General features: G+C 39.6%; 5 protein-coding genes, 5 long non-coding RNA genes, 1 other non-coding gene and 1 pseudogene across 23 annotated transcripts; 7 read left to right on the top strand and 5 right to left on the bottom strand.

The window, feature by feature from the left end:
• Positions 1–17,152: 17,152 nt before the first annotated feature.
• Positions 17,153–19,458, top strand: LOC112650990 (olfactory receptor 2A1/2A42). The gene has a single exon (XM_025433892.3). The coding sequence runs from the start codon at positions 17,153–17,155 to the stop codon at positions 18,092–18,094; it is 942 nt and encodes a 313-aa protein (XP_025289677.3). The 3' UTR covers positions 18,095–19,458.
• An 18,406-nt stretch (positions 19,459–37,864) lies between these two features.
• Positions 37,865–62,407, top strand: ARHGEF5 (Rho guanine nucleotide exchange factor 5). The gene is made up of 16 exons (XM_049094929.1): positions 37,865–37,977; positions 44,520–46,268; positions 46,307–47,705; positions 48,261–48,318; positions 48,746–48,810; positions 49,019–49,272; positions 51,836–51,996; positions 52,514–52,666; positions 52,873–53,002; positions 53,260–53,334; positions 54,192–54,281; positions 55,429–55,586; positions 55,846–56,007; positions 57,663–57,733; positions 59,899–60,003; positions 60,687–62,407. Exons 2-16 carry the CDS (start codon positions 44,532–44,534, stop codon positions 60,842–60,844), a joined length of 4,776 nt encoding a protein of 1,591 aa, XP_048950886.1. The 5' UTR covers positions 37,865–37,977; positions 44,520–44,531; the 3' UTR covers positions 60,845–62,407.
• Positions 62,408–73,227: 10,820 nt separating this feature from the next.
• On the bottom strand, positions 73,228–79,552 carry NOBOX (NOBOX oogenesis homeobox). Its single transcript, XM_035700211.2, has 9 exons — positions 79,516–79,552; positions 79,209–79,396; positions 76,894–77,719; positions 76,374–76,480; positions 75,932–76,035; positions 75,565–75,650; positions 75,125–75,356; positions 74,494–74,798; positions 73,228–73,818 (listed from the first exon to the last, which is right to left on the bottom strand). The coding sequence occupies exons 1-9, from the start codon at positions 79,550–79,552 to the stop codon at positions 73,514–73,516; spliced, it is 2,190 nt and encodes a 729-aa protein (XP_035556104.1). The 3' UTR covers positions 73,228–73,513.
• A 27,089-nt stretch (positions 79,553–106,641) lies between these two features.
• On the bottom strand, positions 106,642–117,703 carry LOC125752670 (uncharacterized). The gene is made up of 2 exons (XR_007402745.1): positions 112,615–117,703; positions 106,642–108,730 (listed from the first exon to the last, which is right to left on the bottom strand). It is a non-coding gene; the product is annotated as an uncharacterized LOC125752670 (long non-coding RNA).
• Positions 117,704–126,392: 8,689 nt separating this feature from the next.
• On the bottom strand, positions 126,393–458,610 carry TPK1 (thiamin pyrophosphokinase 1). 5 transcript variants are annotated; one of them, XM_035699733.2, is made up of 8 exons: positions 458,377–458,578; positions 396,361–396,432; positions 340,730–340,799; positions 308,215–308,287; positions 289,792–289,887; positions 264,533–264,679; positions 223,537–223,648; positions 126,393–127,921 (listed from the first exon to the last, which is right to left on the bottom strand). In XM_035699733.2, exons 1-8 carry the CDS (start codon positions 458,417–458,419, stop codon positions 127,803–127,805), a joined length of 732 nt encoding a protein of 243 aa, XP_035555626.1. In that variant the 5' UTR covers positions 458,420–458,578; the 3' UTR covers positions 126,393–127,802. The 5 variants fall into 5 exon arrangements, with proteins under 5 accessions (XP_035555626.1, XP_035555627.1, XP_025289789.1 ...); XM_035699734.2 differs by lacking the exon at positions 126,393–127,921 and adding an exon at positions 193,880–193,923 and having other exon boundaries at positions 458,377–458,585; XM_025434004.3 differs by lacking the exons at positions 126,393–127,921; positions 340,730–340,799 and adding exons at positions 215,327–218,742; positions 444,009–444,211 and having other exon boundaries at positions 458,377–458,610.
• Positions 182,752–183,832, top strand: LOC112651070 (uncharacterized). Its single transcript, XR_003130586.3, has 3 exons — positions 182,752–182,849; positions 183,442–183,557; positions 183,735–183,832. It is a non-coding gene; the product is annotated as an uncharacterized LOC112651070 (long non-coding RNA).
• LOC112651065 (small nuclear ribonucleoprotein-associated protein N-like) lies at positions 246,752–248,137 on the top strand (annotated as a pseudogene).
• On the top strand, positions 311,250–343,559 carry LOC112651069 (uncharacterized). Of its 2 annotated transcripts, none has more exons than XR_003130584.3 (4): positions 311,250–311,469; positions 337,800–337,888; positions 342,146–342,339; positions 343,440–343,559. It is a non-coding gene; the product is annotated as an uncharacterized LOC112651069 (long non-coding RNA). The 2 variants fall into 2 exon arrangements; XR_003130585.3 differs by lacking the exon at positions 311,250–311,469 and adding an exon at positions 335,177–335,263.
• On the bottom strand, positions 346,197–346,540 carry LOC112651067 (NADH dehydrogenase [ubiquinone] 1 alpha subcomplex subunit 3-like; the record flags this gene model as incomplete). The annotated part of the gene is made up of 1 exon (XM_035699736.2): positions 346,197–346,540. A coding segment is annotated over one exon (270 nt), but the record flags the coding sequence as incomplete, so codon positions are not given.
• Positions 455,122–455,251, top strand: LOC112651086 (U6atac minor spliceosomal RNA). The gene has a single exon (XR_003130597.1). It is a non-coding gene; the product is annotated as a U6atac minor spliceosomal RNA (small nuclear RNA).
• Positions 458,611–458,936: 326 nt separating the features above from the next.
• LOC112650939 (uncharacterized) lies at positions 458,937–574,562 on the top strand. 8 transcript variants are annotated; one of them, XR_004805706.2, is made up of 4 exons: positions 458,945–459,958; positions 491,989–492,098; positions 573,931–574,029; positions 574,358–574,562. It is a non-coding gene; the product is annotated as an uncharacterized LOC112650939 (long non-coding RNA). The 8 variants fall into 8 exon arrangements; XR_007402819.1 differs by lacking the exon at positions 491,989–492,098 and adding an exon at positions 573,574–573,631 and having other exon boundaries at positions 458,946–459,958; XR_003130528.3 differs by lacking the exons at positions 573,931–574,029; positions 574,358–574,562 and adding an exon at positions 506,410–506,764 and having other exon boundaries at positions 458,937–459,958.
• LOC125752698 (uncharacterized) lies at positions 518,637–531,387 on the bottom strand. Its single transcript, XR_007402820.1, has 3 exons — positions 531,340–531,387; positions 529,973–530,029; positions 518,637–518,850 (listed from the first exon to the last, which is right to left on the bottom strand). It is a non-coding gene; the product is annotated as an uncharacterized LOC125752698 (long non-coding RNA).
• Positions 574,563–576,716: the final 2,154 nt, after the last annotated feature.

Here is a 576,716-nt window from a genome sequence, read left to right as displayed (position 1 = left end):
ACTCCTAAGGCAGAGTCATAAAAATATTTGGACTTTTAGGGAAACAGAGAACATAAAGCAAATGAGAACCAAGGCCGTTCTTAGTGAGATTGGTGATTAGTTGAGCTAAGACCCAGAACCAAGATAACAACACCATAATATATGCCCCCACACACCTCTCGGCTAGTCAATGCACTTCACATATCTTATTAATCTTCAAAACAGTCCTTTGGGGCAAAAAAACAATATCCCTCACTTTACTTATAGGGAAACTGAGGCACAGGGATGTCAAGTAACTTGCCCAGTATCAAAATGCTGACTGTCTAGTCCCGGATTAAACTGAGGCAATCAGATCCTTGACCTTATAGTCATAACCACATGGCCTCTTTGGAACTATCTGTGAATAATGATCAGAGAAATGGAGGTAGTGAAACAAAACCAGTGACAAAGACCAAGCGATGGGCATTAGACTTCTGACAGAAGCTTTTGTTTGCTAGAGGAAGCACCTTAACTGTAAACTGATATGTAAACAGTGGGTGTGGCAACAAGGAAGAATTTGACTCCAAGGGTCAGAGACCAAGAAAGGCTAGCTTGGGCCATAAACTGTGCAGGGAAGCAGGAAAGGGGAAGACAGATGATTCAGTGTCACACTGATGAAGTAGTGTTGGAGTAGAATTAGAATGGATGCTTGATAGTAGTTTATCTAAAGGTGCCCTTTCCCAAGACAAAGGAATTTAGATTTCATTTTTGGTGTTGAATATTGTTATGATCTTTCAGGTGGCATTTATGGAACACTGCTCAGCTAGGTATCAAGTTTCACAGGTTAAGATGGGAGCTCCCCAAGGGTAGGAACTAGAATCTGTTCATCACTTTTTCATCCACACTAACACACTGCTTAGCACATAGGAGGCACTCAAGCATTGGTCGGGTACATTCATGAGCCTTTATCAATTAGCTATACACAATTTTCAATGTTAAACTATCTTATGATTTCTACATTTTTTAAAATTCTTCTATTTGCAAAACAGAGTATGATAGAAAACAATTGCAGCTAAAATTTATTTAGTAATGTCTGTGTACCAGACACCATGTTATATTCTTTAGATGTAGTCCTCACATCAGAGCTGTGAAGTATTAATGGTACTTTCATTTATAGAAGGTAAGCTGAGGTTTAGAGAATTAAGTAACATACTCAATGTCATAGTAGAATCAGAATTCAGATCTAGTCAATCCAATCTAGATTAACTGTGAATGACCCTTTTGTAAAGGACCTTCTGATACTTACATCTTCAATGGCTAGGTGAAGGCTCATGTCATAGTAGTCAACAAATGCTGAAGAATGAAATTAGACCACTCTCTTGCACGATACACAAAGATAAACTCAAAATGGATGAAAGATCTAAATGTGAGACAAGATTCCATCAAAATCCTAGAGGAGAACACAGGCAACAACACCCTTTTTGAACTTGGCCACAGTAACTTCTTGCAAGATACATCCACGAAGGCAAGAGAAACAAAAGCAAAAATGAGCGATTGGGACTTCATCAAGATAAGAAGCTTTTGCACAGCAAAGGATACAGTCAACAAAACTAAAAGACAACCTACAGAATGGGAGAAGATATTTGCAAATGACGTATCAGATAAAGGGCTAGTTTCCAAGATCTATAAAGAACTTATTAAACTCAACAGCAAAGAGACAAACAATCCAATCATGAAATGGGCAAAAGACATGAAGAGAAATCTCACAGAGGAAGACCTAGACGTGGCCAACATGCACATGAGAAAATGCTCTGCATCACTTGCCATCAGGGAAATACAAATCAAAACCACAATGAGATCCCACCTCACACCAGTGAGAATGGGGAAAATTAACAAGGCAGGAAACCACAAATGTTGGAGAGGATGCGGAGAAAAGAGAACCCTCTTCACTGTTGGTGGGAATGTGAACTGGGGCAGCCACTCTGGAAAAGTGTGTGGAGGTTCCTCAAAGAGTTAAAAATAGACCTGCCCTACGACCCAGCAATTGCACTGTTGGGAATTTACCCCAAAGATACAGATGCAGGGAAACGCCGGGACACCTGCACCCCGATGTTTCTAGCAGCAATGTCCACAGCAGCCAAACTGTGGAAGGAGCCTCGGTGTCCATCGAAAGATGAATGGATAAAGAAGATGTGGTTTATGTATACAATGGAATATTCCTCAGCCATTAGAAACGACAAATACCCACCATTTGCTTCGTTTCCACGTGGATGGAACTGGAGGGTATTATGCTGAGTGAAGTAAGTCAATCAGAGAAGGACAAACATTACATGGTCTCATTCATTTGGGGAATATAAATAATAGTGAAAGGGAATAAAGGGAAAAGGAGAAAAAATGAGTGGGAAATATCAGAAAGGGAGACAGAACTTGAGAGACTCCTAACTCTGGGAAACGAAATAGGGGGGGGGGGGTGGAAGGGGAGGAGGGCGGGGGGTGGGGGTGACTGGGTGGCGGGGACTGAGGTGGGCACTTGACAGGATGAGCACTGGGTGTTATTCTGTATGTTGACAAATTGAATACCAATAAAAAATAAATTTATTATTAAAAAATAAACAAATGCTGACTCATACACAGTCATTTAGCCTAGACTCCTATCCAAAAAAACTCCATATATATATGGTTTTATAAATATAAAATATGTAGCTTCATCAAATATGTAACTTAAATATAGTAGCTATTGTTATCCTTACAAAGTTAGCCATCTTGTCCATCAGTCACTTTAGTTTCAAATGCACTCAGTTCTTGCAAAAATTTTCTAATAGGGTGAATATTAATGATTAATTATGTCTCATTTGCCAGTGATTACAGGAGAATTACAAACATATTAGAAGGTATTTACTTCTTAATATAAAAAAAAGAGCTATGTATATTTGTTTCTAATATGTAGAAGTGAAGATATGAGCCTTTTTTTTTTTAAGGATATGAGCCTTTTGAAAAAGAGCATGCCAATTTGTGAAAGCTTCTGATTACAGTATGCCAGGAGGTGCTTGTACTAGCAAGATGGTGGAGAATTAGGGGTTGTAACTACTGAAAATGATCGGGTGGGATGCTGTAGGTGGGAGCTAGTTCACAAGCCATTTGAAATTGGATTCCCGGGTGTCTTTGGCATGTGGAGTGGGCACTGACAACCACTGACCTGTAGGTTGATTGTTTATTCTTTTTTAGACGGCGTAGACCAGAGCTTCTCTGGTGTGCATACAAATCATCAAAGATCTTGCAGAAATACAGGTTATGATTCAGCAGCCCTGAATGGGATGGGCAGAGATTTGCATTTCTAACAATCTCTTCTATCTTGCTGATGATGCTGAGCCACAGTCCATACTTTGAATGTTCATGCAGTGGAGAAGCATGGTTAAATCTATGGTTCTTAGGGAGGAAAAAGGGAGGAGATTTCTAATGGGGTCTCACAAGATGTCACAGTTGTGATATCTTTTCCGAGACCACAGGGAAGTGTCTGCTTTCCCTCCTTCCTAATGAAATTTGATTAGAGCACTACTTCAACTTCATCTGGTTTTTTGTTTTGCTTATTCTCTGCTATTTGTTTGCTTTTCACTTGTGTAACACCATTGAGTCAAGAGAAGAAGTGTGTTTGTGAGCATAGTCTGGTTTTGTCCTGGGAGGGCTGGCTGGCACAGAGGCAGGACTTCTGAGTTCCTACCTTAAGTCTAACAATTCCATCAGGTTTCTGTGTGACTTTAGAAAAGTCACTTGATTCTTCCGGGCATTGGTTTTCCCACCTGTAAAATGAAATGTCAGACTAGATGATCTGTAAATACCTCTAATTCTATGCGTCTCTGCTAAGTTCCTAGCATTTCAATTTTTTTCTCTTACTAGGAGACAAAATTAGATGGATTATTTTGAGAATAATTGAATGCAATGAATTCTTAAAACTTGCACGTGGTAGGAATTCAAAAGTAAACACCAAATTAGTAAAGAGGTTGCACATGTTATTATCTTAGAAGTATAGATGGCATAAGATGTAGAGAATAAGACATATTCCATATGAACTGTCCCTCTTAAAAAACAAACAGTTCTGTTATCCTGTTTGGAAAGGGTTAAGAATATTGTTCTTTTGCAAAGGGTCCCAGATCTCTGGTGTTGCATAACTGGCATAATAATATTAAGAGTTTGCATATATTGACTGCTTATTTCACACCAAGTACTATTCTATGAGGACATATCCATTAATATCAATCTAATCTTTACAACAATTCCCAATAGTAAGTTTTACCATTAGATTTCATTCATCATGAAAAAAATCAAGGCACAGAGATGTTAAGGACCCCTCAAGGGTCATGGAACTAGTGAGTGGCACAGCAGGACTCTCACCTAAGTCTTCCAAGACCATGGCTGAAGACTGTGTCTATAACTTCTAAGTTACACAGTCCCCCATACACAGCCCGACCTATGGCACCCTGCTTATCTATGATACACTAAAGCTCAAGAAGAGTAAGACTGAATTTTTCACTGGCCTGAAAATTCATCCTAAGAAAGAGGATGATAATATACCTAATATATTTCAACATATATAAAACTGAAGGGTAATATGCAAATCCATGAAAAAAGTGAACAAAAATATGTAGATACAGATTATTCACAACACAAATCACAATAAACACAAATCACAAAAACACAAATCAAGAATAAATATGAAGATGCTTTCATCCTTAATCAGAAAAATCTACTTTAAAATGAGAACTTACGTTTTGATCAACAGATTGTGAAGGGAGAAAAAAAAGCCAATACTATATACTAGCGCTGAGTATGTGGGTCAAAATAAACATTCACACACTTTTGGTGGCAGTATAAATAGGCACAGATTTTGATGCTAAAAAAAAAAAATGGAAATATCAGAGCACCTGGGTGGCTCAGTGATTGAGCCTCTGCCTTTGGCTCAGGTTTTGATCCTGGGGTCCTGGGATCGAGTCCCACATCAGGCTCCCTACAGGGAGCCTGCTTCTCCCTCTACCTATATCTCTGCCTCTCTGTGTGTGTCTTTCATGAATAAATAAAATCTTAAAAAAAATGGAAATCTCTATTCAACACTAAAAAATAGAAATACCAATCCTAAGAACCTAGAGAAGTATGCAACATATGCATTGTACAAAGAAATGTGTACAAGTAATTTGAATTGAAATTTATCATAAAAGGTTCCAAATAATCTGAAATTTATTCATTTTGGACTTAGTAAATTATAAGAAGTACATATGCAGCATATCAAAAAGAACAAGTACTCTCTATAGTGGGCTATAATAGAATTGCTCCTCAAATAGCTAAATGAAGAAAATAAGTCACACTGAAAAAAGTTTTAATTTTGTAGGAGAAACTTCTAGCTCTTCATGAAGTCATATAGATGTAGGTATACACATGGGTGCACATATGTGTGTTTATAAATGTAAAGATGAATGTAAGGATGATACGCACTGAGCACTCAACAGAAGTTGCTTTTAGAAATATATACTTCTGTGTTTTTTGATAATCTTACAGTGAACATGTATTGACATTATAATTTTTAAAAAAAACCTTCTTTCAAGGTATCTCTGGTCCTTTGAGTCCTCAAATATTTATCAGAACACATTTTTCACATATCTTAGTGAAAGCCAAAATTAAGCAACTAAAAGCAATTTAGAATCTTCTTGGACTGCTAAATCATACCAAGGTGTCTCTTTGAAAATATCCTTTTATAGCTATTTACTTTATTATTCCATACTTTGCTGTAATGTTTAGATAAGGTGACTTATGTTATTAACTGAAATAATTTGAATGAGAAACCAAGTAAGATGCAGGGGCACCTGGGTGGCTCAGTGGTCGAGCATCTGGCTTTGGCTCAGGTCGTGATCCCGGGGTCCTGGGGTCAAGTCCCACATCGGGCTCCTCACAGGGAGCCTGCTTCTCCCTCTTCCTGTGTCTCTGCCTCTCTTTCTCTCTGTGTCCCTCATGAAGGAATGAATGAAGGAAGGAAGGAATAAATAAGAAACTAAACAAGATCCAAAGTAACCTATGATTCCCCAGACTCTAAAGCAACTACAAAAAGCAATGACATAAATAAAAGCCCAGTTTATTGCGCTGTAAAGAGATGATGTTTACCATGTGAATTGATCGTGGAAGCTACTAATATTTTAGTTTTAGAGTTACCAGCCTTTCCTCATTCCTTTTATCTCCATAAAAATGTTGAGTAATGCATTTGTGGGCTAAAGGGTAACATAAAAGCCCCAAACCAAAGTGATTTTACAGAACAAAAGTATACTTCTTGCTCATGTGAGGTCCTATGCAGGCAAGTGGCACAGTCTTTCATGTGGTGATGCAGGGACCTTCTACCTCACGGGGCCACCATCCTCCTGGCCTTGGAGACCTTCACTTCCAGCCAGTGATGGGAAGAGCAATGGTGCAGGAGGCATACTCGCCTCATACCCACTGCAGCCTTAGAAGTGGCACAAATCTGCATCTATTGAGAGGACCATATGGTTCTTGTTTTTTTCTCTTGCTGATATGATGAATCACCTTGATTGCTTTACGAGTGTTGAACCAGCCTTGTATCCCGGGGTTAAATCCCACTTGGTCATGGTGAATTATCTTCTTAATGTGTTGTTGGATCCTATTGGCTAGTATCTTGTTGAGAATTTTTGCATTTGTGTTCATCAGGGATATTGGTCTATAATTCTCCTTTTTGGTGGGGTCTTTGATTTTGGAATTAAGGTGATGCTGGCGTCATAGAACGAGTTTGGAAGTACTCCATCTCTTTCTATCTTTCTGAACAGCTTTAGTAGAATAGGTATGGTTTCTTCTTTAAGTGTTTGATAGAATTCCCCAGGGAAGCCATCTGGCCCTGGACTCTTGTGTCTTGGGAGGTTTTTGATGATGACTCCTTCAATTTCCTCCCTGGTTATTTGCCCTCTTCAGGTTTTCTATTTCTTCCTGGTCCAGTTTTGGTAGTTTGTGGTTTTCCAGAAATGCGTCCATTTCTTCTAGATTGCCTAATTTATTGGCATATAGCTGCTCATAATAAGTTTTTAAAATCGTTTGTATTTCCTTGGTATTGGTGGTGATGTCTCCTTTCTCATTCATGATTTTATTAGTTTGAGTCTTTTCTCTCTTCTTTCTTTTTTAAATTTTTATTTATTTATGATAGTCAGAGAGAGAGAGAGAGAGAGAGGCAGAGACACAGGCAGAGGGAGAAGCAGGCTCCGTGCAGGGAGCCTGACGTGGGACTCGATCCCAGGTCTCCAGGATCGCGCCCTGGGCCAAAGGCAGGCGCCAAACCGCTGTGCCACCCAGGGATCCCTTCTCTCTTCTTTTTACTAAGGCTGGCTAATGGTTTATCTATCTTATTAGTTCTTTCAAAAATCCAACTCCTGGTTTTGTTGATCTGTTCTACAGTTCCTCTGGTCTCTACTCCATTGAGTTCTGCTCGAATCTTTATTAACTCTCTTCTTCTGCTGGGTGAAGGTTTTATTTGCTGTTCTTTCTCCAGCTCCTTTAAGTGCAAGGTTAGCTTTTGTATTTGAGTTCTTTTCAATTTTTTGATGGATGCTTGTATTGTGATGTATTTCCCCTTCACCTGCACCCCAATGTTTATAGCATTAATGTCCCCAGTAGCCAAACTGTGTAAGGAGCCTCGGTGTCCATCGAAAGATGAATGGATGAAGAAGATGTGGTCTATGTATACAATGGAATATTACTCAGCCATTAGAAACAACAAATACCCACCATTTGCTTCGTTTCCACGTGGATGGAACTGGAGGGTATTATGCTGAGTGAAGTAAGTCAATCGGAGAAGGACAAACATTCTATGGTCTCATTCATTTGGGGAATATAAAAATAGTGAAAGGGAATAAAGAGGAAAGGAGAGAAAATGAGTGAAAATATCAGTGAGGATGACAGAACTTGAGAGACTCCTAACTCTGGGAAACGAATAAGGGGTAGTGGTGGGCGGGGTGACAGGGTGACTTGGTGGTGGGTATTGAGGGGGGCACTTGACAGGATGAGCTCTGGGTGTTACATGTTGGCAAATTGAACTCCAATAAAAAATAAATAATAAATAATAAAAAGAAGTGGCACAAATCTTTTCTGCCTATGTTCCTTTTGTAAGAATTTGACACCACCTCATACCACCACCAACGTGAGAGATCTGGGAAGTACAGTCACATGCTGGCAGGTGCAGCCCAGAGACAACCAGGTGTAAGGAAGAGAAGAGCACATCTTTTAAGGAGCTATGTCTTCCTTAAGGTAACACTAGCAACTGACACAAATAATCTCTAAAAATTGCCCTTTTAAATTCTGTCTCTTTCTCCCCTGTTGTTAAGGATTCCAAACAAATTTCTGTCCTTTTAACTCATAATTACTTACGAAGTACAAATGAGATTACTTGAGAAATACAACATGCCTGCATGGTTCAGTTGGTTAAATGTCCAACTCTTGGTTTCGATTCAGGTCATGATCTCAAGGTCCTAAGATTGATCACTACTTCCAGGTCCTCGCTCAGTGGGGAGTCTGCTTAAGACTCTTCCTCTCTTTCTTTGTCCCCGCTACTCTGTCAAATAAATCTTTTAAAAAAATTAAATTTTTTTTTAAAAAAAGAAATACATTTGAGAACATTACCATTTGCATTCTCTACCAATACATTTTTGTCATGCCATCCTAAAAATGCATTCACTCATGTCTTGTGCATTTCTCACAACCTTATTTTCTGCTTTTTGTTCAAAATATCTGTTATGGTAATTTACTTTGAGAGATGTTTATATGCACCTGTTTTATGCTGATTTTTATCTTTGTTACAATTAAATGAACTCTATGGTCAAATTCTAGCAGTACTTGACTTTATGCATAAAAGGTAGAAATGTGTGAAATCAAATGCCTGATGCTAGTAGATAATGTTCTTGTTTCAACTAATCCTGTGTTTTTCTATATGCTAGTTCTTTTGTGTATTTATGTCATTGTTACTCTCTTTAAATAGTAAGTACTATCAAGATAAAAGTTATTTCAGTTTGATTTTAACAGAATTTTGACAGATTTGAGTTTATAAATGTTGACACTTAAGTTCTTGAAGGATTTTCCTAAATTTAGTTTGGGTGATAATCCCAAATGTTATACCTAATTACTGATTAACTTTTAATTTTTCATTTTGGTCAAAATATGTATCTGTAATCAATATTCCTAATGTGCTATTAATAGAAATATAATCTCTAAAACCATTCTTTACACAGGTTTTCACTTTAGTGCTTGCTCTTGAAAGGCAGTTTTCTGATTTCCACTTGCTGGCATATAAGGTAAATACTTGAGAGAATATTAATATCAAATAGGATCTGTCTGTTCTCTGTGTGTTACTTTTCTTTGTATATATTTATATTTTAAATATATTCCTGTCTCCTCTGACACTTTTAGAAGATGGGCCCAGGTTAAAAGTTGCATCAATTTGATATATAATAGAAAACGTGTTATTTTGAAGTGATGCATTTCCTACATTTTATTTTGTTTTGTATCATAAAATTTTATATTTAAGTTCTTCTGATGTCTTTGTTAAAATTTTCTATTTTTATACCCTAAAATGACTTTTTTTAAAAAAAGATTTTATTTTCAATTTTTAAAAAAATTTTATTTATTCATGAGAGACACAGAGAGAGAGAGAGGCAGAAACATAGGCAGAGGGAGAAGCAGGCTCCCTGCAGGGAGCTGGACATGGGACTCAACCCCAAGACCCCAGGATCACACCCTGAGCCTAAGGCAGACACTCAACCCCTGAGCCACCCAGGTGCCCCCCAAAAAGATTTTATTTATATGAGAGAGAGATCATAAGGAGCCTGACATGGAGCTTGATCCCAGAACTCTGGGATCATGACCCGAGCTGAAGCCCAATGCTTAACCAAGTGAGCCACCCAGGCTTCCCTAAAATGACTTTTTATAACTGATATTTTTATAGTGTTGAATATAGAAAAGCATATCCAATTTTTTTCACATGATTTTTGTTGTTTACATGAGTTTTCTACTTTCCACATTTTCTATAGTTTACCTGAGTGAGAGAAGGGAGAGAAGAAAGGATTTTAGTGTTTTTTGTGGGGGTTTTTTGGTTTGTTTTTCCTTTTTTAAAGATTTTATTTATTTATTTATTTATTTATTTATTTATTTATTTATTTATTTATTTATTCATGAGAGACACAGTGAGAGAGAGAGACACAGGCAGAAGGAGAAGCAGGCTCCATGCAGGGACCCCGATGCAGAGCTTGATCCCAGGACCCGGGGATCACCACTGAGCCACACAGGCATCCCAAGGATTTCATTATTTATGGATTGCCTACTACACACTAGCCTTTTTCTATAATTAGGAGCAAAATCTTGTGACCCTGGATGAATATGTAGTTCTTCTCACAATGGACATGTACAGTTGGAACACAGTTAATCATGTTCTTAAAATGTGATAACCTGCGCAAGATTTTCCTCAAGTTTCTGCCATAACCCCAGCAGGCTGTGGATCACACTATAACAAACTCATTAATCTGTAAATTGCACAGTTGCTTGATGTGAAATGCCTAGCCCTCCTTTGCCTACTAAATAGAGAAATAAACATGAGAACACTTTAGGCAGCAAATATCTCCACCCTCCTGGGAGAGGTAGTGGCTTAGAGGAGAAGCTGCTGTGGAGAGGGTTCTCTCCTCCCCTGCCCTGAGGGATGGATGGGACCTAGAATCTCCTCACTTCAGAATAGTTAGAAAACTTGGAAGACTTCCAAGGTTGACCTACTTGGGTGGCTGGTGCCCTAGAAAACCCCTCCGCAGGCATGTTGTAATAAGCCCCACTGGGACACCTTGGCTCTCCTTGGACTCCCCATTCTGCTTCCTGCCTCCAGCACCTTGCCTCCACACCTTGAGCTGTTGCTTGGCATCAGCTGATTTTCAGGGTCCTTTCTTCTCACCTCTGCTGCTACACAAGGGGCCCAGACTACAGTGGGGGAGAAGCTGAAGGACAGAGGGGAATGCCGGGAGCTTCTTCACCATGACACTGGTTCTGCTTCCTTAGAGGTTCCCCTGAAGTGTCTGCAGGTTTGGGAATTAGGGCAGTGCTGGGATTCATGAGATCCAAATCATGCTGAGTATTCAGGGACTGTAATGACTGATGTTGCCTCAGAGGCGTGCTCTGGGGCTGGCTGTGTTTTCTCATCACGGGTCCTGCTTGGGGATGAGGGCAGAAAGAGAGAAGTGCTTTGTGTCTCCTTCCCAGCGGAGGTGGGTGTGCAGTGCATGTCACAGCCCACCTGTCCAGTGAGCCCTTGGGTGCTGCCAATTTGGCTGAGGCCATCAGAGGATAAAAGCTCTTTTCTGGGGATTTGGCCCCATTTTCCATCAGGCACAAAAGTGAGGGTTGTGCAGCTCCCACAGAAGCTCCCAGAGAGCAGGATCCTGCCCAACTTCCAGGTACTTTTCCCTTCTGAGATCCCTAAGTCCAAATGTGGGAGCAAACCTGGTTACCTTATTTTCTTTATCATTAATTCCTGTTAGACGGCGGGTAGCATCTATCCTTTTGTGGACTATAACTCTGTTAACTACTGTTCTTTTTAAGCACAGCTAAGGAAATTCAGTCTTGTCTATATATGGGCTGATTATTATTCTGTGATGGGGCTAGTTTGAGGAAAAATCAATGCTTATTTGAATGTATTGCTCACAAATAAAGTATGTATAGAATTTGGTTCATTTCATTTTATACAGCGGTAAGTAGCTGCAGGAAAGCAATAACCTGGTGTACGGTGATGCTGGGTAAAGAAAAGTAATTTCTGTGTGATGGATTTAGGTTAAATATGTGAAATAATGTTCTTAAGCCAAAGACTTTCCACTGGGATATATTACAAGTGGTTTCACATTTCAGGAAAACTGACATTAGTGTAGTTATTGTGTTTATGTCAACAAGACCACCAAATACAATCTATGCTGCCCGTACGCAGCTCTTCCATTGCCTATAACTGGGAGAAGAATGTCAGGCACACAGAAAGTACTCAACTTTTAAATTAGACTTTCCCAAGCTTGGAATATATATGAGTGTGTGTGTGTGTGTGTGTGTGTGTATGTGTGTCTGTCTGTCTGTCTATGGTGCCTTTAAATATTTGGGGAATTTTTTGTGTACGTTTTGGGATTTTGCCTTGAGAATCTGGCTCAAGGGAGAATGTGGCAGGCTCATTAGTGTTTTGTTTTCTTGTATTTAATCAAATTGATATCCAGTTAGTCAATAAATATTTATTTAACACCTACAATGTTCTGGGCACAATGCATGGTCCAATATATGATTTTTTTACTGATTAGATTAAAAAGATTTCTTCAATCCCTCAAGGTATATTTTAAGTGTAAGTTCTTGTTAAATTAATTCTGAAATAGAAGTGGAGCCTTTATTGGTCATTTTGGTAACAAGACATAATATTTCGATATCCCAGATGAATGTTGACAGATATTATTGTTACTGTGAATTGTAAGATTGTATTTCCCAAGGTTATAAATATATATGCTTTATAAGAGAATTAACCCAAATAGAAATAATTAACCTGAATATAGGCTTTCTATGTGATCAAAATCTTCTAAGAAAACCACTCAAATATGGAACTATTGATAAGTCTCTAGAAATACTGCGGAGAAGGAAACAAGAAAGATTTTGAGATTGGGGAATTACAAAAGAGATATAAGGAAAATTGGAAATAGAATGTCATAAAGGGCACCAGGAGAGGAAGGAGATCGGAATACAGACAATGATATAGTGAGGCAGAGGAACAGGGACAGGGCGACATAACCAACACGAGAGAGATTCAGAGCAAGGAAATTATCAGGGATAAGGAGGAACATTACATAATGATAAGGGTCAGTTCTCTAAGAAGACATAATCCTTAGCATGTATGCACCTAACAACAGGGCATCAAAATATAGAGGCAAAACCAGTAGAACTGAAAGGAGAAATAGATGGGCCTTCTATTAGAGTTGGAGACGTCAACATCCCTTCATCAGAAATAGACCCAGAACACAGAAAATCAATAAGGATATAGCTGGACTCAACCATATCATCAACCAACTGGATAGAATGAACATGTATAGACTACTTCATCCAACAACAAGGAGCAAAATATACATTCTTCTCAAGCTCACGTGGAACACTCACCCTGGTAGATCATATCCTGGGATATAAAACACACCCAAACAAATTCAAAAGAATAGAAGGGCACACAATGTGTGCTTTCAGACCACAGTGGAATTGAAGTAGAAATCAGAAGCAGAGGGTGAGCTGGAAAATCCCCAAATACTTGGAGATTAAACCACATTCTTCTAAGCAACATATGGGTCAGGGAGGAAAAAAAAAATCTCAGAAACTTTCAATATATTGAATTAAAAGAGAAACAGAGAAGGGTTCTATTGAATACATTAGTAGTAACAATTATTTTTTGTATTACTTGGAATTAAACCATCCAATACTTCAGTTTAACTTGAGGATTTAGAAATAGTTTTCATTTCAGGAATGCTGGGTGACTCATGCCTACAGCATTAGAAAAGTTTGTCAGCTCACCAGATCTTAAACCTTACTTTTGAAACCTAGGCCCCGTCTAGTACTGGCAGGTTTGTTCCTGTGTAAAGAAATGATTTCAATCTTAGATATTTACTTTGAAACCATGAAGAACACTGGATAATTTATTAGTCATCAGTCTGCCAATTCTTAAATTGCTAACTGGTATATACACCTAAGACACATCATTTATAGCACAAAACAACGTCTGAATGTTACATTAGCAACTGAGATGTATTTAATTTCTTTTTTATTTCCTCCTTTTACTTCCACCAGTCCTTTAGCAAATTTAATCCACTGATTCAGATGAAATGCTTTCAATTATCATGTAGAATAAAATAAAAGATGGGGAAAAAAAGAAAATAGAAGTGTCTTTCAACTGGCCGATGCTTAAACATTTGAGATTCTAGTTTAGAATCTCAATTTTTTTGCCTTGGGAAAAGAGTCCTTACTTGGACAAGCAAGATTTAAACAAGGCAGAAATTCCAGACTCAGTGCAAAGACAGTCCAAAAATTCAATATTTAGACATTCACTTATTCTCGTATATGCATTCATTCATTTGTTCACTCAACAAATATTTTGTAAGTTCCAGAATTACAAAAATGAGTACACTTGTTCCTGTTCAAAAGCATATATTATGACTCCTATAAAAGAAATCAGACTTCCAGCTCACATGGCAACCGTTCTTTTTTTTTTTTTTTTGATAAAAGATTTGTTTATTTGAGAGAGAGAGCATGCAAGAGAGAGAGTGCGCGAGAGCGTGTGAGTGTGAGCAGGAGGGAAGGGTAGAGAGAGACTCTCCAGCAGACTCTACTGAGTACGGATCTAGAGGCAGAGCTCGATCTCATGGCCCTAAGCTCATGACCTGAAGCCAAAATCTGAAGCCAAAATCAAGAGTTGGATGCACATGCTTAATAGACTGAGCCACCCAGGCACCCCATGGCAACTGTTCTTAAAGTATTCATGAGGCCCTCCTGTCTCTTAAGTTTCAAAGAGATTCAGACTTTGCAAGTAATTTTTTTTCTTTATGTGACCATTTGGAAGTTGCAAGGAATTAAGGAAGGATGGAATAAAGAGATTACGCTTTTATAAGATGTGGGTTCACAAATGTATTTTCACAACTAAATGTTTTCATATGCTTTGTATGTTTTCCAAATAAATTTAAAGGGCTGTTCTAACACAGTAATTTTTTTTTATATAATTCTAAACAAAACAATCAAGCTCTGGTCCTGTGTTAGGAGTCTGTAGTATAATCATTAGATCCATTTGTGACTTGATGATATAAATTGATAATGGTTATTCAAAAAATGTCATTTGTTGCTTCTAGAAAGGGATCTAATGGGGATGTCCTCCAGGTCCCAATTAATTGCTCAGAAAAACTTTCTTTGGGTTGTATTTAAGTGGGGTTATCTCTGTCCTGGGCCTGGTCCTACTTTTGTAGATCTAGCTTTGGAAATTTTGCTAAGGCTATACATTTCCATGTGTATCATATTATCAAAACTGAAAAGAAAAAAAAAAAAGAACTGTGAATAAACCTGAATGGAATTATTTATTATAAAAATATTGGCAAGAGCTTTGCTTAGTAGCACATTCCCTCTTTGTCAAAATAGCTGCCTAGGAAGGCAAATTAACACCTTGTGGTTAATTGGTGAGCATGGGCCCTGAGTAAAGGGGATTCACTGGAGATCAGACAGCTGGGGTTACAGATCGCTGATCACTCAGGCCACCTGGACTGTGGATACAGACCCGTCAGGAGAACAGCTCTCCCATATAAGCAGGCCAGAAGTCCCTGGACAGTGCTGACAATGAGCTAGCAAATACCGGGCCTCATGGGTCACCTCCTTCTCCATTCCTCAACCTTTCTGTGGACACGCATCCCACACAACTGTTGCATTTGAGTCTCCTATTTACTGTCCAATCCTCCTACCCTGGGTCCATGAGTTCATCAAAGCACTGTGAGTGGAGTTGGTGATGGACTCACAACTCCCCACCTGCATGTTGACCCGGGTTGTCTTGTCTTGTTTCCTCCTCCAGTTCTTCTCATCCATTATGAGTGGATTTTACAAGTTGTATTTTTCAAGAAGCAGTGTTATTTCTCTCATTCTCAAGTTCCCAGGGAGCATCTCATTAACTTCTCCTTTGAAATTAATGACATCTGGACCAATGTCTTAAAACTGTGTGTGAATCTTTCCTTGTGTGAATCCTGGAGAGACTTTTCTTTGGAGGCAACCGGGCACAACTTCAATAGTTCAGCCTCAGGTCACTTTTGCCTCATAAAGGCACTAAAAAATTGGGTGCACTAGAAAGATGCTGATTTCTACATGGTATGTTGGGGAAGCTGTTACTAAGGACTTAAGCCAACTAGTATCTGGCACATCACCAATTCATAGAAGCCTCAGATACCTGACCACCAGGGTGTTGCTATAGCAATCCGTAAAATGACAAATTCGCTGAATCATCACTTTGCCAAAAATTTTTAAATTAGCTATCTATAAAGCATTTAGCAATTCTTATATTATCAAGCTAAGACAGAGTTCGTTTTTTAATAAATGGTTGTTTCTTGTGGTTTCACACAGGGTATGTGATGCAAATGCCAAGCCATCACACAGATGAGTCCTCCAACACTGCGTCATTCCAACATGTGTCCTCCAACACATGGCCTTTCCTAGTTATAGCAATACCTGGATTTGCTCTTTTTTTAAATTTTTTATTTATTTTTATTTTTTTATTTTTTTATTTTTTTGGATTTGCTCTTTTAATAGAAGAAGAGATGAGTGCACAGGGGACGGCATCTTGAAATGTCTTCACATGGATCCATACACACCACTGCCTCCAAGTCAAGCATGAACACCTAACCTCATACTTGTTTACACGCCTGCACACAAAGTCTAGACTCACGACACATAAACACTGGGCGGCCTGCCAAAAACCAATTCCTACAAAGTTTATGGCTTGTTACTCAGAACCACTTTTTGGTAAATCAGTAACTGGGAATCAATCAGTAGATTGCTAAATGGCCAATTGTCAGTTTGTGTTTGTCACCCACTATAAAATATAGTCAATAGAGCCCATATGTATGTAGCATATCCACTAATTTCCTTCTTAGCGACCTAAACAATCACAAAAGATGCTCCTTCTTTCATCACATAAGCTCCTCTCAAGTGCAAAGGTGGATTTGTGTTGTTGGGAACAGCACAGTTGATATTTCTATTAAGAAACTGAATTTTCACATTTCTTTCCTAGGCTACTCTAATTCTCATATCTGGAGTCCTTCCATTACTGATTACCTCTACACTCCAGCAATTCTCTTAATCCTGGCATGTGTAGCTCCGAGATAATCCGTATTTCATGGTTGCTTTATTTCCTCTTTGGCTTGACATTCTTCCTCCCCATTACAGTGTCATTGGCTCTAGGTAATCTGTCCTTGGTGACACAGTCCCCTTCTGTAAAACTGGTTGTCAGATTAAGTGATTAATTTAATGTGTAACTGGATTGTTAATTTTCAAAGTTTGTCTTCTAAAACTGACAAAATGTATAATATAGCATCTAGCTGGGGTTTTTTTTGACAATTCTGTCCCAAGCATTCCATTTTATATTTTTCACAGTGAAATGGGAGAAAATCAGACCGTGGTCACAGAGTTTATTCTACTAGGATTTTGTCTTGGCCCAAGAATTCAGATGGTTCTCTTTGGGCTCTTTACCCTGTTCTACACCCTCACCCTGCTGGGAAATGGGCTCATCCTGGGGCTCATTTCACTGGACCTCAGACTGCACACCCCCATGTACTTCTTCCTCTCCCACCTGGCCATCGTCGACATAGCCTATGCCTGCAACACAGTGCCCCAGATGCTGGTGAACCTCCTGAGGCCAGACAAGCCCATCTCCTTTGCTGGCTGCCTGACGCAGACCTTTCTTTTCTTGAGTTTTGCTCATACTGAATGTCTTCTCCTGGTGGTGATGTCCTATGACCGGCATGTGGCCATCTGCCACCCCCTCCACTATTGTGTCATCATGAGCTGGAGAGTCTGCATCACCCTGGTGGTGGCTTCTTGGGCATGTGGCTTCCTGCTGGCTCTGGTCCATGTGAGCCTCATCCTGAGGCTGCCCTTCTGTGGGCCTCATGAAATCAACCACTTCTTCTGTGAAATCCTGTCTATCCTCAAGCTGGCCTGTGCTGACACCCGGCTTAACCAAGTGGTCATCTTTGTTGCCTGCATGTTTATCTTAGTGGTGCCCCTCTGTTTGGTGCTGGTGTCCTACTCGCGAATCCTGTTGGCCATCCTGAGGATCCAGTCTGGGGAGGGCCGCAGAAAGGCCTTCTCCACCTGCTCCTCCCACCTCTGTGTGGTGGGGCTCTTCTTTGGCAGCGCCATTGTCATGTACATGGTCCCCAAATCCCGCCACCCTGAAGAACAGCAGAAGATCCTCTTCTTATTTTACAGTTTTTTCAACCCTATGCTGAACCCACTGATCTACAGCCTGAGAAATGCAGAGGTCAAGGGTGCCCTGAAGAGAGTGCTATACAAGGAGAGTCATTCCCAATTGGAGTGACATTGGAATCCCTGGGGCCTTGGGTACCGTGTACCTCCTAAGCTTCTCTTTTTATATCTGAGACTGAATAATCCAAGAGACTCTGTAATGTACTCTCTTTTTCTGTTCAGAAAATATTTGGGTTTTATTGTATTCATTATATTTAATTCTATCAAATTTATTCTTTCATTGAACTGGATAGTCAGTTAAGAACACCTACAGGAATAAATTGATTTCATCTACTGCTGTGGATCCCAAAAGGGTAAAATAGACCCTCTTCCTCTGACTCTATCAGATGTACTCAATAATACCAGAAAGTGCACTTTACCATATGTAGCCGTGTCAGTGATCATTTTTTAAAATTTTGCAGCCACAGAGACTTAGGACTCTTTGATACTTTTCTCCCTTTTAACCCTACATTAGGATGTTTCACCTTAACTGTACTTCCTCTAATAGTGAATGTACCTCAATGCCTACTCAGGCTTAGGGGGAAACACTGATTTTGTTGATTAAACCTTGCAATCTGTCTTGGAATTACTGTGCTCAGAAAGGAGGTCTGCATACATTCAGCTGGCATCCCAGGGAATTACCCAATGAAATCCACTTTCCAGACTGCCCTGGGCTTCCGATGGCCACTTGTTTATAAACTCTTCTCACCTGCTTAAGAAGAGTATCTGTGATTCTTTCTGAGTAAACACACACTCTTCACTAGAAGGAGTTAGCAAGTGCTACAACCCAACTCTCAATGATCAGGTAGTGATGGAATGTCCTGAGCAGAGTCAACTGGGGGGAGAAAAAAGATTGTAACAGTAATAATAGTAGTTAACATTATTATTATGTACTTACTTCACACCATCCACTGCACGTAGATAGCTAATTTACAGAGATTACCTTATTTTTATCATAAAAACCCATTTCTCATGACTCTCCCATTTTATGGATGCAAATGGCAAATGCTAGACCCATGCCCCAACGATGACTCCCAAACCTTCTCTATTGAACACTACAGTGTAGTACATCATTATTGGTTTTATCAAATTAAGAATAAGGCTAACCTACCCCACCCTAGGATATGTTAAGCAAATGTGGGTTTCTTTTCAGTCTAAAACCAGCAACAATGAGGCTGCAAGAGCCAGAGATTATTTATGGAAGGCTTCTTGTCTGGGTTGGTGAGTCCTATGGTCATAGTTACTAAGAATATTAGGACTTCCAGAGCACAGAGCAGAGAGTAGGGATGGCGGCTGTTCTCATTAAGGTGTTGGTTTACAACTCAGCATGGTGGCAAGACAGAGAAACAAGGCATCTCTAGTTTCACACACACCACTCACATGTTCATGTACAAACTCGCGCATTGGTGCACACACACCTATGGAGTCCTTACTGTGGTGACGCACTCTGTTCTAAGTAGCTTGTAAGTATTATCTTTTTTAATCCTCATAACAACCATATGAGATAGGGACTATTAACTACTCTTTGGGTGAGAAAACAGACACAAAGAGATCAGGTAACTTAACCAAAGACTCACGGCTCATAAGTATCTAGTCCACGATCAAACTTAGGTGATCTGACTGTCAAACCCATAGGCATAACCACTAATTAAAAGTCAGAGAGATTGTGAAGTTCCAGAAGCAGGAAATGGAGAGGGAGGAAGAGAGTAGGAAACTTTCAACCTCCAGCCAGAGAGAGGCATTGGGAGGGAAGGTACTTATGTTTGGGATGAACTCAGCTTGAGCTCCCTTCCCGGGTGGAGGACAGGTGGAGGGGGGGGTGGGGGTTGCAGTCAGAAGATCCTCCACACTGCAGTCATCTTTGGATGCAAGGAGACGGCCACAGCCCAGAGCACTGAAAACCGGGCAGCACCTGGAAGTGATGGGACAAGTGATGGGAACCTGTTCTGTGCAAGAAGTGATTTGCCAGGCAGGACATCTGAGTCCAATAGGTGGTGGCAATGTGGCCCAGGTTGGTGCGATCTGCTGGTCCATCTCCAAAGCCCTGCTTGCCTGTTGTCAGAAATACCAGGATGAGGTTTCCAAGAAGGCGATCCTTATCCAGTATGACCCGACCCTGCTGGAAGTAGATCCCCAGCACTGAATTCAAAAAGTTTGGCAGTCTTGGTGCCCATGCTCAAGACCAGAAATCCTGCCTATAAACCCATCATGAGGATCAGAGTTAGTTACCTTTATAATAAGTCTCAAAGGACTGAAAGGTTAAAACACAACAACTTGACTTTATACTAGAATGGAAATAAGGGTGAGGTAGTAAAAGGGGTTGTGACTCCAGAGGCCAGGGAAAAGGGGCCCCTTCACAGTCTGGACCATAAAACAAAACAATGGAAGAAAGAGGTCAACAATGCAGTTTTAAATTAATGATTCACCAAACTAAAACCTTTCAAAAGTGTTCTTGTAATTTATCTGTAATTTAAACTGGATATATTTTGTAATTCAGATATTGCCTAACACAGTCTAATCTATTGTCTTATGACAGGTGTTGGGCCCTGCAGGGCCGCATTTGGTGGGATGCATGCAGTGCTACAGCAGGACAAATGGTGAAGAGCTGTAACACCAAGGATGTGTCTCCAAGGAAAAAGCTCTCCTGGTACAAGGTGGAGCAGCAGACAAGTGTGGGGCCCAGAAACCACCCCCAGGGAGCTACCTGCATGGCCTTCTGACTCTGTACAGTGCTCTCCTAAGGTTGGCCTGAGCATTCCAGAAGCCTAAGATGCTGCCTGGAATCTTAAACATGCAAGATTTGTGGCTAGAGACCTGGGTTCTAGTCCCAGCTCTACCATTTGCTAGCTGTGCTCTTTCCAGGGAAATCCTTTAAGACTGTCTGACTCTCTCTCCCTCACCCATCAGTTATGCAGAATGAGAGCTACCTAGGCAGCCCCACAGGACTGCTGGAGGCCTCAACCAAGAAGGGTACAAATGGAAACATTCTGAAGACTCAAAGTGCTATGCAAACATAAGACTATGCTATTACTATAGTTAGTATTAGGTCAGACTGACTTAGCCTATCCACTAAGAAAACATGGAACACTTTCCCTAAATCTAAAGGAATTTAGATTTCAGTTGGGGTTTTCCTTTGCAGACTTTATTTCCAACATGTACCATCTTTAACCTGGAATTTATGATACAATTATTTATCATCTCTGTACAGGAAGGACAAGAATCTGTTCATCTCTTCATCCCCAATATCTTAACACACTCACTAAACATTTGTGAAGTAAATAAAGGACCCTTTATCCACTAGCCTCATTTCTGAATTTTCAATGTTGAACTATCTTCTGATTTCTAACCTTTTCTACATCCTTCAAATGGCAGATTATCGTATAGTAGAAATATAATTGTAGCTGATAATTATTGAGCACTTACTGTATGGTAGACAGTACATAGAATGCTTTACAGCAAATCTGTGGAGTGGACACTATTACTATCATTATACAATGATGAGGAAATAAACTTTAGAGAAGTTAATTTACCCAAGGTCACAGAATTATTCACTCGTGGAAAGATAATTCAAAACTAGGCAATATGGCTTTAAATTAACTCTGAATTGCTCTTTTGCAGAGGATCTACGGCTGTTCATAACCTGAATGGCTGGCATTAGGACTATTCATAGTCCTTGGTAAACTTCAACTGAATGAACAAATAAATATTCATTATATTTACATTTCCACCCATAATTTATGGACCCAGGGCTAAGTGACCTTTCATTCCTTTAGGTTAGGGCATCTTATTGTCCATTAGATTTATCCAATTCTTGCTTTTAGTATGTTCTTATGTGATGGATATTAATAACTAAGAATATGTTATTGCTCTAAGTTCACAGAGAACAATGGAAAAAAACTAGGGCAGAAATATACAATAAACTATATATGATTTAAAACCCTAAATATTAAAAAAATCCTGAGGATGTTTATTCATTTCTACCCTAGGAAGCAGTGGTCACTGACTTCTCAAAGAAGGGTGAGAATTGCTGAGGCTCTGATTCTGGAAGGCCGGACGATGCTGGAGCCAGATGGGAAGCCATGTTAGGGTGTTGCCCTTGAAAACTGGCAAGAGGGTGTAGACAATTACGGGCAGTAACTACTGGAAATGATAGGGGTGGGAATCTGTGTGTGGTAGCTCGTTCACTTGCCACCTGAAATTAGCACCTGCAGCATTGCTGGCATGTGGACCAGGGATTGCCAACCACCAACCTACAGGATTGTTGTTTACTATTTGCTGTGAATGTAAAGTATCATCGTTAAATACGGGTTGTTGAGGACAGACAAAAACGAAAGGAGGTTGGAATGTAGTCCCACTGGATGACAGCAGGAACTGGGTTTCCCCACCAGCAAGGAAGTGTCTTATGCTCCCTGCTTTTTTGACAAACTTTGTTGGCTCATTTTGATTTGTCTTTTTTTGTAACCCGTGTGTCTCTTTTATTATTATTATTATTTATGTTTTGAAATCATGTTTGATCAAAAGAAGAGGTGGATCTTTGAACAGACTTGGATTTAGTCCACAGAGTGCTGGTTCAGAGTTGGGATATCTGGGTCCTCATCTCAGTTCCCCTACTAACTCACTATGTGACCTTAGAAAAGTTGCTTAACTCTTCTAGCTTTCAGTTTCCTCACCGATAAAATGAAAAGTGGAACGAAACAATATTTAAGATTCTTTCTTATTTTCTCATTTTCTGTCTCTGTTGATTTCCTCACATTTCTTTGGAATTTGGATTTTCACTTTGTCAAAGGAATAAAGATTAAGTTCCATGCAGAGAAAACGAAGTGGACTCAAAGATAATTGAATATCCTGGGCCTTTAACATAGGAGGAACTCAAGAGTACCTGCTGAGTCAACGAGTGAGTTGAATATTTTGGTGCTCTGTTGAAAGTGCATACAGCTGGCTTAAATACGAAATGAAATGCCTACTCTTAGAAAAGTCAGTTTTATTAGCCTCCTGGGATCTTATTAAATATAACTTTCATTGGGAAAGGTTCTAGGACCAGAAACCAAACTTTATGTCTAATTTGGTATCTCGGTTGCCCACATTGTAAATAATAATTTTCATATCCAGTACTTACTGAGCACCTACTGGGTATTAGGCATTGTGCTGAGATATATGCATTATTATCTCATCTAAATTTATGACAATTCTATGAGTTAATTAGTTTAGTGCTTTCATTGCACAAATGGAAAAAGAAAGAAGGAAGGAAAAAGGAAGAAAGCAAGCACACAAACAGTAAGAACTTTGCTGTGATTACAAGTGTGTGACAGCCTGGGCTCTAATCCAGGTCAGCCTGACTCCAAAAACCACACCCATAACCAGTAAGCACACTGCCTCTCTATAGCCTAGGCCTGTAGAATCTTTTCCTATCATTAAGTAGCATTCAAGAAAATAAGCCTGAATGTTCTGAAAACACATTTTTAAAAAAGATAGAAATACATCTAAGAGTTTTTAATACATATATAATGAGCAAAATAGTAATATACACATCAGTTTTTTTTTAACTGGGCAAAAATTATATAGATATAAACAGAGACAAACCACTCATGAATATATGAGATGTACAGGCTCTCTAGTAATTAGGGAAATAAACTTTAAAGCATGAGATACCATTTTCTGCCCATCAAATGGGACAAAAATAAAAAGATTGATATTTTCTAGTGTTGCTGACTGTATGGGCAATAGTCTAGGTGGCAATATAATTTGATTTGGTACTAATTTGGGGATGTAGCTTCAAAACTTAAAGTTTGTACTCCTTTTAATGCAAGAACTCCAATTCTAGGAACATATCCTGCAGAAATATTCATATATGTGTGCAAAATATATACATGTACATTTATTTTAATTGAAGATTATTTATAATGGCAAAATGTTGCAGATGAGCTAATGTCCTTCAATGGCGGGTTTGTTAAATAAAATATCATAAATTTATACCACAAAACAGTATGCAACTATTAAAATAAGTTTTCTTTCTCTAGTGGGAAGAGAAGGGAAGATTCTCCTAAAATAAGTAAGTAAATGAAGTCATATTGATCTAGTACTTTCTCATTCATGTAGGGAAAAAGCTATTTGTGTGTGTGTGTGTGTGTTCAGGCATATTAAGGGACAGAAAAATGTTCAAAATGATAAACATTAAAAGGTTAAAGATGACTCTAAAATAGGAAGTGTACTATGGAAAATAATACTATACCATTAGAAAATTTTATTTATTTTTTATTTTTTTAAAAATAAATTTATTTTTTATTGGTGTTCAATTTACCAACATACAGAATAACACCCAGCGCTCATCCCGTCAAGTGCCCCCTTCAGTGCCCGTCACCCATTCACCCCCACCCCCCGCCCTCCTCCCCTTCCACCACCCCTAGTTCGTTTCCCAGAGTTAGCAGTCTTTATGTTCTGTCTCCCTTTCTGATATTTCCCACACATTTCTTCTCCCTTCCCTTATACTCCCTTTCACTATTATTTATATTCCCCAAATGAATGAGACCATATAATGTTTGTCCTTCTCTGATTGACTTATTTCACTCAGCATAATACCCTCCAGTTCCATCCACGTTGAAGCAAATGGTGGGTATTTGTCGTTTCTAATGGCTGAGGAATATTCCATTGTATACATAGACCACAGCTTCTTTATCCATTCATCTTTTGATGGACACCGAGGCTCCTTCCACAGTTTGGCTGCTGTGGACATTGCTGCTATAAACCTCGGGGTGCAGGTGTCCCGGCGTTTCCCTGCATCTGTATCTTTGGGGTAAATCCCCAGCAGTGCAATTGCTGGGTCGTAGGGCAGGTCTATTTTTAACTCTTTGAGGAACCTCCACACACTTTTCCAGAGTGGCTGCACCAGTTCACATTCCCACCAACAGTGTAAGAGGGTTCCCTTTTCTCCGCATCCTCTCCAACGTTTGTGGTTTCCTGCCTTGTTAATTTGCCCCATTCTCACTGGTGTGAGGTGGTATCTCATTGTGGTTTTCATTTGTATTTCCCTGATGGCAAGTGATGCAGAGCATTTTCTCATGTGCGTGTTGACCATGTCTATGTCTTCCTCTGTGAGATTTCTGTTCATGTCTTTTGTCCATTTCATGATTGGATTGTTTGTTTCTTTGGTGTTGAGTTTAATAAGTTCTTTATAGATCTTGAAAACTAGCCCTTTATCTGATATGTCATTTGCAAATATCTTCTCCCATTCTGTAGGTTGTCTTTAGAAAATTTTAAAGTAATCGAGTGTTAGCCTTGCAATTTTTAAAAACAGAAAAGCAACTCTTAGACCTTAGGAAAGAAGCCATCCTCATTTCCATATGGCTCCCAAGCTTGTCCTGTATGTTGGAAGAAGCAGCATGGCGGCTTTAGTGGCCTGACCTAAAAGTGGACCGGGCATTTTTGCTCACATCCCATTGGCTAAAACTTGATCATATATAGTTTTTGGAATATTGGTGTGTTTGGTGGGGTCCAGAGCCAAAGGCCAAGAAAGAATTCTTGAGATGTCTTTGGTACAAAAGATGGTTGTGTTAAAGCACAGGGACAGGACTCATGGACAGAAAGGGCTGCTGCTCTGACACCTACTGCTCTCTGCTGCCCCGGATTGTGAGAAGCAACTGATTATATGCCTTGGGTTTGGGAGAAGTAAAGATAAGGGAAATTCTAAAAGGACTTTCATATGTCAAAGAAGACTTGAGATCCTGGAGGAATGTTATAATCTGCTTATCTCAAGTATTTGTCAGTGGGCTGCAGGTTATAAGGAGACTTAATTTTCTCTGCCTTTCCTTCTGCTTTGTTTCCCACATCATTGCCCGTGAACAATTTTGGCCCTTAAATCTTTAAGGTTGCTGAGAGCGGAAGGTCTCATTTTCTGTAACTTCTTCCTGCTGAACAGAGGCATAGAGATGTCCCTACCTATGGGTCAACATTGATCAGTTGGGGAATTTATATATAGGAGTTACTAAAGGCAGAGAGGCAGCCAATCCAAGGTAGACAACATGTATGAACCTCCTTGAGTAGAAAGGGTCATCTATCAGCTGGAAGCTATGGCAGTGAGGGAGTCTTGGTACCAGGCAGGGAGACACCAGAAAAAGCAAATTAAAGTTAATATTACAATGAGAAAGAGAAGCCTGATAAAAAGACCGTGATAGTGAATTAAAATTTTCCTCTAGTCCTTTAATTGTGCTTTGAAGAGAAATTTGAGATCTTCTACTGGTTCACAGGAATAAGAAGTTATGTTAGTTTGCTCATTGGTTTCTTGTGAAGGAGGTACAGGTTTTATTCTAGATATGAGCCCTTGAAGGATGTCCCTCTAATTTTATTGCAGTGAGAGTACATAATATGAGTTGGTAGAGGTCCTTCCATTTAAGTTAAATCCTGTATTTCAATCAGTCTTAATTACATTTAGCAGAATTTTGACTCTTAGAAACCTTAGTCTCCAGTGAGAAGTAGTAACAAAGTGAGAACTGTTACATCAGAATTCTTTGGAAGGCAGAGTTATGAATCTACTAAGTACAAGGCAGGTTTACTAATAGACTCAAATATCCTTAGTTTCTTTGCAGTAAGAAGTCAAAATTTTGCACAAACCTACATTCAGCAATCAATGTTCATTTGGAAAAGGCCTAGAGCCCAGTGAATTCAATTCCATTTATTATCTAAGCAAAACTTTAAAGTTTCAGGTTACAAAGATGTTGAAAGCCATCTTCACAATTACCCATGAGAGCTTGAGACAATTAACCATCATTTAAGTCATGTTCCCTCTATTTGCCCTGTTTCCCACAGAAGAGATCCAATAGATCCTACTGAGGCCATGTAGTACCTTTCTTAAATTTTGTTTCCAGTGGGTTAAAAGGCATCCCAAGGGAGAGTCCTTGGGGACTGAAGAGAGAGCATTGATTACCAAGGAAATTCCCCTGACATCCAGCTGGTGTCCCCCACACAGAATATGTCATAGGTTCCTGGTATCAAAGTGACTCGAGGCATCCCTCAAATGAAATTGGTAGGATCACTGCCTGCCACAAAAGCCCTATAGGAGGGAGGCCTGCCCTCCTCCCCGTTCCCCATCACATTCTAGACTACGATGGGTGCCGGCATATGGACCAACTATGCCTTGCCATCAAGGCCCCACTGTGAAGGCCACAAAGAACCTGCCATTTTTAACCTATGGAAAATACTAGAAGTTTTACAAGAGGAAAGTACCCAATTTTGTAACTTAAGTAGTTAGTAGAGGACATTGACAGAAAAAATAAAGATAGAAATCCATCATGATCTAAGCAACATTCCAACACATGTAGTCTTTACAGCCAACTTCTTTAGGAAACAATCCCTGGTTGGATTTTAATTCAATTGAATACTGGTTTTGGCCAACTCTGGGTGGAGTTCTTGTGGCCAGAAGCAACCAGACCAAGATGTGAAGAGGATCACATTAGACCAATGAGGAGGAAACCTCACAGAGGAGTCTTAAGATTGGCAGCCATCCGGGTGACAGGTGGCTGTCTCATGCCCAAGACAGACAACTCTGTGTAAGGACAGGAATAAAGAGAGGGCACCAAGTGTCTGGGTCTTATTACCATCCCAGCCAGGGTACTAACTTCCAGCCAAATATCAGGCTTTCTCCTCCTCATAGAGTACCCATGGGCTAGAGGATTGCAGCCTGAGCAATCAACATGAAAGTGTTCCAATAAGCCCGTACTCCTTGAAGAACCCTTGGGATGAGAGCAAAGGAAGAGGAGTGAAAGTACTCAGCAAGTTTGCACCAAAGCTTAGAGTCCAGATGAAAAGACTCAAACCCCACGTTGGGCCCCAAATGATGTAGTTGTTGAATGTCGGTGTGTCCATGGGGTCCAGAGCCCATGGCCAAGAAAGAATTCTTGAGATGTCTTCAGTGCAAAATGGCAGTTTTGTTAAAGTATGGAGACAGTACCCATGGGCAGAAAGGGACTGCGGCCTGCTCTCCCTGCTGCCCTGGGATTGTGAGGAGCAACTGATTATATACCTTGGGCTTGGGAGAAGTAAAGATAAGGGGAACTGCAAAAGGATTTTCATATGTCAAAGAAGCCTTGAGATCCTGGAGGAATGTTATAATCTGCCTATCTCAAGTACTTGTCAATGGGCTGCAGGTTACAAGGAGATTTGGTTTTATCTACCTTTCCTTCTGCCTTTGTTCCCCACATCAGTATAGTCACACAAAAATGCAGGGCAATCTGGGAGATATGGAGATATACACCCAGGAATAAGAGGAAACTGTTCTGGTAAACATCTACCGGTCTCTGCCACAAGTACTCAGTCTGTGGCTCTTTAGGACAACAGCAAAAACTCTACGGAGTACTGAGAGAAGAAAGAGAGACATGTGAGCCTCCTCCACAGATCTTCAACAGCGGCACTCTCACTGGTATATACAACTGATTTTTTTTATTTTCAATTTTATGTGAAATACCACTCAAAGCTTCAAGACAAAGCCTGGAGGCCCTACTCCAGTACAGAAATTTTAAATGGCAACAGCTCTCTGGGTCACTTCTTGAGAGACTCAGCCAGTATCAGTCCTGAACTATGACACTGCAATATAGTGGGTAATCCTGTAAAGCCAGGTTCAGATAGGCCACAATCAATTGTATCCTTGTTTTGCTTCCCCATCTAGACAATGGTGATAAGATCCCACCCACCCTGGCTGTTCCAAGGGGACCTTGTGAGCTTCAGATAAGGTAATATACCTGTCAATATTTTTTAAATGGAAAAGAAGTACTAAACATTGTTCTTGGGAAGCCTGGGTGGCTCAGCAGTTCAGCATCTGCCTTTAGCCATGGTCATGACCCTGGGGTCCTGGGATCAAGTCCCATATTGGGCTCCCGGCAGGGAGGCTGCTTCTCCCTCTGCCTGTGTCTCTGCCTCTCTCTCTGTGTCTCTCATGAATAAATAAAATCGAAAGAAAAGAAAAGAAGAAAAGAAAGAAAAAAAGAAAAGAAAAGAAAAGAAAAGAAAAGAAAAGAAAAGAAAAAGAAAAGAAAGAAGAAAGAAAGAAAGAAAGAAAGAAGAAAAGAAAGAAAGAAAGAAGAAAGAAAGGAAAGAAGAAAGAAAGAAAGAAAGAAAGAAAGAAAGAAAGAAAGAAAGAAAGAAAGAAAGAAGAAAGGGAGGGAGGGAGGGAGGGAGGAAGGAAGGGAGGAAGGGAGGAAGAAAGGGAAGAAAGCTGCTAGAAATTTGAGTCATTTTTACCTGTTCAAGAAACTAAATGATTAAGAAATCAGTGTTTTATCAATGTAGCTTTGGAGAAAGAGAATTGATTAGGTGACAGAGCCCTGTGAAAAATTTGAGTTCATATGCTCAGATTCATAACAAGATAATTACAAAAACTACCATAGTAACTATCTGAAATATTGCTATTTCATCTCTCAGGTTGGCAGAGATCAAAAAGTTTTAAAAACAAGTAGTGAGTGTGTCATACATTTTCTTAATTTGGTCTGAGTGACCTCCACGGAGAAAGACTTGCCAATGCCTCCCACGATTACAGATGCACATACCATTTGACCCAGTGATTCCGCTTCCAGGAATATATCCTACAGGTAGACTGACACGTGTGCAAAGCAACGGATGCCAAGGTTAGTCACTATTGTGTGTTCTGCCAAATTACTGGAACTACCTCAGTAGGAGACTGGCGTGATCAATCATGCTACCTCCACTCAATATTGCACAGCTGAAAAATAAACCAGGAAGCTTTTTTTGTTGTTGTTCTACTATAGAAAAATCTTTCTATATTTAAGCAAAACAAAACAAATAAAACAAACCCAGGTTTGCAAAATATATTGTGGACTATCATGGATAGTTATAATAATGTATTTACTAACAGCAGAGAATGTTTTTGGAAGCATTTCATGCACAACTTGCAATATCGGAGTGACCAGGGAAGGGAAGTGGCTAGCTGGGAACATGTGTGAAAGGGCAACTTTTGTACTTTCAAACTCTGAAACATGTCAATGTGCAATTTTTTTTTAATCTGATTTTTGAAAAAGCTAAAGCAGATTTTTTAAATTCTGCAAATCTACTTTTAATGAAGCTTGAGGCTGGTCAAGGACAGCCTGGTGAAGTCTCAAACCTTTGCAGGGAGGTCAGTGCCACATGGATGTAGACCAACCCAGGGCAAAGAAGGATTTGAGAAGACTGAGCATTGTTTCCTCTCCACTGGAGGGTAGAGCACTCGTATTTAGAAGTTCCATTAGTTACTCAATGGGCCAATGAATTTACAATCTGAAATTAAACATATTCCTGGGGCTTATTTTTCTGATGGACCCAATTAAATTTCTGGGAAATTATTCTGTAAGTCCGTGGCAGCTACGCATTCTTCTCTGAGCTCCCCACTGTGGTGTGTTCGCTCTCTCAAGATGAAGGGCCATCCTCTTCCCAACTCCTGGAGGAGACAGAAAATGGCCATAGGAGCTGGTGTTTCTTCCTTTATTTTCTTTTATTCTCATTGGGGATTTAGAGTTGCTTTGCTGAAATCAAAGAAGACAGGATCCCTTGGGGCATGGTTAAAAGCCAAACCTGGGGACACAGCCTAAAAGAAACAAGTCTGAGATGGGGAAAATACTGGATCTTAAGTATTTTCATTATTCTGAAAATAAGAAAGCTGTCACTGATGGAGAGCTGCTAACACAGCCATCAAAGATTGAAAATATAGGAGATACCTTTTGTTACTCATAAATTGCGTATTCCAAGAATGATGTAGAGCCAAGAATGAGTGTCAAGATTGGTATTTTTTTTTCTTTTTTTTTATAATTTATTTTTTATTGGTGTTCAATTTACTAACATACAGAATAACCCCCAGTGCCCGTCACCCATTCACTCCCACCCCCCGCCCTCCTCCCCTTCTACCACCCCTAGTTCGTTTCCCAGAGTTAGCAGTCTTTAAGAAATGTGTGGGAAATATCAGAAAGGGAGACAGAACAGAAAGATTGGTATTTTTAAAGACTAAGATTTCCAGAACAAAAAGGCTTGTGATCTAAAGCATTTATTTCCACAAGATGGTGCTATAGCTTCTGCCAAAGAGGACACTCATTTGCTTCAGGAGCTAGAAATCCAAAATACACTTTTGATGGGAACCAGATCTCTGTGTTGTCTGATGAATCTGCCAGAGAAGCACATTGTGAAAAAAAACGTTCTGGTGGGAATTGATTCGGATCAAAAGGGTGAATGAAGGTTGTTCAGGTAGGAACACCTCCCACCACCTCCACACATCCCCAAGTGGATGTCATAAGGCTTTGTGCTCACCTTCAGCCCCTCCTTTTCCAAAGGGCTGCTTTTACCACTGTTGGGCGTGAATGTGTGTCAGGAATGGAACCTGGGAATGACCCAGTCAGGGAAATATCTCTCCCACACCTACCCATAGTGTGCACCCAGGGGCGGCTCTTCAGTAGAACTTTCCCTACCGCTCTGGCCCACGTTAGTCATACTTTCCTTTGAATTTCCCTGGCATTTGGAATATTATTTTACTATTTCTGTGTGAATTCTCCACGTTCTTTTGAGACAGAGTCCGTGTCATAATTGCCTCTGCATATCCCCTATATAACGACAAGCATTCTACCTTGAATCTGTGCATAGCACTGAGACTGTGAACACAGGCAATCTAAGTGTTCAATGACCTTGGTTCGTAGCCTAAGTAATTGGGAAGATGGCTCAGCCCCAGCTGGCCACTGCCTAGGAGTGAGGAGTGTGATCTCATAAGTCACAACTTCTCCAAAGTTATTTGATCATCTCTAAAGGGAAAGGATTAAACAGCCCTCCTAACTGTGTTTTTCTTTTTAATGTTTCTGTGCCTCTTTGCCTCGAAATCAGAAGTGTGACACAGTGATACATGGCTCTCGTTTGTTATCAGAACCTCTTTACCCCCCCGGGGAAGAAAGAGCAGGTAAGTGGGAACCTAGGGGCAGAGCAACAACAGGATACCCTGGGCCCACTCTTATAAACAAATATGTCTATGTGGTTTACAAATAAATGAAACACTTGTATGTTGGGGATACCTGTTGAATTTTTTTTTTTTTTTAATAGAAGGTAGGATAAAAGATGTCTTAAAACCACTGCTATAGATCAGAGGGTCTCCATTATCATTAGGCACCCAAATCAGCGAGGAGCTATTTTTTCAATATTTCTGCTTGACCCCACACCTACAGAATTTTGAGCAAAGGCAAATTCATAAAGCTCAGCAGGTGACTGTGATGGAAGCCTCTGGTAAAGAACCACTGCTCATGTCACAGTTCCCAGATCTGGACTCTCAAAGTCTTAATCACATGGGGCACTTAAAAGCAAACAACAGCCAACAACAACAAAATCTTTCCTGGAGATTGTGCTAATTTGCCAGGTTTGAGAACCATGGATATAAAGCCAGAACTCCTCTAAGTGGATGCCATCAGTTTTAGTCTCTTTATAAAAGGGGATCATCCCCAGCCCCATCCTTATTGTCCAAAAATCTTTGGTGGAAAACTTCTGAAACATCCTGAAACTAAATACACACCAAAAAGCAAGACAATTTGAATAATGGCACTTCTGGGAACTGCCTACTGCAGCGCAAGATAGGATCCTGCCCTTTCCATGACCGGTGGCACTCTACATTGCTGTGACCATTCTGTGGAAACACCGGGTCATTCTCAGACAGTATTTACCAGATATTTTAGAGATTCAATTGAATAAGGTGCAGAAGCATCTATATTTTCCTCTGATATCTGCACCCAAGTTAAAAAATATACCTACAGGAGAAATTTCAAAAACTACGAGTCTCCAGAGACCACGGGAGAGTGTGGAGTCACATAACTGGATGATGAAGGGGCTCATGAACCATGCATGCTACTGAGTTTTAGACTTTATAGTTTCAGAGATGGGGCTCCTCTAAAGGATTTTGTTCAATTTTACTGAGGTATAATTGACAAATAAACATGATATATATACATATATTTTAAAAAAACATGATATATATTGAAGGTGTACAACTAGATGTTGCAATAGGTGTGGACATTTTGAAATGGTCACCAAAATCAAGCTGCATAACATATCCATCACCCTACATAGTTAACATTTTCTTCTCTTCCTTCTCTACCATTTCTTCCCCATACCTCATGTTAAATCCACACCATTTGCCCTTCCCTGCATAGAATGTTTTCAGGATTCTATTTTCACACATCCCATTTCTGATGTTGGTATATCTTTCCTCAATTCCCCTCTCCACCAGGTACAGAGTAGTTTTTTAGGACAAGTCAACTCTAACAACACCTTATGCATTAAGATTTCTCTTATTCCCCAAGCAGTGCTCTGTCCTTTATGCCCGCTGTTGCACTGTGTGTATATCTCCACACTTATCACACTCTGATATCATTATTTGCTACTTTTTTCTCTCCTTGATTAGACTGAGGGCTCCTTGGGGCAGAGACTTGGTCTTTGTATATATCTGGTTTCCAAAAAAATGCATATTGAGTAAATGCGTTTTTTAAAATGAATTTCTACCTTGAGCCACTCTAAATTTAGGCTAGGGCCAAGTGCAAAGGCGAAGAAAGGAAATAAAGGGAAGACCAAGGATGGGAAAGGAAAAATGTGTTCATCAGAATAGAACAGGATAGCTATGCACCACAGCATCCATGTCAGGGTGAATTTAAAGAAGGATGGAGAGACCATGGTCAGCCAACTTAAGAACTGAGTTCAAAGTCATTTCTAAAAGGTCCAAAGGGGGTCATGGGATCAGGCAAAAAGCAGAGTCAGAAAAGCCAGAGCAGTATTCAAAGAACTAGCACAGGATCAGCTGAGAGTCAGAGTCAACCAAGTGAGAAACCATGTAGCCAGTAACACCGGATGATGTCTGGTCAGTGTAGCGAGAACCCAGGCATAACTCAGTGAGTTCCTGCTTTGAAAAAGGTCATTGTAATTCCTTTAGCCCTGCTACCCAGAACTACACAGGACAGTACCCTGTCCTCATCTCCATGGCTGGATCTCAAAGGCACTGTCTCCAATGAAAATGTCTAGAACCTACACTTTTTCTTCTCCCTTCTAATATAGCTCTTGTTTTAAAATAACTTTATGTTGAATATGCTCACCTTTCCCAACTCTTATCACCTTGTTATTGTAAATCTATTCATTCAACATGCATAACTATCAGGCAGTGCTAGGAAAGGAAACTAACCCATATCAATCACCTTCTACACTTGCGGTAAGGTGACCTCTATAGGATCCCATACTGAAGCGCCGCAGCTGCCCAGTGAGGCAGGTATTGTTAAATAGTATCATCCCCATTTAGGACATTAGGGAGATGAAGCACAGGAAAGTTAGACACCACATTTTGCATGAAGTGAATGGTGAAGGCTGGATTCAAATCCACCCCAGCCTGAATCTAAATTCCCATTCTTTTTCCATTGTATCATTCTCTCTCCTCCCTAGAGCTTCACAGAAGAAATATAAGCCCAAATGAAATATCAAAATCTTAGGGTAGGATGAAAGGCTTGATCAGGAAGCCAAGGCACCATGAGCAGCATCAAGAAATGGAAAAGAAGAATAAAATGAGAACCATGGTTTGCAAAGTCAAGGGAAGAGGAGCCTAGAGGGATGGATCAGTCCCCAAAGGTGTACACCCTGCAGACAGAGAGGCCCCCTGGAAGAAGCCAACCCCCTAAGGGAGACATTTTAACTTTCCTACATCTCACCACTACCTGAAGAGTCAGGGCCAGCCTTATATCCTTAACTTTCTGGACAAGAGCCCAGAGGTTATTGAATCAAGGGTGGTGACCTAAAAAAAAAAAAAAAAAAAAAAAATGCTGATAGGTCAGAGCCAGTAGAACAAGAGGAGTCTGTTCTGTGAGACCTGACATTCAGGGGAAACTAAGGCACAGAGAGTGTCACTGGGGAGAACCACGTCAGGATGGAGGGGAGTAGAAAGAATAGCCAGGCTGGTTTCCCAGGCAGCTCCAGCACCTTGGGGCGCGTCGCCCACACCCAGGAGGCAGCATGGAATAGCAGGGATCCCCCTGCTTTGCTCCCCCACCAGAAATCAAGGGCTCCCTGGTGCCCCCTGGACTGAGTTTTCTCTCCTAGGCCAGAAAGAGTTTTAGGGTAAACTCTGACTTCCTGCACTCCCTGTTCTCAGCCTCTCGCTGAGCTTCTGACACTTGCTAGGCCTGCCCTTACAGACCTGAATGCCTAATCGTGCTTTCCTCATTGCTTCCCACACCTTAATGCAGTAAGCTTTGAGTAGGCTGGAGGATGGTGAACTGTTTAGGGCTTAACCCTTCTGGGTAGCAGTGACCAAAGCAGCACATTGTTTGAACACAGAGATGCTTCAGGACTTTATTGGAGAAAACACCATTCTACCTTAATGGTGATCTACCTTAAAGTCTTCAAAAATGTGGGTAGGCGTGGTCAGCAGGATCAGTGGGGCAGTCCACAGCACGGTAATCTGGAAATGGTCTAACCCACTAGATATTTGGGCTTACAGATCATGGCATTCCCAAGGACAAAACAGAGAGCCTATGAAGATCGTACTTGGCTTATGTCACCATGGAAATCCCTGGAGTAACGAATGGAGCGGAGAAGGGCATTCTAGGTCTGCCTAGAATAAACATATGGAGAATCTCTGTCCCCGTAGGTGAGGGATTGTGTGTGTGTGTGTGTGTGTGTATGGCCACCCCACAGATCACTGTGGCATTCTTTGAAGTCTATGGAGAGGCATAAAGTTAGACCCCCTCAAGCGTGGCCTACAGAATATAAGGTTTCCCTGGAAGAATCAGTAAAAAAAAAAAAAAAGGACAAGCATGAGAAAACCTGAGACATAGGTACTTGACTACACACCCACGTCCTGGGAAGAATACAGAAGGAATACATGCGCCCATGATATATAATCGACCTGAAACGAACTTTAAAAGCACAGAAGCAAGCAGGTAGAACTCAGAGGAAAGACACTAGGCCCCGAGAGCTGGAGACAGGTGGACCTCCAGGGAGGTAAAGCGCTCGGACCCCAAACCTCAGACGTTCGGAGACATGCATCAGCCAATAGCTAAAGCGGCGTGAGCGGGGATCCAGGGCGGGCTTCGGGGGCGACCTGGACAAGACACAGAAGAGACACCCGGGGGGATCGCAGGGGCCCGCGCCCCCGCCCCGGGCAGCCCCCCCACCCGTGTGCGCCCCCGCCCGCGGCCTCCGAGCGCCCTGACCCTCGGGCGGCCCCTCGTGCCCCCCGCGACCCACTCCTGCGCCCCCCGCGCCCCCACCCGCGACCTCCGAGCGCCCTGACCGCCCCCTCCCGGCGGACCCCCGTGTGCGCCCCGCGACCCCTCCTGCGCCCCCTGCGCCCCCGCCCGCGACCTCCGAGCGCTCTGACCCCCGGGCGGCCCCCTGCGTGCGCCCCGCGCCCCCTCCTGCGCCCCCCAGGAGGCCCCGTGCGCCCCCTGCGCCCCCGCCCGCGACCTCCGAGCGCCCTGACCCCCGGGCGGCCCCCTGTGTGCGCCCCGCGACCCTTCCTGCGCCCCCCGGGAGGCCCCCGTGCGCCCCCTGCGCCCCCGCCCGCGGCCTCCGAGCGCTCTGACCCCCGGGCTGCCCCCCGTGTGCGCCCCGCGCCCCCTCCTGCGCCCCCCGGGAGGCCCCCCGCGCCCCCGCCCGCGACCTCCGAGCGCCCTGACCTCCGGGCTGCCCCCCGTGTGCGCCCCGCGACCCTTCCTGCGCCCCCCGGGAGGCCCCCTGCGCCCCCGCCCGCGGCCTCCGAGCGCTCTGACCCCCGGGCTGCCCCCCGTGTGCGCCCCGCGCCCCCTCCTGCGCCCCCCGGGAGGCCCCCCGCGCCCCCGCCCGCGACCTCCGAGCGCCCTGACCCCCGGGCTGCCCCCCGTGTGCGCCCCGCGACCCTTCCTGCGCCCCCCGGGAGGCCCCCTGCGCCCCCGCCCGCGGCCTCCGAGCGCTCTGACCCCCGGGCTGCCCCCCGTGTGCGCCCCGCGCCCCCTCCTGCGCCCCCCGGGAGGCCCCCCGCGCCCCCGCCCGCGACCTCCGAGCGCTCTGACCCCCGGGCGGCCCCCTGCGTGCGCCCCGCGCCCCCTCCTGCGCCCCCCAGGAGGCCCCCGTGCGCCCCCTGCGCCCCCGCCCGCGACCTCCGAGCGCCCTGACCCCCGGGCGGCCCCCCGTGTGCGCCCCGCGACCCTTCCTGCGCCCCCCGGGAGGCCCCCTGCGCCCCCGCCCGCGGCCTCCGAGCGCTCTGACCCCCGGGCTGCCCCCCGTGTGCGCCCCGCGCCCCCTCCTGCGCCCCCCGGGAGGCCCCCCGCGCCCCCGCCCGCGACCTCCGAGCGCCCTGACCCCGGGCTGCCCCCCGTGTGCGCCCCGCGACCCTTCCTGCGCCCCCCGGGAGGCCCCCTGCGCCCCCGCCCGCGGCCTCCGAGCGCTCTGACCCCCGGGCTGCCCCCCGTGTGCGCCCCGCGCCCCCTCCTGCGCCCCCCGGGAGGCCCCCCCGCGCCCCCGCCCGCGACCTCCGAGCGCTCTGACCCCCGGGCTGCCCCCCGTGTGCGCCCCGCGCCCCCTCCCGCACCCCCCGGGAGGCCCCCGTGTGCGCCCCGCGCCCCCGCCCGCGACCTCCGAGCGCCCTGACCCCCGGACGGCCCCCCGCGTGCGCCCCGCGCCCCCGCCCGCGCCCCCGCGCCCCGCGCCCCGCGCCCCGGGCTCCCCTCGCGGCCGCCCGCCCGCCCGCCACTTCCCAGCGGTGACGCGGGAGCCGCCGGCTCACCAATGGGGCTCGAGCGCGGCCGGCCCCGCCCCCCCGGGAAGGTGTGTCCCCCTTCCCACACCTGAAACTTCCGAGGAGCGCAGCGGCCTCCTCCCGTCCGGCGAGGGCGGGCCGCGGGGGGCGGGCGGCGGGCGGCGGCGGGGCCTGCGCGGGGACGGCGGCCGGCGCCGGGCACCCGGAGGGGCCTCTCGGCCGAGACAGCATGTGACGCTGCCCAGGTGGGTGCCTCCTCCGTCGCCGCTCGGGCCGGGCCGGCGGCTGTTCGAGCCCCGGCGGGGGGGGGAGGGCCCGGGAAGCGCGGGGAAGCAGGGCCTGCGCCCCGGGCCCGGCCGGCCGGCTCGCGGGGCACCCGCTCCGGAAATGGGGGGCTGGGCAGATGGGCAGAGCTGGGGGTGTGACCGCGTCCCCAGGCTGCGGGGAGGGAAGCTGGAGGAAACGCTCCTGCCTGGAAACTTGCTTCCGGCCTGGCCCCCGCCTTGGAAGCGCGCACCCTGCCCCCAGATGTTCCCTGGGCCCGTGAGCAGGGCCCTTCCTTCAAAGGCTCCGGCTCTGGGGAAACCTACCCCCGGAGGAAGAAGTCACTGAGCCTCCCTTCGTGGCCCTATTCCCAATCCAGACGTGTTTTATTGTCTCCTTTTTCTTACCCAGGCCTGGGCCCTTCCTTCGTGAATCTTCCTACGGATTCGCACACTGCGTGTGTCTAAGTGCACGCCTCTCCCCTGTTGGCCCAGGCGCCCGAACCCGCAAAGGTGACTCCAGTCCTGCCCCCACCCTATTTCTTCCATATATGCGAAGAACTCCCAAAGCTTCGTGTTAACGGTGACTTTGCATTCTGAGGTTGGGGAGTGCGAAGGGAGCTCCTTGAATTGGGGGTGGGGGGGGTCCGGGGGGTGGGGTGTGCGTGTGCTAGAACAGGGCCGGTTCTGAGCATCCTTTACAGTTGCCTTCCCCGCAGGACTGTCCTGGGAGACCTAGTCCTGATGCCAGTGGATTTCCAGACCTCAGGTGCTCTCCCTTTCCTGGATCTTGGATTCCCAAGACAGATTTGCCCTCCTGTCTACCTAAGAAGTGAACTCTGGCCAGGACTCTTGTCAGATTGAGGGGGAAGGGTGTGTCAGACAGACCAGGGAGAGAACTTTCTTTTCCACTTTCTTGCCTGCTTTGCTCCCCGATTTGACCATTCCCCGGTCTTGCATCCTTGGCCCACTCCAGAAACCCCAACTCCCAGCTAAACAACCCCGGATGTGGCCTCTTTCACAGACTTCCTGTTTTATCTACACCTGGACTGTGAAGAGGCTCTGGGTCTAGGCCCTGGCAAAGTGGGGAATTATTGGTTAACCAACTTGGGTTAACAGAAACCCAAGCCGTGTCTATTGGGGGCATTCCTGGGGGCTGAGGAGGAAGGTTTCTAAGAGAGACTGTTTGGCAAGAGGATTGCCTGTTAGTACCTAGTGGAGAAGAGTGGGAAGTCAGGAGGTTTGCAGAGAAATCCCTCTTATTAAAAGAAAATAGTAATTCTAAGTATAGTCAAGAGTTGTCATGTATTAGGGGTCCCCAGTGTCTATGGCTTCCCCTAACATAGTTAGTCTGAGGTTGTCTGTGGCCTATGGTGTCTGTAGGATAGGCAGGAACATGTCATTCGTGGTGTCTGTCACTACGTGGTATGGACAAGAATGGGGTCACACACAGGATCATGGGTTGAACAGGAGCAGTGTTGCTCAAGTGTCACTGCTGTAGACTCAAACAGGCGACGTACAGCATCTGGTGTAGACAGGGATGAGTCTGCTGTCTGTGGAATGAACAGGAGCTGGTCATTTATAGGACCGAACAAGGTCACCCTCAGGGTCTACGGTAAGGACACAAAGAGGTTGCTCACATTCACTTTCTCTCTGTGGATGGCACCAGGGCCACAGATGGATTTGTGGGGCGACGTCAGCGTCGCCGCTAATGATGTTCGGAGTCAGCCCATGGGGTCTACAAGACAGTGGATAATGTATTTTCAGACATTAGGGAACAGATAAGAGATGTTTATTTCAGTCTTCATTGGGATGGAGGAGCTTTCCTCACGTGGATAGAACACAGGTGTTAGCAGTCAGTGGCCCAGAAGGCTACTCTGATTTTCATATCTTTGTCAATTGGGGACATTTATGTCAAACAGTGAATAATGACATACAGCTCTATGGTGGTCTAATTTTTCTGAATCAGAATGAGATTATTTTGATTTGGGAGGTGTTTTCCTAACGCGAGCAACAGTATAGGCACTAGTGTAAACTCAGTAGTGTTGTAAGCTCAAGAGTACTGCAGTGATTTGTGGTATAAGTCAGGATATTTGAGCCTGGCACGGCTACCAAATCCAGGAAGCACGATCCTCAAAAAAACAAAAACAAAAAAACACATGCACTCAACACCGGTTTGAAGAACAAGCAGCATGATAGGGAGGAGACGATATCTTTGAAATACAATTCTCTGGTGAGTAGACATGGACAAGGCTCAGGTGTTGGGGGGGCCCCAAAGGACACACTGAGCCCTCTCACTCACTAGGGACTTGGGGCTTGGTCTTGAAAGAAGTTGCATGTGGACAGGGTCAGCAGGTGCAAAAGGTGTCTGGTCCGGAGGAAGGCCAGATGACCGTGATGCCATGCCCCATCTTTGCCTGTGCGCAGACAAATAGCGGTTACTCACCCCTGGTGGAGAAGGGGATGAGGAGGGAACCTCAAATGGGCGATGCAGAAAGGCTCTCCCCTGATGGCTTTGTGCGGGCGGAACCATGTTTTGCAGATTTCCTTCAGCTTTCTCACATTGTCGCTTTGTCTTACCTTGCAATCAGATTACTAGGACAGGATCAGGTACAGGGGACATAGGATACGTTCTTCCTTTGTGGTAAATGGTGGCTGATCTGGTGACTACCAGTATTTCCAAATGGATAAAGGCGGTGCTAGAAATAGTGTCAGCGGGCTTGTGGGAGACAGACACGCGTCACGTAACTCGAATGGAACTGAAGGTGTCCATGGACCCCAGGGCGCATGGGGATGCAGCCTGAATAGAGAGGGCAGACAGACGTGTATCTAGAAGCTTCTTGTTTGGGGGACATGAGCATGCCCATGGGTACAGGGCAAGGACAATACAGGTGTGGGTGAGGGGAGACCTCAGGTGTATGCACAGCCTCCTTCCCTCCTTAGCCAAGTTTCAGAAAGTGTTTGCGGTGAGCAACTCTAGTATTTAATGTGTGGTTGAGAGAATAGGGTCACGTCACGGTATCATCTCGTGATTATAGTATTTTGTACTTCGGTCTAGAAACGGGGAGCAAATCACACACTGTGTCAGTTAACTGGAAAGGGACATGAAAGCCCTTCTCACAAGTGTGCTTATGTTGGACATGGCTCTTTGCCCCATATAGATGGTATCTGCGTCTCTGGGGTGGCCAGGAACTTGTCACACACAACATCTCCAGGGTGGCTAGGGACCTGTCTGTTTGGTTATGTCAGGCTCTATTGCATAGGAACTGCAAGGGCGGCCTATTGCGTGTGTGCGCGCGTGTGGATGGGTGCTCGCGCAAGGGTGCTTGTGAAAGCGTGTGTGCTTGTGCAGTCTCTTGGCAGGACAGCAGGCATTCTGGGCGGTGGGCTTTGGCTTGAAGCCTGGAGGAGGCAGGAGATGCGCGGCTCCAGGGACAGCTGTGGGTTCCATAGCCCCCTGCCCCCGGGTCTTCTCTAGGCCAGGACCTGCCAGCTTCTTACAGCTGGGCTTCCGGTTGCCTACAGTAGACGTAAGGTTGGACACTTTGGTTTGAGGTCACCTGTACCATTTACTTAAGAAGTTTGAGCAAGTGTCCAGGTTTGTGACCTTCAGCTTGCCCATCTGCAAGTGAAGCGGAGCTTCTTGTGTGTCTCTAAAGGTTCTCCCAACTCATAAAATCCTGCATTTCTCTTTTATACTTTCTCTCTCCTCCACAGTAATTAACAATCCCCGACACTCCTGTGACTCTTGAAGTTAACAGGGTACTTTTTAACGTTACTTAACCTTTGTTAGAAATCCTTACAAAGAAAGAGTTCAAACCCTTTCGTAAAATGAGAAAACGGGTGTTCACATAAATGATTTCTACGATTGTCTAAAAAGACACTGAGCAACATTAGCGAGAGACACACAAGGCAGATATAAGAACTGAGCAACCTGCCTTTAACTCCGTCGTCTTCCTTTCTTCACTCATGCGATAAATCTTTGCTGAGGGCAAGCGAAGCTGCAGGCAATGAGACAGAGGATGAATATGGCAGCGTCTGTGCCCTTACGAAGCTCACGCTCTAGCCCGGAAAATAGACATTAAATGTGTAATTACAAGTGCAGTGAGTGTGAGAGTAGCAAAGGGTTCGCTGGGGCAGAAGAGGATTCCAGGCAGAGGAGCAGCACATGTGGAGGCAGGGGGTGGGGGTGCCCACAGCTGTTGAGGCCCCTGCAGGGGAAGCAGAGGTGAGGCGAGGAGGGCACATAACCCAGGCTGAATATTTGGGTTTCGTCCCGGTGACAGTCAGAGGCTGCTGGAGATTTTACACTAGAAGTGGGGCATTTAAAGATCACTGCCCTGCGGAGTAGAGAATGTCTTGGCCATAGTGCAAGAGGAGCTGTGTGGATGCCAGTGGCCAGGCTGTGCCCCGGGTACAGTGGCCTGGGTGAGAGAGGACAGGAGAGGGCACCAGGGTCTAGCGGTGCCGATGGAGAGAAGTGGACAGGCTCCAGGGATAAGGAGGAGGTGGGCTCAACAGGACTTGGCCGCAGATTCCATCTGGGGAAGGCGGGCCAGGAGGGAAACAAGAATTTTGTTCTGTAATGGAGAAGCACGTATTGAGGGGCACCTGAGCGTCTGCCTTTGGCCCAAGGCGTGATCTCGGGGTCCTGGGGTCGAGTCCCGCATCAGGCTCCCTGCAAGGAGCCTGCTTCTCCCTCTGTCTGTGTCTCTGTCTCTCTCATGAATAAATAATTTTTTTTTTTTTTAAAGAAAAGCACGTATTGAGCACTCATTATGGGCCAGGTATTATGCTAGATGTAGACAGCCGAGCAAGATGGACATAGCTCTTTATCTCGTGGAGCTCACCACCTCTTGTTCGGGACAGATGGTAAATCAAAATGCACATGCGATTGTATAAATGCTCAGAGGAGGAGTGATGTGCGTGATAGCTGGTACGTCTACAGAGAGGAGGGCAGGCCCCTGGTTGGAGGACTGGGTTAAACCAGGAATGTGTGGTCTCCTGAATGACAAGAAAGTATTTCCGATGGCAGTAGTGGCAGACACCGACAAGGACCACCGCACTGAGTGTCCCTTGGTGTTAACATTGACGGTCGGTCGTGGGGGAGGTGGGCGGAGTGCTGCTTAGTGGAGGACATGGAGTGGGAGGAGATGAGGACCTCAGGGTTGAACAGTTCCTTTCACAGCTTAGATAAGAAGGCCATGACCATGCTTCAGTTGTGGGATGGTTACCACAGAGCGGGGGGAAGGTGCGGGAAGAAGAGAAAATCCATCGCATAAGGTGACCGAGAAGGCAGGCTTGAGAACATGGCCAGCAAGGGGACGGCCACCTGTTGGGCTGTCTGAGCAGGAAGGAGGAAAAGCGCGAAACTCCGGGCGCTCTGAATTGCCAGGAACCCAAGCAGTTCCTCTCTGGGTTTCTAAATTCTTTGCAAGGTGGGGGATGATGTTTTCTGCTGGAAGTGAGAAGATAGGTGGAAAGGACAAACTTCCAAGAGGTGGCGGAAGGAGTTCCGGGGATGCTGGAAGCAGGGGGACGTAGGGTAGCCCAGTGTCACGGACCTGACTGAGCGGGTAACCGCTGTGTCTCCTACGGTTCCAATCTAGTAAGTCATTACCATACTACTTTCTAAAAGCTGCTTTTTAAAAAATCTTTTTTAAAGATTCCATTTATTTATTTGAGAGAGAGAGAAAGAGAGAGAGAGAGCGCGTGCACGAGCCAGGGGAGGGCCAGAAAGAGAAGGAGAAGCCAGCTCCCCGCTGAGCAGGGAGCCCAACACGGGGCTCCATCCCAGGACCCGGGGAATCACGCCCTGAGCCGAAGGCAGACGCTTGACCCCACTGAGCCACCCAGTGTGGTGCCCCTACGACAGCTGCTTCTATAAGGGAATAGAGAATTGCTAAGTAGTTACGAGGCTCTGCTAGATCCTGTGGAAGCTAAGGTGAGTGAACTCCAGAGGGTGCACAGGGAGATCACGCTACACTGGCTGCCGTGGCCACAGACCTATTTAATCCCATCAGGAGCTTTGGAGGAAGATCTCCCTCCCTCTCTTCGCTGGGTTGTTGGATTCAGGGTGTGTCACTCACTGTGTCTGCGAGTTATAGAGGACTGAGTCATGCTTGGTGTCCAGAGCATAGACTGGGAGACAGTATGACATAATACAATCTAGAGAGTAATGACCACTGGGAGTGCTTGGTGCTCTTTGACAACGGTCTTATACTCTAATTTAATCATTTATGATCTGTCTCCTCCACCAGACTGCAGGCTCCATGAGGACACAGTCGGTCTGTCTTGTTTACCACTGAATGCCCTGCCCTGAGGGAGGTCACTGGGTAAATATTTATTAGATGAACAAATCAGTGGTACATTTCATAGAGGCCGTTGCTTACGTTGCTGAGTACGTTTTGTCACCAAGAGGGACTCTAAATGGAACCGAAGAAATGTCCCACTCTTGCTCTCTGTTCCTTTGATAGGTAGAAGCAGAAAGGGTGATGAGAACTTTGTGTTTTATTCCTCTTTAGGGCTCAGCCCTGATGGAGGCTGAGGAGCCCCAACACGGGGCCTTGACCCCCATCCCTGCCTTAGCAGAGCTCAGCATTATCCCGGAACCTCTCAGGAGAAGCAGTCAGACTGCCACCTTGGGGCCCGAAGCTCAAGAAGGCTGGGAGCCATCGTCCACATGGGCAGAGGGACGAGGACTCTTGGAGCCCCAGCAGGGAGGCCTAAAGGATGTGAAGAGCTGTGCAACTGAGAGCATGACCTCCTTCCCCGAGGAAGCCCCTGCAGGTGTGGAGACCGACCAGGAAGACACCGTGGGTGACACGTGGGACACCCCGGAGCGCCAGGAGCCGGTGCCTCAGAGCCTGGCAGACGGTCGGGCAAGGACACCAGCTCACGCAGAGCGCGGGGCCTGCCCTTTTCAGGGTGAACATCTAGACACGGTCCCAGTGTCCAGAGAGCGGGGTGGCGGGGTGGAGATGGAGCTTAGACCAGAGCTCACTTCCTTGCCTGGGGGAACTGGACATGCAGAAGAGGAGGAGGTTTCTCCAGACACCTCCGCTCAGCCCCGATCTGGGCCTCCCTGTGAAGAGCACCCTGCAGAGCCCGAGCTCCCGGGGGACTCTGTCAAGCAGGGGGAAGAGCTGCGGGCTGCGGGGGCCGAAGAAAGTCCAGGGAGAGGGGGACTCATGTGCCTTCTGGATGCCTGGGGGCTGGAGGAGCAGGGACTGGCCGAAGCGGCCTTCCGGGAGGAAGCAGCGGCGGGGGGCGATGGGCGTTTAGGGGGACAGGAACAGGGCGGGGAGCAGGCGGACGGTACAGGAGAGCAAGAGCAGAAACAGGAGCAGAGACGAGGCCGTGCGATGTGTGCAAAGCACGGAGAGAGAACGGGGCTTTCTGGGGAATTGGAAGGTCTGCGCTGCAGTGAGCAGGGGATGGAGCCTCGGCGCCAGCCGGGTCTACAGCAGGGAGAGGAGGGGAACAGGGAGACAGGGGGGCCAGAGGAGGGGAGCGGGGCTGCTCAGAATGAGGAGAAGTGGAGTGTGGTGGGCAAATCAGGGCAAGTAACTGGAAGGCCAGAAGGTCGAGGTCTTCGAGGTCTTCGGGGGAAGGTGGCCTCGGTGGAGGGGCGGGAGGCGGAGGCAGTGGGGTCAGGGGAGGAGGAGCCGGAGAATTGGGATGGGGACCCGCTTCGGGGAGAGGGCAGAGAGGGGCCTACAGAAGAGGGGGAAGCACGTGATGGTCCTTCCACACTGGCTCTGGTAGCCTCTGAGGTCTCTTCTCCCTGTGACTTGTTTCCAGACACCTGTTATCCCATGACCGGTACTCCTGGGCCTCGGGAGGAGCCTAGGGCTGAGGAACCATCCCCTGTAGCTCTGCCTCCTCCACTGGAGTCCGGAGGGTGGTCGGGCCGGCCTGCTTCTTTACCTGGTTCCTTTCCTGCTGGGGGGTCGCCCGCCCAAGAAGCAGCTCAGGACAGCCAGCAGGAGGGACCCGAGCTGGGGAAGAGGGCAGTGTTCGGCCAGGGGACCCAGATGGTCTCTGCCGGTACCCCTGCAACTCCTCCGAGGACTCCCCATCCACCTCCTTCCGGTCCTGCTGAAGTCTCCTCCCGGACGACTACATCATTGTCTGCCAGCCCCCCAGTTGGCTCTCCCAGGAGGGAGCCCTTTCTTGCTGCGCATTCTCCAGAAACCTCCAGAGCAACTCTTCGGACCACCCACGCACATCACTGTGGGGCTTCCGAGACTCCCCCAGCTGCCCTCCCTGGCGCTTCCTCTGCAGAGGCCACCGTGGAAACACCCACCAGCTCCATCTGGGCCCACCCCCAGGGCCCCCCAGGCCACCCTGCAGGGCTGTCCAGCACCTAAGGAGCAACTCCTTCCCAGGCTCTCATAGGACAGAGCCAACTCCGGACCTGCTGGGACTCTCACTTTCCTTTTCTCATTCAGAGTTGCCCCAAAGGGCCCCCAAACCTGCCATCTATGGCTCTGTGATCCCAAGAAGGGACAGGAAAAGTGGTAGGGACTGTAGGATCATTCCCGAATCCCCTAGTTCATTATCTACTCTGGGGTGGGACTCTCAAGAATTCACTTCAAATCTGGAAAGATCCAGTAGTCCCTGTAGCACCCAGCCATGTGGCTCCCCACACACTTCAGCCTCTGCCCCAGAGTCTCCTGCCTATGGCTCTTCCCCACCCTTTATCTCTGTAGATGGGAGGATCCCTGAACCTCTGCCCCCTCCTCCCCCAGAGAAGAGGCATGTCCACCCCTCCGTGGTAGAGAGAGACAGCCACCTCCATGCAGGAGTTGCCACGTTGAAGAGGTGTGGCCATGCTCTTCCATTGGCCCCAGGTTCGGGGCTACATGGTCCCCCCAAAGGCCCACTTCCCCCATTTCCTGACCCCCTCGTGGCAAGGCAGCATCGACCTCTGCCCTCTACCCCGGACACTCCCACCCCTACTCTGACCTCTTTCTCCCGTAGGCTGAGATACAATAAGCCATTGCCCCCAACTCCTGATTTGTCCCAGCCCCACCATTCTGTTTCTTTTAGTAATCCAAGGATCTACAGGCCTCTCCCCCCTGTCCCTATTATGGATCCTCCCATTGAACCACCTCCGTTACCCCCCAAGTCCAAGGGGAGGAGTAGGAGCACTCAGGGAGAACTCATGAATTCAGGGGGTCGGGGTAAGCCAAGGCCTGTTTGTCAAGAGCGGACAGTCTCTGCTCCCCATTCTGTTGGACGTACCTCCTGGCCCCCAGCCATGGGCCGATCAACAGACTCTTTGGCTTCTACCAGCAGGAGTAAGAGTGAAGTGTCCCCTGGCATGGCTTTCAGCAATGTGGCAACCCTTCTCAGTCCGTCTTCCCCAACCACACACTGGAGTCTGGAGCTCCAGGGACCCACCTGTGAACCAGGACCCTCCGAAGAGTCTGAGGCCCCTGCCAGAGGATCTTTGAGAAGATCAGCCCCTCCGGAAGGAGCCAATGGCCTGAGGAGGTTGGATGTAGGCCAAGCAAGGCAGTCGGAAAAGCTCAGCCATCCCCACCTGGAGAAGGCATCCAGCTGGCCCCACAGGCGGGACACAGGGAGACCGCTGGAGAGCGTCAGTGGGCGGGTCGCAGATCCCGGTGAGGGGTCCAGTAAGCACAAGGGCTGGAACCGGCAAGGCCTGCGCAGACCTTCCATCTTGCCTGAGGGCTCTTCCGGTAAGCGAGGGGCAAGAGGGGCAAGATCACGGTGACACTCAAGCCTTCTCCAGCTCTTACCACCTCACCCATCTTCTGTCCCCGGGGCTTCTCATCCACCTGCTCATCCGCCTACCCAATGTCAACACAGAGGGAAGCCCTCGAGAGTCTCTCTGAGCTCGCTGTAGGACTTTCCTTCTCCTTCCACTCTTCCACCTGGCCATGGTGGTGTTTGACTGTGTACCTGTTTTTCCCAACTTTGTTATGGATGTTTCCTCTCTCCCCCCGACACACATGTTTTCCAGCTACCAGCACCTGTTCAATGTCCTCCCAGTGGTACAGAAGACATCCTCTTCTTGTCCAATTCACGTCTGATACCAGGATTCCAGGGCTGGGGACACACCTGCTAATCGTGTCCTCAAATGCTTTCTACTTTGGCACTGCTCTCCTGCACAGACTCCCGGCTGAGCCCTTCTGTTCCCTCAGAGGCCTGCATCTCCTACATTAAGTTTTGCCTTCTTGGCCACCCTGAATGTCCCTCCAAAATCTCAGTGACTTCACCATTTCTGTTTCCAGATACAAGAGGTCCAGGCGTAGAAAAGGCCCCTGGCCCTTCAGACACCATTGTGTTTCGGTGAGTCCCCTTCTCTCCTGACAGACACACTTAGACTGTCCTTTCTTAGGACACTGAGAGTTCCATGATCTGACAAGGGTTCTGGGACCCTGTGTCTTCCAGGGGTAGGGAAGGGAAGAGACGTACACCAGGATTCCAGGGTAAGGGCATCTCTTGCCTACCCGGCTGTCAGCTGGGTCCGACTCTCCCGTCCTCCTAGGTTCTGTAGCCATGAACTAACCCCCCTGTAAACGTCCAACATGACATCCAAAAAAGCTCTGAACTACCTAAACGTGGGTCAGGGCCACAGCTTGCCTCTTGAGGGGATTCGGCCCTGACATCCCAGCACGCGTCCCAGAGGTTAGAGACTATCTCATCTATGGTCACCTGGGGCTTCTCTGCGTCAGTGGCCAGCAAGCACCCAGAGCCCTCCTCCTTGTCTCCATAGGGAGAAGAAACCAAAGGAGGTGATGGGAGGCTTTTCAAGACGCCGCTCGAAGCTCATCAACTCCTGTGAGTCCCTTGAAACAGAAGTATAGCCCCACGTGGCATTTTGCCCGAGACTGGAGCCCATAGCCACCCTCGGTGGGGCAGTCCGTGATCTCTCCAAGGAGAGAGAATTGCCAGGACAGCCAGAAGCAGTTTGGTGGCTTCTGTCTTTATGCCTCCCCATCCCTGTCTCCCTAATTCTCTCCCTCTGTCATCTTCTTTGCCCTTGCAGCTCAGCTGCTTTACCAGGAATACAGCGATGTGGTTTTGAACAAGGAGATTCAGAGCCAGCAGCGGCTGGACAGCCTGGGAGAGGCCACGGGGCCCGCCTCCCCCCGGCAGCCCCGGAAGGCTCTGGTCTCCTCCGAATCCTACCTGCAGCGCCTGTCCATGGCCTCCAGTGGCTCCCTCTGGCAGGAAATCCCTGTGGTGCGCAACAGCACCGTGCTGCTCTCCATGACCCATGAAGATCAAAAACTGCAAGAGGTACCCAGCGGGGCAGGGTTGGGGCAGGGGGTGGCGGTGCAGGAGGGAGAGCAAAGTCTTATGCCCATTTCTTGCTCACCGCCACCACCACTCATCACATGCTCTATGCACGCCATGGCTGTCCCTGGTCTCCACGCTGATGCATCTGAATTGCTTTCTGGATGTTACCACCGGCCCTGCTCCCCACTTCTGCAGGGCGTGGGGCCGCTTCCTCCTACCTGTTGTTGGTCGGGCTTCATACCAAGTGACCATGCCCCTGACTTTGTTGGGAGGGATGTGCAATTACTCCCTTCGCTGCTGGCTCAGGCTAGACTAAAACTTCCCTCTTCAATCAGGGTTCCACACTACACTGAAGTTTCTCTCTTCAACTGAGGCACCTGAGTGGCTTTTGGCCCTTGCTGCTGTCTTGTGGCCCATTGGTCTCATAGAGGCTTTGAAATGACCATCAGGCTCGGCTCGGTCCTAACACCCAATGGCAAGACTCTAGTAGAGGCTGTTTGTTGTTACGTTATTACCATTAACGGGTTTCACATGGAAGAGCTTGTCTTAATAATCAGTCTAAAATAGGGCCTGGAACCTCTCTTCCCAGGAAGACAATAGGGCACCATGGAAAGGCACCATGGAATCCTGTATACGTATTTGGGTTCTGGAGTAAATGACCTGGTCGTGAAGCCCACTTTGCTGTTTGCTGGCTATTCAACTTTGGCCAGAAAACCTTCTGTTTTCTCATTTGTAACACTGGGTCTCAAATAGTGGGAGAACCAAAAAGGAGAAGTGCCTGGTACATAGCAATCACTCAAAAAACGTTTACCACTGTACTTTAATTTCAAGTCAGGCCAACCGGGGTTGGAATCCTGGCTTCGCCATTTGCTAGCTGTGTAATCTTAGGCAAGTTTTATAACTTCACCAAATCTCAGTTTCCTTGTCTAAGACTTAAAGATAATGTCTACCTTTCAGGGTTGCTGTATGGTTTAAGTAAAGTACCCATATGTAGCTTTTAGCGTGATGTCTGGTACATGGTTTGATACATATTAGTGCCATACTCTCCCCTCTTCAGAGGTGGGAAGGAGTCAGATGTTGGCCAGAAGGACTTATGGATAAACAAATCAAACAGAGGCAGCTATAAATGTGTAGGTTTTTTGAAGCTCAGACTTGGGGGCCTTATTCTGACCTCAACTTCTAAAGCACATGGAGGATATATAAAAAATCCGTGATCTGCCCAATACTTATGGACCAAACAACAGGAGATGATATGAACCCCAGCTCTCTTTCACCCACTCGAGCGTACTGGGAAGTCCACTGGGGGTCCCGGGCTAGCCCTGGCCTCCTATTTCTAGGAAGAGGAGCCTCTATGCTTATAGGCACATAGTCCTTCCATAAAATAGCCCTCTGGGGTCTACGAGGTGTTTACACCGATCCCATTTCTTTTGACTGTCATAACATCTTTGTGACATGGGGTCACTGTACCTGCACAGAAAGACAAAAACCCGGAGATTCTGTGAGGTTGAATGGGCCCCACAAAGTCATATGGTCAGTGAATGTTGGAACCAGTACTCAGATGTACCTCAGCGCCCCCAGTTCAGTATTGCTGTGGGGGAGGGTCATCACCCAGGTGTGTGTCGTCTTGGTCTCCTCTGTCCCTCTCTGCGTGTACCTTGAAGAGACGTGCTTAGATGAGCATGGGGCAGCCCGGCCGGAGGAGGACAGGGCCATGAGCCATTACGCCCCCTGCTGGAACCTCCAAATGAGTTCTCAAGCGCTGGCCCATCTCCATTAAACCACAACAGCACCATCTGGTTCTCAAATGTCCTGCTTCCTCCCATTTCTCCTCAGACCCCAAATCACCTTCATCCCCTCAGTCTGTTCCTCTTTCAAAGTTCTCTGGCTCAGTGAGTGAGTCCGCCATTCACTCAGTTACTAAATTCAACAAATGAGCCATTAAATTGTGACTGTCTGCTGTTTCAGCCCTCATTTCTAGCAAAGAACCAAGTCCTTTCAAATCTCCCTCCTAGGTGATTCGAAGGTGGCCTACCTCTCCCCATCCCGTGGCTCTTCTGACCTCCCTCTGTTGCCTTGGGATGACTATGGCAGTTTCCTAACGTGGCTCCTCTGCCCGGTTAGGGGCATGCCATGCTCAGAAATAACCTTTATAAAAGCCAAATCTGATCAAGTGATTTCCCTACATAAAGCCTCTTTCAGTCTTCCCATATGTCCAAACTGTTTTACCTCATTCACGCAATCCTCCTGACCTCCCTCTATTTGCCCTCTGAGCTTCATCTCTTGCCACTACTTTAGTACAGATACTCGGTTCAAAAGATGCTCAGTTTATTAAGCTTCTTGAAAGTACCCTTTTCTCTTATACCTATAGGGGCTTGTACGTTCTTCCCACAGGCTCCAGTGCTCTTTCTCTCTCCTGATCCCAGGTTAGGCTCTGACGTGACTGTGAGCTATGAGAGGATCCGCCTTGTCCTCTGCTCTGCCCGTAGAATGTCGTCACGCACTGGCTAGCATACACTGGGCACTCCATAACTATTTTAAATTAATCTCCTCTCCAACCTCCCAGGCCAAATTTGAGCTGATCGTGTCAGAGGCCTCATACCTACGCAGTCTGCATGTAGCTGTGGATCATTTCCAGCTCTCAGCCCCACTGCGGGCCACCCTTTCCAACCAGGAATACCAGTGGCTCTTCTCTCGTTTACAGGACGTGCGTGAAGTCAGCACCACGTGAGATTCCTCTTCTCCCAAACACCATTCACTCAGCCTCAGTATCTTTAGCCTATAAACCATCGGGTGTTTCCTCCTCACCCCCTTTTCAGAAGCCTTCTCATTGCTCCTTTCATGATTCCCAATGCTGTCGGAGTAGGGAGGGAGAGCAAAGAAGAGGAGAGGGTGTGTGGGTGCACAGATCCATTAACGGGTCAACACACGAATGGGAAACGCTTCCCTGGTTGAGGAAGGGACGTACTGTGGGTAGGCGCTGCCCTGGAGGTGGGCTCTGGGAAACAGGGAAAGCTCAGAAAGCCAGGACAGAAGCAAAAGAAGAACAGGAAATGGAAAATAGGGATCAGAGGGTTATATGAGGGGCAAACTAGAGATTGCCTTGCAGGGAACCCTAGAGCATAGAGGGGCGCAGAGCTGAGAAGTCAGTCGAAGTTACCGGCTAATAGTCACAAACTCAGGGTATGGCGGGGGTCAGCCAGCTGCTCGCAGGTCTCAGGAGACTCATGCGGATACCGTGCAGGTTCCTTTCCGACCTGGAGGAGAACTTCGAGAGCAACATCTTCACCTTCCAAGTGTGTGACGTAGTCCTGAACCACGCTCCCGACTTTCGCCGGGTCTACCTGCCGTATGTCACCAACCAGACCTACCAGGAGCGCACCTTCCAAGTCCTGCTGTAAGCCCTGACCCCCCTGCGGTCCCCCTGCGGGCCCTGCAGGGACCCTGCCCGGAAACCCCCAAACCCCAACCCCAACCCCAAACGGTATCCACACGATGCGTGTTCTTGTCCCCGCTCTCTCTTGTGCCATCTCCACGCCCTGCACCCCACCCCCGTCCCCCGCGCCCCCTACGTCCCTTCTCACTTGAGGCTCGCCCACGCAGGAACAGCAACAGCAGTTTCCGAGAGGTCCTGGAGAAGCTGGAGAGCGACCCCGTCTGCCAGCGCCTCTCCCTGAAGTCCTTTCTGATCCTGCCCTTCCAGCGCATCACGCGTCTCAAACTGCTGCTCCAGGTACAGGGGTCCCTCCTCGGGCCTCCCCCCTCCCCCCAAGAGGGGTGATCTGCGGGAGCCCCAAGGTTCTGTCACCCTTCTTCCGCACCCTGTGGATGATGGAGCCGACTCCCCGCTGCCCACACCCTTCTTCCTCAGGGGGGATCTGCTGCAAAAATGGTGTTTCTGGACCGCCTTAGCCGACCCTCCATAACTCCTTCTTCCTGTGTTCCCATCCTTTCCTTCCACCTGGCGCCTGCCTACGGTTTGTTCTACAGAACATTCTGAAGAGAACACAGCCTGGATCTCCAGAGGAAGCAGAGGCCACAAAGGCACATCATGCGCTGGAGGAGGTAGGCGGCCACCACCCCCACTCACACCCCTCGATTGGCCTTCACAGAGAATTCTTCTTCTGCCAAGGTGCATGACTCCAGAGAGCGCAGGACCCTGCTAAGGGGATTGCTCACCTTCCTCAGCGTCCCAGCCAAACCTGTGAACACCCTCCTTACCCACCCTCCACCCCACCTGGCCTCCTTCCCGCACTGAGGATGTTCCACACCCAAGGGGCTTTGCTCTCACTACCACCATCCCCAAATTAAATCTTAGGTTCACCCCACCCAGGAATATCCTCTCAGGTCATACAAGGTATACCAGAGGCCTAGAACTTCAATTCAATTCTACCCTCATGCAATCCCAGCCTGCCAGAAAAAATGGAGGCTGTCACAACCAACCTCCAGATTGATTGGTTGATTGATGGATTTCTTTCTTTTTCTTTCTTTCTTTCTTTCTTTCTTTCTTTCTTTCTTTCTTTCTTTCTTTCTTTCTTTCTTTCTTTATCTTTCTTTCTTCTTTCTTTTCTTTTCTTTTCTTTTTTTCTTTTCTTTTCTTTTTCTTTTCTTTTCTTTTTTGATTCTATTTATTTATTTAAGAGAGAGGCAGAGCACCTGAGCATGACATCAAGGGCAGGTCAGGGGTAGGGGGGTGCAGCATGGGAGAGGAGCAAAGGGAGAGGGAGAAGCAGACTCCCCGCTATGCAAGGAGCTTGACATGGGGCTCAATCCTAGGACATCAGGATCATGACCTGAGCCAGAGTCACTTAACCAACTGAGCCCCCCAGGGGCCCCTTAACTTCCAAATTTCTTGCAGGAGACCAAGGTCAAAACCTCTAACACAGTGTTCTTCCTCTCTCCTCACTCTATTCTATGTTCAGCTGATCCGAGACTGCAATAACAATGTCCAGAGGATGCGACGGACAGAGGAGCTCATCTACCTGAGCCAGAAGATTGAGTTCGAGTGTAAAGTGAGTAGGTCTCTTGCACCCTGACCCCACCTGTGAATCTTCACTTTAGCATAACCCACAGGTCACCGTCTAACGTAGAACCATCTTGCTCGTACTATCTCGGTCTCTGCCCTTAACGTCTGCACGCCTTCTCTTCTGTCCTGTTTCTGGGACACCCACATGCCTGCCCCAATCTCCATGATATATTATTAAGTGAAAAAGGGTAAATACAGAGCTGTGTGTATTATAGGATATTATCTTTGGTGAAAAGTAGGAAGATACAAATCTGTGTTCACTGGTGTAGACATAGAGAAACTCTGGAAGGATACATGGGAAATAAAGGACAGTGGTCACCTAAGCGGGTTACCTGAGGGGTTAATATGCATTTGGGAAGTGGGCAGGTGAGGGAGAACTTATCAATGTAAAAACCTTTGTAAAGATACGTTTTGTGTTTAAACCATTCAGTATTTTCTCGTTTTCATCTAGTCTAACCAAAGCATTATGAAATTGACTTCAAATACAAGACCAAAATCTCCTATCCCTATACAAACATAAATAAACATTCTGCATTCAAATTCTACCTCAGAACAGACACCGTCCTTACCTCCCTCAAAGAGAAGGAAAATCTGATCCACATGATAATTGTGGTCCAGTACCCTTACCTTTACCCAACTTCCAACTCCAAGCAGACCCCACCAACTTCTCTTTATTCTCATTCCCACATATGCCCCCACATTCTCTTCCCACATCTCTGGTTATTGTCGGAGAAAGCACAGATGTCATTACTGCCCAGATCTTTCACTTCTAAGATACGCAGCGTACCGTCCCCTACCTTAGTCCCTCACATCAGGGTCTGCTGATTCTCCTCCAGTTCAGGCTTCTGGGGCTGAGCTTTCTCGTGTCATCAGTATCCTGGGTTGGACCATAGGCACCTTCCATTTGCAGGAGCCATGGATGTGGGAGCTCCAGAGTGGTAGACGGTGGTAGGTGGGGGGCTCTGAGAGAAACAGTCTAAGTAGATGGGTTATGAGCAGGGAGGACCTGGGGAGGAGGTGAGGGTCAGTGGTGGAACTCATGAAGAAGAGGCATGGGAGGGAGGGCAGGACCGAGGAAGCCTCACACCTGCCCTGCCTATGACACTGCCTTTTCTGCCTTCCCTATGCTACAGATATTCCCGCTCATTTCGCAGTCGCGCTGGCTGGTGAAGAGTGGAGAGGTGACAGCCCTGGAGTTCAGTCTGTCCCCAGGGCTGCGAAGGAAGCTCAACACGCGTCCTGTCCACCTGCATCTCTTCAATGACTGTCTGTTGCTGTCTCGGCCCCGAGAGTCAGTGACTAGAATGGGAGGCCAGGGCACAAGAGGGAAATGGGATAGGGCAGGAGGGCAGGGACGAAAGGGACAGAGGGGGGTCATGTTCCCTAAGGAGCCCTTCTCAGGGGCTCAGCCCAGGGAGTGCAGGTCATGGCCTAGAGAAGAGAAAGAAGGGATCCCACCAAATTATGCCACAAGATCACATAGCGGGACTCATACTGTGTTACAGATATAACAATTGTACAGTCGGGTTAACTAGCCTTGTATTTTGCAGGGGTAGCCGATTCCTGGTATTTGACCATGCTCCCTTCTCCTCCATCCGAGGGGAAAAGTGTGAAATGAAGCTACACGGACCTCACAAAAACCTCTTCCGACTCTTCCTGCTGCACAACGCGCAGGGCACCCAGGCCGAGTTCCTCTTCAGCACAGAGACCCAGTGAGATGCGGCTGGGAGAGGGAGAGAAGGAGGGGGGACTGCCTTGGAAGGAAGTGGGGCTGGGGCAGAAAATGTGTCCAGAAAACAGCCACACACTATTTATCCTATTCTGGACTAAAGAGCATCCATTGGGAAATCCCAACCCAAACCCTTAGAGCTAATGGACACCTTGCAAGAGATGGGGTGGGAAAGGGTACAGAGTTGCTACCAAAGTTGAGCATCTATTTTATGCTCTTTAGTCAAGAGGGACAAAGTTTGTGATATAACAGGATGGAGATGGGCTGGTATAGAGTAACTAAAGAATTCCTAATGTCCTGTCCGTAATGCCCATGTGTGTAAACAGAAACTCTTAAGTGCCAAAGGCTGGTGGACATGTATGTGGATAAGATAAGCCCTGGGGTGTCTTTAGCTTGCCTTCCTCCCACCTTCCAAGCCAGTCTTCTGTTGAACAGAAATCTAGAGTGTTGAGAACTTTGATTTGCTCATCTTTTTAATAATAATAATAATAATAATAATAATAATAAATACATTTGCATAGATAGTGTATGTATAGATACATACACTTTAGAGAATATTAAAGAATAAGACCTATAAAATCTGGTACATATGCCTAAAATAATGAATCAACTACAAGACTATAGCTACTGTTGCTGTTATAAGAGATATAAGAAGGCTCTTCTTTAAAAAATTTGACAGGGGGATCCCTGGGTGGCGCAGCAGTTTAGCGCCTGCCTTTGGCCCAGGGCGCGATCCTGGAGACCCGGGATCGAATCCCACGTCGGGCTCCCAGTGCATGGAGCCTGCTTCTCTCTCTGCCTCTCTCTCTCTCTCTCTCTCTGTGACTATCATAAATAAATAAAAATTAAAAAAAAAAAAATTTGACAGGACCCCAAGTGGTCCAAGAATTCCTGTGTTGCAGGCACTTTTCAGTTTTGTCTCTCAGAAGACAGCTCAGGGTGGGATCAATCATACCTGTCTTCACTTATGGAACAAATGCTGATATAGGGGTTCATATGCAAAACGTCACCAAAGTCAAGTAATCAAATACAGACTCACGTTCTTTGTTTAGTGTTTTGGGCAGCATCTTCCTCAAATAGAAGTAGTGTCGGGTCTCAATTACTCCAGTGTTTTTGGAAGCAGAGGCTAACATAATACAAAATCCTTCAGATAATTACAAAATTAGTTTGGGTTATATTGCATGAGCAAAAAAAAATAGACACATTTCCTTGATCTAATTACGATTACAAAATAATTTTCATCTCTGAGATATCTGATCGAAGGGAGGTGGGCAGTAGAGTATTGAGAATTATGCAAAGTGATAGAGGGAATCTAAACCGAGATGAACATTTTGCTTAGTACAAAATGGAAAATCTCATGTGTCTAGTTGATATTATGCCTCCACTTGAAAGATCTGCCATTAAGAGGTTGAGCTTAGAAAGAAGAGAAAAATAAAGGGTGATAAACACATTAACATACAATTCAAGATCTTATGTTTCCAACCAAGCAAAGTCATTGACTTTCATCCTAGATGTTATTGAACTAGACTTTTTGAACCAGACAAGTCTTTTCCACAGTTATTTCCCTTCCCCATCATTGGCCATCGTCCTCCACCCCAGAGCTGCAGCTGAAGCATTGACCCTGCTTTGTTTTCTCAGAAGTGAAAAGCTTCGATGGATCTCAGCCTTGGCCATGCCCAGAGAGGAGTTGGACCTTCTGGAGTGTTATGGTGAGTGAGGGTATAAAAGGGTATAAAAGGGGGAAATAGGGCTGGAGGTCACCTTTGGATGCAGGAGTTTAGGGGGCTGGATCGTAACCCTGAGAGACTTCCACTTACTGCTTTTATCCAGAATTTGAGAGTGGAAGTCTGGCCACTGGAGCTTAAGCACCTGAGATGATCCACTTAAAACTACTCACCACAATGGTAGTGCCTCGTCCTTCATATACTTTCTCCCTTGGGCAATAATTTACTCTTTTAAAATATTTGTTCCCTTAAGTCTATCCTGCTATTATTTTACCTTAGATTTCACTTGCTAAAGGTCTTGGGGGAAATATGGGGAGAAAGTAGGGCTGGAGTGGGAGTTGTGGGAGAAGAGCAACCTAGTCGATTTGTTTTAACCACACGATCTCCTGTACAGAATGGCCTGAGAACACTGCCCTGAGCCTGGGCTTCCGGGTACCCACATGTAGACACACACACACACACACACACACACCAAATGTGTCTTGCATCCATGTGAAACCTTGATTTCTGGGTCTCCCATAAGCCCCCAGCTGTCCACCAGCAAGAATTCCCTAATTGGTATCCAGGGAGGAACTGAACTCAGAGGAACACTGGTAACTCAAAAGAACAAATACAAGGAATCTTGGAAAAGGAAGTAGGAGAACCAGGCTGTAAACTGAGTTCTAGTAACTGGTTCACTATGTGACCCATCTGCTGGCTTTTGTTTCCCCAGTTGAAAGGAAGGCAAGATGATTCTTCCTCCTTCACTGTGGTCTTGTGAATGGCAGTTGGAGATAAGCTTGAGAAAAAGAACTACAGGGATGCCTGAGTGGCTCAGTAGGCTAGGCATCTACCTTGGGCTCAGGTCATGAGTCCCGGGATCAAGGCCCATGGATCTCCCTCTGCCATCCCCCTGCTCATCCTCTCTCATATGCTCTCTCTCTCAAAGAAAGGAATAAAAAGAAAGAGGAGTAGAGATAATAATATAATAGTGTTCTATTTGTTTTCTGAGGGAACCAGTGAACTGTGGTCACATAGAGCGACGTAAGATGGAATGCTTATGGGTCAGGAGTCCTCTGAGGCTTGTTATCTAGAGCTTCAAAACTATGGAAATTTCCTCTGGTCCACAAAAATACTGAAGTATGGAAAATCCAGAATTTTGCAAGGAATCACCTTGATCAACCCAGTCATTTACAAGTGAGGAAACTAAAGCTAAAGGGGATGAAGAGCGCCTTCCTTAGGTCATACCTGGACCCCCACAGGTTGCATCTCTTCCAATCCCACATCTGGTGCTAGAAAGGAAATGAAGAGTGAGTCACAGAATCAGATTTTACAATCTAGCAGTGGAGACAGATAATATACACAAAGCAACTGGATGAGAGGTAAATGGACAATTAGGTTTCTGTTTTTGTTTTTAAATATTTTATTTATTCATGAGAGACACACAGAGAGAAGCAGAGACACAGGCAGAGGGAGAAGCAGGCTCCATGCAGGGAGCCCGATGTGGGACTGGATCCCGGGACTCCGGGATCACGACCTGAGCCGAAAGTAGATACTCAACTGCTGAGTCACCCAGGTGTCCCTGGACAATTAAATTTTTTTTTTTTTTTTAAAGATTTTATTTATTTATTCATGAGAATACGCAGAGAGGAGAGAGAGAGAGGCAGAGACACAGGCAGAGGGAGAAGCAGGTTCCATGCAGGGAGCCTGATGTGGGACTCGATCCCGGGTCTCCAGGATCATGCCCTGGGCTGAAGTTGGCGCTAAACCGCTCAGCCACCCGGGCTGCCCCTGGACAATTAATTTTAAAGGAGTTCAGAATCCACTGAGGACTAAAGAGTCAGGGAAGGTTACAGAGGGAAGATGGGTCTTTAGCAGAATTGGAATATTTATAATAATGAGTCACTGAAGGCGGTTACAACGTATTTCTCAATTCGTCTTCCCCAGAGAAATAGAATTTTTTGACTCATTTCAATTCCGGTATTTCCATTTCCTTTTCCACCATTTTGTTTCCTGGTAGAGGATGCAGATTTTTCCCATTGTCTCTTGTCTAACTTTCTAAAGCCTGACCTTTATCTCCCCTGAGTCCTCCAACTTCCCCCCTGTAATCCTTACTTTCTGTTCCCATCACTTGCCTTTCTAACCTCTCTTCATGCTCTTGTCTTCCAAAGACTCCCCTCAAGTACAGTGCCTTCGAGCCTACAAACCCCGAGAGAACGACGAGCTGGCACTAGAGAAGGCAGACGTGGTGATGGTGACCCAGCAAAGCAGCGATGGTAAGAGGGAGAATCTGTGAGTAAGCTGGGCGTTGGAGGTGGGATCCTATAGCTGGTATGTATTTGTTTCCTAGGGCTGCATAACAAAGCACCACAAATGGGGGTGTCTAAAACAATAGGAGTTGATTCTCTCCTGGTTCTAGAAGCCAGAAATCCAAAATCAAAGTGTGGGCAGGACCATACTCCCTCTGACACTTCTTGGGGAGGATCCTTCCTTCCCCTCTTCCAGCTTCTGGTAGCTCCAGGTATTCCTTGGCTTGTGGTAGCCTAACTCCAATCTCTACCTCTGTCTTCCGTCTGTGTGTGTGTGTCCAAATTTCCCTCTTCTTATAAGGATACCAGTCGTATGGGATTAAGGTCCACTTTACTCAAGTATGACCTCATCGTAACTTTACTAATTACACCTGGGAACTCCATTCCCAAATAAGGTCACATTCTGAGGCTCTTGTGGTTAGAACTTCAACATATATTTTGGGGGAACACTGTTCAACCCATAAGAGTGGAGAAGGCCCAGGAAGTAGGCAGCTGTAGACCTTGCCAGACCTAGAACAGCCCGGGTTCACACACTAGTCTCTTCAGTCCTTTTAGACTTACTATTCAGAAAAGTTTGGGGGAAGGAGATCCAAAGGGACTTTTTGTGGGCCTGCCCCAGGTAATTCTTCCCACCCACCCTGTGCCCATAGGCTGGCTGGAGGGCATGAGACTCTCAGATGGGGAGCGAGGCTGGTTCCCTATGCAACAAGTGGAGTTCATTTCCAACCGAGAGGTCCGTGCCCGGAACGTGAGTGAAGCCCACCGAGTCAAGACTGCCAAACTACAGCTGGTGGAGCAGCAGACCTAGCAGTTTTCTGGGAGGAATTCCCTGAGCGTAAGGACAAGATGCTCCTGGAAAGGGCTGGCCCCCAGAACCTTGCAACAGAGGCCTTCTGTGGATCAAGAACTAGACCGTCTGAAAACTTGACAAAATGCATCTACCAAAGCTCCTTTTTGTGCTTTGTGCTTATTGGGGGGATTTTTAGACTTTGCACTGGACTCTGAGAACCTTTTCTCATAAGAAAAGGGACAAATAGGGCCTAAGCTAAGGAACTTTACCTCTACTACCGTATAGTACTTAAACATTCTCTGCTTCCAGAGTGCTGCAGATTCAGGGCTGACCAAAGTTTCCATCATGGCTATAAGTTAAACAAAATGTAGCCTCAGTCCGTTGGAGGGAGATGTTTAAGGGGGATTAGCACATCAGATGAGAGGGTCAACTTGGTGGCCTCTTGTCAACTCGAGAGATTTTCCATAATTATTGGTGTGAGGTCAGGGCATGCATCTCTGGGATCTATGTCTGTTGGTGGCGATGTGAGGGTAGCATTCTCTCACTCTAATAAACTTGGCACTTCTCTGAGTGTTTTCTTCTCAGACTCCTGGACACTGAAAAGGGTACAGAACATGGAATCCTGTGAGGATCCCAGGCCATTTGATTTAGGTACCAAGATGGTACCTAGGTCACAGCAGATGCCAACTCTTGCTTCGTGACTTCCAAGAGTTTGGGCAGTTTTCCTGTTTCTTTTGGCCTCAGAGGTTGTATAAGGATTTAGAAGAAATTGATGGGTGATGAAAACCCCATTCAAACCTTCTTTTTTATTGAACCCATAAGTTAAGGCATAGGTTAGTTTCAGTGGATTTGGACATCCTACTCAGACCACTCAGATTTTATGTTTTGACCTGAATTATGGTGAAGGTGTCTTCCCAGCTGTTTTCATTCTCCTTGTGAAAAGTAGCATGTATAATGGAAGAGTCCTAGAACCCAAGTCAAGAGACCACCTCCAGTTACTGCACTGCCATGATTCAGTCTGTCCATGTTTCAGGTTCCTTAAATGTAAGAGACAGGTTTAGACCCAGAAACCTCAAAGTTTATAGTATTATTCTCACCTTTGCACAAAGCTGCAATGCAATTCTACTTCTGAGCATTTCTAGAGATGAAACAGAACAGCAGAATGTCCACGCAAAGACTACAATGATCCAGTTCAAAAGAACACTGTACACTGTCTGAGGGCTCTCTAGAGAAATAATGTCCCGGCGAAAACTATAATGATCCAAGTTAAAAGATGACTGTGCTACTCCTGTCTGAGGGCTCTATATGAGAAATAATGTAGAGTGATGCTCTTCAACTGAGAAAGGCAACCCAGTAAGAGATAGAGAATCCTACATCGCTGTGTTGGCTAGGAATTATGCACAGGCAAATATTTTTTTTAGTTGAATGCTTCTTTTTGTGAAGTTGCTAAGGTTGCCTGAGTGCCTTTCAAATTGACATCTCTAAGACTAAAACTGTCTTTAGATATTTAATATGTATTCATTTAATTGAGTTACTCTCACCTAACCTGGGAAATTAAAAGACAACTGGCTTCTCCCTGTCTTTGGAGCCTTGGATTTATTTATTTATTTATTTATTTATTTATCTATCTATTTATTTATTTATTTATTTATTTAATTTTTGAAGATTTTATTTATTTATTCGTGAGAGACACAGAGAGAGGCAGAGACACAGGCTGAGGGAGAAGCAGGCTCCCGATGTGGGATTCGATTCCAGAACCCTGGGGTCATGATCTGAGCTGAAGGCAGGTGATCAACCACTGAACCACCCAGGCATCCCAGATCCTTGGCTTTAAATACAATAATCAAACAAACAGAAACTTAGATATGAGTCATCTCTACTCAGTTGAATTATTAAGTTTCCTATACTTTGGGTTTTTGAGAATTGGGTATAGATCTACATAATGTTTCCCCTTTCTTCAGATTTCCAGAATTTAACTCAACTTATTCTTTAACTCCGATTGGCATCATTGTCTTATAAACAACAATTTACCAACACTTTTTGGACAGAATTGTATTTGAGACATGTATGAATATTTACTGTTTTGGATTTTTTTTTTTTTTTTTTTGGTTTGGTTTGGTTTGTTTTTTTTCTTTCTTTCTTTTTTTTTTTTTTTTTTTAGCAAAACCATGCACAAGGGTAGTGTCTTCAGGAAACCTCAACAGTAGCTTTTTATAATCCTTTTCTGGATTGTAACAAGCTTAGAGTTTAGCATCATGTACATTTATGCTGAATTACTTCCTTTGTGCCCTTGACCACATTGAATTTCCATCTGTCACTTTTACCACTAATACAGCTTAGCTCTTCTTTACAGTTTATCTTCACCATCACTTCACTTATAGTTAACTATGATCTTAAGATTTTTATCGTGTACTGTTTGTACTGTTTGTCATGGTCATTTATGATGATTTTAGTAATATCAGCCTACATGTGAGTGTGAATATCTGGAAGGTTCACAGTTTGAGATGTATTTGTTTCCCCTAATTTTGTTTTCTTTTTATCTCTTCAACAACTTCTATATCCATGATTCAAAACAAAATGGATTTTGGTCCCATGATGACTGATTTTTTAAATTTTAGTTTAATTTTTTCCCCCTGTCTTTGGGATAGAAGTTGTTTAAAAGTCTAGAAAACAAAATCTAAAAGAAATTATACTCACTGGCTCTCTTTCTTTCACACATTTATTTGCCACTTTGAAATGAGGCCAGTTTCATTTTGGATCCCACATCGCTCTACCCATTACAGACTGTTTTTAAGTATTAAGTGATAACTCCCCTTATCATAACCTCTTCTTGTTAATGAGGTTAAATTAGAAATCCAGTATTTTGGTATAGTGGCCCTTTCTAGACACAACTATTTCTCACCCACCCACCCTAAGACACATCATTAAGACTTGTGCATGTTTGTACATGGTTTTTCAAACCTCTATATCAATGTCTTTTGGTGGTGGTGATTCGGTTCTATCACGAACAGTTAAGTGACCCCAGAGCTGCATTCGCTGTAAACATGACTCAGGAGCTGCATGATTACAGTAACTCCAATGCTGTTGTTTAAGGTTATCTTCTAACTCTGAAATCAGGTGTGCAGAGAGGCCAAAGGTTACAAGCAAATGAGCTAAAGAGGAACAGATGCCAAACTCAGTCACGATTCAAATATACTGAGGACATTCTCTGTACTTAAAACTCTTTGACTTCTTCCAACCCTCTCATTTTAAATGGCAATTACGGAGTGGACATTTCTCTAGCCCACCCCTCAGAAGAGGGTGAAGCAAAGCATCCATCCACCCTGCTGAATTCCCAGGGAGCATTGCAAAAACGAGGCTCCAGGCACAGAGACTGGAATTCAGGTGAGTGGATGAGGGTGTTTATTCTTTCTGGGTGGCCTGTGAACAGGGAGTGCAGGGAGGAAAGGAGCTGAGTTGGTGTGTGCTATCAACTTTTTCCGAGCTGGTGAAGGAGCTCCAAGGGAGGGACTACTGATCCTTGCTGCTTGGTGGATGAGTCATTGGCCTGAGGGCAGAGCCTGCTATAGGGAGGGGCCCGGTCTGGCCCACAAAGTTCCCCAGGAGCACCAATGGGCAGATAAATATTTTCCTGGCAGGTTACCCAGGCCTCTCAGAGCGCAATTATCTCTGAACAATGCAAATGGAAATTCAGAAGGAGAGTGGGAGCGAGTCACTTTATTGCACCGAGTAAGATGGAGGTTCTAAATCTGCTCACAGACCAAGCGGCTCCTGAACACCAGGGAGAAAGTTCATTACTCTGGACTTTGGGGGGAAAGGGGGAAAGAGGGGCTGCGAGCGACAGACCCTGAGTTACTGTGGTAGTGGCCACAAATTCAGCAGGAGTCTTTCACCATCAGAGAAGTAGACAGTCCCAGGAAAAAAAAAAAAAAAAAAAGGAAAATGCAGAAGCCAGAGAAAGGAGGGACCCTTGGATGGGACTCATCCAGCTATTTCTAGAGGGTTTTCTTCTCTTTTTTAAAAAATTGTATTTAAATTCAATTAACATACAATGTATTATTGTTTTCAGAGGTACAGGTCAGTGATTCATCAGTCTTACATAACACCCAGCCCTCATTCCATCACAGGCCCTCCTTGATGCCCACCACCCGGTTACCCTGTCCCCCCACACCCCTTCCCTGCAGCGACCATCAGTTTGTTTCCTATGATTAAGAGTCTTTTATGGTTTGTCTCCCTCTCTGATTTCATCTTGGTTTATTTCTTCCTCTCTTCCCCTATGATCCTCTGTTTTGTTTCTTAAATTCCACACATGAGTGAGATCATACAATAATTGTCTTTCTCTGATTGACTTATTTCCATAATACCCACTACTCAGTCATCAAAAAAAATGCAATCTTGCTATTTGCCATGACGTGGATGGAACTAGAGGATATTATTCTAGAGGGTTTTCTTATTGAGATTGAATTGTGGTGAGGATGAGAGAATCATCCACTGTTGGAGTCAAAAGAACCCTAAAGATCTTTGTGTCTAATGTAAATCTTGTCACAGTGGAGCCTGCAGAGGAGAGATTTATTTGCCTGCTGTCACACAGCCAGTTGGTTACCAACTACGGACTAGAACAGCCGATGTTCACCCCTAGGTTTTGAGCAAGTATCTGCTGAGCTTGTGCTCGTTACAAAAGGTGGAGGGTGACTTGCCATAAAATGCAAGGATTGAGTAAACAGGCTATGTGTGGGGACGGGGGAGGAGGTGGTGGTCAGACTTGTGGAATTGTTAGTAGCTAGATTTGGTGATAGAACTGAGCTTGGCCAGGCAACAGACTAGAACATAGATAAGGTGTGGTTTTCATAACTGTTTATCACCCTAGCACAGCAGAGCCTTAAAGCACTCCAGGGTGTGTGTGTGTGTGTGTGTGTGTGTGTGTGTGTGTGTGTAAAGAGGCTGTTTACCTTTAGGGTAAGAGGTCACAAGAGGATCTTTACTATAGATGGAATACAGAGACACTGGGCTTTCTCCTTGAAATAAAATAAACCTAGCATTCACAAAAGGGAGGAAAAAAGGAGCTTTCCTGTTGAAAATTAAGAAAAATGAATATCTAAGATAATTTTTAAAAACATTTGACAGTAGTCCTTTAAATTGGTGCTGGGGACCGTTTTTGTACACCGGGTAGGGAAATGTCCCTGATTTCACCAGTTCAAATAATCAGGAGTTAAAGGAAGTAACAGAAAAGTCAAATCAAAATGAATAACGAGCAAGAAGGTGAAATAAACAAGTGGACAAATCAGAATGCCTGGAAACATTAGATGCTTATTATCACTGAAAGTTCTAGGCAGGTGCCGAAAAACAGACTGCACCCCTGGCAGGCTACGAGAATATGGATTGGGGCATGGGTGCCAAGCTGGAGAGAGGGATGCCACGGATAGGATTTGATGAAAGGGATGACCTTAGCTACAGTTGGGTGAAAGTACACCAGAAAGGACCATGGGATCTCTGTGGGTGGGAATTCCATTCTCAGATAATAAAACCGTGCAGAGGAATGTACTTGAGGCAACTTGACCAGAATAATGAGACTTAGAGACAAATAAAATGTGAAAGCTCTGAACGAAGACGCAGATCCTACGATGCGGAGGGAGGAACCAGCTCCTCTGGCCTCTGCATCTTGTCAGTCACACTCCCAGGATGCCTGGGCGCTACAACCCGGAGTCAACTTGACATTCTCTCTTCCCTGCCCACCTAGTCAAATTCCATTAATGGATTCATAGCATCACTCACATGGACTGTTTCTCTCTTGTTCTCCTACCACTGTTTTAGTCTCAACACCCAATTCCTGACACTGGAATGACTTTCCCACTGTCCACGCCTTCCACGCCCTCTCACTGCTGCCTCTCCCCCCACCCCTCCTGGCAGGTCTCTATTTCAAATCATACTAAACGCTCCTGAGTCTTTATGGCATTTAAATGCAGATCTAGGATCTATGGAAGGATCTGATTCTAAACCTAATCTAGGTGGCACCCATTGTTTGGGGGTGCTCCCCCCACCTTCTGACCTCCTTGATTGTCTCCCTCTAAAATGATCAAAATACATTTCTTCTTGAAGTTGCGCTCCCCCCCCCCCCCCCCAGGTTTCCCTCCTATCCAAAATGTGTTTGTTTTGCAAGTTTGGGCAAATATTTAAATTTCTCTAAGTCTCAAATTTTTCATCTGTTGAATGAGTAATATCTTCTAGCAGGATCATTGTGAAATGAAATTCCCTATTAGAGAGCTAGGTACATAGTAAGTGTACAGTTACCATCATCATTATTATTTTGTCTGAGGACCAATTTCTGGGCAAAGTAAAGTAAGCCTTTTCAGTTCCTCATGGGATCTCGTAAAGCGTACAAATGCACAGTTATCTATCATTAATAGCCTTTTACCTATAAAGGCTCTTTCAGTTTTTTTAAATGCTATATTGGTGTTTGGGAAGCAAGACTCTCTTATCTGCATTTGGTGAAGTGGAAAATAAACACCTAAGAGTTCTCTCTAGACTTGGTTAAGGCATTCTTAGAAAATCATTCAAACCTCAGTGTCCTCCACTGTGAATTGAGATAATTACACTTATTGTGCACAGTTATTTGTCCAACCTCCTTTCTAGAAATACTGACCCATTGAGCTCTTGATCTTTGCCCCTTCAACACCTCTTCCCGCTCTTTGCACCCCTACTCTTAGGCCATTCCTTATCTACCTCAAAGCCATCTTTTCTTCTGCCCCATACTCCTGCCCTTTCTTGGTGTTTCCGTGAGTCCACCCTGAGACCACTTTTCTCCACGCTTCCTTCTGTGCAATTTTGTGTGGTGTCTTGACCTCAACTTGCATTTTTTATGCTGAGGAGGCCCTGTAGTTGCCACAGGCCCTTTAGTTCTTGTCTCTCATGGACAGACACTAGGTCCATATTTTTCTCCCTGGACACATCCACCCAGATAAACACAGGCACGTTAGCCTCCACATCCCCAAACACCACAGTCATCCCTACTCTTCCAGTGCCCATTATTCCTTTCTCAATTGACATTCCTTAGTTAAAAGGTCTTTGTCCTCTTCCTTTGTACTGTGATTCCTTTTAATGTCTATCGTATGGCACTGATTCCTGCTTTTAAAAATCTCTTGGATTGGGGTGCTTGGGCGGCTCAGGTGGTTGAGCGTCTGCCTTTGGCTTAGGTCCTGATCCTGGGGTCCTGGGATTGAGTTCTGCACTGGGCTCCTTGCTCAGTGGGAAGCCTGCTTCTCACTCTGCCACTCCCCCTGTTCGTGCTCTGTCAAATAAATAAATCTTTAAAAAAATCTCTAGGATTGGACCCTCTTCTATTTTTACACTATTGACTCTCGTTGCTTCTCACTTGGATGCATTCAGTAGCCTCGTCTGTTTTCCCTGCATCTCCCATCTGATCCCCCTCATCTGGTCTTTCTAAAACACAAATCTGGGCAAGTCAGCCTGCCGAGTTAAAACTGCTGATGCCTCTAATGGAGCAAAGAATACAGCTCAAGGGGCTTAGCATTGCACTTGAGGCTTTTCCCTCTCTTCCTCACCAGCCTCCTCCTCCACCATGGCCCCTCTGTTGGCTGCTCCAACATGCACAGCCAGCTTCTCTGAATTTCCATTCTCAGTGGCCTTACACCCACTATATCTTCTTCCTGGCACCCCCTTCTTCTCTGCCTACCCAAATTCTACTCTTCCTTCCTTCCTAAGGCCCTGAACTCTGAAGCTTTCTCTGCCCCAGCAGACGTGGGGACTTGCACCGTACTTGGTCCTCATGGGGGGCTGTGCACAGCACTGGCCTCCTGAATTGTGATGGTGCTCCCCAATCAGAGTGTTTGTTTCTGAAAGCCAGAAAGACATTTCATGTATCTTTGTGTTCACCCAGTACTGTAGGTGCTTGTAAATCCCCACTGAATGATGGATTGGATGTCTCTGCCTTTATTTCTCAGGACTTTGTTATGAAATTCAAAGAAGAGGGTCTTTTTAAAAGAACAATATAAACTAAACACAAATGTAAGAACCCTAAATCTCCCAGACTGTCCCTCTGTACTAAAAGAACACCCCTTCCAGGTGAGTGAAGAAGTTTCATTTCCAGGTAATGAGAGCTATTCTTTCTTTTTTTTTTTTTTTTTAATGAGAGCTATTCTTAAGACCATTGAACACTTGGAATGGAATCACCAAAAGCCAAATTGTCTCTTGTAGCCTATTTTTATGTGTTCTTTTTATGCAAGTGATATTACAATCAATATACAGTCAAAAATAAATTATAATGGACGTTCTAAAAAATATACAAAGAATAGAAAAAAATTAGCTAATAGGAACAGAAGCGAAATAGGACTCCCAAGAGATTTTAGAGTGTTTTTAGACACGTGTGGAGGCTTTATGGAGAGTTATAATGGTGGGCAGGAGGCGGTGCTAAGTGAACTCGGATCCTACCATGAACCCAGACTGCTCAGGAGTCTGAGTTACCAGAAAGCTGAGTAGAGACCTGGAGGCCTCCTGGACAGATTTTCAATTATAGCTTCCATGGACATAGATGTCCTTAGCAAAGCACTGCAACTAGGGCTGCCAAGTTTGATAAATAAAAATACAGAACACCCAAATATTGCAGGAAGCATAATAACACCAAAAAATTATTTTTTATCTGCAATTCAAATTTAACTGGACATCTAATATTTTATCTGGCAAACCAAGCTGCAACCCAAATGACATTAATATCTTTGAACCTGATATTGGTGGCTCTAGGGTATTTTGGAGAAAGAATTAGCACAGGCTTTCGGACTATAAACAACCACAATAGTTTAAGGCCACGATGAAACTGGTGGTAGATTGCCATCTAGTGAAAATTTTGTGACAGTGAAGGCTTAAATTGGAGGGTTAGGTTTTTTTCCTGAAGTCTGCAAGGAAGGATTCTGCTCTGGCCCAGGGCAAAGCCCTGAGGTTGCAGCGCTGAGGATGATGACGTCAAGAGGATGAGGGTGCCCTAGGGGAAGGGGAGGTAGGAGCAATGCTGAGATGTGGCTTGCCCCGTGATCTAAGATCAGGGCTCTCCAGCATGCACCCTTTGCTCCTGCGCTCCGACCAAAACCAAAACAAAAGCTACAGCTAACTGTAAGAAGCACAGCATCTTTCCAGATTAGATGGCTCAGACGGATGTGAACTATTAAAAATAAATTTCTGTGGATGTAATCACAATTATAATGAACTAAAGAAGTCATGCAAAAAGTAATGGAGTGGCTACAAGGTCAGATTTTAAAAGGACTGAAAAAGATGTAAATGTTAAAAGGCAGCACATTCTGGAATTCCAAGGATAATCTAAGTGTGAAGCCCAGAAGCAGCTCAGTGCTGCAAAACATGCTGAAGTCTACTCCTAACAATAACACTGGCAATCATAATAATAAAGCCGAACTGGGAATAGGAAGAGGACAAACATATTCCTTGAGGCAGATGTTATAATGTCAACACATAATACAGAGAACATTTTACTGTATTGCTTACTTTAGCTGCTCTTCTCCAGAAAGGATGGTAGTCTAGAAAGTAAAAAGCTTGGACCAAAAACATAAGATGATCTTCAAACCCAAACACAATCTTCTAGCCAAATTGAAATAATTCTATATTTCTTCCAGAATAGGACAGGGGAGGATCTCGAAGATTTAACAGAGGCAATTATCCTAATTTTTAAAGGCATGATTTGTAGAAACCAAAGAAGAATAAATGTGTAATTGTCATAAATTTCTAGAAGAAATTATCAAAAGATAAAAAATAGTCATGAAAGACAATAGACGTCTCCTAAGAGAAGGCATGCCAGACTCCTCATTTACTATCTTGTTAGGTCTACAAGAATACTAAATCATTAGATTGCTATAAAGAGATGTGTTTAGATTTTAGTGAGCCATACAGCAAAGTGTTTCCCCAAAATGTTTTTTGCAGAATGCTAGAGATAACAAAGGATGGCCCTGGATGATAATATAGTTGAGGATTTTTAGCCAGTTTGAATTTCAGCCCCAAAAGTGTGTTCATTGAGGGAGTATTTTCAAGGAGGGATGTCAAAATTTCTGTAATTACTTATCTTGTTTACTAATGATGATTATAAAATGTAGAAAACGTACTAATCGAATTTGCAGAGAACAAAATTGCAAAAAATGATAATGTTATAGGAGGACCCCAAACCATCTTGACAAACTCAATAACGGGCTAAAATTAACCAAATGAGACTGAACAATGTAAATTTTTGTATATTTAGGTTCAAAAATAACAAGTGTCCAAACATAAAATAAGAGAGAATGATTTTAAAACAGTTTCTATTAAAATGACCCAGGGGTCCCAGCTGACAGTTTGGGACCAAGAATATGAAGTGGCTGGGAAAAAAAAAAATCCATTTCCTCTCCAGACAACATTAATAGAAAAGGGTTCCCTTTTTGATAAAGGGGACAGTCACAGTATACAATGCGGGTGGCCAGACTGCACTAAAGTCAGGCTCAGTTCTGGCACCTCTCCTAAAAGGAACGACCATAAACTCATCTTCTTTTGAAAAGGGGCACACAGGGTGGTCAAGAGCCTGGAGAGCAAGCCACAGGAGGCCAAGGCTTAGAGGAATGACACAGGCTCCTCAGATTTTATGTTACTAGATTTATCCTTTATAGAGCACAAGGAAAGCAAAACTCAGATGAAACAACATTGACTTCTTCCTAGTAGAAGAAAGAACTATAATAATCAAAGCTTTCAAAAATTCTGTGGGCCCTGGTATAGGCGTTAGCCACCTACCTCTGCAGCCTGCAACTGGAAAAGCAAGACTCGGTGATCCGCCATCTGAGGTGGTTTAGAGGAGACTGGCCTTTGTCAAGAGGTTGGACTTCTCAGCTAATCAGTTTTCTTCTGCTTCTAGGATTCTACACTCCTAATAACTGCTCACCATTTTCTCTGTTTGGTCTATCGTTATTTCTGAATTCTCAACCCATTTTACTTTTAGTAGGCCATTAGATCTAGTGTAACGTTTTTTAGCTGAGTGTTGCACACAGGCGTTGACCTTAGAGTCTATCTCCCTCCAGTTCTTGGCTTTCCATGTCTACATTGTTCCATTTGCCCCATTCTACCCCTCCCACACTCCCACACCCCCATCCCACCCCCCTCCCCAGCCCACCCTGCTGCCCCTACCAATCTGAGTAGCAGGAGCCTGAACCAGTTAAGAAGGGGGGGTTTGAAAGTCCCACAGGGCTTTGAAAGCAACAGAACATCCTAGTGGCTGTTAGAAAGAGCAGAACTACCAGTAGCACGTGATGGAACGGTGAGAGCCTTCCGTCTTTCCCCCTTCTGTCTGCTTTTAGGCTGCTCATGATGCCACAGGCCTCATGGGACAGAGTGTGAAGAGACATTTGTAAAATACATACCTTAAAAGACCCAGATATGTATCATAACCCAAGTCCTTTCATATTTCAATGTATACATTCTAATTCCTAAATTAAGGTTGTTGATGCCTGGCTGTTAGGATCCTGGAGTGGCAGGAAGAGATGGTGGCTAAAGCCGCAGAGCAGAGCTACTCAATACTGTTGGCCCAGAAAACCCTGCAGAGATGCATGCATACGTGTTCTCGTGTAACCAGGAAGTTTCCTCTCCATTTCCAAATACTCTGCCTTTTGGGTTCTTAGGAGTCATGACTCTAGAACTATTATGATGAATATAAGTTAACTACTTAAAAAAAGAAACTTGTATTATAAGTGTATTTTCCAATAATCATAGCATTTGGAGGTCCAGAATGGTACCCTCACACACACTCACCAAATGCAGAAATGTAGTTTGATTCAGTGGCCCTCAAATCCTAGGTATTTTGGCACTGTTAGGGCCATCATATGTGGGGTGGCAAGATATTATATATATGTATTATATATCTGTGTGTGTATATATATGTATATATGTGTGTGTGTATACATACACACACACACACACACACACAGGAATATTCTCTTCTCAGTGCTCCCACGTCTTATCCCTACCCTCCCTCCCCACAAAAGAGCTTTGGAAAAACAAGTTATGATTCACAAGGCTAGAGACTTGACCTAAAATATCCTTGTCTCTTGTAATCCTATCCCTACAGAGCCCAAATCCTAGAGAGATATGTCCAGGCTCAGATTTGCTCCGGGTTCAGTCCTGCCTGAGTTTGGGAACAGAACATGATTTAATGCCAGGACTGAAAACGAGGCCCAGGATGCTCGATTTCTGGTCGGGCCAGAGACATGGGCTCAGGGAGGATGCCAACGTGTTCGCACCCAGTGGAGACCTCGCCTGGGACATGTAGGACTGCAGCCAACAGCCGGTCAGCTGAGTGGAAGGGAGTGAAAGAAATGCAGCTCTTAATTAGTGAGTCGGGAGACACAGAATTACTCAGAGAAGCCCAAGAGTAAACTCATTTAATGCTTACAACAGACACTGGCTCCTCTGGCAAGGAAAGGAAACCTAAGCTTGCACAGAGGTCAGAGGTCGCGGACCATCCTGTCTCGGGGCTGCAGAGGGTGGGGCCGACCCGCAGCCTTCTCAGATCAGGTCCAGCAAGGTGAGCCCTTGGAGGGGGAAGCATCTCACTCCCCCCACTACCCCCCACCCCCCAGCCAACAGATTCCACAGTCCCTCCTCACACCACTGTCTCCTCCGAGGCACCCAACCCTCTCCTCCTCGGCCCCCCAACTAGTGGCCACGGCTGTCCTGGTCTTCCTCTCGGACTTCCTGGGGTGCCAAGGGCTCCCCTGCAGAGGTGGCAGGCTGCTCCTCTTGGGATTTGCCCAGGAAGGGCCCTGGCCCCGGTCGGGCCCCTCCGGCCAGCTGGGGGACGCCTGCAGAGGGTTGCCTGCTGCTCACCGCCGGGGCACAGGGGCCTGGGAACAGATCGGGCAAGTAGCCCTCACCTCCAGGGAGGGCACCCAGGGTCTGTGGACAGAAGGGACCGGGGAAAGGCAGTTCTGGCAAGCAAGGGTCATTCCAGGGGACTGCACCTGCGGGATGGATGGTACAGGGGGGTCAGACAGGATCAAGGGCATCCACTGCAGCTGAGCAGATCCGGCGACACCCCCCCCATCCTCCCCCAGAAACACAGCTGAGGCTCCCAGGGCCAGTGGGGGTAGAGTCCTAGCACCAGGAGCTCCCCTGGGGACCCGGCATGGCCCTGCCTCGGGGCTCCGTGGTCTGGTAACATCGAGGCGGGGTGGACGGCCGGGCAGGCCGAGGCCCTCCACGCAGGCAGCAGGGAGACTGCAAACCGCCCACACGGCTTCCTCCCCTTCTACTGGGGTGCAGCCTTAGCACGAGGGGTGCACCGGGTTCCAGAGGTCCAGTGGCTTGTCGGCCTGCTCAGGTCAGGGTCAGCCGCCGTCTACTCGGTCCCCTCCTATTCTTCTCCCCTCCTATTGTTTCTAACCCCCTGCACCCCCCCCCCTCCCTGCAATGGGATTGCTATTCCCATGTCAGAGTCCAGGAGACTGAGACTCGGCAAAGCTGGGAGTGGCTGAGCTGCACCGCCGACTTCAGCCTCCTGACTCCTGAGCGCCCACTCTGCCCCGCGCCCCCAGGGAGCCACAGCCAAGCAGGGGTGCGGGAGAGGGGCTCGCTGGCCGCCGGCCCTGCTCGGCCCGCCCTTCCCACCCCCCTCGCGCCCTCCAGCGCCAACTCACCCACGTTCCCAGCAGGTGGCTGCAGCACCATCTGCCCCGACGGAGGCCCCGGGAAGTAGCCCTGAGATAGGCCCGCGCCCGGGCCGAAGGGCGAGGTGAAGAGCGGGTCCTCGGGCAGTGGGGGCAGCAGGGGGTGGGGGGTGGGCAGCGGGAAGGGGTGCAGGAACGGGAACTGGGCTTGAGGCTGTTGGTAGAGCTGGCCCTGGGGCGCCTGGGAGAAGGGGAACGGCCCCGGCTGGGTGCCCGCTTGGTAGTCCTGGGGTTCCAGCTCTTCCAAGTATGAACAGGCGGGTGGTGGGGTGACGCTGTGGGGGCCAAAGGAGCATTTTGCGAGGCTCGGGGTGGCTTCCTCGTCGTTGCCGCCCCGTAGGTCAGTCCCTCCCCATCTCCAGGACCCCAGACTTGCTGCTTCCTCTCCTTTCTCTTCCTGTTCCTGGCTTCTCACCCTCCTTCCTGCCCTGTTGCGGTGATAGTCTAGATCTTTCCCACTTCAAATCCACTGGTGCTTTCAATCCTCATCGCGATTAGGACTCCTTGCTTCTCTCAGCTAACTCCCCCCTGCCCCTGCCCCAGCTCCATCTATCTTTTCTCCTTCTATACCCCTCCCAGGGTCCCCCATTAGGCTCCGTACCTTGTCCCCCAGGACCCACAGGGGCCTTCTTTGTGGCTGTTGTCACTGCCAGGAGTATCCAGCAGCAGAGGCATCATTTGAGGGGTAGGGACAGGGCCCAGGGGAAAAGGAAGGTTGACTCTTCGAAGAGGTGGGGGGCTGAAGAGTGGCGGGGTCACTGCCACCCTTTGAGTATTCTCAGGCTGTTGGGGTGGGGCCAGAGTCTGGTCAGAGGTCAGCAGTATGGGGGGCTCTAGGAAGCAAAGTCAAAGAGGGATTATACAGGTAAGGAAATGGGGAGGCAGATTGGGAACTAGGGATGATAGAAGTGTGCCATGGCCAGGCCCCCTTGAACAGATGCCCCACTGGACCACTCCACATCTCCCCAGAAAGGACTCTTTCTTTGCTGTCTTTCCAGCTGCCATTTCCCCCACATAACCCTCAGAAGGTGGTCATCCTACCCATGAGAGTATCCAGAGGGGGCTCCTGAGGAAAGGTACCAGGCTCTGGGTCCAGGGTCACAGAAGGTGGCAGCTCAGTTGCAGAGCTGGAGGCAGACAGAATGAAGATTGTAGCCCTGGGGTCCCTGGATTTGCACCAGGGCTACAGTGTGGAGAAAGGGACTCCAGATTCCCGAACACTGCCTTCCTGCAAGACTCTGGCATCTTCTCGACCCCCTCCAACCAAAGTCTCTCTAGGTATCAACCAGCCACTCTAGCCCTCACGGCCAACTTTCCAACACACTCTCCTTCTGGACCCCAGGAGGCCCCCTTAGACCTCACTTCCGACCTATGGGGATGACGATCCAGGAAGAAGAGGGACACTTACCTGCTGGCAGTGGTGGGGACAGGGCCCGCAAGACTATCCTTGTTCTCCTTCCCATTCAGCCTCTCCACTTTTCGCCACTTTGCCCGGCGGTTCTGGAACCACACCTGTAGGCGGGAGAGAGAGACCATCGAAGAGTTTCCACAACCATGCGAGAGACGAAGACTTGGGTTCTGATTGTCGCACCATGAGCTATAGGACTTGGGGAGGTCAGAAGCCTTTCTCTGTGAGAGTGGTTTTATGAAAGGTTCATCTAGGTGGCTCTGAGGGATTTTCCTCTTCGAATCAGAGGTTGTGGCAGCGTGGAAATAGGCAGGACCACAGCCGGATCGAAGACCTGACCTCGGCCCCTACAGGGAGACACTGAGCACTTGCTGTGCTCCTCAAGAGCTCCAGTTGCTGGTTTCTCCTCCACCCTGAGATCTGTGGGGCCAACCCCCTTTACCATGATGCGTTGGGGGGTGACCCCCACCGTCTGGGCAATCTCCCGGCGCTTATCGCTGTCTGGGTAGTGGTCTTCTTGGAAGATCCTTTCTAGCTCCTCCAGCTGGTCTGGAAGAAGAAGAAACTTGCCTGAGGGCAAACAGTGATGCAGCAGCAGAGGAGAAACCGACACCTTCCAGATGAGACCACTGTCCCCAACCCAAGGGTCTTTCCAAAGCCTTGCGACTAAGTTCCCCATTGGGCCGGGGCCTTCTCTCCCTCTCCTGGGCTTTGCGGCAGGGAACTGTGTGGTGTTGACTTTCCTGCTCCTTCTAACCTGGTCCCAATTTCACTTCCCGATGAGGCCACCCAATGTTTGCTTTGAGGGTCAGGGGTTGTGACCCTGCCACCGGTCAAGAGAGAATTCAGAACAAGGGATGTACAGACGACCCACACTGCTGTCTCGGGGGGCTACTGTATTCTCTGCTGAGCCCGCCTTTCACAGGGCTCACCTGGATTTTCCCTCACCTTCAGGGACCTACCTGAGCGGTATAGGGTCCGAGTCTTTTTCCGGACTTGGCACGTCACTTCTGGGGTCCTCTTCTGATCTGTGTTTTGGCTGTTCTGAGCCAACGTGCTGAGGAGGTTGGCCAGATGGCAGGGCCCCCGGCCTGACCCACAAGGCACTGGGTTGTGTGTGGCATGGGCTGAGTTAATGACATCGGCAGAGGATGAAGAGGCCAAACCCCCGGCACTGGACGGTCTCTGCTTACTGGAGGCTGGGGAGTAGGATCTCTTCCCGGGCTTTGCCTCCCTCCCTGGGAAGGAACAGCCTTCCCCAGGAGGCTGGGGTCCGGGTGGGGCCGTAACCGTGTGTTTGTGGAGAGCCCCAGAGCCAGATGGCTGGCTCCCCCTCCCAGGATCTGGGGAGAACCCAGCTGGTTCTCCAGGGGCCTCTGCCGGCGGCTTCTCCCCAGCAGCGTGGATGGGGGGCAGGTCCTCGCTTGGGGCATCCCGAGTGTGGGGGGCTGGGCCCTGCAGCGGTTCCTCCTCTGGCCCAGCAGCCAGGGGCTGGCCTCTACCTTCCTGGCCTGTGGAGAACAGCACCCAGTGACCTTCCAGCTCCAGGAAGAAGGAAGACCCTGGACCTAGAGGATGTGTGGCTTCCTGCTCTGCAGCCGGTTTCCTGCTGGGCCTCACACTTTCATTCCCCCACTCGTCCGAGGGCAGGGATTCTAGGCTCCCGGTTCTCACTTGGCTATTGTAAAGATGAAACGAGATGATCCACTGATTTGAAAAATGCGAGCAAATATATGCACCTAGGAGGGTGAGCCTGAGCTCACATACACAGATGGTAGGAGAGCAATCCTAATTTGGGGGGTGGTTATTTTGGTTATTTCCTGTGAGTTACTGGCCTTCCCCCCCCCGCCCCCCCCAGACACCTGGAACTGAGTCAAGGGATAAGCATCTTGTCTGTTCAAACATTTCTAAGGGACAAACCGTAAATCTGGGAGTGCCCTGGGAGGAGAGAGATTGAGCGCCTGCAGCTTCTAAGACTGGCTTTTGTTCCTGCTGCCCAAACGGGCGTTATTGCTTAGAGTAGGGACAAGGTCCTACTCTGCCTACAAGACTAGGAGTAGAGACGAGGTAGGACAAGGTCCTACTCTACCTACAAGTCCTACAAGACTCTGGTCTCCAGAAGCCCAGGCAAGGACAGCAAGGGAGCTAACGGGGACAACCATCCTCCCCTTCCGCAGAACCCGCTCTGCCCCTGCCAGCCCTGCTCACCCCCCAATGTGCACCCTCCTCCCCCACCCCACAAAGGAGAACCTCATTCTGGCTTTGGGCCCAAGCCAACCCTCCCCTCACAGGTATGGAAGAGTGGTCCAGCGGGCACCAAAAGCCTCTTTCACTCCTCCTCCAAGGCTGTCTGCCTTTAGGCTGGGACTGATTCATCAGGCACTAATCACGTCCCGGACTCTGTCCTAAGCGTCTTTCAAAGATGCGCACCTAATCCCAGAGAGGAAGGCACTATTGACAGCTCAGCCCCATAGATGAAACACGGATCCCACAGCTGAGTGATCTGCCCAAGACCCTATAGCACAGGGCTCTTGATCATTAGGCAGTTCTCCTGTCCCCTTCGCCCCCAGAAACCGTCCCAGGTTCAACACCCCCCTTACTCATAACCCCCAAGATCCGCAGCTCAAAGAGACGCTTTGTCATGTCCTCCAGGTTGTAAGATTTTGAAATGGAGGCTAACTCGTGGCTACGAGCTGCTGTTTTGTTTTGTTTTGTTTTGTTTTGTTTTTTGAGCTGCTGTTATTTTGATGAAAACTGCGGGACATAGAGGCCTTCAGGAACGACGCTCCAACCACCTGGCCCAGAAAGATGGGCCGCCTCGGGGTGAGGGGCTTTGGCAGGTTGGCTCCCAGGGTGCGCAGCAGGCCTGACTATTTTATTTCTACTTTTAAAAACTCTTTGTTTTCCTTAAATTCAATTAATATATGGTGTATTATTAGCGTTAGAGTAAGTCCAGGGACTGGTCAGCTGGATTGGGGGGTGTCTCTAGAGCGTTCCCCGTGCGGCCAGCAGGAGGGGGCCCGGGCTGGTGAAGAGGGCTGGCGGTGGCAGGGGGAAGGATGGGGGGGCGGGGGGTCACCCCGGGTTTCCAGCATCTTAGGCCGGCTAACCTGGTGCGCAGTAGGTGCTCAGTGAACGCGACGTTATCCCAGTGCCACGCCGTGGTGCGCGAGGGGAGGGGGTCGGCACCCAGACGCAGGAGGGGACCTGGGGCTCACGGCCCCGCGCGCAGGGAGACGGGGGCCTCAGGGATGGGGTGAGCGGGGCGGGGGGAGACCTCAAGGATGGGGTGCGCGGGGGACACCTCGGGGATGGGGTGCGCGGGGGACACCTCGGGGATGGGGTGCGCGGGGGAGGCCTCGGGGATGGGGTGCGCGGGGGACACCTCGGGGATGGGGTGCGCGGGGGACACCTCGGGGATGGGGTGTGCGGAGGGGGCCTCGGGGATGGGGTGCGCGGGGGCACCTCGGGGATGGGGTGCACGGGGGGGCCTCGGGGATGGGGTGCGTGGGGGCGGGCCTCCCTCCCTCCCGCCCCAGCCCTGCCAGCCCCCCCAGCCCGCCCCACGCTCCCCCCACGCTCACCCCGCGGCTCGGGGCAGGGCTCCCGCGTGGGCTCCATGGCCCCGATGCGCGCCGCCGACACCTGCCGGGCGGCCCCGCGGCCTAATGAAGCCTCGCGGGCGGGCAGGTGTGCGGGAGTCCCCCCACCCCCGCCCCCGCCCCCGCCCCAGGGCGCGGCCCACCGGGCGGGCGGCGCGTGGGGCAGCTGCGGGGCGGGGCGGCCCTCAGGACCCCTCCCGGCCCAGGTGTGCGGCCGCTCGGCCAGGGCCGCCTGGCCTCCCGGGGCTGGCGACGGGCCCCCCACCCCCGAGCCCCGGGGCTCCCCGGGGCTCGCCCAGGCCTCGGGATGACCCCTGCCTGGGAGGGGCCGGGAGCACAGAGCCCGCCTCGGGGACGGGACGGGAGCAGGTGCACAGAGCCCGCGCCGCCAGGTAGGCCGCCCCGGGTCGGCATAGGGGTCGGGGTCGGGGTCGCGGTGCGCACGGGCCAAGGGGCCCCCACCCCACCCCACCCCCACCCGAGGTCCCAGCTTGAGTCTGGCTCTGCCCGGGAGCCTCGGAAGGGAGCTCCCACATGGGGGCTGTGACTCCACCTCGTACACCAGTTCTTGCCTTTCAGCAAACGCCTACCGCTTTTAAAATGCTCCTTGCCACCCCCCACCCCCAACCCCCCACGCCCAACCCCCCACCTGCTCCCCCACCCCCCAGGTCTGCAGTCTGCCCTCCAGTGGAAAGGCCGGGCCAGGTTGAAACAGGTGCTTGGAGCTGGGGCTAGGGTGGGGTGCCGTGGAGGATGGAGGGGGGGGGGGTGTTCCAGAACAGAATCCAGGTGTTTTGCTTTTAAGACTTAAAAGACTCTGGACAGCACGTGCTTCCCTGCTGTAATCACCATGCACCGCTTTCCCTGTGTCTCCCATCCTCCGCAGGGCTTGGCCTACACGCTGGGGTCTGGGAGAGCTGCCGGAGCTTTAGTCCTTTTAGAATGGTAAAAGCATAAACGGGTTAATTTCATGACAAAACGATCAAAACTTCAGGAATTTGAGGTTTCATCGCGACCCCTGTTAGACTGATATTCTCTGATAAATGAGAGGTTCAGACATAGGGCCCAGTTTCTTAGCTAGAAATGAATCACTGGGGCCCGTGAGCGTGGCATGGGGGGGTGGGGGTGGGCACTGAGGTTGCTCTCTGCACGAGGACTCTCAGATGGTGATATGGTTGCAAATGGATCACAGTAGTCTGCTTGATTAAGCGTTTATGGGACACCTACTGTATGCCAGGCACTGGGCACCAGGCAACGCCTTGCCTGCAGAGGCTTACCGGCGGAGAGAGAACTAGAACCATACTCTGGGTAAATGGACTGTGTCGATACAGTGTGGTCCGTGGCGAGTTAGGACTGTGCCCAGGCTCTCAGCCCAGCGGAGCAGGAATCTCTCCTGGCCTAGGACTCAGGTGGCAGGAAGGGAGGGTGACCCATGAGCTGTGAGCTGACGCTTAAGAGAAGAGGCAAGTTACATGCAAAGCTTACTCCCCCGCCCCCCCAGCCCTGCTTAAAACCCCCCAGTGGTCCCTGCCTGCCCAGGAGGTGAGACCAAGCCCCGAACCGAGGACAGGAGCCTTCCAAACCCCTGCCCCTTTCTCTCCACCTCAGCTCTCCGGCTTCTCACGCCCAGAGTACTCCAGTTTTATTCTCTTTTGACCTACTGTTTCCTCCAAGAGTTTTCCTGACTTTCCCCTAGATCAGAATTTCTCAGGGAATTTGTGCAAAATGTGGCTCCCAGGCCCTATTCCCCGAAATGTAAATGGGGAAGTCTAGAGAGGGACTCAGAAAATAGCCACTGTAACAAGCCCCTCAGGTGATTTTTATTCATGTTAGAATTTGAGACACTCCTAGACCTTTCAGAAAAAAAGTCAATTAAAACCATCCTGGGGATGAGAGTCGGGAGGTGGGTGGTGGGGGGGCCCCCGTGCGAGGTGAGGGTGGGGATTGACCTTTTGACCTTCCCTAAAGCGTCTGCTGCAGTGAGAAGCTGGCACACTTCATTTGTTAATAGATAATCTCGCATTAGATTAAGAATAAATCATTCTTCTCTATCATTTATGTTGTATTTCCTCACACTGTCTGGTTGCCCTCCGCCTGGGAGAAGGTCAGAAAAGCAAAGACTCAAATCACCTTTAAACAGATTGAAAAAAAAAAAAAAAACCAAAATAAAATAAAATAAAAAAATTAAAAAATTAAAAAAATTAAAAAAAAACAGATTGAACACCACCTTGAAGCAATAGTCAAGGTCTAATCGTATAAAAGTGTTTGCATTTTAGGGAATTGAAGAGGTTGCCATTTTCTAAACACACGAATCGTTGAATTTGCTGGGCTTGGACCATGACATTAGGAAAATGTAAGTTTTCTTTTTTTGTTATTCTTGGCTTGCTGTTGTGTGGCCTTTTTTTAAAGAAATGACATACTCTTTGTTTACATGAAAATTTGATTTCATTGCTGTGAGTGCATTTGGCCTCTTATGGCTTAGAAGAACATCTTGAGGTGTTTCCTTGGGAAGGGGTTGTATTGAGGATACATGCTGTCAAAAGTCCTGTCACTTGGACCAGCTGCAAGGGCGGGAGGTAGGGGAGGAGGAACCACTCTTCATAGGGAGGGCAAGAATGTGTCTTTTTAGGAGTGCTTGGGAATAAGTCTTGTTTGGTTAGATTTCATCTTGGTGACCTTCAGATAAGTTCCCTTGCTTAGGGAGAAGGGTTTTCTTATTTTTATTTTGGGGGATTCTTAGTTTTCAGAGTCAAATTATAAACCACCGCTACCACCATCTGACCAAGAATCATGTATTCCAACACCTTTCTCTCCTCATGGGTAGGAGAATAACAGAAACGTGTCTGGTGCTACTAAGCAGCGTAATCAGGCATGTTCCCAGTCTGTGTGCAACGGACCGGACCATTAGGTTAGACAAGGGAAATAAGCATTCTTTGTCCTTCTCTTTCTACACTGAGAAAAATAGCCAGAAGGTGGCCGGTTGAGAAAAATTTCAAGGCAGAAGTAGGGTAATTTGCTCTTGTCCTACAGGCCACACCCAGGCTGAGGCCGCAACAGGTCATTGGAAGGCCTGGGACCAGAGAGGCGAGAATTATGGTTGTGAAAGACCGGAAATGTGGACAGGCCCAGGGCAGGGAGAGAGCAGAGTCACAGCACCCAGGCGGGTGAGGGCCCCGGAACCACCAGGGGAGAGGCACCTGTCCAAGGCAGGGCGTGGGGAGTTGGGGCCAGTCACAGGTTCCAGGACCAGGGCTCCTGAGCCTCAAGAGGGCAAAGGGCCAGACAATCAGTAGACACCGTGGCCCCACGCCCACCAAGCTGCTGGTGCCCAGTGGCTTCCTTTGGGAGTCCCAGGAGGTTGCCTGTGTGGGGCATTGAGAACACCTGGCTGGGGTGGGGGATCTGCCCAGGCAGGGAGAACACAGGTTCTGGCATGAGTTGGCCTGATAACCTCTAATTCCCCATGCCCCAAACACTCAAGATTTCGTGCTCCTACCCAGAGCAGTGCTGTGATGGAGGGAGCACTTTCCCATCTGCTCTGAATCACTCCTCCCTGTGCTCTGGAGGACTGGAGCAGCTTCAGCTCCCTGCCCGTCTCCTCCAGGACTGCAGAGCTCTGGGGGTAACTATTGCGTGGCATCCAAGACACCTCAGAACCTGGCCCCAGCCTTCCCTCAGCCCTCCTCTGAGGCCACGGCCCCTGCCCGCCCGAGCAGCCTCCTCGCGGGCTCCAGTTGAGGCCTTGTCCTCTCTCCGAATGGCTCTTGCCTTCTCCTCCTGCCTCAGGGCCACAGGTCATGTCGTTTTATAGGCATGAAACACCGTCCCTTCCCTTTTATTTCTCTCAAAGTCTTACTCAGACTTCGAAGCCCAACCCAAATCTTCTCTTTTCTGTGAAGCCTGCCTCAGCTTTCCACAGCTGGAGCCAGCAGCTCCCTCCCACGTGCTCCCCCTGCCCTGGGCTTGCACGGATTGTCAACACGGGCTGACCTGGTCAGAGTTCCGTGGGCTCTCTGCTGGATCGTGAGTTCTAGAGAGTTAATGTACATCTCTTCGTGCCGGGCACCTTCTACTTGCTTTACAAATACCAACTCCTTGAATCCTCTTCATAACCCCAGGAGGTACTATTATTAGCCACATTTTATTGAAGAAACGATGGCGTAGAGCTGAGTACTTTGCCGGAGTACACAGCCAGTAAGGGGCACACCCAACATTTGAACCCAGTTCGTCTGGTTCCTGCCTGTCCTCTTAACCACGAGGCTATCCGGCTTATTTTATTTATACTTCTGTCACCGTCCGCCAGGGCTTGGCACAGTGATTTGCACATGGGGGAATCCATGATTGTTCATTGGCCAAAAGTTGATCGCCGCTAACCCTACCTACCTAAGGAGTTGGGGAGCGGGAGAGGGAGGGTGAGCCATGTGGCTGTTCAAGGAGCCACAGTGATGGGAATGTTCTGACGTGTGGTCAGTGACAGTCACGTGAATCCACACATGAGATAAAATCTCATAGAACTGGGTACATAGATACGCACACACAAATTAGCGGGTGTGTAAAACTGGGGACATCTGAGTAAGGTCTGTGGATGTCCGTTTCCTGGCGTGGTCTTATATGGTCACGAATATTACCATTGGGTGGAAATGCGGGCATGGGATCTCTCTGTATCGTTTCTTACAACTGTATGTGAAAATAGGATGATCTCAAAAAAAATTTTTTATCGTTGATCCCAGTGTTCTGATCACAAATTCAGATCTTCTGGACTTAGTTACATTAAATTCACAGAAGAAAAAATTTTGGGTATAGTAGCACTACTAACCTTTTGTTGACAGCAATTTTAAAACATTTAGATTTACATTATATCTATTTCTTTAACCGGGCTGTGGGGAGGAAAGCAGAGGAATTTATGTCTAATTTGTTTTTAAAAAAGTGAAACAATAGGGGCGCCTGGCTGGCTCAGTCCGTAGAGCATGTGACTCTTGATCTCAGGGTCATGAGTCCAAGCTCCCACTGGGCAGGGAGCCTTCTTAAAATAATTTTTGTCTCATTTGATTTTTAAGATTTTATTTAAGTAAGCTCCACGTTCCGACAGAGCCACCCTACTTACAATGAATTTTTTAAAAAATTAAAAAGTAAAACAGGGGCAGCCCGGGTGGCTCAGGTGGTTTAGCTCCACCTTCAGTCCAGGCCTGGAGACCTGGGATCGAGTCCCACATCAGGCTCCCTGCATGGAGCTGCTTCTCCCTCTGCCTCTGTCTCTCTCTGTCTCTCACAAATAAATAAATAAAATCTTAAAAAAAAAATAAAATTCCTCCTATGTATCCTACTACATTGGAAGGAACACCTTAAAAAAAAGTAAAACAATTATAATATCTCTATTGTAATAGGAATGCTAATTTATTAGGAAAATACTGGTAAATACTGAAGGATTAGAGCAGGAAAAGGAAAAACAATTTGGTGTCAAACAACAACCTTTGTTATTGTTTGTATAGTTTCTCGTTGCATTTTTGCCATTATTTTATGTATGTTCTACAAAATTATCATTCTCCATATATAATTTTGAGACTTTTCGTCCCTCAGTTACACAGTCCCGTATTGTGTCAGGCTTCAGAATTTTTTGAGTGATACTGCAACTTAACTATTTTCCACCTGTTGGAAAAAACTTAAAGCCTTACATTTTTCACAACTAAAAAGCAAACATGAAATAAAGCTTCTGATTTTTTTTTCTTACAGCTTTCTTTTTTCTTTTCTTTTCTTTTTTCTTTTTTTTTAAGTGTCTTCCAGCCAGTGATTGATCTGGTCCATGGTTTTTTATAGTCCCAAACCCATGAGGAACTGCAAAGTTGTTCATTGCCCAGAAAGAGCTAGGCAGCCAGGCTGGCAAGGGTTCAGCTGAAGGGTCATCAAGAAGGAGTCAGAGATTCTGAGGTCATAAACTGGACAGGCCAGCAGGGCAGCTTTTATGAGAGTAAAATTCCCCGAACATGGTGTTTTTCCTCCTTTGGTATCCTGGGGCTACCCCTCTGCTGGTGGCTTGACAGATTTTTTTGGTCTTCAGGTGTGGGTCAGCGGCTCCCAGGAGAAAGTGCTCTGCTGGGAGACCTTAGAGTGTGGGAGGAGAGCTCGGTCTTCTGGCCAGAGTGTGGTCCTTATAGTTCTCCTGGTCCTTTCAGGACATGGACATGTGTCTTCCTGGCCTTGGAAGCCTTCCTTGTCGCTCATGACCAAGGTCCCTCCAGGTCTGGTGAATGGAGTGAAAAGGGAGGTCATGTCACGGTCAGCAGGTTCCTCTGCCCTTGGAGGACTCCACATTTTTAGGTCCACTAACATTAGGGTGACAATCATAAGGCTTTGGGATTGCAGATGACCCACCCTTGTCTTTAAATGCCTCCTTGTGCCTGATATCCCTGAAGGGCGAGATCACTAGTGTGGGTTAGCAGCTGGGAGAGGCTTCCTTTGCGTGGAGGGGGGAATGAGGAAATACTGGGCTCACATCAGTGAGGTAGAGAAATGAAATGATAGGAGGTGAGATTGATTACCGGAGAAATGATTAAGCTGCAAAACCTGTTGTTCAGTTTTTGGAAAGACAAGGGAGCAATAGAACCGGGTAGGCTGCTATACCCAGTCTTCAGTTTGTAGGAGGCTTCTGATCGTCTCTATCTTCCCAACCGGGTTGCTGCTTGAGCTCTTGACAAGGGAGCGGGGGCTTTGGGCCTGCCTGGAGTTTAGGCAGCTGCCAGCGAAGGCCCAGGGAGAGGGGAAGAGAGCAACAGAGATGGGAAAAGCCACTTTTGGAATAAGAGATGAACTAGACCTTGTTACCTAAATCTTGCATCCAAGGATCTAATTTCTGATCTGAACTCTTAGAGACACTGCTCCGGACCCCGATTTGTTGGCTTCTCCATCGATTTGGGCTCCTGAGCCGGGGCAAGCACTGATGCCTCTCAGACTTCTCACACTGAACTCCGGCTTCCCACCCCAGAACTCGTGACCCCTCCAGTCCTCTTTACTTTTGCACCACCCACCCAGTCGGAGTCACCCTGGCTTGCCCTCTCTCCTGGCTGATGTATAAACTGTCCAAATAATGCTGCCAGTTCGACGTCCACAAGACCTCTCCACCTCTTGACATCCGCAGGTCACCGTTGTGGTCCCGGCCCTGCTCCTCTCCGGCCTGTCCTGAAGCTACAGCTCCCTAGACTTGTGTCCCCGTTTCCACTCCTCTTGGGCTAGCATCCATTCTCCACAGGCTTGCACGAGAGTCCAAAAACGTACCTTAAGCCCCCATGTGTGTGCTGTAGTGGTTTCCCCCTGTGTGTAGAGGACGGCGCAGACTCTGGCCATGGCCCTGCATGGTCTGGCTCCAGCGCTCGGCTCTGACTTGCTCCCAGGTGACTGCTCTTGTCCTTCCAGCACCGTGAGCATAATATTCAAGTTTTTCATGCTCTGGGGTCTTCCATACTGCTGTTCCTGTGCTTGGAAACTGTTAGAATCCTTCTTGTGGCTAGTTCCTCCTCAGGTCTTAGCTTGAACGTTATCCCTCACTGATGGATCCGTGGCCACGCTGTCTGCTTGACACCTGTGTCCTAATATTTTCTCTTTGTTTCCATTACATCTCTTTTTATTTATTTTTATTTATTTTTTTTTTACATCTCTCTTTAAATTCAACCAAGTTTTTAATTTTAATCCCAGTATAGTTAACATAGAGTGTTATGTTAGTTTCAGGTGTTCAATAGAGTGATTCAGCGCTTCCACACGTCACCCACCGCTCATCACCAGTGCCCTCCTTCATCCCCTATCACGTGTTTCACCCATCCCCTCACCCGCTCACCTCTGGTAACCATCAGTGGGTCCTCCATAGTTAAGAGGGTTTCTTGGTTCGTCTTTCTCTTTTTTTTTTTTCCCCCTTTGCTCGTTTGCTTCCTAAATTCCATTCACACGTGAAGTCGTCTGGTATTTGTCTTTGACTTATTTTACTTAGAGTTATACTCTCTAGCTCTCTCCCTGCCATTACAAAATGGCAAGATTCCATTCTTTTTTATGGCCGAGTGATATTCCACTGTGTACGCGTGTATGTGTTGTTGACTTTAGCCGCTCTGAGAGGTGGTATCTCTGATGATTGCATTAGCCCTGATGATGAGTGATATTGAACATCTTTTCATGTGTCTGTTGGCCTTTTGTTGATCTTTGGAGAAATGCCTGTTTCATGTCTCCTGCTCATTTTTAAATTAGATTACTTGGGTTTTTTTTTTTTTTTTTTTTTTTGGTTGTTGGGTTGTAGAAGTTCTTTATCTATTTCGGATTCTCACCCTTCATCAGATATGTTATTTGAAATTATCTTCTCCCATCAGAAGACTGCCTTTTAATTTTGTTGATTGTTCCTTCATTGTACAGAAACTTTTTATTTTGATGTAGTTCTGATAGTTTATTTGTGCTTTTATTTCCCTTGCTCTGGGAGACATCTCTAGAAAATGTTGCTAGGGCTGATGTCAGAGACAGTACTGCTCTCTTCTAGTATTCACATTTTGGGTCTGACCTTTAGGTCTTTAATCCATTTTGAGTTTATTTTTGTGTATGGTATAATAAAGACCAGTTTTCTCAGTGTCATTTGTTGAAGAAATGGTCTTTTCCCCATCTTATCTTCTTGCTTCCTTTGTCACAGATTAATTGACCATATAATTGTGGGGTTGTTTCTGGGTTTTCTATTATCTTCTACTGATAAATGTATCTATTTTTATGTCAGTACTGTACTGTTTTGATTGCTACAGTTTTTAGTATAACCTGAAGTCCAGAATTCTGATACCTCCAGTTTTTTTTAAAGACTTTATTTATTTATTCATAGAGACACAAAGAGAGAGAGGGAGGCAGAGACACAGACACAGGCGCTAAACCGCTGCGCCACCAGGACTGCCCGATACCTCCAGCTTTGTATTTCTTTTTCAAGATTGTTTGGCTATCCAAGTTTTTCTTGCTGTTGGTGTTTTGACTGGGATTGCATTAAATGTGTAGATTGGGGCTCCCTGGGTGGCTCAGCAGTTTAGCGCCTGCCTTTGGCCCAGGGCACGATCCTGGAGTCCCAGGATTGAGTCCCACGTCGGGCTCCTGGAGTGGAGCCTGCTTCTCTCTCTTCCTGTGTCTCTGCCTCTCTCTCTCTCTCTCTCTCTCTCTGTCTATCATAAATAAATAAATAAATCTAAAAAAAATAAATGTGTAGATTGCTTTGGGTAGTATATACATTTTAACAACATTTGTTCTTGCAATCCTTGGGCATGGAATGTCATTCCATTTCTTTGTGTCATCCTCAGTTTCTTTCATCAGTGTTTTACAATTTTCATAGTATAGATCTTTCATCTCTTTGGCTAAGCTTATTCCTAGATATTTTATTATTTTTGGTGCAATCATAAATGACATTGTCTTCTTAATTTTACTTTAATGATGCTTCATCATTAGTGTATATGAATGCAGCAGATTTCTGCACATTGACTTTGTACCCTGCGACTTTACTGAATTCATTTATCAGTTTTAGCAGATTTTAGGTGGAGTCTTTAGGGTTTTCTATATATAGTATCATGTCATCTGCAAAAAATTTTACTTTTTCCTTACCAATTTGGATGCCTTTTATTTTTTGCCTACATGGCTAGGACTTCTAGTACTATGTTGAATAAATGAGAATTAACATTCTTGTCTTGAACATTCTTTCCTGACCTTATGGGAAATATTTTCAGTTTTGTTCCACTGAGTTTGATGTTAGCTGTGGGTTCCTCATATAAGGCCTTTATGATATTGTGGTATGTGCCCTCTTAAACCCACTTTGTTGAGGGTTTTTATGGTGAATGGATGTTGTACTTTGTCAGATGCTTTAACTGCATCTATTGACATGATCGTATGGTTTTTACCCTTTCCCTTATTGATGATGTATTAGGTTGATTGATTTGTGAATATTGAACCACCCTTGTGTCCCAGGAATAAATTCTACTCGATTGTGGTGAATGATTTTTTTTTTAATGTATTGTTGTATTCAGTTTGCTAGTATTTTTTTGAGAATTTTTGTGTCTGTGTTCATTGGAGATATTGGCCCGTACTTCTCTCTCTCTCTCTCTCTCTCTCTTTTTGTGGTGGCTTTACTGGTTTTGGTATCAGGGTGACACTGGCCTCATAGAATGGACATTTTTCTTTCCTCTTCTATGTTTGGAATAGAATCTTCTCAAACTGAGAAGATTAGGTATTAGCTCTTCTTTAAATGTTTGGTAGAATATGCTTGTGAAGCCATCTGGGCCTGGACTTTTGTTTGTTGGGAGTTTTTTGATGATTGATTCAGTAATTGATCTGTAATTTTCTATTTCTTCCTGTTTCAGTTTTGGTAGGTCATATGTTTTTAGGAATTTATCCATTTCTTCTAAGCTGTTCAATCTGTTGGCATATAGTTTTTCATAATCTCATACAGTTGTTTGTCTTTTTGTGGTGGTGGTTTTTACTTCTTCCATTCATGATTTTGTTTGTTATTTGGATCTTTTTTTTTTTATGAGTCTGGCTAAAGGTTTATCAATTTTGTTGATCTTTTCAAAGAACCAGCACCTGGTTTCATTGATCTGTTCTATTGCTTTTTGAGTTTCTATATCATGTATTTCTGCTCTAATTTTCATTGTTTCCTTTCTTCTGCTGGTTTTGAGTTTGTACTGCTTTTTCTGGCTCCTTTATGTGTAAGATTCAGTTCTTTATTTGAGATTTTTATTTTTATTTTGCTTCTTGAGGCAGGCCTGTATTGCTATAAACTTCCCTCTTAGAACTGCTTTTGCTACATCCTAAAGATTTGGGATCATTGTGTTTTCATTTAATTTGCTTCCATGTACTTTTTGATTTCTCCTTTGATTTCCTGGTTGTCCCATTCATTGTTTAGCAGCATGTTATTTCACCTCCATGTATTTGTACTCTTTCCAGATTTTTCTCTTATGGTTGATCTATAGATTCATAGTGTTGGGGTCAGAAAAGATGCATGGTAGTATTTTGAGCTTCTTGAATTTGGTGAGACTTGTTTTGTGGCCTAATATGTGATCTATTCTGGAGAATATTCTAGGTGCACTTAAAAAGAATGTGTATTCTGCTGTTTTAGGATGGAATGTTCTGAATATATCCATTAAATCCATCTGGTCCAGTGTGTCATACAAGCCATTATTTCCATTCTGATTTTCTGTTCAGATGATCTGTCCATTGATGTAGGTGGGATGTTAATGTCCCCTACTATTATTGCATTACTATTGATTAATTCCTTTATGTTTGTTATTAACTGGGTTTTTTAAAAGATTTTATTATTTATTCATGAAAGACAGAGAGAGAGAGAGAGAGAGCGCGGCAGAGACACAGGCAGAGGGAGAAGCAGGCTCCATGCAGGGAGCCTGACGTGGGACTCAGTCCTAGGTCTCCAGGATCACACCCCGGGCTGAAGGCGGCGCTAAACCGCTGGGCCACAGGGTCTACCCAATTAACTGTTTTATGTATTTGGGTGCTTCCATGTTGGTGCTAAATATTTACAATTGTATCTTCTTATTGAATTGTCCCCTTTTTGTTATGTAATGTCTTTCTTTGTTTCTTGTTACAGTATTTGTTTTAAAGACTATTTTGGGATGCCTGGGTGGCTCAGTGGTTGAGTCTGCCTTTGGCCCAGGGCATGACCCGGGATCAAATTCCACATTGGGTTCCCTGCATGGAGCCTGCTTCTCTCTCTGCCTATGTCTCTGCCTCTCTCTCTGTGTCTCTCATGAATAAATAAAATCTTTAAAAAAATAAAAGGAAAAAGACTATTTCGTCCAATACAATTATTGCTACCCTGACTTTCTTTTGACACCATTTGTGTAATAAATGTATCTATATCCCCTCACTTTCAATCTTCAGGTGTCTTTAGGTCTGAAATAAGTCTTGTAAGTATCATATAGATAAGTCTTGTTTTTGTATCCACTCCGTCACTCTATGTCTTTTTATTATTTAGTCCATTTACATTCAAAGTAATTATTGATAGATGTGTATTTGTTGCTGTTTTGTTTCTTGTTTTGTGGTTGTTTTTATAGTTTTTTCCAGATCCTTCTCTTGCTCTCTTTCATTGTTTGTTGGTGTTCTTTAGTGATTTATTTGCATTCCTTTCTCTTTATTCTTTGCATATCAACTACTGGATTTTGTTGTATGGTTACCATTAGGTTTGTATATGTCATCTGCATTAAGTAGTCTGTATTAAGTTGATGGTTGCTTATGTTTGAACCCATTCTTTATTCCCCTCCTGCCTATGTTTTAGGTAATTGGTGTCCTATTTTACATCCTCTTATTTTATGAAACTTTGAATTATTTTTATAGAAATACTTATTTTTACTGCTTTTGTGTCTTTTACTTTTTATACTCTCACTTACAGTCTTTCTTTTCTACTCAGAAAGTGCCCTTTAGTATTTCTTGTAGGACTGGTTTAGTGCTCATAAACTCCATTATATTTTGTTTGCCCAGGAAACTCTTTATCTTTCCTTTATTCTGAATGATAGCTTTGCTGGATAGAGTATTCCTGACTGTAGATTTTTCTCTTTCAGGACTTTGAATGTATCATGCCACTCCTTTCTGGCCTGCAAAGTTTTTGCTGAAAAATCCACTGATAGCTTTATGAGGCTTCCCTTGTGTGAAACTGACTTCTTTTCTCCTGATGCTTTTACATTTTTTTCTTTATAACTACTTTTTGTCCTTTTAATTACAATGTGCCTTTGTGTGAACCTCCTTAGGTTGATATTTTGGGGGGATCTTTGTACCTCTTGGATCTGGATATCTGTTTCCTTCCCCCAATTCAGGAATTTTTCAGCTATTATTTCTTTAAGTAAATTTCCTGTCCCCTCTTCTCTCTCTTCTTCTTCTGGGATCCCTGTAATGCAAATGTTATTATGCTTGATGGAGTTACTAAGTTCCCTAAGGCTATTCTCAGTTTGTATAAGTTTTTCCTCTCCTTTGCTCAGCTTTATCACTTTACATTACTTTCTCTTCTAGGTCACTACTTCATTCTTCTGCTTCCTCTAGCCTGCTATTTATTCCATCAAGTGTATTTTTTAATTTCATTTATTGTGTTCTTCATCTCTGATTGGTTCCTTTTTATCTGTTTGCTTAGGATCTCACTGATGTCCTCTACTCTTTCCTCAAGTCCAGTGAGTATCTTTGTGATTGTTACTTTAAATTCTCTATCAGGCATATTACTTATATCCATTTCACTTAAGTCTTTTGCTGTGCTTTAGGCCTCTTCCTTCTTTTGAGACATATTCCTCTGTCTCCTCATTTTGTCTGACTCTCCGTGTCTGTTTCTTTGTATTAGGAAAGTCAGCTACATCTCTTGCTGTGGAAGGTAATGGCCTTATAAAGAAGAGGCTCTAGAGTGCTTTGCAATATCCCTGTTTAGTATTTCCTGGCATTTCAGGGTGTGTTTCCTCTGTGTGTTACGTGTGCCCTGCTGTTGAGTCCTGGCCTCTTTTTTCCTTCAGTCCATTTATCTGTAGAGGCTCTCTTTGCCTGTTGTGGAACCATTTTGTCCCTAGCTGGATGGGACATATTTTAACAAGGTATGCACTGGTCTGCTTGTGTAATGAGACCTGCTGCCACAACCACTTCTGGAACTGAGGTCCTGCCAAGTTATGAGTCAGGAGGCACAGTGCTGGTGAGGTTTGTGCCTGTCTTCTGGGGGAGGAGCCCTGCTGTGCTGAGACTGAGGTCCAAGTGGCTGGGAAGGGACAACCACTGCTGGAACTGAGGCCCTGCCAAAGGTGTGAGTCACGAGGCACAGTGCTGGTGAGGTTTGGGCCTGTCTTCTGGGGGAGGAGCCCTGCCGTGTTGAGACTGAGGTACAAGTGGCTGGGAAGGGCAGATCTTCTGAAGTGCAGGGAGAAGAGGACTTGGTGTAAGCAAGTTAGGTAGTGAGTGCTATGCCAGTTCCCCCAGGAGATTGTGTGTTTATGCTGGAGAGCGGGCAAGAGAGATGGCCTGTGACAGCTCCTTTACTCCTGGAGATTCCTGCCTCTCTAGAATGTGCTCTGAGTAGATAACTCTCCCTCCTACTGCCCCCAGGTTTTCCAAACTGCTGCTTCCATAGTGTATCTCTGATGGCTGTTTGTTTTCCTGTCTCTTTTAGGGCATGGACTCTGCTTCCTAATGCTCTCCACGTTCTCCCAGAGCAGAGCCCACTGATTTTTAAAACTCCATGTTTTTGGTCCTGCTGTTTGTAATAACTCAGATTTGGCCCCTCTCACTTTCAAAGCCAAATGTTATGGGGATTCGTGTTCCCTATGTGGGCTCCCAGGTGTGATAGTCTATATTTTGCCCTTCTCCACAGCCCTGGATCCCTTCCAACTGCGGATGGCCACCATCTGTTTTGTTCTCAAACTAAGTCTCTGCCCTTCTTACCTTCTCCAGTATGGTGTCTTCTAACTTTAGTTGTGGAGTTTGTTCTGGTAGTCTTAAAGTCATTTTCTGGGTTGTTTATGCTGATGTGAGTGTTATCTAGTCGTATCTATGGGCTGACATGAGGTTAGGGTCCTCCTACTCCACCTTCTTCCCAGCCTTCTCCATTACCACTCTTAACACAACATGTAATTATTTTTTTGTTGTTTAAAGAGTGCCCCTACTGTATTTTAAGCTCCATGAGTACAGAAACTATGCTGGTCTGTTTCACCAATATATACTGGTATATTCACTGCATTTGGCTTAGTGGCTAACTTGTAAATGTTAATGATTTGTTGAATGAATGAATGAATGAATGAATGAAAATGAATATAGGCCTTTTAGTAGGAAGGGAGAAAAAAAGATTACATGGCATAAATTATAGTTTCTGCTAATTCGCAGTCTTATACATAACACATATCTGGTAAGGCCAGGAGTTGGAATGCTTCCTGAAAGTGTTGGCCCTTTTGACAACTGAAGAATCCAAAAGCTAGGGATAAAATGTAGCTTTTTAGTGCTTGTTGTAGAGAACAGAGTAAGACTTGACATGACTCTTTGGTAAAGTCCACATTTGCTGGAGCCTGTAGCTTTTAAGAGGAGAAGCAAGCGCTACAGCTGCAGTATGTTAAGACTGGTGCAGTCTTCAGAGATGAGTACAAACCACTTTATATTTAAAGTGGGTTTCTGGGGCATCTAGGTGTCTCATCTGTTAAATGTCTGCCTTCAGCTCAGGTCATGATTCCAGGGTCTTGGGATCAAGTCCCACATGAGGCTCCCTGCACTGTGGGGCAGCCTGCTTCTCCCTTTCCCTCTGCCTGCTACTTTTCCTGCTTATACTCCTCTGTCAAATAAATAAATGAAATCTTTTAAAGAAATTTTTTTTAATTTTTAAATTACTTTTTATTTTGGTAAAAATCACATAATATAAAATTTCCCATCCTAAACATTTTTTTATTATAAATTTATTTTTTATTGGTGTTCAATTTGCCAACATATAGAATAACACCCAGTGCTCATCCCGTCAAGTGCCCACCTCAGTGCTGGTCACCCAGTCATCCCCCACCCACCTCCCCTTCCATCACCCCTAGTTTGTTTCCCAGAGTTAGGAGTCTTCCATGTTCTGTCTTCCTTTCTGATGTTTCCCACTTATTTTTTCTCCCTTCCCCTTTATTCCCTTTCACTATTTTTTATATTCCCCAAATGAATGTTTGTCCTTTATTTTTTTTAATTTATTTTTTATTGGTGTTCAATTTACCAACATACAGAAAAACCCCCAGTGCCCGTCACCCATTCACACCCACCCCCCGCCCTCCTCCCCTTCTACCACCCCTAGTTCATTTTCCAGAGTTAGCAGTCTTTATGTTCTGTCTCTCTTTCTGATATTTCCCAGACATTTCTTCTCCCTTCCCTTATATTCCCTTTCACTATTATTTATATTCCCCAAATGAATGAGAACATATAATGTTTGTCCTTCTCCGACTGACTTACTTCACTCAGCATAATACCCTCCGGTTCCATCCACTTTGAAGCAAATGGTGGGTATTTGTCATTTCTAATAGCTGAGTAATATTCCATTGTATACATAAACCACATCTTCTTTATCCATTCATCTTTTGATGGACACCGAGGCTCCTTCCACAGTTTGGCTATTGTGGCCATTGCTGCTATAAACATCAGGGTGCAGGTGTCCCGGCGTTTCATTGCATCTGAATCTTTGGGGTAAATCCCCACCAGTGCAATTGCTGGGTCGTAGGGCAGCTCTATTTTTAACTCTTTGAGGAACCTCCACACACTTTTCCAGAGTGGCTGCACCAGGTCACATTCCCACCAACAGTGTAAGAGGGTTCCCTTTTCTCCGCATCCTCTCCAACATTTGTTGTTTCCTGCCTTGTTAATTTTCCCCATTCTCACTGGTGTGAGGTGGTAACTCGTTGTGGTTTCGATTTGTATTTCCCTGATGGCAAGTGATGCAGAGCATTTTCTCATATGTATGTTGGCCATGTCTATGTCTTCCTCTGTGAGATTTCTCTTAATGTCTTTTGTCCATTTCATGATTGGATTGTTTGTTTCTTTGGTGTTGAGTTTAATAAGTTCTTTATAGATCTTGGAAACTAACCCTTTATCTGATACGTCTTTTGCAAATATCTTCTCCCATTCTGTAGGTTGTCTTTTAGTTTTGTTGACTGTATCCTTTGCTGTGCAAACGCTTCTTATCTTGATGAAGTCCCAATAGTTCATTTTTGCTTTTGTTTCTTTTGCCTTCGTGGATGTATCTTGCAAGAAGTTACTGTGGCCGAGTTCAAAACGGGTGTTGCCTGTGTTCTTCTCTAGGATTTTGATGGAATCTTGTCTCACATTTAGATCTTTCATCCATTTTGAGTTTATCTTTGTGTATGGTGCAAGAGAGTGGTCTAGTTTCATTCTTCTGCATGTGGATGTCCAATTTTCCCAGCACCATTTATTGAAGAGACTGTCTTTCTTCCAATGGATAGTCTTTCCTCCTCTATCAAATATTAGTTGACCATAAAGTTCAGGGTCCACTTCTGGGTTCTCTATTCTGTTCCATTGATCTATGTGTCTGTTTTTGTGCCAGTACCACACTGTCTTGATGACCACAGCTTTGTAGTACAACCTGAAATCTGGCATTGTGATGCCCTTGGATATGGTTTTCTTTTTTTAAATTCCCCTGCTATTCGGGGTCTTTTCTGATTCCACACAAATCTTAAAATAATTTGTTCTAACTCTCTGAAGAAAGTCCATGGTATTTTGATAGGGATTGCCTTAAACGTGTAAATTGCCCTGGGTAACATTGACATTTTCACAATATTAATTCTGCCAATCCATGAGCATGGAATATTTTTCCATCTCTTTGTGTCTTCCTCAATTTCTTTCAGAAGTGTTCTATAGTTTTTAGGGTATAGATCCTTTACATCTTTGGTTAGGTTTATTCCTAGGTATCTTATGCTTTTGGGTGCAATTGTAAATGGGATTGACTCCTTAATTTCTCTTTCTTCAGTTTCATTGTTAGTGTATAGAAATGCCACTGATTTCTGGGCATTGGTTTTGTATCCTGCCACACTGCCAAATTGCTGTATGAGTTCTAGCAATCTTGGGGTGGAGACTTTTGGGTTTTCTATATAGAGTATCATGTCATCGGCGAAGAGGGAGAGTTTGACTTCTTCTTTGCCAATTTGAATGCCTTTAATGTCTTTTTGTTGTCTGATTGCTAAGGCTAGGACTTCCAGTACTATGTTGAATAGCAGTGGTGAGAGTGGACATCCCTGTCTTGTTCCTGATCTTAGGGGAAAGGCTCCCAGTGCTTCCCCATTGAGAATGATATTTGCTGTGGGTTTTTCATAGATGGCTTTAAAGATGTTGAGGAATGTTCCCTCTATCCCTACACTTTGAAGAGTTTTGATCAGAAATGGATGCTGTATTTTGTCAAATGCTTTCTCTGCATCTAATGAGAGGATCATATGGTTCTTGGTTTTTCTCTTGCTGATATGATGAATCACATTGATTGTTTTATGAGTGTTGAACCAGCTTTGTGTCCCAGGGATAAATCCTACTTGGTCATGGTGAATAATTTTCTTAATATACTGTTGGATCCTATTGGCCAGTATCTTGTTGAGAATTTTTGCATCCATGTTCATCAGGGATAGTGGTCTATAATTCTCCTTTTTGGGGGGGTCTTTGTCTGGTTTTGGAATTAAGGTGATGCTGGCCTCATAGAACGAATTTGGAAGTACTCCATCTCTTTCTATCTTTCCAAACAGCTTTAGGAGAATAGGTATGGTTTCTTCTTTAAACGTTTGATAGAATTCCCCTGGGAAGCCATCTGGCCCTGGACTCTTGTGTCTTGGGAGGTTTTTGATGACTGCTTCAATTTCCTCCCTGGTTATTGGCCTGTTCAGGTTTTCTATTTCTTCCTGTTCCAGTTTTGGTAGTTTGTGCCTTTCCAGGAATGCATCCATTTCTTCTAGATTGCCTAATTTATTGGCATATAACTGTTCATAATATGTTTTTAAAATCGTTTGTATTTCCTTGGTGTTGGTAGTGATCTCTCCTTTCTCATTCATGATTTTATTAATTTGAGTCTTCTCTCTCTTCTTTTTAATAAGTCTGGCTAATGGTTTATCTATCTTATCAATTCTTTCAAAGAACCAACTCCTGGTTCTGTTGATCTGTTCCACAGTTCTTCTGGTCTCGATTTCGTTGAGTTCTGCTCGAATCTTTATTAACTCTCTTCTCCTGGGTGTAGGATCTATTTGCTGTTTTGTCTCTAGGTCCTTTATGTGTAAGGTTAGCTTTTGTATTTGAGTTCTTTCCAGTTTTTGAATGGATGCTTGTATTGCGATGTATTTCCCCCTCAGGACTGCTTTTGCTGCATCCCAAAGATTTTGAACGGTTGTATCTTCATTCTCATTAGTTTCCATGAATCTTTTTAATTCTTCCTTAATTTCCTGGTTGACCATTTCATCTTTTAGCAGGATGGTCCTTAACCTCCACGTGTTTGAGGTCCTTCCAAACTTCTTGTTGTGATTTAGTTCTAATTTCAAGGCATTATGGTCTGACAATATGCAGGGGACGATCCCAATCTTTTGGTATCGGTTCAGACCCGATTTGTGACCCAGTATGTGGTCTATTCTGGAGAAAGTTCCATGTGCACTTAAGAAGAATGTGTATTCAGTTGAGTTTGGATGTAAAGTTCTGTAGATATCTGTGAAATCCATCTGGTCTAGTGTATCATTTAAAGCTCTCGTTTCTTTGGAGATGTTGTGCTTAGAAGACCTATCGAGGGTAGAAAGAGCTAGATTGAAGTCACCAAGTATAAGTGTATTATTATCTAAGTATTTCTTCACTTTGGTTATTAATTGATTTATATATTTGGCAGCTCCCACATTCGGGGCATATATATTGAGGATTGTTAAGTCCTCTTGTTGGATAGATCCTTTAAGTATGAGATCGTGTCCCTCTTCATCTCTCACTACAATCTTCGGGGTATATTTTAGTTTATCTGATATGAGGATGGCTACCCCTGCTTTCTTTTGAGGACCATTTGAATGATAAATGGTTCTCCAACCTTTTATTTTCAGGCTGTTGGTGTCCTTCTGTTTAAAATGAGTCTCTTGTAGACAGCAAATAGATGGGTCCTGCTTTTTTATCCAGTCTGAAACCCTGCGCCTTTTGATGGGGTCATTAAGCTCGTTCACGTTCAGGGTTACTATTGAGAGAGATGAGTTTAGTGTCATCATGATATCTATTCAGTCCTTGTTTTTGTGGATTGTTCCACTGAACTTCTTCTTAAAGGGGAATTTTAAGAGTCCCCCTTAAAATTTCTTGCAGAGCTGGTTTGGAGGTCACATATTCTTTCAGTTCCTGCCTGTCTTGGAAGCTCTTTATCTCTCCTTCCATTTTGAATGAGAGCCTTGCTGGATAAAGTATTCTTGGTTGCATGTTCTTCTCATTTAGGACCCTGATTATATCCTGCCGGCCCTTTCCGGCCTGCCAGGTCTCTGTGGAGAGGTCTGCTGTTACTCTAATACTCCTCCCCATAAAAGTCAGGGATTTCTTGTCTCTTGCTGCTTTAAGGATCTTCTCTTTATCTTTGGAATTTGCAAGCTTCACTATTAAATGTCGAGGTGTTGAACGGTTTTTATTGATTTTAGGGGGGGATCTCTCTATTTCCTGGATCTGAATGCCTGTTTCCCTTCCCAGATTAGGAAAGTTTTCAGCTAGAATTTGTTCAAATACATATTCTGGCCCTCTGTCCCTTTCGGCACCCTCGGGAACACCAATTAAACGTAGGTTTTTCTTCCTCAGGCTGTCGTTTATTTCCCTTATTCTATCTTCATGGTCTTTTGATTGTTTGTCTCTTTTTTCCTCAGTCTCCCTCTTTGCCATCAACTTGTCTTCTATGTCACTCACTCGTTCTTCCACCTCGTTAACCCTCATCGTTAGGACTTCTAGTTTGGATTGCATCTCATTCAATTGATTTTTAATTTCTTCCTGATTGGATCTAAATTCTGCAGTCATGAAGTCTCTTGAGTCCTTTATGCTTTTTTCTAGAGCCACCAGTAGCTGTATAATAGTGCTTCTGAATTGGCTTTCTGACATTGAATTGTAATCCAGATTTTGTAACTCTGTGGGAGAGAGGACTGTTTCTGATTCTTTCTTTTGAGGTGAGGTTTTCCTTCTAGTCATTTTGCTCAGTGCAGAGTGGCCAAAAACAAGTTGTATTGGGAAAAGGAGAAAGAGAAAAAAAGGAAAGAAAAGAGAAAAAGAAAAAAGAAAAAAGGAAGAAAAAAAGGAAAAAAGAAGAAAAAAAGAAAGAGAAAGAAAGAAAAAAAGGGGTGGGGGAAGGAAACAAATCAAAAAGAAAAAAAAAAAAAAAACCACGGGGGAGTATCTTCTGATTCTGTGTACTTTAAGTCCCTTGGCTTCCCCTGGAACTTGTCGGTCTCGCTGGTCTTCTTGGGGAGGGGCCTGTTGTGCTGATTTCCAGGTGTTAGCACTTGGGGGAGCTGCTCTGCCCCCCGCCTGGTGCAGGGCTCAGTGGGGGTCGTTTACCCCGTGAGGCCCCGGAGAGACAACCGCAGTGGGGGGGGGGGTGGGCAGCTCTGTAGCCCTGGAGTCAGCCCCCGCAGTAACTACTGAGCTCTCCGTCTGCAGGGCCTGGAGGCTCCGGGCGGGGCCGCTGATCTGCTCACCTGGGGCAGGAGCGTCCTTGCTGTCCTGGGCCCTCCGGGCCTCTGCCTGTCCCGGGGGAGGCTGGATCCTGGGCTGTGTCCTGGCGCCGTGTGCTCCGGGGCCTGCGCTGTTGGATTCGCGCTCCCGCCCCGCAGCCCCCTCCGCGGAGCCGCCCCCGAGCCCCTCCGAGCTGCCCCCGCCCCGCAGCCCCCTCCGCGGAGCCGCCCGAGCCCCCCGAGCTGCTCCGGGTCCCGCCGTGCGCGCTGCAGCCCTTAGGGAGCTCGGCGCCCTCTCCCGGGGCGCAGGTGCCTGTCAGTGTCCCCGGGAGCCCCAGGGCATCCCCGCCCTCCTGGGTCCTGCTCCACCTCCCCGCGAGCCCCTTTCCTGCCCGGGAAGGTCGGTGCAGCTCCTGCGTCCTCCGGGACGGGGCTCTCCTGTCCTGGGGTACACTCGCCCCGGCCTCAGCCCGGCTCCTCGCGGGCCCCTCCCCCTTGGAGGCCTTTTGTGTCTTTATTTCTGTTTCCCCGTCTTCCTACCTTGGAAGCCGAACTCTTCTCACTGTAGCGTTCCAGCTGGTCTCTCTTTAATTCTCAGGCCGAATTCATAGATTTTCAGGAAAATTTGAAGGTTTTCTAGGTAATTTGGTGGGGACAGGTGACTTGGGGACCCTACTCTTCTGCCAACTTGCCCCTCCCCTCCCAATGTTTGTCCTTTAAAAGAAATTTTAAAAATAAAGTAGGTTTCTTTTAGGTGGCATATAGGTTTGCGCATATATATATATATATATATATATGCAAAAGAATTTGCTTTTTAAATGCCATCTGACGATCTCTGCCTTTTGTTTAAGATATTTAGACAATTTACATATAATCTGATCATTGCTATGGTTGGGTTTAAATCTATCCTCTTGCTTTTTGTTTTCTATTCATCATATTTGTTCTTGGTTTCTCTTTTCCTCTTTTTATGTCTTATTTTCAAATAAGTATTTTATGATCCAATTTTATCTCATGTTGGCTTATTAGTAGTAATATTAATTTTTAAATTTTCATTGACTTTTTTAGTGGTTGCTTTGGGACTTATAGGATACATGTTTAACTTATAACAGTGTGACTTCAAATGACATTATATCACTTCAGTGAAATATAAGAACCTTACAATAGTGTGCTTCTATGCCTCCCCTTCTCCTTTGTGCTATTGCTGTCACATATTTTCCTTCTACATATGATATATACCCCATAATACATTGCATTATTTTTGCTTTGGGCAGTTATTCTTTTAAAATAAGAAAAAATAGTATTTCATATTTACTTACAGATTTGTCATTTGTAAATGTTCATTGCTTTAGAAATCTAGATTTCCATCTGGTATTATTTTCCATATTGAAGAAATCCCTTCAACAATTCTTGTGATAAAATCTGGTAATGAACTTATCAGTGTTTATATGCTGAGTGGTCTTAATTTTGCCTTCATTTTTGAAAACTGGGTATAGAATTCTAGGCTGACAGTTTTTTCTTTCTTTTAGTACTTCAAAGATGTTGGACTACTATCTTCTGTCTTGCATTGTTCCTGAAGAGAAGTCTGCCAGAAGTCATAGCTTTGTTCTTATGCACATGTCACTTTTTTGACTACAGTTGATCTTAAGATTTTCGCTTGATCACTGGTTTTAAATAGCTTGATTACAGTGTACCTTAGTGTCTTTTTTCCTTTTTTTAAGATTTATTTATCTATTTTTATTTATGATAGACACAGAGAGAAAAAGGCAGAGACACAGGAGGAGGGAGAAGCAGGCTCCATGCTGGGAGCCCGACATGGGACTCGATCCCAGGACTCCATGATCGCACCCTGGGCCAAAGGCAGGCATCAAACTGCTGAGCCACCCAGCGTTCCCCTTTTTTTCCTTTTTAAAAATTGAAATATAATTAACTGACACTGTTATAATAGATTTATGTGTGCAATATAATGATTCAGCAATTCTGTATATTAGTATTCACCAAGATGTGTACTCTTTTTTAAAAAAATATTTATTTATTAGAGAAAAAGCACAAGTGGGATGAGGGGCAGAGGGAGAAGCAAACTCCCTCCTGAGCAGGGAGCCCGATGTGAGGTTCAATCCTGGGACTCCAGGATCATTAACCAAGCCAAAGGAAGACACTTTACTGACTGAGTCACCCAGGCGCACCCCCCTCCCCCAAGATGTGTACTCTTGATGCCCTTTGTCTCTTTCACTCCTCTCTCATTCATCTCTCATCTGTTACATGGAAAAGAACTGGCAAGCACCAGTTTGTTTTCGTACTTAAGAGTCTTTTTGTTTTTCTGTTTTTCCTTTGTTCCTTCCACATGTAAGTGAAATCATATTATATTTGTCTTTCTCTGTCTGACTTATTTCACTTTAGCATTTTACCCTCTAGGCCCATCCATGTTGTTACATATGACAAGATCTTACTATCTTTTATGGCTCAGTAATATTTCAGTGTGTGTGTGTGTGTGTGTATCACATCATCTTCATCCATTCATCTATCATTAGACACTTAAGTTTCTTCCATGTCTTGGCTAATGTAAATGCTTCAGCAAACAGAAGGGTGCATATATCTTTTTGAATTATGTTTTCATATGTGGGTAAGTACTTGATAGTGGAATTACTGGTTAATATGGTAATTGTTTTTTTGTTTTTTGAGGAGGAACCTCCATACTATTTTCCACAGTGGCTTTGCCAACTTGCATTCCCACCAGTAGTGCGTGAGGGTTCCTTTTCCTCCACATCCTCACCACCGTTTGTTATTTCTTGTGTTTTTTATTTTAGCCATTCTGACACGTGTGAGATAATATCTCATTGTGATTTTAATTTGCATTTTCCTGATGATGAGTGATGTTGGGTGTCTTTTCATGTGTCTGTTGGCCATCTGTATGCTGTCTTGGGAGAAATGTTTGTTCATGCCCTCTGCCCACTTTTTAATTTTTAATTTTTGGTATTGACTTATATACATTCTCTATATATTTTAGATATTAATCAGTTATCAGACCTATCATTTGCAAATAGCTTCTCCTATTCAGTAGAATTTTGCTTCTTCCTTACCAATTTGGATGCCTTTTATTTCTTTTTATTGTCTGATTTCTGTGGTTAGGACTCCCAGTACTATGTAGAAAAAAAGTGGTGAGAGAGGACATCTTTGTCTTTTTCCTGATCTTAGAGGAAAAGCTCTGAGTTTTCACCACTGAGTATGATGTTACCTGTGTTTTTTTATATATGGTCTTTATCATATTGAGGTATGTTCCCTCTAACTCTGTTGAGAATTTTTGTCATGAAGGAATGGTGAACTTTGTCAAATGCTTTTTCTGCATCTATTGAGATGATCATGTGATTTTTTTGCCCTTTCTCTTGTTAGTGTGATGTGGCACCTTGCTTGATCTGTGAATAATAAACCACCCTTGTGTCCCAGGAATAAATCCCACTTGATCATGGTGAATGATTTTTTAAAATGTATTGTTGGATTCTGTGAATATTTTGTTGAGGTGTTTCACATCTATGTTCATCAAAGATATTGGCCTGTGGTTTTCTTTTCTTTTTTCCTTTTTTTCTTTCTTTCTTTTTTTTCTTTTCTTTTTTTTTGTATCAGAGTAATGTTGATCTCATAGAATAAATCTGGAAGCTTTCCTTTTCAACTTTTTGGAATAGTTTGAGAAGAATGGGTATTAACTCTTCTTTAAATGTTTCGTAGAATTCACCTGTGAAGTCATCTGGTTCTGGACTTTATTTATTGCCAGTTCTTTTTTTGATTACTGACTCAACTTAATTGATAGTCTGTTCAAATTTTCTGAACTGGAAGCTTATATGTTTCTAGGAATTTATTCATCTAGGTTGTCTAACTTGTAGGCATATAATTTTTCATAGTATTCTTTTATAATCTTTTATATTTCTCTGGTATTATTATTTCCTATTATTGTTATTTCTTATTTTTATTTATTCATTTGAGAGAGAGAGTGTGTGTGTGTGTGTGTACAAGCAGTGGGGAGGGGCAGAGGGAGAGGGAGAAGGAGGCTCCCTGTTGAGCAGGGTGCTTGACTTGGGGCTCGAGCCCAGGACCCTGGGATCATGAACTGAACCAAAGGCAGATGCTTAACCAATTTAGCCACCCAGGTGCTCCTATAGTTGTTATTTTTTACTGTAGTTTTATTTATGGATCTTGTACTCGGGGTTCCTATAGCTTCTTGGCTTGGTGCATTTGTAGTATCCTCAAATTGTGAGATTTTTTCATCCAGACAGTATGCTGGGATAATTGTAAGTTTCTGCTCATTTGTTTCTTTTTCTTCTCAGGAATGACTGCCCTGCATTGGATGTTGTCCAATGTCTGAAAATCATTGTTGCATATATTTTGTATGGTTTTTGGTTGTTTTAGATGATGATAAATCTGATATCTGTTACTCCCTATTGACTAGAAGTGGAAGCACATAGAAACTACTTTTTAAGTTTCATTTAGCTCTCGACTGCCTGCACTGTGACTTTCAAACTCCTTACTTTAGCATAATCAGATCTTTACAAGCTGACTTCATGACAACCTCCATCACTGTTTTCGCCCACTTAATTTTAAAGTCTGTGAGATCTTCATCATATCCAAATTTCTTCATTTTCAGTGCATTGGACATGCTCTTGTCTCTGCCTAGGAAGACCTTCTTCCAGTGTATCCCCCACCCCTGACCAAATCCTGCTGTTCTGTAAGACCTAATCTGATTGTCAGTTTTTCTGGTAAACTCCTCCACTAGTCGCTATTAGTTGCTACTGCTGTGTTCCTACACCACTCAGAATATGACTCTATTAGGCACCTAGAACACTCTTACAGAGATTCTTATCTTGCTTTTTACACCTGACTGAAGTCTTTTAAACCCCTGGAGGGTAATAACCTCTACATCTTGTGCAGATTTTCATTTCTCAATCTAGCCCAGTACCTTACTCATAGTGGGTTCTTGGCAAATGTTTACTTGGCAAATGAACATCTTGTCACAGTGTATAATCTTGGTTTCTGAAGATAGTTATTGGCTTGCTTATTTGAGAAACTTGGGAATGATAACTAAAACAAACTACATAAAACTTGGGCTGAAATAGCTGCCGCTGGCTAGCAGGTGTTCCAAATTATGTTTATCAGTGAGGATGCTGAGCAGGTGCTGGTACCCTTCTAGAGTATTATTATACCATTAAAATAATTCATAGCCAATCTCTCCCTCTCCCCCTCCTCTTCCCCCCCTCTCTCCCCCCCCTTCCTCTCCCTCTTTCCCCCTCTCTCTCCCTCTCCCCCCTCTCCCTCTCTTCCTCTCCCTCTCTCTCCCTCTCTTCCTCTCCCTCTCTCTCCCCCTCTCTCTCTGTCTCTCCCCCTCTCTCCCTCTCCTTCTCTCTCCCTCTCTCTCCTTCTCTCCCTCTCTCTCCCCCCCCCACACACACAGATGGTGGAGTTCTGTGAGTGATTTCTGTGAGAAGTGCAGGAATAAGTTTTCCTTAGGAGTTCCCTGGAGTTAATATAATACAATCACTTTCAGAGCATCAGCTTCAACTCTAAGAGATCACTGGAATCAGGATACTTCTGGCTTGATGGAAGGTCAGTATCTTAGAGATGTATGACTCACATATTCCCCGAATTACCTTGGATACGTATACCAGAGATTCAAAATTCTTGACTGTTCTTGAAAGCCGACAATTTAGGAAAGGGCAGACATTTTGGATGCCTTTCTCCATAATCAGGATGGAGAAAGGTAATAATATGTGTCACCAAATAAAACAAAGCCTACCAGACTATAAAAGAGAAAAAGAACCTAAAACATGAGTTTATTATTTTGCTTGCCAGGCAAGGGAAGGTCCACTACTGAAGAAATTCACTAAGTAGTTAATAGGGATGGAGTGTGAAAGTAGGGGTTATGGGGCTTTATCCGCTGGAATAGGGGTATCAAGGTGGTTATGCTAAGTAATGATTGAAATCTTCCTTTCTGAATGGAATGGGATGAGTCTCTAAGTCTATATTGGCTTAAGCAAGTTCATTGGTCAGAAAAGAGTCTATATAGTTCAGTCCCCATGAAGTCTGACATTTGAGATCACTCACAATTGCATCTTTTATTATCTTAGCATAGTGGTTTGCTGAAAGCTTGTGGTTGTTTAACAACTTCACCTGGTTGAAAACAGTTTTGGTGAAACTCAGCATTCACTTTTGACTTCTCCTAAGCATGATAGGTGTGATAACTGTGATTTATCCCATGTAGAATATTGAGGGGATACATCTGATTTAGCTTGGGGTAAGGCTACAACATGGGCTCCCTACTGGTAGACGGAAGGGAATGAGGTTACAAGTCTGGGACTCTCAACAGGTAGAATTTATCAAATGGCAAAGGAAAGAACTTGGCTATGGAGTAGAGAAGCCTTGGTTTTGCTTTGCAATTTAGCTTTATAAATTCATCCAAGTCTCAGGTTTTTTGGTGTAAAACCTAGATAACAATATCAGTCTCCTCTCGGTTACTGGGAAGATCCAATGAAACAGTCTATAGAAACTGCCTCCCGCAGTGGCCTTCCTGCTCCTCATGGGGTGAACAGTGGAGAACTAGCTGTCCTCCCCTGTGAACGCCCACCCATGTGCCCCCATGTATCTGAATACGTCAGCTGTCCCTCCACACCCTGCTGGGCCCCTTGCCTCCTGAGCACGGCCCTCGCATGCCTGACCCCCTTTTCCACAGATGACCCCTTTCATTTCTCCCTTCTCTCAATACTTAAAATAATATTTGCACATCCAAAGATGACCTTTATTCACATTCTTCATTCACAAAGTCGATATAACTTCAGCATTCTTAGATTCTAAATGCTTAGCATTGGAAAACCGAGCTGCTTTGGGGAAAAGCAAATAGTCAAATGCAACTCTAAAGGAATTTTAGATTTCGGGACATCAGAGAACCAGTGTCTGAGATGCCCAGAACCAATGAGTATGTCCCATTTTAATCTCCCATCTCAAATATAGGGCTCTATATGACTTATAGCAAATCCTAATTATTCAAACCGCAAAGACCTGGTGTGACAGGGCCCAGAACACTTGGGAGATTTGACACCCACGGAGCGAGACTGGCCTTTCTGGTCATGGGAGAAAATGGTCGAGGTGTGGGGATTCTAGGAGACCAAAGGATTAGTGGGATTATACACTTACAAATACCCAAATTCCTATTCAACAGGGGTGAACTGGGCACCTTGTTTATCCGAAGAAAGTTTATACATTTGAAAAGGTGAGTCTTCTGGATCCCTGGTCCTAAAACCTGAGGGGCTCTATGAATTTTCCCCAACGTTCTCTTGCCAAATGTAGCTTAAATTTCTCCCTCAAGCCACTGGGAGAATTTTTCTAGAGGAGTGACAAGTGCGTGGTAGATAGTGACTTAGAATGACTGCAGTGTTGTTTTGCAACTTCTTTAGGCAGGTTGGAGACGAATGAAGAGTGTTTATACAGAAAGGGCCATCCCCGGAAGATGTGTACAGTACAGACCTTACTGGGGCATGGTGGTGGTGGTGGGAGGATCGCAGAGTGGGTGGGACAGGTCAGGATAGGATCGCTTATGCTGCAAAATAACAATAAAAAATAAAGACCTGGGAATCCCAGGGCTTAGAAATAAGAAGGTTTAGTTGTCGCTCCTACTACATGTCCAGCACTGGTCAGTGCATTGGGCATTCTGCTCCACATGCTCGGGGAAGGAAGGTACCCCCTCGTTGTCCCATAACCTGGGAAGCGCATCCTGTTCCTCAGACCTGCCAGTGGAAGTGAGGACTTTTCAGCTCCCTCACCCCAACCTTTGTGCCCCATGTTGTCCTGTGCAAGTGTCTGACCCCCATGAATTACAAGGGCAGTGGGAAGTGGGGGTGGGGTGGGGAATGGCCTCTTTATGGGAGCACTGTCAGGTCTCATGTAGCCTGCTCTTCTGGTCACCAGGTCTCTATCTGCTTCCTTCTTCCCAATTTCTAGAGACAGTCTCAAAGTTCTGTAGGATCATGGCTTTGGGCGCCAACTCCAGGATCGCTGGGTGCTGTACTGTAGTCAGTCTGTCAGGCTGTGACCTGGAGATCTCAGAAGAAAGAGGACAGGTTATCTGCTGCCCCAATAACTAGCCCACATGGTGGAATGGGAACAGGTGACAGGTAACAGACACGTTTTGTTAACAATGAAGTTTTGTGCGTTCACTCTTCTCACCAGAAAGAGGCGGCCTTCCTTGTACCCTCTGGCCTCTCCCTGCTGTCTGAGAGGAGTCTCATAGTTCCAGATATAATCTCTCCCACGGTGTAGCTCATCTGATTCTTCTATTTTCCCCTAGAATTCTGCCCACCTATTTGGATCCCTAATAACCCCTTTGTCTCCATCAATATCTTCTCTTCCGCTGGAGCGCGTGTAATTGTTACGTGTATTTAGCACATTCTCTGGACGAAGCCTGATGTTGAGGTTGCACACCGGCACAAATGAAGACGACCCTGGGTTCTCAGTGGCGCTCAGATTCTCGTGGAAGTAGGTAGGAAAGAGATGTTGGAAGATCACTTTTGGGGATAGTAATCTGTGTTTTGTTCATCATACTTTTTCCTCTTTCACACATCAGACACGTGAGTAAGCCCTTCTCCTTCCCTGGAGTCTGGAATTTTTGCAGGACAGAGAGCCAAAGAAAGCTGCTTGAAATCAGAGACCTTTCCTGCCTTTCTTAAAAGGGTAAGGGACAGTGAAGATTCTGGTAGGGAGGAGAAAGGCAAGGAGGGGGTGCCTTTGAAAGGAGCCAGCAGGGAAACCACCCAGCTGGGGAGAGGCTGAGGTGGGAGTTCCGGCCAGGGAGGAGGAGGGACCACAAGGGGGCTGGCTTTGTGTCGCAGGAGGACCACGGGTACTAGGATTCCACGTATTCTAAATTCTCCAAGGTTCAGTCTTTCCTTTCTTCCACCTCCCTCATATTTCTGGGGTGCCCGCTGTGGACAGCACTGGGGGATGCCCTGTGGATGCAGGGAATAGGCCAAGGTTCTTACTCTGGTGGCACCAGAGTCTGCTAGGGGGACAATCATTATAACGAGCTGGTTCTTATTTATTTTTTTTATTTTTTTTTATTTTTTTTTTCGAGCTGGTTCTTAAAGTAGGAATACTATCAAAGCAGTCTGAGAGGCAGAGAGGGAAATGGCCAACCTTCCCACATCATTTTCTTCTCTCTCTTCAGCAGACTCTTAATTTCTCCAGAATTATGTTCTCCTGAATCCTTATCTCAAGCAGTTCTTTGACCCTCTGCTTTCTGAGCGTACTTTCTCCGTCTCCTGGCTGTATTTCTTTCTCTCCAGTAGCTGGAGAAGTTTGTCATGGGTTTATTTTTGACCTCTAGTGTTCCAAATCTCAAAAATGTAGGCAAAACATGAACTTATTGAAAAATATTTGGATAGCTCATAGATTCGGGGTGGGGGAGGGAGAGACTGAAAAGTCTTACTTGGAAAATGGCTTTGCAGGAGTTAAGTTCCCACCCCTTGAAGAAGAATCTGGATTTGGCATCTCCATGGGTGTTTTGACACTTGGGAGGCCATTGCTCTGAATCATTTCGTAACTCTTTCTGTGTCTTTGAGTTACTCCTCTAGGACTCAAAGTCCTGAGCAGAAGCATCTAATTGACCTGGTCTTGCATCCTTACACTCCTGCCACTAGAGGGTCGGGGCTGGCAGTTAACGGGCTTCTGGGCTCCCATGTGGAGAAATGAGGCCCTGCTTGTACCAATATCTACAAGTAAGATATTTCTTCCGAAATAGGCAGTTATTTGGTGGCTGAATATGACTGTATATAAAGTCCCTTTTCAAGTATCATTGCCTGCCTGTGTTTTACCAGGAGACTCAGATTCATCCCAGATCCATGACTCTGGTTCTGTCCTGTCTCCCCTTTGGTGTCCTGTCTTTTCAGTTGCATTCAGAGCCTTCCTCTTGGATGCTCCATGGCCCTCCAAGCTGACATAGGCTGGGCCCGTCATCTTCCTTCCCCTTCTCACACTATCTCTTTGTTTCAAGGATCCCTTGGGAAACGAGCTAAAATGCACCCTCGATTCACTCCACCTCCACAATTCTGATGTTTTGCCTCTGGAGTAGGGTCCAGGGATCTTCAAGTTTTAGCAGATGGTACATTTAATTATTTTGATACTAGTAATGGCTGTTCTCTTTGAGAAACAGGGTTCTCATCTGTTACAAACTCTTACCAACTCTTTTCTTTGTCATATCTGCCAAATTTTCCCTTTCTTTTGTTCAAAACAATATGCTTTCACTGTTGCACTGTTTCAAGCTGTCTTTCTCCATTATTGGCTTTTTTTTTTTTTTTTTTTTTTTATCTCTCTGTCCCACCATCGCTATCATAGAACTTCTCATAGGTACCTGTGTTGATAGCATCAGGGGGGTAGAGGGAAACTGCGTTCGGCATTCACTCCCTTGAGATTTGGCCGTACTTCCAGAAGTTGGGTTCTGCGTCCTGCTCTGGGTGATACAGCATGAGATGCCTGGAAAAGCACAGGTGCTGCCCGGTTGGCATGAGAGTGCCCTGTAAACCACAGGTGTGTGATGCAAAACTGTCCTGAATCCTGATAATAGTCAACAGTGAACTCTGCTGGGGCTTCCGTGTCCGCAGCCCAACAGGCCTTCACTAAGGTACATGCCACAAGTCACATTAGTTATCAGAATGACCTTCTGGCTCTGCTTGAGGAGTGTCCTGCAAACTGCACGCTGAGCGTGACCTGCCGTGAATATTTACTCCTTTGTTTGGGCAGATGATGACCAAGCCCTTATGGTATTCTTTAGACATCTTTCTTTTCAAGCTTAATTGTGTGTTTAAAAGTTTGCTTCATACCACGAAGCTATCCGTATAAAATTGTTCTGAGGATCCTGCCATTATTCACTACCCTGGAAGGATCAGTCTCCAGTAAGCAAGGGGTTAGAATAAGGAGGCTGCCTCCTTCTCTGCTGACAGTTTTTTTATTATTATTATTATTATTAAGAGTATTATACAATTTTCCTTTCTCTTGTGCTTTATATATTGCTATGGCTTTCTGTCTCTTCTCACCTTGAAATTTTCTTTATAGATTTTAATTTAAAAGTTGCAGAGGGAGATCTCAATTTCCTTGATTCTTTGACCTCCGAGTTAGAAGACGGTTGTAGTAATAAATCATTAGAGGCAGAGTGGCGAAAAAGCATCATTTGTTCTGGGACAATTCTACGCCATAAATTTGACCTTAGACTTTAAAGAATGCTAACCATCAGAAGAGAAGCATACGTGAGCTCTGTCCCTGACCTTGAGCAAGGAGTAGCGTTGTCTGATGCAACTTGTTAAGAGCCACACGGTATCTCAGCTCTCGCGCTTCCCGATTAGATCAAGAGGTTAGCAGTGTGACCAACAGCTCATGCAAAAGCTGAATGAGTATAGAACCTACACCGAGGGCTACCTGCTTATTTACTAACTGTGGCATGTTGGCATCTATGATGACACACTCATATATGTGAGGAGTGCCACCTTTAAGCTCTCCAAGCCATTCTGATTTTGCTGCTAAATACCCATCTCTGTAGGTTACCGAGAAAGTCCTAGCAAGGGCTTTGAGAGGTTCTGGGTCTTGTACAGGACAGCCCACCTGGTTTCCTGTCATCAGTTCACATGTGTCATCACCAAGAAACTCTTGTCCTTGTCTACGCATTCCTCCATAGGCCCGAGAGCTCTCCCGGGGGGAGAAAGGAATCTTTGGCCAAGGAAGCCTTCCTGCTGCCTCTGTAGCAGTAGCACACTGTCCTCCTCCCCGGGGTCTCGCCGCTTCCCCCCGACACAGCCCGTGCCCCCAGCACAGGACTGCTCTTTCTGTCCCACACCAGGCTCCTTCCTGTTGTCTGCTGCTCCAGTCCACTCTGCTTTTCCCCTCAAACCTGTCCCCAGACTGAATTATTAGCAATCAAAACTTCGTTTACCTTTTCTTGAGAACAGGGCAGACCAGGGCTCGGAAAGTGAGGGGATATGTTTGCATTCCATCCTTCTAGTGTAGCAAAGAAAAAAAAGAAGTCTGATCCTAGAGGTCTTCTCCGCTGACACGTGGGCATTGGTCCAGTTGCTGCTGCGTACAGGATTCAGTACTCATTCCTCCTTCTTGTGAATTGATGCCGACTCTGCCTTAGATGCTCTGCAAAGCACTGAAGGCCTACTGTGGTCCCTGCCAACATCAGGCAGGGCTCTAGGGCACGACCCACGAAAACCAGTTCTTGCCAGTGTCAGTAAAAAGGTCTGGGGGCATCAGGGAGGTTTCCCTCTCCAAAATAAAAGGAGCAAATGAAATGATGTGGACTTGCCCAAGGAGTGAGTTCCAAGAATATGTGGTGAGAGGAGAGGAAATAAGGCGGGGCCAAGCACTGGAGAAGGAGAAAGGAGAACAAAGATGAGTAATGCAAGCTCTGCCCCTAACAGCCTTTGGTGATGAAGTAGACCTCTGTGCCCGTAACGTGAGGAAGTCCGTGGGGTGAGGCAGAGCTTAGTCACAGTTCCTCTTGGAAGCAGCTGGCTTTGGTGTTCCTGGAGCCCTGTGGAGCCTGCCGGTGCTGACACCATGGAAGAGTCGGTGCTCGTCTTCTGGACACAGGGCAGGAGAACAGGCTGCCTCGCACAAACGGTGGAGCATCCTAAATGGAGAAGTCACTTGAAAATTGTCTTCCCTGCCTTGTCAGCGGTAAGATGTCCTGCCTGAATTTGGAAGGAACCGTCAGACGGCATATTATTTTTGTTGTTCGTATTGAACATCTTCCAGAGGGTACCATTTCCATGGGGGTAAAGCCCAAGGGAACAGACCCAGGCACGTCCAGATGCAGTTTGGTCCTAAAGCTATTGGCTTTGCACTGACCAGGGGGGTTATAGTGGCAACATGTATCATCAGTTGTATTGGTAGTGCTGTCGCTTGCTTGGTCGTGGTGAGTACCCTTGCTATTTAGAAACCAGCCATCCCTGATAAATCGGGAAGGATAGTTTATTTTTTTTTTAAGATTTTATGTATTTATTCATGAGAGAGAGAGAGAGAGAGAGGCAGAGACACAGGCAGAGGGAGAAGCAGGCTCCATGCAGGGAGCCCGACATGGGACCCGATCCCGGGACTCCAGGATCACAGCCTGGGCTGAAGGCGGCGCTAAACCGTTGAGCCACCCGGGGCTGCCCGGGAAGGATACTTTATTAAGCCTATTAATCTGTATTTTAGTGTCACTGCTGAAAACAAATCTGAAAGAATGGAAGTATTTTTGATTTGTGGACAATTCCAACTTCCCCATCCCCACACCAACACTGCCTCTACACAGCAAACAGAGATGCAGATTCAAGACCAGGCGTAGGGTGGAGGGTCTGCCTCTAAAGCAGAGTTGAAAGGAATTATTTCTTCTCAAATTACTGAAATCTGGTAACAGGAGGAGAAAGCTTAATTAAGGGCCGTGGAGAGGCCAAACTAGCCAAAACCAGGGGGTAGCTGACTTGTAATGAGTAAGTTCCTCCACCCTTCATTGTGTATGTGTGTCTGTGTGCGCGCGTGCGTGCGTGTATGCACACATGTGTTTGTAATCTGTGAATGGTGAGGAGCCACGCCTCATTGACACGACTTTCAGTTGGTTAATGAAGCTCTGTTGGGTGGTGGTGTGTGGATGCTGGGGTGGGGGGTGGGAGATAAACTCTGCGAGCTTGGCCTCCTTGTTCCATGAAGGATCTCTAGGCCCAGGCCTCCTGGAGTGGCACTGCCCATCTTTGAATGGATGATGTGGGTGTGGACAGTTAGCATCTCAGCCCTGAACCGTACCAAAGCTTCTTGTGCCCCAAACATAGCTGAGTTAGACTTTCTCAGCTTCAGGGCAGGTACAAGCCCTGAATCAGATTTAATTTGATTCAAGTATTATCCTCCCCTATTACAAATAAAGAAAGGAATCTGTAAAGAACTTGTAAAATTCCTGTAAGGCCATGCTAAGATGAACAAAGTTCTGGTGTGAGTTCTGTGAATCCTTAAAGCTTTTTGATATTGCTATGGACTAGACTGGTGCCATCCGGTGCAACTTTCTGTGTGGATGGAAATGTTCTAGAACTATACTGTCCAATCCAGTGGCCACCCACTGTATGTGGCTATGTCAATGAAATTTTAATTATTAAAATAAGCATCAAGATTTAGTCCCTCAGCCATACTAACCATATTTCAGGTGCTTGATACACATACGTGGCTACCATATCGGAAAGTTCTGGAATCAAGAGTCTTGTTTTCTAGGTGTTGTCTCCAGGTGGGATTTGGGAAATAGTTTTCAACTGTTGTGTTAACTTTGCCTGATTAGAAGGGGTTGCTACAAGTATTGTGGAGGGGGAAGGACTGGAGATCCTATTTAGATACACCGGGAAAGAATGTGGTGGATGACAGCATGAGTGTGGAGGAAGAAGCAGTGCTGTGCTGCTCAGTTATTCACCAATTCCTATTTTATTTTTTAAATTATTTTATTTTATTTATTTATTTTTTTTACCATTTCCTATTTTAAATGTTTCTTCCCACTAGAGAGACTATGTGTGTTGAGCGGATGCTTCACACCACTCGGTTCCTACGTAGTCCTGTTTCCCTGTGTCTGGACCAGCTGTCTCTGGGCGACATCTATGTCCGTGTTCCATTAAGGGTGGGAGTATTAAGCCCCGTGCCCCATTCCCCCCAAACCGCACACAGTCTCACACATACCACAATATTGCTGGAGAAAACTCGGGGAGATGGGAGCTGGGCAGGCCAGTTTTAGTTAAAAGAGGTAACAGGGGAAGGAAAGAACCACTAAATTCAATAAATAAATGAATGAATGAATGAATGTGTTTTCTTTCTGAGAGCAATTGGCAGCCTCAGAAGTGATATGGCCACAGGCTATTATCTTCCCCTCTTTGAAGCCACGGATGGTTTGTCTACTGGTCTGATGTCAGGGCTTTTTGGAAGGATTAAATATATCGACTTCTTACTGTCAGTGTTTCCGCAGTTTGCCCCAGGCCCTCGGGGAAGGATAAAGGAGAGGCCTAGTCTGGATTTGCTTTTGAGGAGGGAAGGGACGGTGCCTTTATTCCCCTTGCTGTGAATGAGTCTATTCTGTCCCCAGCAGATGTGCACTTCTCACAGGCAGGATGCAGGCCTTTGCAGAGGAGTGTCCGGCACGCTGGCTGACGAAAGCCGACTCGCCATGCATGGTTTATTGAACTGGACTTAACTAAAAGCCTTGTATTTAAAACTAGCTCCGTGCTCCACTCTCTGACCACGTGAGTGGCTAAATGAAGATTATCAGGGACCTGAAGCCAATTCAGGTTGAACTGCCAATAGCTCCCCCAGAGCAGCTGTTTAAGCCCTCTGTCCTTACAAGTGGTTTTTTTTTTTTTTTTTTTTTTTTTTTTAGATTTTATTTATTCATGAGACACACGGAAAGAGAGAGGCAGAGACGCAGGCAGAGGGAGGAGCAGGCTCCATGCAGGGAGCCCGACTTGGGACTCGATCCTGGGTCTCCAGGATCATACCCTGGGCTGAAGGCAGGTGCTCAACCGCTGAGCCACCCGGGCGTCCCTAAGCCCTCTATCCCGATGATGACATTTGTGCCAGTTCCCCATCGCCTCAGTCCTTCATCGTCAGGACACTCTTCAAACGATATGCGGGCACTTGAACTGAGCTGAAAATCTGGTTGTAAGAGTTTACTGACTATTCAGCCAACATAAAAATGGGACTGTCTGTATATAGTCCACACACACACACAGTGTGTCTATAGTATTTGCAGCATATGTCTAATCTATACCTCTATAGTACGTCCACACGTGTGTGTATGTGTTCATGATATACACGTTTTATGTTTTAGCAAGGCTTGGCTGCCACCTGGTGGAGGACGTTCTCCAATATGTCATTTCATTATTGAACAAATAGCTAATAAAATGCCTATATCATTAGTTAATTGCATGTCGGGATGCCTGGGGAAATGTCCTGAGATAGCTCAGTGGCCTTAAGGGAATTAGAAAGTTTCACGAATCTAACCGCGCTTATGGTATGTCTGTGGAGTTGAGGGCACGTCTGTAGGGCCCTGTCTGCCCCCAGTGGGATTGCTCAGTAGTCAAGTGAGTCTCTGGCACCAGAGCCAGCGTCTTCTAGGGTCCTTCCTGCCATGGGATTGTGCGAACTTTATACCTAGCTCCCGAGAACAACTTGGAGGCTAGAACTGCTGGGCTTCTTACTGCCAGCTGGAGCTAGGGGACAGTCCTGTCAATTCCGGCCAGATGTGACCTCTCCTAGCAGCCACCCACGGGTCGTAGAGCAGATCTCATGGAGCAAATGAGAGCAGGAAAGAAGTCTCCTTTTCCTCTACGGGGTGACTGCCCTGTACGTGAGGAGCACGAGCAAGGCAGCACGGAGAATGGGCAAGACCAGCTGAAGCGGTGCTGGGCGCCCGAGACACTGTCCTCAAGTCGGGGTCACGCCACAGGAGTATGACCTATTTGCCTTTGAGTTCTGGAACCATTCAGGGCACAAGGAAGGCACTTGGATTTTGAGGACGATTGATACAATAATATATCGGGTCACGCTGAGCCGCCTTCCCCGATTCCTTGGCCCCCCTCCCCAGGGAGATCGCCTGTGTCCCCCTTGCTCAGCCCCAGGGGCAAGGCCAGTGCCCGGGGATTTGGTGGCCGGAGCCGATGGGCACAGGGTGGGGGCAGCTGCCGTGCGGTCCGGAGCCCCGAGGGCCCTCTGGCCCCCACTAACCTTGGCTGAGCTGTGGACGCCTCCTGCTGCTCCCCGTGCACACCCGTGAGTTGCAGGTAAAACTTCCCGATTCCGAGTCTTCTTGAGAGAATTAGGAGAACCCGCTTGCTGAGTAAGAGGTGCTTCGGGGGCCCGGCTTGGGTGTCGGGGCGTGAGACTGGCATCGGCACAGCTGTCAAGCCGGTAGGCGCAGCCACCAGCACGTCCCCCCTGCGGCGGGCCCGGCCTTCGTCCCGCCGGGTGGCCACTGACGGACCTGGTCACAGGAGGCGTATCTTGAAATAGCGTCTCCACTGGGCTAAGGACGGAGCCAGAGCTGCTTCTGGGAATAGAAACGTCAACCCCGAGTGGCCGGCAGGGCCCTCGAAACAGCAGCGCGGCGACGGGCCAGCGGGGCGGGCTTGACACTCTGCTCCGCGCGTGTTAAAACGGACTGACCGGGACCCCGGGTGGCTCAGCGGTTCTGGAGTCCCGGGATCGAGTCCCACGTCGGGCTCCCTGCAGGGAGCCTGCTTCTCCCTCTGCCTGTGTCTCTCTCTCGAATAAATAAATAAAATCTTAAAAAAAAATAATAAAACGGACTGACGCACGTTGTGGTTAACCATCCTGGAGTGACGGGATGTTCCTACGGTCAAAACAGGTGATGGATTTCAAATGCAATTTGAACCTAATCATTTGGGTGAGGTTATTTCATAGTTGACTAATTTAGCAAACCATTCTTAAAAAGTGCTAATTAAACGTCGCCCGAGGTTATCTATTTGCTGCCAGAAGTACAGGAAAATGGGTGCAGAAGGGTTTCAGTCCAGCTAATTATTGAATAAGGCAGAAGGCTCGATTACCGCGGCCGAGAATATTCTTGGGTGGGGGGGGGCCCTTCTTGCCCAGCGCGTCTCGCCATGTAGGGGAGTAGCCACGGGACGGCCGGGATGACGGGGCGTCTTAGGTGCTTCATTTTGGGCATCGGCGCATCCAGGCGTCGTCGGGGCCGATCCCCTTCTTGTGTCCTGGCCTGGGGGACGCTCGGGCCCGGTCGGCAGCCTCCTAAGGGCCACACAGCCCGGGTTGTGTCGCCTGCCCCAGCCGCCAGCGTCCGGTGGCCCGGTCAGAGTGCGCCCCGTGCTGGGCCGGAGGCAGCTGCCGATCTTCCTGACGCTTCCCCGACCCTGGAGGAGTGTAGAGACCCGGCGTCTCCAGGAAGCCTCCGTAGAGCTAGGCTGTGGGCTCTGGGGGCCGTGCACCTGCCGGCCTGCCCTCGTCCAGCTGCCAGGGGGCCGGTGCGGAGTCCTCGGCAGGTGCGCGCCGGGTGCTGCTCGGGGGGGGGGGGGCACAGTGAATAAGGATCACGGGGAGGCCAGGAGGCCATCGACTGGGGGGAAAAGGATTTAAAGCAAAGTAGCGGGGACTCAAAGCGCCCGGGATGGGGTGGGCTGGGCTGGGCTGGGGTGGCCGGCAGAGCTCTTTACTCAGTGGCCCGCTCCAGGTGGGTGGCGGCGGCCACGTGGGCATCTGCACAGGAGCAGCCCGGGCGGCGGCGGGCCTGCGTGTGTCTGCGGCATCGTGGGGAGCGGGTGCGGGGGCGGGTAGAGGTTGGTGGTGCGATCGCCCTGGGGACTCCGGAGCCACTGCAGGGCTTTGCGTGGAGAAGCGGAATGACCGGCCGCGGCCACTGTGCCGGGAGTCAGGAGGGGGCCGCAGTAGGAGTGGGGGCCGCTGCGGGCAGTGGCAGTGGCTCCGATGACAGAGTCGCGGCTCGGGCTGGGACGGTAAGGGCAGAGGTGGCGACAATGGTCAGATCCTAAATACATCTTAGGGCTGCCGACCGACAGGGAGGGGAAGAGGAGAAAGGAGGGCCTCGGGGACTGGGGCTGAGCGCCCAGGGATGGGGACGGGGGTCGTGGGGGCTGGCTCTGGGGGGCGCACCCGGGCTAGTGGTGGACGCGCTGGGGGCGAAGGGTCCTGGGTCTCCGAGCCGAGGTGTGGGGCTCCCCGCAGATGCTGTCTGAGGCCGCAGGTACCAGGGCAGATCAGAGGGGCCCGGGTGTGCGGTCGTGCGAGCATCTGGCTCTTGGTGTCAGCTCAGGTCATGCTCTCGGGGCCGTGGGATGGAGCCCCGTGTCGGCTCTGCGCCCGCTGTGGCGGGGCCCCCGCTCGGGGTGCTGTCCCCCTGCGCCCCCTCTGCCGTGTCTGCTCGCCCTCTTTAACGTGAGGCCAGTCCCGATGCTTGTGTGTCTCCCGCTGGCTGTTTGCAGGCGGACGGGAGCCAGGCGTTTGGGGTTCCACGGGGCTTTGGCTCCGCGGGTGAGCCCGGGGAGAGGGTTGAGGGGTTCGGATGGGGTGGCCGTGAGCACCAAGATGGATTCAAGGGGGAGGTGCTCCAAGACGTTGGTTGAGGAAATATCCGATTGAATGGAAAGCTGACATTTCATTTGCAAGAGAGAGAAAAAGTGTGTGTTCTTGAAGAGTGGCCCAGGTGCTTGTCTCAGTGTCTGAGAAACTCTGACTGGGTCAGAGCACTGGGGTCCGCGCGGCCGCCACCTGCCCCTGCGCCCCCGTCTGCTGAGCCTTTGAGGATCTGACTGCGGCTCCCTGGGGCCTGTCTGCTTGGGCAGATGCCTTTGCAGTGTCAGCAAGTGCTTTTTCTTTTTTCCTTAAAGATTCTATTTATTCATGAGACACACAGAGAGAGAGGGGGGGGGGGGGGCATAGGGAAGAGCAGGCTCCATGCAGGGAGCCCAACGCGGACTCGATCCCTGGGCCCCGGGGTCACGCCCTGGGCCGAACGCAGCAGCTCAACCACTGAGCCCCCCAGGCGCCCCTAGAAAGTGTTTTTTATTAAAATGTGACGATTTATTTTTTCCTTACCTATAAAGACTTTAAATTGAGTAATACAATCCTATTTCAAAAAATAAAATGCCATTGAACATGCTGCTTAAAAAAAAAAAAAACACAACAAAAAAAAAACCATGCTGCTTATTTTCTTTAAAAGCGTAGAAAAAAGACAGAAGTAGATAGAAGAAAAAGTCACCCGCACTTTGATTATTCAGAGCTAGCCATGGTAAAAAAAAAGTACATCTGTTCTCCTGTAGTAACGTCTAATATTTATGTAGCTGCGGTCAGACTGTTGGTGCGCGCCGCGTGCGTTGGCCCTGCCCGGCCCGGCCCGCTCCTGCCCGGGGCAGACGAGGCCACCTGCTGCCGTGGGCCCCGCGGGAGCCGCTCAGGTTTGCGCTCGGGGACGGCGGGACGACAACGTGGAAGCTCCCGCTTAACTGGATTTTCTGCTTGATTGAAGCTAACTCGTTATTACACGGACCTGGCACAGGGTTGGGCTCGTCTCCTGGGACCAGGGACCTGGGACCTCTCATCGAGCCCGGCAGTTGCTGTCAATTTTCAACAAGGCCCCAAGAGTACGTTTGTAAGAAACACGAAGTCCAGGTGGCTCTTGATGCCTTTGGTACGCAGCACGATCTAGAAAGCAGATGCATCCCCTCCCTCAGACTTCACGCGGGGCCACACCGGGTCTCCCGGGGAGTTGACCCGGCAGGGATCTTGCAAGTTAATTTAGAGGCTGGGCCCCCGCGAGTGTTTGTTCAGCCTTGGACGGAACCCCCGGGGTGCTCGCCCGGGCCAGAGGGAAAGGGGGGTGCATGCTGTGGTTGTCGGATGGCGGAACTGTCGGGAGGTTCTTCTTCATGTTAAGATGAAGTGTGCCTCCCACGGAGTCTACGAAGGGTCCTGGCGTATGGAATGTTTCGAGAAGACCAGATATGAATAAATGGAAACGACAGTAACGTGGGGCTTCGGTTACTCTGAATTTGTAGTCAATCCATTCATCTCGTCCCTTTTGACTCTAATATCATTTCCTTGATTTTTGTGCTCCGGAGCTTCGGCTCTTAGAAATCACACACCCGCCCAGGAGAAAGGTTAACCTTAGAGCAACTTGTGCAAAGCTATTTGTTCCTGAAGACAGGAATGAGGAACGGTGGCAGGAGGGTGACTAACGCCATTTAGGTATCCACGCAGACGCACAGCCACTAGCAACATCTCATTTAGAAAAGAAATTATGAAAATGAGTTGTGTGTCCACTTAAAACTGAGAGCACGTTTTTCTTTTTGTTGGAAAACATACTCTCTTCCTTAAAAAAAAAAAAAAATCTCTATCCTACCCCCCCCGCCCCCATTTAGCCTTTAAAAGAATGTATTGGCTTCTTCGTGATAATCTGTGACTTCTTCCTCATAAAATCATTGTTCAGTGCCACTGGCATACACATATTCAAACTGACCATGTTGCTCAACCCCTTGCAATGGAATTGAATAAAAACTTGGATTAAAAGGTCAACTTTAAAATATGCATAATAAATTCACCAACAAAAAGCTTCCCAACAACTTTCTGCACCATTTCTCCTCATCTCATTACTCATGTAGGCTCCCCGAATTTTAAGGCCTGCAAATAAAAGAGCAGAACTTGTAGACCACTGGGGCCTAGGAAATTCTCTTTTGTGAATAGGGAATGAAAAGTAGAGTGAGTGAAAGATATTTCTTAAATCAATGACGTTGACACAGTAGAGAGACGATTGTCAGACACTTAATATTTCCATGGTATAAAAAAAAGTAAAACCTATTATTTTAAGAAATCCCTTACTCTATGCCTTTCAAATATTTGTACCACAGCCATACTGAAAGCCTCACTTTTTGAGATGATTATTTCTCTAATTTTATAACCGATGATAGTAAGGTCATTGGGTTTATGCAGCAGGGGCTGGTGGGTCGAACTGTAGGAGTTTCTGTGTGAGGAGAGTGTCTTGCTGTAACATGGAGGGGCTGCTCATGCATTCTACAAATATTTGCTGAGTAACTACATAAATAAGATAGGAAGACAGGTTTTTTTGGATAAGATCATTTGTTTAATGAAAATCAATCCTTTTGTGGCATTTACACTTTTTTAAAGTTAGGGGTGCTACCTATTAATAGAGGACCCTAAATCAGAATCAGAAATAATGAGGTTTAGTTAGTATGGGCAATTCCGGGGGAGATAACATACCATTCTTTTCTTAATGGTTTTAGACTCCTCAGGCTAATTTCTTCTGCATGCGAAAGGTGTGATTTGTGGAACAAGGAGATGTAAACACAAACGATATCGGAATTGGAACCGAATGTCAGGGTCTCCAAGTATTTTGAAATAACATCTATTCTTGCCTGCCGTCTACTTCAATTTAGGACGGCCAGGGTCAGTCCTTGAACCTCCAAAGCTGAAAATAGCTCCAGCTACAAGATTTTTCACTCTGCAAAATTTGTTAATCTCATATTCTTCCTTTTTTTTTTTTTTTCCTATTTGGCCAGTCACACATGCTCTTTACATTAATTTTGATCTCGATTATTATGGTCCAGACGGATTTCCTAAACCTCTGTCATTACTTGCCTCGTGGCTTGCATCTGTCCTTGCCTATCTCAAGAGACTTAAAATTCTTTGGTCTTTTGTTAGTAGCTGGACTTTGCTTCAGATGATGTCTTTAAGCCCAGCCTTGGTGCTTTGAACATCGATTCCTTTTTCAGATACATGAGTGAGCACGTATGTATAACCGGTCTGTCCAATCTGGAATTGGGGATTTTATCTTTAGGACGGAGGAACCTATTTAAGTGGTATCTACTTAAAACTTTAGCATCTCTACTTAAATCTGGGATCATTTCGGGGACTCGGGAAGCCACACACTGTGTCCTGGGGCACGGGTATAGGTGTGGGAGGTTAGTTAATGCACCAGTGATAGCGTGCACAGATTTTTTGCACACCTGCTGCGGACAAGGCCCTATTCTGAGACAGAGGATATAGCAGATAACATGAAACACAGGGTGTGCTCCCAGGGGATTTATATTCTAGCAGAGGATTCACAGTGTTAAGCAGCTAAGCACAAAATTAATTATGCCACTCAGATGGGACTCTGTTCAGTTCTGCAGAGTTTTATATCTCTAATTTCCCATGTTTATTGTTCAAAATACAACCGGCTATTAAATATTCAACTAGTCTTTAGGATCCAAAGGTATTTTTAAGAGAAATAAATATTTAAGGTATGATTTGTCATCTTTTATCAATGCCTTTTATCGTTAGTTAAAAACCTTCTTTGACCTTTGGACTAAGAACACAGTATGGTAGGTCTTGGATTTCCTGGTTCTCAGGGATCAGCTATGGGCTTCTCATGAGAGATTTCTGATTTCTTAACTTTGAGTGATCTCAGGGTCCCGGTTATGTTTTTCATGTCATTTGCAGGGATGGCATTAGTTTTTCTTTTTCTTTTGCCATATATGAAGTCCTTGCTTTCGGGAGTAGAATGAAGTCCACAGTGAACAAGTCCTTTGTAACCTGTGAAGAAAATGACGTGGCCGTGGCCTCTTTCTGGGGTTGTAAGCCTCGCTGTTTCGTGTACAGCGGCAAGATCACACGTTAGCTCGGAGCGTCCAGGGGTGCCAAGCCGATGGAGAACAGTTTTGAGATGGGGCTCAGCCTGGGGCTTATCAAAACAGGAAACTATGATAAGGGAGATCTGCCGTGGGCAAGGAAGGGACTTGTACTGGATGTGCCAGGAATTTCCATTCCCAATATATTGACTCCCTGGGAATGGCCTGACCTTGTGGCTTTGATTTTAATCTCCCTCCAGGTATAAGGAGCATTTATTTTATTCTGCACAGAAATGTTTTAGAAAGGATTTAAATAATCTAGCTCCCCTCCCCATTCCTAATGAAGCTAAATTGATGTTCTTATTCCCAAGTAAGATCCCACGCAGCCTGCTGTCCCTGGTAGGTTAACTGCTCTTAGCACACGTCGAAGAACGAAAACCGTTATTACCAAGTGGGAAGGGTAAGGTGGTCAATTAGACATTGTCTTTGGAAAGCACTTACACATACAGAGTTTTTAGAAGTCCCTTTATGCGTTTTACTCTACCCGTTGGCATGTTTTGTCTTTCTGGGCATTTTTCATTTCAATTTTGAATAAAATTATTTAGAATTTTAATTAGAGGTTAATTTAGAAATACAATTATTAAAGCATACTGCGTATGTGCATGTGTTGTCTAGGCCATACGGTGGAATGTATTTCTAACGGGTTGTGATCAAAAGAATTTGAAAGTCCCCATTCAGACGACACCATCTGTATAGTCCGGGAACCTTGGGGAAGCGGCTAGTTTCTTAAGGCTTACTGACTGGCCCTATTTTGCCGATGTCAATCCTGATCTCAAGCAGTCCATGTGCTGCTTTATTTTGATTGTTCAAATAAAACTTTGGGAGGCATGAATTTGGGCAGGGGCGGTACGCAAGGTCTGTTTAAGATGCATTCTGCACATACGGAAGCAATCACAAATGCTTGCGCACTTCTATTCGTGAATGCTCACGCTGGCACGGCCACCTGCCCTCGCTCGGACGATCCTGTGACTACTGGCATGGCCCTAGCTCCCATCCCTAGGGAACCTTGCTCTGTGTGCCTGGCAGAAGTTCAGGAACGGACACGTATTGCCCTGGCCGTCCTCCATCTGGGACAGTGGTTCTCTTGGAATTCCTTGGACCACACACAGCTTATCACATCTCGGAGTCACTTGTGACGCCCACCGGCGTTGCATGAGCTGTGGCCATTGTCGTTCCCAGCCGCCTGCGCAGAAGAGCAATCAGAGCATGCTTTCCCTAATCAGTGATATAGGTAAGATGCTATTTTTGGGGTGACCATCACTAGATTTACAAAAGCCATACATCCAACCCACGTAATGAGGAAGCAGATTGAAGTCAAAGGAGCCAAGCGGCACACAGGTCACTTGGCCAGCAGGGCCCAGCCTCCAGTATCCCTAATGGCTGTGAGCTGGAGGTCAGGATCCAAACTGAACAGGAAGGTGGGAAGAGGGGCTGCCTGGGGACCTGAGATCTCACTGCGGACTCCTGCTGTTAGTAAAAACATAACAGATACGTGTTTTAGATGATATGGCGAGGAAGCACACCGAGAGGAAACTAGCACTAAGGCAGCCTGAAGGAATGGAACGGGGTCAAATACCTATTGTTCAGGAGCCTGGCAGGAAGTGGGAGAGGTGCCCTGCCCTGGGAGGGAGAGCCCTCCACGGGCCTCCAATGGCTCCAGCATGATTCGCAGGTGGGGGGTGTGGGCTCTCTCAGTGCTCTCCCCCCTTCTGCTTACTGCATTCAGAAACTATATGCTTTTTGTACGTACCCACTTAGTAACACTGGTAAAAGAGTTTCAGGATAAACAGGACATGCGTTTTGTTTTTTTGTAGTCAAATTTTTAAAAATAGTCATTTCTTTTATATGTAAAGAATACGTTTCTAGTAATGAATACACAATGGCCTAGCCTCAACTTCTATGTGAAATAAAAAATACTAACAAGTGTCAAGAATGCTGCCCACTTTATCTACCGCGGTTTTCTGGTTTCTTTCGGGCAGTGGTTCGGAGGTTCTGAGTTAAATGAGCTCGACTGACCTTTCCCCTGGCTTCTTGGCTTCTTTGCAATTGTGTGTGCTGTGAATGGGAAGGTAGGCCGTACAGGGCCGGAAGCTCTGGGATCTGCACTTGGCAGAGAACATGGCAAAGGCTCAGGGCCGCTCCCTGTGCTCTGATCCTTCTCCTCTTCCTTCCCCGGGGCTCTTCCTCCACTGGTTTTCTTCACTTTCTCTATTACGGCAGCTTCTTTTATTCTTTTCTCTCTAGCTTATAAAGATCTCTGAAAGCAATCCACCTGTCCTTCCTAAGGCCTACCAGGTAACCAGTGGCGCCACATCATCCCTGTCTTATAGATGGGCAGCGAGTGGAGAGAGCAGGTGTGAGCACCTGGCACATGTGCTCTAGCGCATGTGCAGGTTAGAGTGTTAGTAATACCGGGCGCTCTCTGGAACCAGATGAGTGAAGTGGGATTGTCATTAACCGTCCTTTGGGCAGCTTTTTCCTTTTTGTACAGAAACATCGGTCGTGAGAGATTGGTGACAGTGAGACACAGTTGAGAAAATGGACTATTTTTTTTTTTAATGGACTATTTTCTTAAAGACCACACACATGCATGTTGGTAACTCAGTTATTTTTTTTTTGACATCGGATTTCAATCTCCTTTATTTGCATACTAGTGAAAACTGACCTCTCACGGTGAACAACTGCATGCTAGCTCAACTGATCCCCCTTTCATTCTTCACTTGAAGTCCAACTCTTGCTTTGTCATAACAGAAGGAAGTAAGTCCAACTCTTGCTTTGCCCCTTGAGAGCAAAATGGGGATGTGTGCACATGGAGGATCGTGGGTGGGTTCTCCTTATGTCATGGTTTGTACGGCAACATTTGGTTTGGTAAATAGGGTAGAAAAGGGTAAGAAGAGGGAAGAGGGTCTCATAAAAGAAATGCGAGTGCATTTCAGTGCCCCAGGTGGTTGGAGCTGCGGAGCTGGTGACCCTGCGCATGCACTGCCGGCCAGGTGTCAGGGTCTAGAATCCGAGGGTGGGAAGGAAGTTCAGGCACCACCCAGCCAGCCCCTCCCAGGGTCTGTCTAAGGAAAGGTGTCGGGAGCTTGGGTGGATGGATGGACGGGCACTCGTGTTTTCAGACCCAGATGCTTAGTACTTGGTGTAAACTCGGGATCTGTGAATCACTGCTTTTTCAGTCTGAGGAGTGTCAGAAGCAATTCCGTTTCATGCGTAAGTTTCCTCTGCACAGCATTTTCAGTCTTGGTTGTAATTACGACGAGGGCAGTTTCCATCTGTCACCCCACCGAAGCCCAGAGCGCTCACTGCACAGCTGGGCTTGGGGTGACTGTGCCAGCAGGGCTCTGGGAGGCGTCACTTACCCTTCATGGCATTTCTTCACCTGTAGGTAAACTACAGGTGATATAGGTGAGACATCAAGACAGTGATGAGGCCAGGGCGAAATGGTGCGCTTGTAACCACCCAATCTGAAAGTCCTCTGTATTATACAGAGAACTCCAGCATAATAGACACTCAGAAGTAGCCTTCAGTGTAAGGATTTAAGGATGGGCAGGAGAAGGTTAGGTGTTGGACACCAAGGACCCTCAACAGAGAACTTTCTCGGCTTCCAAATTAAAAGCAATGCTCTAGGATAAATGGAATGATAACAATAACAGTAATTGATACTTAATTTTATAGCGCAATGAGCCATGTTAGTTTTCCAAGTGAATATAATAGACCTTATTTACTTTCTTAACAAATAGTGGGTTTTCTCCTTCACTGTAAAACTGAGATCTGTCATTTGTGTTACCTCAATTATCAAAACATTAACATCTTTAAAACTAGTGGGCTTCCATGGAGAGGTGTAAATTTCTGTAAACCAAGGTGAACTCTTCTCGAGCAGTAAGTCAGCGGCAAATGAGGTAAGTCAGAGGCATGGCTGTGGATGCCAGCTGCTGGGTTAGTTTTTGATGGCCATGGTCCAGAGCAGCGGATGGTCCGTTTCCACGGTCACGACACCAGATCCATCATAGGTATTGGAAGTACTGACCAGTGTTCCAAAACCAAGCACGTTATTTGCTATAAGAAAACAATAAAACAAAATGTTTACTGAGAGGCAACCTTTTCTCCAGTGTGGAAGAACTTTGTCAACAGTTACCAAAAAGCAGTGAAGCACGCGGAAACACAGGCTGTGGGATTTTAAAACTGAAAGTTTCCATAACTTGCCATAACCACTTTTCAGGGAGTGGGTTATTGGTTTTTAACTATTCTGGGATATATGCCATTCTCATACAAAATTTCATTAAATTTTTTTATTATTTTTTCATTACTGATTGTAAAATCAAAACCCATTTTGTACTGTGCTACTTCCTTGCCTGAGTGAAATTATAATTTTTCTGGGTGATTCAGAATTAACATTTTACATAAGTTATTAAACGCTATAAACATGCAGTTTTAGCTTCAAGTCTGAATGATATGGGGCGGAAAGCTAATTACTCCAAAAAAGTATGGGATTTTGGTTATATTTTTCTCATAAATTAAGAAAAGCCAAAATGAGCAAGGCCTGCTTTCTGTAAAATTAATAGGAACTCAAAGGTCGAAGCAGATTTCCCACTGTGTCATCTGGAGAGATCCATAAGCCCAGCTGTAAAATGAGGGCAACAGATGAGATAGTCTTCTAACTATTTAATTATCAAAATAAAGGCTTAGGAGTTAAGCGATAGAATTTACTTACCAATGACATATATATGTAGGTATGTATATATTCTAACAGGTTAGCTGGAGTTAATGCCAAGGCATTAGGGCAGTAAGTCAGATAACCTCACTTTGCTTGTGTAACTGCAGTTCATCAACATGACTCCAAACTCATGACTGTCCTATAGACATTCCATGAGAACCAATATTATTCTCTTTGCTAAAATTCAGAGAGAAAAATAAACGGAGCGTTTTTCCTTTAAACAAAAAGTCACACTGCTTTGGGGGAAATAACTCAGTTATAATGTTCACTTCCCACTAGAGGGAGCTTGTTATCTTTCTGAGGAAATCTTGAAGAGGCAATTTAAAAATTCAGAAATAGTATTACTGGATACTGTATGATTAGTATTACCAGTTAACACAGTTTATTTATTAAATCTCAAATTACTTATTTTTCAGAGCTGTCCATGCCTTTACTAATGCAAACACAAAGTAATAAGGTAAAACTATACAAAAATACGGAGTGGATCTCATGTGACAATCACCCTGATTATATATATATATATATATGTCAGTCTAAGAAGCTCTTGCCTCTTCAGTAATTTGGCACTTTTTTGAGATGAAGTTTCTAAATGATGCTACTGTGCACATATGTTTATAAATCTAGACATGATGATGTGGAGAGTGGGTTAGGGTGGTGGTCATGGACTCATGACAAAGTCTGTTTGGGATCTGTTGGAGAAAGGCCTTGGCTCCCTGAAGAGCGACCTTGCCTGGAATCAGGTGCACACCAGGTACCTCCAGACCTCGGGCCCAGGCCTAGGGTTTCAAGGCTTTCCCAATGGCCAAAAAGGGAAAAGTTGGGGAACAGTTTGAGCACTGCAAACCATTTTATTCATAAAGACAAGTTTGGATGCTTTAGCGGACCTGCCACCTGTACAGTGGAAATGCCCCAGAGAAGAACAATGTATGCATAACTGCCTGAATTTGACACAATGCATTTTAAGATTCTGGAAACTGATTAGATTAAATCCTGGTTTTTACATAAGCTCAAAGGACAAGGGCACAAAATTATGTCTCTAGTTTGTAGTTGCATATAAATTCCTTTCTGCTTTTCTGAAGGTAGACTATCAATTTCAGATCATTAGGGCTAGACACTTAGGTTTCCCTAAGGCATGAATTCTTTTTTTTTTTTTTTAAGGCATGAATTCTTAATGGAGAAAGAATGAATATAGTTTTTATCTCATCATGAGAGGTTCCCTTCCCATGACCTGGTTCAACCCTAGTTACTTCCCAAAGGCTCCACCTCCCGATACCACCATCTTGGGGGTTACTGCTTCCACATATGACTTCTAGGGGACACATGGAGTCTGTAGCAGTACGGTCAGAAATAATGAAAGGTCACAATTAAATACTTTCTAGTCTCCAACTTTACGGAGATTACAATAGTAAGAAGACTAAGATGAATAAGATGAAATACAAAAATCATAAGTTTTAATTCAGTATGTCACTACAATTATTTTGGAGTATATTCCTTCAAGTCAAAGAATCATGCTTTTCAAGCAAACTGTAAAGTTTTCCTTATAAGAAAAAAATATTTTTTTGAGGAAAATACTTGGAATTATGATTAAACTCCCCCTAACCCAAATGTTGGAGGGTCAATCATGAAGCAAAATAACAAGATTGGCAGACAGACAACTTCCCACAGATTATTTTCTTCCTGTTCTATTGAGCTATATTGATGCACAGCATAATGGCTTGACATACGTATATACTAGGAAATGATTATTTGGTAATGATTATTTAGTAAATTTGGTTAGCATGTATTACAATTTTTTTCCTCCTTGTGATGAGAACTTTTGGAATCTTTTCTTACCAACTTTTGAATATTCCATAAGGCATTGTTAACTACACTTATGTTGTACATGATATGCTCAGTACTTCTATATTTTAGAACCAGATGTTTGTATCCACCTTCACCCAACTCCCCGCTACCCCTGTGCCCCTGGCAACAAACTACCTGAGGTTTTCTGTGAGGTTGTTATTTTTGGATTCTACATATAAGTGAGATCATACAGTATTTGTTTTCTTTTCTGTCTGACTCACTTCACTTACATAATGCCCTAAAAATTCATGTTGCAAATGGCAGGATTTCCTCCTTCCTATGGCAGAATAATACTCCAGTGGGGTGTGCGTGTGTGTGTATGTATGTATATACCCCAACTTCTTTATCAATTCATCCACTGATGGACACTGAGGTTGTTTCCATTTCTTGGCTCCTGTGAATAATGCTTGCTAGGGAACATGGTGTGCAGATATCTCTTCAACATAATGTTTTCATTTCCTTCAGATATGTTCCCAGAAGTGGAATTGCTGGATCATAGTGTTGTTCTAGTTTTATTTTTTTTGGTGGTGGTGGTGGGGGGGACTCCATGCTGTTTTCCAAAGTGGCTGTACCAATTTACATTCCCATCAACAGCATACAAGGTTTCTCTTTTCTCTAAGACCATGCCAGCATCAGTTACCTTTTGTTTTTTTGATGATAGCCATCCTACAAGGCTTAAGGTGAGATAGCTCCTTGTAGTTTTGAATTGCATTTCTCTAATGATGAATGATGTTGAGCACCTTTTCATCACCTGTTGGTTATTTGAATATCTTCTTTGGAAAAATGTCTTCAGGTACTTTGGCCATTTTTCTGCCGGATTATTTGCTTTTTCTTCTTTTCACTAATGAATTTTATGAGTTCTTTATGTATTTTAGATATTAACCCCTTATCAGATGGTATACAGCTTGCAAAGATTTTTTGATCCTTGTCAAAAACAGGTTCATTTTTTTGGTTGTTGCTTTTGTTGTGTTAGTTTGATGCAGTTTCACTTGTTTATTTTTTAATCTGTGGTTTGTGCTTTAGGTGTCCTATCAAAAGGCAATTTTTTCCCTTAGGTTTTTTTTTTTTTTTTTTCTAGGAGTTTCATGGCTTCAGGTTTCATGTTTAAGTCTTTATTCCATTTGGGTTAATTTTTGTGACTGGTTTAACAAAAGAGTCCAGTTTCATTCTTTCACCTGTGGATATCCAATTTTCTCATTACTACTTATTGAAGAGATGGTCTTTTCTCAATTGCATATTTTTGGATCCCTTGTCAAATATTAGTTTATTCCATCAGTGGGGGGTTAATTTGGGCTCTAGATTATGTTTCATTGGCTTAGATGTATAATTTTTATGCCAGTAACATACTATTTTGATTACTACAGCATCATAATATAGTTTTAAATTAGGAACTGTGATGCCTCCAGCTTTGTTCTTTCTCAGAATTACTTTAGCTATTCAGGGTCTTTGGTGGTTCCATACAAATGTTAGGTTTTTTTGTTTTGTTTTGTTTTTTGCTTTTGTAAAAAAAAAAAAAAGCCTTTAGAATCTTGTTAGGGATTGCAATAAATCTATAGATGGATCTGGATAGTTTGATAGTATGGAGATTTAAATAGTATGGACATTTTAATCATTAATTATTCCAATCCATGAACATGGGATATCTTTCTATTTGTGTCTTATTTAATTTCTTTCATTAATATCTTGTAGTTTTCAGTGTAGAGATCTTTGACCTCTGGGTAAATTCATTCCTAATTATTTTATTGTTTTTGGTGTTATTACAAATGGGATCATTTCTTTTTTTTTTTTTTCAGGTAACTTAGTGTTAGTATATAGAAGCACTACTGATTTTTGTATGTTAATTTTGTAACTTGTACCTTTGCTGAATTTGTTGATTTTTCTTTTGGTGGAGGTGTTAGGATTTTCTACATATAAAATCATATCATCTGCAAATAGTTTTGTTTCTTCTCTTCCACTTCTGATGCCTTTTATTTTGCCTAAGTATTCTGGCTAGGACTTCCAGTATGGTGTTGAATAGGAGTGGTGACAGTTGGCACCCCTGTCTCCTTCCTGATCTTATAGGGAAGGCTTTTAGACTTTCATCATAAGGATGATGTTAGCTGTGGGGTTGTTATATATGGCCTTTATTATATGGAGGGGGCATATTCTATGTATTAGTTAGGAGTTTTTATCATGAATAGATTTTGAATTTTGTCAAATACTTTTTCTGCATCTATCGAGATGATCATGATCACTTTTCTTTTATTCTATTAATGTGATGTACCACATTTACAGATTTGTATAAATGTTGAACCATCCTTGCATCCCAGAGATAAATCCTACTTGATTATGGTGAATAATCCTTCTAATATGCTGTTGAGTTTAATTTGCTAGTAACTTTGTTGAAAATGTTTGCATCTGTACTTATCAGGGATATTAGCCTGTAGTTATCTTGTCATGTCCTTATCTAGCTTTGGTATTAGGTTACCACTGGCCTTGTAAAAGGAATTGGGAATGTTTCTATCACCTCGATTTTTTGGAAGAGTCTGAAAAGGATTCGTACTAATTCTTTTTTTTTTTATGATTTTATTTATTTATTCATGAGAGAGAGAGAGAGAGAGAGAGAGACAGGCAGAGACACAGGCAGAGGGAGAAGCAGGCTCCATTCAGGGAGCCCGATGTGGGACTCGATCCCGGGACTCCAGGATCACGCCCTGGGCCAGAGGCAGGCGCTAAACCGTTGAGCCACCCAGGTGTCCCAGTACTAATTCTTCTTTAAATGTTTGGTAAAATGCAGAGTGATGCCATCTGGTACATCACTGGCAGACTTTTCATTACTGATTCAAGCTCCGTATTAGTAATTCACCTGTTCAGATTTTCTACTTCTTCTTGACTCAGCCTTGGTAGGGTATACGTTTCTAAGATTTTTTCCATTTCTTTGCAGTTGTCTGGTTTGTTGGTGTAGTTTTCATAGTAGCTTCATACAATCTTTTGTATTTTGGTGATTTTATAGTTGTAATCTTTTTCATTTATAAATTTTGTTGATTTGAGTACTCTCCTTTATGTTGGTTAGTCTACATAAAGGTGTCAACTTTATCTTTTCATAGAACCAACTCTTAGTTTTTTTTTAAAATGGTCTTTTCTGTATTTCACTTTCTAATCTGTATTTCCTCTGCAAGCTTTGAGCTTAGTTTGTTCTTCTTTTTCTAATTCCATAGGTGTAAAGATAGGTTGTTTATTTGAAATCTGTTTTCTTGATGTGTGCCTTATAGCTATGAACTTCTCTTTTAGAAGTGCTTTTTTTGTATCCTATAAGTTTTGGTATATTGTGTTTCCAGGTACTCTTTCTTTTTTTTTTTTTTTTTTTTTATTGGTGTTCAATTTACTAACATACAGAATAACACCCAGTGCCCGTCACCCATTCACTCCCACCCCCCGCCCTCCTCCCCTTCTACCACCCCTAGTTCGTTTCCCAGAGTTAGCAGTCTTTACGTTCTGTCTCCCTTTCTGATATTTCCCACACATTTCTTCTCCCTTCCCTTATTTTCCCTTTCACTATTATTTATATTCCCCAAATGAATGAGAACATATAATGTTTGTCCTTCTCCGACTGACTTACTTCACTCAGCATAATACCCTCCAGTTCCATCCACGTTGAAGCAAATGGTGGGTATTTGTCATTTCTAATAGCTGAGTAATATTCCATTGTATACATAAACCACATCTTCTTTATCCATTCATCTTTCGTTGGACACCGAGGCTCCTTCCACAGTTTGGCTATCGTGGCCATTGCTGCTAGAAACATCGGGGTGCAGGTGTCCCGGCGTTTCATTGCATTTGTATCTTTGGGGTAAATCCCCAACAGCTATATGCCAATAAATTAGGCAATCTAGAAGAAATGGACGCATTCCTGGAAAGCCACAAACTACCAAAACTGGAACAGGAAGAAATAGAAAACCTGAACAGGCCAATAACCAGGGAGGAAATTGAAGCAGTCATCAAAAACCTCCCAAGACACAAGAGTCCAGGGCCAGATGGCTTCCCAGGAGAATTTTATCAAACGTTTAAAGAAGAAATCATACCTATTCTCCTAAAGCTGTTTGGAAAGATAGAAAGAGATGGAGTACTTCCAAATTCGTTCTATGAAGCCAGCATCACCTTAATTCCAAAGCCAGACAAAGACCCCGCCAAAAAGGAGAATTACAGACCAATATCCCTGATGAACATGGATGCAAAAATTCTCAACAAGATACTGGCCAATAGGATCCAACAGTACATTAAGAAAATTATTCACCATGACCAAGTAGGATTTATCCCTGGGACACAAGGCTGGTTCAACACCCGTAAAACAATCAATGTGATTCATCATATCAGCAAGAGAAAAACCAAGAACCATATGATCCTCTCATTGGATGCAGAGAAAGCATTTGACAAAATACAGCATCCATTCCTGATCAAAACTCTTCAGAGTGTAGGGATAGAGGGAACATTCCTCGACATCTTAAAAGCCATCTATGAAAAGCCCACAGCAAATATCATTCTCAATGGGGAAGCACTGGGAGCCTTTCCCCTAAGATCAGGAACAAGACAGGGATGTCCACTCTCACCACTGCTATTCAACATAGTACTGGAAGTCCTAGCCTCAGCAATCAGACAACAAAAAGACATTAAAGGCATTCAAATTGGCAAAGAAGAAGTCAAACTCTCCCTCTTCGCCGATGACATGATACTCTACATAGAAAACCCAAAAGTCTCCACCCCAAGATTGCTAGAACTCATACAGCAATTCGGTAGCGTGGCAGGATACAAAATCTTTTGAAATTCTTCTCTGATCTACTAGCTATTCAGGAGAATGCTATTTAATTTCTATGTATTCATTAATTTTCCTCCAGTTATTGATCTTTAGTTTTATGCCAGTGTGGGCAGAGAGGATAATTGGTATGATTTCAATATTCTTGAATTTACTAAAACTTTTTTTGTGGCCTAATAGAGGATCCTAAAAAAATGTTCCATGTACTGACTGTGTTGCCTGCCCAGTGCAACTGTAGGATGGCTTCACAGTTGCCTGGATTTGTTGGTCAGGTTTCCTAGACAGTTAGGATTACTACTATTCTCAGAAATAGGCATGGTTATGAATTAGTTTCCCTGATTGGGCAGAGCAGCAGAACAGGGGCTAAGGCCAGCATAGCTTGTTGTTTGGGGACCCAAATCAGGCAGGACTGTGCACCATCTCTGGCCAGATGGAGTCACCAGCTTTGTTCTGCTGATGGGCAGAGCCACAGGCTATGTTCACAGCTCATGTGCCACCGTAAGCAGGGCTGCAGGATGGGCTACCTGGCTTCCCCTGTTAGGTTCCTCGGTTAGGTGGGCAGAGGCTGTATTCAGCAGGGATCAGGGCTACAAGTTAGTTTCCCTGTTTAGGTGGAGTTGCTGTAGAGGCCCCAAGGCTGGCAAGGCTCTTTTCTGGAGGCCAAACAGGCTATGGTCTTGATCCTGCAGATGAGAAGGGGTGCTTGGCTGGGCTCTCCACTCCAGTGCTGCTGTAACTGGGATGGCAGGGTGGGCAATGCAGATTCCTGGGAGCTGTGGTTGGGTTTCCTGGTCAGTAGTGGATGGGACCGTAGATTAGTTTTGCTAAGTTGATTGGGGGCATCGAATAGGCCCCAGGGCCTGCAAGGCTCTTGTTTGGGGGAATTGGGTGGAATCGTGCTCCTTGGCCAAACAGGGTTACCATTCTGGCTCTGCAGACAGCCAGCACTGCTGGCCAAGTTCTTCACGTGAGTGCTACTGGGGTGAACAGCTTCACAGGGGCTCAGGCCAGGCTTCCTGTGCTGGGAGCTACACTCAGCAGTAGACAGTCCTACGAATTAGCTGTCCTGCTCAAGAAGGTCTGGCTCCAAGGCTGGCATGACTCATTATTTATGGTCCCGAACCAGGCAGATCTGGGCCCCACCAAGTTCCTGGTCAGCCTGGGGCACAATCTTGACTCTTTAGAGAAGCACAACCACTGGCTGAGATTTCTACTTCGATGCTGCTCTGAGTGGAAACTCGGTCTTCCAAGATTCAAATGTGGTTGCTATCGACTCTATTCCCCCCCCCTTTTAAAATCATGATCTGACCCCCAGCAATCAAGCTACACACTACCCCCCTGGATGTGAGATCCTGAGAAGTGATTCTCGGTACTGGGGAGCTAGATGTCCACCTCGCGCTCTCTTTCCTGCTGGAGACACTGCAGGCTCAGGGGTCCTCTTGGTGAAGTGTCATACTGCCCTGGGGGGAGCTGCTGCTCTCGGCCTTCTCGTGCAGTCCATCTCGGTCTCTGTGCTTTAGGCTTTAGAACCCTCATGTTCTAGGATTTTTATAGTGGTGTCTCATCCGTGGTAACTGTTGCTTTCTTGTGAAGGGGACTGGACTTTTAGGAATGACCTATTTGCCATCTTGATGCCATCACTCTCTCAAAAATTACTTTTTCAGATCTACCCCCAGAGAACCTGTCCAAAACCTTGGCTGGCTTATCATTTAGATTCAATTCCACATTTAGACAACTGAGATGTGATTCTTCCCCCTCCGCTCTTTGTTGTTAGAGAGTAGAACTAACTATGATTCTTAGATAACCAGTTATTCAAGTCAAGTCTTGTTTTAACTAGAGATAAGAGTAAAAGTTACAGCTTTGTGTGAAATTATAGGAAACCATATCACACGTGGCAAACATAACGTAAAATTGCTTGCTCTGTCTGAATGTGGAAGTGCAGCGTTTGCTTCAAAGCTAGTGTCATCAGTTGTCTTAAGGGCAACTGTGGTCTCACGACAACCGTAGTGGCCAACGAGGGCTGCTTACGTTACCCTTCCTTCCAATGAAATGTAACAGCAGATATATTAGGGAACACAGAAGCACAGCCTAACTTTTGGGTTTTCATATTTTAGAAAATTAGAAGTACTTAAAAAGAAGAGAAACATTAACATAGATTTTATAATTTTCTTCCGTTATCTCACACTGTTTTCTTTCCCAAAGGTAAGGATGAGAGTTAGGCACTCAATATTCTGCTGCTTTTAATGATACCCTACTAGCTTTTGTCTAAAGCTGGAAAGACTGAGGATGCTACAGCAGAAGATGGCAAATTACTAGAATTTAAATTATCCAACCATTTTTTTGTGTGTTACACGAGGGTAGGTCAAGGTTTTCTTTCTCCACATTAATAGTATTTTAAAATGAAAAAGAGAGATTGGCATGGTTTGAATAATTCGCAGATGCCTTAGTTCAAGTGATTAGTTTATGGCCAGCTGGGAGGTACAATGAGATAAATTTTGCCAGGCTAGTAAATCACTTGCTTGATAGGTATTGGCCAAGGCTATCCTCTTTGCTGGACACTGGAGAAAGGACGTACTGACGTACATACAGTCATGCCCAGTGGACTAGACAAGTGTGGCCCAAGGGCTAATAATGATGGGGCCAGGATAGGTTGTATATTCAAGTAGGAAGTGAACTCTTGGGTGAGTGAGGAGCCACACAGATCCCCACAGGCCTGACTCCTATACTGGCTTCCTAAGAATCTGATTATTTCGTAAAATAAATACGTGAATTATAAAGAAGGCAATGCCAACATTTCTTTTTCTTTCCTTTTTTTTTTTTTAAGATTTTATTTATCCACTCATGAGAGACACACAGAGAGGCAGAGACACAGGCAAAGGAGAAGCAGCCCCCCAACGGGGAGCCCAATGTGGGACTCGATCCCAGGACCCCGGGATCATGACCCAAGCTGAAGGCAGATAGATGTTCAACCACTGAGCCACCCAGGCGTCCCAACGCCAACATTTCTTAAATAGATGAAATTGAGGGAGTAAGAGAAGGGAGTAAACGAGCTTTGCCTGGGAGATGCTGTGCAAGGAGGTGATGCTTGAGATGGAGTAATTCTCATTCATCCCAGATGTCACCTGAACACTTACAGTGCACACCACGTGCTCTGAGTATAGCAGGTTTTTATCTGCAATTTACAAATGAGGAAAATGAAATTCAGAGAAGTTAAATCCACAGGCTATGATGATGATAATGAAAGTTGTTAGACACATGTTGCCAAGGGAGGTTACGGCAATTCTTTGAAGAGCTTTGAAAAGAGAATTGAGGTTGCTCTGTTTCCCCTAAAGTCTGGAACTGTCAGCAGCCTGATGGACTAAGTGGGCAAAGCCGTGGAAGTGTGCAAACCACTCTAAGCCTTAAATGAATACCATGTATGCCACACAAATGTTTAATGAACCTACTTTGATGGATCTCAAGAGGTTCCCCAGCATTCTGGAACATTATGTTAAGCCCTGGGAGTGCAGTCAGATGTACTGGACATATCACCAACTATCTCAGACGTAATAGCACCGCCGCATGCTCTACCTTCATCATTTGTTCTCTTAAGATGCTTAGCCAATTTGGAGAAATGCCATATATTACAAAAATATGACATTTCATTAGCAGAAAAAGCAAACTATACTGCCTCTGAAACCAGCTCACTGGATTGGTCTTTACCATTTTAATTATTTGAACTACAGATTTACAACCGGTTTACAGACTTCTATTGGGCAAACCCTCAATTTTTAAAAATTGCTAATTTACCATTTCCTAATAAAAATATCCCTCCCAGAATTCCTATTTTAAAGTTGTTTCCTATAAAACAGCATTGATACTTATGGTGGTTGTTAAAAATTATCAAAGACTTAAGTATCAGTATTGCTTTTTTCACACTTTGTTGATGGCAGAAACTCAAACTAGTCCTAGTAGAGAGCTGCAGAATACATGCCTTTCATGTATATTTATTGGAATCTTAAAAAAAATATGAGTTGGAGAGCATGTGTCACAGAAATGTCCAATTATCTCTGTCAGCACTGTAATATCACAGGATCCACATATCGAAATTTTAATTTTCCAGTAGCCACATTAAAAAAGTAAAAACAGGTAAAATGTTTATATACACACACATTTGTTATTTTTGTTGAGATATAAGTGACAATGGTTTCAGATACACTATGTAAGGATTCAAAATATGTCTATATTGAGGAATGATCACCACAGTGTCAGTATGATGTCCATCACCACAGATGGTTACAAATATTTTTTTAATGTGATGAGAATTTTTAAGATGTACTCTCTTAGCAACCTTCAAATAAACAAGATAGTAACTATAATCAACATGCTGTACATTACATCCTCCTGATGACTTGTTTTATAACTGGAAAATTCTATCTTTTGATCATCTACACCCATTTCTTCCACTCCTAGCCTCTGGCCACCATGAATCTGTTTTCTGTATTGAGGGGTTCTTTTAAGTAGCTACATATAAATGAGATTATAAGGTATTTGTCTTTCTCTGTCTTATTTTTCTTAGCATGATGCCCTCAAGATCTATCCATGTTGCTGCAAATGGCAGTATTTCTTTTCTATGGCTGAATAATATTCCATTGTGTGTATGTATGTACATACACATTTTCTTTATCCATTCATCCACCGATGGACACTTAAGTTCTTTCATTTCTTGGCAAGTATAAATAAGGCTGCAGTGAATATGCAGATGTATATATCTTTTCAAGTTAGTGTTTTTGTTTTCTTTGGATAAAACCCAGAAGTGGCACTGCTGGATCATATGAAGTTCTATTTTTAATTTTTGTAGGAACTCTATAGTGTTTTCCATAGTGGCTGCGCCAATTTGCATTCCCTCCAACAGTGCATAAGGGTTCCCTTTTCTTCACATCCTTGCCAATACCTGTTATTTCTTGTCGGTTTGATAATAGTCATTCTAACAAGTGTGAGGTGATACCTCACTGTGGTTATGATTTACACTCCCCCGATGATGAGGTTGAGCACCTTTTCATGTATCTGTTGGCCATTTGAAGATCTTCTTTGAAAAAGTTTAATCAACATTTTTTGTTATTAAATTTTATGAATATATATTTAGGATGTCCCTTATCCAGCATAGGATTTGCAAATATTTTCTTCCATTCAGTAGGCTGCCTTTTATTTTGTTGATAGTTTGATGCAGACCCACCTGTTTATTTTTAATTTTGTGGCTACCTTTGCTTTTTTGTTTCAAATCCAAAAAATCACTGCCAAGATTGATGGCAAGCTGCTTACCATCTCTGTTTTCTTCTAGATTTCAGATCTTATGTTTAAGTCTTTAATCTATTTTGAGATGATCTTTGTAAATGACACAGAATAGAGGAGGTCTACTTTCCCACTGGCATTTATTGAGGAGACTGTCCTTCTCCCCCTGGATATTCTTGGCTCCTTTATTTTAATGGGCTGTATATGCACAGATTCATTTCTGGGCTCAGAAACTCATCTGGATCCACTGGCCTGTGTCTCTTTTTATGCCAATAAAACACTGTTTGATTAATGTAGCTTGGTGTGATATAGGTTGAAATCAGGAAACAGGATGTCTCCAGGTGTGTTCTTTATCAAGATTGCTTTGGCTATTCAGAGTTGTCTGTGGTTTCATATAGATTTTAGGTTTGTTCTATTTTTGTGAAAAATGCCATTGGAATTTTGGTAGGGATTTCACTGATTTATAGATTGATTTGGGTCATATGGACATTTTAAGACTATTCTTCCAATCCATGACCATAAATATCTTTCCATTTGTGTCTTTTTCATTGTTTTTCATCAAAGTATTATCATTTTCAGTATACAGGTCTTTTATCTCCTTGGTTAAATTTATTTGTATTCTTTTTTTTATTTATTTTTATTTGTATTCTTTTTGATGCAACTGTAAATGGGATTGTTTTTTTAATTTCTCTTTCTGATAGTTCACTATTAATGTATAGAAACCCAGTATATTTTTGGATATTGATTTTTTTTATCCTGCAACTTAACTGAATTCTTTTATTAAACAGTTTAAAAAAAAAAAGTCTTTAGGGTTTTCTCTATATAGTGTTATGTCATCTGCAAATATGACAGTTTTACTTCTTCCTTCCCACCGTAGATGGCTTTTATTTCTTGTTCCTGCCTAATGACTCTGGCTAAGACTTCAGATGTTCTGTTGAAGAAAAGTGGTGAGAGTGGGCCACTTTATATTCATGTAATCTAGTATATCTAAAATATTGTCATTTTAACATGTCATCAATATAAGAAAAATTATTATTGAGATATTTTACATTCCTTTTTTATATACTAAGTTTGAAATCTGGTGTGTATTTACAGCTTCTCTCAGTTTGATCAGATCTATTTTAAGTGTTTAACAGCCACATGTGGCTACTGGTTACCGTATTGATTGAACAGTACAGATCTAGGTTACTGAAGCAGAAACCATACTTAATGAATTAGTTATCTGTTTTTCCAGGGAACATTATCATCAGACTGATTCATCTGCAGATATGTATTCAGAGAGTCTCAGGTTATAAAGGGACTATTAAATTCAAGTGAGCATAACAAGTCATTTCAAATTATTTCAGCTTATGACAGGAATAGATCAACACACACTTGGATATTTGGCATATGCTCAGCAGGAAGAAAGACAGAGTCCTCTGCCCTTAAAGTTGAAGGCTGAAAAGATTACAAAACTAGACAAGACAATAAAAAATGCAGAACCTAAACAAACATAACAAAACTACCAATAGAATACATCCTGTGTTATAAAGGAACTTAATATGACAACTCCTGCCTGGACATACAGCAGATGGTCTTCTTACTCCTAGTCATTGCCTCTCCTCGCACTCCTCTAAATTCCCTAGCTGATCTGGCCATTCCTGCCTGAAAGGATAAATGATGAAAATTCATTGCTCATCACCTTGCTACCTCCTACCCCAAACATTTTGGCCTGGCATTCAAGGCCCTTCCTCAAATGGCTATCTCCTCCCATTTAACCTACTTGCTAGCCACCCCATGCCACTTGCTGTTCCCTTAATAGATCAGGAACTTCCTAGTTCCATGAGAAGTTTTAATGTCTACCCTCCTTCTGGAACATACCCATCTTTTCAGTCTGAAGTCCAATGTCCCCCTCCAGCCTGGATAGCTCTCTCTCATTCCTTACCCCTGGAGGCTGAATTAATAATACACACACCAGGAAGGACATGCAAATGTAGAGAAATGTTAACAGTTCTGAATCTCGAGGGAAAGTATAGAGATTTTGCCGTACTGTTCAATTTTTCTGTAAGTTTGAGGTTTTATTTTTCATTTTTAAAAGATTTTATTTATTTATTCATGAGACACACACACACAGAGGCAGAGACACAGACAGAGGGAGAAACAGGCTCCATGCAGGGAGCCCGACATGGGACTCGATCCCGGGTCTCCAGGTTCATGCCCTGGGCCGAAGGTGGCGCTAAACTGCTGAGCCACCCGGGGCTGCCGGGCTTTTTTTTTTGTTGTTGTTGTTTTTAATATTAAAATTCAATGTTAAAATTTGGGAGGAAAGTTTAAAAAGACGAGAACTCGTGAAGGAAAGCACCTTCTTCTTATTCACATTTGCTTCCTCGAAAGCTGAACTAATGCTGTTAGGAGAATCAAATCAAGACACGCTCCTTGACTTGAAGTGTGTTTAAAATAAACCCAAATTGAAGAAAATGTGTGCCACATTTGGGAAGCAGGCAGCTAGCCTGTGGTATGTGCATGTTCAGCTGCTTGGAAGGGCCCCCAAAGGGACAGCAGGCACACAGCCTGGCACGGGGGGACAGGGTCTTCCTTCATCAACCTAACCAAAGCGCACCCAGGACAGCCTGTAGTTAACACTTCCTGATGGAATTTAAATTATGTCCAGTGCCTAGAAAAGTGGTCAGAGCGGACGTCTTCACTGTGAGAGCACGCCCTCCACTGAGCTTTCTTGTCGGAGGTTCGCTCTCCAAACCCTGACGGGCTGAAGTCTCCTCCCAAGGTGAGCTGTGGTCACCTCTCTGTCCTGACCACCAATCCTTTCTTGAACTCAAGTGTCTAAGGGCTATTCTAATTCTTCTTGAAAGTGGTTGCATTTATCTTCATCTCTCCAAAGTTGCATGTGTCCCTTGCCCTTGGATTCGGGCCGGAAGTCATTAGAAGGCCTCTGATGTTCAATTATTCTTCTGTCTCCACACTGCCTGTGTCTCCACTCAGCCTTCTGTCCCCAAAACAATTAGACCGAGAACATGCCACAGTGTGGAGGAACCAAAGCTAATTATGCCAGTTAGAAAAGGTTTCCCAAGTGCTTTCAAATGTTCAGGCTTTTCTAAAATATGTTATTATTTTTCTTTGTTAACAAGAATTCCCTAATATATCATTATCATGTTCCACTCCCAGGGCCCATGCTGCAGTTAAAGCGCACATCAGAACTGCTTTATGAAAAAAAGAAAAATGGACAGTCCAAATCCATAAAATGTGGCCTATTTCATTATTAATGGTAAAATGAATGATCTGTGTAGGAACGGCCCAAGATTTTCCATATGGAAAGTCCGTATCAGATTTAAATGTGTGTGCAAAGAAGGGAATGTGAGTCTGTCCAGGGCTGTGCTGAGCTGATTTACTTTGCTCAACTTCCTTCAACTCCTGGGGCCCAGCCTTGCCTCCTGTGGACACTGGCCTATCTCCCAAACATGCACACAAGTGTGACAGTTGTGGCTGCATGTGGCAAAGCTGACCATCCCAGACAAAGGTTTCATCCCAATTGGTGGCTGACTGGCAGGAAAACCCTGGGCAAGCCCTTCTGTGCTGCTGGCCTCAGTGTCCTCCCTGAAGATAGAGCTGAGCTTCCCACCACAATATTCTGACTTTTGCTCTAAATTCTTCAGGTGACCTCCATATTTGCCAAATATGGCTGTTTTGGATATGAATGAGTTAATGTCTGTGATGGTCTTTGACTTCTCCATGCAAGTATTGGAAATGTGTATTATTATCATTTCATCTGCACCGAGGAAGCTTTAAAGTGGCATTTGCTTCTATCCTTCAAATGTCAACAGAGATTATTTTAAGTACATCAAACAAATGGAAACGGCATGGAAAAGTGAAGAAAGAGAAGAATATGGGAGGTGGCATCATGTAATCACTGAATATTAATCTCAAACCTGCAGGTGACATCTGCAGAAAATAAGCTAAGGAGACATAATCTGTGCTCTTTTAGAATTTACCAAGTCAAATCAGATAACCCCAAGCAGACAGACATAAACATTATGCTCGAGAAAAGGCACAGCTCTCCTGGGAGGAATAAGGAGCAATGAAGGACTGTTAGCAACCACGGCACCTCTTATTCCTGGAGGAAGAGGCTCAACGAATGGCATGTGTGGGGTTGGAAAAAACCCCTATAACTGCTTTGAAGGACATTACTCATTTAAACAAGATTTGATTAAACCAGCCTATGAAGCAGCTTATTCACATCTCAGGCATAAGACCATAAGGTCATCTGTTACAGGATATATGCTCAACTGGTAAAGGTACCTATTAGCCCAAGTTGGGTAGGGCCTGGATTACAGCTGTCCCCTGGAGTATGGACAGAGGTGGTGGATGCATGGAAATTAGGAAGGGCAAAGACATATCCTGGTTTGTGACGTGAGAGGCCAAACCCAAAGGTGGCTGTGGAAATAAAGCTCTAAAAAGGGATGAATGCCTGGTAAGTCTACTTTACAGTCGACTTGCTGCTCTTGGACGCCAGGTCAGATAAAAACATTGACATATTTAAAAATAAATTTCTTACAATTTTCCAGTGCCACGCTAATTGGTTATAGAATATTGATGAATACGATATAGTCATTAAAGATGAAGACTGTCCAGCATTATAGAAAAATTGCTGAATTTAAAGAAGTAAAAAAAATTGACATATACATTGATCACAACTGGGAAAGTGTTTATGCATATATACTTTTAAAAATTAATGAAATTAAAACAAGAACAGAATAACATGGATTTTCATCCCTGGAGGAGGAACCATATAAATCATATAGAAGGAACATCACCTTAGATCAAAGAGCAGAACCACTTTAAGGAAATATTTCCAAATTTAAACAAGCTACAAATGAGGCTACTAATATGAATGGTTATTTAGGGCTTTTATTAAAAAAAACCCTGTATTATCACATATCTTTATACTTACCCAACACAAAAACACAACAATATATGAAAAAAAAAAAAAAGATCTATTTCCACCTCCTAGGCAAAATTAGAAAAACCATGGCATATATTGATTAATTTCAGGAGTGAAGTTTAAGTATGATTAGAAATTGATTCACCATCTATTTATAGCCGGGAAGATCTAGCCAGATTCATCACAGGACTCTGAGTCCCTGAGTTTACAAAAGCCCTGGAAGTTCTGGAAGACTGGCCATGAAAATTCCTCTGAGAGTCTGGCTCCATCTTGGTTAACTCCGCCTGACCAGCTGTTCCTCTCGGGGGAGGCCTTGCTAGTGAAATGTCCACTTCTCCTGGATGTCATCTTCCCTGCTGCTGTGTCCCCAACTGTCTCCCGCTCTCTGCTTTGGCTCACACACCTGTTCCGCCCTAGATCCGAGGGACGGTGTGGACACGGGAAGTCTCCTCGCTCCACACAGCGTCCTGTGCTTTACCCCCCACCCCGCCATCAGCCTGACTCTGACTCCAGCTCCTTTCATAATGGCTGAGCTTTCTGTTCTCTCTCAGCCTGAAACTGGGACTCCTAAAAATGAAATCCCATGGCCACAGTGGCTTTTCACTGCCTGGTTGAAAAATACTTCTGAAACACAAAGGGTAGATGAATGTTTACTATCAGGCAGGGTCCACTAAATTATGTGGCTGTTTTTAGAACAGAATTTCATTTAGTTAGAGTCTGACCGCTGTCCTTTAGGAAAAACAGCATTTAATTTAGGTCAAATGTTTTAGTATTAACAGATATGATTTCTTATATCAATGGTAATAAAACAGTGTCTCAGACTTTGTCCATAAACCCATAAATACATATGCTTGTTCCTACTATATTTCATCATGACCTATTTTCATTTTTTATTTCTCCTTACTGATATACAATGATAATATTTCATATTAGGAATAGCTGGCATCTTACTATATGAATATTCTAATGAACCTGGAAATATTAGCCATTCTTAAAAAGCAGCCATTTTAATTCATAATTAATATATTTCTCCCTGTTCTAGTTATAATAATCCATTTTTTCAATACTCGTACCACAGATCCTTTCCTAATGACAACCTGAACTCTTTTTGCTGAACTTCCTTTGCATGCAAAGTTACATATTATCCACACCTCAAATTTATAACTTTCTATTTAGCATTTGCTACACCAACTGTGGTGTGGTGGCACTCATATCTATCTTGTACGTTAAATGATGCCTTTTTTTTTCTCCCAATCAGGTACATGACTCGATCTAACTACTTTTATCACAGAATCTCTAATCCGAAAGGGACCTTCCCTATGCTGCTCAGTGATCTGACATAGATAGTAGTGGAGCTGCTCCTACTTCAGCCAGTTCAGGTGCTGGTTTCAGAGATCTGGTCACCTGGCTCTAGGCCACTCTGAAACGAAGGTGGCCTGGGGGAACTTGCTAGGGTCTTAACAACTTCAGAAAATGTGGACCAAGAACCACTGGTTGAATATTCAACCCCTTTATTTCAAGACTGGGAAACCAGTTTAAGATATTTTATCAACTGGAGGATGCAGAGCAGGCAAGTCTTCTGCCTTCTGCTGTCATGGAGTCAAGCTACAGGACCTAACACCTTGGGAGACCTTCCAGAACCCTTTATAGACAGACTAAGCAAAGTTAAATGATTTGAGTTGCATGCCAAATATGTAAAGTGCTTGAAAATGTGGCAATGCCACCTATTTTTTCTAATGTTTAGTTATGGAACAGAAGAAAGGGATTCTGCGGACAGGCCAACATCATGGGCTTCAGACCAACAGCAGAACTGATTCAGAGATTTCTCACCCCTTATGGGGCACAGAGTACTTACTTGAAACTCTCTGTACTGCATTTTCTTATTTAAAAATGCACAGATGCTATTTCTACAACACTATAGGAGGGTTTTTCCTTGATGGTATTAGCCACTATTAAGTAGTAGTAACAGTCTGGACAAGGCATAAAGAGAAAATGATCCAACAGGCTTACTACTTAGGGCATGGTTCCATACTTGCTTTTAGTAAAAACATTTTGCTATATCTACAAAACACATTAGATAAAAATTAGGTGAATCTACCTTTACTTTTAATATGATTATTTCATGGTATAGTCAAAACAAAATACAGACTTTACTTGTAAATCTAGGGGAACTAATCTACAAATTAATTTGTCATTAATCACTGTATTTGCAACTATTAGAAGGAAAACTATGGGGATCTCTGGGTGGCTCAGCAGTTCAGCACCTGCCTTCAGCTCCAGGGCGTGATCCTGCAGACCCGGGATCCAGTCCTGAGTCAGGCTCCCAGCATAGAGCCTGCTTCTCCCTCTGCCTGTGTCTCTGCCTCTGCTTCTCTCTCTCTCTCTCATGAATAAATAATAATCTTTTTTTAAAAAAAGAAGGAAAACTATACCCAAAACAAGGTGACTCTCCACTGTATATTGAAAAAAACTCATTCTTAAAAAACTGAGTTATACAGGGCACCCAGGTAGCTCAGTCAGTTAAGTGTCTGCCTTTGACTCAGGCAGTCCTGGGATCAAGTCCCACGTCAGGTTCCCTACTCCACAGGGAGCCTGCTTCTCCCTCTGCCTCTGCCTCCCTCTCTCTCTCTGTCTCTCAAGAATAAATAAAATATTTTTTAAAAACCCAAGTTATACAGTGTGTAGAAGCTAGATTTATATGAAAGCTGCAAGTTAAGTCCTATTTATTTGGCATGACATAGACAAATTTACAGCTCTCATCTGCTTGGTAAAAACAGTCATTACTAAAATTGAACTAATTTTAAAAAACTTTTAAGTCACAAGTACATGTAGAAATAGCCTGAGAATATCTTTTCTGCATCAGTAATTAAGAAGCAAGCAGATCACCTCATATATTCCCTGCAAGTATGTATACAGACAGTAGATTGATGGCTTCCTCCATTCCTCTGATGCTCTCCAGTGTCTAGCTGGCAGTGGAATGAAAGAGAAGCACATCTGATTCAGCCCCTCATGGTACCTTGTTGATGAGCAGGTTCTAAGCTATTCTTTCGGTCTAGTCAGTAGTAGACCAATAGTTAAAATTGTGACTTCTCTCTTTTCTACTCCTAATCAAAGACATTTTTTAAAGCAGCTATCTGGGGGCAGATGTCTTTCCCCTTACTCTTCCTATAACATCTGAATCATGTGGAAAATGTATTTGATCTGGCTCCTTTGGGCCTCATCAATGAATGCTCTTCCAGATGTCCTCTGGGTATTGGCAAATCCCTTGCTGCAGAGATGATGGACATTGTATGCTCAGTAGTAGAGTTTTGCTAACTCTATGACTATAGATTGACTGCTGCTTGAACACTTGAGGCCACCTGAAGGATCTGGAGTAACAGCTGCCTTGATTTTGGCCTTGGGGCAGCTTTACTTACAAGTAGCAGCCATGAAGCCTCTTGCGCCTCAGTCTCGTAGTGCTAGAGTATCCAGTATCCAGTATCCCACCTTCCACTCTCAGATGCATGACAGCAATGATGCCTGTCCCTCTCCTCAGAATCAAAGGGCCATTTCCTACAGAACATACAGCAGAGCTATGCCTAGATGTTATAGGCATGAATCTGACTGATGAAATCTCTCTGCTCTGGCTCTTATTCCATATAAGTCTTACCCTTCCAAATAAATCCAAAGAGAAAAACCTATCTCATTTCCTGTTTCTCTGTCAAGGGATGAAGAAACCATCTTAGTTGATTGTGTCTTTCCTTCTTCTTTAAGAGACATGTTTAGATTTCTACTGGAGAATAGAGATGAGCATCCTCTGGACCTAGGCATGATTTTAGGCATCTGGATACACATGTGCCTCCTAGCAGTTTCAACTGAGAGAGTGACTGCTGTCTTCTTGATTCATGATTTAAATGTGCTTCAACATTCTTCACTAAATTTGACATTTCAGGAGGTCTTTTTCTCCCAATGGTGCCCTAATATTTTAAATTTTTGAATAAAAAAGGAATAGTTTTTTAAAACCTGGTCCCAAATGTAAACTGCTTTTTAAAACAGTCATTATTCCTTTATGGCTCTTATAATATGCAATACAAGAATGGTGGTGTGTTTTAGGATTAGTTAATGTGTGTTATGTAAGTGATTTTATAGGTCATGAAAAAATATATAAAATCCAAGTAAAAAGACATCCTTTCCTTTTTTCTTTTCTTGTCTTCTTTTTTAATAAAAGACTCCATATTAATCATATTGAACCTTATTAGATATCTACCAGGCTTGGAGATGTAAGCTCATGACCCTCAGACACAGAGGTTTAATGCACCACTAAATTAATACACGGGTATGCTCTGCAGGCAAAGACATTAAATTTTTAACAGTGCAATTGACTGTGTGTAGTTCAACCTCCAAACATACTGCTTATGAAAAACTGCAGAAGACATGCTCTGGCACATGATGTTATGTTACTGGTACTCTAATGCTAAGATAAAAGGATCTACTTCCTGTTTGGATTTAGTCAAAACCCAGGGGTTTATATAGCCTCAGAAACAGGTACACAGCCAGTTAGGACATACAGAGCCAGCAGAATATCTTCTGGTGTAAGATCCTCCTGTGTGGCTAAATTATGACATTTGGAGTTTGAGAGAGAGAGTGGTAATTATAATGGGAAAGAGAAAAAAAAATGCACCATAAAGGTCTTTCTCTTTTTGTAAAGCCTTTAATAAATTTCTGTTGGGTCCACTGAATTACCATTTAAGATGCTTGAAATCTCTGACCCTGTGTATCCCACCCTTTTTTAAAAAAACATTTTGTAAAAATTGTGAAAAAGCTCTAATTACTGTAATGCACATTAGACATTCATATGCTTTGTTATGTACAAGAGTAATTCTGAGGGGTAGAGTGGGAAGTTGAAGGTAGTTTGAAAAAAATTCTTAAAATTGCAATTGTGTTAATCTCTTTTTAAGTACAAAATTACTGTGAAAATCAGACATTAAGGGTGATCTTTTATGTTTATTAAAAAGAGTCATGAGTTTTAAAAAGGCTGGCTTTCAATGAGAATGCTGAGAGGTGCTTCAGCAATCCATTATTTGTGTGGTAATGGACTTGCTATGCTCAATAGTTCGAGACTCTGACATTATAACACACATTGGCAGGGCTGCTGGCTGGAATTAAGGGTTCACTGTATGTGCAAATTTAGAGCCTTTGTGTTATTAGTAAAGAACTTTATTAAAATGAAATGAGGAAAGCTATTTTAGAATTATGCTTAGGGTTATCTCAATTCATAGAATATAGTCTTCCAATTTGAGAAACTCCCAATAAGAACAAGAGATCCCTAAAGGTACCTCTCCCTAATTGTTTATGCAATTATACAAAAGTATTAATATTAAAAATGATATTTCTACAGTTTGCTCACCACTCAGATTCATGTAAGCCCAGGAGAAACCAGGTTTGTTTTGCTGTCCATTATATCTATATACTTAGCACAGTGCCAAGTACATCATGGACTTACTATAAATATTTATTGAATGAATAAATGAATACCTAAATAAAACAACCAACATAAAGACTAAGAACGACTTTGGTACCCATTAAAAAAAAATAACTGATCCGAAACTGGGTGTCTGTTCTACAAACATCTACCCAGGCTGTGGCTCTTGGTGTCAGATAATTTCATCCAGAAAGCCAAGACACAAACCAACCATAACTCTTTGGTATCAACTCTCCCTGAACTTTCAATAAAGTGTCTTTTACTGACTTCAAAAGAGATCCCTTTCCTAGATCTCAGCATCTCCTTAAATGGTTATTACTAACTGAAGCATACCAACCCCAGATTTTCCAGAACCTATCTAATATTGCTTCTAGGCCATCTTCCAGGTGTGTCCAGGAGCACTGGGGTGGGGATAAGGGTGTGGGGAAGAACACTTGCCTCAATAGCGAAACCCTTGCTTCTCATTCTCTCCCTTTACCTTTTGAAATTATTAGCAAGTTCAGATTATCTTTGATCCATAAGGTACCACACATTGATGGATGGAACTCTGAGAAATATTACTATGTTTCTCATAAACCAAGTGTATTGCTAAGCTTTTCATTTTAACATATTGATGTGGAAATCCTGACTCTTCCTCACTGGTATCAAGGTGTTTCCCTCACTGGATGTACAAAGCACTTTCTCTAAGGCTCAGTGGTTTTACTACTGGAGGAAACATACCATTAAATTTTCCTGTCAGGCAGTAAGGAGAAGAGAGATTCATTATGTAAAGAGAGGCAAGGTAAAGGTTTACTATATAATCAATCAATGTTAATACATGCTTGTTTCTCTTATCAGGTAAAGTGCCCCTCAAATATCTCATAGGAACAAAGAAATTTCTGGAAGAGAAACAATAATCCTAAAAGTATGCATAATCAGACATACCATTAATCACAACGTTTATCATGCCATATACTTATACATTTATAAGTTTAAATTCTCCTTAAATTCTCTTAAGCCAAAAGAGCCAGTGTGAATAGTAGGTATTCATAATCGGTTTATTATGGTTCTAGACAGCTCCGTGGAGTAGTGTCTAATGGAATGTCTGGGTCAGTATCCTGCATCATTCAAACTCTGTGATTCTACATTTGAAAAGGAATTTTGCCATGTGCTCGACATTATGGCTAGTTCTCACATCCCTGAAAATGAGAGAACATGGGGTGGAAGTCCAGTGTCAGGTAGCCATGAGAGCCTACCCAAGTCCCTTATCCTCACTGGACCTCGGCATTAAAGGTATAAAGTACAAGGTTTGTGTGAGGTGACTTCCTGAGTCCCCCTCTGCTGGTTGGAGAGGGCCAGCCTGCTGCTCCACTCCACAGCCTGGGTTTACCTTCTGCAAGGTTCAAAATTATGTGATGCAGTTTTAAAAAAAATCATCCCTTTACAGTACAGTATAAACTTCTATTTTCATTCCTGAAATGTATTCCTACAAATTCCCTTATCTCCATTCCATTATTAACTATTTCTTGGGTCTCTTCTCTCACTCGGGTTCCACATTCTTTTAACTAAAGCAACAGGAGATTTTAAATAGAAAGTCATTCTAACTTTAATCCTAGTAAAGTGGTAAGAGACGGAATATGCGGATAGACAATGGTTAGACCATATTTGAAATAGAACTCTGACCCACCACCTGCTGAAACCAGCCCAGGAAGCCAGCCTGCTGTAAGGCAGACTTGTGGAAGTCAGACTGCTCTTCCCATTAGCAATCCAGGAAACCAAATAATACCTTAGTAATAAGTGGCCCCAAGCAGCCAGGACTTGATTAATAACTGATAGCTTCCCTAATTTTTGTCCCTGTTTCCAACTTTAAGACCAACCAAAGAAAGCCAAACATACTCCTCTAACCAAGCACATAGGATACCCCTCTTGTAGTTAGCCGGTCTCGAGCTTCTCCATACACACCCTAATCAGGGCATAACTGAAGCCTTCCATTTTTTCCATTAAAGCTTTACTATTCCTCACCTGCCTTTGTGTCTTTGCCAAAATGAGTTACTCTACGAGTGACTCTGAAGTCTCAGCTTGTTCTCATTTGGTTGGTATTCATTTATTTCCAAAATGATAATTAAAAAGCACATGGAGGAAAGCTCTCAACTTCAACTCGATCCTCAGGTGAAGCGGTCTATGTTTCCTTAGTCAGTTATTAAGTTCTTGATAAAAACTTCCACATATCTAAGACCTCTTATATATCTATATACCTGATACTTGCTAACACCTAACAATAGCTTATCTACTGATGTACTCTGAGCATATGGCTCACCCCAACTTCTCAGGGAACACAGATGCCCATGCAAAGAAAGCTTCCCTTCATCTAGTCATGATAGAAAAGGAAACCTTTTTTTGTCCGATGCTGTGGATTCTTTTGTCCCCTACTTTCCCCAGCTTTGACCTACAGATCATTCACCACTCTCCTGTTTCTTCAAGCACTTCCCCTCCTGCCCTCCCTTCCTTTCTGTGAGCACTTAGATGCATTCAAGGCTCTACCATCTTAAACTCCTTCACCAGCTCCCCTAACACCAAGCCCCTTTAGCTATCACTCTGTCTCTCTTCATAGCTTTAGGGCCTAGATGGGAATGATTTTACTACTCTTCAATTTCCATCCATTCTACAATGGCTGCAATGCAAGTTCTACCTCAGTCAACCCACTGACACTGTGCTAAGATACCAATGACTTTGTTTTTCCCTAATGCAAAAGTGTCCTCAGTGCCTGGTATTGTGACAGATATGTGGTAGGATTTTTTAACTTTATTTTTTTTTTTAACTCTGAGAATAGCTCTGCATTGTTGAACTATGATTTAGCTTTAGCTTTACCTGAACTGACTCTTACAATCCTCATAATAACCAGATAACTTAGGTATTATTACAACTTTGGAAATGAGGGCTCACAGAAGTTAAACCTCTCCATGCAGAACATACACCTGATGCACCACTTCTTCCTCCCCATGGTCCATCCTTGCTTCCTCTGAGATGATAATAGAAGGAGATAAGAAAATACCATGAAAAAAATCCAGATTTTCTGCACATTTTCTGGCACATGAACAAAGGCTCAATATATGTTGAGTATTATTTTTCTGCCACTTAAAACCCATGCCTTACACGTGGAATATACCCAATAAATTTTGACTAATTTAATGTGCCCTGAGAAATCAGAACAGTGACCCTCTAATAATTAATTTGCTAGGAGCTGTGGCCTGCTGGGGTTTAAAGGCAAGCAGGGGCATTCTTCATGACCTGGAAGCCTCCAGAGACCTTTATTTGGTCACACTGATTTTAGAGAGGAGTAAAAAATTTATTTTCCCCTTCTCTTAAGTAGGCACTCATTCATTTCTAAAAAGGCAAAATGATAGATGGTGTTATTTGGTAATCATAGTCATCTTTTTGAGAAAAGTATTTACCTTTATCTCATTATGGCAAATATTAGTTGGTAGGCATGAATAAAGGGAGAGAGCAGTTTAGTCTTTTTCCTATTGTGTACATGTATAAATATTGAAATTCATGAGATTTAACTTTGAAAATCTGCTACTCTAGGAAAATGAAGTGTAATTACAGAGTTGAACAAAACAAAAGAGGACATAAGAGCATAGATTTACTGATTTACTATCGTGCCTTCCCTCCCACTGGAATCAATTTATGGTGGAGAGAGAGAATAAAGACAGCTGGAGGAACAATAGGTCGTTAACACAAATGATAAGGAAAGGAACTCCCTTCACATTTCAGGAACTGAGCCAAGGGAGAAAATTAGAGCAAGATACTGTATTTACACCACACTGTAGCAGTGCTCATGTAACTGTCTCAACTCTTCAGAAGTCCCTACTAAAATAAAACATTAGTATCTGTCATTCTGTCTAAATATTGTTAAATGCTTACAAAAAATCCCCAGAAGATTGTTGCCAGTTGGCAAGAAGTCCTATAAAGAATTGCTTACCAACCAGGAGATGTTTTTCCTTAGTGTGAAGCAAAGAGAGAGGACCAGATGCATGCTGTGAAAGACACTGTGTTACTTTACTGATGCTGCCCTTAAGGAAAAAAAATTATACAAAGGAAAAAAAAACAAAAAACAAAAACAAAACAGAGGAAGCAAATAGTTCACTAGGTGCTGACTTTAAATTTAAACAAAGAATGAATTTCTGGCTCAAAATGCAATATAGGCAAAAATTTGGCACGAAGCCTATACAGTAGATAAAAGAAACTTATATTCAGATACAGAAGGGAAAGGAAACTATCACCCCGATAAGCTGCCCAAAGCAGGGAACGTGGATGGATGTGAGGCTTTCTGGATGCCAGGCTGTGGTCCCGAAGATGTTCTGGAATACTCATGAAAGCTGGCTGGGAGCATTCCTGATGGATTAGATCCTATAGACTGACAGACACCAAACAGCCAACCTCCCCAAGAACAGGACTCTACATTTTATCATCACAGATTTACTATCATTACTTTATAATCCTGTCAGGAAGGGTGAATATTTTTAAAGATGGGAAAATATTTTTAAAGATGGTCTTATGATCCTTATGCAGGATCATAAGACCAAACAGTGGTGCTAAGTTCAGTAACATCAGGGGTCCTCAAAGCTGTGTTGGGAGCAAAGAAAGAAAAGAGTTGACTTCTGCCAGGAGAAGATGATGCAGCATCAGCTACTCAGCGGACACTGGCTTTCATTGCCTCCCCAAGGGCACAGGTCTTCTGTGTTGTCCGAGGGAAGCCTGGGTCCAGTTACGGGATGCTACTGGGATCCACTGCTGCACTCAGGTCTTTGTAAAGAGCGTCCAACAATGACTCCTGAGTAATGGTTTGCTTTTTAGAGACAGGAGTTTTATTTGTGTATATTATCAAGAGGAACATGGTGATGTATGGGCTAAAGGATTATACAGACAGATTAATTCAGATATGTTGAGTATGTTTTCCCAAGAGCACTGATGAGTGGCTCTCTGGGAAGGCCTTGAGTGATACAGGATTCTGTCCTTGGTGCAATCCTGTTCAACTGTGTATCATCGCCTTGGAATAGAGCCACTGACATTAATCTGATCTATAGATGACAAAATACTTGGAGAGGTAAACTTAAAGAATCAAGAGACACAATGATCCTGTAAAGTTAAAGTTACAAGCCAGAAGCAGTGGGAAGATTATATACTTTAAAAGAGGGTGAATTATATGGTGTGTGAATTATGTCTTATTAAAGCTATCCTAAAAGAAACAAAAGCAACAGGAGTATGTTTAACTGGAGAATGTAAAGCCACATATTTGAGTCAGAAAACAAACACACTGGACAGGAAAAGCTTAACTGGTGAGTAGACTCTGAAATCGGTATGGTCAACAGCATGGTCTACTGGCGTCTAAGCTTCCTGAGGTGCAGGCCTATGCCTGAATCCTCCATTCCTAATATGTTTGCAAAGAGGAGATCCATAGTAAATACTTATTAAATAAATATGCTACTTAAAAACACAACAGAATGCAAGAAAAGCTAAAAATCTAACACAGCCTTAAACTATAAGAGCTTAAAGATAGGAGTTTTCTAATTAAAAAATCTAACATAAAGTAAACCCCCAAAATGTTGACAGTGTGTTAGAAGATTATGAGGACATTGTGATATTCCTATTTTATATTTTTGCTATTTTCCTTGTATTCTGCTTTTGTAGGATGAGGGAAAAAAAATCCCTGCTTCCCCCTCCCCAAGGTGGTTTGACATGAAGTTCTGTAGACTGAACATCTGTGTCCCCCTCAAAATTCATGTCAAGATCCCAATTCCCAAGGTGATGTTTTAGGAGGTGAGGCTTTTGGGCGATTAGGTCCTAAGAGTGAAGTCCTCATGAATGGAATTAGTGCCCTTATAAGAGACCCTAGAGACTTGCCTCAGTCCTTCCACCATTTGAGGACAGAGCAAGAAGATCACCTTCTGTGAACCAGGAAATGGGTCCTCACCCAACACCACGCCTGCCAGCAATTTGATCTAGCCAGGCCTCCAGAACTATGAGAAAGAACTGTTTATAGGCCACTTATCCATGGTATTTTGTTACAGCAGCCCAAACTAAGGCACAGAGTATGTCGAGACATTGGTCCTCTTTAAAAAATTATATATGCTACTTTGCATTATTTTCATACTTTAAAAATAATATATTTATGTCTTTTCTCTCCCCCTAAACCATAGACACCTTGACTGTAGAGATGATATTTCATTAGCCTTGTATGTAGTCTGATGGCAAGGACAACAAACAGCACGTTCTCCTATACCCTCTTGCAAATGCTAATCTGACGAAAGGAAGCTGCTCTTCATCCTGATTTAATATACTTGACATACTTCCTGTAAGAAAAGACACTTGACTCAAACTAAAAAGAAAAATGTTAACATTGTGACTTAAAGTTTAGGCAAGGTACAATTCTGCAAGTCTCCTCCTTTTTCTTGGTGGTGGTGGTGAGGAAAAAACATTCTCTCAGAATGCCAGAATGCTGACTTTCCTTTTAGTGCATGTGGTTGGTGATTTATCTGATGTCACCCCACTGCCCTGACGGAGGACTGTCACCTCCGAGTATCAATTCTACTGCACACAATTTCACCATTCTTTCAATTACAAGAATCCCCACGGCAATAAACAGAAGAAAAGCAAAGGCCACCTGCTTAGGTTGGGCACTTGCCAAAGGGCAATGGGAAACATCTTAAGGTCTTTATTCCTGGACTAACTTAGAAGGGAGTTGTCTGTTTATCTTCCATAGTTAGGGGATTTTCTGGGTCAAAGACTGCTAGGCAAAGCATATTCTCGGGGTTTTAGAAATTAGTATTGGTAAGAGATGATATTTCTACCATTGGTCATGAAAGAGAACCGGAAGTTAGCAACTACCACCCCCAGCCTTGAAAACCCTAATTGTTGGCTTATCTAGAAGGGCATTAAAATCAATCACAAAATACAGCAATCCCACAACTTCCTACATCACTTTCCAAGCCACATTTCTTCCAACTTCCCATTTTTAAGACCTGCAGCCAGAAGAGCTTTAATGGGAGAAGGGGAGGTGAATCCAATGCAAAGTGAACCGAACCTCTATCAGCTCCATGTCACTAGCAGACATGTTTTAGTTAAACAAATTTTATTGTGTGGCCAGGTGAACAAACTGGTTTAGATGATCTTGGCAAATCCAACCAAATTAGTCAGAAAAAGTCTAAGGAGTCAAGATAGAGAATTCAGGCTGCACACATTGGCCACAATTTATCTTAGCCCTGGGGTTCATGCAAAATATTCATCATGAAGTTTTGAGGATCCAAAATATTTAGTCAGATATATGTAGTTTAAGATTTAGACACAAAGCAAAATAAATGGATACCAATTTGTGGTAGGAGGAGTTGCAGAAAGGTTTGATGGATGAATTCGAATAATTATAAATGAATTCATTTAAGAAAGTAAATGTACCCTAAAATTCTTTAAAATGATTTGTTTGTCCAAATAGTTTAAGTGACCCATTGTTTACCCTGCTTTGCAAATTCTTTCTCTTTAGGTAATAAAAGGGTTGATGAATAATCACACAATCCAAATTAGTGACATTTAATTTAAAGAATCATTAATCATACCACCTTCAGATGTTGTAATGATAAATATTAGAAGCGACAAAGTCCTTTATCCTATCCAGCCTTCATGACCTATTCTAGACCTATATAACCCTTTGTAATTATGGGTGATAAGCTCTGAATCTACTTTTGAATTTGAGGATTAGCACCAAAGTTTAGGACAAGAAACTGGGTGCTACTCAAGTTTCCCTACATATCTGGCTCTACCCTATTAAATATTCACAATATTTTTCCTGGCTCTGGCTGTTCCAGTCTTTCCCTAAAACCTAATACTCACTGTAAAGCAATTATTATTTACAATGTACCATTCAGTGTGCTTCCTATGCAAAATGTGTATTCTTCAATGCTCAAACGTAGGGAGAAGAGATGGTCTGTAAACTTTTCCCCATTTAAGTAGTTCTCCACAACACACATCCAAATGTCATCACTAATATTCATGATTTGGCAAAGTGGTGCTATCTTTCAAGAGATACCTATATGGGCCTAGAAAGAATCCAATGAAGAAAGAGTTTAGTTCTAGACTATTAAAAGCAGTAGGGAACTACTGTATAATTTTTATAAGGACTGACTGGATGAAAGCAGTATTTTCAGGGACATCTGACAACTATGATAGAGCGTACTGAAGTAGGAACTGGAATAAAATACCTTTGCATTAAACCTCTAATATACTGTTGCTCCACTAAGATGATAACTATGCATCCTTTGTTAGCAGAAAACCCAGGCCTTAAATTATTTTTCTGAAAGCACAAACTATTTTATGTTGATTGATGCCTTGAGAATGTCTAGCTAATGTTAATGGCTCAATCTGGGAGCTCGTGATTAGCAAAGCACTGATCTCCCTTCTTCTGGCTAAGATAACTGCATTCATTCATTTCTTCAACAAATGTTTTCTGTAACGAGTGTTTTCAAGTACCTACAGCTATAAGTGAAAGTTGATCAGTTAAAAAAAATACAAACGATAATCTACAGCTTGATCGTTTCTTGTGTAGTTACGGGATGGAGACATGAAAGCCAAAAACTGCATCTGTGTCATAGGTTAAGATTGTTGATGCATGACTTATTTAAAAAAAAACAAAACAAAACAAAAAAAAACTAAAGTTTTTTTTTTTTTTTTCAAAAAATTCACTTAAAGACATGAATTTTATCTATGTTGTCTTACTATCTGCCACAGAAGCTTTCTTGGGTACAAAATTTGGTACAATTTTGCAGGGATTTTAGAGAGCAGAATACACCTCTGTCCCTTGACATGGGCTTGGCTATGTGACTGTTTTGGCCAATAGCATGCAGATGGAGAGGACAGTGTGCCAGGTCAGCACTCAGGGCTTAAGAGGCTTGGCACACTTCTCCTTGCAGTCTTGCGTGTCTGCCACTGCGCTGACCAGAACCTGCTAACACGAACTCCAAAGAGAGACATGGGCAGCACAGACATCCAGATGTCCCATGGATCTATTTTAAGAGGCAGAGCAGCGACACACCAACTGCTGTGAAACCAGTCCAGTCTTAGATTAGCCAAATCGTACCTGAGACGCAGCTGCAGGAGCAATAGAAATGGTTGTGGCTTTAAAGCACCGAGTTCTGAGGTGGCATGAAACGCAGCATCGTTGTGCCAATAGCCAACAGATACAACGGCAAAATCTCATTGGAACTGAAGTTTGCAAGCTCTTACTGGAACGCAGATTTTCTCTATCACTTTGCCCCTGTTACATACAGTAGGCATGACACTGTCACATAGAGAACTTAGCCTGTGTGATTTCTGTACCTGTTTTATTTATTCCTGTTCTCGGCAATTGGTCGTACCTGCTTTACCTGCCCAGGCTTCCCACCGCCTTTCATGCTTCTTGTTAGTTTGTACATAGTTTCCTGTTTGGGAATAGTTCTTTTCCTACTTTTCTGACATTTTGTTTTCTCGGAAACCTAAAATCTTTCCAATAAATAATGGTCTCTTCCTCTTAACATTTCTTTCAACCTTAGGATCCTTAGCAACTCTGAGGGAAAAAGGAAATAGTGATAATCTGTTATCATTCTTACATTTTGACAATTTAGAGAATATCTGCAGAAACTTGCTGTGCTTTTTTTTTTTTAAATAGAAGTTTATACATCAGAATGCATGAATGAGAAATGCAAAGTTAGAAACATATCCTGTGAAGTGCTTTGGACACTCTGACAGCTGCAATTTATCAACATAAATTACTGTGCTTAGCTGCAAAGCTTTTGTCACCAGGAGACAGGGCACTTCCTAAATTGCCCACTGCCCACTTTCACGATAATCTTGGTTTTTACCAGATATCCCAGGATAAAAGACACCTTGATGCATGAGAGATAGAAAAATTCAGAGGTTATGGACATCACTGGGAGCACCCACCTGCTCCTCTATCCATCTTTAGATTGGTCTTTTCCTGTCTACATGTGGCAATCGATTACTTAGGCCAGGAGAGGAAGCTTAGCAGGAAACAAGTCAGCTTGTCTGCTGCCTCCCTTTTTTTTTTTTTTTTTTTTTTTTTTTTTTTTTTTTTTTAGTGAAATTTATTCTTTATTTATTTTTTTTTTATTTTTTATTTTTTTCCTTTTTTTTTTTTTTTATTGGTGTTCAATTTACTAACATACAGAATAATACCCAGTGCCCGTCACCCATTCACTCCCACCCCCCGCCCTCCTCCCCTTCTACCACCCCTAGTTCGTTTCCCAGAGTTAGCAGTCTTTACGTTCTGTCTCCCTTTCTGATATTTCCCACACATTTCTTCTCCCTTCCCTTATATTCCCTTTCACTATTATTTATATTCCCCAAATGAATGAGAACATATAATGTTTGTCCTTCTCCGACTGACTTACTTCACTCAGCATAATACCCTCCAGTTCCATCCACGTTGAAGCAAATGGTGGGTATTTGTCATTTCTAATAGCTGAGTAATATTCCATTGTATACATAAACCACATCTTCTTTATCCATTCATCTTTCGTTGGACACCGAGGCTCCTTCCACAGTTTGGCTATAGTGGCCATTGCTGCTAGAAACATCGGGGTGCAGGTGTCCCGGCGTTTCATTGCATTTGTATCTTTGGGGTAAATCCCCAACAGTGCAATTGCTGGGTCGTAGGGCAGGTATATTTTTAACTGTTTGAGGAACCTCCACACAGTTTTCCAGAGTGGCTGCACCAGTTCACATTCCCACCAACAGTGTAAGAGGGTTCCCTTTTCTCCGCATCCTCTCCAACATTTGTTGTTTCCTGCCTTGTTAATGTTCCCCATTCTCACTGGTGTGAGGTGGTATCTCATTGTAGTTTTGATTTGTATTTCCCTGATGGCAAGTGATGCAGAGCATTTTCTCATATGCATGTTGGCCATGTCTATGTCTTCCTCTGTGAGATTTCTGTTCATGTCTTTTGCCCATTTCATGATTGGATTGTTTGTTTCTTTGGTGTTGAGTTTAATAAGTTCTTTATAGATCTTGGAAACTAGCCCTTTATCTGATATGTCATTTGCAAATATCTTCTCCCATTCTGTAGGTTGTCTTTGAGTTTTGTTGACTGTATCCTTTGCTGTGCAAAAGCTTCTTATCTTGATGAAGTCCCAATAGTTCATTTTTGCTTTTGTTTCTTTTGCCTTCGTGGATGTATCTTGCAAGAAGTTACTATGGCCGAGTTCAAAAAGGGTGTTGCCTGTGTTCTTCTCTAGGATTTTGATGGAATCTTGTCTCACATTTAGATCTTTCATCCATTTTGAGTTTATCTTTGTGTATGGTGCAAGAGAGTGGTCTAGTTTCATTCTTCTGCATGTGGATGTCCAATTTTCCCAGCACCATTTATTGAAGAGACTGTCTTTCTTCCAATGGATAGTCTTTCCTCCTTTATCGAATATTAGTTGCCCATAAAGTTCAGGGTCCACTTCTGGATTCTCTATTCTGTTCCACTGATCTATGTGTCTGTTTTTGTGCCAGTACCACACTGTCTTGATGACCACAGCTTTGTAGTACAACCTGAAATCTGGCATTGTGATGCCCCCAGATATGGTTTTCTTTTTTAAAATTCCCCTGGCTATTCGGGGTCTTTTCTGATTCCACACAAATCTTAAAATAATTTGTTCTAACTCTCTGAAGAAAGTCCATGGTATTTTGATAGGGATTGCATTAAACGTGTATATTGCCCTGGGTAACATTGACATTTTCACAATATTAATTCTGCCAATCCATGAGCATGGAATATTTTTCCATCTCTTTGTGTCTTCCTCAATTTCTTTCAGAAGTGTTCTATAGTTTTGAGGGTATAGATCCTTTACATCTTTGGTGAGGTTTATTCCTAGGTATCTTATGCTTTTGGGTGCAATTGTAAATGGGATTGACTCCTTAATTTCTCTTTCTTCAGTCTCATTGTTAGTGTATAGAAATGCCACTGACTTCTGGGCATTGATTTTGTATCCTGCCACGCTACCGAATTGCTGTATAAGTTCTAGCAATCTTGGGGTGGAGACTTTTGGGTTTTCTATGTAGAGTATCATGTCATCGGCGAAGAGAGAGAGTTTGACTTCTTCTTTGCCAATTTGAATGCCTTTAATGTCTTTTTGTTGTCTGATTGCTGAGGCTAGGACTTCCAGTACTATGTTGAATAGCAGTGGTGAGAGTGGACATCCCTGTCTTGTTCCTGATCTTAGGGGAAAGGCTCCCAGTGCTTCCCCATTGAGAATGATATTTGCTGTGGGCTTTTCATAGATGGCTTTTAAGATGTCGAGGAATGTTCCCTCTATCCCTACACTCTGAAGAGTTTTGATCAGGAATGGATGCTGTATTTTGTCAAATGCTTTCTCTGCATCCAATGAGAGGATCATATGGTTCTTGGTTTTTCTCTTGCTGATATGATGAATCACATTGATTGTTTTACGGGTGTTGAACCAGCCTTGTGTCCCAGGGATAAATCCTACTTGGTCATGGTGAATAATTTTCTTAATGTACTGTTGGATCCTATTGGCCAGTATCTTGTTGAGAATTTTTGCATCCATGTTCATCAGGGATATTGGTCTGTAATTCTCCTTTTTGGCGGGGTCTTTGTCTGGCTTTGGAATTAAGGTGATGCTGGCTTCATAGAACGAATTTGGAAGTACTCCATCTCTTTCTATCTTTCCAAACAGCTTTAGGAGAATAGGTATGATTTCTTCTTTAAACGTTTGATAAAATTCTCCTGGGAAGCCATCTGGCCCTGGACTCTTGTGTCTTGGGAGGTTTTTGATGACTGCTTCAATTTCCTCCCTGGTTATTGGCCTGTTCAGGTTTTCTATTTCTTCCTGTTCCAGTTTTGGTAGTTTGTGGCTTTCCAGGAATGCGTCCATTTCTTCTAGATTGCCTAATTTATTGGCGTATAGCTGTTCATAATATGTTTTTAAAATCGTTTGTATTTCCTTGGTGTTGGTAGTGATCTCTCCTTTCTCATTCATGATTTTATTAATTTGAGTCTTCTCTCTCTTCTTTTTAATAAGGCTGGCTAATGGTTTATCTATCTTATTAATTCTTTCAAAGAACCAACTCCTGGTTCTGTTGATCTGTTCCACAGTTCTTCTGGTCTCAATTTCGTTGAGTTCTGCTCGAATCTTTATTAACTCCCTTCTTCTCTTGGGTGTAGGATCTATTTGCTGTTTTTTCTCTAGCTCCTTTATGTGTAAGGTTAGCTTTTGTATTTGAGTTCTTTCCAGTTTTTGAATGGATGCTTGTATTGCGATGTATTTCCCCCTTAGGACTGCTTTTGCTGCATCCCAAAGATTTTGAACAGTTGTATCTTCATTCTCATTAGTTTCCATGAATCTTTTTAATTCTTCCTTAATTTCCTGGTTGACCCTTTTATCTTTTAGCAGGATGGTCCTTAACCTCCATGTGTTTGAGGTCCTTCCAAACTTCTTGTTGTGATTTAGTTCTAATTTCAAGGCATTATGGTCCGAGAATATGCAGGGGACAATCCCAATCTTTTGGTATCGGTTCAGACCCGATTTGTGACCCAATATGTGGTCTATTCTGGAGAAAGTTCCATGTGCGCTTGAGAAGAATGTGTATTCAGTTGAGTTTGGATGTAAAGTTCTGTAGATATCTGTGAAATCCATCTGGTCCAGTGTATCATTTAAAGCTCTCGTTTCTTTGGAGATGTTTTGCTTAGAAGACCTATCGAGTATAGAAAGAGCTAGATTGAAGTCACCAAGTATAAGTGTATTATTATCTAAGTATTTCTTCACTTTGCTTAATAATTGATTTATATATTTGGCAGCTCCCACATTCGGAGCATATATATTGAGGATTGTTAAGTCCTCTTGTTGAATAGATCCTTTAAGTATGATATAGTGTCCCTCTTCATCTCTCACTACAGTCTTTGGGGTAAATTTTAGTTTATCTGATATAAGGATGGCTACCCCTGCTTTCTTTTGAGGACCATTCGAATGGTAAATGGTTCTCCAACCTTTTATTTTCAGGCTGTAGGTGTCCTTCTGTCTAAAATGAGTCTCTTGTAGACAGCAAATAGATGGGTCCTGCTTTTTTATCCAGTCTGAAACCCTGCGCCTTTTGATGGGGTCATTAAGCCCGTTCACATTCAGAGTTACTATTGAGAGATATGAGTTTAGTGTCATCATGATATCTATTCAGTCCTTGTTTTTGTGGACTGTTCCACTGAACTTCTTCTTAAAGGGGAATTTTAAGAGGCCCCCTTAAAATTTCTTGCAGAGCTGGTTTGGAGGTCACATATTCTTTTAGTTGCTGCCTGTCTTGGAAGCTCTTTATCTCTCCTTCCATTTTGAATGAGAGCCTTGCTGGATAAAGTATTCTTGGCTGCATGTTCTTCTCATTTAGGACCCTGAATATATCCTGCCAGCCCTTTCTGGCCTGCCAGGTCTCTGTGGAGAGGTCTGCTGTTACCCTAATACTCCTCCCCATAAAAGTCAGGGATTTCTTGTCTCTTGCTGCTTTAAGGATCTTCTCCTTATCTTTGGAATTTGCAAGCTTCACAATTAAATGTCGAGGTGTTGAACGGTTTTTATTGATTTTAGGGGGGGATCTCTCTATTTCCTGGATCTGAATGCCTGTTTCCCTTCCCAGATTAGGAAAGTTTTCAGCTAGAATTTGTTCAAATACATATTCTGGCCCTCTGTCCCTTTCGGCGCCCTCGGGAACCCCAATTAAACGTAGGTTTTTCTTCCTCAGGCTGTCGTTTATTTCCCTTAATCTATCTTCATGGTCTTTTAATTGTTTGTCTCTTTTTTCCTCAGTTTCTCTCTTTGCTATCAACTTGTCTTCTAGGTCACTCACTCGTTCTTCCACCTCGTTAACCCTCGTCGTTAGGACTTCTAGTTTGGATTGCATCTCATTCAATTGATTTTTAATTTCTGCCTGATTAGCTCTAAATTCTGCAGTCATGAAGTCTCTTGAGTCCTTTATACTTTTTTCTAGAGCCACCAGTAGCTGTATAATAGTGCTTCTGAATTGGCTTTCTGACATTGAATTGTAATCCAGATTTTGTAACTCTGTGGGAGAGAGGACTGTTTCTGATTCTTTCTTTTGAGGTGAGGTTTTCCTTCTAGTCATTTTGCTCAGTGCAGAGTGGCCAAAAGCAAGTTGTATTGGGAAAAAGAGAAAAAGAGAGGAGAGAAAGAAGGAAAGAAAAGAGAAAGAGAAAAAAAAAGAAAAAAAAAGGGAAGAAAAAGAAAAAAAAAATGAGAAAAAAAAAAAAAAGAAAAAGAGAAAGAAAAAGAAAGGAGAAAAAAGGGGGTGGGGGAAGGAAACAAATCAAAAAGCAAAACAAAACAAAAACAAAAACAAAAACAAACAAACAAAAAAAGAACCACCGGGGAGTATCTTCTGATTCTGTGTACTTTAAGTCCCTTGGCTTCTCCTGGAAGTTGTCCCTCAGTCTAGCTGGTGTTCTGGGGGAGGGGCCTGTTGTGCTGATTTTCAGGTGTTAGCACTTGGGGGAGCTGCTGTGCCCCTGCCTGGTGCGGGGCTCGGTGGGGGTTGTTTACCCCGCGAGGCCGCAGGAGGAACAGCCCCAGTGGCGGGGCAGCTCTGGAAACCTGGATTCAGCCCCCGCAGTAGCTCCGGAGCTCTCCGTCTGCAGGGCCTGGAGGCTCCGGGGCGGGGCCGCTGATCTGCTCAGCTGGGGCAGGAGCGTCCTTGCTGTCCTGGGCCCTCCCGGCCTCTGCCTGTCCCGGGGGAGGCGGGATCCTGGGCTGTGTCCCGGCGCCCTGTGCTCCGGAGCCTGCGCTGGTGGATTCGCGCTCCCGGGCCGCGCAGCCCCCTCCGCGGAGCCGCCGCCCGAGCCCCTCCGAGCTGCTCCTGGAACCGCGCAGCCCCCTCCGCACGGAGCCTCTTCCTCTGCCCGAGCCCCTCCGAGCTGCTCCCGGGGCCGCGCAGCCCCCTCCGCGGAGCCGCCGCCCGAGCCCCTCCAGCTGCTCCGGGTCCCGCCGGGTCCCGCCGTGCGCGCTGCAGCCCTTAGGGAGCTCGGCGCACTCTCCTGGGCGCGTAGTTGCTCTGTTACTGTCCCGGGGAACCCGAGGGCATCCTCGCCCTCCTGGGTCCTGCTCCAACTCCCCACGAGCCCCTTTCCCCCGGGAAGGTCGGTGCAGCTCCTGCGTCTCCGGGACGGGGCTCTCCTGTCCTGGGGACACTCGCCCCGGCCTCAGCCCGGCTCCTCGCGGGGCCCCTCCCCCTCGGAGGCCTTTGTTTCTTTATTTCTTTTTCCCCGTCTTCCTACCTTGATAGAAGCGCGAACTCTCCTCACTGTTGCATTCCAGCTGGTCTCTCTTTAAATCTCAGGCCGAATTCATAGATTTTCAGGATAATTTGAAGGTTTTCTAGGTAGTTTGGTGGAGACAGGTGATTTGGAGACCCTGCTCTTCCACCATCTTGCTCCTCCCGCCTCCCTTTTTTTTTTTAATAATAAATTTATTTTTTATTGGTGTTCACTTTGCCAACATATAGAATAAAACCCAGTGCTCATCCCCTCAAGTGCCCCCCTCAGTGCCCGTCACCCAGTCACCCCACCCCCCGCCCTCCTCCCCTTCCACCACCCCTAGTTTGTTTCCCAGAGTTAGGAGTCTCTATGTTCTGTCTCCCTTTCTGATATTTCCCTCCCTTTCTTTTTAATCGAAGAAAAGACCTCATGGAATTCACTATGGCTTCCAGCAGCATCAGGTGGGGAGAGTCCCTTTATCACTAGCATCACACCAGCAAAGTGATTTTAAAATGCATACCTTTACCATGTGTCCCTAAAGGCATTATCATTTGCTAAATAAGTGTATTTATCACTTTCTAAATAAGTATATTTAAACTACTTTAGACAATTTAAGCACTATTTTTTCTCATTTTTAAAGAAAGTATCAATCTACCTTTTAGAGATATTTGAGATATGCTATCACACTAACGCAGTTTCATACATATTCAGAAAAATCCAGTTGGTGTTTTTTGGATACAGCTGAATTCCAGTGGACTTTTCTAATAAAGTTGGTGAGGTGAAACCTGGCCCTAAATCCACTTAACTCCAAAGCCTATGCTCTACTGTACCTTGAAGGAAACTCCTGCCCACATAATCCATTTCTAGAAAGCCAGTTTTAAGGTTGCTATCCATAATGCCAAATTTTGAAGCTCCTTTCCTCTAGGATTACAAGAACAGAAACTTCAGGCGCCTGGGTGGCTCTGTGGTTGAGCGTCTGCCTTTGGCTCAGGTTGTGAACCCGGGGTCCCGGGATTAAGTCTCTCATCGGGCTTCCTGCGGGTAACCTGCTTCTCCCTCTGCCTGTGTCTCTGCCTCTCTCTGTGTGTCTCTCATGAATAAATAAAATATTAAAAAAAAAAAAAAGAAGAGAAACTTCTGGTTTAGGAACTGTAAAACAGGCTTATTAAGAATCAATAATCTGCATATTTACAAAGCTTTCTGCCCTTATAACCTGTGCCACAGACCAAAGAGGGTTGTAGAGATAAGACCAGAGTTATTTACAGCCAATTTCTGAGGACTTTGGAATTTCATTAGCCATCAACAGATGTGCTGCGCTGCTGGCTTCAGTAGAGCAAGGTCAGCAGTAAGGGGCTGATACACAGGATTAAGAGCTGTCCCAAGATGTCCATGTCCAGAACCTATGAATATGCCTGCTACATGGCCAATGGGGAAAGAAGGCTGCAGCTGGAATTAAGTTTTCTAATCAGTTGACCTTAAAATAGATGACTGGATCATCTGGGTGAGCTCAGTGTCATCACCAGGGTCCCTTAAAAGTGTAAAAGAGAGGCAGAGGTGGTCGGACATTGTTGGCTTCAAAGACAGAAGAATGCCCAAAGCCACGAAGCACAGGTAGTGTATATTTTACCTTCACTTTAAAAAAATGTTTATTTTTAAATAACTATAGATTTAAGGAATGTTTGTAAAGAGGGGCACCTGGGTGGCTCAGTCAGTTGAATGTTCCACTCTTAGTTTCAGCTTAGGTCATGATGATCCAGCCCTGCAGCCTCGGGCTCCCTGCTCAGCAGATTGCTGCTTGTCCCTCTCCCTCCCCCTGCTTGTGCACACACTCTCTCAAATAAATAAAATCTTTTAAAAAAATGTTGTAAAGAAACAAACAAGGAATTTCCATGCACAGATAATTTTACTGGTAATATTTTTACCCCGATCTATAATGATAAAAATACTAGAATAACTTAATTTTAATTTTGTCTGTAGTAAAAAGTAGAGATTAAGGCCCTTGCTTCTCCGTCAAAAAAATTAAAAAGATCAAATACAGGTTGTGATAAGCGTGTGATATTTTATTACGTTGTCTTAGTAGGTTCAAGGATCTGTGTTGAAAAACCTGATTAATATATTTATCATCTCTTTATGTTTCTTTTAATCTGAGAAGATTCATGTTTCTATTTCACAAAGAGACATTTAACTTCCTCATCAGGTCATTCTCAAGTTATCTTTAAAACATAAGAGCTATGTTCTGCCTCTTAACCAAAGATAAGTCAAACATGTGCAGAATATAGAGGGCTATAGTATCAGTGGAGTACAAAGCCACATGGCTTCTTCCCTTTCCTGCAGAAATGCAAAGATCAAAATGCTAAGCTGGAATGCATGCTCAGATTTTTTAAAGGGACATAAAAATGTGCAGATGATGAACAAGATCTTACTTTTTTACTATGTATCAGCATAGTTGTGAGTATGTGTGTATAAGAATATTAGAAATAAAGTTCTTTAAACTGAAACTATGGTAATAACCCTTGATGGTTTTGACTCATTTTCTCTGCTCATTTATATTTTCTTAAAAGGTTTTCTTTTTTAATCCGTAATTGTGTTATTCACATGAACTAAATGACAACACTTTTCCTGTCTAATATGGAGTGATCTCCTTATCATCTGGGATGCAATGGCAGCCTTAAAGTTTGAGAGATTTTAATTGCATTTATTGGAAAATATTTTGCTATTTATTTAGCACTTGTCTTCTTTGCACTTTTATAGAGAGGGGCCCAAACGATCATGATTAGTTTCACATGTATTCAAAGAGTCTCCCAGTTAGATCACAAGTGCCAAGAACACAGCATTAGCATCTCCTGGGTTCTTGTTAGAAAAGTCAAATTCCTGACCTCCCCCTAGACCTACAGAATCAAAATCTGCATTTTAACAAGACACATGAAAGTGTAAGGACTACTGAGGTAGGCCAATACTTCAGAACCTAACCCCTCCTTTTCACGTGTCATTATTCTCTTCCTTCCCCATGTCCTCTCCCTCCTTCTTGAAACACAAGTTTCTTTTTAAATATTTATTTATTCATTCATTCATTCATTCATTCATTCATTCATTGAGAGAGAGAGAGAGAGAGAGAGAGGGGCAGAGACACAGGCAGAGGGAGAAGCAGGCTCCATGCAGGGAGCCGGATGTGGGACTTGATCCCGGGTCTTCAGGATCACACCCCAGGCTGCAGGCGGCACTAAACCCCTGCGCCACTGGGGCTGCCCGAAACACAAGTTTCTTTATTAAAAAAAGAAACAAAGAAAAACAAAAATAAAACCTTCTCACTAATCCAGTCACTGATATATCTCTTTTAGTGATCAAACTGCCTCATTCTGCTTTTTCTGGTTACCCCATTCGTGGAATGAATTCTATGCCCTTGCACCCTTTACCTTTAACTTATTTGTTTCCTTCTTAAAATTCTGAAATGACTGTACACAAAGAAAGCACATACACACTCAAAGATGGAGATAGTTAACCTGGCTAAGTTTAGATCAACTTGATAGCATCTGGAGTCCCTATGTTGACTGCAAAATGAATTATCTTAGCATTTGGTGCCTGAGGACTTTTGAGTGCCTCTCTTATAATGCCTCCATTTGAGATCACCTACGTATCTGTGTCCTGCATAATTGGACAGATTGGCTTACACCAGGCCAAGTGTACTGAATGCCTCCTACAATATTGTCCCAACCTTGAAAAAATGGAAATTTTATATCTTTGCAGAAATAACCCTCAAGTATACACAAAGAGTTTGTGGCAATGAAACAAAATGAGACCCAACAGTTGAAGCTTATTTAGTTTACATGCTCTTCCTGAGGTGCCGGCCCCCTAAATCCTGGAACGCAAAGGCCCATCTATTGTCTAGTGTTAGAGAAATGAAAAAGCTGTCAACAGGAGCCCCAAGATTCATCACCATTAAGTGTTAAAGAAGCAACTCGTGCTATTAAGGAACCAAACCAAAACCAATTCTCTTCTTAATCTCAGTGATTTTCTTTTTTTCCTTCTTTTTTTATTGTGCCAAGGACACATAACATGAGATCTGCCCTCTTAATGACTTTTTAAGAGCTTGAAACACTGTTGTTAACTTTAGGCATGATGTCGCACAACACATCTCTAAAACTTATTCATCTTGCATAACTGAAACTTTATCCCCATCCACTGGCTTTTTATGCAAAGGTCTGAAGGTTGAGATGCTTTCAAATTTACTGGGTACCACAGTCCATTCACCTTCTAGATTTCGGACAATCTGCTCACTAGTGATTGGATGTTCTGTTATTCATCAGGTCTGCCCCTTATGAAGAAAAATGAAGAGCATAAAAGAAAAGAACCACAGTGAAAATGGGGGTGTACTGGAAGGTTAGTGTGCTCTTCTGCCCTCTTCAGATAGATCACTGAGCAGCCATACAATCTGTTTATCTGATGCACGCAGAAAGAAATGTTACGCTTCACCTTTGGAAATGGGCCATTACTCCTGTTGACAGATTATGAATTGTGGAATCTGGCCGGCACCTGGCCAGACAAGGGAGAGTTCATAAATCAGACTCAAAACAGAAATACCTGACTAAAATTCTTGAGTTCTCGGAAGGCTTGAAAAGGGAAATATAAGGACAGAAGCAGTTAAACCCACATGTGAATGTGCATATGTGAGATGATCTTCTAAAGACCTTTGTTGTTCAAGATCTACAAAGAAGTATTTTTTGCTGTTATTTTTTGGTTGGCCAAAAAATTCTGGTTCTCCATAAAATAGGTTGGGAGTAGGGAGTGCAGGTAGAGTTGGGATAAATATTTTGGTCTTGAACAGGAAATTAGCTTTGGTCACCATATGAAACGAGAAGTGATCAGTTCTCTCAACAAAAAGTCTGAAGAGTAGACAGTCAGGGTCAGTGTTTGTATATTCACAAATATTCTGGAAAACAAGCCCATAATTGTATGGATGTGGACTACAGCTACAAATTGGTAGATGATAGTAGGCAAATTGCTAAGTGGATGAGAATAAGTTAAAAGAAGAGTTCTAATAAAGTATATGAAAACAGAAAAATGTCAACAAAATAAAAGGATGCCATGAATGCCCTTGAAGAAAAATTAACTACTTGTAAGAAGATTGGCTCAGAATAGTATTTTGTGATGTAGGAATGAAACCCAAAAGTGATTTTTAAAATAATTATCTGAAAGTATGCTCTACTGAGCCCCCAAAGCCTTGCAAATACTGTTAACCCTCTAGAAGGGTATGAGTAAGGCAAAAAAGGTAGTATTCCATGGCTGTGTGATCCATTCACAGTTCCTCCTACACTGCTGAGGCGCTCACGACCAAGGACTGTGAGGGAATGTTTGTCCACATGCCCTGCCTTTATTTCAGGCAGCAGCCATGAGGCCAGTAGCAATTCTTCAATACAGCATCGTAAGAGTTTGTACTTTCTTGTGAAGAGGGGGGAAAAAAGTGTAATATATAGAGCATTACTATGTCACTAGCATAATTTTTAAATCACTTTATTTTAAAAATCACCATTTATGGCAAGCTTTAGAATATAGTATATATCATAAAAAGTGATATTTTGGCTGTGATAAAGCACCATCTCTGAGATAACAGACTTCATTATCTAAAGACTTTTCAGAGTTCTGATAAATCAATAAATTATTTCCAGGTAGGAAATACTGCTACTTTTTCCTGTTCCTTATTAATATCAACAACTTCAATTTCTCAAGCTGAGTTTCTCCTGCTCTGGGGGAATGAACTTCTGTACAACCCTTCTAGTCTTTTGGTCCAATTATTACATTGAATAGAATTTTTGCACTAGAAACCAAAGTTTTCCTCAGGCACTAGGTACCAGACTTTAGGCCACATGAGGACTCCCTCTTCAAATGCTGCCTCTGCTTGCTCCTGGCAAGGGAATCCAGTGCCACTGGTAGGGAAGGAGATAGATGGCTTCGTCAGTAAGTGCTAAAAATACCTGATTCTTTTATGAAGACGATTCATTATAACTTTCTATTTTTTTCCCTACTTAAATTTTACCCTCAATCTCTGATTTCTCTAGTGTAAAACTTTGTAAGATGGGTGCATATGTGGCTTCCAATCCTTCTGTACCCCTGCACCCAGATCCAGACCTACATATGTCTGTATCCCAGTCACCACATGGCACAGATACACTGGTGGGTGACTGTGTCCAGCAGGAGAAGCTCCCGACGAATGCAGGCTTTCCCAGATGTTTGTTGAGGCAGCGAAACTGTTGTGTTCATTTTCTGACTCTTAGTTTAAAATGCTCTATTATCTTAATGTTAAAAAGAGAATCTATAGGTTTTCTTTGTCAAGATGTTTTCCTTGGGTCTAAGTTTTTTGTTTCTGTTTAATTGTTCTTTAGTAGGATCCTAGTGTCCTACCCTATTAGCAGCAACATTCATTTCAGTATAAAACACACCAAAACTTTAATTTCATGAGTCCACTTTAGGGTAAATGCCATTACCTATGTGAGGTGACTCACATGTACAACTTTTATGATTCATCACACCTGGTGCCCGTTTAAAGCCTTAGAAAATCAATTCCAGGCACCTTTATATCCAGTGTGTTGAAAAAGAATTATCAGTCTTGCCATGATTTTTCATTTTGATGTTATCTCACTATATCCTTCTAACATTTCTCCAAAGGAAATGTCTGTCAGACATGTATCTCAGAGAAATAGTCAATCAGTAATTAATCATTGGTGAATTGTCAGACCATCTATAAGCTAGCCAAAAACATTATAACCAATGTTTATCCTCAAATATCAATTTCTCTTCCTCAGAGAAATAATTCTATTTTAAGGTTTCTTATGGAAACCTGTCTTTGGGTTCAGGGCCTGATGTATAAAGTGTGTAAGGCCTTATGCCATGCACTATAAAGAAAACTCAAGATACATGAATTGTAGAAAGTGAAATAAGGTTAAACTCCTAAGAAGTTTAGTTAAATTCAATAATGGTTCAATGTAAATATATAAAGAAGGGTGGAAGTTAGTGTTTATTGAGGGAATTGAAGAGAGAATAATTGCTATAACATTTACTATATTGGAATTATGTAGAAAAATTGCATCTAGAAAGACAGAGAAGGGCTACATCTTGAAGGGAATCAGAACACACCACTCCAAATAGGCCACTTTGGTACATTGGCCATTTTGAGCAGGAGGCATGTAAGAAATAGCAGAGGCAGGAAGGGCTCTCTGACCTCCCCCTGTGTATCCAAAGCCAGACATACATTTCCCATGAGTCAGTGCCCTGGAGACAGGGAGTTGATGCCAAGCTGAATCTATATAAACAGACTAAATAAAATAAGCCTTTTTTCCATTCGTTCCCCCCATATATTTCCTAGTCACTCTGCCACAATTTACTGCCCCTAGCCCAAATGCTTTTTTCCTTTATCTTGACAAGTCTCCACAATTTATTGTTATTTGTTAAAATGGTATACGAACTCAGGCCTATGGGTCTTTCTTTGGGTCTTTGTTTCTTATACATGAAGGCTTCCACGTGCACGTAAAAATATTAACATGAACTCAAACTTGTATGCTTTTCTCCTGTTCCTCTGTGTTCTGTCAGCTTGCGTCTCAGGCTCCTACCACAGAACCAAAGCGGGTAGAAGAAAAGTCTTCCCTCAAATGGAAGACTTCCTACCCAGGACTCAAATGGATGGGTAGCATTTGACTGAGAAGAAAGGAGGAAAGCATTTCGTACAGTCGCCATTTGTTAATTTCTCTAAATCTTAAAAAAGAGCCAAATCCTTTTCTTTTGAAGTGAGCTAATACAGTACTAATCCCCAAACCTCAAAAAACCTAGTTATTTAAGATAACTTCAAGACATAGAATATAATTAATGATAAATTTGATAAAAGATTATAAGAGATGTCAACTAAAAATTATGAAACATTGCTGAGAGAAATTAAGTCCTAAAGAAATGGAGAAATACACTGTGTTCTTGGGCCTGAAGAGTCAGTCTTGTTAAAAAGATCCAAGTTAGAGTATTTACATGACGTAATTCTAACTATAATGCTAGGATAACTAGGACACTCTAGTATTGGGATATAGTTAGTCACAGAGATCAGTGGAACAAACTGGTGAGTCCAGAAAAAGACCTATACATGTGGCAATAGATTTCAACAAAAATTTCAAGGCAATTTAATTGGGGAAAAAACTCAACAAATGGTGCTGGAAACATAGGGCAACCTTTGCAAAAATATGAACCTCAAACCTTAACTCATAATTTACAAAAATTAAATCAAGATGGATCATGAATCTAAATATAAGAGCAAAAGCTATGAAACTTATAGACAATGATATAAGAAAACATTTTAATGCCTTTGGGTTAGACAAAGATTTCTTACGTAAGACACACAAAAAAACATGACTTCTAAAATTCATTAAAATTTCATTAAAATTAGATTTCATTAAAATTAGAAACTTTTGTTCTTCAAAAGAAACCGTTAAGGAATTGACAAGGTGGACATAGACTGGGGACAGTTTTTGCAAAAGAGATATCCAAAAAAAGGACTCCTATCTAGAATGAATACATATATATACGTGTGTGTGTGTGTATATCTATATATGTATATCTATCTATGTATATTTATATATGTAACATATATACACACACACAAAGGCTCACTAATATTATTATATGTGTGTGGTTGTTTTTTTTTTTTTTTTTTTGATCCAATCTCTTTATTGTCTGGGTACCCTCCCTGGAACCCTCCCTACTTCAAACCTACAGAAAAACTCCAAGCCTGGGAGTGTTCTCTGAGGGGAGGTAGAGTGTGGGGAAACCTCTGTGCTCTGCTCTCTGGCCTGGGCAGTGCCAACAGGGAGGGCGTATGGGGATGGGAGGCTGATAACTCCACCTATAGAGGATATGGCACTGGCTAGGATGTGTGGGGGAGGAGGTGCCTGCTGCCAGCTCTCCTGGGACCTGTCGGGGGTGGTCTCCAGCAGTGGGTGCCCAGTTTTAGGCCTGGTACAGTGCATGCCCTTCTCCTGCCGGTGGCCATTGCTCCTGTCAGGCTGCTTACTGCAAGGCCCCATCCTCAATGTCTGTGTCCTGGCTGTGCTCCAGTTCTTCCTCACTGTGCGTCAGCAGCCCCTCCTCATACACACACACACACACACACACACACACACACACAAAGCTCACTAATATCAAGACCAACAATCCAATAAAAAAAAATAGGCAAAGACTTGAATCATGGTTTTAACAACTGTGGTATTTCTAGACATTTTGGGTTAGATAATAATCTCTCTGTGGAAGGCTGTCTGGTGCACTGCAGGATTTTAGCCTCTCCTATCTTATCCAACAGATGTCAGTAGGATCCCTAATAGTGACAACCTAAAAGGTCTTAAGACATTGCCACTGGTCCCATGGGAAGCAAAACTGCCCCAGGTGAGAACCACTGATTTCAATTAACACTTTACCAAGCAAGATATACGGATAACAAATAAACCCATAGAACCTATGATAATCATAAAAACTACTGAAAACAATGTATTTGATAAAGTCATATAATGTACAGATATTAAGACAGAAAATATGAAAGAACGAAAGGTAAGATTTTACTCTCAACTGCAACAAAAAAAGTTTCATACATAAGCTTGAAAAGAAATGTACTGAATTTATATGAGAGAAGCTGTAAAATTTTACTGAACGAGCGTGAAAGAAGGTATAAATAAATAGATACGTGCCTGGAGAACAAATTAAAAGTACGAAAAATTCCCCTAATCTTAGTTATAAACTCAATGAAATTGCAATAAAAGTACGATTTCCTTTTAGGAACAAAATAAAGCAATTCTGAAGCTCACTGAAAGCATAAATAGAATACCAAGGAAAGTATGTACAGAAAAAAGCTATCCTTATCAAAAACAGTACAGGGATAAGAAAAATGCACAGAAAAATCACAGAGATCAATCATCTGTACTTGGATATTGTATGTTTGATAAAGGCAGTGTTTTCAATTGGTAAAAACACATGATGAGCTGATGAATGAGCTGTAAGCAAATCAGCCAGCAATTTGGAGGACAAAGTGGCATCAGTTCCCTACCTACATTACTTCTTACCCTCAAATGAATTTCAAATGATCCACATCAAAAGTTGAAATGAGAACAAAAACTAAGAGAGAAAAAAAAAAGAAAATACTTGGGTAGTTTTAGACTTTTGACAAGAGGAAAGGATATTATAGATAAGACCCAGAAGACTACTAAATCTGAGTGCATAAAAATTACACATATTTAGCTAATTTATATATATCTAAATGAATACATCTCACAAATATGCTGTTCAGTAATAAAAGTTGGAATATTACATAAAACTTGCTCTTATTTACAAAAGACATCTTAAGTACAGAAGGCAACATGATATATTGTGTGTAGAAACACATGTAGACATTCAAAAATACATAGAAAGTTTTAGAAGGATGTAGAACATTTTATCACTCAGGAAGATATGTGAGGTTCGGAGTGGTAGTCTGGAAGACTAGCTTCTTGTAATGTTTTAAATGTTTTATTTCTTTAAGTAAAAAAAAAAAAAGAAACAAAAACATAAAGAACTATGAATCCTAGATGATAGAAATGTGAAGGAGAATTATATTATTTTTCTACATTTGTGCATTTCAAAAAAAATTCTTAAAGATTCAAAACTTTCCGGGGTAAAATAAATAAGTATGTATGTGCACCATGTCAGAAGACAAACTACAAATAAATGTGCAATACATATAAGCTCAATAAGCCTAAGAGAAAAAAGTCCTTTCATGCAACTGAGAAGATGAACAATCCAGCAGAGAATGAACAGGCAATTAAAAAACTTTACAAAGTCTATAATTAGAAGAAAAGATGCTCTGTTTCCCTATTAAGTAAGTAATAATTTCACAACTAATTAAAATTACAATTTTTTCCCACTAGATTGGCAAAGAAAATTCATTTTGGCAAGTATGTGAATATATACACACATGTGTATACATATATACACACACGTGTAAATGTGTGTGTGTGTGTATGTATATGTATATATATCCCACGATCCAGCCATCTTACTTCTATTGACTACTCATATAAATATACTTACAGGGGTTTTGGCTACAACATTGTAATAAAAAAAGATAGACATAATCCACATATATATCAAACAGGAGTTGGCTTAATATGTCCTAGTAGCTCTAAACATCATGATGCTATGTGTGCATTAAACAAATATGTTGGCTCTATATTTATAAAGTAGGGCAGTATATTTAAGAATATATAGCATGTTTGCAGTAATAAAACCAATAGAGTGTATTTATTTTGAATGTTTTCTGGCTAAAAATATACATATAGACATGCAAGAAGCTCAAGGGATTCTAGGTAGAATGTAATCAGACCCACAATGAAACCCATCATAATCAAAATGAGGAGAGACAATGCCCAAAGAAAAATCTTAGAAGCTGCAAGAGAGAAATGACCTTTCACAATGGATCATAAATACACACACATAGTAGCAAAGACATAAAGTTCTAGAAAGATAAATACCAAATTTTTGGAAGCAATTACCTATGGCAGATCGGGATGGAACTACATTTTCCATGTTTCATTACTTTGACAACATAGGTTTTTGCAAAGAGGAAATTTTTTTAATGTTGATTTTAAATTTTATTTATTTTGGAGGATCTCATAATCAAAGACATGGATGTTAAATGGTATGGGAAACTGAAGAGAATTTCTGAAGATTTTAAAGGTGGAAGAAGGTAGTAAGGCAGTATGTGATTCTTCAGGTGATGCACTGTAATATGTTATTCTGGATAGAGATTTTGTGTAATTACTAATGGTCTAAATTAATGCAGTGCTGCTTTAAGTTCTTGACTGCCCTTCTAAGTATAAGTAACTGTAGAAATAAAAAAAAAAATCTGTACTTTTCTACCTGAATACAGTATTTGAAATATTTATATATATGCAAAGTAGGTCATATTTCATCCAAGTTGTCATCAATTCATCCAATTTTTGACATGATATATAATTTTTAATGATGTGCAAAAATATTCTGAGTACTCTATCCAAAATCATCTAAGTATTAATAAGACCAAAAGTTATAATGACACACTAAATATAACCAAAACTTAGGGCAATATTTTCTCCCTTTCTATCACAAAATAGATAACTTTCACTCACAAAAACACAGTGTAGGCAGCAAATGAGAATTTTCTGTGGCATCTTCTGAGAAGTAGTACCACTGCCAACCTCAACAAATTCCCCAGACATTTTAAAATGAGCAATTTAGTTGCTAGCTCCAAAATAAATCATTTTATTTATGCAAAGGCTAAGACAGTCTTAGATATATGGTAGAATGTTTGCCTCCTTTCTCTCCATGCCGGAGACTGAGTATCTGACAGTCATCCCAGCTAATCCATTTCAAAGTCCAAGATCAGATTCATTCCCAGTATCTGTCACCTCTAGGGGAGTGCTCTGAGTGCACTTTCAGTCCATTCTACTCCAAGTGCATTCAGTAGAGGACACTGGAATTATTCCACTAGTGAGAGTCTCTTAATTTACTAAGAAATATGCTCTATTTCCCACTAAATATATAAACTGAGTTTGTACTGCAGATTTCTTATATGGATTGCCTTCTGTGAGGCTGAGGACTGCCTTGGTAGTTGGCATTTAAAGAATAACAACCCAAGAGTATGCATTCAACTAAGGAAATGGGAGATTTGGGGTGGCTCATGAAGGAATAATTTGACACCATCCACAATTTGGTAATGTTAGGGAGAATGTACTTTGTCACCTTACTAGGAGAAAGTCTGTAGAACTGTTCAAAATCTGGGCCCATATACAGGTGACACTTTGTTTTGTGCTGCATTTCTGTGATATAAACAGTATTTTGGAAAGGCTGGAAACTAAGAAAAATTAACCATAATCCTATTACTCTAATTAAATATATTTTCCCACGTTCAATCTTTATGCATGTATGTGATTTTTTTTGTTTAGCATAGTCCAATCATAGCATGTGTAATTTTATATTGGTTTTACGTTTTTCTCCCAAATGAAAAATGGGTTTCTCAATGAGCAACTTTTGTCTTCATCATGATAGCGTAGCTATTTCAAGAGGGACGGAAAGAGAAATATTTAAAAATCTAATCAGATGTTTATAAATCTAGTATTCTGTTCTTTTTGGGATATTTTGGAATCTTAGCAGGTGTAGATCTACATTTCCTTCCAGATTCTGCTCTCAACAAATATCTCTGGGTCTACTCCATAGTGCCATATTCTTGCTGGAATGAATACAGCTTCAAATGTATCTAGTAGATGCTTACACAACACTTTTTTCATTTAATCTCTGCTTTGCTTGTCCTTTTATATTTCTGATTTTACTTTTTTGTGCTATTTGTGTTTTTGATGGCCCACTTAAAAAAAATTTATTTGGGGGGGGTATGGGAGAGGAAGACGGAGAGAGAAAAAGAGAATCTCCAGCAGACTCCCCATTGAGCACTGAGCCTCATGCAGCACTAGTTGCAGGTCTTGATCTCATGGCCCTGAGATCATGACCTGAGCCAAAATCAAGAATGGATGCTCAACCAACTGAGCCACTCAGGTGCCCCATCTGATAGTTCATTTCCTAGTTTTTTCTTGCTATTTTTAAGAAACAGCTTTGTGGGGCACCTGGGTGGCTCAGTGGCTGAGTGTTTGCCTTTGGTTCAGGTTGTGATCCCAGGGTCCTGGGATCAAGTTCCACACTGGGCTCCCTGCAGGGAGCCTGCTTTTCTCTGCCTGTCTCTGCCTCTCTCTCCGTATGGCTGTCATGAATAAATAAATAAAATCTTAAAAAAATAATCAGCTTTGTGACTACTTAACAATTTTGTCATTTTTAATTTTTCCTTTTTCTTTCATTTGACTTCCTTAGCTACACTGCATTATTTTCTTTGTAGCTTCTTGAAGTAAAAATGGATTAATTACCCCACTTTTAAACATTTTAAGTTAATTTATTTATTTGTTTGATTTTAGTTCTTATTTTTGGTTTGAAGTTACAATTCATGCAACATACATTCTTACAAAAAATGTCTCCATCCTCTAGATTGAAAATTCTGGATCGGACCACCTTTATTAATTTCTGAATCCTTTACAGTTCTCAGAGCTGTGTATAAAGACTGGATTCAAAATATATGTGTTAACTGACTTGAACTGAAATGTCAGTATGAGTGAATCTCCGGTGGCAGAGTTTGGAAAATAATTGATAACCCGGTGGTGCTAAATTTGGGACAGGAGTCCCCGTGGCCTGCCTAGAAGCACCAAACCCCAGTGACTACAGCCCTCCAGAGTGTGCACCTGCTATTTCTGTACTTGGCATGGACTACTCAGACACACACACCTTGGTCAATAAGAAATCAAGCCCACAGTTCCTTCTCTTTGGCCACCTTGACATCACTACCAATCAATCTAGAGGCAGTTCCACTTTGGAATAAGATTTTAATTGCCCCAACTTGCTTCTCCTAGATCAATGTGATAGCTGAAAACAGCAATAAAAGAATCTGGACAAGTTTAAAATTCAAAGGAACACACGCTTGAAAAAGAACTGCATCCAAGATAACTGCATTTCTTCCTTTTCCTGTTTCACTCAAGCCTCTTGTTATCTCTGCATCCTTCCCAAAGTCACTCTTCATTTCCTTTAAATTGGAAGTTAGTCTTCCTAAATATCCTTTGATAGACCTACTTTTGAATTCTTTAAAACCATCTTGGAAATTAGGCTGTAGTCACTGGATTGTTATTCCTGAGCTGGGCTCAGGTAGACAGAGACTTTACAAAATTGTAAAAAGTGACTATAAGGGTCTATTGGCTCACCTGTCCCACCTGCAATAAATAAAGCACTGCCATCAGATTCCTGAAGGGGATAGGGATGTGGAGGAAACCTGGGTAGGTTTGTTTTTGAGGAAAAATTATTATATTCTTTTAATCAAGGCACTGATGATTAGAAGCTACTTTATTAAGTAATATACTGTGCTCCTAGCTGCAAGCAGAAAATCACAGCTACATACAAACCTGGTGCTGGACAGGGGATGCCCGTGCTCAACGGAGCTGAATAGGTCACTGGAACAGAACTACAGGAATGAAAGGCATGGTCCTTGGTATCTGGGAGAAGTTTTACAAATTCTAAGAAGAGTGTCCATGACCTAGGGAAAGGAAGAGCTCTCCCTTATCTCTCTCTCTCTCTTTTTAGTATTACGTGAGGAGAACTCTCTGAAAGGTGTTAAACATGGTCTCCATGACCACTGCTCTCCATCCCAATTAGTTTTCAAGATTCTTTTTGGAGAATTTCTCACAATAGATTAAACCACACTGTTTTCTGAAATAGGCATCAAACCAGTCAAGTTTTGCATATTCTTTTATGAAGTAATTATGATAATAAACTAAAACAAAAATTAAAGACATAAAAAGGGTGGTAGTGAGGTTAACAAAAAGAGACCAAGGTAGCAGGTGTATGAAAAAATAGAGATATGTAGATGGATTCCTCACTCCACATTTTAAGTGGTTTTACTAGCAACAAATAGAGAAGATAGAAAATGTTCTTTATTTCTAGAACCTAATTAGGTTGTGAATTTTGCTCCAGTAGCTGTGAAACAAAGATCGGAAAGAAATGGAGCAATATGGAGATCCATCCAGCATGATATATACACATATCTGATGGAGACTAAACAAATTCAAATCCAGGTAAATGAACATTTTTTCTTAGTAAGTGTTGAAACAAAATAGCACTTGGTTTCCAATTCATTTATATATTTTGGGTTTATTATTCTTCCCAAATTCAATTTCTAAGCTCTGCAGAGTAGTGTGGTCCGGTTACCCGCCAGTGCACACAAACCCCGCCCCTGGGTGAAAACTGCTGACCAAGTTTCATCTCCTTTGTCTGTTTCATATTCCACCAGAACTGATGTTTTGATTCAAGCAACAAGAGAAACCTGCTCTCAGTCGTTTCTTCATATTTTAATTAAAGGGGAGGGGGGAGGCAAATAAGCAGGGAAAAAAGTGTGAGCAGACATCTGACAGAGACTGAGGTTTCTGAGTAATGAATGCATGACTTAAACTAGCCATTCAGATTATGTCAAATGGGTCAATTTCCTCCTTCCTATCTTTTCTTTACTTTTATAAAACATACTGAAAGCCATGAATCTAATTCAGGTTAACAGGGCTTTATCTGGCTCTCGTGGTTTGGAGAATCATGACTTTTCTACCTTCATCCTGTGCACACAGTAACTCTGTATGAATCCTTTTCTCTTTCTTTCTTTTCTTTCTTAATTCACAGTGCTTCCTAAAACAACCTCCTCTCATTCTACGGTGGTAGACCTCATATGGAACACAATACAGACCCCTGCGTTTCTGCATCTGCACTGTCACAAGTCTGGTCAAAGTTGTTTGACGGTGAGTTATGTCATGTGTGAATTCTAGCAGAGTTTAAGATAGGGGGTGGATTTAGAAATAAGTGGCACAAAGCGGCATAATGAAGGCTGTGACCTGTAGGACAATAATGCTGAGCCAATTTGTAAGTTCAATTCAGCAACTACTCAATAGTCTTTCACACTTTTTGTCTTGACCCAGGTCCTTAGGAAAAGTACCAACTCTTCTTAGATCTGTAAGAGAAGTGAGGTCAGAGGACAAAGTGCTGCCCCCAAACTGAGACCAGCAGGTGAGTGCAGAGAATCACATCTTAGCCAGAGCAGAAAGCCCTGAACCAGAACCTCCATGGAACCAATGCAGGATAAGAAAATCTCAACTACAGTAGATGAACTGCTGGAGGCTTGGTGGGCTCAGGCCTGAGGGATAAGTACTCTAAGGAGACCCAGTCATGGGGAATCTCCACATTTTTGCGGGTTTTACCTCAAGGAGCTTGACTAGATTCCCACGGTAAGTATCAGAGCAAAGTTCCCCCATGCTTCTGGCTGGGGAAAAGGAAAAGGAACATTCTGGAATACAGCTGGGCGCTGTGTCTTCTCTTCAACAAGGCTGGCCCTCAGGGGGAACTGTATTTAACAGGGTCTATAATGCTGGGATTTTATCAGAGCCCAGGTGCCCTGGAGGGAAGGGAGATACCCAGCAACAGCCCACCTCAGCCATCCCCTCCCATCAAAGTGGGGAGATGGGGAGACATCTGAGAGGTGGGTGTGGAGTCCACAGTCCAGAGGCTCAGGCTCACTGACAGACCTAATCACAGGACCACAGGACACTATCTCTTCCCATACCTCCCCACCACCCTACAGGCCTATATACAGCAGCTCTTTTCACCTCAGTGCATCATGTCCAGCTATCAAGAAAAAAAAAAAAAGACAAGGTACATTAAAAGGCAAAAAACAAACAAAAAAAAACAATTTGAAGAGACAAAGCAAGAATCAGAAGCAGGCTCAGATGTGGTAGGGGTGCAGGAATTTGAGACACCTTTGATTAATATTCTAAGAATTCTAATGAGTAAGTCAACAGCATGCAAGAACAGATGGGCAGTGTCAGCAGAGAGATGAAAATTCTAAGAAAGTACTACTGGAAATCAAAACACAGTAGCAGCAGTGATGGACATCTTTGGTGGGCTTATTGCTAGAAATCAGAGCTGAAGAGAAAGTCCTGTAGGAAGGCCGAGGAGACAGCACTTCTTCCACCTTACCCACAGTGGAAGCCAAAGTCTCACAGTCCCTGCAGGGCCATATGGGGGCCAGAGGAGGAGGTAAGAATCTACCAACTTCTAGATAGAAACAGAAACTACAGATTTCCTTATGATTCTTTCCAAACTGCTTCTACCCACTAAAAAGAGAAATGTCCCGGCTTAAGAAAAATTAGGAAGTGTTTAGGAGACAAGGACAGCTGAGTGCATGGCTTCCTTTGGATTTTCACTCAGATCAAAGTCCTATTCTAATGAGGAGGTACTGGTCAATACTTTAAAAAAGCACCACCGACAACAAAAGAAAAAGCTAGGTAAATACGGAGTTTACCTGGCTCCAACCAAGTTCTTGTCCCAAGTAATTATTAAAGTTATTTGCTTTTTGTCTTACATCTCTGGGTCTGATTTTTCACTGGGATTCTGACTTCTTTCTCTATTTTGTCATTTTAGTTTAGATGTCTTCTTGCAAGTTCTGCCAAACTCTTTGTGGAACAGTTGACAGAAAAAAAGAAAAAAAAAAGAGAGAGAGAGATAAATAATAGGACTCTCATGTTAGAAAATCTGGAAATGGAGGGTTCTTCAAGGTCCTATAAACTGCACCAGGCAGATGTGACAAGAGCCTGGTCCTCAGGCTCCAGGACGTTTTCTGCTCTGGCTGTTCTTCCCAAGCCCTGTTTCCTTCCTTCTGCTCAGGATGATGGGCTCCCAGATATGGGGAACCAGCAGGGAAAACAGTGCTGAATAGGAATATGCAGCAGGTCCTCAGTGAGCCTCATTTCATAAATTGGTTTCTTGGCAATCTACATTCTAATTTTTCATCAGTTCATGGTTGTACTCTTGACAGCCTCACTTCAGCTAGAATCTCCAGGGATTGGACAACAGTTCAGAAAGATGGGCCAAATAGATAGGATTCATTCTTTGGATTTAGAAAGGAAAAAGCAAGAAATCTTGGATATGTTTATGAAACTTCTGATGTACCATTTGCATGTCAGTAGGCTTATTTAATTCCTCCTCATGCTTTTGTGTTTCCCACCCCAATATATACGTTGCTTGTGTTTTTGCTTCAGGAAGTCAAATATACTCAATAAAAATGACCAAGATATGTCTGTCTACCCTCAAGCACACACACCCACACCTTTATAGAGATGCCAAGAATTACCATTTTATCTAAATAGCATTAGATGATTTATTAAATATGTTCTAAAACTCAGGAAATGCTGTACTAAATAAATAAATACATGTGTATGTGTATTTACCATTATTATTTAATGTAGGTCAGGCTGCCTGGCTTTCCTGCACCGGGTACTTTTAACTGAGCCATCAGCACTGCAGTACTGGCTAGATTTTCTAAGTCCCCATGCTGAGGCTAGACTCCTCTCTTGGCCCTCTCAATCTCACGGTGATCTGACACACGAAACCATGAAACTGGGGACACACAGAGGCCAGAGAAAACTGCCCCAGCCGTCCCAGGACATGCCACAGCTGCTGCCCTGCCCGACACCCCCCCCCCCGCCCCCCGCCACCTCCCAGCCTGCAACCACTGCCAAGAAAACAAACTAGAGCCTACATTTCGACTAATCATCCTCCAGTTACAGGCAACACTTCTGGGAGGCCAGAGGCTGCTTCCACGGGTGCAGCATGAAACACACACAAAGCCATCATCAATCATTCATCAGTTACAATTACCATTTGCATCCATTTATCTAATCAGAGCCTGCAGCGACTACCACCCGTGAGCAGTTCAAAGTCAGCAACCACAGAGACATTCGGGCGATGAGCACAGGCCGCCTCTGCCTGCGCCTGCTCATGTGGCGGGGACACGACCAGTACGCGCTGTCCCCCCGCGGCATGCGTTTGAGGACAGTGCAGAAATCACTGCACTGAGAGGACAGGGGTCATCCCACGCCCCACGTCCTCAGACCTGCAAAGGAACACGTCTGTGGCATCGGATAACTGGGACTGGGATTTTAAGGATATTCTCTTTTTATCCCTAGAACCACACAAAGTGCATACACGAAGATGCGAGGTTCCTTACATGTCCATTCAGGTTCCCTGGCTCCTCTCCACCACTGCACCCCCTCTCCTCCTCACGTTTCCTTACCGGTTCCCTGCCCGCCCCACCCCCATCCCAGGCTTCATCTACGTGGTTTCTACATCAGGTTCTTTCCAGGATCACAATCGGCCTTGAAGTTTCTGGTATTCACTTCATCCACGCCATCCTTTGGGGGAGCACCATAAATAATACTAGAAGCACTGACGACGCTTCTTTTTTCCCTCTATTTTGGAAATGTCTCCATGCCTCTCTTGTCACAATCGTGTGTTTGTGTGTATGTGTGTGTGTTTTAACTCAGTATCATACATCATTGTTCAGACATATATGAATTGATTTCTGTTCACTTCTTGCTACATCATTAATGTGCTTCTATCCTTCTGACTGTACATAGCAAAGGATCTTAAACTCTCAAACTTCTGTTCTGTAAAACACAATTTCTTTTAGTAAGAAAAGAAATATTTAAATAATATAACACCCAGATGATAGCAAAGTGATGTTACTAAAGGATAAAATCCTAACTCACCTACTTCTGGACTTGCTATTGGATGATGTTAACGTAACTATAAAAACTTGGTGGGGAATTACATTACACTGAGCCTTTGCAATTTTACGATTTTAAACCAAACCCTCTAGACTGAGGGATGAGGTAGGTAGGTGTGTGTGTGTGTGTGTGTGTGTGTGTGTGTGTGTGTGGAGATGGAGTGCAGAGGAGGCACAGAATGTATTAACTGTCAAGCTATCCCAAATGGATCTAACTGAATTTCTCTTGTTATTCAGCTAAAAGGATTAGTTGCTGTTTGCATCTTGGATAAAAACTGTGCTCAAGGAACTGGAAGCCTTGGTCAGGGCTGAATAGTGCTATTTTCAGGTCCATATTCCCACCCCTTCCCCATCCCACACAGAAGTCTATTCCTACCAATGAAGGAGGCTGAACCATTGTACTCCTCAGTTCTCTTCTCTAGGAGGCAGCCCCAGAGTTGCCTTCACCGGGGTCTATGACAGGCCTATCTTTAGCTTCAACACTAGGATAATTAGGTTTCAGGGTATTTTAAGAAGAAGGAGGAAAGGTGGGTTGCTCAGTTGCCACCATGCTCATTCCTGCTTCCACATGTACTTATATATTCTTCCTCCTGTCACGAGTGTTCATATTCTCCTTTCTTATCTCCCTTTATCTCTTTTTTTTCCTTTTTTTTTTTTTTAAATCTATTCCTCTTACCTAACTTTTAAGGCCCAGCTTAACTCAAGCCTGAACTGTGAGGCCTGTCCAGAGCATGACATGATTTCTCCTGTATGTATTTCTTATAGTATGTTTTCTGGAACACATAACAGAATTTCCTATATCCTGCATTCTTTTTTTTTCTTAAAAAGATTTTATTTATTCATGAGAGGCAGAGAGAGAGAGAGAGCGAGGCAGAGACACAGGCAGAGGGAGAAGCAGGCTCCATGCAGGGAGCCTGATGTGGGATCACACAGGATCACACCCTGGGCCAAGGCAGGCGTTAATCCGCTGAGCCACCCAGTGATCCCCTAGCCTGCATTCTTTTTTCTTTTTTTTTTTTAATTTTATTTATTTATTCATAGAGACGCACAGAGAGAGAGGCAGAGACACAGGCAGAAGGACAGCGAGCTCCATGCAGGGAGCCCGACGTGGGACTCGATCCTGGGTCTCCAGGACCACGCCCCGGGCTGCAGGCGGCGTTAAACCGCTGCGACACTGGGGCTGCCCTCTAGCCTGCATTCTTGATGTACATACAAGATCACATATCTTCTGAGGGGCTACAGTGTTCTTGAGATCACAAATCAGTGCTGTGCGAGTTATATGCTTATAAAAATGAATGACATTTAAATGGATGTTTCTCAGAACTTGAATTTTTAAAAATTACTTATTTGGGAGGAAAAGACAATCTCTTATGTCTTAAATGCTTAGAAGTTGGATGTTTTTAGATTTATGAGAAAAAAATGAAACAAATAATAGTAAAGCCAATTAGGATAGAGCTCTGATATGTGTAAGATCCAACCCGAATGGATTTTACTGTTGTACATTAAAAATAATTTTCTTAAGAAACATGTTTTCAAACTTTAAAATACTTTCATACTAGAATCCATTTTAACATATTTTAAGTAATAAAAATAGGTTAATTCATTTATCAGCACTTAAGACTATCTAAAAGAGTAATGGGATTTATGGCACATCAAACCTATAATGTGTGTGAGTGCGCGCACGCGCGCATACACATTTCCTAGAGGTAACATACAAAATTAAGTATGCACAAAAACTTGAAAAAATACCCTTTGTTCACATATTTTGAGATGTGACATTAGAGTGACTTATTCATGAGAATTTCCTAATACATTAGTAAGCACGCTGCAGGATATTTTGGAAAAGTAATGAAGGCTTAGTAATGCTAAATTTTTCTCCAGTTTTCTTTTCCAAGAAATAAATGAGGTGAGATTTTCTTTTCAGTTCAAGACTAGCTCTTTGTATCCATAATCTCATTTATCACTTCATCCTACATATTTGTATAGCTGCTGCTTCTTTGTGGAATCTGCTCCAGCTCCTCTACTAGAGCCCAAGTCCTCTGGAGACAGATCCAGGATTTTCCCATCTGTTTACAAGGCCGACCAGCAGAGTGCCCTGTGTAGAGTACGTGCACATGAGGAGAAGGAACGGGAGTCTGCCAGACAGACCCGGGGGACAAGTGGGAAAGGAAGGAGAAGGCAAGTGAATGATGACCTGGTTAGCAACTGCTGTCTGTGAAGACTGTGCTCCAACGCTAGCTGGGCGCTCAGCCAACGTCTCATTCATTGGCATGGCTGTCTTTGCTCCAAATCTCTACCCTACATTTACAGAAAGCCCCCTGGCTACCAGGCAGATAAGGCCATTAAACAGAAATATGGTACGGTAAGTTCTGGATTGTAGTAAGAGATAGGGGTAAGGAGTACAAGAAGGCTTTTTTTTTTTTTTTTTTAATGAGGAATTAGTCCAAAAGAGCAAGGACAGATGGAAGTATAGGAAGACAGGGAGGTGGGAACAAGCTGGGAGGAACAGGGAACTGTTTCTAAACAAAGTGGGGCCAGGCCATAAAGGCTCCTGAGCTGGTTACTGAGCTTGGACTTCATCTCACATGCACACAAAGGAGACACATCAGATGTTTCAGGGGAGTGACAGGATAGTTTGGATAGTTTGATCTGGCAGTTTTGTGAGGGACACACTGGAAGGGATAGAATTGAAGGCTGAGAGACAATCAGTAGATGGGATGAGAGATGAGGAACTCAGTTCAGACAGGAGTATTAGAATTGGACGTGAGGGGAAGATTCAAAAAATACTTTGGAGGTGTAATGACACCTCTGTGAGTCATCTTTTACAAATGTAGATCATTTGTCAGGACCACTCCCTGATTAAAGCCCTTAGATGGGTTCCTACTGACCTCAGAACAGAATGTACACACCCCCCCCCCCATGGCTGACAAGGCTTCACTGGTGCTTCCCTTTTGATCTCATAGCCATGCCCCATTCAACCACTCTCCCCATCCCAGGCCCCTCTTCTGGCTTTCCAATACACCAAGCCCTCTCCCTTCCACTCTGTCCAGAATTCTTTCCCCTCAGCTTTCTGCATTCCAACTTCTTTCTCAGTCTTTACATCTCACCTCTTCAAAAGGACCTTCCATGGAAACCTAAGCTAGTATGACCTTCCTCAATTACTCTATTTTTAATTTGCTCATCTCCTCCATGCCATTTATCATGGTGTCTACTTATCTTGATTGTTTGTCATACTTGTATTTTACCTGTTCATTATATTATGACCCCCTCCCCAAATGTGTCATGGGAGCCCTTGAATTCTTGGGATTTAATTTATCCTTGACAGTATGGCATAGTGGTGCTTGGTATATGGACACCCTCTCCCCAAAAAGACTATATAAATGAATATATATGAATAACTGATAAGTACATGAGTGTATATAATATTCAGAAAATGAGTTAAAGGAAGATATCTAGAGATAGAGCCAGAATCTGCACCTAAGACCATCTGCTTGCAAATTCCGCTTTTGCCACTATCCAAAGTACTCCGGTTTTGTTTTAAACAACTCATTCATTCATTCATACAATAAGGCTAGTGCTATTGGGTAGATAATGTCACAGCATACAGACATTGTCCTCACAGCAAAACCAAATCTAAAAATGAGTATAAACATGTTTAAGTGGCCTGAGAGATACTTACATGCTATGGAAGCATATATCTATCTATAAATCTATTATCAAAAAAGAAAACCCCGTCTTTTTTTTATTCTTGCATGGTTAATCTGTTCACCTTAAAGATACGATCTTTCCCATTTATTCCTTAAAAAAATGCTGAAGAAAAGAGGATGGCAGAGAAATAACCTTAAGGCTAAGGACTTAACTATTTTTGTAATATGCTAAAACATATTAATATACTGTACAGCATTTTAGCATTTTAGCACACAAATTAACAATGGCATTTCCTAAATAAAATTAAAATTAAAAATCAGTCTTACAAAAGCTTAGATTTGTCCTTTGCTTCCTTTTAAAATTAACAACATTTATATTCTACATTTTGTAAATATATATAAAATTGCTAACAATACTTTTAATGTTTTAAGGGAATCTTTATTTACATATGTCTATATTCAAAATTTTAAGAGGTAGTACACTATACCATAAGCTAAATAATAACGGATCAATTCATTTTTTCTGTATTTTCCTTATAACAAAGAAAGGAAAATACATTTTATCCTTCTACATTTTATCAGAAACAGCTTCCTATCAGGAAGTAATTTTGCAGGGGGGATAATATTAAAGAAGCATTTTTATTTTAGATTCAATTCGATTACCACCTCTTTTCCATGCCAGAAGTTCAGAAATTTTAGTGTGCTTCCGGATCACCTGAATTTTTTACAAAATGACAACTGCCAGGTCCCAACCTACACGGTCTGGGGCCCAGATATGTACATTTTAAAAGTACCTCAGAAAATTATGGGGGATTTAGGGGGTTTTAAATGTTTTACATTTCTAGTAATCTATCAAAAACAAAACAAAAACAATATTTAGGGGAAATGGCTAAATTATATAGTACCTTACTGTGCTTTGCTATTCATTATTTCATTTGCTTTTCATAACAGACTGATGGGAAGAATATTGGATCCTATTTGAAACAGAAGGACCTAAGACTCAAAACAGATAAATGACTTTCCACGTTTGGTATTTGGTCCTCTTCCTAGCAAAGTACAGTGCTACTGATGCCTTCACACACAAGTGTCTGGCTACCTGCTTTTGTGCAAGCATTGTTCTAGGTTCTTGAGAAAAATCAGCAAATAAGGTATGTTCTTCTGGCAGGAAGAGATGGATATAAGCAGTAGACATAATCAATCAATCAATCATGAGACTGATATTAAGTCCCATGCAATCTATCCAAAGTAACCAGAAAGTTAAAATACTACATCTTAGAGATTATTCAAATGGACTTTTGAAACAAAAGGGTGCTCCAGTTAATTAGACAAACAAAACAAACAAACAAAAACAAAAAACAAAAAGCCCCCAAAACTCAATACTCCATTCCCTGAGGAATATGATAGAGACTTAAGCAGGATAACAGCATTTTGCAAACATATAACCTTTTCTTTATGTAGTAACAAAGTCCTCCTGTAAACTCTAAACAGATACACAGCTGAATTCCCTTGTGGCTGCCTTATTTCAAGTGCTTAAGAAGTGGAACCTACATTATTCAATCTGTTCTGTAGATGGCACTGCAGGTCCAACAATGAGGCTTTGCTCATAGGCCTTGTTACCTCTGCCCCACACAGCAAAAGATCATATTGGGTACAGTGAAAACCACCTTTGCTCTAAAAGCAGAAATCACTTTGCAATGGCAAGACACAGCTCTAATTTGTAATTTAATTAAAACATCCTTGTTAAGTATTACGTCCCACAAAGGCTGAACTGCTGAAATAATTCTGTTTCTCTGGCTGTATCTACTTTAGCTTGTTGCCAGGCAGAGTACAACGTCTGTTCTTGAAGTGGACAAGTGATTCATTGATAAAATGATTCATAATAAATCATTCCTGTGGATTCTGGGTCTGACTCAACCAAAAGAATACTTTTTTATGGCACTTGATTTTTTACTTCCCGGCCCAGGAAGTTAAGTAATTTTCTGCAGGGAGGTAGATTTAGTGTCTGCTGAAGGTAGAGGACAAAGGGTTGAAGACAGAGGCGCCGTACCGCAGTCAGACCATAGCGCGAAGAAAGGCGTCTGTCATCTTGGTCTGGAGCAAGGAACTGCTGTAAATCAGCTAAAGCATTTAAGGAGGAGAAAGGTCAAGGCTTCTGGTCCTGAATCCCAGACTTTTATTTTATTTCGCATTGACGGACTGATTGATTAACCTTTTTGCAGGGGTTGCTAATGGCCAATGTAATGTAACTGCAGAAACAGGGGCAAAATAGTTCAAACTCTGCCGTCGTAGGATCAGACTACTCTCTTTCCCGTACACTTGAATTACACTTGTTTGTCCTGGCCCAAGTACCAGGCTAGAAAACAAGTCATAGCTGATCAGATGTTCAATAAGCAGGTTTCATTAGACTGGCTATTTCTTTACAGGTAAATCCTGAAACAAACAGGAGGGATGGGCCAGCCTGGCAGTTGATCATCAGGGCCATTTGACTGTCAAGATAAAGCTTTCCCATGAAGGAAATTCTTTCTCCCATTAGACTGCTAAAAAGACACAGCTGCCCTGCAGTCCTCACCCTCTTGGCTATTTATGCTCTGCACGGAAGGAGATGCCTTGCCAGACTCTTTTGGCTGATGAATGCTAGCTCACCTAGGCCACTGAGGTTGGCAGTCTCTCTGGGCCTTTGTCTGAGACAGTTAGTACTTTAAGGAGCTGACAGTGGAGAGATGCGTTTTTTTTTCCCCCTTGTGTGGAGCTTGTTGCTTCAAGCAGCCTCTCATCCTTCCTGTCCATGCAGCCAATTGAACCTCAGTGACAGAAATAAAGAGTGAAGAATAATACAGAGACAGATGTTTCAGATCCAGAAGCAGTGAGGGTGCTAGAATGACGAGAAAGCAGGATGACAATCTGGACAAAAAAGAGAGAGAAAGGATGTAATCTATCAATCCTGACCTGCAATTCCTCAAGTATACCACAATGATTTTATTTTTCAATTATCTAGAGGTTGAAGTATTAAAAGGAATCCAACAAGGACCCCAGGGCTCTCAGAATCCTGGCTGGGCAACAGCCTGGATCAGAAAACCAACAAATAAACTGCCAAAGCATCACATTACTCTCCTTCCCTATGCGTCAAGGTTTTATTGAACAGCTAGCTGGGAAGTTTGTTTTAGAGAATTCTACACATTTACTATAAGGTCAGTGTATCATTTGATGTAGTAATTTCAATTACTTTAATATTGCACATGACATATTTTAATTGAAAAAAAAAGTTAAGTACAACTCTAGCGATTCCCTGATTCAATACTAATTGTTCTGTGCATTCATAGTCCACAGTTACTAATGGGGGAGCTATCCAAGACAGAATTCTGCTCTTCTGCTCTCTACCGCCAGCGACCGGAAGGCTTTGATTTTGAGCACATTGGTTATTTTTTTCCTCCTCCATTCATATCTTTCCTAGGCAAGTATCTGTCTGCACGCTTCCAAGGATTCTGTTAATCCATGTTCTAACAAAATCCTCAGAAAAAAGAAAACTTATCTACAGGAAATATAAAGTTATATAAAAAATTATCATTTAATCTGAATGCAAAAAGGGAAAAAAGGAGTAAACACAATATAAATTTAAATTAGTGATTTATAAAAGGAACATCCTTAATATCACAGCATAAGTAAACTTACTGGAACTCAACAGCCATGATTTAAAAAAAAAATGAACACACCAAAATTAGTAGGAGTGGAAAGAGGAGTGAATGCATGTTTTGGGGGAGTTGGTGTTCTACTACTAAACAAGTATTTGTTTTCTGAAGTGAAAATCGCTTCATGGCATATAATCTACTTTTAGTTATTTCCGAGAAAACAAATGAATATGTTTAATTACTCTAGATGGAAGCATGATTGCCCGCACATGCAATCACAGAAAAGAGAGCTAATCTATTTGCCCACCCCTTGGCAAAGCATGTAGTGATAGGCATGTAAATCAATCTTCTCTTTTTTTCCCTCCCTTCCCTCCCCATCTCTATGGACCTGTACATGTATGGGTGGATGTATGTACCTGCATGTTGCTAGGGCTACGAGCCCCCACCGCCTGCCCAGACACTAATCATCTGGCTCTGCCATAGTCCTAAGGGCATGCCCTCTAGCTGAAAGCAGCTATGTGGGTCATGAAAGAAATAGTAAGAGACCCATATGAAGAATAGGTTTTTTAGCCACTACTGCTAAATAAACAAACAAGATGCTTCCTTCATGCTGAATGTTAACATTTCCAGGCCTGTGTTCTATTATCCAAAATAGTGCTTGTCCGAACTTGAGATTTTATTGTTTTTCATATCACAAAGGTGTAAAGCTAGGGGGTCATAAAACATATGTACAACGAACAGGACCAACTGAGAGTGTTTTTCAAGAGCTCATTTGAGGATTTTGGGGGAAAACTGGGTTCTGTGGAATTACAGAAGAATAGTCATTTAAAGACTCAGCATTAACAACAATAGCCAAACTATGGAGAGAGCCTAAATGTCCATTGATTGATGAATGGATAAGGAAGATGTGGCATGCACAGAAACACACACACACACAAATATTATTCAGCCATCAAAAAGAAGGAAATCTTGCCATTTGCTATGATATGGATGTAACTACAGGATATTATGCTCAGTGAAATAAGTCAAAGACAAATACCATATGATCTCATATGTGGAACTTAAGAAAGAAAACAGAGAACATATGGGAAGAGGGAAAAGGAAAAAAAAAAAGAAAAGGATGGGCTAGATGGGGGATGGACATTAAGGAGGGCACTTTTGATGAGCACTGGGTGTTGTATGAAAATGATGAATCACTGAATTCTACTCCAGAAACTAATACTGCCCTGTATGTTAACAAAATTTAAATTAAAAAAAAGGAAAAAAATGACTCCATATTCCCAGGTGGTCTATTTGCCCACCACCCTTTGGTAAAACATGTAGTGATAGGCATGGAAAACGTAACCTGGAATGATCTGAGTAGCCCATCCCACTCTCAGGTATACCCATCTCATGTATGCCCTCTGTGAGAACATGATCACAGCAGAAAGGTGGCTTAGCTTTAAATGAGCCCTTTTTAACTTTGTACAGGAAACACTTAGGGAGTTAAAACAAAAAGCAAAAAAATACAACATCCAGGTAACAACGGAGATAGACCAATTAAATCAGACCCTCCACATGTAGAACAGAAGAGTACAGGCTTCAGTACATTTTATAACCTCCCAGGTGATTCCACTGTGCAGCCATGGTTGATACACTCATTTACTTCAAAAATAGTTCAAATGGTAAAAAAGAAGGTACTAAGACAAACCCCCTGGCCTGTGGGCTAATTTATCAGAAAGCTATAAGGCAACTAATTCTCCACAAGATTCTCTTCAAATATGTCTGACAAAAACCTCTCTATAGCAGCCCTGTGAATTCTAAGATCCTAGTGAAGGTTTACTTTTACCTTTAGTAGGAGGTGGTATTTGGAATCAGATGGCCAGAGGTCTGTTCCAACTCTATTGCTTAGAGGCTTCCTGACCCCAGGCAACAAAGTTCATCTCTATACCTTAGTTACTCACCTGCGAAACTTACTTCACATTGCTGGATTATAGAAGACAATTCATAGACGTGCCTCAAAAGAGTTTCTGACACTTCAGGAAGCCTGAAGTATTCACTTTGTATTTATTAGCTATTATTTCTTGCAGAAAAAAATAAAGCAGAGGCCATAACCAAAATAAGAATTGTATGTGCAATGTTATGAATTCATTTCAGTGACTTAAAAAAAAAGTATGTGATAAGTTAGTATCTGTTGTAACAGCAGTATTATACTTCAAACAAAACAGTTGCTTATCTACGTTTATGGTTTACGGTTCTAGGTAAAATTGTGGTTGAGCAAAGGGTTTTGCAATTTAATAAAATGTTTAAAATCACTGTGTTAACATACTTGACCTTATAGGTTTAAAACACATTGTTAGAAATATTCACAGGCAATGGAATCTTTTTCTCTGAAGTCTCTCTGATTTATATTAACTTGATGGATGCCTACCATAAACATGGATAAAACTATGTGGCCAAGCTTTTGGCTTTCAGTGGGGTACAGAGCATTTTTGCTTGGTATATTACCTAGGGAACTGCTGACAGTGATAATGACATGGAGGAGGCTGCTCCTGGTCACAGACTTCCCCTGAATTAAAACCACAGAAAACAGGAGAGGCTTGACCAGTGTAGGCGAAACATGGCCTTGCCATCTTCAGAAACTTCAGAAGTTTTTAATATTAAGGAAAAAAGTTAGATATCCAGTTCTGGTGGAAAGATCCTATCTCAGCTGTCCATCATGATCTCAATGAAGAGAGAAATATAATGTATTATTGTTATTATATTGGCTGGTGATTGGAAACACATTACCAATGTACAAATTAGAACCTCTAATTCTAAAGCAATTATCAGCCAATTTCAGAGCTGTTAACACGATTAAAATTATGAATACATTAGCTGATTCACCCTCACTAATCATATTTTGATTAGATAATACTATATGCTAATAGGTATACTATTCAAATTTCTTAAAGGTTTTTTAGTAGAAAAAGTTTGACAAAATTGTTCAGTAATGTACGCAGACCTGGGAAGGGAATGAATGATTGATGGATTTTTTTTTCCTCATAAACCTTATTAAAGGTCCTGATTTGGTTGGTCTCCAACTGTTTTGGCTCAGAATTAGGAATTCTAGTTTTGATGATGGCTCATGTGCACTGATTAGAAAAACATCTCGCAGAGCTATTAGAAAAGTTAATCACTAGAAAAATAATGGCGATAGAACACTATTTCATACTGAAAGTTCTTAAAAGTGTCCACTTTTCATTTATTATAGGGCATACACTCTTAATGAAGCATCAATGAACAGTTGGTATCTACATAAGTACATCTCTACAGGTAATACTTGAATTCTACCTATAAGTATAATCCTTCTATAAGCAGCAGCAGGTAGTGTGAAATGCAGCAGAGTGGGTGTGTGGTTCTAGGTATAGAATTGTGAAGATTTAAAAAAATTTTTTTAAATTGGAGTTCCACTTGCCAAATTATAGCATAACACCCAGTGCTCATCCCGCCAAGTGCCCCCCTCAGTGCCCAACATCCAGTCATCCCACCCCCCGCCCACCTCCTCTTCCACTACCCCTTGTTCATTTCCCAGAGTTAGGAGTCTCTCACGTTTTGTCACCCTCACTAATATTTTTTTTATAATAAATTTATTTTTTATTGGTGTTCAATTTGCCAACATACAGAATAACACCCAGTGCTCATCCCGTCAAGTGCCCCCTTCAGTGCCTGTCACCCAGTCACCCCCACCCCCCACCCTCCTCCCCTTCCACCACCCCTAGTTCGTTTCCCAGAGTTAGGAGTCTTTATGTTCTGTCTCCCTTTCTGATATTTCCTACCCATTTCTTCTCCCTTCCCTTCTATTCCCTTTCACTATTATTTATATTCCCCAAATGAATGAGAACATATAATGTTTGTCCTTCTCCGATTGACTTATTTCACTGATATTTTCACTCATTTTCTCTCCTTTCCCCTTTATTCCCTTTCACTATTTTTTATATTCCCCAAATGAATGAGACCATAGAATGTTTATCCTTCTCTGATTGACTCACTTCACTCAGCATAATACCCTCCAGGTCCGTCCACATCAAAACAAATGGTGGGCATTTGTTGTTTCTAATGGCTGAGGAATATTCCATTGTATACATAAACCCCATCTTCTTTATCCATTCATCTTTCGATGGACACCGAGGCTCCTTCCACAGTTTGGCTGCTGTGGACATTGCTGCTATAAACCTCGGGGTGCAGGTGTCCCGGCGTTTCATTGCATCTGTATCTTTCACTGCTGGTAAATCCCCAGCAGTGCAATTGCTGGAACTGTGAAGATTTTCTAATGTCCACAGACTTCACTGATAGTATATTTGGTCCTCTAAATTGCATCACCCTGTTTTCTTTTTTTCTTAAAGATTATATTTATTTATTCATGAGAGAGAGAGACAGAGAGAGAGAGAGAGAGAGAGAGGCAGAGACACAGGCAGAGGGAGAAGCAGGGAGCCTGACCCCGGGTCTCCAGGATCACGCCCCAGGCTGAAGGCAGCGCTAAACCGCTGAGCCACCCGGGCTGCCCGCATGACCCTGTTTTAAGCAAGAAACTGGTAGATCATCTGTTTGGGACAGAACACAGGACAGAATAAATTACAGAAACAGATTTGGGACATTTTACAAAGATAAGAGATACTTCCAGGCTTGTTTTTGTTGGAAAGAACCAAGTCATCCCACAAATTATGTGACTAAAGATGAGAATACACTCTTTTATGAGCAGACATGGAGTTGAACTTGGAATTTTATAAATTTTTAAAATATTTATTTGAGTGAGAGAGAGAGAGTGAGCAAGCGCGCACGCAAGCATGCAAGCAGGGGGAGGGGCAAAGGGAGAGAATCTCCAAGCTGATTCCCCTCTGAGCACAGAGCCTGACCACTGATCTCAGGGACCCATGAGATCACGACCTGAGCCACAACCAAGAAATGGAGACTCAACCAACTGAGCCACCTAGGCACCCCTGAACTTGGAATTGTAAAGGTCAATGGTACATACTGAAAAAGATAATATATTAAATGCAGCCATCATTTAAAAAAAAAAAAAGTCACTCAACAGATCTTACCCTTAGAGTAAAAGGAATGCTGTGTTTGAATGCTTAGATAATTGACATAAGGTTCTAGTTTCCTATTTGGACTGATTTTTAAAAAGAAAAAAAATATTTACTATATCTTTCTCTAATCCAATTCATACAATGATTCCAGAGTCATCTTCATTAAACACAAAGGTGATTGTTTCCCTTCTCTGTTCACAATCTTGACCCACTGCCTACAGACAAATCCAGACTTCCTCTCACAGTTCACAACCCCTTCGTGATTTGACCCCACCTACATTTCTAGCAGCATCTCTCATCAGCACCTCTACTGTGCACTTGAGCTACGTCAATACTTCTGACTTATCATGACATATTCTTGCAGATGCTACACCATCTTTTTGGAATGTGCTGTTTCATTTAATAGTTGTTACAAAAGATTTCTCTTCAAATATTGTTTGTAATTGTGACAGATCATAGCTTCCCAAGAGAACAAATTAGCATATAAATGATGAGCCTTTGGCATCAAAGGAAATATTCAACAATAGGGATACACACACACACACACACACACACACACACACACACACCTAAGTTACAAATTATCTAAACCATGTAGAAAAGTATGTTTTTCCAAACTTAAAAAAAAAAAAAAAACAAAAGCTTGATCTGACTTGATCCTATTCATAGCCCTAAGGCAAAATAGAAATTCCTATAATACAGAAACTCCTGTAATACAGAAAAATACATGGATATCATAACAGACTTAGAATAGATTTAATATTTCTCCATGTTCAGAAAATCAAGTTGATGCATTTCATATCCCTACTCCCCTGGTTTTATGGTTCTTGGCAATTCTTTTGATTATTTTTGTTCTCAGGCAGGGCTGCCAATTTATTTTCTAAGCCTTAACCACCCCATCACTCGGGTCTTCTTGGCACCAGCCCTCACTCTGCCGCCAAGCTCCCCTTCACTAGTTGGCATCAAAAATGAAACGCGGCCATAAAAGAAAGCTGCCTTAATAATAGGTGTGTGCTGGGCAAACAGTAACTTCCTTAAAGCCCTCTCCTTTAAAAACATCAGCTAGAATATGGCCTCAAACATTACAGTCCTTTAGCTGATCATTTGCTTCTACTTTTGATGTCTCTGCCTCCTCTTCCTGGCTCCTTTCCTTTACTTATTCAATTATATGACTGTAGAATTTGTTTTTAAGTATGCTAGGACATGAAGCCCCAGCATTTTCATGTCTGTGGTTCCCACGATGAAAATTAAAGGATATGAAAAGTGCTGGAAATAACTGAGTAATAATTCTGACAAATATTCTAAATATACCCTGTAGTCTACAATGGCATAGATTCTTGGAACATAAACTGCTGTGCCATGCAGTATCAGAGAGGTTGATAAAATCTTGGCATGTGTTTCGGGGGAAAGGTTGACAAGTTTCAAACTTTTAAGAAGTTTCTGCAAAATTATGTCAGCCTCCCCAAAGATCTCTTCTAACAATTTAATCTGAATCAGTTCCCATTCCCTTTGAGATCCATCTATCCTTTGCAAAGCCTGCTGTCCACTTTTCCAAATCAATGAGACCAATCTGTACTTTGACTGGAATTTCCTGTTTTATTATCAAAATTGTTTTAAAAACAATTTAAAAAGGTAAAAGGTTCTGGGATTTGTTCTAATCAAAGGTACAGGGCACAAAGCACAAGGCATTATTAATACTTCAGAACACACACAACAAAGGAAATCATTCAGCACCATTTCAGCATATTCCACCACTCAGGAGATTCATGCATATTTAAGTGAATTAATTTATTTTCTGCAATTTGCTCTTTAAGAGCTTAAGTGGCCATTTGCTGTTGCTTATTTCAGGATTCTGTGCCCTCGTTCTCTGAGTCACCAACTTATAGCTTGAGTGCTCCAGGTATATTTATGTTCCCAAAGTATTTTAAATTACCCATTAGGAAATCCAATTTCCTATTTATAAGACTCAGAAGTGATTTTCCACTGTTCACTTTTTTTTCTTAATTAAGGATATAGGCCTGTTTTCTCAGCTGAATTTTTGCTATCATATCTCATTGGCTCTACAACAGTCAATATTTCAGAATGTTATCGATATCAGGATGACAGTCACTTAGGATGGGCCACTCTTGGGTCCTCTTGAGATTGATATTTTGACCACCCATAAAAATCATCACCATAATAATGTCCATTGCTTATTATACTCTGTGTCCAGCACTTTACGTACACTATCTCATGTAACCCTTTCCAAACTTCTAGGACACATCTTCTCTATGACTATGGCGGTTTGGGAGATTAGAAACCCACCACCTCTTCCTTCCAAGCTTTACATTGGTTCACTGATGTCCAAGGGATGTCAATTGTGATTTAGAGGGTTCAAGAATGATCAGGACCCAGTTTCTGCCTTTAAGAAATTTATGATCTAGTTAGGGAAAGGGCAGAGGCAGTTATACAGATATTACAATCCAAGGCTATGAGTGGCTTAAACCGACATGCAAGGTGCTCTGAAGATTCAGGGAAATGAAAGATCACATCTGGTTGGGGGGTATAAATCTTCAAAAGGCAGCTGCTGTCTTGTAGAAGCCCAGAAAAGAAGATGGGATGCAGAGAATGGAAGCCATGGAGGTCAGGTCATCAATAAATGGCCCATTCTAGGGCAGTGGCCTTGAATCAGGGATGACTGACAACAGTGAACTGAAGACTATTTGGTTTTCACTACGGACTGAAAGCCTTTCATCTAGTGGTGGACTCCACACACACGGCAAATTCTTGGATTTAGGGACAGCAGAATTGGATCACAGTGATGAACAGAGTTCCTTAAACTTTTGTTTTGGGATCCCTGGGTGGCGCAGCGGTTTGGCGCCTGCCTTTGGCCCAGGGTGCGATCCTGGAGACCCGGGATCGAATCCCATATCAGGCTCCCGATGCATGGAGCCTGCTTCTCCCTCTGCCTGTGTCTCTGCCTCTCTCTCTCTCTGTGACTATCATAAGTAAATAAATAAAAAAATTAAAAAAAAAAAAACTTTTGTTTTGAGGTAGCTCTCCAAGCATATCTTATTTATAGTCAGACTGTTAAACAGAAACTCACTTGGCAAAATGTTTCATTTTAGATTCACCTCAGGTATTATCTTTGATTCCCTCCTAGGTACTGCCTCTTCCACATCTTCTGTGTGGTTAAAATAAAAAACCCATAAAATTCAATTGTGTAAATTTAAAGATCTAACTGGCTTTTTAAAGGATTCCTGCGTTGGGAAAGCATATCACCCAGCAAGTAAGAAGGAGCTAGAGGAGCTGCACAAATGAAAGGAAGGCTTTTACAGGCTGAAGGTGGTGGAGAGGAAGGAAGAAGTTTCTAACAAAGAGTGGATTGCTTCAGGCGAGGTTACCCCCTTTGAGGATTAGGGTGTGGGGGGGTCCTATCCCGCAGACTAGAGCTGATCAGAGATTCCAGATGGACTGGTTAAAGGTCACATTTCAGGGAGAGGCTGAAAGCACAGTAAAGTCTTAGTTTGCTTAGTTGTGATCAGATCATTGAGCAGATAGAAGGAGACTCAGAAGCAGACCAAGCAGACAAGGGCATTTTCTTAATGAGAAATGAAGTTGGCAAAATACATCAGTTGACTTCCAGGTAACAAATTTGTCTTAAATGTGTTTGGCTGTACTGACTGACAGGACAGTGCTACCCCACCGCTCGCCCAGCCACACGGGAGTTTTCAGATTGTTGAGGTGCAACTATAATAGTTATTGAGGTACTACTAGCATTTTCTTCTTCTATTCCTATCTTCTTCATTAAAAATATGCTCATGGGTAAAATTAAACAGAAAACACAGCTAACTGGAAAATTTCAACTGTGACGCTCTAAATATTTGTGATTGCCATAAGAATTAATGTAAATCAGTAACAGTCCTTCAGACAGCACGAAGCACCAAGAGATGATGGTGTTAAGTACACCCAGGCCCCATAACTATGAACCTATCCCACTGGTGTCCTCTTGATCTTACGAAGCACACTGAATCACCAAGGAGACATTATGTGAAGAGTGACCCTTAACCTGCTTCAGCGAATTTTTTTGGATTGATCAAAATCATTAGTACTTACACATAGTTATGATTATTTGCGGTAGAATTTACAACTGATGGGGACTTCAGAGCTACTGCCCAAGGCTCCATTGCCCTTGTTCAAACCGCACCCCCCCCCCCACCCATCCACACTGTCCCCTGTTCTCTAGAATTCTGCTAGAGAAGAAGTCATAACTGAGGAATCTTCCATAGTTAGTCCTTGCTGTGGTCTAAAATTTGTTCAGAAGTTATTTAGTATCTTAACACCCTCTCCTTCATAGGTATTTTAAACTTTCTAAATCAATCTTATACCCAGTGGCTTACCTACTGATGCTTTCACAGATGTACTGGTAAAGATCCATGCCACTTAAGGTTAGTGCCTTCATCCATAAGTGTCTTCCCACCTTAATGCCTAGTGCCACACCTCTCATTTGATCTTCGTTCCTGGTTTTCAAGGTAGAGCTAAACATACCTCTCTTAAAAGGCTTCACGTCTACTCTGGATTCCACCTTCCAGCCTCCTGAGGGATGGCATCGCACACTGTACGCACCTATCTCCCACATCCCCCACCTCTCTCTGGGTCTCTGCAGCTACATTCCTTTGACTTTCAACATAGACAGATTTCTTTTACACCTTGGACATAAAGGCTGCCTTGATAATAAAACTCTACACCTCTAGTTTTTCCTCAATCACTGATAAACTTCTTTTTTAAAAGTTAATATGTCTACTGCCATTGTGCTCTTGGAATTCACTCAAAACTCCTTTCTAATCACCTTAAGAAGCAGAAATCTGGCTTCCATCCCTACTGTGCTGTTACTGTTCTGCATTTTCAAGAGTGAAATTGGATTTCCTTCAGTGAAATCCAACAATTTCACTCTCTTTTGCCTATTTTCCTACTCATTATTTTCTTTTTAAATGGCAGTGGCTTCTTCAAATGACCTATACAATCTTCCCTCCCTCCCTCCCTTCCTCCCTTCCTTCCTCATTGTTCCTTCTTTGCTTCCCCCCCACCAAGAATCCATATTTCTTACCAACCTATAAATAAGTTTGTTTCCAGGGCTAAGTAACCACTTCATTAGTTACTTCTAGTTGACAATGCTAGAGAAATGTGTAAGGTCTGAATACGAAAAGGATGGAGTGACTTTGATACAGAGTCCTATTATTTTTTAAAAGATTTTATTTATTTATTCATTCATTCATTCATAGAGAGAGAGAGAGAGAGAGAGAGAGAGAGGCAGAGACACAGGCAGAGGGAGAAGCAGGCTCCACGCAGGGAGCTCAACGTGGGACTTGATCCCAGGTCTCCAGGATCATGACCCTGGCTGAAGGCGGCACTAAACCGCTGGGCCACCGGGGCTGCCCCAGAGTCCTATTATAAATCAAGTCATTTAAACATCTCGTGTTAAGGATTTCACTAAATAGGATGGGAACAAAATCTAAGGGGCTCATCAACTAAAAGAAGTATACAACCTAGTTAAGTGGATAAGATAAGGATGCAAAATAATTGCAACAAACATGAATGCACTTTTTACATTTAGGTCATACTGTAAGAACACCCCATAGGACACAGTAAAATAGAACTAGGATTCTTTGTTCTCCCTCTTTCTGCAAAGCAAATCTTAAAAGTTTCATGAATAGACACACAATAAGAGAACCAATTTCATTTCCCTTTGTTTTTATAACACGTTCTCAAATTATAGTTTAATATGATCTTCAACATCTATAAAAAGGGAACAAGGGGCACCTGGGTGACTCTATTGCTTAAGCTGATTTCAGCTTAGGTCAGATCTCAGGCTTGTGAGATCAAACCCTATACTGGGCTCTGCACTAAGCAGAGTCTGCTTGAGATCCCTGTGTGTACTCTCTCTAAAATAAATAAATACATCTTTAAAAGAGGGAGGGAGGACCAAAAAATGAAATGTTTCAGGACCTTGCCTCATGCTCAGAGCAGTGAAGAAATGGGCAAGAGATATGAACTAGGGGAAGAGTAAGTTCCTTTAAAACTCCAAATCCCCAATAAGGTGAGATTCTAGATTCAGGCGTCCCTGGACCATTCCTCGGTAGGGCCCTCTCCAACACACCCTTACACTCAGCAACCATCTCTGCTTATAATCACATCCTGAATGGCATTACTTTAAGCCTCATCAACTTCTGGCAGACTTCACAGCTATTTTCACCAATAAAATTCAACTTATCTTTTGTTATCCTAATTGTTTTAAAGGTTTATGATAAAGAACTCTTGCCTCAGCATCTTTCACTAACATGCAGTTGACTCTGTGACAGAATTCACGTGGGGAAAATGCACGTGCTAATTTAAACAAGAATGCTAATGACATAATACACACAAGGTGTTATTCTAGCCTACTAGGAGGCATCCCAGGTAACAGGCACCAAACCCTTGAGGCAAATGAATTCTAGTGCAGGGAGTAAGAAATCTGCACCAAGGAAAGATGCTAACAGGTAAATACGCAGAAAGGCTGCACAGCCCATTTTTGGAATTGAAAGGAAAGAGAAATCACATTTTGTTAGGAAAGCTTCATGAAGGATATGATTTAAGTGGCCACTGGAAACGACTAAGAGCAGCAGGAGGCTGGGGGAGATGTTAAAGGGAGAAGACATACTGGGATTACTGGGAAATGGGCTCAAGCCTTGGAGGGGAGAAGGCATGTGCGTTGGACCTCAAATGCTCTTCACAGGCATTCAGGAGGAAAAACATAACAGTACAATTCTGCTACTGAGAATAAAGAGGACCAATGCTAGACATGAAAGAGACTGAGATGATTTCATTCAAAGTCACTCATTTTCAACAAAAGAGAACTCAGTACTTGGGGCAGGTGAGAGGAGGGCTCATCGCTGTATTAGAATCACAGCAGAACCAGAACAAGAACAAAGCCAGAATCACTGTCCTTACTTTGTCCTCCAAGCACAAACCAGATTTCCCCCTGTGAGTAATGTATCTATCCCATCCTTCTATAAGGGGTGAAACCTATTTAGGTAATTCACGTAGTAATTAGCATGTACCAGACAAGGCAGTAGGAAATAAAACTTTATCCTTGTCTATACCATATCCTTGTCTGTGCAGGTCAATTACAAACACCACAAGTGTAAATTTTTCTTAATTAACATGTCACATTTAAACTGCCACCAATACATTCTAAATATATTTTTTATTTTTTTTAAAGATTTTATTTTTTTATTCATGAGAGACACACAGAGAGAGGCAGAGACATAGGCAGAGGGAGAAGGAGGCTCCCCGTGGGAAGCCTAATGGGGGACTCAATCCCAGGACCCTGAATCATGACCTGAGCCAAAAGCAGATGCTCAACCAGTGAGCCACCCAGGTGCCCCAATATATTTTTTTAAGTGGCTAAAAATCAAAGTTTATTATCAGTTGTAGTGGGCTAAAAAAAATAATCAGAAAGCCTTCTTGTTTGAGTAATTTTTTTTCTAAGTACATTCTTTGACGCACACACAGACATACATATACACACACACAGAAGGAAAACCAGATTTAGGGATAGATAGTTGAGAGAGAGGGGTTGTTAATTTGCAACTAAATGGGTCCAGAAAACAGATGACTGAAAAAGGCCAATGAGATTTGCCCAAAGTGAACCTTGCAATTAAACTGAGAAGGGAGCCAAAGAGTGACGTTGACACCAGGGCTGCTGAGACACAACAATAGTACTAATGAATCTCCATCAAAGAGCAATTTATTGGATACAGCCAGAGCTTCCACTCTGCCTCAGTGTAAATGAGGGACAGTAATTATTTCCCATTCCTGGCTTCACCTTCAGCAGGAGATTATGAACTGTGGTGATGCCACAGGATGTCCTCTTCCATGGTGTTCAAAGCACTTTCATACGATGAACCACATCATAGGAGACCTCTGCGAGATGGGTCCACACAACACCACGTCAGCCCTGACACAGCTTTCCGACAAACACCCCCTGATTCTGGTCCGACTACTGCTTCTCTTAATTGCCCACACATAGCTAACTGAGGAGACGGAGGTCTCCTTGAAAATCTAAGCTGTTGGCACTTATAATCTGGATTCTTCCATTCTGTGGTGCTAGCAGCCAGTGTTCAAACTGAAAAAAGTCTTGACATCATTTACCAATCCTCGGGTGCAGAGTCTGCAGGGGCTCCCAGTACCATGGAACTCCTTCATTTTAGAGTCAGAATCTAAACCCTACTGTCCTCTTTTGTCCTCGTTACTAACCAAGATAACCCGCAGCATATATTTTTCTGCTGCATTTTGAGGGACACTCAAGGTACAAACTGTTATATGTTATACAGTAATCTCCAGAGACTTGCTTTGTCAAGGGGGTTAAAGCACTGATTTGTCCCATTTTCTGACTGTTTCTAAATCTTACAGCCAGAAAATCTCTACCCTCTCTTCTCTGGAAGAGGAAAGAATTCAGTGTAGTTCCTCGATGAAGAATTACGCTTGAGAACTTACCTCCTCTCTGTGTAATTTGTACACCTTGAGTTTCCCCCCCACCAAAAAAAAAGTAAAAATATCTTCACAAACTTGACCTGGGGTACAGTTATACAGAAAAGCCCTTTTATGTGGATGCTTCTATTTTAATCTATATACTGGATATTTCCCCAGTTTGATCTCCCCTTCTTTTAATTTAAGCCTAGTATTCTCCAAATATTTTCCACTTTTTCACAATTTGGCCTCCAAGCAATCTAGAGGACATAATGGCAGCTCACTGCTGAGAAACCTGCATGCAATCTATACCTTCTGCAACCAAGCCATCCTGCCCTTTCATCACTGTTCTTTCTCTTTCATCCTTGAATCTGCAGACACTCAAAAATTCTATTTTAACCATTTACTCTACTTTGTGAATGCTAAATACATCTTTTTTCCCCCTTGAAGCTTTATTTTATTTTTTTTTTAAAGATTTTATTTATTTATTCATGAGAGACTCAGAGAGAGAGGCAGAGACACAGGCAGCAGAAGAAGCAGGCTCCATGCAGGGAGCCCAACGTGGGACTTGATCCCAGGACCCAGGGATTACACTCTGGGCGGAAGAAAGTGCTGAGCCACCCAGGTGTCCCCCACCTTGAATCTTTATTACAAGTATCCTGAGAACCATAGTGACTGACATTTGGTTTACAGTCACCCCAGAAATCATATCATGGAGAGCATAAATGACACCTGGATTACCCGCTCTACAAAGCTATGTGGATTCTACTGTATGATCTGGGTCCTGCCGAGTAGAAAGGAGTGTCTTGGGTGGGGCTTGCAACATGATTTTCATTGCTAAGGTGTTAATTCTATCTCCTTTGTCTTGATGCTGCCCAAGTTCAAGGAAAATGCCACTTTCTTTTAGATAAAGGATTTTGAGATAGGATATTTCACTCTGTCCAAAGCTTTTACAAATAGTTATGTAAATCACCAGTGATGGATCCGACCTAGGTGCAAAGAGGACTCAGGAAATATGAACTTGAACAATTCATTTAATAACCTATGACTCAAACTTCCTCATTTATAAAATGGGGACAATATCACTCTGTGTTGGTATGGGGGTTGATGTTAAACCTGTATGACAGTGAGAATACAGAAGAGAGGTGGGATACATGAAAGTGCTATGCACAATGCAAAGTAGGATTATCTGGACCCAGTACAAAGTTACACCCAGTGATCTATTCCCACATTAAAAGTTTATTCACCTGCACCCCTCAATATTCTCTACAATTCATGTAATGACCAAAAGTTATTGCTTTCTCGTCTCAATATATTAACCGGACGGTTGAATGCACAGGGGTGCACATCTGAATCAGCACAAAAGTACAACCTGGAGGAGTGGAAAAAGAAGGCGACTCTGGAGCTTACACTAAAGTCATTCTCATCCGTCAACCTGCCCACATAAATACTAGGAAATCAACTCATTTAAAAATTGGGGAGGCCAACCTGAGTTATAATAGTGTTCTTGAATGCAGGTCAGTGAAAAATTGGTCTGCTCACAAATTCCCATTTGTCATATTCCCTACAAATGCACGTTAATTGTTTTCATATTTAAATGCCTAGAATCAACCATAATAAATGTGTGTTGTCAGGTTGTAGGGAGTTTTCTCAAAACAAAACAGGATGATTATGGCATATAGTAAATTATTGTTGGTTCCTTGTGCTCTCAGCAGAATCCAGGAGGGCAAGGCCTTAAGAGAAGAAAAATCATTCATGTCTGGTTCAAATCCTACTACACAGAAACCAGAACTGGAGCTGAGTTAATGAAATATATATTTAATACAAGTTTGTAGTAGGCCATATGTTTGTTACTAGCCTGAAATGTCTGAAAATGTAATATCTGCTTATGAATAGAATATTTGAAAACCTTTCTCAATGACATAGTCTAAAAATAGTCTTGCTCCTCAATATATTCTTCTCTCCAGAGAAATAATATCTACTGTGTCTCAATATCACCGCTAACTTTGCCTTCTTCATCAAAGCTAGGTCCTTGAGTTTCCCATGATTGTCACTTTGTGCAATGATTCCTCAGTGCTAATATTCAGAACTTATCAAAAGTGGCAGTTTTGTGGCCTATTACTCCTGACTGACGAAATCTAGGTACACACTAAGGAAGCCCAAACTTGTAATATCTCATAGTACAGGTATGTGCATGTGGTTTGGGGTGTGCATAAAGGGTAGAAATAACAGCGACAGTGGCATAAACAAACTAGTAGTTTGATAAGAGTATGTGTCCTTTTAATTCATTAATACCTGCTTGGTCTCTAATGACCTTTAGAGCCCTGAGACTAAAAATATGTGGCCATAAAAGCAACTTAAGGAAGAGTCAAATTTTCTGCCTTTTGTTTTTTCACCATCTTAATCAGACATCAGACTGTTGCCTGTTTTTTTTTTTTTAATATTTATTATTTGTTTTATGGGGAGAGGGGCAGAGGGAGAGGGAATCTGAAGCAGATTCTGTGCTAAGCACAGAGCCCAATGTGGGATTAATCTCATGACCCTGAGATCTATGACCTGAGCCAAAATCAAGAGTTAGACACTCAACCAACTGGGCCACCCAGGCGACCCTTTTGACTGTTTTGGATAGAAGCTATCAGTTTCTCATGTAAGTACAGCTTCAAAAGTTAAACAAGTTAAGAAGTATAAAAAGGATTAAAATAAAAGGAGTATGTCTAATAAGAGACTGCTTTAGAACTCTACAGCTGAATGGAGCTTTTGGCTCTGGCCTGTGTAAACCTGACTTTCCACATGATTCCACAGATCAGGATATATGCTTAGCTAAACCTGACAGCAATCTTTGAAGAAGACAAACCAGATGGGTGGAAACTGGTACCCTTGTTCTCTTTGTGGACACCAAATAAATTGTGCTCACACAATTTGTTTTTATTTTGCCTTGAGTCTTTATCACAAGTTGTCAGAGGCCAGATGAACGACAATACTTTAAATTCAGTTTCTCATTGGCAATGTAAACAAGTCTTCACACGTTAGTTTTCAGGGTAACTGCACAGATTCAATGATCTAATAATTGTATTCAATAAGTATTATTTAAGAAAATTATTTAATTCATAGATTACAGTCCTGACATGGGAGGCTGAATAATGCCCCACCACCACCAAATGTCTACATTGTAATCCCTAGAACCTGTGAATGAATCACATATGGCAGGAGGAGTTTTGCAAGATGTGATTAAATCAAAATTCTGAGATGGAGTTATTCTGGATTCTTCAGATGGTCCCAGTGTAATCACAAATCCCTTAAAAGCAGGAAGCTATACAGTCAGAGCTGGAGGAAGAGATGTAACAATGACAGAAGTCAGAGAGAGAGATTTGATGATGCTATGCTGCTAGCCTTGAAGATAGTGGAAGGAATCACGGTCGAGAAATGTGGGCAGCCTCCGGAAGCTGGAAATGGTGAGAGGAGGATTCTCCAACTGGAGCTTCCTCCTGGAAGCAGATCTGTTAATACCCTACAGCTCTTCAATACCCTGATTTTAATTTTTTAAGACCAACTTGGGATTCCAGCTTCCAGAACTCTAGGATAATAGATGCACTGCTTCAGGCCACCAGTTGGTGGTAATTTGTTACTGCAGCAATTTGAAACTGATACACCTGAAAAGTTACATCATGAAAAGTGATACAAACATGCTTATTTTTTAATCTAGCAAACATCACACATTTTAAGTTTATCTATCTTTATATATACTTAGATCTATTATCAAACATCAAAATTTCCTGCAGTGCTAGTAGTGAAGGAGATCAGGAGGAGAATGTTCTGTGCTAGGAGTGGAGACACCTGAGTTTTAGGTCAGCTCTGGCTCTGGGAAGCTGTGTGGTTTGTGGAAGTCATTTTGATTAATTTATTTTTGATTTATTTGGAAGTCATTTTAATATCTTAGTTATTTCAGTTGAAAATCCTAGGTCTCAACAACTGATGACATTATTGTGATACTATCATCTTGACATTACTCTACTATAATTATCCTAGAATTTAAGTAAAGGAGATAGTGTTCACACAGTCCAGCCCATACATCATAGAAATTGTCATCTACTGGCACTTACTATAAGAATGCATTAAAAAAATCAAGACGTAGTATCAATAGGATTCTTTTTTAAAACATCCTATTAATAAAGAAAGTAATATTCTGCTAGTTCCATAATGTAGTCCAAAGCCTAAGAAATCTCTCAGTACAGCCTTGAGTAATGAAAGTGGTATCACTATTACATTTTAAAGTTTTACCAAATACTTGGAAATATTCAGTACTCTATAAATAGAAATGTATAGTCTCCTTGGAAAACCTCTGTGAAAATATTTATTTGCAATTATGATCCTAAGTTATATAAATAATATAAATGTAATATTACAGGTATGGCTATGATGAAAAATAAATCTTTCCCCCTGCATCACACATTTAAATTTAAATAAATTTGTAAGAGAACTTTTTATTTCTGAGGTTTGAAAAGATTCTTAGTGGAAAATTATTAATGAAAACAAATCAATACTGGAATTTATAGCTAGCACTTTCCATTTATAGGTGAAAATGGCCTATGAGAACATTAATGACATTTTTAAAGTAATCATACAAAGCCACAGACATTCAAAGTCATTGATGGCTAACTAAATACAGAAGGGGTAAAGATTTCTCCTGTCCATGTATAAGTGATTTTTAAAAGAACATTTATAGGATATTATATATAGTTTTTGTGTAAATGCAACTTCTTCCCCATAAAGTTGTGCTAGCTTCAATGCTCAGTGATATCTGCTCCTCAGAAGGGCCAGCCAGGCCCTTGCTGTTTAGTCATTAGAAACAAGCTGGCCCTGTAGGTCTCCTTTTCTTCCCCCTCCTTTGTGGCAGTAAGCAGACAAAAGAGGGCCAAGGTGCAAGGTACCACCTGTCTTTGGATCAGAACATACACCAGGGATCTCCTGCAACCAGATTTCCCTCTATGCTTTGTTCTTCTCAAATCTGCATCTTGCCTGCTAGACCTACTTCCCTTGTGTCTTGCTTTTGTTGCCTTGGCTGACTTCCCCAGAGTTTCCCTCTTGAATGCCTAGACTTTAAGAGTAGGTAGCCATATTATTCAGATACTAAAACAAGTCAAAGACATCACAAAACAAAACAAAACCACCTTACAAAACAATTTATCTTAGGATATGGATGCAAAAGCCCTCAACAAAACAGAACACAGAATCCAGCAATATATAAAAAGAATTGCACACCATGAATAGGTGAGATTTGTCATAAGGATGCAAATTTGCCTTAACATCCATAATCCAATTAATGTAATACATTAAATCAACAGAATTTAAAAAAAAAACACAAAAAAGCATATGATCATCTCAATAGAAAATATTTAAAAAAGAAAAATCTACACTATTTCATGATAAACGCACTCAGCAAACTATCACTAGAATGGAATTTCCTCAATTTGATAAAAGACATCTAGAAAAAACCAACAGCGAGCATCATATGTATGGTGAAAGACCTGGATGCTTTCCATCTAAGATCAGGAACAGGACAAGGATGTCCATTTTTGCTGCTTTCAATATTATTTGAATATTTAAAATTGTACTGAAGGTTCTAGCCAGGACAATTTGGCAAGAAAAAGAAACAAGAGAATTCACATTAAAAAGAAAACTACCTTCACTTGTAGAGGACATGATCTTGAATATAAAAAAAAAAAATCCTAAGAAATCCACTAAAACACGAATAGCACTAATAAGTGAATCCAGGAAGGTCATAGGATATAAGATCAGTTGAAACAAAAATCAATTCTATTACTATACACTTGCAATGAACAACCTAAAGATGAAATTAAAAAGAGAACTCCAATCACATTAGGATTAAAACAATACATAGGAACAAATTTAGCAGAAGTACAAAGCTTACAGTAGTATCAAAACAACAAGACTTTGTTGAAAGAAGTTAAAGATCCAAATGAAAGGACCCCAGGTTCATGGATTGGAAGACTTAACACTGGTATAAGATGGATTTACTTCTCAAAGTGATCGCTGAATCAACAGCCCTTATCAGAATCCTAGCTGACTTCATTGAAGTCAGTAAACAAAGTATAAAAACAAATTATGTCTCTGCATATAATTTGATAAATTCTGTACTATTTGATCTACCATATTTTATCAGTTCTAATATGTACATTTCCCCTCATCTCTGCAATTATAATTAGTATTTTTTCCTTAGTGAACATAAAATAATAATGTATCTTATAATCGATGACATCTTAAGTGTGATGAAATACAGTAATTTCACCTATTTGTAAACTTGAGAAAACAGTTTGGGGGTGGAAAACTTTCACTAACAGCTTCCTTGGGGGAGACGGAGGCACACATAGACAAAAATCCATCCTTATTATCATCTTTGATCACTAATGCATGTTTTTTATGTAAAAAAAATTAACAATATCTTTAATTCAATTCAAAGTGAGTGACCAGTTATCAAAGAATTAAGATACAAAAGATAATGGGCTCCTGGGTGACATAGCTGGTTGGCTCAGGTCATGATTTCGGGGTCATGAGATTGAGCCCTGCACTGTGCTCAGTGCACAGTCTGCCTAAGACTGTCTCTCCCTCTGCCCTTCCCCACCATGCACTCTCTCTCTAAAATAAATAAATCAGGGCAGCCCAGTTTAGTGTCTGCCTTCAGCCCAGGGCATGATCCTGGAGACCCAGGATTGAGTCCCACGTCAGGCTCCCTGCATGGAGCCTGCTTCTGTCTCTGTCTCTGTCTCTCTCATGAATAAATAAATAAAATCTTTTAAAAAAATAAAATAAATCTTAAAAAAAAAAGATAGGAAAGATATTGTCCTTGAATCAAACAGGAATTATTGTATACATAAACCACATCTTCTTTATCCATTCGTGGTTTATGTATACAATGGAATATTCCTCAGCCATTAGAAATGACAAATACCCACCATTTGCTTCAACATGGATGGAACTGGAGGGTACTATGCTGAGTGAAGTAAGTCAATCGGAGAAAGACAAACAGTGTATGTTCTCATTCATTTGGGGAATATAAATAATAGTGAAAGGGAATATAAGGGAAGGGAGAAGAAATGTGTGGGAAATATCAGAAAGGGAGACAGAACATAAAGACTCCTGACTCTGGGAAACGAACTAGGGGTGGTGGAAGGGGAGGAGGGCAGGGGGTGGGGGTGAGTGGGTGACGGGCACTGAGGGGGACACTTGACGGGATGAGCACTGGGTGTTATTCTGTATGTTGGTAAATTGAACACCAATAAAAATTATTTTATTAAAAAATAAAAAATAAAAAAAACAAACAGGAATTATTGATGTCACAGTTTAAGAGTGCCATTTTTAAAGCACTAGACTAGAAAAGCAATACTTAAAAATAATAACAAAGACACATAAAAATATAAAATATCTCACATATTAGTGGCACAAGCTCACCAAAGGTTATAACCTAAGTGGGCACAGCTGTTGTTGAGCCCTGACACCTATATGCCAGCCATTCCCAAGCTTCTATCTCTGGCACTGACCTCTCCCCTGCGCTCCAGACTTACAACACTAACTGACCAGAATCACGTAGAGCCGTAATGGAGTGAGAATTCAGGGTCCTTCTCACTGAAACTGCATTATTACCAGGTGTTGTTTTATAGCTCCATAAGCTGTTCCCTTGTTAGGCTGGCACTTAAAACTCCTCACAGAGGACTCCCACAGAAAATCTTGGTACCGGTACACACTTACTATAAATTATTTTCCACTGAGATGAAAAATCTTTTCAAATGGTTTTCTCTTAATTTTTCTCTTCAAAAATATTCCACTTGGGGTAGTCTTGAGTCTCTTTCACTCAGTGCTATAAAATTATTTCATTCTGTCATTTATTTTTGGATTTTGAAAACACGTAAAAGAAGGAACAATGAATGCATAATTTCACACTCAATTTGAGTGTTATAAATAAGAGGGATGGCTATTCCATTTGGTATTTTCTTTTTTTTTAATTTATTTTTTATTGGTGTTCAATTTACTAACATACAGAATAACCCCCAGTGCCCGTCACCCATTCACTCCCACCCCCCGCCCTTCCATTTGGTATTTTCTTAGGCCAAAGCATAAAGAAGTTCAGAGCTCCATCCCAGAGAATTTAAATTCTTCTTGCCAATCCTTTCCACTTCTTGCTTTCCCTCTACATGTTCCTTCCTCTTGTTTTCTTCTCTTTATCCCAAATTCATTTTAATGATTTCTTTTTAACATCAACTTGCCTTTTACAGAAAATCATTCATTTACTAATCAGAAACAGGGAAAAATAGCATTACAGACTTGAATTCAAATTTTGTGTTTATCCATCCCTAACGATGTGAATTTAGGCAAATCACTGCCCACAGCTTGAACCACCATGTCCTTATCTGAGGAATTCGCACAAGTGATAAACCGTACCACTTATCAGAGTGAAAGAAAATCATCTAGAATGAAAGAAAGGTTACACTTGACATGAACAGAAATTTCACAGAGGAAGACATAGGCATGGCCAACATGCACGTGAGAAAATGCTCCGCATCACTTGCCATCAGGGAAATACAAATCAAAACCACAATGAGATCCCACCTCACACCAGCGAGAATGGGGAAAATTAACAAGGCAGGAAACCACAAATGTTGGAGAGGATGCAGAGGAAAGGGAACCCTCTTACACTGTTGGTGGGAATGTGAACTGGGGCAGCCACTCTGGAAAACTGTGTGGAGGCTCCTCAAAGAGTTAAAAATAGACCTGCCCTACGACCCAGCAATTGCACTGCGGGGATTTACCCCAAAGATTCAGATGCAATGAAATGCTGGGACACCTGCACCCCAATGTTTCTAGCAGCAATGTCCACAAAAGCCAAACTGTGGAAGGAGCCTCGGTGTCCATCGAAAGATGAATGGATAAAGAAGATGTGGTCTATGTATACAATGGAATATTCCTCAGCCATTAGAAACGACAAATACCCACCATTTGCTTCGACCTGGATGGAACTGGAGGGTATTACGCTGAGTGAAGTAAGTCAATCGGAGAAGGACAAACATTATATGTTCACATTCATTTGAGGAATATAAATAATAATGAAAGGGAATATAAGGGAAGGGAGAAGAAATGTGTGGGAAATATCAGAAAGGGAGACAGAACATAAAGACTCCTAACTCTGGGAAAGGAACTAGGGGTGGTGGGAGGGGAGGAGGGCAGGGGGTGGGGGTGAGTAGGTGGCAGGCACTGAGGGGGGCACTTGACGGGATGAGCACTGTATGTTGTATGTTGGTAAATTGAACGCCAATAAAAAATAAATTTATTAAAAAAAAGAAAGGTTACACTTACGCATGTGGTAGTACACATGTAGGACATCCAAGAAAAACAGGAGGTCTAAAGGACAGGGTTAATGACAGGTTAGAAATGCATAAGAATCGGTTTGCTTATTAACTGTAGATTCTTCAACAGCAACAAGACAAGAAAGGGAAGGTAAGATTTTGTTTGTATGTGTAGCTACCTTCCTATGTGTAGCTAAACTGTTCATCAAGATGGTGGACAAAGAAAAGACACTTCTTTTATTTTTTATTTTTTTTTACTTTTATTTTATCATTTTTTTAAATTTATTTTTTATTGGTGTTCAATTTACCAACATACAGAATAACCCCCAGTGCTCATCACCCATTCACTCCCACCCCCTGCCCTCCTCCCCTTCTACCACCCCTAGTTCGTTTCCCAGAGTTAGCAGTCTTTACGTTCTGTCTCCCTTTCTGATATTTCCCACACATTTCTTCTCCCTTCCCTTATATTCCCTTTCACTATTATTTATATTCCCCAAATGAATGAGAACATATAATTGTTTGTCCTTCTCCGATTGACTTACTTCACTCAGCGTAATACCCTCCAGTTCCATCCACGTCGAAGCAAATTGTGGATATTTGTCGTTTCTAATGGCTGAGGAATATTCCATTGTATACATAAACCACATCTTCTTTATCCACTCATCTTTCGATGGACACCGAGGCTCCTTCCACAGTTTGGCTATTGTGGACATTGCTGCTAGAAACATCGGGGTGCAGGTGTCCCTGCATTTCATTGCATCTGTATCTTTGGGGTAAATCCCCAACAGTGCAATTGCTGGGTCGTAGGGCAGGTCTATTTTTAACTGAAAAGACACTTCTTGACAGAAGAGCAGACTCCTACTCATTCTCCTCTGCCTCCCAAAAGCATCTGGCTGTCACTGGGGATGCCCATGTCTTTAGACACAAAACTGCACGTCTCAGCCTCTTACGCAGCAAGGGTGGCTGTTCGAAAGTCCCAGCCACTGAGGCAAAAGAGGGTGGAGGCAGGAAGGACTTCTGGAAATGGCCGAACCCTGAAGCCTTGTTTTCCTGCCATGGGCACTCTCCTCTCTCACTTCCCATTCTGCTCTTTCTTTTCTCCTGATGCTGAACTGGGACCTGAGTAGCTGGAGTTGCAACATCTTGTGATTTTGAGGCAAAGGCTGAGGACGCACAGAAGCCATGCCCTGTAACCACTGACCTCTGTCATATTACATGAGGAACAAAGAAATAGGCTTTTTAAGGCTCCTGTTTCAGTTAGGCTTGACCAAACGCAAAACTTGATCGCCATCAAAAATACGACCATCAAAAATAGAAAACCCAAGTGAATCTATACTCACATTTTTTAGGAATAATAAAAGTGAGATGCCTGGGTGGCTCAGCCAGTTAAACATCTGACTCTTCATTTTGGCTCAGGTCATGATCTCAGGGTCATGAGATGGAGCCCCACATGGGGCTCCTCACTGGATATGGATCCTGCTTCAGATTCTCTTTCTCCCACTCCCTCTGCCCCTCCCCTCCTCTAGAAACAATAAAAACATTCAGCAATATACTGATATAATATATAAAATCAATTTTATGTCTATCTATATACTACCAAGGAGCTCAGAAAATGGAAATTTTTAAAAGGTGTAATTTATATCGATACAAAATATAGGGTTGCTAGAAATAAATCTTATATAAGATGTGCAGGATCTTATGGACAAAATTTTTAAATTATTGAAAGCAATGAAAAACTTTTAAGTAAATGGAGAGAGATATTATGTTTACAGAAGACTCAATCACACATAGGAATTTTCTTCCTCAATTGTTGTATTCTTCCAACTAATCTGGAAATGAAAAATAATTCCAATAAAACTTACAGTGGAATTGTGTACATGACACTCATCAAGTTAATGCTAACATTTATGAAGACTGAAAAGCCAGGAATAACCATGAAATTCTCTCTACAAAGTTGGGAGACTCCAGTTGGCCATATTTCAGTATTATAAAGCTACTGTAATCAAGGCAGTGTAGGATCAGTACAGAAAGAAGTGTGTAAGCCAAGAGAACAGACTAGAAATTCAAGAAACATCCCCCTGAATGTGAAGACTTATGGTTGGAGAAAGTATGATAAATGGTGCTAGGGCAACTGGTTATCGGTAATGGAAAACAAAATCAGATCTCTAGCTCATATCATACACAAAAATCAATTTCAGGTGCAAGAAAAGACCTAAAAATAAGACGTAAAACTACAATGTGAGAATGTCTTTATGACTGTGGGGAATAGAAAGATGACTTCAGACAAAAACTACAAATCCCCAAGAAAAAGATTGATACATTTGACTGCCTTTAACTTACTAACCTCAACACATACAGAAATGCAGTAAACAACTGGAAAAGGCAAAGTACAGCCAAGAAGAAGATAATTGGGACTGAAGTACTTCTTTTTTTTTAAAAAAGATTTTATTTATTTATTCATGAGAGACACAGAGAGAGAGAGGCAGAGACACAGGCAGAGGGAGAAGCAGGCTCCATGCAGGGAGCCTGACTTGGGACTTGATCCCGGGTCTCCAGGATCACGCCCTGGGCTGAAGGCGGCGCTAAACCGCTGAGCCACCCAGGGATCCCTGAAGTACTTCTAATAACAAGGGAAAACCAAATAGTCCAATAGCTAAAAGGGCAAAAGAAAGTGATCCACAGAAGAAGAAACCGGCATGGTTAATAACTACAAAAAATGCTTTCCTCAGTGGTAACCAGAAACCATGATGAAATATCACTGACATGCATCACACTGGCAAAAATGAGGAGATCTGACAATACCAAGAATTGCATGAGGATGCAGAGCATGGGAGCTCCTGCGTTCTCCTGGGTGAGCGTACAATGGCATACCCACCATTAGAGCAATATGGCACACCTAGTAAAGGGGAAGGTGCTCTTGCCTATGATGCAGCTATTTTACTCCCAAGTGTACACGGCCTAGAGAAACCCCGGTACCAGACACATGTCACAGAATGTTCACAGCATATGGCTATGAAGTGAATTATTGTCATACACGTAGTTGTAAAGTTTCACTCTGGGTGTTGAGTACAAAGGCACTTTTTGAGAGACAGAATGTAATGAGAGATACTGCAGATTGAAACAGGGAAATCAGATTAGCTTCAGAACTTGGGGCATCATGTTTTAGAGTGGGTAATGACTGGGACACAGCCAACCTCTGGACCCCCTGCAGGAATTTTTTTTTTTTTTTTTTTTTTAAGAAAGGCAGACTGCCACACACAGCACCTCATACGGATGTGTCTGGTGTCTTGGAAGCTTGACTACCCTACGTTTTCCTATACATGGACCCTGAGTGCTGGTCTGGAGGTTCTAGCAGGGGTGTACAGCTACTCGTATACCCTTGATCAAAGAATGATTCTCCTCTATCAGGGAAGGTTGTCCTCTATGATCCAGGGCACAGCCTTGGGAGCAATGCACAAGGAATAGTGGTGAGAGTGGAAGGGGACACTTGCCTAGCCAGCCAGAGCAGCCAAGATCAACCCTGCTGATCAATGGGTGATGGTGTCACAGCCAGATCACCCTCAAATCCCTGAGGGAAACTGATAGGTTTCCTTAGGAGCACTTGCAGGTTTTCCTTGACCTAAGAGGTGAGCAGCACCTGAGTTACTGTACCTTCTTTATCCTTCCTGGGCCATCCTGTCACTTCATAGGTGTGCCTGATAGGTTGACATTGACCGAGGGCTCTGCTTTCACAATGACAGTGAGTTAAGTAGGGCCCCTGCCCTCTCCATGAAAGATATCTAGACACTGCTCTTCAAGTTGACATTGCATCATTTCCCAGCTGTTATTACCACTTTTTAATGATGTAATATTACCTATCACAAGACCCCATTAGTTAGCACTTTGATCACAGAGAATTGCTGAAACAGTTTGTCTCGTTTTCTTGCCCTGCATACTGCATTAAGTGACTATTTATACACTGTACGTAAAATTGTAGAGGAAAAATATTATTGTTGCAAAGTCAAAGCAATCTGTAAATATATAAATAAGTAATAGTACAGAGTATTTCTGCAGGACTAAAAATTATCACAGAGAGTAAGATTAAACGCCACGGCATGCCCGAGGCCCCCTTCCCAGAGTCAGCTTCATTACATGGAATTAGGGTGTACCCATTACTGTAGGACACAGGGAATCAGAAGATATTCTGGAGAGCCCTAGTGGATCCTGTATAATCCTCTGACTCTGTCCCATCACCGTGAGATAAAGGAAGTGGAGCCACTGGCTGGACTGCCAACCGTCCTCCCTGCTCAGTACTCCTCCTAACTTGGTGCCAGCCCTGAAGAGTGAGGTCACTGCCGGTTCCAGAAGGACTTCACCAGTGTCTAGACTGGGTTCTGGGAATGAATGGAAATCTAAAAGAGTACATTTGTTTTAGGTTGGAAATGTTTGCATAAAAAGTTTCTAATGGGAGCTCATGTCAGCTTCAGCTAAACAGCTTCAAAGCCTGTCATATATTTCTGTGCACTGGAGTGGATCTGTCTCACTGTCCTTTCAAATTCTGATGAGCTCTCTAGACATTTGCCTCAAAATACCTCTAGTTTTTCCTAATTGTTGCAGCAGTGGCTCATAGAAAAGTCTCTTAAAATATCTTTTTATCTTCAAATTATTTACTTCTTGAAATATTTATTTCCTCGTGGGAACCTAAGAGTTTTACATGTTATAAAAGAATGACAAGATTCCATATTTTAGTTTTTTACAAGCTTAGAGGTAACTGGTCAATCAGGAGACAATCCCTTTGACATCCACAAAGCTCTTTGATTAAATTACTACCATTCTTAAAGAGACTAGAGTTGACCTATTTCAGAAGCCTCATGGTTTATTTTGGAATCAGCACTTATTTCATGAAAAGATCCACTCATTTTCTGTTCCTTTCAAATCAGACAGTTTTAGTACAACTAGGACCTATTACAGTTAATAAGTACTGGGAAACATTTTAAAACTTAGTAAAAGCAGCTAATCTTATAAAATCTCAGAGGTTTGACTATGAAAAGAACTTGCTACTTTAGTTAGAATAGCTACTTCTCTGAAAAGTAAAGTAGGCTTCAAGAACACAAAATCATGAAGAAGGATGGACAAAGAATTCTTAGATTCAACACCAGAAGTAGAATCCATAAGAGGAAAATCAGACTTCATCAAAACTAAATTAATAAATTTAGTGAACTAAATCTCAGAAAATGATATAAGTCAAAGACTTTGAGACAGTATTTTCAAGTGATGTATCTGATAAAAGACTTATTTCTGGAATGTATAAGGAAATCTTACAACTCAACCTTAAAAGGAAAATAATGGAATTAAAATATGAGCAAAAAGGGCAGCCCAGGTGGCTCAGTGGTTTAGCACTGCATTAAACCCAGGGCGTGATCCTGGAGACCTTGGATCGAGTCCCACATCAGGCTCCCTGCATGGAGCCTGCTTCTCCCCCTGCCTGTGTCTCTGCCTCTCTCTCTCTCTCTGTGTGTGTGTGTGTGTGTGTCTCTCATGAATATATAAATAAAATCTTTAAATAAAAAAAATATGAGCAAAAGATCTGAAGACACTACACCAACGAAAATAAACAGATGACCCATGAGGACATGAAAAGGTGTTTGACATCATTAGTCATCAGGGAAAAAGCAAATAAAACCACAGTGAGATACGATGGCATATCCACTAAGATGTGTAAAAACAAAATAAAAAGATAGTAACAAGTGTTGGTGAGGCTGTGGGAGAAACTGGAGACCTCACACATTGCTGGTAGGAATATGAAATGGTGCAGCTGCTTTGGAAGATAGCCCGGCAGTTCAATGAAAGGTTTAATACAGACATACCTGTGATCCAACAGGCTCACTGCTAGGCATATACCAGACACACACACACACACACACACACACACACACACACACACACACATACACACACACACACAAAGAAAAAGAAAGAAAAAATGAAAACCACCCTTTGTGCAAGGGTTTTACTTACTGAGGTTCCACTTTAGGCCTGTTGTCGTAACATGATTACAAGACTGTCCAACGGGAATAAGGCCACACCAATCACCTTCCATTCCAGTGTCTACATGCATTTTGTGCTTCCCCTGAAGTAGAGACGGAATGATCATTAGCATAGTGAAGAGAAAGGACAGGATGTCAGTGTGCCCTGAAGACCTGGTCGTATGCACCAGGTACCATCCCAGAACCTCACACAGCTTATCATACTTAATCCTAACATCAAATTTAAGTAGTACATGCTGAAGAATCCCAGGAACTTTCACCTGATTTAACCTTAGCCACAATTTTAGAAGGTAGTTTATTGCTAGTAAATACTTTTACATATGAGAAAATTGAAGTTTGTAGAGATTAAATGTGTCCAGGACCATACAGATAACAAGGGGGCAGAATCAGGATTTCTACCTATACTTGCCAATTCGAAGACTAAACTGATTCCGCATGCTAAACGATGTAGCACTCTATGATGATTCTAGGGTTTTAATCAAATACTTGCTCGAATGTAAATAAAACACTGCTTCCTAAGTAAAATCTCTACTTTACCTCAGACTTGGGCTTCTAGCTTTCAGAATTCAATGTTAATCTTGCTAATAACAGTTAGCCTGCTTCCTATACCCATGGTTACTCTAGGGGATGCTCAGTGAGAAGTATCTCTACCAGGAAATGGTATCTACCTTGAGGAATGAGTATGCTTCCTCCATCTGGATTAGGAAAGCTGATATAATTTACTATGTTTCAAGTTTTCAGTTTATAAAAAGGTTAAAGTTAAATGTAATGTTTAATCAAGGCTACAATGATTGCTTTTAAATAGAACACTTGGAAATTCCTCTTCTTCTGCAAAGTAATGACTTTCCATGACGTTTCTATTCTATTCATTATCCTTAGGGTATATGATATTCTTTATTTTAATAAAATATTATTTAAAAGTTGGATATATGACACATTACCAGTAAGGTACTTATACCTCCTTCTACAGCATTTTATTTCAACTCTGTATTTCATACTCTGTTACAGGCTCTGAGAACTTACTCTCCTCTATATAAGACCTTAGAGTACAAGTAGCTTTGTCTTTAGTCAAAGGATTGCTTTTATTAGGAAAACAACTCTCTAAATTATTTATCAGTTCTTGAAACTTAACACAAGTTCATGTAGGTCTTTACTACCTATACAACTCATAAATATGTATTTTTATTTGAACATTCAACCAGAAGGCATATATTCAATTAAGAGGGCTTAAATATATTCAAACACAATGAATGTTTAAAGAAAACATAAAATATATTTGTACTTGATGCCCATAACTGGAAAAAACATGGGCATCAAATGTAGACATACACCAAGCAATGGGTTAGATGCACTCAGAGAAATGTGGATGGACTGAAAATATAATGCATTGTGAAAACAATGCCCCATAAGAAACAGAATTAGGATAGATTACAGACCCCATCTATATAAATTCAAAAAAATACAAACTCAACAAGATACTTCTAATAACAAAATTTAAATATATATAAAAAATTTAAATATATATGCGTGTGTGTATATGTACACACTAACATGTCTGTCTATGGGAAAAGTAAGGAGAATGAGAATGTGGTTTAGAGATAAAAAGGAGGCAAATGGATCAATCAATAAGGATTCTTGCCTGGACCAGGGATGATAATGTGCCATGAACCAAGCAACATCACTGACTCAACACTGAAATCTTATAAAAAAGAACAGTATGCTTTTTAGATATAAAGCAATATAGGACAGAAATTCTTAGACTCTTGTGAAGAAAAAAATAGGGAAAATATTATAATAATTCTAAACAATAATTCAAGAAAGAGGAATAATTGGGATACAGCAATGGAAAAAACTCAGGAGTGAAATGAAAACTAATATTGTTTTTGAAAACTGATCTTTGTCATTTTTGTTTTAGGTCAGTTTAGAGCAAAAGCATAGAAACTATTATTATAGCAATGGGAATGTTTTAGATATTCAGAGTAAAAGCAGTAACTGTCAGAAGGTACAAGTAAGGAAGAGTGGAAGAAAGTAAGTGGCCCTCATCTTCTCATCAGGTTACATCGTAAGAGAGTCAAGAAATAGTGCATAAAGTGGTAGATTTTTGGGCAGCCCGGGTGGCTCAGCGGTTTAGTGACACCTTCGGCCCAGGGTGTGATCCTGGAGACCCAGGATCAAGTCCCACGTCGCGCTCCCTGCATGGGGCCTGCTTCTCCCTCTGCCTGTGTCTTTGCCTCTCTCTCTGTGTGTGTGTGTGTGTGTCTCTCATGAATAAATAAATAAAATCTTTTTTTAAAAAATAAAGTGGTAGATTTTTAAAGGGCAGGATTGAAAAATTTGGTCTGACCTTAGTAACGGGTAATGCGGGTATCATGCCTAAGAAGCAGAAAAGGGACAGAGGAGGGAGACTTGAAATAGCTCTGGCCTTCCTCTGGTCACACTCCTCATTCATAAACCTCTGCGCCAGCATCAGAGACGTCCCTCCTGCAGCTGTCTATGGGCAGACTGTGACCACTGCAAGGAAGGTGAAGCACAGAGAAGTAGGAAAGACACTAACTAGAGACCCGGTCAGGTGCAGAGGAGTGGGGGGCAGAGGGTGGCCCAGGGACAGGAGCAGAACTCAGGTCCATGAAGGAGGGTACACAGGTGCAAAGCCATGACGCAGAGTCAGGACACCTACTGACTGCGCCCTGCAGGTAGGGCAGGACGGGGTGGGGTGGGGGGCACAGGAGGTTGTCAGGGCAGTGATGCTATTCCGTGTGACCCGAGGATGACAAACACATGCCCTTATACATTTGTCAAGACCCACAGAATCTATAACACCAGGAGTGAACCCTAACATAAATTATGGGCTTTTGAAAATAATATACAATATTGGTTTGTCATCTGTAACACAAGCACCACACTGATGCGAGATAAGAGGGGAGCCTGTGAGCAGGAGAGGGGACATGCGGAAGCTTCCCGTCTAATCTGCTCAATTTTCTGTAAACCCAAAACTGTTCTAAAAATAGTTTATTAATTAAAAAAAAAAAGTATCTCTATGACCTTTCAGTTTCTTGTCCCTTACTGGGACTGGCAGCGGTGGGATGGTGGGTGTGAAACCTATTCCGCCAGATGAACGGTACAGCCCAGAGGGAATTGTGCAGCTGTTTCTCAGCAGCCATTACAACTTATGCTGCTTCCCCCCACCTAAAACCAGGCAGTTTTGTTTGTTTAAATCATCAGCTGCCTTAATTTCTTCATACAGAATTTCCTCCTAAATTGATTTACATGGACTAGCTTTGCCAGGCGAGTTTGAGTATTGTTTCTCCCTACCACTCTCCCTTACAGAAATAACTTTCTCTGAAGGTACAGATGCTAAAGATAACACAAATTATCATCCATAAGGTGCCAAACATAACACACCTTAACAAATTCTGAAAGCCTCCTTCACAATGAAAAGGAGTATTGTAGAAATTCTGATTTCCTTCATAGTACCTTGGTTTTAGCAGCAAAGGGATAGAAAGCAGTGGTGGCTTTTCATGTTGGTAGGTCATGGCCTGATAAGGCCCATCTTCCCAGGGTGCCCATCAGAAAGCACAGCATACCAGGGGGTTACAGGTCACCCACAGCCTCGTGAGCACTGGGTGGCAGACAGCATCAGAAGGGCAGGGATGCTCATCTGGCCCAGATGGCTCTAGCCCTGTCTTGGGTAACCACGTCTTTGACAATGAGGCCCACAGTTAGAGACTGTGACTTCTTCATTCCTTATCAAAGAGGGATCTGTGTGTCGTTGGGCTATCTTACTTTCGGTGTGTTATAGTTAACCCTGATCTTTTCATTGTTTGTGGTCTGCGTTAGGGTTTGGTTGTGGTCAGCTGAGCACATTCGTATGTTTGGTGTTCCTGCTAACTTCTGTAGAGAATGGTGGAGGAGCTCGATGTGCAGGGCAATGGGGGGTGTGGGGGTGTGTATGAAATAGGTGATGTGGATGAAGGAGGGCACTTGTGATGAGCACTAGGTGATGTATGGAAGTGCTGAATCACTCTATTGTACACCTGAAACTAATATAACACTGTGTTCACGATACTGGAATTTTAAATTAAAAAGAGAAAAAAAAGAATGGTTAAGGAAGTAAGGAATGGTTTCTCAACGGGTGGACATTAACTCCCTAAGAGAAGATTTTTCAACTTGTATCATATAATGCAAAGGAAACAGCACATATACATGTTAAGTTTTATTATTCCAGGGAGAGGATGCTGTTATAAAATCCACTGATTTAAATGACACAGTGGTAAGCTTTTTTTTCTAGGCTTGCTATATATTCATTGCCTCCCTCATTATGTTAACATTCAACACACCTTGAAATGTTTAATCTGGGAATAAACTAGTTTGTAGACTTGAAAAGTCACAGATAGGCTTTAGCCTGCAGTCAATTAATATTTTTTCTCTTGTTCCAAAAAGATGTTTAGCCATATGTGAATGGTCTTTGTGTTCATAAATATGCAGATTTAGCTTGGTATGGTTAAAGGAGAGCATTATTATGCTTTACTCCTGTATCTTCAGTCTGTGTGACATCTTTAAAAAATGAACAACAAAAGGAATTTTTGTTCATTCCTCAGATTTCCCGATTCATAATATATGCTAGCCTATATGTGATTTGACATAGGCAGGCATACAGCCTGACATTAAAGAACTTCCCTAAAGATTTATGCCATTACTGGAGACTAGAGGCACATGAACTAATCATTGACTTCCATCTACTCTCATGAATCACAGCACAAGTTCCTGTTCCGTCCCCTGTTTGGAGCTAAAATAACTCTTTGAAGTCAAAGGCAGTTCTATATAGTAAAGATGGGACAAAAATCGATCAGATGGTTTGCTTTTCCAATCATGGTTATTTTTAAACATATTAACAACTGCAATCCAGTATGAAATTGTAATTTAGTGAAAGGTAGCAAAGCTATTGCTTGGCATCTGTGCTGGAAATCTATACTTATGAGCAAGTTATAGGCAGTCAGCATCGGCAGATCACTTTCGCTAGACTAATGCCAACCAAGAGCAGAACATATACCAACAAATACGTAAAGAAAGGATTAGAAATCAGTGTCACTTTACTTGTATTATGCTTACCCTTTGCAAATGACTAAGATTCCACTGAGAGAAAACATAAAGTTCATCCTAGATTTAGCTTTTGCAAACACATCAATGAGCCATCTGAATTTTGTTTACATCTCTGAATCATTAAATACAGTAACTATGCCAAGTTTTATGCCAAGATATCTTTGTGTGGATCTCACAAAATACACAGTAGTTTAACAAGATCATTCACAAAGCAACCAAACAGAAGAAGAACATTGTATTTAGTGCAGAAGATTCAGGAAGGAGGTGCCCATGACAGTTATAAAGTGGATGACCATTCATCAAATTGCTGTTAATGCTGTACTTACACCCTGTGGCTAACTGCAGCTAAGGTTTCTGGCACACAGACCCAGTATGAATGAAATACCACTGTATGCTGATTAAACACAAGGACAAGCTCTGGTAGCTCATTTTTCATTTGTTTGTCCAGGTAGTTAAAATATTTATCAACAAACACTGTAGGAAATTAAATAGCTTGCAGGAAGCAAGCACGGGGGTGGGGATGAGGGTAGATGGAGGTATCTATACTGTATTTGCCAAAAGTGACTACCTCTCTCATGCGAACACAGACCTCTGTGATGGTGTATTTTCACAAGACTGCTCATGTGACAGAAAGTACTCGCAAGAGAAATGGTCTCCCCAGTGAATTTGTGGCTGTAAAGTATCAGGGCTAGAAGACTTGTATCTTTACTTTTATTCTGCTTCACAAGTACAGAATTCAAAACTCAAGTGTATTGGTTTTATTCAAAATAGTCTATAATGAATTAATGTTATATTAACATATTTACTTATTTTATTGACGATATTTCCTTTTGAAAATTCATTAATACCTTCTCTATAGATAGATTTTAGTTTCCAATCATGGCAGAAGCACATTTTCCAAAGTGCATTCCGCAGAATACAACTCCCAGGATCAGGTAAGATCGGAAAGATTCTCTTCTTGGAAGTCACAATGCACACCAGCATGGTTAGAAGTTCTAGGTAGTTGTGTAGCAAAGAAACACTGTTTACCTGAGAGCTTACCTGACTACATATCCTCCACCTGCCCCTCAAATAACACCTCATAAATACCTGTGGTCCCTTTCACGAATATGGCGCCAAAGGTGAAGAAGGAAGTCCCCGCCCCTCCCAAAGCTGAAGCCAAAGTAAAGGCTTTGAAAGCTAAGAAAGTGGTGCTGAAAGGTGTGCACAGTCACACACACCAAAAAAGATCCGTACGTCACCTACATTCTGACGACCCAAGACCCTGCGTCTCCGAAAGCAGCCAAAATATCCTTGAAAGAGCGCCCCCAGGAAAACAAGCTTAATCACTATGCCATCAAGTTCCCCTTAACTACTGAGTCAGCCATGAAGAAAATAGAAGACAACAACACACTTGGTTCATTGTGGATGTCAAGGCCAATAAGCACCAGATCAAACAGGCTGTGAAGAAGCTCTATGACATTGACGTGGCCAAGGTCAACACCTTGATCAGGCCTGATGGAGAGAAGAAAGCATATGTTTGACTGGCTCCTGACTATGATGCTTTGGATGTTGCCAACAAAATTGGGATCATCTGAGTCCAGCCAACTATAAATCTAAATTTTTTTACCATAAAAAAAAAATAAATGAATAAATGAATGAATGGATGAATGAATGAATGAATAAATACATACATACATACATACATACCTGTGGCATCTGCATTTCATGAAATCCACATAGGAAAATACTGATTTGGAATAGTAATCTTATATACCGCATCCAAAACTGTAATACTTTGGTTTACTATTTCCTCAGCCAAAACATTTCAATGATGTGTTTTGAAATTAATGATCTCTATCTGATTTTCATTTTGGAAATTACTGGATAACCTCAGGGCAACATTATGTGTTTTGACATGAGATAGGCTTACTCTCTGATTAAAAGGTTAATGACAGGGGCACCTGGGTGGCTCAGTGGTTCCGCGCCTGACTTCGGCTCAAGTCCCACATCCGGCTCCCCTTAGGGAGGCTGTGTCTCTGCCTCTCTCTGTGTCTCTCATCAATAAAGTCTTTTTTGTTTGTTTGTTTTTAAAGATTTTATTTATTTATTCAGAGAGACACAGAGAGAGAGGCAGAGACAGAGACACAGGCAGAGGGAGTAGCAGGCTCCATGCAGGGAGCCCAACATGGGACTCGAACCAGGTCTTCTGGGATCACGCCCTGGACTGAAGGCAGCACTAAACAGCTGAACCACCCGGGCTGCCCTAAATAAAGTCTTTTTAAAAAATTAAAAGATTAATGACAATACTGGATGGTTATCAAAAGAAAGCCTTCTGCATGCTAGTTAAGCTAGTTTGTTAATTCAAAAGTCAAAAATATTTATGAAATACCTACTAATATTACAGACAGTAGAATATGGGACACCTGGGTGGCTCAGCGGTTGAGAGGCTGCCTTCAGCTCAGGGTGTGATCCCAGGATCCAGGATGGAGTCCCACTCCCTGCAGGGAGCCTGCTTCTCTCATGAATAAATAAATTTAAAAAAAAGAGAGACAGCAGAATACTATAATGATAGGCTAATTTCCTCATTAATTCCCAACACTGGCTATTTAAAAATAAAACTGATGAAATTGATGTTTATCCTTTCTTTTCTGTCACTATGCATTGAAACTTTTTACATTGCATCCTATTCCAGTCAGGAGAGGTGGTGTGGTGAGTGCCCTCATACTAAAGTGTCAGAAACCTACGCTTGGCTTCTCCCAAAGATATATACATTTTAAGTGATGACTTCTAAAGACAATACTTACCCCAGAAGCAAGCATTTCTAACAAGACAGGTTACACTAATGATATATTTTGAGTCAGAGTGATGGTAGAGTTTTCAAATAGCTTCAGATGAATGTTGTTATTCTACTTAACGTATGGAATGATCACGATTGTCCATGTTCTCCTGTCTATTCCTATGCTGTTTCTCCATCCCTAACCTGGACAAACTTCAAAGCAAAGGGCAAGCTCTACTTTTGTATGAAAACTCCTTGTGTTTTCCAGGTAACACAGATCACTTGCTTCTAATGGTTACCATCTTTACGCTAGCATTTTGTTACTGTGACGTACCTCTCAGATGGGTTCATGTTGTATCTTTTGAAGATAAAATGTTTTATTTCTGCCTTTTATTTCTGTTGGATTTATAGCACAATGCAATAAACAAATTAAGTGTCTAATAAATACCTGAGTTTAGAGCAAAAAGAAAAGCATGTCAACACGCTTAGTAAAATCTTTATCAAAGTTTGAGTAGATGAACAATAGTCTAGTTGAACTGAAAGAACTCATTAGAGACATGTATACTTCTTTGTGTAGATGTATATGCCTCACTGGACAGTATGACAGAGGCACACATCGCCAATAATTATGAGCACTTGCCAACAATACTCAAAATACCCGTAAAGGTGAATACAGAGTACCCATTCTATGTCTGTGTGTGAAATGGGGTTTACAATACTACCTCACTGGGTTACTTTGAGGGCTAAGTGAGATAACATGCATAAGGTGCCAAGAACAGGGCTTCAAACATTCACATCAGAAATTGAAGTACTTGCCCTGCTCCCTCCAGCAGGTCCTCCAAGTTTAAAGGGAATACAAGTTTTCCTTCCACTCTTCTCTCTGCTTTTTGTTTTACAAAGCCTAGGAACTTTGTCCCATGAATTTCTGAAGGAAACTACACGTGAAAATACATTAGTCTCCTAAGACTAATCTGAAATATTAGCAGGAAGGTAGAAAAAGAAATTTTTGTCTTTAAACATTTTATGTGAAACTTTCATAAAGCATTAATTAGTCTTAATGAGAAGAATCATATCTCCATTTGGTTTATAAACACTCTAGTTTTTAGTAAATTATTTTTTAAAATGTACCCCTATTTTGAAATAGTCATTCTTTGTAGGAGTATAAACATGAACTTTGATCGCTGATTTTAGAAAAGTTCTAAAAGCTCCTTCTGAGGTCTCATCTAGTCATCACATCTAAAATGCAATCCTTTGTTTTGGGAATGCTCAGTATGAACTGAAACTACTACTAAGATAACACAAGATTCTCTTTCTCTTTTTTAAAGATTTTATTTATTTGAGAAAGAAAGAGACAGAGAGCATGAGTGGGAGGAGGGGGAGAGAGAGAGGAGGAACAAGCAGACTCCCCACTGAGCAGGGAGCCTGCCTGGGGACTCCATCCCAGGACCCTGAGATCCTAACCTGAGCTGAAGTCAGAATCTTAACTAAGCCACCCAGGTGCCCCCAAGATTCTCTTTTTATCAATACAAGCAAATAATTTAAATACAGTTCAATTCAGACTCTTAAGTCTACTGGACTTATTTTTCAATTTTTCCCATAACTAGTCAAGGGTTGGCAGGAATACCAGCACTGCAATATACATTTCAACTTTCCTCCCTGTATCGTTAACCACCCCAACCTTCCTCCTATAAAAGCACTGTATGTAGAGTCTCCTACAACAGACAGCTCCCCACAATTACTCAGGCACCAATATTCCCTTCTAGCTGACCTCTCCCTTTTGTCAGGCTCAACAACCCCCGTCCCCCATACACTTCTCCCTTCTCTTATCCCAGAAGCTTCAAGTCAGTCAGACTCAGGGGAGTAGAGGGGATGGAGAGAATTCTTGGAAGGATCCTGGTCATTATCCTATCTGAACAGACTCTGGGAAGTGTTTCTGCTTGCAGAGATGCAGCATGGCTGATGTTCAGCATGTGTGACTGAGTTGGGTATCTAGTTTGAGGTTTCTTCCATTCATATTCACAATGCTCATGGGATGTTATTAGTGCTCTCAAGAAGGGGGGAGAAAAAGACAACTTGGCAATTACTTATTTATTTCAAACCCCAGCCTGACTGCTGAACTTTATAAACTGGAAGAAATAATGAGAAAGCTCCAGTAAAGACAGGGAGAAGTGACGTAACAATTTTTGAATATTGCCCAGGTCCTAACACTCTGCTGGGCACCATAATTCCCACAGCAGGCTTGAGTGGTAGAGTTACTACTAGGAGATCACAGATTCAGTAGTCATTAACGTTCTCAAGATCACTCAACTAGTAACTGGAAGATGTGGGGTCTACACTCCAGTATGGTGCCATTTTGAAGTCTTTTTTACTACACTATCATGTTTTTCTAGGCTTCTAACTTCAAAAGCTGTCATAACACGTCATACCTTTGCTCTTCTCATTATTACTTTTTGTTCCCTGGATTCAGTGTCTAAGTTAAGCTTTTCCATGATCCAGTCTGAAGTTTATCCTCAAGAACAATTACTTGTGCAGTAAATGAAGGAATTAATAAGTGAATGAACAGTTATCTCCCTTGACTTCATCCATCTAGCTTCATTCCATTTACATGTCCTCGTTCATTTACTTGTCCTTTGTTAGTGGCTGAATATAGGGAGAGTGCTGATAAGAATGTATGGGGCACACACTTGTGCTTTCAAAACAGGCTATTAGGTTTTCTGGAGGTTCACAAAGAACAGTACAAGCAAAATCAATGACTGGGCTAAGATTAAGAAAATGAACACACAGAAAGTATTTTAAAAAATATCTGACTACCTTTAGTCTGGAACCAATAGGACAATTTTGTTTCTCCCCTACATCCTAAAATGTTAATTGGAAACAGTTGGGTTAATAATCAGATGGTACAAATTCCAAGACTCAGATGAACCATCATTTACTCCATCATCCTTCTCCAGGAGGCCGCAACCTGGCCACTTGCACCCCCTCGAGGTTCCCCAGTGCACTGTTTTATGTCTAGTTCTCTCAGTGGAAAGTAAACACCTCAAGGAGAGAAGCCACGTCTCATTTATTTTTATATCTTTAAAAATTCGTAGAGTGTTGGACACATAGTAGGAATACAATAAATATTTATCAGGAAGGGAACACTAAGCTTAGTGTTTCCACAGAACTGCTCTCAATCTCTAATTTATGTAATACCTACCACCTCACTATCCTATCCCTTTGTTCTTCTTTACATTAAATCTCCCAGATTTACTGTTTACTAATTCATGATTTCTAGTTCCTTGCTTCCAACTCTCTTGCATTCATTCCAGTTAAACTTTTGCTTATACCTCTTTTCCATATTGGTTTTCATCAAAATAACCAATGACCTCCAAATTGCTAAACCCAGTGGTTAATTATTAGTCCTCACCTTCCAGTAGAATTTGCAATGGGCTAACACTCTCTCCTCCTTGACATACCATCTTTACTTTGCTTGCAGAATGCTACACCCTTGGTTCACTTCTTCACCGACAATTTCCTCTGCTGTGTCCTGCTCTTTTGTCCAGATCCTAAAGATGGACTGCCCCAGGCCTCAGTCCTTTAGTCTCAGTTAGATACTCTCCTCCAATCTATCTACAATTATGCCCTTTGTGAGCTTAACCATATATCCCAAATCCCAAATTTGTATCTCTAGCTGAGACTTCTCTAACTCTGCTCCTGAACATCCAGATGCCTATTCGACACACCTTGATCTTTTACCTCAAAACCACCCCGTCTTGATCTGAGTTGATATAGACTCCATCTTTCCAACTGCTTTGGCAAAAAATTTTCCTTTTCTTGTACTCATAAGGAAATCCTATTGGCTCTATATTCTCAATATCCCCAGATTCCTAACACTTCTCATAATTTCCTTCACTACCACTTTGTCCAAGTCCCCACAACAAGATCTCCTCTTGTTCCAACCAAGCCTATTCTCAACTCAACAGCTAAAGTGATCCTTTGACAAAGTCAAGTCAGATCTACCTACTATAATACCTTCTATAATACTGATACCTCAAGAGAAACACTCCTAAACTTTCTGGAAGTTTTCTATATCCTTTGTCTAGTGCCTGAGAAGTCTAGCTAGACACTAGGTTCTGTCCATGGAGTGGCTCTGAGAGAAATGCTGTCATTATTAATGAATCCTGGTTCTGAGCTAGCCTGAGGGAGCCTATTATATGCACAGCACTGTGGTTCAGGGTACAGGTGCTAAGGAAAGACTTCATGGATCTGAATCCCTTTTCACCATGTTTGTGTTTCATTTTCTTTATCTATAAAACCAGAACAAAAGGACTGTTGAGGATTAAATGACTTGATATGTGAGGTACTTAGAATAGTGCCTGCCACAGTGAATGCTCCATAAACATTCACTATTATTAAAAGGATTAAAATGGGCAACCAAACAACACATTACTTTCAATTTTAGACAATTTACTTGACTCTCATTTTTCGTGTCAAGAATGTTAGGATAATTTTGTCCTCTGAAAGTAACCTGAAAAGTATCCTACTATATATTATGTGTTGGTAAAATGTTATAATAAATAGACCTTTCAATTTAGACAGCTCACAATCTTAATTGTTACAGTATTTTGGTACCTCTTACATGTGGGGCAAGAGTCTTTGATATGAGAAAGGTCAAAGTTCTGATTTTTGAAGGAAAGAGCAGATGGTTTTGATGTCCTGAGGTAACATTACAGTAAGATTTCTGAGATAAATATCATGCCTTAATGCCACTTAGCTTTATAGTTCTGTGCTGCAAAGATGATAATCATGAAGGCACAGTTAAGCATACGAGGTGTGATGCAGTGGGTTTGCAGCAAGGAACAACTGGTAACATAGCAGTCTTTATGTTTGTCACAAATCAAGCATGTTGCACAATGATCATCCTCATAATTGAACCACCTATTCTTTCACCCTCTCCTATTCATACAAGTCTGTGTGTTCCTGTGTGTCTCCACCCCTTTCCTATATTTCTCTGTGGTAGTCCATCTCCAAAATGGCACCCAATGAGCCCTATGTCCTGGTATTTCTGTCTTCGTGTAGTGATTTCCCACAATGAATAGAACTAAACTTGTGTATCAACAGGGTACTGCAGAAGTGTTGGTGTGTGACTTCTAGGCTAGGTCATGAAGAATGTGACAGTTGCCCCCTTGCTTGCTTGCTTTTATAGATCACTTGCTCTGAGGGAAGTCATGAGGACATTTATACAGCCCTATAGAAGTCCATATGGAGAGGGATGAAGCTGTACCCCTCCCCAGTCAGCCAGCACCAACTTGCCAGGTACATGAATGAGTTGCCTTGGAATCATATGACTGATGCCCAAGGCAACTGAACTTCATGAGACCTCAAGCTTAAAGTACCCAGAAGAGCCCAAATTCCAGACCTGCAAAGAAACTCTGACATAAAATAAATGCTTAGCTGTTTTCAGCCACCAAGGTCTGTAGCAATTTGTTTCACAGCAATGGATGGCTAATGCACTCCTGATCTCTTGCTGTCCGTTTCTGGGTGCCTGTGTCTGCACTGCTTTATCTTTAGATCCCCACTGTTTTTCCCCTTCTCATTTTCTGTGCCCTCTCTACTTCTTTTAAGGTCCATACAACAGAATAGGCAAATATATATAAATCTGCATATTTATGCATATATTTGCTTTTGTTCAGAAGAGTGTGTGAAAAAAAAAGTGGAAGTATGGTAAGTTGTTTCTAAAGGAAAACAACTAGCTTTTCTTTGCCTCCCTCTCTGTGCAAATATTGGGACTGATTCTCCCTCATCTTTATTCTTTCTTAAGCTACCATCTTGGGGAAGGGGAAAGATGAAGTTAGAGGCACAGAAGGTTCCCCAACAATCATGAAATTTCTTCTCACTGAAATTAAGATAACACATTCATTAAAACAGAACGTATATGCTTAACAACATTACATACACTTAAACTCCCTGTAGCATACGTGATCAATTTAAAAGACCACATCAGGGGATCCCTAGGTGGCTCAGAGGTTTAGCGCCTGCCTTTGGCCCAGGGCCTGATCCTGGAGTCCCAGGATCGAGTTCCACATCAGCCTCCTTGCATGGAGCCTGCTTCTCACTCTACCTGTGCCTCCGGCTCTCTCTCTCTCTCTCTTTCTCTCTCTCTCTCTATCATGAATAAATAAATAAAATCTTCATAAACAAACAAATAAATAAATAAATAAAACCACATCAGAGCAAAAATGAGCCATATTTCATAATGAATTTGGCATAAGGAAAAAAAGCATTAACATAATGTATATTAACTATCTAACTATCAAAGATGAAATGTGACCAAAGTAGTTATTTTAAATTTGATTGGGTACTATAAAGTTTCCAAAATTGGGTCCTCTAATGCAAGACGTACTTCAGGAGCACACACAAGAGGCTGCTTCCTGTATTTCCTACCTTTACATTTTCCCCTCTTCTAATTTTTTTTTTTTATACAATAAAAAAATTTGTTTTAGTCTGCTGGTACCAATTTATGGTATCCTGGAAACTCCACAATGATGGAAAAGAACAGGTACTCACAACAAAGCAGAATTACCAACATATTTATGGCCTTATCATTTGACAGGGAAGGTCAAAGCTTCTCTGAGTTTATTCATAACCCTGCACCAGCTTTCAATTCTTCGAAAATTGCTCCTTGATACCCAGCTTCCATGAAATCACAGAGAGTGGCAGCCACTCTCTTAAGGCATAAATCAGATTCTAAATAACTGATAGCACTTTTTTTCCTCTAGACCTGGACAAGAAAAGCACTGCATTTTCATTGTTGAGTGCTGGCACCTAGAAAAACCAGCACAAAACGGATGTTTTCAGGGTTTAATTTCTGAAGTCATTGGTAAGAAAACAGTCTTTGGGATTATAAAAAATAAAAGTCCTGCTCTTAAATGCCACTGCTATCTTAATATCCTCTTTTCTTTCATTCTCTAAATCCAAGTTAAACACTGCTGCAGACTTAGTGACTATTTATTATGATTGATGCTCTTGTGACTTTGTTGTTCCAAACTCAAAATGTGCAAGCTGTGTGGGATTTGGGCATAGTATAATACAAGCCAAGGACACAATGACAAGTAAAAAAGTTATGTGTATATGCAACTAACTACTTAGAATAAACAAGTAAGATTAAAAGATATTTTTAAAGTCCGAACAAAATATTAATTTTTTTCTTTATTGATGTCAGTTATTCTTTATTGCAGGGAACATGAAGAAATAGTTCATGGGAAGCCTTTATTCTAATAATCAGTAACATTAGTTTTTAATATTTGGCATGTAACATCTCAGCCACAGTAGCTGGGCATTTTCTCTGAGATATACTGATACATCTCCCAAATGGCTGAAAATGATCCCATGTGAAAAATAGTTGATAGCTCAGGATCTTTAATCTGCAAGCATGATTTTCTTTTAATGAGTTATTTTTACTGATCTATGAAAATAATCAAATGAGTTTTTTTCATTTAGTTGTTTATCCTAATAAAAATTAATATAGTTCTATGAATGGCCATCCAGATGACTGTTTTATGAGTGCACTGGCATTCAATGTCAGTCACTGTGTGTTAGCTCATATTTATCGTTATGTCGGCAACAACAGGGCCAAGAGAAGCAGATACACCACGGTGTGAATTGGCACAGACTCAGGTCTGTGGATCAGATGCTGTCCCGCCACTTATTGGCTGTGTGACTTTGGACAACAAAATTCATCTCTTTATATCTCAATTCTCTCATCTGCTAAATTGAGAGACAATCTAATATCACAAGTTGTTGCAGCAGTTAAATCAAGAGCACACATGAAGTACTTAACTCAGAACCCTTTTCAATAAATCTCAGCTACTTCCTGGTCATTATTTTGTCATGGCAAACAACAACAAAAATGGATGAGGTAAGGTTTAATGTGTCAACGTTGTGCTTGTATCAGGACAGGGGCTCTGTTATTCACCCTTAATTATTATTTAATTTTGTTAAATAATCCAACAGAGAAAACAAGAGACAGGAAACACGTTAGAATTTCCATGTGGTGCTTTTATAAGAAACACATGAATATAATTTCACCTCTGTCTACACCATGCCTTTCCAGCCTCAGCCTCCATTCTAAGGCCAGTCTACACAGCCACGTGACATCACTTTCTCGGTAAGTCAAGGCTGCTGTGAAAACACAGACCAAGTAAGTGGACATAGAGGCTATTACATGAAAGGAAAACTAATATGACCAAATCTTCGTCTTAAAAATGAGCCAATTTCACTGCTTTATTTTACATCCTAGCACCTCCATGAATTCCACAATTCACAGTGCTGCTTGGTTTGGACATAGTATTAAGTAATGGTCAAAATTTGAAGCCTCATTTTCTGGATCTAACAGCTGGCATGAGAAGCTATTGGGAAAATGTAATTTTTTTTTTTTTGAAAATGTAATTTTGTGGGAATTTTAAATCCTTAATGAAAGTTCGAGTATATTACTTAAAAAATTAACTGTTTGGGCAGCCTGGGTGGCTCAGCGGTTTAGCGCTGCCTTCAGCCTGGGGCCTGATCCTGGAAACCCGGGATCGAGTCCCACATCAGGCTCCCTGCATGGCCTGCCCTCTCTCTCTCTCATTAATAAACAAAATCTTTAAAAAAAAAATGAACTGTTCAATATTTAGGAACACTGGTCACTGAAGTAACAGGAGCCAGGCTGCCATGTGTATACAGTAGAAATAAATTAGGACTCATGGTATAGATACTGTCTTAACCAAACTTCTCTCTTTTCCTTAAAAGAGAACTTAATATTAGATACCATAAAAAGAGAGTTTTTAAAACAAGGCATTTTTTTTCTCCATTAAATTTGTTTCTATTTATGTTCCTCTTCTGAAAGCCAAAGGTTGATGCCTTAGTAGCTTTGAGTGTTAATAAACAACCTCATTCTATTCTTTAAATAACTTAGGAAAAAATGCATTCTAGAAGGAAAGAAAGATACCACTTCCTCAAATGAGGAAAGTTAGTATCTAAATGTTAACATAAATAACATACTTCTGTAAGTGAAAGACTGATATATATGATACATATGCTTTTAAGGCCAAGTAGCCCATTTTAACCTGCCACTTCTCAGATACTAATGAATAAATAATATTTCCAGTCCTTTCTCTCTCAGCCCAAACTTATACACTAAAATAGAATCAATTAAAAAAAAAATCAGAGTAATTCTGCTATATGAGAAGCCAGCATGATGTGGCAGAGAGAGTGCGCTGGGCTGTGCATAAAGAGCACAAAATTAAGGTCAATATAATGTTTTATGGACTCAGAGAAATCAGATTCTCTAGGCCCATCTGAATATAATAAAATATTCTTCACTTGCCCATTGTGATTAAGTGTGTTAATGCAAGTGCAACATGCCCAATCTATTCTTCTGGTATTTCTTGCCAAATGGGACACTTCTAGATTAATCTGGTTTTATATTTTTTTTATTTTTTTTATTTTTTTTAATCTGGTTTTAAAATAAGGGATGATGTGGAAACTAATAACGTTATAAAGTGAGGAGTGTTGGGGAAATAGTGTGCAAGAACCAGGACAGAACAGAACAGAAAACTCCTGTACGTGGGGGCGCTCAGAGCTCTAGTGGTGCCTGGAGGAGCTGCTAGAAGATGTGTCAAGATTTACCATTTCAGACCTTAAGTCTAGGTTATGACAAGTCTTCTAAGCACTTAAAACTTAAATGAATATGGAGTGGATAATGAGATTTTTTTTTTCTCTCTAAAATGTAAGTCTGATGAATGATGCCTGAAAAGTACCACCAGTCATTTTTATGAGTGCTCAGCTCAGCAATATAAGGCTTTTTTTTTTTTTTTTTTTTTGTACCTAAAAGAAAGATTTTCTTTGTTTTGGCTTCTCAAGGATGGTCACACATCCCTTGTTGAAAGAAACATCATCTCTATAAATTTAAATAGCTAAGGTAATACAATAAACTTAAATAGCTAAGATATACAGTAGAAATCTACCTAAATAATAAAAAGTAAACTGTGAATGTATTTTAAGGTATAAAACCATGCATTTATGTTAATAACTGTTTATCCTAATTAGATTCTTCATATTATTTGCAAAAACCAAAAGGATTAGTTTTTCTTAAAATACATATATATCTGATAATGAATTGGTTATGGTTTATAAAAAGATAAATGACAGATGGTTATACAATTGTATATAACAGAAATAGCTCTTTTATTTGATGAAAATAAACAAATCTTGTAAAAAATTATAGTCTGGAGGAATTTAGAATTAATAACCATTGTGAGTGACCCTTCAAGAGAAAAGAAAAGGTACATTAGCATTATTGTTTGACTCAAATATTTTTTTTGTTGTTTGCAGGCTCAGAAGTTGCCAAAGATAAACTTCTGACAAGAACTGTAAAGTGCCTTGTTTCTATTCAAAAAAGCATTTAATGATTAAGGTTCTGCCTTTAAAAATAATAATCCTGAGGTAAAAACTATTTCCATGTTTAAAAAGATGCACATTTGCATACCCACGGGCATGTTTTTTCTCATGGAAGATAGTCCTGAAACTATAATATTCAATCCTTGATAACTAAATCCCATGAACACATTATAGATTTGCTTCAAAACTATTTTCATATTCAATTTAAAGATGAGAGTCACCTTGAGTTATTTTTTATAATTTCAGTGTGAAATGGAGGAAAAATCATTTATACAGTGAATAGGAAATGTTCTAAGAAATACATCCAGAGAGCCCTTGAAACCAGCCAGGAGAGTTAGGGTGGCAGAAGTTAGGGTGAGTACGGTTAAAATTGTATCACAATGCTACACAGATTAAGATTTTAGGATTAGAAAAAAAAAATGAAATTATGGTCAAAATTACATCTGTAAGCAAAAAACTACTACTGTGATACAAATGAAGGTATCTTCAAATCCAATTTCTTAAATGAAAATTTTCTTCAAAACTTTAAAGACAGCTCCAAGTTTTAAAAAGTAAAAATAAGAAAATCTTCAAAGAATAATGAAAACAATATAAACAACATAAAATATTAAGACTAACAAAACCTCATTTTCACTCCAGACTCAGCAACTGCCTACTCAAGACTATTTGAAGGCTCAGTGGGTATCTTTGACTTAACACAGTCAAATCAGTCTTGGGTCTTACCCACAGTCTGCCTCTCCCCATTTTTAGCATGTCAGTAAATGGTACCACCTTCCAAGCCCAAGACTAAATTGACTATTCTGTTCAACAAAGGGTAGGTACCATAAACAAAGCTAATAGACAGATGATGTAATAAGAAGAGACACCGTGTTATGTTCAAAACTGACAGAAGATCCATCTTTAAAATATACAAGAAACACGGCAATAAAAAGCTGACAGTATCCCCAACAGAAAAAAATGAGTTAACATTAACAAGCGGGATTAAGGAGTATGCTTGTCGTGATGGGCACTGGGTGATGAATCACTATACTGTACACCTGAAACTAATACCGTACTGTATGCTAATGATACTGGAGTTAGAAGAAAAACAAAACCCCCCCAAAACAAAATAAAAATATACAAACACTTCTAACATAAAAAAGGCACTAACAAGCTATATGAAGAGATATTCAGACTCATTAGTCATTATGAAATACAAAGGAACACAGCAAGATATCACTTGATTCCTATATACTTTATATCCAGAAATCTGGATAATATGAAGTGTTCGTGAAGATACGGTGATAATTTTTAAAACACAAGAAAAATAAACTCTCACACACTGCTGGCTTGGTAAATGCATTCTAGGGGTAATCTCAAACTTAAATAGAGTAAACCTATGTCCTATGATCTAACTACAATTCCTGTTTTAACTACATATGTGTCAAAGAAAAGCTCACATGGGTTCATAAAGGCATATATGTAAGACAGCTCATTGCAATATTATTTGTGGTAGTGAAGCAGGGTGGGGTTGGGGGATACAAGGTTTGGATGCAATTTAGTGTCCCAGATTCAGAGCAGCTGGGCAAATAAACTAGATGCCCAACATATAGTGCAATGAAAAACTTAAAAAGAATAGATGTATATATGGCAACACAGAAAGATTTTAAAAAGATGCCGAGTAAAAAGGCAATCAGAAAAGACATGGAGGAAATGCAACTGCTAAGCAAAACAAGCTGGTCTGAAAAACAACACATTGTATGGTTCCAATTATATGACACTTGGGAAAAGGCACAACTATAGCAACAGTAAACAATGAGTGCACTGTTCCCAAGGGTGTGAGGGAAAGGTAGGGGTCAGTGAAAAGAGGAAGCCCAGGGGACTGTTAGGATGGTGATCTTGTGATGCATGATACTCTAATGGCAGATACAGGACAGTATAGGTTTGTGAAAACCTACAGAACTCTACCAAGAACACAAAGAATGAACTTTACTGCATGTAATTTTAAAGAACCATTTAGGAGGTTCAGGGGGTCTTGGGGGGAAAATGCAGACTGTGACGGGGAAACTACTTGCACTACAAATGTTCAACCTCAATGAACAGAGTAGGAATAAAGATGCTGACTTAAGTAGCTTTGGAAATGCATATAAAAGTACAGGCAAAGGAACTATATGTAAGTACTGCCCTCTAGCTGATAAAGTTTCCTACAGAGGTACGAGGTAACAATTCTAATACGGCTCTCTGTGTACACTGAAATCCAATAATTCAGTAAGTGGCAGAGGGTGAGATCCAGGTTTCTCACTGATGGAGTGGAGATTAAAGGCAAGCAAGGCAAATAAACTAGAATGATCCCTGTAGTAATGGATTCCAGTTGGAACTATCAGTAAAAACTCACACTTAATATGGATGCATATAGAAATATGTATAAATATAGGTGTATACACAGGTTAGTACACATACCTATATTTCTTTGCTGAGAGCGCCTAAAAAAATGACACCACAGTAGCAATAAGCACACCTACCATCCAGAACTTGGTTTCTAATATCATTCTCTAACAAAAGGAAACAGAACTCTAAGGAGCACTGGATGATTCTAAGACCTGGGCAGGAAATATACAGGATGAGCCCAGAACATCTTAGAGTAGGAAGAAAACCTTACACATATATACATGTATGGGACGGATGGAGAGACAGACACGCGCGCACACACACACACACACACACAATTTATGGGGCTATGTCAAATGGGCATATGACCAAAGTGAAAGAGTTCTCAATGGCCAAAAGTGAAACAATCTGAACAACCAAATAGAGAAAACAGTATTAGAATACAAATCAGAATATAAAATAGGTATGCATGAGTCTAACCTGAGAAAAATAAATTACTAAATACATTTTTAAATGGGAGAAAAAGAGAGAAACCTCCACACAGAAAAATTCCAAATAAATGATGTAACTACAGCAATGGAGTGGCAGTGTAACTCCCCACTCCTTCAGTGTGGGCTGCACATATTGACTTTCTTCTAGAGTACATACAGAAGTGGTGGGGGGCTTGGGGCAACCTTACAGTGGGGAAAGCTGACGCACACTACTTCTAACCAGGGGATCAAGGAACAAAAACAGTGATAAATCATATTGATTGTATGTACCTTTGATATGTGATAAAAATGGTACTTTAACTGTACATCTTCCTCTCTAAAACACATGAACCCAGTCTAATCATGAAAAAAACATGAGACAAATTCTATCAGAGAGCTATCTTAAAATATACATCTGACAGTACACCTCAAAACTGTCAAGGTCAACAAAAACCAGGAAAGTCTGAAAAAAATGTCACCATCAAGAGAAACTTAAGGAGACATGGCATCTAAATGTAACATGGCATCTTTAATGTGATCCTGGAACAGAAAAAGGATATTAAGTTAAAAGGTAAGGAAAGGATCCATGGACTTTAGTTAATTATAATAAATCAATATTAAGAATAACAAATACACCATACAATAAATTAGTAATAACATGGAGAACTATGTGTGGGGGATAAGATGACATATATGGGAACTCTTTGTACAATCTATTCAATCTAATCTGTAAGTCTTAAATTATTCTTAAAAGTAAGCCTATTATTAAAAATATATAATTATATAGAATTACATACAAATTATATACAATTGTATAAAAACACTCAATTATACAAAGGTAATAAGTAAAAAAAAAAACCTCATTTATGTAAAATGCATACATACACACCCAAATAAAATCATAAATAAGAAAAACAGAAGAGTATATATAACTTACATTATAGACAAAGGAGTAATAACACCACTGACATATAAAGAGGTTCTAACAGTAACTGAAGAAAATGAGGCCAACAACTTCATAGAAAAAGATGGACAGTCCAGAGAAAAAGAATGTGAACAGCTCTTAAAAATATAAAAATATGCTCAATCCCATTGATAACAATAGAAATACAAATTAAAATTATTTTGGAGTATTATTCCCTACCTATTAGATAAAGAGGAAATAGGTAGTCTTATCACTGCACTGTCCAACCCTTGGTGGAGCACTTGAAACATGCTTCATTCAGACTTTGTGCCAGTTATTGCAATTCTAGAGATCTATCCAAAAGACACACTGGCAAAAATACAAAAAGACACATGAAAAAAACTATTCATTGCACTGCATCACATCACTGTAGTCTTGGCTTATAGACAAACTAAAACATCAGTGGAGTATATCAGAGAGGTTAGAAACAGATCCACATGAGCACTGATAACTGATTTTTGACAAGCTGCAAAGGTAATTCAGTGGGGGGAAAGAATGGTCTTTATGACAAATGGTGCCAGAACAACTGGATATCAACATGCAAATGAAGGAATGTCAATCCATACCTCACGTGACATACAAAAAGAAAATCAAAATGGATCATAGTTCTAATGTAAGACCTAAACCTATAAAACTTCTAAGAGAAAACATAAAAGGAAACTCTTGTAACCTTAGGCTAGATAAGATTTCCTAGATAAAACACCAAAAGCAAGATCCATAACATAAAGGATGGATAAAGTGGACATCATCAAAATTTTAAAACTCTGCTCATCAAAAGGGTACACCTCCCTACGGTACTGAGTCTGAGAGGGAAGTATAAACTCATGTTAAGTGTAAAAAAAAAAAAAATTCTGGCTTTGTCAAGTGAATCTACTTAGTAGCTACAAGCATTCCCTTTAATGCCCTGATTATGGTCTCTAACTATTATTTCTAATTAAGGGGGCCCTTTGGAGAAATTCCAAAACTCAGCTGGGGAATGTACAAGAGGAGCCAGGAACATACTGTAGAAATAGAAAGGAAGAAACTTATCAAAGACTAGTGGGTTTGTGTCAAAAGGATTCATTTGGGAGCCAAATTGAATATGCTCCCCCTGGCCAAATATGGGACACTTTGAATAGCAATAAGGATAATTACCTAGAATGGACTGATTGTACGTATCAAATAGGCTTAACATGAGCTCAAAGAGAAATAACCAATTGGTGTTGAAGAACGTTATGGAATCAGCGGAGTGTAGTGACTGTTGGAGATGCTGGACAATCTGTTCTGAGGTGTGGCCAGCAGCACATGGGAGTGGCCCAGCAACCACTTATACCTGAGACAGACCACTGAACAGCACACATGGCAGGTGATGCTCAAGTCAAATTTAGAAGGACAAACTCAACTCATTGAGCCACCGAGAGTGTCAGCTGTACCCAAGGCAATGTCAGCAGCAGCAAGTACCTGCAGTGAGTTTCCAGCCAGAACTGAGACAGGCATTCTTAGCAGAGACAACAGGTGGTAAAGCAGGACTGGAACATCCAAGTAGCCGATTTCCAAGTGAAAAATTGAGGCCCATTTACTGTTAGAAGCTTCTGTCTCAAGCCTGCATTATTTGTAGGAGAACCTGCATCAAATCTTTGTCTGCAGCCTTCCCTCAGGTTTTAAGGATCTTAAAATCTTACTGGGGACACTGGATTTGATGGAACAGCAACCATGAGTGTGGGAAAGAGCAGCAAGCTGCTGAGCACACTGACCACAGAATGAGATGTATCCTGCAAGATGGCCATATTTTCATTGGCACCCTTAACAAGAATATGAACTATCCTTGTGGACTGTGACAAATTCAGGAAGACCAAGCCAAAGATTGTGAAGCAGCCAGAGTGTGAGGAAATGTGGCTTTGGGGTCTGGTGCTGCTACCTGGGGAAAACATGGTTTCCATGACTGTGAAAGGGCCATCCTCTAAGGATGCTGGCACTGCTCAGGTACCACTTGCTGGAGCTGCAGGAGGCCTTGGGGTTGGCAAGACAGGTGGCAGAGAAGTGCCAGCTGGTGTTCCAATTCCCCAGGCTCCTACTGTATTAGCAGACCCCGTCCAAGGGGTTGGGGGGCATCTCAATAAAAAATGAATGACTGCAGGAAGAGGTACTACAGCAGGTGCTCTAACTGCTGCTCCTGCCAGCAGTGCTGGACTCCCACCTCAATATCCACCAGGTTAGGGGATCCCACCCACTCCTGTGGGCTGAGCAACACCACCTCCAGGCTCCCCCATATGCATGACATTAGAACCCTATGAGCCCACCAGCCAGCCTTTCCATGCTCCAGGGACACCAATAGAGGCATGCCCCCTCTAAGAATGAGACCCCCTTTACCAGGAATTAGAGGTCCACTTCCCCCAGGAATGCATCCACCAAGACCGTAGGATACTGTTGATCCTTCCTAAGTCCCTCTTTCCTCTGCAATGTCTCTTGTCAAACTGTGCAGAATGTTTGTGAGCTTTGGCTCCCTCTTTGCTGCAATGCATAAAGCAACTTAAAAAAAAAGGAATATTAGAGGATCAATTCATTATATTGAAAAATGGTCAATAAAAGGAAAAAGAATTAAGTGTATAGCCTGCCTTCCTTTACAGACTATTCCACAGGATAACCCAGGAGCTGGCTGAGGGAAGCTTCTCTTTAGAGCAGCATTTCAGGCAATCAGTGAAGTAACAGTGGCAGAAGTTTAGTAGTGTTAAGCAACTGCTCATGAGGTCATAGGGGTGCACGATGATTACCAATGGCTATGACATCACAATAAAGAGCAAACAAATGTTGTGATGTAGTATTACCCATTTCAGAAATACACCCCCTCCCCCGGCCAGTTTTTTTTTTTTTTTTTAATGGTCTGATCACAACTCTAGAATTAGCCAAAAATTACAAAAATTCAAAGGAAAAAAAAGGTATTTAATGACATCGTGCCATGCAATGAGCCTGGACTGAAAATTTCAGAGAACAAATGATAAATTTCTTCAAGGAAAATGTTGAGGAGTGAGGGGAATAAAAAGAGGAAGGAGAAGAAAAAGATAAGTGGAGGCAGAGTCAGGTAAGGGGGCCTACTGTTGAACAACAGAAATATCAAACCACTGCAAAGGACAGGTCTTATTTGGGTCCCTGATCATACAACCAACCATAAAACATCTTAAAATAATGAAAGAAATTTAAACACTTTACTTCATCACATTAAGTAATTATTCTTAACTTCTTCTGGGTGTAAAAATGGTACTGTAATTATGGTTTTTAGGAGTCCTTTCTTTTAGAGATAGATACAAAAATATTCTTTTATGGTGGTGATAAAAACAATATACAATTTGCAAGGGCACACAAACAAAAAGATAACTTATAATATATTAGGATGGTTTCTTATGTGACAGAAAGGGAATCCTAGAGGGGAATGGGATTTGAATCAACAAATCCCAATCAAATAGTGAAATAAAATGACCAATGATGACACTGTGCTTATAATTTTTTATTAATTCAGCCCTTTCCACTCGAAGCCCTAAGGAAAGAAACAAAACAAAACAAAAAAAACAAAAAAACAAAAAAACAAAACAAAACCAAAACAAGCTTTCATGCACATGGCCTTAAACATTTTAGTTTTCATGAAAAGCACATGCATTATCATTCCAGTCGCTCATGGAGAGAAACTGAGAGTCTCCAGAAGCCATGGTCAGTAAACGCCACAGTCAGGACCCAAGCCTTCCACACAGAGCCAGAGCCCTAGATAGCACTACGTGTGCATTGAGTAATTTAAAATTTTCAGACCTAACAAAGCATAGGATAATAGATATCACATTGCTTCTTCATATATTTGCTCATTAAATATCTATTCTATAATTAACTATGATATACAATCTCCTTCCAGTTCCCTTTGTAATGATTCTGAATGTTTCCCTTCTTTGAGTATAACTCCTCTCCAAAAGAGCCTTGTTGTAATAACCTTCTATTTTAGATATAAATGCAATTTTTCATATAAAAAGCATTGTAGATAAAAGGAAGAGAGGACAAGATTTGTAGCATTAATTTTTTTTAATGTTGCACATCAACATTTTTATGCTAAGTAGTAAGTTAGAATTTGGTTCATAAAATTGTTTTAAATGAAGTGTGTGTTAAAGATAAGATGAATGTAAAGAATTATGCACTATTTGGCTTTAGAAATGAAATTCTTTATGGGAGCCTACTGGATGGTATGCAGTATTAAGTGTGGCTGCTAATAACTGGTAGCCATTATTTAACACTATTTAAAATCATGTTATGAATGCAGCTTCAATGAATTGGTGCTTAAATAGGGCAGGAATCTTTGCATCTATGAGGTAAGTTCAATGAACAGAATGTAAGGTCTGCAGATGGAGTTGTATCTATGGCCTATCTAGGACTCTATCGTGGAAAACAGCCTCAATTTGTTTTTCTCAGGAACAGCATAATGTATCAATTAAGAGTACAGAGCAGTACATGTGCAAGTAGAATGCTGGACATTATCTCATCTCTGCATCTGGCTAGAGGTACGATCTGCCCATGATGTGCTGCTTCGGTAAGCTTCCATGATATTCTCTCTATATTTGTACTACAGAACTTAGTTTATTTTATTGTGAAATCATGATCATGATTAATGATGATACTATTAGTTCTTTGAGAGGAACTTATTCCTCTTTGGTCCAGCAATTTGTAAATATCTGATACAAATAAGTCTTTAATAATATGTTAGTTGAATGAATATATGAAAAAACTTGTCCAAGTTCTTTTATATTTCCTAAGGCTTACTCTGGCTCTGAGAAATATTTTATAATGTGAAATATGCTCAGAAAAAAATATTAAGCTCTATTCATTGCTTTTCAATTACTATTATCAAAATTTCAAAGAGTGCCCAATTCTTAATAGCCTAGCTTCACTCAGGAGAAAATAAATCCTTCTCCACTGTCCCCTGAGCAGCATTTTTGTACATTAACCTTCCCTGATAAAATAAGACCAATGTTCCATAGTCTGTGCCTTTTACCTTGAGGGCTTCTGGTTAGGAGTGAAATTGGCTTCCTATCATCAGACAATTGGAAAGGCCAACGTGTACGTAATTAATCAATTTTGAGGCTCCTCTATCAACATGACTTTTTCCAAAAAGAAAGACTCTGATTCATTATCATTACTACTTTGGCTATAATAGCATATTCTTTTTCTTTGATAAGAAAACTGATTGTGTCCATTCATTTCTATTTAAAAACATATACACTCTACAAAGGGCGGCAGGGAAGCCTAATTCTCTGTTAAAAAGAATTATGTTTAATGAGTTTATCCTTTTTTTTTTTTTTTGGAAGAGAGAGAGAGCGCATATGGTTGAGAGAATGTTGCGAAGGAGAGAGAGAATTTCAAGCAGGCTTCACACCCAGCATGGAGTCCAACACAGAGCTCAATCTCACAAACCTGAGATCATGACCTGAGCCAAAATCAAGAGCTGGATACTTAACCAACTGAGCCACCCAGGTACCCCAATGAGTTTATCTTTTTAAATTGTTTCTTCTACACTGAATGACATCATACCAAGTACAGGATTCATATAATTCGAAACAGAATCATGGAGTGGAGAAAGCTAAAGGGTCAGTCTAACTTGGATTTGGAATGTGGTTTTACTGTTAAGGAGTGGAATAACCCCTGGAAGTCAATTTATCTTTTTCAGACCCTGTTTGCTCATCTTTAAAATTTGGTCATATTGTCTCTACCTCATAAGGTGTTTTGAGAGCAAAACAGGTCTCAAATTGGAAAGTGCATGGAATCACCTGAGGATTGTTCTCAAAATATACACAACCACAACTCAAAAAACTACCTAGTCTGAATTTCCAATATGTTCTTTCAAAAAGCTGCATATGGATAAATGATGGTATATAGGTAGGTCCACACAAAAGTGTACTAAGCAGTCATAATAAAGGAATGAGGATGGTCTCTATGCTGAATTGCTTCCAAAATATGTGAAAAAAAGGAGATAGAGACAGATATATATATAGAAAGTTAAACTTCACATAAAAAGGGGGTAATAAAAAGATGTGTACATATTTATTTTGGTTTTGCTTTTGCTTTTATTTTTTGCAAGAATCTGGAATATTCTGAAGGAGGGTGGTGGTGGTGAGGGAGATAGGAATAAAAGCAAGACCTCTCCTCACGGTATCTTTTATCAAGCTTTGCCTTTGGGCTATGTAACTATTGTAAAATATTTTAAATAATTAAAAAATGAAGTCTTATAACTTCAAATCAACTGCAACAAATGAGCCTAATAATATATTAAATAGGCAGCATAACCCTAGAAAGAACGAATTTTAATATTTAAAGAGCAATTTTAGATACAGTACTCTGGCTGGAATATAATATAAAGACTGACCTACAAAGAAATCTTAAATTTCACTCAGTAGGTTTACTATTAGTAGTAATGTAGGAATTATAAATCCGAACTAGCTACTGTATATTACAGTATAATACAAGTATAACATTTCAATCTAAGATTTTACAGGGGGGAGGGTGGGTTAAAGAAATAAAAATATAAAAGTTTAAAAACTATATATTAAAACTCAATTAAAGATATCAATGTGAACCCATGATTTATACACACACACACACACTTTTTTTTTTATTATTTCTTAGTTCTAGAAAAAGTCTAATAGCAAGAACTTAGTTCTAGCAAAAGTTTAAAAATCTCAGTTCTCTGAAAAAGTCTAAAAGCAATGCCACCACAGTAGCAATAAGCACATCTATTACACCTGGATCTTTGTTTCTAAATACCATCCCCCACATTGAAGTATTTAGGATAATGTGATGTGATATCTACAATTTACTTTCAAATGGTTACCAAAAGAAAAAAAAAAGTCTATATACATAGATAGAGCACATATGATATTTAAAAAATTACAAATAGTTAGTTGGAATGTTTCATCATACCAGTCTTTCGAATTCTCTGTAAATATGGCTCTTTCCATAATAAAAAAAAAAATTGACTAAGGATAAAAATAAAGCTATGATTTCAGTGCATACTCCTGAGTGAGCCACTCTCTGTGCATAAATAATGCTTGCTGCTGATTACTTTTCCTTCATTCTTTTGGAACCCTCTCTATGGATCCACTGATATTCAGAAAGTAAGCATGGATTCTAACAGAAGGCTATAAAGCAAATGGCAGAAAAGTAGGATTCGGAAAATTCCTAGACTATCCATGGGTGTACCGTACTCTTGCTACTCAGAGTTTCCTCATCCGAGAAATAGAAACAATGAGTGCTCTGCTTAAAAGGACTGCTGGAGAGTCAAGTGAGGTGATGATGACAGGATTTCATACATGTGAAAGCTGCATATCTCTACAAATATTATTAAAATATAATCTTATAACCTTTCAGGTATAGAGGCTATTTTATAACTTATACATGGCTCAAGATATTTCAAAAGGATATTAACAGTCAGTATGTTTTCAACATTGAGACTTATCTACTTGATATCATATAAGTAGTATCTCAGTCTGCTTCAGAAGACAGTATGGGACTGGCACATCTTTAATCTTATTTTCTGTCAAAGTAAGTTTAATCCTCTCAGTCTGTAGCTCATCCTATGTTATACTCTGCTTTGCTAACTTGGTTCTTAACTGATGCATTTTTATAAATTTCACTGTTAAACTATTCCATATGCATCTAAGTCAAATATCATTCTGATCATGACAAAGTTATGGATTAAGTGGACCTTTTAAAAAACAGCTACGGAGGATAGTGGTTTTCAAAAAAAAAAAAAAAAAAAAGAGAGAGAGAGAGAAGAAAGAAAAGAAAAAGAAATCTCCCCAGTTGAGCAGAGAGCCAGAACACTGACTTGCCTTCCTCTCAGTTAAGACTGGCTTAGAAGTACTGAGATGCTTTGTGTGTGTATACGCATGCACATGTATGTTATGTGAAGTGTGTATAAGAGGGCAAGGCATCTTACAGTGTTCCTTGGAAAAGCTTCATAATATCCAGGATGAATGGAGCAGTTTAAAAAAGTACCCTCAAATCTGAGCCCTTCTAGCTGAACTTTATTTAGATATGTTTTCCACTTTTTCTCCACTTTCAGTTTTGATCATTTTAGGAACAAACAAGATCATAATGCTCACGAATTCAGGGGAAAAAAAATCTTAATTGGATAAGAAGTAATACCACCCAGCTGGAGCCCTATGAAGCCCTTTATACAGAAATTTTCACTTGTGCCAATCTTCTTTCCAGAGGCTCATTTCATTTCCCTGCTGGTAACACTCAGATCACTTCACAGTTCATTGATACCGCATTGGCAACCTTTTGTTTTCAATCAAAGGGAGATGCTGAAGTAACGCTCAATTGAACTAAGTCTACATGACACAGTGTGCTTGTGTCCTTGCCACAGAGGACTATGGAAGGGGAGCTAAAGGAAACTCTGACACCTAGCATTCAATATTCCATTACATTATCTACAATTGGATTATGATGAATTACGATGACAGAGCTCACACAAACGCTGATGCTGTCTTTTTCATTGTTTCACCCACGCCCAGCACACTTATGGATTGCATCCAGTCTCCAAAATGGATTCTCTGTCACTCATGGGTTGAAAATGAAAGGCCAATGTTCAAATAAGTTTTTAAACAGTTTCCATAGAGATTGAATTTAATATTGCCTCCCTTGTTCCTTTGGAATCACTGAGGGATCACCATAGGCTTTTGCTGATGGGGCATCTTTCTATAAATCTTCCTGACTGAAAGACTCATAAGGTTAAAGAACTTGTACACAGTACGGGTGACTGGCAGGTATCAGGCTGTTATTGCATGCCTTTCCCTCTGTGACTTCATTGTATCCAGGTTGCCTTTAAACCTACCAGCCCTGCCAGCATCATTCTCAAGGGTAAAAATATACCTGCAGCCACTGAAAGCAGTAATCACTCCCCTGAATGAGCTTCCAACCAATTAGGAAGAAAGCTCATGTCAGTAGAGAAATAAGTGGACTAAATTACAGCCTGAGATGCTCAGTTGCCCTGTATTTTACAAGAGGAGGCGATTATGAACACCTGTTAATAGGAATAGTGTATTTAAATCATCTAAAACTTCCTATTTGGATTTGACTAGCATCCGATGAACTAAGTGTGATAATTATTTCATCTTTGATCATAAATAGGAAACTAATTTTTTTAAGGTTTAGAAAATGAGGAAAGTTATAACTTAGTAAATTTTGTTTTAGGGATAGACTCTTTGAGGTCCACAGGAGAAAAAAGATTAAAAAAAAAAAAAGATTTTAAAAAGTGATGAAAATGATCCAGATGAGGGAAGTTCAGAAAGGCATACTTAGAAATTGTGTGTAGAAGTCAGAAAATTTGAGTAGGGCTCTAAGACAGGAACTTAAAAGTTATTTTTTTGCACAGGAAAGCAGTAGTTGTGGTCAGTTTGGAAAACCAATGGAACAATTTTCTTAGGTTGTGTAACACTGAGAAGATGATAGACCAGAAAAAAGGAGATTCATTTTATTTATTTATTTTTTTAATAAACAAAACCAAAGAAAAATATTTATTAAAAATTGGACCAAAAGCACAGAAACCATGAATTGAGTCATGTTTTGTGACAACTGCTGTGACAGAGGAAGTGTTTCTCCAGGAGTAAATGCATGAAATGCTTTCTTAAAAAGAAGGTATCATTTTTTTTTAATTTATTTTTTATTGGTGTTCAATTTGCCAACATATAGATCAAACTCATTGATTCCCACTTTGGCCCAGACCAAGGTGCCCATTCAAAAGAGGGGAAGGGCCCACCAGGACTGTGGGGCTAAGGGAAGGCCAGGAAGAGAAGATGGACTTGAAATAGGTTGAAAAGTACTCCACCACCATATAGTGATATGATCAGTGCTCATCAATCTGCAAGCCATCTTACAAAGGCATAGCATGACAGCTGCACTTCTGCTCATCCTGGGAAAGAAAGGTATAATCCTTAACATGCATGTTCTGGTTTTGTTTAGCTTGGAAAATGGCCTCACCAAAATAATTTTATAAGCCATCATTGGTTCCCAGGTGAATCCCCCAAATTTAACTTCTATGAGTGAACAGTGAGAAGGGGTGAGCAATAGATTTCTATCATCCTTCTCATTTTATAATCAACTCGCAATTATCTGATTTCTACCCATATTTTGCCAATAAAACTGTACCTGATCAAATTTCTTCTGAGCTGCCAAACTTGGTATATCTTTTATACTCTCAACACATTAGCTGATCATTCCCTGCCTCTTCAAACCACTTTGGTCTCAGTGATACCACTCTTATAATTCTCCTATTTCTTTTCCTGTAAGGTATTCTATTCTCTAGGGTTCTACCATTGATCTTTTCACTCCACATCTTCTTCCAGGGTATAAGAGTCCGCTCCCAAGTTTTTAATTAGCATGTATGTGTTGATGATTCTCAAGGTATATTACCAGGTCAAGCTATATGTATGTGTGTAGTGTGTGTATAAGTTCAATAGAATCACACACACATACACACATACACAGAAGAATTGCCTAAAAGGAGAAATTCTTTATATATCTGTATTTAAGTACATCTAGTTTCAAAACAGATCCATCTTTTTATGTCCCAGAGTCAACTGGCCAACCTCCTGTCTTCATCTGTTCTTCTCATATTCTCTATTCTGAAGAAAGACAGACCAGCTGCTTAATCCAGAATCCTACTCATTACATCAACTTCTTCCCTCTGTGGTCCTCCAAAGAAGACTTCTGAGCATACATCCCAAGGAACTCATCAGCAAGGTGAAGTTGACTTATTCATCATTTCCTTTTTGGATTTCTAAGAGTTGAAAGGCCTCCATCTCTTCCCTGACCAATATATTCTCCATATTGTTACCAAACTAAACTCTCAAAATCATAATCTAATGTCATTCCCCTGATACAAATGTTTAATACCTGAGAGTAGCCATCAATATAAAGACCATCTATCTGAGAATGCAAACAAGTCCTCCATGCTCTAGATCTTTCTTCCCTCTAGCTGCCATCTCCTATAGCTCCCCAGGATCTAGCAATTTAGAGCTCCCCCGTGCTACCTTCTCTCAGGTTTCCTTGCACAGGATATTCCTTCCACATTACATTTATTCATCTCCCTTTGCCTAGCTTTCTATCAGACATTATCTCCTCTGAGAAACTATCTACACAATCACCAGCAACCCCATCCCCAATCTGAATTAGATGCTTTTTCCATGCCATCCTCACCGGACTCAGTGTTTTGTTTTGTTTTTGTTTTTTAAGGTAACTCATGACCCTGAGATTAAGACTTGAGCTGAGATCAAGAGTCTGAAGCTTAACCAACTGAGTCACCCAGGAGCCCTTCTTGGATTTCTGAATTTTGTGATTTATTCTTCTGGCTTCTCCATCGAGCTATAAGCAGTAGAACAGAAGCCATGTGTTTTATTTCCACATTCTCATTGCCTACCACAGTGTCTATTATATAACAGGTGTTTGAAGAATGTTTGTTGTTGAAATATTCTATGCTGTAAATCAACAAAACAGAACACAATACCTATAAAATAAACTCTTTATGAATGTCTGATTTAACTTCTTAGTTACATAAAATTAGTTTAATTAAACATGGATAAAACCATAAAGGAAATATTTCTATGGCAATCTAAAGAGGACATTAGGGCACTTAGAAAAATGAGAATTATATAGCTCTAGAATTTTGTTGTCTTATTGCTCATTAAAATGTCATGTTTTCATAAATAACACAATAAGAGTTACACTGCTCTAAATAGGACAGATTTTGGTTTATAATTTTAAAATGTCATATAGTAGAAGAAGTGAAAGTGCACAGATGAGGAGAGAGGAGAAGGAGAGAATGGGCAGAGAAACATTTTCCCTAGGAAGCTGGGCAAGGCCTCATAGCATCAATTTTCTTTCAAAGAAACACTGTGTCTGACCTTGGGCAAATCACTTTATCTTCAAGTCCCTGGAACTGCTCATCCATAAAATGGTTTTTAAGATTTTATACCATTTGCACTAATATTTAAAGGTTCTATGCTACTATATAGTTTTGTTTTGTTTTTTAAATAGGTTCCACACCCAGCACGGAGCCCAAAATGAGCCTTGAACTCATGACCTTGAGATCAAGACCTGAGCTGAGATTAAGAGTTGGACACTAGACTGAGCCCCTACTATATAGTTTATATTCTAGAATCCTTTCCCTGGTGCTATCACTGATAAGACAGTCCTGGACACACGTACATGTGAGCAGACACACCAACACCCTCAGTTCTCAGCAGAAACCACCATGCATACCAAATTTACATCATGGTTATCCAGTTTCTATCAGTCTTAACATGTTCCTATCATATTCATTACCAGCACTGCAAAAGCCTAATTTATAAAATGTGAGAAATTTAAGCAGCAAATAATTGTTCTAGGGAGAGAGAAAACAAGCAGTAGTCATGGGGAAGAAATATTTACAACACATTTAGAAGTTTGCTCAGGTGAGATAAAAAGTGATGAAAGTCTGCTCTGTAACACCATTCCCCTGCATCAGATACTGGAATCCTGACTAGGAATCACTGAACAAGGTTTAGGATAATGTAAAAGGCACGCCTTATTAACTCTTGGACATCTCATTTCTTGGTCATAAATCCTATTAACTTGTATTACCAACTGCCATAAAACTTGCAGATAAAAGATAATTTATGCTCAGTGTACAGAAGCTAATGTTTCTGTACTCCTGAGAATCACAGGACCAGAAAATGAGAAAGTATGTATGAGAAACCTGGAACCTCCCACACTCTGCATGGCAGGCATGATAAACATGGCTGGGAGCGCCGAACTGTCTTCAGAAGGAATATAGCCTAACTAGTAATTGATATCAGTGGTGTTTCGTGTAGGAAATGTCTCTCACTGGTTTCATAAAATCTCCTGCTCATAAAAGGTCATAAAGTCTTATTAAGAAGACATTTTTGGAAGTAAAAGAGAAATGCTTACTTTTAAGGGAGGAGCTATTATGCATTCTATATTTAATCTTCTATTTAAAAATGGCAGATTGAACATTCCTTCAAAGTAAATGCTACCTACTGAGGCTTTCACTCATGACATTCTGACCCACAGTAAGTGAAATATGCCAAAACACAATATAAAAGACATTATATATTCCAAACATTTTTTCCATATTTACATGGATTTGGAGCTACACTATTATCTCCTTATTTTAAAATTCTATATGTAATAACCAAAATAAGTCACAGAAAGGTGACTGAAAAAAGAATGTAGAAGAAAGACTTCAGTTTGGAACAATCTCTGTATCTTTAAGGGAATGGCTCCTGGACATGCAGGTCAGCCCCTACTGACCAAAATGACTCTAATAAATAAGGATACTTCTTTATGTGATAGTCTCAAGAGAGTCTCACATGTAGACTATCCCAGAAATGCTAAGATAATTTGGGAGTTTGGGTAGCTTTTTTATAAAGATCAGAAAAATCACAGTTTAATCCTATGATCTAGAGCCAGCATAGCCACTTACTAGACACAGAAGAGTTCTCTTAGCAAAGCACAGCATCAAAACATTTTACCTGTCAAAACAACAGCTCCCATAACATGTCTCATCTTCCTGCTATTATCTTTGTGTTCAGACAATCTATAATTATAGAACCAATTCTAGAAAATGCTGTTCTCAAAAATAATACTCATAATAATTAACAGTTACATTGAATTTTACCACTTTTGAAGTATTTTAGCAAAGCTCAAAGGTAATCTCATTCAATCTTCTTAAAAGATAAAAGTTCTTGTTTTATGAAGATTTTTTTATACTTGAGGAAATTCAGAGTGATTTTTGTTTAATTTAGAGGAACAACAAGGTGGGGTATACCCTCAAAGTATACTCCAAATTCATCTTTGAAAATAATGTTGTAGGGCAGCCTGGGTGGTTCAGCAGTTTAGCGCCGCCTTCAGCCCAGGGCATGATCCTGGAGACCCGGGATCGAGTCCCACGTCAGGCTCTCTGCATGGAGCCTGCTTCTCCCTCTGCCTCTCTCTCTCATTCTCTCTCTCTCTGTGTCTCTCATGAATAAATAAATAAAATTTAAAAAAAAGAAAATAATGTTGTAGAGAGTAACTACACATACACACAATCCCAAACATACATCAACTGACCACTCAGTAGAACACTGTTTATGGATAACTACCAGCCCAAACTATAACTTGTCTTAAGAGTTTGCTATTTTCAGGTTAATCCGCTGACCCCAAGAAGAAGGAAATGTAGTTCAGTGCAAAGTGTTGAGCCAAAACACTTCATTAAATGAATGTCCTGCTTTCCTCACAGTGTCATTACGAGGCTCGAATGAGATCCTTCTTGTAAAAGTTCCAAAATTATCTTCCTTTTTGAGTCAACAGCTATTTGTTGACTTTCAATTAAAAAATACATTAATAAAATTTTAAACCATTCTTGATTTGGCACTGAGGCATACCAGATCGATTCTCCTGGGCCCTAGTTTCACAATATTTGAAAATGGTTTCAATGTAAAGTTATGAGGTTTCACTGTGGTTGTGATTATGATCAGTCCTATTAATGATAAACAGTTACTGTAGACACCCTTTTTGAGGTTCCCCTCAAAACATGCACACTGCCTAATATAGATGTATGCTCTAGTACACGCATAGTATCACACATAGTTCTATGAAAACACACATGGCAGAGTCAGGCAAAATGATCCGAGTCCCATTTCTAGAATGCAGAATGGTTCTATGCACTAATTTCAGTATAGCTTTTGATTAATTTTTAGTGTTAATCACATTTCATAAGTGTATAATTAAAACTGCTTAAAAATATGGCACAATGGGATGCCTGAGTGGCTCAGTGGTTGTGCATCTGCCTTCGGCTCAGAGTGTGATCTCAGGGTCTGGGATCGAGTCCAACATCAGGCTCCTTGCAAGGAGGCTGCTTCTCCCTCTGCCTATGTGTCTCTCATGAATAAACAAATAATAAAATCTTTAAAAACAATACAGCACACTATATAAGATTGGCTCATATCATAAACACTCAAACATACTCATTTTGACTTTTGCATTTACACTAGTAATCATCTTAGTGTTTTCTTACTAAAAGCAATTGAAAAACCAGGACCTACTATGTGTCTCTGGGAAGATTTCTCTAGAATTGAATGCCAAAGAGGAGCAAAGCAAGCACTCCCTACTCCACAGGTGAAGTCTATGCTAAATACTGTCACCTCTCTCTCTACAAGACAGAGGGTATGATTGTACAGGAGGTTTTTGGCTCCACACTATGTAATAATTACTTTCTTAGGATAGGTAATTCTTTAGTTATTTCAATGAAACAAAAATCACAACTTACCAGACAAAGAATCTAGAAGGCACAGTTTTGGAGCAGGTAAGCTATGCTGCTACACCTTATATGGTAACTATGTTTGGGGAACTGAGGATTCTCTTTTAACAACTAATTAAAGTTTAACACATATTTTATAAATGAGAAAAAAAGTATGCTCTAGAAACTATGTGTATGGTCATAACTCTAGACTTTCTTTCCAAACTTCTGTTTCTGTAAGTTTGAGACAGACAAGGTTCTGTGCTCACACAGTGATTCCTCTCCCTGGGCAATGTCCTTCTTTTCTTAGACTGCCTAGCAGGGTTGGGTGGGGGGAGTGTCATTGTGTTCCCACCAAATGTGACATACAACATGGCCAGCCTGGGTTTTAAAAACATGCAGTGCCACTTTCCAGCTATTTCTTTTCCCAATGCCATAATTTTTTCCAGTTGGCTTAGATATAAAATGGAAGATGCCACCCAAACCAGACCAGATATTCTACTGATGAGAAAAACTTCAAAAACTTAGTTTCAGTCAAGCCTCTGAGATTGGGGGTTTATTATTTCTATAACATATCCAGGTAAGACCAGTTACAGAGGCACTATCACAAATGAGTACCCTGATCAACTTAAAATAAAAAGTACTAGAAAAACATTAAAAGAAATCTTTTAAAATGCATCAAACATCTGTTTTTGTTTTTTAAGGATACTCAGAAGCCAGATACAGAAGTTAGACTGAAAAGAAAACCAAATCTAACTTTCATCTTTGAAATATTTGGTGTTTACCAAAGCAGATGAGCTTTGGTTTCCAAGGCATCCAAGTATGGAAGGTCATAAGGAGACAAGGCACAAGGTCTGCCCATGGTGGGAGTGTAAAAGGAGACTCAGTGTAAGATAAATATAAATAACACTCCCACTTGACCACGGCCGAGCCCTGGCACTCTGTAGATGACAAGGGGGAGCAAGCCCCCCTGAGCACCTGTAACCAGAAATCCAACTCCTAGCAGAACTGCCTTTAGAATTCATGACACCTAGATGGTCAAAAAGTCTTCCCCAAGAAATCCCAAGTTGTTAATGCCTATAAAATAACTGGCCTAGGAGTCTGCTCTAAATTCTCCTTGGACTCACTTTTAATGTACACTTCAAATAATTCCGACAAGGAAAGTTCCCAAGATATAAGGTCATGGCCAAAAATCACAACACACAGAAGAAATCGAGGTCACAAAAATATAAAAGCAAAAGTGAATACAAAAGTCAGTGGACTTATAAAGACTGCAGGTATGAGAATTATTCTTGACCATAAAGTAAGTATGGTGACTATGTTTTAAGAAACCATCTTGAAAAAGTAAGTAGAGGACAAGCATATATAAAGAAGAATCATGGTGGGAGCTTAAACTCTGGATGGTTTTAGCAGCAAAACAGACATGGCTGAAGCAGAAGAGAGGTAAGAAACACAGGTGCTGAGCTTCAGAACGCAGCCCAGAGAGGGTAAAGCACAGAAAATGTAAAGAAGTTTTGAGATACACATGATACAATTAGAAGATCTTATTTACAGTTAACTGGAGTTGCCAAGGAAGTGAGAAGAAAAGCGCCAAGACAATATTTGAGAAACTAATGGCTGAGTTTTCCAAAAGGATGACAGACGGCAATCTGTAGATGGAGGAAATCCAGTGAATCCCAAGCTGAATTAGGAAGTCCACAATTACACAACATTACAGCGATGGTACAGGACACCACACAATTCTTAAGGGCAAAAGTCATTTTTCGGATGTGGCTTTTTTTTATCAGTTAATCTCCAGTTTTACTTTTTAAAACTTATTATCCTGCAGCTGAAACTAACTAGTGATCTATTAACTAGAATATCTACATCCAGCCAAGTTAAGGGTGACGACTTTAGCAACCATCCCATCAGTTTGATACAACATAATAAAGCTCAATGATTTACAATGGTAGAAAGTCTCACCCTTCAGAAATTGTTAGGAAATTATAGGTATTTAACAAACATATGATTAGAAATCACAGAAGCATATCTGCTCACATCATACCGTTAAATGAAACATTTTAACGACTTCTTATAACCTACAGCAAAAACGTCCACACTACACTGTGCAAATTTAAAGCTCTTCATGACCTATGTAGTTTTCTAGTCTAATCTTCTAGCATTTTCTGTATTGTAGATCCTACAACATGCCCTGTGCCTCCATCTTTCTTTAGTGGCTCCTCCTGCCTCATGACTTCCTCATCATCTCACACAGCAAACATCTACTCATCCTCAAAGATCCTCCTGCTCCAATGTAGCCTCAAAAAAACAAATGTTCCACAAAATCCAAAAATTTGTCTCTTTAGTTGGCCACCATATCCCTGGATAAGTAAGTGCCTGGCATATAGTAGGTACCAAATAAATATTTGCTGAATTAACTGAATGAATAAAATATGAGTGCCTCTGGGTGGACTTTCCTTACTACCCTTAGGACCAAATTATATAATCTTTCATCTCATTTATGTACCAATCTTTTAACAGTGCTTTGTGTTTGTTTTTATAAACATTGGACGTGTGCTAGAGAGCAAAGGTCATGTTATTATCTTTTTTAAGTCCTCAACTGCCTAGCAGTGCAATAAATAGCAGGCACTCCATAACTGTTTATTGACTAAATAAATGGACAGTATGGAGTTTGAAAACTGAATCCTGCAGGTCTCTTTTCACATCTCATAGGAAGTGTTCCAGAAAACAACAAAGCTAGGCAATGCAAAAAGGGAAAAAAATGCAAAGCTGGCTGAACAACAGGGAGCATGCATCATACCCACTATATTACCAAACAACAATTTTTAGGTAATGACATGTTACAGATGGTGGAGAGCAGATGGGATGAAGCAATGCTGTAAGGAGTACATTACAATGAGAGGCAAAAAAGAAAAACAACTGCCCACTATCTTTTAATAATGTTACCAAGTGATTATTTTTCTAGATGAACCCTCTGATCAACCTTATAAAACTTCTTTAATAAGAATTCTGTTCTAAGCACTATGTTGATAGAAAATTTCCTCGATATTCATCATGGGAAGTGAATGACATGATCATTAGAAATTTATTCTGAGGCAGTGAAATTAATAAGCAGGCAACTTAGGAAGAATAAAAGCTAAAGATTTTCTTTTTAGTGCTTAACAAAATCAAATCCAGTTTCCAATTATAACGACAACACTGAAAATATATGAGAATTCCATCTGAAATATTTGCCACGCTTTGTGTTTCCTCTGTTGAGATTTTTCTCAAGTGGCATTCACATTCAGCTGCTCAAAATGCAAAGGTGTTAAATTTAATTCTTAGTCAATTTAATTAAAAGTTACAAGTCTGGTTTGTTTGTTTTTTTTTTTTCCTTCCCTGGGTATAATAAAATGAAAACTCTGAGGCTTCTCCTCTACATTTTTGCTGCTCCATGCTCTAAGGTAGTAGATCAGGGTAAACACAAGTAGACAAACATGGTCAATTCACTCATGTATCAACTTCCAAGACACACAGTAGGCTCATGTTTTCTCAAGTCTACTCAAATATTAGAAGTTCTGTGAAAGCAAAGTGCTAACATTATATTTATTCTTCACTTACTGGCTGAAGAAGGTAGATGAGAGATTCCTCTTGGATTATTATAATTGGCACAGGAGTGATGCATGTAGCTTGGAACAGAGTGCTCACAGACGCCATAATCTGGTCAAAACGCCCGGCAAGACCTCCCAAGGTCACAATTACGTCTACCTAAGCAAGGCAAAGAAAAACTGAAAGTCACATATATTTTAAGAATTTTCAATAATTAAGTAGCATCTAACAAAGAAAATGAGCTTTCAATACTATATTTTATTTGATAAGCCATAAAGAAAAGGTAGTTATCATTTTTGTTGTTCAGACAAAGGAATTAAGTCATTTGTTTAAAGTCACAAAATTGGTGAGTAGCAGTCACATTTCAAAACCAACTCTTTCAAGTACCAATTTTATCTTTTTCCCATCTGCCTGTAGATCGAGAAAACTAGCCAACTTTACCTTTACAACTCTGCTTCTGTGTTCCTTCCAAGTCGAATCTTCCCTGATTTCACAGTCGGTGCTTCTCCCATTCATCCCCATAACATACCTGTGGGCTATTCTTTCCTAATATACAGGTTTGTTGCCTCACTAGAATTTAAGTATTCTGGGGACCCGTACTGTCTTTTTTACTGAATGTTGCCTAACTCTCAGGACTTCATTTTTATGTTCACATGCAAAAATAGGATAGTGTTTGCCAATTGATAATTGATAAGGTTGTTGTGGAGTTTAAATGAGGTAATTAAAAGAGTTAAGTGTAAAGCACTGACAACATGTTTAGGAAACAGTGATTATTTAAAAATATTAGCTTTTATTCCCTTACCATTTATAACACGGTGGATGGAACTAGATGGTATTATGTTAGCAAAGTCAGTCAGTCAGAGAAGACAAATACCATATTATTTCACTCCTATGTAGAATTTAAGAAACAGATGAACAGAAGGGATGGGAGGGGAAAATGAAATAAAAGGAAAACAGAGAGGTAAATTATAAGAAACCCTTAACTCTAGGAAACAGACGAGGTCATTAGAGGGGAGGTGGGGGTAATGGGTGATGGGCATTAAAGGGGGCACTTGATGTAATGAGCACTGGGTGTTATCTGCAACAGACAAATCATCAAATTCTGCCTCTGAAACTAGTAACATATGTTAACTCTATTGAATTTGAATAAAAAATATTATTTTATTACCTTTATTTTTGGTATTATTATAATTATATTATTATTAACATTTTTGTTATTGTTATCTATAGTTTGATGTTATTTTTCAAGTTAACAGTTTCAAGAGAGCATTTCCTGTAACAAATTTTTTAAATATTCTGTTGTTGAAAATATATGTCGAAGATATTTATCCTACTTTCCTTCTATATAAGACAGAGAGTAAAGACAGGCTGCAGGGAAGTGAAAGGGAATAACCTTCTCCTACATAAAATAGCCCACAACGGGCTTGAGAACAGAAGAGTCACTGCCTCCACCCTTGACCCTATGCACCTTCTTCTGGTTATCCTAATCTCATAATGCAGCAACACAGTCAAAGCTGGTATATTCACCATGGAAGAGGAAGGATTGAAGAGCTTAACTAAAATATTATAAGAAAACCTTACAAACAACAAAAACAGACTGCAATAATAATTATTCTATCTGGAATACAATAGAAATTATTTAAAAATAGGGAGTAATTAATAGGTTTTTAGGTTTTTAAAATAGTTCATGAAAAAAAGCTTAAATAACATTTAGTCCACAAAGACATCATGATTTAAAAGAATACCATGTTAACCAAGCATCTATATGATGTGTACAGTTCCTAGAGGAACAATAGTGGTATGAAGTCCATGAAGCCAAAGGCTGTGTTTCTTTGGTCCTCTTGTTACAGCCCTGGTACTCTGAATAGCCCTAACACTGAAGACAGTGAGGTGTTTGATGAATGAGTAAGCGAAGACACTGCAAAAAATGACACATCGCCTAAGGAAGTAACATTAATTGCATGTTGTGGGAATATGTACATCAAAATGGGTCCCATAAAAACACAAAAGGTAAATTACATAGAAGAACCAAGATATTTGAAATGAGTTTTCTATTTCTGACTTTATCAGAATGTAGGAAGAATGGGAATTTTAACTTGGGTAAGATGCTTCATGTAAAAGGTAGGGTATCAGGACAGGCACACTACACAGGTAGAGGGCCTACTACTAGTTTTGGAGATCTTCCAAGAACTCAAAGAACTAGATTTGAGGTCCAGGAAGCACATATTACTCTGAGTACACGGGCAAAGAAAGGGACATCTGTTAATCTTCAGAGGAAGTGGGTAACTCGCAGGCAAGTAGGCTTAGACCTGTGGAGGAGACTGCTTCTGTTTGGAGTATCAAGTCAAGGAAATGGCTCCTCATCTTAACTAGGAGGACTTATCAGTAAGGCCACTCCAAACCAGTGGGGAATAAGCCCAGAAATTATATACAACCTCAGAAAAACTGAAGAGAATTTGCTCTAAACTAAAGAAAAAGATATTCAAAGAAGTTATATGTGAAACATAGCAAAAGTGTTAAGGCTCTAGTAAAAAGCACGTGGCGTGCTCTTATGCACATAATCCTAAATTCACATCAGAAGCAAGGCCTGGTGAGAGTTTATTCACTATGCAGATTCTGGAATCCTTTCTTCAGATTCTCAATTTTTCATTACTATACTCTAAGCCTTGAGGGATCCTGTAACCTTTAAGGCTGAAATTTAATCCCCCTCTTCTGCACTAAGGTATCATGATGAATAAGCAGTGTCTGTAGATCAGTGATTGAATTTTTCAGAATAAAGAAGCGGCAAGATTACTTCTCATCACTACTCATTCTCCCTACAGGAAGTATTTAGCAAGACTGATTAAAAACATTAGAGGATCAATGGGGGCTGCAGGCAAGGCGGGGGTGGGGGGGGTGGGGGGGGTGGGGTCGGCCTGGGAGGTTTCTGCAGCCTATGGCTCTGGCTCCTAGTAGGGCATCCAATATTCACAGAGACAGAAGAGAGACAGACACCTCCCCTGCGCATTTACATAGGTTTTACAAGGCTAGAGTAATGTCTTTAGGACTACAATGCCACTGGGACAGTGTTCAACCTGAAATTTAGAGACTACCAGGGTGATTCTTCTATGTGGATCCAAAGCCTTGCGCATTTATTTCTAATATTACCCAGTGTGTTGTAATTTTTTTTTATTTTTTTTAAATGTTGTAAATTTTAAAGACTTTGTATTTCCTGAGGCTTCAACATCCTCAGACAAGCTGTGAGCACCTGGCGCAGGTGAACGGGTATGCAGGGTGATAGGCTTGTCCCTGCCACAAGCCTCCACTTCTTGCTCTCCTATGACCTAGTGACATTCAAATACACCAGTGAGGGGATCCCTGGGTGGCTCAGCGGTTCAGCGCCTGCCTTTGGTCCAGGGTGTGATCCTGGAGTCCCGGGATCGAGTCTTGGGATCGAGTTCCGCGTTGGGCTCCCTGCATGGAGCATGCTTCTCCCTCTGCCTGTGTCTCTGCCTCTCTCTCTCTCCCTCTATGTCTATCATGAATAAATAAATAAAATCTTTAAAAAACAGAAACAAAAACAAACAAATACACCAGTGAAATCCTCTCACGCTTTTGCTTGTCTACCTACACTGATCCCCAATAAAGTATCCCCCCTTGGGGCCCCACTCTATCTTCCAGCCCCCCACCTGTTTGAGCCTGCCTGCTAGGCACTCCTCCCATGTAACCCCCAGCATGGCACACCATGTCTTCCTTTTTAGCGCCTGTAAGTATAACAAATCCTTTCATTTCAGATGTCTGTGTCTGCATCAGACAAAACAATTTCAATAACAATTATTCTTCACAATACACCTAGTTGCACTTTGTTATAACTGTTGATATACTTGAGTATCTCTCCTTCTAGAAGAGGCCCATGTATTCCAGGTGTTAGATGCAGTATTTGCAACAGAGCAGACAGCAAGTATTTACTGAGCTCCCCTAAGCATATAAAAACTCAGGAAAAATTGAATAAATAACCAGAGGCAAGCAGCTATTTTATTAGGCTGAGTTAACATCATCTAATTCCTATAAAATAGTACTTCCCTACTTAGCAAGGGTTCAAATAGTCTGTGGCTTTTGTAAAGCGTAACTTATTTCCTATTTGTTACTTCTGGTAAAGTTTATTGATCATTTACCATGTTTTAGGTGCCATTCTAAACCCTTAGGGTATATCAATAAAGAAGATAAAAAAAACCCTGCCTTCATGGAGTTGACATTCAAATGGAGGGATAATACACATACAAATAAGTCTATTAGGATGCGAAATGCTGGTAAGTGCTAAAATTAGGAGAAAACAGAGCAGGAAAGGGAAGATAAAAAATGACAGGTTGGGAATGTGCTTCACTTTAAATAGGAGCTAGGGCAGGCTATATTGCTAAAGTAATAGAACAGCACGAAGACCCAAAGAGATGAGGGAGGTGGCCACGTGTATGGATTCCCAGGGCAGGATTCTTCAGACAACAGACTGTATTAAGGCCCTGAGGCAGTTACATGGCCTCAGCCAATTTCAGAAAGTATCAGGAGGCTAGCTGCTAAAATTAAATGAGAAATTAGTAGGAGAAATCAGAGTAAAATAGAAGAATTACATTTGTAGTGACTTGTTAACTCATTGTAAAGTCTCTTTTACTGGCATTAAATGGGGAGCCGTTTTGAGCACAGGAATGACATGACCTATGTATTTCCCAAAAATCAGTATGTATCCAGAATTTCTCCACTTTTTAAATGCCCACAACCTCATCACAATGACAGCTCAAGCCACAGAAATTGTCAGGGGGTATAAAGCCACCATTATATCACACATGAAATGGTACATAAGAAGTGTCCAGCCAACAGTTCTTGAGTAAATGAGAGAATGAACAAGGATTGAAGGATATGAAAAGAGCATGGTCAGTGGATCAGAGTACTGGTTAAGTTGAAGATTTGCTGGATTTAAGGTACAAAACAAGTGAGTCAAATGGACAAAATGGAGGTAATAGAGGGCTTATTTGCTATCAACAAGGCCTAGGTGTATTCATAGAACTGAGTAATTTAGTTAAAAAAGTAAGTAAGATGACTAGATGGGATAAGTTTAAGGAAACAAGAAGTCTGTGTATTGGAAGGTTGATTCGAGTATATGTAGAACTTACCACAGATCAAGACAGTACTGTTGAAAAAAGTATTGGTGACCTATATGTTAACCTGATCAAGACATGAGGGGAAATGGCCAAGACTATCACAATGAGAACTATAGCAATGAGTGCTGAGGTTGCCATGAAGTTGAAACTAAAGTTTTTAGGGCAAAAGAAGAATGGAATATAACGGCACTGTACAATGCAAATATAAGAGGATACACAGAGGGAGTTTTAAATGCTCTAGTTGCTACACAGCTACATTTTAAGAAGTTTTTAAAAAGAGGTAAGATTAATTTTAAAGTATATATTTTAATGCAATATATCTAAATATCATTTTAAGGATGTAATCTTTATTAAAAATATTGAGGTGTTAGGAAAACCGGACAATCACATGCAGAATAAAGGTGGACCCCTATCTTATAACAGTCACAAAAATCAACTCAAAATAAACTGAAGACTTAAACATATGACTTTGAAACTATAAAACCCCTAGAAGAAAACATAGGGGAAAAGACCCTTGACCTTAGTCTTGTCCACCATGTTTTATTTTTTTTTATTATTTTTTTTAATATATATTTTTTTTATTGGTGTTCAATTTACCAACATACAGAATAACCCCCAGTGACCGTCACCCAATCACTCCCACCCCCTGCCCTCCTCCCCTTCTACCACCCCTAGTTCGTTTCCAACACTAAAAGCACAAGCAACAAAAGCAACAGTAAATAAGTGGGACTATATCAAACTACTTCTGCATAGCAGAATAAACTATCAACAAGAGGAAAATACAACTTATAGAAGAAAATACTTGCAAATTATCTGACAAGAAATTAATATCCAAAATTTATAAGGAACACAAATAATTCAATAGCAAAAACACAATCAGATTAAAAAATAGGCAGAGGAGCTTACTAGCCATTTTCTAAAGACAATGCACACGGCAGCCCGGGTGGCTCAGTGGCTTAGCGCCACCTTCAGTCCAGAGTGTGATCCCGGAGACCCGGGATCGAGTCCCACATCAGGCTCCCTGCATGGGGCCTGCTTCTCCCTCTGCCTGTGTCTCTGCCTCTCTCTCTCTCTTTCTCTGTGTGTGTGTGTGTCTATATGAATAAATAATAAAAATCTTAAAAAAAAAAATAAAGACAACGCACAAATGGCCAACAGGTACATGAAAAGATGCCCTATCACTAATCATCAGAGAAATACAAATTAGCTCTGATTATATATCCAAAAGGAAGGAAGTTCGGGTCTTAAAGAGAGATCTGCAGTCCCATGTTCATTGCAGCTTTATTCACAATAGCCAAGATAAAGAAACAACTAAGTAACTATCAACAGATGAATGGATGAAGATTACACACACACACAGGCAAAATGGACTCTTATTCAGCCACCAGAAAGAAGGAAATCCTACCAGTAAGAACAACATGGATGTTCATAGATGGACCATGAAAGCATTAGGCTCAATAAAGTTAAGTCAGACAGAGAAAGACAAATACTCTATGACCTCTCTTATATGTGGAATCTTAAAAAAAATACAAAATAAATTAAAAAAAAAAAGCCAAACTCACAGAAACAGTAGAATGACGGTTGCCAGAGGCTGGTGGTGGGGAAATAAAAGATGTTGGCCACAGGGTACACACTTCCAGTTATTAGATGAGTCAGTTCTGGGGATCTAATGTACAGCATGGTGACTGGAGTTACTCACATTGTATTATATATTTTAAAGTCGTTCAGACAATAAATCTTAAATTTTCTTACCATACCAAAACAAAACAAAACAAAAAGTAATTACATGAGATGATAGAGGTATTCACTAACTATAATGGTAATCACTTTGCAATACATTTGTGTGTCAAATCATGATGTTGTGTGCCCTACATTTATACAAATTCATATGTTAGGTATATCTCAATAAAGCTGGTAAAAATGAGATATTTTACATTTTTTTCACATTTAGTCTCTAAAATCATCAATGTATTTTACACTAATAACACATCTCAATTTGAATCCGTTACATTTCAAGTATTCAAGTTGACTAGTGGGCTACAGTTTTAGATAGCACAAATCTAAAAACAGCAGAAAGCAATAAAGACACCTACCTCTTTCAGAGCCCATTCTAATAAAAGTAGTGGCAAAAACAAAACAAAACAACAGCATTACTACCGCTGCTGTTCAGCAATTCTCTAATAGAGAATTGCTGTCCTTGAGGAAAAGCCCAGTTTATACTGGAGTTAGACATAAAGACGCTGTGAATTCAAGGGATTTTTAGTGAGGATGAACCATGAATTTCAGAAGGCACTAGAAGAGAGGCCATACATGCCCTAGGGCAAATCATTTATTTTTAAACATGCCTACTATTTTCTAAAGAATAGAAGACAGTCTCAAAGACTAACATGTTTTCTACTGGTTGTGATGTAACAAGGATTCAATATATGTTATTCTAAAAAAGCGTTCTTACAATCTTATTAGCCCCATGGAGAAAGTATTTTAAATATTGTATCTGTGCACATATACACTCAAGTACTCAACACATGCCTATAAGGCCATATTCTGTGATATATAAAATGTAAAAAAGTCAACTTCTAAATGGTTTCTATTTATTTCCTACACTCAAGTCAGGGTAGTTTAATGGACTCTTTCTGTTAGCCTTTGCCTTATGCAATTGTGTGTGGCAAAAGGAACCCTGAAGCCCTGTATTAACATATTGGAGATCTGACTAAAGGATGGTATATTCTTTCAAAAGCCATGTAACCACATAAAAGTTACATAACCTCCTTGTGACTTTGGTGGTTCATCTATAAAGGTAAGGGACAGAACAGATTCATTAATGTATTTTTCAAGATTCCTTTCACTTCTAACAGTCCACATAAGGTTCTCTGGTTTCCACTGTAACAGGTTAAATAAAAACTGTGTCTATTTTGTTTAGAAAAATAAATGAAAACCTTAGCTTTGCGTAATTTGCCTTAATAAAATCATGACAAGACTGGTTGAGGGATACAGAACACTAAAGGGAGAAGCAATTTCATTTTTCTATTAGAGCAGTAAAAACCTTTCAGTAAACAAACGGTATGTTTTTCTGCATTTGTCCTCGAAAAGACTTAGATACAGCATGCATGAAATCTACAGCAGAGACAGTGGCTGTCAGCAAGTTTTAATTACATTCACTTTTCATAAATTGAATTCTAGAGTTGCATAAATGGACAATTTTTTTATGGTTCTCCCTGATAAATAGGGGTGACCATACAATTTAGCATACAGACTAAGACACTTCTGAAAGTAAACTGGGGACATTATACATAATTACACCAAGAATACGAGCATAAACCAAGACTATGCTATGTAAACCAAGATATATGTTTACCCTACTGGTGAGAATTAAAACTAACATTAGCATAGCCAACTTAACAAATACAAAGAGTAGGGGCTCAAAAAATTGATATGTTATTCTTAAGCTTCACTTAACTTTCAGATAGGTACTGTACTAAGGTAAGGCTTGAACAGGATGATGAGATCCTTTGGTCCAATTGTTTGATACTCTTATTTAAAGACTGAAAACTCAACACAGGCCACGAAGAAAGAAGCTGGATCAAGACAGACCAAAAACAATAAACTGACCAAAAAATCAGCAATGTCAAAATGTTTTAATAAGCCTATAAAGTAATTCCAGTAATTGATACAAAGTACAATGAGACACCAAGGAAATGAAAGGCTGTATTTTTATGGTATCGGAAGATACTATACTCACAAACACAGAATATACCTAGCTGAAAGGCAGTTTCTGAAAATAGGACTATAGGCATTCCATTTAAATTTCAACCAGGCTCAATGGGTCACAGTTTAAGGTAAGCCTCTTTGGGTGAGAAAGAAATAATATCCCTTGCAATGGCAAGATAATGAGTCTTCCATTCATAGACAAGAAATCTAGGAACATTCAGGGTTAAGGGTGTGATTAAGTGAAGGCATTTTTAAAGGATGCCTACCTCTACTTTCTAAAAAAGAATTTTGTTTGAACAGAGTATTTTTTTCCAACTTTGTCAAACTGTAAATATGTTATTAAGAAATGTCATAAATGTGTTCATATAAAACTGTTTTTGAACATGTTACTTTAGAGAAAGGTAAAAAAAAAAAAAAAGAGGATGAAAGGACCTATTTACATTACTGAAAAGTGATCAGTGTATCCAAGCTTATCTGCATTTGAAAAGAAAAACTAGGAAGGCACTAATAAGGATCTGTACTAAGACTCCTGACTGCTATAAACCACAATCCCCTAGTAGAAGTTTAGCATAAAAGCCCAGGTAGCCCATACTCTCATTGACCACGGGGAACTTACTATGTCCCTGTGCCTCTCTGGACAGCTCAGCAGACGGGACTCCAGCCTCCTTGTGTGGACTAGAAGGAACTCTTTGCGGCAGAGGTCCTTGACACAGGAGAGACTGACCTGTCCCATAAGGCTGTATGTGTGGTTTCCACCCTACAGGTTCAGTCTCTATTAGCTTGCATGTATTTTCATTATTGCCTACCCTTTGACATACCAAAGGATGAGTTTTACCTTTCACCCTAAATACTCAGAATTAAACACTCCCCTCACTCAGGGCAGCTCCTAATCTGGTTTGTGCCCAAGGAGAGTGGACACTGGAGAAGGTTCACTACCAAGAGGCTTCTCATGGGTCCCAAGAGACTTCAGCTACAGCATCATTAAGAACTTATCAGGATCATCTGCTTAACAAAAGCATCTACTCCAAAGACCACACATTCTTAGAGTCAGAACTGTGTCTTATTCAGGATGCATTTCTCAACCTAGAATACCTAGCAGGGTACTTGGGTACACATAAAGGACTTTTGTCAGCTGAATGGTAAGCTCAACAGTTAGTTTTCATGCTGTAACTCTCTGGCAAACAAGACCAAATCATTAACAAGTATGGACTTTATTTTATGGTCTCTATTCTTTTCTCAAAATCTTAATGGGGAAAATGACTAAAGAGTTATTCTTCAAAGCATCCTGCAATCGATTCTTTCATTTGTGTCACTGTAATTTTTGTCCTTTGATTCAGCTTGCATACAACCATTATGCTGTTTTTCAAAATGACTCTGTGGCTTTCCATTCTAAATTCTTTAGTGGATTGCCATCACCTGTATATCAAAATTTAAATTCCTTGTCTAGAAAATAAAGATTCTTCATATGTTGACCACAAACAATCTAACAATGACGATGGCTGTGAACAGTTCTCATCCTCAGAGCTCTTCCTGCATACGCTGTTTGAATTTTTCTTGGTTTACTTTCTGACTGCCATTAAGAATGCCTGAAGCACTTTAATGTCAGGTACCCTGGTCATGAGAGAGTACAGGATGAGTGCATTCATTCCTAGAATAATGCAATGCTTTTTTGGTTGACCCGGGACAAAGCTTTGAATTTTTTTTAGTAGTAGTTCTGTCTTCCCTCACAGATTTGTCCTGAGTACTAATATTCCCTTGATCAATTGGACTATAAGTTCAAGCCATATCAATGAGATCCCTGGGAATGAGACATCTTTTCCGTATAAACAATACAACACTGATATATACAAAAATGTGGAAACATGGTCTTTTTCCTTCCCAAGTAAAAACACCAAGGGATGGCAAGAACTAATTTACATGTGTTCACATTTCTCAGTATCAGGAAGTGAGTGCCAAGGACAGTTGGATAGAATAAATAAACACACTAATGGATTTTTTTTGCATGATTTTACTCTATTATCTCTGCTGAAAATTAAACTCTTTGAAGACTCAGGAATATATTTATGAGTAAGTAAAATTACATAAAGTCACGGTTTATATAAATAAGTACATGGATATTATAAATCTACTGGAGGTAATTATGGTCTCCAAACCCCTCACATTCTCAGGATACGAAGATATTTCTACAGAAAAGATATTCACAAAGATATTCTTTTTGAATTATGGGGGTCCTGAGAAATGGAAAACTGTATTACTTGTGTTTTAGAACAGCTAGAATGCCTCACATAGCATCTTCAACACAGCTAGTATTTGGTGTAAAATAAAAAAAAAAAAAAGATAATTTATACCATATTCAGAAACAATCAGCTATTTGGAAGTACAGTTTGAAAGGCTGTTACAATTTGCATTATACAAATTTTGTCCACAGAAGCTAAATGATTGCTCGGTAGATGAATGAAAAAATTCCATTCTGCATTCTGGAGCCTCCTGTTCAACACAGACCAGATACTTTTCACTCTGGCTAAGAATTCTCGAACATACGTGTTTCCCTAAGGAAGCTGAATATCTGAAAGAGCACTAAGCTGTCATTCTTCCCCTTCTGTGGAATCTGGGACATGAAACTGTACCTACTTTCTTTAGTCATTTCCACCTACTGAGCAAGGTGAGAAGAGACAGATAATTGTCCAAACCTTTCTGCAAACAGATGGACTTTGGTAAGAAATGCTTTGTTCCCTGACGATGAGTATTTCTGCACTGGCAGATCATTTCTTAATACCAATTATCCTCTCTTGCATCACCGGGATTCATTTTTATACAACAGTATTTCTTGCTTTGCTTCGACCATAAAGAAAGTCTTCGCTGCATATTCTTGTCCAAAGTGATAAATGATACTCTTGGTTTCCTTGTCTAGATGAATTGGATTTAGCTATTTGCAGTACTTTGAGTGCGTTATTTTCCCAAAGTTTAGTGGTATAAAACTCTTCATTTTTTATTGACCAGTTTATAATAGGTGGCTATCAGACTTGCTGTAGCGCAATCCTTAGGTTTTGCAATCTGGAGCAATATAAATAGTTTATGTTAATTATCCCCTTTCCACCTTTTGGGAGAATAGAGAACATTTTGATTGCAAATTTTGCACTTGGTCATTAGCACTCTGGTTTCTAGATATGCATTCGACCATTTTATAATACCAAATGAGAATGTTAAAACTGTTACTGCAGTGACATTAATTACTTAAAGCTTATTTTTTTTTTGCAATGTAAGTGTGCTTTACCTAACACATGCACACAAAATAGCTGATCACCTCATCATCCTCCAGTTCACCTTAATGCTATAAGCAATGCTATTATTTACTATTTTGCAAAACGTGTTCCACATCCAAGAGCATCATAGTAAACTGAATGTAATTTGGGATAAAATGTTTGTTCAATAATAACTTCCTCTTTCTGAAATTATTTATAGGGATGCTTTAAAAATCAGAATATTTAGGGTCTATTTTATAAGCATCTAAAATCTTGAGTAGAAATAGATGAGGAGACAGAATTAGCATGCAATCAGTGTACTTTGAATTCAGATACTCCCCCTTTCCTAATATGTTTCAAAATATCTCGATCCAGTTGTTCATATTGGAAATGACATAAATTCACATACATGGTGAGGGGAAGGTACATCGTGGATCCAGAAAAGGAGCTGCAATCACTGGCCATCTACTCTAGGCATCTGGATTTTAGTATGCCACTTGCTCTTACGGACCAACATGGTGACCGTGGAATGCTAAGCAGAACTGCTCTGGGAAAGCAGACGGTCATGGAAACAGAACGACGTTTTCTACTTCTGGCTACTAATAGAAGAATGGAAAGTGAATACTATGCAAATTTCATCTTCTCCTCTGATTTAAATGGGACTTTCTGAGATACTTATACTCATCATCTAACACAAAGAAGAATGTATTCCTTTTTTTTTTTTTTTTAAGATTTATTTATTTATGAGAGACACACAGAGAGGCAGAGACCTAGGCAGAGGGAGAAGCAGGTTCCCTGCAAGGAGCCTGATGCAAGACTCAATCCCGGGACCCTGGGAACATGACCTGAGCCAAAGGCAGATGCTCAACCACTGAGCCACCCAAGTGCCCCAAGAAGAATGTATTTCTATGTATATTTCTCTTCTGATTACTTAATTAACTACCACTGAAAATAAATTGATCTGATATGTACATCCCCATAATAAGCAGTAACAACCTTTTAGTTCTTCAGTCATGACTTAAACTGTACACAAATCATTTCTTACAAATAGTTATTTTCTTAAAATTTTTAAAAAGATTTTATTTATTTATTTGAGAGAGAGGGAGAGAACACAAGCCAGGGGAGGGGCAAAGAGAGAAGCAGACTCCCTGCTGAGCAGGGAGCCCAACGTGGGGCTCGACCCAGGACACCATGATCATGAACTGAGTTGAAGGCAGATGTTTAACTAACTGAGCCACCCAGGCACCCCACAGATACAGTTGTTATTACTACTGTGGACAATCACACTCATGGCTAGGGTATGGCCACATATGTCTTGCTAAGGGCTGCAGAATAAGGAGAAATTTTTTAATCTATTGTGTACTCTCAGGATATTCCACTATATGTGCATTATTCTTACAGAAGACCCCAAGACAGAGTTTCCTCCTCTTGTCTGCAGTTTCTGCACCTTCACAATGCAGTAATTCAAAATAAAATAGTCCTTTTCACGTAAGGTCAGCATGTCTTCTGCAGAAGAGCATCACACCAACCATATCTGCAATTCTCTGCATTAATAAGAAATTTTATCTGGCAAGTGAGTCATCCAACTGAGATTCCTGGTAAGCAGATAAACTTAACCCTTGTCCCGGGGCCTATAAAAGCACGCTTCTCCTCTGGCAGGGATGGATTAGGCTGCCACAGTCGCTGAGGCAGTAAGCTTTTTATATCCGTAGCAACAGCTCCCGAGTCACTTCAAAGCACTGGGTGTATCTATTTTCTCTTGTTACACAGCACTATAAAAAAGATTGCTGGTCTCTAAGAAGAAGGAAAAACAGAGATGTGAATTTCTCTTTTGAAGGCTTCTCCAAAATGATCTAGGAAACAGCCTGCTTGTTCACTCAATGCCCAGAATACTTTCCTTCTCCTTGCTTCCTTCCTTGTCTGATACTTAACTTGCACAGCATCTGTTCCAGAACCTGAATATGTAAGTAGTCACTCTGGCACTTGAAAAAGAGAACAATGCTGGTTATATACTAAAAAACAAGAGGTGTTTTGTGTAGACATACTTAAGTATAGCTGAATATGTCTACTATAAGTATACATGTGTTTCTTCCTAGAAATTCATAAAAATTATTGATTTAAGTTTACAACATTGCTTTGAGGCAGACAGGCAGAGGCAAGAAAGTAGAGAAAGCTGTCCTATAAGTCTTACAAGGCCTCAGCTATCCAGCAGATGTTGGAATTGAATGGTATTACTTTCAGTATTACTTTAAGGAAGTTGGCAAGATTTATTCTTGTCAAGTTCTCAATGGCAGTGGCTTATGAGACAATCTCTACGTATTTTCATTTTTTAGCTCTCAACTTTTGCAAGTAACTTAGAACTGGGAAAAAGTTGCAGTTTTCAGAAATTACAAAAGACCAATTAATAAAATGAAAAGAAGGCATTACACGTACCATTTTTAATCACACACAACACATATGTCCTCCCCATCCATAAGATGAAGAGAAAAAGTATACTAAAAGTATAAATGATTGAATAATAGCTCCATATGCTGCCAAAGCCAAAAAAAATTTTCAATTATTATGGGCCAATAGCTGGAGCAGGTTACACCTTGTTAAAGTAGATTAATACAATTTACCAACATTTGATAAAAAAAAAAGCCTTGCTAAAAAAAAAATTCTTCCATCTATGTACGCATTCATTTATTCATTCAATAAATACATATGGAGTGCCCACTATGTGCCAGGTGTTGTCCTGGGAATGTAGCAGAGAATAAACATGTACAGTTACCTGCCCATATGAAATTTACATTGCAGTGTGAAGATGTAATAGAAATAAATTTCCTAAATATATATGTTAGATGGTGACAGGTGTGATGGAGAAGACCCAGCAGACAAGGTGATAAAGACTGAGTCAAGTGATGGGAGAGGATGCGGGATGAGGGGTGTTATTTAAAAAGGGAGATCATGGAAGGCCACATGGATATGAGCCCCAATTTCATTAGAAAAATAATTATATTATTCTATTTTCTCCAATGAAAAGCTAAAGGGTGAAACAGAGAAGGGGTCTACAAACAATTCACTATAAAAAAGGTGAATCTTTCCTGCAGAGGCACGGTACAGCAATAATTGTAGCCTGAGTTATTCTATGGTTACATGTACATCTGTGTCCTCTATTAGACTGGAGGGTCGGAGCCATGAGGTCAGTCATCCAACCAAGTATAACGACCAAGATAGGTACCATGCAAAAGTTTGTTAAAACAATTAGAGGAATATCCTCAGTAGCTTCCATAGTATGTCTAAAGGGAGGAAGTCTGCTGTTGCAACTCTAAATTGTAAATACAACCCTTAGTGAGTATAAGGCACACCATGGCTATGGCAGGATTAAAGAAGTCAGAGTACATGTCCCATTTTCTCTCCGCACCAAGTCAAGGAGTAAACAATGATTAGCTGGGTTGTGTAACTCACCTCCCTACTGAATGCTAGTACTAAACACACAGTTACCATTCTCACCAGTTCCCTGGGAAGGAGGAAGGCTGAAGACATCCCCTGAGAAACATTTCAATGTGTAAAGAGTTCCCCATTTATTTCAAGTTTCTAACATTAAGACAGTTCTTGTGGAATCAGAATATGTCTGAAACAACCAATGTTAAGGTAAGTCCATATAACCTGGGCTATAAACTGTAACTAGTTTATAAGATTTCTTAAAACACTGTCTAATTCTAAAATTATATTATAAAATCAAGAGAGCACAATATATTTATATCGTAATATATTTTGTGAAATACTAACAATTATATATAAATTATACATCTTTTATAATTTACAAAATACAATGTTATGTAAATATATAAATACATTTTATAAAATATGTTGCAGATCACAAGACCTAAAGTATACAATATATGACTATTAATACTATTAAATTTTTATTAAGGATTTTATATGTGGCAGACAATGAAGTGCTTTGTCTCTGTACCTGCTGATATAAGTAAGTTATTATTCTGATTTTGCAGATGAGAAAGCTGAGGCTTAAAAAACTTAAACAGCTTTCTATTACCTATTTCTCTTTCTGTCAACACACAGCTAAAAAGAGTGCCAGGCCCAGACTTTGAACATCTGACATCTAATTACAATGCACTGCAGTGGTGTTGGGAAAACTGGACAGCCATATGCAGAAACTTGAAACGGGACCACTTTCTTACACCATACACAAAAATAAATTCAAAATGGATGAAAGACCTAAATGTAAGACAGGAAACCATCAAAATCCTAGAGGAGAACACAGGCAGCAACGTCTTTGACCTCAGCCATACCAACTTCTTACTAGACACATGGTGGAAGGCAAGGGAAATAAAAGCAAAAATGAATTATTGGGACTTCATCAAGATAAAAGGCTTCTTTTCTTTTGCACAGTGAAGGAAACAATCAACAAGACTAAAAGACAACCTATAGAATGGGAGAAGATATTTGTAAATGACACATCTAATAAAGGATTAGTATCTGAAATCTATGAAGAACTTCTCAAACTCAACACCCAAAAAACAAATAATCCAGTTAAGAAATGGGTAGAAGACATGAATAGACATTTTTCCAAAGAAGACATACAAATAGCTAATAGACATATGGAAAAATGCTCAACATCACTCATTGTCAGGGAAAAACAAATCCAAACCACGATGAGATATCACCTCACACCTGTCAGAATGGCTAAAATGAACAACTCAGGAAAACAACAGACATTGGCAAGGATGTGGAGAAAGGGGAACCCTCTTACACTGTTTGTGGGAATACAAACTGTTATGGCCACTCTGGAGCTTCCCCAAAAAAGTTAAAAACAGTTCTGGCAATTGCACTATTAGATATTTATCTGAAGAATACAAAAATACAGATTCAAAGGGGCATACACACCCCAATGTTTATAGCAGCATTATCAACAATAGCCCAACTATGGAGAGAGCCTAAATGTCCACTGGCTGATGAATGGATACAGAAGATGTGGTGTGTGTGTGTATGTATGTGTGCATGTATATATATATACACATGTATAAATATATGCATATATACAGGAGGAATATTACTCAGCCATCAAAAAGAATGAAATCATGCCATTTGCAAGGACATGGAGAGAGCTAGAATGTATTATGGTAGGTGAAATAAGTCAGAGAAAGGCAAATACCATATGATTTCACTCATGTGGAATTTAAGAAATGAAAGAGATGAATATAGGGGAAGTAAGTAAAAAAAATAGATAAGGAGGCAAATCATAAGAGACTCAGCTATAGGAAACAAACTGAGGGTTGCTGGAGGGGAGGTGGGTCAGGCAGGTGTTAAAAAGGTGATGGGGATTAAGGAGGGCATTTGTGATGAGCAGTAGTGTTATATTTAAGTGATGAATCATTCAATTTTATACCTGAAACTAATACTATACTATAATGTTAACTAACTAGAATTTAAATAAAAATTTGAAACAAACAAAAAACCCACAATACAGGGATCCCTGGGTGGCTTAGCGTTGTAGCGCCTACCCTTGGCCCAGGGCGTGATCCTGGAGACCCAGGATCGAGTCCCACGTCGGGCTCCCTTCATGGGGCCTGCTTCTCCCTCTGCCTGTGTCTCTGTCTCTGTCTCTCATGAATAAATAAATAAATAAAATCTTTAAAAAAAAAAACCCACAATGCAATGGAAACTAACATGAGGACAAATAGAAGCTCATAAAATAACCCAACTGAGAAATGATAATGGTCTGAAATAACCTAGTAGCAGTAAGACTAGAAAGGATAAAGTGGGCACAAGAGATACCTACAGAATTAAAGGAGTTGTGACCAAGTGGTAAGGGATGGTATAGCAAAATATAAGGCTACTCTTAGGTTTCTGCCACGTGGATGGATGGTAGTGCCAGTGCATGAGATGGAAAATAAAGAGAAAATGGGATTCTGTGTGAAAGATGATGAATTGTGTTTTAGACACTGAAATGAAATTCTTATGGCCCTCCAGTTAGGTTAGAAATAGGCTTTGGGGGGATCCCTGGGTGGCGCAGCGGTTTGGCGCCTGCCTTTGGCCCAGGGCGCGATCCTGGAGGCCCGGGATCGAATCCCACATCGGGCTCCCGGTGCATGGAGCCTGCTTCTCCCTCTGCCTATGTCTCTGCCTCTCTCTCTCTCTCTCTCTGTGACTATCGTAAATAAATTAAAAAAAAAAAAAAAAGAAAAGAAATAGGCTTTGGCATTCCGGACAGGAAGTATAAATGAGAGAGTCAATGGCATAGAAGTGTGACAGGATATCCCCCTAAGAAAAACAGGTGAAAACGAAGGTGTTGATGGAGATGACAGGATTTTGACAGGTAAAGAGGCAGGGCAGGAATGAGCAGGATTACTCCTTCCGGAGCCAACCCTGAAAAAATTATATAGAATGCCAGTTCTCTTTGATCAAGTCCTACCACTCTCTGATGTCTTGGGAAACTGGGCAGTTTGCGGACCTGGGCTGTTACCACAGTTTAAAAATTATCAAGTTTCCAGCAAAGTTTCAAGCAGGTTTAGTTTTCAGATAAAACAGTTTCCAAAATATGCAATAGAGACTCACAGGTTGAGATTTTTTGAGGAAACACTTTAAAGGTGAAAGAATTCATAAAAAGGTATTTCAGATTTGCCTAGGTGTCAATAAGTACTTGCCTTTTTATTCTGTAACACTGAGTCATGTCACAAAAAGATTATACCACCTGATAGTTAATAGCATATTTGAAACAGTAAGCATCTCTTTTTCAAGTAAACCTCTTAATTTGGAATAATCTTAGATTTAGTGAAAAGTCACAAAAATAGTACAGGAATTGTACCCTTCCCCCGGTCTCAGCCAGTGCTAACATCTCCTATAACCACAGTACATCTGTTCCACCTAAGACTGATACCAACGTACTACTAGTAATTGAACTCCAGGCTTTGTTCGCATTTTGCCAGTTTTCCACTAATACCCTGCTCCAGTTCAGGGACAAATAGAATGCCACACTGCATTTAGTTTTCATGTCTCTTTCAGCTCCTCTGGTCTGTGACAGTTTTTCCATCTTTCCTTGTTTTCCATGACCTTGAAAATACTGGTCAGGTATTTGGCAGAGTAATATTCATTCTGACTTCCTTGGATTTCTTTTCAAAGATGAAACTGGGATTATAGGTTTTAGGGAAGAATTTCACAAGTGCCCTTAGCACCCTTTACGTTATCTTGAAGGGCATGTGCTATAAACAGGAATTATTGCTGACATTATTTCATCACTTACTTTTTTCTTTTATTTAGTTTTGTATATTTTTATTATGGCAAATTTCAAACATATGCAAAAATAAGGAGAAGAGTATGATGAATCACTTATACCCATCACCAGTTTCATAAAAATTATAAAATACACGGTCAATCGTGTTTTATCTATACTTTCTCCTTACTCCCCTAGTCAACATGTTTATTTTGAAGTAAATCCCATGATTATTTTGAAGTAGATCCTATACATATTATTTCCTCTGTAAATATCACCAAATGAGACTTACCATAATTTAACCAGTCCCCTATTGACAGTTTTTTATTTATGACAAATAATGCAACTATAAATATCCATTTACATTTATCTTTGTAAACTGCAGGATAAATTTCTAGATGTTGAATTGCTGAAACAAAGATATAAGCATTTAAAATTGAGAAATACGGGCAACCCGGGTGGCCCAGTGGTGTAGCGCCAACTTTAACCCACAGTGTGATTCAGGAGACCCGAGATCGAGTCCCACATTGGGCTCCCTGCATGGAGCCTACTTCTCCCTCTGTCTCTTCCTGTGTCTCTGCCTCTCTGTGTGTCTCATGAATAAATAAATAATTAAAAGCTTTAAAAAAATAAAAAATAAAATTGAGAAATACTACCAAATTTATTTTAATACTACCAAGAATAAATGAGAATTTATCCTTCTCTGTACCCTCACCTACACTCATTTTATCTAACTTTAAATATTTGGCAATCTGATATCTGAAAAATGGCATGTATTCTTTTTTTAAAGTAAATTTAATTAATTAACATACAATGTATTATTAGTTTCAGAGGTAGAGTTCAGTGATCATCAGTCTTCCATAACTGGGTGATGGTCATTAAGGAGGACACGTGAAGTAATGAGACTGATGTTTGATTACTTGACTGAGGTGGTATTTGCCAAGTATCTCTACTGTGAATTTAGTTCTCATCTCTTTCCAGAATATACACTGACACACACAACAGATTTATTAAATTGTGCTTTAAATGAGATTGAAATCTTGCTGAAGATCCTGGCCCATTAGAGTAGACTGTACTAAGGACAGTGGAGACCCTCAGAAGACACTTCTCAGAGCACTATCACCATTCTTCGCGCAACCCTCTGAGTCAGAGCTTATTATAGTGCTATGAATAATTATTCCAATCAGATAAAGTCTTAAATTCCTTTTAAGTGAGGAGCAACAGTTATTTAGTATGGACATATAACAAAGCCATTAGTCCATTACAAAACAATAATGTACACCTAACCCAATACTGATAATTAGTAGACATAAATATTCTAAAACTCATAGTATCTGCAGATATCTAAACATAGTGTATCTATCTGAGAAATACCATGTAGGAATTAAATAGAAAGACTATCTAGGACGTCTAGGTGGCTCAGTGGTTGAACGTCTGCCTTTGGCTCAGGTCAAGATCCTGGGATCCTGGGATGGAGTCCTGAATGAGGCTCCCTGCAGGGAGCCAGCTTCTCCCTCTGCCGATGTTTCTGCCTCTCTCTCTGTGTCTCTCATGAACAAATAAAATCTTTATAAAAAAAGAAAAAAAAAGACTATCTAATATTCCTTACCTAAAGTCAATAATCAAGAACCCCAATTCAGATATAAATGCATAAAAACTATTCTAATACATACAAATCACAATTCAATATTTGCTCAGGCTATTAAAATTGTATAAAAAAGAACTTAATATGTAATAATCCCATAGTCTTTATGTAGTATTTGATTTGTAGTTATTAATATCTGTGTGTGTATAAAATTTAGGCATTTGCTCTTATTCATACAGTACTTTTTCAGCATCCTGCATTATTTGATTGAAAAATTGATTTAAAAAATAACATGGTACAAGGGGGATAAAATGCATTCAAGTTTTGGCAAATAAAACTAGTATGTGTTCATTGTTTTTTTTTAAAGATTTTTATTTATTTATTCATGAGAGACACAGAGAGAGAGAGGCAGAGACAGAGGCAGAGGGAGAAGCAGGCTCCATGCAGGGAGTGTGATGCAGGACTTAATCCTGGGACTCCAGGATCACAACCTGAGCCGAAGGCAGACACTTAACTGCTGAGCCACCCAGGGATCCCAAAACTAGTATGTGTTTAAATCAACACCACGTACAGTGTGAATGAAATTAATGACAGCTTTTCCACCCAAATTTTGTCTCATATTAAATCTGTGTTTAAAAACCTCAGAGACTGAAGTAATGATTCTGGTATCAAATTATAGTAGGAAATATCTTAAACTGTATTTTAGGAGGCCTGTTATTCTAAGGGCCTTATAATCTGGATTTGTTTCTGCTTCTTCCTAAACAACATGCATCTTACATTTTTAGAAAGTTGGAGCAATAGCTTTTAATGTTTTCCACTGAATTCAAAGGTTTAGATCTCAAGCATGCATCATGACATCAGAAAATATATGTGCTCTTTGAAGATCCAGTCATATCAGATGGCATCTTGAAAATGTATTATTCATGACTCAGTTACAGATAAACAATGTGGTAACATGAAAGCAAAGCATTAAAAAGTCACATGTATCAGTGAACCCTTTTGCAAAAGAATAAAAGTTGAGGGTGAGCAGGTTTAAAATAGATAAGTAAATAAATAAATGTGGTGATTTAGGCAAATTTTTCAAAGTTAATCACATGTTCTAGGTAGTAAGCTCCTTTAGGGTAAGGACAGGCTAATTCAAATTCTATAAAGTTCTACGATGTTACATAGTACAGTTTTTTAACATATTAGATATTACTTTACTTTTATTTGCAATTAATATTTTAAAGTAAATGCTAGTAATTAACAAGAGCTTGCTATAAAATATAGACACAGATGACAAATTCATATTTATAATTTAATAAGTAGAAAAACAGAAATGTATGATAATTTGATGGTACTTATTAGGTAGAGAAGTATAAAGGATCTTTTTATATAGTTCACGTGCATTTCAATTTTTAATAGTCTTCATGATGATCTCACTTGGGCATAGGAGGATATGTGGAGGGGCATCTTTTAATTATTTTCCTTGCTAATCTTTCTCTTCTTGCTTTTCTCTTGCTATTACATTAGATCAGATGAAACGATGTACCTCCAGGTTAAATGTCAAGTCGAGTGGAAGCTCAAAGATACTCCATCAAATTTACTATAACCTGAAGGTTATATTAAAGGTTTTCATTGTGAAAAATGGAGCCTTCAGTTTACCCAACTATGCTTTTTAAAACAGCAAACTAATCACATTGTCGTCCATCTTAATGCTCTTCAAACTCCTTGCCATTGGTTCGCTGAAGAGCTATCCATCCTCCGTGTACACCAAGGCATCCATCCTTGAACACTCTTCTTCCCTCTGCCATCCAATCCTTCTCTAAGAAGCCTTCCCCCTACTGTGTTGTGTTCAACTCCCCTGGGCACTCGCACAGCACACAACAGAGACTCAACATTCACAAAGCACCCTTTACATGCAAGGTGCTGCTGTACAGTTGTGAACAGCCCAGCTTTGTGAGCTGTATGGTCAGGCTGGGAAGAAAGGCTTCACGTAAACAGAAATAACCAACAAATTTACTGGAAGTGTTAAGACTGCCTTGAAGGAGAATGAAAGGGGTACTGACACACAGAGCAGCAGAACCTAACATGGAGAGATGGGGAAGAGAAGTCCTCCTAATGACATCACCTAGTCTGCCATTGTGGTATAGGAGAAGAGAAGGAAAAAATTCAAAAAATATTCAAGCGATGTGCAAAAATATTCTAGGCAGAGGAGGCAACACCTCAAGGCAGAGAAGAAGAGGGAATAGGTCATACTTTATGAACAAGGAGAAAAAGTAGTGCAAGATGAGGCTGGAGAATGTGTTGGGTCTAAATCATGCTGGGGGCCTGCGGCAGCCGTGGAAGTGCACTGCTCCTTCTAACCTACACCGCCCCCCTTCCCCAGAAAGAACTCATTAGGGCTGTGAGGGGGGCCGCTGGCTGTCATGGCCCACTGGAACTCTCAGATGCAGTGCAGTGGGCCACCAAGGCCACCCCCTTCCCTGAGAGCTTCCAGCCCTGATTAAGCACAGTGGGACTAGGAGGGTTTGGTCCTTTCTGCTCAATGCAGGATTGCTCTAACAGGTCTTGATTCTGTCCTCCCTACTGGATCATCCACGACCTTACCAGATTTGTTTCACAGATCATACATACTTGATTACCCTCTTACCCCAGTCTGAGGCTCTCTCTGAATTTCAGTGTTGAGCTTGAGATAGGATTCTTTATTTTCAGACTTAATGACCAAATACTGTATTACAGATACTATCAATTTGACACACATAATTGCATTCCCAGCTTCCAATAATTGCAGCGTTGATGCTGGGAAAACTGAAACACAAGTTGTGAAGATTTTATAATTTCTTTTCTAAGAAACTCAAAATCAGCTATGTCTGGATGAAGCAGGTAACTCTCAATGGGCTGTGTTCTGTTTTCGTTAAACAAATATTTAATTATAGCAATTTATTTCTGGAAATAGCACAATACATTTGGTATAGTTCAAGCTACAACAGAGATGGGAAATGTTCACTCAATTACTTTTGTTCAGTTTGTACAATGTGCTACTTGTCAATTAGGATAATTAACAAGGCTTGTCTTCAAAGAGAGAAAATGATCTACTATCTCAACTTAGTAAATAGATGCCAAAAGAAATCTTTGAAAAACTTTTGTGAGGGAGTAAGTTTTTCTTGAAGTGCCTCTCCAACATCTATCTTGTCCTGCCCCCCATGTCTTAGTCATGTAATCTTTACGAGACCTGCGGATGGATCTGAACCCCTGCTATAATCAGGTTACTCTCATCCTCTGTTGCCAAAACCAAGAGTAGCCTAACAGAGGGATATCAGGACTTAAGTTTGATGATGATGATGGGAAGTGTTGCCCTGCTCCTTTAATCCCCTACATGTGAAGGGGTAAAATGCTGCTACAGTGGTCACTGAAGGCAGTCAGGGGAGCCAGACCAGAGATAAAGTCTACAACACAGAGTGAAGACAGAAAAAGAAACAGACAGGACATCTGACTGAGCTGTATATAAGACTACCTTATCTCGCCTGACTATTGAGGCCAGGTTGAAATGCATTTCTTGTTACTTGTACTATCAAAAAGCATTTTAATATATAAAGGTATTTGCTACTTTTCTTAGTTTAAAAATTACACATTTGATTATGCACCTCAGCTTACTCTCCAGCCCCTGTCAGTAAAAGGATAGTCAACTGCCATTCAATGATTCAGGTTTATTTTGTTGATCGTCACTAAACATTGACTTAAAAAATATTTTATGTCATAATAAAAAATACTACATATTTTATTCTTTTGTTCTTATAATCAAAAAGGATTATAAAATGTAATAAAATATAAGCTTGCATTTTAGCTAATTAATTATTAAATGCTTGAACGCTAGGTGAAAATCATTAAGGAATACTTTAAAGAATCTACAGATGCAAGTAGCAGATTCCTCCTGGACTTAAAAAGTTGACTGTTTTGTTTGTTTGTATGAGTTTATAATGATAACTCATGGGCCAAATATAGGCCATATTTTCTTGTTTTACCTGCCCATACAGAATTTAAAAAGAGAAAACATATAAAGAGAAAACACACATAGGTCTACATGGAAATGAAGAATGAGAAATGAAAAGTAGCTACTCATTGCAGGCCAAGAATGAGATGCCAGTTTTACTGCTTTATCAAAGTCCGCTTCATCCATTTTGTGACTTCATCATTATAAGGTATTTAGATCTCTGACTTTTGATTTAAGTGCAAACAGTAATACTTGGCAGCTAAGTACAGATTTATGCAACATATGGGAAAAATCTGACAGCCAAAACATTGGCACTAGAATAACTAATCACTTCAAATGAGTAAAAACTTGAAGCAGGATCTTTTACATCCTTGGCACTAAGACTCTTAACCACCAAAAAAGATGTAGATCTTACCTGTAGGTCTTTTTCTTCTATTTTTTTTTGGAGCAATTCAAGGCACTTGGTAAAGTCAGTATGGTCTTGGTCAGGCGTTGAAATAATCTCACATCCCTATGTGTTTAAAGTAAGAGAAAAGGTAAGAATACATAATGATGACAGCCTTACAAGATAAAACACTATAAAAGTAAAGATAAGGTATCAATAGACATAGCCTATTATGCTTATATTATACCCTGATCATTAGTATCATTATCATTATCTTTTTTATTTCACATAACAAGACATCTCAGAAATGGTTAGAATATCACAATAATGGTCTGATTATGACAATCACTTTACTCAACAAAAGTGCAGATTTACACTACATTAATGGTCTTTAAGAATCACTGCTGGGATGACATTTGAAATTAACATAAGGACTCTGATACAAGTATTATAAAATATATTCACAGTAAAACTACCTGAAGTTAAAAGTAAAGCTATTTCTAAAAAAAGTTTGAACCTCTTTAAGTAGACCTAAGTTTACCTACATAACCGGAAAAACTCATATTAATATTGAACTAATGATAAAACTATATTTTAAGTAAAATCAAGTCAGCTGTTCTATAAAATTCCTTTATAGCACCTTTCTTACCCACTGTAAAAAGAGGCATGAAGAGCTATACCTGCATAAATATGTCTCTTGAATTATCTTTTAGACATAATGAAGCAAATTTATATGGTCTCTGCCTCTTCTACACTAGATACCTTACCTAGTGAAAAGCCAGGAATATATTTATAAATATGAAGCCACAAAAGTGCCAGCTTGTTGGCACTCGTGAACCAAGACAGTGAGAGAAACAATATTTCTGAAATGACACCTTTTCCTCCAATGTCTTACAAAGGCAAAGGCATGTAAAACCAGAGTGCAATGGGACTTGAGACTTCTTAATTCACGAACTTAACAATTCGTGGTCTCTCATAAACAGCTGAGTAAGGGGAAGTTAAATATAATCCAGTATATAAAGTTGCCATTCAAAGAGTTTTCAAGGATACCAAACACCCATACTGAGTCCTAAATTATCCTAAGAACCGTTCTCAGTAGATTTAAAGGTTCTTCTTTACCTTCAAGGTCTCTCTAAATGTGTCAAGCTCAACCTGGGCTTCATTCATTTATGACTACTGTCCTACAAGGTAGTGACCAATGAAAAAATTAATTCCTCATCATTCAGAAATATATTATGCCCTAAAAGATGTATATGTCATCTTTACAAAATGGTTGACATGTACTTTTCTGACCTGAAGAGAACATTGAAATTTACTACAGTCACCAAGTGAGGGCATAAAGAAGTTGACTTGCCTCAGGCTAATACTCCTTGAAAAGGGATGTTAGAATATGATAGAACCTACAGGGATATTATCAGGGGTGAGGAGATTAGATTGTCACCACGCACACACACACACACACACGTACACACATGCAGATACACACACGCACACAAATCACTATACTGAATGTTCCCCAAGGACAGGAATTATGTTTCATGCATTACTATTTCTAGTGCATGGCACCAGTCTGCTACATTGTAAGTAACTGATAATGTTTAACTAATACTCTGGAGGAATAAAAACCTATGCTGGCAAAGGGGTAAGAGAGCTTGGTATCTTATTGCTAAATACTGCATTTTAACAATGGGAAATCACCTTCCTGTTTTTAGAGATGAAGATATAATCGTTCCAGCAAAAAGAAATGAAATGAAAAAGGCAAACAGAAACAGCAATAATATAAAGATGATTAATAAACCATTGTTTATCTTCACAGAATCAACACAGATCCATAGGAAAAATTATAGTGAATGAGAACCGAAGAAATAATCTATCCCACTATAGTATTATGTAGATTAAGAAAATGAAAATGAGAGATTTAAATTGATTTGTGAATCCCTGGATAGCTGGGTGCAATAATGCACATCTAGAAATCTTACTGCCTTACTCTCGTGAGGTGGGAATAAATATCTAGATATCTGACACAAAAAGGTCATATGACATCATAGTTGGTTCCACAAGAATGGTATCTCGAGAAAACGTGTGAGATTTTCTGAAACATACGAGCAAGGCTTTATCTCATCAATTTAAGACAGGCACAAAGAAAAGCGTGAGTCATAACATGGAGGCAAATTACCAGAATTGAAAAATTCAGACTCTATCTAAACCCAGAACTTAGAATTTTTATGAGTTTAAATGATTCTAATCTCATCACTGATTAAAAACGAATTCACTGGAAGTGTAAATAGCCCCAGTAGCCCTCACAGGGCAGCTTACAACACCTAGACAGGAGACCTGCAATACAAAGTATCAGCCAAAGCCCAGGCCTTTGGCCAACTACAGATGTTTTTACTGTTTCCTGGGTCTTATAATAACATATTAAAATCTAAAAGAGGAGAAATGTAAAACCAAAGAGAAACTATCCAAATCCAGCAGACAAGGAAAAATGCAGAAATGCTGTAAGGTATCAAGTGATGCTCATTTATTATACATTAACATCTATTTATAATTATTTATGATATAGAATTGACTTCATTTATTGGAGTCAGAAGCACTGAGTTCTGTGAAGAATTTCACAGGGTTAGATGTTTAAAAAAACAAACAAAAACTCACACTAAGACAAGAACTCAGGATATAAAAGCTAAGAAATTTGGTCCAATAAGTACATTACTTTCTAATAAATGGTTTCTAATATTAGCTGATACATCTATACATCAGAAACCCTCAGTTTATACAGAAACCTTCCAAAGCATAAGCTACATAAAATAAAAAAGATTTTATTTATTTATTCATGAGAGACACACAGAGAGAGGCAGAGACCTAGGCAGAGAGAGAAGCAGGCTCCCTATGGGGAGCCCAATGCGGAACTCGATCCCAGGACCCCAGGATCACTCCCCGAGCTGAAGGCAGACGTTCAACTGCCAAGCCATCCAGACATCTCCAAAACTCTTTAAAACAGCTTTAACATACCAATGTTAGGGTGGAAACTTCTGTTTCAACTACTACTGTCTTCAACTTTCTGTAGTTGCTTAGAATATATTTTTTAGGACAGAAATTACTACTTTATGAGCCAGTAGGTGGCTCCAATCTCATTCTATGCACCTGCCTTGTAAAGTTTTTGTTATTATACAACTAGAAATTCAAATAACTCAGAGAAAATAAATAAATAAATAAATAAATAAATAAATAAATAAATAAATAACTCAGTTCTAATAATAAGTTCCCTTTATGGACACATCACTTTTTCAAGATGATTTTTTTTAATATTACATTTTATTAATTTTGTTTTATGCCAGAATTCAAACAGAAAAGATTTGGATCGATGTCAAAAATTTCAGGCCGCATAAATATCAAGGCTATTCTAATTTTGTTCTAACCTAAAAAGTGTCTTCTGAAGATAAGGAACAACAACGCCCACCCCATGCCTTCCAAACCACAACCAAACATAAAAGGCAAAGTAAGGAGAACTGAGTATAAGTTCAAAGTAGTGCCTACGTGGCTCAGCTGGTTGAGCATCTGCCTTTGGCTCAGATCGTGATCCTGAGGTCCTGGGATCAAGTCCTGCATCAGGCTCCCCACAGGGAGATTGCTTCACCCTCTGCCTATGTCTCTGCCTCTCTCTGTCTCTAAAAATAAATAAAATCTTTTAAAAAAACATTTAATTATAAATAAATTATCAGAGGCCCAGCCAACCTCTTTTTAGGGGCTTACTCTCTATATACTGTTTTAACAAATTGTACTGTATACAAAGGAAGTAGGAATCTACCAGATACTAATGGCCCAGTGATAAATAAAAACCATGAATATCATAATTAGTAAACATGTAAAATATAAATATGTGTGTGTGTGAATGTAAGAAAGACAGCAAGGTATAGGGAGGTTTCTTTTCCTCCTCTTTCTATACTGAGAAACTCCTAGCCATACTCCACTACTATCCAGTAAGAGCTTGAAAGAAAGTCAGTCTTCAATTCATTCATAAATTGTTCCTTTCTTATGTTGAATAATGGGGATAGTGTGGGCTTTAGAAATACCATTTTGGTTTTGGGGCTAAGCTACACTCTAAACTAGAGCCAACTGTAATACACTGCAATGAGAAACCTACTCAGAAAATTACTGATTGATTACATTAGGTTCTCCATAGAGGTATAATGAACATCAAAATACTGCACTTTTGAGAATCATATTCTAATAGAACACATGTACTAAGAAACAGAAATAGTTCACAACATCAAGGAAATAGTTCATATTAAAAAGATAGGTGCTTTAAGGTCCAGGAAATCAAAATTTAAAAGCAAGTATTAAAGGCGCAGAAAGATGTAAAAAAGTTACAAATAAGGTAAATTAATCCTATTGTCAACATGATAATTTAGCAGATTTGAGGAGAGTGAATATAAAGAAGAAGCAAACTTAAGTAAAAGGAAGTAGAACTTTACACATGAGTGCACTCATGGAGCAAATGAACTGAGGTGGAACAGATCACATACACAGGCAAAAATTCTCATCTAGCAAAATCTTTGCCTACTACTTTGGGAATACATGATCTCCAGTCAGGAGAGGAAGACTCAATGCTCCTTGAGTATCCAGAAACTAACCTCTGCATTTCACTAGGACAATATTGGTCATGTTAAGCACTCAATAGAAGTCTGATGGACAGACAAATGATGGACGGATACAACCACCACTCCCTTCATGGCATGCTTCTCTAAAACATAAACGTGGACAAGCCTTAGACAACAAATCTAATAGAAATGCAGCATTGTCGTTATTTTTTCAAAGGTATTATGCTACTGCTGCCATAAGAAACTCATGTAACACTTTTGTTTTAGGGCATAACTAATACAGACTCTTCAAGTGGTGACAAATATTAGTGTTTTATATGCAATTAAGCAAATGAAAATCCAACAATGTTAACAAAATTAACATCCAAAGAGGGAAAGAGAATTACTAATGTACACGGAGGCTAAGAAATGAAGCAGTATGAAGTACTACATAAATAATTTGGAATACTTTTGAATGAGTTGTAATTTATTCCTTAAGAGAAAGACAAATGACAAAAAAATCAACTGATATTAGGGACTCAAAAGTTTAGCAATAAACAGTGTTCAGAATATGCCCTAGAATGACAAGAGCTCACTTCAATTTTTTAATACTGCCAACATTGATAGTTATAGCAAACACAAAAATATATGGAATATGTGTAGTGCATGATCCTAATCATGGTAAAACCACAGATTTTATTTATTCATGAGAGGCAGAGAGAGAGAGGTAGAGGGAGAGGCAGGCTCCCTGCAGGTAGCCTGATGTGGAACTTGATCCCAGGATCCTGGGATCACGACCTGAGCCAAAGGCAGACGCTCAACTACTGAGCCACCTAGGTGCCCCTAAAATCTTGAGGTTCCACATGATAATGCACATACAGTTCTGGGTACTGGGATGAACCCAGTAAATGCTCACCACAGCACTTCAGAAGAATCTCCAGAAACATCAGATGGTATAGTCAGACCACCTCACGTCAAAGATTACTAGAGTAAGCCACACATTGTCAATATTCTCCCAAGAACTTTTTGTGGATGCTTACCAAACTATTTTAGAATTTACTGACAACTAAAAGAAATTATTACGAGGCAATGAGTGTCAATAATCAACCTAACTGCAAAAGACCAATGCAAAAGCTGTTAGAATGTCATTCTCGATTACTTAATTTACTGTTTGCCAAAAATTTAACTAATATAAGTTAATGAGTTTTCACATTTAGCACACATAAAACCTATGAAGTTATCTGATGCTGACTCCTCTAAAACTCTTTAATAGGAAAAAAAACAGATCCTTTGAAGAAAATTACAATAACATATCAATTGTTATTTTATACACTATATCCACAGAGAGACTTGGCCTCATTAAAACAAGAGGCAAGGAGTTAAGTCTGGTGAAAGCATTCCCAAATCTGCGATTAGCTTATTCATTTTAGGTGAAGTCATTTGGTGCCCATCCATCTACCCAGGACAAGAAAGGACTTGTGCAAATTACCCTGAAGAGATTTTATGGGGCTCTGAGACTTCTATTGTAACTTTATGGGCTGAGTTTATAAGGTTAAGAATTCAGAAGTGTTATTTTCTCCTAGGTACCATGCACACCAATCCTGAATATTTATTTGGAGTGGCTTGCATATAGCCTCTCACCTAGGATAATTAAATGCAATATGTATGTAACTATTAATTAAAATTATAAAATCATAAAATTATAATTAATTTACAACTAAATATATAAAATTATAAATTATAAAATTATAAATTATAAATTAATAACATTTATAACTAGTATTTCAGTAGACGTTTTGTTATAGAAGGTTTTAGTCACTTCACAGGAGTTATGTTCTTGAATCCCCACAATACCCTTATAAGGTGAATGTAATTATCACATTTAAGATATGCAGAGTGAAGTTTGGAGAGATTAAATAACTTACCCAAGGTCACACAGCTGTTGAGGACATTCTATGTGATCTGAAGCCCATACTCTTAACCAACCATGCTTTGTACTCAACCCTGCTTAATTAAACTTTGGGTATTTTGGGAGGTTTAAGAAGAAAAATGCCTTTATAATTTATTTTGAACCTTGATTTAGTTGGTTTTCTCCAGTATTTTAAATACCTGAAAATCTTTCATGACTCCTGCCCAACTCCATGCTGCTTCCATAGTAGTCCAAGGCTTAGAGACCTCAGACACCTGAAAATGGGCAAGGAATGCTTAGCTATCTATCTCTCCTTTTCTCTGCTTTCCTAATTCATCATATTATCACTATATTTATCATTATATTCATGACAATTCGCTTTTTCTTCTGCTATTAAACTTACCCATAAGATCAATATCTTTGTGTATGAGTCCCTTTCAGTTTATTTTCTTAGAATTAGCTTACTAGAAAATGAAATTACTGGGAAAACTGTAAGAAAGTTTATGATCTTTGATATATGCTGCCAGGGTGCTTTCTAAGAGGGATATAAAAATACATATTCCCACTAGTAGCATAGGAGGGTAAAGAGTTTCTTAAAATATAACAGTAGGAAAGAAAATTCATCATGAATTTCTTACTGTGAATTAATTTAATTGCTATACTTGCTTCTTAATAAGCAAAGAGAAATCACTTTCATAAAGAGAAAGAGAACTTTGTTGGAGAGCAAGGGAAGAGAAAGATAATTCTGGAGTGTGAAGCTGGGATGAAACAGGAATTGGTTCATCAGATTGAGGACTGAGGGGCTCAAGGACAGTATGAGAGAAATGGATATTTTTTGAAAGGGAAATAAGTGTCAATCAACAGAGTATAAGAAAGGAGGCAAGAAGCTATCAAAGATTTTCTTTCAAGTTGGTTCTGAAAACATGAAATAATTTACTACCCCATCATATTAGAATACTGACATGCATTCTTTTTGTAAATAAGCAATGATAAGAGTTTTATTTTTAAGCAACAATAAGAGTTTATGGAGTCTTAAAATTCTGGCTCTCACACACTTTATTTCCCCCTATTTACTGCTAACGTTGCCTTTCTTATTGTATGTAAGCAAGATAAACACTTAAAAATATTTTGGGGAGATATATTCAAGAGTCTTCTAAAAATTGGATATGTTAAAGTATTAATAATGAGCTTCCATAATTATTCATTAAAATGAACTGACCGGAACTCTAATAAGAAACTGCCTGCCAGATCAAGAGTATAGCAGGCACAGGGCAAAATGACATATACTATGGATAACCAAAGATACAGATCTAAAATTAGCCCAAACTTGTTCTCAAGTTTAGTTAGATAAAGCCATTTGGAATCTAAATGATCTATGTTCCTTGATACAGGTATGAAAATGGTCTTTACTCTGTAGAAATGCAATCACAAAATAACCATTTCCCACTTTCCTCTTTATTGTATAAAGCATACTATAGTAGATTGCTCCTTCCATTTTATTTGCCAACCTTCTAAAAACAGTTCACTTTTCCACTAAAAAGATTTATCATCAAATGACAGCCTACAAGTAATGATTTCTTCAGCAAGAATGTCACATGATTAAACTCTTAAAAACCCTAAGTAACAGGTTGCCTGATATAATTTAGTGTTCTTCTGGTTTTCTAGATCACGCATAAAAGAAAAAGAATAAACGCAATTTAGCCTTGTTGCAATTCTCCATTCGATTCCAAACGTAAAGAGACATTCTCATCTAGTGCAATCTTCACTGGCCTGGGTGGTTTTTTGTTTTGTTTTTTTTTTTTGCCTGGGTGTTATAAGATAACCTTTCCTTTCAACATCGCATTGAATGAAAACTATAGCCTTCCAAACAAGAAAGTCACTACTTCCACTAATGGAAGTCAAAAGTCTTTTTAGAACAGCATAGGGTCTTAAATGATGGCTTTCCTCCTAAGAGCAGAGCCAGAGTTCTTTTGGAAGAGAGTGCCCAAAAGTGTCAACATAGCAGGCTTCAGACTGTTATCCTAAAAAAGCTTTGCCTGCAAGGTTGGCCCTTGGCTCCCAACTGAGAACCTGAAAGGTAAATAGTTCTCTATATTAAAAAAATTTTTTTTTTCTTAAAAACTAACAGTGCCTAAATTGTTTTATTCAATGATTTTATGCTGAGCACCTGCTTGTTTTCTTCCTGGGAGTCTGGAATTTTGATACATGCTATGCAGAGGGTGTGGGTGCCTCCAGTAATATTTTGGCCATTGTGCTTCCTTCCCTAGTGATGATACCTCACATTTATTGTCACAATTTGATTAAGTACATCCTGTGTGACTCCACTGGGAAAGAACTCTTGGAACTAGTGACTGGTTTTCTACAGACTTTGTCCACATCTACCTTTTCCTTTTGCTTATTCTACTTTGTATCCTTCCACTGTAATAAATTACAGCCATGATTAGTATCAGAAAAGGCAAGAAAAAACAAGCACTCCTGAGGATGTAAGAAAAGGGAACCCTCTCGCACTGTTGGTGGGAATGTAAATTGGTGCAGCCTCTGTGGATAACAGAATGGAAATTCCTCAAAGGATTAAAAAAACAACCACAGCATCATCCTGGAATTCCACTTCTAGATATTTACCCAAAGAAAACAAAGACACTAATTTAAAAAGAGATATGCACCCCTATGTTAAATGCAACATTATTCACAACAGCCAAGGTACAGAAGCGACCTAAGTGTACATGGATACAGCAATAAATAAAGAAGACATGGAATGTTACTCAGCCATAAAAATCTTGCTATTCACAACAACATGGATGGACATAAAGGGTATCATGCTGAGTGAAATGATGAGACAAATATCGTATGATTTCACTTATACACGAAATCTATACAAATGAACAAAAACAGAGTCATAAATACAGATGAACAGGGGATCCCGGGGTGGCTCAGTGGTTTGGCGCCTGCCTTTGGCCCAGGGCGTGATCCTGGAGTCCCGGGATCAAGTCCCACTCCCCGTGTCGGGCTCCGGGCATGGAGCCTGCTTCTCCCTCTGCCTGTGTCTCTGCCTCTCTCTCTCTCTCTGTCTATCATGAATAAATAAATAAGATCTTTAAAAAACAAATTAAATAAATAAATAAAAAATAAATAAATACAGATGAACAAATTGATGGTTGCCAGAAGAGACAATGGCAGGGCTGGGGGGGTGCCTAGGGAGATGGATAAAATAGGTGAAAGGGAAGTACAAACTAGTCATTAAATCAATCAATCAATCAATCAATCATGGAAATAAAAAGTACAGCACAGAGAATATACTCAATAATACTATAGTAACCTTCTTGGTGACAGATGATAACTACAGTTGCACTACATCATGCACTGCATGATGATGGAATTGTCAAATCACTATGTTGTACACCCGGAACTAATACAACATTGTATGTTGGGGTGCCTGGGTGGCTCAGACAGTGAAACGTCTGCCTTCAGCTCAGGTCATGATTTCAAGATCCTGGGGGCTGGACCCCCTATCGGGGTCCAGCCCCCTATCAGGCTCCCTGCTCAGCGGGGAAGGCTGCTTCTCCTTCTCCTTCTCCCTCTGTCCTTCCCCCTGTTCCTGGCACTCGCTCTGTCTCTCTCAAATAAATAAAATCTTTTAAAAATCATTCTGTGTCAGTTACACTTCAATTACATAAAAAAATCACAGCCACTCGTATGACTATAAGCCAAGTCCTGTGAGTCGGTCCTCTTACTGAATCATGAGTTTGGGGATGGTCTTGGAAACCCCTGAAAACAAAGAGCTAGAGAGATTCTTCCTCAAGTAGCATGTCTGGATAAGCTTCTATTTTATAATGTTTCTAAAGGCTCCAGACCCAGAGCAGATCTCTGTCCTTTACAACCACTCTGAATATGCAAAGAAAAGAATGAGGCTCCACCAGGGCTCCTTGCCAGGTCTCCTAAAAGCAGAAAGCTAGAGGCAGTGAAGGTAGTCCAGGAGGGTAGCATTGCCCAATTACCTAGAACTAAGTAGAAGTGGGAAAGGGAAATTAAATGCTGCACAGAGAAAAGGAAGCCACAGAACTTCCTCAGCATGGGAACCTGAACCTCACTTTGCTTCAAGAAAAAACTCCCTTCTTTCTACTAAAGGATTATGGCATAGTTAGAAAAAAACTGTAGATTCTGGCACCAGGGTGGTCCTTTAGATCCCACTTGACCATTTCCTAGCTGCGTAGGCTTGGGCAAGTTGTACCACCTCCTTGTGCTTGCATCTGTAAAGTGTGGATGACAGTTCTGACCTAATGAAATCTGTTGCAAGGATAAATGAATTTATAATTCAAAGTACATATAAAATATTTGGCAGGTTGTAAGCACTTTAAAATCATTGGTGGCTATCACTGTTGTTTTCAAGATTGTGTTGATTATTTTTTCCTATCAACTTTTAAAAGAAGAAACCTGAAACAGTGAAATAAGATTATAATCATCCAAATACATTTTAGTCTAGCAAGAAGCCAATGCGCATTAGGTGTTGGTAGGTAAAGGGCAAGTGTTCCATGGTTCAACTCATCTGAGAAATACAAAGGTGAACAAAATTAGATTTTTGGCAGACTTCCTTAAAATGATAGTGTCCATGAATTTCCAAAAGGGGCACAGAAAATGTCAAATTTCACAAGTCCATTTGGTTACAGCAGTCTTTTTTGTATCGAGTATTATGTGGCACCAATGGTCTGCTGCTCTAAAGCGGGACTACCTACCCGCTTCATAGAAACTGTGATAAGAACCTACTACCTACAAGGGATACCAGGATTAATGACCATATTCAGGTTGCAGAAGATCATGTCTTAACAGAGATCAAGGAAGAAAATTAAGAAAAAATTAGTCATATCAAGCTCAGCAAGAAAAGTACAAAGGAGGGAATCCCAACAGATAGAGGTGGGGAGCCAAACAGGTGAAAGACTGCTGAGCAGGTGCATCCCATGACACACACGAGTGAGTGGAAATAGACAGAGTCACAGTTCTAGAGAACACACAGTAGGATAAGGACAGTTCAGAGGGCCAGCCGAGGTCATTTGTGAAGCACTCAGGAATTCTTAAAAACGTAGGGGCATAGACTTCCCCTTTTTAAATGCCTAAATTAAGTTAAACTCCAACAAAACAGACTTTGAAAAATGTAGACCATTTAAAATAAAGTCAATCTGAAAGGACTATGACTGACGCAAGCCTAAGAATTAAGGTATATTGGAGAGAGATCCTTGCCTGTCTCATCATTCCCCTGGTGAGATGCTAATAAGGAAGAGCCAACCTGTTTTAAGAATATAAAGTGAAGAACCTGTCACTCAGTTGTCAGTGGAAACTGCCCGTCTACAATTCCCTTAATAGACCCTTTATACCTCAACATATGCTAATCAGTCTTAATGTGCAAGCCTAAAAATCTACTATACCTGGGGTTTTTATTTTTTAAAGAAATATACCAATCAATGGAGTTAAGCTTTACATATTCACACAGTTTCCTCTGTCTGGTATAATAGTCAAACTGGCTAACGTTTTACAATTTCTAACAGCCCCTTCTGCCATTATCTCTAAATTAATTTGACCCTATCTAAAAGTTGTTGGCATGTGGCTGGGCAGAAATGGGAAAGACACACAGCTAGAAGGAGGGAATAATAAGGTTCATGAAATTCAGGAGATCAATAAAGATGTTTTTAATCCCCAATTAAAAACATCTACTGAGATTCTGTGAAAATTTCTTTAAGATTTTTATTTATTTATTCATGAGAGAGAGAGAGAGAGGCGCAGAGATACAGATAGAGGGAGAAGCAGGCTCCGTGTAGGAGCCTGATGTGGGACTCGATCCCGGAACTCCGGGATCACACCCTGGGCCGAAGGCAGACACTTAACCACCGAGCCACCCAGGTGTCCCTGATTCTGTGAAATTTAAATATAACTCACACTGAGGCATTATCAAACTCAAAATGATGTTTTCAGTAATTTTTATTCTAATTTATTAAATCTGGGTTCATAAATTGTACACTTACGGAAATAAATGGATTGAAATCTTTTTAAAAGCAGTATTACTGAGAATAGTTATTTTAAAAAAGCTCTTATGTAAACTCTTTTAGAAAGTAAAACAAAATACTACCACTTTATTTTAAAATAGTGCTTTAGCACTTTTAGAGTACTTCTACATGTATAACATTATATGATCATTTTTACAAGTGTCTGAGAAAGCCAGGCCTGATTTAATTTCACCTGCCTTAGTAAGACTTCCACATTCATAAGCTAGCAACTCAAAAAATAATTCACACAGTTATTTCAGGAAAACATAATGTTTTTTTAATAAAAATCCCAAAACCAAAATGTACAGTACTAATAGCCAAGAATAAGTAGTTATTTGACATCTCTGCCTAAGTAACTACATTTAGATCTACCTGACATCCCCACTATTTGAGAATCAGTGTCCTCATCTTTACATTGGAATTAATACACAACTAATATATATTTCTTAACATTTGTAGTCCACTTACGAAAATCAGACATTCTATTCAAATGTCAACCAGAAGCCGATCCCATTATTCTTACTGGGAAAAGTGATATTTGAACCCAAAATCCCAGTCTCCAAAAATAGAACAAACATTTATAGAGGTAACAGCCATTAAGATGAGATATAAAATGATGAGCAACTTTTTATTGTATATAACACTTATAATATCTTATAGTTATGAAAAAGAGCACAGGTTAAAAAAGTTTAGACATACTACCCTTGTCTTTCAAGAGTAGTCTTCAAAAATTTGGGTATGGCCATGCCAGTGTTAGAGAACAATGGGAAAACCTCACTGAAAACACTGATTTAATATATTCTTCAATAATTCAAAAAAAAATCTTATCTTTCCCAATTGTGAAAAAGATATAATGAAAGACAAGGAGACAATCATATGTGTGGATCTCTATCTCTACTCCTGAATTTACAGTGTTAGAACTACCTGGTGGCCTAAAATGATCTTGTTATGTCTGTAATTGGTTTAGCATCATCCCAACCTTTCTGCTAGTCTCATTCATCATATATACTGGGTTCATAGTATGTTTTCAATCAAGTCTTGCTTTTGTAACTGAAGTTCTATCACAGTCTTTGGTCCACACCATGTTCTAGTACTTTCAGCCACTGTTAGGATACCATATTGTGATATTCCAAGACTTGGAAGGATTAACAGAGAATATAATAACAGAAGTTAGATCTAGAGTCCTATTCCCAACTTACTATAAGAGTTATATTCACGTGGCCTTCTGTTTATAGTAACACTTTCTGGAATGCCAAAATACTCATCAGTAGCACAAAGGAAGACATTCATATACTTATAGGCTACCTATCCTCTTGCTAATTTTCTATTACCAAATCACCTTTGTTCTTCAACATTCTATCTTGGCTCAATCCTATGTCCAATAAATTGATTTTATATAATTTAATAACTTCTTTGTTTGCTTGGTCATTCTTGGTCTGGCCCAACTACTGCCACCCTAGAATTGAGTAGAAGTGAGTGACATGATGCAAATGTGAAGGTACAGTGAATGGTTAACACAATGACTATTATCCTGTTGATAGTGACACTGGCATTCATTCCCAGAGATGCTAAATACCTTGTGCAAGCAACTTGCCTAACAGGCCAAAGATACAATGTGCTGACAAGCACTAGTGGCAGCAGAGTCCCAGTTTTAACAAAATTCTTTTTATAGAAGACATGGATATTGACCCAAGAGCTGTCTCTGACTAGTCCTACCATTTTGTTTTGAGTCATGTAAACTTTATGGGTCTTAGCTTTTTCAGCAGGAAACTGGGCTATATAACATTATTTGATTTTTTATTATATTTTAAGTTATTGTACATTTTTATTTTATTTACCATATATTTTCATCTATTCTATATACCTACATTTTTGGAAAAAACTTATTATTCTGTGGCTCTTTAAGGCATTTGAAATACAGCAACTAGTCCCTTAATCTCCTAAATATGAAGAAAGCATGTTTTAAAATCTCCTTCCTGTATCTAGAGAAGACCCCACAGATCACATATCAATCAAAGCATTTATCAGGTGTTACAAGATATAACAGTTTCTTCAAAAGTTCTCAAGAAACTAAAATAAATGTGGGTATGACGGATTGGGTAATGAAGAAGGCTGAAATACAGGATTCTAGCCTTCAATCAAGGAACACTGACTCAGAGAGTAATACATAAACAAAAATATCAAGGGGAAAATCTGTAAGAGACATTCTTCATTCTGAGCTAATATTCACAAGCCACTCAGGGAGGAACTCAGGCACAGGGGCAAAAGGAGGAACATAAAGAGTTTACATCTCCATCTGAAAAGGAAAACTTTACGGAGTAAATTTAAAAAGGCATATCATATGCATTCCTATGGACCATATGGAATCAAGTGGTGGACTTAACTGCCCCCTACTTGTCCAAAACCCAAAGGAATAAATAATAAGGCCTATGAACATAAAGAGTAATGATTGGACTGTTGGTTTGTAACTTTGCTTGAAGCAGGTTATATATATGAAGAAGAATCAAAGAGAAAAGGCTAACGGCTGTTTTCTTCTTCCTTCTTACAAATTATTAAGTAAAGACCAAGAATTTATTATAATGTCCTTAAAACATCTTTCTCCCTGCCCAACATGCAGGCTTTATCAGAACAAAGTCAGATGGTGTGGAAGCCAGCCTCCAAGATGGCTACCAAGGATTCCTGCCATCTGGTATTAATAACCTTGTGCCATTTGATCCCTCATTGTACCCAGGTTGGTCTGTATGTACCCAGCATTGTAGAAGAGATGGTAAAATGGTATATCACTGCTGAAATTAGGTCACAAACAGACAGCTACTTCTGTCTTGGACTGGCTGTCTTGCACACATGTTCTTCTCACTCTCTTCTCTGGAAAGCAACCTGCCATGCTGTGAGCAGCCCAGTGGCAAAGAACTAAAGTCTCCAATCTCTAACCACTGAGAAATAGTAGCCAGTGAGACCAATTGGCAACTATATGAATAATCTTAGAACAGAATTCTGTAGCCCCAGGGGAGCCTCTGAGAGTACTGAAAAACCCAGCTACATTATAACCTCATGAGAAACCTTGAGCCAGAAGCACCTAGTTAATCAACTTCCATATTCCTTACCTGGAGAGAATATGTGAAATAAAAATTGCTTGCTGTTTCAAGCTGCTAAAATTTAGAATAATTTATTCCATAACAACAACAGATAATTATTACAGATGGCAAGATCTGGGATATAAAATATTCTGTTTAAAAGCGGACAAATACTTCATATACTAAAATATAAAGTTATAAAGTTCTCAGAAATTAGGCAAGAAAACCAATTTAAAGTTTTATACAATCAGGATCGCCTGGGTGGCTTAGTCAGTTAAGCATCTGGTTTCAGGTCTGGTCCTGATCTCAGAGTCCTGGGATCCAGCCCCATAGGGAGTCTGCTTTTCCCTCTCCCTCTGCCCCTCCCACTACTTATGTTTTGCTCACCACACTCTCTCTCAATAAATAAGATCTTTAACAAAATAAAATTAAATTAAAAAATGAAAAATAAAGTTTTATATACTCATGTAAACCTGAGTTTTTCCTTTAAGTCAAAGACATATCTACTGGGGGAGAAAACTGTGTGGATAAATGTTGGCTATAAAACCCACTTCATCATTTTTAACAAACTTTCAGCGTTTTAAATTACTTCTTTATTTTACTTTCTTCACTAGAGCCCCAGTTTCAGCTTCACTGAAAACTCATATCAAGTAGGAGGGGTAAAAAAAAGTGTATTTGAAGGCAGACACACCTTCTTTCATTTGTAGAAGAGCAGCTTAAAGACTGCTTAAATTGGAGATAATGGCTTATATGAATTGTGTGGGATGCTGCATTAACTTGTTGTCATTAGCATCATTATTAAAACTGAGGCTAAACACTCACCATGTGTTATACAGGGCACATTAGCTATATAAAAGACATCACTGATGCCCCTCTGGGAACAGATCAGAGAAGTTCAAAATCCATGATTCCCATCAATACTTGAAAAAGCTGCATTGTACTATGTCAATTTGTAATTACACAATGTAGGAATTATTAGATTAGCTAATTTTACTTTAAAAATTAAATCTCAATATAAATTTTATATATATAAATTAGCTTTGAGGTTAAAAAACTGAAGCAGAAGTTACAGGAGAAATTCATCAAATAGTAGTTAACTCAAAATCTTCCTTTATGCTTGACCTCATCTTACTGCATTTAGAAATTAAGGAGCTGGGTTCCCCTTCTTTTCTGTTATTTCCCCATCTTGGATGGGAATGACCAGACTGACACTTCCAGTTCTGTCAAGCCAGCAGCATTTAAGACAGGGGGAGGAAAGTCACATCTGGCCCGATCTTCAACTTGTTTCTAAGTCTGCTTGTTCCTGCCTCTCCTGCTGTTTCTTCCACTTCCAAAGATATGATTAATATCTAGACTATGTAAAACTTTCGTTGTAAGCAAGGCTGAGGGCTTTCCATCCCAATGAGGTTGAGGTATGGAGTTAATGAGAAGGGAGACTGTGGGGAATGAACACAAAGATGCCAATGTTGAAGTAATTGTGCATGAATATCAGACACTGACTTGGGAACAGTCTTCATCTGCTGATGGAGAGTCTGATCAGCTGGTGGGCAGAGGGAACATGCCCAGATCTGCAATTCACTGCCAGCCCCAGAATTTTCAAATTATAACAGCCTGTGCATTATAACCTTCATAACTTTGCTTCCCTATCTAGAATCATGCTTTTCTTTTTCTTTCTTTCTTTCTTTCTTTCTTTCTTTCTTTCTTTCTTTCTTTCTTTCTTTCTTTCTTTCTTTCTCTTTCTTTCTTTCTTTCCTTCCTTCCTTCCTTCCTTCCTTCCTTTTCTTTTCTTCCTTTCTTCCTTTTCTTCCTTTTCTTCCTTTCCTTCCTTTCCTTCCTTTCCTTCCTTTCTTTTCTTTTCTTTCTTTTCTTTTTCCTTCCTATCCTCTCTCAGTTCTTTCTTTCCTTCCTATGAAAGGTTTCCTCCCTTTCTTCTTTATGAATTTATCTCACCCATCCCCACGCTTTATAAAGAATTTACATTTTTATCTCAGTAATTGCTGTTTCTTTTACAATTATGTGTGATTTGCTAATGCTGGTTTAGAATAACACAGAGGATGATGTTGTGGTTCAAAGAATTGCTGAGGCTACAATTTTTATTTTAAAAACACTGCATTGTCCTCTAAAACCAGTGAAAACTTGTTATTAATTACTGTAATACCGTCCTATGTGCCTTCTATCACTCTCAATTAGATCATATACATATTCTTAGTAGTAGTAAGGATCTCTGGAAGGTTTTCACAATAGTAGTGATAAAATGAATGCTTTAATAAGCTGTGTGTCATCATTAATTTCACATTGTAATGAATAGTTTTATACAGAACACAGTAATAATGGTTTCAAGAAAACTAAAATTAAAGAAAAAAACTGTGGTTCTCAATTCTGGGGACACAGAATTATGCATTTTTATAAACATTCATGTACAAGGATGTTTTTATTAGTTCACAATGCAAAAAATAAGACATAACTTAAATATAACTCAATTGGGAATTGGTTAAATTAAACACAGTATATTCATTAAAGGAAATTAAAAATGACTTGTGAAAAATATATATTAACCAATGAGGTTATAGGCAGCAATAGTATATTATTAAATGAGCCTATATAAACTACAGACTCATTTAAAATATATATGCTTAAAGGACTAAAGCATTAATGATTATCAGATGGTGATGGAATTACTTAGACTGCTTCCACTTGTCATTTTCTAAATTTCTATTTGAATGTGTATTAAAATTGCTATAAACTTTGTTTTTAAATATCCAAAGAGTTTCTAAATCCCTACACATACACCAAGGAAGCCAGAAAGAACACAGGAAAAGCAACCATATGAGATCTTAAATATAAAAGTGTTTGTAGTTTACCTTAATGGCATAATATTCTTTAACTTCAGGCCTAATAGAATCAAAGTCTCCACTGATGAATTCAGGCAAAAAGCTGAAAGAAAGAATTCCAAGTAAATCAACTAATTAAGAGTACTTCTTTGTTAACCTTTAAAACTATGCCAAGAGGATGTCTAATACTCTTGGTTTCTATATTATATGACTAAAAGCAACTCATATACCAGGCTAATTCATCAACTTAGTCAAATTGCCAATGTTTATCCTGCTTTAAAAAATAAAGATTAAAAAAAATAATAATAATAAATAAAAAAAAAATAAAAAATAAAGATTAAAGAAGATTATTCATTTAAAAAACTCCCAGTGCAGGGGTGCCTGGGTGGCTCATTGGTTAAGTGTCTTGCCTTCAGCTCGGGTCATGATCTCAGGGTCCTGGGATCGAGCACCACATTGGGCTCCCAATGAGCAATCTACTCCTTCTCCCTCTCCCTCACTGCTCATTCTCTCTCTCTCTCTCTCTCTTAAATAAATAAATAAATAAATAAATAAATAAATAAATAAATAAATAAATAAATAAATATTTTAAAAATAAATAACTCCCAGTTCAAAAACCCTAATACCAAGACTCCTAATCTTTCCATATTACTGTCTACATATACTGTCTACAAATGTTTACATTACTGTGCCCTCACACAGGTTCAGAGCATCAACAAATTAGAACAGAACAGATGAAGAAGAGGATTACGCATTCTCTGAAGAGCAGGAGTCAGTTCAAAGACATTTTCCAAATGCCCTATTGACATATTTCTGGAAACAGGAGGCTTCTAGACACATCTGAAATACTACACAAGTCATAGTAGAGGGAGGGAACTCCCCAAAATGAATGTCTCTAATTACATCATAATTATTTATTTCTCTTCCCAACCATTTATAATTTGTTCAGAGCTTTATTTTACTGAGTATTATACGCATCAAGAGTTGAAGCCCCAGAACTTGGAAACATCTCTAGGTCATAAAAGCCAAGACACAGACAGAAGCTATCGGGCTCCTAGAGAGATTCTACTGACACCAATGGGTTGAGGTTATAGAATTTTCATAGAGACTCTTGCAAGGGGGCAGAAGCTGCCACAACCCACTTAATAAATTTAAGGGGGGAAACCACAGGTCCCTTTTTTCGCCAATGCAGGGTGCAGCTACAAGCACCGGACAATGGACATCACTACAGGGTCAAAGGGTAAGAACCAGAGAAATGGGGCCTGAGGTACTAAGAAACTGTACTTAGTACAGCTTATGTATGCACTTGGGATAAGCAGTCCATCACCTTAACCACTCAGCCACCTCGTCCCAGTGCACACAGGATAAAATGAATAAAGATGAACATGAACACCCCATATTAGCCCTGTCCTTTCATGCCATCTTTTTCAAGTTTTTAACTTAATTGAAAATATTACTTCTTAGGTCTAACCTAATCCAACTAATCTGTGTTAGACCAACTCTTCTTTGAGCTTTATGTCTTCCTAGGACATATGGTAAGAAGTTCCCCCACAATGATCTGTACCACATTAAGTGCTTAGTTTTTTGTGGTTTGTTAACCAACGATGGTTGCCTATGGAAATTTTTGGTAATTAATAAAATTGTTACATTCACTCAACATCAGCCATGTACAAAAGACAATAGTTTATTTCAGAATTGGGAAGTATCTAAGTTTTTAAATCACTTGCCTGGTTTCAACATCTTCCTGTAAACTTTTCTTCTCAAAACGTCCCTGGCTACATATCCATTACTACTAATTTCATTTTACACATATTTAGGCAAATATTTTTTACTCTACCCATATAAGGTCTAAAAATAGACGTGAAGTTTCTTTAAAATGCTGCCATCAAACAACATTCAACCACCCATAGAACAAAACTCACATAGGTCTCAGAATTTATTATTGCTTGCTAGGGTCTGAATGTTTGTGTACCCCTCAAATGTGTATGTTGAAATCTTAAATATAATCTAATATAATGTTATTAGGTGGTGAGGCCTTTAGGAGGTGACTGGGTCAGAATGGTGGCCCCCTCATGATTGGGATTACAGCCCCTATAAAAGAAACTCCAGCTCTCTTGTCCCTTCTACCATATAAGGACACAGCGAGAAGACAGGCATCTATGAGCCAGGAAGTAGAACTTACCACACACTGAACCTTGATCTTGTACTTCCCGGCCTCCTCAACCATGAGAACTAAGTGCTTGCTGTTTACAAGCCACCCACTCTATCGTATTCTTGAGAACATCCAGCAAGAATGAGGTATTGCTGGGAGGAGGAAAAGGAATCATTCCTCCAATATCTTTATTATCCTTTGTAAGGAACCAAGACCCAAGAAGTCAAGTGAATTTTGTACATATGGCTAGTATCCAATCTATTTCACCATGTAAAGTAGCCATTTAAACTTAGGACTTGGGTTCTGTGCAGTATGAATCATCCAACTTCCTCATAAAACTGACTTTATATTGCTCTACAGATTTTAGACCCTCAGATATCTAGAATCAATTTGCCAGTTTCCAAATGTCATATTGATTTTGACAATAAGTAAAAATGAAAAATAAAAACTGATACATACAAGCAACTAGTGTTGGTCCCCACAGGATATGTAATTTTAAACAGAATTAGATCTCTTTTTATCACATATGTGAATCATGAAGGAAAGAAATCATATAAATTTACTTATATTTTCACATAAAATATTTACAGGAAAACAAACTTATATTGATACAAGATAACTGATTAACTTTTTAATATAATTTTCTCCAAAATAACATACATGCTTTAAACATGAATAAAGAAAAAAATGAACAAGGATACTTATTTCTAAGAAGGCTCATGCCAAAAATACACCTGATATACAGGCTGAGATGACTACGATAATTATAACTTTTTGTCATACAATACAGTAGTTTTTGAAACTTCCTGAAATGTGCTTTTGGACAGAACAATTAAAAGCCCATCTCACATTTCTGAGGCATCGGTTGCCATGGTAGTGGGCATTCTGAAGAGGCACTTACTGGGTATGACACTTCACAGATACAGAGGTATGATGTAATGATATAAAAGAGTTTACACAGGAAGATTATTTTCGTAACTCTTTAGGGGCTGAGTGCTTATAGCAAGTGACTAAGGGTACACAGAATCCTGTCTCCACTGACCATACGTCTGTTCACCAGTAGCATCGATCACACCAGTACATCTCACCTTGGTATCCTCAAGCTACTGGCACTGACTGGCTGGTACTAAAAGGTATTCCAAACACTCCATAAATGGTGTAGACTCTTAGTTTTTACATTTAACTCTTACCATACTTGCCACTCACTAATGACAAAATAAGAGTTCAAAAAGAGCTGAGCTTAGTGAGCTAAAGACCTATTGCACATAATAATCAAGAGGGAGGGAGGCTGAATATTTAGAAAATATGCCTAAATGTGATGTGTTAGCACCAAGTACACAGATGCCAATGCTAATACAATGAAGTAACAAGGTGGGGAGAGAGAGAGGAAATAAGGAGAGGAGGGGACAGAATGGGGAATGGTGGTAGGAAAGAGGGGAGAAGGAAAGAATAGTGAGAGGGAGAGGTGGGAGTGGGGAGAGAGGAGAAGATGGTAAAATGGTAAAAGGGCAAGAGAAAGGCCAGGAGGGCAAAGCCAGGGGAAGAAAAGAGTGAAAAAGAAGCCCTTATTACAAACCTCCTGTTATGCCTAGCCCACTACTTCCTAGCTTGTCCAAATTACTGAACTTTTCTGAGCCTCACTTCTTCACATGTAAAATGAAGGTAATTTAGAGTGGTTGTGAAGATTAAGAGTTAATCCATGTAAAGCACTTAGAGAATGCCTGGCACACAGTAATAAGCACAGTGTAAAGCTCTTCAGCTAAAATAAAAGTTATTACTAGAGAAGGTAAGTAATGTGCCCGAGGTTATAAAGCTAATAAGAGCCAAAATTCAAACCCAGGCAGCCAAATCTTTGTTCTCGGACAGCTAATGTCTACAGCCTTCCAAGTATCCACATTTATGAAATAGAGCCAGACTCTGTCCTGGAGAAAGTTCTCTATACAACCACATGACTCCCTGAGGATTTTATTTATCAGTGTTAATTTGCTCACTCTGCATATGTTAGAAATGTATCACTGAAGCAGAAGAGAACAATTTGTGCTGGTTGCTAAAGGAAGGAAGGGATTTTGATTAAGAAATATGTTAGGAGAAGAATGTCTCAGAACACTGTTGAAAAAGAGTATGGCTACAAATACAAGGCAAAAAATGGTGCTCTGTCTGAAGAAAGGAGGAATTAATCATTCACAAGATTTGAACTAACATTCTCTGCAAAACTGCATAACTTCAATAAGGGGAGGGGGCAAAAAAGAGAGTGATCTAAAATACAACAAGGAAAAATGACTGTATATATAGAAATAATTAGTTCAACTGTCTTCACAAATAAGTCTCTAGATGTAATAAAGTTGCCAAAAGATACTTAAATATTTGTATAATTTTCAACAAAAGAAATATTCTGAGGAAAGAGAAAACATACAATAACAAAGAAATCCTACTAGACTGCATAAAAATGTAACAATGTGCTTATAAAAAAAAAGTATAAGAAAGGTCAACATATAGTATTTCTATATGTGTAAAATATGTAATGCATAAAGACTGCTATCTCTAATATACAAAAAGTACTCCAAAGTGGTAAAGGAAACAAATCTGATAGAAAAAATTGTCAAAGGCTATTCACACAAGGAAAAGTCACACAAGAAATATAAAAGGCACTAGGTATATGAAAACATGGTAAGTAACTAATTACTTAGCAAGGAAATAAGTATTAAAGCAATAATAGGATACTGATGCAAGAACTTGTCAAAAATTAGGAGCAAGTGTTGCTAACCTGATGAAAAACAAGTACACTCACAGACTAATGGGATCATGAATGGAATACAGCTTACAGGCCAGCAATCCCTCTTAAGAATCTATCCTACAAAGAACAGTACAGAGGACATCTGTATAGTAACAATAAGGAGAAAAAAACTAAACGTTGAATAATACAGGGAAGGCTAAATAAAATATAATGTCCCTTAATAGGGAAATAGGCAACTTTAAGATGATTTGACTCCATCCTAGAGTTCACAACTGTCCTTAGAGGGAACATCTACTCTATGTTATGAAGTCGAAAAAAAATCAAGTTCTAGAAAAATGTATATGCTCTTACTTTGAGATTTAAAAAAAAAAAAAAAAACGTTTTATATACAAGCTGCACATAATTATCGTATATAACTTGATAAATTTAGACATAAGGACACACCCATAAAACTATGACCAGAAGCTATGTCATAAACACATCCATCACCTCCAAAATTTCCTTTAATTTTTATAAAAAGGTAATATGAGATCATCAGCACTTTATTTTATATATATATGTATATATATTTAAAGATTTTATTTATTCATGAGAGAGAGAGAGAGAGAGAACTGCTCAGCCACCCGGGCTGCCCAATCATGAGCATTTTATAGTTCTCAGTGTACTAGTCCTTCACTTCCTTGATTAAGTTTATTCCTAAGTATTCTATTCCTTTTTGATGATTTAGTAAGTGGGATTGTTTTCTCAGTTTCCTTTTAGATACTTTGCTGTTTCTGTGCAGCTTATTTTTGCATAATGATTTTGTATACAGTAATTTTGCCGAATCCATTTATTTGTTCCAAGAGATTTTTTTTAAAACTCTGTGTGTGTGTCTGTGTGTGTGTGGCCGCTAATTAGGGTTTTAGAGATATAAGGTCATGTGATCTGCAAACAGAGCTAATTTTATTTCTTCCTTTAGAATTTGGATGCCTTTCATTTCTTTTTCTTGCATAATTGCTCTGGTTTGTATATCTAGTACTATGTTGAATATTAGTGGTGAGAGTACACAATCCTTGTCTTTTCCCAAATATTAGAGGAAAAATTTTCAGTTTTTTACCGAGTATGTTGGCTGTTGGCTTTCCATATATGGACTTTGTCATGTGTGTGTGTGTGTGTGTGTGTGTGTGTTTTAATATTTTATTTATTTATTCATGAGAGACACAGAGAGAGAGAGAGAGAGAGAGAGAGAGAGAGAAGCAGGCTCCATGCAGGGACCCCAATGTGGGACTCAATCCCAGGACTCCAGGATCATACCCTGTGCCAAAGGCAGGCGCTAAACTGCTGAGCCACCCAGGGCAGGGATCCCCCGACTTTGTTGTATTGAAGTAATTTGAGAGTTTTTTAAATCACAAAAGAGTGTCAAATTTTGTCAAATGCTTTTTCTGCATCTATCGAGGTGATAATGTGATTTTTATCCTTTATTCTGCTACTGTGGTGTATCATGTTGATGATATGTTGACCCATCCTTGCACAGCAAGGATAAATGCCACTTGGTCCTATTGTGTGATTCTCTTAATGTGCTCTTGAATTTGGTGTGCTATTTTGTTGAGAATTTTTGCATATCTGTTCATCAGGAATATCGTTCTATGGTTTTCTTTTGGTATCTCTGGCTTTATATCAGGGTAATGCTGACTTGATGAAAAAATGGAAGTATTTCTTCTACTTCTATTTTCTGGGAGAATTTTAAAAGGGTTGGTATTAATTTTCCTTAAAAATTCAGAAAAATTCATCTGTGATGCCATCTGTTCTCGCCTTTTCCTGTTGGAAGGGTTTTTTTTCTTGTTGTTGTTGGAAGGTTTTTAATTACTGATTCAATCTTATTTGTTATTGATACAATCTTATTTGTTATTGATCTGTTGAGGATATTTCTTCTCAACTCAGTCTTGGTATGCTTTATTGTGTTTCTAGGAATTTATATACTCCCTTTGGGCTGTCCAATTTGTTGGCACGTAACTGCTCATAATAGCCCCTTATGAACTTTTTTTTTTTATTTCTGTGGCACTGGTTATGTCTCTGTCATTTGATTCTTCTTTCTTTTTTTTTCTTGGTTAGTCTGGGTAAGGATTTTCAATATGGTTTATCTTTTCAAAAAAACCAACTCTTACCTTCATTGATTTTTCTTTTTCTCTATTTCATTACCTTCTGCTCTAAATCTTTATTTTATTCCTTCTATTAACTTTGAGATTAAATTTGTTCCTTTTCTAGTTTTCTGAAGTGTAATGTTAGGTTGTTTGATATCTTCTTTTAATGAAGATGTTTATTACTATTAAATTCTCTTTTAATATAGCTTTTGCTGCATCCCATAAGTTTTGGTAATAATAACATAGTTTAAAATAATCAAATAAAAACAAACAAAAATACCTGTAAACATATTCATACATTTTTGTATAAGAATGAAAGAAATGGTGGTAGTGAATAAATGAAGCTGTTGACATTGATTATCTCAGAGGATGGGATTTTTTTTGAAGATTTTAATAAAATAACAAAGAAAAACAAAAAGAGATAACAAAAATACTCAGAGAAAAGAAAAATAATTATAAAAATAAGAAATACAGAGAGAAAAAAAAAAAGAAATACAGAGAAAAATCTCTGTATCACATATTTAAAATAAAAATTAAGGACACGTGAGGAGAGAGAAATGATAGGGGGAAAACAGGTAACTTTGTAAAAAAAAGAATCTTGAATTAGAGGAAAAGGAAAAAAAAAAAAGGTAGGAAAAAATAAAAAGGAGAAAGATCTGAGGGCTCTTTCCCTAGAAGAAAACTTCCAGGAAATATTTTTTTGAATACTTCCTATATGCCAGTCTCAATTTTATTGATCCATTTAATATTTATTATTAAATTTTTATTTTATTTTCATAACAGTTCCATAAGGTTTTTATCATCTTAATTTTATGGTAGAAAGCCAAGTTGAGAGGTACGAAGTAATATACACAGATGTCACACAGATTGAAAATGTTCTCTCCTCCTCCTCCTTTCTGAATTGAAGATAATCTTGCTTGGCACAAGGAAATTTTCTTGCCATACTTCCCTCACAAGATGCAATTCCATTTCTAAGATCTTGGCTCTTATTTGAAATACACTCTACTTGTATGTACAATCAGAGCTGCATGGTAATCAAAGAGCAGTGTGAGTGCAGTGCAAAGTTACTCCAACCATGAGCTATCAATCCTTAGGTAAGCTCTACTTATACTTTTAAAGTTGTGATCTGTTTTTAATGAATACAGAAGTGCTAAGGAGAGGTACAATTACAAAATCATATGAGGCTTGCTGAAAGTATATTTCATTCTAGGCCACGAGCAAACAAAAGCAGATTCAATTTTGTGACTGAGTGTTCCAACTCAATATCAACAGTGCAAATTTTGTAAGAAATTAAAATATATGGCCTGCTCTTTTTGCCTATTCTATGGGAATTGACCTGTCACCACAACAACCAGTTAGAAAACAAGACAAAATATGTGAAACAATGGTATCCAGACATAGACAGTAGGCAGCTCAGGACAGTGCTTGCTGAAACAAATGAGATGAGCCCCATTCTTATTACCTCAGCTTTCTTCCTGGAGCCAGTTTCTAGCCAGTTTCCTAGTGAGGAAAAACAGAGACCTGTGGTCTCCTCAAATGAGTAGACCAATTTTAAGGGCAGATGAAAAGCTAGGAAATACAGGATAGAGTACCTGAGAAAATGGAACTACAGGGAGAAAGAGAGCTCTAGAAAGCTGAAGAGTCGCTTGTGTTTGGACACATACTCATCTATATACAAATGAGAAGTCCAGGGTGGGGGGAGGACCACCAGAAAGCAATGGTCACAACAACTCCTAGAAATAAATGCGTAGAATCCATATTCCTGTCACCAAAAGTACAGAGACATAGTAATAAACAGGTCATTAAGTAAAGTCTCATATTAAAAGTAAGACTAAATTAGTCCCAGAATAAGTTTCTCTGGACCTAACCAAGAAAGTTTAAAATAAAGCTTCAAAAGTATCAAATTCAGCCATAAATTATTCAACCATGTCTCAGAACAAAAATCAACACTGTTAAAGGAATATAACAAATCTAATAACAATTTCAAATTAAAAATGTACACCATCCAATCAAAAATTATCAGGCAGGCAAAGAAGAAAACCATCACCAGCTAAAGAAAATACACACAAGCAAAAATTATCAGGCAGGCAAAGAAGAAAACCATCACCAGCTAAAGAAAATACACACAAGCTGATACTAACAGACATGGACATGAAACCAGCTATTACAAACATGATCCGTACACTTGAAAGGGTAAAAGCAAACATGAACACAATGAGTGGGAATGGAAGATATAAAATAAGTACATGGAACTTTTAGAAACAAAAAAATACAATATCGGAAATGGAAAAATATGCTGGAGAATTAACCGCAGATTAACCAACAAAGGTACAGCAAATAATCCAATGGTGAACATAAAATGAAATCATAAAAAACTGATACAAAAGAAGGAAAAGGGGAACTACTGGGTGGCTCAATCAGGTGAGCATCTAATTCTTGATGTTAGCTCAGGTTGTGATCTCAGGATTGTGAGTTCAAGCCCCATACTGTGAATTCAAAAATAAAAAAAGAAGAAAGAAAACGAAAAAAAAAAAAGAATAGAAAAAGTGGCAAAATATTAGATTTAAATGTAATTATATTGATAAATACATTAAATGTACATAGGCCAAATGCTAAACTGAGAGGCCTAGATTTATTTATTTATTTTTAAAGATTTTATTTATTTACTCATGAGAAACAGAGAGAGATTGAAGCAGAGACCCAGGCAGAGGGAGAAGCAGGCTCCATGCAGGGAGCCTGACGTAGGACTCGATCCCGGGTCTCCAGGATCAGGCCCTGGGCTGAAGGTGATGCTAAACCATTGAGCCACCCGGGCTGCCCCAGAGGCCTAGATTTAACATTAAATGAAAAGGTATGCAATCTATAAAAAACTACATAGATGGTTTTGAGTTAAAAGCATATAAAGAGGGAGGAGGGGCAAGGTGGCGGAAGAGTAGGGTCCCCAAATCACCTGTCCCCACCAAATTACCTAGATAACCTTCAAATCATCCTGAAAATGTATGAATTCGGCCTGAGAATTAAAGAGAGACCAGCTGGAACGCTACAGTGAGAAGAGTTCGCGCTTCTATCAAGGTAGGAAGACGGGGAAACAGAAATAAAGGAACAAAGGCCTCCAAGGGGGAGGGGCCCGCGAGGAGCCGGGCTGAGGCCGGGGCGAGTGACCCCAGGACAGGAGAGCCCCGTCCCGGAGGAGCAGGAGCTGCACCGACCTTCCCGGGAGGAAAGGGGCTCGCGGGGAAGTGGAGCAGGACCCAGGAGGGCGAGGATGCCCTGGGGCTCCCGGGGACACTAACAGACACCTGCGCCCCGGGGAGTGCGCCGAGCTCCCCAAGGGCTGCAGCGCGCACGGCGGGACCCGGAGCAGCTCGGGGGGGCTCGGGGGCGGCTCCGCGGAGGGGGCTGCGGGGCGGGAGCGCGAACCCACCAGCGCAGGCCCCGGAGCACAGGGCGCCGGGACACAGCCCGGGATCCGGCCTCCCCCGGGACAGGCAGAGGCCGGGAGGGCCCAGGACAGCGAGGACGCTCCTGCCCCAGCTGAGCAGATCAGCAGCCCCTCCCCGGAGCCTCCAGGCCCTGCAGACGGAGTAGTTCCTGCGGGGGCTGAATCCAGGGCTATAGAGCTGCCTCCCCCCTCCCCTGCGGTTGTCTCTCCGGGGCCTCACGGGGTAAACAACCCCCACTGAGCCCTGCACCAGGCAGGGGGCAGAGCAGCTCCCCCAAGGGCTAACACCTGGAAATCAGCACAACAGGCCCCTCCCCGAGAAGACCAGCAAGACGGACAAGTTCCAGGGGAAGCCAAGGGACTTAAAAGTACACAGAATCGGGATCCCTGGGTGGCGCAGCGGTTTGGCGCCTGCCTTTGGCCCAGGGCGGATCCTGGAGACCCGGGATCGAATCCCACGTCGGGCTCCCGGTGCATGAAGCCTGCTTCTCCCTCTGCCTGTGTCTCTGCCTCTCTCTCTCTCTCTGTGTGTGTGACTATCATAAATAAATAAAAATTAAAAAAAAAAAAAAAGTACACAGAATCAGGAGATACTCCCCCGTGGTTTTTTTTTTTCTTTTTGATTTGTTTCCTTCCCCCACCCCTTTTTTTTCTTTCTTTCTTTTTTTTTTCTTTTCTTTTTTTCCTTTTTTTCTTCCTTTTTCCTTTTTTCTTTTTCTCTTTTCTTTCCTTTTTTCTCTCTCTTTCTCCTTTTCCCAATACAACTTGTTTTTGGCCACTCTGCACTGAGCAAAATGACTAGAAGGAAAACCTCACCTCAAAAGAAAGAATCAGAAACAGTCCTCTCTCCCACAGAGTTACAAAATCTGGATTACAATTCAATGTCAGAAAGCCAATTCAGAAGCACTATCATACAGCTACTGGTGGCTCTAGAAAAAAGCATAAAGGACTCAAGAGACTTCATGACTGCAAATTTAGATCCAATCAGGCAGAAATTAAAAATCAATTGAATGAGATGCAATCCAAACTAGAAGTCCTAACGACGAGGGTTAACGAGGTGGAAGAACGAGTGAGTGACATAGAAGACAAGTTGATGGCAAAGAGGGAAACTGAGGAAAAAAGAGACAAACAATTAAAAGAACATGAAGATAGATGAAGGGAAATAAACAACAGCCTGAGGAAGAAAAACCTACGTTTAATTGGGGTTCCCGAGGGTGCTGAAAGGGACAGAGGGCCAGAATATGTATTTGAACAAATCATAGCTGAAAACTTTCCTAATCTGGGAAGGGAAACAGGCATTCAGATCCAGGAAATAGAGAGATCCCCCACTAAAATCAATAAAAACCATTCAACACCTCGACATTTAATAGTGAAGCTTGCAAATTCCAAAGATAAAGAGAAGATCCTTAAAGCAGCAAGAGACAAGAAATCCCTGACTTTTATGGGGAGAAGTATTAGGGTAACAGCAGACCTCTCCACACAGACCTGGCAGGCCAGAAAGGGCTGGCAGGATATATTCAGGGTCCTAAATGAGAAGAACATGCAACCAAGAATACTTTATCCAGCAAGGCTCTCATTCAAAATGCAAGGAGAGATAAAGAGCTTCCAAGACAGGCAGGAACTGAAAGAATGTGTGACCTCCAAACCAGCTCTGCAAGAAACTTTAAGGGGGACTCTTAAAATTCCCCTTTAAGAAGAAGTTCAGTGGAACAATCCACAAAAACAAGGACTGAATAGATATCATGATGACACTAAACTCCTATCTGTCAATAGTAACTCTGAATGTGAACGGGCTTAATGACCCCATCAAAAGGCGCAGGGTGTCAGACTGGATAAAAAATCAGGAACCATCTATTTGCTGTCTACAAGAGACTCATTTTAGACAGAAGGATACCTACAGCCTGAAAATAAAAGGTTGGAGAACCATTTACCATTTGAATGGTCCTCAAAAGAAAGCAGGGGTAGCCATCCTTATTATCAGATAAACTAAAATTTACCCCGAAGACTGTAGTGAGAGATGAAGAGGGGCACTATATCATACTTAAAGGATCTATTCAACAAGAGGACTTAACAATCCTCAATATATATGCCCCAAAAGTGGAAACTGCCAAATATTTAAATCAATTAATAACCAAAGTGAAGAAATACTTAGATAATAATACACTCATACTTGGTGACTTCAATCTAGCTTTTTCTACCCTCGATAGATCTTCTAAGCAGAACATCTCCAAAGTAACGAGAGCTTTAAATGATACACTGGACCAGATGGATTTCACAGATATCTACAGAACTCTACATCCAAACTCTTCTTTTACACATTCTTCTGAAGTGCACATGGAACTTTCTCCAGAATAGACCACATACTGGGTCACAAATCGGGTCTGAACCGATACCAAAAGATTGGGATCATCCCCTGCATATTCTCAGACCATAATGCCTTGAAATTAGAACTAAATCACAACAAGAAGTTTGGAAGGACCTCAAACACGTGGAGGTTAAGGACCATCCTGCTAAAAGATGAAACGGTCAACCAGGAAATTAAGGAAGAATTAAAAAGATTCATGGAAACTAATGAGAATGAAGATACAACTGTTCAAAATCTTTGGGATGCAGCAAAAGCAGTCCTAAGGGGGAAATTCATCGCAATACAAGCATCCATTCAAAAACTGGAAAGAACTCAAATACAGAAGCTAACCTTACACATAAAGGAGCTAGAGAAAAAACAGCAAATAGATCCTACACCCAGCAGAAGAAGAGAGTTAATAAACATTCGAGCAGAACTCAACGAAATCGAGACCAGAAGAACTGTGGAACAGATCAACAGAACCAGGAGTTGGTTCTTTGAAAGAATTAATAAGATAGATAAACCATTAGCCAGCCTTATTAAAAAGAAGAGAGAGAAGACTCAAATTAATAAAATCATGAATGAGAAAGGAGAGATCACTACCAACACCAAGGAAATACAAACGATTTTAAAAACATATTATGAACAGCTATACGCCAATAAATTAGGCAATCTAGAAGAAATGGACGCATTCCTGGAAAGCCACAAACTACCAAAACTGGAACAGGAAGAAATAGAAAACCTGAACAGGCCAATAACCAGGGAGGAAATTGAAGGAGTTATCAACAACCTGCCAAGACACAAAAGTCCAGGGCCAGATGGCTTCCCAGGGGAATTCTATCAAACGTTTAAAGAAAAAACCATACCTATTCTACTAAAGCTGTTTGGAAAGATAGAAAGAGATGGAGTACTTCCAAATTCGTTCTATGAGGCCAGCATCACCTTAATTACAAAACCAGACAAAGACCCCACCAAAAAGGAGAATTACAGACCAAGATCCCTGATGAACATGGATGCAAAAATTCTCAACAAGATACTGGCCAATAGGATCCAACAGTACATTAAGAAAATTATTCACCATGACCAAGTAGGATTTATCCCCGGGACACAAGGCTGGTTCAACACTCAGAAAAGAATCAATGTGATTCATCATATCAGCAAGAGAAAAACCAAGAACCATATGATCCTCTCATTAGATGCAGAGAAAGCATTTGACAAAATACAGCATCCATTTCTGATCAAAACTCTTCAGAGTGTAGGGATAGAGGGAACATTCCTCGACATCTTAAAAGCCATCTATGAAAAGCCCACAACAAATATCATTCTCAATGGGGAAGCACTGGGAGCCTTTCCCCTAAGATCAGGAACAAGACAGGGATGTCCACTCTCACCCCTGCTATTCAACATAGTACTGGAAGTCGTAGCCTCAGCAATCAGACAACAAAAAGACATTAAAGGCATTCAAATTGGCAAAGAAGAAGTCAACCTCTCCCTCTTCGCCTTGACATGATACTCTACATAGAAAACCCAAAAGCCTCCACCCCAACATTGCTAGAACTCATACAGCAATTTGGTAGCGTGGCAGGATACAAAATCAATGCCCAGAAATCAGTGGCATTTCTATACACTAACAATGAGACTGAAGAAAGAGAAATTAAGGAGTCAATCCCATTTACAATTGCACCCAAAAGCATAAGATACCTAGGAATAAACCTAACCAAAGAGGTAAAGGATCTATACCCTAAAAACTATAGAACACTTCTGAAAGAAATTGAGGAAGACACAAAGAGATGGAAAAATATTCCATGCTCATGGATTGGCAGAATTAATATTGTGAAAATGTCAATGTTACCCAGGGCAATTTACATGTTTAATGCAATCCCTATCAAAATACCATGGACTTTCTTCAGAGAGTTAGAACAAATTATTTTAAGATTTGTGTGGAATCAGAAAAGACCCCGAATAGCCAGGGGAATTTTAAAAAAGAAAACCATATCCAAGGGCATCAAAATGCCAGATTTCAGGTTGTACTACAAAGCTGTGGTCATCAAGACAGTGTGGTACTGGCACAAAAACAGACACACAGATCAATGGAACAGAATAGAGAACCCAGAAGTGGACCCTGAACTTTATGGCCAACTAATATTCGATAAAGGAGGAAAGACTATCCATTGGAAGAAAGACAGTCTCTTCAATAAATGGTGCTGGGAAAATTGGACATCCACATGCAGAAGAATGAAACTAGACCACTCTCTTGCACCATACACAAAGATAAACTCAAAATGGATGAAAGATCTAAATGTGAGACAAGATTCCATCAAAATCCTAGAGAACACGGGCAACACCTTTTTTGAACTCAGCCACTGTAACTTCTTGCAAGATACATCCACGAAGGCAAAAGAAACAAAAGCAAAAATGAACTATTGGGACTTCATCAAGATAAGAAGCTTTTGCACAGCAAAGGATACAGTCAACAAAAGTAAAAGACAACCTACAGAATGGGAGAATATATTTGCAAATGACGTATCAGATAAAGGGCTAGTTTCCAACATCTATAAAGAACTTATTAAACTCAACAACAAAGAAACAAACAATCCAATCATGAAATGGGCGAAAGACATGAAGAGAAATCTCATAGAGGAAGACATAGACATGGCCAACATGCACATTAGAAAATGTTCTGCATCACTTGCCATCAGGGAAATACAAATCAAAACCACAATGAGATACCACCTCACACCAGCGAGAATAGAGAAAATTAACAAGGCAGGAAACAACAAATGTTGGAGAGGATGCGGAGAAAAGGGAACCCTCTTGCCCTGTTGTTGGGAATGTGAACTGGTGCAGCCACTCTGGAAAGCTGAGTGGAGGTTCCTCAAAGAGTTAAAAATAGACCTGCCCTATGACCCAGCAATTGTACTGGTGGGGATTTACCCCAAAGATACAGATGCAATGAAACGCCGGGACACCTGCACCCCGATGTTTATAGCAGGAATGTCCACAATAGCCAAACTATGGAAGGAGCCTCGGTGTCTATCGAAAGATGAATGGATAAAGAAGATGTGGTTTATGTATACAATGGAATATTCCTCAGCCATTGGAAATGACAAATACCCACCATTTGCTTCAACGTGGATGGAACTGGAGGGTATTATGCTGAGTGAAGTCAATCGGAGAAGGACAAACATTATATGTTCTCATTCATTTGGGGAATATAAATAATAGTGAAAGGGAATATAAGGGAAGGGAGAAGAAATGTGTGGGAAATATCAGAAAGGGAGACACAACATAAAGACTCCTAACTCTGGGAAACGAACTAGGGGTGGTGAAAGGGGAGGTGGGTGGGGGGGGGGGGGGTGAATGGGTGACGGGCACTGAGGGGGGCACTTGACGGGATGAGCACTGGGTGTTATTCTGTATGTTTGTGAATTGAACACCAATAAAAAAATAAATTTATTAAAAAATAAACAAATAAAAATATACGTGCACCCCTATGTGCAAAAAAAAAAAAAAAAAAAAAAAAGCATATAAAGAAATATACCATGCAAATACTCACAGAAAGAAAGCAAGGTAGATATATCACTATAAGACAAGGTGGATATCAGAAGAAGGAATATTGGTAAAGATAAAGAAGGGGCAATTTCATAATGATAAAGGGATAACTTAATCAAGACAATCAGCCAATCAATATATACTAAAACAGCCCAAGATACTCAAAGCAAAAATTTTTTTAAAAAGACAAATTCATTGTCATTTTCAACAATACTCATTTAGAAATTGATAAAACAAGTAATTCAAAAGAACAGAATAGGGACGCCTGGGTGGCTCAACAGTTGAGCATCTGCCTTTGGCTCAGGGCATGATCCCAGGGCTCTGAGATCGAGTCCCACATCAGGCTCGGTGCATGGAGCCTGCTTCTCCCTCTGCCTGTGTCTCTGCCTCTCTCTCTCTCTCTCTCTCTCTGTGTGACTATCATAAATAAATAAAAATTTAAAAAAATTAAAAAATATATATATATACTTTTATTCTTTTGATACTATCATGAATGTCATTGTTTCATCATTTCATTTTCAAATTGTTCACTCAAAGCTTATAAAAATATAACTGGTTTTAATATATTGCTCTTGTGCCCTGAAAACTTGCTGAACTTATTAGTTCTAATCATTTTTTTTAGTGGTATACTTAAGATTTTATATATAAGTAAGATCATATTATCTGCAAATAGAGATAGTTTTACTTCTTTCTTTTTATGCCTTTCAGAAGTTGAACCACCTTTTCATTCCTCAGATAAATCACATTTGGTCATGGTGGATAATCCTTTCTATACACTGTTAGATTCAGTTTCCTACTATTTTGTTGGAGATTCCTGCATCCATATTTAAAAAAATAGAACTACCATTTTCTTGTATTCTTACTGGTCTAGTTCTGGTATTAGGGGAACACAAACCTTAGAAAATGAGTTGGGAAGCATTTCCTCTTCTATTTTTTGAAAGGCTTTGAAGAACTGGTATTAATTATTTTTTGAATGCTTTTTAGAAATCAATGGTACACCATCTGGAACTAGGCTCTCCTTTGAAGTAGTTTCGGTATTTTGTTTTGTTTTGTTTTTTTCCAAATTTCTAATTCAATCCCTTCATTGCCATGAAGTCTATTCAGATTGCCTATTTCTTCTTAGTCAGTTTCAGTATTTTGTGTCTTTCTACTAATCTGTCCAAAAGAAATGTTAAACTTCTTTTGCATTTTTTTTTGAAACTTGACATTGTAAGATAGCAATAGTGCTCATCAATATGATTTAATTCATCAGCAAATTTGACACAACCTGTATCAGAATCCACTGACTTTTTGTAAAAACTGACAAACTGATTTTAAAATTCATATGCAATTGTAAGGAACTCAGAATAGGCAAATTAATAAAGAAGAGTAAGGTCGGAGGACATACTTCTCAATGTCAAAACTTACGACAAAGCAAGGTAATCATCAAGATGGTGTGATGATGGCACCAGGCTAGACATACAGATCAATGGAACAGATATCAGAATGTACAAAAGAAGCTCATACATCTACAGTCAATTGAGTTTTGACAAGGGTACCAACACCATTCAGTAGAGCAAGAATTGTGGTCTCAAAACACCTGGCAACAAATGACTGGAATAACTGGAAATGGCTGAAATAACTGGATAGCTACAGACAGAAGAACGAAGTTCAACCCTTATTTCACACTACACACACACACACACAAAATCAAAATAGTTGAAAGAACTAAATGTAAAAGCTAAAACTATAAAATTTTTGAAGAAAACAGAGTAAAATCTCAATCTTGGATTTAGCAAAGAATCTTATATGTGGCACCAGAACCACAAATGAAATAATAGGTAAGCCAGACTTCCTCAGAATTTAAAACTCTTGTGATTCAAAAGATTCCATCAAGAATGTAAAAAAACAGGGCACCCAGGTGACTCAGTGGTTGAGCATTGGCCTTTGGCTCAGGGTATGATCCTGGAGTCCCAAATTGGGCTCCCTGGCTGGAACTTGCTTCTCCCTCTGCCTATGTCTCTGCCTCTCTCTGTCTCTCATGAATAAATAAATAAAATATTTCTTAAAGTGAAAAAACAGCCTGAAAAGTGGGAAAAAATACTTTTAAATTCATAACTTTTGACCTCATATCTTAATTTCCAAGAATCTACTTTAAGTGCCAAGAACTCATGTAAACTTATCTAAGTTTTACTTACTGATATTATAAAAAATTGCAAACATGCTTCTGACATATGAAGACTGATAAAGAACGTAATGAAACTTGTATTTAATGACATAATGTGTTCATAATAGTGTCAAACAGGTATGCTGTAAAACAATATATGCACAAAAATCCCTATTTTATTATGTGTGCATGCATACACTCAGTAAGAGAAACATGATTACAAAAATATGAAAATGAAAAGGTTATGTAAAAATATGAATACTGAGAAACTAGGTGAATTTAAGTTATTTTTATTTTACTTTTTATCTTCCTATATTCCACAAATTCCTTATAATGAACCTGTATTACTTCTACAAGTAGGAGAGTGCGTGAGGGTAGTGAACGAGATATCTTTAAGAGAAAGGACTATACGTGGGTGCCTGGGTAGCTCAGTCAGTTAAGCATCCAATTCTTGATTCCAGCCTAGGTCATGGAAATCGGGGTCATGAGATTGAGCCCTGCATCAGGCTTCAAGCTGAGCATGGAGTCTGCTTAAGATGCTTTCCCCTTCTCCCTCTGTTCCTGCCCTACTTATATCACACTCTGTAAAGAAAGAAAAGAAAAAAAAGAAAAGAAAGAAAAGAAAAGAAAAGAAAAGAAAAGAAAAGAAAAGAAAAGAAAAGAAAAGAAAAGAAAAGAAAAGAAAAGAAAAGAAAAGAAAAAAGAAAAGAAAAGAAAAGAAAAGAAGGAAGAAAGAAAGAAAAGGAATGTATAAAGTCAAATCAATAATCAAAAGGTAAATACTAAATAGTACAGATTTGGCTCATTTAAGTGAATTGATTTTCCTATTGCTATTATTTGTAATTATAATTTCATTAAAAATTGCTTGTTTAAAATTGAACACAAAGTTCAGACTTTGCTATATATGATTTGGCTAAAATTGTTGGTTTTGGTAACCTGTTGGTAATGTCACCTGTATCCTAACTTGACTCCATCATATTAAAGCATCAGACTGCACCAGTGTTATTCATGACCATCAACTACTTCTCCCCACCACATCAGAGGTACAAGTTGGTGAATAGCTGCCATACTGAGGAAATTCACCATAAAAGCCTATTACTGGTAAAAAGGAGTATTAAGACCACATTCCTATGTGAAAATGTTCTTTTCACTGACTGATACAATGATAAGATGACAGAAACTATAGTTGTTTTTCTTGCTCCTAACACATGGAACTGCTCTCTAGTTACTAATAACCCACTAATGTACAGCCTAGGAAAAAATTGAATACACACTAGAGGCCGCTAGTGATAAATAAGTGAATTTTGCATGAAGTAAAAAAACATGATGAGAGCAGTAGACAGAAAACTGCATTCTAAGCTTCTAGCTTCAGCTGCCTTTTTAAGTGCTATGCTTCAGTCACAAGACATTTTTTTCCATCTATAAACTTCTAATTTTTTTAGTAAGAACTAAATCAGGGCAAATTTCTTCCTAAAATGAAAAATCAAGGGAATTTTGTAATAATTTGTATTATTGTATTCTTAAAGCTGTGCTTTTAAGCAATGAAACCTTTTTACATAGTGCAAATGACGAAAAAAAATTCTCCTAATTGCCACAAAGATTCAGATCAAGTAAAGAAAACCTAATGCTGTGTGATGTAAATGTGTCTTGGTAATAGTTCATTGAGAGGAAGATATTTTTAAAAGTTAAAAGCAATCTAAAAAATATCACAAACCCTGCAGAAAAATCATGAATCATAGGAGTGGTATTTTAAGGAGTCTACTCAGAAAAATATACACGATAACATGAACTCAGAGAAAAACAATCATCTGATTAAAAGCAAGGCTTTCTAAAATTAAAGAAGTATACACTATGCCACCTTTATTTATTTTTTTTTTTCGTGAGAGTGAAAGAGAGAGAGAGAGAGAGAGTACACACACAGGGGTGGAGGTAGAGGAAACAGGGGAAGAGGGTGAGAGAGAGAGAGAGAGAGAGAGAGAGAGAGAATGAATCCCAAACAGGCTTCTCTCAGTGTGGAGCCCAAACTCAGGGCTCAATCTCATGATCCTGAGATCATAACCTGAGCTCAAATCAGGTTTAACCGACTGAGCCACCCACACACTTCACTAAACCCATGTCTAAAAATCTGTGAGGAATGTTATTAAATTTCTCAGAATACATGAGAGGTCTTTTATCATTTACATATATGATAGGTAAACATTTACTTCCTTTTTACTGTCATTAAGAGAGTGAGGGGGGAAAAATCTTGTATCTAGGGGCATTTTATGTCACAGTATGTTTTAAGCTACAGAGATGCCTATGGCAGGGGAAGTATGAAGGAGATTCCTGAAGACCCTTAGCTGATCCCAGGACACAGTGATATAGCAGGGGCAGCCAGAGAGGAGGTGTTGTGGGTGGGCATTTGTGGAGATTTTATTTGCATTTGCATTTGTATTTGCATTTGGCTGTCCTTACCCATGTTTACAGAAGCTAACACAGTGTGAATCTTGATGCTAGGCACAGCCCACTCCAGAAACAAACAGGAGTCAGGTATTTACTCATGCCACCCAGACAAACAAGGGTAAGGTAAGGGCAGATTTTCCCTTACCTTCTCAGTTTGGTCAATCAAATGCTTTTACACAAGAAAAGACAGGCCACTGGGAATTCTGCAGCAGCCCCAGTGCCTGGCTCATAGAGGGCGGAGTGCAAGCTTTCCCTTGTTCTTAACATGCAAATATACCATGGATTTGGTTTCCATCTTCTGGCATATTTCTTTCCAAGCCTAACTTTCCAGTCTTCCCACTTATTGTTAACTATAGTATTTTTAATTGATTTTATCAATGTTGTTTACATTGGTCAGAGATTTTCTGTTCTTTATAATCAGGAACCCCACTGATAAAAAAAAAAAAAAAATTAATTCCTAACAATGTTACCTGAAGAACTTTTAATACTAGTCTCTGATTCTTCTCTTAAATAAAAGTAACTAAGAATTACTTTACTGGGTCAGAAATATGTTTTCATACTTAATCTATGAAAGTAGAATACATTACATTTTTATGGAAGAGCATGTCTAATCATTCTTACTATTAAATATAATAGTGACCTGCTTCCTGGGAAGGAGACCATGAAAAAGCCCAGACATAATGCAATGCTTTCACTGGGGGGATAGGCTAGAGGGGACATGCAAAGAGGTGATTCCAATGTGTTGTGATAAATGTTACAAGGGAAGCAATGGGTAAGAGAACACCTCGGAAGGACACTGACCATAACATGTGAGAGCAAGAAATCTAGCCACCAAATACCCTTACCTAGTTCATTCAGGATTTGTCATCTACTGGCCTTTGAGGAAATTATTATATTTTCAGGGAAAACTATCAATACTGTTCAACTAAAAATATTTAGTTATCATCTTTTGTCAAATTTGGTCCTGTGTGCTAGAGCTATTTCCCAAGATAAAACAAGAAGAAGGAGTTTTGTCTAATTAAGTAGAAACACCTACAGACAATTTCAACATAATGTAGGATAATAGTTGGAGATTGCTCAGAAAATTTTAATTTATGTCTGACTTAGGTCTACAGAAACTGGTAGTTACCAGCAAAGACTTCTGGGGAAACACAACACATGAGCAGAGTTTTGAAGGAATTATAATACTTGAAAGAAAGAAGAAGAAAGAGGGATGTTATCAATGAAGTTTAAAAAGAGGGGTGTTTGTTTCTTTTAATACAAGAGGGTTTTTATAAGTTAATCAGATACAGTGTTCTTAAAAAAAAAAAAAAAAAAGTACCTCCATGTTAAAACTAACTCCTTGGCATTTCAATGGGCATGCCAATGGTTTTTAAAATAACTGATCAAGTAAGAGAAACCAGTATTTAGATGGCACCAATATTTTCAGTAATCATTGCTAAACAGCACTAATGCTTAAACAACCACCCCCTCCACGGCCCCTCCTGCCTTATGGAGCATACCCCAGATGTCAGGCACGCATGCATGGTATCCAGAGCACAAATGAACGTAACCAGACATCCAAAACAGAGCTCATGGATCTAAATGCTGTGGGATGAACACCTTCTTCCCTACAGTCCAAGCAAAGCATGGCTGATCTCATTCAACAAAAGTGCTAAGTGCAATTCTAAATCAGACAATTTGCAGAGTAAGTCAACATTTTTAATATTTAGGATTTTTATCCTCTCAATCTGGGCATTTACAGAATAGTGTGTCTCCCTGCTCATCATTTAAGTTCCCTTCTCCTGACTGTGAAGCAGCTCTGAGGTATGCATATTAGACATAATATATACATGGATATATACAAACATGTGTGTGTATATATATATATTTACACACAATGATTTTTTTCCTTAGGGTGGTAAAATATTTTCTGTCATATTTTAAATAGCTTTTTGGAGACTCTTCAGCATATTCTTGAATTCTCTGGCTAGAGGTAAAATTGAAGTCTTCAAGAAATATAGTCTCAAACACCTCTCAGATCTCTAACCCAGAATTGTAAGTGAAAAGTCCAGAGCTTATCTTGGTGTGAGTGCCATTTGGATATATTCTCACAAAATTTATTAACTAGCCCTTGCTTAAACTGAATTCTAGCTGTCACTTTTCTGACCTTATTTAATAGGAAAGCCATAGCTGGCTCAGGTGCAATCCCACCATCAACTCAAGTTTCATGTCTTATAATGATGTGTCAACAGATAATGCATGCTGTCTTACTGGAGTCATGCTGCTTACTCTGGTCTGATAATACAAAGCCAAAATTTTAATAATGAGAAAACCACACAGTAGTATCTAGGTGTACATGTGCAAGCAGGCATGTATGTGCACACACTTAAATAAGTATGAAAAATCAGACAGGGACATACATATGGTATATATAATATATATAATGCGATTATTCTCTATCATTACACATATATTAATAATATATATAATTATATGTGATTATTCTCAACTGCAATCTAATATTTTGAAATATATAATATTATAAATAATATATAATATATATTATATATAATAATCACATAGGATATATTATGTGATTATTCTCAATTATTACTAACTCTACAATCTAATAATATATTGAAAATAAGCTGAAAACCTTGAAAAACATGAACTCTTAAATTATATTAACAAGTGCTAAAACTATTCAAGTTTGTTTTCAAACAGTAAAATTAAAAGAGTCATGTATTACTCAAAACTTTTGATAGATGATCCAGGTTCCTCTGAAAAATCATCTGAGGGAAATTTATTTCTGAAGACTCCATCCACAGTGCAGGAAAAGAAAAGGGTTTTGTCAGGAACATACTTTATGAAATAGAATAGCCATAAAGAACAATGCCTCTGATTAAATTTAGTTGTAAACTGACTTCCTGCAGCTGCTTAAAATGATTTCACTCTGAAAATTTATTCTGACTTCATGCATGATCTGACAAACATAGCATCTCTACATACACATTCCACCCCCTAGGCCCCCCTAAATGATTCAGAGCTATGCATGGATGACTTTGAGATCTCTGATTTATAGCATTTGATAACCAACAGACTAAAATATATTACAAAGCTAATTCAATCAACAATTCAAGATAAATATGCCCTCAGTTTATTGTGTAGCGTTCTTTAATAACAAGACTCCTATTACAAATTTTCTTTTAAATGTACTAATCATTTCTACCTTCCATCACTTAGATTCAAAGACCCAATAATGTTGACATGCTTACAGACCTTAGTAATTTGATTGAATAAATACTTTTTAATAGAAACTTGTTGAAGCAAGTGACTAAAATTGCTTAAGGCTAGGCTTACAAGAAATCAAGGTAGGGGATCCCTGGGTGGCTCAGCGGTTTGGCGCCTGCCTTCAGCCCAGGGCGCAATCCTGGAGTCCCGGGATCGAGTCCCACGTTGGGCTCCCTGCATGGAGCCTGCTTCTCCTTCTGCCCGTCTCTCTCTCTCTCTCTCTCTCATGAATAAATAATAAATAAAATCTTTTAAAAAAAAAAAAAAAGAAATCAAGGTAAACCAATGATCTTTAGATTTCCTTAAGTACACATTGTTTCCTTTCTATATGTTCAAACATACTGAAAGTATCTATGCCATCAAATGCACAAACATTAGTTAAAATAAATCCAGTCACTGAGAAAATTACAGTCACAGGTCAACTGAAATCAATTGTCATATATATTAGAGGCTGAGAACACAGTATCTGCTCAGATCCTTGACACCAATTCATTCCATAACAATTTTATATTAATGGTCTTATTCCATAAAAAACTAGCGGTACTGAGCAAGCTTTTGCAAGATTTTCACTAAGATACGGGGAATGTAAGTGTTATATATGAATCTCTACTACTATTTATATAACTTCTAGGGTTGAAGTGACAACTTCGAAAATTATGTTTGGCTTTGACTAAAAGAACTAACATTCCTCCCAAAGAATCACTTGAATAAAGTGGTAACAGATTCCAACTAAAAAGATAATTCTTAAGAATCAGGTCTATCAACCACATCCAATGAACAAACAAGATTGTGGTGTACCCACATAATAGAGCAGCACTCAACAGTGAAAAGGGACAAATTACACACAATCACATGGATCAACCTCAGAAACATTTGGTAAGTAAAAAAGGCAGATACATAAGACAACAAGCTGAATGACTGACTCCATTTATAGGACATTCTAGAAGGTTTCAGGAGCCAGGGTAAAGGAGTTGGGGACTGATGCCAAGAGACAGGAAGGAACTTTTTGGGATGATGGACACATTCTACTCTTGACTGCTGGTGGATATGCCTGTATACTACTTCATAATATATTGATTTGAATGCTTAAAGTGGATGAACTTTATTGTATGAAATTATACCTGAACAAAGATGATCAAAACCAAAATAAAGAATCAGAAAAGCTAAATATTATATTCCTTCATTCCAACCACAATATGAAAAGAGCTTACGACCTTTCTAGGATGTTGTACAATTACTACATGCAAAGCATTAACCATGGGAGAATATTTACAGCTATTGTCCAACGCATATTCAACTATTCTATAATTCATCACATCATAACTTTGAAGAGCCATCCTTTATCCTGTTTATCCAACTCTTGTGTAAGCAGCCCAAGTAATATATTTCTTCATAAAGATTTCTCTGACTACTCCACAAGACCCTAATCTCTTCCTGAAATGTCCCAGATGGAGAAATAACAGCTCAAGGAAGTGAAATTACTTGCCAATGTCTCCTAGTAATGAGGTCATGGAATCAGATTTTGGATCCTGATCTAAGATTTTTTTTTTTTTTTTTTTTTTTATGACAGAGAGAGGGGGGTAGGGGGCAGAGACACAGGCAGAGGGAGAAGCAGGATCCATGCAGGGAGCCTGACATGGGACTCAATCCCAGGTCTCCAGGATCACACCCTAGGCTGAAGGTGGCACCAAACCACTGGGCCACCGGGGCTGCCTGGATCCTGATCTAACTAAAGAGTGTGCATGCCTTCTCACTCCACAATTCCTAACCTGGAATTCCTGTTATCTGCAGTGAATGGACAGAGAACAAAACTGTTAAGTTATCCATCTGGGGACAGACAGGTCACTGGTTCCTTCAAGAGTGTGTCAGATACTTGCAGCCAGGTGCCTGGTTTTGAAGCCGATCTGTAACAGTTAGAATCATATGTTACTTAGTTATTATTTTTGTTGTTGTTGTTACTTAGTTATTTAAATCACAGTCTGAAGTTGGCTTAGCGAGGGCACAGGGAGTTTAGATAGTCAGATTCCCATTGGATCACTCTGAAAAGTGGTATGGATCTGCTCGTAAGAAAGCTGCAAGCATATATAAAGCTGGGAAGTATGAAATCCAAACTGTGAGAAAATTAATGGTCTGAACGAAAATAAGGGATCAAGCACGACTCCTCCTTTCCTGTTTGAGCGCTACAAACTCTCCATCATCCCACTTCGTCAAGGCCTGTCTATGTGAATGGTCAACTGTGTGATTTCAGGGAATTTTTACTGGATGCTTATCTTTTAAATTTAACAGAGAGCAGCTCTTAAACATCCGAGCTGAATTAGAATAATGTTTATATATGATCATCTATAGTACTTTCTATTTAGGATGCTGTATTCGTCAATTATTCTGAGAAAAATAACCAAAAAACAACTCCTCCTCCCCATTTCAAGCTCCTATAAGCTAATGACACCAAAATTCATAGCTATTCCTCAGACTAGTATACAGATGAGTTTTAGAGGCTCTGTGTCCTTTAAAATCACAATTAAAAAACACTCTCACATGTAGCACTGATATTCATGTTACTCTCAAAATGTTAATGAATCCAAAGGCAAGAATCTTCATTTCATGATAAAAGACTCATTGAGATAGGAATGAGGACACAATGTAAATATAAGACTTTCTGAAAAAAAGTGCGTCATATTCTATACGTGATTTCAGACAAAATGGGCGTAATCTTTCTAGATATAAGTCATTGTGGTTTATACTGATTAATAAAATACAATAAACTACCCAAAGTTTCTTCTGAAACCCAGGCAGTGAGAAGAGAAGGCAAAGGAGAAAACAGAGGAAACAGCTTGGCTAAAATGATATGTAAAAGACAAACCCTGATAACTCAAGGTAAAGAGTTTAGACTGTATCCAAGAGACAAAACAGAACTTCCCCTCCTCCCTGCTAGTCAACACACCTGCTCCCGTGTACACACACACACACACACACACACACACACACACCCTAACCTTTTACACTCCAATGGGATCCTCAGAATTGTTTCTAGTACCCTCATTCTAGATTAACTGTCCATCCTCTGTGCTTTCCTCTTTCACACAACCTATCACACTGGACTAGAATTTTCTCATTATATGCTTTATAATCTATCATATTGTGTACTAATTTCTTCTTTATTTCCATTACTCTAAGTTTTTTTGTGGGTGGGAAACATACATTCACAGTAACTATGAAAATGTCTAACCATAGAAGGTATCCAATAAGCATTTGAATGAATAAATGAATGACAAGTTAAATGCTACATTCCTATTTCTGCCACTGGACTGTTCTTAGGAGAGTCTGTCTCATTCCAAAGCTCTTTTTACTTTATTTTTTGATCAGTTTACCTCAACTTTCTTAATAGAATAAGGTTTACAAATGTTTACGTAGCTTTAAAGGTACTTTTTTTAAAGAATGAGATCAACTCTTTTTCCCATACAGTCAGATTACTTTCATGTGGCATTGATTTTGTAATTCTGGTTGGTTTCTACACATCGCCCACTCTCTTCTTGACACCATCACTTCTTCAACATCTTATCATAATTAGTGTGACCTAATTAGAATTAGTGTAATTCTCTTATAAGAACCTATAAAAATGTTTCTTGATTCATTTTTCAGGGTCAGACAGCTATCAATTCTGTATATCAGAAAAAGTCCATATAGTCAAAATTTGATATATTAAGATTCCATTTTATAAAGACCAGAGATATGCAAAATTAACAAAACATGTATTGGGTCAGCAGCAGTGTCCTGTGAGGGGAGATGGTGATGGGAGGGAGCATGAGGAGGGCTTCTGCAATGCTGGTAATAGCCTATTTATTGATCTCTGTACCATTTACTCATCTGCTCCCCTTTGTGAAAATTCATTGAGCTCTATCATTATAATTTGTACACTTTTCTATATGCTTGTTCTTAAGATCTCCTACAGTGGAAAAAGTTGGTATTCACTGCCATCATTGATGGCTTTTCTGACCCTGCTTAGAAACTGATGAAAGCATCTTATCACAGATACTCTTTGAGTATCTATTAAAGACACAGAAAGAGGAATCACTGGGTCGGAGCGGAGGGTGGGGGTGGGCAGGGCGCTTAACTCTCCCACAACTTTTACTGTTTACCTGCTACCCACAAATAGCAATCTTTCAATATTCTTTGACGTGAACATTTAACACTTCGCTGATCTACTATAGTGTCAACAAAATTGTCACTAGAAAAACAAAAGAGGGAGTGGTGCCTGGGTGGCTCAGTCGGGGAAGCGTCTGCCTTCAGCTCAGGGCATGATCCCAGAGTCCCTGGAAGAGCTTCAAGTCAGACTCCCTGTTCATCAGGGAATCTGCTTCTCCCTGTACCTCTCCCTGTACTCATGCTCTCTCTCGCGCTCTCGCTCTCTCTCATTTTCTCTCTCACAATAAATTTTTTAAAATGTGTTTCTTATAAAATACAAAAACAAATGAGTCCTCCAATGGCTATCAATGATGGGCAAGAAACAAAATCTGTTCCATAAAATCTTCCTAGAAAATCTTACCCTGCTTCACTTGTACTTTTTTCTTTCTGCATCCTGTGATTATTCTGACTACAAGGCTGTGCTTTACCATCCTGGTTCAGACCAATGGTGGGTTTTATCTACTTTTAAGAAGGCAGGAGGCAGATGTTATGAGGCTATCAGGAGTTTTTAATTATAGATTACTGCCAAAACACTGACATGCAACTTCAGTCAGTATCAGGTTAAAGCTGATAATAATTGGAGGCACTGGCTCCTACATCTAATACCCCACCACAGTACCCTACATTTCTAAAAACAGCTATCTGGGGTTAGGAAAACAGTCAATTAAAAGTATGGGAACAGAGTTGTGGAATCACTATGCTGTACATCTGTAATATCATGTCATTGTAGCTCAGCAATAAAAAATACATATCATATATACTAATCTACATATTATGTTGGAATCAGAAATCAGTGGGGATAGTTCAGATGATTTCGAAAATAATGTTGGAGAAACTAGGTAACCAAATAAATGAAGTTAGACTTTTTTCTCGACTGAAAAAAAGAGGGGAGGGGAGAGGAGGAGAGGAGAGTAGTACAATGTATGGAGTCTTCCTAAAACCTCTTCCTCTTTAATCTCAAGTCCATAATTAAAGCTGAGACTCAAATGTCATTGGCGGTGCCCATCCTACATTTCCCTGACTGGGTCTTCAACCTGCCTCAGTCTGACAGCCAAATTGAGGAACCTGTCAGTCCTCAGGGCTTAGGTTATCTGGTTTATCTAAAATGTGAAGGTCAACCAAAGTCACTCAAAACCTTATGAGAAGAGAGAACAGAATAACTGTAATAAAATACTCATCTATTAACAAATATTTGTGGAGTATCTAATATTCTCACACAATTTTCTAGGCACCAGGGAGCTTATATTCACCTAAAGAAGAAAACTTAGTCACAGTTTCTATTGCTCCAAAGAGTAGAACCAGCAGAGTGGACTCAAGGTAATTCTTTGCTCCTTAAGAAGTAACAGATATTTTTTTTTTCCTCTATTTCTCTCAACTCACTGACATATGTTCAAATCAACACGTATTATTTTCTCAGCAATATAAAATACCTAGGACTTCTTTATGAAAAAACAGATATAGGCATTTTCAGACATTTATGAAGATGGAATAAAGTGGCACAAGATCAGACGTCAAGTCACTGCTGATGCTTGCCACAGCTCTAACCCTCTATAAACCCTCCTCCTCCTCCTGCTCCTCTCTCTTCCGACATCAGTCTTCCTTCCACTCCAAATGTCTTCAGTGGGAGATGATTCTCTACACATTCATGTTTTATTGCATAATTATAAGGTATTACAATGTAGATATGGACTTTAAATAAACAAATACAACAAGCCAAGCAGATCCGCCAATCATACTTGGCTTTTAAAAACTTCTATCTTTTTCCTTTTTCATTGTCTGGCTTTTCTGTTAAAAATGCAACTAATAGGAACCATGTTTAGTCACCTATATCCAATTAGCGTAACTGGTTACAGTTTGTATTTAATGAGGTTTACTCCAAGGATTTAATTCCCACATGAGGCAGTTAGTATATTCATCACCATTTACACACTCTATCCAGGCCAGCCATGTCCCTAAGTGTCAGAGTATGAATCACGGCACACACATTACTACAACGAGAGAAGGAATGGAAAGTACATTTTCTTTGAACATCTTTGTATACAGTCAAACGATTCTCAGATAAAGCATATAGATCTTTTGGAAGACTTCCATAAGATTACTTGTAAGTCTGTTAAGAATATTAGAAATGTTATTTTGAAATTTAGGCAAAAATGATGGTATTCACTCCACAAACTTCATAATCTGCTTTGCTTTCTAATGTGAATAAAAGCATCGTGTGTTATCTTATTAGCGTCCAGCCCAATCCAGTAAGAGGAATCAGTATAGAAATCTGTATTTTTTTTCACAAGCATTTTAGATGGTTTTTATGGTCACAGCACAATTAGGAAGCACTGTGTTAATATCTGTTCACAGCTCTGGTTCATATAAATATGTTCATGAGCTACACCTACCATGAGAAAAATAGTACTCAGTACTAGGTTTCTTGCCAGTAAGCCAGCTATAGGCATGAAACGCAATACCCAATTCATAATCTTGGCCTCATGGGCATCATGCTCTTCCCTGAACTGACCCGGGCACTGTTTAGAGTATTTTTCATACACTGTCCATGTCAGGTCTTAGAGAATATGGTCAGAGGAAACCATAAAGTTAAAAAATAAAGAACCATAAAATGTTAAGAATTTAAACTAGGCTGTCACTATTGCCATACTCTTTGATAATTCATCCAGTCCCTAGACATTAGCATTCCCAGTCTCAAAGGAAACATGTTCTCCTCCTATAAGCAACCGGCTGCTTTCAAAAAGCAGCTCCAATATTAGAAGCCTGAAGTTAAAAATTCTGATGCCATAAAGTTGTATTTTACATCATTTCAAACTACATATATTTAATTCACACCTGTGGTATGTTGAATCATAATATTTTTATTTTATTTTTTTGCAGCAAGGAAGTGATTTCTCAAACTATAAACATTTCAGTACATTTAATAACACATATGATAGAAGTGGAACTAAATTTCACAGCTAGTCTACTTATACCTAGACTGTAAATTCTTATGTTTGCCAAGAGGCTGAACTATAAACATGTTGGCAATGAGCTGGATTTAAATTTACTCTCATCAAACGTATTCTCTTGTCTAAAAATAGCTCACCATGCAAAGATAAGAAAAACCGACAGCACAGACAACAAATCATTAAGAAATAAGTCATTTATCTCCTAAAATATATGTGTGTGCATAACTCAAAAGTAACTAAGTTAAATTATACTCAGCTTTACTCAATACTATTACAAAAATCTCACGTCTGCCATAGGATGTATCATTTGTTTATATGAGGTTGGTTTTTATTCATTTAAACTGAGTTTTAGTGATGCCTGGGTGGCTCAGCGGTTAAGCATCTAGCTTCGGCCCAGGGCGTGATGGAGTCTCGGGATCGAGTCCTTGTATGGAGCCTGCTTCTGTCTCTCTCTGCCTGTGTCTCTGCTCTCTCTCTCTCTCTGTCTCTCATGGATAAATAAAATAAAATCTTAAAAAAAATAAAAATAAAAAAATAAACTGAGTTTTATTTTAGTCAACGTTCAAAGCCCTTACAGATTTTGAAATTTGATAATGCTACTTAATGAAATTTCTGAAGTAGCAGAGACAATGGGTTTTATTTACTTATTTACTAAAAATTCTTAAGTCAAATTTAATTAGCCAACATATAGTACATCATTAGTTTCAGATGTAGAGTTCAGTAATTCGTCAGTTGCGTATAACATCCAGGGCTCATCACATCAAGTGCCCTCCTTCACGCCCATCACCCAGTGACCCCAATCCCCCACCTACCTCCCCTCCAATAACCCTCAGTTTGTTTCCTAGAGTTAAGAGTCTCTCATGCTTTGTCTTCCTCTCTAATTTCTCCCCATTCAGTTTTCCATCCTTTCCCCTATGATCCTCTGTGCTGTTTCTTACATTCCACTTATGAGTGAAACCATAGGATAACTGTCTTTATCTGTTTGACTAGAATGAGGAGTTTTTAAATAAGAATATGATTGGCCTAGTTTTTCTCAGAGACATACTCAAAACAGAGAAATAATACAACATGGTGGAGCAGCTCTCTCAGTGAGGTGGTTTTCTGTTAATTTTGAAGCAACGTTAAGGAGGAACATTCATCAAGGAGAGAATAAAACAAACTGAAGAACAGAATTAGTGGTGTTTTGGACACAGACTAAAAGAAAGCATACCTTTCCCTCTCTCCTTCCATGGTATCATATAAGCGGTTGGCACCTCCATCAGCACAGGCTCTTAAAAGAGCTTCAAATAGAAAAAAAAAAAAAACATTTCAATATAAGCAGCTTAGAGCAGTACCTCACAAATGATAAACATTAAAAAGTAGGCACTCAGACACACACATCACGCTTTCTCCTCTTTGGATCTTTTCACATTCAGCCAGTGACCACTGCAATAGAAGTGATCCTACACAGCACACACCCAAGTAATTCAGAATCACCTAAGAGAGCATGTATTTCCTTTTTGTATCTTTTTGGATTCCTCTTACTAAATAAAAGAGGAAGAGTGTATAGTGTGTCTTTAATATCTCTTGAAGCTAGTTTTTTTTTCTTCTTTACGAAAGAAGAGAGGCCTCATGCTCAGTAAGAGACAATGGGACATGGTTATCACGTTTTGTCCTTCATTAATTTTTACAGATATGTTCTATTTATGGCAGGTATAAGTTTTCATATTTTGTTCTGATATAAAAAGTTTCTTTAAAAAATAAAATTATAGATATAAGATTGTTAAGACTTTTTAAGATTAAGTAACCATCTAAATAATGTGTGAACACTATTAACTGTCAGGTTGCACAAAATTAAAATTTGGGAAATACTAAGATATTCGTGTAAGACTGGCTGTCTCCCCAACTGAGACTTTTAGGTCTTGCTTTCACTCTGGAATTTGATGCTGCTGATCAACTGTTCTTCAAATTCTCTTAATCCACAGATTACTATTTTGTTATTGTTGTTATTTTTTTAATTTCAGAATACCAGAACACATTAAACATTCAATATACGTCAGTCCTCTTCCTCAATTTTTGTTAGAATGAATATAAATCTAAAAAAGCCTGTGTTCCTGGACAAAAAAAAAAAAAAAGAAAAAAAGAAAAAGCCTAAGTTACATAAACAGTGCATGACAAAAATAAGAATTTTTACAAAGATATTTACTAATTACCTACAAGACACATTTCCTTAGGAGGAATGGCACCCACATTCACATGAAGCCACAAATATAACTTGCAGAAGATCACAGAATATTCTGCACATTTCCTAAATATCAAAACCTTAAAGCTCAAAACCATCAAAAGGCAAAATGGGTCTCACATATAAAATATGGGCATGGAACTGAATACGGAGATAGAAAGACTGATACATAGAAACAGATGGTAAACTATCAGCAATTTAAGTATATAAAACAATATTCTGTGAACAAAATGAACAATATAGGACATCTTTTTATATAAGAATCAGTTCACCCAAGTAATAGGAAAACCTAAGAAATAGTTTTTAGTGGCTATGGATTATTGAATAGAATGAGTTGTCAACTTCACAGTATAGTCTTCCACAAAGATCTGACGAAATTCAACATTTATACCTATTATGTTCCAGGCCCTAAACACAAGAGCAAAATTACACACAGATCTAATACCCTGGTCTTACGACTGAGCAGGAGAGAGACCAAAGTCTGATGTGCTGCAGACTCTGATCACCACAATAATAAAAGCAACAAAATATAACAAGGAAGTGAGACATGAATTTCAGTGGCAAATCTGTAAAACTGCTTATCAATAAATCCAGTTCAGGTAAGATTAGCGTTACTTTCATATTACCGAAACTTTCTCTAATGTCTATTCCTTCTTATGCCTAAATTTAAATTGATATTTTTAGAGCAGCTTATGAAAAGAGAAATATTTAGATCATAGGAAGCAAATCTGTCCACATCTATTACTGTTTTAAATGGCAAAGGATGCTAAAATAACCATGAGGAAATCTGCAGACTTTTCTCTCATTACCTTTAAGTTGAGAGTAGGGCTACAATCTCCCTGAAAGGAGAAACAAGTTCCTATCTGTTCCTAAAACTATTTGTTTTCAACACAGTCTGACCAAAAAAAAAAAAAAAAAATGTATTCTACCCTCTTTAAATTTTAGTAATAAAATATTGCATCTAGTTTGAAATACTTTCCATATATGTAGATAAAATTATGTTTGAATGGTAGAGTATTTCAAACATAAATAATGATGGCATGAATTCATTGATAGCACCTAGAAAAATGAGTTACAAATATTACTGTTAATGAAAGCGGCAAACTAAAAGAACCAAAGGTAGAAGTAATTTTACATAAAATGTTTTTTATAAGTTATAATGGATCATCCTCAAAAATCTATTCACTTCACCATTTAAATTGTATCTTGTAAAATTTTCATTGGCTTATACAGCAAAAGTTTTGCATATCTGTCAAATATTACAATGTCAATGGTTGAGCAATTAGGCTGATAATATACATTAAAATCATTAACTTTATATATTGGTACTACCAGTAAGTATATCAAATGCATCTGTAACTAACAACTTTTTTTAAACTGGCATAATGTAATCTAATGTTACTGACAGATAATGAAGAGCTCCATTCAAAATCAGAGGTTAATTGGCTATTTTCTTAATTTCTGTTGAATAAAGTTGGACAGAAATAATTTGACTTTCTCAACAGTAGACTATTAAATTAGTTGCAAGTATTAAAATGAAAAAGTAAATAAAATTTAAAAGCACTTTTCAGTTTAATTCAGAGAAAACAGTTATCGAAGATTTCAATTCTAATCTAGGTCACTTATTAGTCCTATGACTTTGGCAATCCAAAACCCGCTGATCCCAATGTATAATAAAAATTATTATATATTTTGCCAGATTCACAGAATTTTTCAAGGACTACAGGAAGACCACACAGACAAAGCTAGAAGGAAGTACCATGGGAAATATTTTCTTATATGCTGTTGATGACACTTAAATTTGAGGGACAGTTTGCAGATTAATTAATGCAAATAAAAATTTAAATGTGCATCTCTCTGACCCAAAATTTCTATGTAGTCTTTATAAACATGTGCCCTAATTCACAAGGGCACATGTACAAGGATGTTCATTGTGATAATATGTATAATCATGAAAAACTACTAGCAAACTTAATTGGTCACCAGCTGAGTATTGGCAAAATATCATAACCATAGTAGGGAACCATAAAAAAAGAGGGTAGCTCTTACATGCATTTGTATGTTATCATTTATCAGATATATTGTTATGTAACACTTTTTTTTAAAGATTTTATTTATTCATAAGAGACAGAGAGACACAGGCTGAGGTAGAAGCAAGCTCCCTGTGGGGAGGGTCTCTTGCAATAGCAATTCAGAGAACCTATAGGAGTATAGTAAATCCAAGAAAACTTAAGAATTGGGCAAAAGTTACTTTATCAAGAATGCATATCAAGTAATTAGTAATTAGCACTGATGAGATGCACTTGTGCTGCAGAACAGAGGGATGCTACAACACAGTCCTGAGGATGCTCATAACTAACATAAGATAAGTCCCAAGAATCAATGGCTTTTGTGGCCATTTGCATCCTAAACTGGAATGACTGGAACATTTCAAAGTCACTCCTGGGATATGACTAGACCTTTACTATTTTTGTATCAAACAAGTTTTATTTTCTGTCTTGTACCCTTCCTTAAAGCTAAGTAAACTTAGTGCCGAGTAAAGCCTATCATGTCTTTTGAGTTTGTTAATCCAAACCCAAGACCACTTCTGTATTCCACACACCCAACTCCTTAACAGTGCTTATTGTGAGGAATGGGCATGGGGTCATGGAGAAGACATTTTTTTTCACTCTTTAAATGCTGTGCTGTTAAAAATATTTGTACAAGAAATTTGAATTACGTTATAATTATAATTTGAAATTCAACAGTAATAACTAAAAAGGGGAAATACACGTAACAATTCCAGATTTAATCCCATTTTTGGAAGGAATTAACTGCTTTGTCAGACTTTGTCAGGACTGAAGATGCCTGCGGTTAATCTAGACAAAAGGGAAGATCCAGAATCTTATTTAGAAGAAGTCTTACAGTATCCCTAGAGAGCTAAATAATTCCAATTACTCAAATCTTGTTTATTCCCTAGTATCCCAAAGATTCAATTAGTCCTTGTGTACCTGAAATCAATCTCATCTGTCAATTACTGGATTGAGAGAGGATTCTTTCCTGGCCTGAAGCAGTAAACCACTCCATCCCCAACTTCTACCCCCATAACAGCTGTAGCATCCATATAAGTTAGTCCAATTATGGGGGAGGCAAAGTAGTTCCCTTCTGGATGAGACTCAGAAACAGTTCACTGACAAAGACACACCAAGAAGGAAATGATAATCAATGACAAACATGTGAGTCCATACACAACTACACAGATGCCAATGGAAGGTTAACTATCAAACACTACAGAGAACTGTGTTGTTTTTATTATGGTAAGAACACTTAACATGAAACCTACACTCTTAAGAGCTTAACTAAACAATGCAGTATTGTCAATGATAGGTGCTGTATTGTAGAACAGATCTCTAGAACTGAATACCAACTCCCCATTTGCTCCTTCCCTCAACCCCAGGCAACCACTATTCTATTTTTTTGTTTTTAAGATTTATTTATTTATTTATTTATTTATTTATTTATTTATTTATTATTTATTTATTGAGACAGACAGACAGACAGACAGACAGACAGAGGGAGAAGCAGGCTCCATACAGGGAGTCCGACGTGGGACTCGATTCCAGGTCTCACAGGATCACACCCCGAGCTGCAGGCAGTGCTAAACTGCTGCGCCACCAGGGCTCCCCGGCAACCACTATTCTAGTCTCTGCTTCCAGGTTTGACTATTCTAGCTACCTCATATACAGGGAACCAGGCAGTATTTTTCCTTTTGTGCCTGGCTTCTTTCACTTAGCTTAATGTCCTCCAGGTTATTCCATGTTTTCACATATTGCAAGATTTTCTTCCTTTTATTTTTTGTTTTGGGGTGGGGGATCCTCTTCACCCATTTCTCCCATCCCAGTTCCACTGTCTCTAGCAACCACCAATTTGTTCTCTTTATAGCTGCTATTGTTATTTTTTTTTTTTTGGAAGATATTTGGTCTACAAACATTTTTTCCCATTCTGTAGGTTGTATTTTCACTCTGTTATTTCCTCTGTTGTACAAAAACTTTCTGGTTTGATGTAATCTCTATTACCTAATTTAGCTTTTGTTGCTTATGATTTCATATCCATGAAATCACCACCAAAACTAATGTCATGAAGTTTTCCCCCTATATTTTCTTCTGGAAGTTTTGTAGTTCTGGGTTTTACATTTATTTTACATTGAAGAAAAGTGTTTTTAACCCATTTTCATCATTAGAGACAATACTTAGCAATAATTCACGTTTCATACTTAAATCAGCCAAGAGGCTTTAAATCAATGAATTCTTCCAGAATTATCTCTTGCTTAACAAACATTTACCTACAGTCATTCTCTTCCTGTGTTAAAAACTCAACCATATAATGAAGCCTAATAAGAAAGAGGTTCTATGTAAGAATTCATGAAAGTTTTCTTTAATGAACTATTATATTTAAGCAAATTTGGTATTTCTTTTTTTCCTCCCCCCTTGGGTCACTCTATGCATTTTATTGGCTACAGGGGAGGGGCCACCTCCATGTCACCAGAGGTGCTCACAATTCCTTTAGCCACTCCAGGCTGGGGCCCTGGGAGTCCTGGAGCACATCGGGCATGTTCCCATCATCTTGGAGAGGCACTGGATAGTTGTAGGGCATGGCCTGGTTGATCATGGTGGCGTACTTGGTGAAGGGACTGAGGGTGAGCAGAATCACAGCGAGGCCCCCAATGGTGAAGGACGCAACCAGCACCGGCTCTTTGGCCCAGACATCCTTGAGGAAGGCGGCGTGTCTCTTGGCTATCTTGGTCTCTAAATTTGGTATTTCTTAAACACTTCATAAAGAAATAGAACATCTATGTAGGATATTTCTGTTTTTTAAAAGAAAAGTTATAGGATCTTCCTTGGAGATCTTCCATAAGTGGGAATGTTTAATATATTGATCAGTGATAAAAGGGAAAAAAAACATGTAAGATAAAATTGTAAAATAATATGTAAAATAATACAGGTATTGATTCTTACATTTATATAATTATAAGCATAAGATATTGGTTACAGTGATACTTTTACAGCAGAGGGCAGGGTTAGGAAAATGATATATTTTCACAGTCTTGGTCATAAGTAACATTAAATCTACACCCAAATCCAGATTTGGCATATAGCCCAATCTATGCCATTACAATCTCCTCTGTGATCCTGCCAAAAATAATGACACCACAAGAGACTTACCACATTCTCTTTTCTACTGTCCTGCAACCAGTGACTCAGACCTGAAATTGAGAAGCCTGGATCTGTGATCTATCATATCGACACAGAGAATAAAGTCAATACAGTAGAGGTAAAGCAATCAGGGCATGAGCACTGTTTGGGTCTCATACCAAAGGCAAGGGCTAGGCATTAGCCCTTTCAATTATATAAGCTATAAACTCCTTGTTTGAGCTTAGGCCAATTTGAGCTGGGTTCTCCAGCATTTGAAACAGAAAGTGCCCTAGGGACACCTGGCTGGCTCAGTGGTTGAATGTCTGCCTTTGGCTCAAGCCTGCTTCTCCCTCTGCTTCTGTGTCTCTCATGAATGAAAAAAAAAAAAAAAAAAGTAACAGGAAGAGCCCTAATATATAAATGTTAATTTCTATTTCAAAGACACCAAATCTTTTATCATTCAGAGATAATACCTTATTGTATCTCAAATCTGTGACTGGCCAAGCCCTGGAGAAGAACTGCATATTTCTGTAGAGAGTATATACTAATAATTGGCAGAGTATCACCAGCAAAGCCTTGTTCATGGTCCAAATCTGTCAGCTTGAGGACATGGTTAACCATGGACATGGCTAACAGAGATAGATAAGCATGCTTTTCCTATCAAGACATTATTTCATGTGCAAACGCTTTCATTCAGAGGATTTCATGAAAATAACGTATTCTCTATGTGACATAGCAACAATTACTTTGCTCATAGGAGTACTGAAATGTGTAATTATTTGCTGTTTACATAACAGTTTTATTTTATTTTATTTTATTTGGTACATAACAGTTTTAGATAAAAGTTTTATTCATAATATATTTATGTATAATTATTTAAAAGCTCACATTTGTAATATCCTACAAAGTAGGTAGCACACTCTTTAAATTTTAATCTAGTCAGTAACACAGAATTTTCCATATTTCAAATAAAAAGAAGTGGTTTATATAGAGCATCTATATACACAGTGCTGTGCTAGTCCTAATAATCTGGCTCATGCCATATAACGAAGATTTTCTTTTTATCTATAGGTAAATGTTGCAGTGTAAATTCTCTCTGCCACCTTTCTATCTCTTCCCCTCCTAGTTATGCACCACAAAGATAAAGTATGACATTTAGCTATCCTTGATGGAATTTATAAAGTCTAAAATCAGGTACCTCTTTAACACAGAGTGATACCAAATACTTCATTACTAAATATCTTAAAAACAGCCAAGAGTGGGACACACCTGGGTGACTCAGTGGTTGAATATCTCCCTTTGGCTCAGGTCATGATGCCAGGGCCCAGGGATTAAGTCCCACATCAGGCTCCTCACAGGGAGCCTGCTTCTCTCTCTTCCTATGCCTCTGCCTCTCTCTGTGTCTCTCATGATAAATAAATAAAATCTTAAAAACAAAAAAATAATAAAACAGCCAAGGGTCTGTTTATCCTAACTAGCATAGGGAACATTTTTTAAAAAGATGAGTAAAGCTCATAATGGGTAAAAACTGCAAATAGTTAAGCAGCACGGAAAAAGATGGTCCTATATATGTGAAGCCAGCACATGTATGTTTGTCTAAATGTGAGTTGTTAAAAACAAGGCTGAGGGATGCCTGGGTGGTTCAGTGGTTGAGTGTCTGCCTTAGGCTCAGGTTGTGATCCCAAGGTGCTGAGATCAAGTCCTGCATCAGGCTCCCTACAGGGAGCCTGCTTCTTCCACTGCCTGTGTGTGTCTCTGCCTCTGTGTCTCTCTCTTGAATAAAAAAATAAAATCTTTAAAAAACAAACAAAAAAAAACACAAAGGCTGAGTATAGTCCGAATTGCTAAATTTTAACTACAGGGTTACGGTGGCAAATATGCATGCTCAATCTACAGTGAGTAAGAAAACATACAATAGACCTTTGCTGGGGTTGTTATAACACAGGGTTGTTCAACACTGACACTATTCACATTTTGGGCTTTTTGTAGTGAGGGGTTTTTTAGTGCATTGTAGAATGTTTCCCAGCATCCCTAGCCCCTACCCAAGTAGAGGCCAGTAGCAGCCCCAAGTTGTGAAGACCAAAGTCATATATCTGCAGACAAGCCAAATGTCCCCACCAGGGCAAAGTCATTCCAGTCAAGATCAAGTGCTCTAACCAGGGGACCACTTATACCTCAGCAGGCTGCCCATAATCCCATAATACCCAGCTCTAAGGCAGACTGTTCATTGTTATTCTCTAAACTTCCAAATTAAAAGCAAGACTATCACCTAGAAACCATGTTCTACCTAACTACCAAAGTCAGGTGAATTAACAAAGCAAGACATTTCCTAACTAAATTGCCTTCATTTCTATTCTGGATGCAAATCTACCATCTTAACCTCCATTGTAGACATTTTGAATAATTCAATAAGACTTTGCAGATAATCTCTACATGGATACTCTGGAAAAACGTCTGGTATGATCCCACACCCTATTTATGCTTCATATTCATTTGACCCTTATTACTAAATTATAGCCGCTATTCACCTTTTGTGAATCCTTTTGACTGTCTTCAGTCCTTTTGACTGTCTTCTGGGAACTGCTGGGTAATTTCCATCAACAACCAAGTCTGATAAGAACCACCACTGCACAGATATCACCCTAGATGGTGAGCATGAAAATCAACAACTTCTATTTGTTCAGTTCATTTCATAATATACAAAGATTGGTAAGGTGGTGGTAACAAAATAAGGAGAAGTGGCAAATCTGTATGAATGAGCAAAAATAACATTTGTAGAACTACTAAGAGTTGAAATAAAAGGTCAACGATGGGGCCTGGTCCACTTAGCAAAAATAAAAGTCTTTAAATAAAAATCACTTTGTTGATGCAAATAGGTAACATTATAGAAGGTAGAGAGATCATCTGCATCCTTTGCCTGTTCCTTTGGTACCAGAATTCCTTCCCCTACTCTTTTTTTCTTATGAATCAGTGTTAACAGATCTCAGAAATTATATGTGAGACATATCAAATGAGAGATTTATTGTTACATGTATCAAAAGTGAAATGTATCAAAATCAGATATTTGCTGTACAAGAAAGTGATAACATTTATCTTATTTTGTAGATAAAAAAAACCTACGGATAATGTCTGTACCTTTGCTAGTATCTCTGATATCTTTATAAAAATATTTTAACACTATTTAGTGAGAGTTTCTAGCAAACAAATCTATTCTCTTAAACAATCATCATTAAAAGTGGTAATAATAGGTTAACTTCATTAATTGGGCCTTACTACAAAATAATTAGAAACAGAAATAATTACATATTATTACTACCAAATAATATAAGAATTTCACATTATAGTCTTACAACTTGACTATGCTCTTTTTCTAAATAAACACAAACAATTATACCCTAATTCTCCTTTCTGCTTAGGGAAAAAAAAAAAAAGAAAAAGTAGAGGTGGAGGAGCTATTTGAAGGCTATGAGTAGAAAAAAGAACTAGAGATAGTGCTCCTAGTAGAAGACAGAAAGAGGAGGAATCCATGCATTCAGGTTAAAAGCAAGAGGTGACTACCCAAAACCTCCTTAGGCCAAGCATCACCACCACATGAGATGAAGCACAATTAAAAAGCAAAGTGCTTCACGGGGGTGGATAAGTGCTTTATTAACTACCACGTTTCTTAGTTTGTAAGCTATCTCAGGGTACTGTTAGAGATAAAATTCATCTTAATCTTTAAAGCATGATTTATCAAGATATGAAAAGGCTTATTTTTTAAAGTAATTAAACAAAGGCCAGTTGCTTTGGCCTTTAGTCAGATAAGGGCATAGCTGTTAAGAGATAAAGTTGAGAGGTAGTCAAAGACCACATTAAACTCTATTCTATACCATGACCTGCTTAAATATAAAGGGAAGTCATTAAGGGTTTTAAGTTTGAGACTGTTGTACTCTAACTTATATACTAAAGATAGTTCCATGTTGGGAACAAGTTAGAAGGAGACAGGAATGGAAGTAATGGAAATTAGTTAGGAGGGAAGATGGTGGCTTCTACCAAGAGGGCAGCACGTAAGGTAGGGAGAAATGAATGTACCTCAACCCTCAACACACAGTCGGGAGGTGGAAGTGATTGTTGGATGAGAAACTGGATGTGGAGGATAGTGCAAAAGGAACCACAGAATATTGACAAAACACTCCCCAAATGCTTTAATATCCTGCAAAGTCTCAAGGAGCCAATTCCTTCTTCCCCTGTGTACTAATATCTCCTGGCCACCCTCAAGCCTGATGTAGTACCTCACACATGCAGTAAGTGCTTGCTGACCTCAAGAGACATACATCACAGCCAAAATGTCTTTAGGGCACCTGGATAACTCAGTGGTTGAACATCTGCCTTTGGCTCAGGTCGTCATCCCAGGGTTCTGGGATCAAGTCCCACACCAGGCTCCCTCTGCCTCTCTGTGTTTCTCATGAATACATAATTAAAATCTTAAAAAAAAAAAAAAAGACAAACATATTTGAATGGCTCAGGCTATTCTAGATTTTTAAGGTACTTTCTATCTTAACTCAGGAGGGTACAAAAGGTCCTGTGGGACACTGAGTTTATTAGATATTTTCTATCACGATCTAGATTAAAATTCTAGACTGAAATATAGAACAAAGTTCAGTTATAAAATGCGCTTTTGTACCTGTGTTCATCAAAAGGACACGTCTCCAGGTGTGCATCCTTTTTCAGCAAAGGACTGAAATAATTCATAGGAAGTATACCAAGAAAAATATCCCTAGCATTTTTAATCCTAAATTTTTACTTTCAAAAAAATATAGTACAGACCTAAAGGAAATCCTCTAAATGTGTAGAATGTATCTTATAAGTCTAAAATCATTTAAAACACAGCCAAGAATAGGAGAACATCTCTGTGACCTCCACCTAAAATTGCCAATTGTTTTCACTCAGAACTCTGTGTTACCTAAAGAACTATAGGAGTTTATTTATATTCTCTAGATACCTACCTCTCTAATGCTCAAACCTACTCCCATCCCCTTACCATGATTCTGGATATAAGGGCTTACCTTCACAGTTTTATTTTTTAACTTCCTTTAGCATGCATTTACATCAATGAGCCACATATGATATTATGTGATATGTGTTATTTTTAATTTTTAAAAAAATCATGTTCCAAAACTTTTTATGATTTGACATTGTGTAATAAGGGCTTTCCACTTAGAAATAAAAGTCTAGACTACTAGATTCACTTAACTACTGTACAGAATTTACAAACATGTCAAAAATATCTGATTTATTATAGATGCATGTTTTAACTATTTTTTTAAATGTTGCAATTATCATTTAGATGCCTCTTTGTTCACAAATCAAACATTTTCTCAATGGTATATACCTAATGGATAATTACTGGGTCATAGAATTTGCACATTATTAATTTTACTACACGATACTGAACTATTATCCACAATGACTTTAACAACTTACACCAAGTAAAATTTTATTTTTTAAGTAGCAAACTGAAGCAAATGCATTTGTCTCTATTTGTATTAAATAGGTGTGCACAAGATTTGATTAAGAATTTATTACGACTACCGTGCCAGAAGCAGTTTCATCTACTAGCAAAAGTGAAAGGTGTTGATTGTCAAATACTCTGGATCAGGGTCTACCAGCTAGAAAGTGGGTCTTGGATGGAGACTGGCCACCTTCTTAATTCCCCTGCTGAGTTGTCCTCTGTAATAAATTCTCAGCAACTTATCTCTAGGAAGCCTGTTCTCCACTGCCCTACCTTATGACTAGATACGGGATTCTTCTAGCCGTGGGTGCCTCAGGTCTCCTGACAGTAGGTATTCCTATTACTAGGGATAGGCATCCATCTACATAACCCTCCTGATAGATTTTACTCATTCATTCCTTTGTAGGCAGATAATGAACGAATGAGCACCAACTGTAGCCAGATATCTAACCAGCAATAACCAGACACAACTGTCCAGGAGAGCACAGTCTAGATAGAGCTATACGATACAGTAGCCACTTACACATTTGATCATCTGAACTGCAGCTTGTCTCAACTGAGATGTGCTACTCCAACTGTAAAATAAACACTAGATTTTGAAGACTCAGTGTAAAAAGAATAATACAAAACATAACAATAATGTTATATTGGTTCTATGCTGAAATGATATTCTGAATATGCTGTGTTAAATACAACAGTATTAGAATTAATTTCTCTTTCTTTTTACTTTAACATGGCTGCAAGAAAATTCAAGTCTTTATTTGTGGCTCACATTATATTAACCAACACTGGTCAAGAAGGTATGAGAGGGGTACCTGCTGGCTCAGTTAGAAGAGCATGCAACTCTTGATCTTGGAGTCTTGAGTTTAAGACCCACATTGGCTGTAGAGATTACTTAAATACATTAAAACCTTAAAGAAAGAAGATATAAGGGACAAGTATAATGACACAATGAGGTGGAGAAAGTTTAAAGCTCTATGGGAGCATGCAGAAAGGGCAAAGCCCATTCAGCTTTAGTCACAAAAACCAAACCACAGGAACTGAGACAAATAAAAAATAATAATAATGTTTTATTATTTGAAAAATATGAGTTAGCTAGATGGAAAAAGAAGAAGGAAACAAATTCATTTCAGGCAGAAGCCCAGAGTTGAGAGAAAACAAATTCTGCTAGCTACTCTGGCAGAATCTAGGCGGATCCACGTTACTCCTGGTAACCCGTGGCAAACTCAGAAGTTTCATTTAAAATAACAATAATCATCTTCTTGTATTATTTCTTCCCTAAAGGAGGCAACTGCAGACAAGTGAAACAAAACTTCCCACAGAAAATAGATTTTAACCAATTATTTATCTCACAGTGCCAATTACTTACTTATCAGAATCACAAATATCTAAAGGGTAAGCAGATGTATCAATAACATGATAAGGGAACACAGTGCCCAGGACTAAACCTATCACCCCAGCATATATGAACCTGTCTCATCCCAAAGGAAAAAGCTGAAGAGTATCTTACAACCTCAGGGCTTTAGCACAAGTCCTAACTCAAAAAAACTACATGAGAACAGAAGAATCTTCATATTACAGCAATTTAAAAAAATATTATCACTAGCTTTTCTTTGTTCTAAGGCTAAAGGTGCCTTTATCATTTTATTATTTTTTAAATTAAGAGATGAATGGGATACAAAATTAGAATTCTGATCAACTCAGTGAACGCAGAAAGTTACACAAAAAGAAGAAAAGGCCTTTTATTTATTCTAGTTCTATCGCAAACATCAAGCATCACTGCAAACACTTTCATTAACAAGTGCAAAATAAAAACAAAAGTCAGTGGAAATGTAAGAAAGAGCAAAAATAAAAATACTGAGATTCGTTGTTGGATGATAGTTTTTAACAGGATTTTAAAAAGAATTAATTTCAACAGCTGGAAATTGCATTTGGCTCATGTTAAAGAAACGTTGCTGTTGCTGTTTGCAAACATGATGAATGGAGAGCAGCTTGCAAGCATGATGGATAAAAATAAATATTTCATTATGCAAAATGTGTTTCATTGTTGGGTTTGTAAATTTGAAACAATTATAAGTACTGCATGGCAGCCGAGCTGCTGTTTTCAGACTGGCAGGGTTTGGGTTTTGTTGTTGTTTTTCTATTTCTCTTTTTCCTTCTTTTAGCTGCAGTGTTTGAAAATAACTTTTGGTATCTGATCGAAACTAAAATAACTATCTCCTTCCCCCACCAAAGGATAGAACCATGATTTTTTCCCTCTGTATCTTTGCTCCTTGGAACATAAAAAGCAACACTAAGTTGAACTCACTGATAGGAAACCAGTGCCTCCAGATGGGATAGCCCCCAAATAAAAGTTACTCCCATCTTTTTAAAAAATGTATTCAACTGATTTTAAAAATTCATAGGATATACAACCTCATAAATGTGCAAAGAAGTACACTATGGTCCAGAGAAATTAACTGAGGTGGAAATATTGATCCCTACGATAGAGTGAATAAATGCAACACCAGTGTGTGCCCTGGAAACAATCCGCACAGTACACTGAGGCCACTCTTGTTCATAGTTAACCCATCTGAGAAACCCACCCACAGATGGTGAAATCGGGTGCCCAGGAAAACTAATGAACAACCAGAAGAAAAACTGCCAAGCAGTGAAAGGAGGAATGCAAAGAGCCATGAAGCCAAATCCTGAATATTACTCTAAAGAAGTCTTCTGTTAGCCAAAACAAATTTACAGAAAAATTTAAAGAAAAAAAAATTTAAAGATGAGTGTTTTAAGACAGCGGAGTAGAGATGTCTCTGTTCTCTCCTGATTCCAAAACAGCAGAATGAAAAGTTAGAAATGAAGTTCCCATCTTCTATAAAACTAGGCAAAAATCTGTTGTCCCATCACAGTGTGTGGAAAAGTGCCACCAAGGGCAGGGGATGGGGGGAGTTACTGAGAAGAGGTCTTTGACTAAATGTTCAGATACAAAATCAATGCAGGAGACACTGTCATTGAAATAAGGTGGGAAAAGCATAAAGAACTGTGAGCAGTCTTCTGGTTGCTCCTGGGCTAGCAGCAGTGAGTCAAGGTCAAACATCATCAAGAAGCCCCTCACTGTGTCTGAGGAGGAACTCCTGCTATCCCTGTCCTCCCTGCCCCGAAAGAAACCAATTTCAGATCAATTCATTCAAAGATCAATAAGAAAGAACTGGACCAAGAAGTTAAAGGAGGGAGTGGTAAGGAGGGAAAGGAGAGGAGGGACATCAAGCAGTGAAAATCAGGACCAGAAATATCATCACGACTCAAAGGACCTGATGAAAAAGGACAGACATTCCGAGAGGAGATACAGAAGCTCTTGAAAGATACGGCAAATTCACAGAACAAGATGAGTTATGAACCTAAAGAGTTCATCCAGGAAATTAAATCTAAACAATAAGTTGTTTGAGGCAGAGTGAGCATCACTGAGTAAAACACATGTTAGATTAAATAGAGAAATGAGAGAAAATAAATGGAAATTAACAATGAATTAGGAAAGATTAAAAGAAAAAAGAGAAATAGATTTTAAAAAATTGCACGTGTATAACTACTTTCTCAAGAAGAGCACAGAACAAATCAAAGACCAATTTTCTAGAACTAGCAGGAGACTTGAGCGGATGAATTGAGAGGGCACAGCGCGCATGCCAAGGAAATCCAATACGTAATGACTGAGTCACGTCTAATTAAAATTGCTGGTACTTGGGAGATAAAAGTCCAACTGTATTCTTCAGTCAGAGGGGAAAAATCTCAGTAGCCTCAGAATTCTCCACAGAAACATTCAATATACTTGACGAATTGACATGATCCCAATGAAGTCCTTAGGAAATGAAAGCATTTCCAGTCAGACTGTTTAAGTTTAAAGGAAACAAATACCCATCTTGAAGCATTTTAAATCCACAAAATTTCATTCCCAGTGAGTTTCTTGAAAAGACTACTAGAAGAAAAACCTCAACTTACCACAACTTATAAACAGGATGACTGGCTGGCTCTCATATCAAAGCCTCTGCTAATAACTCTGCCTGAAGCACCCATCCCACTGGTCCTTCTCGGCCACCTGCCTGTCTCTCTGTCCATCTCCCTGTTCATCTCCCTGCCTCCCTGTCACCCTCCCCTCACCCTCCCTATCTCCCTGACTATCTCCTTCTCCATCTCCCCGTCCATCATCCACCTGCCCTCCCTCCCTGTCTCCTTCCCTATCTCCCTGCCCTTCTCTGTCTCCCTGTCTCTCTCCCTCCCTCCCCCTCCTCTCAGCCTCTTGTTTTCCTGCCCATCTGTCTCCTGCCCGTCTGTCTCTGTCCCTGTCATCTCATATACTAAAGCCCTTCTTTCATTCTATAAAGAATTAACTCAAGCATCAGGCTTCCCTTAAAATCTTTTCTGATGTCATTTATCTGGACTGTTTCCCTCTCCATTTCTAATAAATTACCGAGATGTGTGCTCTAAATACTGTATCTAAAATAAAGTAACTCCAAAACATTGAAAATGGGCAAAGGAATACTTTATAAGTGAAAACAAAAAGAAAGTAAGGGTCACATATCAATACCAGTAGGATCTTACTGTCCTTTCTCAATCCAAGAAGATAAAGGACATGAAAAAATAACTAGTAAGGTACAATTAAGTGAAGTATATCAAACCCCGTAATCTGAGCATAGATCTTTTCTACTGTCCATACAAAACTCACAAAAACTATGTATCTAGGACATAAAGAAAAGGTCATGCAAACTCCAAACAGGAAAACAGGATAAGTAACACTCTATAATCACAGTGTAATAGAAACAGGGATCTACTGTAAAATAGAAAGAAACAGAAACCTAAGAGCTCTTTGGAAATTTTCAGTCCCTGTGTTTAATGAGAAGAACAGCTGGGAGGGTGGGTGCACATTTACAGTAAAATGAACTGCTTATTTGGTGGGGGGGAGGGGGGCAGGGAGGGGAGGAGAGGGAGGATCTTTATTAACCTCATCATAACATAAAAGGAACTATTGAAAAGATACAGTATTGAACAGATGAAGATAGTGTTAATTTCTGGTTAATAACTACTAAATTTGACCTACTACCCTATTCTGCAGCTAAGGTTCAAGGTTCAAATAAACTGACTTTGCTCTAGACAACATAGCTAAGATAAGGTAGAGGCGGGACTCATCCACCATGCCATCCTATGCTATACAGTGCGCTTTGTTTCCCTGTAAGTTCTTCACATAGTCAACTAAAGTTACTAAGTTCAAATACAATATAGTTCATCTGGACTTAAGACATCATTAATAGAAACACCATTGCGGCAGCCCGGTGGCTCAGCAGTTTAGCGCTACCTTCAGCCCAGGGTGTGATCCTAGATTTTTTTTTTTTTTTTTTTTTTTTTTTTAATGATAGTCACAGAGAGAGAGAGAGAGAGAGAGAGAGGCAGAGACATAGGCAGAGGGAGAAGCAGGCTCCATGCACCAGGAGCCTGATGTGGGATTCGATCCCGGGTCTCCAGGATCGCGCCCTGGGCCAAAGGCAGGCGCCAAACCGCTGCGCCACCCAGGGATCCTAGAGACCTGGGATCAAGTCCCACGTCAGGTTCCCTGCATAGAGCCTGCTTCTCCCTCTGCCTGTGTCTCTGCTTCTCTCTCTCTGTGTCATGAATAAATAAATAAAATCTTAAAAAAAAGGAGGGGAGGGGAGAGGAGGGGAGGGGAGGGGAGGGGAGGGGAGAAAAGGAAAAGGAAAAGGAAAAGGAAAAGGAAAAGGAAAAGGAAAAGGAAAAGGAAAAGGAAGGAAGGAAAGGAAAGGAAAGGAAAGGAAAGGAAAGGAAAGGAAAGGAAAGGAAAGGAAAGGAAAGAAAAAGAAAAAGAAGAAGAAGAAGAAGAAGAAGAAGAAGAAGAAGAAGAAGAAGAAAGAAAAAGAAAAAGAAAAAGAAAAAGAAAAAGAAAAAGAAAAAGAAAAAAGAAAAGAAAAAGAAAAAAGAAAGAAAAAGAAACACCATTGCTCTATATACCGCCGGGAAAGAAAAAAAAAAAACCACACCAATTAAACAATGACACAATGCTTTTTCACTACGAAGTTATTACAGTTTATTTTAAATGGTTTTTGAAACTAGATTTTAATAAACATCACTCACGTGCTTTAATTAAAAGAAGGAATAAAACAGACTGGGTGTGACTTTATAAACACATGAAACTAGTCATTGACTCTTCCAAAAGTTAATATTTGCTTCACAAACATAAGCAAACCTAAGCCACTCGACTGTAGGCAACTTCAATCTTGAGAAGATCCTCAATTATTTAGGAGAACTTACATGTATTTATTCCGCAAGTATATATTAAATAATTTACTACTAATGACTGAATAACTTCATCGATCAAGAATATTTCCTGTGACTTAATACATGATAACGTGCAGATAGAAAAATAGTTTCATTACTAATTCCATAATATTTCCTCCATCTATTTTACAACATGATGTCAGAATTCAGACTACTCAGGCACTGTAAATATATTCTACTGGCAGGCAACGGCACAGTCTATTCAGGTGAAGCAAATTTAATATCTGTCAGCGATCACAAACCTGCCAAAGTTAATCTTTGGTAAGTTCACGGTCAAAACAGTTCTCAACAAACTCGCCTGGTAGGACTCACCTGGGAATCAAGAGAGAAATGAGGACACCCAGTTGCCTCCTCCACCAAAAAGGATGACGCATTGTTTTAAGGGAAAGCCTTGGAGTCACAAGCCATGGGTAAAACTTATTAGACAAAACAGAGGAACGCTACATTAGAAGACGTCAAATCTCAGAATATACAATTTGAGAGAACACTGGTCGTGATGACTGCATAAAGGCCTTTTAAAGTCATTACAATATAAAACACAGATTGTGTTTTTCATGGGCCTGGAATCATTTTCATTTGGAAACAAAGGAGGCCTGGGGATAGAGGTGTATTCAGATTCCCTTGGATGACTCTAAGTAACTGAAGAAAGCTATGCAGAAAAGGCCACATGTTGAAATGGGGAGGAAGAGAACTTTATACCCTCAGTCAACAAACTTTTTACAACCAGGGTGCATCAATTTATGAGTAATTTTTCTCTTTCCTTATCGTAACTGCAAATTGTATATTTAACATATGATAATTTTATTCTCATCATGAAAGCAAAATATTTAAGATCATATTTTTAAACCCTAAGCTTCTCTTCTTGTAAGGCATAGAGTCTGGATTTATCTACAGAACTCTATGTGATGATGGGAATGTTCGAGACCTGCCCTGACCGCAGTAGTTACCTCTGTTTACACGTGGCCTCTGAGCACTAGAAATGTGGCTGGTGATAACCAAGGCACTGAATTTTTTAATTTATTTAACTGTAATTAATTTAAATGTAAATGGCCACATGGGAGTAGTAACTACCCTATTGCAAACAACACAGTCCAAAAAGATGAAGAGGTTATGCCTCTAAAAGCTTACTTTTGATCCTTTGAGGTCTGAGTGGAGATGGGTGTGAGGTGCAGTTGAGTTGTTCAATTATGGTTGCACAGGCTAGCTCACAAATGGGACAGCACAACCAGCAAGCAATGCAGAATAAACAGACAAAATCACCACCAGTACCAACAACTTAAGATCTTTAATAATACAGTCTTTTTTGTTAATTTTCAAGAGTCACTTCTGGTAACAACCTCTTATAAGTTTTTTTGTTTTTTTTTTTGTTTTTTTTTTGTTTTCCTCTTACTATCTTCCTCCTTTAAACAAGAAAAGTAGTGAGGCACCTGAGTGATGTGGTCAGTTAAGCACCTGAGTCAGTTTGGGCTAAGTTTCTGGTCTCAGGGTCAGAAGATCAAGTCCTGCGTCGAGCCCCACTGGGCTCCACACTCAGTGCAGTCTCCTTCAGACTCTCTGCCCCCCAACCCCCGCCTCCTTTAAATTAAATCTTTAAGAAAAAAATAAGAGAAGTAGTAGCGTATATTTAACACAGCAGTCTCTGATGGCCCTGACAGGATGATTACATTCTCCTCCCTTCCAACTTCAGGCCCCTCCCTCCAGTTTTTAAAGTTTCATCTCATCTTTTCCTTTCCTTTTTCATAATCCAGACTATCCCTCTCAGGCTTCCTCTCTGGACTCGAAACTGCTCTTACACTCACTGAAGTCTTTTTGCATTTCTTTTATATTCTCACTTCTCATTTGCTTTTTCTCCTACCTGGCTCTGTACAGCTATCCTTCATTTTCATTTCCTCTCCTTCCCCTTCTTATAAATAAACATGTGTTCCTGCAGAAGAAACATAAAGCTCTTCACTCATTTAATGAGCCTACTATTTTAAAAAGTATTTTTCAAGGAGTTTAATTAACTTTAGAGCCTTCTCCTTTCCTGCTTCTTGAAAAAGTAGAATTCAGTACAGATTTGGATATTAGGAAGGCCCACTAGCCACTCACAACACGCGTAAGCATGGGCTCAGTGCTCAGTACAAGAGGCACCGTCATGATGGTGATAAAGATGACATGAGGGTGCTAACTGCCACTCCCTCTTGGTTCACCTTTATCAGAAACTAAAGGTACTTGACTGGAACGATGATTCAAAGCAAATACAATAGGAAGAAGGGAAATCAATCACCCTCAAAAAAAGACAAGGGAATGTCTATTCTAAGGAAACTACCCAGTTAGCCAAAACAGTACATGTATATATCATATTCAAGAGTTTTAATCAACAGATACACATACAGTACATCTCATGTGACCATACTGTTATAAAAATTCCCTATACCCAAGAAGATATCCATCTACTTTAGAAACACAGATCCAGAAGAATTTGGAACAATACAAGAAAAAGTGCAACCAAAGAGTCCATTTTCATGACGCATAGTCATACTCATGAAAATTACGAAAGGGAAGGATCAGTACAGGCCCACAGTCATCAAGCTAGACTTTTAGTCAGGGGTAGACTATCGATCAAAGAAGACAGAGGACAGATTTACAAATCAAGCAGAGTGTACATCAAAGCAGAGAGGCAAGAATGAGCATGGCCCAGCACGTATGAAGGGTATTCAAGAGAGCAGCCTAAAAGGTTTATGTTGGTAAATAAAAATTTTAAAAAATTGAGGTTATGACAAGGTCAGCTTATAGAAGAAATTGAATATCAGAAAAAGGAATTTAAATGGGGTAGAATAAACACTATAGACACCACAAAGGGATACAGTGAAAGCAAGGAAGAGCAGTCCAAGAGGTGAATGGCAACAAAAAAGAAAATGCAATCAGAGAAAACAGCTTAAGGGACTTAAAATAATCAGTGAAGGAAGATGGCAGCAGTGGATATATGCAATTAAAGGTGAATTAAGAAGACATTTAAAGAATGAAAAAAATCAATAGGGCTTGAAGACCTATCAGAAAGGGGAGAAGGAAAACAAGAAAGCATCAAAGAGGATTCAATGTTTCTATCTAGGAAATCACAAGGAAAGATCTGTGGCACGTTTGGTCACAGCACTGAGAACACATAAAAATTCCATCTGTTTTCACATCTTTCCTGGGCATCTGCCTTAAATCGTGCATGCCAAATGAGGCCCTCCAGCGCTTTTCAACAGAAAAGGCTTAAGCATATTATACTAATATTAAGTGTAACCACATAAAACAAAGACTTAGGAATACATTTCATAAATAACTTCCTTATTTGTGAATGACAATGACATGATGTCTGCCATTTGCTTCACAATAATCCTGTGGGGAAGAGTATATATGAAGCAAAAATGGCCACGAGTTAGTAATTGTTGAAGATGGATGATGTGTACATGGGGACTCACTAATCTATTCTCCCCACTTAGCAAAAAGCTGACCACTGTTATCCGTTCACATGAATCTAATCATTCACTCAGAGCTACCCTTATAAAGAAAATGATTATATAGTATGACAATATAATTTGTAAATAATTGTGACTAAAAGACAAATCTAACACATCATAGCCATTACTAAACAACTACAAAAAATATGTAACAAACCAAAAAACTCTACCTCATTCTACACTGCCCTTCCATACACGTTAGTTGAAGTCAAGAAGAATTAGCAAACAAGGTTATTCAGTTCTAACCATTAAAAAATTATTAATGGGGGATCCCTGGGTGGCGCAGCGGTTTGGCGCCTGCCTTTGGCCCAGGGCGCGATCCTGGAGACCCGGGATTGAATCCCACATCGGGCTCCCGGTGCATGGAGCCTGCTTCTCCCTCTGCCTGTGTCTCTGCCTCTCTCTCTCTCTGTGACTATCATAAATAAATAAAAAATAAAAAAATAAAAATAAATTTTAAAAATTTATTAATGGATTAATATCAACAAGACAAACAATAAGTGATGTTATCATCAAGTACTACTCACACTGTACAGTACCTTGGGTCAAATACATTTAGGGAAGTTGACGCCTTGGATAGCTAGATCTTTAAACAGTCATTCAAGTAAATTTGTTATCTTTTGTCATTGCATCCTAATAAAAATGTGGCATATAATTGAGTGCATGAACATAAAATATAAATTATTAAATTGTAGTTCAGATTCAGCAAATTGTTCTAAATAAAGTGTAAGTGGCCAACTAAGCCCTTGAGATCATTTAAAACGTAACAGACCCTTAATGCAGCAATGCAGCTGCTTCCCTAGAACTGTTTTGGGAAGCATGACATGTTTAAGCTCTAGGGATGCTCTATGTGTTAGATTCCAAGCATGTATGCCCTCCTACAAATTTAAACATTATAGGTTCCAAGGATTCTAAATCCTGAAAAATGTTCATTATATTAAAAATAATGTAACTAAACAAAAGTCTACCATCTCACTTTCTTCCTTCAAAAGCTTTGTTTAGGGGCACCTGGTGGCTCAGTCAGTGAAACATCTGCCTTGGGCTCAGGTCATGATCCCAGGGGCCTAGGATCAAGTACCACATTGGGCTCTCTGTTCTCTCCACAGAGAGCCTGGTTCTCTCTCCCTCTGCCTGCTGCTCTCGCTGCTTGCACACACTCAAATAAATAAAATCTTAAAAAAAAAATGTAAAAGAAAAAGTAAGCTTTGTTAAATACCTAAAAAAAGTTTTATATACACTTTGAGTGTTTGAAGGAGATTTTCCATAAAGAAAAAATTAAGGATTAGATCCCATTGTGCTTTATAATCATTAATTTTTCATATGACAAAAGGAAATTAATTACCAGTGACTTATTAGCAAGTTTTGCTTTAAGTATATATATATATATAAATTAGGGGTTGAATTCTATCTCGGTTTCTTGTTTGTGACAGTGAACAAGTGTGACTTCTTATGTGACCTTGGGCAAATCATTTAATTTCTTTGTGTCTCAATTTCCACATCTGTTAAACAGGGACTATAAGAACACCTACTTCCTACTACTGTTAAGAATTAAATGAATCTATGAAATGATCTCAGGAGTGCCTGGTACTTTGTCAACACTTAAAATGTCAGCTCTCATGACCACTGCTATCACTCCCACCACCATCAACTGCAAGCACTTGAATTGCTACCGCCTTCATATAAAAAAATGCAAAGTAGGGTTCTTCCCAGTTTTTTTCTGTGGTCAATAATGGTAAATTGAAGTTTTGGACACACAATCCCTCTCAGCCTTAATAAAGAAAACAGTCAAGCAGTAAAGTTAAAAAAGGGTTCTGAAAAATCTAACAGCTCAGATTTAATGTTTCTAAGAAAGTGGTTAAGTATGTATAATTATTATGAAAAATTTTTTAATTCTTTCTTCACCTTTTGTATGCATGTAACTCTCAAAGAGTATTTTTTCTCCCACTTGAAGGAGAAATCGCATACCTTCATCACTTCCTATCCTCTAGGCATGAACAGTCTCCTTTCTGTTTCTCTAATACACCAGCCCCATTCCACTCTTGGGGCCACTGCACCTGTTGTTCTCTCAGCCAGGAATGCTTTGCTACCTGGGCTTTATGTGGCTAGCTTCTTATGTATAGATGGCAACTCAAAACCTTTTCTGAGAGTCACTCCCTGACCACCTCACCTTTTGCTCTAATTCAGTTGTATCACCATTGGCTATTTTCCTTTTCTTGTTTACTCCTTTATGGTCTGTCTTCCTTGTATCCCTTCCCAATAAACTACAAGCTCCATGACAACAGAGGCTATGTCTTACTTATCATTTCAGCCCCAGAATGGGTGGTATGTAGCATACATCCAGCTAAATATTTGTTAAATGAATAATTCTGAACTTCAATTTTTTTTTAAGTTTACTGACAAGTTTTAATGCACATGCATTAAAGAACTGCTTATGTCCTAAATGATTAGTACTGTTTGTTCATTATTACTTGAAAGTATCTTTGAGGTTCAGTACTTATCAGAAGACCAATTTTTGTCCCGGAAGAGATTAGGACCTATCGACATTCAATATCTCTAAGCTACATTTTGAGATAGAGGCTACTAATAAACTTACTTTAAAAAAGGGGGGGGGGATGCCTGGGTGGCTCAGTGGTTGAGCATCCGCCTTTGGCTCAGGCCATGATCCCAGTGTCCTGGGATCAAGTCCCACATCAGGCTCCCTGCGAGGAGCCTGCTTCTTCCTCTGCCTATTTCTCTACCTCTCTGTGTGTCTCTCATGAATAAATAAATAAAATCTTAAAAAAATATAAAAAAATATATAAAATAAGTAAAAAAAACAAAAAAAACAAAAAAGCTCTTATGAGTTAGTTTAGCCCATGACGAGAAAAAAAAACTTGGAGAGGAATATCAGTGCAAAGGGGAGAAAACATAAGCAGAAACTGGGCAGAACTGCTTCTGATAGAGGGGTGCTTCTTTTAAAGGCAAAGAGAAAATACTACTCATTTATTCTGCAGAACAGAGCAACAGGACTGCTCAAAGTTCCTATGAAATATCAATAAGCAAAAAATCAATTTTCAAAGAGTATGTCCTAGTTAATACAATCTCACACATGCACACACACACACACACACACACATACACAAATTTAGAAAGAAATACTTCAAGGTGTTAATGGGATAATTTTGGGTGATACAATTTCAGATATTATATCATTTCTCCTTATGTCCTTTTCTTTCCATTTTTTCCCCAATTCATTTAACAATCCCCTGAGAAAGGAAAAAAAGTTTCACCCATGTCTCCTACCCACAGCAACCTATGCTTCTGGCAACCACTAAGCTATTCTTTGTAACATTAGGTTTAGTTTTTTGTACAATATATGTGAATGTATGATGTATCCATGATACATGGCTTATTTATTTAGATTCCACATATAAGTGACATCATATGGTATTTGTCTTTGGCTGATATATCTCACTTGGCATAATGTCTCTTAGGTACATCATGTTATCTTAAGTGGCAAGACTTCCATCTTTTCATGGCTGAGTAATAGTCCACCATATAAATACACACACACCACAATTTCTATCACCGCTCATCTACTGATAGACATTGAGGTTGTTCTCATAATTGACTATTGTAAATAATGCTGGGGGTGCACATCTTTTCAAATAAGTGTTTTTCATTTTATTCTGACAAATACCCAAAAGTGGATTTGGTGGGTCATCCAGTGGGTTCTGGATTTTTAATTTTGTGAGGAACCTCCATACTGTTTTCCATAGTGGCTGTATCAGTCTGCATTGTCAACAGTGCATGGGGCTTCCCTTTTCTCCACATCCTTGCCAATACCTGTTATTTCTAGTCTTTTGATAATAGTCATCCTAACAAGTGTGTAGGTTTGATTTGTATTTCCTGGTAATTAATGATGTAGAACACCTTTTCATTTACCTGTTGGCCATCTGCAAGTCTTCTTTTGAAAAATGTCTCTTCAGATTTTCTTCCCATTTTTAACTGGATTGGTTATGTTTTCATTTTGCCAGAGTGTCACAAGTTCTTTATATATTGAGTAACAGCCCCCTTTAAGATATATGATTTGCAATTATTCTCTTCCATTCTGTAGGTTACCTTTTCATTTTGTTGGTGGTTTCCTTTGCTGTGCATAAGCTTTTTAGTTTGATGTAACTCCAGTTATTTCATCTTTGTTGGTTTTGCTTGTGCTATCAGAGTCGAAAAAACCCATCATCAAAACCTACGTCAAGGAGCTTACTGCCTATGTTTTCTTCTAGGAGTCTCGTGGTTTCAAGTCTTATGTTCATGTCTCTATTTTGAGTTAATATTTGTGTATAGTGTACAATAGTGGTCCAGGTTTGTTTTTTGCATATGGCTGTCCAATTTTCCTAACACTATTTGCTGAAGAGATTGTCCCTTCCCTATTGCACGTTCCAGGTTTCTCTGTCATAAATTAATTGACTGTGACTATGTGGTTTACTTCTGGGCTCTCTATTCTGTACCACTTGTATGTGTGTCTGTTTTTTTTTTTTTTTTTGTATGTGTGTGTGTGTCTGTTTTTATGTCAATACCATATTGTTTTAACTACTGTTGCTTTATTATATAGTTTGAAATCAGGGAGCATCATGCCTTCAGCTTTGTTGTTCTTTCTCAAGATCACTTTGGCTATCAGGATCTTCTATGGTTTCACACAAACTCTAGAACTTTTTGTTCTCTTTCTGTGAAAAATGCCATTGGAATTTTGATAGGGATTTCACTGAATCTATAAGTTGTTTTGGGCAGTATAGGCATTTTAACAATATTATTTTTTCCAGGCCATGAGCATAGAATATCTCTCCTTTTATTTGCATCTTCTTCAATTTATTTCATCAATGTCTTGTAGTCTTCAATATATAGGTCTTTAAGCTCCCCAGTTAAATATATTCCTAGGTACTTCATTCGTTCTGATGCAATTATAAATAGGATTGTTTTCTTAATTTCTCTTTTTGATAGGTTGTTATTAGAGTATAGAAGTACCATATTTTTATATATTGATTTTATATCTTGCATCTTTAATGAATTTGGGTTTAAATGACATGTTAGACCAGATGAGCTTAACAGATATTTACAGAACATTCCATCCAAAGGCAATAGAATACACATTCTTTTCAAGTATGCATGGAATATTTTCAAAGATAGATTACACTAGACCACAAAGGAAGTCTTAATAAATGTAAGAAGCTTGAAATCATATCAAGCATCTTTTCCAATCATTATCGTATAAAACTATATATTATTACACAAGAAAAACTGGAAAATTCACAATTATTTGTAGATTAAACTGAAACAATGGATAAAAGAAATTAAAAGAGAAATTTAAAAAAAAATTGAGATAAGTGAAAATGGAAATGGAACATACCGAAGTTTGTGGAACACAGTAAAAGCAGTTCTAAGAGAGAAGTCCATGGTGATTAATGCCTACCTCAAGAAATAAAAAAAGTCAAATAAACAGCCTAACTTTACACCTCATAAAACTATAAAAAGAATAAACAGTGCCCAAAGTTAGTAGCAGGAAGAAAATAATCAAAGATTAGAGCAGAATAGATGAAATGGAAACTAAAAACACAATAGAAAAGATCAATAAAAGAGCTGATTCTTTAAAAAGAGAAAACTGACAACCTTTAGATAGGTTTATCAAGAGGGGGATAAAAGGACTCAAAATCAGAAATGTAAGAGGAGATATTCCAACTGACATGAAAGAAATGCAAATGATTATAAAAGACTGTTAGGTACAATTACATGGCAACAAACTGCACAATCTGGAAGAAATGGATAAATTCCTAGAAACATACAACCTATTAAGACTAAATCATAATAAGACAGAAGATGTGAACAAGTGAATTTTTAGAAAGGAGATTGTTGGGAGGATTCTTAAAATTGCCTATTCAAACAAAAGTTGAGGACCAGATGCCTTCACTGGTGGATTTTACCAAACATTTAAATAATTAATACTAATCCTTCCTAAACTCTTCCAAAAAATAGAAAAGGGAATACTTTCAAAATGATTTTACAAGGACAACAATAACCTGATAACAAAACCAAACATGCCACAAGCAAAGAAAATTATAGGCCAATATCCCTGATGAACATAGATGCAAAAATTCTCAACAAAATAAGAGCACACTGAATTCAACAATAAAGAGATCATACACAATGATCAAGCAGGATTTATTCCAGGAATATGATAGTTCAACATCCACTAACAATCAGAATGATACACACATTAACAAAATAAAGAACAAAAATCATATGATCAAATCAATAGATACAGAAAAAGCTTTTTACACAATACAACACCCATTTATGATAAAAATTCAACAAAGTGGTTACAGAGGAAACATATCAACATAATAAAGGCCATATGTGACAAGCCTATAACTAACATCAAATTAAGGGTGAAAAAATAAAGTTTGTCCTCTAAAATCAGGAACAAGACAAGTATGTCCACTCTCACTACTTTTATTCATCATGGTATTTGAAGTCCTAGCCAGAGCAATTAGACAAGAAAAAGAAATAAAAGGCATCTAAATTGGAAAAAGTAAAACTGTCACTATTTGTAGATGATATAATATATAGAAAACCCTAAAGACTATCAGAAAATGTTGGAATAAGTGAAATTAGTAAAGTTGCAGGATGCTAAATCAACACACAAACATCTGGTGCCCTTTTCTGTTCCTTTTGTTGTTTTTTACTTTGTCTAAAACCTTAAATCATATTTGCAATATTGATAAAAATATTGGGCTTGGTAAGATGGGCTGCCTTTTGTTTTTCTTTTGCATTTTCCATTTGTTTTTGTTCTTAAGAACAAATAGAATACTGAATCCAGTTGAAAAAATATAATCCAGTACTGAAACAGAATAAGGAGGACAAGCCTCGGCAAACATCACCACTGGACCATAAATATAGTGCATTCATGAAATTTCAAAAAAGCTAAGAGACTTACTTAAAAACTTACACACTGTGTAAGTGTACAGTGTTCTTAAAAATAACATTTCTAATAATGACCATAATTTATCAAGTATTTACAGTCTTCCAGGTTTAGGTATCATCTCACTTTATCCTCACGGTAATCCAAAACAGATTTTGTTGTTTCTATTTATAAAATAAAAAATACATGGACTCCATTGTAGACAATTGGGAGGCAAACATGTGTAAACACACTCACTCCATAGACTTGCAGTGGGGATGTTATGCCATTCTCACAATGTCTGAAATATTTCATTGAAAAGCTCTCACTACCATTTAACTCCTTTTTAAACTTTATTTTTAAAAATATTTTATTTATTTATTCATGAGACACACAGAGAGGCAGAGACACAGGCAGAGGGAGAAGCAGGCTCCCTTGGGGGAGTCCGATGTGGAACTCAATCTTAGGACCCTGGGATTATGCCCTGAGCCAAAGACAGATGCTCAACCACTGAGCCACCCAGGTGTCCCTTTTTTAAACTTTTTTTTTTTTTTTTAAGATTTTATTTATTTGAGAGAGAGGCAGCATGAGCAGGGGGAGGAGCAGAGAGAAGCAGGAGCAGACCCCTCACTAGCAGGGAGTCTGATGCAAGGTTGATGCCAGGACTCTGAGATCATGACCTGAGCCAAAAACAGACACAAGCAACTGAGCCACCCAGATGTCCCTCTTTTTTATACTGTTTAACTGTTTTTAAAATAATCATAAATTTATTTTAATTATAAACTCAAATTTTATACTAAGCTATGCACCAATGCTTTGTCTCAAAATCCCACTTACATTAGGGTAATAATGACTATATCTTTCTTATAACATCTAAAAGGAAAATAATGAAGTATAATAAAACATTCAAACGATTAAAAATCATATATAAAGAACATTCACTGTTAACATGCTTCAAGAATGCCATGAGTGGCCCCTTCAGAAGAATGATGGACAGGTCCACAAACCAGTTTTCCAAAATACCCATAGACTGTCCTTTAGTCTTGAAGCAATCTAACCTGCTTCAATAAATCTTGTCTTGGCTAAAGGACAAGCCATATTAGCAGGCCAATCCAACTGATACACACTGTATTCCAGCTATCAAAAAGGAATATTACAACCTTAATTCTATCTAAAAAAAAATCATTTAAATATTTTAATCAAAGAATACTGGTTCAAACCTCACATAATTGAAAATACAAAATATGTGACATTTATAGAATAATTCATTTCAAGCATCTTTTTCCTTTGTCACTATTTTCTTACATAGCCAACATAAGGAAACTGGTTAACAAATACCAAAATGATGAAAGCATAATGGAACTCTATTTACGTTGGATTGATTTTATGGCCAAGTTCCCATATTAAAACTTTCAATTCTCTAAAAATTACCCTCCTCTCCAGTCATGTTGCCTACAGTTATAGCAGTTCATGAAGTAAAACAAAATAAAACAACTTTGGAGGTATTCCATCTAAAGTAGTTAAAGTATATCATTCAATCATTTTAAATCTTCCTTATAATCAAAGGTAGTTACTGCTTAACTATTATGAGCAGAAGAAAAAAGCCTAATAAACAGCAAAGAAAAGATGAGCAAGAATCCCAATAATTTTATAGCTTGTAATAGATCAGGGCAGAGATGGGAAGGCAGTAGAGGGCAGCCTGGTAGCCAAAGGTCTCCACTTCCATCTTTTTCCTGGCCTGGGAACTTCCAAAGGTTTCTCATGTATGATTTCACTTGAATAAAAGGATTTTGCAGGTAAATGTAAATTAAAACACTGTAAAGGATTATTCACTATATACATTTATAATCCTATGTGTTTGTATTATAATCCTCAATGCATACATTTGAAATGAAGCTTGTGAGAGCTCCAATAGAGAAACCGACCACACAGAACAAGCCTTACCTGCCAGGGACTGAATTAGGCCAGAGATATTTCTATTTTAACTCTAGCACCTCATTAAAAAACAGCCGCAGCCGCTGTATAACATCAGTCAGTGTCTCTCACTCTTGTCAAAGTATTAGTTATAGTGAAATGGAAGGATAAAATAAACAACCCTTCCCAATCCAATTCATCAAGCTTGGATAATAAAGTGTCATTATTGGATCATCATGATCTGAACCAAATGTGATATATCCATAAAACTCAACATGGAAAGAGTAAAACTGCACATTTTTCCCTAAACTTGTTAAGGATGACCATTAAACTCCACTTTCCTCTGACAATTGTGATTTAGACGGCAACCAAAAATGCATGAAAATAAATTGACTATTCTGTGTCTTCCTTCTCCTCACGCTTTATTTATTTATGGTGGTTGTAACTCTGCAACCAGTAAAGAGTGGTAGTGAATACTGTGTGAAGGCAGCAAAGTCAACATGAAGCAATAAAGGCAGACCTTATCAGAGAATAACGAAATTACTAGCAAACCTGAGGTTACTAAGAAAGTAACACATAAATCCACTGCAAGACTTTAAACATGAATTTGTGTGTTCTGACTTCTGAATTTACTTAAATATGCTCTTAAACAGATGACTGAATAAGCAAATCAATATGTGTAAGTTCATTTTAAATGCCATTAACTAGTTGTCCAAATCATTACGGGTAATGTGTCTATTTAAAAGGAATATACTGAGTGATTTTAGAGGCAAATCTGGTCAAGCTGACTTTTAAAACTAAGCAAATCATCAGAACAAGTTTCATCTAAAAAAATAGCTGACAGAAAAATTAAGCTTCAATTATTGTTTCTGCATATATTATGCTGTAAGTGCATTTCAAAATCAGTATCTATCACTCACTTCCTTAGAAAACTATTTTCTCTGGGCAAATACTTTCTTTGTGGATTCCCCCCCCCCCCAAAAAAAAAATAAAGTTATATTTAAAGAGATTTATTAGATGTGGTTGAAAATTATACAAAAACTTCAAAAATTATCAAAAAAAAAGTCTTGAAGATTTACCTTATTAACAAAGTCATTTATGTGGTTCATTTATTTCCTATGGGAACAAATAGTGTAATTTTTGACATGAGGACGACTTCAACCCCAGATAAAATCCGAACACATTTCCATATACTGACAATGAGCATGTGGAAACCCCAATTTAAAACAAATTATCACTTTTAAACACTTCAAAAATAGCAAAATACTTAGGTATAAGTGCAAAAAATGCACAGAAAGGTTCTGCATGGTAAAAGTTATAAAATACTGGTGAAAGAAATCAAAGACAATAAAATGGCAATTTTTTTTTTAGCAAAGTCTAGTTTTTAACGTTCAGGTAGATTCTGTGTAAATTGCATATAAATATTACTATTAAAATTCACATCTAATGGGACTATTGATTCTCCTGAGTAATCATCCGCAGTAGTCTGAAGCTTGATGTAACAAATGTCCCATGTGTAAACTGGAGTGCTCCATACTTCAGATTTCTGGGAGTGCTAAAACTGTAATATTCCTTATTCCAAAATGATTCTTCCTCTCAGTTAAACATGTTAGTAAAAATCAAATGTAAACCAGATGATCAACCAGTAAGCAATCCTTAAAATCTCAATTATTTACTTGGAAAACAAATTCAGACATCTAACAGTTTTATGTTTACTTTCCCTTATTAGCGCCACATCAAAAACTGTGTCTACAAGATGGTTAATCTAAAAGTTCTCTTATTGATAAAGAGGTTATTTCTTTCCCATTTACTACAAGGGTAACATTCTTGAAAACAGGAGCAAAAGAATCTTTAGTTATAGAACTCAAAAGCTAATGAGAAAACTAAAATTGGTTAGATTTAAATTCATAAGACAAAAATCACAATCACCTTCATGGCTGGTGTGATATTTATGTTTCACTGTAAAGACAGAACACTAAACAAAGACAAATCATATTTTACAAAATCTTTAGTGGTCAGAGGGTACCTGGGTGGTTCAGTTGGTTAAGCACCTGACTTAGGCTCAGGTCATGATCTTGGGGTCCTGGGATTGAGCCCTGCTTTTTTAAGCTCCCTCATCATTAGGGAGTATGCTGCACCTTCTCCCTCTGCCTCTGCCCCTCCCCACCACTCGTGGGAGCTCTATCAAATAAATGAAATCTTAAAAGACAAATCTTTAACAGTCAGGGCTATCTCAACTTGAATCACCTTAAATGTAAAAGAGATGAATTTATTTGCAAAAACTCTTATTAGCTTCTTAGCTTTCTGCAAAGAGTTTGTCCCCTCCCCCACCAGCCTAAACCAGAACATATGGCTGCAAGAGTAACCGAACTCATTATCTCTCATACAAGGAGACAATAGCAGAGAGGCTTAGCTATCACCAGTTTAAAAATATACTCCAAACAATACTGACAGACTGAGTCATGTTTCCATCCTTGCATAAGTGGATATACCTTGGGGGATCATACTTGATGGCTGGGATATGATTGGTAGCTCCTCCTAAGACTACATGGTTAGGGTGAGGGTGCAGCAATCCCCCTAAAGACATGTGGAACTCTTACCAGAGAGAGAGACAGAAAGAAAGAAGGGCGAGAGAGAGAGAGAGAACTGGCAAAAAGGGAGAGTACTGAGCAACCAAAAAGTTTAGCTATACACACCACTGAATAATAATATACACATTCCTTTTATATCTTAACATTTTGAAATTAGGGTGTGTTCTAATTAATGAAATCAGTACTTGTTGGCCTGGTGGTAATAGTGACATAGTTGTCACTAACTACACATGCATCAACTTGGCTTGTTACTCTTAGTGACATGTTTGGACCATGAAAATTTCACCATTTCAATCAATAAGCCATTTGAGAAGCATCTGAGAAAGGAAAATGAATCCTGATTGTGTCAATGAGAGCATTCTATGAACTTTCTGCAAAGATTAAAACTCACATTTCTGAATACAGCAACTTGGAACAAAAAGTCTGGGAGCCAACAGTGTAGCATTCTTTTTAAAACTGCTTCATCAGCAATCTTAATAGTATAGAAAACATTATGCCAAAAAAGCACAAGACAACAACAGCTCTTCTGCAAAGTGATCCAAAAGAGGAAGACAATGAGGCTAAGTTCTAGGAGATAACTAATCACGTTTTCCATTTTTACTTCCTTTTCCAGACATTGTGTTTTCAATTATGCCCACATATCTGCAATTCTCCTTTGGTGATGCTTCAAAGATAGAGTCTAATTTTTTTTTATTTTTTATATTTTTGTCTCTTATACATTTGCAAATATTACCACATATGACATAAGGGTCCAACATCATTACACAGTCTTTATGGGTAAGATAAATATTTTATACATATTTAATCAGCAGTGTTGAAAAGCAGGTTAAGTTTAAATTTCTTTATTAAATCATTTTTGGAATAAGGTAGAAAAAAGACAAATATATATTATGTACATACCCATAATGCTTATAAATTATTGACTAATTCACTTCAGCAAACATATGGGCTCAACTTAAAAATCTGCCTAAATCAAGTGAGATGTTCTTATAAATCTGAAGGCACAAGACCCAATGCAAGACCAATGTTAGTGCAATAATAAAACAATCAATAAAAAATTTAACTACAGTTCAATACACATACATAGAATATTTAAAATGCAAAAGGAATTTTTAAATTAAAATCAGAGTTTTAAGCGTATAAACGCCCACCTGAGGCACATAGCATTCCCCATACAGGTCTAGGTTACTGTTACCATTATATAAAAGAGACACAATCCAGTTCTTTGGCTCAGAAGAGCTATAAGAAAGTTTCCTAAGGTCATAATGACCTAAGACTTTTCTAATGCTCACATGTGGCTGATAAGCACAAACTATTAGATTGCTTTTAATATTCTCTGTATTACTATATTTTTCATTATATTCCTACCTTTGTTCATTAAATAAAATTCTGCATTACTTATTCCAACACTGTAAAACATTCTAAGTATGCTGTCCATTTTTTGGCCTCTAGGTTTTTCTGCTCTTCCAGACAGTTCCCCAAACTCTATGGTGCCAGCCAAAGCCCAATGGCCCTCTAACAACACAGTAGGCAAAAGAGGGGCACTAAATTGGCCAGCATCCATCAGGATCCTCAGTTTGATAGCTAACAGCTGCTCCTTCCACATCAGTACAATAAAGAATTCTACATTCTAGCTTGTTTTTTTTTTCTTTTTGAAACATCATTTTTGATCTCCTTGCAATTTATTATCAAAGATGACATTTTTGCTTGCAGCTGTTTTTCAATGAACTCCTGATGCATGTGCATCATCCACAGACATCTCCAGCTCAATCCACAATATCCCTTTTTTAATTTCAACAGCATGCATAGTCACTACTACTCAATATACTACATATATCAGGTGGCTATCTCTTGTGCTGGGTCTCATCTCAATACAGGTTAAAAACTCTCAAGGGCAGGGCCTTCCTTATATGCCTCTCAGACCCCCTTCAAGCATCTTGCACAGCACCGGTAAATCTCAAATGCTAAGTAAGTCCTCTCTGATTGATTTACAATGCACACTACCAGACTGTAAATCCCTTCAAGGCAAGGGTCTCATCATATCTGTAATCCCAGCAACCTGCCAGATCCCCAGCTGATGGCTCATTCATTTATTAGTTTAATAACTATTTTGAACCATCACTAATTCTTAACATTGGACAAGAGGCTTAAGGACTTTGTGATGACAGTTCCTAAGGATATTTCTTTTCAGAAAATATTTTGTTTGCTTGTTTTAAATCAAGAAGATAAATTTCCTCCAAAGCAGTTTCTTTCATTAAGAATTTGCTAATAATGAATGCTTTGTCACACTTTTCCATATCAAGCTTACCTAGTGAAAACATTTCAAATGAGAATGTTCTAATTAAAACAAATTAAAGCCAGTCTTTAATCTGGGAATGAAAACAAATATTAAGAATAGTAAAGTGCACCAAAAAATGGTGTGTCTAGCTTCTTAAGTGTATCACTTTATAAGATTTTTTTCTGCTCAAAATTTTTTATTTTGTGAAGCATACGATTTCTGAACTTTCTAAGGCAGATGTACAAAGAAAATAGTGCCACAAACGTTAAGGAAAATCAAGATTATAAAGTTGGATAGTAAATAAGAACCTCTCACTCAAACATCAAGCACATTAGGCAGAGGTGTGGGGGGTAAGTGTACTCATAAAAGGAAACTAAATAGAATACTAATAAGCTGTATTCTCACTGGTAAAAGAGAGATGCAGAACAAGAGAAATCCTAGAGCTAAAAGCTAAAACCTAAGTTCTACCAAGGCCAGCTTCAGAAGCTAATAAATGTGCTTAAAAAAAAAAAAAATGATGTTGTAAGACATAAAGCACTAGTTCTCAAACCAGACCAGAGGGGTTCTGTCAAAAACTGTCAGGCAAGTTCTTGAGCCCAACCCCAGACGTAATGGGTCTGAAATGCTGTATTTGGGACCCGCCAAGTTAACTCTGATGCACGTCACATTTCAGAACCAACAGCCCAAACTGCATGAACATATCCAGAAGTGAGGATGGAGTGGGAGACAAGTTTGGTATAAATTACAGCTCGTAAGAAAAGAGAACATCCTAATCAAGACAAATATCAAAAGCTATTAGAATAGAGATGCCTGGGTGGCTCAGCAGTTGAGTATCTGCCTTTGGCTCATGACATTGATCCCAGGTTCCAGGGATCGAGTCCCACACCGGGCTCCTTGCAGGGAGCCTGCTTCTCCCTCTGCCTGTCTCTGTCTCTCTGTGTCTCTAATGAGTAAACAAAATCTTAAAAAAAAAAAAAAAAAAAAAAGCTATTAGAAAATAAAGATTAGAAGATACTAAATTACACCTTAATGTCTATCATTTTTTGTAACTACTGAGATATAATTCCACTACCATCAAATTAACACTAAAGAATTTATTTTTTTTAAGATTTTATTTATTTATTCATGATAGAGAGAGAGAGAGAGAGAGAGAAAGGCAGAGACACAGGCAGAGGGAGAAGCAGGCTCCAGGCAGGGAGCCTGACATGGGACTCCATCCTGGGTCTCCAGGATCGCGCCCTGGGCCAAAGGCAGGCGCCAAACTGCTGAGCCACCCAGGGATCCCAACACTAAAGAATTTAGTGGTTTTAGAATATTTAGAGAGTTGTGTAACCATCATTGTCATCAGTGTTAGAATATTTCCATCCCTCTAAAAAGAAACCCCATTCCTTTTAAGTAATTCTCCCCTAAATTCCCATACCTCAGCTGTAAGCATCCACGAATATATTTTCAGTTCCTATACATTTACTTATTCTGGACATTTTATATGAATGAAACTATGTAGTATGTGGTCTTTTGTATCTGGATTCTTTCATTTAGCTTACTGCTTTCAAGGTGTATCCTTGTTGTAGCAGATAGCAGTATTTTATTCCTTTTTATGGCTATACATTTTTCCAGGGTATGGACAGAGCACTTTTTTTTCTCCATTCACCTGTTAATGAACATTAGGATTGTTCCACATTTGGGCTAGTTTGAGTAATGGTGCCATGAACAGTCACATACAGATTTTATGAGGACATGTGTTTTCTTTTCTCTTGGGGATACGCCTCAGAGTGGAACTGCTGGGTCAAATAGCAACTCTATATTTAACTGTTTAATGAACTAACGGTATCTTCTGAAGCGACTGCATCACGTCTACAGAGATCTGTCATGCTACCAGGTGGCAGAACTAAGATATCTGAGCTGTCAAAATCATATTTGGGTTAGTTGTTTAATGATTCTATATGTCAACTTTGCTATCACCTATAATATTAACTTATCATTGTATGTAAGGTAATCAGAAATACAAAGATATACATGAGGAAGAACTCGTTTTACTTTTTAAATTCTTTAAAATACTTTATACTCTAGAAGGATAATTTTCCTTGTCATAGAATAAACAGAGCTCTCATATTATCAAGAACCCAGAAAGACAATGATATGAAAAAAATTGGTTGTTCAATCCTGGAAATCAAGAAAAGGACTTGAAACTGAGTTTATGTGCCTACAAAAAAAAAAAAAAAAAAAAGTGAGGAAAGATGTCAGATAGAATAGATAGAAAACATCAGATGGGAAATGCAGGACCTGAGATAACAATGAACAAAGTGGCATAGACAGACAAGCAGAGGCAGAATGACAAGACTGACAGGAAGGCAAGCAGAGGCACAAACGGTAGAGATTCTATCATCTTTAATGGTCCACAACACGCACGGTGTTACGTGAGCACTTTTAAGAGATAAAAATCAAAGACCTTACCCTCAAAAAGTTAAACATCTACTCATGAAGACAGCAAATGTAAGGGTGAGGATATAAAGAAATGTTAAATACAGAAGCCTACAAAAGCCTAAGGAAGATGAACTTGATCCTGTAGGGCAATGGGGACATATGCAAAGCTTCTGCAAAGGGAGAATAAATTAATCTGAAGACGGTATACAGAAGAGCTATCGATTGAAAATCCTCACTGGTAGGCAAATAATTCCTAGACCAACTACAACCAAGTAGGACAGGATAGTACCCAGAAGAGATTAGCTGGGGGCAGAAACGAGTAATGGCTAAGAACAAAGCATCATCATCAGAAAACTGGCAACACCTCCATACATCTTCAAGGTTGAAAAAAAGGCGGCAGGTGGGTATGGATGGCTTCCAAGAGTGAGCCTTAGTGAAAACCACAGAAGTTCTGATTTTAAGAGAAAGATAAGGTAGTTCCAAATGTGCTAAGAGACAAACACATAAATTTCCAGTAGAAAGCATATTTCAGGCTAATAATACAGCGAGCATCCGCTTAGCAATTTGAAAACAAATCTTAATCCAACAGTGAAAGTTAACAGCTAAAACAATCCTATTACATGTAGTTCCCCCTGGAAAAACTTCCATACCGTTTAATTAAAATTATCTATTGCTGTTCTCCAAGTATAATTGTAAAGCAAAATTGGGGAAGAGGTGATACAGTTAAAAAGCACTGCTTTATGTGTCGGCGGAGGTGGCAAAGGAGTTGGAAGCAGGGAAATACTGAAGGGAAAAATAAATACAGCCTCCACTTCTGACATTAATGTGTCCATTTAAAACCTTGATTCTTTCTTATGGTAGCTGTCTGTGCTGTGCTAATGAATTTAAATCTCAGGAAAAGTCCCTTGACTTTATTTGCTTCTATATAATGCTTATCTCCAAAAGCTCAAAAAAACATTTGTTCATTCATCCTTGTAAAATTTGTTCAGGAAAGATGCCATTTCCCGGAGGGAAAAAAAAATAAAGAGAAATAAAGGAATTTTTGAAATTGGAAAATGTTCTCATCCAGACACGGGAATTTTATTTTTGTTATCTTGGCATAGTGAGAAATATCTGCATTTCTCCCTTTACAAAATTGGTTATCTACAGACATATTTACTAAATAATCCTGGGTAAAAATATGTCTTTCAATTCTTTAATTTCCTTCAGTAGTATTAACATGATAGTTATTTTATTGGAGAAAGTTTCCAATAGTTACTTAAAAATAGTTTAAAATAGCAACTTATTATTTATTTAAAAAGTTACTAAAAAAATTAAAATTACCATCATCTGTTATAATATCAAAAGTGCCAAAGTAAGATCTTAATCATGCCAAGTTGCAAGGGTAATAAATAAATGATGGGCAAGAATCATGCAAATTTGAAGAAGCCATTAGAAAAACAACTAATTTCATTAATTAATATTAATTTTATTTTATTTTTTTAATGGTGAAAAAATTTATATTTAGATTTATAGCCGGCTGGACTCAGTTTAGATGATCCCAATTTTGTTGGCAACATCCAAAGCATCATAGTCAGGAGCCAGTCGAACATATGCTTTCTTCTCTCCATCAGGCCTGATCAAGGTGTTGACCTTGGCCACGTCAATGTCATAGAGCTTCTTCACAGCCTGTTTGATCTGGTGCTTATTGGCCTTGACATCCACAATGAACACAAGTGTGTTGTTGTCTTCTATTTTCTTCATGGTTGACTCAGTAGTTAAGGGGAACTTGGTGATGGCATAGTGATCAAGCTTGTTTTCCTGGGGGCACTCTTTCGAGGATACTTGGGCTGCCTTCAGAGATGCAGGGTCTTGGGTCATTGGAATGTAGGTGACGTGCGGATCTTCTTTTTTTTTGTGACTGTGCACGTCTTTCAGCACCGCTTTCTTAGCTTTCAAAGCCTTTGCTTTGGCTTCGGCTTTGGGAGGGGCAGGGGTTTCCTTCTTCGCCTTCGGCGCCATCTTCGTGAAAGGGATCTAATTAATATTAATTTTAAAAAAACATCTTTTCACTGGATTTATAAGAAGATGAAAACAGCAGTAAATATGGATTACGTTGTTTTGGAGCAGTGTCTCCTCACTTTTACTTAAGATATCAAAGCTGAAAAATGAGCATTTTGGAAAGACCAAACGAAATAAAGATGGTGATAGTAACCAATTACTCAGGCAAATATAATAACCTCCTCATCTGATGATCCTAATATCAATCAGACATCAGGTTAAGGCTGTCTTGATACATTCAAGAAAGAGAAACAATACAGACAATAACCAAAAGAAAGTTTGGTGATAAACATTCCCCTATATATACCTTTTAAGTTCATTCAATTTTATAATTTTTTATTCCATAGTTGTAAACACTTGCTATATTTATCTTAGTAATGTTTCTTCACTTATTGTGCAAATATATTTCTTGATTTGCATTAAAATAAGTTACAGAACTGTGTTGGTATCATTCATTAAACTGAAGAAACAGGGATCCCTGGGTGGCACAGTGGTTTAGCGCCTGCCTTTGGCCCAGGGCGCGATCCTGGAGACCCAGGATCGAATCCCACGTCAGGCTCGCGGTGCATGGAGCCTGCTTCTCCCTCTGTCTATGTCTCTGCCTCTCTCTCTCTCTGTGTGACTATCATAAATTAAAAAAAAAAAAAAAAAAAAACTGAAGAAACAAATGCAACTAATAATTTTTACTTTTGCTTAAGATACTACTTAAATTTACTGATGTGACACTATCCGTGTACCACAAGGAATATGTCGTCTTTTACTTTTGATTCAAAACTGAATATAAAACAGGTAAAATTAGTTATTTCACCGTTTAAATTTTTTTAAAGACACCATCAATAACTGTATAATAATATAAAATTGTTTAAGAGAAACCCAAAATGCTCAGTAGGCACAAGGAAATTTTACATTCATTCTAAAATTGAAATGCTAATGAAGTTATCGATACTACACTGAAACAAAAATTTTTTAAAGATTTTATTTAGTTATTCATGAGAGACAGAGAGAGAGAGAGAGAGAGAGAGGCAGAGACATAAACAGAGAGAGAAGCAGGCTCCATGCAGGGAGCCTGACGTGGGACTCAATCCCGGGTCCCTAGGATCAGGCCCTGGGCTGAAGGTGGCGCTAAACTGCTGGGCCACGGGGGCTGCCCCCACTGAAACAAATATTAAATAATACATAAACACTTTCAGTTTGTTCCACTGTTTAACAAGTATAAAAATCTTCATATAAAATAATTAGTGACTATTTCTGATATAATAAGTACCATATAGTTCATATAACTACCCACTTTAATGGCAAAAGATCTCTGAGTACCAAGACCAACATTCAAATGTGGATAGAGAAAAGAAATAGAATGCACAGAATCTTAACCAAGTTGTTTTCATACTGATTGAGAAGTTGTGAATCCTAAATGTCAAACCCCCAAAAGTAAGATTAGCAGAAAAAATTTCTCATTTGCAGGGATTCACAGTTCATCAAAATTTGCTGTAACCAGAGGTTTGTTTTGTTTTGTTTTTAACAAAGAATACAGGTATTACATGGCTTCATCTTCCTTCTAGAAACTTAAGTGCGAGTTGAGGCTAATAAAGAATAAAATATACACATTCATACCACAACCTCAGTTTTGTTAAACTGAATGAATGGTAATGTCTCCAATTACCATAGAAGGCCTCTCAGGATTATGCTTAGCTACAATAGTTCATAGCTGTGTGCTTATGGAGAGTTAACAGATGTCATAGACATGATAGAAAAACCATTTTCTGCAAGTAGGACCTCCAAACCATTTCCACACCACATTTGACTAAACATATGTAATGTCTTTAATACTGTTAAATATGACAAGATTACTTTCTATTTACAAAAAGAGAAAAAAGTCTGCCCATTTGGTCTATTTATTATTCTCCTCTGGAGGAAAGGAATGTTGTTTCTTTAAAACCCAGAAAGCTGATATATCTTGATTTGTTGTTATACTCTGAGAACATAAACAATTCGCCTCTCCAAGAAAATATTGGGAAGTTATTAAAGCATGCTTATAATTTGTTCAGGAAAAAAAATGCTAGTTTTAGACTAACTTGTAACATTCATTCACATGTTATACTTTTGCTTGGACAAGATAAAAAGGGAACAAATGGAATGCAAGTTATTATGGAGGCCACTGCTAAAAAATGTCCCTTAAAAACTAGAAACAGTATTCCATGGGTAAGTAACATCATGACAACTGACAATACTCCTATCCTATTTCCAACGAGAGATGGTATTTTATTCAACTAATGAGAGTTTTGGAGCATAGTCCTCAGAGGCCTAATTGAATGTTAGGATTAAAAGCGTATTTTCTCTAAGTCTTTGATTTGGTAGTAATTGATATTTAAAAAATTAAAAAGTAAGAAAAAACAAAACCAATAGTCCTGTCTACATAATCAAAGCAAAGGAGAATGTGGTAAATTTAAGCAAATGACACGGATAAGTCATATAGTAAGTGAAAACAAATCTACTGGGTTACATAAATATAGAGTTGTTGAAGATGGCGTATTTTTATTTCTCAAGATCCCTAAATTTTTTTTCTTTTCTTTTTTAAGATTTATTTATCCATGAGAGACACACACAGAGAGAGAGAGAGAGAGAGGCAGAGACACAGGCAGAGGGAGAAGCAGGCTCCATGCAGGGAGCCCGACATGGGACTCGATCCCAGGACTCCAGGATCATGCCCTGGACTGAAGGCAGGCGCCAAACCGCTGAGCCACCCAGGGATCCCCAAGATCCCTGCATTTTCTATGTACAATCATATTCATACAAATGTTAGTCTATATTTATCTTTTCTCCTCCCTCCGAAGTGACAAATCCAGCCTATTTCCATCAAGTACAAAGATATTGCCCCTTCTATTATTTCTGCAATATTCTATATGCTGCTGAACAGGAATAATGCACAGTGCAGTGCATGACGAGTGAGTGCCAGTGGAACCCCAAGGAGAGCACCAAAATCACCACATGCATCGTTATAAACAACATGTATAAAGTAATCATTAAGCAAAAAGACTGGCTTGGTTTGTGACCAGTGATAAGTTATATATTCAATAAATACCTGTCCAATGAATGATCCAGGCTGATAATGTTAAGTACATTTGAAATAATATTACCAATCTATTTTTTTAACATAACCAAAAGCTGCTGACGGCTGAAAAAAATTCATTGTACCTTATTTATCCTCTATTGTCTCTGTTGTGAACTTTCAAGAACATCCCAAAAACATAATCACATTACTGAGCAAGCAAAATACTCCTGTGTTCTTAAAGGGAATGATGGACTACAGGAGGGGATGGTACATTTTTTGACACTTTGATCTTCAGCATAAAATAATACAATTTTATTTAATGGCAGAATCATAGTCTCAAAAACAAATATTCTGGATGATTCTATTATTTTCCCATTAACATCCACTACCTTGAAATATGTTTTACACATTGATCACTTACCTATAAATTTCAACTGCAAGGTGAAAGAATTTAAAACATTTTATAACGCTCAATTCTCACAGTCATTCATTTATTACTTATTGGGAGGAAATAACTACCACCACTGGTATTTTTCCCGTTTTCACTACTAAGTTACATAGAAAGAAGAGAGGCAGGTAACTTCTAAAAGATGAAAATTTGGCAAACATACCTTGGCTGATTTTTCACTAACCCACATCATTCACCATCCTTGGACAGTCTGCTGAATCATTTTTTCCAGTACAGCTACATCAATGAGTCTATTCACCTCACAAAAACTACCCAAGTGTGTGTGTGCGTGTGTGTGTGTGTGTGTGTGTGTGTGTGTGTGTATGGGGGCGGGGGGAGGCAGGAATTGAGAGTGAAGAAAGGTGAGATATTTTTCTAATGTACCTATTAAAAAGCAAAACATTTTTTATCATACACTGTATGTCTGGGGGCACTTGGTTGGCTCAATCAGTGGAACACACAACTCTTGATCATGGGGTTGCGAGTTCGGGCCCTGCACCAGTGGAGAGGACTTAAAAATATAATCTTAAAAAAAAAAAAAAAAACCTACGTGTCTGTTACCAAGTAAGAAGCACAAAACTATAAAAACAAACTAAAGTATGCTCATGAACAACTTTTCTTTATAAACATACTTAAGTTTTTTCTTAAAAACTACTGTCCCCCTCATCTAAAACATCCTTCTATCCTTAGATGATTTTATTTAGTATCAACATTCTCACCAAGTCCCATGGTGGGATTTGCAATCCATTATGTACTACTCAATGAATATATTTTATGCAAAAGAGCTGGCTACCATACTGCAAACAAGCCACATCTCATAAATACCACATCCTATAAAGGAGGAAGGAAAAAAATCCATTTTAAGTTGGCCTTGAGGTCAAATGACCTACAAAAATATCCAGACTGAAGGTATAATGGTCCCAAAGTAATGCAAAGAAACTTTCTAATTGAGGTTTTACAAGAAAAGCAAATGCATACATACAAGGTAATAAATTAATGCCCAAAATAATCACCAGTAATTGAGTTATTTAAATTTATTTCACTCAAAAAAAAATTTGTTTCACTCTATTTGATTTATACTTTTTCCATATTTAAGATGTACAGAATTTATTTTCCAAATCCATTTATATCCATCGAATTAATACCTAACATATACGATACTTTCATTGTTTTTCTGAAGTTACTAAAATATCCTCTGTAGACAAGGAGTATCAGTTTCAGTCTGAGGCTATTTAGCATTGAATCCAGGGGAGGTTCAATGCCTACCAGTAATGGATTGAAACTACAACATACTACAGTAAGATCTAGACTGCCTATAAGAATCCCTGGCACCAGGCTTATAAATACAAGACCTTTGAGATCAATGCTATTTCTAGAGACGAGAAAATTGAACAATTATCCACTTGCCAAGAAGCCTTGTATATAATTGCATTAGTTTGCTAGGGATTCGATAGCAAAATACCACAGACTGGGTAACTTAAACCACAGAAATTTATTTTCTCACAGTTCTGGAGACTAGAGGTCTAAGGTCAAGGCGTGAGCAGAGTTGGTTTCTCTTGAGGCTTCTGTCCATGGCTGCAGATGAGCACCTTTTCTCACTGCATCCTCACATAGCCTTTTCTCAGAGCACCATCCCTGGTGTGTCGTCTTCTTGTAAGGACAGCATTCCTATTGCATTAAGACTCCACCTAAAGCCTCATGTAATCTTAACTACGTCTTTAAATATATACCATATGTTGGCAAATGGAACTCCAATAAAGAAAAATACAAAAAGATAAAGATTTTCTTATTTATTCATGAGAGACAGAGAGAGAGAGGCAGAGACACAGGCAGAGGGAGAAGCAGGCTCCCTGCAGGGAGCCTGATGCAGGACTCGATCCCAGAATCACGACCTGAGCCAAAGGCAGATGCTCAGTCACTGAGCCACCCAGGTGCCTCGACTATCTCCAAATATCATCACACTGGGGACTCTACAGATGATTTGGGGGAAAACAAATCAGTCCCTAACAGTAATACACTTTACGGTGACAATTCTGACATGTACGTTGGGAATGGGTACATCAGACACTAGATTATAAGTACTTTAAGAAAAAGGTCTGTGTCTTTCTCACTGGTATCCCAGTTTTTGCACATCACTTGACACAGACCATGCTCAAAAAAAAATACGGATTAAAAAACAAAGTAATGTAAGAGTTTTTTGCCTTTTAGTAAACATATTAGAAAATGTAATGCTATGAAGGTTGGTCTTTAAAAATGACCTTTCTTTAGAATACCAAGTGCAGCAGTTTACATAAAGTACCATGAATTAGGAAGTACAGCAGATTTATGAATGTATTTCAAATATTTTTTTTAAAGATCTATTTTAGAGAGAGAGAAAGAGAACATGAGTGTCGGGAGGGGTAGAGGGAGAGAATCTCAAGCCAACTCCTACTGAGTATAGAGCCCCGACACGCAGCTCCATCTCACAACCCATGAGATCATGACCTGAGCCAAAATCATGAGTTGAGGGATCCCTGGGTGGCTCAGCGGTTTAGCGCCTGCCTTTGGCCCAGGGCGCGATCCTGGAGACCCGGGATCAAATCCCATGTCGGGCTCCCGGTGCATGGAGCCTGCTTCTCCCTCTGCCTGTGTCTCTGCCTCTCTCTCTCTCTCTCTCTCTCTCTCTGTGACTATCATTAAAAAAAAAAAAAAAAAAGAAAGAAAAAAAGAAATGCTTTCTAAAAAAAAACAAAAAAACAAAATCATGAGTTGGACACTTAACTGAGCCACCCAGGTGCACCCCCCAGATGTATTTCAAATATCAAGTACTGAAACTGTGTTACAAATTATGTTATTATGGTTACTAGAATAACACAAAGCTTAGGAGGGAATCTTGGGAATGAAAATAACGGAGGTCTTTAGTATCTGATAATATTTGTATTATAATACCCAGAATGATAAAAGATCTCTTTCAATAGAAATGGACCATCATCTTGGAGATAGGAGTGGTAAAATTAGGTCTCCGGTCTCATATCAAACAAAACGGATTTTGTGCTATGCCACTAATATACTGAAATGTCTTCTATATCAAATAATCTTTTTGTAGTCTCCCAAATGTTTCTGTATGACTGGGACAGATCTTTTCTGCCAGCCTTATTTACAGGGACCACAGCTTGTACATAACTGTTTTACTTAATGGACCTGAACGAAGTATGCAAATTGCTCATTGGATCTTTGGCTCAATGTTCACTTAAATGTGCTCAAAGCATAAGTTCTGCGAAACACTAAGCACAGAAAATGACACAAATGGTATCAATTTGGTAGTTCAATAAACTGTGATAAGCTTAACTATTACAGGATTCTTAAGTCTAATGACTAAGCTACTCATTACTAGAACAGATGCCTCCCAGATCATCCTAACTAAAATCTGAAAACCTAAAGCCTAGCATTTTCCCAGAGAACATTCTGCTAGGCCTTTGCCCCAATATACTCAAGGAACGAAAATGTACATGCTATTTTACCTATCCAGGTAGTCATAACCAGCTTATACCTAAAAGTTAAACTCATAATTAACTATTTAGATCACAATGAAGCCTTACTAGAAGGTGTCACTATTTCCGTCAAGAATCTGCCATTAAATGATTCACACTGTTCAGTTCTACTGAATGTGTTCAAAAAATAGAATATTTCCTCTTGTAGTAGCTTAAACAAATGTTTTGCCCTAAGGTCTTCTCCTCTGGTGCCCCATTCAGGTTGGCTAAATATCACCAGCTAGACATGGAAAGAATGTGGACCAGATTTTCTCTCAGCTAAATGGGTCTTCCAGTGAGGTGGTAAAGAACCCGTTGGTTAGACCCTCTCACTATCGTTTTGCCTCCCAGTGGCAGCTTCTTCCCAAAGATTCCAAGCAGCTATTCTTGTAAAACTAAAAGCTCAGAGAGGCTCAGCTTCCCCCAAAGACTAATACTACAGAAGAGTTCAAGTTAGTTTTTAATCTATAATTATATACAAATACTAACCAATGGAAATGTTCAACTCCTCTATACTCGATTAAATAAACTTCCAGATGTAGCTGGCCTTGAAACACCCTCTTACAAGGGAGAAGCCACTAAGCAAAGGAGGACAAACACTTAATACACACAGAGACACTAATATTTATCTACCACACAACAGTATATAGGGTTTAAAGTAGGATCTGGGTAAAAATAAATGCTTCTAGATTCTGAAGGGCACAACACATGATACAATGGGGTAGAAAATGTCAACTCCACCATGTTTCTCTGGTGGCTTCTCCAGCATGTTCTTTCAGAAGTCTTTCACACTAAATGGATTAGCTGTATTCTGAACTGAAATAGAGAAAAACCACCAAAGAGAAACCTTTATTTCTCATTACAGACTGCTGGGAATTGCTGATAAACATGGCAAATCTGCATTTCAGGGAAGGCCTCCTAACTCCCGAGTACCTTGATCTAAAGAATAGAAAGAAAAGAAATGCAGTATGTTGCATTTGCCCCTGGAGAGTTATCCAGAGGGGATGTTCTACTGATGTGTTCCAGGCTTTACCCCATCTAGTTAGCATAGAACTAGAATTCTTTGGGACTTTTTTCCTTGTACTTTGTTTCACCAAGGATACCACACTACATAGGCTGCAGCTCAGTCTCCTGAGCAAGGGTAACTATCAACAACATGCTCATACAGCTCTCATTAACCACACATCAGGATCACTCCAGTGAGGCTTAACATCAGGCAAAAGAAAGCTTACGTGTGCACACAGATACAAGTAAATATTAAACATGGAGTAAATGTCAGTAGTTTTTATATGCATATTATATATAAAACATAAGTAGCTTTGCTAACCTGGAAGCCATTTTCTGGTCACATCTAAAAATGACATACTAGGGGCACCTAAGTGGCACAGTCAGTTAAGCATGCAACTCTTAGCTTCGGCTCAGGCTGTGATATCAGGGTCCTGAAATAGAGTCCAGCATTGGGCTCCATGCTGAGCACAGAGTCTGCTTAAAGACTCTCTCTCCCTCTGCCCCACTTCTCTGTGTGCACATGCTCTCTTTCTCAAATAAATAAATCTAAAAACAAAACAAAACAAAGCTGATCTACTAATTAGGACACAGACCTTAGTGGCATAAACAATGAAGTCCAACAGGCAGTTAAAATGTCTACACTACCTGCCATGAAGCATACAGAATCATATGGCCTGGCACTCATCATTTTAGGGGCATTTTCTTATTTGGTTTCATCTATTACCCTGATATTGAAAAATACATATGAAAATCGTTTCATAGGAAATAGTTAAAAAGGCAAAAATCTAAGCATGAAACAATAAGGAGAATAGTAAATAGTTACTAGGAACTGATTTTTTTTCATTACAAACCATGATGTTTTAAATTTTTATAATGCACACATATTTCTATAATTAAAGATGGAAATTTAAAGAAGAAATCATTTATATATCACAAAAATAAAGTTAATCTACGGTTTTCATAAAATTATTTTAAAGCTTTAAGAGTATTATAATAAGAATATATGATAAATCTCTTTAGACACTAATGTCAAAAGATAGGAGTACTGCTGAACTGCATAATTTTCTACTCTTGTATAGAACAGAAGATGTACTTTACCATAATAATTTAATGAATAAAGAGGATATACTCCAATGACACATTTGTTAGCACCTCAACCATCAAAGGCATAAAATCACAGAGGCAAAAGGTGATACATTTGCACATGAGCTATGTGGAAAGAACAAGAGATTAATGAAAACTTCAGTTCTAACTAGTTGTACAAGGAAATACAAAATAAGCATCTGGGAGTCAGAGAGCAGAGGGGGAAAGAAATGAGTGACAGAGTTCAAGTTTAGCAGAAGCCGACTTCTACATCATTTAAAACCAAGGCTGAGGACCGAAGAATCAGAAGAGAGAGCAACAGATATCCCCTGTGCATGTACCTGCTCTTGGGCTCCCAGCAGGGCAGGAGGATTTCCAGGATCTCAAAAGCATTAAAGATCAACAATGGCCTCCAGAAATTGCCAACATGACCTACAATCACTACCCTCCCAGGCTAGTCTCACAGAAGAGAAGAGAAAACACCCTCAGGCAAAGCATTTTGTATCCATTTTCAAGGTGCTTTTCCTCAAGGATGGATAAGGTGACATTTATAAGTAATAGAAAAACAATATGAATGCTAAGAAAATGATCACTCTACCTAGGTAAGGTAAGGGAACCTTCCTTCACCAGAGGCAGCACTGGTGCTGGACTTTAAAGGATGAGAGGATGTTTGCAAAATGAATAAATAATAATCTAGGCTATGTACAAAAAAGGAACAAATGTCCACTTTTTTTAATCAATCATTAAACAAGCACAAAGAAAAAAAAAATAAACAAGCACAAAGAAATAGCTGTGAGATAGGAGGCCTGAGAGAAAACAAAACACAGTATGTAGAAACTGACTCTTAAAAAAAAAAAAAAAAAAGGACCAGGACTAGCCCTTCCAGAGACAGCTATAATAGAAGCATTAAGGTAATTAAAAAAAAAAATTTTTTTTTAAAGACACATTTATTCAGTGTCATGATCAGACATTTAGCAATCAACAGCATGGGTGCAAAAAAAAAAAAAAAATCTACATTAAAACCCTTTGTTGGAATGCTTTACACTTTCCACAGAACAGAAACTAAAATAACCTGTATAAAATTATACAATTAGTCACAAATACAGTCCTCGAGTTTTTTGCCCATACACATGAGTATTGTCTAAAACATGCCTTCTTTGTAGCAGCTAGGCCCTGCCACCACTGTGCTTGGCTGAGTTCACAAATCTGTTGTAACCTGTGGCTTCCCTGTCACTTCTCTGGCTCTCCCCTCCTGCTAAGCTTTGTTTCCTGGCAGTAATTAAAACCTTCTGCCACTGCCATAGCTGCTGCTGCTGACCGAACGGCCATAGCCACCTTGGTTTAGTGGTTTGACAAAGTATTGGCCTCCACCACCATAGGGGCCAGAGCTTCTGCCTCCAAAATTTTCTCCTTTCATAGGTCCAAAATTTGAGGATTATTGTAATTGCCAAAATCGTTATAGCTTCCGCCACCTCCAAAGTTGCTTCCATCATTACCAAATCCGTTATAGCCATCCCCACTGCCACCGTATCCACCACCACCTTGACTGCCACCGAAGCCACCTCCACCACTGAAGTTTCTTCTACGACCACCACCAAAGTTGTCATTCCCACCAAAACCACCTCCACGACCACCACCAAAGTTTCCAGAACCACTTAAGTCTCTTTGGGTGGACGAAGCACTAGCCATCTCTTGCTTCGATAGGGCTTTCCTTACTTCACAGCTGTGGCCATTCACAGGATGGTATTTTTGAATGACAATCTTGTCTACAGAGTCGTGGTCGTCAAAGGTCACAAAAGCAAAACCTTTTTTGCCACTGCCTCGGTCAGTCATGATCTCAATCACTTCAATTTTCCCATACTGTTCAAAATAATCTCTTAGATGATGTTCTTCAGTGTCTTCTTTAATGCCACCGACAAAAATCTTTTTCACAGTTAAGTGGGCACCGGGTCTTTGAGAATCTTCTCGGGAGACAGCCCTCTTTGGTTCCACGACTCTCCCGTCCACCTTGTGTGTGGCCGAGCGTTCATGGCTGCGTCCACCTCCTCCACAGTGGCGACATGAGGAACCCAAGGCCTCTGGAGCGCTTGGTGTTGGGGTCTCTCATTACCACACAGTCCGTAAACGTCCCCCATTGCTCAAAATGGCTCCTCAGACTCTCTTCGGTTGTTTCGAAGCTCAAACCTCCAATGAAGAGCTTCCACAGCTGCTCAGGCTCTTTGGGAGACTAACTTAGACGTGACGGCAGTGGGAAGGGAGACTTTAACGATGCTTACTCGGCGGCATCCAGGGGCCGGTAATTTTAAAATTTTAAGGTAATTATCAAAAAACATGTTTCCATGGAAATCCCTCTAATAGGGATAAAGTATACTAATAGATGTAGTAAGATTAAAACAAGTGATTGATACCACATATGTTAAAGCAAACCAATCAATCTACACCTAAAAATAGCACGTATTCAATTTCTCTTATTTTGAGAATAATCCCACTGGAAATGAGGTAGAGATCCCACTGAATAGAAAAATGGGAATAGAAGAAAAAAAAAAAAAACCACCTTATATAATACAGATTTTCTAACCTTGGGTGAGCTCAACTTCAAATAACCAGTTAAAAGGAGGTTACCAATTCCTAGCATACACAGTTTATAAAGGAAAGGAGTAATACAACAAAACTGTCAAAGCAAGGTTCTTTACAGCAGACTTCTACATCATTTAAAACTTAAAACTGGAAAGCTTGGGTGGCTCAGTGGTTGAGCATCTGCCTGTGGCTCAGGTCATGATCCAGGCCTCCTGGGATCCAGTCCCACACTGGGCTCCCCATGGGGAGCCTGCTTCTCCCTCTGCCTGTGTCTCTGCCTCTCTCCCAGTGTCTCTCATGAATAAATAAATAAAATCTTTTAAAAATTTTTAAAACTGATGGCAATTACTAGCACGAGATCAGTTTAACTAGTAAAGCAAGTCAGAATTCTATTAAAAACTGATTTATATAAGGTGTTTTTATTTCAAAAAAGAAAGCATAAGGCATACAAACATGACCAAAGTACAGTCAATCAAATACTATGATAATTTCAGGTACTTAAGAAACAAAGATGAGCGAGCTTATTCTAAGGACTTGTGACTCTCAGAGCATCTGACCTGCCTTCATGAGGAAACACCTCATGAAGCATAGTTAGTCTATGCTCCCCTAATTCAACTGTAGCCACCTGAGAGCCCACCGTTACATCCCAGCTTTGGATGCAAGGCCTGACCTAGAATGTCCTCAGCAAGCATCAATTACAAATGAACCAGAAGGGAAAACACTGATGCTATAAAATCAAAGGCGTTGTTTCTATTTCCATTCATGTATGCTTCGTGGGCATCCTCCTTTTAACCTCAAAGATCTGCCTGATTTGTCAAAATGTTTTCAACTTTTTAAAGCCTCCTTGGAAATGAACCAGATACAGTGCTCATACCCTGGCATGATCTGAAGGTTACCAGAGAACTTAAAAAAGAGAAATCAAGTGATAAAAACCAACTGCTTTTAAAGGAAAAGAGTGTTACACTGTAGATAAGTACCTGGCATCAGTGTAATCTGATAATCTATTCATAATCTAATTCCCATGGCCACCATGTTCTATGGATCAAATGGAAAAGACAGAAAAGCCATGAACTCACATTAAAAATGATATATGTTAAGAAGTCAAATGCCTAGAAACCTGATATATGGTCCATCTAAAACCTCATCCCAGGTAAGTGAATGTCAGATTTTTTATTAGTTTTTGTTTTTTTTAATTTTATGTAATTCAGAGTTCTCCTATTACCTTTGAAGGTCCTGGTAAGCATAGTGACCCCAAGGAGAGAATAACTGATCTGCACAAGATATAAGTAGAATCCTTCAAATACAAACATTCTGATTTTTCTCTACTTATCACATATTTCAGGGTGACAAAGACATTTACTGGAAGAGAAAGACTCAAAAAAAAAAAAGTTAAGAAATCTGAGAGCAGTATCTTTTCACAAATGCCAATAACCTCTGGTAGTTACAGAAAAATTAGATACTGGCTACTGTCCTATCTGCCTTTTCCTCTACCTACCTACATATTTGTTTTATATCTCCAGATTAAATTGAGTACACAAACTGCTGGGACAGGCAGGGATTAAAACTGACCAAGACCTATAACCAAGAAAAATCACTGAAACTTCATGAGGTATTAAAGAAAAAATACATTTATAATCTTCTCTACTTTTAATCTCCCTTGAATCCCTTCTCGAGTCATTTAAAATAATTGCATAATACATCAAGTAAACATTGCAAAAGTAATAAATCTTCAAAATAGTCTTTCCCCTTAAAGAAATCTCAGGAAATACCTACTTTCCAGAAGTCTTCAGGTAAGATAAATCATCGATTTTATATAAAAGACTTACACATGTGTAACAGACTTCGAATTTGTCTGTGTTTTGATAGAATAGCCTGGGTTTCACCCCATGATTTCTGCTCTTCACAAATCTTTAGATTTGTTACAGAGAGTTACAGAAAATGTCCCACATTCGGGACAAAGAGGAGCAGGCACGCTGCCTCTGGCCCTTGCTCAAATCCCAAGCCACAATACTGCCTTCCATCCCAGGCCCTTCTGAAGGCTGTTCTATACTTTTGTTAACATCAGCAACTCAAACTCAGAGTTTCCCTATTTTTTTTTCTTTTTGTTTGGTTTTTGTTTTCTCTTTTCAAATTTTTATTTAAATTCCAGTTAGTTAACATACAGTGCAATATTAGTTTCAGGAGTAGAATTCCATGATTCATACAACCACCAATGCTCATCAAAACAAGTGTCAATACCTCCTCCTCAATACCCAATTTTTTAAGAAGATTTATTTATTTTAGAGACAGCATGCATGCATACATGTAAGGGGAGGGGCAGAAGGAGACCAAGGGAGAATCTTAAGCGGAATCCCTGCTGAGTGTGGATCCTGATGCAGGGCTCAATGTCACAGCCCTGAGATCCTGAGATCAGGACCTGAGCCAAATCCATATAACCAACTGAGCCACCCAGGTGCCCAATACCTTTTTTTTTTTTTTTTTTTACTTTTACTTAGAAGACGAGCAACACAAAACAGGACACTACAAACAAAAAATCATAGCTTCTTTGTGAGAATCACAAAAAACCTATTCTATCTTTCCTCAGTACTTATTAACAGTTCCACTCTTTACAATGGTTAATGGTTCCAGAGAGCCAAGAATTATCCTGGAGATATATATGAAAACACATATAGATAACCTAAAGAAAAGTTCTTTTGGAAATGAGATTTATCTAACCATTTCACTCCATGTTACTCTTAGATACCTATAGTTCTTTCCATGTATACAGACTGACCTAGCATTCATTTCTTACACAAATTAAATATAGTTGGTGTGTGTCCAGCATGAAACTTTTTCGAATCAAATTCATTGCAGGAAACTAATGCAATGAGAAACTTCAGTCAGCTAAAAAAATCTACATTATTTCACACTATGGACAAAATAGGACCCTTCCCCCCTCTGAAATGAGACTTCCTACATGTGGTTTTCCTCACCCAAGATTTCCAGCAGTTCCTGTCAATGATTATTTTATTTTTAAGATGTGCGATAAAACACAGCTGTTCACACACTCTCCTAAAAATATAATAAAACCTGATAATGAGTTCAGCTACAAAAGATGTGCCTAACCAGTTTACTTTGGTATTAATTAGCAATTTGAATCATATTAAATTCACTCTTTCACTGGTTATAATTACTAAGCAATTACGTGCCAGACACAGCACTAGGCACTGAACTGACAACAAAAAGACCTTTCTGATGGCACCTGAATGCCTAATTACAAGCAAGTGAGAAGTTCTATGACAGTGAAGTTACTGATTAAATAACTTTCCAACTTTCAGTAGAACAATGTGACATTTTCAGTTGGCTAAACTTAGAATAAAGAGTTTTCATGGTAATCACATAGGACAATAAAAATTCATTATACAAAATCATCCATAATGATCTATTCCCTCTTAGTATCACAACTACTTCTGTCCGCAGATGTGAGCCTATTGACAGAACAGGTTTGCATTATAAGACACATAACCTTGATGCTGAGAATATTAAAGATTTCTACAATAAGAGAATCATCTGAAATATGCATCAATATATCAAGAATCATGTTCTTCTGCCTATCTAATTTGGCTTAAAATTTACATTGCTAACCTTAACACAAGTATCCCCTTTGAAAAAAGCTCAAGATTTCATGGAAAAGCTGAGGTTCAAAACAGCAAATGATATTTAATACTATTTTCTAGCCTAGAGCTAATGCTATAAAAACGAAAAGGATAATGTAAAAAAAAAAAAAAAAAAAAAGGCAGTTAATAAAGCCTGTTTCTTACAGGAAAACTCACAGAAGTATTAATTCTGCAAAACTACTGCATGTTTATATTTTTCAGCATCCCTAGAGATTCTAGTATATGGTTAGTCTCTCTCTCTCTCTCTCTTTTTTTTTTTTTTTTTTTTTAATTTTGCAAATCTGGTCACCCTGCAGATATCTCATTGTTGGATGCTAGGATGAGTGAGGCTTGAATGATGCTTTTTATTGTGGCTTTTTATTTACACCTCAACAAACAGTGAGTACTCAAGATGAACTACATAGTGGATCTGAAATACAGAGTAGTGATGCTACATTGTAATTCTGTCCTTGGGGGTCCATGCTGTGGAAACCACCCATAGAAACTGCTTAGCATAAAAGCAGATTCATTCACCTGATAATTCAATAATTAAATTACTTCAAGCTCCACTTTTTGGTATTGTAGTTAGATTCTGGAATATTTAGTAGTTTTATTATCCTAAATAAAGAAAGTAAGGAAATACAAACACTAATTAAGATTACCTTTGCTCCAAAGATGGCGAACACATTTGTCCAGGGGCTGATTGAGAACGACAAGGCAGTATTTCAACTTCCCTATGAAAAAAAAAAAAAGTGAAATAAGTAGGTGAATGGAGTCAGAGGCCTCTGTTACCCTCATCTGAGTCTGGAAACATTTTACTAATCCAGATTTTCCATCTCCAGAGCTAAATTTCAACCACAGCTAATTTCTCATACCTTAATTTTAAAAGACACCAATATTTAACTACATCTACTTTATTCAATATGTCTGTCACATTGCTATATTGCTGAGGAATTGATTTAAAAAAAACAATTTATCATAAAAACAAGTGGGGAAGCTTCTTTTTATAGGGGGTGAGGGGCATCCACTCTTTTGACACAACTCCTCTTCTGTCTGTCTGGTCCGACATCATCCTGACATTACTTACCAACCAGTAGGGCCTGGAGGACGCGTGTTTTTACACTCATTCTCATTTATTCACATTCTCTCTCCTCCCCATACAAAATTTTGTCTGTGTATGCAGAGAATCCCACTAGCTCTTTTCATGGCTCTTTTATTCCAAGTTTTTAGATGACACTCAAAAAAAAATGAAGACACTCAAAAGACAGAGAAAAGTTACTTCTCTAACAATCATTTCAAGCCCTTTATTATGTACTAAAAATAGTGCAAAGCAAAATGCAATCAGGTTGTTGAAAACCTGTCATTCAGCTCAGTCCAAGCACTCCTTTTCATTTATGGAAGAGAAATGTTTGTTTGGTGATAAGAAAAATTAATTTTTTAAGCAATCTCAGTGTTAGAAATGGAACAAGATAAGGAAATGAAAAGGGGATGCCATCATCCACAGCACACATTCTTAAGTGCTGATTATACTGCAGGTGCTGAGAGTACAAAGAGAAATAAGATTACAGAGTATCTGTGAGATAAACATTTATAATGAAGAGGATTTATTCTACAGTACAAGAGAAGTATATGAAGAGGAGCAGGTAATACAGAGATGAGTGTGGCAGGAGTTCAAAGCCCGGAAAGTCAATAAGGCCTGGTGTCACCCTAGAGATCTTTGTGAAATGAAGATTTTTGAACTTGATTTTTCCTTAAAAGGAAAAAAAAGAAGTTAGAAAGAATAAAGGAAGAGGCATTCCAGACAAGGAAAGCACCACACAGGAAATTGCTATCCTTTGCCATTAGGGTTACTACCATGCAGTTGCAGAAGCAATGCCCTAATGACAGGAACCCAAGACATAAGACCAACAACAGAGATTTCAGACACAGTGTTTAAATAGAGAAGTGTAAATTGTGACATACAGGAAGGATTTAAAAGGGATGCAGAAATGAGTAGTAAAAGCAATCTGTGTCTATTTGGTAATCACGCATACAGAGATAATAGCCAAGGTCAGAGAGCAGCCCAGAAGCTAAGATATTGCAAAGAAAGGGTAGAGACAAAAGAACAAAGGATGAAAGCAACACCATACTGTTTTGCTCACCACTACAGAGCTGAAGGACATCAACAAAGGAAATGCAGAAGGAAAAGCCAGAAAGGTACAAGGGCGAAGAGCATACTTCCCAGAATGCGCTGTCAATAACACAGCTTGCTGCAGAGATGTCGCAGAGACTAAACAACCAGAAGAGGCCAACGAGGAGGGGCAATCTCAAAGCAAAACCTGAAAAGTCACAGAGGGAGCCTCAAGAACAAGGAGTTAGTAAACCAGGAGGCGGATGCCTCTTCCTAAAAAATAAAAAGTGAACTCTGAGAAATGCAGGGGAACTGGCGGCAAAGTAGGGAGAAGGCTCTTTAAATATAGGAACAATCTTAAATTTTGGAGAGAAGGAAGAGGAAGAAAGGCTGGGATTCATTCATTCATTCAAGCAGGCTTTTATATAGGGCACAAATTACTCCTGTTCAGGCACTGCTGAGCTTCTGGCCGTACTCAGACTTACATCCTATTGACGAAAACAGGTACTGAGATCGAGGTACATGAACACATGTAGGACACACAGAACTCAGGCAGAGGTGGAGTGTGGCTGATTTATTTACATGTAAACAAAAACAAGGTGAAAATATGGAATTACAGTACAATGTGAACAATTTTACAACCACTGTAAGAAGTGGATTACAAAAGATGGCAGTACACACCTTCACAACTACAAATTCATTTAGAGTTAACTAGCAAATAAAGGACGTCAGAGCCATCTCTGATTTCAGGACTCTTCCCACTAATTCTGGAGAAGGGAAGCAGGAGTAGGCATAAACAAGTTAAAACAGCGATGACAAGAGGTTTGAGAGTTGGCAAAAATCACTTATCAAGAGGTAAAGGGAACCTAGGATGCTCCTTTGTGTGGAATGACTGAATGACTGTGGCAGAGACCAGCAACTGCCTCAGGATATTCTTTTTCTTCTTTAACAACAGAATCTTGAGGGGGTTTTTCATTTTGTTTCATTTTTGGCTTTTACTTTGTTTTGCTCTCTGTTTTTTGTTTTACGCACATTACTGTCCAGATGAAAAACTATATATCCCAGACCTTTGTAGCTAAATGTAGTTTTTAGATTAAGTCTGGCCAAAGAGACATGTATTAGACCTTATTTATAAGTTACTTGCAGGGAGTCTCCTTAAAATGGAAGGTGCTCGATCCTCTACTTCTTTTCTTCCTCCATCCTGCCAGCTGGATCAAGAATTGAGGAACTGCTGAATAAAATTTGAGCAGCCACCTAGGATGATCAAACTGTTGTGCCCAAGATCGCGAATCCAAGAAACCACCAAGGAGCCGACACTGATGCAAGCGCACGAGGGTTTATTTATAAGCTCAAGCTTGGGTCCAAGTGTACCCCACACAGGGGAGCAGGGACTTGGACCCTGAGGTGGGTTTCAGCTTAGTTTTAAGGACTGGTCTAGGGGAACTCCAGAAGGGGGGGAGCAATTCCTCAGGTTCTGTTTACATTCTGATATGGGGCCTTCAAGGGCATTGAGCTCTGTTCTTATTCTAATAGGGGCTTCCTGCCCTTGGCTTGGGCTGTTTTTATTCTAATATGGGGCTTTCTAGGACTTTAAGCTGTAAGCTGTTTTCTTCCTGTAACTGAGGTAAGGTAAAGTTCAGCTCTTATTCACAGGGGCCTGGGATGGCTGTACTTGTGATAACACTGAACTTAAAGTGGAATGGCCTTCATTTTGTCGGCCTCCACATTTCCCCCTCTCAGAGGAACCTAAGGAAGGACCCAATCATGGGTCCAGGTTGCTCTCAGAGTGAGCCAGGAGGAATGATTAAACCAGGATTCGAACCAACCTTGTTGCTGTTCTTGCTCCCATTTACATTCCAGCGAAGAAGCAACATCCTACATTAAGGCAGTGCATAACCCACCCCCCACCCTTTGTTGTAAGAAGACTAAGTCTAATCCCCTTCTATTTTGACAGACAACCTCAGACTAGGGAGTCTTAGCTTTAGGGGATTGTCCTTGTCTGTTTGGCTTTTCCATTCTGGAACAAAATCCTTGAGAACGGCGTGTGGGTCAGCTGGCCGGACGTGGGTGTAGCGGACCCAGGGAGTAATCCCGTCGGCCTTGAGAACGGTGGGAGTGGTCAGGATCAGGATGTAAGGTCCCTTCCAGCAAGGTTGAAGTGTCCAGTGTTGGTATCTCTGCACGTCGTACACCCAGTCACCCGGCCGATATTGATGGGTGTCCGGGGGTGGCCCAGTCTCATAGAGGGCCCTCAGCTTAGGCCACACCTGCTCATGGGTTCGTTGTAACATTTGGAGGGAGAAAAGAAGTTGGTGATCATCAAGTTCAGCAAGCACCTCAGGTTTTAAATTGGGGATAATAGGTGGAGGAAAACGGAACATGATTTATGAGGTCTGGGTTTTGAGTCGGCTGTCTGTCCTCTCCCAGGACAGACTTCCAGGCTTCTACCTGAATTCGTTCTCTCTCCTTGGTGGTGAAGAGAACCTGCAAGAGCTATTGGCAGTCATCCCAAGTAGGCTGGTGGGTAATGAGAACAGTATCTAAAAGCCTGATTAGATCTCTCGGATTATCAGAGAACTTTGCATTTTGGGTTTTCCAATTATATAAATCACTGGTGGAGAATGGCCAATATAACATTAGCTGTTTGCCAGTCTCGTCGGGGGGCCCCATGGTGCGGAGAGGAAGGGTGGTGGAGTCAGCCGGCTCCGCATTCAGAGGTGGGACTGTCCAGTGGGTCTGACTGTGTGTCCCCACTGCTGCCCTGCGCACAGGGACTCCCTAGTCAGAGAGGGGTGGAGCCCCTTCTGCAGCCCCGGGTGTCTTCAATGGAAGGGTGGAAGGGGGAGGGGGTGCCCGGTAGGGTGGCAGGAGAATCAGGTCCTCCGGGGAGGAATCCTGGAAGACCGGATATAGGGGCGCTTGGGGCATAAAGTTGGTCTCCTTCTCGGCTTTCCGCAGGGCTAGAATCTGGGTGGGTCCTGCTTTGGGGGGTAAAAATGGTTTTAGCCAAGGAGGGGGGATTCTCAATCATGTCCTGCCAGATCAGGATGTAGGGCACCTGGTCAGGGTGGCCATCCGGTTTGTCCCTGAAGATCACGGCCTTAACCTGTAAGATAATAGGTAGGTGAAAAGTTCCTTCTCAGGGCCATCCCACGTCAAAGGTTGGCCATTCTGATATGCAATAAATTTGTAATCTCTCTGAGTATGTCTATGCTCGGAACACGAGCTCTTTCCCTAACATCTGAGAAGTGGGAGAGCATAAGAGACAGGGGAGTGGTTTCTGTCTCCCCCATTATGTCCCCAATCCACACCAAGACACAGACAGTAAAGACGATTAACAAGGGCCCAACAACACAGACAAATGCAGTTAACAAGGACATAGTAACATAGACCAACATTTCAATGCGACCACAGAGACAAAATGGAAAGTAACCTGAAGGGCTGGCAGCCGGCCCTCCTTACAGATGAGGACCCCCGTCCTCCTTACAGACGAGGACTCCTGTCCTCCTACAGATGAGGACCTCCATCCTCCTTACAGATGAGGACCCCGTCCTCCAGGTGGGGGCAAGGGACGTCTCCTCAAGACCCCCGGTCGACAGCCTGCCAGCACGTCCACCTAAGCCAATGTCGACCCAATACAGACTGGAATTCCTACAGGTAAAAGTACAGTTCAGAGCTCCTAGAAAATATGCGCACAAAAGGTGGAAAGAGTTGAGTGCACTCACCATGCGTGAAACCCTCCGGATGGGGTCCTGGGGGTTTCTCAGATCCCGGACGAGCCCCCAAATGTTGTGCCCAAGATCGCGAATCCAAGAAACCACCAAGGAGCTGACACCGATGCAAGCGCACTAGGGTTTATTTACAAGCTTGAGCTTGGGTCCAAGTATACCTGACACAGCGGAGCAGGGACTTGGACCCCGAGGTGGGTTTCAGCTTAGTTTTAAGGACTGGTCTAGGGGAACTCCAGAAGGGGGGGAGCAATTCCACAAGTTCTGTTTACATTCTGATATGGGGCCTTCAAGGGCATTGAGCTCTGTTCTTATTCTAATAGGGGCTTCCTGCCCTTGGCTTGGGCTCTGTTCTTAGTCTAATATGGGGCTTTCTAGGACTTTAAGCTGTAAGCTGTTTTTTTCCTGTAACTGAGGTAAGGTAAAGTTCAGCTCTTATTCACAGGGGCCTGGGATGGCTGTACTTGTGATAACACTGAACTTAAAGTGGAATGGCCTTCATTTTCTCGGCCTCCACAAAAACAAGAGGAACAGCCTGAAGGAGCCTGGGTCCCCCATGACTCCATGAAGCCTCCATTCCACCACTTCAATGCCTGCTTACAGACTTCTTTTCTGTGAAAAAAACTAAACTTCTACCTTAAGTCACTATTACTTGGGGTTCCCCTACTCTATAGAGAGAAACTAAGTGTTAATGCAGCGATCAGGCTGGGTCAAGTTGCAATAATCTACATAGGAATTGGAAGAGGCACAAGCATGCATCAAAATGCAGGAAGGGAAACTTTAACCCATTCATTCAGCATGGACAGAACATCAATACAGGAAATTTGTAGCCTGGGGGCAGCACCTAGGTGGCTCAGTTGGTTAAGTACCCAACTCGATGTCAGCTTAGGTTGTGATTTCAGGGTGGTCACATCGAACCCCCTTCCCCCAGGACTCTGTGCGGGAGTCGGGGGGGCAAGGAAGTCTGCTTGATATTTTCTCCCTGTCTCTCTCCCTACTACTTGCCTCCCTTACTAATAAATAATTTTTAAAAAAATTAATCGCTTGACACATGGTAAGTGTTCAATATAATGTTAATGGCAAGGAGGTAATAATTTGGATAAATCAATGGTCCTTTAATATATTTGACAAGGTCTGCACTGCTAAAAAAGGCATTCAACAATATGATACGTATATTTAAATGAAGGAATGAAACTGCCTTCTGTCACAGATTCTTTGATATGTAAACTCAGCATTTTTGTGGCTCAAGAGCAATGTGATGAGGGGGAATGGAACAGCTTTATTATCCACACTATTGCTCCTCTAAACCAATACCTTCATGAAGGTAATACCTGGGAAGGCATTTTTGAAAAGAATGATGCGGTTTAAAATTAGTAAATCTTAACCGTGCCATACATTAAGTCATTAATGATCAAGAATTAACTACTTCACCAATTTCTACATATAACATTTATGTTAAGCTTGTTCTATCTAGGTACTAGGAACTGATGTCCTTTCCTTTTTTCATCTAGTCTCCTCTGGAATTTTAACTTGATGAAATCAGTTTGGCATTCATTTCACACTCAAAGCCCTCATGATTATTAATCCATAGGTTGCAGAAAAAGTAGCATCCAAACTACCTATTATAACTGAACAGTTTATGGCAGTATACTTCAATGCAGACATTCTAAAATCTAGAACACATCACTCTGGGGTACTAAATCATGGGACACTGCCTTTGACTCTAAATTTACCAAAATTTATATGAAGAGGGAAAGTCAGGAACATGGAAAGAAGAATATGGATAGCACTACTTCAAGTATTTTTTAAGCTGTCACAACAATATGGTTCTGGGATACACACACAAAAAAAAAAATTAAAAGGCTATGCAGAACTCTCTTGTTACACTATAAAGACTACAGATTTTTAAATCAAGTATCCTAAGGCAATCTCAAAGAGAAATGTAAGACAAGAGGACATGATTGCAAGAATAAGAGAACTTTTTCTTTATAAAATATAAACACACTCCATTTTAAAGAACACAACAGCATAGACTGGCCTCAACTTCTCAAACATTAAGTCAGTAGTACCAGAATTGCTTTCTCAAAGGGGTTTCAATTATAGCAGAAGATGAAAACTCCTAATCCTGAATATATCAAAACCCAAGTACTCCAAAGGTACCTGGAAATCCTGAAGTAAGTACAAAGAGAAATTGCCACAAACAGGATCCTAAGGAGATATGACAAATATGTGAAAGGGACCCAGAAACAGAAAATTAACATTAGGTAAAAACTAAGGAAATATGAATAAACTATGCAACTATTAATACTGGTTCATTAATTATATGAATGTACCATACTCAAGTAAAATATTAATATACAAAAAAATTGAACATGGTAGGGGCCATTCTATGTGAACTCTCTTCACTATTACAATTTTTCTGTAAATATAAAGCTTTTTTTTTTTAATAAAGTCTAAATTTTTTAAAGTCCTGGAGCAAGGGAAAAAAAAACTAAAAACTATTCCATAAAGTAATGATTCAGCAATTACTTCAACAAGGGTCACTAGAGTCCAAAAGTCTGGATTTCAAATATAAAGTCAAGGAAAAAAGCCCATTGCAACGGAAGACAAAGACAATTCTATTTCATTTTGGAAAAATGTATTATTTCAAGATTATCTTTTAATTTAGAAGGTAAAGCAAGGAAACAGAACAGCAAATACCAAAAAATCCAATTTCTATTTCAGATCATTTTTTTTTAAATCCAGTTTATTTAAACAGAAAAAGAAAAATTTACCAATTTCCCCTACCACCCATATCTACCTCTAGTAACTACCAATCTGTTCTCTGTATCTATAGGTTTTGTTTTAGATTTCACATATAGAAAACATCATATGAGATTTTTCTTTTGCTTATTCCATTTAGCATAATGCCTTCAAGGTCCATCCATATTATAGCAAATTGAAAGATTTCATTCTATTTTAGAGCTGATTATTTGCACTATATATATATATGCATATATATATATATATATATATATATATATATATATATATATACACACACCAAAATTTCTTTATCCATTCATCCATCAATGGACACAGGTTGCTCCCATATCTTGGCTATTGTAAGTAATGCTGCAACAAACATGGAGATGTTTTTATCTGTTTAAATTATAAATTAGTGTTTTAATTGTCTTTGGAAAAATATCCAGAAGTAGAATTGCTGGGTCATATTGTAGCTTTTTTCTTAATTTTGTGAGGAATCTCTATACTGTTTTCCACAGTGACTGCACCAATTTATATTGCCACAACTCATGCACAATGATTCCCTTTTCTCTACATCCTCACCAACATTTGTTATTTCTTGTCTTTTTTGATAATAGCCATTCTAACAGGCATGAGGTGATCTCTTGTGGTAGTTTTGATTTGCATTTCCTTAATGATTTATGACATTTAGCATCTTTTCATATACCTGTTTGTTATCCATATGTTTTCTTTTGAAAAGGTCTAGTCAGGGGTACTAGATTGGCTCAGTTGGTAGAACATTGGACTTGATCTCAGAAGTCTAAGTTTGAGCCCCATGTTGTATGTAGAGTTTATTTTCAAAATAAACTTTAAACAAAAAAAGTGAGAAACTGTCATCTGCCCATTTCTTCATTGGATATTTTTTTATCGAGTTGTACAAATTATTTGTATATTTTGGATAATAGCCCCTTATCAGATATATTATTTGGAACTAGCATCTCACTTGTCCTTGTAGTAAATGGTCATGACTTATTATAAATGAGATTTCCTAAAGAAAAAGAGCTCGATCCACACAAAGGCATAATCACTGCACCATTACTCACTTCTCTCTCAATACATTATGATGATGCAATTTACCTGTGTGACAGATTTTTACAGAAACTAATCTTTGCAAATGGCTGAGTACCTTAAAAATATTTTTCAACACATGTTAAAGATAATACAAATTCTGCAAAAGCATAATTATACATGAAAATGACAACTCATCATTCCTGCCTAAAACTAAGAGCTAAAATTAGCTCTTAACTTTCAAATACAATCTTACCAATTCTGAGAAGACCTTGGTGGATGGAGGGAGGAAGGAAAAAAAATGATAGGAAAGAGGGAAGGAAGGAGGGGAGGAAAAAAGAATAATAGTAAGATACAAACTTCAGATTTACATCAATTATCACAAATGAATAAAGTCTATAGAGAAGTAGCTATCAACCTCACCAATTTATATTGCCACCACTCATGCACAATGATTCCCTTTTCTCTACAACCTCACTGTGTATGAGCATCACAGATTTTTTTAAAAACCCAATCTCCTTCCCTAGAAATCTAATTCAACATGCTGCCAGTTGGGCCTGTGCATCATATTTTTTCAAAACCGTAAGAGAGTCTAATAGGCAATCAAAGTTGAGACTTGTATGGTGCCTTGAAATATTAACTAATAATAGTAGAAAGCCAGGGGATCCCTGGGTGGCTCAGTGGTTTGGCGCCTGCCTTTGGCCCAGGGCACGATCCTGGAGTCCCAGGATCGAGTCCCACGTCAGGCTCCTGGCATGGAGCCTGCTTCTCATTTCTCCTGTGTCTCTGCCTCTCTCTCTCTCTCTATGACTCATAAATTAAAAAAAAAAAAATTAATTAAGAGTAATATTTTTTTCAAGTGTGTACAGGGAAATCAAAACTGTCAAGTCATTTTGTTCTTTGAAGAAATAAATTGCATGTGGAAAAGCAGAAGTATTTAAAAGCTCTGAAGAAATATTTCATACGAGTCTATTAAAATAATCAAATTACCAATGGACTAAGCATTGGTAAATCATATATAAGAAATTGCTTCAGAGAAAGTAAAGAGTAGACATTAACAGATACCTCCCTGAGAAATCCCTGGCTCTACCCACCAAGAGTGACCAGTCAATATACCCCAGTTGCACTAGCATAATAAAATCTGCCCCCTTCCATTAGCAAAGGGCCCTGGTTTAAGGGATAAGTTAGATGGTCATTCTGCCATCTACCTTCAGCTGCCACTCCATCCCTTTGTTTCAGTGTTCATCAAAATGCACTTCAATGAAGTTTTCATCCCACCACCTCCCGGAAATAACTAGTGTCTCAGTCACCAGTGACCTTCTATTTCAAAATTCAACAGCTGAATATAGGTTCTCATCTTGCCTGACACATCTCCATAGCATGACAAACTAGATCACATCTTGCATCCATCCTTCCTGAATCATGTTCTTTCCCTGACTTTTTGGAAACTATTCTCCATTGGTTCTCCTACCTGCCAGGCCACTCCTTCTCAGGATCCTTTGCAACTTCTTCCTCGTCTGCATAAAACACACTCAAATATTTGTTGGGTACCTCTTCCGATTGTTTACATTCATTTATAATATATTTACTCCAGCTACTTTCTCTACTAATCAAGTGACTCTTCTTCAATTCTTATTTGTCTGGGGATGAACAGTTTCCCAACTTAATACAATTCCTTACAGAATGAAAAAATACCCTTGTAAAACACAATATCCCTTTCTAGGTTCTGGAATCCTCAGTACTACTCTTAAATGACTATTATACAAAACGTTCCAGGAGAGACACTGGAAAAGTAAGCAATAAAACCAATTGTCTTGCCTTAAAACAGCAAAATGGTGTTTTTTAAATGTTTATGTTTGGTTTTTTAATTTCAATATATTTATATTAAAAAAAATCCCAAACGCAGTTGGCCCATTTTTTCCCCACTCCTCACTTTTGGCAACTAGCAATCTGTTCTCTGTACCTACAAGCTTATTTTTTGGGTTTTTTTAGATTCCACGTAAAACAACAGATCATATGATTGTCTTTCTGTGACTTATTTCAAGTAGCATAATATTCCCAAGATCCCCCCCACCCCAATGTTGTCACAGATGGCAAGATCTCCTTTTCTGTGACTGAATAATATTTCAACACATATATATATTTTTTCTTTATATAGTTATCCATCAATAGACACTTAGGATACCTCCATATCTTGGCTATTATAAATAATGTTGCAATAAGTGTGGAGATACTTGTTTTTCTGAATACCCAGAAATGGAATTGCTGAGTCATAAAGTAGCTCTATTCTTATTTTGTGAGGAACCTCCATATCGTTTTCCATAGTGGCTGCACTGATTTATATTGCCACCAACTGTACACAAGGGTTCCCTTTTCTCCATATGATTGTTTTCTCCCCTTCAGTAAGTTGTCCTTTCTTTTGGCAATGCTATCCTTTGCTGTGCATAAGCTTTTTAGAACGACTTCTCCCCTCCCCCCCCCAAAAAAAAGAATGACATCCCAACTGATGCTTTGGTTACCATATTTAAGAAAAAAAAAAAAATCATCACCAAGACAAATGTCAAGGAGCTTACTCCCCTTTTGTTTTCTTTAGGAGTTTTACAGTTACAGGTCCCATGTTGAAGTCTCTAATCCATTTTATTTTTTGTGTATGATGTAAGATAGTGGTCTAGTTTTATTATTTTGTGTGTGTCCATTTTTCCCAACACTATTTATTCCCCCATTCTATATTCATGGCTTCTTTGTCATCAATTGACTATATAAGCATGGGTTTATTTCTGGGCTTTTTTTTACTCTGTTCCATTAACCTATGTGTCTGTTTTTATGCTAATACCGTACGTACCATTTTGATCACTACAGCTTTCTAATATAATTTGAAATCAGGGACCTTGATGCCTCAACCTGTGTTTTTCGTTCTCAAGATTACTTTCACTATTCAGGGTGTTTCATGGTTCCATACACATTTTGGATTGTTCTATTTCTGTGAAAAATGCCATTGGAATTTCAATAGGGGTTGTATTAAATCTGTATGTTCTCCTGGGTAGTCTACGCATTTTAACAATATTAATTCTTCTAATCCATGAGCATGGAATATCTTTTCCATTCATTTGTGTCTTTTCTACTTTCTTTCATCAAGGAACTATAGTTTTCAGTGCACATGTCTTTTACCTCCTTGGTTAAATTTACTCCTAGGCTCTTCATGCAACTGTAAATGCTCTTGATGCAACTGTAAATGGAACTGTTTTCTTAATTTCTCTGATAGCTCATTATTAGGGGGAAAAACAGATTTTTATGTATTGATTTTGTAATCTATAACCTACAACCTTAGAATTTATTAGTTCTAACAGTTTTTTGATGGAGTCTTTAGACTTTTATATATATAATATGTCATTTGGAAATTGTGGTGATTTTACAGCTGCCTTTCCAATTTGGATGCATTTATTTTTCTTGCCTAATTGCTCTGGCTAGGACTTCCAATACTATATTGAATAAATGGTATCTTGATCATTATAAATTCAGACAAATCTAAAGAAACTGGAGATGTTCTGCAGAAGTGCAACTAAAATAAAGAGTTTGGAAATTTTTTGCCATAAGATTACATGAAGGCTTTTCAGGTTAAGTGGATATTTATATTTAGTGCCTATTCCAGGGGGAAAAAAAAAAAAAAGCCATGTATTACACCAGAAAGCCCTGCAAACCTTGTTCTGTATCTAGTTACTATCATTCTATCTACAGGTTGAAAGTATATTTAGATTCTAAAAGGTTTAAATCAGTTTCTGTGAAGAACACTGCCTACCACAAAGCAACCATAAATGGTTCTGTCCAAGTTTGATGACCCTCATATTATAAAAATTTTGTCACTAAAAACAAAATTCTCCTGATAAATTCTCACAGGAATACACTATGCCAGAGATGCATTTTACACCTGGTAAGCTTCTATTGTGTAGGTAGGGGGAATAAGAAAAGGAAGTTAAGTCTAAAAAGTTTTAAGTCTTTCTGAACATAAAAGAAAAGTCTATACCAAGAAATATTTTCTTTTTTCACTTTTGCAAAGGTTAGCCATATACTTGTTCCCAAAAACACATTCTCGCTGTAAGTCAAATGAAGGAAACGGAGTTCTTCATGTTGGAATACTGACACCTTTCGAGTTACTGACAGAATTCAAAGCTGCTCCATCAACTGTCCTTTGCCCTGCTGACCTGGACCACAATAAACTGTGTTTCCCGTCAATCAATAAATCAATCACTGCCTAGCAAACTGTAGATGTAGTGTCATAACCTTAAGGGTTCATCATGAAGTACAAAAAAATTATAGTCCTTCACATTGGTTTTGACATGTTGACAGCTAGGTCCTTGATAGTACTCACACTTGAAAAGTCGATTCATAACATTTTCTGAAGGCAGAATCCATTTAAGTTTGGCACATGCTTCTAAATCAGAAGGCCTTCCTTTAATCCCTAGGCTACTCCTGCAACCTCACTGGCCATCAGTGAGGGCCAATGAGGTTCAACACGCCAAAAAATACTATCTTTTAAAATTCATTCTCTAGATTTTCTATTTGGGCTTGGTTAGGTACCATGAGAAATACTGGGAGGACTGGGGGAGGGGGCTTCACATGTAGCAATCTTATAAATAATGACAATATGGAGAACTTTAATATTCCTTACACAGGATTTTGACTCAAAAGGAATACCAATATTTATAACCAAAATAAGTCCAAATTAAGCTAAAGTGGGATACATTCAAACCAGTCCGATATTCTCTGAGGCCTCTAGTTCAGAGAAAACAAGTGACATTTATTTGGAATTTCAGAGTTTACTAGACACTGACTCAATGTCCTTCTCGAATTGACACCGATTATACAGCACATCATGTCATCAAAGCACTTCTAAATAAAAGTCTTTTGTTCACTCTTTAATAAAAAAATAAAGGAAATAAATACACAAATTTTAATTCTAGAGAACCATGTACCACAAAGTAATTTGGATTACAGACACACAGTCCATCATATCAGGAGGCAAAACCACACTGGAAGAAATCTTACTAAACTCAAGGTAAATAAACATCTTTAGCTCATGAATGGGCTTTTAGAGAATTCAAGAGGAACTTCTATCAGTAGGCTGAGCTTTGACAACAAATGACCTGCACTAGGACAAAGGTAAACATTCTCACACACTAACAGCTAACGACTTCAGTGGCCCTCACACACATCCAGGTCCAGGTCAACAGGTCAGATCTCTCAACTCCTGTTTTTGTTTTGTTTTTTTCTTTATCCTAGAAATGATATATACACAAATTCTATAAGCAAGGCCATCCAAAGATTTGTTTTTATTTTTAAAAGAATAAGAACAAAAACAATGCATTAGCATAGGTTTATGCTATGTTCCTCACAGATGACTCCGTATCTTTTAATATCAAACAATCTCCAGTATAACAGTAAAGAGAAAAAGCAACGTGCTAAACGGATATGTTATACAACCATCTGTGTGAACATTTTATAAAGAAAATATATCATATATTTTTGCAAATGCAAAGAGGATCTATCAAAGAGGAAAGGTGTTAAAACACAAAAATAGAAGGGAGCGTTAATTTTACATGTTAATCTTTTATATCTTGTCAACCTAGCACTTGTGCTTATAGGATTAAAAAAAAGTAAAATAAAATTTTAACCAATGGAAAGAAACGAACATTTCAGACAATATTCCTCCAACCCAAAAATTCTGGCCAACAATCACTGAATGCCACAGCGGAATACAACAAAGAATTACTAAAATAGTACATTATTTAAGTTTTAGAGTAAAAATTAAAAGCAGATAATTTGTGGACCACTCGAGCAATCTTTCCTCCCAAAATTACCAGTAATTTAACTATTTAAACCGAATGCTTTTAAAAGTGCTTTTTAAGCAGTTAGGGAAAGTGACTCACAACCAGATTCTCAGGACAGCAAATAAAGATGCAACACACTCTACTTTATAGAACAGAACGCAGGGTTTTTTTTCCTCCTTGCACTAAAATAGGTCATAGGAAACTAGAGAAATATTTGTTCTTCAAAGCTTAGGGTAATAAGATTTTTTATATATCTGTGTTCCATTTAAGAATGTACCCAACTCTTGGGGATCCCTGGGTGGCTCAACGGTATAGTGCCTGCCGATGGCCCAGGGTGTGATCCTGGAGTCCCAGGATGGAGTCCCAGGATGGAGTCCCAGGATCAAGTCCCACCATCAGGCTCCCTGCATGGAGCCTGCTTCTCCTCTGCCTGTGTCTCTGCCTCTCTCTGTCTCTCATGAATAAGTAAATAAAATCTTAAAAAAAAAAAAAAAAAAAAAAAAAGAATGTACCCAAGTCTCAATTCTGTTAGTATTTTCCTACTGCTCTCACAAAGAACTTTTCAATAGTTACATGAAACCTCATTGAAAATGGAGTGTGGAGTCCTGAAGGGGGCGCTCTCGCACACCAGTGCTCCTGTGCTCTCACACACACACTACCCACCCACTCTCAGCCTGCATCACCAACAGGAAGACTGCAGGTTCAGAATTATTTTGACAAGGGATGGGCACTTTTCATTTCACATAGGAGTTGTATTTCCTGCCTTCAAGAAAAGGAAGATCCCTACCTGCCCCAGCAACAAGACACTAACCACCTCCTGCGGCGAGAGAGAAACCACAACGTCAAACTCGTGTTCTTCTCCAATGAAATTCCAGTGAAAACAACTCAATTTTTTTCCTAAACCTCATAAAAGCTGACCTTGCTCCTGTGCGCTCTCACACACACACAGACTTGCCCATGGTTCACCACAGTTTATTTGTCCCCAATTGCAATTTCTCTGCCATCCCTGATAAACTCATTTTACTGGTAAAGTAACTGGCTATTTTATTTTTAAGGTAGACATTTGCCAGAAATGAACACAGAAAAAGGTGTAACAAGCTAAAATCCAATTACCTTAGGAGAATGAGAATCAAAAGGGGAGAGAGAAATCATTAACTTTTTCTGTATTTGCCTTTATATCATATAAATGCTGAAATCAACTCTCTACTCCATTTAAAAGCTCTTTAAGGAGGAGGTGGGGGGTGCTATTTTTCAGCAAAAAACAGCAGATTAAATCAGATTAGAAACTGAAAACAGGTTGGGGTAGACCTCAAAATGATAGTTCTGCTCTATCAGAAAAGAAGAAGTTGACAAAGGCAGGTGGGAGGTAGCACCAGCCACATGCTAGTTAAAAGAAAGCCATCTTTGCATTTTGGTTCATTTATTCACAAATGGGTTTAGTATTTGTTTACCAAACTTTATAAAGGATTTTAACAGCGTGCACAACGTACTTTTTAAGTCAAGAGCTGCAGCGCTGAAATTAGAGCAACCTAGTGGTTCAACAGGGAACACAAAAGGGCCTCCCACTTAGATGAAAATTGAAGATACAGATGGTATAAATGTCCTGCTTCATACCACACAGTAAAATTCTAGAAGACTGTATGCCATATACACAGTATATAGTATATACACAGCATAACTGAACTGAACTATATATGGTAAATATACCTATATATATTATATATATATATATATATATACTTAAATAAAACTATAAAGCTGAAGAAATTCATCTAAAGATCAAAAAAATTTAATTTTTAATTAAAAAAAAATTTCTAGGCAAGTATGCAAAGCAAGAAATAACTGAAGAGCGTCTAGGTGGCACCCCTCAGTGTCGATTAAGTATTCAACTGTTCAACTCTTGGTTTCAGCTCAAGTGTCAACTCAGGGTCATGAGATAGGGCCCATGTTGGGCTCCCTGTTCAGTGTGGAGTCTGTTTAGATCTGTCTTTCAAATAAATAAATCTTTAAAAAAAAATACTAGTATCATTACTAGGCTCAGGCTTTGAAGGCCAGGCCATGTGCTCATTTCTGAATTTCCTGCACCAATAACATTAACCAAATACATCAGTGGCTAAAGGGCATATCCTGTTTTGGCAGTGGCTATGTCAGACCTAGGTTTTCAAGTTACCCTCTCAACTCCTGCTGGGTTCTAGTCTACTGAACTGATCTAGAGTGGTTCCCTGTTCTGTAGACACTCCAGGCACCTTCACAGATCTCATGTCTTTGTTCATGGTCTTCCTTTTGCTTTAAATGATCTTCAGAATGATGCAGTGATTAAGAACATCAACTTTGGCATTCAAGAGACCTAGTTCAAGTCCCAATTTTATTATTTATTACCTGTGTGACTTTGACATGTTTGAGAAGTATAATTAACATGTCTGAGTCCACAAAGTATAGACTATAATAATGGGAAATTCAACAGGGAAAAAAAAACATATAAAGGGCTTAGTATGGTGTCTGAACAAAATAAATCAATACCCAACAAATGTAGTTATCTGTTCTAGAAAAGACCTGCTTATCTTTTAAAACCTAGAGCAAATATTGTACTCATTTTCCCTACCTCTCTCTTTTCCCATTATTCGCACCTATAAACCATAGTATTTAACTCTTTCCAACTAATCATTCTTATACATTTCTCCTTCAATAACAAGTTATACACTTTAGGCATGCAGAAAAAATAATTTGCTTATCCCTTTTATTTTCAAAACTCAGCATAGATCCTGGCACAAAGAAGTCTTGAAATAACTGTCCTGTAATATGAACTTAAAAACCACTCACTGTGCTGTTTCTTGTATCACTAAAGAGTTACCCTCAGAAACTAATGTATCCATCACAATTTTAGAGTGTTCTAACTTTCCAATTAATCTCTAAGCCTTTCTAGGTCTTATAAAATTACTTTTAATAACATAAGCTGTATGAACAGAGATACAATCTTAGAATTATTTTTTATTTGTATTTGTTTAATATTTTATTATTTATTTATCCACGAGAGACAGAGAGGGAGAGGCAGAGACACAGGCAGAGGGAGAAGCAGGCTCCATGCAGGGAGCCCGATGTGGGACTCAATCCCAGTCTCCAGGATCATGCCCTGAGCTGAAGATGGTGCTAAACCACTGAGCCACCCGGGCTGCCCAGAATTGTCTTTTAATATAAAGAACAAACCATGAGAGGCTCAATATAGGTGTTCCTTACTTAATGAACCCTATGGTCCAGTTCTACATCAGCTACAAACTGAATTGTATTTCTTTCGTTGGCATTCATTATAAAGTAAGACATTGGTGCTCAAAGCTCCAAAGATCTATAGGCCAGTGAATAATCAGTAGCATTTATACTCAAGTTGCCAATGCCAAGAAGGTTCCACGTAAACTACACCCCACTACCACTGTTCCACCCACACATATATCTGGAAATGATATGGGCCAAAGGGAGATAATGTACATTTCCCCCTTTTTCCCCTGCCAGAACACATAAAAAGGAAGTTTTAATATCCTGGGCACATTTCCATGAAACTGGTTATAACTTTTCCTCTTTCTAAGCCTTTTTAAAAAGCCTATTGGAATCCAAGGGAATATAGTTGATGAAAATTACCAAATTTACACTGTAAAATACCAGCCCAAATAGCTAAAGGGAGATGGAACCCTGATTTCTAGCACTTGCCAATTTTCACGCTGCAAATGGCCATGGCCATTTAGAACCTAACAAGTGCCTTGCAAACTTCCTATTTAGTAAGCATCTGGAGACCCTCTCTTGCAATCACTGCTCTTCAAAAAGAATGATGCTTTGAATCCCTAGATTTCTGGTAACCTTCAAAGACAAAGTAAGTTGAATCAGCTTTATATACACTCAATGAACTGCCATCGTCAATTGCTTGATATTATTGTATCAGAGCCTCAACAAGAATAAAAACTTTCAAAAAGAAAAAAAAGTAAAGTTCCCTAGTTCTTGACTGTAAATAAATAAAATTTAATAATCAATTTAATTTTAAAGTTCTAGTAAAAACATCTGAATGTCCTATACTTTACCTGAAAGATATCTCATGAGTTTAATAATTCCTCTATCATACAGAGAGACACAGAATGAAATGTTCCAGTAAATAGAAAGTGATTTGTACCAAAGGAAAAAATATAAAAAGGAACATAATCATACTGGTTTTTGATTCGCTTTACTTGCCAGAAAAAGCTCTACTGACTACATTCAGTTGTGACACACCCAATCCCAGTGACTAATTTTTGTAATGCATCTGGAATCTTTCACTGTTTTATCTCATCAATCATTTAAATTTTAAAGCAGAACTATTCGTGATCTATATGGAAAACCGTTTATTATACACACAATACTTTGTAATTCAACCTCTCTCCTACAAGAAAAATAACCACAAATGCCACTACAGTTTTACTTATTCACCAAGTATCACTCAACACTTTCTTATATACCTAGAACTGTTCTAGGCACAAGGGATATACAGCAATGAAAATCCTGCAGCATGGAGTTTATGTTCCTCAAAAGGAAAAAATACGAAAAATACACAGGATGTTAGATTATGACAAATGGTAAGGAGAAAAATTAATCAGGAAAGTAGAAAAGGAAGAATACCAGACTCCAAGGAGGTGATAATGTAAGTAGGAAGTGAGAGATGGGGCCCGAGGCTTCCTGTGAGAAAAGCAACAGCCAGTGCAGACTCTGAGGCCACTGCTTGCCCTGAATGCTCAGAGAAAGGTAGGCAAAGTGAATTTAGCTAGAGCTAAATAAGAAAGGGGAGCAGTAGTGGAAATAAAGCCACAAACATAAGTTAATTTGGGGTTTGAAACATGTTTCTGACCTCCTTATTTACACATTTAATTTTATTTTAATTTAAAGCAACTAAAGGGATCTGTGGTAAGGCTTTCACATCAATTACTATCATCACAAAGATAATGCTCTCAACAAAGGAAAAAAGCAGGAAATTCTATCATTTTGCTCCTGAAGATGCATGAAGGGGAGGACGGGACAAATATTCTCTTCCTCTCTCTCCTCAGCAACAAGGTATTTTATACACCTTTTTCTCAACAGTGTTTACAACTCAGCCAACTATTGGTTTCACAGCATAAAAGTGACAGTCTGAGTCCAAGAAGAGAAGGACTATAATTTTCGAGGAAAAGCAGCCAATATCAAAAGAACTCAAGACCCAGTAAGAAAAAGATTCAAATAATTAACTACTGCCAGAATCCAGCTGAGATTTCAGATCCTGTTTCTGAGTTTACCGCTCATTCCACTAGACATTTAACTACAAGTAGGGTGCTTAGTGCCATCCAAATTGTCCTCTATGACCTCAATGTTACTACAAAATGATCAGTAAGCTGTAAAAGTACAACATGTAAAAAGCTATCAAAACCTGAGAATAAATCAAACCATCATGAGACTTTCCTTACATCTAGCACATGACGAACACACACATTAATGGAATCAGGTCAAAGATAACCACAACTCATGCTCTTACAACTAACCTTTGTACCTAGCGATCATGTGAGGTGCTTTTTTTTTTTTTTTTTTTTAAGATTGTATTTATTTTAGACAGAGAAAGAGCATGAGAGGAGGGGCAGAGGGAGAGAATCTCAAGCAGACTCCCTGCTGAGCATGGAGTTCAATGCTGGACGCAATCTCACAACCCTGAGATCATGACCTGAGCCAAAATCAAGAGTCGGATGAGTAACCAACCGGGCCATCCAGGCACCCTTCATGTGAGATTTTAAAGCAAGTCAACTCATTTCTCAACATGCATCCAATGTTATTTTTAGTTCCAAATCCCTATGCAGGGCAGGTTTTGCTATCCCATAAAATGTCCTATAATACAAAGTTGATCAAACAATACATTTATTCATAATTTTAATGAAACATATGACTAATCAGTTATCAACTTATAGTCCTCTTATTTTTAGGTCATGTTTAGCATTACAAAGCACATTATATAATTTGGTGGATTTCCAGATCCTTTGTCTAGTCGTCTGTGAAAAACCAACATGACCAGAGCCATTCTCAAATGGAGCTGGAGTAGCCACTGGAGAAAACTTTGCCTGTCCTTGTATGGACAGGGCCAAAAGCTGTGGACCTGGCAAAATGACAACTGTCTGCAAAGTCAGCAAAATGGACACATGATCACAAGACTGAAAGTTAAGGACTTCCTGAAGATAAAATCAGCAGCCACTCAATGTATAACCTCGAGGAACTTAGCTTGTTACAACACTCACAGAAAATTTTTCTCTTATTTCATGTGATTGCTTCCCCTTCCTTTTCCTTTAGACATCCCTTACTTTCACTCTAAAGCAGGAACACTGCATGAGTACCTGAATCTCTGCTCCCTGAATTGCAATTCTCCAATCACAAACAAAGTCTCATTTGCCTTTCATGGTTGTTTCTTTCCTTTTTTTTTTTTTTTAATTGATTTTATTTATTTAAGAGAGACAGAGCACTAGAGAGATGGAACAAGCATGAGTGGGGGCAAAGGGAGACAGAGAAGCAGGCTCCTTGCAGGAAGCCTGACGCAGGACTCGATCTCAGGACCCAAAGGCAGATGCTTCACTGACTGAGCCCCTCAGGTGCCCCTCATTATTGTTTCCTACTTTCAGGCTAAGACCTCTATCTCTCCACTATCAGGAAATACCAGACTTCCCTGCTCGCTTGCACATTTACAAAAAGGCAAATGAAGGAAAGGAGAGAAAAATGGAAACCAATCTCTCACTTTGTTCCTTGAGGAAGGTCTTAAATCTTTCTTAGAAGGTATAGAGAGCATTACCATATTTCACTGATTTAAAAATAAACATCTTTGCACATTTTAACATCTCTAAAAAGCATTTTAGGAGGCATTCAGAATGTATTTTAGAATCAGTGGTATCTTAGCGTCGTGTTAGAGTTTAACTGACATTTTTCCTTCTTTAATTGTCAATAAAACTATTTATCTTAATGACATCATCAGTGCAATCAACACCAGTATTTAAGCTACTCTTGCTATTTCTTTTTACCAATACCATGAATATTTGTGAATGTAATAAAGCTTCTAAATAAATCAGTTAAAGTTTGTGAAATTAAGATGCCAGAATAAAACACAGTAGGCATTAACCAACAATGATCCTAATATTCTCTGCTTTTCTAACAGAAACTAATCTTTATATTTAGGAGCCATTATTCCCCCGTGATGCCATAAGGGGCTGATGATATTAAGATGGTTATTAATGTTTTGCTGTGAATGAAGAAATTAAGTCTCAAAATAAACAACATGAAGAACAACAGATGAAATAAAACCAACCAATTTGCCAAGTACATTGAGATCCTACATAAGTGAAATAACCCCTCCCCTACCCTGGGGTTGCTTGGAGGCAGGTGGCAGGGTGATTAGTCACAGAAAACTTATTCTAGCACTCATGAAGGGTGTGCAATAGTGCCACAGGTAGAAGAGGTATGGCTTTCCGTGCAGAGAAAATATATGCAAAAAGGGTCAAACATACGAAAAAATTGGCAATTACTGTGAATGGGAAAAGAGGGCTTAAGAAGGTTATTAAACTGGGATGGCTCTAAAGACTTGATAGCGTAAGGAAATGGGAACCTAAGCCAGAGTTGACTGTAAATCCATTGACATCTGAGTAAATGAAATTTAAGAACAGCTAATCACAAACACCTAACCAGGCTTTCTTTGCCATGTGAGGCAACCACTGACGCACAGCAAATCAAATAATTTCCTTGCCTTGCTTCCATGGCTGCCCTCTAAAAGCTTTGCACCTAGCTCCTGGCAGCTGAACACTCCTAACTACTTCAGTTTGTGGCTGCCTGATTCAAACAGTTATCTGCTCCAATAAACTTGAAAAATTTTCATGTGCCTCAGTTTATCTTTTTAACAGAAGTAATGGCCATGGAAAAATCTAGAGACAGAGGTGGTAGGCACACAGTAAAATATATTTTAGGCCATTTTAAGTAATGATCACCACTTGCCCCTCACCATTAATTTCAACTGAAAATTCTGAAGACTCAAATAATTGATATGTTTAAAAATCTCCATTCTGATAGGGCTATTATTGGCTCTATTGCTTAGAGCAATGTCAAGGTGTTCCAGATAGCTGTAAGGCTGTGAATGTCTTCATTAGACTTGACACACTCAAATTAAAATGAAATAGCTCTTAACATTATTTTTGCTAATCAACTCATGTTCTTCACCATTATGATTCAGCAGGTAGGGCTTCTAAAATTACAGACTGCTCAAAAAGCTAAAAAGAATGTGAATAAGATTATGAATGAAATCTAAAGAAGACAGGTTAGATCTGCTCCCAAGTATAAAAGCCCCAAAACTTATCCCATCAGCATCTGAATAATAGGTGCCAACACAGCAAGCTGTCATCTGGAACTCCTGGCAGGTCCTCCCTGTGAGCAGGGACATGGCAAGAGCCATAATGTAGGGCTGTAAGAAGAGATGATTAGAGCTCTCATTTCCCTGAGGATTGTCAGCCTCAAAAGAATAATAAGATGCTATTATTTCATTATACAGCAAATTATACTGTTACACAGACTGTTATACAGTAACTTCTCATGCAATAAGGTAACATTTACAAAGGAGATACTTCATGAGTACCCACTAAATACAGGATAAAAAGGAAAACACCAGTTGGAAATCAAAGTATTGCATATTATGGGGAAAATTCCATCACTCTTCCCATTTTGCCGAAGGAAAAACTAAGACTTGAAAAAAGAAAGTAACTTGCCAAATGGCAAAGTAATGCCATACTTTCACACCAAAACCTCAGTGGTTAACCTCTAAGCTACCCCTTCCAAGCCTATGTTGATTTCCTACTTATGATTAACTTCACACAAATCCCAAGAGGTCTGTGGCCTGGAGTTTGACTTAGAAAAACCATCACCACTACCAACTCAGGAAAAGCTAAGTGGAAGATTCTCAACAACCATAGGTGAAACCACAGTTTCCAGCAGAGTAAGAGACTGCCTATGAACTTTCAAAGAAGCAGACAGCAGATGAGAAAATTAAAGGAATCTCCAAGATGAAGGGCCATTTTGGTGGAGATTGTTAGCATTTACAAGTCCTATTGTTTGAAAGGTCTTACATTTTCATTGTTCTATGAAACGGAGTTCAGAGATACCTAAGGATAAGAAAGAGGAGTATTAAAGAAAAAGAGCAAGGAATTACAAAACTACCACCTCTGAGATGATCACAGGGATCAAAGAACTTCCTAATGACAATCTTCAGAGATTTGAGGATATTATGAGGTTAACAAAGGAAGGAAGGAAAGTTGTACAGGAGTGAGGAGTGACAAACAAATTATAATGAAATTCAATACAAGAAGTAAACAACAGAATAGTCACTGACAAAAGACTTCATTATAGATGTAGAAGATATGTTCAAGAAACCTCCTAAAATAAAAGGGAAAATTACAAAGAACAATTATAAGATAAAAGAGGTATAAGGAAATCCATTAATGGAAAATAAAATTAAGAAAACATAACTCAAGGTTTTCCTCTTGAGGAAATTATTACAAAAAAAATGAAATTTAGTTTGTTAAAGCAAAAATGCAGTTTTTCTTAGAATCTGCTACAATGGAGATGGCTCAGTGGTTGAGCATCTGCCTTCCACTCAGGGCATGATCCTGGGATCCAGGATCGAATATTGGGCTCCTTGCGGGAGGCCTGCTTCTTCTTCTGCTTGTGCCTCTGCCCCTCTCCTCATGAATAAATAAAATCTTAAAAAAAAAAAATCTGCTAAGATGTTTCTAACACCTTCTTTGAAAGCAAGTATTTACTCAATTATGTAAGTTACTCTCTTCCAAATTTTTCGGTCGACTGTGAGACTTGGTTTGCACTTATATTTCATTCATCCTTTTGTTCAAAATTCATTAAGTAGTTGGCATTTAATACCGAATACCTACAGTGCTCATTATTTCTGGTGAAGATATTTCCACGGGCCTCTCATGTTTCTACCAGTCCTTAAACATGAGATGTCAACTGTTTTTATTCCAGACTATCTTTTCAAGGATAGTTTGGAAGACAGAGACAGTGTCACTTCTGCAGCCAAGTGCCAGCATGCTTACTCCCCAGTAAAATAAAGATAATTATCTCCTTCCAGGGCATTTACTTCTCATTATAAAAAATCTGAGATTCCTGAGTTCTGGATTCTGGGTTCCAGTCTGTAATGCAATCCACAGCACAAACAGGAGTCCTCTGACCCTCCTCACATCATCTTGTGGGAAATGAGATCCAGAAAACTGGCACAAAAACCACTAATCATCTGAATACTGTTAACTGCTGTGAGTAATAAACTGTCCTTCATCTCTGATTTATGGGTCTTGTGTCTTTCATCCAGTGTCCATGAGAATGGGGCTGGCTGACTTGTTAGCTTCCAAGTGAGGTAAAATCTAGGGTAGTTCATAATTTTTGATATTTACAATGTAAAAAAAAATAATAATAGTTTTAAGCTCAAGAATGAGCTGATATGCCCACTTATGAGGCCCCTAAAAAGTTAGGCAAAATGTTTTTAAGTTTAACAAAAAATGCACCCTATCCCCCTCTGCTCATCCTTTCCCACCACAGGTATCATCCATACTTGTAGGTGCTGACTTCTATTACTTATACCATGCCACTTGAACTTCATAAATTTCCAATACTTTACTTTTATTTTTTTTTTAATTTTTATTTATTTATGATAGTCACAGAGAGAGAGAGAGAGAGAGAGAGGCAGAGACACAGGCAGAAGGAGAAGCAGGCTCCATGCACCGGGAGCCCGACGTGGGATTCGATCCCGGGTCTCCAGGATCGCGCCCTGGGCCAAAGGCAGGCGCCAAACCGCTGCGCCACCCAGGGATCCCCCAATACTTTACTTTTAGCTATGAAATGAACAAGACTGAAATCATACAGGGCTGAGGAACACTAGAAAATGGACTATAAAAGACAGGTATTTAAAATTTTTTCAGGAATTAATGAAAGCACTGATTGGTATCTAAAATATTGTCTCTTGGGAATTTGTAGTTGTTTTAATATGAATTTTTCTTATAATTTATAACCCTAGTTTATGCTGTAAATAATATATCAGCAGAGGATAAATATTATAGTAGTCACATTTTTGAAATATTTAAGAATACCATAGTTTATAGAAACAGTAAATATGTCAGAAGAATACATATTCGGGCTTCTGGCAGAAAACATATGTCTACGTCAACTAAACTGCTGAAAATGATCACTGACTTTCTTTCCTTCCATAAGACAATATTAACTATCCTATAAAGCACAAGACACTTTTGTCCACATCATAAACTACCAAGTCCAAATACGTGCATATGAATATAACCATGGAATATGACTTGGTAAATGACAGTTATCTTCAACATAAATTTCTAACAGTTCATTATAAACAAAATCCAGGAACAAGATTCAAAATTACATCATTTCCAAGACAGGTCTTCATTCATGATTGAGGACTTCTGTACACAGCTAAAGGTAGGCGGTACTGGAGAGTAGTAACTTTTATACTCTAAGAAAACATGGTATTTACCTTCTTTCAGCTTTTCAACACAAAGGCAACAAAAGCAATACTGAAATAAATTCTAGACAAGGTATCATTTCATCTATAAATATTCCAGCAGGCATCTCTAAAAGATGAGGGTTTTTTTTTTTCAAATACATATGCACGATACCATTGTCACATCCAAAAAATAAAGATCAAAGGAACAATTATTGCTTAGTATCTATTACACTGTATTCAACTTTCTTGTATCAAAGAAAAATCCTTTTTAAGTTTGGTTCATTCAAATGACAATTTGAATAAGGTCCATACATAATTGTTTGTTCTTAAAGATTTTATTTATTTATTCAAGAGACCGAGTGAGCTATAGAGAGCACAGGAGCAAGGGCAGAGGGAGAAGCAGACTCCCCACTGAGCAGGGAACCCCTCCCCCATCCATGCAGGGCTTGATCACAGGACCCCAGAATTATGACCTGAGCCGAAAGCAGATACTTAACTCACTGAGCCACCCGGGTGCCCTCATAAGTGTGTTTTAATCCAGGTCTCCCTTCCATCTCTTTTTATTTTCCTTGCAATTTATTTGCTTTAGGAGCTAGGCAGTTCATTCCATATTCTAAGTTTTGCTGACTGTATCTAATGGTATCACATAGAACACTCCTCTAGGGGAATCCCTGGGTGGCTCAGTGGTTTAGCGCCTGCCTTTGGTCCAGGGCGTGATCCTGCAGACCCGGGATCGAGTCCCACGTTAGGCTCCCTGCATGGAGCCTGCTTCTCCCTCTGCCTATGTCTCTGCCTCTCTCTCTCTCTCATGAATAAATAAATAAAATCTTAAAAAAAAAAAAAAAGAATACTCCTCTATTGTCTAAATTTCTTATAATCTATTAGTTTGGTCAATTTCTTGCCTCCCCAACCCCAGGCTCTAAATCTACTCTTCTTGCCTGCTCTGACAGTGGAGCTGAACATGCTACTTATTTCTCCCGTGCCAACTAACCCAATGTTAGGCTTCGTCAATAAGTTATATACCCCATTTATGTTTTTTGTGCTTAAAATTTCTAACTGGTATGTTTAACTTAAAATATAAAGTTAAGGGATCCCTGGGTGGCACAGCGGTTTAGTGCCTGCCTTTGGCCCAGGGCGCGATCCTGGAGACCCGGGATCGAATCCCACGTCGGGTTCCCGGTGCATGGAGCCTGCTTCTCCCTCTGCCTGTGTCTCTGCCTCTCTCTCTCTCTCTGTGTGACTATCATAAATAAATAAATAAAAATTTAAAAAAATATATAAAGTTAACATTTAACTACCTCCAAAGCAAATTCTAGGATCTAAGAATATCTTAACTGTCCCATCTCTTTATTTTTTTTAATTTAAATTCAATTAATTAACATATAGTATATTATTAGTTTCAGAGGTAGAGGTCAGTGATTCAGTTTTATATAATACCTAGTGCACATTACATCACATGCCTTCCTTAATGCCATCACCCAGTTATTATTTAGAACTGAATATGCTTGGTTGCTATTTTAGTTAACCTTTTAAAGCCACAAATTACATAACAATAAAGTACCAGCTTCACTTTAGATAGCTTCCTCCAAAGGTGACAGCATTAGTAGTAGGTGGGACATTTGGGAGGCCATTAGGTCTGAGGGTAAGAGCTTTTATAAATGAGGTTAGTGCCTTATAAAAGGGATCCTACAGAGACCCTTCAGTCTTTCCACCTAGTGAGGACACAGAGAGAAGGTGCCAGCCAAAAGCTAGAAAGCAGGCTCTCAACACAAGGTGACCATGTTGGCACCTTGATCTTGGACTTCTCAGCCTCTGGAACTGTGAGAAATAAAGTTCTGTTGTTTATAAGCTAACAGGCTGTAGTACTGTGTTACAATAGCCAAATGGACTAAAACATCTTTTTGGTGTGGTCACAGTCTACATCAATCATTTTGTTAGGATTTGAGATTCTAATTTAATTGCTGCTTTTTAATTTTATCATTGCTTATAGGAGTTGGTGAGATTCTAATTCTATCATTACTCTTTTACTTATTACCTGGAATACTTCTATAAAGAGAAACTCCCTCATATGAATTATTTGTTTACCCTGATGTTCAGTTAAAAGTGGCAGAACATTCAACTTTTTTCCTCTTTATCTACCATAAAATAAAAATTATAAAAACAAAATGCCCAGATAAGAACAAAGAAAGACACATTTGACACCCAAAGCATGATACCCAACAAGAAAAATTGGTAAGAATCCTGTCAAAATTAAGAATTTTTGCTCTGAAAAAAAACAAAACAAAACAAAACAAAAACAAAAACAAAGATTTTTGCTCTGCAAATGACCCTGTTTAGAGGATGAAAAACTATAGACTGGGAGTAAATATTTGAAAACCATATATCTCACTAAGGATTTGTATCTAAAATACAGAAAACTCTCAAAATTCAACAATTACAAAAAAAAAAAAATAGAGAATCCAATTAGAAACCGGGCAGAAAACATGAATAGACATTTCACTAAAAAGATACACAGATAGGAAATAAGCGCATGAAAACATGAATAGACATTTCACTAAAAAGATATACAGATAGGAAATAAGCGCATGAACCATAGCTATTAGGGAAATGCAAATTAGAACCACAATGATGATCACTACACACCTACCAGAATATGTGGAATACAAAGAGTGACAATACTAAATGTTTGGGAAGCTACAGAGAAATTGGATCACTCATGCATATGTGAGAACAGTCAACCCTGGAAGAATATGTCCATTTCTTAAACTAAACCTGCAACTACCATGATCCAGCAATTGCACTCCTGGACAATTGTTATCCCAGAGAAATAAAGACCTGTTCACAGACCTGTTCACACAAAAACCCATACATGAAGGTTTATAGCAGCTTTATTTGAAATAGCCAAAAACTGGAAACAGCCCAAACCGAGTAAATGGTTTAAAAAGTTTCATTTCTACCATGGTCTTACTCTGTAGTAAAAGGAGTTAACTCTTGAAACACTCAACAATTCAAATGGACCTCAAGGGAATTATACTGAGTGGAAAAAAGAGAATTCCAGAAAGTTACATATGGTATAGTTTCACTTAAATAAAATTCTTAAGAGAAAATTGCAGCAACAGAACAGATGGGTGGATGCCAGAAGTTAGGGCTAGAAAAGGGGGGCAGGGAGGGAGAAGTAGGTAAGGCTATAAGGAGGTGGCATGAGGGAGCCCATGGTGATGTAATAGTTCTATATCTTGAATTTAGTGGCAGTTTTACAGACATAAACAAGAGAAAACTCTGTAGACTAAAGTATATGTCACATGCACACACAAATACACATAAAACTGGTGAAATATGCATCAGCTTTGTGAAAAGTACTAATGTCTATTTCCTCGTTTTGATACTGTTTTGACATCTACTATATTTATGCAGGATGTTATCATTAGGGTAAACTGGGTGAGGTATACATAGGACCTCCATATATATTTTTTCTTTGCAACTTCCTGTAAATCTACATTTATTTCAAAGTAAAAAATTAAGACGCATTCACACAAAAACTTTCATTCTAAAAAAAAGTTGGAGGAATAAGAACAAATTATCAGTAATTACAGTCAAGAAACAAAGTAGAATTTCTAGTTTCTTGTTTAAAGATAGTTAGACTCTATATAAAACTGAAAACCAGCTGTATGCTATTTATAAGAGAGCTAAAATATAAGGACCCATACATCTAAAAGTATAAAAATAGAAAAAAAAATAGAAGCAGGAAAATATTAACCAAAAGATAATTACTGCAGTTATTATATTAATAACAGACTTTATCTCAACTAACGTGTTAAAGTTACTAATTTCAGATATACCTTGTCAACATGGTACCACCATTCCTCAAAAACAGAGTACTAGGGAAATACATGTCCAATATTGGTGACAGATCCATAATCCTTAAAATGCCTACCAGGGCTTGGGATCAAGAGTAGGTAACTCAATCACTATTGATTGATGGAACGGGAAGTACTAGAATTTCCTAAAATGCCTGTGTTGGGTCAGCTTGCTAAAATATTCATTAGCAGACTACCACCACCAGAGCTCAAAGTATACAAGCTAAAAGCTGAATACCAACATATCCTTTACCTCAAAATATACAAACAAAAAGTAAATAATTCTCTTATTAAAAAAACAAGCTCACTTACAAGACAATATATTTGACACACAACACAAAAACCAAATTTTACACTGAAATAAAAATTTGTACCTAAAACTTGATACTGCCTTTCTGATTAAGATCTAATTTTTTCTAGTTAAGCTGTGTCCATCCAAGAAGCAGTATAACACTGCTATTCTCTAGTTTAGCTTTCACTCAATATTCCTAGTGATCTCTGAATCAGATAATTAGCATTTTGTTTTACTGACTTTACTATTCATTTCCATGAAGTGTTAAGATTGTTGGGCAGCCCTGGTGGCGCAGCGGTTTAGCGCCGCCTTCAGCCCAGGGCCTGATCCTGGAGACCCTGGATGGAGTCCCATGTCAGGCTCTTTGCATGGAGCCTGCTTCTCCCTCAGCCTATGTCTCTACTTCTCTCTCTCTGTGTCTCTATGAATAAATAAAATCTTTTTTTAAAAAAAAAAAAAGATTGTTACCCAAAAAATCCTTATTTTGACACTTTGCCATATTAAATGATATAATATTCTGTATATCACTTTAAGGCTAATTTTACAGATTATATTCACTTTATATTCACTTTATAAGATTGTTACCCAAAAAATCCTTATTTTGACACTTTGCCATATTAAATGATATAATATTCTGTATATCACTTTAAGGCTAATTTTACAGATTATATTCACTTTAAAAGTATATATTGTCTTGAATCAAGCACTCACCAATTTTCTTACAGCCATAATAAAATTCATTTACAAATAAATACAAAGCAAAATTCAACACTTGAAATTTTATATTCTTGTCAAAAATGGAATTATAGTCCTTAAATGGGCTATTACAAAAAGGATGACTAAATATTATTTTAGGAAGATCAGCATCCAAGAAGTTGTATGTAACCAACAAGGCATGTCTAAAAATACTGGTTCAAGAAAAGATAAAAAATTGCAGCCCACCTGGTGTTAAACAGAATTTTCTGAATTGGTCATGTCTCCTCCCCTCCACAAAATAAAATTCCTATGTTGATTAAATGTTCTGTAACTTGAAAATGTAACTATGTGGTAACTGCTGTGAAATCAGTTGAACAGTTAAAAGCACAGTGATCCTATAACAAGTTACATGCAGATGCCAGCCTCCTGCAATCCTACCTGTACACTGACAAACCACGGCATCAGTTAATCATCACCATACAGTATGAGGCTGCATTTGCATACTCTGGCTGCATGGATATATAAGAGGGAGAATGGACTAAATTGGGTTCTCATAAATCCTACAATTTTATACCATCGCCACACCATACCTCAAGGGCAGAAACTTTGGTCTCCCCTATAGCACACCAGATGGGTTTGCACTCAGCAGATGTGCAAAATAGCTAAGAACCAGGTCTAATATCCAGTGCTTTCCTGCTTCCATAAACTATTTCCTAGTCAGCTCCCATGTCTGTCATGGCCTCCTGGTTCACTGAGACTCAATTACAACAAACTAGTTTACAAAAATGCCTCTTTTTAACATGCACTACTATTCTCAGTAAAACAGCACATTTTGTGCACAATGCAGTTTTACTCATCTGGTGAAACCCCCAAAATGTCCTATTTCCTCAGAACACATATAAATTCTTTGAGTTTGTTTTTTTTTTAATATAGAAAATCATCAGGTTAGACAAGGTTTCCAGTATTCGACAAATATTTAGAGATCGTAACCCAGCCACCTTTGCCCTATCCCAAAAGCAAGAAGAATCCACTCATGCTGTGGTTCTCCTTTATTCAGCGACTTCTTGGTGTGTAGCCAATTTTATCGCAGACCCAGGAAGAAACACTGAGGAAGTATTTGTGTCATATGAACCTTTCCCACATCAGGAGGGAGAGACCTTTCCTGGAAGGCACCAGGCAACTCAATCAAAAGCAACTGTCAGAGCAGTCACTGTCAGAGCAGATTGGAGCTGGGCCCACCTTACTAAATGAAAAAAAAAAAAAAAAAAAATTAACTTGAGTTTTGCATTTGTATGTATTGTAGATTAATGGGAGTGACCAAGGGAAAGAAATTGGACTCAAAAGAGGCTAACTGCTTCCAACCAGGAAGTTTGTTGTTGTTGTTGTTTTAAAGCTGCTTCTGCCACAATATGGAAGCTGAAGGGGTGAGCAATCATCCTTTCTAACTGGCACTCCCTGAGCCCTAAATGTTCTGAGTGCTTTGTTGAATGGATAGTACTACACTTCCACTTCCAGGTGTGAAGATGAGAAGACAGCAGAGGGCCACTGAGATGGCCAGGACCCCAGAGCCAGCAGTGAGGAGTCCGGCCCCACTAAGCACTTCCCGGTGTTAAATCCTGCATGTTCTTGGACTGAAAATTTGAGAGGACACTGGCTGACTTTTTCCAGACTTTTACAACAGCAGAGCTAAAAGGCTTGGGGGGGGGGCATTTTAAATACCTTTGAATTATACATGGAGATGGAATTATTTGATGACAAATGGGAATAACTAATCTCAAATCAAATGAAAAAACTATTCAAAGTCACAACATGCTTCTCAGGGACAGAGGATGGCCCAAGTTGAACGACTGGAAACAGGTCTACACAAGGTCCACATGCTCCATGCTCATCTAGTTATTTCACTTCTCTCCCCTCCAACCTCCTTCTCACTCTTACCTTTTCATCTTTCTTCAACAATAAAAGGGAGTCAGGAAACTTGCACAAAGTCACACAAATACATCTGCCCACCTACATCATCACTGCTCTCCTTTCTACACAAGCAACTGTTCATGCTCCTCCACTCCATTCTTCCCATGCCCTGGATCCCACTCCATCTTGTACTAGAGCTCATCATGAAATCCCATCACTTCTGTCCTTTTCTACCCTTTGTTCTCCCATATAACCATTCCTATCAGCTCACATAATGCTTAATGTGGAGTATTAATTCTCCATACTTTCACATACACACACACACCTATATCCCTAGTGCTCTCTCCATTTCTCTCATTGATGTTAATGCAAAATCCCTCAAAAAATTTTTTTGGAAAATCCTAATTTTTTCCCCAATCTCTTGATATCCCATTCTCTTTAAACCCACTACACTATCAGGCTTTCACTCCCACCCAATGCAAACACTCACATCAGTCAGCAATGATTCCACACTGCTAAATCTAGAGACCTACGGAGGTCTCCCACAGTCCTCACTACAGGCCTAGCAAGAAGATTTGGGTACTGATGACAGGGGGGGTACATCCAATATGTGAAAACTCATCAGGCTAAATACTTTCCTGGTTCTGGTTATTATACCTTAATCAAGTTTTTATTTGTTTTAATAGTGAGCAGATACAAATTCAAATTTTAATTAATACTTAAAAAGAAATATAAGAGGTTCATTTGGCTTATTTTAAGACGACTGACAAACTTTTCTCTAGTTTTAAGCAAACATTAGAAGGTTGAACAGGTCAATAATGGGTACCTAGAGCAATTGATATATTTTAAAACTTGAGCAGTTTGTTCTTGCTGATAAATTAGACAGATGCTCTGAATTACATTTCATGCTATTTTCACAAACAGCTCATTTCCTGCTGCCAGTACTAAAGCTACCGGAACTACACAGCATTAAGTTCATCACCTTTTATCTTTCAAAAAAGATCCAAATACTGCTTGCAATTAGCTTTAGACATATCCACAAACATCCTCCCTCTTCACAATAAGACTGGCTAGAGTTAATTCCGCAACATTTACTCTAAAATTACTAAACAATATGAGGCAGAAGAAAAAAAAATGCTCTTCTTCCTTCATTACAAGTTTTAATGTATTCTTCATTTTCCACGTTTTTGTAACTCATAATATATTTCTAAGGGGGAAGAAAACTCCCTAGTTGTATCAGTCTTCTTTATCACACACACACACACACAAAAAAAAAAAATCAATTTACATTTTTACGTCCAACCTCTACTAATCAGCATGACACAAATTTAACATAATTTGATATAATATAAATCCTCAATTCTAATAAGAATTTGTGGAAAATAAGACTTTAAAGCTCATTTTTCAACCAGAGAATTATTCTACTTTAAAACATGAAGGAATATTTCTAAAGTAATTCCAAAAGCATATATGTTTTCATATACTAAATGTCAGTAATCCCAACTCAATATCATGAAATTTAAGGCTTAGGTAACTATACAGATTCCGCTTCCTCAAAAAGAAGAAGAGCAAGTTTGTGCTTCTCTATTTGTTAATAAACAACTAATTAAATTTACGAAAGTTGTTTTTAAAGTTTAGCTGTTTATTAACGTGAAATTTTATAGTAATGAAAATTCTGAGTATAATAGAAAAATGGTTAGCTGGTCTTTACTCTTGTGATTATGACATTCTATTAAAGTAGTTTATCATTCTGCAAGTTGAGCCTCATTTCTGTGTTCCTTAGTTAAGTATGTAACTAAACTCAAAATGGATTCCACACAAATACATACAAACATCACTGAAGATCCAAATATAACCAAATATACGTATTTTCATAGCAAATTATTCTCATTCTTCTATGTACCCTGCAGTAGCAATTGAAATATACTTTTTTCCCCTGTATATTATCATGACGTTTCATACTATACAAAAAAACTTCAAAAAATACTTTGACTTCTAAAGTCACTAAAGAACTCTGGCCCTATATGCAACTTCTACTAAGCCTTTCCTTTAATGCTAGATCTCTGCATACAATTTCAGAGACTTTGAGGGCATTTTTCCGGCACTCTGTTTCAGAGATGACGTCACTTTTCACATTCAGTTACTGCTCTCCAAGAGGTCTATTCAAAGGTTCAGCGAAAAACAATAGAATAGAATAGTCCACTATATCTGTAATTATATCAAATGAGAAGCCCACCACTTTTTCTCTAAAAAATACTTTCTTCAACATATTAGCTACTTCTTACTCTTCGGTCAGAGCAGAAGCCCTAAATGATCTAGGATTAAATCAGCCCATCAATGCTTCATTCCTTAGTCAACAACCACTCTCTACCACATACTTTGTCATATGCCTCATTATCCTTTCCCTTTTAACAAAGAAAACACATCTGATTTCTTCACCACCCAAGCCAAGCTCTTAAGAATCCCCAACAGCCTCCTCCTTTGACCAGAGATAAAGCAATGCACCTGGGATGCCTGGGTGGCTCAGCGATTGAGCATCGCCCTTGACTCAGGGCGTGATCCTGGGGTCCTGGGATCAAGTCCCACATCAGGCTCTCCACAGGGAGTCTGCTTCTCCCTCTACCTGTGTCTCTGCCTCTCTCTGTGTGTCTCTCATGAATAAATAAATAAAATCTTAAAAAAAAAAAAGAGAGAGACAATGCAACGCACCCTGCAGAGGCACACCAGGGCCACAGGCTCCCAGGTTCAAAGTGAACAGGACTCTAGTTTCTCCCAGGAGGAGGCCATGAAGATGATACTTGAACATTTCAAGAATAGTCAGAAGTGTAAAAGTAGAGAAAAAAGACAGAAGTATCCCTCCTACAGGAAAAAGAGGTGTAGGGCAAAACCTAGACAACAATGCCAAATCTGAACTCAGGTGACCATTACAATGCTGTATCATCCAGAACCCAGCCAAAAATTGCAATCCAAATTAACCAGAATTGTAGCTATCTGATCACTAGTAAAGTTTCCTGAATAGCATTCGTATCTCAAGATTGTCATTTCTCTCGATAGCAAAGAAATCATGGATTCTCAAGGGCTAACCACAGAATTACTGAAATGTAACACTTTAGAGGAAAGTCTGAAGAAAGAAGGGATTTTGAAGGTTATAGCTTTGGAAGAAACATCACTCTGCCGTTCCTATGGACAATAGAAACCTGAAAGAGAGAAAAATCATGAAGCCTTTAATTGTAGAGTAACTCAGCTTACTCTGTCATCCCTTAGAAACTTTACATGGGAATTTCCAAAAAAAAAAAAACACAATAAACTTCCAAACCTTCACATGTGCAAACTATCAGATCAGCTGCCTATACTTCAAGCTTGCATAAAGCCTCAATACACCTGAAATTCCACGTGTAGGACAGTAATAGCTAGAGCCCACAAAAATTATTTGCATCATTCCACTGCTAGTTTGACAGTGTTGTCATTAAAGAGGAGACAGACAGAGACAGAGAGAGAATTACTTTTCAGTGAATTTTAGCCTGCTATCACTATGTGGGATTCTGACATTACAGGAAAGAAGAGCAGCTCTCCTGAAAACTACTTATTTTAAAAGCTTAAGATACTGAACAAAGATAAAAGAAATTAAAGTAATTTTCAAAGAAAAAGCTGTCAATGTATTCCAAGCTTCTCCAGGAACACTCAGATTTCAGTTCCATATTATAATTAGTTTGAAGTTACCATTGCTCATGCACAAGGACTATATGAAAGAGGAAAACTGAAATGTTATAATGTAGCCTGTGGTTTATTGGGCAAATGGAGCTTTACTACATAAAATGAGGCTCCGTAATTACTCACCAACAGGAGTTGGGCCTAGACATACAGAAGCCACCACTTCTAGTACGGAAGGCCTCAGGAGCAGGGGAGGTCCTTCCTCCACTCCCTTTAAACCTGCCTCCACAGCCCCCTCCAGAGTCCCAATCTCAAGTTTCCTGCCAGAATTGCAGAAGCTAGAAACAATATCTCACTACTAGAATTAGGACAATCCTGCTACATTCATACATTAAGTGAGCCTCTAAAGACTAGTCTGAGACCTTGACCAACATTACAACTTCTTTCCCATGAAAAAAAAGTTTGAAACTATTAAAAAAAAAAAAAATCAGTTGTCTACATGAATTTAAAGTTATTGTTAAAGCTAATCAAGAAAATAATTTTTTTTTACAGAGTAAAATCTGACACTCCACAGGAACAATCCTTCCCCATTAATTTATTTTTACAAAACCAAATAACCTTGGCTATGCATAAAACCCAAAGGCTAACTAAAATTGACACTTAGTATATCCAGTAACACAAAATGCTCACAAACCACAGTCCCTGCGTGCCCTTATGCTATTTTACAGCAGAATACAGCATTTAGCAACCAGCTACCATGCAATCCTATTTGATCACTTTGCAGTGATTAGTTTTGGATGAGGTTTCTATGTTTTCAAATACTGTCTAGTTTTATCAAAAACAGGGAACATATTGGGATACATAATTTATTGGCAGAATTCTACATAAAAAAGCCTGTCTATTCAGAAAAGACTCTGATGAGGAAGGCTACAAGAGAACAGATGGTTGTTTAGATGGAAGGACAATTTATATTAATATTGATTTTGAGACCTTGTTATGTACCTACATTTTATATACATGTGCTATATATATGTTATATATACATTTGTTATGCTTATAATTCTAAAAATCATCACATACGATAAATTATATACATGCATGACACATGCCCCTTCTGTCCACTTCAAAAATCTGTTTTGAGATCTCCTTTACTTCCTATTGCTTCTCAAAATCGTTAAAAATCAAATGAGATTGGAAAGAGGCTTGAAAGGGGAAAAAAAGGAATAAATAAAAATAAATATTTTAAAGCTAAAAAGAGGGAAAAGGGAAAAGGACAAGAACCTATAATCAATCTTTTTTGTTTTAATATTACTTGCTGTAACTTATAAGATGCAGTGGCAGTTGCATTTCTAATTTTAAGTCATGTCATTAAACCCAATGAAATAACTTTTATAGCTTTCCTGAGATCCCATTTTGTACTCTACATTTTAAGTGAACTCTAACAGACATAACTCTGATTAACTCAAATCAGCAATTACTCCTTACAGGACCCACTGAATTTTGTTACCTGGCAAATCCTCCCAAGATAGACTTTAAAACTTGATTGTTTCCGCAGACATAGAACAGACACATAGTAATGAATATAGTTACAATTTTATTATACTTGGATAGTATTTAATAGGGTATTTATTTAACAAAATATAAAATGTAATATACTCTGGATTTTCTCAATAAGCTGGCTATATATATGGCCAGATGTTATCTACTGGAGCTGTTTAAGTTGACTAGAATGATATTGTGTGCGAAGACATTTTTCTTTAAGTTATGGCACACAAAAGAAATATAAGTTAGGGACACCTGGGTGGCTCAGTCAGTTAAGCATCTGCCTTTGGCTCAGGTCAGGTTCCCTGCTCAGTGAGGAGTCTGCTTCTCCCTCTCCCTACTGTTCCCTCTGCTTGTGCTCTTTCTCTTAAATAAATAAAATCTTAAAAAATATATATATAAGAGCAAATATAACTACTATTGTTTTAAAAACTCTTAAATATACAATCATTATATCTCTTCTTGCACGACTTTTCAGTTCAGGTATGTTTCTATTTACAGTACCACCCAAATTAGGTGCTCCATTAAGGATAAGAAATCTGGTGGGCTCCAATATATATATATTTTAATTTGGCTGTCTATATGTAAGAAGGAAACAACTCTTCCCAATTTTTCTCAAATTCACCTCTTCTAGAAAACAGAACAATAATTTTATCACTGCAAGAGACTTAATGCATTATACTATTGGCATTCTCCAAGAATACTACATACAGTGTTCTGGTAAAATGACCTTTAAAGTAAAAAAAAAGGTAGGTTACCTAATTATTTTAAAACAATTCGTAATGGGATCAGGCTGGATATACATCATGTGCCATTATTAAACATACTAAAATATAACTTTTTGCAAGCATATCAAAAGGGAATTTTTAAAAATCAACAATTTTAATACTAGTAAAATATACAAAGGAATTTAAGTATTGTATTAACATATTATTTCACCTCTCTGATAAATTGATAATTGAATCAAAATTACCTAAAATACCTCTTAGCAACTGTGTCAGAAGTCAAAAACCAATCTAGGATTTCAGAGAAACACACATATTTCCCTCAAAAAACAGCCCTAATTCCTTCATCTTTTACATACTTTCCTATTTTTCTTCATTTTATCCTACATTTGACAAATCCAACAACTATTTGATTTGTTAAATAGCACAATAAAATTCAAAGAGCACTTTGGAAACAGTGACCAGATACTGTAAGGCTCAAGAGAACAAGAATGATGTACAAATTTTGTGCTGCAGTTAGTGAATTTGTTTCTCACAGGGTAATGGGTTAGCAATTCTCAAGCATATTATACGTACACTAGGGCTGAACAAACAAGTAAACATATCCTGGATAATGAGAACCAGGTTTCTCACTGTCAAAGAAAATGCAAATAAGGAACACAGGAAGGCTGAAATGAATCCTGTGATACTGGGTTTCATTTGAGGTATCAGTGTGAACTCAGATGTTTTGTGCACATCTACAGACATATAGAAGTAGAGTAGATATATGTATGCATGAGTTAGTGTACATACTACCCTGGCTCTCCCCACAGACAAGGTCTTAAAAAAAATGATACAACAACAGCAATAAGCAGAGAAAATTCCAAGATCTTGGCTTCTAAATACTATTCTCCAATAAAAGGAGCCTGGGCTCCTTGAACTGTTGATTCAAATGCTGGGACAGGGAAAATACAAAATAGGCCTATTGTGCCAGAAATTAAAAATGCTTAAAAAGGATAGAGATAGCTCAAAAGGGCTGGGAAAACCATCTTAGCTCTCTATGGTCAAAGCTGTAAAAATTTATGAAACAAAATAAATGATATTGTTGGATTCTAATCCATAAAATAGACACAAGTTCATACTGATACAAATAAATGTAAAAGGGAAAAGAGAAATAGAAAAATACCATTAGAACACCACAGTGATAACAGTGGCAGACAAAAACTCACCAAAGCATATAAAAACAGTGAGCCAAAGTCTCAATAATATTTCCATCACAGTATCTACCTAAAGATATTCATTCATTTAAAGGGTCAACGTGGTCACCTGTCTTCCCAGTACCCACCTCCACCCAATCTTTCTTCTGTCAATACAACTTCAACTTATGTGGGTGGTAGTATATCCTTGAAGCCCCAGATGACACACTGTGTCTGGTCTAAACCAGTCATGATAACATGATTCCATGTGCTTGGTCTCTAGGACTGATCATATGACCTTGTTCTGGCCAATAGGACATAAAATGTCAATTGCATGAATCTTCTAGAAATGCTTTTTCTTTTTGTATATAAAAGGATGAGCAAGGCTGGCTGTCCCCTTTTAGAATCCCTCCATCCCTTTCTTTCTACCTGGAATGGATCTTTAATACTAGAGTTACAAAAACCATTTTTGCCTCCATGAGACTAACAAGCATGAAGTCAACAGTCAGCAGGTAAGGATGGAAGAGCACAAAGAACAGGTGTGAGTCCCTATCAAGAGTATCCAGCAGCTGCATCAGCTTTCAACCACCTACGTCCAAGACCTCTTGTTATTTAAGAAAAATAAAGCCCTAATCATTAAATGTACTGTGCCATTAGTGTTTCTATCCCTTATATCCAAAGACATTCCTAACTGATCTAATCGCCAAGTAAGAATAGTGGTGGCCTCACTGATCAGGATGAGAGCAAGTTTAAAGCAGTCCTAGAGAGAAGAGATACAGAGGTTGGGAAAGCCTCCCAAGGAGAAATAGAATACTATCAGGCATCCCACATGCACATATACAGAATCAATACTGTATAGGGTCTATGTAACAGGCTCCGCAGCCAGACTGCCTAGGTATAAACCATGACTCTACCAATAACTAGATATGTGACCTCAGGCAAGATATCCAAGGTACCTCTGTACTTTAGTATTTTCAAGTCTAAAACGGGAGTAAATATATTCCTCTTGAGAAAGGTTGGAAGAACAAACAAGGTAATACACGTAAAACTCTTGGAATAGCTCCTCACACAGAATAAGCTCTCAGCAAGTATGAGTTAATCATCATCATCTTTATACTGAGGATACAAACACAAATAGCTATTATGCAAACACAAACAGATAAAAATGAGTACAGTTTATGCAGCTCACACACGGCACAAATAGAGTGATACAAGAGAGCAGAAAATTCCTCCCTGAACTCAACCACCTTTAAAGTGCTCCTCTCAACTGAGTAGTTCTTCTGTGTCTGTTAATAGCTGCATCAGCAGTTCTAGCTCAGATTCCATAAAAATGATTCAATTTCATAACAAGGAGATTGGCTAAACATAGGCCATTTACACTTCAAAAAGCAGTTGAAGGGCAAAAGTGTAATGTCAGATTTTATCTCAAGTATTGTTCTTACCTGGCAAGTGGAAACAGTAACTCATCTCCTAACAGTAATAGAAAGGGTGAATTTATGATCGATTTCAAGTATACAATACTTCAATATGCATAATCCTTTCACAGTGTCTGATATCAGACCCCAATGCACATTTCAGTTGAATTACTTGTTTCTATGAATGACATTTTGTATGAGCTGGCATGCATTTGGACTCCCTTCACATAAGACTTTCATCAGCAGGAATTACTGAAGGCAAATCCTAACAGAGCCACTGAAGCAGGTAACACTAATTAGGTGACTCTTTAATAGGCAAAGATGACTTTCAAAACCTAATTGTTCCTATGATAATAGTAATTCCAATCAAGAAAGAGAAAGTAGAAATTGAAAAGGTGAACTATTTTACAGTTTTGAACAAAAAGTAAACACTGTTTCCATCAGGCTTCTCACCCACAAACTAGTCTGATTATAAAATTTACTTAATAGCCTCAGAAACCAGATACCTGTAAATTCCCATCATTTCACTTTTCCCTGGTCATGTTCTATTCCTGATACTCCTATGTCAATGGTCATAGCCTTTCCATTCCATCACAGATATATTCTTTTACTTTCCATTCCTTGGATACCTCAGTCCCAAATGCTTCTCATCTTATTTCCAAATTCATTTTAATTTTTAAAAAACTTAAAATCGGGGGGTGAGAGACATTTTCAGTTGACTGCAACATTCTAGTGTAGAAACAAAAAGTCATCTTCTATAGTCAATAGGTAATACATACCACACAAAGAACAAGCATACAAAACTTAAAATGTATAAAATCATGGACTTCTGGGACAACAGCAGAACAGGAGAATCCTGAGGTTACCCTGTCCCACAACAACCACATCAGTGCATCCAACCCAGAAAAGAACTCAAAGACTGGCCAAATAGACTTTCTACTTAACCATACAGACGAAGAAACATGGCAAATAAAAGTAAAGATGAAAACATTGTCAGGAACCAAATTCCTGGCCAGACTCACTACAAATGGGAGGGATACCCCACAAGCTCAAGGAAGGGAGGGGGAGACTTCACACCCAGTACCCAAGGCACAGGGGACCTGCACTGGAAGGACAAGTCCCCATAACATTTGGCTTTGAAAACTAGCAGGGCTGAACTTTCTGAGTTTTTATAACGAGCAGGACTTAATAGCACGTACTTCAAAAATTAGCAGGCTCAGCTACAGGAGAGCCAGAGGGCAAGGGGAAACTAAATGCCCACCCTTAGAGGGACAGAGTAAAAATCCCACCAAGATATAGCATAGAAATAGTACTTTGAAAAGTACCTGTAGGGAATTTACTAATCCCAGAATGTGTGCTGGAGGAGTAGGGACTTTAGGAGATTTCTCCAAGAACAAAAGAGGTGGACACCATTTCTCTCACACCCCTCCCCCCGCCAGCCTAGGTGGACAGACACCTGCAAGAAACCACACTTTTCACCTACCTTGCTGATGCAGTGCATGCATCCCAGCCCCATGTCTGCCTGCAGGTATGTTCCATCCAACATGCCCCACTCAGCAGGATTCCCTCCCCAAGGGGTTCCTGCCCTGTTTCACCTGCAAGCAGCTCCAGCAAGAAGCAGCATCATTTCAAAGTGACTCTTGTCCTGAGGAGAGGAGAGAGGAAGATAACCACATACCCTAGTAACTCAGTCTTGGCGGCTGAGTCTTCTAACTGCCAGTCAGTATGTCTCCAGCTCCAGCCCCACCAGGCATCTGGGCTGAATACCAGCCTGCCCACCAACAAAAGTCTCTCAGGAGGCAACCTAGGGAGAGCAGCCTGTAGTTCATTGCCACTGCAGCCCCAGTAAATGGACTACAAGCAGGCACCGGGTCTGACTGCTGACACCAACCAACTATATAAGCCCACTATGGCCCTGGACTGGTCTTAACAGCAGGAACCAAATCTGGTCCACAGCAGGCAAAGTGAGTCACTGCAGCCAAATGAGGCTCAGCCACAACAGCAGGGTACATGTAACACACAGAGGGAACATTCCCAAAGTACCAAGTTCTGGTGAACATGGGACACTGGGCTACGGGGCACCACAGGATCTGTTCATCAAACCACCACTGTAAGATCAAGAGATGGAACAGACATTCCTACTACACAGAAACAAATAAATGAAATGAACATAATAGGCCTGATAAAGAATACAAAGTAATCATCATAAAAATACTCCCTAAACTTAAGAGTGGAAGATCTCAGAGTGACCTTCAACACAAAAATACAAGAATCAGAGATAAAGAAGTCAATAACTGATTAAAAACACACTACAGAGAAATAACAGTGGATTAGAATTAGAAAAAGCACAGGATGGATCAGCAAGCTGGAAGACAGAGTAATGGAAAGCAACTAAGCTAAACCACAAAAAGAAAAAAAAAAAGAGTAATAAAAAATGGTAACAGGTTAAGGGAACTCAGCAACATCATCAAGCATAGTAACATTCTCATTATACGGATTCCAGAAGGAAGAGAGAGATCAGGGGGCAGAAAACATATCTGAAGGAATAATAGCTGAAAACTTTCTCAATCTGGAAAAGGAAATACAAATCCAGATCCAAGAGGCACAGACAGCATCCAACAAAATTAGCCCAAGAACGTCCACACCAAGACACATAATAATTCAAAAGGCAAAAAGTAATGACAAAGAATTTTAAAAGCAGCAGGAGGAAACAATTACATAAGGGAAAGGCTGTCAGTTGATTTTTCAGCAGAAACTTCACAGGCCAGAAGAGAGTGGCATGATGTATTTGCAATTCAGAAAGGAAAAAAACATGCAACCAAGAATACTCTATCCAGCAAAACCATTGTTCAGAATAAAAGGAGAGATAAAGTTTCCCAGAGAAACAAGAGTTAATGGAGTTAATTCCATCACCACTAAATCAGCCCTACAAAAAAGTTAAAGAGAATTCTTTGAGTAGAAGGAAAAGGCCATAGTCAAGAGTAAGAAAATTATGAAAGGGAAAAATTTCAAAAGTAATACACATATAATAAAAGTAGCAGACTAATCTGCTTATAAAACTTATATACTTATAGTAGCACAAAAGCATTAAAGTCAATTATATCCATAAAGACTAGTCAAGGGATTTACAAAATAACAAGATGTAAAGTGTGGTGTCATATACATAAAAGGGGGGGAGGGGGTTAAAATTTTGTGCTTTTAGATGGGTTCAACTTAATATAGACTGCTATGTGCATAAGATCTTACATATGAGCCTAATGGTGATCACAATGCAAAAACTCTAACAGATAAGAAAAAATAAAGAGAAGGGGATATATATATAAAGCCATCAAACCATAAAGTAAGAGTGGAAGAGAAACGAGAATAACCACAAAAACAACCAGAAAACAAGTAACAAAATAGCAACAAGTACAATCCTATCAGTAGTTACTTTGAATATAAATAGACTACCTGCTCCAATCAAAAGACATAGGGTGGCTGAATAGACAAAAAAGCAAGACCCTTTTATAAACTGCCTACAAGAGACTCACTTCAGACCTAAAGACATATGCAGACTAAAAGTGAAAGTAGGGAAAAACACTTACCATCCAAATGGAAGTGAAAAGAAAGCTGGGGTAGCAATACCAATATCAGACAAAATAGACTATAAAACAAAGACTGTATGAAGAGTCTTTGTATGAAGAGACAAAGAAGAGCACTATATAATGATAAAGGGAAAAATCCAACAAAAGGATTTAACAGGGACGCCTGAGTGGCTCAGTGGTTAAGCTTCTGCCTTTGGCTCACAGCGTGATCCCGGGGTCCTGGGATCCAGTTCCGCATTGGGCTCCCTGCATGGAGCCTGCTTCTCCCTCTGCCTATGTCTCTGCCTCTGTCTCTGTGTGTCTCTCGTGAATAAATAAATAAAATCTTTAAAAAAAAAAAAAAGGATTTAACAATTTTAAGTATGTATGCATCTAACATGGGAGCATCTAGATACATAAAACAACTATTGACAGATATAAAGGGACAAATTGTAATAAAATAACAGTAAGGGACTTTAACACCTCATAGACATCAACAGATAGAATATCCAAACAAAATCAACAAGAAAACAGTAACTCTGAAAGACACTAAATTAAACCAGAAAGACTTAACATATATTCAGAACATTCTACCCAACAACCATGGAAATACACATTCTTTAAGTGTGCATAAAACATTCTCCAGAACAGATCACAGGTTAGGCCACAAAACAAATATCAACAAATTCAAGAAGACTGAAGTATTCCACACATCTTTTCTAACCACAATGCTATCAAACCAGGAATTAACCACAAGAAAAAAATCTGGAAAGAGCACAAACACGTGGAGGCTAAATAACATGTTACTAAATAATGAACGTGTCAACCAAAAAAAAAAAAAAAAAAATCAAAGAGAAAATTAAAAAATACATGGAGACAAATGAAAATGAAAAACATTGGTCCAAAATCTTTGGGATGCAGCAAAAGCTAAGAGGGAGGATTAAAGCAACACAGGCCTACCTCAAAAAGAAAAATAAACAACCTAACCTTACACTGAAAGGAGTTACAAAAAGAAAAGCCCAATGTCAGTGAAAGGAAGGAAATAATAAATATTAGAACATAAATAAATGTTTATGTTCTAATAAATAGAACAGATCAATGAAACCAGAAACTGGTTCCTTGAAAAGTGCAACAAAATTGATAAACCTTTAGCTAGACTCAAAGAGAGAGAAAGAGAAAGCAGATTCAAAATCAGAAATAGAGGAAAACTAACAACCACTACCACAAAAATACAAAAATCATAAGAAAATACTATGAAAGAGGGTTTGTCAACAAACTGGACAGCATAGAAGGAAAAAATGGATAAATTCCTAGAAGCATATAAACTTACAAAACTAGATTAGGAAGAAATACAAAACTGAACAGACCAATTATCAACAATGAAATTGAATCAGTAATCAAAAAAGTCTCAACAAACAAAAGTCCAAGACCAGAAGGCTTCACAAGTGAATTCTACCAAACATCTAAAAAAGAGCTAATACCTATTCTCAAACTATCCCAAAAACAGAAGAGGAAGGAAAATTTCCAAACTCATTCTATGAAGCCAGCATTATCCCAATATCAAACCCAGGTAAAGACACCACCAAGAAGAGAACTATAGGCCAATATCTCTAACAAACATAGATGCAAAAATTCTCACCAAAGTATTAGCAAATTTAATCTAACAATACATTAAAAAAATAATTCACCATGATCAAGTAGGATTCATTCCTGGGATGTTAAAGTTGTGCAAATCAATCATTATGATAAACCCCATCAACAAGAGAAGGGATAAAAACCATATGATCATTTCAACAGATGCAGAAAAAGCATCTGACAAAGTACAATATCCATGTTAAAAACAAAAACACTAATTTAAAAAACACATATACATGCCTATGTTTACAGCAGCACTATTTATAATAGCCATGATATAGAAGCGACTCAAATATCCATGGGTGGGGGGGGCGCACACCTGGGTGGCTCAATCTGTTTAGCAACTGACTCTTGATTTCAACTCAGGTCCATGAACTCAAGCTAGGCATGAAGCCTACTTAAGATTCTATCCCTCTCCCTCTCCCCACCCTGCTTTCTAAAATTAATAATAAAAATAAATAAATAGAGAAGCAACCCACATGTCCACTGAGAGATGTAAAATAACTTATGTAGATTTCCCAGTTTCAAACATTTTCCAAAAGCCCTAAATCCCCAAATCCTTTCTATGTAATTCATTTAATATCCAGGATTTCCTCTGTGATTCTCTTGTCACGCTGCACTCTAATTTCTGATTTGCTTATCCCTTTGCCCTATTAGGCTATAACCTCCATGAAGACTTGTGCCACACAACTCAATTGTGTGAATTTAGCAAAATGCCACATGCATAGTAGGCACTCAAATGCTGGCTCACTGAATAAAATGTTACATGGCCTAAAAATACATAAACGAGTAGGTTTCCTCAAGAGAGATAAAAGAGTATTAAATGACATCAAAACAAAATTATTATGAGAAAAGCCTTAAGTTACCATCCCAACTCTATTGATAGAAGATCAGGATCATATGCGGGTATTTTGAAAAGCACACAGGTTGCTAGCGAAGGAGACATGCACTTCAGCTACTGCTCAGGCACAGAAAGGCACCACAGCGTCAGGCAGATGAGTCATTCTTTGCCACTTGGTGTGTCCTGGTTGCATTATCACACTATGCATTTCTAAGGAAAATGATAAAGCTAAAAAACAAACAAACAAACAAAAAACATATGTCACTTGCTTAAAGGAAGTTTTGGATAATGATAAACATCATCCTTAATTGTGATGGAGATTTTTTTAAAAATATTTTAAAACAGAATCTGATGTTTCTTAGTCCATGCTTCTCAAACTTTAAAGAGCATAAGACTCATGTAGGGATATTGTTAAAATAAGGCTCTTATTCCGTCAGTCACTCTAAAGTCAACCAGAGACTGTGCACTTCTCATAAGCTCCTGAATAAAACCAATGGTGCTGGTCTGCGGGCTTCAACGTGAATAGCAAGTTCTTAGAAAGGAAATTTCTAGAGATCCTGGGTGGCTCAGTGGTTGAGCATCTGCCTTTGGCTCAGGGCATGATCCCAGAGTCCCAGGATCAAGTCCCACATTGGGCTTCCTATGGGGAGCCTGCTTCTCCCTCTGCTTGTGTCTCTACCTCTGTGTGTGTGTGTATATCTCTCATAAATAAATAAGTAAAATCTTAAAAAAAAAAGGAGAGGAAATTTCTAAATACAAAGAAAGGTCTGTATAGCTCCATTTTCCTGTTTTGTTGTTGCTGTTTTTAGGAATCCTAAAGCATCCATCTCCTCTGATGATTTTTCAAAACCTTCCTGGTGCAAGACTCTCAATACCCTGCAGGTACTACCATTTAAAGCAATGGGAAACACAGAAATAAAAGAGGGTCATCACTATAGATACAATGAAAATTAAAAGGATATAAAGAGAATATGATGGATGACACTATGCTCAAAAACATGATACTCTAGATAAATCAAGTCCTTGAAAAAAAAACAATCTGCCAAAATCCACACGAGAAGAAATGGATAATCTGAATAGACCTGTATCTATTAAAGAAATTGAGTAAAAAAAAAAAAAAAAAAAAAAAAAAAAAAGAAGAAGAAATTGAGTCAAAAATTAACCATCTTCCAAAATAGGAAGCACAAGACCCAGGTAGGTTTGCTGGTAAATTCTGCCAAACATATAAGAAAGATTCTACACAATCTCTTTCAAAGGATCAAAGCAGAGGGAATGCTTCCTAACTCATTTTCTGAGGTCAGCACTGCCCTTATGCCAAAATCAGACAAAAACATCTTAAGAAAACTACAGATCAATCTCCTCTCATGAAGATAGATGTAAAAATCCTTGACAAAATATTAGCAAAATGAATTCAAGAAAAGTATGAAAAGAATTATACATGACAATGAAGTTAGATTTCAGATATGCAGGGCTGAGCAAACATTCAAAAATCAATGTAATCCATCACATCAACTGACTAAAAAAGAAATATAGTAGGATTATAAGACTACATGCATAAAAAATTTTTGAAAAAATCCAACACTCATTCATCATAAAAACTCTCAGTAAACTAGAAACAGAGGGGAACTTTCTCAACTTGATAAAGACTATCTACAAAGTACTTACAGTAAGCATCACACTTAATGCTAAGAAACTTAAAGCTTTCCCAGTGTGGTCTTGGCAAAAGAGTAGACAAATATATCAGTGGAAAATAGTAAGCCCAGAGATAGACTCAAATACAGTCAACCGATCTTTTGACACAGGAGCATAAGCAAGACGATAGAGCAGATGGTCCTTTCAACAAAATAATGTTGGAACAACTGGACATCCGCAGGCAAAAAAAGTAATTTAGATGCAGATCCTACATTCTTCACCAAAATCCACTCAAAACAGATGTAAAATGCAAAATTATAAAATTCCCACAAGGTAAAATAGAAGTAAACCTAGATGTTCTTAGGTAAGGTTAGGCCTTCTTAGACATAACACCAAAGGTACAACCCAAGGAATAATAATTGATAAACTGGTCTTCAGCAACATTAAAAATTTCTGCTCTGCAAAAGACAATGTCAAGAGAATGAGAAGGTAAGTCACAGACTGGGAGAAAATATTTGCTGAAGACACACCTGATAAAGGGTTGTTTTTCAAATATACAAGAAACACTTAAAACTCAACAATAAGAAAACAAACAATGCAATTATAAAATGAGCTAATGACCTGAACACCTCACCTAGGAAGATATACAGATGGCAAATAAGCATATGAAAAGATGTTCTACATCATATGTCATCAGGAAAATGCAAATTAAAACAACACTATCACAGATAATATAACAAGCCTGTCATGATGGCCAAAATCTCAGAACACTGACACCACCAAATGCTGGTGAGGATATGGAACAATAGGAAGTCTCACATTGCTGGTGAGAATGCCAAACGGTCCAGCCACTTTGGAACACAGCTGGCTGGTTTCTTACAAAAACTAAACATACTCTTACCATATGATCCAACAATGGTGCTCCTAAGCATCATCCAAAGGAGTTAAAAACTTGTGTCCACTCAAAAACCTGCACGCAGATATGGACAGCATTTTTCATAAATGCCACACCGTAGAAGCAACCAAGAAGTACTCCAGTAGGCAAGTATATAAACAAACCGTAGTACCTCCAGACAATGGAATATTACTCAGTGCTAAAAAAGGAAAGAACTCTCAAACGATGAAAAGACACGGAGAAACATTAAATGCATGATCAATTAAAGAAGTCCATCTGAAAAAAGCTACAAACTATATGATTCAGAGTTATGACATTCTGGAAAAGGCACAACTCTGAAGAAAACAAAAAGCTAAGTAGTTGTTGGGAGTGGGAGAACTTAGATAAACAGGCAGAGCACAAAGGATTTTTAAAGGCAGTGAAAATACTCCATATGATCCTCTCGTGATGGATCTATTATACATTTGTCCAAATTTATAGGATGTATACCCCCAGGATAAACTATGATCTTGGGGTGATGATGTAGTATCAATTTTAACAAATGTCTCACTGTGATTGGTAAGAAGTGATAATGGTGGAGGCTGTGCATGTGCAGGGGGCACAACGGAAACCTATACAACCCTGCTCTCAATTTGTTGTAAACCTAAAACTACTCTAAAGAAGTCTTAAGGCACTGAGGGGGCACTGGATGGGATGAGTACTGGGTTTTATACTCTATGTTGGCCAATCAAACTCCAATAAAAAAATACACAAAAATAAATTAATTTAAAGAAAAAAAGAAAAAGAATTCTTAAGGAGCACCTTAGTGGCTCAGCAGCTAGGTGCCTGCCTTCGGCCTAGGGCGTGGTCCTGGAGTCCTGGGACCGAGCCTCACGTCGGGCTCCCTGTATGGAGCCTGCCACTCTCTCTCTCTGTATTTCTCAAGAATAAGTAAATAAAATCTTAAAAAAAAAAAAAAAAAAAGTTCCCAGTAAGCATTCTTGACAAGAACACCCAATTTTCCAGGTGTAGACTATAGATACCCATAGTGGGCTAGTGGATTTAAAAAGTATGAAACTCAAGAAAATTGCTGGTACCTCTTCCAGTACCTAGACGAGCTCCTAATATCAGCACTCAAGTAACTGTTGCACAAATGACTATAGTATTTAGCCTGGAAGAAGAGAAAAAAGAGGAAGAATCTGGTTAAAGTGTTTCAATATTTGAAGGCAGCTAAGAAGAAATCAAGTCAAAGTCTTCCACACAGTTTCAGCTGGAAAATAAGGGAATGAAAGGTCTACTTCAGCCTATTTTAAATATACATTTTTAACAATCAGTTGTCCAACAATGGTATATGTTTCCTCAAATAGAGCTACCTGAATGTGTTCAAGCAAAAAAGCCAGATGGCCATCTCAGAGGGACACTAAGGAAGACACACCTGTCCTGCAAACACTAGGATTTCTAAGATTGCACCCACACACACATCGGATTCACTACTCACATCTTTACTATATTGGGAATAAATTGCAACAGCAGTTTTCCTACTTTGAAAATGAAAAACAAAGTTGCTTCAACAGGCAGCAGCAGTTGGGCCAGAAGCCACAACCTTACACATGACCTCAAAGTAAATCAAAAGCTTAAATTCTCCAAAAGTCATAAAAACAAAAGAAACTCTTCCACTGTGATAAATGAATAACTTCAAAGACAATGGTGTGATAAAGATACAGGAATACTCTCAGAATGAAATCCATTTGTTTGAGCATCTGTTTGCCACCTACAAAGAATAACTCTTTCTGATGGATTTAATCAAGAAAAAAAAAGATAATAAAATTCATTTGATGGGATGTTAATGCACAAACACACCTCATTTTCCTAGAAAACCTCAAAAGACATCTGGTGTTAACGTATCAAAACCCACAGATTTTTTTTTTTTTTTTTTTTTGGTGTGATCAAGCCATAACATTTTAGCATTGTGAACATTAAAACTGCCTTCATAACATCACTTGGTAATTTCAATGGTTCCATCTAAAAGAAAACTAGTACTTCTGATAAAGCTACATTATACCAAGTTACAAATTTTTTTTAAGAATTAAGATTATTTTTAAACACTTTGGAGGCATTAGCTTCTAAAAGCATGTAGCTATTAAAATGCTAATATGGAAAGATGAGGTGGGGATGCTAGAGACTTAATGCCAGTAAAACACAGGAAATTGATTCTCTAGATGATGTGGAAAAGCTGGCTTATAAAGTTAATGAGATATTACTTAAGGCAAAAGAAACAATTTGTCCCTTAACAATGAGGATAAGCCAAACATTTCTGTCATCAAATATGGTGACACTAATTAAAAGAACGACAAAAACTAAAGCAGGTATGAGAATCAATCAAAGCACAGGAAAAAGTTAACTACAGCAAACACACAAAGTGAAGGTTAGTTATAGCAGCAAGTCAGAAATAAATATAAGTGAATAAAAAGAATTCCAACAATTATGTGTCCTACCCCAAGGAAAGTGTAACTAGTCAAAGGAGTAAATTTCCCATTGAACATTTAAGAGACTTGACAACTACCTGGGATGGATTTCTGATGTAGCAGGAAAGTAAAGTAAGATGATTAACCCCTGAAACTAGAAAATCCACTACTTTGTCTCTTAGATATCATAACTAGCCCCAGATAACAAAAATATAACAATCCTTAAGCAGCAGCTTTAGCCAGAGATTTCTTTACCATCCATAAAGTTTAAAAAAAAAAAAAAAAAAAGCCTGCAAGTTTTCCAAATTTCAAAGCAGGCATAGTGCTCTGATCTAAATAACAAAATGCCATGCTACTTTTAGGAAAAATAGGTCATCAGAAAACTCAGGATTTTAGTCCCAGTACGAACTCCAATATCCATTTCCAAAGGCTTCCCCTTAGTAAAGGAATATTTCCTGTGTATGAAGTTCATTCCAAAATTATGAGTCTATTAGTTGCTCCTTGCTGATATGAATAGAGTATATGACAAATTTTCTGCTTCTCCCTCTCCCTGCTGCTCCCCGCTGCTTGTGCTGTCAAATGAATAAATGATATCTTAAAAAAAATGACAAGTTTTCTATATATTTGTCACAAATTATCATTAAATACAGATCAAATATTTCTAAAGAAAATTTAGCATCTGAATTCAGATGTAAACTACACACTGGTGTTTGAAGATTTAGTACAAAAAATGTCAACTACTGGGGCACCTCAGACGCTCAGTCAGGTGTCTGCCTTGGGCTCAGGTCATGATCCTGATCCCGGAGTCCTGGGATCCAGCCCTGACCCAGGCTCCCTGCTCAGCTGGGAGTCCGCTAGTCCCCCTCCCTCTGACCCTTGCCCCTGCTCACACTCTGGTGCATGCACACACACATGCGCTCACTCTCTCAAACGAATAAAAAATATTTAATGAAAAAAGTCAACTACTGCGTTAATAGTTGCTTATTCTGATTATATATTGAAGTAACATTTTAGATATTAGGTTAAATATATAATTAAAATTAAGTTCACTTGTTTTATCTTTTTAATGAGGCCACTGGAAAAAAGTTTAAGTTACATAGGAAATTACATTTCTATTGGATTGAATGGCCTGCTGCAGGCTGAACTCTTCACAGTAAGGTTTGTCAATTATTTTTCTATAGCATCTCTTGCAGTATGGCCCATAACTGATACACAAAAAGCGTTTTAATCAACTTTATATAGAAGCACAAAACATCAACTAAGTACGACTAAAACTGTCTTTTTGATTCATATACCATCTACATTCTATTGGAGGGACATTAAAAACCTCCCTTAGTAATCATGACAATTCTGAATTATGGACCAAGACAACCAAAAACACTTTCAGCTGAAAGTAAATTGCCATATTGTATGGGGCTGCGTTATGCCCTCCCAGAATTCCTGTTAAAGTCCTACACCAGTGCCTCAGAATGTCACTCTATTTGGATATTTGGATATAGGGCCTTTAAAAGGATAATTAAAGCAAAAAAAAAAAAAAAAAATCCTATGGGTGGACCCAATCCAATAGGATTGGGGTCTTTGTAAGAATAGGAGATTAGAACACAAGTAAAACAATCCAACAGGCAATCCTCGAGTATACAAAGAGAAGGCAGGCATCTGCAAGCCCAGGAGAGAGGCTTCAGAAGAAACCAAAGCTGCCAACACGTTGATTTTGGACACCTAGCCTGAGAATCAGGCCACCCAGTCTATGGTACCTTGTTATGGCAGCCTTAGTACATGAATACATTGTTCCAAACATTTAAATTTTTTCCAATTACCGAGTAGAGTTTTGGCTTTTACAATTAAGTTACAAATTCAGTTCCTCACTCACACCAGCCATATATCAAGTGCTCAATAGACATATGCAGCTAGTGGCCACTGTACTGTACAGTACAGACCCAGAGAGGACACCAAATCAAGTTTCAAAAAAAAAAAAAAAAATGCCTAACTAGTTGGTAGATATAACCAAAAAAAATGTGTTCTTACTATATACTGAAGCATGTTTAATCTTAAAACAAAATGCAAATACAGAAGACTCAAGTCTACCCCTGGGTTATTCTTACTATGATTTCCTGAGTAGATTAGGGATGGGAGTTCATAATTCAGAGCTATGTTTGGGACATCTGAAGGTTTCTTTCAAAATACAGAGAACTACTGAACACAGGTGGCCAGGATACATTTATCACTATAAAAAAGTCAGAACTCCGGATTCAGTTTCCCAGAAATTCCCAAATTAGCAACTGGTAAATTAGAGAACGCCAATACTCCTCTTTAGAGTTTATCATGCTTCTTGTGAGGTTAGGTTAGCGGACATTTTCAATGGAAATTAAATTCCAAAAATAAGAGATGGCATGAATCCTATACTGAACAGAATATTCCTGGATTTATTACCATTTAACCATGAGGCATCAAAAAAGTATGTCCACTATTAATAATTTCATGAACCTATAAAGTTGAAGAAGCATGAGAAAAAATACAGAATTCAGGAAACAGAATAGTTCTGCTAACTTGCCTAATAGGACTGAAAACACTAAAATAAGTAGCTATATCCCCTTTAAGAATTAAAAAAAAAATGAAGGTAGAGGGGTGCCTGGATGGCTCAGTCAGTTAAGCGGCTGACTCTTGATCTCGGGTCAGATCATGATCTCAGCATTGTGAGATGGAGCCTGCTTAAGATTCTCTCTCTTCCTCTGACCCTACTCACCCCCGCTCTCTCACTTTCAAAAAAAAGATCATAGAAAATCCAAAATGTAATCATCAGTATAATAAAGTTCATCTACTGGAAAGAATTGTACATTTGCATAGAACTTTACTCCTTAAACCAGCTTTTTATACTTTATCTTAAATTTGCCCAAGGACTTAATGTTTGGATATATTCTTATTTTTCATAAAGAAACTAAGGCTCTAAGAAATTAAGTGACATGCCCAATGTCACATAATTTATAATGGACTAAAACTCAAACCTTAGTCTTCTAGTTCCTAAACTTTGTATAGGCTTCGCCCTATTAAAGCATTAAAACTACACCTAGCACAGTGTTATGTAAATGTTAGTTATAATAAAAAATTTTAATACAATTACAGTGACTTGATCAAGTGTGTACTAACAGTACTTAAAATGGTAATTAAATTCAGAATAAATCTCAACCATGGTAATTCAGTTTAGAAGAAATAATTCCCAAGAGCATTATGGTCACAGGAATCTTTTTAAAAATTAAATGTATATAATCGTTTTGCAAAGAAATACCAAGTGATAGATAAAAGGCCTTCTAGCATAAAATTTATTTATGATGATCAAATTAGGTGGGGAAAATAAAATAGAACTTTTAAAACTAGAGTTTTTTATATATTAAGTGAATAATGTTTCATATCTGCCATATTTTTTATTCCATCAGATCCATTTAAGAGTGATATAAAAGTGATTTAAAATTTCAATATTCAATCTTAAGGGAGATTTAAAAACTGAGGAACAACTGAACAAGATTTAAAAAGACTGAAGAACACACAGGTGGTCCCAGTTGGGAACAAGAAACTAGAAAAGTTATTTTTGGAACAAGGGGAAAATTGAAATATGGACAGGTACTATGAAATTTTCGGTAGAAAAAGTGGAGTTGTGAACTGAATGAAACAACTTATAGTATGTTCTCCTTTAGGTTTAAAAACACTTCACTGTATAGTTACATATATAACATATATATATAATTATATATATAATACTTTAACAATACTTCATGGTATAATATCTGGAGGGATATAAATACACACATACCACTTACACACATATATGGCAATAAGTGGTAATCTCTGAGAGGATGGAATATGGCATTGTTATTTCACTTTTGTTTACCTTCTAAATTTTTATAATGCGCATGTACTATGTTGTAAAAATTTTTAAATAACATCAATATTTTTATAAGCCAGAAATAAATACCTCTTCATTTGCTGTGTCTTACATTTATGAAATAAGTACATGTGAAATAATGGTTCTGAAGATAGTCTGACTCTTCACTTTTATTTTAGCAATCAGGTGTTTAAAATAAATCTACTTTCAAACATATGGAGTTCAGAATATAAAGCTCATGAAAAAAAAATGATCACTGAAGAACAAAGCCAGAAACTGTCCCTATTTACAAAAACATTTTGAAAAATCACCTATGCTTGAGTTTAAAACAGCAATTGTATGCCTAGAACAGTTAAATATTGTTCATTATGAATTAAAACAAAAATCTTTAGATAAAAAGTTAAGGCAATGAGAAAAATAAAAATGTTTGTATTCTTGCCATTTATCAGTGTTAAAATGCTTTACACGTAATCTTAAATCTTCCCAATAACTGTCCTTGGAAAGTCTCATTCTCTGTATATTACTGATGAGAAAAATCAAGATTTAAAGAGCTGCATGCAGAGTATATGAGAAACTCCTGCTTGGCAATCATTTTGCAATACTATGCACATAAATCATTAAGCGGTACATCTGAAACTAATACAGTATTATGTCAATTATACATCAATTTTTAGAAAAACAAAAATTACAAATTGTTTTTTAAAATAGTTTATTTTTTAAGTAATCTCTACATTCAATGTGAGGCTTGAACCCACAATCCCAACATTGAGCATCACATGTTGCATCAGCCAGGCAACTCTTTATTAATTTGTAAAAAAAAAGGAAAGATGGAGCACCTATCTGGCTCAGTTGATAGAGCATATGACTATCTAAGGGTCATGAGTTCAAGCCCTATGTTGGGTATAGAGATTACTTAAAAATAAAAAAAGAGTAAAACGATAGACCCCTCCCCTTCTTTATGGCAAGAGTCATAAATATTTCACAAAAGACCTGCAAAAGGCCAATAAACGTTAAAAAAATCAGCATTCTGCCATAAAGAAACATAGATTAAAGTCAGAGATACCTCTAGACATCCACCAAATGGCTAAAATGTAATACTAACTCTAAGGATTGAAAAAGAACATTCTAGGGGATAAATTTAGCATGAGCTAAGGCAAGAGTATTAAATCTGGAACAAATGTTCTAATAAACATGGGTAGTTCACTTGGCTTGGGCACAGAGAAGGATAAAATGTATTCTGGAAAAGTAGTTAGGAATCAGAACTCAAAGCGTCTTCAAGTCCAAGAGAAGGACTTTAACCCATATGAGATTAACAATACAGAACTGTGACAGAGATGACAGCTTTGCATAGAATGTTCCAAGGGGGGCAGCCCAGGTGGCGCAGTGGTTTGGTGCTGCCTTCAGCCCAGGGCGTGATCCTGGAGACCTGGGATCGAGTCCCACGTCGGGCTCCCTGCATGGAGTCTGCTTCTCCCTCTGCTTTTGTCTCTGCCTCTCTCTCTCTCTCTCTGTTTCTCTCATTAATAAATAAAATCTTTAAAAAAAAAAAAAAAAGAATGTTCCAAGGGGCGGGGAGATACAGAAAATTTCAGAAACACTTCTTGTCTCCCATCCTGCTTTAAATTTCTCTATCCTCCACAATCTGGTACTACCCTCACTCCTCAACCACAATCTTCATTTGCACTCTCCAACCTTCTCAGACCTACTTCTCTTCACTCACCACCAGGTGAGCTCATACCTGGTCGAAGGCAGCACTAAGCCTTCACTCAGGGCACATCTTCTATGTTACTCTCTTGCTCCCCTTAGGCTACTCTCAATTGAAATCTAGTGCTTTTTAAAGAGGCACAGCTGAGGTCTATCCATTCCATGACTTCCTGCCTACTCCAAACTGCACTCATCTCCTTCCCCTGAGTTCCTAACTTCTCTATGTGGGTTCCTATAATACATAATTCAACATCTAACTAGAATTTATTTTGTTCTCAACTCTCCAACCAGACCATAAACTCATGAATAGAAGAGATCACACCTTTCACTTTTGTACCCCTACAGCACCTACTAACAAAAAATACACACTAGCTAGTTGTCGGTTCCTCCTGATAACAGAAATGCAAACATACCCTTTTAATCCAACAATTTCATTTCTAGGAATTTATAATACTGACATTTTCATATATATGCAAAAACATCATGATCAAAAATATGCATTGTAGATAGTAACAATAAAAACTAGAAATACCCTAAATGTCTAATAAGAAAGACTAGTTCATTTGAGTCTATAGTGCAACTTGAAGTGTTGTATGAAAGGAGAGAAAACGAGTACTCCCCTTGACAAGGATGGATGAGGCCCTCAGGCCTGACAACAAACGTACACACAGTTAAGTCCCTGCCACCTACTTTGTGGCATCTAATCATCGTTTTTTTGGTTTTTTTTTGTTTTTGCATCGCTATATTGTACACCTGAAACTAATTATATATTAGGTACATTGGTATTAAAGTTAAAAAGAAACCTTGAGATATCTATATAAATGGATAACATAATAAGTGAAAAAAGTTGCTGGAAAATGGTAAACAGTTCCTATCTTACTTATTTTCACATATACACACACAGAATTTACAAAACCAAAATTTTAGAATGATAACATTGGCTAAGTAGGATGGACTTTAGAAACACTTGTTTGAAAAAATTTGAACATATACAATGTAAAAAAAAAAACAAAAAAACAAAAAACAAAAAACATTTTCACTATCCCAAAAGAATAGTTTACAAAACAATTTATAATATGAATCCATTTTCTTTAAAACAAGACTAATAACATGCTGAGGCCTATGGACCAAAATGAGTATTTAGAACATATGCCAACTATTAATAAGTTACTCTCACAATCTACATTAGTTGTTTTTCTTTAAATAATAAACTTACTTTTTAGTTGCTCCCCACTACTAAAAAATAAAAAAATCCAAAAAACCCATAAATCTTTCTCTGACCTAGGGATCTCAGAGGGGTAAACATTTTGGTCCACCCGGCATTTAGCTAAGAGAGCCAGCTTAACTGTTGGGCAGCCCGCTGCACTAAATCTGAGTAAGTATCACAGGTAAACCACGTCTACAAATGAGATCCACCGAAGTTACTGACTGAAAAGCTACTTCGCTACTAGGTACACATTAAATGTCTGAGGGCAGCCTGGGTGGCTCAGCGGTTTAGCACTGCCTTCGGCGCAGGGCGTGATCCTGGAGACCCGGGATCGAGTCCCACGTCGGGCTCCCTGCATGGAGCCTGCTTCTCCCTCTGCCTGTGTCTCTCTGGAACATGCTCCATCTCCCCAAAGGAAGATGACCTCATTCCAAACAATCTTTATTTCTGTTGATCTCCTTGTCCTGCCTTGAAAAACCTTTGCCTTTCTGTAGCCTTCTGGAGCTCCCCTCTACTTGCTGCTGGGATGCTGCCAAATTTCACAAATTGATTAATAATGTCAATTACATCACTAACATTCACTGCTGAATTTTTGTAATTTAACACTAGTAAATAGTGGCAAAACTAGGGTTTAAACCTAGAGATTCTGATTCCCTTACTATACTGTACTATCTCTAGGATAAATTCCTTTCAACAGAGAAAACACTAGAAATCTTCAGTCGTATGTTGCTACAATATGAATTAATCTTTTAGAATTTCTTAAAAATAAAAAAAAAAAAATTTTATTAGAGCCCAAGTCAGGACAGCTGCCCTAGATACATTATCTTAGCAAAGACAAGTGTGCTCCAGCAAAGGAACATTTCACATACAACTAAACACATTTTTTTTTTTTACATAAAAAGTTACAAGTCAATAGACAACATTTCAGAGTGCTGAAGATGTTAAATTTCTAGAATTTGCAGGGTTCCTAGGACTTTATGAGAAATAGAGAAGTTTCTTCCTTTTTGTTTTGTGTACAAAATGTTCCTTTTTGGGTTTTGTTTTAATGAAGCAGATGTACAGTATGTGCTCAGGATACAAACAGAGCCTATGCTTTGAGGTTCTGCAGAGTCAGTCTGACCTTAGTAAATGTTTGAGTATAGCTAGCTTCCCAGGGCCCACCAATACTAAAAGTCAAAAATTTCTTTTATCACAGTAAAGCACTTAGGTTTTCACCACAAAACTAAATTATCAACAGAACGCGGGGATCCGATGTTTACTTATGGAAATGCTGTTGGTTTGGCTACCACGAGATAACCAAGTTACCAAGAACTTATTTTGCAAAAATGTTGGCCATTGCTTTTCTCAACTTTTGAAAAGCTATTTACAGTGGCCCAGCGGTTTAGCGCTGTCTTCAGCCCAGGGCGTGAGTGATCCTGGGGATCCAGTCCCGCATTGGGGTCCCTGAACAGGGCCTACTTCTCCCTCCACCTGTGTCTGTGTGTCATGAATAAATAAATAAAATCTTAGAAAGAAAAGAAAAGCTATTTACAGTAATAATTAAACCCCAAACCTCTTAACCAAGTCAGGTTTGGGTTTAGATACTAGTTCTGTTACCACTTTCCTTCACGTGCAAGCAAGATAATAAAGGCATTTGTGTAAAACTCAGCATGGTGAATAACTGGAGAATAAGAAGTCAAGGTCCCTAACTCCTGTTCTTTACCAACCACACTCCCAGGATGTGCAACAACTTGGGCAAGCCCACATCAAACCCCATCAAACCCCAGATACCCTCGCCAGACCCGTTTATTCACGTGTTTATGGGAAACCTTAAACATCGGATTATGCCTTCCGTTTAAATTTACGAACTGAGGGATGCCCGGGTGGCTCGGTGGTTGAGCGACTGCTTTTCGCTCAAGGCAGGATTCCCGGGGTCCTGGGATCAAGCTCCCGCTTAGGGGCTCCTTCCAAGAAGCCTGCTTCTCCCTCCGCCTAGGTCTCTGCCTCTGCGTGTCTCTCGTGAGTAAATAAATAAAAATCTCTCTCTTTTTTTTTAAAGAAGTTTGCAAACTGATAAAACACAAGTTCTACACTGCAAAGAAAAGCTGGTGAGGAAACACAGTACTAAGAGGTTATCCCGTGGGTCCGTGACTACACACGACAAGGAACGCTAGCTTCGCAAATGCACCTCCCGCCTGCGCCCCAGGGGAGGGCGGCCTGCAGCTCTAAGGCAGTGACAACCCTGAGGCGAGTTCTGCGGCCCTCGGGCGACTTGTAGGGCCACGCACCACCGGCGGGATGAGCTCGGGGTCTACGACTCGGCGGGGCAGGCGATGCGGATGAGCCTAGTCGCAGGGCTCGCGGCCCACGGGCTCCCGCCGCAGGGGGCGCTCGCGCTCCTCCAGGGCAGCCCGGCAGGGAAACCGAGCCGCTCCGTGCGGCCAGGACGACGGTGTAGCCCCCGCTTTGGTTTTTGGTTTTTGGTTTTTATTACGGGGGGGGGGGGGGGGACTGAGGCAGGAGGTCGGGGAGTCGGCCTCGGGGCTCAGAACTCGGGAACCAGTGGCCGACGGGAACACTTTCTGCGTCCGACCTCTCGGGGCTGCGACGAGGGGGCCGGCCAGGGGCCCCGGGGTGCGGGGAAAGGTACAGTACCGGTAGGAAGCAGGGGCTCCAACGGGGTAAAAGCATGCTCCATGCCGGGCTGCGGGGCTCGGCCTTAAGGAAACAGAAACGCCGCGTTAGAAGCCGCCCCCGCTCTTAACTAAGCGCGCGCCGACTCTCCGGAACGCCGGCCGCTTCCGGGCGGAGCTGCCCCCACCGGGAGGCGGAGGCGGAGGCGGAGGCGGACCCGCTCGGCGGGGAGGAGCCACGACCGGGGGCGCGACGCCCGGGGGCCGCCCCTCCTCCCGCCCCGCGCGCACCGCCAGCATCCGGGGACCGCGGAGCCCCGCCCCCCGCGCGCCCAGGACGCGCCCAGGACGCGGGCGGCTCGCCGAGCGGAGGCCGCACTTACACAGCGGCGGGTGGAGCCGGCGGCGAGCGGAGCGCGATCGACCGCTCCGAGCTCAGCTGAGGAGCCTCGGCGGCGCGCGGCAGACGCTCGCAGGCTTCAGGAACGGCGCGCGAGGCGGCCCCGCCCCCTTCCGGAGCGGCGCGCCCCCGCCGCGCACGCGCACGCGCTCCCGCCCCCGCCGCGCTGAGGCGTCCCGCCCGCCCGCCCGCCCGCCCGCTTCGTCCGGCTTCGTGCCGCCCGGGCTCTCTGGTGGACCGCTGCCCTCCGCGGCGCTCAGCCCGGCTTCGCCGCCTAGCACACTTGCCGTCCCCCCGGGGCGCGTGCTCCCGGGCCCCTCCCCGCTCCCCCTGCTTCCCCCGCCTGCCTGCTGCATCCTTGCCCAGCCCGCCTGCGCCAGCCCAGCCCCTGCTCCCTCCCTGGTGCACCGAATCAGGAAAAGTTGTCGGAAAGTAGTGAAAGGGAAACCTCCCTAACGTGGACCGCTCGCCTGCCAGTTAGAGGAAGGACTGATTAGAGACCCCAACGGGAGAAGCTTCCAGAAGAAGGAAGCAACAGGCCCCAACGGGACAAGATGTTGGTGGCGTCCTTGAGCAACCCCTGCAAACCGGGCCAATGAGAAACCCTCATCACCCTGAACCTTGCTTTTCTGCAACTATCCCTTCAAAGCAGCCTCCTTCTAGCTGAAATAATGGGGTCCTCCCGTTTGTTGGACTTGCCTAGGGTCTTGCCGTAGCTTGCAGGTCCTGAATTGCAGTGCCTTGCCATTCCCGAGGAAATGCATTGGGCTGACAACATAACTTGCTGTTTTATCTTCCAGGTCAATCAAGTTTTTTGAGTTTTTTTGTTGTTGTTTTGTTTTAAGATTTATTTGTTTGAGAGAAACCACAGCATGAAAGCATGGGGAGGGGCAGAAGGAGAGAGAGAGAGAGAGAGAATCCTCAAGCAGATGCCCCACTGAGCTTAAGAAGAACTGGGGGCTTATCCCAGGACCCTGAGAGCTGAAATCAAGGATTGGACGCTTAACAGCCTGAGCCACCCAGGTGCCCCAAGGTCAGTCAAGCTTTAGACGGAAGAAATTTTAAGCTACCCAAACAAATTTTAAGCAACCCAACAAATGAGGTTGCATTTGTTCCTTAACACTCCCAGGATGGAGAGCTCATTCTGTTGCCATGCAGCCTTTTCCAAAATTGAGCAACCCTAATCACCAGAAAATTTCTTAAGGTAAGCAAAAATCCCCTCCCTGTATCTGTCATTGTTCCCCCCCCCCCCCACCTCCCAGGAATACCACATGTTAGAGGGATCCCTGGTGCTCATAATCATCCTAAATGTACTGAAGAGAGCACAAAGCAAGATAGAGTCACTCATGTCAGTGACCTATTTTAAGCAGTGATTTTTGCAGCCAAGGATGTTGTCGCAAAGACCAGATATTATGGAAAATAGTACAAGCTGAGGATACCCAGGACTCATAATCAGCAAACCCAAAGGAGATCTGTGAAGGCTCAAGTCTGATTAAACTTTAAGAAGTGAGGACCTTTGCAAGAAACTGTCAGACTTTCTAGATAATGATCCTTTCACCACTGATCACATCAAAAAGGCACTTGCCAACAAAGGCTCGGCCCTATGGATCTCTGAACAGAGATTCTCCATGGCTTGAACATAACAAGCAGCACATGCCAAGGGGCTCGCTCTGACTGGAGTGAGTCCTTATCTCAACTGCACACTCCCAGACAGACTTTGATTTTGGTTCATTAACTTCCTACCCCTTATTGTAGCTTGTTTGTTGGGTGACTTTGTTGTCTTAGCTTTGCTTAGGTATGATATATGGGAAGCTAAGGTAAACGTGGCAAAAAGTCATTGAGTTTGAAATCCTGAAACTGCTTTACAATTATGTCAACCTTGCTTTATGACTAAATAAAGCTGACACTGTGGAAAGACAGGACTCATGTGTGCACCTCCACAGCATGCTTGTGACAACTACCTAGGCTTTACCTTTTCTAGGCTAAGCTGAATTTTCTCAAGGTTCTAATGTGATGTGATTTTTAGACTTGACCACCCTAGTTCCAATCTCTATATTTAATGTCGCTCATAAATCATGGCTCCAAGATCTAGTGAGAACTGCACATCTCTCAAGCACACAAAAGCTCCTGGAGACCTCTGTGAGACTAACACACCTGACCAACTTCCAATATGGCTTCTAGTTGCACCAGGCCTGTTGCTTGGTTGACCCCAGTGCTGTTCCTCTCACCCCCATAAAATGCCTGCCTGAGAAAGCTTGTCAACAAAAAATCCTGGAATATGTGGATTTGGTCAAAGGCAAGGAAAGGTTGTATTATCATGCAGTTTGCAAACAGGGAAATGCAACCTTCAGCTACAAACTAAGAGGATGCTCTGAAAGGGAAGAATTAGGCAAAACACTCAAATTTTGTGCTTTTTATGGAACCTGGTCAGACTTAAGTCCCCAACTACTAGTTTCAAGAGCAGAATGGCAAGCAGGATACAGTTTGATAATTTCTGGTGGCAGTTTCAGGATGTGGCAGCCCTTGGAGAGCATGACACAAAGTGTTGCAGGAGTCTTTTTGCAAATTTTGCTGAATTTTGTGCAAGCTTGTCACTTGAGGCTGGGTGACTGGTTTCATTCTTCATGGTCATTCTGCCTGTTTAAATTGTTAGCGTTTCCTCCCGTGACATCAGGGAACCCATCCTGTCTGTTAGGTATTACTTTCGAATTATTGGAGTCCTTTGTTCCCATCTTCACAGCTGCCAAAATTAGTGTTTGTTCTAGCCAACACCTGATGATAGGCCCTGACCTCTCAAAGGGCTTACAATTGAGACATGTATCTCTAACAACTCAGAAGTACTTATTTCTCTCTCTTAATGCACTCTCTCTTTCTAGCACCTGAAACCCTTTCTTTGGAATATAATCAGCAGGAAGGATAGAGCTTCTGTTTCCCAGTCTCTACGGGGGGATAGAATCCCTACTTCTGGACAGCAGAGCTGTCCTAATCACACTGACGCTGACTTACCCTGTGTCATTCTTCGTTCTCTGACCCTACTAGGTCCTCATCTTCTCCCTCCCTTATTCCCCCTTTAACACATCCAAATCACTTCTGCACAAATCAGAATGGAGCTCAGCTGTTTCTTCTACTATTGGTAGTTCCTAAATGAAATGTTTTAACTGCTTTAATATCTGACCGTTTATCTCACAATACCCAGGGTTCATCAATCCAGTTATAGAAGAGTACGCTATTGTCTATATTCCTTCATTTTTTTAGCTACCAGATAAATAGAATTTCCAGGTGTTTTTCCTATTTGCCTCTTAAGCCAAATGTACACGTTATCTCATACACAGTTTCAAACCAAACTGCTAATTAAATACCATGAATGTGCAATCATAGTTGAGGCACACAGGCCATTTCAACTATGTCACCTACTAGCTGTGGGACATTGAAACTTCAGTTTCCTCAGGTATAAGAGAGAAACAATGTTGCCTACTTAGGAAGAGTTCTTTAGAGATCAAGTGATAGATAAGCACCTGGCCCGGTGCTAGCACATATCGATTTGCAGCAAATATTTATCCTGCTCCATGAATATGGTACTCCATGTACATCTTGATGACATCACTGTTTATAACTGTAGCATACACCTTTGCAAAGTTTTTATGCATAACCTAGACCCAAGTGCCTCCCAAAATTGTTAAGAAGAAAATTGAAATACTTAACTAGAATAAATTTCAAAAGTCCACATATTTAAAGATGCTACCAGTGAAACTAGAAAGACAACAAACTGGAGGTGAAGGGAGAATATTTGCATATATAACAGACAAGTGGTTGTTCTATCTAGATCTTATGAAGAACTATAAATCCATCAGTAAAAGGTAAACAAAACAATATGGGCAGCCCGGGTTGCTCAGAGGTTTAGCGCTGCCTTCCGCCCAGGGTGTGATGCTGGAGACCCGGGATGGAGTCCCACATCAGGCTCCCTGCATGGAGCCTGTTTCTCCCTCTGCCTGTGTCTCTGCCTTTCTCTCTCTCTCTGTATGTCTCTCATGAATAAAATAAATAAAATCTTAGGGGAAAAAAAGGTAAATAAAAGAATAAAATAATGACCAAGGATATATACAGGAAAGTTACAGAAAATATTCAAATGGCAAATAAACATGTGAAAAACACAACTGTTGACACAAAATGAATAAACCTTTTAGAATTTCTAAAAGAAAGGAGATTAATTTGAGCCCAAGTCAGGGCAGCTGCCCTGGATACACAATCTTTACACGAGACTTCTCTGGCAAAGGAACATTTGCTATGGGGTTATATACATTTTTTAACATAAAAAGTTACAAATCATTAGACAAAGGACATATCAGAAAGTTGTAGACTGGGGGGTCCCTGGGTGGCTCAGCGGTTTAGCACCTGCCTTAAGCCTGGGGCATGATTCTGGAGTCCCAGGATCGGGTCCCAGGACCGAGTCCCACGTCGGGCTCCCTGCATGGAGCCTGCTTCTTCCTCTGCCTGTGTCTCTGCCTGCCTCTCTCTCTCTCTCTCTCTCATCTCTCATGAATAAATAAAATCTTAAAAAAAAAAAAAGAAAGAAAAGAAAGTTGTAGACCTTATCGTAAGTTTCTAGTATATGCAGGGCTATAGGACTTGAACCTTACAGGAACCAGGTAAGTTTCTTCCTTTTTCTTAATTTTTATGTTCAAAATGCTTTCTTAAGGCTTTAACAAAGCAGATGTACAATGCATGCCTGGGATGCAGATAGAACCCATGCTTTGGGGTTCTGCAGACTCATTTTGACCTTAGTAAATGTTAAAATATAATTTCTGTGGGAGCGCAGGAATAAGGCCCACAAACGATAAAAGTTGAACATTTCCTTTATCATAACATTGGTAGCATTTGGAAAAGCCAATTTGAACAGTGAGATAAATTTATCAGATTGCAAACATTTATTTATTTTTTTAAAAAATATGTAATTAATTATTTTATTCATTCATTCATGAGAGAGACAGAGAGGCAGAGTCACAGGCACAGGCAGAGGGAGAAGCAGGCTCCCTGTAGGGAGCCCCAATGCAGGAGTGGATCCCAGGATCCTGGGATCGCGCCCTGAGCCAAAGGTAGATGCTCAACCACTGAGCCACCCATGTGTCTCCAGATTGCAAACTTTTAAATAATAAAACAAATTTACATTTATTGAACAATTATTTTGTTATAGTCATTGTGCTAAGGTCTTTTATATCTTAATTCATTACCCTAAAATACAGGCTCCAACACAACAAGGACCGAATTTTAATAGTTCACCTTTGCATCCTCATACTCTAGCTGAGTTGCTGGCAAAGAGCAAGCCATCGATGAGTACTAACTGAATGCTCATAATGTACTTGTTTGCAAAAGCCTGAGATGCCCCTTCTCCAGTTCTTCTCACAGCTGGCTCATTCATCAAGACTTGGTATAGATCTTTCTTCCCCAGTCACTCCTTCTCTCATCTAGGATTGTTTTCTTGCATAGCTATCCTCACAATCTGTAGTTGTTTAACTTACCTGTTTATTTCTTTATCATTTGTCTTCTACTAGCTCCCTAAGAGTTGGAACCATATCTGTTTTGTTCATTGCTATTCTCCAGCCAACAGGATACCACACCCATAACAGAGACTCAATAAAGATTTGTCAAATGGATTAATAAAGAGTGGTGACAAGGGAATAGAAAATTATATCGTACCAGGAATTTTTTTTAAATAAGCAAAATCAATATGCCGTCACGTGGAAAAATACTCATGACAGAGTAAATTTTTTAAATGCAAATGGCAGAACAATCCCACTTATATTTTAAAATGCATTTGGATATCCATAGAAAGAAAAAAGTGATCTCTGAGGGACACCTGGGTGGCTCAGTTGGTTAAACGTCTGCCTTCAGTTCAGGTCGTGATCGCAGGGTCCTGGGATTGAGCCCCATGTCAGGCTTCCTGCTCAGTGGAGAGCCTGCTTTTCCCTCTCGCTCTACCCTTCCCTCTCACTCCGGCTCACTCCCTCTAGTGCTCTCTCTCTCTCTCAAATAAAGAAATAAATCTTTAAAAAAAAAGTGATCTCTGAGAAAAAGAGATAAAGTACATAGGAGACCTCAGGCTGAGGGAAATATAACTTTTGATTTCATATTTTGTATTTTATGTATTAATATTTTGCAGCATATTAAAAAAATTAAGTTTGTAAAAATGTATATAAAAGAAAATTAATGAGTCATTCTTCTATTTTTTATGAGTCATTATTCTTAATCACTGGCATGTTCGGGGCTTCCAAAGAAGACACCACACATACAAACATGGTACAATTTTCAGAGTAGAGATTCCATCGCTTCAACCAAATTTTCAATGGATTCTAACAAAGAATTCCTGTTAGTAGCAGGTTATGTGGTTTTCTCCAGGACACAAAGATGGCTCTTTATCTTCCTTCCCAATTATCTTCCACTCTGCCCTCATTTTCTTGAGCTGATAAAGTTCAAAATATATGGTATATTGTTCCAAAAGATTCTATAATAAAAATTTTCTGCAGTGCAGTAACTTCTGAAAACACAGCACACTATTACTAAACTCCTTTGAGAATTATAACACATTATCCATCTTTAAACATCTCATGAAGACCAGGAAAAGCTGTTTATCTCCAAACACAGAATGTCTCAAAGACACTGGAACAAGTAACACTTTTTTCTTGGCACATCTTTTAAAGTCTTGCAGAACAGTGTGGCTCCACACAACTGGTGGGGGAAAATCTATAGGAGGCTATGAGCCAAGGTGCCAACTCCCCTCTGCTGCAACAGTTATTCTTTCTACAGCTGCCTGGAGTGGTCTTGGAGTTTCCATCTCTAGGCAGCTTCCATCAGCTCATCTACATCTACTCTCAACTTCAAAATGCATACCTGTTCTGAGCTCACTATGACAGCTCATGCAGCATTTCTAACTACCTTCGGGATGTTTCCACTTAAATATTTGACCATTACCTCTGATTCAAGTGGCTAAACTGAAATCATTTATTGCTCCTCCCAGAGTCTCTCCGTTTCTTTCTCCAACACCCTGATTCTTCTGGATTCCTTGATAAATAACTTTAATTTGCCTTAAAAAATATTTATTTATTTATTTTGAGCGAGAACAAGAATGAGAGAGAGGAGAGGAGGGGCAGAGGGGGAGAGAGAGAATCTCAAGCAGATACCCTCCTGAGTGCAAAGTCCTATGCAGGGCTTAATCTCTCCACCTTGAGATCATGACCTGAGCCAAAATCAAGAGGCCACTCAACCAACTGAGCCACCTAGACACCCCAATTTGCCTTTTCTTTCAGTCCATAAATCCAGCCAGTTGCCTATTTCATTCTTTTGATCACTTATTCCAACCTGTTAAGGTCAATTTGGATCCAGGTTCTATCATGCTTGTCATTTTGGCTCATCCATCAATAAAAATGCTTATTGTTTTAAGACCTATCTAAAGTATAATATCTCAAAAGTCTTCCTTGATATTCACTCAAATCCCTCACAATCATTTTGCTTATAATTTCATTACGTTTTTATGCTTCTTTTATATAGCCTTGCCACAGTCTGATATAGTATGGTTCATTTAGTTTTTAAAAAGATATTTTATTTATTTATTCCTGAGAGACACACACACAGAGAGAGAGAGACAGAGGCAGAGACACAGGCAAAGGGAGAAGCAGGCTCCATGCAGGGAGCCCGAGGTGGGCCTCCACCGGGGACTCTGGGGTCACAACTTGGGCCAAAGGCAACGCTAAACCACTGAGGTACCCGGGCTGCCCGATATGGTTCATTTTAAATGTATGCCACCTTGTGTGTCCAAGAAGGCTGCCTGAGCTCCAGCCTTCACCTTATACATTTCAAGTACTAGGAAGGAAGAAGGGCAAAGAAGATACATTGTCTGCCTTATAAAAAGATGCGAAAGACAAAATGCACCAGACAATTAAGGAGATAATTTTCAGGCTATTGTAATAATGAGCATATCTTAGATCCTAAGATCCAGGTGTCATCACAGTGTAATTTTGCCTTTGATTTCTAGGGAGACATAGATAAGTCTTAGGTGGGATGATGTAGGCCTGGGACCTTTTTGCAATTAGGGGAAATCTCAGTCAGCTGAACAGGAAATGCTTATCTCTGTGTTTAGCTCTTTCCCTGCAAAGACTTCTAATATCAGCTAATCATTCATGAGACAAAGAATGAAATGTTGGATACATCTGAAACCAATGTGTTATGTAGTCAATTCTATCTCAAAAAACAGGGACTTGCAGGAACTGTGGCCTCCTCAGGGGTTTAGATAAACACAAAGAAATCATCTGAGAGCCTTATGGGAGTCTTATCTAAGTCTTATGAGGAGAGAAATGAAGTAATCCTTTTCCTGGAACACAAAAAGGTAGTGGGGAGGTGTTCAGCAAACAAGAAGGTGAGGGAATTTCTTAGTCATCATCGTCTTACTGGAGCACAGGCTCAGGTGAAGTTCAACATCCTTAGAGGCTTCCTGCAAGTCTCACACAATACTTTGGTCAAATCTGGTTGGCCAGCATTTAATCATGTGGCCGGTCTAGCTTTAGGGGAGGCTGGAAAATGCAGTCTTTTCAGTGGGGTGCAATAGAGCTGATAAAAATGGGTACTATTGTGGGGATCCCTGGGTGGCTCAGTGGTTTAGCACCTGCTGTCAGCCCAGGGCTTGATCCTGGAGTCCCAGGATCAAGTCCCACATCAGGATCCCTGCATGGAGCCTGCTTCTCCCTCTGTCTGTGTCTCTCATGAATAAATAAATGAAATCTTTAAAAAAAAAAAAAATGACAGGTACTATTGCTAAACAGAGAAAGATCTAACGTTGAGAGCAAGCTAGCCATCCCTGGATGTGACTTATCCAGACCCCATAATAACCACTGTCTGTTTTTCCTCTTCTACCTACCTGCTTATCTATACTCTGGTGCCCACAGAGTAGCCAAAATTCTTCTAAACTGTAAAACAGATCATGTCCCTGCTTGCTTAAAACTCATCAGTTGATTTAAGAATAAAATCCAAACTGAAAAGGCCCTGAATAATCTGGCCTTTGCTTATCTGCAATTTATCTTCTAGCATTTCTTCCCCTTACATATGAAGATCCTGCCAAACTTGTTCCTGTCATGATTTTTATGCAGAGCAAGTCCTTTCTATTTCATTTTCCTTCTGGAATGTTTGCCTTCCTGTCCTGCCAAATTCTTCACATAATTGCCCCATTTCAAGCTCAAATGTCACCTCTTCAAAGAGCCTTTGATTTTCCTATCTAAAATTACTTCCCCCAATTACTCTCTTAGCTCATGGTTTTTCTTCTTTAGAACACTCCTTCATTTGTTTATTGACCTTGTTTTCCATGAAAAGGCAGGGACTTGGCCTAATCTGTTTACTGCTATATTCTCAGGGCCAAAAACAGTATATGGTGCATAGTAAGCTCTCTCTCTGCCTCTCTCCCTCCCCATCTTTCTCGATCTCTCTCTCTCTTTCTCTCTCTCTCTATATATATATATGCATTATTGTGTGTATGTATATATACACATAATTTATATATGTATAATTTCATATATGTACAATTCATACATATCATATATACATAATATGTATGTGTGTATATACATATATTTGTGTAGGATTTATTAACCACAAAAAGATTGGCATATCAGTAAAAAATGTCTATTATGCCATAGAATAAGTATGAGCTAGACATATTATTTATTTAACCAATGGATAATACTTAAATGCATAAAAGGCTTTAGGAAAACCTGGCCACTCCATGAACTCCCAGGCATGTTGGAAGCCACTTGCATAAAAGAAAACATTCTTGTTTCAGGAATTAATAATCTGGCTTTCAGTAGTGAAAGGGAACAAACTCTTACCTTGTCTCAAACACCATTATATTTGTGAAAGAGCAATAAGTTTCTGTCGAGTTAAGCCATTGTTATCTAGTTCCCCCACTCTGTCAACCTTTGGTTATACACTATCCAACCTTAGTCTGAATTGACACATCACCTAAGAAATGATGACTGTCCTATAGTGATCGCAGTAGAGAAGCACAAAAGTACAGGGATTTGGGATGTATTTTGGGGTAAGAATCAGCTCTTCCTGGTCATGCATCAAACATGTGGTATGAGAGATTTGAGTCCTGCAGTTTTGGCTTTTGCAATGAGGTATATGGTAATTTTATTTACTGAGATGCAGGAGGACTCCTGGAGGGGGAGGGAAATGAATTTAAAAGGGATGATACAAATGTACTGAATAGCTGTATAAATGTGGGCAACGACAAAACTTCACCTGTTTCCTCTTTAGGATCACCAGCTGCGCCTGAGAATTAAATTAACGTAACACAGATTAACAGGGGACCAGCATACAGAGTTATTTAATAGAAGTTTTATGTAACATAGGAGCCCTCATAAGTAAATGAAAACCCAAAGAAGTGGTAAAATCCAAATGCCTTCAAACTAGGTTAAACAAAGAAAGACAATGTGGAAAAGTAAGTAAAATGTATTGAGGAGGCTAACAGAAGATAAACTCTTTTAACAAGGTCCCTTTGTACAGAATCCTCTCTGCCTCCACTCTGGGTCTCTGGTGGTAAGAATGTTTCTTTCCAGGGGATCCCTGGGTGGCGCAGCGCCCAGCGCCATCCCTGGGTGGCGGTTTGGCGCCTGCCTTTGGCCCAGGACGCGATCCTGGAGACCGGGGATCTGAATCCCACATCGGGCTCCTGGTGCATGGAGCCTGCTTCTCCCTCTGCCTGTTGTGTCTCTGCCTCTCTCTCTCTCTCTCTGTATGACTATCATAAATAAAAAAAATGTTTAAAGAAAAAAAAAAAAGAATGTTTCTTTCCTCCCAATACAGAGGGCAGCTTTCACCAGGGAGTTTTATCTCTTGCTTTCAGGAAGACAAAGAGAGGTCAGAGTTCACTTCTTGAACCTGCTGGTTTTCAAGTGCTTTTCATTCAAAATATTCCTTATGCACAGTGGCATATTTTGCACGTCATAGCCTGCCACTATTCAGTATTTAAAAGCCTTACCCTATAAATCATAGTCTTGATGATTACGTGTTTTTCTATCAATAAATTATAGAATTTTGGAGGCCTGCAAAAAAAAAAAATGTTGAAAACTTATCCTGTTTTCAGTAAAAGATTTTGTTCTAAATAGTAAGACATACATGTTCTTAATTGAAAAGACTCATTATCACTAAAAAGAAAAAAAATCTCCAAATAAATCTAATAAAAATAATGCAATACCTTTCCAAAATCCCAACAAGATTTTTATGGAATTTTACAAACTGGTTTGTAAGTATGTCAGAAAAGGAATAACTTGTTTTGTTTTGTTTTGTTTTGTTTTGTTTGAGGAGGGGCAGGGAGAGAGGGAGAGAAAGAATCTGAAGCAGCGCTGAGCCAGATGAAGGGTGGGGACTGATCTCACAACCCTGAGATTGTGACCTGAGCCGAAATCAAGAGTTGGATGCTTTACTGACTGAGCCATCCAGACACCCTAATAACTCTTTTTTTAAAGAAGGTCAATAGGAAGAGACTTTTATGAGTAGGTAAAGAAAAATACGTGTCATCACAATAATTTTTAAAAGGTAGCACAATGGTCAGATGCCTAAGTGGCTCCGATTCTTGATCTCAGCTCAGGTCTTGATCTCAGGGTCATGAGTTCAAGCTCTGTGTTGGGCTTCACACTGAGTGTGGAGCCTAGTTTTAAAAAAGATAATAAAAAAATAGAAAATAAAAAGGTAGCATGAGCATAGAAACAGATACTCTGATAAAACAAAGCAGAGTTCAGAAACACGTGTGGGAATTTAGTTTATGACAAAGGTGACAATTTACATTAGACAAAAAATATAGCGATATAGTTAATAACTATCTTGTTAAATAAGTATCTTTGATGCAATTATCTATACATGGAAATGAATAAAAATAAAATTCTATTTCATACCATAGATAAATTTCTAATAAAAAGCTAAATATAAAGGTCAAGTCTTTTTTGAGTAAAGATTTTAAAAAATAATATTTATATCATGAAGGTCTTCCTCAGTAACTCATAAAACTCAGAAGTCAACTCAGATTTGACTAAGAGATTTCAAGCTTCTATAAAGACAAAAACAATCTACAGAGATAAAACAGTACATAGGGAAGAAATATATACAGCATAAAATCAGGCAAAAACCTACTGGCCCGAACAAAAAAAGAGCTTCTGCAAATCAGTAAGAAAAAAGAAAGCAGTTCATGGAAGGAAAAAAAAAATGCCAATAAATACACTAAAGATGCCCAACTCTCTAATAATTATGGAAATCCAGACAAAAACAATAAAACTTGTAAAATTAAAGGATGGAAAAGACGAATAATATCTAGTGTTAAAGAGGACTTGGGGAAATAGGCATTTTCATACACATTTACATTTTGTAAGTGGGTAATTCCTTTTCTGATAGTGAATTTGATCATTTCTATCATTATTTTAAATGCACGTACTTTGTGATCCAGCTCTCCAAAACTCTGCCTGAGAATAGTACTTGCATACCTTTTGATGAAATATGCACACAGATATTACTGTTGCATAGTTTAAAATGGCAAAAAGTTAAAAGTGTCCAAAATAGAGGAATGATTGAATATATTAATTTAAATAATACACTACAATCTGATGCAGTGATTAAATGAAATGAAGCAGATAACCATATTCTATAGAAATTGACAAACTGATTTTGCAGTACATATGGAATTACAAAGGACACAGAATAGCCAAAACAATCTTTAAAAAGAAAAATAAAGTAGGAGAAAATATCTCCAAAAAAGGCAAGGTACAGAATAAAATGAAGAACAATACTTTTCAGACTGTAATGTTCTTAAGATTCACATGAGGAGCTTGTTTAAAAATGAAGGTTTTGGGGGCCACACTCCCAGAAATCCTGGCAATCCAGGTGATTTGGATGTATTTACAACCATCCTTCAGAAGCAGCATCCCAAATTCATGCTTTATTTTTTCAATGGTTAAATATATCTGCATACTTCAGGTAATAGAGGTAGCCTACTTAAACAGCATTTATGTATGTATATTATATACTCATATGTACTTCTCTGTATATTTTTATACTTCTCTGTACATATTATAGTACATATTATATACTTCTCTGTGTTTATTTTTCGGTGACTACTGCCAGCTGTGCTCTGTTTAAAACCACAGAACCCACCCTTTGCCCGTCTCTATCTCCTGGTGAATATGAGTCTCATTTAGGACATCACTCCAATTCATAATTTTTTGGTCACTCTTAGTATTAAAATAAGTACATTTTAATTAAGCATTAAATTAATATGTTTTAATTATATATAGCACATAGTATTATAGTATTTTTAGTATATTTTAATTAAGTATTAAATACGTATATTTTAATACTAAAATTCAATATAAGACTAAAGACTGGATATTAAAATAGGCTCAGTTATTAAAATTCTGGGCTATTCCACTGTAAAACTTAGATCTCATATTTGATTAAAAACTTTCTTCCTCTCCCATCTCCCAGATGAAGACTTGTGAGGTTAGCAATTTTGAATGCAGGAGAAAAGCATCCTCCTCTCTCACAACTTGCCCTTTGGGAGTAACACTCACTCAGGAGCACGAAGAGGGAAAAAGTAGACAGATTGTCAAGATGATATTGCCGCCTCTTTTTCATTGGTTATCATAGGCTTTTGACTGCTTGCAAATATCAGTGGGAACTGAAGGTGATGTTATCACATTACATCAATAAAGGAATCATGATGCATTGATAAAGGAATCAATTCAAAACAGTTTCTACAGGCATAGCCTAGTACCACACACTGCAGAGACACTCCTCTCCCGCTGCCCCAACACCCCAATTCTCCCCTCCCCCACTGCTGGCCCACAGCCTATGATCCCTCACTTCACCTATTTATAATCTGTGCCTATTTGTACACAGAGGATCCATTGTCTGTACTTCTCAGGAAGTACACAACAACACAATGATATCCTCAACGTCAGGCCATACCATATCACCACATGGTTTGGTTTGGGTTTCTCAGGAGCAGAACCTAAGACAGGGATTTGGGGTGTAACTACAGTTGACCCTTTGACAATATGAGGTTGAACTACATGGATCACTTATGTGTGGATTTTGTTTTTATAAACATATTATAGTACTGTAAATGCATTTTCTCATGATTTTCTTAACATTTTCTTTTCTCTAGCTTGCTTTATCATAAGAGTATAGTATTTAATATATATAACATAAAAAATACGTGAGAATCAACATTTATGCTATTGGCAAGGCTTCCATTCAATGGTAGGCTATTAGTAATTAAGATTTTAGGGAGTCAAAAGTTATATCTGGATTTTCAACTACATGGGAGGTTGGCATCCATAACCCCCACAGTATTTGGGGGTCAAATATGGCTTACTTGGAGGTACAGAAGCACTTATCAAGAGGTGAGTTATTAAAGAAGGGACTACAAGAAGATATCTAGGTATCCAGGTATCTAAACTAGGTATCTCTATCAGACATTGGAGCTACATCCTATTGGGAGTGCTGGGAAACAGATACTTCAGGGTTGTGCCACTTATGGGATATCTATACATCAACTGTTATATATCAATTGTTTCCTGTTAGTATACAGAATATAATTTATTTTTTAAATTGGTCTTGTGTCCTGTGATCTTGTTAAATTTACTTATTGGTCATTTAACTCTTTTCTAGATTTTTTAGAATTTACAGCTCATGTGTGCAAATTTGATTATTTTGTCTACAATACAGTTTTATTTCTTCCTTTTCAATCTGTATGTCTTTTATTTATCTTTATTTTTGGCTTTATTGCAGTGGATAGGGCCTCCAGTATAATTTCAAAAGGAATAGACATCCTTCCCTTGCTTCAAATCTTAGGCATAGATCATTCAGTCTTTTATTATTAATTATAAGGTTATGTGTAGGTTTTTCATAGATGTGCTTTATTAGGGTGAGGGATTTCCCTTCTCTTCCTTAGTTTGCTGAGATTTTTCACTCTAAATGAGCTAATTTTGTGAAATATCTTTTTTCTCCCCACTGGTTAAGATTATATAATTATATGATTACATGATACAAGATTACAATTATATGGTTTTCCTACTTAATTCAGTTAATATGACAATCACTTTGCTTGATATTAAAATGTCAAATCAATCTTAACTCCATTAATTGGTTATGTTGTATCATCCTTTGTGTATATTATTAGATTTAATTTGCTCATATTTTGTTAAAGATTTTGCATCTATGATCATGAGGAAATAGAAGTTAATGTTATTCCTTTCCTGTAAGATCTTTGGTTTTGGTGAGGGCCCTTAGCTGTGCTGCCTTAGGAGAGGGATGATGTGGGTAAAGTCAAGCTGTTCCTCTTACCAATCCAAATTCATGTGTCCAAATTTGTTTGTTTGTTTGCTCTAATGGCGTGCTGGATCCTGTCCTCTGGAAACCTGTGCTTCTACAAATGCTCTCTCAGATGTGAGTGATTAGCTAAGACAGTGTTTTCCAGGGGCTTCCAGATCATAGCTGAGTGAGGCTGGAGCTGGTTCATGAATGGCTGGCTGCAGAGTCCACAACTGCTGCTGGGGTCTGTCTACCTGTTACTCTATGCATGGGTAGGCAAGATTCCTCCTGGATTCCTTGTTATATGGTGCTGGAATCCCACAGCTCCCTCAAGGGCATTTTTGTCTGTGGATAGATGCTGAATTTTTGTTCAGAGAGAAGTACAAATATGATGGACATCTTATACCACCATGATACTGACATCACTAAGAAATTTCATTTCAGGTATTGTAATTTTTCAATGCTAGAAGTTCTGTTTTATTTTAAAACAGATATTTAAAAATTTTTTTAAAATATCTTCCATATTCCTATAAAGTCTTGAGTATAATTATAATAGCTTTTTAAGAGTCTTTATCTGCTAATATCATCATCTCTGCCATTTGGGGATCTTTCTGTAGCCTTCCCCCCAACCCTGGGTATGGGTCAAGCAATTCAGCTTCTTTACATATCTAGCAATTTTTGGTTAGATGCTTGACATTATGATTTTTGTATAGTTGAGTGAATTTTGTTTTCTTTCTTTAGAGATCTTGAACTTTGTTTTGGCAGACAGTTAAGTTACTTTAAGTTACTTTCATCCTCCTGAGAGTTGTCTTCAGCCTTTGTTAGAATACGTCTTTGGCACTGCAGTCTTTACTCTAAGACAATTGAGTCTCAGTACTAAGGCATGACTCTTTTGAGGTCTCTAGTGAATTCCCTGTGTATTTAACAGGTTTGTCCTTCTCTGGCTAATAGGAATTCCAATATCTCCCAACCCTGTTTGAAGTGTAGGAAGTTTGGGGCAGCCCGGGTGGCTCAGCAGTTTAGCACTGCCTTCAGCCCAGGGCCTGATCCTGGAGACCTGGGATCGAGTCCCACGTCGGGCTCCCTGCATGGAGCCTGCTTCTCCCTCTGCCTGTGTCTCTGCCTCTCTCTCTTTCTCTCTCTATCTCTCTATTTCTCTCTCTGTGTGCCTCTCATGAATAAATAAATACAATCTTTTTAAAAAAATGAAGTCTGGGAAGTTTTTAGTTTATAGTTTTCTAGATGTTGTTTTTGGCTGGTCTTGTAGAGTTCGTACTTAATGCATGACCAGAAATTAATTCAAAGACTTGAAGTGATTTCTTTCTTATTTTTTTTTTTTTTTGACTTGAAGTGATTTCTATGCAGATCTCTCAAGCTTTTTTTTTTGCATGGTTCCTTAGTACTTTTCCCTGTAAATCTCAGCCATCTTAACCTCCCCAAATTTTGAAACTGTCTTTTCATCTCAGTGAGGCAGTTGTTTTTACTTATTTTGTTTTGTTTTCTATCTATGCTGTAATGTGGAAATTGGTTTCGAATAAAAAGCTGAAATAATCATAGGGTTCATCTTATTTGTTTCTCTTCTTTCAGGCATCACATTTCTGCTGTTTCATATATTTTATGCAGTTTTCTGGTTGTTTATGCAGACAGCAGATCTTATGCCACATACTTCTATAGGGGAGGACGTTCTTTTCATCAAGTTGAAAATTAAAACTTAAATCCCAAAAACTTCTTTGGAAGTTCTGTGCCCATTATGGACAGTTTTTTACTGTTGATCCACAGGATAGAATGGGTTATCGATTTCATTACTTTCCCTCTTACAAGCCATTACCTATAGAACTATTCTTTTAGGCATCTTGCTTTGAAATTCAATTATTCCTGAGTTCAGATCTTTTTTGGTTAGATGTCTCTAGAAAATAAATCTTTTATTTTCTATTTGGAGAGTCTAACAATTCTCTTTTCAATATTTATATATTTATTTATTTATTTATTCATTTATTTTTGCTACTCAACCATATTCTGAAGGTATTTTCTCTTAATTTTTTGATATTTTCAAAATTGTTTTTTTCATTTATTCTCAAATCCAACTGATGTTTTATTCACACCATTATGTCCTGTTATGATATTTATTATTTCTTTCACTTTTTCAGTTATTGTAAGCTTATTTTAAGTCCTTTTCAGATTGTTAAATCACTTGTAATTTTTAAGTCTTAATTTTCCTAGTGGCTCTATCTACCGACTCTTTCACCTTGTTATTTGTTTCTTTTTTTTTTAAATTTTTTTTTTAATTTTTATTTTTTTATGATAGTCACAGAGAGAGAGAGAGAGGCAGAGACGCAGGCAGAGGGAGAAGCAGGCTGCATGCACCGGGAGCCTGATGTGGGATTCGATCCCGGGTCTCCAGGATCGCGCCCTGGGCCAAAGGCAGGCGCTAAACCGCTGCACCACCCAGGGATCCCCTTGTTATTTGTTTCTTATATGGTTTAAAAGTTTTGGTTATAGGTAAACAGTAGTTTGTGTTTTCTTATAAAAATATCCTTTGGATTTCAACATCTATGAATTAGATTTTACTTTAAAATTTTAGTTTAAAGTTTTTGCACCAATGTGTGGCAGAAATTTCAGGCTAGTTTGTTCCCAGCTGGTTTTTAATTGCCTTTCCCTTTGATACACTGATAAAATACAACAGAGGTTCCTTATGCTTTTCTTGGCTGAGTTCATCAGTGAAAGTGGCATCATGCAAAGGTTTACTTCTCGCAGGCCCTCCACATGAGTCCCAGATGTGCGTTAGTGTTCTGGTCCCCCACTGTCAGGTCTCTAGCAGGGTCTGAGTCCTTATTAGCAGCAGCTGAATCATCAAGCACATATATATATATGTGTGTGTGTGTGTGTGTGTGTGTACATCTATACACAATATACATATGCACATACATACACAAAACAAATACATATATACATATTCACATATTTGTATATTTAAATATTTAACATTTCAATACATTTATGGTGGGAGGATGTGTCTTCTATATCAGCTTAGCTGACATATAACTAAAATGTGCCTGAAATCACTTTAAAATGTTAGGATTTCTATGTGTATGCATATGTGCTGCCATGTGAGCACGGGAGAAGATAAAGGAGCAGGTTTTTTTTTTTTTTTAAGATTTATTTATTCATGAGAGAGACACACACACACACACAGAGAAGCAGAAACACAGGTAGAGGGAGAAGCAGGTTCTCTGTGGGGAGCCTGATGTGGGACTCGATCCCAGGAACCTGGGAACATGATCTGAGCTGAAGGGAGACACTCAACCACTGAGCCAGCCAGGTGCCCCTTGTTTTTTGTTTTTGAATAACATAGGAAACTTAGCACACCTAGTGATGAATTTGCATGCCTCCTCTACTTCAGAAATACTCTTCCTTTTAGTCTAATTCCACAACTTCCCCCCTTTTGCACTTTCCTCCAACCACACACCAAATCCTTTCCTATGTGTATTTAAAAAATTTCTCCAACTCATCCACTGCCTCCTTCTTATTTCAGGCCTCTATAATATTTCACTGGATTCAGGCAATATCCCCTTAAAGAATCTGCATCCAGTCTTCTCCCCACTGCTCCATCCAGATGGCACAGTTATCTCTCTTCAACACAGTCTAATTATGTCCTCCTCTTCCTAAAATGACTAATGGTTTCCAACTGCTCTGGAGATGAAGGCCAAAAGACTTCACAGGTCCTAAAAGATCCCGCATGTTCCACTCTTGCCTCATTCTCCAGCCTCACATACCACATATCTTTAGCATGCTGACCTTTCAATTTCTCTTCAATTTGTAGAGTTCCTCACAATTAGAGGCCTTTATCTATACTACTTGCTGGATCTGTAATGTTGTTCTGGAAAATTATAATTAAATAGTGATTCTTGCAATTGCTTGCTAAATGTCTATTTTCTCCTCATTGACTGTAAGTTCCATGAGGATAGGAACAAATTCCAGCTCTCAACAAGGTACAAGTTGCTCAACAAATATTTTTTTTTTGCAGGAAGAAAGGAAGGCAGAACAGAAGAAAATGAAATAACAAAAGCCTTAATTTGAATCAACTTTTGTTAAAGTGAAATTGATACAAGTATAAATAAGAGTGAATATAATTGACCATATATTACATTTTACTTTTGATGGAAGAGGAAAAATGAATATCTTTTCTCAGTAAGGAAAGGAGACATTTAAAAAAGAGGAAATTGGGAGAAATCAGTTTATGGACTTTACTATATACTTCATGTTTTAACTCATTTACTTACCATGGAGTGAAGGAAAAAGTTCCAATGTGCGATCCTGAGATAATTTCCTCCTGCCTCAACAAATGTAGCCAACTCTGCTTAGCACGATTTGTCATATTTTTGGAACACTGTTTTAGTAATGGTGACTTAAAACAGCAACTTTTTTGGTGTTAATTTATAATGAAAAATTATCTGTTTTTTAAAGCTTATCTCTGCATTTTTTTCTTTCCAAAGTAGAGCTTTTACTTGATATTCTGCTTTTTAATGAATAACACAGTATCCATTCTGGCAGCCTTGTAGAAATTATTGATACTTACAGTAGAGGGCAGTAGAGGAGCACATCTCAGGATGAAAATCCAGGGCGGCATCCAAAGTCCCTTTGTCAGGGCTCCCCTTGGAATGATGTGTGGCTAGGTCACTGAAAGGAAGACTTAATCAATTTGAGAAGCTATAAGTTGAGGACAGATAGTAAGTACAAAGTCACTAAATGTCTCAAAATTTGGAAAACTCACAGAATTTTTAACAGGTTGCTTTTAAAATGATACGTTTTATATTTTATCCTCATGAACAGGAATACACAATTATTGGCAACAGCAGACTCTAGCTTTTCTTATTTATTCTGTAATAATTCGCTCTTACTCTGAAAACACAAAAGTGATGAATTTTAACAAATTGGGTTTGTGTTCATTACATAGACGAAGGGAGTTTAAGTATGAACTCTAGACATTTGTAATCTTTTCAAAGATCCCTGCCTATGAGATTTATTTTTACATTATGCAGTCTAATGTTTTCCTCATTTGGTTGAGTGACCCAGGAAGGTTACTGAATTTGGAGAAATCAAGTCTGCGGTACTGTACACCTTGCATTCTGAGCCAGGGAAAGTGAATCATGGAGGCATGTACCGAACGATTCCAAAGATACTTCTACTGACTGACTGAACTGAAGCAGTTCAGTGCAGTACTCAGCGAGGATGAGGCCATCAAGTTAGAATATGTAGGTTCAATGGGATTTATATAAAGCCCTAAAGTCTGTAAAGCTTGACAGAATGGAGCTATCATTTTTTTAAAGGTTCCCTGTCACAGGAGGTGGTATAAGTTGAAAGACAGCACATAAGATAGTCTGGCTTATACATTTGGGTGCCTTCTAGGTCAATCTCACAGGGAATTACTGTTAAAAGCCACTCTTACCTGTATACTTAATTAGAGGGAAGTTTATTTGAGAGTGGTTCTGTCCATAGTACTTGAGAGACTTTGATAGCTCTAAGAACAAAAGCAAACCACAAAATAATGGTCTATCAGATTATTGATCATAATATAATTCCATACTTTATAGAGACTTAGATATATTTTTTTCCCCACATATCTATATCTCTGATGATAGGAACGTCTCTAATTAATGGAAGATTGTAGCCATAGTAGGTAGGAAAACAGTTTTCATTGCCTGTGAATTCACAGTTTGGATATAGCTTTTCTTTTCTTTTTTAGATTTTTAAAATTTATTTATTCATGAGAGACACAGAGAGAGGCAGAGACCTAGGCAGAGGGAGAAGTAGTCTTCTGCAGAGAGCCTGATGTAGGACTGGATCCCAGGATTCCCGGATTCTTTCTTCCTTTTTCTTTCTTTTCTTTTCTTTTCTTTTTTTCTTTTCTTTTCTTTTCTTCCTTTTCTTTCTTCTTTCTTTCTTCTTTCTGAGAATTATTGTGCACAGGGAAAATCACAGAGACAAATCTGTCACATATGATTAAATAGGTCTAAATAAGGCTGAAAACAGACCTTTTAATAGGTATCAAACAACAATTCCAAGGGATAAGACAGTGTTGTAGTTTAAATAGTATTTTGTTCTCCTTAGTTACATGATGTATATCACAATCAGCTGTGTCTTGGATTTGATAAAATGTGACACTTCTATATCCATTTTATGAGTGGGGAATCTGAGGCCAAGAAAGTCTAAGAAGAATTTCCTAGGGTGCACAATAAAATATAGTTCCCTATCTATCACAAGTCACCACATATTCTAAATAGAGATGCTAAAAGCAACTACTTCTTCATTCTTACCTTCTTTGCCAATGAAAACCTCATTAGCAACTGTTCACATGCTTATAAGTATCAGTGCAGAAAGAAAGTTATGCCTTCATAAAAAAGAACCCAGAATGTCTATTTAGAACATAAGAACCAAAAAAAAAAAAAAAAACCAACAAAAAAAAAACAGAACATAAGAACCAATGCGTAATAAAATAGGGTCATGTCACCAAAAATAAATTCTTAAAAAAAGTAAGAATTAAAAAGGCCAACCAATTAGTCATTAAGTTTAACACATTTTTTTTTTTTTTAAGATTTTTAATTTATTTATTCATGAGAGACACACAGAAAGAGAGGCAGAGACACAGGCAGAGGGAGAAGCAGGCTCCATGCAAGGACGTGGGACCTGATCCCGGGACTCCAGGATCATTCCCTGGGCCGAAGGCAGGTGCCAAACTGCTGAGCCACCCAGGGATCCCTTAACACATTGTTATATAAATCTATGCAGCTATAGGAAGTTCACAGAGTAAGGTTCCTTAAAACTCTTAGAAAAGTTTAAATGTTAAGCCTGTCCAAAACTTGATTGCCTGAACAACATCCTTAAGTGCCCTATAATTTAAATAATTTTAAAAAATGCATAGATAAAAAAGAGACAAATGGAATATTTTATTGCAAACATTATAGCCTCTTGTGTCAACAGTTTCACATCTCTTGATGTTTAGGTAGTCTCAAGAGTGTGGGATGCAACTTGGAAATCAGTGCACTTTGAAGGCCCACTGGCCCGGTGAAGCAAGCACCAGGTGTATTTTATAAGACCACTTGACAGTTTTAATGTCCAACTAAGCATCAGGCTTTGGATCCAATTCAAATTCACACTTAGCCTTTACCTCTGGCAACCAAGTTCCAGATGCAATCCTCATTTATCACATCCCCCCCAAAGGAGGAGTTTTCAGATGCTATGGGCATGCATGATTATGTAATCTGAGATTTTGTTTGATTCAGCACAGTGCAAAAACAAAGACGGAATTTGAATTTTAATACTGTCATTTGAAAGAAAGGCATTTTGTTATGTGACCTCGAGGATAAATTCCTCCCAGAGAGGTAGAGGCTATCCCGCGTTAGGGGTTCAGTGCTAAAGACATTATTTCCTGTAAGGTGCAAAGCCGTTAGCAAATAATGTGTGGCTGTGCATTAATAAGCAATGCGAATAGCTCTGTAGTTTACCCCCTGGTGACTTACCTAGGACACATGGAGAGGGAAATGGTTTCTCAGAGTGGTAAAAGGTACCAAAATATTCTATTCTCTACATTTCACCAATTGGATATTCACTCAGTCTAACAAACATCTCTTTGGAATAACAATGTCATTTACTTTAATCAGAGAGGAACCTAGCTGAAATCATCTTCAGTGGAAAAGAGATTTAATTTAAAGGGAAAATTGAAGGAAATAGAAAAAAGGCCACAAAAGTGAGAGGAAAAGTATTCACAAATATATCTTTGATCTCTCAGATGCCAAAAATATATTTTTCTTCATATTAGGGCTTCCCTTGCTTCATGAAATTCTAGTAAATATGTCTTGGGAAGTTCTTGTACGTAGATTGAACTACTTAATCAAGGATTCGAGAAAACCAAGTTTGAAATGCTTTTTGTTGTTGTTGTTCACCTATAGTTTTATTTACTCCTTGACTTTAGACTGATTTAGGTTTCTCCAAGAGGTAGAATGAACATAAGTTACTGGAACTGCTTTTGATTAAACATAAGGAAGAATTTTTAAATCTTGGACTTTTCCATAATGATGCACTCGGTTCTCTGTGACTCAAAGTTTTCCAGCAGAGGCTGAGCAGCTAGTTGTCAGAGGGGTTAGATGTTAAGATCACTTAACTTCTAAGACTCAGGATTTTCCAATTATTTTATAAAACGAACAAAAAATGATGAATCTTCTAAACACTCTTTCATTTCATTCAGTAGTAAAATGCATTCAAAACAAGCAGTTATTCCATTTGTAAAGAACCAAATCTTTGGATATGCTGGTCATACAAAATCAACTGTTTAATATTGTCTTGGCTCAGTTAGAAACATGAAAGCTCTTTGTGACTTAAATTTTAGTGTATACACTTCATGGGTTTTCAAATTATTCTGTTTAGAATAACTTTCTGGGCTGAGGATTATATAGGTCAGCCCTAGAGAGAGATGTGCTTCGCTAACCTGAAAGGATGAAGGAGCATCAGTGCTCCGAGGATATAAAAACCTATTCCTTGCTTAAGTTTTCATTTTCCGACAGGCTATAAATAGCTTCACTTAAGCAAAAGGAAGCATCCTAACTCATCTGTAGCAGATGAAGTCTTTAACACATTGCATCTGCTTTATTGGTCTGGTTATTTAGGTTCCGTTGTAGGCTGACATATGACAGAGTTCCCATTTAAATCTTAGAAGTAAAGAGCTTCAAAGGCAACCTTATTAAGGTTAATAGAATGAACTAACATGCCTGTGGTTGGGGAAAAGGTAATGAGACACACAGTAAATTGTTCACTAAATAGCTTGTCATCTGTGGGTCTGTGGTTGGAGTTCCACCAATGGATCATTCTGTTGTCTGTAATGAGCATGATTTAAAAAATATTAAGGTACTCAAATATATGATATCATTCTATCATTTGTTAACTAGCATTCTGAAGGTCTCTCTTAAGTAAACATTTTACTAAGTATGTTTTGTTAAACATATTACACAGATTGATGAGGTTATAGAAGTCATGTTTAAGCTCAAATGTCAATCATCAAACTTATAAAAAATACACAAAAATTTAGAATTAATTTGGGATGTTTTCAGTCTTTTGAAAAGCAAATAGATTGGCAAGTTTTAATTTGGTCTATTTGCTGTATTGTATTAAGGTAAAGCACATGTTTGGGGATGCCTGGGTGGCTCAGTGGTTGAGCATCTGCCTTCAGCTTCAGATTCCGGGGTCCTGGGATCGAGTCCCGCATCTGGCTCTTTGCAGGGAGCCTGCTTCTCCCTCTGCCTGTGTCTCTGCCTTTCTCGATGTGTGTCTCTCATGAATAAATAAATAAAATCTTTTTTAAAAAAGCACATGGCTGAAAAGAATCTTGAAATGTGGAATTAATCACTGCCTTCTGGAAAGAAGAAATGAAATATTTAACCATATCATTATTTTAACAACAGTACAAACCAATAAACACATACAGGAGCAAGTTGAAATTCTACAACTGAAAACATTTAAATAAATCACTTGGGTATTTCAACTGTAACTTTCTATATGGTTAGGTGGTCCGTTTTTTTTTTTTTTTTTTTTTTATTTATGATAGTCACTCACACACAGAGAGAGGGGCAGAAACATAGGCAGAGGGAGAAGCAGGCTCCATGCACCGGGAGCCCGACGTGGGATTCGATTCCGGGTCTCCAGGATCGCGCCCTGGGCCAAAGGCAGGCGCCAAACTGCTGCGCCACCCAGGGATCCCCCGTTGTTTGTTTTTAACATCTTACCATTCAAACACTAATAAGCAGCCTGCTCATTCAACTACCTCACTAATTAATGAAGTTTATTAGTTTCACTTGCAAGCATTTTGTCCAGGCAAGTTAGCACTGTGCCACCATTAATAGTACCCTAGAAAGATAAAGATTGGATCTTGGAAAACCAATCTTTGAGATTGAAGTGCAATCTGAAAATAGTATTATTACTTAATAATGCAAGATGAATCCATCATAATTTTGTATTTGTGGTCTTCAAGGGAATACCTGCTTAGTTCCTAATTAGAAGTTCCTAATTAGTGAAGCAAAGTGAAAACAGAAAGAGTACAAAAAACTAAGATTGTTATTCAATCTCATAAAACATGTAGAAATAAAGGAAGTAAATATAATGATTACTAACTCAGAAAAGTCAAAGAATATATCTAGAAAAAGTGTGAAAAGAAGGTGTGAGAAGAAGGCAAATGGTTATAGAAGTTACTTAAAGAAAAACATGACTTTTCTCAATACCAAGAATCAAATACAGAGATATGAATAGAGCAATTGTTTCATTGTTGTCTTCATTGCTAGGTTTTGAGCTACAAGGAGAAAATCTATTATGTGTTAGAAATGAACTTGTAATCTGGTAAAGCATCCCATGGACCTCAAGACAAAAAAGTATTGCTTACGGGTGTATAATTGTAACATTTCATGAACACAATTATTTGACCATGAATTTCCATGTGGGGAGTATGATTTACTCTCAGCCAGTATGTAAACTTATCCAAAACGCAATAGCAAGTTTAGTTATTCTCAATGGAAGTTAGTGTGTTGGGCTTTTTTGTTTTTTTGTCCCTCTGCATTTGTGAAAACATTCCAGAAAATATTTCCTTCATTTACTTCTATCCTTGTGCTACCTCTCTTGCCTTGTTGAGGTCTCTACTGTCAGCAGAAAGCCAAGAATTTTTTTTTTGGGGTGGGGGGGGGAGTTTCCTCTAATCTTGCCTATCAACAAATATTTACTGGGATATCTACAACATAGAAGGTACTGGATTTTTGGTGCTATGAACTCATAATTAATAATAAAGATAGTCCATCTTAGGTGCTAAATGAGTGGAATATGCCTGGAGAGAGAGACCACAGTAGGTTGGGTACAGAGCCATAGAAAACATCCCTGGGAAGATACCAAGGAAATTGGCAATCGGTTTCCTATAGGAGGGAAACTAGGAATTTGAAATAGGAAGGAGATTTACACTTTTCACTTATATCCTTTTGTATGGTTTTAAATATTTACTTGTGCTCATATAACTTTTTAAATCGATTTTTTTTTTCTAGTGGTAGTATACAGCTAGATTGTGAAGATCACTGAATTCCAAGCTAAGGAGTTCCAATTTTTCTCTGCAAGCTCTGGGGACCAAAGATAATGTTGATGTGTTTCATATTAGAAAAAAATAATTGTGCTGCAATTCTGGAAATACTGGAGCAATGAAAAATTAAATGAAAATGCATAATGTATCAGGCATTTTATGGAATAACTTTCTTTACTTTCCGGATTACTGATATGGTGCACTTAAAATTTTTTGAAAGCACCTTTATTGAGATATAATTCACACACCATACAATTTACCCATTTACAGTGTACAATTTCAATGGTTTTTCATGTAGTCACAGTTATGTACAACTATCACTACAATCGATTTTAGAACATTGAATTGCCACGGGGTGCCTGGCTGGCTCATTTGGTAGAGCATGTGACTATTGATCTTGGGGGTCATGGGTTCAAGCCCCACACTGGGGATAGAGATTACTTAAAGAAATAAAGTCTTAAAAAAAAAATCCATTGCATTACCTCAAAAATAAACCCTGTACTCTTTAACTACCTCTTTTCTTTCTCCCATGACACCCCCAACACCAAGCAAGCATTTGAGCTGTAAGCAACTACTTCCTGTCTTACAGATTCCCCTCTTCTGGAACTTCATATGAATGAAATTTTGTAGTATGTGGACTTCTACAACTGGCTGCTTTTACATCTCATAATGTTTTTGAAGTTCATTGGTGTTGCACCACATATCAGTACATTTGTCCCTTTTATGGCCAAATTAAAAAAAAATCCCCTGTTGTATGGATATACTACATTTTGTTTTATTTGTCAGTTGATGGATATTTGTGTTAGTGCCACTTTTTGGCTGTTATGAATAATGCTACTATAGTAATTCATGCACAAGTTTTTACGGAGATGTATTTTAATTTCTTTTGGATATATACCGAAGAGTGAAAATGCCAGGTCATGTGGTAACCTTATGTTAAATTTTTTGAGGAATTGTCAAATTGTTTTCTAAAGCAGCTGTACCATTTTGCATTCCTACCAGTAGTGTATGAGGGTTCTGATTTCTCTGCATGTTTGCCATCACCTGTTTATTATCTGTCTTTTTGATTCTAACCATGCTTGTGGGTGTGATGTGGTATCTCATTGTAGTTTTGATTTGAAGTTCCTTGATGACTAAAGATTTTGAGATCTTTTCATGTGGTTGTTGGTCATTTGTATATCTTCCTTGGAGAAATGTCTATTCAACCCCTTTGCCCATTTTGAAAATTTGATTGCTGTCTCTTTTTGTTGAGTTGTAAGTTCTTTACATATTATGGGTATGCCTCCCTTATGATATATGACATACAGATGTTTTCCTCCATTCTGTGTGCTATCACTCTCTTCATGGCATCCTTTAAAGCACAAAACTTTTTAGTTTGACAATACCAAAATTATATATTTTTATCTTTTGTTGCTCATTCTTTTAATGTCATGTCTGAAAATCCTTTGCCAAATCTGAGGTCATGAAGATTTACCCTCCTGTTTTATTCTTAAGAGTTTTATACGTTAAGCACTTACATTTAGGTCTTTGATCTATTTTGAGTTTATTTTTGCTTATGGTGTAAGAAGGATCTAATTTATTCTTCTTTTTTTTCCTTGGCATGTGATTACCACTCATGCCAACATCATTATGTTGAAAAGACTGAATTATTTCTTCATTAAGTGGTCTAGGCATTCTTGTTGAAAATCAGTTGGCAACAGTGTGTCTGATTTTTTTTTTTTTTCTGACTTTCAATTCCATTTCATTGGTTTATATGTCTGTCCTTGATTCAGGACCTTACCATCTTGATTACTGTTGCTTTGTTGTAAGTTTTGAATTTAGGAAGTCTGAGCTCTCCTACTTTATTCTTCTTTTTAAAGATTGTTTTGGCTATTCTGTGTCCCTTGTAATTCCACATGTATTATAGAATCAGTTGGTCAATATCTATGAAAAATTCAGCTGGGATTCTGACAGAGATTGCATGGAATCTGTAGATCAGGTTAGGGAGTATTGATATTTTTATTTATTTATATCTTTAATTTTAATCATGCTTTATAATTTTCAGAGTATAAGTTCAGCACTACTTTTGTTAAATTTATTACTAAGCATTTTATTCCTTCTGATGTTATTGTAAATGGAATTGTTTTTTCTTAATTTCATTTTTGGATTGTTCACTGCAAGTGTATAGTAACACAATTGGTTTTCTGTAACCTTGCAAAATTTACTTCTTATTCTAATAATTTACACTGTACTCTTGACATAAAAGAATAAAACCAAGAAGTATTTATCTATTTGAAGATGCTTGTATGGGAAGAAGGAGTCATGGCCACAACAATTATGTCAAAATCTGTCTTTTTGGTTTATGTCTTTTTCCTACCTGTCCAGAGATGGTGTCTAAATTGTCAGTTCCCTAATATATAACCAAACATGTAAGGGTTAACTCAACTCATAGCAGACACCTGACTCTTCTGTATCTAGATTAAGGACAGTTGGTTGCTAAAAAATATGAAAGAAAAATGAAGGAAAAAAAGAAATACTAAATATATAAACCTTAATTTTTAACATTACTATATCCTTTGCCTCTCTGTCTGTCACAAATGGAGAAAATCCTGAAGCAAGTTATACTTCCCAGCCAGGACTTATTTCCAGAGAGGAAAATGCTGGCTAATTTTAGTTAGCTTACTAGTTGTTATTCACTTTGTAATATTGGATTGCTTATTATTCCTTACTAGGAAGATTGAGAATGAAAAATTAGATCATCTCTAAGGTTATTTGTACATAAATTTCTCAACATCATTTCTATTCTCCCAGTTTCTTCATGTGCAAATATCTGCCAATAGGATACACAGGAAATCATAGCTCTATTCCAGGTACATACTTGTAGTTTTAAATAGTTTTTTTTCCCCCCACTTGATTCTCTTTTCATTTTTTTATTCATATTGTGATATTGTGGCTTGCCAAAAATGATTTTTGTTTCAATGTCTTATTTTTGTATTTGGTTGTAATTTCTTGGTGAAAGTGTTTATCTGTCCTCCCTTCTTCTTTAATTAAGGCTTAGAAATCAACTTTAATCCTTTAAAAATATTGTTGATCAAATTTACAAGCAGTTATATAATTCCATCTGTAGTAGTTAGATTCATTTTTTTTGGATAAAGAGGTCTGTGAAAAGACCATTTTTCTTCTGGATTCTTAAAAGCTTCACTAAATTGGTGATATTCAAGTGAATTAAGTACAGAACAGTATCCCAAATTACCACCTCTATTCTCACTTTTTTTAAATGGGAGAAGGTCCGAGTGTGAGCTGAGCCATCAGAAGCTGTAGAAAGCAATATTCAAAACAGAAATTCTGAAAAAAACTATCTTTAAAAAAATGAACAAAATTAACCCATGAAGAACTCTTTACAGGAGTAATGGCAGGTGTCATCATGTCCTCCCTCCTCTCTCCTCAAATATTCAGGAAATGAAAACTAGAGAGTGATAGATGCTTGCCATTGAGGTATTTTTGTTTCACTGCTGAACTTTTATGCAAAAAAAAAAAAAAAAAAAAGCCCATCTTGAGTTTTCCACAATGCATGATAATGTAATGAGTGAAATATTAGTTTTAGTTAGTTATTACATAAACAGAAAAAACAAATAACTAATCAACGCAAGTTTCCAGAAAGCTGAAGTATTATAAAAATATGAAGACATTCATGACTTGTTTTCCCTCAGTCTTCCAACGAAAGACTTTTTCCCAAGCTTTGGGAAAAAGTGAGTTTTCTGTGTTTTTAGAAAAGGAAATAGGCAGGTGGGTCAGATCCCATTCCTTTTTTTTTTTTTTTTTTCCTATTCCTTGACCAAAGCAAAATTGGAGACAGCCAACTCTTCCTGACTGCTTTGTCAGCGCAGTCAGCAGCAAATTTAATAGTCTGGGGGTGGGGGCCTGGGGGCAGGGGATGGAGGCCTGGGGAGGTGCAAGCACAAGGCAGCCCCTTCTATGCATCAGCTAGTTCCACACTCCAGCTATAGCCTTGGGAACAGGAGAAATCCCAAACAGATGCGTTTTCTAAAGGTAAGGGAGAAAGTAAAAACTGAACCTGCTAAAAAAGAGATAAAAATAAAAAGTACATCTGTGTATTTCTAAGGTAATACTGAAAATTTCATTAGCAAATTTGAATTTAAGGACTTCAGGGCAGGCTCCTGATATGATTTTATTTTATTTTTCAGTGACTTTATGCAAATTTATCCCCTAGTTGTTTTTCTTTTTTAGCTTTATTGTTCCTCCTGTCCAATAAGTGCCATAAACTAAAGCTAATGTGTGTGTGTGTGTATATATACCTGCATATGAGTGTGAATAAGATAAGTTGACACGCTATTCAGTTTTCAGTTAAGCATTTAGCCAAACTTTGTGACCTCCTATGCACCAGGCTGGGGAAATTCTGGGAGGAGTCTGTTCTAGAAAAAGTTCAGACATCAGAGGTGGCATCTTTGGATTGGAACCATAACTTCACATCTGCTATTCCTGTGTCCTTAAAAAGAAGGTTGTGGGTTTTTTGTTTTGTTTTGTTTTGTTTTGTTTTTAACAGATAAAAAGAAACTGCCATAAATATTTGCTCGCAGATAAGCACTGAGAAGGCCTTTGATGTGGGAGCTTCCCCTCTGGCCCTGAGTAGAAGGAAAACTTGTGTATGCACAACAGGAGGTGGAGTCCACTGGGAATGAAGGACCAGACTATGTGGTCTCCAGATCCCTCCTTCCAGAAAGAGAGAACATATTGTGAGAAACCAAAGAGTACTATTACTCAGTGTATTAATTCTTTCAGGCTGCTGTAACAACATACCACAGACTGGATGGCTTAAATAACAGAAATTGATTTCCTTGCAGTTCTGTTGGCCGGAAGTCCTGGTGAGGTCTCCCTTCTTGGTCTGCAAACAGGTCTCTTCTCATTGGGGTCTCACAGGGTCTCTTTTTCTGTGTGCCTGACTTCCTGGTATCTCTTTTTCTTCTTCTAAGGATATCAATCCTATTGGTTGAGAGCCCAACCTATATGACCTCATTTAACCTTAATTTTCTTCTTAAGGACACCATCATCAAATTCAAAGCACATGGTAGGTTAGGGCTCTATTCCGTGAACACAATTCAGTCTACAAAATTCAGGAAAGCCATTTGTTCTATACTAACAGGTACATGATGAACTGTAACTTGGCGATTATTATTTACCCATGGTTTTTCCCCACCAGTCTCATTCATGCTTATAGACATCACTGCAGACCACAGACACACAGCTTTGGCTTAGTACCTAGTCTCTACTTATCAACGTTATACAAGATTTTCTGACATTCATAATGCAGGGCTAGGGATCGATAATTTATTTTTCCAGGATAATATTTTTCCTTTTTTGTACAAATCTGGTTGGATCAGAATAACAATGACAACGATAATATTTATTGCATACCAAGGACTGTGCTTATTTCATTTCCTTAACTTCTTCACCATACAGAGGAAGAGATAAGCTTTGAGCCTTAGTGACTCGCCTAAGGACTCAGAGCTAGTAAATTCCATGCTGTCGGACTCAAAATCCAGAGCTCTTACCCTCTATCCAGTGGAAATGTAACACAGCGACAAGATTCTGAGAGTCGTGACAAATCTCTACCTTTATCTCGCCGCTGGATATTCAGCCTGTTTAATCTTAGAGCTAGATTTTCAAGCCTATCCCGGGATAGGGCCTCACGCCTATACATCATTAAAATATTTTATGGAAATATTTATTTCTAGTATGCCTACCGCTGCTCATTGGTAAGCCCTCCCTTCCCTGTCTGTCACCACATTGTCCGTCAAGGGCTAGGAAGGTGAATAAAACACAGTTCCTGGGAGAAAACTCAAAATGTAATTGAGAGATAGATGTACCCAATTATTCAAAATACATCATGATCAACAGGGTACGTTATAGAGTCATTCAAACTGTTGTGGTAGCATAGAAAAAAAATAGCTAGAAATGCCCAGAGAGAACATGAACTAGTTTATTGTGGGGTGACTTTGAGGCATAAATGGAAGGTAAGTAAGTTTGCCAGGCAAGGCCAAAGGTTTTCAGGTTGGGGCAGAGCATGTTTTTCCTTGTGGTATTTATGTTCAGCTGTGGTTTTTGTTCTGTAACATTTTCAAAAAGCAATAATATATCTGGGAGGGGAGCCCCCCTCCCCTCCCAGCCAGCACTGGTGTTTCCTGTCCTGCGGAGATGTCCTCCAGGTGAAAATAAGGTGTCAGGTACTTGCTAACTAAACAGCCTGGCCAACTCAGGATTACCGAAATTGGATATGCAGTGATCACAGTCCACTGAGCACTTTTATTTGAAGCACGTATAAACTGATAAACATCCAAAATGAAAGTATTCTAATGAAATTATTGTACCAACAATGTGATTCGAAGTCAAATCAGAATGCCTCCTGCTGCTGCCACTCCTTGTGGGGGGAAGCAAAATATTCACCCACCTAAGCATGAAAGCTCTCTCTTTATTCAGTGTCCTCCCTACTCACATCCCATCAGTCTGAGCTCTATCAGGACCCAGTTTATTTTACAAATGAGGAATTTTGTTTCAAACACCTAATCCTGCATCACCTCTAGCACAGAAAATAATCCTACTTTCGAGGTCATGGATTTCCTACTTTCTGACAGCCTGGCACAAGCCCCTTAGCCACTCTTAACCTGGGTCAATAGATCTCTCTTTCTCTCTCCATCTATTTTTGTCCGTTCTTTCTCTAGTCTTGAAGTGCAAGGTATCAGTCTTTTGATAATGACATCTTTTCTACCTGTGCTCTGGTCCTCTCCCCACTCCAGGCTCTCATACAGCTTTCCTGCCACTCTGCAATTTGCCAGCTTCCTGCTGAGAAAGCAGAGCCACTGGTGCCTGGTGCCTGGAAGCAAGCAGCAGGGGATCAGATAACTAGGTGACTTTAACTCTCTCTCATTCTCCTTGTCCCCCCAGTAAACATGTGTCTATGGCCATCTGGTGGCCTGGTCCCTCTGTAACGGTCCCAGATGTGCAAAGGGATAAGGGAACTTAAATCTGATGGTGAATCAGAAACCAGGGGAGTCGAGGGGTCAAGGTAAAGGTCAAAGTGAACGGTGGAGAATGAGAATTGGGGATACTTCCATGGGAATTAATATGGAAAATTTACAGAAGGAAAAAGATCCAATAAAAAGAATCAATTTAAAAGGCAAATATCAAAGGTCCATGAAATATCTGCTGAGAAATACGCTTGTGGTTTTAGCTCTGTGATGATCTAAGTAGAAAATATAAAGGTCAACAGTTAAACAGGCACCCTAAGATGCAAAGAAAGAAACAGGAGTAAGGCCAGCTGATTACGGCGTTGCATTGCAGAAGAAGCCACGCAGGGCAGAGAGCTGACGCTTCCAATGTGACCATGGAGCTAGGTGCCTGGAGCACTGGTTCCTACACCTGGCTGATCATCAGAATCATCTGAGGAGCTTATAAAAACTGTGTAATGTGTCCCTTCCCTTGACCTATTTAATCTGAGTCTCTAGATGTGACGTCCAGAAGGACAGATGTGTGTGTACATTATAATCTGTTTGTCCCCTCAATCTTGGAAAGCATCTCAGGTGATTCAGAGAGCCAGTAATTTGGGGGTTGAGTGTCATGCAATCTTTTTGGTGAGCCAAGGAGATAGGTTAAGGAGGAGGATAAGGCTTGCTTCTTGGTAATGAGAGACCTGGGTAGGAGGCTGCAGAGCCAGGTTTTTGGAGGTGTGACGTGAACTTTCTGCATCACTGGTGTGGTGGCTGAGGCCATAATGGAGCGAGAAGGCTCACTGAAGCTCTCAGCCCGTGGGGTCCCATCTGCTGTGTGGAATGTACTCAGTCACTCTATCCACTGTTCCGCTTTGCTGGCTTCGGGCTCTGCCTAGAGACTAGTTACAGCCGATCAGTTTTTTAACAGAAGGTTCCATTAGACTGACCAGCCTTTACAGATAAATCCTGGGACATGGAATGCTTATGAGAAACCGTATGGTTTATTATCATGGGGAATAGTTTGTCAAGACACATTTTCGTTCTAAGGGGAAGCACGCTGTAAGAGGTGAGAGTCTGGGCTGGGAAGTCAGTCTCCTCCTGAGTGTGGTTCCTGGCTCCACCTTTTTGCTGCTGTGTGACCTTAGGCATGTTCTATAAACTCCATTTGCCTCAGATTCCTTAGATGTAAAATGAGGATTATGCTACTATCTACTTCATGAATTGGTATGAGGATTAAATGAGAAAAATGCATGTAAAGAGCTTAGACTAGTGCCGAGGGACATGTTATGTGCTCAATAAGGAAATGCGTATTTCTTGAAGAATTTTCTAATATATTTCTTAATGCACAGTGGCAAATTGAAGGGCCAGGGTGATTACATAGCCTAGGATCACATATTCGGTAAGTGGTCGATTTAAGTACTTGAAGCCTGCGCTCTTCTCGTTGCTCAGTAGCAAACCTTAGCCACAGGACATGAAGAATCATAAGTCAGTCCAATGCACAATGGACTGAAGAAGCAACGACGGCACCTGGATAGAACTGGAAAGGATGAATCACAAAACTTAGTGCAGCTAGGTACCCTCTGGAACAATTCAGAAGTCCAAGAAGATGAAAATGCCAGACAACGCTGCACTTAAAATGGAAACTCCTCAGAGTTACTGGTTCTTGGAAGAAGAAGCAGAACTTGCAAACCCTTTCAAATATGGAAAAGACAAATAGTGGAAGAACTGATAAAGCATCAATTTGAAATTCCCGGCAAACAAAGGGTTTTACAAGAATGGAGAAGGAGGGGTGGCTGGTGGCTGTTGGTTAACTGTCTGACTCTTGATTTGGCTCAGGTCATGATGTCAGGGTCCTGGGATGGAGCCCCTCAGCGGGGAGTCTGCTTGAGATTCTCTCCCAGTCTCTCTGCCCCCTCCCCAGCACCGCACAAGTGTGCACGCTCTCTCTCTCTAAAAAAAAAAAAAAAAAAAAATGGTAAAAAATCACAATATACCACTTTGCTTTGTAGTAAACAGCACTCCGTATTTGTAGTGATGTAACCATGGCTTACTGATTTCACCTAAAGTGTGATGCCACTATGCTAGGAGGAGGCGGAGGGGGAGATGGACATAGTGTAAATGAATTACATCCTCATCCACAGCACAAAAGCACTAGATGGTGCATAAAGTGGAAAAAATAAGAGATATTAATATAAGCATATTATGTTGAGTAGGAAGACAATGACAAGAAGAAAGATATTCAGTGTCAAAAATGTTTGCTCTTGGGAAAGAAGAGGATGAGCATGTTGGGGGCAAAGGGTTTGTTTTTCTTTTTTCTTTTTTTTTTTTTTAAAGATTTTATTTATTTATTCATGATAGTCACACAGAGAGAGAGAGAGGCAGAGACATAGGCAGAGGGAGAAGCAGGCTCCATGCAGGGAGCCCGATGTGGGATTCGATCCCGGGTCTCCAGGATCGCGCCCTGGGCCAAAGGCAGATGCCAAACCGCTGTGCCACCCAGGGATCCCAAAGGGTTTGTTTTTCATTAAAAACTCCTGAGTTAATATTTTTTTCCCTAAATCATGTTGTGTTTTAAAAATATTCATCAAAATATAGTACCCATTAAAAATAGTGTTTCTTGTTTTCCAAGGATCCAGAACAATTAGCTTGCTTCACTGATGGGAAGATTCAGTTTTGTCTCACCCTCTTTGTAAGATTCTATGAGATTTTGTTGTTGTTGTTGTTGTTGTTGTTGTTATTTTCCAATATGGCACTGGTTTAATCTAGAGAAATAGGAAAGAATTATGTGGTGGGGAGAGAGCAAGTTTGGGTTTAGAGGAGCGGATGGATGGAGAAGTCTCAGGCCGAGAGCATGGGGGAGTGGGGATTGGCAGATCCCATATTCCCCAGAACAGCAAACATCAAAGAATATATATACTAGTAATCGTATATATAATGATAGGTTTTACCATGTACCACACACTGTTCCAAGTGCTTTACATGTAAAATCTTGAATCCTCACAACTCTATGAGGTCATGTACAACGATTTCTTTTTTTAAAGATTTTATTTATTCATGAGAGACACACAGAGAGAAGGACAGAGACACAGGTAGAGGAAGAAGCAGGCTCCCTATGGGGAGCCCGATGTGGGATTCGATCCCAGGACCCCAGTATTATGATATGAGCCAAAGGCAGATACCACTGAGCCACCCAGGCACCCCTCATGTACAATGATTATCTCCATTTACAAAAGGCAACAACTGAGTTGGAGGGAGATGAGATAATTTTCTCAAGATTACATGGCTACCAAGTGGCAGGATCAAAATCTGAACCCACACCCTCTGGTTTCAAGTTGAGCTCTTAGGCTCTACCGTACAGCACTTGGGAGTGCACACATACATCTCCGTTTGGGGGATGAGAGGCACAATGTAGGAGAGCTCACCAGAGTGGGTGTGGGGTGTGGACGGTTAGGCTGGGGAGGCTGCTTGCTCCTGCATACTGGTTTTAGCTGGCTGGAATGCCATGCGCTCAACTCAGTTTCTAAAATGATGTGGGAAAACTACAAGTGTAGTGAACACCCCATTGTGTTAAGGTGATGACAAAGGATCTCTCCTTGACCAAACTTTGGTCAGGCTCCTTTGAGTAAGCCTGACCTTGGGCTTCCATCTCTACCACGTGGAATCCAATTTAAGGGAGAATCCATCCCCGACTTCTTCCTTCACTAGATTCCCGCTTGTCTATGCTGTGTACTCAAGTCTATACTCATTCTGCACTCAAGTGACCCCCTGTCCCCCACCTTTGAACAGATCCTGAATCAAATCTGTTTTTCGTGCTTTTACTAATGCCCAGCTCTGGTTTCCTCACACAGTGATCAAACTGCTGGCATCTCTGGGTGGCCATGCGATTAGGTGATTGTTGCAAGAATTTCTACACGGTATCTCCAAGGTCTTTACTCATTGGATCAAGCAGCTCTGGAAATGAAAGTTCCCCCAGGAACAGCACAGCAGGCTTGTTTAAGCAACGAGAGCCAAATGGGCTGAAGTTGATAAAGCAGGAATAAGAATAAGGTGATGGTGACATATATAGGAGACTATGCTCATATGGTTCAGCTGCCACTTGACTATTTTAAACATTTAAAATATTCTGTTCTCAATCAAAAGATTTGATAACCCAATTTGGAGCAAGTCTAATGCAAACATCTATGATGTGAATGGAAAATACCCAAGGAACTACTTGGGGAAATTTCTCTTTGATGATTAAAATAGATCAATTCTATACAAGTCTCACTGGGGAAATCTACTTTTTAAAATATTTTCTCTTCTATTCTTATTTCCTAATAATATATCTTTTGATTCTGCTTTTTGGGAGTTATTTCCTCTTTTCAACACCCAACCTTTCATTGATTTTAAAAAAGTATTTTCCTACTCAATAATTTCCAATTTTATTGATTTTTAAATGTTCTTCAAATTTTTTTCCCTGGTAACCTGATTTTATTTAATGAAAACAATTATCTTCTGTCTCTTGGAAATAATTAAATAAAATTTTGCTTAGGTTTTTCTAGTCCCTTTATCTCTCAATTTCAGATCATATTTCTGTTAATTTCTGACTGTTCTTTGTGCTAAAGCTGCCCTTAAAATGTCTGGTGATCCTTTGTCCATGCATAGTTAAAAGAGAATTATTACAAAGCCAGTGTGAGGGCTGGAGGCACTTTTTGCCCTGGGGGGATTGGTCAGCTTTACTCCAGGACAATTGACTGGGTTAACTGTTCATTTGATTAAGGGGTACTGAAGTGTCAGTACTTGTAGGTTCTTTCTTTGGTCCTGGTTACTTTCATCAGAAACGAATCCCTTCATCACCTGCTTAGGCTGTCCCAGGAGTACGGGGAGAGTGGAAGGAGGTCTCACCTGCCCACTAGGCTCACTTTTAAGCATGGCTGTCAGCTATGCCTGGGGTCCCGAGCCCAGGGACTTGCTGATTTAATTACCCAAGAAGGGCCAGTTGTCTGGCTATGTGGTTTGAGGAACAGATAGCAGGGTCTAATTGCTCCTTATTCAGACTCTCAACTGATCCTTCTGCTTTTACTTCCACTTCAAAGCCTATCCTTCAATTCCAATGTGCTGGGAGCTCTCAATTTTTGCTTTGGTTTTCCCATGCCCTGGCTTGTTGGTACTTCAATACTAGCAATCTCTCTACTCTGCTAATTCAGTATCTGCTTATCCTCTTATTTTCCTTGTCACAAAATTTCATCGCTACCTTCTATCTACTGTTGTCTCCTTTCTTTTTTTTTTTTTTTTGGAGGGAAAGCTACGTTTTTTTTTTTTTTTTTTTTTTTTAAATAATCTTTCACTGTTCTTTTGCTGGAGTTTTCATGGCAGAGCAGAGATGAACACATCTTGTGTTTGCCATGTTTATTTAGAAGGGCCATTATTCACTCTTTTATCTTTGGGCATTAGGCTAACAGTGGTATCGAGTGAAATTAGAAATCTCATTAGCGTTTTTTAAAGCTATTAATGTCATTACCAAAGAACAGGGCATCTTGAATGCATTCTTTTCCAAGCAAGTTTTTAGATGACTCATGCTAAAATTGGAGATCTATAAATTTATTTATCAGAGTCATTAAGTATTGAAAACTAAATCTAATGCCATGGAGCACTGGAAAGAACATTAGATTAGAAGTTGTAAGTTCTCAATTCAAGATTTATCTTTGCCATCTTGGGCAAAATACTTTCTCCCTTGGTCTCAGTAAAATGTAGGCAATTAGATTACATGGCTTCTAAGATTCCTTCTAGACTAAACATTCTGTGATTTTATTAGGTAATTTCAAATCCCTCATTGAATTCACCGGTCCTCCAGATGCTGTTACCCAAAGTAACAAACGTTACCCAAAGTACAATGCATGTCACTGGTGGTCAAGGAAATAATGTTTAATGGCATTAGAATTAACATTTTAAAATTTATTTCTATATTTTATTTATATAATCATTAATTTATTTTAATGTTTATATCCGAGAACACTGTTCCAACAAAACTTAGGTTTCCTTTGCAAATAAATATATTTTTAAAGATTTTATTTATCTATTCATGAGAGACAGAGAGAGAGGCAGAAACATAGGCAGAATGAGAAGCCGGTTTTTCATGGGGAGCCCGATGCAGGACTTGATCCCAGGACCCTGGGATCACACCCGGAGCCAAAGGCAGATGCTCAACCACTGAGCCACCCAGGCGTCACTCTTTGTAAATAAATTTACTCAAACTTAAAACTATGTTTTGATTTAAAAAGAAATCATGAATAATAGAATGTGGTATGTAGCCATGATAAAAGTTACAAAGATAGCGTGCAAATGAATGTCTTTTCTGAATCATGGCCCTCTCATGACATGTCCTTTCATGACTACACACATTTATTCTCTCCTTAGCAAAATCTTTGAATGTCCAGCTCAAAGATTGCTTGCTTACTGAACCATCCAAGGTAGAAGAGTTTCATATTCTGAAATAGTACAGCTCATGTGACAGGTCTATTCCCACAGACTAGGGGCTTCATCTTATTCATCTTTGTATCTCGAGGACATTGATGTGCTTAACTTTGTAATAGAAGCCCAATCAATATTTGTTGAAAGAATGAACCAAATCAGGATCTTGAGAACTCTGATGGACAAAGGTTTCCTGTAATTGATTTATTTTCAGCATGTATCACTAACTCCGTGTCAATGGACACTGTCTCTACTTTATTAGTTCCAGAATACATGCCCATGAGAACCCAGAATAGGAAGAACAGGCTTGATATGAAAGATCAAAAATACACTATTGGAAGCTTTAAAGACTAGTCACAGATCCTGTAAATTTTAGGAAGGAAACAGTTCAAACATCATTGGATCTTGAGATTCTGAGACACTGGGACTCTGGGATCAATGGCTCTTCAATAGAAATGGATGCCATCTTCCATTAGAGCAATTTATATTTTGTAAACTTTACACTATAAAGTCTAAAATCTATAGTAGTTTGAATTTACAAAGCACTTCTACACACTTCATTTACTTTTACCCTCACAATAATGCTTTGACGTTGAAGGGGAAAGTAAAGTTAGAAAAATTAGTTAAATGATTTTCAAAATGTCACCCAGATGGTAGTTGGCTAGACCAGTGGTCAGCAAACTATGACAAGGGGAGAGAAAAGTGTGTTTTGATAAACAAAGCTTCACTGTAACACAGACTTACCCTTAAGAAGGAGTAACTCCGTTTTCCACATGAAGAAGAAATTGAGGCCACAGAAAGATGGTTACTTGACAATGTCACACAGCTAGAAAGTGGTGCTGTCAGGAGGATTCACATGTAGGCACCTGACTCCAGGGCCTTTGCAGTCACAACTTCACTAGAGCTGGTTTTGGTGTCTAAATCCCGGCTCTAGCTCTGTGACCTTGGGAAATCTACTCCCTCAACCTCCTGTAAATTAATACTTGCCAAACACTTAAAACAGAGCTTGACACGCTGTAAGCACTCAACAGCATTGTCATTTTTATTAACACTCAAAATTTTGCATTGCCCTCTTTCTTTCCAATAGTAAAAATCACATCAGAGCTACAGGGCTAGATGTTCTACATATGCTGTCTTATTTAAGTTTTGTAGTAACCAATTATTAATCTTATTTTAGAAGACAAAATAATAGAGGTTCTCAAGGGTTAAATAACTTGCTCTGATACTGATCCCTGGTCTGTCTGTGATAGGTTTTTAAGCCTGTCTTCTCTACACGACTCCTTCTAATTTCATCATTTCCCTTACTTGAACTCAGTGCTTGAAAGACCAATGAAGGGACATCTTATTTCCCCCCTCTCTCAACCAACCAACAAATTAATCAGCCATCAACAAAAGTTAGGTGCATCCACTCTGCTCAAATGCATCATGGGCTTGCCTGTCTTCTTTCCTTTAAGTAACCCATTTCTGGACTCTGAAATAATCTGTTTTTGCAATTACAATTCCCTTTATTTGAAATCTGATTTGTCCTTTGAAACCAGATTCAAATAGTACTAAATCCTTAAAGACTTCTCTGATCATCAAAGACAGAAGCAGCTTGTTCTCTACAGAATCCAATAGTATTTTTGCTTGTACGATGCTAATGGAGTTGATATGATATATACTGACTCACGGTATTGCTTTCAAACATGCCTTAAAGTACCCTCATATATTGGCAACTTTAAAGTCTTTTGTAGAACAAGATGGGATATAGAGAAATACAAAATTTAAAAATGGAGCCCTCCAATGGAATGTACTGAGAAGTTTGTTTAAAAAATACCTCAAATTATTTGAATACTTGTATAAAGATATTCCCTCTGCACAGTGCCTTGTCTTGCATCATTAAACGGTAGGCACTCAATAAATATTTACTCACTCTAGATCTCAAGGTTTTTTTAATAAGGCTAATTTCATAGTTCCATTAGCTCAGTACAATTAATTTAAAAGCACCAAGATAACGCTAAATAATACAGACAGAATAGATAATTTATTCTAACACCTTATCTCTATGTTCCTCATTTTGAAAGTGTCTGACTCTAATTCATTCTACATTCTTTTTTAGTAGTTTAAATATTTTTTAGGTAATTTTAAAAATTAAAAATGACTCTTGGTAGACGATAGCCCATCTTTGTAATACTCATGATATGAGTGATCTATCATTTAAAGTAAGTCCTTTTAAAAAGCCACAGTATGGTAATCTATTTGCGTTCATACCTTATTAACAATCTTTACATCTTAACTCAGTTTTGCAGCTTCTGCTTTATTTTTAATTTGATTTGCCTAATATCATTCTTAATTAGAAATGGAGAAGCCTACAACATTAAAACAGTACCTACTTAAATTAATATAACAAGAGTAGGAGGGGCAGTTTGAGAGACAGAGTCAGGCTGAATTAGTGAAAAAGCATATTACAGAAAAATCTATAAACAAAGAAATACATGTTTTCAAGCACATTGATGACTAACCGCTAACAGTATTTTTCAAGTAGAGGTTTCAATGCCAATTTTTTAATTAAAATTTTGCATTCGCATGAGAATAATTTAATCTAAAAGTTATTCATAAGTTAAATTAATCTTATAAAACTTAAATTTGTTTAAATTTTGCTATACAAATGGTATCTCTTTGATAGACAAATTTAATTTAACTCATGGTAAATTATAGATTCTGGGTTTATAGTTAGTTTATTGTAACATTCTATATGGAATGTGTTCTGTACAATCTGTATCAAGTGAATCTAATCAACACAGTGAAGTCACATCATCTAATCAAATTAGCTTGAATTATGGTTATAGAGGCTTAATCTTAAAGCAGAATTTGATAACCCAAGCAAGCAAGCAGAGGATTATTCCCTATCCTGCAGATTTTATAGTTATCTTAAAAGTAGAAAGATTTGAATGACTGGATACTCTGCATGTCAATTTTACTTGGTCCTTCCTATAGGAAATTTAGTGGATCTCGAGCCTTACTGTGCACAAGGACACCACATAGGATTATATTTTTAAAAAATGAATACTGTACTCTATGGACAGTATATGTGATTTTCAAGGTCAATTTTAACTAACTGTAATTCTCACCTTTTTTACTGTCTTTAGAACTTAATCTTCCATATGTATCCTTATCATCAGCCTTGGCCAATGCCTTTCATGGTTGAGTTTTAACTTACCTTTTGGTTCAGTCAAAAGCTATATTAGGTCATACTGATGTAGTCTCGGATCTCCTTGCATTAACATGCCACACTTCTGAATTCTTCCATACTTTTATGCATGAGAATTGAAATGTCATTATCAACTCAATGAACTTATCTTTTGAGACTCAGCTTAAACCTTACCTCCTTTGAGAATTCTTGGGTATCCTCTTTACCAATTATTTGTAGATACTTCCAGGATAGTTTTGTCAAGCTGTGTATTGATTGTATGTTTTTTTTTTTTTTTTCTGTCGCCTACAATACACTATGATTTGGTAATGACTTGAATGTAATAAACATAGTGCTTATTGATCAATTATAGAATTAATGAAAAATATTTGCGGTAATGATTGATTTTTGGTGCCATATATAACCTTTTACATTTTACTTGTCTTGACTGATCCCAAAGAGGTTGGGAATAGATAGCATTCATAGATAGGTCCAAGTAAATCTCTGATTGTTTAAACATACAATTTTAAAAGGTTGTGAACTATCTGAAAAAGCTAAATGAAAGATGATTAACATGTTTTAGGTCGTTCATGCTTAAAAATTAAAAAACCTCAATACAAGGATAGCTGCAGAAGTTCATTAGGTTGAAGCCATACTGTCCGTCTCTACAGCTAAGGTAACCACATGTCCCAGGCTCCTCAGGATATATTTATGCCTGATAGCACCTCCTATCTTTGCAAAAGTGTCCTGGTTTGGGTGATGTATTATATAGTCACTCTACATAGAGTCTACAACAATGGACTTAAGACTAATGGGGAAAATAGAAATCCTATGGAAAAATCAACTTAAGAAAACGAACATCTCTTTGGAAGCAATACACATGGATATCTATATATTACCTATATTAGCATATTTTGCCACAAGAGGAATTCACAAATGATTAGGTCATAAATTCAATCTAAGTCCCTAGGTTTAGGGGATCTAGGAATCCCTCGACATTATCTTATCATTACCGAGTTGTAATTGCTTCTGCTAAGAGTTGAGGTTACCATGCCCCTTGGGATTAAGATTTGACCCTGATCCTTATTTTCCCACTTTATGACATTTACAATACTTTTGTATAATGACACTTTACAGTGTACAGAGCATGTTTATATACATTTTACATTTATATTAATAGAAGCATTACATTTAAGGGCTGTGGGTTTAGTATTTTTTGTGTTGGAAAAGAAGTATTTGTTTTGCAAAGATCTTTGATGTTTCTCTGGTTTCTAAAATGGACGTTCGTCATTATTCCTACACAATAAAAAGGTTAACATGGCTAAATCTACCAACTTTAGTGATTGTTTTTAGCTAGTATAGGCTCAACACAGGGTAAAGTTTTAGAACTGTTCTAACATTATGTCACCTGGGCTGCCCCAGCAGATCAGTGTTTCTCTCATTACTAAATCAATCCTGTAGCATCTCTTGTTCATTTAATTTGCTTCCATTCCTATCAGAGTATGTTTATAGACTGAAGAAAAATTTCTCTGTGTGTATAAGATAATGAATTCTGGGCTAAAGAAAAGTACAGATTACTACAGTAATTTCAGTAGATGAAAGGTAGTGGTATTAAGGGGTTTTATCATTGACTAAACTTAGGGTACTACAAAGAGAAGTGCTGGGAAATATAAACCAAAACATGTAATTAAAAAAAATTAGCATTTAATTTGTTAAGCATAGCATAATCATATTTCTATTATTTTGAACATATTTAAATGTTTTCACTATAAAATTATCATTTCTCTTAATTATATGATTACAAGGTTTTAAAAATCTTGCTAAATTTAAAAGTATGATTTTATTGTATTATTTGAATATGTAATTAAATGTAATTATATTTATTATCTATGTAAATTTATTATATACACAGATGTGTAAATTATATTTAATATGTAATTATATTTAAACCCTCAGAGGTTTTCTTTCTGGGTTATCTGGTTTTAAATGATGATAATATTATATAAGTTCAGAAAAATTTCCCCAACTGGAGCACTGTCAGCTTATTGTTAACAGTTTACCAAGGAGAAAGCAAAACTTTTTATTTCACAGTTGTCAAAAAGGCTTAAAATGATAACAGCACATTCATTTGTAGCACTCTTACATGATGAATGATTAACTTTAGAAGCTTTTACTAAAGTAAATTTTGTAGAGGAGAGATTGAAGCAAAAATCCTAGATTCCAGATGGTAGATTCAGCCCCTGAAGCAAAAGGGCACAAAAAGTATCATCAAAGGGGACACTTGATTACTTCAAATTTCACCTCGGTTAGCTTTGGCCATTTAGATATGGGTTGGTATAGTATCAAATTATGGAAACAACCCAAGTGTCCTTGACTGATGAATGGATAAAGACAAAATGATATACATGTAAACAATGGAATATTACTCAGCTATAAAAAAGAATGAATTCTTGCCACTTGCAACAACATGGACGGATCTAGAGAGTATAATGTTAAGTGAAATAAGTCAGTAGGAGAAAGACAAATACCATATGATCTCACTCATATGTGTAATTTAAGAAACAAAACAAACGGGCAAAAGAAAAAACAGACAAACTGGAAAACAGATTAACTATAGAGAACAAACTGATGGTTACCAGAGGGAGGCTGGTGGGGGGGATGGGGGAAATACGTGATGCTGATTAAGAGTACACTCATTGTGATGAACACTAAATAATGCATGGAATTGTTGAATAACCATATTTTACACCTGAAACTAACATAACAGTATATTTTAACTGTACTGAAATTAAAATTAAACAAAAAATAAATAAATACAGGCACACACACATACACACACACACATACACACACACACCCCTGCCAAAAAAAAGCCAGAGATTGAAAGGAGAGGTGGGGGTACTGGTGGGGTCCTACTGTCATATTCTTGGGTGTGCAGCAGTGGTGATGGCCTGGGGTAACAACACATCTTCTATGCATGGCACACTGAGCGATTTTGCTTTGCTTACCTCTCCAGACTCATATCTTGTCACTTCTGACTTCTGAAATGTTGCAAGTTCCCTGAACACATGATGCTGCTTCACATCTCTGCCATTTTCCCCATCCTCTCTGGAATGCCCTCTCTTTCCAATCATACTGTCTATTAAACGTTTTTTTCCCTTCTCTATTGATATTGAAGTTCCTTGCCTCCTGCTCTAACTAATATATAGATTCGTGACTCCCCAGGTCTGTGCATGGCTATAATCCAAGATCTTCCATTAATGGCTGTTTTTGGGAAGTTCTGTCCTTTCTGTCTTTGTTTTCTCCTTCATTTTGCTGAGGTACATCTTCAGGCATCTCTCAAAGAATAGATAATATGAGAGTAAACGGCAAGGTCTTTGTATATCTAAATTTATCTTAATTCTGCTACCATATAGATTCATAATTTAGCCAAATATACAATAAATTCTTGCTCAATAATTTTGCCCTCAGAATTGTAAAGATATGTTTCTAGTACTTTGTTATATTTAAAGTTACTTTTTTGTATTTGTAACTGGGATGCATTGCTTTACAATACTTGAAATAAAAACATATATTTCTTCATTTTTCTTTCAGTGGCTATATTTTCCACATCTAGAATCTATCTGATACATTTTTAAAACTGTTGTCTTCACTCAAGTTTTACAATCCTAGTCCTAAATCACATATTTGGTTACTCCCATGGACCACGTTGCTTCAAGTCGTTGCAGCACGTGTTCTGTATATGTCACTTGGAGTTTTTTTTCTTGTTTTTTTAAACCTTGGCTCTAATGAACCACTCTTAAACTAAATATTTGCATTTGCACTTATTTATATTTGGAGCTGGGGTGTAAAGAGGTGGTTTCCATGAATTGGCTTATTTTGTCTTTTTATTTTTTTTTTTATTTTGTCTTTTTGATTAGAATATTTATTTTTGTAAATCAAATTAATAAAATAATTAGAACTCTATTCCCCAAGAGTGGTGACAAATTGCAGCAGTCTTTCTTGGTGTTCCACATACATGCCCTAGACCCACCTTGGGAGGCACCTGTAGATGGTTTCAACTTTCTGTGCCTCTATGTGGGAGCAACCTCTGGCCACATGGACAAGCTTGTGGGCAAGCTGAATGTGCAGAGGAAGTTAATGCTGAGGAGTGACCCTCAATTAAAGAGAGAGAAGAGAGTTGGTGGATAAAGATCCAGATTCTTTGCTGTCTGTTGTGCAGGATGCATGCAGTCTCTCAGAAGGTCCTGGTATGATTGGGCCTCCCTGTACATAGCAGTAACTTGCTCTTTACTGGTATTCTTCATCCTTCTTCCAGTCTCACCTCTCACTTCTTCACTTTGCTTCCTGAAATCACCTCTAAAAAAAACCACTTTTATCAAAATACTGATTTGGGGTGTACCTAAAGACCCAAGTCTAACAAGTCGGTTATGTTTGAGGACACTCAATCTCTTCAGAGTTGTATGGGAGCTGCAGGAACTTCTAGAAATCCTCAAACCAGGTTCACTGCTTTGCTGGATCTCCAGATGCCACAGTTTGGCATTGGTCCTCCATTGGACCAATGACGGCTTCATCTGAAATATGTCTTTCTTGTTCTGCTTCCTGCCTAGGTAGTATGACAATGTTGTCTTCGATGTCAGGAGTTCTACCAGCTGGGGAATCCCTGGGTGGCTCAGCGGTTTTGCGCCTGCCTTAGGCCCAGGGCGTGATCCTGGAGTCCTGGAATCGAATCCTGAATCAGGCTATCTGCATGGAGCCTGCTTCTCCCTCTCCCTCTGTCTCTGCCTCTCTCTTTCTCTCTCTTTCTGTGTGTGTGTCTCTCATGGATAAATAAATAAAATCTTAAAAAAAAAAGTTCTACCAACAGCCTTATTTCTTCCATGTTTAGCTCACAGGTGGGAAACCTTGCCTTGGTCTCCCAAGACATCAGCACCCAGTCCCATCAATGACCTCCCAGAATGAAGATCACTCCCTGTGGAGGGGTCCAGGCCTGTTTGAATCCAGCACCCATCTCTGGACAAGGTTCTGTAGAATCCTTTTGGCCAGTCAGCATCACCTCTGTGCCATATTGTTGGTGTTCATAATTGTCAGTATCATTAGACTGGGGACAGGCAGTGAGAGAAAGGGAGAGAGGGTTTTATACCAGAATAAAGAAGGAACAAAGAATGGGGATAAACAATGGATGTCTGCTAGATTTTACCTCTTAGATTCCTGCAATATTGTGATTCATAGGAAATATACGTTTAGTCATTCAGATGACCCAAATATATTTCTCATATATATTTGGTCCTGGCTCACAGCTCCCAAAACCCTTGTGATTTCCTGGGCAATAAGATCAATGAGATTATTTTCTGTTCTATTATTTAGTCTCCTGTCCCCAGTTCCTGAACCATTAAGGCAAAGTCAGTGTCTTGTTATTTATAACCAGGCTCTTTCAACCACAACTGGGCTTAGGTTGATGAGATGACTTTTGGGAAGCACCTAAGGATGGCTGGAGAGGAGTGGAGGGTTGGAGGTCAAATCAATCACCAATGGCCAATGATTTAATCAGTCATGCCTATGTAATGAAGCCTCCATACAAACCCCCCAAAACAGGTCTAGGAGAGCTTCTGGGTTGGTAGATACATGGATCTATCTGCTGGCAGAGTGTCCTGGCTAGAGAGGGAACCTCTGTACCTGCCTGGCTGTTTCTAAGTTATACACTTTAATGATAAATAGGTAATCTTATAAGTTAAATGTTTCTCTGAGTTACATGAGCCACGCTGGCAAGTCTATACCCAATCAGTCAGAAGCACAGGTGGCAACCTGGACTTGTGACTGGTGTCTGAAGTCAGGTCAGGGCAAGGGGCAGTCTTATAGAACTGACCCCTTAACCTGTGGGATCTGATGTTACCTCTGAGTGGATATTGTCAGAACTGAGCTGAATTGTAGGACATCCAGCTAGTGCTAAGAATTGCTTAGTGGTATGGGAAGCCCCCCATTCCACCCCACACATTTTGAAATTGGGTGTAGAACCCTTTAATTCCCAACATAGGTAATGCATACTTGTATTAACAATTTCAGACAGTTCCATTAGCATAAGGCAACTATCATACATTTACTCAGAAATGCATTCACTCTCTCCTAAAAGGGACAAAGGCCAAAGTCTCGTCCAGTTTGAGCTCCTGGATTTCTGGGTACATTCTTCATGGCTAAATGTAGATATATGCACTAATCACATAGCACCTGAAATTATAGCCACCTGAACACACCTGGGAAACAGGGCAAACAGGGAAAAAGGATAGCTAGCTGCAGAAAGTATTTCCCCAACATGCACAGTCACCACCCCCAGCATATGTGGCCTGTCTCCTTGCTAGGGTAGTAAGTTCCCAGTTAGGCAGCTCATTCTTCAAGCTGGCCCCAGGAGTCTCCCATAGCTGTCATCTTCTCTGGTGATATCTGACAGGGAGCTTTAGGGAGCATTTCCCCAGGGGGTACCTGACAATAATTCTAAGGGATCTTAACTGTTTGCCTAAGTATTTGTTGAGCGAGTGCTAAATAAAGAAATATCAAAGCATGGCTGAACCTGGGAGATTTATCTGCCTGAATCACTGAGCTTGCTAAGTTATCACTACCACTTCTGAGTCACAGAATTACCTCCAGGGAAGAAGTACAACACTGCATTTTAGGTTTTTTTGATTTAATAGATCCTTTTAAAACCAAACTGAGCTAAAAGTACTGTACTTGTTCTATTGATTGTCAAATATTCTTCTGTTTTTTCAATATATTGAGTGAGTTCACAGAATGCTCAACAAGCTGCTGGGGCTTGCCAATTAAAGCCCACATTGAAATGTTATAAAAAAGAACATTTTATCGTAATCACAGATACTGTACATAACACAGCAATTTGCTTCTTGAAGGCTAATTACAAAAGTTGTTTGAAATAATCAGGCCCTTATTCAGCAGCTCAGAGATGAGAACAGCTGTACAAATACTCGCTACCCCAGCAATGGCAAGAGAGGAGGGTGGAAAAAATAGTTAGTTAAAAAAGTTCAAACAAAGAGTGAAAAAACAAAACGGAAATGAATTCCCTTAGCCCTTTTCAGCGACCGCAATGAACATTCAAGGACAGGATGTTCCAGGTTTTCAGCATAATATTGGAAGACACTTTTGACACGACAATGGATTCTATTAGAATTATAAAGCTCTGAGTATCTATTGAATTAATTGTGTCTAAACTTCCTGGAACTCTTCCCTACGCCCTGTGAACTCATATAGCATGTTGAAGTCACGTTAATTTTCTCCAGAGATAGGGGGTCGAGTATGTCCCAACAAAAACAGATGGCATTTTAAATCCAACAATTCACTCTATGGAATAAATTGGCATCTATAGTATCATGTTGGTAAACCTGTCCCACTGTCTTGCACAGCCATCTATAATGAATGGTAAGATGGGCTATTCCTCCAGGAAGTGACATTTTGTTTCAGGGACTGGACTGTGCACACTCTAGAAAAGCCTGTTTCTTGATTGAGTGAGCAGCTCTACTCCCAGAATATAATTTAGTCACTTTATCTTACCATGAGATAAGGCCCAGTAACATTGTCCCCAAAAGGAATAATCACAATTTCACAAGTTAGTGGAGCCCCGACAGTTCAGAACATGTGCCTTCAAGGATTAAGTGTAGCAACAGCACGGCTGTTTCAGTAGGGCAAGCTTCTCAACCCACCAGATTGCTAGTCATAGATTTCAAATATATAGTAAGAATCACTTGATTTATAGCCTCTTTTGACCAACAATAAAGCCAGTTCCTACACTTAAAAATAAGTGTTCCTATTGTTCAAGGAAATTTATTTTTTCCAAAAGAGAAAGTTATTTGGGCAAGAGAAAAATAAGGTTATTTGTTGAGTTAAAGGAGCCCAGTGGAGTTATAAATACATATGCACACTGCATAGATAATCTCCACTGAGCTTCACTTCTTTAAACTTGCTCGACGGTCTCTCTACACTCATAATAAATCCTGGCCAAGCCTAATTAAATTGGGGTTCAGGATCACTAGTATTTTATCTTTTACTGAACTTTTAACAGCCGCTTCATTATTCACTGGAGTGAGTGGAATACACATATAAATAGCAGAGAATAATGAGATGTTTATTTTCTTCTTTCTGGTAGAATATTTTTACACAGTTATCACATCTCTTATCCCAAAATTAGAGTTGTATTTAGCATTAGTATGATATATATTGTGGGTATTTGTGATGGATTAAAACTTATATAAAATATTTCAAATATATATATTTTAAATAGAACGTTACAGTTTGGTCTGCAATTCTTTAAAAAAATCTGAAGGACTATATACAGACTTACTATAGCACAAGAATTAAGTATATACCTTTTTAAAGAAGGTAAGGCTTAAACATATCAAACAATTAAGAAAATTACAAATCTTAAATTTACTAATTCCATGCCATGCCTATAGGTAATATGTTTCATATGCTTGATTCTTCTTGACTTCTCTATAGTTTTTGGTAACGTTGAAAATTTCGCATAGCTATATTTTATCTAGAAGTGTTTATATTTGCTTAGAAGAATTTGTGAAAGTGACTCTCCCCCCATTAGAGGGAACATCATTCTCAGGGGGCAATAGATTTTTTTCTTCCAATCTCCATATAACATTGTGTTAGAAATATAACAGACAGGCTCTGTAACTTTATTGAATGTTTGATTAACTAGTGAATAGGTATATTAATGAATGAATTTCCTGTTTTCTGTGTTTTGGTTTCTATGAAAATGTATTTCCATTCCATCCATAAATACAGCATTTATTAGATGTCTTTTACATGCCAAGTACTGGTCAGTCTCACTAATCCACCAGAAAACAGGAAAGACAAGCTCCTCAAGGAGCTTCATCTTTGAGACAAATGCAAATATTAACAAATAATGAATAGTGTAATAAGTACCACAAATGTCGAAATATGCAATACATGGAAATTTATTATGGGAAATCATAAACCTACTCTTGGGGGTCTGGAAAAGTCTTTCCTGAGGGAATGAGATATTAGCTAGGACCTGAAGAGTGAGGAAGATTTAGCCAGAGGAAATATGGAAGGAGATGGAAGGGAGGAACGAATTTGGCAGAGAAAGTGTAAAGGACTCAACTTCATCTCTCTTTTTCAAGGATTCCTTTTTTAAATAAAGATTTTGTTTATGTATTTATTGGCGAGAAAGAGCATGGGCACATGAGCAGAGGGAGGGACAAAGGAAACAGCAGAGAATCTCAAGCAAACTACCCACTAGGTGTGAGCCCTAGATCATGATCTGAGCTGACATTACAGTCGGACACTTAATTGACTGAGCCACATAGTGCCTCCAGAATCTTTCTTACTCTATTCAAGCCTTCTAATCATGGGTATTTCCAAAAATGTTGGTCCTTCAGAAAAATATGAGCACTTATGAAGCACTTCAGTTATCACCGATAGCCTGATGACTATCCAACAGGCAATCCCAGTTTTGATGCATTGTGCTTGGGACTACAGGGGATACAAAAGACAGGTAAATAAATATACCTTGTGGTTACATATGACAACCTTGCTGGTGGATAAACTCAGAGAAAAGGTAAAAATTGTAGACAGATAGATAAAAGATTAAGAGCCAGAGACAGAAAGGTGGAGAGAAAATGGAAACTCTGTCAATGACAGATAAAGGTGATGTCCATCCTACTCTGTATGGTATCGTCAATTATGTGCACAGTGATTTCCCCAGTGTCCAGCACAGTGTGTTACTCTTAGTTGTTGTCTAGTATGTTCCTGGACACTGCCACTATATTTGCATGGAAGGGAATATATCACTCAGACTCTGGTGACTTGATTCCATTCTTGACACAACTGGGCTTGACATTTAAAGGCTCTGGAACTTTGTGTCCTTAGATGTAAAAAAATATGATGGCACCATTCAAATATTATCATGGAATAATTTCCAAGTATCTTTCTAGACGCAGAATTCAGGTGTTCTTTGTGAAATAATGTTTGAAAGTCAAGTAATGAAGAGATCTTATTTAAAGATGTTAAAATTTATTTTCATACATTTTACTTTTACTTATAGACTATGATGAGTTGAATCTCTTCCCCTACTTTGCCACTAAAATGATGTGTGGATCTTTGTATCAGTTGAGGCTTTGATTGGAAGCCACAAACCCAACTTGACATCACTTAAGCAAAAAAAGCATAAAATGGAAATAAAAATACCAGGAACAAACATATTCAAGGAATCCCCAGAATGTTGATTTTTGGAAATAAAGGAAGAGTAGAAACCAAATTTTAGAAAGAACAGGAGCAGCTTTCCCAAGGGATCTCAGGAACCTCTAAAACAGAGACTTGAGAGTGGGTCAGCCTCCATTATCCCTATCTGTTGGCATCATTATCTCTTTTTTGCAGACTATGTTTCTACCCTCAGGGTTGGGAGTGGGGGAATGTATCCTTACTGATAGCTTCCAACCATTAACTTTCAGTTTTTAGTTTCCAAGTAGAGACTTACTTTGATTCGCTGGATGTCAAATTCTAAAACCCTAGGAAAAGGACTCATTGGCCCAGCTTGGGTTAGGTATCAGGGTGGCTCACATAAGATAAGAAGAAGTCAGCTCCTTTGTTATCAAAATAGTTGAGTGGGGGCTGGGGCGGTGTTAATGAGCCAACAAAAAAGAGAAGTATTCTAGGAAGACAATTCCATAGATTCCTAAACCTTATTTCTTCCAGAATCAATTTAGGCATGTCTGTAAAAAGATGTTTTTTAAAATAATGTAATTTGATTGCAGGCTATCATCAGTTGGTAACTGAATTCCTGAGGTCTGGAGAGAACGCCTAACATAGTGCTTTGCATGTAGTAGATACTCAATAAATAGATCTTGAATTAAGTTGATTTTAATAGCCATCTGCCTAAGATGCTGTGTAAAACTGATTAGGCTGACACAGTTCTGAACATTTGAAACTTATCCTCTATCAGGATCAAGATTAGCACCAAAAGAGGGGAAGGAGCACAAAACTGAAAGAAAAAAATAGCATAGTGGATAAAGTGTTAGACTCATAAATGAGGACTTCGTTTAGTATCTGTATCCTATGCTAATTTGCTGGTTTTTTTTTTTTTTTTTTTTTTTGGGAAATTTCTTAATTGTTCTGAGCCCAGGTTTAACATCTTTGAAATGAAACAATTATGTATGTTTCAGAGTTCTGACAATTCAAGAGAGCTCTTTGTGAGCAGGAAGTAGATTTATAGGATATTGGTATGAGTGTAGCACATGGAATGATCAGAGAAACCTCCTCAGTGCTCATCCCCCTCATCAGAAGGTCTTTTTCAGGGTTCTTTTCGGAAGCTTGGAAAACCACCATTAAACCCAAGGCTTGCATTCTTTTTAACAAAGACTGAAATAGGCTACTAGGTTGGAGATAAATCTCCAAAAAAAGAAAACAAAGCAGTACTTTTCTTGAATAAATAAGATCATTTAGCACAAAGGATATGGCAGTCCCATGTTAATTGAAAAAATATTATCTTCCTCACTATGCGATTGGACTATTGTTTTATTCCATTCAGGCTGCCATAATAAAATGCCTAGGAGTAGGAAGTCCATGATCAACATGCAGGCCAATGTGGCTTCTGGTGAGAGCTCTCTTCCTGGTTTGCAGATGGCTTCTTTTTCTTTTCTTTTCTTTTCTTTTCTTTTCTTTTCTTTTCTTTTCTTTTCTTTCTTTCTTTCTTTTCTTTCTTTCTTTCTTTCTTTCTTCTTTCTTTCTTCTTTCTTTCTTTCTTTCTTCTTTCTTTCTTTCTTTCTTTCTTTCTTTCTTTCTTTCTTTCATTTCAAGATTGTATTTATTTATTCATGAGAGACACAGAGAGAATGGCAGAGACATAGGCAGAAAGAGAAGCAGGCTCCTCACATGGAGCCTAATGTGGGACTTGATCCCAGGACTCCGGGATCGTACTCTGAGCTGAATGCAGACACTCAACCACTGGGCTACCCAGGTGTTCTCAGATGGCCACCTTCTTGATGTGACCTCACATGGCAAAGGCAGAGTGAGCTTTCTGGTGTCTCTTTTTATAAGGACACGAATCCTATCAGATTAGGTTTCCACATTGATGATGATCTCATGTAACCTAATATCTTCCTTACTCCAAATACAGTTACACTGGAGGTTAGGCTTCAACATATGAATCTTTGAGGAACATAATTCAGTTCTCAGCAACTATGTAGTGTGAAAATGGTTAATGAGATTTTTAAGTAGATGTGCTTGCCTTAAGGAGTGTGTAATAAAATCTAAAAATTGGGAGACCTATAGCTCACATTGGTAAGAATATTAAAAAAAAAAAAAAACTCAGACTGGAACTTTCCAGTAGTACTGGAGGTCACTCTCACCCTAGCTGTTTAAAGATGAGGAGTTTTGTTATCCTTTGGGCTAAATCCTTCTCGGGACACTTCAAGCCTTTTTGGTTTACTATTGGGCAAAGGGAAGAATGATCCACATGAAGATGTTTCTCTTGGTAGGAGGAGGCAAAGGCTTTCCCAAGGGAAGGTGGTTGGAAATTCAAACAGAAAGATTAAGGAGCTACTTGGGAAATGTGACGCAATCCCAAGGATGGGAGGAGGTGAGCATTTTGAACATGAAGATTAGGATTTACATTTTTGCCTGCCTTTCATTTGGAGCTGCAAGGAGAAATCTAATTTAGCTAGAGCTTTAACCTTTTCCTTCCTATTGTAATTCACTTTTGAAACTGTCTGAACTCTTTAGCAGAACAATCACACATACTCAAGGCTGATACTCCATCAGCCCACAATATTATGGTCATACTAATTGTTAAAATATTAAGTTCTTCCTTCTTATTATACTTCCCTGAGGTCCCCTAAATGTTCTTTTGCCTACCAATCCAGCCACTCTAGACCTATTCCTGGGACCACTGACCTTCTCAGGAATCAGCAAGTAAATGGTTAACTGCTGGCACATCAGGGAGCTTTCAGGACCCTTCTGCAGCAATAAATACCCTCATCCTTTGTTTTAGATTCATGCTTCTGCAGAGCCAGTTCCTAAATATTTTGACTTTCACTACTTTGTACATATACATATCAATTACCTAATCTTGGGGATTCTGAAGCTACCGGAAAGGCAAGACGGAAGGCCAGCTCCAGGAGACCCCCATCTTTTTGCAAGGTCTGCTGGTGATGGACAATACCTTATCTAATAGTCTATTTCAATGGATCATTCCAGTGAAAGTGGGAGTTGAAAGGAAGACCTACGAAGCTAAACAGCACTCCAGAGAGGACTGCTGCAAGAAAGATAACTTTCTGCGTATTCCTTAAATTAGAGGGTGAAGTGTACTTCTGGTTTATATTAGATAACACTGGATGGAGACATAGTCACCCAACTATCTATGTGAACAGTTTGCTTTTATGGGTCAACAAGGAGTGGAGTGGTGGGGTAGATAGATTTATGGTCCTGTTTTCCAAAGGCTCTATTTTTTAGCATCCAAATTTTCAACACAGTAGACAAAGGAATACCTGCTCAGGCTCAAGGAGCCTCCATCTACGGGAAGCATTATGGAGAAGTTGCCCAAGAGTTCTCACCTGACATCAGAGTGATTAGGACCAGTATCTTCAACATACATTGATTTAAATAGTTAACTAAGACTCGGTGGATATAAATAAGTTGCCCAGAACACTATGGTAACTGGAAGCTATTGCACTGCTTTAAATCACTAAAAATTACTCAATGTTTTAATTATATCTTTCACTGTTTTCTCCTTGTCTGAAGTATACATATCTTAAAATCAAATAATGATATATGTGGAAGGAAACTAGAGTTCATTTATGTCAACTTTCTTATTTTAAAGATGGACAAACCAAAGTCAAAGTGATTTAAAAGCCACGTTTTCCAAAACCAGACTAGTGTTGTTTCTACAATTTCATCTGTGCCAAGAGGAACATATTGAGATTTCTGTGACTGTTTAGATCAAAAGGTGATAGACTATATGAACAGTACCATTACAGTTTACAAAGTCAGGGGTACCTTCACATTGGTTCATGAAGAAGGTTGATTTATAACTGATTTATTAAAAGTTTCTGTTGAATACTTTTAATGTGCTGGCACTGTGGTAGGCACAATGCATATACACTGGTCGTATGCACTGGTCATATGCATTGGTCATATAAATCATGAAATATAGAGTATAAACCACTGTGAAGTAGATGGCAGGGCAAAGATGACATCTCAGATGGGACTGGAACCCACCCTCCTGTGTTTGATAGCTCATGCTAACTGGGTCCAGTAGAACATGAATGAAGCTCTTAGTCTCAGAATTATGGTTACTATCCTGGGGTACCACCCAAGCCTTAGTATTCTCTTTTCTCCATGGCTCTTTATCTCTTTGTGTGATTTCTCAAGGATCTGCGAATACACCAGGGAAGACAACAGGTCCCTGGACTTCATGGGATTTACAAAAAGTGTTAGAAAAAAATATTACGGGGGGAGAGGCATTTATCGGGTGATTAAACAAACAATTATTTAATTGCTATTGGAATTATTCTATGAAATACAGGGACAAATAAAGTTTTTACCCTCCTCAAAGTAAAAGTAGGTCTAGAAGTTGAATAAGTCCTAAGCTAACTTCCAAAAGGAGAGCAACTGCAGTGTTCATTTATCAGTGTCAGACACTTCATGTAAATTACCTTGAATCCTCATGGCAATTCTGAGAAGTAAATATTTCCCCATCCTACAGGTGAGAAAGAGCTTCAAAATGTCTAGCTGACTTCTTAATGCTTTGCAGTTAATAATGCCAGCGCTGGGGTCTGAACGCAGGTCTCTCCAACAGCCGAACACGGGCTTCCTAGCATCACATTTCTTCTGTGGGCAGGACACATGGAAACAGGGCAGGACACATGTCCTGTGGGCAGGACACATGGAAACATTTCCAACAGGAAAGTTGGAAACTTGCTCTCATCCACAATATAAAGTTGCTCTTAGGTTTGATTATCAAGATAAGGTTATCCTAAAGCTCAGTACATATGTACCGGTTAATTGACTTTTAAGTTAAAAAGATGTTCCCTTCTTTTCCAATTTAATGCCCACACCTGTTGCTGGGCTGAGTACAGCACTGGTGGGAGTCATTATGAAAAACAACAACAACAACAAAAACCCAAACCCTGGCAATTCCTTTTGTCCATTTACTAATGAGAAAGTGTTTTAAAATGTCTCATCAAAAGCCAGAATTTCACTTATTGTATTTTTAAAATAACAGTTCTTCCACTGAACTGAACAGCTCTCTTCCTTTCGAGCACACCCGCCTCCATACCAGGAATCCACTTTTCCAACATTGTGTTTGAGTCTCAGTTGGGTTCCAGCGTTTCTAATTCCAAGTGAAAGTTGAACCCACTCACTGTCACATAAACCCCTGGATACTCCATCATATAGAAAACAGGTGTAATTTTATGATTAATAATATAATCAAACACGTCCTAAACTATGATCATCAAGCAGCATGGAGAAGCTGATCTTCCCAAAGTAAAGGAAACAAAGTCAGACCTAAAAGACTAAATATTAACACAGAACGACAGCGGTGAATTTTCTTTTTTTGTGTGCTAAAATGTACATAACACAACATTTACTGTTTTAACCATCTTTAAGTGTTTAGTCAGTGGCATTAAGCAGTTCACAATCTGATGCAACCACCATCACCGTCCATTTCCAGAATTTTCCCATAACCCCAAACTAAACTCTATACCAATTAAAAAATAACTCCCCATTCCTCCATCCTAAGCCCATGTTGACCACCACTCTACTTTCTATCTCTATGGATTTCTCTCTCTGCTCTAGATACCTCGCCTATGTCGAATCATATAATACTTGTCCTTTCGTGGTTGGCACAAAAATAAATCTGAAATAGCTCATTACTATTTATTTCCTGTTTAAATGTTTAAATTAAATACATTATTAAAATGAATTTTACTTGCTGCTGTTTAATTTTACTTATTTAACGTGGCTCCTAGAAAAGCTAAAAGTACATGTGACTCACATTGTGTTTTTATGAGTCAGCCCTGATAGAGAATCTGCTTTTAGCAAAACTGTCCTCAGGTTTTCTTTACTGATTTACTCATCTAGCATAGTACATTCTGTTAACAGGAGTCAGGGATACTTATCCAAAGGAATTACTTTCTAATTGTGAAACATCAGACAGACCAGGGTATGCAATATTTTGAATGTCAGGAAGCCCTTCTCTGAAAGCTTTAACAATTTCAGAGACTGTATCCTCTTACCTGATCATGAGGTTGTCATGATACTATTTTTTGTCTTAAAAATAGATAATGATTAATAAGAATGTGACAGCCTCTTCACTGGGAACTTTCTGTTCACAGGGGCTCACTTTAATTATTAGGAAATGTTTTTTTTTTAAGGTCCTGTTAGGCATTTGTTCAAAAGGTCTCAAAAAAAGAAGTACATGGCATGTACGCCAACTCTGCTGCCTCTCGGAAAAATAATACCAGTTCTTAAAAGAGCAAAAAGAAACACCTGGTCCATCTATTCAAATCAACACCATTGTAAGAGTCAGGACTCCTGCTGTCTCTCCTCAGCCCACACAAGGCTCTTTCTGCCTCTAGAACAGAAGTTCCAAGGGTAAACAAGGTCAGGCCTGGAAGCTACAGCAGTAAAAGAAATTGTAAGTCATAATTACTTAGGTAGGCGGAATATTACATATACTTTTTTCTACTTCAGCTATTTTAATACAGAATCTTATTACACTAAGGTATTACGGTTTTACCTCACCAGATACTTTATCTGAATAAGTCCTGGTTTTCAGCTTAAGTTTAGCCCCAAAGAACCCTTTCTGTTACCAGTGACCACATCTGTTTTGTTATGTTTTACCTGAAAAAAAAAAAAAAAAAGATCTCGTAGATATTTTATCTAAATAGCTAACTTTTTAAGTATCACCTTTTCTTCGCAGACACGTGCAGATTTCAGAATCACTGTCCAGGATGTAGATGATCAAGTGCTTACTTAGGAAACTTCTCCTTGTGATGGTTTGAGGGGAGATTTCCCTGCTGGATGAAAAAAGGAAACAGCTAGGATGTGGGGGAAAAGAAAGGAAAGAGAAAGAGGGAGATAAAACAAGGGAGTCAGGCTTCCTATGGTTTTACACCTGTTTTCTAAAGCACGGGGTTTTATTTGAGAAAAGGACCCACCATGGAGAAATAATAACAATATCATATAGGCATTTATTATTTCAGTGTCGCTGCCAAAATAATGTAGAGGCTTCTCTCATTATCAAATAATTGATATTTATTCCTTTTGTGGATATGTGCAAAAGCTATGAACTGCCTCCCATCACTCAGAGTGCAAATCACGCCACACTTTTCTTCTCTGCTTTAGCTGAAAAATCCCCAAAGGCTCCCATCCTGTCCTCCACCACAAACAACCGCCCAATTGGCAAGAGGTCCCTCAGTTGTTTGGGTGGTGATCTTTTCTCTTCTTTGGAATTTTTCAAGAATTCCCAGATATTTAAAGAGCTCTGTCATTTTTTTTTTTTTTTTTATTAACTTCTCGATAGGGCGGAGCTCTTGTCTTTTGGGGCTTCAGCTGACACCACTGCTGAGGTGATTTCGGTGTTCCTGTGAACTGGGAGTGGCTGGTCACCCTCATCACCTTGTGGCTGCTGCTGGGTGCCACTATCAGGCTCTGAACCTAGCAGTTTAGCAGGTTCTGTCTGTGAAGCCAAGTGCAGGGCTGGGGCAGCCACAAGGCTCCCTGAGTACTTAGTGGCATCCCCAAGGTAATTCCAGAACCCTCTGGCTCCTAAGTGCTGCCTCGGAGCAGGCTCTGGACACCACCTCCTTTTTCTTGTAACCCCGCTTCAGACTCTAGGGACCCAACTGAGGACTGGCTGACTTGACCTTTTCATCTTCCTTCCTCCCATAAAATAAAACAAGATGCTGCATTTCATCATGCACACTTCTCCCTCATCAGTAGAACTCGATGGCCAATCAGCTGGTGTTTGATTTCCCAAGAAGCCAGGTTTCAGACCCTAGTCACCCAAAGAGAGTTGCTTACCCTTCTCACTGGTCAAGAGAGATTAGTATGTAGAAAGGAAATGCCTTGAGCTCTCCTGAGAGAAAGGAAGAAAGCTTTCCTCTATTCCAGATGAATCTATAGTACTGGACATTATAAAATAATGTAATTATTCAACAGGTTACCCTTTGTAATATATTTTTTCAAATGTACAAAATAGTTTATATTAACTATATTGTTTAATGCTAAAAACCCCACAGAAGTATTCCATTTTTTGTTTTGATGAAAGCACTGAGTTTTAGAGAGGTTCAACAGCCCACTGACGATCACACAAAGAGTAGGTAAGAGAGTCTGGACTCAGGTGCAGATTTGAACTCAGAGCCTATGTTAGCTGTACAGCATCAGGCATTAAGATGTAGCAAGCCAGGGGGCACCTGGGTGGCTCAGTGGTTGAGCATCTGCCTTTGGCTCAGGTCATGATCCTGGGGTCCCGGGATCGAGTTCCACATCGGGCTCCTCGTGGGGAGCCTGCTTCTCCCTCTGCCTGTGTCTCTGCCTCTCTCTCTGTGTCTTTCATGAATAAATAAATAAAACCTTTAAAAACAATTTTAAAAAGATGTACACAAGCCAGGAGAAATCCAGATAAAGTCCACTTGTTTGGAAGCCCAGTCCTCCACAGAACAGTGTTAAAACAATAGGGAATAATAGATATATAAATTAGAAGTCTAGTTTGGCTTTGATACAAACATGTAAAAGATCAAAGCCATTTCTCTTTATACGAAGTAGAAATCTCTGAGATTTGTCTTGCTTTGAAAATAAACTTTCATCTATTTGTAGATAAAATAACAGATAAAACTTCAAACACTCAAAAAAGAGCCATCGATTATGTGAAATAAACATCTAAAATAGTAAAACAAAGGACTCGGTAACAAACACCTGAAAAAACAAGTAGATTTGAAGCAAAGGAAAAGAAATAAAGAAAGCTAAATACACATAAAGAAAACAGATTTTGTGTGATCAGGTCCACGGAAATATATTTGAATGTTTGGGGTAGCTTGTTAGTGAGGCTAATATACACATCTTTCAGAACACTAGCTTTTATGTTAGCAAAATTATTTTTGTTTATTGTAAGGAAAAAAGACCTTTCGTTTTTCTCTGAGCTCCCAGAAGAAAACCTCCCTGGAAGCTATTTGTGTGGTCCAAGAAAAATTGAAATCAAGTGACACTATTAATACACTGCCATAAACTCAACATCTCACTGTCACAAATATTCCCTGCAAATAAAGTTTCTTTGCCAACCCAATTCCCCACTTCCCCTGCACACACCATTTTTGTAAATCCCTAAATTAAATACCTGTCCCTGTGGCACCTAGCCCAGGTGTGGATTTATATAAATTTGTGTGATTATTTGATTGATAACTTCTTCCTCACTATATGGTAAGTCCCAATGTGGCAAGCATTTTATTTGGTTTGTATTCACAACTAGAGCTCCAACACCTTCCATAGCCCAGGTCAGGATCTAGAAGATGCTCAGTAAATGTATTTGTACTGAATAAATTCTCTAGTAATCCTGAAAAGTAAGTAGCAGATGAGACTTTAGAGAATAAATTTTCTCACATCCACAAGTGACTTAGATGAAGGGGTAGGAAATGAAGGAGGGGGGGCATTGAGGTAAAGAGACATATCCAATAACTACCATTTTACGACTGAAATAAGTTCAGTGTCTAATAAGGATTGTGGATAGGTGGATTACAGAAGTATTCCTCACTCTTAAGCCTTTGTGTCTGACAAAAACAAACGCAGTTTTGAGTTGCCTTGTTTTTTATTTTTTCTTCGGTTTTGAGCTTTTTTCTGTGATTGGTCAGATCTACTTTATCCCCAAAGGGGATATGTCACTGTTCCTCAACAGTGACATAAAGTCTTTACGTCCATCTGAATATAGTCCTGGCATCTCTAGGCAACTAGAACAGGAAGTCAAAAACACCCACTAGGATGGTTAGAATAAAAAAGTCAGATTATAAGAAGCATTGATGAAAATGTGGAGAAATGAAAACTCTTATACACTGCTGGTAGAACTCTAAAATGGTGCAGCCACTTTAGAAAGTCTGGTACGTCCTTAAGTAATTAATCATAATTACGGTGACCTTATAATTCTATTCTGAGATATATAGCCAAGAACAATAAAAACATATGCACCCATAAAAACTTGTATATGAATGTTTGTCACGGCCTCATTCGTAATACAAAAGGTAAAACAACCCAAATGTCCATCAACCCAAATGTCCATCAATATAAGGAAAATGGGGCATATCCATGCAATGGAATATTACTCGGCCATGAAAAGGAAAGAAGTACTAACACATGCTACAAATTGGATGAACCCTGAAGATGTTATTCTAAGTGAGGGAAGCCAGACACAACACAAGTCCATCCGTTGTGTGATTCCAATGACAGGCAAGTTCAGATGGGGAGATCCATAGGGAAAGAAAGTAGATCAATTATTGCTCAGGGTTGAGTGTGGGAGGATTGGAATTGGGTAATAACTAAAGGGTTTGGGGATTCTTTTTGACACAATGAAAATGTTCTAAAATAGACTGTGTCTGGTTGCACGAATCTGTGAATCTACTAAAAAACATTGAACTGCACACTTGGTGGGAGTGAATCATATAGCACGTGGATTACATCTCAACAAAGCTGTGCCAATGAAACAACTGAGTATTGTTTCCTCTCATTTTTGCTCAGTTGTGATGGGGCATGAGACAGTCCAATGTCAAGAATGTGGGCTAGAAGTCAACTGACTGACAATTGGCTCCTGCAGTTGCCAAAGCTCTCTGAGCCTCAGGTTACTCATTTGTAAATTTATAAAACAGAGGAATAGCACCTCCCTTATACATTTCTGAGAAGGTTCTGGATAACATGTATTAAGGACTTGGTCAATAGTATATATATAATACTATAACATAAAACTGCCTATCTTGTCTAAATTGAAGAAAAGGAAATATTTACACATACAGAATTTAGAGTTCAAAAAAGTAGTCTACACTCTAAGAAAAACATTTCAATGTTTCAAAGAGAAGTTCATTCTATCCCCAGCCCTGTCATGACAAAGCAAATGTATTCCATGTCAAGACAACGATCAATATTTGCATGTTGTTTTTCTCAGAAGTAAATCTGAACCAGATTTTTCACCTGGCGTGAGGCTATATGTCCCAGGCTTGGTTCCCTGTGTAAAGACTGGTGTGCTTCTTCTTGCACAGATGTGTTTTCTTCTGCATTACTCACAAGAGAAACAAACCGGAAATAACCTAAGTGTCCAAGAATCAGGGAAAGGTTATGTTAATTATCCTCTTGTATCATGATTACGCATTTTGTAGAAATTTTTGTAGTTTTGCAGAAGGATAGAAAAATGAACATGATAATGTTAAGAGAAAAAAACAGAACAATGCTACACATAAATACCCATCTAACAAATACTCTACAGCCTTCTAAAAAGTATATATTGCTAGATTAAATGAAGAAGTTTGGGAAGGAGCCCCATATCAAATACTTGTGTGGCATTATGATGTTGGGAAGACCACGGCTGGTTCTTACTTTTAGATATTTTACATTGTTTTAAAGTTGGTCTAATAACATACAGAAACTGTAACAGGTTAAAAATACCTACTGCTGTTTGTCCTCTGTTTTATGGACTCTATTAAGAGAGATAAAACAAAAGTTAATTACAAAGGAAGGTGGGAAGTATTGACAGAACTCCTAGCTCTTAGGAAAGGAGCTTTCTTAAGGTAATAGGTTATACTTGGCAACGTACTGAAAGGACATTTTAAGGTTGATAAATGATGTCCGCAAGTCTGCTAATTAGCTGTGTCCCCATGAACAAGCCATTTAACCTCTAAAGATCTCAATTCTCTTATTTATAAAATAAGAGGTTAAAAAAAGAAGAAACGAATTTTTGACATACAGAGATGTGGAAGTTGGTGGCTTGAGTAGAAAGCTGTCATCTTAAATTCTCAGGGGAAACATGTGTCTTATAAAAACTATGTGATCTGCACTGCATTCCAGGGAAATGAAACGCAGAGTTCTGTGATCAGGGACATATCCAGGGATGAGGGGACCCTGTCTGCTATGTTTTCCCCACTTTTTGAAGGACTGCTGCTCTTGTCCTCTCTGCTGGGGACACTATTACAAGAGATTTTAAAAAGTTAAATGTAAAGGCAAATGAACAGTAGACCCCCTAAAAGATACTGTGAATAAATAATTCTGGGACATAATATTGCACATAATTTTTTTAGAGAGATCAGAAGGAGAGGCAAAGAGAGAAGGAGAGAGAATCTTAAGCAGGCTTCACCTCCAGCATGGAGCCCGATACTGGGCTTGATCTCAGGACCCGGAGATCATGACCTGAGCTGAAACCAAAAGTACGATGCTTAACTGACTGAGCCACCCAGGCGTCCCCACATATAATTTTTTGATAATAAAAATCACTTATTAAGAACATTTACCTAAATATAATGCTATATTAGGTAGAATTAGGCAGATTCCCTCTCCTCCAGTTACCTTCAATTTAAGAAATTTAAGGCATCACCAAGGCACATGGATCCAAAGGGCAGAAAGATCAATAAACAAACATCAAATAGGCATACACATATAAAATTAATATGCAGACACTTAAGCAATAGGAGAAAATACAAAGGGTTCCGGTAAGATTGGCAGGGAGAAGGGATCTTGTACATAATAAGGCAGGCAGCCATGGTTTATGTGGGGGATATTGAAAGGCTACTTTTTCATGATCCCCTGATAATACTTTCTGATAAAATATTAAGAGTTCTATTAAAAATTCATATGTATCTACCTAGAAAAATTATTAAACTATTATTGGTTACTAACATACATAACTCCAAACAGTCAACCAACCTAGCTACCCTGTCAAAACACAGAAGCCTGCTTTAATTCTCTGGATATAGGTTGGGGAGACTTAACAAAGTTAGAGACATCAAAGAAGGATGAGAGAAGTAGTTCACTCTCAGGGCAAAATAAAGGAGAAAGATTCCATATGAGATACAGACTTGACCCTCAGCAAGAACTTCTCTGCACATCATCAAGGGTATTTTGACAGCTCCTGGAACCTAGATGTGAAAGTGACCATCTAAAATTGGCATTTCCTTTAGGATGAGATGCCAAGCACTTGCTGTTAGAGATGAGAAGGAGCATGTGGTGGCCCTATTACTACTAACTCTGAGCTCAGACAAAACAACCGGGAAATGAGACAGAGTTATGTAATAATCTATGTCTCAGAGTTAATTAAGAGGATGAAAGGGGGCTGTGTGTTTTAATTTACAACTTTTTACTGCTGTTCTACCAGCAGCAATCTTCCTATGGACAGGACCATCATATATGAATTCTGATGTTTCTGAACAAATCTCGTAGGGATTTATTGGCTTGAGGGGCTAGAGGGTTGGAAAGGGGGGTAGTTAGCATCAATCGATCAAAAACTGCATGCACACTAGGCCACACATTGGAAAGCAGAAAAGTGAAATCCTCACTGTGCTCTTCCCTGAGGGTGCTCCCTGGGGCTCCACAGGGCTCTCTCCAGGACCCCTCACCAGCCCTTCCTTTCCAGGGCACACCCATGGTCTCTCACACCCCCTCCCCCAGCTATGTTTTCTTTCATTCTACACTTGTTCTCCACCCAGAAGCTGACAGTCCAGTTGGCACTTATCTTTTTTGGGTCTATATGCCACCACTGGCCTTCCTGCTCTTCTGTTTTTTTTTGTTTGTTTGTTTGTTTGTTTTAGATATATTTGTTTATTTGAGAGAGAGAAAGAGACAACAAGTGGGAGTGACAGAGAGAGGGAGAGTACCAAGCAGACTCCATGCTGAGCATGCAGCCCCATGTGGGGCCTGATCCCACGACCATGAGATCACGACCTGAGCCAAACCAAGATTCAAACACTTAACCAACTGCACCACCCAGGTGCCCCTACTGCTCTTCTTTAGAAGGATTTCTTAGGATGCTTATACTTATCCTTTGGGGCTTATTTCATCTCTATTTTCCTGTCTATCTAAAATGGCTTTACCAGTTCCTACAGTCTCTTGCTCAAGCCTGAACAGTGGTACTAGGGGGCAGTAAAGAAAGCTTCTATCGCTTTTAACTTTGTATAATCCTCTAACCAACCAGATTTTCTGCAGCAGATATTTTATAACATGTTAAAGAAAATCTAAACAGAGCACTACAAAATTTTTGGCAATTCAGAGGATAACCAAATACTTAGGTTATGGGCCAGGCACAGAAAACGTGGCTTTATAATACACAAGCAAGACTTGGTATTTTAAGAGAAACCCTGTGAATCTTGGCGGTACATTCTAATAATGTTCCACACGCTGAGGAAAAGGCTATTCTTCACAGTTAAGATATAATTCTAGTCGAAGAGTGATGAAAAAAATGGCCATTTTGATTGAATTTTTAATGTCATTTTGTCATTATTTAAAAACACCATCAGCAGGAGGGGAGACAGGCAAGACATAATGCTGGAGGAAGAATAATCGCTGTCTAAATTAAATTTAAAGAAAACTATGAAAGAAAACATGGAGGGTGATTTAAATAAATGAGCGCTGTTATCTTAGGCAATCACTGGTTTCATAAAACCTTTCAAAATTTAAAATGAAAATCTCTGCTTCCTTCCTCATCTATTTACAACAATCTCACAATAATCTGGACCTTTCCTGCTTTGTCAAAATAAGCCCCATAAAAGGATCTTAGTACACAAGATGTGGGAACCACTGAACCTGAAGGCAGGAGGGAGACCCAGGTTCATTGCCAAGTTGTTTTGCAGGTTGGTCTCCAGTGTGGCTGTATGAAGGACTCATGTTTGTCGATTCCCTGGCATGGTTTGCCAAGAAAATTATTAAGGTGTTTGTCTCCCCAAAAAGAGGGTTAGGGTCCTCATAATCAGTAACCATGTCATGTTTATCTTTATATCTTCCACATCCCCTATATTTTATTCTAAATCTTCCCCGAGCCCAGCACCTAGTACAATGTCTGTCATATTCTATGTACACAATAAATGTTTGGTGTCACTGTAGTGATACGAAACGGGGTATTTTTTGGATGCCTTCCCAGAATGTAGCCTTTTTTTGCTCCTTTCTAAATAATAGCACACATCATCCAGCCATGTGAGTTAGTTGAGAGGAAACCCATCGTCAATTCCTAACTTAGAACCCAACTGGCTTAAGCCAATCAACAGGTCTCATCCCCTTGGTCACAATGGTTGGTTAAGAAATTTGTCTCAACTCTGGCCAAAACGGTCCAATGAGACTCAAAGCCAGGACTTTAATTTGAACTCCCCAAGTCACAGACTTTCTTGAAATTTAAACCTTGAACTGGGTAGCTCAGAGAGACGTGGAGGCTACTTTAGGATCTCAAGGTCATGACCAATCAAAAATAGAGCCTATATTAAGAAGGCAGATCAAAGAAACTGAGAGAAAGGAACTGGGTCTAATTCACATTTTGTAAGTGACTGAGGTTTGCCTGAAGTCTAGTTAACCCCACAAGGAAGCTCTGCTTAGGCCTTTGCTATTGCCTAGATCCTGGAATTGAACTCTTCCCCGAGTGTCTTGTGTTGATCTATATGTCATCCATTCCCAGAAGGATCCTCTCCCTCTGGGAGATGGATCCATCTCTGTGAGATGGAATAATAACATGTCCCCTTGACTTGTTGGAACCTTTCTAATCAGTGAGTCCCAAGCTGTTTGCTTTCTCTGGCTACAGGCTAAAAATCTATTCACACATGATTATTGAGCTTTCATCATTTTCTCAGTTATTGACATACCATAAGTCCACCTATAGAAACATAAAATTGATCTCCTGAGCGCAGCAGAACTTAAAAAAAAAAAAGAAAAGAAAAAGAAAAACAGGAGAACTATCTTGAGTTTATTTTACACTAGCACATTTTAGTAATTCAATAATTTCGTTTTAGTGATGATTCTATGATGGCTCCATACCACGTTCCAGAACGATACATATTTGAGTAATGCTGGTTATGGAAGAAGTAATTATGTTTTAGGTCAAACTTCTATAGCTATGATAGTCTTGCTTTGTGCTAATTTGTCAACTGATTTCCAGTAATGGCAAGACTGAAGAGAGGATCCAATGGCTCTTCCAAGATTTACATGAATGAGTCCAATGAGATATAGCAAGTATTTATCTAACTAATATGTTGATCTTAAAAAATAATCAAGTCCTTTTCCAACTCTCAATCAATTGAGATAGGAACATGAACTTATTTGAACAAATATCTTCACTAAACTAGAAAGCACCCTGTGCCAGCCTGTATTATGTTAATTCTGGGTGGTGGTTCAAGCCCTCCAGGAGTTCAATGGAAGCTGAGGAACTGAATAAAAGATCCCTCAGGAGAGGCCAATAGTCAAGAATCTTTAGGTGACCTCTTAGGTCTGTAATCCTGCTCTTCAAGGGAGTATCTGAATGAAAAGAAGAATTGGATTTAGCCATGAAATGGGTAATGCCTAAGCTAGGCTCTTCCATATGAGCTTGTCAATATTATCTCTAAACCAGCACCAGTTTCAATACCTTAATTCTCTGGACTCCGAACCACATGCCCTCTGTCTAGGCGAGCTTTCTTTCTTCTGGTTTACCTGTGCCTGGCACTCTCTTAAACTGCTTTCTTCTTGCTTTTTTCTCTCACACTCTGGCTTTATGTTTACCAGTTCTTATCTGTCTTTCCTCTGACATGTGGAGAACTGACATGCCAAAGAGTAGGACATTATTCAAGGCTGACATATTCACTCTCCAGGGTCTTGCAGTGGAGGGGGGATAGCCAAATGAGTGAGTGGGCAAGCACAATCTGTATAATAAGATCTGTGGAGGGAACCCTCGGGGATGGGAGCCAGCCTGCATTGTAGGGCCACGAATGGCATTCCAGAAGGAGAGGCCTTTAATCTGACATCTGGAGAATGAGAAGGCCTTACCCAGGACAAAATACAGGAGGAGACTATGTGGAGAGCAGAGAGCACCCAAGCAGGGAAATCCTGAAATTATGTTTGATCTGAGGAATTCAAGGAAACTCAGTATCACTAGGATATAAAATGAGAAGTCCAGAGAACAAGAAAGATCACTGAAAGGTAAACAATGACCAGGCAATCCAGCATCTTATTAAGAAAAAGATGTCTGACTTTTTCTAAGAACAATGGAAATATTTTGAAAAGTTTAAAGGAGAAAATGTCAAGACTAAATTCATGTTTTAGAGATATCGTTGTGTCCCTAGTACTGAGAGTGGACAAGAGTAGACCAATTAAGGGGGCTGATGCATTATTATAGGTGGGAAATACCAAGAAAGGAAGTTCAGTTTGAAATGATGACTGTCAAGTGGCTCTGGATACTTTAAAGGTGGATTTCTGGCCAGTGGTTAAATAGATGTTTTCTAAGCTGATGATGGGGGTTCGGGAGTCCTGGCATAGAAGCCATGAGTGGATGAAATTACTCTAATAGCGTGTTCAGAGTAGGAAGCCAAGGGGACCCTGTAGAGAACTCTGAAGAATACCAGCATTTGAGGGGTGGACAGAGGAAGAGAAGCCAACACATAACAAAACCACACTTCACCTATCTGTTCTTTGCTTCCACCAGTCCCCATGAGCTTCCTTAGCCTCAGCCGGATGCTTCTTCTGCTATGAAGCCTTGATTCCCTCAGTGGGAGTTAAATCCTTCTTTCTGACTATTGCCATGCTTATTACATTGTAGTATAATAATATACTGGTTTGTTCACTTGTCTTTCTTCCCTTTTAGATGGTACATGCCTCAAGTAGAGTGATCCTCCCCTAATTTTCTTGGTATCCTCACCAGTCTGATAACACCCAGCAAAGGGTACTCTATGTTTATTGAAAGAGTGAATAAGACTTAATGGATCTATTCTTATTTAAAAGATTAAATTTATACTGTTTCCCAGGATAAATGTGTAGCAAGATATTTGAAGTCAGAAACCACATCTCTGTTGACTCAAAGTGTCCCAAAGATCTAACACAAGCTATGCATACTATGAATGCTAAGAAAGTGTTTATTGATTGATTAACATTGATCAGAGATCCTGGGATCTCATTTAACATTCTGGAAGTGGACAGAGAAGGGAGGCATGCTAGATACATACTCACCCAAGGGTAGGACACAGGGCAGCCAAAGGAAATGAGGTTGTGTTCGGTTCAGTGTCCCTGAAAGGAAAATCACTAATAGGTTGGCTCCTTGTGACCCTCAAATATCGTTCAGTAATGAACAAAATCTTTTATTTCAATAAACAAAATTTTATTTTGAGGATGATTCTTTTAGATTAGAGTACAGAAAGTTTTTAATTTTTCTCCTGTAAACCAGTGACCCATTGAAGCTACATTCATTTTGGGTCACAAACAAGTAAAAATAGCAATTTAGTTGATTGTTAAGAGGGAAATACAAATCTATATCTATACCTTTATCTATACTGATATCTGTATCCACACACACCATATGGTTAGTCAAAATAACATGCTATGGACAGTTATGTCCATGATAGAGAAAGTAAAAAAGGAAGAAAAAGGCAGGGGTGCCTGGCTGGCTCTGTCGGTGGAGCTTGTGACCTTGATCTCAGGATTGTGAGTTGGAGTGTCACGTTGGGCATAGAAATATCTTAAAAATAAAATCTTTGAAAAAAAGAAAATGGTAAAGATAAGGAGAAAGAAGGAAAAGAGAGGGAGAAAAAAATGTAAAGGAGGAGGAAAAAGAGGAAGCACAAGGAAAAGAAGAAATGGGCCTTAGAAGGTTTTAATAATAATTACAAATACAAGTTGCAAGTTACTTCCTTTGGGAGAATTTTCATCTGATCATTTGCCCCTCCTGATGGAGCATGCTTGCTTGTTCCCATTTTACAGAGGAGAAAATTCAGAATCTGAGGCAAACTGGAGTTGGAACCCCTGCCTCCTTATTTCTGGTTTTCTCTGCTTAGCTGGTGTTTACTGGATGTAAATTCCACTTGTTCTGCAGTTCACTTGCTTTGAGTGTCTCGGAGTAAGTTGTCACCTGTTCTTTCCGCTCTTTGAAATCCTGATTACAGTACCTCTGGTAGCATAGAGCCACATTTTCTTATAGACGAAAACAGCTTGTCTGTTTTTATTTCCAAACTTTAAAGTTTATTTTTGAAATAAATGTTTACTTCCCCATGGGCTTCTGAATCTTTTGCAGGTGTGTAAAGGAATGACTCTGGCTGCAGAAAATTGCTTTGGAACATTAGAGATATCTCTCAATTTACTAGCTATCACCTGTAGTCCCCTTGGCGTAGAAAACTGTCGGATTGCTTTATTTTATTCTTACAGCAATCAAAATTTTTTCCTTACAGAAAATTTAAAGTTTACATTTATAATTAGTGTCTATCTGCTTTGACATGAAACTCCCCCCACCTTTTATTTATTTAAAAAAATCTAAGCCAGAGGTCATATTCAAGCTATTTAACAAGAATCCGGAATGGGCAACGCCAATCTCAATGAGTGCTTACCTTGTCTGTACACAGAAGCTAAAAATATCAGATCTGTTCTACTTCCTGCTGGGAATAAAACAAACAAGAGTACTTCAAATCCTGTACATTTTCCATTAAGAAAACCCTTTAGGAATAAATGATATTAATCACACTATTAACTACTCTTACTACTTCATCTGTCTTACTCTGGCAGGTAGACGTGAGAGAAAGGAGAGAGAGAGGTAAGGGAGTCATGAGAAGCAGGGAGGGGAGAGAAAGAAAGGTAGAGAAAGGGGACACATAGGTTATGTCACTTTCTCGCCTCTGTTCGCATTTCCAGAAGCCAGAATATTTGTTGACCTTAAATTCCGTCAGAACTGCTGAGCCCTTGTGAAAAATGTCCCCCTTTTTAAAAATAACGTTTTGGATATAACATATGCACAGAAAAGTACAAATCATAGCTGAACAGCTCATCAAGTTTTATGAAATAAACACACCTGTGTAACCACTACCCAATCAACGCATAGAATATTACTCTGACGTTCCGGTTTTGCTTTCTTTCCACTGCTGTCCCATTTTTTTTTTTTTTTGGGTCAGAGGTAAGCATTATCCTGACTTTTAACATCATAGATTAGTTTTGCCTATTTCTGAATTTTATTTCAATGGGATCATAGAGCATATATTCTTTTATGTCAGCTTCATTTGCTTATGTGTGTGAGAATCATCTGTGTTGCTGCGTATAGCAAAGGTTCATTCATTTTTTAAAAAAATATTTTATTTATTTATTTATTTGAGAGAAAGAGCATCAACAAGGGGAGGAGCAGAAAAGGAGGGTCAGGGACAGGGAGAGACTCTCAATCAGACTCACCAGTGAATGCAGAGCCTAACACGGGGCTTTATTTTATGACCCTGAGATTGTGACCTGAGTGAAACCAAGTGTTGGGTGCTTCACCAACTGAAACACCCAGTGCCCCACCAACATTCATTTTTAATTGCTATGTTGAATCCTACTGTGTCAATATACTGTGATAGGTAATTATTCATTCTACTGCTGATAGATATTTTGAGTGGTTTCCGATTGGGGCTCTCGAGAATAATGCTGCAATGAACATTCTTAAGTATGTCTTTGGTACACATGCAGACAGATTTCTGTTGGATATATAACAGTGGGGAAATAAAACATTCCTAGATTTTTCAGCATTCGGGAAAAAAAATCCTAGCCATGGGGAACAATATGCTATATATTTAGCAACATTTTGCTTTCACTTATCTTAGAAACATATTCAAATATCTTAAAAATTAGACCTGTAGTCATTTGTTTCTCTAATGAAGTAGCTACTTGCTCGGATCCAAAAAGATAAATCAAACTTCTCTTATCTTTTAGATTGACCCTTTGTTGTTGTTATTCCAGCTTGAGTCTGTGGATTTATATCTTGATTTGGAAACTTTTTCCCCTCCCTCATGAATTGGAAATTTTTGAGAGTTCTAGACTCAGATCCCAAATATGGTTCTGTTCTAGTTTCCCTCCTTGTCTTTTGGGGAATTCCAATTGTACTTTTTGTCATGTTTTCTATGTATCTTATTCTATTTTTCTGCATTTTTAATCTTTTTTGTCTCTCTATACTCCATTTTGAATCATTTTCTCCTGACATATCTTCTAGTTCATTAAATCTTCTCTAACTGTTGCTAATCTGTTTGTAAGACCATCCATCACCAAATTCTATTAGCATTTCTTGTTTTCTCAGTTCTAGATTTTTAATGTGATTTTTATTTCATGCTTTTCTATCCTTTACTGTTGTTTTCTATCTTATTTAATATACATATGATCAGCATTTTAAAATCTCAACCTGGTAATACCAATATCTATACCACATTTTTTTCTCTTAGTTTTCTTAATTGTGGTTTTTTTTTTAATACAGATTATTTTTAATATATTTTTAAAAATCTTGTAGGAATAATTTTTTGGCTCTTGGCCTTCTTTTTCTCTGCTAAATACTTTCTTCTGTTTCTGACAAGCAGTTGGGCCGAGGGCAGATCACATTAAGCAGAAATTATACCAAGTCAAAGCTAGTCTTTAGTCCTTGAAGATGGTTAATTTCTAGTACATTCTTATTCCTGAGGTGTAGTTCTTTGTGCTGAGGATATTTTCCAGGCTCTCCCTCCTATACTAGCCCTGAAGTAAAAATCTTCCCTGCCCTTAGCCTCAGTGAAACTGCTGAAATCTCTGTGTAGCTTTCTAGCCTCTGCTTCATTCTTACTTTCTGAGTCTTTCAACTGATGATTTAGCACAAGAAATCTGTCATCGGAAAAAGTAAAGCCAAATATGGGTTTACCTTTATGGATTTCCTTTTTCTCTAGAACTTGGTGTCATGTGCCCCATCATTTATTATGGTGAACTGGCTGGCACAATTGTGAGGGCTGCCTAAGTAGTCTCCATGTCTAATGCTGGAGCCTGGAGACCACAGCCAGGAGTCAGCAAGACTGTGAACAGCCTGAAAACCCATGAGCATGAGTTGGAACTCCACAAGGACAAACTGAAACCCATGTGTGGTCTTGTTCCCTCTGATCCTGATGATAAGGGTATTGCTAAAGCTAGGGAGGGCTCTTCCCCATGGAGCTTTACACACCTATCTGGCCTATGAATCAAGCAAACAACAAGGAAAGATCTAAACTGAAGAAAGAGCAACTGCAGGCCCACCTGCTACTTTATGCCAGTGAGGAGGATTTTCAGATAAGCAATAATGAGAGCATACCCAGAATATAGAGATTCTTTTATGTTTTTTCTTCCCATTTTCTACCTGGGGTTTCTAAAACCTCAGAGAAGGTCTGGTCTCTTTAAATGGCTTCTACCTTATTATATTAGGCCTATCCCAGATAGTCTCCCTTTTGAATAACTCAAAATTTTCTGATTTGGGACTTTGATCACATCTGCAAAATCTCTGCACCATAGCACCTGGACTGGCATTTGAGCAATGAGGGGAAGAAGAGCTGCTTGTCATTCCTATGGTTACTCTTCACTTCAATCCTCCAGTTCTCAAGAGAGAATTTTACTTGTAGCCCATCCTAACAAGAAACATACTGGGCAGGGGATTCTGGGGATTGCAGCCTAGCCTAGGGGACACATCACAAAGCTATCAAAATGTGTGCTTCAGTGAACTTCACACTGCACACACCCTCCCACACCCTCCTCCTCACACCTCCGGGTTGTCTCTGATCTTCCAATTTCTCTCCTTCCAGCTCCTGATCAACCAGCCCAATAAATCACCATTGCTCACCAATGTGTATGTATTCAAGCCTGCAGTAACTTCTCTTTCCATAGATCGGGTGACAAGGTAAACTGTCCACGGTTCTGCTCATGAGGAAGATTCACTTTTAGTGATGTCTTTCAGGGCCATCTCTATTTGCTTATACATGAAGACTGTAAATTCAGTGCTTTTTCTCCTCTATCAGTTAGTTATAAGGGACCACACATATGACCTAGGTGTCAGGTGAGGGAGAGGAGCTCGTGCTCTAGTGGTAGATGACGCGAGGGTCTTAAGTATACTCTTTGGCTCTGCTCAAGCTCAAATCCAAATTAGCTACATATATCTTACAATGAACTGCTGCTATGCCCTGCCGCCTTTTGTGGGTCTGAGAGAACTCAGCTTATCATAGGAAGCTTTGATTTCCTGACTCTTTTATGTTCCATGGTCATCTGCTCTGTTTCTATTAGAATGTTTTCTTTCCAAAAGGTATAAAATTCTTCACTTGCATGTGGCATGATCTTGGTTGGGAGTCCAAAGGATCTCTGTTGAGATATGGAATGAGGATGTTTGAATTGATGTGCTTAAAAATCTTGAATCCCTTGAACCCTCTTGTCTTGAAGAAGAGGTTCAGAGTCCCATTTTTTCCTCCCAACCATTTGGCATAGCAGATTTGTAGTTTGAGAATTCATTCATTCTAGCAGCAGGTCTGCTGCTCTTATAATTAATAATCTTATAATAATCTTGGGCCTGTTCTTTAAAGTTTTCTACCCTCTGGCTGCAGAAGAGTTTTAAAATGCTGACAAGGGGGTGCCTGGGTGGTGCAGTCAGTTACTCATCAGGCTCTTGGTTTCAGTTCACATCATGATCTCGGGGTTGTGGGATCAAGCCCCATGTTGGGCTCCACATTCTGCGAGGAGTCTGCGAGGACTCTTTTTCCCTCTCCCTCTGTCCCTCCCTACTGCTCTCTCTCTCTCTCTCTCAAATAAATGCAAAATCTCAAAAAATAAAATGCTGACAAGGATGCCCATTGGCTTTTACACTTTTGATTAAATTGGCAATTACTCACCCTCAGACTAATTTCCTTTCTCTAAAATATTAATATTCCTCACCAACAGCCATCCCAGCATCCTTATAACTATTGTTTCTCTGCATTTCTCAATGTTCAATACATTGTTACCATCAGCTGACTTTTTTCTCACTGGCATACCTTCCTGGCTCATCATCAGTGAAAGCTTTAACAATAGCATTGCCACCACATGCCTGGAACTATCCACTATTGTGAAGCTAAATCAGGGATGCAGATTTGCATACAGTAAATTTATTGGTAAATTCTTTGGGGATTGGCACCTATGGGGAGTAAGGGAAATATGACCGACTGGGAGAAGTTGAACTACAATGCAGTTGCAATACAAACCTCAGCCGACCTTACATGATATTCTGCTGCTAGCATGGCCCTTTAGAGTTGAGTCGTACTGGGGTAAAGATGCTAGGTTTTTTTGTTCCCTCATCATGTTGGTCATTGGATGAAAGGGGCCCTCAGGAAGGAATATAGCCTGAGACAGGGTGGCTGTCTTCAAGTCCTTGAAGGGGACACAGTTGAAAGCTGAAGGCTGCCAACACTCTTAGCAGCTGGGATAATTAATGGGTACTTCATTGACAGACTGGGGCATGTAGGGAATATACCATCATATCTACTATAGTAATTTTCTGAAGCATTGAAACAGACTTCTAAAATATCTTTTTTGATGTTACTGAATTATTCTTAGTGAGATGGCTGGTTGCAAATGAGCTAGTTTGCCAATGCTTAAAGTGGAACTCTGCTGTCTATCCTTTTGTTTGTTTCACCCAAGGCAAGTATTTTTTGATTTTACTTGCAAGCAATTATTGGATTTAATACGACCTTGGAAAAACCACTAATTTAACATTAAAATTATTCTCATATTTTCTTCTTTCTGTGTGCTTTTCTACAATTGATCCTGCAGAACCACCTTTGATTTCTGCCAATATCCTTGAATGCCTCCATTTCAAGGGCTGAATTTTGATGTTCTTTTCTCTTTCTCTGCCACTACCCATTCCAGTCATTCAAGTTATTACCTCCTCTTTTGGACAGAATTCAAGTTATTTCTCTTCCTTATTATTTGGGGATTATTGCTGAAATTCTTCTACTTGTTCTTATTCTTTTTGGATTTCTTAAGTGAGGTGACTGTGTTCAACAAGAATTACAGCAAAATAGGACAAAAATGCCTTTATAAATGTGTGAATACTCAAAATCCCTTAATGTAGTGGTTGGAATCGAGAACTTCTAGTGTCAGTTGGGACAGAAAATTCGACTCAGAGTCTAAGTGAGGCTTTCTACTTATTCCCACTTACAGCTAAGACAACTAGAATCCTTCAGTTTTTTTTTTTTTTTTTTTTTTTTAAAATTTTTTTTATTTATTTATGATAGGCACACAGCGAGAGAGAGAGGCAGAGACACAGGCAGAGGGAGAAGCAGGCTCCATGCACCGGGAGCCCGACGTGGGATTCGATCCTGGGTCTCCAGGATCGCGCCCTGGGCCAAAGGCAGGCGCTAAACCGCTGCGCCACCCAGGGATCCCGAATCCTTCAGTTTTATTCACTTTATTGAAAGATCATAAGGTAAATAAGAGAAACAGAATTACGGATAGAAATACCTTACCAGGGGTACCTGGGTGGCTCAGTGGTTGGGCATCTGCCTTTGGCTCAGGTCATGGTCCCAGGATCCTAGGACTGAGTCCTGAATTGGGCTCCCCTTGGGGAGCCTGCTTCTCTCTCTGCCTATGTCTCTGCCTTTTCTGTGTGTCTCTCATGAATAAATAAATAAAATCTTAAAAAAAAGAAATACCTTACCAACTTACTCTTAATATGAATAAAGGAAGTATATGAGCAACACTACTCATTTAATATATATAGAAAGCAAATCTACCAGTTAATTGTGGCACAGGCAATGTCATAGTCAATGACAAATCAGAATTTTAATCCTTTTTCCCTTGGATAAATCTAGTTAAGACATGGACAGATAAGCAGAAGTATGGAGTGAGGGATTTATGTCTGTCCTTCCAAACTCTTAATACTTGCTTAGGTTTGTGTCCATGTTTTCCTAGCTCTTTAGCTCAGTATCCCTTCACTAATTCCTTTCTTCCTAATGAGAAAAAGAAATACCTATGCCTCTTAAGCTTAAGGGTTATATTGTTCAGATTATGAGAAAAAAAAAACTGAGATGAAAAGCAAAGAACTTGGAGATAGTACAAAGTAAAAAAAAATTCTAACAAAGTATATATATTCATTTTCCCTTGTGGGTATTTTTTTCTCATGCTAAGATGTTAATTAAAATTCCCATCAGAATTCCTGCCTCTGTGTTTATGCCTCAGGTTATAGAGTGCATATTTGTTGGGTACATCCCCAGCATCCATTTTCCTTTTTATCCTTTTCTAAACAACTCTGAATTTCCCAACTGTGCATTTTGGGCAGGACTGACCTCGAGCCTTGAGCTTTCAAATACAGGTGGTGATCTCTGATTGCCTTAAGTCATTCAGCTCATCTTAACACTTGGCAACAGTGATTGGTTTAGAGATGAAACTGGGATGCAATTAAGGCTAATGAGAGGCATTTGTTAGCATCTTTTGGGAAAGAAACTTCCTTTTCATTCCATGAGAGAAAAAAAAAAAAAAAGACATAAGGACACATTCTCTTTCCCTGGCTGGTCTTAGACTAGAGAGTCTAATGCACAGCTTCTCCCGTTTATCACATGAGAACCATCTTACTGTCACAAGGGGGCTCTTGTTAGTATGAATCCAGCTTTGTATACAGGACACTGGATTTTTGTTACATTGTTGAATTATGGAATTATGGCATCAAAAGTTACCTGGACTGCCTGTGCACTTTTGAGTTCCATTAAATAATACATTTTGTTTATTATTCAATATAGTTGGAATTGAATTTTATGCAGCTGCAAGCAAAAGCAGTCTCACTACTACTACTACTACTACTACTACTACTACTACTACTACTAATGGTGGATCCAATCAAACATTTTCCCAGCAGTGGGTATCCTGCCCATACCTTCTTGGTCCACTGTAGAGCCACCTCACAGATTTGGTAGACTACTTTCTCAAGAATCTGTAACTCTTTGTCTTTGGGTGTTCTTTAGTTCAAAATCATGCTTAATGGCCTACTAGTCACATTTTAAAATGTATATAAAAACAGGCAAAATTAATTTAATAATATAGTATTTAATCCAATATAGCTAAATATTCTAATTTGAACATATAATCAATATAACATTTTTTATTTTACATTCTTTTTTATATTAAATTTTTGAAATCCAGGGTATATTTTATATTTATAGCATGTCTCACTTTGGACTAGTCCCTTTTCAGTTGCTCAATAACTACATGTGGCTAATGATTAGTATATTGGATATAGCAGCTCTACAGCCTAAAAATAATTTCCTTCTGTCCTTTTTTAAAAGATGGAGAGAAAATCCACAAGATAATATTTTGATTGTTCTTGATAAATAAGGCTCTAGCTTTCTCTTAGATCTCTGTGCAAGAGCAAGATTTTGGGTTTTTACTGATAGTTGTGATTATAGTCAACATAACATTTATTATTGTGGTACTTTGATTTCACATTAGATACTAAATAACCTTTATGAGACTATTTTTTTTCACCAGAATTATTTTAAATAATTGATATGTGAACATTTTTATGATTCAATATCTTTTGTACTACTTTCCAAGAAAGCTTGTAAAAGTACAGAAGTATATTAGTTTTGCATACCTTTGACAAAGTTAATTAAAAATTAGAATTTCTTTTGCCAATTTAGGAAGGTAAAGTGATATCTCAAGTTTGCTCAGATCTGTATGTTCTTATTATTGTTTGGGATAAGATCATTTCATGTTTTGTTAAGAGCTCTTATAATCTCTATATTTTTTTTAGTCAATGGAAAGGCATTCAGTGTTTTTTTTTATCATTTGGAATTGTAGCTACACAACTTACAAGAATATTGTCTATGTTTGGATATATAATTTTTACATTCTTAAAAAACATTTATTAGAGAAAGAGAAAATTTATTTATATACATTTCATTAAATCCATTAGGTATAAAAGGAAAGGTTTCATTTATCTAGAAAACAATCCATGAAATGAGGCACATTTTTTCAGAGTTGTGTTTATACTATGGAAATAAACAAATCACAGTATTTAGGTTTCTAATTGGTAATGTGGATCAAGACCTGGTTTATTAAATTGTTTTTATGTCCCAGAAAGAAAAAAAAAAAAAAAAAAACCATTTGGTGGCTGCATCTATACAAACACAATTATGTAAAAACAAGTGAAAATCAGACAACTTTCTTGAAATCTAATATGGTGCAGAAAAATGATCCGGAATGCTCTATATGCTGTGATTTTACTCTAATAATATTAGACATAATTAATGGCATAAATAAAAAAGATGGGGAATGAAAAAAAAGCACTTTGTACATGGGTGAATAAATCAGAATTTCTGTGATTCTGGTCCACATCTCTTCTCAAAGGAATTCTCAAGGACATTATAGCAGTAGAATTTAGCTTCATAATACCAGAGTCTAATTAACAACAACAACAAAAAATCATAGCTCTATGCTCTATCCTTTCCCTTCTCTGTGTACCATGTTTCTCTTGTGTTATCTGTGGAACAGGCTGACCCAATAAGAAAGCTAGAAAAGTGGAAAGGAATTGTTCAGAGACCTACAAAACCCTGCCTCCAAAACCACTTCTAATAGCATAATTATTTTTAACATATGGTAAATACAAACATGTCTAAATTCACATATTACTATTTGATATGATAAGTCGATTTTGATTTATAATATCTTTTTATATTATTTTCACCAACTCACATGCATTAAACATCACACTTTGGAATACTCGTAGGGTGTGATCTGGCTGGTCTAATTCTAGAAGTAAAGGCTCAGAATGGCATTGTTTGGCATTTCCCCAGTAGAGCAAGAGTGCTGAAGACTGAAACTTTGGCATTATGTAAGGATTTTGACGAGGTCCCATTTTCTTAATAGTCCCTTATCTTGAAGAACAGAAAGGAAAATATGTGTGATTTGCTTAGGCACAACATTTGATAAGCATATCATGGAAAATTCTCTGTTTCATGGACAGTGGCTTGCTTGTCCAGCAAACTGATCAACACTATACTTAAATTTTTTTTTTTTTTTTTTGTAATCAGAACTCTTTAATCACCCCATTGTTAAGCTCTTTATTTTTTCCCTTCTGAAACAATTTCCCTGTTTTCCTTGGTTCTTGTCATCACTGTCACCATAAAGCTTCAGCATCTTGTCTTTGCCTTCCTCTAAATCATCTATGGTGGCAGGTGCCACACTATTTTCTTCAGGAGGAATGCTTTATAGTTGTCCAATAACTCCATTTTCAGCACTGCTGATAATCACATACACTTCCTTTTTTTCAATGTTACCCAAATTTTAATTCTTGACATTTTCATTGTTCAGTTAAACCAAAATTTACAAGATAACAAAGATCAATAATCCGTGCCAGTACATTTGGCTGGGACATGGAGACATAGCTGACCACCCGTGCCATTTCTGGTCTGCTTTTAATACCAAATGAATTTTGGCACAAAACTGGAAAAAAAATTGAGTTCTAGTGGTTTTCAGAATTGTGGACAAGGGATTTTGTATCTGTATACGGAGATTGTTACCTCTGATCATTTTATTCTTATTTTGAAGAGAAATCCAAAATGAAATCATCTTTGTTCAGAGGAAATAATAAAAACCGGATCAGAAAAACCCTTGGTCACTAATCATACTCAAATTTTTGGTCCCTTTAGTTTCATTCAATATACATTTTGCTGGGTCCTTAGGTCTGTATCATAAGCAAATAAATAATTCCAACCCTCAGGTAGCTCAGACTAGTGTGGGAGGAGAAGGAAAAAAGAAATAATAGTTATATGGATATGAAGAGAGGAGAATAGACTTCCAGGTCTGACCACGCTGTAGGAATGAAGATCATCAACAACCATAAAGGCGCAAATATGCAAAATATGCAAAGCAACTGTTTTGGCAATTTGACAACAGAGGTGCAGGGTGTGGCTCTGGAGAAAAAGCAAGCACGCAAAGTCAGCTTTCTCCTTGGGGCTACTTCCCAAAGCCCCAGTGGCCTTGCTAGGCTGATGAAGCGTTTGAAGGCTGGGGCTGGGATCTGTGGGCAGATACTCCTCACGTCTCTGGTAAGGAGCGGGATATCTTTCAATAGGAGATTGAAAGATGGGAGATTGATGCAATAAAAGTGGATATATCTTTCCTCCCAGTTGTCTTCGTGCCTCCTGTAATGCTTAGGATGTGTGCTTCACATGAGCTCTCAGTATATATTTGAAGTTCTTTGGGATATTTTGGTACATTCCTGTGGCTAGACCCTAAAAAAAAATCAAGAATTGTCATGTAAATTTAAGGACTACCCAGTGAAATTTCTTGTGATCATTGATTTCCTCCCAAGTATGTCTGCCTTTCTGGTAGGAGAGAAGGTGGGTTCAATTTAAAATTACTGAGAGCATAATGATTTGAGGAATGAAAAAAATTTCATGACATCAAAACTAATTTTTGAAGGTTTCTATTGAAATACACAATTTTGATAAAAGCTTTTAAAAGCTCAGTAAATTAAACTCAAAACTCCCCAATACTGAAATAATGAAAAATAATTTTTATCTCCATTATTACTCTTTGGCACAGCAGTCTTTCTCAGCATCTCATTCATCCATGTACTATATTTTATAGAAATTTTCAAAAGACCATTTCCCAGATAGCAAATTATACCTCTCAGAAATCAATTACATTTCAGGACAACACTAACACTACACATCTTTTTATTAGGAAATAAAACCACAGGATATGGATAGCAATAAAACTAGAATTATTTTACTGGCAACATCCATAAAAGTATCCAATAATTTCAAAATCAAAGAGAAAAACAAAATCTAAGATCTGCTACTGAACAATATTAGCTGTATTATTTTCCCCAAGTTCACATTAATTTCCTCTGTCCACTTCTGATGTATTGCACACATTTAAAAACACCGTGTGCTAGTTTGCTTACTCCCCAGTTACGGAGTGCTGGAAAACTTTCTTGCATTATGTTACAGTTGGTATTTTAATTCTACTCCTTCTTAATTGATTAACGAGGGAGGAGCGGAGGAAACAATGTTAGAGAAAATTTCATTAGGTGTAAATTGCAAGACATTTGTTTGAATGAACATAATATCTCAGCTCTATTCTGATGGGTCTTGGGGGAACGCTTTAAGTATTACTGTAAGTACCAGACCAAGTGCTGAACAATTTAATGGTGCCGTTAGAGCATGGCCTTGTATCTGGTTTTTGCTTCAAAATGTTCTTAGGGAAAACTTCACTGCCTGAGAACAGGGAACAAAGGAATTCTTCCAAGTTTCTGTGTTACCAACAAATATTTCAGGGGGGAGTTTTTTAAGGTAAACCAACAAAAGTTTCTTCTTGAAGCCTAAGCCATTCTAATTTACCTCTTTTATAAAAAGAGAAAATCTTGATATCTCAACACTACATCTGACAAGCAGAACAAGGTCCCCCAAATGACTTGTGACTTTTGATAGTATTTGCAATGACCCAGGATTTTCTCAATTATTTTTCACCTCCTAAATTCTGTCACCTGTTACACATACATTGATTTTTTTAAGCTTCAAGATAGTTAAAAGAATAGAGGATCAAGAATACTATACAATTACTTTTTCCACCTGAAGTGGACAGTTGTTAATATTTTATCACAAATCTTTCAGTATTTTTTCCTTAAAGTATTATAAGTTTAGCTGATCCACTCATAATTTTGAACCTGAAATTCTATGATGCTTACTCTTCCATTCCTTAAAAACAAATAAGCAAAATACATACACAAGCATATATATATATATATATGTATATATATATATATTTATTCACATATATGTGAGTATATATATATCTTATTTTATTTTGTATGTGCTCTCTATAATCTGCCATTATGTTAATCCCAAACCACTTTAATATATATAAATCTAGTTCACTCTTTTAAATTGCTATATTTTATCGCAAGGATACTGCTACTTGTTCATTCTTATGTTTACATACAATTATGTTGGTCTTCCCTTTATTTTCATTATTAAAAATATACTGCAAAGACATCTTTGACATCTTTGAATGAGTTTCCTCATGCAAATATACAAGCATTTTGGGATGGGGGTGAGATGCTGGAGGGAAGAAATATGTCCAGAAATGAAATGTCAGGGTTCAAATTATGTGTTGTCAATGTTATTATAGTCTGCTTAATTATCTTCTGGAGTGGCCGTACTTGTTCTGACTCCCTCCTGCAGTGTATGAGGATTTCTTTTCCTTGTATCTTCACTAGCACTTTATACTATGAGACATTTTTATGTTTGACTTGAGGGAAAAAGGGTATCTCATTTTTCAATTAGTGGTTCCTTGATAATTGTCAAAATTGGGCAACTTTTTGTAGTTACTTTGCTATAGTATTCCCTCTTCTGCCAATTGTCTTTTTCTAGTGTTTCCTCCTTTTACCATTTTATTGATGTATTTTTATTTCCAAAACTCTTTATATATTCTGGATAGTACTTTTTTCCTGGCCTTTTCTTGATTTTGATTATTGTTTATAGCTTCTTTAGCCTTACAGAATTTTTGAATTGTGGCATAGTCAAACTCATCTCCCTTTGCTTTATGTTGTGTCTTAATATCTTCTCTGCCTCAAGGTGTGAACACTCCCTCTGTGTTTTCATTTCGAAAAAAAGTTGTCTTGGGTTTGCATATACCTTTATTTTTTCCATGTTTAATTTTAGGATAAATTTTTATTGAAATGAAATTTACAGGATAATTGGAAGAGAATAAATGTATTTAGTATGTTCTCCCCGCAAACATGGTATATGTCTTCATGTGATTATAATTCTTTTATTTCTTTTAGTAAAGTTACATAAGTTTTTCCATAACTTCCCCTCAATGCCCAATTTCTAATCAGTTTCCTTAGTCCAACAAGGCCACTGCATTCTGTTTGGTTTCATGCACTATGTCACAATTTGGAAAATGGGGCTTAGTTTGTCATTTATTTCTTTCCAGGACCACTCCCTTCACATCTGTTGTCCAATTCTTGGAAACAGTTGCTTTTTCCAGTTGGTCACCAACTGAACTAGGCAGAAATACATTGAGTAGTTCTGTGGCCTATGAATTTCTATATTCTTGTATTTATGTAATGTCTTTTTTATCCTTTCTCTAAAATAATAATTTGTTGCTTAAAAATTTCAGATTCTAAATCACTTAACTTCAGTACTTTGGAAACATTTCTCCACTGCATTCCTGTATCTATTTTTATTGATGTGGTATCCATATCAGTCTGATTTTAGTTCTTTGATAGAAAAATTGCTCTCTTGTCTCCAGTGGCTTTAAATAGTTATCATTTCATCTTTGATGATCTGACTTCCCTACATGTATCTGGATGTAGATTTAAGCATTTCATTTAGCTCTGTTTGGACCAAGGGTTTATCTCTTGACTGATTTCCAGAAAACTGCCAGCCATTATTGTATTATATACTTTCTCTCAGTCATGTTCTCTCTTCTTTTTCTGGAACTTCCCTTAGACAGACACCAGAGCTTCTCACTCTCATTGTTCTCTAAGCCTTGACTTCTCTTTCAAGTTTTTCTCTGTGCTATATTAAGGGAGATATACTTTGTTTCTCCAATGTACTAATTCTCTTTTCACCGGTGTCTATTCTCTTCTTTTACTAGTATACTAAGTATTTTACTTTTATTTCAATGACTTTGTTTCAAATCTAGGATTACTACCGTGGCTCTGGACTTTCTCCTTTCCTTGTTTCATAACTGCTTGTTCCTGCTGAAAGGTACTCTTCTGCATGGTGTCTCTTTGAACTCTTTAAATAATCCTGTTGTAAGTCTCTTTCTTTCTTTGTTTTCAGTTAGTTTTATTACATTTGAATACCATTCTATGAATTATCATCTTTGTATTTTTTTGCCTTGCCTAATATGGCTTTGTATGTCACATATGTTATAATCTCTATCCATGCTCATCATCCGAGAGTATCACCTTCAGAGGTTCACTGGTAAGGACTACCATGAAGCTGCATCAAGGGATCATGTCTTATGTGGTTTCTCCCCTTTAAATCAATTTTTCCTGATTGTTTGGGAAGGATGCATTCTATGTGGAGAGCCTGAATTCAGACCACATATGCATATGTAGCACAAATCTGGCATTTTAATCTTTCTTTCACATTGTTCTTTTGTGTTTCTTCCCCCTTCACCCAGCTGTGAGGCTATTGGCTCATTTATGACCATTACCCCGGAATAGCAAAGAGATATTCAGGTTTATATTCAGAGAAGAGCAACATGTTCTTGAATACCTGCTTTCTAAGTGACAACAGGCATAAAATCTGAGGCTGTAAAGCCTCAGGTATCAGGTATCTCCTTGCTGTTGTCCTCACCTCATTGCCTGTTAGTCTCCCTCAAATAACTCTGAGTGTGATTTATTCCTAACTACCTGACTCAGTAACCTAAACCCAGTAGGTTTTCAAATGGTGCTTGCCTTAATTTGCTTTGTTTTAAAGATTGCATTATCATTTATTTTATCTGGTGACAAAGAAATATATATTCATTAAATACTTAGGGCAGCCCTGGTGGCTTAGTGGTTTAGTGCCACCTTCAGCCCAGGGCATGATCCTGGAGACCCAGGATTGAGTCCCTACTTGGAACCTGCTTCTTCCTCTCTCCTCTCTGTCTCTCTTTCTCTCTCCATCTCTAATAAAATAAATAAAATCTTTAAAAAAAAATGTAAGAGATGGGGATGCCTGGGTAGTTCAGTGGTTGAGCATCTGCCTTTGGCTCAGGTCATGATCTCGGAGTTCCAAGACAGAGTCCCACATCAGGCTCCCCATAGGGAGCCTGCTTCTCCCTCTGCCTGTGTCTCTGCCTCTTTCTCTCTCTCTCTGTCTCTCATGAATAAATAAATAAAATCTTTTAAAACAATTTAAGAGATGTAGAGAAAAAGAAAAAAGAAAGAAAAATGTAAATGCCTTCTAATCTCATTTCCCAGAGATAATGTTTTTGGGTGTGTATTTCAGTCTAGCAATCTACTCTACTCAACAATAGCCCTTATGTGCCTCCTATTTGCCAACATTGGTCTATGAGCTATACCAAACGGCCCAAATATTCCAGTTTTTAATGTGTATATACTTTAAACATTTTTTTAAATAAATTCTTATTGTTTCTTCAAAGGGAACAGGCTGCAAGGCATCCAGTTGGAAGTGTGAAATGTAATTTATAGGTAGTGATGAGGCACACATTGTTCCCATTGGTGATATTATCTTAAGCATAATGACATTTGGCTTATAAATGTTGTCTGCATCATATTTTAATAGTCAATCATAGAACTACATGTTTTCATTTTATCATTTCTGCATAAAACTACAGGGCGCAATCAATATTCTTCTGGAACTAATTGTACTTTTAGTTTTCCATTTATACTCTTTTAAAAATTGCTGCTTTAATAATCCCATATGGAACATCATTCCATTGTTGAGCTTATTATCCCATTTCTTTATCACTAATAAGCTCAACTGCAGCCCACTGGTTTTGTGTAATTTATAGATTCATTACACATAATTATTCTCTTTCCTATAGTACATGTGGCACTTAAATGTGTTATATTAGTTTGACTAAACATCATAGAGTAAATCTTATTAGTACTTTATATGTTATTTCTAGGGTGAAGAAATTAATGTGAGGAGTTCATGGTATAAGTAAGTTTGTTTTGTAGTAGAACATCACGGTTCTAAATATTCAAGAACACAGAGGACAAAGATTCTTTAAGAAATCAATCTCATTAAAATCACTTGGATAAAAGCTAAATGTATAGATAGCCTCTGTGGAAGCATCTTTTCTATATAGAGAGAATATTCATGAAGAAGATAGGTGATAATTAAAATCTCAAGAACTTGGTCGCCAAGAATTTTTTGGTCAGTATCTTCTTTAAAAGAAAGATTCATGCAAGTGACACTTGAGGTTTTGTTTTTAAAAACAAAACAAAATAAAATAAAATAAAATAAAATAAAATAAAATAAAATAAGTGAATTTAACATTTCTCCCCAGAGTTATGATGGTCAAAAGTTTGGTATATATCTTTCCAGACCATTCTCTAGGCATTGGATGTGTGTATATACAAAATAGTTTTGAACTTTTTCTGTATTGGTACATAATTATTTACCAATTTTTAAAAAATGATTAGGAGATTGTCATTTTTTTCTGTTTTAATTTTGAAAAGAAAAATACAGTAGGAAGAAAGCTAGTTCCCTATGACCCAAATATCCAGACTCTATTCCCCTGAGATTAGTGAAAAGAGATGCTATTCTAAGCCTACATGTTTAGCTTTCTTGCAGGTAAGAGTGGCCATATGATAGAGTTCTGGCCAATGAGAGAGAGCCTTAAGCAGATGTTTGCATGTGTCCCATTTCATCTTGTCTTGAAAAGGGATGTGAGGGCTGGTGGTGCAGCTGCCAGGAAAGGCCAGGAAAATCATGGAGATATTGCATCTGCTATCACAGAGCCACTGAACGAAGAATGATGACCATTTAACATTGTCTGTTTTTTTTAATAGACCTCTAGTTGATAAAAATAGATCCCTTAACATTGTCTGTTTTTTAAATAGATCCCTAGTTGATAAAAATAGATCCCTGCAGCTCAAAGCATTTTTGGCTGTAAAAGAGTAAGCTCCCAGAAGTGGAGATTGCAGAGTCAGTGGACTTTGAGAATCCACAGGTCCTAGGGGAGAGATCCCTCCTTGGCCCAGTGAAACCACACCATCACTGTGGTAGATCAACAGCTCCACCTCCCAGAGCCATTGCTGTTGACAGCCTGCTGAAGTAGGAGGAGAGGAGAGTAAGTAATAGAGCAGTCAGGCAGGCTCCACAGTCACAGAGGCAGTTATCTCTATCTTTTCAGAGAGAAATGCTGAGAAAAAGCCCTGATTTCTGTGACTCTAACACCTCCGATACCTTCTGGTACAGTCCCGTGGGAAATATACCAGTCCATATTTTTAATCAGGATCTTGTCCTAACTGTGGGATATAGTTTTCTCTCTGACTTCAAGATAAAATAGTATTTGAAATCAAGAGTCAGATTTATCCCTTTGCTTTTTTCATTTAAAAAATAGTTTTTGAGAACTGACCATATATAAATTTATATATATTCTGATTAAAAAAAAAAAACAAAAAACGAATGACTTCTCCCAAACTCGGGATTCTTACATATAAAATGATGACAATGACATCTGCTCTTCCTTCTTCACAAAGTTGTGATCATCAAATAGTATAAAGTATATTGGAGTGCTTTGGAAGTATAAAGTGTGACACAATGGTATGCATGTGGTTCTGAAATGAGGGAGGTTTTTCTGGCACTACCTGCCTCACAGTGTGGTAGCAAATGAGATCACATGTGCAAATGTAGTTTGATAATGGCAGAGGATTACACGAATGTAAAACATCACTGTATTGCTCAGAAGGCTGGTCATTTAAGAGATATTTGTGGTAGAGTATCTTGCTACCACAATGCAGTACTTGAGCATAGAAAAGCATTTTCTTCCATATCCGTGTGAGGAAGGGTGAGGAGCATATATAGCCTCTACTATGTATCTAGTTCCATTATAAGTAAGTTTATTTACATTATGTGATTTCCTTCTTAAAAAATTTATTTGAAAGAGAGAAAGAGTGAGCACCCCAGTAGGGGGAGGGGCAAAGGGTGAGACTCTTCAGACTCCCTGCTGAGCACAGAGTTGGAAGGGGGGGTTGATCTCATGACCCCAAGATCATGACCTGAGCTGAAACCAAGAGATGAATGCTTAATGCACTGATCTACTCTGGTGCCCGATATCATGTGATTTCATACAAACAACTCCATGAAATAAGAATTATTTCCATTGTATGCAGTGTCATGTCACTTGCTCAAGAGAGAAACAGATGCTTGCTTATTACTCTAAAGTCACTGATCTGGGACATGGGGGTGGCTCAGTGATTGAGTGCCTTCCTTTGGCTCAGGGTGTGATCCTGAAGTCTCAGGATGGAGTCCCACATTGGGCTCCCTGCTTCTTCCTCTGCCTATGTCTCTGCCTCTCTCTCTGTGTCTCTCATGAGTAAATAAAATTAAAAAAAAAAAAAAAAAGCCACTGATCTTTCCATGGTGCTTAACTAAAGTAGTGCCTTCTTTGAGTTTGAAGTAATGGAAGATACACATGGCCGAAATTGATAAAGTGCCGGATGAATGCTAACCCTGAGTAGATGTATCACACCTGACAAATCACTTCCCCTCTGTGAATTACTCTTCACCACAAACTGAGGTTTTGAAACCAGAACTTTTTCTTTTACTAACGAAATTTTCAACTCCCAAATTATGATGAGCACAGTACCCTGGAGGAATGGAGGAGTAGCATGAGGCAAAGAAATTGGATGCCAGAACAACCTCATGAAAAAGAGCTGTCCTCCCCACCTCCTAAGGTCCCCTGGAATGATAGATGATAGAGAAATAAACTTCTATCTTCTTTAGGTCATTGTGTTCTGGGGCCTCCTTATTACAGAAGCTTCACCTTTTCCTTAAATAATATAGCTGTCCCAAATCACAGAACAGTAACTTAGGCTGGGAAGTAAGTTGATTCATTTTAATGGAGACATATCAGTCCCAGGCAGACCAGAATTTTCATGTTAAAGATCAGTACAGAACCAAGGAGAAACTCACTCACTTCATGCATCACGGAAATGAGCTTTTGCTTTTCTTGATTATAAACATGACAGCACATATAATTAAAGAATTACAGAATATTGAAGCTTGAAACGATTTGAGAGATAGAGGGAGAAAATGGAAGCCCAGATAATTTAAGTAATCTCTCCAGAGTCACATTATTAATTAGACAAAGATCAGGGGCTAGCTCTGAGTAGTGCTGTCTCTATTCCCTGTCCTGTTTTTTTTTTTTTTTTTAATTTTTATTTTCAGGGAATCTTTTGAATTAATCTCCATTGTAATAATCACAGGATGTTAAACTTGCTATTATTTTAGTGAAAGATATCTTTGTTTATGATATGAACTGCTTCATCTACAAAGGTACTATTTGAAAAATTTGTCAAGATATGACATCAGGATATTTGGTGACTGATAGTGATATATTTAGTTATGCCAATTTAATTCACGATATGCTATGGGAGGCAGAGTCTAGGAACCCCAATGACAAATTTGCAATTTAATTTCTAAAGAGAATCACCTGTTTTGGAGAAAAGTGATAATGTTATTTAGTACCATGTGTCATTTCTAAATATAGCTAATGATATATTGAGGTTCAACATTTTGAGCTGTGGCAATTTCACTGGAAAAAATGGTGTAGTCATCTCATCTTTATCATAGCAGGAGTGACTCACGATGGCTAAAACTTATGTTGGCATATACAAGTTATCATTGAAATAACACTAGTATGCTTTCAAACCTGAAATGGAAATAGTCATATGAACTATCAAAATTTTTCTCTTTATTTTTTAATTTAGTTATTTGGCCCTTTTACTCCTAAAACTTTATTTTTAAAAATATTTTTTTTAATTTTTTTTTTAATTTTTATTTATTTATGATAGTCACAGAGAGAGAGAGAGAGAGAGGCGCAGAGACACAGGCAGAGGGAGAAGCAGGCTCCATGCACCGGGAGCCCGACGTGGGATTCGATCCCAGGTCTCCAGGATCGCGCCCTGGGCCAAAGGCAGGCGCCAAACCGCTGCGCCACCCAGGGATCCCTCTTTTTAAAAATATTTTTATTTTATTTTTTAAATTTAATATTTTTTCCTTTTCTGCTATTATCTTTTTAAAGATTTTATTTATTTATTCATGAAAGACACAGAGAGAAAGACAGAGATAGATAGATAGAGAGAGAGAGAGAGAGAGAGAGAGAGAGGCAGAGGGAGAAGCAGGCTCCATGCAGGGAGCCTGATGCAGGACTCAATCCCAGGACCCCAGGATCACGCCCTGGGCCAAAAGCAGGTGCTAAACCACTGAGCCACCCAGGGATTCCCCCCCCCCCTTTTTTTTTTAAGTAAATCTCTACAGCAATGTGGGGCTTGAACTTACAACCCCCACATCAAGAGTTGCATGTTCTTCTGACTGAGCCAGCCAGGTATTCCCTAAAAGTTTATTTTTAAAAACAAAAGCTCCTAAGTACAAAATACCTTTATCAAACTGAGGAATAAAGCATTATAAACTGAGAATACATGAAAACATTTTATACTGAGAATAAAAAACTTTAAAGTTTTTTTTCTTTCTAGATTACTCCATGTCCTGTTATCAGATCACGTACTAGCACACCAACATACATACTAAAACAGTCCAGTATGGTTTGTGGTATTAATCTTGTCATTATATATCATTCAGGTGTGCCTTCTGCTTTTAGGTCTGAGCTAGATGACAGACAATTGATTCCAAACTCCAGATTTAGACATTCATCAGCATATCTGAAAAGGAACACTTCCCAGAATATACAGGCTGTATAAGAATCCCAGGTTTGGGGGGAAAAAAATCACTGCTTTCCTGCAGGGGATTTTCACTGTATAAAACATAGCATGAGTTCACCTATAAACTAGTCCAGGTCTATAAATTTCAGGTATTTATGGGAGGATGCAACCCAATTAGATCTGAGTCCCTACAGTTTAAATTATGTTGAGATCTTGAGATCTGAGAGCTCTCAAATTGAGTAGCCTATCTTTCCAGCACATCCTCTCATCTAAGGGAGCCAGATATTCTGATTTACTGGGTGTGGGTGGGGCTTGGAATTGGTAGCTTTGAAAATTCCCCAATGTTTCTACCATAAAGTCAATATGAAGAGCCACTTAATTAGACAACAGTAAATGTCAGCAGGTAGCTTTTTCAAATCAGACATTTTTTAAAGGGAAGTTGCCATATTAAAAGGCATCCCCTTTTAGGAGTCAATATTCTCTGTATGCTTTACAGTATTATTACATTCTGTTTACCAAGCTCTAATAAGAGTCAAGTCTTTCCTTACATTATCTTGTTTAATTCTCACAAAAATATCACTTTATAAATGTAGAAACCAAGGCTTAGGGAGATTAATTTGGTCGGGGTAATGTAGTAAGTGGTAGTGATAATAGTCAAACACACATGTCTTCTGATCCTAATCTCTACATTAGTGATCACTGCATTTATTTCTGCCATTATTAGTATTAAGAGCAGATTGAAAAGAATAGAATAGAATGGAACTAGAACTTGTTTGTTTTCTAATCTGTGGGGCAGAATGATGCTGGACCACACCTCAGCTATGCTGAGGTAGCTCAGATGCATCTTATTTAAAGGTATATGGAAACAAGGCAAATTTGTGAGGTCTGTATTTTCAACTGAATATAGAAAGTACATATTAATGTCCTCATAATTTTGTCCTGAACCTGGATCTCTTAACACGTGCTTTCGAGAACTTTCTATGTTGCATTGCAGAAAGTGGTTCTGGAAATGCTGGGTAGCTTATTAAAGGAATGTCTGTGAGACATAAAAAGTCAGAGCTTGAGGAAACTGCGAGGTCATCCCAGGTCAAGTTCTTCATCTGGCAGGGAGATATAATGAAGCCCAGTTTGGGCAAGGCAATTGCCCAGGTGACAAAGCTCTGGAGTGGCTGAACTGAGAAGCTAATTGTGTCCTCTCTTCTAGGCTTCTTTCCATTCTAACAACAGCTAGCTTGGTTCAGCCGAAGAGATGAAGAGCCCTGAGCAGGATGTGACAGCCACAGACAGAGGTCCCAAGTCCTTGAAAGGTTGCAGTGAAGGCAGAGTCCTGCTGGGTTGGAGCTGCGTCAAACAGTTGGGATGGATTCTAAGCAGTAAATTTATTCCACTTGCTGGGCAAAGAGATCATTCTCTGAACAAGGACCTTATGAGGATTCTCTTTTTGCTAGTGTGATATTTTACTAGGACTTGAGAAAGTGCAAAATTCCATCATTGGATCCTGACTTTTAGTGCATAATTTCTAATATTTTTTCCTAAAGCATCCCAGATTTTGAAGATTTTTCTTTTTTTTATTTTATCAATGTTCGCTTATCAAACAAACAAAAATTTTAGGTAGTTTGATGGTCTTTCTAACCAAGCAGATTGATTTTCAAAGATTTCTTGAAATCTGACACAAGCTTATTTTTTTTCCGCCGTATCTTCTCCTATTTCCTTACATATAACCTATGATCAAGCCAGATAGGTTATCCTTTGTCTTCTTTATCATGTCATATTTTCCTTATTTAACTAATTATCTCAAATGGTTCCTATTCCTCTGACCATGCTCTGTGCCCATTAAAATCTTATTCTTCACTTAAGACTCAGATTAGAAAAGCTTTCCTGCTCTTGCTAGCTGACAGTATTGACTCTGAAATCTAAACTTTTAATTGAATTTTCCAGTACCTTTATATAGATTTGGATGGGTTTGTTTGCTCTACCCAGTATCCAAATAGCCATGGTGTTGCTTTGAAGTTTGTGAGAACCTAATGTTCTCCCTGTTTGTGACCCTAAAAGAGGGTTGGTTTCTTGTTACTACAGATACGTTAAATACCATCATGGATGAATTTTCAGTAAGAAAGAATTTCCTGGAGCTAACTATAATTATATTACTTAATCACTTTTTATATAGCAGGGGTAAAAGTCATTAAATTTTATTATATTTTTATTTTAATGAAACTAAGTTGAAAACAGTTTTCTGCATAAATTTTACAACAAAAGATTAAATCCATCCATTAATCCAATACTAGAGATTAAAATTTCCACCACTGCCATTTTCTTTTGTGCCTATTATTTCCTGTGTATCAAAAGTACTGTTTTCTTGAGCCAAATTTTGAGATATATTTTTGCAGGAAATGTTTGATATTTCCAATGCTTTGTAGTCATTAATAAATCCTAAATGCACAACTTTAGTCATCAGTTTTATTTTGTAGTGATTGTTGCTACCAGGAAGACCCATTATGAATTAGATATAAGATTAACAGATATTATTTAATTCTTGACACAGGGCAGCCCTGGTGGCTCAGCGGTTTAGTGCCACCTTCATCCCGCAGTGTGATCCTGAAGACCCGGGATCGAGTCACAGGTTGGGCTCCCTGCATGGAGCCTGCTTCTCCCTCTGCCTGTGTCTCTGCCTGTGTCTCTCTCTGTGTCTCTCATGAATAAATAAAATAAAATCTTAAAAAACAATTCTTGACACAACAAAGAGAGTTAGTAGGTCAAAGATATAGAACCTGAGGCATACAGGGATGAAATTTTGGGGTCAAAATATTTTGCTTTATATAAGACTGAAACTATAAAACCCCAGAAAAAAATAAAACTGGAAAACTCTTTGCCATGGGTCTTGGCACAGAGTTTTTGGATTTGACACCAAAAGTAAAGGCAACAAAAGCAAAAATGAACAAATGAGAGTACATCAAACTAAAAAGCTTCTGTACAGCAAAGGAAACCATCAACGAAATGGGAAGGCAACCTATCTGAATGGGAGAAAATATTTGCAAATCATATATCTGATGAGGAATTAATATCCAAAATACATAAAGAATGCACATAACTCAAAAAAATCAAACCCAAACAATTTGATTAAAAAGGAGATTAATTGCATACACATTTTTCCGAAGAAGACAAACAGATGGTCAACGGGTATATGAAAAGATGCTCAACGTCATTCATCATCAGGGAAATGCAAATCAAAAGCACAGTGAGAAAACATCTCACACCTGTTAAAATGACTTTTATCAAAAGACAAGAAATAACAAGTGTTGACGAGGACATGGAGAAAAGGGAACCCTTGTGCACTGTTGGTGGGAATGTAAATTGGTGCAGCTGCAATGGAAAAGACTACAGAGGCTACTACAAAAATTAAAAATAGAACTACCATATGACACAACAATTGCAGTTCTGGGTATTTATCCAAAGAAGTGAAATCACTATCTTGAAAAGATATATGCACTCCACATTCATTGTAGCATTATTCACAATAGCCAAGACATCCAATCAACAGATGAATGGACAATGGAGGTGTGGCATATACATATAGCAAAATATTATTCAGCCATAAAAGGAAGAAGATCCTGCCATATGCAACAACATGGAGGGAACTTGGGGGCATTAGGCTAAGTGAAATAAGTCAGACAGAGAAAGATAAATACTCTATCTCACTTATATGTGGAATCTAAGAAAAAAAGAAAGAAAGAAACAGAAACCTATAAACCAAGAGTTTCTCTTAGTTTTTCTAGGAGAGAAACTCATTTAAGAGTTCTCATCATGAGAAAAAACAATGTTTGTAACTATGTATGGTGATGGATGTTGCCTAAATTTATTATGGCAATCATTTTGCAATATATACATATATCAAATTATTATGTTATACATCTAAAACTAACATATTGTTATAGGTCAATTATATCTCAACTCAAGAACAATTCTGCTTGGGTGAATAAATGGACAAGTAATTTAATGAATTATTATATAGTAAGTACGAACCAAACGGCAGATTCTCTATCCTGGAGTAATGCTTCCTCCAGTTACTGAGTGCATTTTGATTTATGTGGTAGACCAGTAGTTTCAGGCTTTGCTTGTTTTACTCCCAAGCTGGATGACGCTGAACCTACACTCTCAGCACGGGGCCTCCCTTGCTTTCTCTTAAAACTCCCCCGCATGACTCGTCAGTTCTAAGCCTTACTCCTATTTTATGTAGTTTATATTACATTATTTCATTCACTTTATTTTCCTCTTTCTCTCCTACTCTTCACTCACTCTCACCTGCTCTACTCCAAAAAGGCATATTCAGTCATTCCGCTCTTTTTCGTTATATGTTCTTAGAAGTGTACTATGTATCTTTATATATTTGTACTCAAATTTTGGGATGTGTTTTTTTTTAATTTTTTTATTTATTTATGATAGTCTGTATGTGTTTTTTAACATCACAGTTGTGCATTGAATTCAAAGTTGCTTCCTGTTTTTTATTGATAGAGGTACTGGTATCCTGTAGTAGTTAAAAGCATGGATTTTAGAGGTAGGCAAAAAAAAAATATATCCTTTGCCACTTATTTACTATATGATCTTGGATGACTCATTTAATATTTAATGTCTATGTGCTTTAATTTCCTCACATATAATCTTGGGGACAATGCCGGTACCTAACTCATGAGGCTTTTGCAAGGAACAAGTGAGTTCATAAGCATATAGGGCCTAGAATAGTGCCTGACACATAAAAAGTGTACATAAGTGTTAGCAAGTACATTATTTTATCAATTTGTACTTTCTCCCAACTCTCTGTTTTTAAGCTCAAAACATGTGATGTTACACACATGTAATTCCTTGTTCTGATTGCTGCTTAGTGTTCCATAGTATGCCCCTACTATACTTATTCACTACTCTAATAATGAACAGCTAGATTGCTTGCAAATACATGCTACCACAAACCAAGCTGTAATGAACAATTCCTCTTAGAAGACCATGTAGGAAATTTTCTCCTATTAAGGGATCATAAGATGCACCCACACTTTATTTCACTAAGTGCTGCCAGATGTTTGTAGAATGGCTTTATCAATTTATACTCCCATAACTGTATATCATGGCTGCTACCTGCGAGATTAGTTCTCACTGCCTCCTACCCAGGTACTAGTACAGTACCTCCAAGCACATGAAGTCACACGAGTTGGCCTCTGAGTTATTTCTCAGAGTCCTATGAGGTATTGCACAAACAGTCATGATACATGTTCCTTCTGTCACTTTGTAACACGGTTGTTTGCTTCAATCCCCTTCCAGCCTATTCAGTGTGGTTCCCAGCACACGCCCTGCCTGACAGGGCCTTACAGCTGTGGGACCCTGTTGACAATCACAAGAAGCTTTATGCCTATGCATTGAGCTATACTGGGTGCTTCCAGATATAGTGACAAGGGCTCCCACCTCCAGTCTGGCCTTCCTTCCCTGGCTCAGTGCCACCACCACTCCTCCCTCCTCTGCTGTCTCTGCCACTCCAGGATTCCTGACAGTCACCCCTACTCCTGATAGTCTATGTGCTAGAGGGTCCAGAGCTACCTTATGTTTGCTGGATCCTTCAATGCTCCAAAGCCTGGCATTTCTCATGCCAAAGCTGCAAGAATGCCTGGCTCCTCTTCCATGTTTCCCTCTGCTTAGGGAGAGACAGTGGTGTGTGTGTGTGTGTGTGTGTGTGTGTGTGTGTGATGTGTTGTATGGAAAAGGGTCCCCTTAGCTTCTGCATTTCTGGTAGCTTTCCTTCACAACCTCTAAGACTCAGTTGCCTCTCTATTATAGTTTGTGAGCCACTGGTGACATGCAAGATGATTTTTAAAATAAATATTTATTTATTGAGAGAGAGAGTAAGTAGGAGGGCAGAAGGAGAGGGAGAGAGAATCTCAAGCAGACACCAGGTTGAGTGAGGAACTCCATGCGGGGCTTGATCTCATGACCCTGAGATCACAACCTGTGCTGAAACTAGGAGTCAGATGCTCGGCTAGCTGCACTACCCAGGAGCCCCACGATGATTTTAGGTAGCACAGAGATAAGAGCAAGTTTAAAAAGTGAGTCATTTCAAGGCCAATGTCATAAAAATCATCCAGCAAGCAATCTTTCGGGAGGCATAAGGATTAATAAGAATCGTGACAATGATATGCAAAGTAACTAAAGTTTGAGAAATGCTGCCTTAAGTAAATTCTTCTCCAGACTCTCCTCAGTCCCTAATGTCAGTTTTCTTCTGGAGGACACAGCTCCATAGTCCACGAAATATGGCTGGAGAAGGCAGATTATAATTTAGGCTGAAGCTGGGTCCCCATCCCCTGACACTGCCTGACACCACCCCTGGGGTCCTCCTCAGTAGCTTCAGTTCTGGAGAATTGGTCATCTTATTTTTTCTCCTCCCATCATTCCCTCCTTGGTCTTTGATTCTTGGAGTTTAAATCATTTCAATGCAATTCAATCCAAAATGCAGTGAGAAGACAGCAGACATAATTAAGTAAAAATAGTTTTTAACTCTCTATTTTGAAATAATTTTAGATTTACATAAAAGTTACAAAAACGGTACGAAGAGCTTCTCTCTACCTTTCACCCAATTGCATCCAGTGTTAGTCAACACAATGTAACCGTCATACAGTTACCAACACCAAGACATTCACCTTGGCACAATACTATGATGTAAACTACAGACTTTATCTGGATTTCACCAGCTTTTCCCCTAAAGCTTGTCTTTGTTCTAGTATCCGATGCACACGTCCACACTGCAACTTGTCATGTCTCCTAAGTCTCCCAGAATCTTGGACAATTACTGTCTTTTCTTTCATGACAAGGACACGTTTGAAGATGACTGTTGTTTTATAAAAGTGCCTTAACTTCCCCTGGTCTGATGTTTTCCCCGGAGGAGACTGAGATTATGCTTATTTTGGCAAGAGTGTCACAGAAGTGTTGTGCCCTTCCCAGGGAGTGCGTGAAGACTCTGTCTTATCACAAGTGAAGGTGGCATCTGCTGGCTTCTCCCCTCTGACGTTAGTAGTTTGCGTTTTTAATTAATAAATATCTTGGGGGGATAGTTTGAGAAATTACAGTTTCTCAAGATTTCGCCCACTAATTTTAGCATCCATGGCTGGATCTTGCCTGCCTGCTTATTACTGTGCTGTTGTAATTGTCTACTTCCTCACTCTTTCCATGTTTATTAAAAATAATTCTGCTGTGAATAAGAGCTATTTTGTCTCCCACATTTACTAATTGGTACTTATTTTATTTCATGGGTTATAATCTCATTCACTCATTCATTCATTCATTCATTCATCTTAAAACATCCCAGTTGGGCTATTCAGAGCTCTTTGGGTGGTGGTTTCAGCATGTTGAAACCCCTATTCGTTTTGGAGTAATTCCTCACTTTACAACCTCTCAGGATTCTCCAAGCTCATCTTGAGTTTTCCCTGCTCCAGCCCTGGAATTAACCACTGCTCTAAATGTTTCTTTTTTACTGGAGAATCATGTATTTAAACCAAGATGTGGTGCTAAAAAGTGTTTATTTCTCCTGGGTGTTATTGCTTCTGGTGCTCCCAGCAGACAGCAGTAGGCAATCACGAATCAATACCAACTATGCACATAAAAAGATCTTGTCTCTCTCTGTCTCTCTCTCTCTCTGTCATCTAAAGACCATGAGTTCATGCTAATACCTCCAATCTTAATCCACCAGTGCACAATTCATTCTAGTCGTTTCCTTTCTCTATTCAAAACTTCAACAGTGTGAAGCCTGGCTTTCATTATCTATAAACTATTTGCTTATCTGTTCAACACTAGAATATACTTAAGTAGACTCAAAATTGCCAACCGTGTCCCTGTAAGAAACGAAGTTTCTAAACAAAGGTTAGAGTGTTTGAGTATAGTTTTTTTTTTTTTTAACCTAAAAATATCCAGTTTAAATACTGCTTTAAAAATTCAGATAAATTAGTTCTTTTCTTCCCTAATCCCTTCACTGTGGTTAGGAAGGATATTTTGAAACAGAAACTGCCATACCTGAAGATTTTTAAAAATATAAATTCTTTCAGGTGTGCAATCACTGAAATTTATAGCCAACACTCCTGGTCTGCCTCCCAAACCTGGCCTGTACATGGCCTCGCAGCCTTTACTTTTCCCTGAGGCATATAAGAAATGTTTTCACTTTTTCTAGTTTCACTGAGATTCCATCCTGGATCCAGGTTCAGTTTTCCACTCAAATTGACGAGCAGTAGTCAACTGGTTATTTTTGTTTTCCCTAGAGCTGCCTATTTTGCTATATCCAGCTTCTATGACTCTTTGAAGATATATTTATTTTTTATTTTACAGAGAGAGAGAGAGCAAGAGCAGGAGAGGGAGAGAGAATCTCAAGCAAACTCTGTGCTGAGCATGGAGTCTATATGACTCTTTGGATTTTTTTTTTTTTTTCTGGCTTATATGAGAATCTTGGGTAAGAGCATAGCTATTACATTGGGACTCTTGTTTTAGGGAAGAAGTGAACAATGGAAGTTTTAGGATATCCAAAGGATTCTGCTTCCACTGGCTTCTTGGGTATAGCTCCAGACTGGCTAGGGTGACTAGTATCCAGTATAGACCTAGAAAAAGTTTATTTAGATGAAAATAAAACCCCTCCTCTAGGCCTCAGATCCTTCTAGTAGGGAAGAATGACCCTGTCATTTCCTCGGATAAATCAACCACCACACTGAACAACAGGAACAATAAGAATCCGTGGGAAGACAGGATTCTGATATCTTCTCAGGTATCTTTTGCTGTTCTTACTTCCTTGACTATGGTCCCTCTGATCCCCACTGAGCCATTTCTTGCCCGACTCAGCTTCACCATGCTTGTTGGTGACCACACTCCTGCCTGTTGTCTCTACTCACTTGCTCTTACACCTAGGCATGACCCCACATCCCTGTGTGTTACCCTGTTGCACTCTCGCTCAGGTAACTGCCCTGGTGGTACCTGATGCTGAGCGTGTTCCTTATTGGGCCCAAACAGAACCTGCCAGCCAGGGCATTTCTCTGTACCCTGTTTTTGCTTTAAGTGTGCTTTGCTTGCTTTACTTCTAGGTCAGACTTTTTTCACTGATCTATTTTTCCACAGAATTTTTTATTTCTCTGGTAAAGAATAGTAAGATCTCTTGCTTACCCATCACCACAGAAGTTTTACCTGTAACCCTCTTTCTGTATCTCCGTCAAAATACACACTTGGTAAGTCCTGAGCCTGACTATGAGGAAAATGTGACCCAGGGCCATCATTTACACCGCCATGTGGAGCTACTAGACTTTGAACTTTACTCAATAGCTTTTGTTGAAAGATTTTTATACTGTTTTTAAAATTATTTATTTATTTATTCATGAGAGATGCAGAGAGAGAGAGAGAGAGAGAGAGAGAGAGAGGTAGAAACACAGGCAGAGGGAGAAGCAGGCTCCATGCAGGGAGCCCAATGTGGGACTTGATCCCGGGACTCCGGGATCACGCCCTGCGCCAAAGGCAGACACTAAACTGCTGAGCCATCCTGGAGTCCCAGATATTTATACTGTTTTACTGACTCACAGAATCTGCATTTCTGACTCAAATAGGCATATATTTGTCCTTAAGGGGACAGTTAGAGATTTTGGTCTTAGTGAATCACAAACCACTTCCTGTTGGTGTAAACTAAAGTATTTCTCTCAACGAAGCCTGTGCTCCTCCTGCAAATCTTTGCTTCTGCAAATCTCTAGAAACTTCAAGCAAATCTTTAAATTTATTCATCTCACTCTGTACAAAAAAAGATTATTTACACTTTTTCGGTTACTCTGACCTACCCATTAGAACAGCTCCTAAGTAATTAAAAATTTAGTGAGAAACTATACAAAGAAAAATAAGTTGAATTTCTCTCCAACCTCTTTTCAGACATGGATTGAGGACATGGAGTGAGCACAAGGAAAGAAATTGTGCAAGTAGATAGAGTTCAGCCTTTTGCAAAGGGATTTTTAGTGTAACCACTCATCAAGCTTTATTAGGCTTCTAATCAATTTCTAATTAAAGAAAACATGAATCCTTGTATGACAAGGGGAAAAGGTGATTCCTAAGTGAGGTACTGAATGTCTTATCACTGGAGTTCCCAAACTGTCAAAACAAATCAAAACACTCCCTGGTAATTTTAATCTAGCTTTTTCACAGGCCTTATTTATTTTATTTATTTATTTTTTAGACATGAGAAATCCCAAAAGTTCTGAGTTTTTATTCTATTGCTTCAGATCATTCTGGAACAAGAAGTATGCTTCAGATCATTTGGTGAAAAGATGACTAATGTTAATTTCATTTCAGGTTCTATAAATACAATTTTATATTGTTCATTTGAGATAGATTTATTGCTTTCAGATTTTTGCTCTTGTACAGCATAATAATTGATCACATATTTCTCAGATAAACCAGTAAGGAATATATCACTTTGATACAGTGTGACTGTATAAGAAAAGAAAGTATTTCTTTGTCAAATACTAAACGTAAATTTGTTTAATCAAATACAGTTGGAAGGCAGGTGAGGCGGGAGAAGGAGAATGATGGATGATGACATAATAATAAGACAAGTTCATGTCAATGACCAATTAATGGAAATGCCAGCTCATCAGATGACACTTGTCTCCAGTTTACATAATTAAGTCTGTTTCTCAAGCAAGATCCTCATAAATAAACCCTGGTCTTGCTTTATGTTTTCCCTCCATCATATAAATTATGTTTATGGTTAATCCATTCACAGAACTACCAAGCCAATGGCAATCTTAAAAATAATTCAGCTAACTCCTCGTTTCATATGTAAAGAAACTGAGGAAAACAATAGACATTGTCAGTGTCTTTGGTTACTTTTCAAACTTCTTTAATAGTCTTTGCCTAATTCAAATCACATCATGTTTCTTCATATAACTTTGTTTATATCCCTCTCTGCTTTTAGGAGAGTGTTTATACCATATGAATTAGGTGGGGATGAGGAAGAAATACTTGCCAGTAAGCCACTACCCTTTTTCCCTAAAGATTTTGTGAATGTGGTAATAGAGCCCTGGAGGCAGGATAAGAAAGACCTATTTCCATTATTAGTAGGCTCTTCTTTCCTTCAATATGATTGTAAAATCTAGCAGGTGGTCAACTGATGATTCCTATTCCAGTCTTTTTTTTTTAACTACTGCATGCTACCTTCTCTGAAACATAATTGAAGTTATGCTTTCCATTTATTGTTCAAGAAGAGAAGCAAGAGAAAGTGTTGTGATACAGGCCAACAATATGGTGCCAAGCGAGGCCCATCATCAAAAGTGCCTTTTCTTTCATAAAATTATCTGAAAGAGGATTTAGCAATTGGGGATAAGAGTCAAAAGGGGGACTGAGTAGCAGTGGGTGGCAGTGCCATGCAGTGGAAAGAGGCTTGGGCTAGAAGTCCAGTCAATCTGAGATCTAATTCAAAATTTGTTACTAATTATATGATGCAGGGTTACCGAGGTAGACTTACTGGGGCCAGTTTTCTTCATCTGGTAAATGAGGAATTGGATGAGATTAGTTGTTATTTGGCTAACGGCCTTCAAGGGCCTTGAACTTAAAGTCTGGATGGGAAACAGGGGGAGGCATACAGACTGAGGAAGATTCACATAGACCTTAGATAAATTCAAATTAAAATTCATTGAAAACATTTTACCAAGTATTGGTGAGGATGTGGAGCACCTAGAACTCATACATTGCTGCTGAATATATAAATCAATTCAATCATTTCAGAAAACTGGCAGATGTAAGCATATATATAAAATATTTATGACTTGTGACCTAGTAATTTAATTCCTGGATAAATACACATAAATGGATGCACATGTCTGCCAACAGACATGTACAAGATTATTCATAGCAGCTGTATTCATGCACACAAAAGATGGCATACAATAGGATTCCGTCTATGCAAGATTTAAAATTAAGCAAACAAAAATTAATCTGTGGGTACAGATATCAGAATAGTGGCTATTTTGGATTGTTTTGATTATAAGAGGGCTACAAGAAACTGTAAAAATGTTCAGTATTTTGATTGAAATGTGGGAGTGGCTCAGCGGTTTAGTGCTTGTCTTCGGCCTGGGGCATGATCCTGGGGTCCTGGGATCAAGTCCCATTTCGGCTCGTTGCATGGAGCCTGCTTCTCCCTCTGCCTGTGTCTTTGCCTCTCTCTCTCTCTCTCTCTCTCTCTCTCTCTGTCTGTCTCTCATGAATAAATAAAATCTTTAAAAAACTTAAGCTTTTGGCACTTTCCTATATCTAAGTCATACTTTGATATTAAAAAAGAGAAAAATAGAAATGAACAGTAACAAAAAAAAAAAAAAACAAAGGAAGGAAGGAAGAAAGAAAAAAGAAGAAAAGGAGGAGGAAACATTTTGAGGAGAGAAAATTAAACCACCTGTACATGAACTTCTGCCTAGAAACTGCCACACTGCTGTCTGTGGGTTGACTGATCTCTACAATCCACTTCAGCTATAATTGTCAATGATTGTTTGAACTAGAAAAAAAATAAGGTGAAAATTTGGGAATAGCAAAGTAAAGTTAACACCAACTTTTATGCCCTGATATTATGATTGTCAATGGACCCACTAACAAGAAAATGATACTAACTATAAAAATTCTAAATTGCTGTGTCAAGTCCTCACTTTCCTTCCCCGAAAGCTATGGCTACCTTGTGCATCATAACACTCACTGTAAATTAGAAACCTCATTTTACTCCTTTCATCTGCAGAGACCAGTGCTTAAAGAGGGTGTGCTTGAAATGGACTTTACGATTCAAATTCAGTTGCACAAAATCTTACCACTGTGAGCAAAAATAAAAAAGCTTCCTTCTGGGGCACCTGGATGGCTCAGTGGTTGAGCATCTGCCTTTGGCTCAGGGCGTCATCCCAGGGTCCTGGGATGGAGTTTGGCATTGGGCCCCCCATAGGGAGCCTGCTTCTCCCTCTGCTTCTCCCTCTGTTTCTCCCTCTGCTTCTCCCTCTGTTTCTCCCTCTGCTTCTCCCTGTGTTTCTCAAGAATAAATAAATAAAATCTTAAAAAAAAAAGCTTCCTTCTATTATATTGTGATCAGACAATACCTCAAGTTTACAGATGAGCTCTGTGTGGCCACTACAACCAGAGTTCACTTAGGTTAAACTCTGATCCAAACATCTAAGAAATCTAGGAGCAGGTGAAATCAGCATTGTGGAATTTGGTAGGAGGGAAAAAGTTGTCGCTACACATTCAGCAGAATGTCACCTTCTTCCTACTGTAACAGAAGTCCGCAGTCATGCTTTCTAAGTAATTAGAGGATTGAGTCATTATATCTTGGCATGATTATTCTTTCTTTTATATAAATATGGCCTCTAAATTAAGAAAAAATAGAAAAAAAAGAAAAAATAGTTTTTGTAGAAATAAAGGAAATAGCATCTACTGAGCTCATAACATGTATCCAGGATTTTAACTTCCACCCCTCGTTTAATTCTAAAACATTATTTTCATTCTATAGCTGACAAAAGCGAGCCAGGCAATATAAACACATAGCCCTAGCTAGGGACATGCAAGCTGGGTCTAAAGTCTGGGTCTAAAGTCCATTCTCCTTCCATAGACTCTTTTTAAGGAAGGCACCCTATAATTCACTCTGTTTTTAGAGTCATTCACTGCTTTAGGTAAGTGCTGACGTATTGGCATAAATGCTAGATCACAACTTCAGTTTTACAAGAAATGTATCTTTCATTTGCTATAAATCAAAGTTCTTTATCTTTGCCTTCATTCTTCTGTTTGGTAAAAATTTGACCTCAGATAATTAAAGATGTCCTCAATTCTGGGCATCCCCATTCCTGAGGTGGCCCACAGATCTTGGGCGATTGATGAGTGTGAAAACTGGTTATTACCTGTGCAGGCTGGCTCTGTCCCATCTCATCAGACCACACAGGTTGTAGCTATGTCATGCAGAGTTCAGGACATTCTCAGTGTGGTTCAACGTCTGATAATTCCTTGATCTTCCCTGGGACTCAGGAAAATTTGTTTGATTTTCTACTCCACACTAGGTCAGGGGACGCCCTGGAGGCTGGCTCTGGCCATGCTGCTATATTTCTCTAACAATCTTAACACTACAGGACTGCATGTATGTGGATGGGGGTTGTTGAGAACAGGGGGATTTTCTTTCTTTCAAGCCTTCTTCTCTTGAATATTTATACTTATTTGGGTCTTCAGTTACTTTTCCCTCATCCTCAGTACAGAAGCTTTGAGGTCTAAGGAGAGGAGAGTGGGTGGAATGCCTGGGTGGCTCTATTGATTAACATCTGCTTTCTGCTCAGGTCATGATCCTGGAGTCCCCAGGATCCAACCCTGAGTTGGGCTCCCTGCTGGGAACTCTGCTTTTCCCTCTCCCTCCGCCCCTCCCTCTCTCATGCTCTCTTCCTCAATCTCACTCACTTTCTCTCTCTCTTAAATATGTGGAGGCCGAGAAAAATTAAGACCATTGCCTTTGTCAACAGGGGCCCAGGACCCATGATTGGGTCCTGCAAAGGATCCTCTGAAAAAGGGGGAAATGTGGGACCCAGGAAATCTAACAAAAATCCCCTACCCCTGGACAAGCAGAGCAGGACTAACTCCATTTTGTGCTACCCCTGCCATCTCATGTAAAACCCCCCACACCACCTGCCTGTAGTTTAAGGCACTCCCTCACCCGAGTTTAGCTATTAAGCACACCCTTATCAGAAACCAGCACACTTAGGAATGCGGGACCTCTGACCTTTAACCAGCCAAGGAATGAGAACCCCTCTTTTGCCCGCCAAACCTGTGCGCCAATTCTAACCAGAATAATAGGCTAGTTCAAATGGTCACTATAAGGTAAATCGTAATTCAATTGGCCACCTGCGTGTGGACCAACATGACTGTGCAACTTTCTGCGTATGTTACAATCTCATTGGCCACTGGCCCCTATAACCCTGCTGTGCTTCTTAGTCTCGGGGTCCAAGCCTCTGCTCTGCTGTATGGAGTATACTTGGACCCAAGCTTGAGCTTGTAAATAAACCCTCGTGTGTTTGCATTGGTGTCGGCTCCTTGGTGGTTTCTCGGATTCGCAATCTTGGGCACAACAAAATACATAAATAAAGTCTTTAAAAAAAAAAAAAGGAACAGAGGATGGGTTAAGGTACAGGAAAGGGAAATATTCTCTCTGTTAAATGACACATTCTTTCAAATCATTTTTATTATATGAAGAGTGGCATTGGCTCTCTTAAACTGGCTTGACCGTAACAATTCTTCCTGGAGGCAATGAATGCCCACTTAGAGTGTTGGAAAAACTGGGCTTGTATATACTGTGAAATATTAGATATAGTATCCCTCTATGCTGAGCATATAATCAACACTCAGTAAATATTTAATTGAGGTAAATGAAATACTATAAAAGAGGTCATATATTTGCCGGCCTAGAGAAGTTCAGAGCAGGGTCCTCAGGAAATGGGACATTGATAGACACATTTTGGTGGTAGAAGAAGAAAGAATCTGCAATTTAGTAGAACACGTGGAAATACACAATATAACACTTCTGTGCATAAATTTCATTTGTCTCAGTACAAAGGAATGGATTCAGGGCACCAGTAGCCCCACTTCTTCAGAGACTCATTGCCTTCTTGGTTGTTAGTCCTCTACTCATATCAAAATTTGATACAATTTACTTTAGCAATAAAACTAATTTGCATAAACATGTTAACTCCCAAGTCATTTGAACTTTAGCATTTTTTTCTTTAGTGTTGAAATGAAAGGTTTGTATCTTTAATAAAAGATTTTCATGTGTTGGAGTGGTAGTCTGAGAGATATTATTAGGGCTGGAACGGACTTCTTGTTTCAAAAATTATGCTGTACCTGAGACTTGCTTTAAAATTAAATATACTTCAGTAATTATAGTTTATATGTGGTGGTTCTGGTAGAGGAGGGGGGTGGAGGAAACTGGAGAGTGAAAAGTCTAGAGTCATCCCACTTGCTTCTTTCCTTTCACATCAGTTAACTGTAGTTTCTTTTCTTTTTTTTTAATTTTATTTATTTATTCATGACAGATAGAGATTGAGAGAGAGCGAGGCAGAGACACAGGCAGGGGGAGAAGCAGGCTCCATGCAGGGAACCTGACATGGGACTTGATCCCGGGTCTCCAGGATCACACCCTGGGCCAAAGATGGTGCCAAACCACCAAGCCACCAGGGCTGCCCCTGTAGTTTCTATCATTCATTCATTTATCCAGATACTTATTGCTAGGTATTGTTGCTAGCATTCAGAAACAAGATTGGTAAACGGTGGTCTCGACCTGGGAGAACTTACCGGCTAGTGACAGAGACAGATGTGTGAACACAAATTTCAATAGAAAGTAGGTCATGGGATAGAGATCTGAACAGAGTGCTACACCATCCCGTTGGAAATATAGCCATGTTTAGGAAAACTAAGAATGTTTTCTAGATGCATCTGGGTGGAGTCTTGAAGAATGAATGTGTTTCTAGGTGAGGGAGAGAGGGAAAGAGAAGAGGGACACACCACGAAGAAGAAACTGTGTGCAAAGACAAGGGTTATGAAAATAAATCATGCGTGTTTAGGGAAGGCATAACTAATTTGATGTGGCTGGACCATGGGCAGTATGGCAGGTTATAAGACCAAAAATGTAGGTTGGTGTGCATTTAAAAAGGGCTTAATAGTCCACATCAATGACATTAACTTCATTCTGTGGACAATAAAAAAGACCTCAAAAGTTTTTAAGCAGAGAAGTGACATGAGCAGGTATACATTTTAGGAAAGGTTGTACTCAAAGTGTGTAAGGGATGGTTTAGAGGGAGAAGGTGGTAGAGGCAGCAAGACAAGTTCACACAGGAGCCAGAAGAGAAGTGCTTAAAACAAAACAGTTTCAGAGAACATATGAAGAAAGATTTGGAAAGAGCGTAAAGAATTAGAATAAAAAGGACTTGGTTTGAAAGGGTCTCTTTTCTTAATTTGGGTTCTCTGAGCAAACCTGAGATGAGGACCTGAGTGGATGAAGTACCTGTGTGCTGGTAGGGGAACAAGATGTGACAGCGATGGATGCAGCCAGCAAATAGCACGCCATCACCAAGTGTGACCACAGCCACATCTCCCAGGGAAACCCTGCAGAGCCAAGCAAAACACATTCCTCAGAAGGATCATACTGTAGAGGGAGGGATTAGGGCACTTAATATTTATTTCTTCTTACCTTCAAGTGGGAAAATGGGGAGGCAAAAGATACACCACATTTGTTTGTAGAGTGAATAGGATGCACGAAAGTGTCAAAACAAGTCTAAAAGCTGTTAAAGTTATTGCTGAGGACAAAAATGAAAGTGGTTGCTTAAGAAATAAGACCAAAAAAATTAACAATTATTTTTTTGGAGAATTTCGACCAAAAGAAATAATTGGTTGAGAGAGAGAGATTGAAGATGAGAGAGTCTTGTGATAACTAAGGGAAAACAGTTTCCAGAAATGTTGGAAGTGCATGGGATCAAAACCACAGCTTTGGCCACTGGCAGTAGATCCAAGAGAATAGGATGGACATTTCTCCCTCTGAAGTGAAATGGAGAGAAGGAAAGATGGGCGGGTATGAACACATTTTGAGGTACAGGGAGGTCCACTGAAGGAGCTCGTGTCTAGTGGTTTCTTTCTTTCTTTCTTTCTTTCTTTCTTTCTTTCTTTCTTTCTTTCTTTCTTTTCTTTCTTTTTTTTTTTTGTCTAGTGGTTTCATTTTATGTTCAGTAATGTATATAGATGAACCTAAGAGAGAGACTTGTCTAAGTCACAGACAAGATGTATGAGAGCTGAAAATTATCTATTCATCACTGTATCTTCAGTGTCCAGCAGTGTGCGTGGAAAATAGCAGACTCTCAGAAAATAAGTTATTAAGTTGCATGAATAAATTAAAAGTGGGGCATTCTATCACAGTAGGAGGAGTCAGAAATATGTGGGTTCAAATCCCACCTTGCTGCATCGCATTGAATAAATTACTTAGGTGTGCATTCTTAGGACTCTCATGAAAATTAAATGAATGAATGAATACATAATATTTGATACACAGCAAAATAAAAGTAATTATATATTATTTGTATTCTGCTTATTATCTTAATGCTCAAAATAGTCAGTATCCTTGATATTGGGATATGCACTTATCTCTTTATTTTAAGGAGAAGGCATTTGTAAAGATTGTAAAGGAAGGCATATATTAAAGTTTAGCTTTTTAGTAGATGCCTCTTTAGTGTTATAATTTTCTACAGTAAAGCAAGAGTGAATTATTTGAACAATCCCCTCCTAATGTAAAATATATTTTCTCATCCTATTAGAATTAAAAATTGCATCCAAAATTTGAAAAGGAGGTTACCCAATGTTGTTGGATTTTAGAGCTTCCCTAAACGTAATCCGGTGCCAGGAGGGAGAGTTAATACCACAGAAAACAGAATTAATATACAGCAGGTTTCTGAGAAGTTTGAGAAAGGACAAAAATCAATAGAGTGAGGTTTAATCAAGATAAATGGAAAGCAATTGACTAGGGAAAGACGGAACCTGAAGAAAAAGAATTAAAAAAGAAGTGAAAGCCAGAAAATTATAGGTTTGGAGTCATTAATGTGGTGGGAAAAGCACTAAGGTGATAGTCATCAATGAATTTGATGTGGAGCAACATTGAGGGGCTACTGAGAAAAAGGGTGCATGTCCAATGAGAAATTATTAACTGACATGTTGTATATATGACCTGGGAAATAACCATCTTTTCTTTTCCCTACAGTGATGAGTCCAAATATAAAATACAATATTCCATTTTTCTATGGCTCTTAGCTTGTATTCCTTGAAATGGCTTTGAGATATTTTTAAAAATACAACAAAAATACCGCCCCCCCCCCCCGCCCTGATCCACCTGGAGAATTATAAGGCTTGTCAGATCACACTGGATCACTCCTCTTCCTAACACATGCCACATCTCATCATCCTGTACCTTTCCTTTTTTCTTTCCGCTGCCTGGACCTACCTTACTCTGGTTCTAGATATTCAATTCATTCTTTCCTCCAAGCTAGCCTCAAATGTAATCTTACATTGGTGAAGACTGTTTTGGATTCTGCTGCTGTTTCCAAAATGCCATGCTGCCTTCCATTTGATTTTCCCATCCTGAGAAGCAGGACAGGGTTGGAGGAAAGAACTAGGACAGGAGAGAAAGTTGAGGGCCAGTGGGTTAACTTGGACAAGACCGAGTCTAGAGATTCAGATTTCAGAATCATCTACATTGAAGAAAGCCCCAATAGACATGGTCATGAAGTAGAAGGCACACTCTATGAGAGATGTTTTGCACAATATGGAGACATTTGGGGAGATGAATAACCTCCACAGATCTCCTTGAAATCATATCACTAGATCTCTGCACCAGTTATCAACGTATTGCCTACCAGCTCAGGTGCATGAAAAGGGGGGCCAGAATGTAAAACTAGATAGCTAACATCATTCACTTAGCGGTTCTTTCTTGGAACATGAATTTAATACTTCATCAAGGAGCAAGAGATGGGGTGTACCCTTGCCAGGAGACACAAGAGTACCAGGAATGTTGCTCCTTCTCTAACACTGCATGACATAGAAGGTGTTGGCGTTGGCTGGCACTGCACCAGGAAAGGGCTCTGTGGAAGGTTGAGGGCCCTGGCATTCGCGTCATATGATCCAGCGGATCCTGTGATACTATGGGTGTTAATGGTAGGGAAAGATTCAATGTGAATTTCATGGTAAGCCCCAGTGAGAAAATACTAACACAGTCCCTGGAATTTGAAGCAGGGCCATGTAGCAAAGAGTTATGTCACTTTAGAGACGCTTCCTGGCATGTTACTGAGCCCTGGTGGAGACTGAAAACTTGATCACGCGGCATCAAATGACTACTGTATCTAGAACTGTTCATTGAGAGCTGCATTATGTTGGATCAGCAGAGTCAGAAAGTCTGGCGAGCCTAGTAGCAGGCGATCACAAGATGGGAAAGTACATCTGGAAGAGTCCCTAAAGGGCCAGAGGACATGAGCAAGCTGAAAAAACAGGTCTCCTAGACACCTGTACCAGGAACACACCCCAGCCCTTTTGGGGCCCACTCCCATGGGCATATGGCAGGTCCTGTGTAAGTGGAGGCAGAAGGAGGAAAAAGCCCGTTTGGTTTATGAAGGAGTCTGGGTGGTATGTGTGTGAAAGCTGAAAATGGCTGGCAGCTACATGACAGCCACATTCAAAGGTGGCTTTGAACACAGCTCGGAGAGCCAATCCTCCCTGCGAGCAGAGCTGTGAGCAGCGCATTCCACAATTTGTGACATGAGAATATTTGTATATTCTGGAGTAGGTTAAAGCTCCTTTGTCTATTTGTAGCACTTCGGCAAGTTGTGGTGTAAAGAATAATTAAATTCTCTCTCTATAACAAGCACTGCCCTCTTCCTCGAATTGTACTGGATTCACAGCACAAATTCATGTAGGTGGCTTAAGTTAGAGTAAAACAAAGATTAGTGTGAATATACGAAAGTGTATCTTGGAAACGAATGCGCAGCAGGAACAATTGCGCCAGGGATAGAATGTCACTGGGGCTTTTGTCTCCTCTCTGCTCTTGCCTTTGCCTTCCATCACCCGTCCTCCTTCTCCTCTTCTTCTTCATCCTCCTCTTCCTCCCTCTTCCTCCCACTCTCCTTCTCCTCCTCTCCTCCCCTCCCGTTTCCTCCTCCTTTCCTTTCAGGGCTAGCCTCCCCTCCTATGCTCAATTCTGCTACTGAAGCTGTAAAACAGCGGTCATTAGCTCTCAAAGAATGTCTCTTCTGTGACCTTCTGATGATCTGAAATTGTATTCCCAAGTCCAATTGGCCTAGGGAAGAAGTTCATTGGCCCAACTATTTTTCACCCATGGTCCAGTCAGCGATGGTCCATGAACTGGACTCATATAGTATCAAGTCATTGTTACCATGCAGATGAGGGGAGAAGTGAATGCTGTTAGGGCCAGGGTGGGGCCGGGGCAGAGGTGGCAGGGGACATGGCTGTGTAGGCAGTCCATTTTATTAGATGCCTATTTGCTTTCATCTGGTGTGGACACTTCTTCCAAAATACTTGGCTCTTGGGATACCTGGGTGGCTCAGTGGTTGAGCATCTGCCTTTGGCTCAGGGTATGATCCTGGAGTCCCAAATTGGGCTCCCTGGCTGGAACCTGCTTCTCCCTCTGCCTATGTCTCTGCCTCTCTTTCTGTGTCTCTCATGAATAAATAAATACAATCTTTAAAAAAGTCACAAAATACTTGGTTCTTTACAAATATAAATGAATCGGATGATAGAAAGGCCCTGTTCTCAATAAACATGGCAGCTAAGGCTCTTGTTTCTAGGATTGCCCCACATGCCACCCCTGCTTGCATAAATCACAGCTCTCAATCCTGCCACTGCCAATTCCTTCCACTTTCTGCAGATCCGTTTACTGGAATTGGGGAGTTTCCAGCTGGATACAGGGAATGGATTACTGGCAGGTAACTGTATGTCTTAGGCAAACCTTGGACCTTTGCAGGATTGGGAGCCATTTTCTGATTGCTTCAAGGCCCAGACAATGGGAATGACCAAGGAACATTTCTACTTATTTTGGGGTGGGTGGGGCACAGCAGAGGGGGCTCACAGGTGTTCTGTCCAGTTCTCTTGGCCTTGTCATTGAGGGAGATTTATTATAGATTTAGTTAACTTTCACTACTCGTTTACAACACCGTGAGTTTTCACTTTCTTACTCTCTTAATGTTGTGAAAGTGGAAATGAGGCTGGTTTTCATCCCTAACAGGAGCCTTAAAAAGTGGGTATGGGTTACAGTCCACCATTGAACAGCTGGGGCTTGACCTGCATGGCCCACCTACACGTGGATGTTTTTCCCATCAATGCAGTAAGTACTGTAAATGTATGTTCTCTTCCTTATGATTTTGTTGTTAACATTTCTCTTCTCTAGCTTGCTTGATTGTAAGAATATAGATTATAATACATATACAAAACAAAATGTATTTTAATCAACTGCTTATGTTATTGGTAAGGCTTCCAGTCAACAGTCAACAACTGTTAGTAGTTAAGATTTTAGGGAGTGAAAAGTTTTATGTGGGTTTTTGACTGCCTCCTAGAGGGGGGTCAGGGGCCCTTAACAACCCCACGTTATTCAAGGGTCAGCTGTACATAATTTCTTAACCAAAATATTTTCTTTTCTCTTATTTCGAAAACAGGTATCTACTGGAGTCCCTGGATGGCTCAGTTGGTGAAGCATCTGCCTTTAGCTCAGGTCATGATCCTGAGGTCCTGGGATCGAGTCCCACATTGGGCTCCCTGTTCAGTGGGGAGCCTACTTCTGCCTCTCTCTCTCTGCCTGCCCTTACCCTTGTGCTCTCTCTCTCTCTCTCTCAAATAAATAAAATCCTTGAAAAAAGAAAATAGATATTTACAATTTTTACTGGAGTCAGCACATACTTCAGGGCATACCTATAAGACAATGGAACAATGATCACAGTGGAAAGCTTTGGTTATACCTTTAGACTATGGAGTTTTACTCTCTAATTTACTTTGTGAGAAATGTTTAGCTAACTGGAAAAGACTGCCTATTTTTCTATTAACCTGATTTGGTTTTTCTTTATATCTAATTTCTGAACAGTAGAGCACTTTTAAACATTATAATTAAAAATAAAATAGGCTAATTCAAAAATTTATGTATCATTAAAAATAACCAGAATATCCATCTGTTGTGGTTAAACATATAATTTGTTTTAAAATATGAATATGAGGAATATAGTAATTCAGAAAAGCAGCATGGGAAATAACTAAAAACATAATTCCAAATAGGCTTTCCCACCTATTAGTTTTAAAACCCTAGCAGGATATAAAAGGAAGTTAGTAATTAATAAAGTGTTGGAAAGAGTGGGTAGAGATTTAGTTAAGTAAATCAAGGAGAGGATTTTGAAATATGAATGAAACAGTGTCAACAGCATTTTATGGAAGAATATTAATAAAGGCTACTAAGTGAGTTCAGAAACATTTCGTGCATTTCAAGTGCTGTTGATTCCACTAGGTAATGATGCTCCATTATAAGAACAGTCAATATTTGGATGACACAAGATTAAACAATAGATTGTCTGAATTGGCCTTGCTCATTTGACTTGCAAGATAATGTCCCTTGAATTGAGAAGCATATATTAATATTCATTTTGAGTTTTGAAGTGCTAAATTAGGCTACAAATCCAGACTAAAATGTAGTAATGCAGATTTGGAAGCATGAAAACTGTTTAAGGGTCAGCAGACAAATAGTAAAACCCATGATAGCCAGTTTTAATTTCAACTGCTCTAGTGGAGCAACACTTGATAATGGGAATGAGAAATCCATAATAGAGAGAATTGGTAAGTGATATGTAGCAAAAGGAGAAATCAGATAAGGCTTTGACAGAGAAGATGATATTGTCAAAAAATCTTATGAAATAAAAATGAAGATTGTGAAGCATAATAATAAAACAAACAAATCTGGAACCACCACCCAAACTGAGCAAAAACATTTTTACCAGTGCCACTGAAGCTCCAAATATTTCTCCCAGTTAAATGTCTCCTTTGTCCTCCATTTCAGATTGGACTGAATTTTGTAATCATTCTCTTGCTTCTCCTTATAATTTTACCAGATACAAATGTATCTCTAAGCAATGCATGATTTGGTTTTGGAGTTTCTGAATTTTTAAAAATGATTCATAATATATGTGACTTTTTAAAATTGCCTCTTTCACTCAACATTTTAAAGATTCATTCACGTTGACATATGAACTTATAATCCATTAATTTTCACTGTTGGATAGGATTCCACTTTATGAATATGTCATAATTTATTTATCCATTCTTCTGTTGATGGGAATTGTTTTGTTTTGTTTTTACACTTTAAACAAATCATGAACAATGCTTCTGTAAACATGCTTATGTATATCTACCGATGCACATTTGTAAGAGTGTCTACAGAGCAGCACCATCTAATAGACTTTCTGTAATGATGGAGAACGCTCCACATCTATGATGTCCAATGTCACAGCCAATACCCACATGGATCTTTGAGTACCTACAATATGGCTGGTGCAACTGAGAAAATTAATTTTTATTTAATTTAAAATTTTTACATAATTGATTTTATGCATTTAATTTCCAAGAAAAATCAACGTATGGAGTGTTGAAAAAATTTATTTTGATGCAAAGATGAATGGAAAAAGAGGATAGTCCATGCCATAGAGTTTCCTCATATTTCTTTACTGGTGTTTTGCTTCTCTGATCGTATCTCTTCTTAAAAAAAAAAAAAAACTGAAGTTTTTAGAACAGTTTTAGATTTACAGAAAAATTATAAAGGTAGCACAGAGAGTTCCCCTATGTCTCTCACCCAATGTGTTCTATTTCCAAGTCCCCCAAACTGACACAGTCACAAAGTGCCCAAGGAAACATGATGACTAAATTTAATGTGGTATCCTGGATGGCATCCTAGAACAGGAATAGGACTTTAGATTAGAATAGCACCTAAATTATAATATAGGTGAATATTAATAGGGTATGGACTTCAGTTAACAATCA

This window comes from Canis lupus, chromosome 16, assembly GCF_003254725.2.
Source record: "Canis lupus dingo isolate Sandy chromosome 16, ASM325472v2, whole genome shotgun sequence".
Lineage (NCBI taxonomy): Eukaryota > Metazoa > Chordata > Mammalia > Carnivora > Canidae > Canis > Canis lupus.
Note: the sequence above shows the minus strand (reverse complement) of the source record. Positions and strands in the feature narration are given on the sequence as shown.

Coding starts and splice junctions, on each gene's coding strand:
- LOC112650990 (XM_025433892.3), top strand. CDS start 17,153: ATGGGAGAAAATCAGACCGTGGTCACAGAGTTTATTCTACTAGGATTT.
- ARHGEF5 (XM_049094929.1), top strand. CDS start 44,532: ATGGAGGCTGAGGAGCCCCAACACGGGGCCTTGACCCCCATCCCTGCC. Junction 47,706..48,260: donor CTTGCCTGAGGGCTCTTCCG/GTAAGCGAGGGG, acceptor TTCTGTTTCCAG/ATACAAGAGGTCCAGGCGTA. Junction 55,587..55,845: donor TTGCTGTCTCGGCCCCGAGA/GTCAGTGACTAG, acceptor TGTATTTTGCAG/GGGTAGCCGATTCCTGGTAT.
- NOBOX (XM_035700211.2), bottom strand. CDS start 79,552: ATGGAGCCCACGCGGGAGCCCTGCCCCGAGCCGCGGG. Junction 77,720..79,208: donor CCGCGCACCCCATCCTTGAG/GTCTCCCCCCGC, acceptor CCCCCAAATTAG/GATTGCTCTCCTACCATCTG. Junction 73,819..74,493: donor GCCACCTGCTGGGAACGTGG/GTGAGTTGGCGC, acceptor TCCATCCCGCAG/GTGCAGTCCCCTGGAATGAC.
- TPK1 (XM_025434002.3), bottom strand. CDS start 458,419: ATGGAGCATGCTTTTACCCCGTTGGAGCCCCTGCTTCCTACCG. Junction 340,800..396,360: donor TCGCCATCTTTGGAGCAAAG/GTAATCTTAATT, acceptor TTCTATTTGAAG/CTCTTTTAAGAGCCTGTGCT. Junction 264,680..289,791: donor TAGAAGAAAAAGACCTACAG/GTAAGATCTACA, acceptor TGCCTTGCTTAG/GTAGACGTAATTGTGACCTT.